At 43.3% G+C, this 576,716-nt stretch overlaps 3 protein-coding genes across 5 annotated transcripts; 1 reads left to right on the top strand and 2 right to left on the bottom strand.

Moving 5' to 3' along the window:
* Positions 1-119,410: 119,410 nt before the first annotated feature.
* LOC123991122 (cadherin-6-like) lies at positions 119,411-223,417 on the top strand. Of its 3 annotated transcripts, XM_046292347.1 has the most exons (12): positions 119,411-119,544; positions 164,817-165,255; positions 191,627-191,921; positions 204,287-204,406; positions 208,560-208,727; positions 210,267-210,454; positions 215,209-215,462; positions 217,015-217,151; positions 217,513-217,634; positions 217,905-218,022; positions 219,130-219,381; positions 220,094-223,417. In XM_046292347.1, the coding sequence occupies exons 2-12, from the start codon at positions 165,019-165,021 to the stop codon at positions 220,606-220,608; spliced, it is 2,406 nt and encodes an 801-aa protein (XP_046148303.1). In that variant the 5' UTR covers positions 119,411-119,544; positions 164,817-165,018; the 3' UTR covers positions 220,609-223,417. The 3 variants fall into 3 exon arrangements, with proteins under 3 accessions (XP_046148303.1, XP_046148305.1, XP_046148304.1); XM_046292349.1 differs by lacking the exons at positions 119,411-119,544; positions 164,817-165,255; positions 191,627-191,921 and adding an exon at positions 192,018-192,047; XM_046292348.1 differs by lacking the exons at positions 119,411-119,544; positions 164,817-165,255; positions 191,627-191,921 and adding an exon at positions 192,135-192,156.
* Positions 223,418-224,005: 588 nt separating this feature from the next.
* Positions 224,006-362,828, bottom strand: LOC123991123 (ribonuclease 3-like). The gene is given in 34 exon segments (XM_046292350.1): positions 224,006-224,726; positions 247,403-247,449; positions 248,749-248,841; positions 255,073-255,176; positions 257,283-257,365; positions 262,841-262,982; positions 264,270-264,375; positions 272,828-272,985; positions 278,189-278,233; positions 301,734-301,804; positions 319,126-319,228; positions 321,717-321,816; positions 324,279-324,338; positions 333,415-333,475; positions 333,586-333,724; positions 337,138-337,245; positions 338,762-338,869; positions 344,263-344,362; positions 346,567-346,691; positions 347,056-347,225; positions 347,592-347,666; positions 350,851-350,932; positions 353,576-353,647; positions 354,997-355,083; positions 357,212-357,298; positions 357,425-357,505; positions 358,256-358,428; positions 359,001-359,142; positions 359,516-359,624; positions 359,760-359,915; positions 360,399-360,467; positions 360,800-361,242; positions 361,244-361,759; positions 362,537-362,828. Coding segments are annotated over 34 exon segments (4,197 nt in total). The 5' UTR covers positions 362,588-362,828; the 3' UTR covers positions 224,006-224,595.
* A 112,224-nt stretch (positions 362,829-475,052) lies between these two features.
* LOC123990190 (melanocortin receptor 4-like) lies at positions 475,053-476,072 on the bottom strand. The gene has a single exon (XM_046290762.1). The coding sequence runs from the start codon at positions 476,070-476,072 to the stop codon at positions 475,053-475,055; it is 1,020 nt and encodes a 339-aa protein (XP_046146718.1).
* Positions 476,073-576,716: the final 100,644 nt, after the last annotated feature.

Below are 576,716 nucleotides of genomic sequence, written 5' to 3'. Positions count from 1 at the left end.
TGATGAAACAAAAATGTAACTATTTGGCCTGAATGCAAAGTGCCAAGTTTGGAGAACCAGGCACAACTCATCACTCATCTAGCACCATCCCTACTGTGAAGCATGGTGATGCTTTTTAGCAGCAGGGACCAGGAGACTTGCAAGGATAGAGGGAAAATGAATGGAGCCAAATACAGGCAAATCCTTGATAGGAATCTGCTTTGGAGTACAAAGTACCTTAAACTGGGGTGAAGATTTACGTTCCAACAGGACAATGACCCCAAGCCAACGTAAATCTGGAATGCTGTGTACTCATTACAATTTGTGAAGGGGGTGGGGCTATCTGTGTATTTCTACAGTACACAGAGAAATTAACACTGAGTGATACATCAAAACTAAAAGTGTTGTCTGTGGACCCATATAGACACCGGAATAGTGTTAAAATAACATAAAATAACATAATGCTTAGTTTAAAGCCTTATTTAAATACTTCCCAGAGTGCCTTGCCTTTTGAGTAAATTGTAGTTTCTACCCATGACTACCCATGACTATAGTGACAGAGACATGATTGTTGCATTCTACAATTGCCATTACACAATAGTAGAAGGCTGAGCACATGTAATGGTTGATGTTTAATCTGGTCTTTTGTTGTTGATAAGGTTGAGATTTTATTGAATATACAGTTAATTTGGAAAGTATTCAGATTCCTTGATTTTTCCACATTTTGTTAGGTTAAAGCCTTATTCTAAAATAGCTTGAAAAATTGTGTCCTGAATTAATCTACACACAATACCCCATACTGACAGAGCAAAAACACATTTGTAGAAATTTTTGATTAAAAAATATTTAAAAAACAGAAATATTACATTTATGTAAGTATTCAGACCCTTTACTTAGTACTTTGTTGAAGTACCTTTGGCTGCGATTACAAACCTCAATCCTTCTTGGGTATAATGCTAGAAGCTTGGCACACCTTTTCCCCCTCAGGAGACTGAAAAGATTTGGCATATGTCCCCAGATCCTCAAAAAGTTCTACAGCTCCTCCATCGAAAGCATCCTGGCCAGTTGCATCACTGCCTGGTATGGCAACTGCTCTGCATCTGACCATAAGGTGCTACAGAGGGTAGTGCATACGGCCCATAATATCACTGGGGCAAAGCTTCCTGCGAATCCAGGACCTATATAATAGGCGGTGTCAGAGGAAAGCCCACGGAGCTGTGAGGGGAACGGCACCTCAGTACCTCCAGGCTCTGATCAGGCCCTACACCCAAACAAGGGCACTGCGTTCATCCACCTCTGGCCTGCTCGCCTCCCTACCACTGAGGAAGTACAGCTCCCGCTCAGCCCAGTCAAAACTGTTTGCTGCTCTGGCCCCCCAATGGTGGAACAAACTCCCTCACGACGCCAGGACAGCGGAGTCAATCACCACCTTCCGGAGACACCTGAAACCCCACCTCTTTAAGGAATACCTAGGATAGGATAAGTATTCCCCCCCCCTTTAAGATTTAGATGCACTATTGTAAAGTGACTGTTCCACTGGATGTCATAAGGTGAATGCACCAATTTGTAAGTCGCTCTGGATAAGAGCGTCTGCTAAATGACTTAAATGTAAATGTAAAATGTAAAAATTGTCAGAGACTCCAGTCACCCGTCATAGACTGTTTTCTCTGCCACCGCACGGGAAGCGATACTGGAGCTCCGAGTCTAGGACCAAAAGGCTTTTTACCAGCTTCTTCCCCCAAGCCATACAGTGAGGTAAAAAATTATTTGATCCCCTGCTGATTTTGTCCGTTTGCCCACTGACAAAGAAATGATCTGTCTATAATTTTAATGGTAGGTTTATTTGAACAGTGAGAGACAGAATAACAACAAAAAAATCCAAAAACGGCACGTCAAAAATGTTATAAATTGATTTGTATTTTAATGTGGGAAATAAGTATTTGACTCCCTCTCAATCAGAAAGATTTCTGGCTCCCAGGTGTCTTTTATACAGATAACGAGCTGAGATTAGGAGCACTCCTAATCTCATTTTGTTACCTGTCCACAGAAGCAATCAATCAAACAGATTCCAAACTTTCCACCATGGCCAAAGAGCTCTCCAAGGATGTCAGGGACAAGATTGTAGACCTACACAAGGCTGGAATGGGCTACAAGACCATCGCCAAGCAGCTTGGTGAGAAGGTGACAACAGTTGGTACGATTATTCGCAAATGGAAGAAACACAAAATAACTGTCAATCTCCCTCAGCCTGGGGCTCCATGCAAGATCTCACCTTGTGGAGTTGCAATGATCATGAGAACGGTGAGGAATCAGCCCAGAACTACACGGGAGGATCTTGTCAATGATCTCAAGGCAGCTGGGACCATAGTCACCAAGAAAACAATTGGTAACGCACTACGCCGTGAAGGACTGAAATCCTGCAGTGCCCGCAAGATCCCCTTGCTCAAGAAAGCACATATACATGCCCTTCTGAAGTTTGCCAATGAATATCTGAATGATTCAGAGGACAACTGGGTGAAAGTGTTGTGGTCAGATGAGACCAAAATGGAGATTTTTGGCATCAACTCAACTCGCCAACTCAACTTGGAGGAGGAGGAATGCTGCCTATGACTCCAAGAACAACATCCCCACCGTCAAACATGGAGGTGGAAACATTATGCTTTGGGGGTGTTTGGGGGTGTTTTTCTGCTAAGGGGACAGGACAACTTCAACTTCAAAGGGACAATGGACGGGGCCATGTACCGTCAAATCTTGGGTGAGAACCTCCTTTCCTCAACCTCGAAACCTTAATGACTTGGAGAATATGTGCAAAGAGGAGTGGGACAAAATGATGTGTGCAAACCTGGTGGCCAACTACAAGAAACCGTCTGACCTCTGTGATTGCCAACAAGGGTTTTACCACCAAGTACTAAGTCATGTTTTGCAGAGGGGTCAAATACTTATTTCCCTCATTAAAATGCACATCAATTTATAACATATTTGACATGCGTTTTTCTGGATTTATTTGTTGTTATTCTTTCTCTCACTGTTCAAATAAACCTACCATTAAAATTATAGACTGATCATTTCTTTGTCAGTGGGCAAAAGTACAAAATCAGCAGGGGATCAATTACTCTTTTCCCTCACTGTATGGCTGCTGAACAATTAATCAAATTGCCACCAGACTACTACATTGACCCCCCTCCCTCCATTTGTTTTGAACACTGCTGGTACTAGCTGTTTATTATCACTTCACCCTTACAAACATGTACAAATGACCTCAACTAACCTGTACCACCGCAAACTGACTCGGTACCAGTACCCCCTGTATATAGCCTCATTATTGTTCTGTTATTGTGTTACTTTTTATTATATTTTACTTTAGTTTATTTGGTAAATATTTTCTTAACTCTTCTTGAACTGTACTATTGGTTAAGTGATTGTAAGTAATCATTTGACGGTAAGGTCTACACTTGTTGTAAATAAAGTGTGATCCTCTCAAGCTCTGTCAGGTTGGATGGGGAGTGTCACTGAACAGCTATTTTCAGGTTTTCCCAGAGATGATAGATGGGGTTCAAGTCTGGGTTCTGGCTGGGCTGCTCAAGGACATTCAGAGACTTGTCCCAAAGCCACTCCTGCGTTGTCTTGGCTGTGTGCTTAGGGTCATTGTCCTGTTGGAAGGTGAACCTTCCTCCCGTCCCAGTCTGAGTTCCTGAGCACTCTGGAGCAGGTTTTCATCAAAGATCTCATTGTACTTTGCTCCGTTCATCTTTCCCTCGATCCTGACTGGTCTGCCAGTCCCTGCCACTGAAAAACATCCCCACAACATGATGCTGCCACCATGTTTCACCGTAGGGATTGCATTGGCCAGGTGATGAACAGTGCCTGGATTCCTCCAGACGTGAACCTTGGCATTCAAGCCATAGAGGTCAATCTTGGTTTCATCAGACAAGAGAATCTTGTTTCTCACCATCTGAGAGTCCTTTAGGTCACTTTTAGCAAACTCCAAGCAGGCTGCATGTGCCTTTTACTAAGGAGTGGCTTCCGTCTGGCCACTCTACCATAAAGACCTGATTGGTGGAGTGCTGCAGAGATGTTTGTCCTTCTGGAAGGTTCTCCCTTCTCCACAGAAGAACTCTGGAGCTCTGTCAGAGTGACCTACAGGTTCTTGGTCACCTCAGTAACCAAGGCCCTTCTCCCCATATTGCTCAGTTTGGCTGGGCGGCCAGCTCTAGAAAGAGTCTTGTTGGTTCCAAACTTTTTCCATTTAAGAATGATGGAGCCCACTCTGTCTTGGGGACCTTCAATGCTGCAGACATTTTTAGGTCCCCTTCCCCAGATCTGTGCCTCGACGCTATCCTGTCTCTGAGCTCTACGGACCATTCCTTCGATCTAAAGGTTTGGTTTTTGCTCTGAAATGCACTGTCAACTCTGGGACCTTAGACAGGTTTATGTTTTTTCAAATCATGTCCAATCAATTGAATTTACCATAGGACTCCAATCAAGTTGGAGAAATATCTCAAGGATGATCAATGGAAACAGGATGCACCTGAGCTCAATTTCAAGTCTCAAAGCAGAGTCTGAATACTTATGTAAATTAGGTATTTGTGGGGGGTTTTATTTATAAATGAGCAAAATTGATAACCTGTTTTCACTTTGGCATTTTGGGTTATTGTGTGTAGATTGCTGACTTTAAAAAAATGTAATCCATTTTAAAATAATACTGTAATATACCAAAATGTGGAAAAGGGAATACTTTCCAAATGCTCTGTAAGAACTAGCGGACAATGTATGTTTGAGGCTTAACTGCACTGGACAAACATGTCCTCTCTTCAATGAGAGCCCAAGCACTTCACCAGTGTTTCCCTAGATCAAGTATAAAGACATTGCAAATCTCTAGTCAGAACAGGCTTTTCCCCCCAGCACATTTTATGGCTGGTGTCTGCATTTCATTGCTTTCATTGTTGTTTTCCTTACAAATTGGACATGTGTGCGTTCCTATCAATGTAAGCACTGTATTTTCTGTATATCATGTTGTCATTGTATCATAATGTATTTGCTGTTTTATTAACATGTTTTCAAGTACTGGTGACAAATCCTGCATTCCAAATCTTGCATAGATTGTAATGAACACCTATGATGCATGTACATTTTGATGAGCTAATGCTAAACTATTTGCCAGTTATGTGTGATTCCATGTTTGTTGACAGGTTTCTGAGTTGGATGACGGCTCAAACTATTTTTCCCAGTCGGAGCTCCTATTTTTTTCAGAATTCCCAGTCGGAGAGTTCCCAGTTGTTTTAAACGTGCCACCAGATTGTAACTGGTACCTCAGGGCTTACAGCTTAGCTATTGTGTTCGGCAAGAGGCTAGGCAAGAGGCTTGTATTTGGGGTGATAACATTGTATTTGCTTTGTGATTTGTCAAAAATGGTAAACGACCTGACTAGTCATGTGCTCTGTTTCTTGTGTACACTAACATCGAATAGTTGCAATATCCTGAAAAGTGGACAAAAGACGTGTTTCAGGCAATGGGTGCAGCCATCTTTGATTTTACTTTGTTTATTTACGTCTTAGTGAATGGTATTCTGGGATTTGGTAGATTTCGCTTGTGAAACATAAACAAACATGGCTGCCATCATTTCTCCCAGAGATGTGGTACATTGTAAACAAGTGGTACATTGTAACAACTTACTTTTTGTTTTTTTTGTCAGCGCAACCTGTTATTTATTGTTGGTTTATGGAATTAGATTGGCTCTGGATGTCTTCCGTTTTATCTTTTACAATAAAAGGTGAAAATAAAGAATACAGTTGTGAAGACCTTTATTTCCAAGAAGTACAAAACATTGTTTGGATGGTTAATGATAATGTATTTGGGGCCTCCTGAGTGGCGCAGTCGTCTAAGGCACTGCATTGCAGTGCTAGCTGTGCCAATTGAGATCCTGATTCAAGTTCAGGCTCTGTCATAGCCGGCCGTGACCGGGAGACCCATGGGGCAGTGTACAATTGGCCCAACTTTGTCCGGGTTAGGGGAGGGCTTGGCCAGCCATGATGTTCTTGTCCCATCGCACTCTAGTGACTCCTGTGGCAGGCTGGGCACAGTCACCAGGTGTACAGTGTGTTCTCCGACACATTGGTGTGGTTGGCTTCCGGTTTAAGCAGGCAGGGTGTCAAGAAGCAGTGCGGCTTGGCTGGGTCGTGTTTTGACGATGCATGACTCTCGACCTTTGCCTCTCCCGAGTCCGTACGGGAGTTGCAGCAGTGGGACAAGACTGTAGCTACCAATTGCATACCAAGAAATTGGAGAGAAAAAGGGGGTATAAAATAAAAAAGGATAAGAAAAAAAGTACAAATATATAATGATAAAAGAAACAGTTTATTAGGAGTTCACTTGGTGATGTCTGATAGACTGATAATGGATGAAAGCAACAACTATTCCTCTGTCACTAACACAGAGTCGTGGCCAAAAGTGTTGAGAATGACACAAATATGAATTTCCACAAAGTTTGCTGCTTCAGTGTATTTAGATATTTTTGTCAGATGTTACTATAGAATGTTACTACAGATGTTACTATACTTCCGTGACTAATCTACTTTGCTGCTAGCTGGTTGTAATGTTTTGTCTGCTGAGAGAGCTGTCCTAACATAAACGCTTGGTTTGCTTTTGCTTTAAAGCTTAATTGAAATCTGACACACCAGGTGGATTAACAAAAAGCTAAGATGTGTTTTAGTATATTGCACTTGTGATTTCATGAAAATTAAATATTTGTAGTAATTTAATTTGAATTTGGCGCTCTGCATTTCAGCGGATGTTGACGAAAATGATCCCACTAAAGGATTCGGTGCGCCAAGAAGTTCACTGACATGAGAATCACTGACATGATGTCAGCTGATCCTTTTGTGGCAGGGCTGAAATGGCTGAAATGCAGTGGAAATGTTTTTTGGGGATTCAGTTCATTTGCATGGCAAAGAGGGACTTTGAAGTTAATTGAAATTCATATGATCACTCTTCATAACATTCTGGAGTATATGCAAATTGCCATCATACAAACTGAGACAGCAGACTTTGTGAAAATTAATATTTGTGTCATTCTCAAAACTTTTGGCCACGACTGTACAGTCATGGGAGGTAACTCTACAATTTAGTCAAAATACATGGCACTCTGGGGAAGGTAGTCAGTATTAATATCTCATTTTTAACACTGGAGAATTTACTGTTTAAATCTAGACCTTTTCTTTTTTTGTGGTTATTCATTGATACATGAGTGTGTTTGTGGAGTGTGTGAGGTAGGTGAAATTAGAGAAGAGATCACCTCAACGCCCTCCAAAGCAGGGTTTCCCCCGAACTCGCAAGCTTTGATAATTTGAATCAGCTGTGTAGTGTGAGGGCTGAGTTTGGAAACCGCTGCTCTAAGACAGTGTTTCCCAACCCTGGTCCTCGAGTACATTTTTATTGTAACCCTGGACAGGGACACCTGATTCAACTTGTGAACTAATCATCAGGACCTTTTTGGGGTACTCGAGGAACAGGGTTGTATTTGTATTTTTTATGTATTATGGATCCCATAATAAATTCCTGCAGTCCAGCAAAATTAAGTCCGCTATTCAATTTAAAAACATTAGAATACATTCACAACAGATTTCACAACATATTAAGTGTGTGACCTCAGGCCTCTACTTTACTATTAGATATTTATAGTTGAACACAAAATCCATGTGTAAATGTGTGTATAGTATACATGTTATTGTGTGTTTGTATGCATTTGTCTGTGCCTATTTTGTGTTGCTTCACAGTCACCGCTGTTCCATAAGGGGTATTTTTGGGAAACAGTGCCCACAGACCGAGGCTGCTTCCCAAATGGCTCCATATTCCCTATATCAGGGCTCTCCAACCATGTTTTTAGAGAGCTACCCTGCTGAAGGTTTTTGCTCCAACCAAAGTTGAAACTAACCTGATTCTGCTACTTATTAGAAACGGGAGAGCTCGATTAGGGTTGGAGCAAAAACCTGTAGGACGGTAGCTCTCCAAGAACAGGGTTGAAGAACTCTGCCCTTTATAGTGCGCTACTTTTCGCCAGGGCCCGTGACACCCTATTCCCTATATAGTCCACAACTTCTAACCAGAGCCCCTTGGTCAAAACTAGTGCACTATAAAGGGAATAGGGTGCCATTTGGGATGCAAAAAGAGAGAAAGCAGCAACGACCCCAGCTAGCTTCACCAGACTCTATGGGTCTCGTCAGTGACCCGCCCCTGAAATCCACCTGAACTGACCCAGATATCCAAACGTCTAAAAAATGGCCCTGGAGGAGCTGGGAGCAGATGGCCGTCATATATCAAACGGAGTAGATAACGGCCATTTATCAAAGCATTAGAGGACTGCCACGAAATATGGCCACCGGACATGCATCACATACTCTCGCCAACATCCATCCACAAAATATTGTCCCTAAATAATTTAGTATCCTTTATATGGCTACAACCAGGCGCCTCAAGACATATGGGATCTTTCATGAAAAAAACTGTTTATTGCCAATGAAGTCACCCCTTTTTCTATCCCCCTCTCTTCCTATCTCTCTCTCTCATGTTTATTACCTGCACAATCAAGTAAATAGCCTAAACATACCATGCTGCTTCCTCATCATTGGGTTATAACCTCATGTCCCAGACATAATAGTTTGAATCTTAATAGGCCTATCTTAAACAGAACTGGTGTTACAGACAGTTTTAGGGGGACATGTATGGTTTTCCCCTGCTGCTCCCCTCCCACTGTAGGGCCTGTTCACTTCCTTCTCCCGACAGTTGAAGGTGCCCTGCCCAGTTGATAATTACTGTGATAATTGCCTCTAAACTAAACGTACACTGCAATTACTCAAGAAAACATCAAAATGATCTTTAATTAAAAATCCCTAAAGTCGATGTCTGTGCCCCCTCTGAAAACAAATTAGCATTACAAAAAAATCCCCATAACAATCTGTCAGTTTAAGATAGAGATATTCGCCGATGTTGCACTTTCGCATTTGCGGTGAAAGGTGAAAGAGCAAGAGAGGTGTTTGTAAGACCATGAGACATCCTGAAAATCGGTCTTCTCACAAAATCTTCTGTAGCGTCTCAACAGTTTGGGATACACACTAATAATTGTTTTGCTCACGGATGCCCATAGAACTCACAAGAATGACTGTTTCACGATCGTCGTCAAGGAAATGACCGGACCAAGGTGCAGCGTGGTGAGGATACATTTACTTTCAATTATGAACAAATGTCATGCAGGTAAAAGAGGACCAAGAAACAGAAACAAAATAATGTTCAAAACGAACGACATCCTCTAGATTTGTAGGGGAAAACAACTGGAGAAGCGGCCACAGACTGCAGGTCGCTTCGGGTAGGCGCAGGCCGTAGTCGACTGAGACACCTGCTCACACGCAGCGTCTGATGAAGGCACAAAACACGACAGGACAGGGTGATACACAATCACGGCAAAAAACACGACAGGACAGGGCGAAACGCAATCACAACATGGTGAATACAATATCAGGGGAAAGGATCGGGAACAGGTGTGGGAAGACTAAATGATGATTAGGGGAATAGGAACAGCTGGGAGCAGGAACGGAACGATAGAGAGAAGAGAGAGGGATAGGAGGGAAAGAACGACCAGAGAGTGAGAGCAGGGAGGGGACAAGACATGAGAGGGATAGGAGGGAGAACCAAATAAGACTAACAAGAGACAACTACCCAAAATAAACAAAGGGAAACACTGGCAGGTCATAGATCAAACGGTCCCAATCAGAGAAACCTCTAGACATAAAAAGGGAAACTGTACTACTCTAAAAAAAAAATGAGAACTAGGGACAGACTTGCGATGGCTATAACAGACTGAGACCCAGCAAGACCAGGAACTGTCAACCCGCGCCCATAAGGAAGAATCAGGCGAAGAACTAATAAGGCAATTGGCAACCCGGACGGTAAGCACAAACTCGTTTGGCGTTTGGCAGAGCGGATGTACTCAAGGTTCTTATGGTCTGTCCAAGCACGACAAAGGAACGGTTTTCGCCATTCGCCTAGGAGAAAAAAAATTACGGAGACTTCTTCTGCGCGCAGATTGAACACGCAGCCAAAACATAGAAACAAGAGTGCCTCGCTGTAGCAGCTAGAGAGTTTCCCAGAGAGTCAACACTACCTGACCAAACAAACAGATTAGATAAAAGGAAGAACTAAACAGACTAAGGCTCACAGTCAGGGCGTGACAGTTAAGTCGTTTGGCAGAACCTTGCCCTCAGAGACACCAAGGAACATGGTCTGTCCAAGCCCCAGAGTCAATCAAGGCACTGCATGTAGCACAAATAGGAAGGACGCCCTCCGCTTAGATGGGCTCTGGCCTCTTACTGGACATGAATCAGCAACCCGCCCTGGTGATCCTCCGTCCAACCACTGGGCTCAGTCTCAAAGCCAGAGGAGGGAGATGGATAGGAGCGGAGCCACCGTTGATGCGGCTCTCTTCCACGAAGGACGGAAGATCTCACACCACTGTGTGGAGTCCCTCCAGAGTGGCTCAGATGCGTGAGAAAAAGGAAGCCTGAACCTTGATCCCGAATCATCTCCTCTTTAAAGTTCTGAATCACCCTGACTCCACCTCCAAACCTGACAACAGATTATAAAGAGGACTCTCCGGGTGCATAAAGATCTCGGTGGTGGCTCCGTGAACAGAAACAGAGTTTAATAATGTTCAAAACGGAATAACTGAACCTCTAGATTTGTAGAGGGAAAACAACACCCCCGACCCTGCTCCACCTCTGGTTCCCCAAAAGGTTGCATTCCCAATCAGAGACAACACTAGACAGCTGTCCCTGATTGAGAACCCTACACGGCCAAAACATAGAAACAAAGAGCATAGAGTTTCCCACCCGAGTCACACCCTGACCAAACAAACAGATTATAAAAGGATCTCTACAGGTGACAGGAGATGCGGACTCCGCTCCGGACGCAAACCTGATACTATAGGGGAGGGTCCGGGTGGGCATACATCTCGGTGGTGGCTCCGGTACGTGACGCCGACCCTGCTCCACCTCTGGTTCCCCACACATTGGTGGTGCTGGGGACCCTCGCCGCAGGCCCCGGAGAGGGGACCCTCGCAGGAGGCCCCGGACCGGGGATCGTCGCTGGCGGCCCTGGACCGGGGACCCTCGCCGCAGGCCCCGGAATGGGGACCCTCGCCGCAGACCCCGGAATGGGGACCCTCGCCGCAGGCCCGGACTGGGGACCACCGTTGCAGGACCGTGCCATGGATCCTCACTGCAGGCTCCGGGCCATGGATCATCACTGGAGGCTCCGTGCCATGGATCATCACTGGAGGCTTCGTGCCATGGATCATCACTGGAGGCTTTGGGTCATGGATCATACCGGACTGAGGAAATGTACTGGAAGCCTGGTGCGTGGAGTTGCCCTGGGCTCACCAGGCTGGGGAGACATACTGCAGGCCTGGGATGTGGAACCGGAACAGGCCTCACCGGACTGGGGAGATGCACTGGAAGCCTGGTGCGTGGAGCCGGCACCAGATACACTGGGCCGTGGAGGCGCACTGGAGGTCTCAAGCGCAGTGCCGGCACAACCCGTCCTGGCAGGATGGTTACTTTCGCCCGGCAAATGCAGGGCGCTGGTACAGGACGCACTGGGCTGTGCAGACGCACCGGAGATACAGTGCGCAGAGCCGGCGCAGGATATCCTGGGCTGAAGAGACGCACTGGAGGCCAGGCGCGCTGAGCCGGCATCATCCGTCCTGGCTGGATGCCCACTCTAGCCCGTCCAATACGGGGAGCTGGAATGTAGCGCACTGGGCTGTGCACCCGCACTGGAGACACTGTGCGTTTTACCACATAACACGGTGCCTGACCAATACCACTCTCCTTGCCGTGAGCAAAAATTTTACGAAAAAAGCATACCATGCAATATTCTGAGACGGCGCTCAGACGTAAATATATTTCTCCACCATGTTGGAGTCAACAGAAATACAAAATATTCCCTTACCTTTGATGATCTTTCATCAGAATGCAGTGCAAGGAATCATAGTTTTGCAATAAATTGTTGCTTTGTACGATAATGTCCATTACTAGTGTCCAATTAGCTACTTTTGCTAGTATGTTTAGCTCACATATCCAAAAGCTGCCGCCGGTCCAGGCGAACTCGGACGAAAACTTGAAAAAGTTATATTCTAGGTCGAATAAACTAGACAAACTAATCAATCTTCAGGATGTTATTATCATATATATCCAATAACGTTCCAACCGGAGCATTAGTTTTTGTCTACAGAGTAATGGAAAGCATGACGATATAATGAGTACTGCGCGTAACCAGGAACTGGCATTCTGCCAGACCAGTGACTCATTCCCCTCCCATCCGGCCCCAAATCACACTAGTGGCTTCATTCCATGTTCTACTGACTGTTGACATCTAGGAGGTGCGAATAGATCCATATCTTATTGGGATGTGAATAGGCGATGAGTTTCCCCAGAATTTCCACTTCCTGTTTGGAGGTTTGCCTGCCCTATGAGTTCTGTTATACTCACAGACATAATTCAAACTGTTTTAGAAAGTTTAGAGTGTTTTCTATCCAATAGTAATAATAATATGCATATAATAGCATCTGGGACAGAGTAAGAGGCAGTTCACTAATGGGCACGCAATTCATCCAAAGTGAAAATGCTGCCCTCTATCCCTAAATGCATGTTAAAAATAAACGTTTCCTGATCTTTCTAATATCGCTCAGACTTCAGAACACACTTCCATTAGATTTGTTGGGGAGACTATCTGTTGTACCATGTAATGAGTCTGTTATTCAATGCGTTAATGCCCCCCCAAAAAAATTATCAAATATTTTTGTATACTTTAAGGGATCTTAAAATTCTAAATCAAATAGGGAAATGATCCTTGGTATGACCTTCTTAAAACAATTCCAAATAGATTAGTAGAACCCCCCGGCTGAGACAGGGCTTAGACTGTAATGGGATAAAAATACAAATTAAAAAAAATACTTAAAAAACATTTAATGGAACTGTGAGGGGACACACACAAATACATACACACACTCTTAGTTAGATTGTTTCTACCATGTTTTTGCTGTTGTTGTTCTGTTTGTAGTTCATTGTATTTTGAGACTGTCTTTCTCTATCAGTGTTTTGTTATTTGCCATGATTTGTGTTTTTTTGTTGACCCCAGGAAGAATAGCTGCTGCTTTGGTAAAAGCTAATAGGGATCTGAATAAACCAATAATACCAAATCAATGTTCATAAAATATGACAATACATTGAATAAATCATGTACTCTATGATGTGGGAGAAGGGGAGAATGGGTGAGTTGATGAGTGTGTGGAAGCGAACGATGCATAATTATGTTATCACAGATTTTGAATGAAGAAGAGGGCGGGCCATTCCATTGTATTTATCTAATTATAATCTTAACGTGTGTCTGAGAATGTGCCAATGAGGCTTGTGGACCCTTACGTGGACGAGGGGAGAAATGTCACCATGTATAATTTCTTCACTTCGCTGTTATTGGCAACATGTTGCTTGCAAAGAAAACTAGCCTGGTCGGTACCATGAACAAAGTTAGACAGAAGCTCCCTCAGTCTGTGCAAAATAAGACACCTGAACAGCAGCTGTTCTCCACAACGGTGCTGAAGAATGAGAATACAACACTCACACTATACCAATGTAAGCCAAGAAAGTATGAGTGTTTGTGTCATGAGCACCATGGCAGCAGCAAAGATTCAACATGAGCCAAATTGCACTCAGCTCCCAGTGAGGAGAAAATGCCAGGTGGGCAGATGAACTGAGAACAGATCACATGACACCTGTGCCACCAACCTGGTCTCAGAGCATTTCATATTATTCTGTACGTAAATCTCAGGCACACCATTTAGTATGATATGTTACGTTTCGTATAGTATGTATTAATTTGTGGATGTCCATCACCCAAATCACATGATATGTTATGATTTACAGGTAGTATTATATTTTACAATTTAACAAAAAGTACAATATGCTAAGAATTGGCAAAATATATGACATGTTACAAATTCTAGCTACGTGGCTAGGTGGCCAACGTTAGATAGCTGGCTAACATTAGGAAGGCTAGGTGTGTGGGTTAAAGTTAGGGTTAAGTTTAAGTTTAGGAGTTAGGTTAAAGGCTTAAGGTTAGGGTTAGGGGAAGGGTTAGTTAAATGGGTTATAGGAAGGGTTAGCTAAAAGGGTTAAGGTTAGGGTTAGGGGAAGGGATGGCTAACATGCTAAGCAGTCGCAAAGTAGAAAAAAAATATTAAAGTAGTTGAAAAGGTACTATTTAGCTCAAATGCTAAAGTTGTCCTTGATGAGATTTAACCGTTAGGTTATTAGACATCCACGTTATACTATCCAGCCATCCATCTATTTATGGATGGATGGATGGTATTCAGAAAGTATTCAAAACCTTGACTTTGTCCGCAATATGTTACATTACAGCCTTATTCTAAAATTGATTTAAAAAAAATCATTTTTCAACATCAATCTACACACCCCATAATGTTGAAGAGAAAACCTTTTTTGTTTTTTTTTGCAAATGTATTACTGATAAAAAAACAGAAATACCTTACGTAAGTATTCAGACCCTTTGCTATGAGACTCGAAAATTGAGCTCAGGTGGATCCTATTTCACTAGTTCCTCCTTGAGATGTTTCTAAAACTTAATTGGAATACACCTGTGGTAAACTCAATTGACTAGAAATGATTTGGAAAGGTCCAACTGTTGACAGTGCATGTCAGAGCGAAAACCAAGTCATGAGTTCAGATCTGGGGAAAAAAAGGTCTGCAGCATTAAAGGTCCCCAAAAACACAGTAGCCTCAATCATTCTTAAATGGGAGAAGTTTGGAACCACTGAGACTCTTCCTAGAGCTGGCTGCACAGCCAAACTGAGCAATCGGGGGAGAAGGGCCTTGGTCAGGGATGTGACCAAGAACCCGATGGTCACTCTGACAGAGCTGCAGAGTTCCTCTGTGACAGAGCTGCAGAGTTCCTCCCTTCCTTCCGAAGGACAACCATCTCTGCACCACTCCACCATTTAGGCCTTTATGGTAGAGTGGCCAGACGAAAGCCACTCCTCAGTAAAAGGAAAATGACAGACCGCTTGGAGTTTGCCAAATGGCACTTAATTGACTGTCCGACCATGACAAACAATAGTCTGCTCTGATGAAACCGAGATTGAACTCTTTGTCCTGAATGCCTACTGTCACTTCTGGAAGAAACCTGGCACCATGCCCATGGTGGTGGTAGCATCATGCTGTGAGGATGTTTTTCAGCGGCAGGGACTGGGATCGAGGGAAAAATGAACCTAAGCAAAGTACAGAGAGATTCTTGGTGAAAACCTGATCCAGAGCACTCTGGAACTCAGACTGGGAAGAAGGTTCACCGTCAAATAGGACAACAACCCTAAGCACACAGCCAAGACAACGCAGGAGTGGTTTCGAGACAAGTCTCTGAATGTCCTTGAGTGGCCCAGCCAGAGCCCAGACTTGAACCCAATTGAACAACTGAAAAGACCTGAAAATATCTGTGCATCCAACCTTGAGAGGATCTGCAGACAAGAATGGGTGAATCTCCCCAAATACAGTAGTGCCAAGTTTGTAGCGTCATACCCAAGCAGACTCAAGGCTGTAATCTCTGCCAAAGGTGCTTCAACAAAGTACTGAGTAAAGGGTCTGAGTACTTTTATAAATGTAATATTTCAGTTTTTGTTTTTAATACATTTGCAATTTGCAATACAATTTTTGCTTTGTCATTATGCGGTATTATGTGTAGATTCATGAGTGTTATTATTTTTTCATCCATATTAGAATAAGGTTGTAAAGAAACAAAATGTGGAAAAAGTCAAAGGTTCTGAATACTTTCCCGAAAGTACTATCTATCCCTCCATCCCTCCATCCACTGACCCAACTTTCTTTTTTGCATTAAGTACCCATCTTTTGCAAGTGTGCCAAACACAACATATCTTACTTACTTTAGTTAACTGTGTTACGTCTAGTCTATGAGACCAGGCTGGTGCCACCTGCAAGCGACTTGTTAGTGGGAAGTGTTGCAAGCAAGTGAAAGTGACAAAGATTTGTGTCGACTGTTAGGACAAGGATAAGAGCTAAATGAGATCCAAAAGATACCATTGCATGAATATGCATACCATACTGTTACCACGAGCGAGGCCACAAATACTGTGTTCAGTAACTGACAATAATGGTATAATTTTGACTGCCGTCATATCTACTCTTTTATTCACTATAACGACATTATTGCATTTGGGCTAATTTTCACTATTTAACAAGCACACTTGGTGCTAATACAGATATATTTAAGTGACCATCTGAGTGGCCATGCATCTTCGTGGTTTGGGTATTTGTATTTGTTTTGTTCCTATGAAAAGAAACTGTTACTGTCTTCCAATGCACATGCTTTTTGTTTCAAGAAAGGCACTCCACTAATCAAATGTATTACACATTTACAGTGCCTTGAAAAAGTATTATCCCCTTTGGCAATTTTCCTAGTTTGTTGCATTACAACCTGTAATTTAAATTGATTTTTATTTGGATTTCACACAAAATACACAAAATAGTCCAAATTTGTGAAGTGAAATTAAATAAATAACTTGTTTCAGAAAAATAAAAAAATTACAAAATGGAAAAGTGGTGTGTGCATATGTATTCATCCCCTTTGCTATTAAGCCCCTAATAAGATCTGGTGCAACCAATTACCTTCAGAAGTCACATAATTAGTTAAATAAAGTCCACCTATGAGAAATCTAAGTATCACATGATCTGTCGCATGATCTCAGTATATATACACCTGTTCTGAAAGGCCCCCGAGTCTGTAACACCACAAAGCAAGGGGCACCACCAAGCAAGTTGTCACGGTCATCATATGGAGGAGACCAAGGTGCAGCGTACATACTTATTTAATTAAAGAAAGAACATTACATTACATTTAAGTCATTTAGCAGACGCTCTTATCCAGAGCGACTTACAAATTGGTGCATTCCCCTAATGACATCCAGTAGAACAGTCACTTTACAATAGTGCATCTAAATCTTAAAGGGGGGGAGGGGTGAGAAGGATTACTTATCCTATCCTAGGTATTCCTTAAAGAGGTGGGGTTTCAGGTGTCTCCGGAAGGTGGTGATTGACTCCGCTGTCCTGGCGTCGTGAGGGGGTTTGTTCCACCATTGGGGGGCCAGAACACTGAACAAACTATACAAAACAGGAAAACGAACCGTGAAGCTAATGCGTAGGTGCAGACAGGCAACTAAACATAGACCAAGAACCCACAAACTACCCAAGGAATATGGCTACCTAAATATGATCCCCAATCAGAGACAACGATAAACAGCTGCCTCTGATTGAGAACCATTCTAAGCAACCACAGACATATAAACACCTAGACAATTTACAAACCACCCTCGTCACACCATGAGCTAATCAAAAACAATAAAGAAAACAAAGATACTAAGGTCTGTGCGTGACAGTCCCACCCCCCCCTTCACTCAAACCTTCGGCTGGTTCTGGACGCTATCCCCCTTCTTCACACTGAGCCCTCCCCCTTGTAGCACTGACCCGTGGATCATCGCCTTAGGCTTTGTACTGCGGATCCTCGCCATAGGCCACGGGCTGGGGACCCTCGCTGCGTGGATCATCGCCGGAGATCCCAGACTGGGGACTGTCACTGGAGACACTGAACTGGGAACCGTCGCTGGAGACCCCGGGCTGGGGACCGTCGCTGGAGGCCCCTGGCTGGGGACCGTCGCTGGAGGCCCCTGGCTGGGGACCGTCGCTGGAGGCCCTGGGCTGGGGACCGTCGCTGGAGGCCCCGGGCTGGGGACCGTCGCTGGAGGCCGCGGGCTGGGGATCGTCGCTGGGTATCATCGCTGGAAGCTACCTAAATGTGGTCTCCAATCAGAGACAACGATACACAGCTGCCTCTGATTGTGAACCAATCTAGGCAACCACAGACGTATAAAACACCTAGACTTACCAAAAATCCCTAGACATACAAAAATCCTGAGACAATAAAAAAACTAAACAAACCACCCTCATCACACCCTGACCTAACCAAAATAATAATTATAACTAAGGTCAGGGCGTGACACAAGTGGCACGATGAAAAGCAAGGAGCTTTCCAAACAGGTCAGGGACAAAGTTGTGGAAAAGTACAGATCAGGATTGGGTTAAAAAAAATATCAGAAACTTTGAACATCCAACAGAGCACCATTAAAGCACCATTAGAAAATTGAAAGAATATGGCACCACAACAAACCTTCCAAGAGAGGGCTGCCCACCAAACTCACGGAACAGGCAAGGAGGGCATTAATCAGAGAGGCAACAAAGAGACCAAAGATAACCCTGAAATAGCTGCAATGCTCCACAGCGGAGATTGGAGTGTCTGTCTATAGGACCAATTTAAGCCGTACACTCCACAGAGCTGGGCTTTACAGAAGAGTGGCCAGAAAATAATCCATTGCTTAAAACCTCTAATGACTCCCCATCCCGCATGAGGGAGCATAATCATCGACTGACACAAATTAGCATAACGCAACGGACATAATATTCCTAGAAAATATTCCTATTCATGAAAATCACAAGTGAAATATATTGAGACACAGCTTAGCCTTTTGTTAATCACCCTGTCATCTCAGATTTTCAAAATATGCTTTACAGCCAAAGCTAGACAAGCATTTGTGTAAGTTTATCGATAGCCTAGCATAGCATTTTGTCCACCTAGGAGCAGGCAAACTTGGTCACGGAAATCAGAAAAGCAAACAAATTAAATCATTTACCTTTGATGAGCTTCGGATGTTTTCACTCACGAGACTCCCAGTTAGATAGCCAATGTTCCTTCTTTCCAAAAATATTATTTTTTTAGGCGAAATAGCTCCATTTGTTCTTCACGTTTGGCTGGGAAATCACCCGGAAATTGCAGTCACGAAAACACCGGAAAATATTCCAAATTAGCTCCATAATATCGACAGAAAGATGGCAAACGTTGCTTACAATCAATCCTCAAGGTGTTTTTCAAATATCTATTCGATAATATATCCACCGGGACAATTGATTTTTCAGTAGGACCGATTGGAATAATGGCTACCTCTGTATTTTACGCGAGAATCACTCTGGGAGCCATCAGGTGACCAGTTGCGCAATGTAGCCGCTTACGGGTATTCTTCAACATAAATGCGTAAAACTACGTCACAATGCTGTAGACACCTTGGGGAATACGGAGAAAAAGTAATCTGGTTGATTGCCCATTCACTGCTCAATAGGGAAGCATTAGAACGCAGCCCTTTCAAACTTGAGGCACTTCCGGATTGGATTTTTCTCAGGCTTTCACCTGCAATATCAGTTCTGTTATACTCACAGACAATATTTTTACAGTTTTGGAAACTTTAGAGTGTTTTCTATCCTAAGCTGTCAATTATATGCATATTCAAGCATCTTGTCCTGACAAAATACCCCATTTACTAAGGGAACGTTATTTTTCCAAAAATGAAAATGCTGCCCCCTAGTCACAATTAAAGAAATAATCAAGCCAAAGGGCACGTGGGAGACTCCCCAAACATATGGAAGAAGGCAATCTGGTCTGATGAGACAAAAATGTAGATTTTTGGCCATCAAGGAAAACGCTATGTCTGGCGCAAACCCAACATCTTTCATCACCCCGAGTACATCGTCCCCACCGTGAAGCATGGTGGTGGCAGCATCATGCTGTGGGGATGTTTTTCATCGGCAGGGAATGGGAAACTGGTAAGAATTGAAGGAATAATGGATGGAGCTAAATACATTCTTGAGGGAAACCTGTTTCAGTCTTCCAGAGATTTGAGACTGGGACTGAGGTACACCTTCCAGCAGGACAATGACCCTAAGCATACTGCTAAAGCAACACACAAGGGTTTAAGGGGAAACATTTAAATGTCTTGGAATGGGCTAGTCAAAGCCCAGACCTCAATTAAATTGAGAATCTGTGGTATGACTTCAAGACTGCTGTACACCAGCAGAACCCATCCAATTTAAAGGAGCTGGAGCAGTTTTGCTTTGAAGAATGGGCAAAAATCCCAGTGGCTAGATGTGCCAAGCTTATAGAGACATACCCCAAGAGATGTGCAGCTGTAATTGCTACAAAAGGTGGCACTACAAAGTATTGATTTTGGGGGGGGGGTGAATCGTTATGCACGCTCAACTTTTGTTTGTTTGTTAAACAAGAACAAATATTTTGCATCTTCATAGTGGTAGGCATGTTGTGTAAATCCAATGATACAAACCCCCAAAAGATCAATGTTAATTCCAGGTTGTTAGGCAACAAAATAGGAAAAATGGCAAGGGGCAGAATACTTTCTCAAGCCACTGTAAAATTATGTATTTTTTGTTGTTTTTCCATTTTCTCATACAGTATACTGTAGCCTACAGGAACATAATAAGTGCTGTTATGTTTTTTGAAATTATTGTTTTTCCATATTCTGGTTTTAGCTAAGAACTTCAGAAACACAACCAAATCATTATTCTTCCAATAGCATTGGACTTTTAAAATGTTAAAATCAAAATGCTTGTGTTATACAGAAACAAAAATTAAGTTCAGCAGCCATTTGGACCGATTCTACTCAGATGGAATGATTTGTCACTTATCATGTCAGTACTGTGAGAGCCATGTATTTTGTTTGTTGCACTGGACTAAACAATGACACCTGGTTGATGATCATTCGAGCAAATTGTCTCCAATGACCTTTGCAGTGACACACCTGCATATCTGGGACTCCTACACAAACCTGACTTTTTTGATTAATTAATAAAACAACGCAGGATTTTATTACAACATATTGCCTCACTCATTACAAGTATATTACAGTCCTGTGAAGTTGGCAAAATTGACGTATGTCCTTACATAGCCATTTCTTACAACCATAACATAAACCTGCTTAAATTATTAACAGGTATGTGGATATTTTTTTTCTCATACAAATGTTTGTAATGAACGGGATTGATTGGTGTCTCTTTAAGTTCACATTGTTCATCAGTATCAAAAACATATATTTATTGACGCATACACCAGATAGGTGCAGTCAAATGTGTTGTTTTACAGGGTCAGCCACAGTAGTACAGTGCCCCTGGAGCAAATTAGCATTAAGTGCCTTGCTCAAGGGCATATCCACTGATTTTTCACCTTGTCAGCTCAGGTCTTTGAACCAGCAACCTGATGATTACTGGCCCATTGCTCTAACCGCTAGGTTACCTGCCACTATCACTGAGTAATGATGTCATTGTTCTCCAACCCTGCCATACAAGTGTTATGGTCATCCCTCAACTGAGTTATAATTAGTAGTTTGAGGCAATCAGTGACTTGATTTGCACTCCTTACTTTTTAGGGATTTTGTTTTCAGAGTTTTGATTGGATATTTGGCATTCTGTAATTCCTAAATATGAGACATAAGCTGAAATAGGTCAGTACCCAGTGATTACCACACTAAGACTCTGGCTGTCATTGACCATAGTTCAGATAGACATATTTCTTAATTAGCCGCACACTGTCTGCTCCTGTTCTCCTCAAAGTAATTAACTTGATCAGAAAGGACCTTGCCTTGAGTCACAGAATTAAAGAAAAGAAAAACTAGTATGCTAATAAATCAAACTGTATTGAATATTCTAAAATTATATGTTTATCCTAAACTAATTAGCATGTATAGAGAGTGGTTTAATTTAAATCCCTAAGAGATTAGACTGTGGAAGTGAGCTGGGGAACGTGGTGGAGGGATATACTCATGTATCTGGTTCAAGGTGTTTCAGCTTTACCCGCAACAGCACGGTGTGGAACAGGAATATTTGTGATCTACATTAATAATGGGTTTAAATCGAACATGCCATGACACATTGGATAATTACTGTTTTTGTTTGTGGGATTGTTGGATATTCCCTCAAACTCACAGAGAATCTGGGATTACGTGTGTGCGTGTGCGTGTGCGTGCGTATGCGTGTGTGTGTGTGTGTGTGTGAGAGAATGAGAGTAAGAGAGACGGAAGGAAAGAAAGAGACTGACAGACAGAGAGACAGAAAGACAGTGAGAAAGAAAGAGAGACAAAGAGAGCGAGCGAGAGACTGACAGAGAGAGGCCAGGGGATGATGGAGCATTTCATGATGGCCACTCTAATTTGTCCCAGAGAATGAAGTAGAGTAAAAAGCTTCCCCTCTCACAGGTGCTTTATAGGCTCACCCTATCCCCTTGATGGAATTACTATGCATTTTTTTCAGAGGAGAAGGATGCTGGGGGCTGCACCCTATTCTCGTATATACACACACACTCAAGTGTGCATGTTGAGTATAGAGTGTTAAAGCAGCTCTATTCAATCCCAGACAGAATAGCGAATTTGGTCCCATTTGGGACACATTCTCAGAGACAGCAGCAGATCACAGAATGTACGTGCATGTATGTTCCTCAGGTGTACAGATGTGTTGCTCTGACACATCCATAGTGATATTGGTTGTACTTTATTGTATATTACAACAAACTATTACAATGTAAAATTAGTATTACCTTATTATAACCTATCGTTTACTTACATCATAGTGATGTCAATAGTGAGAGTGGTTTAAATACATAAAACGTGTCTTTATTAGCTGTTTACCAAAAAGGTTGCCCACTTTGCTGTTGAAATTAATCCCAGACTTACCCTTCAAATGCAAAAAAAATATGATTTATTCATGAGCTATGAATCATGAATCTGTCAGTGGTCTGGCTGTGGCATTCTGAAGTCAAAAATATTATAATGTTACTGTATCTGCTGCATGTCCCCATTAAAACCGTTTAAAACTGTTGTCTCTGTCACACACTTCCATTCATGTGTTTTTGTGTCAGAGAAAAAAAAGAATAAATCCTGTTTATATTACACTCTGACTTATAAATTTGACCCTGAAGCTTTTATTTTCCCTTTTTGAATCAATATCAAATGGGCTATATTATATTATGCATATGTCTTTAGGCATACCGTCTGGCTGCTCTATTTTTAATATGATCTATTTAGGGAAATTGGAAAATCTGTCTCATTTAGTTGTGAAAAGTTTGAGAGACGACATTGAGGTACTCAAAGATCAATAATCTCATCAGAGAATGAAGACATGATGTATGCTGCTGGGTAGCCACTCCATTGGAAATAAATAAAAAACATGGTATTGCTTACATTGAATAAATGACTAAAAACAGCATACTTTTTGTATATCAAAACAAACTTTTGTAGCACTTTACACTTGACATTAAGTTGATATTATTTACATTTACATTACATTTAAGTCATTTAGCAGACGCTCTTATCCAGTCCAGTGGAACAGCCACTTTACAATAGTGCATCTAAATATTTTAAGGGGTGGTGAAGGATTACATTAAGTTGATATTATTGTACACCTGTATTTCTGAAAGTAACATTTGGTTACCTAGCAACTTTGTACAGGAGTTGTTAGACAAGCACAATTGTGTTGAACAAAACAAAGTAGACCTTCAACAACATAAAAAGTTTAACCAACTAGTTTTTAGATTTAATGCACTTAAATATAGACATTGTAATTTACAGTGCATTTAGAAAGTATTCAGACCCCTTGACATTTTCCACATTTTGTTACGTAACAGCATTATTCTAAAATGTATTATCTTTTAAATCCCTCATCAATCTATACACAATACCCATATTGACAAAGGTTTTCGGGGACATTCAGAGACTTGTCCGGAAGCCACTCCTGTGTTGTCTTGGCTTTTTGCTTAGGGTTGTTGTCCTGTTAGAAGGTGAATTTTCGCCACAGTCTGAGCTCCTGAGCGCTCTGAAGCAGTTTTTCATTAAGGAATTCTCTGTACTTTGCTCTGATAATTTTTCCTTCGATCCTGTAGTCTCCCAGTCCATGCCGCTGAAAAACATCCCCACAGCATGATGCTGCCACCACCTTGCTTCACAGTAGGCATGGTGCCTGGTTTCCTCCAGATGTGACACTTGGCATTCATGCCAAAGAGTTCAATCTTGGTTTCATCAGAACAGAGAATCTAGTTTCTCATGGTCTGAGAGTCCTTTAAGTGCCTTTTGGCAAACGCCAAGCAGGCTGTCATGTGCCTTTTTACTGAGGACTGGCTTCCATCTGGCCAATCTACCAAAATCTCCTGATTGGTGGAGTGCTGCAGAGATGACTGTCCTTCTGGAAGGTTCTCCCATCTCCACAGAGGAACTCTGCAGCTCTGTCAGAGTGACCATCGGGTTCTTGGTCACCGCACTTCTCCCCCAATTGCTCAGTTTGGCTGGGCAGCCAGCTCTAAGAAGAGTATTGGTGGTTCCAAACTTCTTCCATTTAAGAATGATGGAGGCCACTGTGTTCTTGGCGACATTCAATGATGCAAAAAAAATGTTGGTTCCATTCCCCAGATCTTTGCCACAACACAATCCTGTCTCCGAGCTCTACGGACAATTCCTTCGATCTCATGGCTTGGTATTTTCTCTGATATGCACTATATATAGATATATAGAAGCAGTGGGGCAAAAAAGTATTTAGTCAGCCACCAATTGTGCAAGTTCTCCCACTTAAAAAGATGAGAGAGGCCTGTAATTTTCATCATAGGTACACTTCAAATATGACAGAAAAATTGAGAAGAAAAATCCAGCAAATCACATTGTAGGATTTTTTATTAATATATTTGCCAATTATGGTGTGTGCCTTTCCAAATCATGTCCAATCAAATGAATTTACCACAGGTGGAATCCAATCAAGTTGTAGAAACATCTCAAGGATGTTCAATGGAAACATAATGCACATGAGCTCAATTTCGAGTCTCATAGCAAAGGGTCTCAATACTTATGTAAATAAGGCATTTCTGTTTTTTGCAAAAATTTAGGAAAACCTGTTTTTGCTTAATGAGGCATTCTGTGTAGATTGATGAAAAAATATATTCAATCAACATTAGGCTGTGACGTAACAAAATGTGGAAAAAGGGATAGAGTCTGGATGCACTTGTAACGTTCGACGTATAGAGGAGACCAAGACGCAGCGTGATTAGAATACATTCTTCTTTTATTAACGAAGAACATGAAGAACACTTAAACAAACTAGCCAAACACAACAAAATGAACGTGAAGCTAATAAACAATAAGTGCTGAAAACAGGCAACTACACATAGACAATAACCCGCAAACTATCCAAGGCATATGGCTACCTAAATATGGTCAACATTCAGAGACAACGATAAACTGCTGCCTCTGATTGAGAAACAATCTAGGCAACCATAGACATAAAACCCCATAAACAGTAAAAAAAAACATAGACAGGACAAAAACACACATCTCACCCTCGTAACACACTGACCTAACCAAAATAATAAAGAAAACAAAGATAACTAAGGTCAGGGTGTGACAGCACTGTAGACACAAAACTCCCCTTTGGCCCCTGTAAACTGGATCCCCAACTGCTTACCGATTTACATGATCTAATCCTTCTTCTACTGTATATAGACTTGTTATTAGTCAGTTGTTAGTCAGTTAAATGCACTAAGTACATTTTTTTAATTTGATGTAATTAAACCTAGACATTCTCATCTTTATACCAAGCTCCACCTCAGCCTCTTCAAGCTGAATCTGCTTACCAATTTCCACTCCCTAATCATTTATACTGAATATATTGTACTTGTTATTCGAACAATCGTCAAACAATCTGGGAACATATTTTTTTATTGAGTTTATAGAGCCATGGTGGCATTGTCTGAGCATGCATGGTTAAATGTAGGAATCAATTTTGTTAATGAAAAAATGCAACAGATGGTGGATTTAAATCCAGTCCCAGTCGACACCAACACATTTCCTGCCACAGAACGAAGGAGAGAGAGGATTAAGGTAATTTCTTTGTTGCTTTTTTTTCATTTATAAATTCATGACCGGTCAGAAAATGTTTTTAAAAAAATGTATAATTTAAATTCGAAAAAAAAGGTTGACTGGTTGGTAACTTGCCGACTTATCAACAGTCCCAGGAATGTTCAGATGTCAACAGGCACAACGATTAAAATGTACAAATATTAGAATGGAAAACAGAGTTTGAGACATTATACAATGCATAAAGGCCTCACATCATAGCAGTCATTCACTGGCCGGCACACAACACAAGCCATTGAAGGATGTCCAAAGAGCGAGCAGCCCAGAAGAAAAGAGAACACTGTTGTTTACTCACACAGTGGAGCAGCTGCTCAAAGATAATAAAATAACAAAGACATTAAGTCACCATTTGCGGCTTAATTCACCTCATACCAAACCCTTGGTTTAGGAAATCATGTTTTATTCCAGCTTTAAATTAATGAATTAAAAAAGACTTATAGACAAGAATGGTCAATTGTAAATCCATTAAATTGACAATTGACTTCGTGGGATTAGTTTAATTAACCCCAAACCTGAAAATTGTCTCTGGTAATACTCCTTGTCTCCTTCACTTTACTATAAAAAGCACAATGAGCCTTTGCTACTTGCACACGCACGCACACACACACAAACACACTCTTGTATACCTAACACACATTTCAGTCCCATTCAAAATCCTATTTTCCCTAACAACTAGCCTAGCCTTAGCCCTAACCTTAACCCATAAAACCTAACCTTAACCGTAATCCTAAACCTAACTCTAGCTCCTAACCCTAAAACTGACCCCAAAACTAATTCTAACCTTAATCGTAAACCCTCTAGAAATAGCATTTGACCTTGTGGGGACTAACAAAATGTCCCCAGTTGGTTAGTTTACTATTCTTGTGGGGACTTCTGGTCCCCACGAGTATAGTTAAACACGTCCACACACGTCATATGGCAAACGATCAAACTGCCAACACCCAGATATAGGAACAACAGCAGGTAACGATGAACATGTGTTACTACTCGATGCAGTAACATGAAGAAGGAGGAGCCAAGGCTGACAGGTTGTGTGTGTCTGTGTGTGTGCGTGTGTGTGTGGGGTTGACAGGGTATCATTAAATAGGATGAAAGTGGAAGGCCTGCCCGCCTGCCTGCACATCGGTTTGTTCCAGAAGTGGGGACCCACATGGCGACTCCCCAGCGAGTACACAAGCCAGTGGCCATGGCAGATGCCTAGGACGCAGAGCATTAAGTGTCACATATTTGCATATGTTGTTCGGCTGCGCTCATAGCTGCAAGCACACTGAGAGCATATGTCTGATGAAGGTCAGTGATTTGAAAACAAGGCACTGCGGTGCAAATGCTCTGCTACTTTCCTCATTCTCCTTCATCTGAGATCCCAAAAATATGCACGGAGAGAATGAAAGCTTTTTTTGTGGATATTTAACCTCTTCTTTTTGTTCGCTCAAAACGACCTCATTCATTTGTATGAGTTACCTTCAGACGAGACCTGTGACACTCGGGGTCGTCGTAGAGCCAAACGGAGAACACCATTGTGTTTGTGAGAGTCTCCCCTTTCCATAGAGTGAACATAACCATTGGACACGACAGACATTTTTTGTGAGAATACCAATTTTCGGGATGTCTCATGGTCTGACAGACACAGCTGTAGCTCGGCCGCCTTCCACCGCGGAAGGTCGAAATAGATGGATGTGGTGGATTGAGACTCAGCCCATATCTCTAGCTTAACCTTTTACTGCAGTGGGCTAAATCAGGGTCACACAGAGAGATTATTGGAAGATTTAAACAAATCTATTTTGAAACAAAGTATACACTTCACACACATGTTTGTGGACTTAAAAAAAGAAGACACCTGTACCATGTTAGAGTTGTACTGTAGAGTTGTATACTTTTTTAAATGTATACTTTTTTAAAGTTTGCATGCTAATATTATATTTTATATACATCCCAGAAGACTAAAATATGACAAAACTATTTGGCATAGAAACACCGGATTTTCGTTATCAAATTATGACAAATATTTATAACATTCCACCCATGAGGCCAAAGAGGGAACTTTTGGTCATTGGCTGCAGGAAACTATACTGACAGATTTTGATGTGAATTATTTTATTATGTTACTTAGATTGGCGCACGGGTGCATCAATAGACTCTCAAGGATTTTAAACACATAAACATACTGCCAGAGGAAAGTTATGTCTCAGGCAGCCGGGGATGTCGATTATAGGAAATATGAATTAGACAAGGGTTTGTGATTGTAATTATCTGGGGCAAAGGTCTGATGAAGTCCTTGTTTGTCTGTTGAGGAAGACAAAGAACAAGACATGGCAAAACTGGGGAGGAGGGGACGGCGGTTTGAACTTTGTGGAATTAACTGGGGTCTACAAGGACAGAGAGAGAAAAAGAAAGAGGGAAAGAAGAAGTGATACTAGAGAAGTGAGGTGAAGGAATAGAGAGATACAGAGAGACAGGGAGAGGGAAAAGGGAAGAGAGAACGAGGCAGCCCCATTGGGATTCAGGACATGCACATCAGTGCAAAAAAGTGGAACAATCAGTGCGGCATCCTTCTTTTATTAGAGCCAGCTATGTCTAGAAATTTAAGACAGCCATATTTTTAGAACCCCATCAACCCGGCCTTGGTATAGCTCGATAAAATAGGCCTTCTTGTTTTGTTGTAGATTGAGCTTGACGTAATCTCCTTCTGTCTCTGATAGAATAGAGATGCTTTTGTTGAATACCTTTTGCAGAGGAGGAGGAGGAAGACAGTGAGCTGAAAATATATGGAACACATAACAGAATAATGTTGCTGTAATGTGGCTGCTCCACCTCCCAGCATTTAACACCCTATACTCAACATGTGTACTTATGTGTGTACAAATAGGCATTGTTTTTAGAAATTGATACATACTAAAACAGGACCTCACAATCTTGACGAGAAACGGAGCAGCATAAAGAACTGTCATGAAATAGCTTAAGGGAGTTAGAGAGTGCGAGACAGAGAGAGGTGAAAAGGAGAGAGCATCCATCGCAGCGCAATGTGGTGGGAGGAGCTATAGGAGGATGGGCTCATTGTAATGTCTGGAATGGAATAAATAGAATAGTACCAAACACATCAAGCACATGGAAACAATGTGTTTGACTCCATTCCATTGATTATATTCCAGCCATTACAATGAGCCCATCCTCCTATAACTCCTCCCACCAGCCTCCTCTGTTGCAGAGAGCAAGGGAGAACGAGATCAAACAGAGAAAAAGAAATAGATCGCAAAAGGCAGAAGAAAGAGAGAAGGAGAATAGCCTAGCCAGAGATATCAGGGGTTCCCAGAGTCCCCATAACCTTTCTCCCTAGAGAGTTTATTAATCACCCTTTTAGACCTGTCAGCCAGTGGGTGGACCCATTACACTCAGAGGCGCCCACCCTTGTGCCTGAGACAGTGGCTCCATTTAGGGATCTACCAAGGATGCCTCACGTTTGAAGCGTCGCACACAAGCCCCACCTTATTAGAGGAACATAAAAGACTATGAATAAATAAACAAAGTGAAGTGGGGCAGGCGCCGTGACGAGCATACAGAAATGGATGCTGAGTGGAGGACTCATTAAGATAAGACACTGGTTGGGTTGCCTGGCTGGCTGTGTGGCTGGATGCTAGAGTACTGGACTGACTTCTTTATTTAGCCAAATACTGCTGTGCTGGAAAGTACAGCCTGTCTAACCGAAGCTGGTGATGAGCTTTACCAGCTCGAGGTATGTTTTAATACATAAATAGCTGATGTGCTGGTATTTGGACCCAGAATGCATTATGTATTGAAAAGTATTGAAGATAATCAACCCATCTTAGGATCATTCTGTTGACAGGATATTTAAGTTGGTGCGGGAAACACCCAGGGTGGCCGGTTTTCTCAGTGCTACATTACGCAGTGTGGTAGAGTGGGTTGATGCTCTGGCATGTAGACTACAGTAGAGGTGAGTCACCATTCCCTAAGTCTCAGTATGTGGTGGGTCCTCAGACGGCTGCAGGAGCCAGAAGTGCAGGCATATTGTCAAGGGGGGAGAGAGAGAAAGAAAGCCATGTGGATCTGGGGTTCAAAGAGACTACCCTTGAGCTGTCAAGCTTGCCAGAGCTCTTTCCATGAGGCTGGTTGGTTCAACCTTGATGATGATAATTTCAGACCAGGCACTCCTGTGCTGAAGCAATGTATGAATGTCGAACTTTGATGAGGGTGGGGGACACAAAAGCATGTGTACTCATTATGAGGGGCTGCAATGGTTTGTGGGTCTGCGTGCCCACATTCATACCCACACATACAGTCAGAGCCAACACTAGCCCTTTGGGGGTGATAAACTGCATCTGGGTTGCTCCGTGTGACACCCCCCAAAAATTGTCAGTCATATTTAACACAACTGACTGTATGCAATGTCCAATCAGTGAGCAGAAAAAAAATCATATTGTTCAATTCGGGACTCCGACCCAGTTATTATGTCAACACAGCTGTCAGTGCCGCTGCAAATTGCGACAAACGAGACATGCACAATGGAGAATGTATAAAGAATTCTAGACACCATCAATAGTCATGGTTTATGTACATGATCTGGCAGCTAGCTCAATTGTACAGCCAGCATTTTATCCCTATCGATGCTATTACAATTACCAAACGTTGGATAAACAAATCGTCTATGAAACCATGATATGATGTGCTGACAGGATTAGATGTTGCATGCAATTTGGATTGCATTTGAACTGTTTCGTGTATCAGCAAAGTTGCATCTGCATCTGCAACAGAAATTGTATCCAAATTGCTTCGTTGTAACCCAAGCTTTCGTGACTGACATAACGAGAAAAACTGCTGATGAAAAATGTTTTGTTTTTTACACGTTGTTTTGTGTTCCACTTAAAAATTCTGTAACTGACTGGGGAAGAAAAGGGTAACAATTTATTTCATTAGTACAGTGCTTCATATACATAATCTAACATGAAACAAATTCTGTACATGCTACATAATCTCTTCAAAAGCCTTCAGGTATGTTGGTGCTAATTAGTTGTACCTGTACTGTAGATCAGTACAAAACTTCCACTAATAGGTGGCAAAAGAAAATAATGAATTAAAAGCCATTAAGGCACGTCTTAGACCAGTTAAACTGATACAACACTTCCACTTACGGGTGGCCAAAAATAACTAAATGAAAATCACGCCCCCACTAAGCCATGCCTCCAATATAAATTCCTAGTGTTCGTTTTCGAGTGGATTATAGAGTTAGCACACATGACTGTACTTATCAGTGACAGAGACATGGTTTTTGAATTCAGGTCAGCAGCTAATGCCAAGTGAGATCCTGGGCAAATATGATTTTTTTTTAAATACTCTTTGTGACAACACAGGTCTTGTAAGGCCTTATTTTAAGACCTTGTACATTAGTGGACACTCGTGGTTTACAGGCCACAGCATGCCTGCAAGTAAAGTTGAAAAATTCTAGTGAATTGCCAAAAATTCCAAGATATCATGGTTGAAAGATTCCAGATTTCATTCTTCCAGGACATTTCCAACAGGGACTTCTGGAAGTTTGGGAAATTTACCAGAATTTTGCAACCCTCCCTGCAAGTCACATTATGTTGGCTTGCAAAGTGAAGTATAATTCTTATTGGAATCCAGCCAGTGGCAAGAGCTCCAACAGTCATAATTGTTGCATTCCAAATGACTACCAGGACTAAGAACATTATAAGAACACTACCTAAGCCATTATAACTGGAACAATCATTTTAGGACCGGGTGCAAATATTCTTACTAACTGATTGGATTTGTTTAGATAAATGTATGTTATTTATCTTTGTGTAATATTAGATTAATCAATCAATCAGTGTGCATGCAAAAACACAGACTGATACAGTTAAAAACAGTTAAAAACAATTCAAAAATTGTAGAGCGCGCTGGGAAATATGACAATGACAACGATTAGGGTAAAAATATGCTTAAAACTAGCCTAACCTTTTGTCTGAGACACATGTTTTTATGAATCAGAGCTAAAATGTTTTCGTGCCCGTTCTGCATTAGCCACAAATGGTCACCTCATTCAGATAAATAATACATTTACCTTGTTTCTTGTTTCATATTCCTCCTGCTGGCTCCTGCAGGTTGTCAGTCGTCACTTCACTTTTCGGAGCGTGAGGGCCAGGGTGTGGGGCGATGGCATAGAGCTGTGAAGACTTCAGATCCGCAAAGTGATTGGTCAATAATCAAACCACCCTCAGGTGTGTTTTATGTTTGGCAGTTTTTAACACATTAATTGCAGGAATTGACACTTTTTTTTTACATTTATACAAATCATGTTGTGACAACACAGTGATTGTGTTAAAAGTAACTGTAACGTCATTCGTCTGTTGTAAGAAGAGAGTCAGACCGAAATGCAGCGTGTAGGTTACTCATAACTTTAATGAATTAAATCGCGGTACATGAAATAACTGAATAAATACAAAAACAACAAATGGAACGTGAAACCTATTACAGCCTATCTGGTGAACACGACACAGGGACAGGAACAAACACCCACAAAATGCAACGCGAACTCAGGCTACCTAAATACGGTTCCCAATCCGAGACAACGAGAATCACCTGACTCCAATTGAGAATCGCCTCAGGCAGCCAAGCCTAACTAGACACACCCCTAATCATACACAATCCCAATTAATACAAACCCCAATACGAAACACAACATATAAACCCATGTCACACCCTGGCCTACCCAAACATATACCAAAAACACAAAATACAATGACCAAGGCGTGACAGAACCACCACCCCCCCCCCCCTAAGGTGCGGACTCCCGGACGCACGTCAAGAGCATAGGGAGGGTCCGGGTGGGCGTCTGTCCATGGTGGCGGTTCTGGCTCGGGACGTGGACCCCACTCCATAAATGTCCTAGTTCCTCCTCTTCGCGTCCTGGGATCTTCCACCTTCTCCGCCGACCATGGCCAAATAGTCCTCACCCAGATCCCCACATAACTGAAGAGCAGCTCGTGACAGAGGGGCAGCTCGGGACAGAGGGGCAGCTCAGGACAGAGGGGCAGCTCGGGACAGAGGGGCATCTCGGGACAGAGGGGCAGCCCGGGACTGAGGGGCAGCTCGAGACAGAAGCAGCCTGGTACTGAGGGGAAGCCCGGTACAGAGGGGAAGCCCGGTACTGAGGGGAAGCCCGGTACTGAGAGGCAGCCCAGTACTGAGAGGCAGCCCAGTACTGAGAGGAAGCTCAGGCAGGTAGTAGGCTCCGGTAAATCCTGGCTGGCTGGTGGAACTGGATGATTCAGGTTGTCTGGCCGATCTAGAAGATCTTGGCAGACTGGCACTTCTGGCGGATCTTGGCAGACTGGCGACGCTGGACCGACTGGCGGCGCTGGCAGAGCTGGGCAGACTGGGAGCACTGGGCAGACTGGGAGTACTGGGCAGACTGGGAGCACTGGCGGTGCTGGGCAGACTTGGAGCACTGGTGGAGCTGGGCAGACTGGGAGCACTGGCGGCGCTGGGCAGACTGGGAGCACTGGCCGCGCTGGGCAAACTGGGAGCAATGGCCGCGCTGGGCAGACTGGGAGCACTGGCCGCGCTGGGCAGACTGGGAGCACTGGCCGCGCTGGGCAGACTGGGAGCACTGGCCGCGCTGGGCAGACTGGGAGCACTGGCCGCGCTGGGCCGACTGGAGACTCCGGCAGGGCAGGAGAGGAGAAAGGCTCTGGCTGTGCTAAACAGGCGGGAGACTCCAACAGCGCAGGAGAGGAGAAAAGTGCTGGCTGCGCTGAACAGGCGAGGCGCACTGGAGGCCTGGTGCGTGGTGCTGGAACTGGTGGTACTGGATCTAGGACACACATAGGAAACCTGGTGCGGGGAGCTGCTACCGGAGGACTGGTGTGTAGAGGTGGCTCTGGATAGACCGGACCGTGCAGGCGCACTGGAGCTCTTGAGCACCGAGCCTGCCCAAGCTTACCTGGCTCGATGCCCACTCTAGCCCGGACAATAGGAAGAGCTGGTATGTGCCGCACCGGGCTATGCTCCCGCACTGAAAACACCGTGCACTCCATAGCATAACACAGTGCCTGCCCGGTCTCTCTAGCCCACCGGTGAGCACAGGGAATTTGCACAGGTCTCCTACCTGGCATAACTATTCTCCCTTCCAGCACCCCCCCAATAATTTTTTTTGGCTGCTTTTCCGGTTTCCTTGCCAACCTTGTTCCCTCATATCGTCGGCTCCTATCTCCGGCTGCCTCTGCTCTCCTTAGTGCCTCCACGTGTTCCCATGGGAGGCGATCTCTTCCGGCCAATATCTCCTCCCAAGTGTAACAACCTTTACCATCCAACACGTCTTCCCATGTCCATTCTCCGAATAATTCATCCTCCCTTTGCTGCTCCAGCTGTCGCTGCCTGTTTAAACCAGCGCCTCCCCGTTTAGCCGGCGTGTCTTTTTCTTTGACTCGATTCGCCTGTAGCCCTCTTCGTACTGCTGAAGCGAATCCCAGGCGGGCTCCTGCACTCTATCCGGGTCGGCCGCCCACCTGTCGATTTCTTCCCACGTCGTATAATCCATGCTTCTGCTGTCCATAACATCCTCCTTTAGCTCCTGCCAGCTTACACACTGCTCGGTCTGTGAGTGGTGGGTGTTTCTGTAACGTCATTTGTCTGTTGTAAGAAGAGAGTCAGACCGAAATGCAGCGTGTAGGTTACTCATGACTTTAATGAAGTAAATTGCGGTACATGAAATAACTGAATAAATACAAAAACAACAAACGGAACGTGAAACCTATTACAGCCTATCTGGTGAACACGACACAGAGACAGGAACAAACACCCACAAAATACAACTCGAACTCAGGCTACCTAAATACGGTTCCCAATCCGAGACAACGAGAATCACCTGACTCCAATTGAGAATCGCCTCAGGCAGCCAAGCCTAACTAGACACACCCCTAATCATACACAATCCCAATTAATACAAACCCCAATACGAAACACAACATATAAACCCATGTCACACCCTGGCCTACCCAAACATATACCAAAAACACAAAATACAATGACCAAGGCGTGACAGTAACATATTTTCTAATAGTGTATTTACTCTCCATGTTTACTCTCCATCATCGCAACCGTCCATATGATAGTTCGTTAAGATTAAGTCAGGCTCATTTAGCAGGGCTCCGTTCCACATCACACTATTGCACAGCTTTTGACCAGGGCCCATGGGACATTAGTAAAAAGTAGTTCACTAAATGGGGCACCATTTGGGACCAATGTCAGGTGTTGTTCAGCATGAGGTAGAATCATTGCATTTTACATTAGTCAACAGCTAAGTTACCACATAAACCTCCAGGGGTTTATAATTGACCAATTGTCTAAATTATCAATAAATAAGGCATTAAGGGACAATTAGGCTGGGTCATGTTGCTTTGTTACAACAGAAAACATCTGTTCTTCCTGCACTACACTATACCTTAAAATATGTGTGACTTAGAAGGAGCAGAAATGAGAGATAAATTACTATTTAACTTCTGTATTTAGCATATGCTGGGGTCTGAGTGCAGGAGACCAAAATATGTAGCTAATGAGAGATGTTAAGATTACCAACCCATCTCAGGATCATTCTTTTTACTGGATCTTCATGGCCTTTTCCCAGTTAAAGGTAGTGTGGAGAGGAGACACCAATTAGAAGATGTCTGCTCTTCTTCATACAATCCCTCCATCCTTCACGGTTCACAACAACCGCAAACACCATTTCGCATTTCATTTTCCATTCATGATTTTTCTGACAATTGAAATTACTTTCTGGAGAGCTTGAGCACACTTGATAAGTAAGTAATTGGCAAAAAAAGCAGCCCATCTTCATGGAAAGAGCATCGCCTCACTGCGTTCAGACTGAACCCTCCTGGCCTGTATACTCTAATAATGTGTAGTAGCTATTTACCAACTCCCAAAGACACTGCGGGAGAATGCAGAACAGGCTCCCACTGATATCTCAGCAGCATTAAATGTGTCTTAAGTCATTTCAATAAAGTTCAGGAAATTGGTGATGATGCATCAACAAACGAGATGGATGGTAGCAAGTGAACGAAATAGAGGGAAAAGAGGTCATATTCAGTGAAAAGATAATGAAAATAAAGTGGAATAAGTCACACACACACACAGTACTGTATACCAGAGGAGGCTGGTGGGAGGAGCTGTAGGAGGACAGGCTCATTGTAATGGCTGGAATTGAATAAATGGAATAGTACCAAACACATCAAGCACATGGAAGCAACATATTTGACCCCATTCCAAGGATTCTTTTCCAGCCATTACAATGAGCCAGTCCTCCCATAGCTCATCCCACCAGCCTCATCTGCTGTATATAATCTCTCTCTCGTGAATAGTAAGCAAACATTCCTCTGCCCTATTCCTTGTATTCCTTTACACTGCTTTTACATTAAAACATAAAAAAACACATGATTTAAAGAAAGTGAATTTTCCTATTCTCCGATACGGCTCTTTCCCTTAAAAGTATAACTTTAAAAGTATAACTCTATCCTACCATCATGTGCACTCTCTCCATAACTTCATCCATAGATCCATCCATACATTTGGCATCTTCAGAAGTACATTCTTAGAAGTCAAGGAGTCTGGAGCCTGCCACACAGGGGGAACCTTTCCAGTTCAAAAAGCTTACTCAATGATTAACTCTGAAAAGGGTCTTCAAGGAACCCCTGTGTAAAGGTTGGTAGGTGGTAATATATATATATTTTTTTTATAATATAGTGTAGCAGTGGAATTCTATCAAAAGATTGGAGATGTGGCTTATTGGAGGCGTGGCTTTCAAATAGTTACACTGCAAATGTTAAGTTCCCTGGAATGTTGATACATCCTTCATATTCTAATATAATATTAATAACATTACAATTGCCAATTACACATATCAATAAAGTGTTAATTATAGCAGTTGTGAGATTTGCATATGCTACACAACTGTCAGTATTTAACCACAAGGTCCTGAACAGTCATTCTTAATATCATGTAAAATAGTCTTTTGAGTGACTAAGATGTCACCCATATTATGTGTTTTGGATAGAAATGCTAAAAATATTTGAAGAAGTTATTTTTCTCTCATGGCTAACTACCAGAAACTTTGAAAAGACAGACTAAGTGGGCAGGGAGTTTATATTCAATGAGCTCGCCTTGACTGACAGCTCTTTGAAATGCCTATGTCAACCAACTCGAATGCAGTGAGCAGTGTTGCAGTAAAATCATCTCAAACTAATTTGGTGATTATACAAAGCAAATCAAACAACGTTTGAAATTGCATCTGTAACCAGGTTTCCATCCAACCTTTTCATGCAAGTAAAGTAAATGTTGGACGGGCCTGATGGAAACAGAACATTTGTCAAAATGTGCTTGACAAGGTGGGATCTTTTTGTGTCTATAAAATGAATATGTGAGAAATAGCTGTGGAAACTCTTTTAAGCTCAAATATTGATATAATAACCATCATATCGAAGTAAACTTGGAGTCACAAGATGACATATTGTGGGGTCCTCCCACTACAACTCAGGAAGGCATGCAGTTAGGCTACAGATGGAATACATTATGATGAACTTCACAGGGTGGTGGAAGTGCAATGTGACACATAAAAAGAATCACCCTCTTTTGTCCATAATAATTTCATAGAGTAGGTTATACCCACACTGTATATGTAAGCTGTTGGTACGAGCGTACGTGCCAGTACCGGAGTGGGGGAACATTCGCTATATAACAAAACCAAAATCAGTAGAGTTGAAAATGCGATGGAAACCCATTTAACTTGTATTTTGTATTCTGAACATAGGAATTTAAATGCAAAAGTAATTTTTATGTGCTCTTTGTCTTTCACAAACAGACTTTTATCCACAACGAGTCAATTTGATGATATCAAATCTTTGGTGGGGAAATGAGCATAGTGTTTTATTCAGATTTTAGAATAGTTTAATGAAAATCTGCCGCCAAATTGGATATAAACTAGCTCATGATGTCAAACATGTTTTATACGTCTCCCATTTGGCATTGTTATTGTGAACTTGTGGTTCAAAGCAGCACTAACGGATGTGATGACTTGACAACTGGAATTCTGTATGACCCTCCCCCCTTTTGACCAATGTTGGCTGAAAATCTCGCCAGTAACTAATACCAGACACAGATGAATGGTGAAACATATAAATATATTTGCCATAGATGAATAATGTAAACTTTTAATTATATTTGCTGAAGCCCTACAGTCAAATTTTGGCACCAGTAAAGTAGCTATCTCGTTAAATTATATAAACCACACCCTCTCTGCAAACACAACTTTTCTGGTGTTGGTTATAAGCTGGTACTTTATTATATCAGGTAAGAGACTATCATGTTATCACTGGTGTATTAAAATGAGAGTTAGGGTCACACTATCCCCTTAATAACCCCACCTTCCAATTGTTTGACAAAGAGGAGTGGACCAGTAACTTTATAATCAATCTTTATTAATGTAGAAGCATCACTGGTTTTTCATACTTTCATCTGGTTTCATCCAAATATCATTTAATTTAATTTAAAACATGATTTAAACTGTTTACAACCTGTAACATGTGAAGACAATAAAACCACGCATCTACGGAGTCATGTCTCCAGTCCAGGGTTCCTACATTGAAACATTTAGGGTTCTTGAAGAACCCCTCAACTAAACAAAAGGTGCAAATATGAACCATTGACTAGCAATGGTTTCTTAAGGAACACCAGGGTTTATCGTCACCACTAATTCAAAGAGTGTATAGCTATATTATCTATCAACTGTTGAAACATTTGAGAAATTTTATCAAAGTAAGGAGACTGCTTCTTATTCCTCTCCATCACATAGACCCGTAGCTTGACTACACAGACATAATCACACACACACCCACACGGCAATATACACAGCTAGTATGTGTACATTGCTGCTGATTTGTTGCCATGGTAATATGGGACAACAAAACTTTGCCAGGTAAAATCATCAGGGCCCCCAACAAAGACTTGCTCTGTGGTCACATGTTCGCTTCTTTGATGCAAACATTTGATGAAAACACTGCAGGACATTTCAACAGAAGAATCCCGGTAGATACAAAGGCAATGTTTGACTTAACTCGTACCGACAGTATATCATCATTATGTACTATATCAAATCAGCAGGAGCTACATGTATTTCTTTGAAGTACTTCGAGGTATATGCTTTTATTGAATGATAATAATGTTTTTATGAACTGGAGATGTACCTTGAAATAAAAAAGGATCGAACACATGTGGGAGTACAGGTCAATGGTGAGAATATGATATAAAAATAAATACCTATATGTTGATAAACCCCTTTTTGAACATATGAACTTTCATGTGCCTTAATAATAAACTTGGGTAACACTTTACCTTAAGTGTACATTACTTAATATGTAACTAAATAGTAATGCATGTATTTATAACATAGTAGTTACATGTAATTACTATGTAATTACTCAATACTATGCAATTACTCTGTAAAATGGGTTTAGCAATATGGGTTATTACACAAGTGGAGGTTATTCCAAATGTGTATTTACTCATGATTTGTGTACAGTACATGTAATTACAAGACGTCTTGGTGTGTAGCACCATACTAACAATGCATCCTATTATGTAGCTTTGTTGCATATAATTACATAAGTCACTACCAGCAAAATAACCTAGGCTAGGACTGTCAGCTGTCGTAACAATGCACACCCCTTCGTTAACTGCAGCTTCAGTTATCTTATTTCCATATAATTTGGCTTAAAGGATGTACTGAATTAAATGTCAGAGTAATATGTTTACAATGAATATGCATGCATCTATAATGTACCAACTCAAGAGCAAGCAGGTTAATGTAAAGCGAAACACATAATGGTATAACCTTTGTAAAAACTATGTACCTGCCTTTGAAATGTACCTGCCTTCTCTGGCTCTGTAAGTGACATGTTGTTCAAAATAATATAATGTATAATGTTAATGTAGGTACTTCAAGTAAAGTGATGAAGAGTAGGGTAAACATTTTTATTACAATCATTGGGAAAATACACTTCAACATAGAATAACTTGTTACAGCACCTATAAGTGAAATTACAATGTACGTTCGATGCAATTACATATTTCGCAGGATATATCAAAATGTTGTTGTTATAAAGAAAACAATGTTTCTACTTAGGAACAAGCAACTTAATGTAAAGTCAAACACATTGTGAATTACTCAAATAATTGCTATGTAGTTAATACAGTATGTTACAAAGATGGCAGACACGGACACCCAATGCAGTACTTGTAGTTGTGGTCTATGGGAATCCATCTCAATCTAGGAAAAATGTTGTTACAGCACCTTAAAGTGTAAATACTATTTACTTTCCATATTATTAAATATTTGTCAGGGTATATCACAATTTCAGTTATTACAATGTAGTTTTAAAGAAAAACATTGTTTTTAAAATATTTCTACACAGGAACAAGCAACTTAATGTAAATTCTGTGATTATCTTTCGTGGAACGTGTACAGACTGCTCTGTCCACTGCACATCTGTAGCAAGCGTCAACCTTCTACAATACTGTCACTTCTGCCGAAGTCGTTGCCTCTCCTTGTTCGGGCGGTGCTCGGCGTTCGACGTCACCGGTCTTCTAGCCATCATTGATCCTTTTTTCAGTTTTGTCTTGTCTTCCCACACACCTGTTTTCATCCCATTCATTACCTGTTGTGTATTTAACCCTCTGTTTCCCCTCATGTCTTTGTCAGAGATGGTTTTATTGTCAGTGTAGTGTGATTGTTCTATGGAGCGTCTGGGGATCTCAGTTAGTCTTACCTCAGTTATTCACCCCGAGAGTAATGGGCAGGTGGAGAGAGTTAACCAGGATGTGGGTAGGTTTCTGCGGTCTTATTGCCAGGATCGGCTGGGGAGTGGGCGAAGTTCGTGTGTAACGTTGTTCGTCTGTTGAATGAAGAGAGTCAGACCGAAATGCAGCGTGTAGGTTATTCATGACTTTAATGAAGATAATCGCGGTACATGAAATAACAGATATAAGAAAACAACAAACGGAACGTGAACTATATTACAGCCTATCTGGTGACTACAACACTAAGACAGGAACAAACACCCACAAAATACAACGCGCAAGTCAGGCTGTCTAAATACGGTTCTCAATCAGAGACAAAGACAAGCACCTGACTCTGATTGAGAATCGCCCCAGGCAGCCAAGCCTAACTAGACACACCCCTAATCAGCCGCAATCCCAAACAATACAAACCCCAATACGAATACAACATATAAACCCATGTCACACCCTGGCTTACCCAAACATATACCAAAAACACAAAATACAATGACCAAGGCGTGACATCGTGCCCTGGGCAGAGATGGCTCAGAACTCGCTACGTCACTCCTCCACTAGCCTTACTCCCTTTCAATGTGTATTAGGGTCTCAGCCGGTTCTGGCTCCTTGGCATCAGAGCCAGACCGAGGCCCCTGCGGTGGACAATTGGTTTCGGCACGCTGAGGAGACCTGGGAGGCAGCCCATGTCCACCTTCAGCGTGCCATAAGGCGCCAGAAAATTGGCGCAGACCGTCTCCGCAGTGAGGCCCCAGTGTTCGCACCAGAGGACAGGGTCTGGCTCTCGACCCGAAACCTGCCCCTTCGCCTGCTCTGCCGGGAAGCTGGGCCCGCGGCTTGTGGGGCCGTTTAAAGTCCTGAGGAGAGTGAACGAGGTATGTTATAGGTTACAACTACCCACTCATTACCGTATTAACCCCTCATTCCATGTGTCTCTCCTCAGGCCGATGGTGGCTGGCCTGCTCCAGGAGGCTGAAGTGCGTAATGTTCCTCCGCCTCCTCTAGACATCGAGGGGGTTCCGGCATCCTCTGTTCGATCCATTTTGGATTCGAGACGTCGGGCGAGGGGCCTTCAGTACCTCGTGGACTGGGAGGTGTACGGGCTGGAGGAGAGATGCTGGGTTCTGGTGGAGGACGTGTTAGATCCTTCCATGTTATCAGAATTCCACCGTCTCCATCCGGATCGCCCTGCACCTCGCCCTCCGGGTCGTCCCCGAGGCCGGTGTCGACGCGCAGCTGGAGCCGCGCGTCAGGGGGGGGGGTAATGTCACGACTTCTGCCGAAGTCGTTGCCTCTCCTTGTTCGGGCGGTGCTCGGCGTTCGACGTCACCGGTCTTCTAGCCATCATTGATCCTTTTTAAATTTTCCATTGGTTTTGTCTTGTCTTCCCACACACCTGTTTTCATCCCATTCATTACCAGTTGTGTATTTAACCCTCTGTTTCCCCTCATGTCTTTGTCAGAGATTGTTTTATTGTCAGTGTAGTGTGATTGTTGTATAGGTGCGCGTTGGGTCCTCGTACCCATTGTTTGTTTGTTTATGTTCATTTAAGTGTTATGGAGCATACTCCGTGGACTTTATTAAAAGGCTCCATTTTACACTCCATTTGACTTCCTGCACCAGACTTCCCTGCCACCTATTACACCTATGCATGACAAATACTTTGTTTATTTTTGTTTAGAATTTACAACCAGAACATGCTGTATCCTTAGCAGTTAAACATACAGTGCATTAGGAAAGTATTGAGACCCCTTGACGTTACAGCCTTATTTTAAAATTGATTAAATAAAAAAATCCTCATCAATCTACACACAATATCCCGTAAAGTCAAAGCAAAAACAGGTTTTTATAAATTTTTGGGAAATTATTTGCAATTCAAAAAGAAAAATACCTCATTTACATACGTATTCAGACCATTTGCTATGAGACTCGAAATTGAGCTCAAGTGCATCATGTTTCCATTGATCATCCTTGAGATGTTTCTACAATTTGATTGGAGTCCACCTGTGATAAATTAAATTGATTGGACATGACACCCGTCTAAAGTCCCAAAGTTGACAGTGAATTTCAGAGCAAAAACCAAGCCTTGAGATCGAAGGAATTGTCTGTAGAGCTCTGAGACAGGATTGTGTCGAGGTACATATCTGGGGAAGGGTACAAAAAATGTCTGCAGCATTGAAGGTCCCCAAGACAGAGTGGGCTCCATCATTCTTAAATGAAAGAAGTTTGGAACCACCAAGACTCTTCCTAGAGCTGGCCGCCCAGCCAAACTGAGCAATCGGGAGAGAAGAGCCTTGGTTACTGAGGTGACCAAGAACCCGATGGTTACTCTGACAGAGCTCCGGAGTTCTAATGTGGGGATGGGAGAGCCTTCCAGAAGGACAACCATCTCTGCAGCACTCCACCAATCAGGCCTTTGTGGTAGAGTGGCCAAATGGAAACCAATCCTCTTGAAAGGCACATGACAGCCGGCTTGGAGTTTACCAAAAGGCACATAAATGACTCAGACCATGAGAAACAAGATTTTCTTGTCTAATGAAACCAACATTGAACTATTTGGTCGACGTGCCAAGCGTCACGTCTGGAGGAAACCTGGCACCATCCCTGGGGTGAAGACTGGTGGTGGCAGCATCATGCTGTGGGATGTTTTTCAGCGGCAGGGACTGGAATACTAGTCAGGATTGAGGGAAAGCTGAACAGAGGAAAGTACAGAAGGATCCTTGATGAAAACCTGCCCCAGAGCGCTCAGGACCTCAGACCAGGGCGACGGTTCACCTCCCAACAGGACAATATACTGAAATGCACTGTAAATGTATGCAAAATCACATTTATAGGGTATATGGAGCACTTTCATGCGTCTCATTTCAGAAAATCCTCTTACTTTCTCTCACATTATCTCACATTATCTCTACCTAGTGTGTGTGTGTGTGTGTGTGTGTGTGTGTGTGTGTGTGTGTGTGTGTGTGTGTGTGTGTGTGTGTGTGTGTGTGTGTGTGTGTGTGTGTGTGTGTGTGTGTGTGTGTGTGTGTGTGTGTGTGTGTGTGTGTGTGTGTGTGTGTGTGTGTGTGTGTGTGTGTGTGTCTGCGTGTGAATGAGTGTGCATAATCAGTGTTTATTTGAACTTATAAGTGATAGGGAGCAGTTCATTAAGCCTCTTCTCTTTTATAGCATTGCTAACTTTTGCTATTGCATTTTTGGTGATCCTTCTAACCCATGGTTGAGCGTTACTTTAGAGCTGTCAAACACTGTCTGTGGATGAAGGAACTCTGGAGCCACTAGCACGATCTCTGACAGATGGGCACTCATCGCCAGTGTTGTAATTCACACCCACGCTGTGGAAAGCAGTGGATATGCGTCCCTTCTTTTTGTATGTTGCCAGGACCTTCTTGTACCTTTTTGCTATGTCGTCCGGGGTTTTGGATCATCCAGTTTATAACATAAAGCTATTTATTAATGTTCATGCTGAAATCTGAACACAACAGCATTTATTCTAAATAGACATAGTTATATCTTTCCTTCTGCATAACTCAAATAAAGCTTAAGCTAGAAAACCAAATAAACTTCAGCATCTTCAGAATGATTGAGGATGTTTAATTAGAAACCATGATAACACTCATACTGAAGATGTTATATAGTAACTACATAGTAATGCTATTAGTAACAACGATGTAGGTAAATAGTAATTGCAATGTAATTACAGTTTGGTTACACATGTTATTACAGCCTCCGTCTGAGTCCTCCCTCCCCCATACCTTGTTCACCTGTGTAATAACCTACGGCTCTAAACAATATTACCATGTAATTAGAGTTGCAATTCCAATAAAACTAAAATGTTGTTACTAACATAATAACTATCTAGTAACTAATATTAAGTATTTACTATTACTATTCAGGTCATTTGTTAATTTTATACTTTAATCTATGTAAAATATGCCATATGGCTTTGCCAAAATTATCAGATTGTAGAGTAATCTTAATTAAGGAGTTTGAAAACCGAGTGATAGTAGTAATGTAAATTGCTAGCTGGCTACACTTGTGCACAGGCGCAAAACAAGCTGTTCAAATGATATGATAACTCAACGTTGGGGCTGTGTGAACACCGTGTATATATAATGATTTTGTGGTTAACTCTGGTCTGCTCTATCCAATGCTGGGTGAGGAGCAGTCAGCCAACTGTCCGGTATATGCATTTTCGCCTTAGTGTCAACTGCCCATGTGCATTATGCCTAAAACTTTCCTTTAAAGACAAGGTTCCATGCTAAAATACCCACAAAGTAGCAGTGTAAGTCACTTACAGAACCCATAAGCAGTTGAGATTTCCCAAAAGTAAAAATGTATTTGAGTGTTTTGAAGGTAAAAATGTAGGATGTCAGTAATATTTTTCTAATGTTTCAGAACTCTACCCATAATGCACTATTTCATGACAGGAGGGTAAACCAGTCAACGAAAGAACAAGGCTAACTCATGCTAGCTCAAAGTTTACCATCTAACGCCCCTTTGCCGGCGAGCCTATGCAGGAGTGAGCTAGCTGCACTTCAACCTGATTTTAATAAATTAACAGGAATATGTATTAACCATAATATGCTTTTGTTGAAATAGCTGATAGCAATTCAAATACGTATGACCTTAGTTGAAAAATGTAGTAATTATGCTGGGAGAGACAGGGAGCTGATCGCTTGTGTTCCCCTTACAATCATCGGGCCTTTCCAACATGACCAAGGGATTTTCCATGGGTGTGGGCAAATATTGTTGCATGTCTACTTTATGGTAGTATTGAGAGGATTTTAATGTAACTTTTCTTCATTAGTGTTCCATGAATATCCATGCCAAATGACAGCTTGATTGTGCTAGCTTGCCTTTAAACACTTAAAAAGGATCTACTGTTCTTTGATTTCAATGAATTAATTTACCTTTATTTAACTAGGCAAGTCAGTTAAGAACAAATTCTTATTTTGAATGACAGCCTAGGAACAGTGGGTTAACTGCCTGTTCAGGGGCAGAACAACAGATTTGTACCTTGTCAGCTCAGGGGTTTGAACTTGCATCCTTCTGGTTACTAGTCCAACGCTCTAACCACTAGGCTACCCTGCCACAATCAGAAGACATTAATTTACTTAATAAATGTTGTTCGATGAAGTCTCTTTATATCCAAAAACCTCCGTTTTGTTAGCTCGTTTTCTTCCGTAATCCACAGGCTCAAACGCAGTCAAAACAATCTGACAAAAAATCCAAATTGTATCCGTAAAGTTCATAGAAACATGTGAATCGATGTTTATATTCAATCCTCAGATTGTTTTTTAGCCTAAATGATCTATAACATTTCAACCGGACAATAACATTGTCAATATAAAAGGTAAACAAGAAATGCACTTGCGCATGAAAAAGCTCTGTGACATGGTAGGGTCCACTCCTTCAGACTGGTCTTACTCCCTCATATATAAGACTACAAGCCTGGAACGATTTCTGTTGACATCTAGTGGAAGGCATAGGAACTGCAAATGGAGTCCTTAGTCAATGGATACTGTAATGGCATTGAATAGAAAACTACAAAACCAACAAAAAAAACTACTTCCTGAATGGATTTTTCTCAGGTTTTCTCCTGCTAAATCAGTTCTGTTATACTCACAGACACTATTTTAACAGTTTTGGAAACTTTAGAGTGTTTTTTATCCAAATCTACCAATTATATGCATATCATATCTTCAGGGACCGAGTAGCAGGCTGTTTAATTTGGGCATGCTTTTCATCCAAAATTCCGAATGCTGCCCCTTACCCTAGAGAAGTTAAACAATTTAAAAGTAATGCAATCAAATCCGACTTCAACTGTATATATAGGACAAAACACACATCACGACAAGAGAGACACCACAACACTACATGAAAACAACATGGTAGCAACACAGCATTACAGCAGCACAACGTGGTAGCAGCACAAACAATGGTACAAACATTTTTGTTGGTACAGACAAGAGTACAACGGGCAAGGAGGTAGAGACAACAATACATCTCATGAAGCAGCTTCAACTGTCAGTAAGAGTGTCAATGATTGAATCTTTGAATGAAGAGATGGAGATAAAACTGTCCATTTTGAGTGTTTTTGCAGCTCTTTCCAGTTGCTAGCTGCAGCGAACTGAAAAGAGGAGCAACCCAGGGATGTGTGTGCTTTGGGGACCTATAAAGGAATGTGACTGGCAGAACAGGTGTCATATGTGGAGGATGAGGTTTGCAGTAGGTATCTTAGATAGGGGGAGTGAGGCCTAAGAGGCTTTTATAAATAAGCATCAACCAGTGGGTCTTGCGATGGGTATACAGAGCTGACCAGCTTACAGAGGAGTGTAGAGTGAAGCAATATGTCCTATAAGGAGAATTGGTGGCAAATCGGATGGCTGAATGGTAAAGAAAATCTAGCAGCTCAAGAGCACCCTTACCTGCCGATTTATAAATTACGTATCGGTAATCTAGCATGGTTAGGCTGATCATTTAAATCAGGATTAGTTTGGCATATAAATGGATGTTGGAGCTTACTACCGCCTGAGCTATGTTGTTGACGTAAATTGAGAAGAGTGTGGGGCCTAGGAAGTCTAAGGGTAGGGGTACTCCCTTGGTGACAGGCAGTGGCTAAGACAGCAGATGTTCTGACTTTATACACTGCACTCAGAGAGGTAGTTAGCAAACCAGGCCAATGACCCCTCAGAGACACCAATACTCCTTAGCCGGCCTACCAGAATGGAATGGTCTACCATATCAAAAGATTTGGCCTAAGTAAAAAAAGAAATAGCAGCACAACATTGCTTAGAATCAAGGGCAATGGTGACATCATTTAGGGCCTTTAAGGTTGTAGGGACACATCCATAACCTGAGTGGAAACCCGATTGCATACCAGAGAGAATACTATAGACATCAAGAAAGCCAGTCAGTTGATTATCGACATGTTTTTCTAACACTTTTGAAAAACATTGAAAAATAGAAATTGGCCTAAAACAGTTAGGATCAGCTTGATCTCGCCCTTTAAATAAAGGACCTTTCTGTGGCTGCCTTCCAAGTAATGGGAACCTCCCCAGAGAGAAAAGACAGTGTAAAAAGGTCAGAGATAGGCTTGGCGATGATAGGGGATGCAACCTTAAAGAAGAAAGAGCCTAAACATCTGACCCAGATGTTTTGGGGGGGTTAAGTTTAGGAGCTCCTTTAGCACCTCCCCCTGCAGGGAGAAACATTTTAGTGGGGCAGGGGAAAAAGGGGGAGGGGCATCGGGGCTAGTCACATTAGAAGGAGTGGGAGATGAGCAAATGTTGGACGGGCAATGAGGCATGGTTGAGTCAAATATGAATCCTGACTTAAAGCAGTGGTTTTAGACCCACAGAGAAAGAACTGCTCCGTAAAGTAACTAACTTTGGTATTCCGGATAGCCTGAGTGCACTTATTTCTCATTTGCCTGAATGAGAGCCAGTAAGCCTGAGTAAACGTGTTCCGAGTCCTTCGCCAAATGGAATTCTTGAGGTGGAGTAACGTTGCCAGATCACGGTCGAACCAGCGGCTGAACCTGTTAATTCTAATTTTCTTTATGGGGCCGTGTTTGTTAAAACTTGTTAATCCTATGGGTTCCCCTACAGGAACTACACCCCCTCAATCAGCTGAAACGGTGGCGCAGGGAATGCAAAAATATTCTTCGAAATATTTAACCTCCACACATTATCAAGTCCAATACTTCAAATGAAAGATAAACACCTTGTTCATCTACCCAGTGTCAGATTTTTTTAAATGTTTTACGGCTATGTTTTACGGCGAAAACATAGCATATATTTATGTTAGACCACCACCAAAACAAAGAGAATATGTAGCCATTTTGTACCACAAAAGATAAAATGACAAAAGCACGATTAAAAAAGAAATCATTCACTAACCTCTTGAAAATCTTCATCAGATGACAGTCATATGACATGTTACACAGTACATTTATGTTTTGTTCGATAATATGCATTTTATATCCATAAATCTCGGTTTACATTGACACCATGTTCAGAAAATTCTCCAAAATGTCCGGAGGAATTATCGAAAGCCACGCCAGATAATGGAAATACTCGTCATAAACTTTGACTAAAGATAGATGTTCTACATATAATTAAAAATATACACTGGTTCTTAATGCAACCGCTGTGTCACATTTGTTTTTTACATTACGGAAAAAGCCTAACATTGCAATAATCTGAGACAACGCTCAGACGTAACAATATTTCTCCGTTATGTTGGAGTCAACAGAAATACAAAATTACAACATAAATATTCCCTTACCTTTGATGGTCTTCGATCAGAATGTAGTGCAAGGAGTCCTACTTCGACAATAAATTGTTTTGTTTCATAATTAAATTCTAGTGTCCATGTAGCAGCATCTACTACCACTTTTAGCTCAAATGCCCAAAAAATGACTTCTGGTCCAGGATAATTTTGCATCAAAACTTCCAAATTACATATTACAGGTCGACGAAACCGGTCAGACTAAGTGCCGAATCAATCTTCAGGATGTTATAAACATACAAAACGAATGGCATTCCAACCGGGCAATCCTAGTTCATCTCGGGCTGATTGGAACAGACAAAGCACTCCAAACACATACGCGCTTTCAAGCACATGGATCTTTTGCGACACTGTAGCAATTTACTTCCCATTAGGTCAAAGTTCACAGCAAATGCTCCATTACACTTTCTACTGAATGAGGACATCTAGTGGAAGACAGGGAGGGTGCGATGACGTCAAAGTTGCCCCAACTTTCAGGATTCCAAAACTAGTTTGGAAGATTGCCTGCCCTGTGAGTTCTGTTATACTATAGTTCTGTTATACTCAAGCTTCAGAGTGTTTTCTATCCAATAATAATAATAATATGCATATATTAGCAATTTAGGACAGATTGTGATGCAGTTCACTATGGGCACGCAATTCATCCAAAGGGGAAATATTGCTCCCTATCCTTAAACAAGTTTTAACAAAGCACTGAAAATATTTTTAAAAGTCCAATCGTCTTTGACAGAAGGGATCAAGCTGATTCTATACCAATTTACAGAGGCCAGGTCATGAAGGAAGGCTTGCTCATTAAAGTTTTTTAGCAAGTGTCAAATCAGGACAGCCATTATGATCACGGGCTATAAAACAGTGATCACTAAGGTTGTCACAGAAAACACCAGACTGATACCTATCAGAATTATTAGTGAGTATAACATCTGGGAGAGTAGCCTTTTCTGCTTATTTAGAGTCATACTTCGTGGGATTGGTAATAATCTGAGAAAGATTTAGGGAGTCCCATTGCTGAAGGACTTGGTCAGGTGGTTTAAGCATGTCCCAGTTTAGGTCACCTAGCAGGTCAAATTCAGACTTACTGTAAGGGGCCAGGAGAAAGCTTAGGGCATTTAGGGTACAGGCCGGTGCTGATGGTGGACGATAACACCCAGCAACATTCAACAAAGAGCTATTTGAAAGTTTGAATGCTTAAAACCAGAAAATTAATTTGTTTGGGGGTAGACTTTCCAGAAACAAGTCTCTCACTGTTGCCGCTTGCTATACACCACCCTCTGCCCCCAGCTGTGCCCTCGAAACCATATGTGAATTGATTGCCCCCCCATCTATCTTCTGAGCTCGTGCTACTAGGTGACCTAAACTGGGACATGCTTAACACACTAGCCATCCTTTAATCTAAGCTTGATGCCCTCAATCTCACCAATAAGTATCAATGAACCTACCAGGTACAACCCCAAATCTGTAAATACGGGCACCCTCATAGATAACATCCTAACTAACTCGCCCTCCAAATACACCTCTGATGTTTTCAATCAGGATCTCAGGGATCACTGCCTCATTGCCTGCATCCGTCATGGGTCTGCGATCAAACGACCACCCCTCATCACTGTCAAACGCTCCCTAAAACACTTCTGTGAGTAGGCCTTTCTAATCGACCTGGCCGGGTATCCTGGAATGACATTGACCTCATCCCGTCAGTAGAGGATGCCTGGTTATTCTTTAAAAGTGCCTTCCTCACCATCTTAAATAAGCATGCCCCATTCAAAAATGTAGAACTAGGAATAGATATAGTCCCTGGTTTGCTCCAGACCTGTCTGCCCTTGACCAGCACAAAAACATCCTGCGGCATTCTGCATTTCTTCACTTGACTTTCTCCGGACTGATTGACCTTCATGTCTTAAAGTCATGATGGACTGTTGTTTCTCTTTGCTTATTTGAGCTTTTCTTGCCATAATATGGACTTGGTCTTTGACCAAATAGGACTATTGTCATGTATTGTCATGTCTTGTCCCTGTGCTTTCTCTTCTCTTCGTTTCCCCCTGCTGGTCGTATTAGGTTACTTTCTCTCTCTCTATCTCTCTCTCTCTCTATCGTTCCGTTCCTGCTCCCAGCTGTTCCTCATTCTCCTAACGACCTCGTTTACTCTCTCACACCTGTCCCCTCTTTTGCCCTCTGATTAAGTCTCTATTTCTCTCTCTGTTTCTGCTTCTGTCCTTGTCGGATTCTTGTTTGCTTTGCCCTTGTTCCGTCCTGTCGTAATCTGCCTCTTCATCAGATGCTGCATGTGAGCAGGTGTCTCTGTCCTCTACGGCCTGCGCCTACCCGAAGGGACCTGCAGTCTTTTGCCGCTAGCCCTGCAATTCTCCTCTACTACTAGAAGGGGGACTCTCCTGTAAAGATAGAGGATTTATGTTTTCCCTGTTTGGACATCTACTGTAAAGATTGAGGATTTATGTTTTCCCTGTTTGGACATTAAAAGACTCTGTTTCTATTAAATCGCTTTTGGGTCCTCACTCACCTGCATAACAACTATATTCTGTACACCACCCCTACCTTGTCACAACACAACTGATTGGCTCAAACGCATTAAGAAGGAAAGAACTGCCACAAATTAACTTTTAACAAAGCACATCTGTTAATTTAATTGCATTCCAGGTAACTACCTCATGAAGCTGGTTGAGAGAAGCAAAGAGTGTGCAAAGCTGTCATCAAGGCAAAGGGTGGCTACTTTGAACAATCTCAAATATAAAATGTATTTTGTTTTGTTTAACACTTTTTTGGTTACTACATGATTCCATGTGTTATTTCATAGTTTTTATATCTTCACTATCATTCTACAATGTAGAAAACAGTAAAAATAAAGAAAAATCCTTGAATGAGTGGGCGTGTCTAAACTTTTGACTGGTAATGTATATTTTTGAGAAGGTCAAGACTTTAATAATGAAAAGGCCATGGACATTGCATGTCCTATTCCAAAGGGCAGGGCAGAAATATGCTCTCAGGCTAGATTCATTTATTCATATCATAACACGACCTGAATCAAAGTTACTCAAAGAATCTTATGATATACTGTAGACCTAGGTCTCGAATTCTTTAAGAGATGGGTTGGTCTAAGGCTTTAGAGGGTATGAATGATGCTAAATGGGCGTAAACAAAGAACATCACTGTAGCTGTTCAACGTGAAAGGTTTTCTTTGTTATACAACACTATGCAATGTAATACTGTAAATGGTTAGCCTAATGGGGTAACGTGGTGAGAAAATGTTCAGAGAATCCTTTTTGGCAATTTGGTGAAAGTATTCCATTTCTAATACATGTTTCCGTGGGATTAATGTAGAGCAAGTGTGAAAATCACAGCAAAATGTTTGAATGCTCTTTTCTCATAAACGGGATTCTAAGTTTATCAACATGTTTCCTCCAACTACAATGCATGATATGCAATTTTGTAGCCCCGAATCTGTACTTTTATCCAATGTAAAAGAACAAAATTCAAAATTTTGGAACATAAGGCTGAAAAGAGACAGTGGGTAAAAATGTTTTGTTTCATTCTTGTTGTACATTATAAATGATACATTATCACTAGAATGATCCTAGGGTGGGTTTTGCTAGAGAATGAACTGAGAACATGTCCTCCAACTGCTCTGAAGGTCAGAACTGGCTAAAGATAAGGTTTCATGAAGATGACGAGACACCGCTAACCATTAGTGTCATTCTGTACATACATAAAGAACATTGGCACACTGCATATGTAATGAAGTTAAGATTGTACCAGTAAGCTCTCTCCACCAGTTGAAATGTCTCCATTTGCATTGCCAAATTGCTTGCATTTCGGTTGCACAACTGGCTAGAACATTGTCAAGATGACGGTCACATGTGTTTGCAAAGCAGAAGGTCACTAGTTTGAGCCATGGTACAGGACAGGGACTGTGAAGGAAGCTAAAATGCTAAGCGAGCACAGTGAAGTCTGTCATATACAATATACAAATGAGTAGGCCCGGGCCTCCCAAGTGGTGCAGTGTTCTAAAGCACTGGTTCGAGTCCAGGCTCTGTCACGACCGGGAGACCCATGGGGCACAATTGCTCAGCGTCATCCAGGTTAGTGGAAGGTTTGGCCGACAGGGGTGTCCTTGTCCCATCGCGCTCTGGCGACTCCTGTAGGGGGTCAGGGGCATGCACTCTGACACGGTTGCCAGGTGTATGTACAGTGTTTCCTCTAACACATTGGTGTGGCTGGCTTCTGGGTTAAACGGGCATTGTGTCAAGAAGCAGGGTTGGGTTGTGTTTCACAGGACGACTCTCGACCTTCGCCTCTGTCTAGTCCGTACGGGTGTTGCAGCGATGAAACAAGACTGTAACTTCCAATTGAATACCACGAAATTGGGGAGAAAAATGAATGACTAGGCCTAAAAACAACTAGATCTGCATGTTTGTGCAGTATAACACATGTCAGAGACAATGCTCTTCAGTGTAATGAAACGATGCTAGGTGAAATTGTAAGAGTTAGTGGTTATATAGATAGAACTCAATTTGTTACCCTATAACCAGATAAGATCATTAGGCATCAAATTAAGACACATCATGACACTGTAAAATGGCCCAAGGGCGCTCAACGGTACCACGGTTTAATGGAGCATCACTAACTCATTCACTGTGTAATATTCACACAGTTACAGGGTGAACCAGCAACCTTCATACGGCAAACACAAGACAGCACTAATGGTAGTCACATGTGCTGTTAAACAATTATCTACTAATACAATAGAGCTGAAACTGTCACTCTCAAAAAAGGGATGACAAAATAATGTCTATAACACTAATAACAATTCAGTTCTAATTTGAAAAGCCTTGGTCGATAAATTATTTTCCCTCTGTTAATAACAATACCATGATCAACCATCTACCCAATGTACTGTACACAGTCCTCTCCTGACGATAACAATACCATTACTCTATGAGTCTACGATTCCTATTCTATTTCATTTACAGTACATAGTCCTCACTTTCTCTTTTCTGGTTGATCCCTTTCTCGTTGACATAATGAAACGTCTGAGGGGACTCCAGCTAGTGGCCTGTTTATTCCTTTGATTAGAGCAACCCGCTCATCTCCAAAACCTACACTTTATTTCATCCCTGACGCATATGGCACCCCAAATAAGATCAATTACTTTTCAAAACTCTCTGAAATTACCTTGTTTTTCCTCACATTTCACTTCTCAGGGGTGTAGGGCTAAATTGCTACTGAGATTTCCTTTACACTTGAAAAAGTTACTGTTAGACTCTCATCTTCTCTACTCAACTATATGCACATTGACTGAAAGACAAGACCAATTAAAACTCTTGCTGTTCTTTTTCCCCCTCTGCTCTGCTCGCCCGGCTGTCTCTTTATCTATCTGGAAGTGTCACTGATTCAAATCCGTTTTTAATTTGACTTAGGGAGAGGGTGGCTAATGACAATATGTTTGCAATAAGGACCATATGATTCTGTCACAAAACACAACTATTTGCATGTGTTTTACTAAGTTAAGTTGAGCCTGCTGTTGCGGTCCATATGTCTATCACCTGTTGCCAAAGTTTTTAAAATTGTGAAACTAAATCTGAACTTAGAAAGTTAGAATAGTCATCTGCTTTAGATAAAGTGTGTGTACTATAATTGTTTACTGTATATTCTGTGTGTCTATAAAGTCCTGAGGGGTATCCTATGAAGCAGGTTTAAGGAGTTAGCGAGGTAAATTTAGTCAACTCTGAGTTCAACTAGGGATAACCAATCATGTGAAAATTGCTCACCTTTTAGCCAGGTAAATTTCTATGCCAACGAATCCCTCAGAACTAACCTGTTCCGGGGAAGGCTAAATCACGGCTAACCACTTGCCCTGAATCAACTGACTGAGCAGGTTGAGGTCTGCGAGTTGAGGACCAATGAAATCAGATTCCCTCTCTCTTGGAAAGATTGTGTCATCATCCCCTTCATTTGAGGAAGATGACTGATTCAATATTTGCATAAAAGAAAGTGTGTTGAAAAAATAGTCATTTTAAAATACACTGCTCAAAAAAATAAAGGGAACACTTTAACAACACAATGTAACTCCAAGTCAATCACACTTCTGTGAAATCAAACTGTCCACTTAGGAAGCAACACTGATTGACAATACATTTCACATGCTGTTGTGCAAATGGATTTTTGCAGACCTTTTGACTTACCCAATGAGTATGTGGAGAGAAGAATGACGTGAGAGCAAAAGGGACATTGGGAATGTTCCAAACGTAGGGTAGAAAAAGCATTTTACAGCTGTAGCAGTCTATAAAACTGAATTATTAAAACAACATTTCATGTCGATGTCACGGTAAAACCTTCCTTATTCACCAAAAAAAGGAAGTAAATATTAAAAACTAGAGATCAACATTGAAAAATATGATCAGACAGTAATTTGACATCAGGCACAACAACAACAGCCATGCTCCCTCATTTATTTAGTTTTATCCACCAGCACAGTTAATCAAAAAGCAATTACATTAGCATGCATCAGGCGATGGATTAAACATTTAGAAAATACATTCTGTGGCTGAGATACAGAGCCTTTAGAAAGACTTCAAGCCCCTTGACTTTTTACACATGTTGCTGTGTTACAGGCTGAATTTAAAATGGATTAAATGTAGTTGTTGTGTCATTGGCCTACACAAAATACCCAATAACAAAATAGAATTATGTGTTTAGACAACAAAAAAATGTAAGTATTAAAAATGAAAATCTGAAAGGTCAGGAGTCAATAAGTATTCAACCCCTTTGTTATGGTAATCATAAATCATGTGCTTAACAAGTCACACAATAAGTTGCACGGACTCTGTGTGCGATAATAATGTTTAACATGATTTTGTTAATGACTACCTCGTCTCCTTACCCCACACATACAATTACCTGTAAGGTCCCTCAGTCTAGCAGTGAATTTCAAACACAGATTCAACCACAAAGATCAGGGAGATTTTCCAATGCCAAGCAAAGAAGGGCATCTATTGGTAGAGTGTTAAAAAACGAAATAAAAAGCAGACATTGAATATCATGGTGAAGTTAATAATTACACTTTGTGCCTTCCGAGTGGCGCAGTGATCTAAAGCACTGCATTGCTAGCTGTTCCACTAGAGATTCTGGGTACGAGTCCAGGATCTGTCGCAGCCAGCCGCGACCGGGAGACCCATAGGGTGGTGCACAATTGTCTGGGTTAGGAGAGGGTTTGGCTGGCAGGGATGTCCCATTGTGCACTAGTGACTCCTGTGGGGGGCCAGATGTAATGCATTCCTTCCACATATTAACATGTTACACCTGTTAATTGAAATGCATTCCAGGTGACTAGCTCTGGAAGCTGGTTGAGAGAATGACAAGAGCTGTCATCAAGGCAAAGGGTGGCTACTTTGAAGAATATAAAATATGCCCACTTAACCCGGAAGCCAGCCGCACCAGAGCTAGTCACCTGGAATGCATTTCAATTAACAGGTGTAACATGTTAATATGTGGAAGGAATTAAACTAGTGAAAGACCAAGTCCATGTTATGGTAAGAAGAGCTCAAATAAGAAAAGATAAATTACAGTCAAATAAAATAAAATCTCATTTGTCACATACACATGGTTAGCAGATGTTAATGTGAGTGTAGCGAAATGCTTGTGCTTCTAGTTCCGACCATGCAATAATATGTAACAAGTAATCCAACAATTTCACAACAACTACCTTATTCATTCCTTTACACTTGTGTGTATAAGAATATGTACATAAAAATATATGGATGAGCAATAGCCAAACGGTATAGACAAGATACAGTAGATGGTATAGAGTACAGTTTACACATATGAGATGAGTAATGTAGGGTATGTGAACATTATATAAAGTGGCATTGTTTAAAGTGGCTAGTGATACATTTATTACATCCACATATTTATTAATTAAAGTGGCTAGAGATTTGAGTCAGTATGTTGGCAGCACCCACTCAATGTTAGTGATGGCCAGTTTGATGGCCTTGAGATAGAAGCTGTTTTTCAGTCTCTCGGTCCCAGCTTTGATGCTCCTGTACTGTCCTCGCCTTCTGGATGATAGCGGAGTGAACAGGCAATGGCTTGAGTGGTTGTTGTCCTTGATGATCTTTTTGGTCTTCCTGTGACATCTGGTGTTGTAGGTGTCCTGGAGGGCAGGTAGTTTGCCCCCGGTGATGCGTTGTGCAGACCTCACTACCCTCTGGAGAGCCTTGCGGTTGTGGGCGGAGCAGATTCCGTACCAGGAGGTGATACAGCCCGACAGGATGCTCTCGATTGTGCATCTGTAAAAGATTGTGAGTGTTTTTGGTGACGAGACAAATTTCTTCAGCCTCCTGAGGTTGCGCCTTCTTCACCACGCTATCTGTGTTGGTGGACCATTTCAGTTTGTCCGTGATGTGTACGCCGAGGAACATAAACTTTCCACATTCTCCACTACTGTCCCGTCGATGTGGATACGGGTTTCCAGTCCATTTCCAGTCCAACATTCCATCATCATTACCAGCATCAGAGAATGCAGCCGAAATAAATGCTTCACAGAGTTCAAGTAACAGACACATCTCAACATCAGACTGTGTGAATCAGGCCTTCATGGTCGAATTGCTGCAAAGAAACCACTACTAAAGGACACCAATAAGAAGAAGAGACTTGATTGGGCCAAGAAACACAAGCAATGGATATTAGACCGGTGGAACTCTGTCCTTTGGTCTGATGAGTCCAACTTTGCAATTTTTTGTTTCCAACCGCTGTGTCTTTCTAAGACACAGAGTTGGTGAACGGATGATCAATGCAGGTGTGGTTGCCACCGTGAAGCATGGGGGAGGAGGTGTGATGGTGTGGGGGTGCTTTGTTGGTAACACTGTCAGTGATTTGTTTAGAATTCAAGGCACACTTAACCAGCATGGCTACCACAGCATTCTGCAGGAATACGCCGTCCCATCTGTTGTGTGCTTAGAGGGACTAGCATTTGTTTTTCAACAGGACAATGATCCAACACACCTCCAGGCTGAGTAAGGGTTATTTGACCAATAAAGAGAGAGATGGGGTGCTGCATCAGATGATCTGGCCTCCACAATCCCTCTACCTCAACCCAATTGAGATGGTTTGGGATGAGTTGGAAAAGCAGCCAAAAGCAGTTCCCTCAGCATATGTGGGAACTCCTTCAAGACTGTTGGAAAAGCATTCCAGAACTTGCTGGTTGCGAGAATGCCGTGAGTGTGCAAAGTTGTCATCAAGCCAAGGGGTGAATACTTTGAAGAATCTAAAATATAAAACATATTTTGATTTGTTGAATACTCTTTGGTTACTACATGTTTCCATATGTGTTATTTCATAGTTTTGATGTCTTCACTATAATTCTACAATGTAGAAAATAGTCAAACAAATAATAACAATAACTTAACGAGTAGGTGTGTCCAACGTTTTGACTGGTGCTGTATGCATATGAGATGAGTAATGCAAAATATGTAAACATTATTAAAGTGACTAGTGTTCCATTATTAATGTGGTCAGTGATTTCAAGTATATGGAAATAGGACAGCAGCATCTAACGTGCTATTTAACAGTCTGATGGCCTTGAGGTGGAAAAATAGATTATGTCTCTCGGTCCCAGCTTTGATGCACCTGTACTGACCTCTCACTCTGGATGATAGCGGGGTGAACAGGCAGTGGTTTGGGTGGTTGTTGTCCTTGATTATCTTTTTGGCCATCCTGTGACATTGGCGCTGTCGATGTCCTGGAGTGCAGTTAGTTTGCCCCCGGTGATGGGTTGGGCAGACAGCACCACCCTCTGGAGAGCCCTACGGTTGCGAAAGTTTTATGTTTGGGGCAAATCCAACACAAAACAACACTGAGTACCACTCTTCATATGTTCAAGCGTGGTGATGGCTGCATCATGTTATGGGTATATTTGGAATCAGCAAGAAGTACTGAGTTTTTTGGGGGGATAAAAACAGACGGAATAGAGCTAAACAAAGGCAAGATCCTACAAAACCTGGTTCAGCCTGCTTTCCAACAGACGCTGAGAGAGAAATTCACCTTTCAGCAGTACAATAACCTAAAACACAAGGCCAAGTGTACACTGGAGTTGCTTACCAAGACGACATTGAATGCTCCTGAGTGGCATAGTTTTCCTCAGTACTTTGTTGAAGCACCTTCGGCAGGAATAACAGCCTCGAGTCTTCTTGGGTATGACGCTACACGCTTGGCACACCTGTATTTGGGGAGTTTCTCCCATTATTCTCTGCATATCCGGTCAATCTCTGTCAGGTTGGATGGGGAGCGTTGCAGCAAAGCTATTTTCAGGTCTCTCCAGAGATGTTTGATCGGGTTCTAGTTCGGGCTCCGGCCGGTCCACTCAAATCTGAGGTCCTGAGTGCTCTGGTTTTCATCAAGAATCTCTCTGTACATTGCTTTGTTCATCTTTTCTTTGATCCTCTCTAGTCCCTGCCGCTGAAAAACATCCCCACAGCATGGTGCTGCCACAACCAGGCTTACTGTAGAGATGGTGCCAGGTTTTGTCCAGACGTGACACTTGGCATTCAGGCCAAAGAGTTCATTCTTGGTTTCATCAGACCAGAGAATTGCGTTTCTCATGGTCTGAGAGTCTTTTGGTGCCTTTTGGCAAACTCCAAGCGGGCTGTCATGTGTCAAGTGACTTCCTTCTGGCTACTCTACCATTACGGTCTGAAAGAGTGCTACAGAGATGGTTGTCCTTCAGAGATGGTTCTCCCATCCCCACAGAGGAACTCTAGATCTCTGTCAGAGTGGCCATCGGGTTCTTGGTCACATCAAATAAAATCCAAGTTTATTTGTCACGTGTGCTGAATACAACAGGCGTTGACCTTACAGTGAAATGCTTAATTACAAGCTCTAACCAATAGTGCAAAACAAGTATTAGTTGAACAATAGCTAGGTATTAGTCAGGCTGATTGGGTAGTATGTACATGTAGATATGTTTAAAGTGACTATGCATATATGATGAACAGAGAGTAGCAGTAGCGTAAAAGAGGGCTTGGCGGTTGGTGGGTGGGACACAATGCAGATAGCTCGGTTAGCCAATGTGCGGGAGCAGTGGTTGGTCGGCCCAATTGGGGTAGTATGTACTTGAATTTATAGTTAGTGACATTGTATATATGATAATCAGAGAGCAGCAGCAGCGTAAAAAGAGGGATTGGGGGCACACAATGCAAATAGTCCGGGTAGCGATTTGATTATCTGTTTAGGAGTCTTATGGCTTCGGGGTAAAAACTGTTGAGAAGCCTTTTTGTCCTAGACTTGGCACTGCGCTACCGCTTGCCATGTGGTAGTAGAGAGAACAGTCTATGACTGGGGTGGCTGGGGTCTTTGACAGTTCATAGGGCCTTCCTCTGACACCGCCTGGTGTAGAGGTCCTGGATGGCAGACAGCTTAGCCTCAGTGATGTACTGGGCAAAGAGGCCGAGCAGTTGCCGTACCAGCCAGTGATGCAACCAGTGCTCTCGATGTTGCAGCTGTAGAACCTTTTGAGCATCTCCGGACCCATGCCAAATCACTTTAGTTTCCTGAGGGGGAATAGGCTTTGTCGTGCCCGCCTAACGACTGTTTTGGTGTGTTTGGACCATTCTAGTTTGTTGTTGATGAAACCAAGGAACAGTCCCCTGCTGATGAGACTGGGGTGGGGGTTCATTGACACCGCCTGGTGTAGAGGTGTGTTTTTGCCGTACCAGCCAGTGATGCAACCAGTGGATGTTGCAGCTGTAGAACCATTCCGGACCCATGCCAAATTTTAGTTTCCTGAGGGGGAATAGGCTTTGTCGTGCCCGCCTAACGACTGTTTTGGTGTGTTTGGACCATTCTAGTTTGTTGTTGATGTCGAAACCAAGGAACCTGAAGCTCTCAACCTGCTCCACTGCAGCCACGTCGATGAGAATGGGGGTGTGCTCGGTCCTCCTTTTCCTGTAGTTCAAAATATTCTCCTTAGTCTTGGTTACGTTGAGGAATAAATTTTTATTCTGGCTAGGTCTCTGACCTCCTCCCTATAGGCTGTCTCATTGTTGTCGGTGATCAGGCCTACCACTGTTGTGTCGTCTCAAACTTAATGATGGTGTTGGAGTCGTGCCTGGCCATGCAGTCGTGGGTGAACAGGGAGTACAGGAGGGGACTGAGCACGCACCCCTGGGGAGCTCCAGTGTTGAGGGTCAGAGTGGCAGATGTGTTGCTACCTACGCTCACCACCTGGGGCGACCTGTCAGGAAGTCCAGAATCCAGTTGCAGAGGGAGATGTTTAGTCCCAGGATCCTTAGCTTAGTGATGAGCTTTGAGCGGCAGCTCTACCCTTTAGCTCAGTGCGAATGTTGCCTGTAATCCATGGCTTCTGGTTGGGGTATGTACGTACAGTCACTGTGGGGACGACTTCCTCGATGCACTTATTGATAAAGCCAGTGACTGATGTGGTGTACTCCTCAATGTCATCGGAAGAATCCCGGAACATGTTCCAGTCTGTGATAGAAAAACAGTCCTGTAGTTTTGCATCTTCTTCAACTGACCACTTTTTTATAGACCGAGTCACTGGTGCTTCCTGCTTTAATTTTTGCTTGTAAGCAGGAATCAGGACGATAGAGTTGTGGTCGGATTTACCAAATTTAGGGCGAGGGAGAGCTTTGTACTCATCTCTGTGTGTGGAGTACAGGTGATCTAGATTTTTTCCCTCTGGTTACACATTTAACATGTTGATGGAAATTTGGTAGAACTGATTTAAGTTTCCCTGCATTAAAGTCTGCGGCCACTAGGAGCACCGCCTCTGGGTGAGTGGTTTCCTGTTTGCTTATTGCCTTATACAGCTGACTGAGTGCGGTCTTAGTGCCAGCATCTGTCTGTGGTGGTAAATTAACATCCATGAAAAGTATAGCTGAAAACTCTCCAGGCAAGTAGTGTGCCCTGCAATTTATCACAATATACTCTACTTCAGGCGTGCAAAATCTAGAGACTTCCTTAGATTACGTGCACCAGCTGTTGTATACAAATATGCACAGACCGGTCCCCCTTGTCTGTTTTATCTTGCCGGTGCAGCGTGTATCGCTAGCTGAATATCCATGTCATCATTCAGCCACGATTCTGTGAAACATAGGATATTACAGTTTTTGATGTCCCGTTGGTAGGATATTCGTGATCGTACCTTGTCTAGGTTATTGTCCAATGATTGCACGTTTTGTGAGTAGTATTGACGGTAAACGGCAGCTTTCCCACTCGCCTTTTTCGAGTCCTGACCAGGCAACCGACTCTTTGTCTTTTGTAGCTGCGTCGCTTCCTCTTGCAAATAACGTGGATGTCGGCCCTACCAGGTGTTTGGAGAAACTAACAATGGCCATGTGGTTTGGTAAAAAGAATGCCCCTCTCCCCACAGGTGTGCTTACTACCTCTGAGGGTTTAGAGATTGAGGTTGTCACCTTATACAAGTACTTGGGAGTATAGCTAGACAGTACACTGTCCTTCTCTCAGCACATATCAATGCTGCAGGCTAAAGATTAATCTAGATTTGGTTTCCTCTATTGTAATCGCTCTTCTTTCACCCCAGCTGCAAAACTAACCGTGATTCAGATGACCATCCTATCCATGCTAGATTACGGAGACGTAATTTATAGATCGACAGGTAAGGGTGCTCTCGAGCGGCCATCAGATTTGCCACCAATGCTTCTTATAGGACACATCACTACACTCTATACTCCTCTATAAACTGGTCATCTCTGTAAACCCGTCGCAAGACCCACTGGTTGATGCTTATTTATAAAACCCTCTTCGGCTTCACTCTCTGCTATCTGAGATATCTACCGCAGCCCTCATCCTCCACATACAACACCCATTCTGCAAGTCACATTCTGTCAAATTTCCCCAAAGCTAGCAACTGGAACGAGCTTCAACAAACGTTTAAACTGGACAGTTTTATCTCAATCTCTTCATTCAAAGACTCAATCACACTCTTACTGACAGTTGTGGCTGCTTTGCGTGATGTATTGTTGCCTCTACCCTCTTGCCCTTTGTGCTGTTGTCTGTGCCTAATAATGTTTTTACCATGTTGTGTTGCTACCATGTTGTTGTCATGTTGTGTTGCTTCCATTCTGTGTTGTCATGTTGTGTTGCATCCATTCTGTGTTGTCATGTGTTGCTGCCTTGCTGTGTCGTTGTCTTATAGGTCTCTCTTTATGTAGTGTTGTGGTGTCTCTCTTGTTGTGATTTGTGTTTTGTCCTATATTTATATTTTATTAATTTTTTATTTTTAATCCCAGTCCCCGTTCCCGCAGGAGGTCTTTTGCCTTTTGGTAGGCTGTCATTGTAAATAAGAATTTGTTCTTAACTGACTTGCCTAGTTAAATAAAGGTTAAATAAAAACATAATAAACAATAGCCATTGCTAAGGGATAAGCTTCCACATCTATTTTTCAAAACCTATGAAGATGTCCAGTGAAAGCAGATATGCAATTTGTTTACACACCACAGTACCGACTTGGATACATTATGCCGAATACTAATCAATAAAAAAAAAAGTATGTTAAATTCGCTGCTCTGTTTTGCTTGTTTACAGTGGATCATTTCATAGCCTCTCTTGTATTGTTACATCTGCAATTTTTCTAGATTAAAGGCGCTAACATGGCGTCCGTTCTAAAAACCTGTCCGAACTCTCTTGATATATGGCTCTGCATGTATCCTTGTACCCCTGTATCTACATACATTTTATAGAATCAACCTCTCAAATCATCAGTCAACTAGCTCCGTCGCAGGGGGGTGGGGGTGGTCATGTGGTCATGTTGCAGCCGTTTCAGTTCAGCCATTTTGTCTCCCTTCTTTCTTTTTTTTCACCATGCCCCCGGCAGGTGGCCGGGGGCATGTGCCAGAGGCCTAGGGGAGTGGGGACACTGGGAAGTGGTCATGCAGATCAGAGACTTCAGCCACACCAGATGGAGCTGAGCTGTGTGGACAACAGAACAGAGTAGAGCAAGTAGCTACCCGATTACTGGATGACAACCAGAGAGCAGAGACACAGGGTGCATCGGAAATGGCACCCTATTCTCTACAAAGTGCACTGCTTTTGACCAGAGCACGTTGTATGGGTGGCTTCGGAAATGACGACACAGACACATACAGCCCTCCTTAGGAGTTACTAATGGGGCTGGAGGCTATAGCACACACCTGGGGCTGTGCGGCAAATGAGGGAGAGAGATCGCTTGGGCCGGAGGGATCAGATTAGCCATATCTCTCACGCACACACCAACACACACGCCAACACACACGCACACCAGAGAGTCACACAGATCCCTGTAGTGCGTTGGGGTAATGGTCCAGCCGTTGGACATAATACAGCTCCAACTTCCAGACCATCTGAGCTGTAGGCAGGCAGGGCCCCTCCGGTGGTATTAGCTAAAGGACAAGGATTGTGTGGTGGTGCTGGTCTGATGTGTGGGTGGGGGGGGACATTGCCTGGTCAACCGGCCAACCTTACCAGTCATTTATTTAAATATGTCTCCTGATTCATGGGAAAGGTTGGTAATTACCATTAGCAATTAACGCTGAGTGACTGCAGACACCTCCACAGGCCCAGCCGCCTAGCCCAGGGATGCCAGATGTGTTACTGAGGTGAGAATATAACTAACAGTGCCTCGGAGTCTGATTTTCTGGGGCACAGTTAAGTTCCAGAACAATCTAGAAAAATGTCTAAATCTTCCCTCCAGGTCTAGACTTCCTGAGCTGCACCAGTGTTCCAAATTCAGAACCACTCTATTTTTAACTGTCTGGTAAAAAAAAAATCTCAAATTGGTCTCATTATTATCAAGATAAGGCCTCCTTAACTGAGTAGAATAACTCAAGACACACACAGGCACAACGTCTTGGGAGAGTGGGAGATTCACATAATAAATGCTAAGAGAAGAAGCAAATAGATAAGGCACAGTGAATGTTTGCAGGCTTGCTGCTGAAACCACCAGTAACACAGATGGAAGGGGCTTATTTGCAGACAAGAGCTGCCCATTAGGGGCTTCATCTTCAGGTATTGGCATCAGCGCAACAGGGGGTAGCTGGGCAACTGCGTCTCAGAGCATGTTGTATTTTTCTGTACATAAATCTGAGATTTAGTATGATATGTTGCGTTTGGTATGGTTACATAAGACAGATGGTTACTTAAGGCAAAAATTAAAGGAGGGTGGTTGGTCAGGGTGGACGGGCTGGCATATAACGAGAAAGTCTAGCAACCCAAATGTTGCGAGTTCGAAACTGATCATGGACAACTTTAGCTAATTGGCAACTTTTCAACTACTTACTACTTTTTAGCTACCTGCTAACTACTTAGCATCTTAAATACTTAGCATGTTAGCTAACCCTTCCCCTAACCCTTTTAGCTAACCCTTTAGCTAACCCTTCATCGAACCCTAAACTTAACCCTTTTAGCGAACCCTTCCCCTAACTGTAACCTTTTAACCTAACTTCTAAACTTAACCTTAGCCATAACCACTAACCCTAACCTCTTACCTAGCTAACGTTAGCCCCTAGCTAGAATTTGCAACATATCATACATTTCGCAACTTTGTAACATATTGTACTCTTTGCAAATTAGTTTCATATTGTACGTTTTTGCAAATTCATAACATATAATACAAATTGTAATTCATAACATTTCATACAAAATGGGCCATGGACATCCACAAATGAATACATACCATATGAAACGTAACATATAATATTAAATGGAGTGTCTCAGATTTACTTACAGAATAATACAAAATGTTCTGAGACCAGGCTGAGCTGGGAGATAACTGGCTACCTCTGTGCCTGTCCCAAATAGCACTCTATTTTTGACCAGGGCCCAATGCAGCGCACTATAGGGTGCCTTTTGGGATGGTGCCTGTGTCCCAACATTGTAAACCCCAATGTGCTGTCATTACTCAAAACTTTTAAGGAAACCTGTTGCAATTAATAGTACAGTTAATAGTACAGTTACTTAAAGTGATTTTGTAGTCATTACTCAAACCAATAGTCACTGTCAGCCTAGGGGGTGCCGATTTGAGTTGTATCAGCTTGAACATTTTGAGTAGTGCCACCACTAAAACAGAACTCCAATATTATTTCCCCCGTCTGCCTTGCCTTTTGAAGTGAATTGTAAAGCCACCACCCATGAATGTATTTGTTAGCGACAGACAGATGGTTGTTGATATAGTTCAAACTGAATCATGTGGCCTTCGCCAAGTGAGTTCCTGGGCGACTGTGATCATTATAATTTAACTCTTAATGACCTTAAATTACAGATCTCGTAAGGCCTTACTCTGAGACCTAGCTTTACCCTAATACAGTGGCCTGAAACTCATGATTTACAGGACACATGAGGCTTGTAAAATTTCAGGAACTTTCCCAGATTTCCCCAAATACATTGTCAAAGGATTTCTATGAATCTTCCAACCGGGATTACTGGACAATTTACCAGCATTTTGCAACCCTACAAGCAAGTCACATAGTGCTGGCTTGGAAAGTGATGTGTAATTCTTATTGGACTCCAGCCAGAGTTAGGAGATCCAACAGCTGACATTGACCTGCAACTTGCATTCATAATAAGTACCATGGGTAAGAACAATGGCAGGAGACCACATAAGGCATTTAAACTGGAACAAGCATTTCAGTAACGGGTGCAAAGAAATAAGTATTTGTTGAAAAAACATATGTTATTTATCTTTGTGTAGTTGAAGATGAATCATTCACTCACACATGCAAAAAGATAGATATTAAAAACAATTCCAAAACATTAACCTGCAGCAAAGCATGCTGGGAAAAAAAGTTAATTTGTTATCATAACTTAGAAAATAGAGTTGTCTATCTATCATTTAGTTATGAGTCAGTACCGCATATACATTTTAAATGTCATGAACAGTCAGAAATAATGTTTTTTCTTTAAAATGTATAATATTGGGATGAAACCAGATCAAAGTATGAAAATTGACTGTTGGTTCTAGATTGATTATAAAAAAATGTTAAAGTTACTAACCCCCTTCGGATGTCTAACACTTTATTCAGGAGATGGGATTATCAACCTCTACAGAATCGGTGTCCCTCCCATGGGGTGGTTGACCGAATGTGCGCTAATGTGATTAGTATGAGGTTGTAAGTAACAAGAACATTTCCCTGGACATAGACATATCTGATATGGGCAGAAAGATTACAATTCTTGTTAATCTAATTGCACTGTCCAATTTAGAGTAGCTATTACAGTGAAATAATACCATGCTATTGTTTGAGGAGAGTGCACAGTTATGAACTTGAAAATGTACCAGTAAACCAATTAGAAACATTTGGGCAGACTTGATACCACATTTTGATCAGAAATACAATTGTTCATTGGATCAGTCTAAAACTTTGCACATACACTGCTAATCTAAATTGTGCCTAAAATGGAAATATACATTGTGTCCTTTCTCGTGCATATCAAATATGAAATGTATTATCTTTTACCAGATCTAATGTGTTATATTCTCCTACATTAATTTCACATTTCCACAAACTTCAAAGTGTTTCCTTTCAAATGATATCAAAAGTATGCATATCCTTGCTTCAGTTCCTAAGCTACAGGCAGTTCGATTTGGGTATGTCATTTTAGGCGATTTTTCTTAAAGGGTCAGATTCATCAACCTAGCTTAAATTAGTACACCAATGGTAACATACTTTTCTCTTAGCTAATTTAAATACTGCCTTGTAATGTTGTTGTGTTTGTAGATGGACATGGTTTATACTGTAGGGTGTCAGCAAATACAGTATTCATCTATGTCAAAGATACTTATATGTTTCCCCGTTTATCTGTGTCTGGTGTTAGCTAGTTACTGGCTAGCTCGGTCTTCAGCAAGCATGGACCAAAAGGGGGTGAAGGATTGTTCAAAACTCTGACATGGAACCCAAACCGGCTGCACGCGTGTGCCATCGTGCATCAATTTATTTTGTCCCACCACACCAAACGCGATCACGACACGCAGTTTTAAATATCAAAACAAACTCTGAACCAATTACATAAATTTTATGACAGGTCGAAAAGCATTAAACATTTATGGCAATTTAGCTAGCTAGCTTGCACTTGCCCACTCAGCCTGTCTTTTGAAACATTCTGGTAGTTACTTTGTTCTCAAATTTTTGAGAATTTCTATCCCCAGACAATATTATGGGTAACATTTTAGTCCCTGAAAATACTACTTTCTATGGGGATCAGAATGGCTGTTCGGGACCTTTCAGTAATAATTACTTTTCATTGACTTTCATTGAGTTCAACTTACAATAAGTATTTGAGTTAAAAATGTCATGGGGTTTACAGTGCAGCTCAGAGAGGGGCAAGGAGGATGGGGAGGGAAGCAGCAGAGACAGAGACACCAAGTTGCACCGCTGACACCCCAACAGGACGTTAATGACACAAGACCAATGTCGCTGAGACAGAGGACGTAATTACACACACACACACACACACACACACACACACACACACACACACACACACACACACACACACACACACACACACACACACACACACACACACACACACACACACACACACACACACACACACACACACTCGGCTAGCTCTCCGCCCACTCTCCTTCTCTACTGTCCTTCTCTCCTTCTACTTTCCTGCCTGCAGCACCTACAGCGATGTATGTTCGGATTTGCTGTGCTACTGTGTCATCATTGCAAGTTGTGCCGTGCTGTGTCTGTGAGGGGCTGTGTAGAGTACATGCTGTAGATGTATATGAGGGAGACATTGGTTGAATCTCAAAAGTCCTTTCGTTCCCCGTGTCCTCCTGTCCTGTCTTCTCCCCACCTCCTTCCATTGGGGGATCTTTCTCAGCCTCCAATGCTCTCCACGCTCTGTTGATTTTGAGTAGGAGGCGAGGAGCGAAGGCGTGAGGAATCAAGGAAAGACTTAAGATTCAACCAATATCTCAGCCCAATGAGGTTACCTCAGATGGATGGAAGCCACTGTAAACTATTGAGATTACAGTGGGTTGCAAAATGCCAGTAACTCTTGAAGCTTTCAATCTTCCAAACGGGATTTTTGGAAAACCTGGACATTTTGAGAAAGTTTCTGGAACTTTGCAACCCTACAAGGTTACCTAAGATGGGAGGAAGACACTGTAGACTACTGAGATGGAGCCCATTGAGGTTATACCTCCTCAGCTATCTCTCTTTCCTCTGCCTCATTAGTGTGACTGGTCTCAGCATGCCTGATGTTACTGCATGGCCTCTTCAATTATACATTCCCATCTAATTTACAGAGGATTTAATATTGGATCTGAATCTCTATCTCAAACTCCAGGCGGATCATCTTTTATTTGGTAGAACCCCTCTAGTTATACCTTCTCAGCTTTGGAAAGGGAACAGTCTTGTTCTCAAATTAGCCTGATTTGGGGAGGTTGAGTGTTAGGATCCACATGTATTGGAACATCTCGAGTTGTCTAGCTTATCAAGGGAGCTTTTAGAAAGTGGATTCACAGATGTGTGTACTGTAAAGATAGGATCTCCACAATCCAAAATAATTAAGAACATACAATTTTTTTGAAAAATGGAACCATTAAAATACATTCTAGTTCTGCGTAAACTCATATGTATGGAGGCATCACATCGTTTTCATGTTAGATGCAACTCTCTCTCTCTCTCTCTCTCTCTCTCTCTTTCTCTCAATATATCCATATTGTCCAAAATGAATAAATTTAATCAAGTAAATTATGTTTCACCTTTGATTTCACCTGATAAATAGAAAGAGCATTTATGAGACATTACATGGGCATGTTTTTAGTTGAGTTAACTGAAAATATGGATGGCTGAGACAGGAGCCATATGTGCAGACTGTTGCAGTGATAAAAAATAATGTCACTCATCCATCATTGGTTCAGCAGAGGACTCAACTGCTCTAGGGGCTCTGGGGGGCAGGGATATTAACTTTCTATTGGAGAGTCACTGAGTTACAGGGAAGTTTTTTCTATACCTTAGTCGCTGACCACACCGACCCGAGTTTAATCCGCAAGTGTCGCAAAATAAATATACGCATATGTTATTATACGCATATGTTATGTTATTCAGTCATTTAATCCAATCTGCTCGCACGCATCAACAAGTGTGTGTGTAGCCAGGCGCTAAAATAGAACTTGGTTCTATTTGTGAGGCTTAACGTGCTGCAAGTCCCGCCTCTCCCATCTCCTTGTTGCTTTTGAGGAGCATATACCCACGTGGGTGATTGAAGTCCACACTCCAGTCCAGTTGGTGGTGTTAATGCACCTTAAGGTTGGTTGCCAACCGCCATATAAAACTGTCAGAGTAGAGAACACACGATTTTGTGTGACTCAAAATGGGTCAAAATTCTACAAAGATCCAGAAAAAAAGGACCTTGTGCATTTCAGGTAAAATAACAACCCAATGTTTATATCCCAAGACAAATTAACTAGCAACAGCAAGCTAGCTAGCTAAATGTCCATATAACACATAAACCATTTTGACCTGTCCCCAAATTAATATAGTTGGTTCAGAGTTCGTTTTGATATTTCAACCTGCGTGTCCTGATCACGTCTGGTGTGGAAGGACAAAATCAACATGCATGCGATGGCGGATGCATGCACATGCCCAGTCTAGTCAGCATGTAACAGTGATCTCTGGCCTTGTCTGTGGTAACGTGATTTAAATCTTGTTGCAGTTGCCGATGGCAGACACTTAATTTTGTAAAACCGTGAATAAACTCAGTTGACATTTACTTTGAAATGGAGTCTGCCTCACGCTCGGTCCTGTTGCATTCATAATACCGTCAAAAGCAATGATCTTTTCATGGTACATAGGTAAATTATTTACATTATTATGATCGTCATCACACATTCTACATCTATGAATCAGTCTAAGAAATACTGTTATGCTGGGTTTTTGCAAGTTGTTCAGTAACTTCAGCAAATCACTAATGTAACAGTCAAAATGTAGTATTTATGTACAGTATAGTCATTCTGGGTGGGTAGTTAGTTAATGTGAGATCCATAACCCCAGACATTTCTAGGAATGAAAACACTGGCCTCCAGAGTCTGGTCTATTCACAGGCTGCTGCTATTTTCATTACCATTTCATGGTCCTCTGAGCAGGCCCAGGTAATCTCCATTCTCTTGCCACTGCAGCCCTTTTGTTTTATATTGAAAAACATGTCAATCAAAGATTGAAACCTTACAGAGAAAACACATGAATTTCACGTGATCACGTGATTGCATGCAATAGCTTGTGATAATTATGTGAAGTTAATTTGATAACATGCAAAAGCAACATGTGATAGCATGAAACTAAACATGTGAAAGGGGAAGAGGGATACCTATTCAGTTGTCCAACTGAATGTATTCAACTGAAATGGGTCTTCCGCAGTTAACCCAACCCCTCTGAATCAGAGAGGTACGGGGGGCTGCCTTAATCGACATCCACGTTTTTGGAGCCCGGGGAACAGTGGGTTAACTGCCTTGCTCAGGGGCAGAATGACAGATCTTTTCCTTGTCAGCTCAGGAATTCAACCCAGCAACTTTCCGGTTACTGGCCCAATGCTCTAAAACATAGTCTCATGTGAAATAAATGTGACAACATGGGAATGCAAAATGTCAGAGCCAGAGTCAGATTTTCACATATTGAACAGCGGAGTCAATCACCACCTTCCGGAGACACCTGAAACCCCAAATACCTCCTTCTCACCCCTCCCTCCCTTTAATATTTAGATGCACTATTGTGACTGTTCCACTGGATTTTGAATGCACAATTTGTAAGATAAGAGCGTCTGCTAAATGACTTAAATGTAAATGTAAATGTAATGAACTGCAAATTTCACATGTGAATCTGCACATCTCTTTTCATACAGGTGAAAACTTCAGCTCAACATGTGAAAACAGCTGATTTCACGTGTGAAACTGCAAATTTTACATGTTTTTTCAAATTAAATGATATAGGGGTTTTGAAGGAAGTGGTACACTGTTCAGCAATAATAATAATAATCAATTAATTAATTACAATATGATTACATGATCACTTAGTACTGACTTTCAATGTGACCTTACAACATTCTTCTTAGAATAGTAGAATACACCATTTGGAAATTTGGTTTTTCATTAGCAATTTTTCTCTTGTTATGTCAGTCACTGACAGTCACTCAATTAGCCCATGTCAGCTAACGTCTTTTAGATTGGTAAGTTAGCTGGCGGCTAGACTATCTACACTTGTAGTAATCAATGTTGAATTACCGACCTGGAGGCCCCTATGGATTTTGTACTTACTCTCACTCAGATATCACATTAAAAACTGCAACTAAATCTCTCCACCCTATGGCAAAACATGTAGAATTGCAGGAAATTAGCTGTAAAACTTTTTTTTTTCTTAGGCCCATGGCAAAATGGGGAGAATTGCATGAAATTACTTATAAAATTGCAAAATCTCTCCAACCCATGGCAAAGATGGTAGAATCGCAGCAAACTCACTTTAAAACAGTAACATTTTTTTCTCTCCGGTGTAAAGAGGGGGAGGGCTAAAATGTTTTGCTTGCAAAGTAAGGGGGGTAACTAAAATTAGTTTAGGGCCCCAAAACGCTAGGGTGGGCTTATGTGTGGGTATGGATGTGGGTAAGCAGACCCCCCATGATGAGTTCAGATTTTTTGTGGCTCCCACCCCCATCAACGTGTCCCATCCCTGCTCTACACATTCATCCCCTATAATAAATCTCTCCACTTAGCAAAAGAGTGCCATCTGCGTGCATCCTTATGACACGTTTTTGTTTGCAGGGCATCGCCTGTGAAATCAAATGTGAAAAATGTTATCCACATGTGAAAGGTGTAAGTCGCTCTGGATAAGAGCATCTGCTAAATGACTTAAATGTAAATGTAAATGTAAATTTGATCACATATGAAAATACACATGTGGAACTTCATGTGAACTATCATCTTGTTCCAAAAACACACGGTTTCGCATTGGAATTTCACACGTGATTTTCCACATGTGCAATCCTGTGGGGTCTTTGTAAGGGAATGCTTGGCACTATTGGCAGCCAAAGCATACACTCACCTACACTCTACTGTTTAATGAAAATCGAAGGCACTCAAGAGCTGGACTCTATTGTGGCATGACACGACCATGTAGTGTATACACAAACTATGCTCTCTCTTTCTCTTGGTCTCTTTCTCTCTGAATCACTGACTTGATGAATGACTGTGGCTCTTGATCAAATCATTGCAAATTAATAGGCCTGGATAACCTCTGTTTGCGAACGTTTTTGAATTCTAATTACTAAATTGCTTCAAAAATGTTCTTGTATTCTGTAGAATTAATTTCAGAAAATTAACCAAAGCTAACAAAAACTAAGTATTCCTCTCCATTAGTTCAAAGGTTCCTGCACCCTGCGCACACATAAATAAATGTCACACAGGGCATTACGAATGGCACCCTTTTCCCTATATTCGTAGTATATTATTGTTTACTATCGCCCGGGGCCGAAATTAGTGCACTAGTGCACTATATTGGGAATAGGGTGCCATTTGGGATGCAGATCACACAGGGCATTACAAATGGCACCCTTTTCCCTATATTCGTAGTATATTATTGTTTACTATCGCCCGGGGCCGAAATTAGTGCACTAGTGCACTATATTGGGAATAGGGTGCCATTTGGGATGCAGACTGGGATCAGCACAGGTAATCTCACATGGAATCACCCTGAGAATAGCAGTCCCCCTCCTCATCAGTTTAGAAATAAAAGGACAGGGGAGACACCTCAGGCAAAAAGGTTCTGTGTGTGCATGTGTGTGTGCGTATGTGTGGTGTGTGTGTGTATGTGTGTGTGTGTGAAGAGAAGACCCAGGGAAATGTATTGCATTAGATAACAGTGACCTGCTAGGGAGATTTAAGGGCATTTTCAAAACTGTTACTTTCTTGGGGAGCATTCGTCTCAGAGAAGTAAAAAATAATATTGTGATGCAACATTGTTTTCATGCTTTTACACAGTGTGAACTGCAAGTTGAAAGTGTCTCGGAAGGAGAGTGCAGGTGTTGTGGGTATGTACAATCAGTGTATAACTAACAGTATCATACAAAGCATTAAGCAAAGCCAAAAGTAGAAATATAGTGTGTTGTGATCCAGTATCCTTGCTTAACTGGGTTTTGTGCGCAAATAAGCAAATCACTGTTGAATACTAGAGAAAATGATTGATTTTATGTACTCCCTTCAGCAAAGCAGAGGGACTTGGAATGAGGAAGCATGTTTAGTCGAATCCGAATCAACATACTACAGGTTGGGAACTCTTTCAGCTAAAGAATTATAACTCAAGTCACCAGACAATATCCAAACACAAAGTGAGGTAAGTGTCATTAATGTCTTTCCCAGAATGCAACAAAGGTGGATATAGTTATTTGTTAGGGTTATCTCTCTCTCTCTCTCTCTCTCTCTCTCTCTCTCTCTCTCTCTCTCTCTCTCTCTCTCTCTCTCTCTCTCTCTCTCTCACTCTCTCACACACACAAATGGTAAAAGAAGTGGGTGTGAATTATTCCTGTTGACAGAGTCTGTGAGTGAATTATAGGTAGCTCTATGAAACGTCCCTTAGAGTAACTGAGGTCTATCAACCCTGAAAATGCTATTTGATTTGTGTTTAATTTTTCTATTTCTCTATTTTCTTTTAAACCTGACCTCTTGACAAAGGCGTAGGTCTGTGTGGTATGTCTGGAGAGAAAGTTGCCTTTCAGAGGGTTGCCTATAAAGAAATTGAAATAAAACGTATGGGTGCACTGCCCTATGACACTGTTATTTCCTACAGCTTTGTGGAGATCAGATGTGTGTGCATCTGTGCGTGACTGCTCATGCTTCCATATGTGTGTCCATGTTTCCAATAGTACTTTGTTTTTATTGAAGACATTCCTGAAGAAACTTCAATGCAGGCCCAAGACTATGACATCAACCACATGCATATGTCACCCATATGTTAGACTCTCTCTCCCCCACCATCTCTTTGTAGTTCCCCACCACTCATTAATGTCCCAAACCTGTCCCAAATAGCATCTTATTCCCTATGCAGTGCACTACTTTTTACATTTTTTTATTTCCCACAATTCTACACATTTTGCAATGGAGCAGAGAGAATATTTAGCAACTTTATAACACATTTAATGCAATTCTGCTCATTTCGCCATGGTTTGCAGTTTTACAGCTAATTTCCTGTAATTCTACACATGTTGCCAAAGGGTGGAGAGAAATGTTTGCAGTATTTAATATTGAGTGAGAGTGACTAACAAAATCAATGTGTCTGTAATTTGAATTTAACAATAAAAACAATTTTAGGTAATTGACTGAAAAACTGCTGATTCACAACTACATTTCGAAATTGCACCCTGTGTACTCTACTAGTCTAACTCTCAACAGTAAGTTGAGCCCCTGACTGAGCTCCCAATATATATATATATATATATATATATACATCTTTATATATATATATATATATATATCTTTATATATATATATATATATCTTTATATATATATATAAATGTAAACAATTATCAAGCGCTAATTTATCAAGGGCTATGAGGAAACTGGCTCTCAAGAGGACCGCCACAGGAAACGAAGACCCAGAGTTACCTCGGCTGCAGACGTTCATTAAAGTTACCAGCCTCAGAATTTGCAGCCTAAATAAATGCTTCACAGAGTTCAATGAACAGACACATCTCAACATCAACTGTTCAGAGGAGACTGCGTGAATCAGACCTTCATGGTTGAATTGCTGAAAAGAAACCACTACAAAAGGACACCATTAAGAAGAAGAGACTTCCTTGGGCCAAGAAACACAAGCAATGTACATCAGATTGGTGGAAGTCTGTCCGTTGGTCTGATGAGTCCAAATTTAAGATTTTTGTTTCCAACCACCGTATCTTTGTGAGAGTAGGTGGACGGAGGAAGTCCATATGTGTGGTTTCCACCGGGAAGCATGGAGGAGTAGGTGTGATGGTGTGGGGGTGTTTTCAAGGCACACGTAACAAGCATGGCTACCGCAGCATTTAGGAGCCATACGCCATCTCATCTGGTTTGTGCTTAGTCCCACTGTCATTTGTTTTTCAACAGGACAATGACCAAAAACACACCCCCATGAAGTGTAAGGACTATTTGACCAGGATGAAGAATATTGGAGCACTGCAACAGATGATCTGGCCTCCACAATCACCTGACTTCAACCCAATTTAGATGGTTTGGGATGAGTTGGACCTCAGAGTGAAGGAAAAGCAGCCAACGTGCTCGGCATACACTACCGTTCATAAGTTTCGGGTCACTTAGAAATGTCCTTGTTTTTAAAAGAAAAGCACATTTTTTAGTCCGTTACAATAACATCAAATTGATCAGAAATACAGTGTAGACATTGTTAATGTTGTAAATTACTATTGTAGCAGGAAACTGCAGAATTTTCATTATCAGCAACCAGGCCCATTATCAGCAACCCTCACTCCTGTGTTCCAATGGCATGTTGTGTTAGCTAATCCATGTTTATCATTTTAAATGGCTAATGTATCATTAGATAAACCTTTTGCAATTATGTTAGCACAGCTGAAAACAGTTGTTCTGATTAAATAAGCAATAAAACTGGCCTTCTTTAAGCTAGTTGAGTTTCTGGTTCATCAGGATTTGTGGGTTCGATTACAGGCTCAAAATGGCCAGAAACAAAGCACTTTCTTCTGAAACTCGTTAGTCTATTCATGTTCAGAGAAATTAAGGCTATTCTGTACGAGAAATTTCCAAGAAACTGAACATCCCGTACAACGCTGTGCACTACTCCCTTCACAGAACAGCGCAAACTGGCTCTAACCAAAATAGAAAGAGGAGTGGGAGGCCCCGGTGCACAGCTGAGCAAGAGGACAAGTACAATAGAGTGTCTAGTTTGAAACAGACGCCTCAGAAGTCCTCCTCTGGCAGCTTCATTAAATAGTACCCCCAAAACACTGGTGTCAACGTCAATAGTGAAGAGGCTACTCCGGGATATTGACAGATTTGCAAAGAAAAAGCAATATCTCAGACTTGTCAATAAAAAGAAAAGATTAAGATGGGCAAAATAACACAGACACTGGACAGAGGAACTCTGCCTAGAAGGCCAGCATCCCTGAGTCACCTCTTCACTGTTGACATTGAGACTGGTGTTTTGCGGGTACTATTTGATGAAGCTGCCAGTTGAGGACTTGTGAGGCATCTGTTTCTCAAACTAGACACTCTAATGTTCTCAACTTTCTAAGTGACCCCAAACTTTTGAATGGTAGTGTGTGTGGGAACTCCTAAGACTTTCGAAAAAGCATTCCTCATGAAGCTGGTGGGAGAATTCCAATAGTGTGCATTGGCAAAGGGTGGCTACTTTGAAGAATCTCAAATATAAAATATATTTTGATTTGTTTAACCCTTTTTAGCTTACTACATGATTCCATATGAATTATTCTTCATTATTATTCTACATTGTAAAGGGTTTAACCACTGTTTCCCATGCTTGTTCAATGAACCATAAACAACTAATGATTAACTACAAAATAAATCTGCGTGAATGTACCTTAGGCATGCTGCAAGGACGCATGAGGACTGCAGATGTGGCCCGGCAATAAATTGCAATGTCCATACTTTGAGACGCCTTAGAGAGCGCTACAGGGAGACAGGACGGACAGCTGATCGTCCCCGCAGTGACAGACCACGTGTAGCAAAACCTGCACAGGATCGGTACAGCTGAACATCACACCTGCAGGGCAGGTATAGGATGGCAACAACAACTGCCCGAGTTATACCAGGAATGCACAATCCCTCCATCAGTGCTCAAAATGTCTGCAATAGGCTGAGAGAGGCTGGACTGAGGGCTTTTAGGCATGTTGGAAGGCAGGTCCTCACCAGACATCACCGGCAACAACATCACCTATGGGCACAAACCCACCGTTGCTGGACCAGACAGGACTGGCAGAAAGTGCTCTTTAATGACGAGTCGCGGTTTTGTCTCACCAGGGGTGATGATTGGATTTGCGTTTATCGTCGAAGGAATGAGCGTTACATCGAGGCCTGTACTCTGGAGCGGGATCGATTTGAAGGTGGAGGGTCCGTCATGGTCTGTGGCGGTGTGTCACAGCATCATCGGACTGAGCTTGTTGTCATTGCAGGCAATCTCAATACTATGCATTACAGGGAAGACATCCTCCTCCCTCATGTGGTACTCTTCCTGCAGGCTCATCTTGACATGACCCTCCAGCATGAAAATGCAACCAGCCATACTGCTCGTTCTGTGCGTGTTTTCCTGCATTCCCCCCAGAAATGTCCGGGAACTTGCAGGTGCCTTGGTGGAAGAGCAAGTAACATCTCACAGCAAGAACTGGAAAATCTGGAGCAGTCCATTAGGAGAAGATGCACTGCAGTAACTGGTGGCCACACCAGATACTGACTGTTACTTTTGATTTCGACCCCCCCCCCTTTTTTACAGGGACACATTATTACATTTCTTTTAGTCACATGTCTGTGGAACTTGTTCGGTTTTTGTCTCGGTTGTTGAATCTTGTTATGTTCATACAAATATTCACACATGTTAAGTTTGCTGAAAATAAACACGGTTGACAGTGAGATGACGTTTATTTTTTTGCTGAGTTCATATACATATATATAGAATTTATCCACAAGCCTACAAAAGGGGGTCGGGCGGCCAATTTCCCACCGCTGATGTACAGTAAGTCCGTCCTTATGAAACAGCCTGTTTTTACCATGTCTACTTTCCAGGACAGGAATGCTATGTGCTAGGTGTAAAGCTGTAATGATGAAATGCATTACTATACAGATCAATTAATTTTCTGTTTTATTTCCCAATAAACCGCCAACATGTTTTGATAAGCAGGTAACTATAATACACTACAGACATACTGGCATTAACAGTAGAACCGCTGGTTGCGTGTGTGTTACTGCGACAGTGGACAGGGAGCTGATGGACCCTAATGGAAGCAGGGTGTGACTGCTGGTGGCAGGAGCACAAAGGGATGGAAGAGGAGCACCGAGACAGAGGCCAAAGTATCTGAGCTGGGCTGGGAAAAAGAGGGAGATGGGCAGAGGCTTTTTGAGCTGATGTGGAGCAGGGGGGAGAGAGAGGAGCTTATGTAGCTAAGAAGGGATACAGGGCAGGAGGAGAAGGAAAGTTTGGCTCAGCTTCTACAGTCTAGCAACTGGAGCATGTGTAATGAGATGGTAAGACACTGCCCATGTCACTCTCTATAATAATGACTGACTGCAATGCGCAGAGAGGGAAACTAAAGATCAGTGGATGAACAGGGGAGAAGGGATGAAGAGAGAGAGTCCACTACTGTATAGTCTACTACTTTTATGGGCTATACTGTACAGTGGTGGCCAAAAGTTTTGAGAATGACACAAATATTAATTTCCACAAACTTTGCTGCTTCAGTGTCTTTAGATTTTTTTGTCAGATGTTACTCTGGAATACTGAAGTATGATTACAAGCATTTCATAAGTGTCAAAGGCTTTGATTGACAATTACATGAAGTTGATGCAAAGAGGCAATATTTGCAGTCTTGACCTGGAATACCGGGGGCAGTGCTCCTGTTGTCTTTATGCAGACCTGCGGTAGCTCTGTTGTTCAGTAGTTGTTTAGTAAACTGTCCAAAAACTATTTACCGTGCTGCAGGTCAAACAATTGTTTATTACATGCACTTTTTGCTTCATGGACTTCGCCGAACAAATGTTTCTTTCCGGTTTTGTGATGAAACAAACGTATGTGCAGTTGAATTTATTCTGCCACTGTGTGACTGTTGTCTTTTTGTTGTCAAGGCCTTATTGTACATCATGGTGGTGTATGCATGAATGGGTTATAGAGCAAATGTAATTATCACAACCTAGGTTATAATATGTTTTGTTACTGGTTTGGCTTGGCTTCCTCAGTGATTTTACCCACGCACTGCTACTGTTATAAGTGTTGGGCCAGTAACTGAAAGGTCGCTGGTTCGAGTCCCCGAGCCAACTACGTGAAAAATCTGTCAACCCCACAGAATTACGGACCCAAACTATGGAGTCAGCAGGTGCAGGTACCCCGGGTATTGGGGTGGAGGAGCGCGTCCGGGAGCACGCAACAATGCTCCACCACCTTGGCACCGCCATGGACCGCGTTGTCCAGACAATGGACTGCTGGGAGAAAAAGGGAGTTCTTCCTGCACCTCCACCAGCACAACCGGGGTCTCCCCTGAGCGCCCCTCATCCTCCTAGTCCCAGTGGGATTTGTCTCTCCCTGCCCCAGGAATACAATGGGAAGGATGCGAACTGCCAGGGGTTTCTTTTACAACTGGACCAATACCTTGGCACCATCCACCCGGCTCCTTCGGGCCGTGAGAGAGTGTCCATCCCTCGTCTCGTATCTCACCGGGAAAGCCCTGGAGTGGGCCAACGCCGTGTGGAGAGAGGGAGATGCAGCGTTGGAACAGTTTGATGAGTTCACCCGCCGTTTCCGGGCAGCCTTCGACCACCCGCCCGAGGGTAGAGCGGCGGTGAACGCCTCTTCCATCTGAGGCAGGAGACGAGGAGTACCCAGGACTTCGCCCTGGAGTTTAGGACCCTGGCTGCTGGAGCGGGATGGAAAGACAGGGCCCTGATCGACCATTACCGCTGCAGTCTGCACGAGGACGTCCGTCGGGAGTTGGCTTGCAGAGACACCACCCTCACGTCGGACCAGCTGGTGAACCTGTCCATCCGGCTGGACAACCTGCTGGCTACTGGCGGAAGTTCAGAACGTGGGTCCCGGCGTACTCCGTTAGCTCCATACTGGATTCGAGACGTCGGCCGAGGGGCCTTCAGTATCTCGTGGAGTGGGAGGGGTACGGTCCGGAGGAGAGGTGCTGGGTTCCGGTCGAGGACGTGTTGGACCCTTCAATGCTGCAGGAGTTCTATCGTCTTCGTCCGGATCGCCCTGCGCCTCGGGGAGGGGGGGGGTACTGTCACGACTTCCCCCAAAGTTGGTCCCTCTCCTTGTTCGGGCAGCGATTGACGCCACCGACCTTCTAGCCATCTCCGATCCACTTTTCATGTATTGTTCTGTTGACGGAGGTTTATGTTTATTAAATGACACCATTGTAAATCAGTTTTCGCTCTCCTGCGTCTGACTTCTCTGCCGCCAGTAAGCACCTCATTACACTTAGGATCTCGTCACGGTATCTCTGTGCATTCAAATTGCCATTGATAAAATCTAATTGTGTTCATTGTTCGTAGCTTATGCCTGCCCATACTTTCAAATCAAGCTTTATTTATGTAGCACATTTCAGAAATTAATGCAACACAATGCGCTATAAATGTGTGTTTTGAGGTATGTTTTAAATACTGTATGTCCACAGTTTCGGCCCCACTTAGGTTATCTGGCAGGCTATTCCAGAGGCAGGGGGCATAGTGACTAAAAGTTGCCTCTCCATGCTTCTTGGTCCTAGGCTTTGGGATAGTTAAAAGGCCAGTGCCAGAGGATCTGAGGGACCTACAGTAATAGGTACATAACTTAAAAGCATGTCTGATATGTATTGGGGTGCACCATTGTGGATTGATTTTAAAACCAATAGAATAATCTTAGAATTAATTCTAAAACTCAGCCAGTGCAGAGACCTTAAAACCAGTGTAATGTGTGCTCTCCGTCTAGGTTTGGTCAGTACCTGTGATACAGCATTCTGTGTGTTTTGCAGTTGACCGATGGCTTTCTTGGGTAGACCAGACAGGAGAACATTACAGTAGTCAAGCCTGCTGGTAATAAAAGCTTGAATTAGTCTCTCAGTATCAAGCCTGAGATAGAAACAGCCACACCTTGGCAATGTTCCTAAGGTGGTAAAAAGCTATTATCCGCAAGTGGGATATCTTCCGGGGAAACTGGGGGGCACGCAATTCAAATAAATAATCATATAAATTATGAATATTAGACATTTAGGTACATATAAGTGTCTTATACTGGTTGAAAGCTTCAATTCTTGTTAATTTAACTGCACTGTTCGATTTACAGTAGCTATGCCATGCGATAGTTTGAGGATGGCGCCCCACTTCAAAATATTTTTACACCGGCACAGGTTTTATACATCAACAAATAACAATTACATATTCACTTACTTTTTGAAAATCTTCCTCTGATTTGTCATCCAAAGGATTACAGCTATAACATGTAGTGTCATTTTGTTAGATAAAATCCTTCTTTATATCCCAAAAAGTCTGTTTAGTTGGAGCCATCGATTTGAGTAATCCACTCATTCAACACGCAGAGAAAGGAATCTAAAAATCTAGCCCTAAACTTTGTTTCAACAAGTCAAAATACATTTCTATTTACTCCTCAGGAACCCTAAAATGTAATCAAACTATAATATTTCTTATTTCTTACGGAAAGTATGTTCAATAGGAAACCGATTTTAGCAGGTGCGTTCTGTCGTCATGGCGAGGGCAAACACAAATTTCCAAGACTGTGTCCCTGTACTAAAACTGATATTTCATCTTCGTTTTTGAAGTTACAAGCTTGAAGCCTTGAACATAGACTGCTGACACCATGTGGAAGCCATATGAATTGCATCCAGGGAGCTAATATTCAGTATGCCCTTATACTTTCCATTGTAAGAGCAGGGTCTCTCTCAAAAATAAAATGTTAAGTTGGTTTTTCTTTGGATTTTTCTCCTACCATATCTACTGTGTTACATTCTCCTACATTATTTAAAAATTTCTACAAATTGCAAAGTGTTTTCTTTCCAATGGTACCAATTATATGCATATCCTGGCTTCAGGGCCTGAGCAACAGGCAGTTTACTTTGGGCACGTCATTCAGGCGGAAATTGAGAAAAAGGGGGCCTAGCCCTAGGAAGTTGTTAACAAGAACGTAAGCTTTCTGCCAATATCAGATACGTATGTCTATGTCCTGGGAAATGTACTTGTTACTTCCAACCGAAAGCTAATCACATTCGGCGGGTCCCGCACCGATCCTGTGCTAATACAGTCTAATTATTTATTTGTCGAGCTAAAAATCTTCTGGTGACACAGAAGTGGTGTATCGTCTAGTGTTAGCTAGCTACATAGCTGTCTTTGCTGTCTTCGTAGCCAAGATAATTGTGTAGTTTAGAGTGTGTAGGCTTAGAGTGATTATCTTAATTTACCGAGGTTAGCTAGCCAGCTATTTGTCGTCCTTAACGTAGGAGACTCTGCTAGCTAGCCAACAGCTAGCCGACAGCTAGCCAACAGCTAGCCAACGTCTACCGAATAGACTCAACAACCCGGTCGCATTCACAGGTAGTATCACATTTTCATTTCATTTCATTACAGTACAACGGTTTGATTTGTTTGATCGTAGCTAGCTACATAGCTAGCTACATAGCCGTCTTTGTCAAAGATAATTGTGTAGTCTAGAGCGATTTTCTAGGTTAGATAGCCAGCTATTGTCGTTCTTTGAACGCAACGTAACGTAAACAACACTGCTAGCTAGCCAGCTAGCCCCCGAATAGCAGCACTGCAGAAATTATTACACTCAACGGAACGACTTGATTAGTGTAGTGTCAACAACGCAGCCACTGCCAGCTAGCCTACTTCAGCAGTACTGTATCATTTTAATAATTTTAGTCAATAAGATTCTTGCTACGTAAGCTTAACTTCCTGAACATTCGAGACGTGTAGTCCACTTGTCATTCCAATCTCCTTTGCATTAGCGTAGCCTCTTCTGTAGCCTGTCAACTATGTGTCTGTCTATCCCTGTTCTCTCCTCTCTGCACAGACCATACAAACGCTCCACACCGCGTGGCCGCGGCCACCTTAATCTGGTGGTCCCAGCGCGCACAACCCACGTGGAGTTCCAGGTCTCCGGTAGCCTCTGGAACTGCCGATCTGCAGCCAACAAGGCATAGTTCATCTCAGCCTATGCCTCCCTCCAGTCCCTCGACTTCTTGGCACTGACGGAAACATGGATCACCACAGACAACACTGCTACTCCTACTGCTCTCTCTTCGTCCGCCCACGTGTTCTCGCACACCTCGAGAGCTTCTGGTCATTCTCTCTTTCTCCCCTTACCCATCTGTCTATCGCCTCCTTTGAATTCCATGCTGTCACAGTTACCAGCCCTTTCAAGCTTAACATCCTTATCATTTATCGCCCTCCAGGTCCCCTCGGAGAGATCATCAATGAGCTTGATGCCTTGATAAGCTCCTTTCCTGAGGACGGCTCACCTCTCACAGTGCTGGGCGACTTTAACCTCCCCACGTCTACCTTTGACTCATTCCTCTCTGCCTCCTTCTTTCCACTCCTCTCCTCTTTTGACCTCACCCTCTCACCTTCCCCCCCTACTCACAAGGCAGGCAATACGCTCGACCTCATCTTTACTAGATGCTGTTCTTCCACAAACCTCATTGCAACTCCCCTCCAAGTCTCCGACCACTACCTTGTATCCTTTTCCCTCTCGCTCTCATCCAACACCTCCCACACTGCCCCTACTCGGATGGTATCGCGCCGTCCCAACCTTCGCTCTCTCTCCCCCGCTACTCTCTCCTCTTCCATCCTATCATCTCTTCCCTCTGCTCAAACCTTCTCCAACCTATCTCCTGATTCTGCCTCCTCAACCCTCCTCTCCTCCCTTTCTGCATCCTTTGACTCTCTATGTCCCCTATCCTCCAGGCCGGCTCGGTCCTCCCCTCCCGCCCCGTGGCTCGACGACTCATTGCGAGCTCACAGAACAGGGCTCCGGGCAGCCGAGCGGAAATGGAGGAAAACTCGCCTCCCTGCAGACCTGGCATCCTTTCACTCCCTCCTCTCTACATTTTCCTCCTCTGTCTCTGCTGCTAAAGCCACTTTCTACCACTCTAAATTCCAAGCATCTGCCTCTAACCCTAGGAAGCTCTTTGCCACCTTCTCCTCCCTCCTGAATCCTCCCCCCCCCCCTCCTCCCTCTCTGCAGATGACTTCATCAACCATTTTGAAAAGAAGGTCGACGACATCCGATCCTCGTTTGCTAAGTCAAACGACACCGCTGGGTCTGATCACACTGCCCTACCCTGCGCTCTGACCTCTTTCTCCCCTCTCTCTCCAGATGAAATCTCGCGTCTTGTGACGGCCGGCAGCCCAACAACCTGCCCGCTTGACCCTATCCCCTCCTCTCTTCTCCAGACCATTTCCGGAGACCTTCTCCCTTACCTCACCTCGCTCATCAACTCATCCCTGACCGCTGGCTACGTCCCTTCCGTCTTCAAGAGAGCGAGAGTTGCACCCCTTCTGAAAAAACCTACACTCGATCCCTCCGATGTCAACAAGTACAGACCAGTATCCCTTCTTTCTTTTCTCTCCAAAACTCTTGAACGTGCCGTCCTTGACCAGCTCTCCCGCTATCTCTCTCTGAATGACCTTCTTGATCCAAATCAGTCAGGTTTCAAGACTAGTCATTCAACTGAGACTGCTCTTCTCTGTATCACGGAGGCGCTCCGCACTGCTAAAGCTAACTCGATACTGCCTTCGATACTGTGAACCATCAGATCCTCCTCTCCACCCTCTCCGAGTTGGGCATCTCCAGGGCGGCCCACGCTTGGATTGCATCCTACCTGACAGGTCGCTCCTACCAGGTGGCGTGGCGAGAATCTGTCTCCTCACCACGCGCTCTCACCACTGGTGTCCCCCAGGGCTCTGTTCTAGGCACTCTCCTATTCTCGCTATACACCAAGTCACTTGGCTCTGTCATAACCTCACATGGTCTCTCCTATCATTGCTATGCAGACGACACACAATTAATCTTCTCCTTTCCCCCTTCTGATGACCAGGTGGCGAATCGCATCTCTGCATGTCTAGCAGACATATCAGTGTGGATGACGGATCACCACCTCAAGCTGAACCTCGGCAAGACGGAGTTGCTCTTCCTCCCGGGGAAGGACTGCCCGTTCCATGATCTCGCCATTACGGTTGACAACTCCATTGTGTCCTCCTCCCAGAGCGCTAAGAACCTTGGCGTGATGCTGGACAACACCCTGTCGTTCTCAACTAACATCAAGGCGGTGGCCCGTTCCTGTAGGTTCATGCTCTACAACATCCGCAGAGTACGACCCTGCCTCACACAGGAAGCGGCGCAGGTCCTAATCCAGGCACTTGTCATCTCCCGTCTGGATTACTGCAACTCGCTGTTGGCTGGGCTTCCTGCCTGTGCCATTAAACCCCTACAACTCATCCAGAACGCCGCAGCCCGTCTGGTGTTCAACCTTCCCAAGTTCTCTCACGTCACCCCGCTCCTCCGCTCTCTCCACTGGCTTCCAGTTGAAGCTCGCATCCGCTACAAGACCATGGTGCTTGCATACGGAGCTGTGAGGGGAACAGCACCTCAGTACCTCCAGGCTCTGATCAGGCCCTACACCCAAACAAGGGCACTGCATTCATCCACCTCTGGCCTGCTCGCCTCCCTACCACTGAGGAAGTACAGTTCCCGTTCAGCCCAGTCTAAACTGTTCGCTGCTCTGGCCCCCCCAATGGTGGAACAAACTCCCTCACGATGCCAGGACAGCGGAGTCAATCACCACCTTCCGGAGACACCTGAAACCCCACCTCTTTAAGGAATACCTAGGATAGGATAAGTAATCCTTCTCACCCCCCCCCCTTTAAGATTTAGATGCACTATTGTAAAGTGACTGTTCTACTGGATGTCATAAGGTGAATGCACCAATTTGTAAGTCGCTCTGGATAAGAGCGTCTGCTAAATGACTTAAATGTAATGTAATGTAATGTAACGTTGTCAAGGGGTAACATATATAAACTGAACAATACTGGACTCAAAACTAACCTTGTGGAACACCACTTGTAATATCTATTTTCTCTAAGTTATGTTCACCAAGGGTGACAAACTCGACCGGTTAAATAGGTACGAAACCAAGTTAGACATGGACCGGAGAGGCCAGAAGGACAACATGGTCAACAGTGTCGAACGCAGCACTTAAATCCAAGAGAACAAGGACAGAGAGCTTTTTGGCATCTGTGTTAGCTTTAAGATCATTTACCACTTTAACTAAGGCTGTCTCTGTGCTGTGGTGGGTACGAAAATCAGATTGGAAAGTTTAAATATATAGATGGTAATTTAGCTGTTTGAAAACCAATTCCTCCAGAATTTTGCTGAAGAATGAAAGGTTGGAGATTGTCCGAAAATTGCTAAGAGTTGAATAATTTAGATTACTTTTCTTCTGAAGGGGTTTCACCGTAGAAGTTTTTAATGTGGAGGGGAAAGTGCCTGTGGACAGAGAGTGATTAACAACAGCTTGCACTTCTTCAGATATGCAATGAAAATCTGTTTTGAAGAAGGTGGTGGGGATAGGATCAAGAAGGCAGGAAGGCTTAAGTTGTGATATCACTTTCTTGAGCATGTCTGTGTCAACCAGGGAAAATAACTCCATAGTGCCGTTATCTGGTAGGCTAGGGCACATATCAAATCAAATTTTATTTGTCACATTCGCTGAAATCAAAAGGTGTAGTAGACCTTACAGTGAAATGCTTACTCACAAGCCCTTAACCAACAATGCAGTTTTAAGAAAAATACCAACAACAAAAAAATTATAAAGAAACAAATAATTTAAAGAGCAGCAGTAAAAATAACAATAGCGAGGCTATATACAGGGGGTTCCCATATAGAGTCAATGTGCTAGGGCACCGGTTAGTCGAGATAATTGTGGGTAGAGTTATTAAAGTGACTTAAAGTGACTTATGCATAGATAGTAACAGAGAGTCACAGCAGTGTAAAAGAGGAGAGGGGGAGGAGAGGGGGCAATGCAAGTAGTCTGGGTAGTCAAGTAGTCTGGGTAGCCATTTACATGGTCAGTAGTCTTATGGCTTGGGGGTAGGGGGTAGAAGCTGTTTAGAATCCTCTTGGACCTAGACTTGGTGCTCCGGTACCGCTTGCTTTGCGGTAGCAGAGAGAACCGTCTATGACAAGGGTGGCTGGAGTCCTTGATCATTTTTTGGGCCTTCCTCTGACACCGCCTGGTATAGAGGTCCTGGATGGCAGGAAGCTTGGGGCCCAGTGATGTACTTGGCCATATGCACTACCCTCTGTAGTGCCTTGTGGTCAGAGGCCGAGCAGTTTCCATGCCAGGCAAGGATGCAACCAATCAGGATGCTTTGATTGTGCAGCTGTAGAAGCTTTTGAGGATCTGAGGACCCATGCCAAATCTTTTCAGACTCCTGAGGGGGAATAGGTTTTGTCGTATCCTCTTCACGGCTGTCTTGGTGTGCTTGGACCACGTTAGTTTGTTGGTGATGTGGACACCAAGGAACTTGAAGCTCTCAACCTGCTCCACTGCAGCCCCGTCGATGAGAATGGGGGCATGCTTGGTCCTCCTTTTCCTGTAGTCCACAATATTCTCCTTAGTCTTGATCACGTTAAAGGAGAGGTTGTGGTCCTGGCACCACACGGCCAGGTCTCTGACCTCCTCCCAAAATGCTGTCTCGTCGTTATTGGTGATCAGGCCTACCACTGTTGTGTCATCGGCAAACTTAATGATGGTTTTGGAGTCGTGACTGGCCGTGCAGTCATGAATGAACAGGGAGTACAGGAGGGGACAGAGCACGTACCCCCGAGGGACCCCCGTGTTAAGGATCGTGTCGGATGTGTTTTCACCTACCCTTATCACCTGGTAGGCGGCAGGTCAGGAAGTCCAGGATCCAGCTGCAGAGGGAGATGTTTAGTCCCAGGGTCCTTAGCTTAGTAATGAGCTTTGAGGGCACTGTGGTGTTGAATGCTGAGATGTAGTCAATAAATCGCATTCTCACATAAGTGTTCCTTATATCCAGGTGTGAAAGGGCAGTGTGGAGTGCAATATAGATTGCATCATCTGTGGATCTGTTGGGCCGGGATACAAATTGGATTGGGTCTAGGGTTCCTGGGATGATGGTATTGATGTGAGCCATGCCCAGCCTTTCAAAGCACTTCATTGTTACAGACATGGGTCGGTAGTCATTTAGGTAGGTTACCTTAGTGTTCTTGGGCTCAGGGGCTATGATGTTCTGCTTGAAACATGTTGGTATTACAGACTCAATTTTTTCTTGTAAGCAGGAATCATGAGGATAGAATTATGGTCAAATTGGAGGGCGCCAAATGGAGGGCGAGGGAGAGGTTTGTACGCGTCTCTTTGTGCGGAGTAAAGGTGGTGTAGTTTTTTTTTCTCCTTAAAGCTGAGCGCCATTAGTAAAAATCGAGGCTGTTCCCCCAACCTTTTCCCCTTCTCTGAAAGAGTTTGAAAAGTTGTAGTCCGGGTTGAAGGCTTTATAAGCCAGGAGCTGCGAACATATGCTATCCTGCTTCTCGTGGGACCGTGAAAGGTTCCACAAATTGTGTGAGGGTAAGAATGGGTGGATTTCTACATCCCCTTCTCTGGCCGTTGTATTTGGCAGTTCAATGAAACATCTTAGTCCCTGGAGCTAAAACTTTTTGCAATCCAGAAGCACAAGTACAGGACATCAATAAGCTGCTTGCAAACATTTTTTTGTTGTTGTACTTTTTACCCCTTTTTCTCCCCAATTTCGTGATATCAAATTGGTAGTTACAGTCTTGTCTCATCGCTGCAACTCCTGTACGGACTCAGGAGAGGTGAAGGTCGAGAGCCATGCGTACTCTGAAACTGCCAAGCCACACTGCTTCTTGACACACTGCTCGCTTAATCCCGGAAGCCAGCCCACACCAGGAGTCGCTAGAGCACTCTGTAGTGATGCCTCAAGCACTGCATCAGAAAATTAAGTCCATGAAAGTTTATGTACGATTAAATGACATTATGAAGGGCAGCTCACAACAGCTGAAGATGCATTTTAAAGAAGTGATAATATCTGGCCCTTTGTCCAGCCTAAATCGTGGCTTTGAACATTTCAGCAGACTTCTAGCCCTCCATAACTGGCTACATGACTATTGGAGCTCTGTGGCTGTAATATTTATTGACAATTTTGATACCTTCTGGGAACAAAGCTTGTTTATAAGGAGGATGGGATCCACCCAAATAATGTGGGTTCCTGGTTCCTTTCACAGCATTATAAGCCTATGTTGAGACAATGACTTATCAATGACTCAAACCCAGCTCAGTTAATCCTTACCATTGTGTCACTGAGCAAATTATCCCAGGGGCATTGGAAGACACAATGTAAGTAACCTAAGTTATGTTCTAACTTCCTGGGATGCCTTTGATGATCTTACAGCTCATTGCATGCAGTAATCATATGCCTATAAATCAGAGTTATACTGTTAGCACTGAGGTGGTGTGCCCTAGTAGGAAGTCCACTGTGTGCAACTCACCCTGAACTAACATAAATAATATGAGCCTGTCTACTTCCGATAAGCTTCCCAGTAAAGCAATGAGAACAATCTAGCATCCTAGAAAAATGCAAAAAAATTGCCCATATTAAGATATATATGAAACGAGGTTCATGAAATCAACAATTTGCTAATAAACCCTGAAACTCAATTAGATCATACATTTGATGATACAGTGGTAGCAATACATGGTTATAACATGTACAGAAAAGACAGAAATGCCAATGGTGGAGGTGTTGCTGTTTATATTCAGAGCCACATTGCTGTAAAGCTTAGAGACGATATCATGCTAAATACTGTTGAAGTAATATGGCAACAGGTTCAACTGCCTCACCCAAAGCCCATTCTTGTGGGAAGCTGCTATAGACCATCAAGTGCTAACAGTCAGTATCTTGATAACATGTGTGAAATGCTTGATAATGTATGTGATATCAACAGAGAGATATATTTTCTGGGTGATTTAAATATTGGCTGGGTTTCATCAAGCTGCCTACTCAAGAAAAAGCTTCAAACTGTAACTAGTGCCTGCATCCTGGTTCAGGTTATCAGTCAATCTACCAGGGTAGTTATAAACATAATAGGAATGAAATCATTAACATGTATTGATCACATCTTTCAAAATGCTGAAGGAATTTGCTATAATAAGGATCGGACCCTTTATTTTCCCATTTTCATCAAGAATTACATACCCAAATACCCAAATCTAGGACTTGAAGCGAGGAGATAATACAAAGAAAAAGCATGTGTTTATGTTATTATTTTTTGCATAATCTTTGAAATGCAAGAGAAAGGCAATAATGAGCATTATTATTCCAGGTTAGGTGCAATTTATACTTTGGCCACTAGATGGCAGCAGTGTGTGTGCAAAGTTTTAGACTGATTCAATTAACCAATGCATTTCTGTTCAAAATGTTGTATCAAGACTGCCCAGATGTGCCTAATTGGTTTATTAATACATTTTCATGTTCAGAATTATGCACTCTCCTCAAAAATAGCATAGTTTAATCACGTGGACTGGGATATGTTCCGCATAGCATCGGACAATAACATTGGTGAATATGCTGATTCGAGTTTATTAGCAAGTGCATCAGTGATGTTGTACCCACAGCGACTATTAAAACCTTCCCCAACCAGAAAACGTGGATTGATGGCAGCATTTGCGCAAAACTGAAATCGTGAACCACTGCTTTTACTCATGGCAAGGTGACCGGAAACATGCTCCCAGTCAAACGAAACAACTCATTTGCTCGCTTTGAGGACAATACAGTGCCACCGACACGGCCCACTACCAAAACCTGCGGGCTCTCCTTCACTGCAGCCAATGTGGGTAAAACCATGTTAACCATCACAGGCTGCTGACCCAGCTGGCATCCCTAGCCGCGTCCTCAGAGCATGGGCAGACCAGCTGGCTGGTGTGTTTACGGCAGTGGCGTGCCGTGGGCCTGGGGGCTGGGCCATCAGTGAGGTCCTACACAGTCCCACCCGAATCAATCCACCTCTTATTACCATCATTATGATGCCATGGCTCTCGACACTATACATTTAGACAGAAACGCAGTATAAAACCAGGCGTTGCGTCACCTTGAAATTGATAGATCATAGAATTGCAGGGGAAAGAGTACAATACCTTTTCATTGTGTAGCTCTCGTTGCCCTGCGTGCTTGTTCGTTGAGCTGTAGATCCACTCGGGTGTCCCCAAAAGTTTTCAAAAGCACCATTGCTTGTAAGTGCCCAGCCGTGTCTCATTGCTGCCTTGGTTAGACAACTCAAGTTTGCAAAGCCAGTGTGGCTCCAAACACCAAATCTATCACTTGCAAATAATAGGCATTCCCAGCAGTACAGTTTGCAGTGCTTCTCTGAGCCTGTGAGCCATTGATAGCGCTCGTAGTTGGAACTTTGAAAGTGGCGAATGAACCCCTTTTTCCGCCTGTGACAGGCTTTGTAGCGTCGGGCGACCTCTCCTGACAATGTCTAACTTTTCTTGAAAGGTTTGTCTTGAGAATGGCGTTATAATTATATCCTCGACCAAATCGATATCTTCTCCTCCTTCCGCCATTGTGGGTTAAAAAACAGCTTAGTAGTACGCAAATTAATTAGTTTATCAAATTCAGTTTCCTAGTTCTGAGGTTTGCATAGACCTGCCCATATAGGAACTACCTCTCAATATTGGTAATCCAATCAAAAGACGTGCACGCACTACGCCTGCTAGCTGGCTCCTGTGTAACACTGGAGCCAGCCAGCAGGCGTACAATAGTCAACTCTAAAGCTGATTGGTTGACACTAAATTTTCATTTCCATTCACTTTAAGCTATAAGCGCCCGCACTGTTGATTCTGAAGGCCTGGGGGCAGAGTTTAGACCCCTGGCAACACATGATGGCTGAATATGATTGGATAAAAGATCTAACATAAAGACCAGCCCTCCAAATCTCAACCTGGGGCTGGAAGCAGTGCAACCAAGAGGAAAGCTATGCAATGAATAGTATAACTCTTACTCTGGGGAATAATTTAATACATATTTGTGGGAAAATGTATTTAAAATAAATATATTCTGATGATGTTTAGGCCAGCAGAGAAGGCCTTGCTGGCCCTGAAGGTCCACCACTGGTTTACGGACATATTCAATAAATCCTTATCCCAGTCTACTGTTCCCACATGCTTCAAGAGGGACACCATTGTTCCTGTTAACAAGAAAGTTCAACTGGGTCCTGGACTTTCTGATGGGCGGCCCCCAGGTGTTGAGGGTAGGAAACAACATCTCCACCCAGCTGATCCTCAACACTGGGGCCCCACAAGGGTGTGTTCTCAGCCCTCTCCAGTACTCACTTCTCACCCATGACTGTGTGGCCATGCACACCTCCAACTCAATCATCAAGTTTGCAGACGACACTACAGTGGTAGGCTTCATTACCAACAATGACGAGACAGCCTACAGAAAACGAGGTGAGGGCCCTCGGAGTGTGGTGTCAGGAAAATAACCTCACACTCAATGCCAACAAAACAATGGAGATGACCGTGGACTTCAGGAAACAGCAGAGGGAGCAGCCCCCATCCACATAGACGGGACTGTAGTGCAAAAGGTGGGAAGTTTTAAGTTCCTTGGCGTACACATCACGAACAAACTGAAATGGTCCACCAACACACAGACAGCGTGTTGAAGAAGGTGCAACATCGCCTCTTCAACCTCAGGAGGCTGAAGAAATTTGGCTTGTCGTCAGAAACACACAAACCTTTACAGATGCACAAACAAGAGCATCCTGTCGGGCTGTATCACCACCTGGTATGACAACTGCTCCGTCCACAACTGTAAGGCTCTCCAGAGGGTAGTGAGAAAAAAATAAAAAAATTCCTGTGACACCTACAACACCCGGTGTCATAGGAAGGCCAAAAAGATCAAGGACAACAACCACCTGAGCCACTGCCCGTTCACCCCGCTATCATCCAGAAGTCGAGGTCAGTACAGGCGCATCAAAGCGGGGACTGAGAGACTGAAAAACAGCTTCTATCTCAAGTCCATCAGACTGTTAACCTCTCTGGGATATGTGGGACGCTAGCGTCCAAAAGCCAAGGAAAATGCAGAGCGCCATATTAAAATAAATTACTATAAAAATCTAACTTTCATTAAATCACACATGCAAGATAGCAAACTAAAGCTACACTTATTGTGAATCCAGCCAACATGTCAGATTTCAAAAAGGCTTTTCGGTGAAAGCAAACTCCGTAAACTAAGAGAAAAGCATATTTCAACCCGGGCGTGACACAAAACGTAGAAATTGAAATATAATTCATGCCTTGACGAGCTGCTTTTTTTGGCACTCCAATATGTCCCATAAACATCACAAATGGTCCTTTTGTTTGACTAACCTGTTGCGACGAGCAATCCCGTATCCGGGATCGTAATTATAGCCTCAAGCTCATTACCATAACGCAACGTTAACTATTCATGAAAATCGCAAATGAAATTAAATAAATATATTGGCTCTCAAGCTTAGCCTTTTGTTAACAACACTGTCATCTCATATTTTCAAAATATGCTTTTCAACCATAGCAAAACAAGCATTTGTGTAAGAGTATTGATAGCTAGCATAGCATTAAGCCTAGCATTCAGCAGGCAACATTTTCACAAAAACAAGAAAAGCATTCAAATAAAATAATTTACCTTTGAAGAACTTTGGATGTTTTCAATAAGGAGACTCTCAGTTAGATAGCAAATGTTCAGTTTTTCCTGAAAGATTATTTGTTTAGGACAAATCGCTCCGTTTTGTGCGTCACGTTTGGCTAAGAAAAAACCCGTATCTGGGAGTGTAATTATAGCCTCAAGCTCATTATCATAACGCAACGTTAACTATTCATGAAAATCGCAAATGAAATTAAATAAATATATTGGCTCTCAAGCTTAGCCTTTTGTTAACAACACTGTCATCTCAGATTTTCAAAATATGCTTTTCAACCATAGCAAAACAAGCATTTGTGTAAAAGTATTTATAGCTAGCATAGCATTAAGCCTAGCATTCAGCAGGCAACATTTTCACAAAAACAAGAAAAGCATTCAAATAAAATCATTTACCTTTGAAGAACTTCGGATGTTTTCAACGAGGAGACTCTCAGTTAGATAGCAAATGTTCAGTTTTTCCAAAAATATTATTTGTGTAGGAGAAATCGCTCCGTTTTGTTCATCACGTTTGGCTGAGAAAACCCCGAAAATTCAGTCATCAAAACGCCAAACTTTTTTCAAAATTAACTTCATAATATCGACAGAAACATGGCAAACGTTGTTTAGAATCAATCCTCAAATTGTTTTTCACATATCTATATCTATAGTCATTCCTGGCAGTTTGGTTTCTCCTCTGAATCACATGGGAGAATACATGCAGCTGGAGATTATGCACCATTTTCGACGGAGGACACCAGGCGGACACCTGGTAAATGTAGTCTCTTATGGTCAATCTTCCAATGATATGAATCTGGCTCACTTCCTGTTTGAAGTTTCATCTTGGTTTCACCTGTAGCATTAGTTCTGTGGCACTCACAGACAATATCTTTGCAGTTTTGGAAACGTCAGACTGTTTTCTTTCCAAAGCTGTCAATTATATGCATAGTCGAGCATCTTTTCATGACAAAATATCTTGTTTAAAATGGGAACATTTTTTATCCATAAATTAAAAGAGCGCCCCCTATATCCAAGAAGTTAATTCCGTCGATATATATCCAAAATGTCCATTTATTTGGCGCATTTGATCCAGAAAAAGGTTCCAACTTGCGCAATGTGACAACAAAATATCTCAAAAGTTACCTACACATTTTGCCAAAACATTTCAAACTACTTTTGTAATACAACTTTAGGTATTTTTTTACGTAAATAAAAAAGAAGACGGGATGATCTGTGTTCAATACAGGAGGAAAATTAACTGTAGCTAGCTTTCTGGTGATGCGCCTCTGTCTAGCAGTACACTACAAGTGACCCTTGATCTGAACAGGGCTACTTATTCATTACACAAAGGAAAACCCTCAACCAATTTCTAAAGACTGGTGACATCCAGTGGAAGCGGTAGGAACTGCAAGAAGGTCCCTTAGAAATGTGGATTACCAATGAAAACACATTGAAAAGAGAGTGACCTCAAAAAAATAACATTCTGAATGGTCTGACCCCGGGGTTTCGCCTGGTAAATAAGTTCTGTTATACTCACAGACATGATTCATGTCATAGGAACTGCAATCTGGGTCCTATTTTTATGTATTTCCCATAGGCTCACACTGAAATGGCCTGTGACCTAAAAAAACATAATGGATGGCTTTTCCTGTGGTTTTCTCCTGCCATATCAGTTCCGTTATACTCAGACATTATTTTAACAGTATTTGAAACTTCAGAGTGTTTTCTATCCAATTCTACCAAGTATATGCATATCCTAGCTTCTGGACCTGAGTAACAAGCAGTTTACTTTGGACATGTCAATCATCCGAAATTCCGAACAAAAACCAGTCTGCATAACAAGATAAAAGAAATCCCGCTATGCCCTCCAATGAACCATCAAACAGGCAAAGCGTCAACACAGGACTAAGATCAAATTGTATTACACCGGCTCTGACGCTCGTCGGATGTGGCAGGGCTTGCAAACCATTACAGACTACAAAGGGAAGCACAGCCGAGAGCTGCCCAGAGACACAAGCTTCCCAGACGAGCTAAACTACTTCTAAGCTTGCTTCAAGGCAAATAACACTGAAACATGCATGAGAGGACCAACTGTTCCGGAAGAGTGTGTGATCACGCTCTCCGCGGCCAAAGTGAGTAAGACCTTCAAACAGGTCAACATTCACTAGGCCGCAGGGCCAAACAGATTATCAGAACGTGTACTGCGAGCATGCGCTGACCAACTGGTAAGTGTCTTCACTGACATTGTCCCTGTCTGAGTCTGTAATACCAACATGTTTTAAGCAGACAACCATAGTGCCTGTGCCCAAGAACACTAAGGTAACCTGCCTAAATGACTACCGACCTGTAGCACTCATGTCTGTATCCATGATGTGCTTTGAAATGGCTCACATCAACCAGAAACCTTAGACCCACAGATGATGCAATCTCTCTTGCACTCCACACTGCCCTTTCCCACCTGGACAAAAGGAACACCTATTGTTGAAGTCGGAAATGTACATACACCAAATACATTTAAACTCAGTTTTTGACAATTCCTGACATTCAATCCCATTAAAAATTCCCTGTCTTAGGTCAGTTAGGATCACCACTTTATTTGAAGAATGTGAAATGTCAGAATAATAGTAGAGAGAATGATTTAGTTTAGCTTTTATTTCTTTCATCACATTCCCAGTGGGTCAGAAGTTTACATACACTCAATTAGTATTTGGTAGCATTGTCTTTAAATTGTTTAACATGGGTCAAATATTTTGGGTAGCCTTCCACAAGCTTCCCACAATAAGTTGGGTGAATTTTGGCCCGTTACTCCTGACAGAACTGGTGTACCTGAGTCGGGATTGTAGACCTCCTTGCTCGCACATGCTTTTTTCAGTTCTGTCCACATATTTTCTACAGGATTGAGGTCAGGGCTTAGTGATAGCCACTCCAATACCTTGACTTTGTTGTCCTTAAGTCATTTTGCCACAACTTGGAAGTATGCTATGCCTGTGGTCATTGTTCATTTGAAAGACCCATTTGTGACCAAGCTTTAACTTCCTGACTAATGTCTTAAGATGTTGCTTCAATAAATCCAGATAATTATCCATGCCTCATGATGCCATCTATTTTGTGAAGTGCACCGTCCCTCCTGCAGCAAAGCACCCCCAATACATTAAGCTTTTCCCTCCAAACATAACAATGGTCATTATGGCCAAACAGTTCTATTTTTTCAGACCAGAGGACATTTTTGAGTACGATCTTTGTCGCCATGTGCAGTTGCAAACCATAGTCTGGCATTTTTATGGCGATTTTGGAGCAGTGGCTTCTCCCTTGCTGAGCGGCCTTTCAGGTTATGTCGATATAGGACTCGTTTTACTGTGGATACAGATACTTTTGTCCATGTTTCTTCCAGCATCTTCACAAGGTCCTTCGCTGGTGTTCTGGGATTGATTTGCACTTTTCACACCAAAGTACATTCATCTCAAGGAGACAGAATGTGTCTCCTTCCTGAGCGGTATGACGGCTGCGTGGACTCATACTTGCGTACTATTGTTTATACAAATGAAAGCGGTACCTTCAGATGATTGGAAATTGCTCCCAGGGATGAACCAGACTTGTGGAAGTCTACAATTTATTTTCTGAGGGCTGATTTCTTTTGATTTTCCCATGATGTCAATCAAAGAGGCACTGAGTTTGAAGATAGGCCTTGAAATACATCCAGAGGTACACCTCCAATTGACTCAAATGATGTCAATTTGCCTATCAGAAGCTTCTAAAACCATGACATAATTTTCTGGAATTTTCCAAGCTGTTTAAAGGCACAGTCAACTTAGTGTACAGTATGTAAACTTCTGACCCACTGGAATTGTGATACATTGAATTATAAGTGAAACAATCTGTCTGTAAACAATTGTTGGAAAAATTACTTGTGTCATGCATGAAGTAGATGTCCTTACCAACTTCTTAAAACTGTAGCTTGTTAACAAGAAATTTGTGGAGTGGTTGATAAACGAGTTTAATGACTCCAACCTCAGTGTATGTAAACTTCCAAATACAACTGTGTGTGAGAATGCTATTCATTGATTACAGCTCAGCTTTCAAAACCATAGTATCCTCAAATCTCATCAATAAGCTAAGTTCCCTTGGACTAAACATCTCCCTCTGCAACTGGATCCTGCACTTCCTGACGGGTCGCCCCCAGTTGGTAAGGGTAGGTAACAACACATCTGCCACACTGATCCTCAACACAGGGGCACCTCAGCGGTGCGTGCTCAGTCCCCTCAAGTACTCCCTGCTCACTCATGACTGCACGGCCAGGCACGACTCCGACACCATCATTAAATATGCCGATGACAAAACAGTGGTAGGCCTGATCACCAACAACGAGGAGACAGACTATAGGGAGGAGGTCAGAGACCTGGTCGTGTGATGCCAGGACAACAATCTCTCCCTCAAAGTGATCAAGACAAAGCAGATGATTGTGGACTACAGGAAAAAGAGGACCAAACACACCCCCATTCTCATCGACGGGGCTTCATTGGAGCAGGTTGAGAGCTTCAAGTTCCTTGGTGTCCACAACACCAACAAACTAACATGGTCCAAGCACACCAAGACATTCATGAAGAGGGCACGACAAAACCTGTTCCCGAATCAGGAGCCTGAAAGATTTGGCATGGGTCCTCAGATCCTGAAAAGGTTCTACAGCTACACCATCAAGAGCATGGTATGGCAGAGGGTAATGTGAACAGCCCAGTACATCACTGGGGCCAAGCTTCCTGCCATCCAGGACCTCTATACCAGGCAGTGCCCTAAAAATTGTCAAAGACTCCAGCCACTCTAGTCATATACTGTTCTCCCTTCTACCGCAAGGCAAGCAGTACCGGAGCGCCAAGTCTAGGTCCAAGAGGCTTCAACCCCCAAGCCAAAGACTCTTGTCAAATGGCTACTCAGACTGGTTGCATTGCCCCCCCCCCTCTTTACACCACTGCTACTCTCTGTTGACATCTATGCATAGTCACTTTAATAACTCTACCTACATGTACATACTACCTCAACTAACCGCACACTGACTCACTGACTCTCTATATACTCTCACTATTGTTATTTTACTGTTGCTCTTTAATTAATTACTTCTCTTATTCTTATCTGTATTTTATCACTACATTGTTGGTTAGGGGCTCGTAAGTAAGCATTTCCCTGTAAGGTCTGTTGTATTCGTCGCATGTGACTAATAATTTATTTGATAAATGATATCATTATATTGGTATACATCTCTTGTTTCTCATGTCGCTGGTGATGCAGTTCAGAGCATGTGTTGACTTGACAACTGCGTCATGGTTTTGAACGACCCCTTTCACCCCTTTTGTTCCATGCTGGCTGAACACCAAGCTAGCCATAATAATGAAAAATGAAACACGAATACACTACATGACCAAAACTATGTGGACACCTGCTTGTCGAACATTTCATTCCAAAATCATGGGCATTAATACGGAGTTGTTCCCCCTTCGCTGCTGTAACATCCTCCACTCTTCTGGGAAAGCTTTCAAACTAGATGTTGGAACACTACTGCAGTGACTTGCTTTCATTCATCCACAAGAGCATTAGTGAGGTTGGGCACTGATTTCTGTATGGACCTCGCTTTGTGCACGGGGGCATTGTCATGCTGAAACAGGAATGGGCCGTCCAAACTGTTAACACAAAGTTGGAAGCACAGAATTGTCTAGAATGCCATTGTATGCTGTAGCATTAAGATTTCCAGTTGGCACTATGCATTGAGGCTCGTAGCGTTCTTCAGTAAAGCCATTCTACTTCCAATGTTTGTCTATGGAGATTGCATTGCGGTGTGTTCGGTTTTATACACCTGTTGGCAACCGGTGTGGCTGAAATAGACAAATCCACTAATTTCAAGGGGTGTGCACATACTTTTGTATATACAGTATAGTGTACAAAAGATGACCTTATAGGGTACCACACAAGCGGTTGTACACCTTTAAGAACAAATCTAAACCTTTATTTCTCAGTGTGGTGATGATGAAAGGAGAGATGTTGACGCTCCAGCCATGACCCTGCTCCAATTTCCCATCTTCACGTCTCACATCTATACAGCTGGAGAGAGAGAGGGTGCGAGAAAGATATGGAGGGAATGAGATAGAGAGGGAAACAGAGAGCAAGAGAGAGAGACAAAGAGACACAGGGGACAAAGTGAGGGGGTCATCCATTGCATAAAATAGGCACTTTGGCACAAGCCTTGAAAAATGGGCTGCCCCATACATCTCTCCGCACGATTTCACCAGAGACCTGGCATAAAAGCACTCAGCAGCAGCAGTAGCGTATGGACGGACACTAATGATCACATGACTGTGGTAGCGAGGTGTTGGAGCGTTAACCTTCCTCTTTGCCAGAGCTCCTATGTAGGTCAAAAGGAATATGTTCTGCTTCAATAGCCCTACCTGAAAATGACAGGCAGATTCTGTCCTCCTTTTCTCCTTTTCTCATGCCATGGTGACACACAAAGTACGACAGTTACAATATTGACAGGTTTTGTCACCGTTGCGTGATATGTGTTAATTCAACATACATTTTTTAAGGGTTGCATGCATGTCTTGCTGTTGTAATTATATGAATAACATCAGGAATTAAAATAGCCAAACGTGATGCAAATGCATTTTAACATGCCTGCTGAAGTAGCAGGACAGAAAAGAAGACATTGAATGCATCCCATTTTGCACCCTGTTCCCTAAACAGTGCACTACTTTAGACCATAGCCATATGGGTCTTGTCAAAAGTAGTGCACTATATAGGGAAAAGGGTGCCATTTGGGGCTTACCCATTGAATGAACTGAATGGATTGTAATACAGTGTAAGTACTGCTCTCCCAGTGCAAGTCTGAGGTTGTAATGATACAATTTATTCACATAGACATGTTGCCAGATTAATTCTGCACCAATTGTCAACAATTAACATTTATTAGGGGATTTTTGTTCAAGATAAATGAGGTGAAAGTTTCAGTTATTAAAGTACTTTGTAAGCAGCCTTTTTACTTAAGCCCCATCTATAATGTAAAGAAAAATGTCTCGTTCATCATTCATAAATGCTTTCACAACTTTGCTTATTTTGGCCTAAGGCTTGTTTTTATTTCACAGAAAACAAATATAGCATTTGAATAGTAAATAAAGTAGTTATCACCTCCCCTTGGACTCTTACGAGTATCACAGCGTTCATGGGGAAATGTGTTGGTGCTAATACCCACGGACACTCTAGCCACGATGAATCAGAGGACATATCTCAGTTGCTCATATTCCTCTACTCTACTGTCATGTCCCAAATTGCGCCCTATTCCCTATATAGTGCATTGCTTTTGAACAGTGCACTACTTTTGAACAGGGCCCATAGTGCTCTGGTCAAAAGTAGTGCACTATATATGAAATAGGGTGCAGTTTTGGACACAGCCTACCTTTCACTCACTTCAGTGTGAGAAGTGTTTTAGAATTAGGCAGTATGCCACACTAGGCAGACTCAACAGATGAGGTCTCCTTCCTTTTCAGTGGGATCCCCCCTGTCTTCTTTCTCCTGAGCCGTAAGACATTCCCTATCACTGCAGAATATTCCCAGAGAAGACTTTCATGTAGACGTCAGTGCCAAGACATGTCGCCGAGATAAAAGCCCAGATAGAGCTGCAGTGAGGTGAATTTCAACAATGCAGAGGAAGTGTTAGAGAGGAGAGGAGTGTGTATGTGTCAGTGCAGTGTATTGATGGATAGTACTGCAACTCCTGACGACAGAACTACAGTACACAGTCCCATCTCTGAGAGGGACTGCAATGTCTTTTATTTGTGTAAAAGTTTATCTATTTGGCTGGAAAACATCTGTATTCAAGCTATATTTAGTCTAAGTGGAGATAGAGTAGAGTGCATCCACTAACTAAAACAGATTTATTCACACTGTGTTTTGATATCAATTCAGGACTGAGTCATGAAGATAATTATGTTCGCTCAACTGTATTTTTTATAACTTAGAATATGTAGAATATGTCTATGGGGGAAAAGTTTAATTTCAAATGAGTTTCTTCCGCCTTGTGGCTTTCGGACACAGAGATAGAGATCCATTACTATGTGACAGAGCTTAAACACAGGCACAACACTCATAAATACACTATACTGTATGTACAAACGTATGTGGACACCCGTTCAAATTTGTGAATCCGGCAATTTCAGCCACACCCGTTGCTGACTGGTGTAAAAAATTGAGTACACAGCCATGCAATCTCCATAGACAAACATTGGCAGTAGAATGGCCTTACTGAAGAGCTCAGTGACTTTCAACATGGGATAGGATGTTACCTTTCCAACAAATTAGTTAATCAAATTACTGCCCTGCTAGAGCTTCCCCGGTCAACTGTAAGTGCCGTTATTGTGAAGTGTAAACGTCTAGGAGCAACAAAGGCTCAGCCGCGAAGTGGTAAGAAACACAAGCTCACAGAACGGGACCGCCGAGTGCTGAAGCAAGTAGCGCGTAAAAATCGTCTGTCTTCCATTACAACACTCGCTACCAAGTTCCAAACTGCATCTGGAAGCAACGTCAGCACAAGAACTGTTCTGTACAATAACTGTTCATCAGGAACTTCATGAAAGGGGTTTCCATGGAAGGCTTTTGTGCGGCTACTCTAAGATCACCATATGCAATGCCAAGCGTCGGCTTTAGTGATGTAAAGCTCGCTGCCATTGGACTCTTGAGCAGTGGAAACACGTTCTCTGGAGTGATGAAGCACGCTTCACCATCTGGCAGTCCGACGGATGAATCTGCCCCAATGCATAGTGCCAACTGTAAAGTTTGGTGGAGGAGGAGGAATAATGGTCTGGGGCTGTTTTTCATGGTTCGAGCTTGGCCCCTTTAGTTCCAATGAAGGGAAATCTTAACACTACACTATACAATGACATTCTCAAAGATTCTGTGCTTCCAACTTTGTGGCAACTGTTTGGGAAAGGCCCTTTCCTGTTTCATCATGACAACGTCCCCGTGCACAAAGCCAGGTCCATACAGAAATTGCTTGTTGAGATCAGTGTGGAATAACTTGACTGGCCTTCATAGAGCCCTGACCTCAACTCCATCGAACACCTTTGGGATGAATTGGAATGTTGACTGTGAGCAAGGCCTAATCGCCCAACATCAGTGCCGACCTTACTAATGCTCTTGTGGATGAATGGAAGTTCCCACAGCAATGTTCCAACATCTAGTGGAAACCTTCCCAGAAGAGAGGAGGCTGTTACAGCAGGAAAGAGGGACCAACTCCTTTTTAATGCCCATTATTTTGGAATGAGATGTTGGCCAAGCAGGTCGCCACATGTAGTGTATTTAGGCAATACACAACACCAACAAGCAAAATATAGTTGACTTCTGTCCTACCAACTCTCTCTCCCCTCTAATTTTCTTCCACTCTTCCATTTATCTAATTAAACCCATGTGACACTACTCTGCGCCTGTGTCTGTGTGGATGCGTATCACGGCTCAGAAGACCCAGATCCAGACAGTTCGAAGTAACAAACGTTTATTACAAAAACGGGGAAGGCAAACGTCAGGTACAGGGCTGGCAGAGGTCAGTAATCTAAGCAGAGTCCGAAGGTACAGAACAGCAGGCGGAATGGTCAAAACCGGGAAAACTAGAAAACAGGGACTAGAGGAAAAAATGGGAAAACCGCTGGTAGGCTTGACGAGACAAGATGAACTGGCAACAGACAAACGAAGAACACAGCTATAGATACACTGGAGATAATGGGGAATATGGGCAACACCTGGAGGGTGGTGGAGACCAGCACAAAGACAGGTGAAACAGATCAGGGTGTGACAGCTGAGTGCGCATGCATGTGTGCCACTGGCTTCGTGGGCCCTGTGGCAGACCTGGCATGGTTCCCCTGTTGAACCTCGGGAAGGGTCCATGACTGTATTCCCTGTATAGTGCACTACTTTTGACCAGAGCCCTATGGGCCCTGGTCAAAAGTAGTGTACTGCATAAGGAATTCAGTGCTATTTGGGACACTTGATTGGCATGACGTCCTTGCTGAACCTTGGGAATGGGCTATGACCATATATCCCCCCCCCTCTCCTCTCCTCTCCTCTCCTCGATCTCCATCTTCCCCCCTTCATCCCCCTCTCCTGCGGGGTTCCGATGATGTCATGGCCACAGATAGTGTCTCTCATTCTCCTGTCCATTTGAGCTGGCCAGACCTAAATAATCAACCCCCTTTAAAGTGGATTTGTGTTCATGTTAACTTAACATGATTGGCTTGACTGCAATGTCGAGCGCTAGGTGGATGGCCAAGTGATAATTCCAGAGAGTATACTTTTTTAATCGTAAATACTAAAGACAAATAGACTCCAATGAGTACTTCCTGGTAGAAACAGCAGTTGAATGCATCTGTGGGGTGGGTGGTGATTTAGGCCACGGCAGACACAGGGTGCATGTATTCATCATAATTCTCCTTAGATGTCATGAAATAAGATTTTTCAAAATAGTGCTTGATCACTCCAATATGAATCATTGTGGGGCGGTTTCCAAGACACAGAATCTCAGGTGATTTAGCATTTTAGTCCAGGACTAGACAAACTGTGTCAAAGAAACTAACCCTATGTGCTTTAGTTCTTAAGTATGTTTTCGCTAACATCAATTGCATGCATACAGACACAATTTAATGAGAAGGTATCAAATAAATAACTCATGCCATATTATCAATAATGCATTTGGACATTGTTGATCTCTAACTTTTCCCGCCTACTAATTAGTCTTCTAATGACCTTTGACAATTTGCCATTTCTATATAACTGACCTATCTGCAGGTGTTCTACTACCCTATGAGAAATGGAGATAGCATACCATCATAATAATTGACTTCTGTCCAGGTCTTGACAAAAGGTCACCCAGCAGTTAGACAGAAAGGAGGTGTAATTAAAAATGTCTGAATCTCAAATGGCATTGTATTCCCTATAAAGTGCACTACTTTTGACCAGAGTCCATAGGGCTCTGGTCAAAAGTAATGCATTATCTAGGGAATAGGGTGCTATTTGGGACACATTCAATCGTTGCCACTCCAAGACACCCATGGAAAGTGCACCGGTTAATTCCAGACATCATTAGTCATGGTACGACTGACTCGCAGCTCTTTGTCATCATTCCCTCTCACTTAGATTTGCATTTTCACACAATGTGTAATCATTAGTAATATCTAAAGTAATTGGAGGTGGCATTTGGGAAACGGTTAGCTGACAGGTGTAGAGGTGTGGAGAATGGAGGGAAGAGGAGGGGTAGGTACCTGTCTACCTGTCAGGGATGAAGAGAGGTGAGAAGTTTATTACCTTGGTCTCCTCATCATTCTTCATCTGTCCAAGTAGAATTATCAGAAGGTGAAACAGTTCACCTTTAACTTGTACTAAGGTGAACTCTGTTCATTCAACTTTTGGTTGTTAACTGCTTCTAAATGTAGTCCTGTTTATGTGGTTTCTACTGGCTCCTACTGTGGTTTCTAATTGTACTCTAGCAATGTACAGAAGAGTCTTATATTTCCTTGGACATTTTAGAACATGGTTTAGAGGAAGACTGTCAAATAAAATGAAACATCTTTAAGATTTGGCACGGATATTTACATGGCGGGCTCTTTAGGCCAAGCCTAAGGTATCGAATAGAGTTTGGCACTGTCAAATCATAAAGGTCTACCTCTACAGTGTACAGTATATGATCATTGCCATAGAATAACTGAAGTATAAATCCCTGTAAGGTATATACACACACACACACAAACACACACACACACACACACAAACCCCTCATGCCTAAGTATTCCACTGCTGTTCCAGGTGGCCGTATTAATAGTAAGTGAGGGTGGAGACAGTAAGAAAGCCTGTGGTTGTTCTGATAGAGCCTGGCCAATACACAGCCCTGCCTTCCTCTGCCAATCTGTCAGCCCAGACACAGTCTGTTGCTCTGCTCTAGCAAGAGAGAGGATACATATTTCACACACACACAGGATTCATCCACATAGCCCATGAATCAGTCATCTCCTGTTCTGTCCTGCCACACACACTCAATGCTACACCGCTAGGTCGCTGCCTGACTGACAAATGCTCAAGGCACACCCGACACTGCTCTCAGCCTCCCCTAGTTCTGCCACAGGAACCGGTTTGGAGTATCCACTTTGATGGTGATGGTTGGTGTGTGTGTGTGTGTGTGTGTGTGTGTGTGTGTGTGTGTGTGTGTGTGTGTGTGTGTGTGTGTGTGTGTGTGTGTGTGTGTGTGTGTGTGTGTGTGTGTGTGTGTGTGTGTGTGTGTGTGTGTGTGTGTGTGTGCGTGCGTGCGTGCGTGTGACGTTTTTGTAATTTCAAGAGTAAAAACACTGTAGAATGCACAGTAAGCTATAAATGTGTTTTACATAATCATTCTGGTGTATTGTGGGAAAATGTTGTGGGCGGGGAATGAGTGTCTGGCTCATTAACATATTTTAAGGCGTGCCTTGTGACATAGAGGGTAGCTGGTTTCTGTGTAACAGTTTTACCAAGTATTCATACCACTGACGGACTTCTATGAGTTGTTTTGACTGCAACTAAGAATTTATGCAAGGTCATTTTATTTTGTACACGATCATACCTACTTATAACCATCACTGATGCAGATCCCCCTCCACCCTCTGGTGGTATATATAGCTTAATATTATGTCTCTGGAGAAACCTGTATTCAAGTAAATACTTTTAGATTTGCTCTAGAATAACTACTTTTCGTAGAATACACACCAATACAGCTATCTATGTAGATTTGGAGTGTATCAGAGTTCTGTTTGCAGTTTTTATTTTATTTCACAGGTAGGTCAGTTGAGAACAAGTTCTCATTTACAACTGCAACCTGGCCTATGAAGTATTTATACCACTGGCAGATTTTTTTATATGCAGAACGATAATGTCATTTTGGATTTGTACACAGTAATACGATACTTGGTATAGAAAAGTACAATGAGAAGATATATCTCTCCAGATGATCCATCTATCTGGTCAAAATCACTGATACAGGTCCACCTCCACCCTCTGGTGGTATAGATAACTTTTAATTGTGTCTCCAGAGAAACATAGGACCTTTATTTTAATCTATCTATCAAATGACTATAGGGGGAACTAGGCATTTTTGGGTGGGGTCAAAATTACGCCAAAGGACTAGATGTGTTTTTATAAAATAAATAGTAAGCAGAAATACTAAACAATCATTTAGTTGTATTAAGAACAAGTTGATTGACAAAGTCCTGAAGAATGTGAAGAATTAACCCCCTTTGGGCTATGATACAAAATGACCCCAGTCAGTAATGAGGGTTATTGCATTAACACAACCAGTCATGATGTTTTCATCTGATTTTTAAACAAATCACATCAAGACGTAGGTTACCGTTTCACAGTATATTTAGATAAAAAAACGTGAATACCTGGTACAGTAGGTTTACATCCTGTGTTACTCAGTAAAACTAAGTGGGATTCTTAAACTTTTTTCTGACGTTCTTTAAGCAGAGAGAAAAAAAAGAGTCTCTACACACTTACACATACACTCAACAGATGTACGGGAATGTAAAGTGATGTGTCTTCAACTGGCTGCATATCCAGGTCGAGGCTGAAGAAAACAACATTCCCTTTTTTTCTCCTCTCCTCACACCCTTTTGTGTTTTTTTTATTATATCGAATGTCAGAATCAATCTACTTTGATAGTAACCTGGGTGCAACAAAACACTTGAGAGGGTATAAGGGAAGATGCTTCTTCTTCTCACTTCCTCCTTTTTAGAGGAGAGAGAGTGGATGCAATTGGGTAATTCTAAAATGATTCAATCATGAGGTGATGTACCACAAAGTATTCACAAACGTCTCGCTATGCTATGCAGAAACCAGCATCCTTGAAAGAATGTACAACTTACGATTTTGTTAAAAGCAAGGGATTAAAAACGCTATAAACACCTGAGATTATTTGAGCGTGTTTAAGGCAAGCAGAACCTCATTTAACTAACTCTGTTGGCTGGGAGTCTGTGCCGGGATAAAGCAGCATACCTTTGGCATTAAAAGTCTCCCCTCTCCATCCTACAGATGGCAGAGAGGTTGATGGGTTGGAGCTTCAAAGAAAACCATCAACCTCGTAAAAAAAATATTTAAAAAAAATGTAAAAAATGAAAAAATCCCTGTGAGCACTGGAGCGTTTATCTGTGTGGGTATATATCCACAACTAGTTGGCAATGAAGCCTGCTACGGTGTCACATCGTACTGTGGCTTTTAATAGGAACACGGCTTAAGAGGCCCTTACATCTTTCGTTTCACTTGAAGTTGTCACTCAGTAATCCCTCGGCAAAGTGTAATGCTCCTGGATTAGCAGCGCCAACCCCAGATTTCCAAATTATCATCAGAAAAATTGCTCTGAATGATGTTGCTAATAGGAACTAAAGTATGCAGCCGGGAAAAAGGGGAAGCCATGTTTTCTCCTCTTTCCCTTCAACCACTTTTCAATTCATCTTGTTGATTTTTTTTACTTTTGCAACAGGCAGATTAGTGTGTCATGCCAGTAGTTCATGTCCGTCCACTAGTGTTGAAGCCTTGAAAAAAGAACTTCCGGATGACTATGCAACAGCATCATTGGAGGATTTAGTAATATGGGCCACACTCAGTATATCTGTGGTGGAGCACATGACTAATCCCTTACACAGTGAATGAGACTGTACATTAAAAAAAACTCCCTCTGATGGCCCATGTCAACAGCAACAACAGTGGGATGAGAGGACAGAAGATGAGAGGGGACTGAGCCTAGCTTTGGATGCTCTCCATCTTCTCTTCCCCTCTCCCCCCCTCTCTTCTCCAGAGTGGAGAAAGGCCCAGGCCCACTCCCTCTCGTCTTATCCCCCGGAGGCATCTAAATCAAAGTAAGGCCCAACCCAGCCTGGCCCTGGCCTCATACTGTTGTTCATTCCGATCATCAGGCGACACTGAAAAAAATAAAAGGTTCTTAAATGGTTCTTCGTCAACTCTTAATGTTCCGTGGATAACTCTTGCCTGGTAAAGAACCATTGAGTTAAGTGTGGGCTTCTTGACGTGGCATCTACAGTTAATCAGAATTCTAAAAGGTTGAAATGTATGGAAGCCTGCAGATGTGTCCCTTTCATAGCACACAGCACATTCGCCAGTGATAACTAGTGTTTTTTTTTCAATATAACATTTCTAGTGTTGATTCAACACTCAGTGGGGTAAAATAACCCCAGTGTTGGTGTTAATAACCAGCGTTTAACCAAAACCATGCCCGTCATTATATTTTTCGAGATCTATATTTTTGCATGTACGTTGATTGATTAATTAATCTTATGCTGATGAAATATGAATAATATACATTTTTGTAAACTATTACAATCTGTTACTTGGATTTATTGCACAAGCTACTAAAGTGGTTGTTCCAGTTGAAGTGGTTGTTCCATGTTGAAAGTAGTCTCATATCTTAGTCTTCTCAAACCTAGAAGTCATGTTTGATGCAGGCTGCAAGTGAATAAAATTAAAAATCTTGGATATCTCTACTCTTTCTGGATTCCCAAAAAATTACACATCACTTTGCAAACCAGCATAATGTGACTTGCAGGCCTGATGTGCCCTGTAAAATATGCTTTTCAGGACACTTTATTAGTGTAAAACAAGGCCCTTAAAAGAAGGCCTTATGAAATACGTATTTAATTGTCTTAAATGATTTAAATTTAATGACACCATATTCACTTCTAATATCTCTTGGTGACAGCCACAGGAATACAAATCAATGAATGTAAGAGTCATGTCTTTGTCCCTAGCAAACATAGTCATGGATAGTACTGGTGACAAAATAATAACTCAAAAGGCACCTTGGGAAATATGCAAGTAAGGCTTAAAACCCTACAGCAGGGCTAATTCATTCTGGTCCTGGAGGGCCGAAACATTTCAGTTGGTTTATTTTTGTATGGTTCTTGAAAGAACCATCCCTTGTATGGTTCTTCAGAGACCATTCAATGGTTTGCCTATGGCATCGCTCTTAAGAACCTTATTTGGTTCCAACTTGCACCTTTATTTTTACAATTGTACACAGACTTTCATTTTAAAAATTACATTAATATGTCTCTCTTGGTTCTCTTCATTTTCTCAAGTAAACACACATACGCACGCAAGCATGCACACACGCGCACACACACTGAAACAAAAAAGAGAACCTCTAGTTTTTTTGTGTCATTGCGTCTCTTCACTACATCAATTAATTTCAGAAGTAACCTTAGAAACAACAATGCACTTGTTTTTTTTTGTTGTGCTTTTCTAGGACCCAAATATTATGATGATGATGGATGATAAGCTATTTGTGGATAGATTGTTTTTCTGTCACAATGGATGATGTGCCTGTTTGTACCGTGTGTTTTTTTGCTCGCTGAATGGCCACGTGCACACCAAAGAGGAGATCAGTGTTAAAAGAGAGAGACAACATGTTTTGTCCGACATGGCCGTTCCACTTTCTGTAGCCTAGCAGCAGTAGACATATGGGTCCTGGTCCAAAGTTGTGCACTAAGTAGGGAATAGGGTGCTATTTGGGAAGTAGACGTAGCCAGGGGACAGGGGAGAAGGGAGGATAGTAGACTCCATGTGCCCTCACAACACTATTGGGCCGCTGCCTGCCACTAGGACTATGATTTATGATGCTTTCAAAACTAAAACGTTTTTTTGTTGTTGTACTTTACCAAGGTTCACTGTGTTGTTGTAAAGTGTATACCTCTATCTCCCACTCTAATATGATGCTCTCACAGATCTAAAATAAACCCTCTACCTGTGACGTCCACCTTTGTCTCAATGTATACTGTCTGGGTTGTATTATTGATACAATGATTACATGATGCTGTAACAAACTTGCATAAACCACAAAGAGTGGGGAACTTGGGGAACTTGGTCAGTGCAAAAAAGTGTATTGAAAAGAAAAGCATAAAGCAAACAAGGCTATATGCAGGGGGTACCAGTACCAAGTCAATGTGCGGGGGTAGAGGTTAGTTGAGGTCATTTGTAAAGTGACTATGCATAGATAGAGAAACAGCGAGTAGCAGCAGTGTAAAAACAAAGGAGGGGCGGTCAATGTAATTAGTCGTGGTCATTTGATTAGTTGTTCAGCAGTCTTATGGCTTGGGTGTAGAAGCTGTTAAGGAGCATTTTATGTCCTAGACTTGGTGCTCCAGTACCGCTTGCCGTGTGGTAGCAGAGAAAACACTCTATAACTTGGGTGACTGGAGTCTTTGACAATTTTTTGGGCCTTCCTCTGACACCTCCTAGTATCCTGGATTTCAGGAGGCTTGGCCCCATGCCAAATATTTTCTCCTGAGGGGGATTAGGCTTGTTGTGCCCTCTTCACGACTGTCTTAGTGTGTTTGGACCATGATCGTTTGTTGGTGATGTGGACACCAAAGAACTTGAAGCTCTGAACCTGCAGCCCCATCGATGAGAATGGGGGCCTGTTCGGCCCTCCTCTTTCTATAAATCAAATCAAATCAAATGTATTTATATAGCCCTTCGTACATCAGCTGATATCTCAAAGTGCTGTACAGAAACCAAGCCTAAAACCCTAAACAGCAAGCAATGCAGGTGTAGAAGCACAGTGGCTAGGAAAAACTCCCTAGATAGGCCAAAACCTAGGAAGAAACCTAGAGAGGAACCAGGCTATGTGGGGTGGCCAGTCCTCTTCTGGCTGTGCCGGGTGGAGATTATAACAGAACATGGCCAAGATGTTCAAATGTTCATAAATGACCAGTATGGTCAAATAATAATAATCACAGGCAGAACAGTTGAAACTGGAGCAGCAGCACGGCCAGGTGGACTGGGGACAGCAAGGAGTCATCATGTCAAGTAGTCCTGAGGCATGGTCCTAGGACTCAGGTCCTCCGAGAGAGAGAAAGAAAGAGAGAAAGAGAGAATTAGAGAGAGCATACTTAAATTCACACAGGACACCGGATAGGACAGGAAAAGTACTCCAGATATAACAAACTGACCCTAGCCCCCCGACACAAACTACTGCAGCATAAATACTGGAGGCTAAGACAGGAGGGATCTACAATCTGCTCCTTGGTCTTACTCACATTGAGAGAGAGGTTGTTGTCCTGGCACCACACTGCCAGGTCACTGACCTCCTCTCCATAGGCTGTCTCATCGTTGTCGGTGATCAGGCCTACCACAGTTGTGTCGTCGGCAAGCTTAATGATGGTGTTGAAGTCATGTTTGGCCACACAGTCATGGGTGAACAGGGAGTACAGGAGGGGACTAAGCACTTCATGGCTACCGACATGAGTGCTATGGGGCGGTAATCATTTAGACAGATTACCTTCACTTTCTTGGGAACAGAGACTATGCTGGTCTGTTTGAAACATGTAGGTATTACAGACTCGGCCAGGGAGAGGTTGAAAATGTCAGTGAAGACACTTGCCAGTTGGTCCGCGCATACTTTTAGTACACTTCCTGGTAATCCGTCTGGCCCCACAGCTTTGTGAATGTTGACGCATACTTTTAGTACACTTCCTGGTAATCCGTCTGGCCCCACAGCTTTGTGAATGTTGACCTGTTTAAATGTCTTGCTCACATCGGCTATGGAGAGTTTGAGCACACAGTCGTCCGGAACAGCTGGTTCTCTCATGCATGCTTCAGTGTTCCTTGCCTCGAAGCGAGCATAAAAGGCATGTAGCTCGTCTGGTAAGCTCGCATCACTGGGCAGCTCACGGCTGGGTTTCCCTTGGTAGTCTATAATAGTTTTCAAGCCCTGCCACATCTGACGAGCATCAGATCCAGTGTAGTAGGATTCAATCTTAGTCACGCATTGACGCTTTGCCTGTTTGATGGTTCATCTGAGGGCATAGCGGGATTTCTTTCAAGCGTCCGGATTAGTGTCCTGCTCTTTTAAAGCGCCAGCTCTAGCCTTTAGCTCGGTGTGGATGATGCCTGTAATCCATAGCTTCTGATAAGAGCATCGATGTCGTTGATGCACTTATTGATGAAGCCAGTGACTGGGATGGTATATTCCTCAATGCCATTAGATGAATCCCGGAACATTTTCCAGCATGTGCTATAAAAACAGTCCTGTAGCGTAGCATCTGCGTCATCTGACCACTTCCGTATTGAGCAGGTTACTGGTACTTCCAGCTTTAGTTTTTGCTTGTCAGCAGGAATCCGGAGGATAGAATTATGGTCAGATTTGCCAAATGGAAGGTGGGGGGAGATCTTTGCATGCGTCTCTGTGTGTGGAGTAAAGGTGGTCTAAAGTTTTTTTTCCTCTTATAGCACGTGACTTGCTGGTAGAAATTAGGTAAAAATTATTTAAGTTTTCCTGCATTAAATTCCCCGGCCACTAGGTGCGCTATGTCTGGATAAGCTTTTTCTTGTTTACTTATGGCCCTATACAGCTCGTTGAGGGTGGTCTTAGTGCCAGCATCGGTTTGTCGGGTAAATAGAAGGCTACGAATAATATAGATGAGAACTACCTTGGTAGATAGTGTGGTCTACAGGTTATCATGAGGTATTCTACCTCAGGCGAGCAATACCGCGAGACTTCTTTAATATTAGACACCGCGCAGCAGCAGTTATTGACAAATAGACACTCACTTCGTCATACCAGACGTAGCTGTTCTGTCCTGCCGAAACACGGAGAAGCCAGCCAGCTCTATTTCATCTGTGTCGTCGTTCAGCCAAGTCTCGGTGAAACATAAGATATTACAGTTTAGGGATAGCCCCCTTCTTTTTTTTCGCCTGAATGACATACCCAAATCTAACTGCCTGTAGCTCAGGCCCTGAAGCAAGGATATGCATATTCTTGGAACCTTTCAAAAGGAAACAGTTTTAAGTTTGTGGAAATGTGAATTAAATGTAGGAGAATATAACACAATAGATCTGGTAGAAGAAAATACAAAGAAAAAATCAACCAGCCTTTTTCAACTACCATCTTTGAAATGTAAGAGAAAGGTCATAGTTCTAGCCATCCCTCTGGTTGTAATTCTGATAGTGTCCACAAGATGGCAGCAGTGTATGTACAAAGTTTCAGATGCATAACTTGAAGAATGATTGACCTACAAGACTTTTAGAGTGAAGTCCCCAGGTACATTTATGCAAATCATGAAGGAGACATTCACATTCAAATTCAATTTTTCTGCAAGAATATCATCACTTCTGTATACTTGGACTTTGATTTAGCTTTCCAAGTATTAGTAGCCATATTATAAATTCAACATTTGCAAAACAACCAGTTTTCATTACTTCATCTGAATATCCTTATAATTTTTGTCCAAAATGAAAACGCATGCTGTTGTACAAGGTTAGTAGCTACATTTTACGACATACATGGTTTCCGGATACTCCCGTAAAGCCCAGCTCATATGCTGTCTAGCTAGCTTTGTTTGACCCCGATTGGTGCTTATTTAACAAAGATACAGTCGTTCAAGTGATGGCTACCCGCGTCACCGGTGTGCCATGAAGACATCGCTATCTGACCAAATATGGTGTCCTATAGGATATACTACGCCTTGTTACCTTCTAGGATCTCTGAGGAATGGATACAAACGTGATTTGACTAGTTCAACATTTAGGCTGAGATTTTCACAGATTCCTTTCTTTGCTAATTGAACAAGTGGAAATACAAAATTGATTGTGCATGTTATATCAAGGATATGAAACAGGATTTTATATAACAAAATGACACTTCATGTTATCTCTGGGACCCTTTGGATGATAAATCAGAGCACAATTTCAGAATGTAAGTACACATTTCACCCTCATTTATTTATAAAATCTATCACGTTGAAAAAAAATATTTTGTTGTTATGAGCTCTCCTCAAACAATAGCATGACATTTTATCACCGTAATAGCTACTGTAAATTGGACAGTGCAGTTATATTAACAAGAATTTAAGCTTTCAGCCGATATAAGACACTTATATGTACCAACATTTGTTGTTTCTCTAAAATCTGCAATCTTAACGTGCTGCATGATTAAGAAAGTCCCGTTGATAGGATAGTCTTAATCGTAGAGTTTGTTTTCCAATGATTGCGCGTTGAGCAATAATACCGAGGGTAGTGGTGGTCTACCTACTCGTCTGCAAATTCTTACAAGGCACCCCGCCCACCTCCCCCTTTTTCTCCATCTTTTCTTCACGCTGATGACGGGGATTTGGGCCTTGTCTCGACAAAGCAGTATATCCTTTGCGTCAGACTCTTTATAGAAAAAAGAGCAAACCAACATGAGCAAATAACATGTTTTAATGAAAACGTTAGTACCACCAGAACCTCTGGTTGAGTCTTTGAATGGGAGTGTATCTCAAAGGAAATATATAATCCAAAGAAGAGAAAAAATACAAAAAGTTCATCCCAATGCAATCCCAAGTATGAAGGCAATAATCAGATATCCAATGGTCCAATGGAAATGAATAGAGCTGAACTATTCAATGTCAATCCAAATGGCTGGGTCAAAATAACTCAGCACTGGGTAGACAAATAAACCAGGCTTGTTTTTAACCCAGCATTTTTAGAATGTACAAAATGGTGGGTTATAAGAACAACCCAATTTGGGTTATTCGGTAACCCAGCGCTGTCTAAATATTAGACAAAACACATGCTGGGTTATTTGCACCCAGCCGATTGGGATGCATGAATAACCCAACATGTTGGGTTATTTTGGATTACCCAAACATGGGTTAATTTTACCATCAATTGGGTATTCCCAGCTGCAGTCTTTTTTAAGGTAATCCATATATTATGTTCAGGAGGCGTGGTTTATTAGGGGTGTTGTTTTCAGATAGTTGTTTTTGGCCATCTGTAAAGAGTAAATGTCCTTCATGTTCACCATGTTAAGTTTGTACACTGAAAATATAAATGTTCCTTGAATACAATGCATTCAGAAAGTATTCCGGCCCCTTCCCTTTTTCCACATTTTGTTAAATTACAGCCTTATTCTAAAATGGATTAATTAAATAAAAAATATTTTTCAATCTACACACAAAACCACATAATGACAAAGCAAAAATAGTTTTTTAGAAATGTTTGCAAATTTATAAAAAATAAAAAAACAGATACTTATTTACATAAATATTCAGACCCTTTGCTATGAGACTCGAACTTGAACTCAGGTGCATCCTGTTTCCATTGATCATCCTTGAGATGTTTCTACAACTTAACTGGTGTCCACCTGTGATAGATTCAATTGATTGGACATGATTTGGAAAGGCACACACCTGTCTATATAAGGTCCCACAGTTGACAGTGCATGTCAGAGCAAAAACAATGAGGTCGAAGGAATTGTCCATAGAACTCCGAGACAGGATTGTGTCGAGGCACAGATCTGGGGAAGGGTCCCAAAAAATGTCTGCAGCATTGAAGGTCCCCAAGAACACAATGGCCTCCATCATTCTTAAATGGAAGAAGTTTGGAACCACCAAGATAGTTTTTTTCCCTCATCAATCTACACACAATACATACTTTTTGGAGGTATGGTAACTAAGCTCACCTCCTCCTTTATCTCAACTACTTTGTGTCTTTTTTTCACTTGTTTTATCTCGAGCTCCATATCCACTGCCCGACCACCTTCTCACTCCTTTATTGTTCACCTCCTCAATCCATGCAGTATCGCCCTCCTCCGTCTCCACTGTGCAACCTTTTAGAATGCTATTTATCCATCGAAAATGTGCCGCAGCATGCTGGCTTTCACGACTTGTTTCATTTGAAACATTTGAAAGAAATAAGCTTTTTGTGCATATGGAACTTTTCTTGGATCTTTTATTTCAGCTCAGAAAACATGAGAGCAACACTTTATATGTTGTGTTAAGAGTTTTGTTCAGTATATTTCCATCTTTCTCTGAATATTCAGGTTTTCCACCTAGTCAGGAGGAATTGTGCTGGCCATGGTTATTATAACACTGGTGTCAGAGAGGGGTCCATCACCGTGGTCAGCATTCTAGTGAAATGTGAATCAAATGGCCAATTGGTTGCGTCTCAATGGCATCCCTATAGTACACTACTTTTGACCTGAACCGTAGGGAATAGGATTCCATTTGGTACGCTTCCCATTTGGGTCAAGGGTCATGATATAGGCTGAAATGTGAAAATACTTTGCATTAAATCTACTGAGGTCACAAGATTGATAATTTGATTAGCCTTATTACTGACCTTAGAATCCATAGATTGTTCAAGCACATTGCTTTAACCTTTTACTGCAGTGGGCTAAAACCAGGGTCACGCAGGGTGTTTCTTGGTAGTCTTAAACAAATCTACTTTGAAACAAAAGTATACACCTCACATGTTTATGGGCATAAAAAAAACGTACTATGTCAGATATAAAGTTCAAATGTATTAAATTGAGTTTGCATACCAATATTATATATATAATATTATATATATAAATACATAAATCACAGAACACTGAAATGTAACAAAACCACTTGACATAGAAACAAGAATGTTTTTATATATTTTTTAAATAATGTTTATTAATTATGAAATTATTAATAATATTATTAACATTCCACACATGAGGCTGCAAGGTCATTTGACTGCAGGAAAGGGCTCTCAAGTGTAACTCATTCTTAGCTCCAATAAATAACTACTTTTCGACATTCACTGAAACCAGATATAGGTATAATTCACAATTCCGTTGTGACAGAAAAAGCATAAACTTGGGCACAATTAATGCAGAAAATGCACCATTACGACAGCTAGAAGATTTATACCACAGAGTTTTCCCACCAGCCAGATGCAAAACATTTGCTGTTTTATTTCCCCAGAGATTTCACAGAGCAACAGTGTATCTGATATTCTCTAAAATGACTATGATATCCCAGATATGGCTCTTTTTTGGTGCCTGACTCCTTTGTGTTTTCCGACAATGTTGTGCCATTGATATTTGTGGTGTTATGATGTATTTCAGGTTAACTTATAGATTTTAGTTTTGTTTCTGGATCATGCCAGTGTGCGTGCGTGCGTGTGTGCATGTGTGTGTGTGTGTGTGTGTGTGCGTGCGTGCGTGCGTGCGTGTGTGTGTGTGTGCATGCGTGTGTGTGTGTGTGTGAGAGGGAAAATTAGTCAGAGTCCTGAACATTCACAAAATAAATACTGAGGCTATCCAAGCCCATGCAGTTGCAATGATTTGGTCAAGGGCCGCAGTCAGTCATTCAGTCATCACTGGCTGATCTTTTGATAGGACTTGATGTCAAATGTATAAATCCTTCTGGCTCAGTGAATGGGGAAGTGCTAGGCAAGGGGTCTGATGCTTGGTTGGGAGGATAGCTCTAAAGTGGATGCTTGGAGGAGTTCTAGAAATTGAACTCATGCAACTAACAGCAGCCATAACGACATTAACCCTTGGGATGGAACAACTCACATAGGCCTACAGTTTGTGATGTTGTATGTAGTACTCCCTATAGTTTAGTAATTAAACCACCAACTAAATGTTTTATTGTATTTTGCACACTGTAGAATTTTTACATTTAACATGTCAAGTGTTTTCATTTTTCTATATTATCCACACTTTAAGGTTTACATTTTGAATACTTACAAAAAGGCATACAAACAGTATCCTACCATATTCTTACAGGCTATTCATTGGCATATATGTCAATATATTTGGGCATTTCTTTAGGCTTATAGCCTATTATTTGCAACCACAAAGATGCTAGTCGTCTTCCATTCATCCTGCGGTTTTCAAATTGCGCTGGGAATAATATATCAATTTATCCATCACTCCGTTGAACTAGCCTACATCCCTAGTTCTTTCAAACCTGCTTCCTCAGCGCGACAATCTGTTCATTATATTCTGTCGGCCGATTTCTCCCCTGCCCTGCATCGGGGACTTGAGAATGGCAGCCAATCGGAGGCCCGGTCCCTTTTATTTCAGCTACGGACATCCACACAGAGAAGTGATGCTGCCTGCGCGAAACAGTGAAGCGCAGTTGAGGAACAGCCTTGAAGCGCTTTTGGAACTGCTGCAGTGAACGAACGGATACACTTCGCCCTCATCTCAACACTCGCCACTTCGCTATCGTAGGATTTCTCCAACAGAAAAAGAACTTCCGTGGAAGGTGAGTGAAGCGATCAAATCAACTTTTTTATATATATACAGTGCTATTTCGCTTTGTGTTTTCTGGCAGAATGAATGGTGTTCCCGATAAAGAAGGCGATGGTTTGAAAACTGCCGAGTCGAGTGTCCATTAAGACCTAGAGGTTATTGGTGTATTTATTGAACGTTGCGCATGAATTGATTTCCAGGTACGGTTGTATGTTCAATACTTCCGACTACAGACCTATGTACTGATCTAGGTGATTCATAAATGAGGGTCAGTATAGGCGACTTAACTTTAGCCTTCAATACATCACTGGAAGTTGCTTGAAATATCACTCGATGTGCAACGCATTAGACATTACTGACCACTATTGTCCTCTGCGTCAACTTTTGGGTTTCATTTATTTTTAGACCACAATGTTGGATAATATTCTGTCTCAGCTGCAACGTGGGACACATTTGTGTTCATTAATTTGACTGCTTCAGATCAGATGTACAGTAGAGTACGGTAGCACTGTGATGGCACCACATGTCAACACATCATGTGGAGTGATTAACGTATGACAATGTAACTGTTTACATGTTCTTTTGTATGTATTATTCGTTGTTTATTGGTGCTATATGAAATGCTCACCTTCCTCTTTATACTTTCCCACTGGTTAAGCTACGGGTATCGATGCAGGTAAAGGCTACTGTAGAATAGGTTTACATGCGCTGCTGAAAATAGGATTCTCTCTCTGTACAGTTGCACTTTGCGTGACGCGGTGTAGCATAGCGCACGTGCCAGATCACGATTATATGCTCCTGGAGTTGCCTGAAGTTTTCAAAGTAGCCTGTGTCTCCTCAATCGAGCCCTCATTCATAATATATTCATTATATGTGTGGCTTTTCGAGTATTAATTTTGAAAAGGTAAATCCAGGTACAGGCTATGCAATCGATTTCCTTAACATTTTCGCATTCACACTTTAATTGCTTGCATGGTTTTGATTGAGCAGCTTTCGTTAGGTTAGTTACCTGTTGCGGTTTCATTGGATAGTATGGTTGCTTTCCCCTGGGTTTGTTTTGGTGCCCAGTTGGCCTATATCACAAACGTTGCTCCATAGCCTATGCCTTTTCCTTCGCTAATGCAGCATATACATATCTTCCATTTTAGAAAATAGAAAATAGATTCTCAGGTCTAAGAAGCGTCAGGTGAGCGCTGCTGGTCGCGTGCACTGCATTCTGGGAATCTGTCTATTCCTCCAAAAAAAAACGTATTATAAAAATACATCTTGGCTACTGTACCTTCCTCTAGCCTCCAGATTGCTTCATGTTGGTTATATTGCTCTAGCTCCCTAAGGCCTGCAGCGATATGCCTGGAGGAGGCCAAGAAGTTCTTAGGGGGAGTTGACTAACTACCAGGGGAATATGCTGCAAGAGTATCACTCCACAAATTACCAACAGGGACATGTGCAATAAGCAGATCATGCACTACGTTATAATGGAGGCTTTGGAAATAAACAACATTTTACATTGACACATGCAAGGAGTTGGGTAATAGGCCTAATGCTGATGTGTTTTTCATAATTCACCCATCTGCATTTTTAAATTACTTATCACCATTTTGTTTGCTTAAGGCAGATGACAGCAATTTTCTAGTGTAAAATAACTTACTAGTGTGGCGAGACTGAGGCTTTTGCAACAGAACAGGTTGTATAGCTGAGTTTTTACATACGTATTCTGGTTTGAAGTTGTAAGATGAGAGAGTAGCATAGTATCTGATCAAAGACATATGGAGAACACGGCAGGTACTGAATATTTAACGCTTCTACAAATAGGTTTTGTGTGTGTGTGTGTGTGTGTGTGTGTGTGTGTGTGTGTGTGTGTGTGTGTGTGTGTGTGTGTGTGTGTGTGTGTGTGTGTGTGTGTGTGTGTGTGTGTGTGTGTGTGTGTGTGTGTGTGTGTGTGTGTGTGTGTGTGTGTGTGTGTGTGTGGCTTATAAAGATGTACAGGTAATGGAACAGACAAATTAAAACCATTAACCTCAAGGGTTTTAAATGAATACATTGGATCACAGAGACAGACAGACATTCAATATTTCATCAATGAATCGCCCCCCCCCCCAAAAAAAACAAATCTATATTCCACAGGTTATTTGCATAATCAGGGCGATTTTAAAGGCTCAATATTGTTATGAGGTGAAGCTGATTGTCTGTCTTATCAATCGGCTCGTCTTTTCTCTCTCTGGTCTCTTGAGTGTTAGTGTGATGATGATGACATCACAGGATGTTGGTAAACCCGATGGCTGGGCTGTCTGATGACCAATGACCCATTGCTGATTACATTATCTCCGCTCCAGATGGACAGCGTCATTTTGATGTGTCCTGCTCCAGAATAATATTGAACCTTTCAAGTGCTCAGTCCTTCAAGCAGCAGCATCTGGACCTAATGAAATCACATCCCCATGCCCACTGACTGTCTCTACCACCGCACTATCCCTATGGGAATCTCCTCACAGCACAGAGACACACAAAACTAATCTCATATTCTTCCTCTCTGTGTGTGTGTGTGTGTGTGTGTGTGTGTGTGTGTGTGTGTGTGTGTGTGTGTGTGTGTGTGTGTGTGTGTGTGTGTGTGTGTGTGTGTGTGTGTGTGTGTGTGTGTGTGTGTGTGTGTGTGTGTGTGTGTGTGTGTGTGTGTGTCACCTTGATTGTTTCCCTGCATTAGTCAAGGTCCATATATGTTGTGATTATCTCTGGTTGTATTGAAAGCAAAGGTATAGAGATTGAAAATTGTTAGTTAGAACATTCCTGGGATTATTAACTAAAATGGAGTATGGTCTCGCTAGAGAGTGTTAAAAGAATGGCCTTTAGTCTTTTGCCCACATGGAAAACATGCCCCCTGGTGGACAGAAGAGACATGGAAACTAGGTGGTTATGACTGCTGTCGTCACCAAAACAAAGTATTTTGAAGTCTATGTGAGAACAATGACAACCTGGTAACTCTGTGCTAATGGTGTATCTTCATTCAGGAAGCTATGGTCAGAATGTTATTCTGCTTGTGTTCAGCTACAAAACAATCAAGACGGAGTGCTGACGTCCCATACATTTGAGAAGTCTATTTTTGGTTATTCCCAAAAATATGTTTTTAAAAAATGCGGCGTTTTATGTGTGAGATTAAGTACACTGTGAGAGTAGATCAACGACACCAGCCCTCTCAGTTGTTAATTGGTAATTGTCTGTATTGCGTGTACAAAAGAAAAGCAACCAGGCAGAAATAGACTGTACATGTCTATTGTACTATTCTTGAAATATGCAATAAATGTACAGTAGTTTCATAGCTGTCGTGTATGGTGGCCATGAACATGTACAGTCGTGGCCAAAAGTTTTGAGAATGACACAAATATTAATTTTCACAAAGTCTGCTGCCTCAGTGTCATGCAGGTGATAGAGGACCCAAAAGCGACTTAACAGAAACAGAGTTTATTTAAGTCCAAACAGGGAATAACAGAAATCCTCTAGTCTGTAGAGGGGAATAACTGGAGAAGCGGCCACAGACTGCAGGTCGCCTCGGGTAGGCGCAGGCCGTAGTCGACAGAGACACCTGCTCACACGCAGCATCTGACGAAGGCAAAAAACACGACAGGACAGGGCGATACACAATCACAGCAAAAACACGACAGGACAGGGCGAAACGCAATCACAGCATGGTGAATACTAAACAAGGAACCGACGGGACAGGAACGGAACACAAAGGAATAAATAGGGACTCTAATCAGGGGAAAGGATCGGGAACAGGTGTGGGAAGACTAAATGATGATTAGGGGAATAGGAACAGCTGGGAGCAGGAACGGAACGATAGAGAGAAGAGAGAGCGAGAGAGTGAGAGAGGGAGGGGAGAGAGAGGGATAGAAGGAGGGAAAGAACCAAATAAGACCAGCAGAGGGAAACGAATAGAATGGGGAGCACAGGGACGAGACATGATAATAAATGACAAACATGACAGTACCCCCCACTCACCGAGCGCCTCCTGGCGCACTCGAGGAGGAATCCTGGCGGCAACGGAGGAAATCATCGATGAGTGAACGGTCCAGCACGTCCCGAGACGGAACCCAACTCCTCTCCTCAGGACCGTAACCCTCCCAATCCACTAAGTATTGGTGACCCCGTCCCCGAGAACGCATGTCCATGATCTTATGTACCTTGTAAATAGGTGCGCTCTCGACAAGGACGGGAGGGGGGAGGGAAGACGAACGGGGGTGCGAAGAAAGGGCTTAACACAGGAGACATGGAAGACAGGATGGACGCGACGAAGATGTCGCGGAAGAAGCAGTCGCACAGCGACAGGATTGACGACCTGGGAGACACGGAACGGACCAATGAACCGCGGAGTCAACTTACGAGAAGCTGTCGTAAGAGGAAGGTTGCGAGTGGAAAGCCACACTCTCTGGCCGCAACAATACCTTGGACTCTTAATCCTGCGTTTATTGGCGGCTCTCACCGTCTGTGCCCTGTAACGGCAAAGTGCAGACCTCACCCTCCTCCAGGTGCGCTCACAACGTTGGACAAACGCTTGAGCGGAGGGAACGCTGGACTCGGCAAGCTGGGATGAGAACAGAGGAGGCTGGTAACCCAGACTACTCTGAAACGGAGATAACCCGGTAGCAGACGAAGGAAGCGAATTGTGAGCGTATTCTGCCCAGGGGAGCTGTTCTGCCCAAGACGCAGGGTTTCTGAAAGAAAGGCTGCGTAGTATGCGACCAATCGTCTGATTGGCCCTCTCTGCTTGACCGTTAGACTGGGGATGAAACCCGGAAGAGAGACTGACGGACGCACCAATCAAACGACAGAACTCCCTCCAAAACTGTGACGTGAATTGCGGGCCTCTGTCTGAAACGGCGTCTAACGGAAGGCCATGAATTCTGAATACATTCTCAATAATGATTTGTGCCGTCTCCTTAGCGGAAGGAAGTTTAGCGAGGGGAATGAAATGTGCCGCCTTAGAGAACCTATCGACAACCGTAAGAATCACAGTCTTCCCCGCAGACAAAGGCAGACCGGTAATGAAGTCTAAGGCGATGTGAGACCATGGTCGAGAAGGAATGGGGAGCGGTCTGAGACGACCGGCAGGAGGAGAGTTACCCGACTTAGTCTGCGCGCAGTCCGAACAAGCAGCCACGAAACGGCGCGTGTCACGCTCCTGAGTCGGCCACCAAAAATAGCGCTGGCGAATAGACGCAAGAGTGCCTCGAACACCGGGATGACCAGCTAACTTGGCAGAGTGAGCCCACTGAAGAACAGCCAGACCCCTCGAGTGGAAACAGGGACTAAACAGACGAAAAGGAGGTTACTAGGACAAAATCACAAACGCGCGGCGACGCAGTGTGCGTGAGTGCTTGCTTAACCTGTCTTTCAATTCCCCAGACTGTTAACCCGACAACACGCCCATAAGGAAGAATCCCCTCGGGATCAGTAGAAGCCACAGAAGAACTAAACAGACGGGATAAGGCATCAGGCTTGGTGTTCTTGCTACCCGGACGGTAAGAAATCACAAACTCGAAACGAGCCCAACGAGCTTGGGGGCATTAAGTCGTTTGGCAGAACGGATGTACTCAAGGTTCTTATGGTCTGTCCAAACGACAAAAGACGGCTCCAACCACTGTCGCCATTCGCCTAGGGCTAAGCGGATGGCGAGCAGTTCAAACCCACATCATAGTTGCGCTCAGATGGCGACAGGCGATGAGAAAAATAAGCGCAAGGATGAACCTTATCGTCAGACTGGAAGCGCTGGGATAGAATGGCTCCCACGCCTACCTCTGAAGCGTCAACCTCGACAATGAATTGTCTAGTGACGTCAGGAGTAACGAGGATAGGAGCGGACGTAAAACGTTCTTTAAGAAGATCAAAAGCTCCCTGGGCGGAACCGGACCACTTAAAACACGTCTTGACAGAAGTAAGAGCTGTGAGAGGGGCAGCAACTTGACCGAAATTACGAATGAAACGCCGATAGAAATTAGCGAAACCTAAAAAGCGCTGCAACTCGACACGTGACCTTGGAACGGGCCAATCACTGACAGCTTGGACCTTAGCGGAATCCATCTGAATGCCTTCAGCGGAAATAACGGAACCGAGAAAAGTAACGGAGGAGACATGAAAAGAGCACTTCTCAGCCTTTACGTAGAGACAATTCTCTAAAGGCGCTGTAGAACACGTCGAACGTGCTGAACATGAATCTCGAGTGACGGAGAAAAAATCAGGATATCGTCAAGATAGACAAAAACAAAGATGTTCAGCATGTCTCTCAGAACATCATTAACTAATGCCTGAAAAACAGCTGGCGCATTGGCGAGACCGAACGGCAGAACCCGGTACTCAAAATGCCCTAACGGAGTGTTAAACGCCGTTTTCCACTCGTCCCCCTCTCTGATGCGCACGAGATGGTAAGCGTTACGAAGGTCCAACTTAGTAAAGCACCTGGCTCCCTGCAGAATCTCGAAGGCTGATGACATAAGGGAAGCGGATAACGATTCTTAACCGTTATGTCATTCAGCCCTCGATAATCCACGCAGGGGCGCAGAGTACCGTCCTTCTTCTTAACAAAAAGAACCCCGCCCCGGCCGGAGAAGAAGAAGGCACTATGGTACCGGCGTCAAGAGACACAGACAAATAATCCTCGAGAGCCTTACGTTCGGGAGCCGACAGAGAGTATAGTCTACCTCGAGGAGGAGTGGTCCCCGGAAGGAGATCAATACTACAATCATACGACCGGTGAGGAGGAAGGGAGTTGGCTCGGGACCGACTGAAGACCGTGCGCAGATCATGATATTCCTCCGGCACTCCTGTCAAATCGCCAGGTTCCTCCTGAGAAGTAGGGACAGAAGAAACGGGAGGGATGGCAGACATTAAACACTTCACATGACAAGAAACGTTCCAGGATAGGATAGAATTACTAGACCAATTAATAGAAGGATTATGACATACTAGCCAGGGATGACCCAAAACAACAGGTGTAAACGGTGAACGGAAAATCAAAAAAGAAATAGTCTCACTGTGGTTACCAGATACTGTGAGAGTTAAAGGTAGTGTCTCAAATTTGATACTGGGAAGATGACTACCATCTAAGGCAAACATGGGCGTAGGCCTGTCTAACGGTCTGAAAGGAATGTTATGTTTCCGAACCCATGCTTCGTCCATGAAACAACCCAGCAGGCAAATCTGAATGCCTTCAGCGGAAATAACGGAACCGAGAAAAGTGGAGGAGACATAAAAGAGCACTTCTCAGCCTTTACGTAGAGCAAACAAAAGGCGCTGTAGAACACGTAGGCCCATGCCCTAACGGAGTGTTAAACGTCCAGTCAGCCCCAGAGTCAATCAAGGCACTGCATGTCCTTCTTCTTAGAGCGTAGATGGACCGGAAGGAGATCATACTAATCACAAGATCTAGATGAAGGGACCTGAGTAGTAGCGCTCACCAGTAGCCCTCCATGACAAGAAACGTTACTGATGGGCTCTGGCCTCTTACTGGACATGAAAGATTAACAAAAACATGTCCAGGTCAACTCCGTCCATGAAACAACCCTCAGCCCCAGGCAATCAGGCACTGCATGTTGGTGATCCTCAAGATCTAGATTCCCTCTCCGCTTACTGATGGGCGACTGGACATGAATTAACAAAATGTCCAGCAACTCCGCAATCCAGGCGGTCCTCAGCTGCATCCCTCCCAGGGCTCAGTCTCAAAGCCAGAGGAGGGAGATGGTTGCGATGCGGAGCAGGGAAACACCGTTGATGCGAGCTCTCTTCCACGAGCCCGGTGACGAAGATCTACCCGTCGTTCTATGCGGATGGCGAGAGCAATCAAAGAGTCCACATCTGATGGAACCTCCCGGGAGAGAATCTCATCCTTAACCACTGCGTGGAGTCCCTCCAGAAAACGAGCGAGCAGCGCCGGCTCGTTCCACTCACTAGAGGCAGCAAGAGTGCGAAACTCAATAGAATAATCCGTTATGGACCGTTCACCTTGGCATAAGGAAGCCAGGGCCCTAGAAGCCTCCCTACCAAAAACTGAACGGTCAAAAACCCGAATCATCTCCTCTTTAAAGTTCTGGAACTTGTTAGAGCAATCAGCCCTTGCCTCCCAGATAGCTGTGCCCCATTCTCGAGCCCGGCCAGTAAGGAGTGAAATGACGTAAGCAACCCGAGCTCTCTCTCTAGAGTATGTGTTGGGTTGGAGAGAGAACACAATCTCACACTGCGTGAGAAAGGAGCGGCACTCAGTGGGCTGCCCGGAGTAGCAAGGTGGGTTATTAACCCTAGGTTCTGGAGGCTCGGCAGGCCAGGAAGTAACAGGTGGCACGAGACGTAGACTCTGGAACTGTCCAGAGAGGTCGGAAACCTGAGCGGCCAGGCTCTCCACGGCATGGCGAGCAGCAGACAATTCCTGCTCGTGTCTGCCGAGCATGGCTCCTTGGATCTCGACGGCAGTGTAACGAGCGTCTGAAGTCGCTGGGTCCATTCCTTGGTCGGTTCCTTCTGTCATGCAGGTGATAGAGGACCCAAAAGCGACTTAACAGAAACAGAGTTTATTTAAGTCCAAACAGGGAATAACAGAAATCCTCTAGTCTGTAGAGGGGAATAACTGGAGAAGCGGCCACAGACTGCAGGTCGCCTCGGGTAGGCGCAGGCCGTAGTCGACAGAGACACCTGCTCACACGCAGCATCTGACGAAGGCAAAAAACACGACAGGACAGGGCGATACACAATCACAGCAAAAACACGACAGGACAGGGCGAAACGCAATCACAGCATGGTGAATACTAAACAAGGAACCGACGGGACAGGAACGGAACACAAAGGAATAAATAGGGACTCTAATCAGGGGAAAGGATCGGGAACAGGTGTGGGAAGACTAAATGATGATTAGGGGAATAGGAACAGCTGGGAGCAGGAACGGAACGATAGAGAGAAGAGAGAGCGAGAGAGTGAGAGAGGGAGGGGGAGAGAGAGGGATAGAAGGAGGGAAAGAACCAAATAAGACCAGCAGAGGGAAACGAATAGAATGGGGAGCACAGGGACGAGACATGATAATAAATGACAAACATGACACTCAGTGTCTTTAGATATCTTTGTCAGATGTTACTATGGAATACTGAAGTATAATTATAAGCATTTCTTACGTGTCAATGGCTTTTATTTACAATTACATGAAGTTGATGCAAAGAGTCAATATTTGCAGTGTTGACCCTTCTTTTTCAAGACCTCTGCAATCCGCCCTGGCATGCTGTCAATTAACTTCTGGGCCACATCCTGACTGATGGCAGCCCATTCTTACATTTACATTTACATTTAAGTCATTTAGCAGACGCTCTTATCCAGAGCGACTTACAAATTGGTGCAATCACCTTATGACATCCAGTGGGACAGTCACTTAACAATAGTGCATCTAAAACTTAGGGGGGGTGGGGTGAGAGGGATTACTTAACCTAATGCTTGGAGTTTGTCAGAATTTGTGGGGTTTTGTTTGGCCACCCGCCTCTTGAGGATTGACCACAAGTTCTCAATGGGGTTAAGGTCTGGGGAGTTTCCTGTTCATGGACCCAAAATATCGATGTTTTGTTCCCCGAGCCACTTAGTTATCACTTTTGCCTTATGGCAAGGTGCTCCAAACTGTTCCTGGATAGTTGGGAGAAGTTGCTCTCGGAGGAAGTGTTGGTACCATTCTTTATTCAAGGCTGTGTTCTTAGGGAAAATTGTGAGTGAGCTCACTCCCTTGGCTGAGAAGCTACCCCACACATGAATGGTCTCAGGATGCTTTACTGTTGGCATGACACAGGACTGATGGTAGCGCTCACCTTCTCTTCTCCGAACAAGCTTTTTTCCGGATGCCCCAAACAAGTGGAAAGCGGATTCATCAGAGAAAATGACTTTACCCCAGTCCTCAGCAGTTGAATCCCTGTACCTTTTGCAAAATATCAGTCTCTCCCTCATGTTTTTCCTGGAGAGAAGTGGCTTTTTTGCTGCCCTTTTTGACACCAGACCATCCTCCAAAAGTCTTCACCTCACTGTGCGTGCAGATGCACTCACACCTGCCTGCTGCCATTCCTGTAATAATCAAATCAAATTTTATTTGTCACATACACATGGTTAGCAGATGTTAATGCAAGTGTAGCGAAATGCTTGTGCTTCTAGTTCCGACAATGCACTGATAAACAACGAGTAACCTAACAATTTCAGTACAACTACATTATACACACAAGTGTAAAGGGATGAAAAGGGATGTAAAAGGGATGAAGAATATGTACATAAAAATACACTGCTCAAAAAAATAAAGGGAACACTTAAACAACACAATGTAACTCCAAGTCAATCACACTTCTGTTAAATCAAACTGTTTACTTAGGAAGCAACACTGATTGACAATACATTTCACATGCTGTTGTGCAAATGGAATAGACAACAGGTGGAAATTATAGGCATTTAGTAAGACACCCCCAATAAAGGAGTGGTTCTGCAGGTGGGGACCACAGACCACTTCTCAGTTCCTATGCTTCCTGGCTGATGTTTTGGTCACTTTTGAATGCTGGCGGTGCTTTCACTCTAGTGGTAGCATGAGACAGAGTCTACAACTGACACAAGTGGCTCAGGTAGTGCAGCTCATCCAGGATGGCACATCAATGAGGGCTGTGGCAAGAAGGTTTGCTGTGTCTGTCAGTGTAGTGTCCAGAGCATGGAGGCGCTACCAGGAGAAAGGCCAGTACATCAGGAGACATGGAGGAGGCCATAAGAGGGCAACAACCCAGCAGCAGGACCTCTACCTCTGCCTTTGTGCAAGGAGGAGCACAGCCAGAGCCCTGCAAAATGACCTCCAGCAGGCCACAAATGTGCATGTGTCTGCTCAAACGGTCAGAAACAGACTCCATGAGGGTGGTATGAGGGTCCGACGTCCACAGGTGGGGGTTGTGCTTGCAGCCCAACACTGTGCAGGACGTTTGGCATTTGCCAGAGAACACCAAGATTGGCAAACTCGCCACCCTGTGCTCTTCACAGATGAAAGCAGGTTCACATTGAGCACATGTGACAGACGTGACAGTCTGGAGACGCCGTGGAGAACGTTCTGCTGCCTGCAACATCCTCCAGCAGGACCGGTTTGGCGGTGGGTCAGTCATAGTGTGGGGTGTCATTTCTTTGGAGGGCCGCACAGCCCTCCATGTGCTCGCCAGAGGTAGCCTGCCATTAGGTACCGAGATGAGATCCTCAGACCCCTTGTGAGACCATATGCTGGTGTGGTTGGCCCTGGGTTCCTCCTACTGCAAAACAATGCTAGACCTCATGTTGACTTGTTTTAAGGACATTACATCAAAGTTGGATCAGCCTGTAGTGTGGTTTTCCACTTTGATTTTGAGTGTGACTCCAAATCCAGACCTCCATGGGTTGATAAATTTGATTTCCATTGATAATTTTTGTGTGATTTTGTTGTCATCACATTCAACTATGTTTAGAAAAAAGCATTTAATAAGAATATTTCATTCATTCAGATCTAGAATGTGTTATTTTAGTGTTCCCTTTTTTTGAGCAGTGTATATGAATGAGTGATGGTACAGAACGGCGTAGGCAAGATGCAGTAGATGGTACCGAGTACAGTATATACATTTGAGATGTGTAATGTAGGGTATGTAAACATTATATTAAGTGGCATTGTTTAAAGTGGCTAGTGATATTTTTTTAACATACATTTTCCATTATTAAAGTGGCTGGAGTTGAGTCAGTATGTTGGCAGCAGCCACTCAATGTTAGTGGTGGCTGTTTAACAGTCTGATGGCCTTGAGATAGAAGCTGTTTTTCAGTCTCTCGGTCCCTGCTTTGATGCACCTATACTGACCTCGGGTGGTTGTTGTCCTTGATGATCTTTATGACCTTCCTGTGACATCGGGTGGTGTAGGTGTCCTGGAGGGCAGGTAGTTTGTCCCCGGTGATGCGTTGTGCAGGCCCTACTAAATCAAATCAAATCAAATGTATTTACATAGCCCTTCGTACATCAGCTGATATCTCAAAGTGCTGTACAGAAACCCAGCCTAAAACCCCAAACAGCAAGCAATGCAGGGGTAGAAGCACGGTACTACCCTCTGGAGAGCCTTACGGTTGTGGGCGGAGCAGTTGCCATATCAGGTGGTGATACAGTCCGACAGGATGCTCTCGATTGTGCGTTCCTGGCGCTTGCTGGACTTTCTTAGGTGACCTGAAGCCTTAATTTGCTCCTAATGAAAGGGAGGATATTTTGTCGAAAGGGTAAATTTTATACTACAGTGTGTAAAAGGTATCTATCGTGGTTCCTGGAAGTGCTGAAGTGTTGAGCTAAGGATGAGGAGATAAAAAAAATAAAAAACATTAAATACATTTTTTACCCAATTTCATGGTATCTAATTGTTTTTTAGTAGCTACTATCTTGTCTCATCGCTACAACTCCCGTACAGGCTCGGGAGAGATGAAGGTTGAAAGTCATGCGCCCTCTGATACACAACCCGACCAAGCCGCACTGCTTCTTAACACAGCGCCCATCCAAAGCCAGCCGCACCAATGTGTCGGAGGAAACACTGTGCACCTTCAACCTCGGTTAGCTTGCACTGCGCCCGGCCCACCACAGGAGTCACTGGTGCGCGATGAGACAAGGATATCCCTACCAGCTAAGCCCTCCCTAACTCGGACGATGCTAGGGCAATTGTGCGTCACCCCACGGACCTCCCGGTCGCGGCCGGTTACGACAGAGCCTGGGCGCGAACCCAGGGTCTCTGGTGGCACACCTTTGAGACACTGTAACTCTAATGTTGTACAGTAGCCGTCTGATGTGGGTATGGTGACAGCTAGGTAGTAAAGAAGAAACAGTACAGGTTCAGCCATTAGACAGACATGGCGTACAAAGGCAGTCGATATTAAATCAGTAGGCTCATGTCTCTGGGTTGGGAGATTCTGTAATTGCTGTCAATGCAATCTGCCAACACGTTTCCCCCTTCCTCTCCATGTGAATACACTGCCTGGCTTCACCAATTACCGAGAAGCTGAAGGACAGCTAGCTTCAGAGCTTTAGGACTGACTCAGTAACAGCGGGGATCCTATGTGTCCCAATGTCACCCACTCTATTTAGTGCACTACTTTTGACCATGGTACATAGGGCTCTGTTCAAAAGAGTGCACTATTTAAGGAATGGGGTGACATTTGGGATGGGGCCTCTCTCTCATCCTCTGTCTGAGGAAGTAAGGGCTAATGGCAATTTAAGGGAACTGCCTTACCATCAGCTCCTGCAAGAGTTGGAGAGTTTAGCGGACATATTTGCATAACTGACATCACCACCCACTCCCTCGCAGTGAATGCATAGGCTCACTGAAATGCACACATGCGTCACGGATACGGACACACAGGCAGGTACACACTAGGGTAGGGCAATATTACGATGGAATTATCTATCGACAATGATTGACAGCCTATTTGAACTTGACTGGCTCTGCGCAGAAAATATAATCTCTCTCTCTCTCTCTCTCTCTCTCTCTCTCTCTCTCTCTCTCTCTCTCTCTCTCTCTCTCTCTCTCTCTCTCTCTCTCTCTCTCTCAGGCTTCTATGAAAATGACTATATTAAGAGAGGACAATATTAAGAGAGGACAATGAGGCAAATAAAGCAATCATTATCCAGTTCTGAAGATGCTTTGCTTCTATCCAGCCAATGATTTATAACTCACTATGGCAAGACAGGCCGTTCCTCATCAGTTGACTGTCACTTTGCTCCATCATCTGGGCACCAAACAGACATAGACAGACACACAAAAACCTGCTGAAACTCCACCAGAAAAGTATATTATAAAATATTTGCCTGCACTTAGCCTCTGTCCAAGGTTTCAACAACATTATCTTTCATAATGATTCATCCAGTTGTAGCATGCGATTTTGCGCTATTTTGAACCAAACAATTTGGTCAGTCAATAGACGGCGATACTATCATATATCACAATGTTTTGTGAGCATATAATCACGATAGGACAAAGGTTGACACCGCCCTAGTACACACACACACCGTACCCCTCTGAAACACAGACACACCAGAGATTGCACGAAGCAAAAAGGTATAAGGTTCTCAACACGCTTCTCAGCACAATTTAACAAGATATATTAGTCACACAGGAGGCAGCAGAGAGCCAGCCGGCCATTGTGCTCAGCAGACTGGGCACTGACTAGGGGAGAGAGATAGTGATTTACCACAAAGCCCTGTATACCATGGCACCATTTCAGAGTCTGGGAAGTCATATGATTGAGGCATGGCCATGAAAGCCCACAAACACAGTAGCTAGCTATTGCTTTCTCTTTTTACTTGAGGAAAAAGGCTTGGAAAGAGTAGGAATTGGGGTAAGAGGGATTTACGATGGCTACAGTTACTATACAGCTTACAATGCAGGTTTTTGCTAAAGGAGTGTTTTTGAACTTTTGTATATGATATGTGTGTATTCTCTCAGTAGTATGATCTGTGTGTCTTAGCTGCGATGTGAGCTATAAGGTGTGGAGTGATAGATGAAGAGTCTAAGTGAACAGCAGGACACACACACACCACAGTTTCCTATAGGAAAATGTGGAGCCGGACATTGGACCGGCAGGATTTTCATTGATCAGACATTAGAGTATTGTCCTGGACCCATATGCATTGGGTGTGTAACCTGATTACGGTGTCCACCCAAGGTGCTCAGAATGACAGATGTCACATTTAGATTATGGTTATTCATCTTAACAGAACATGCAACTCGAGGATGCAACGTGTCCTCCTTACCGAATCCCGATTTGCACTGAAGATGTTAGAATAACTGTCACATTTACGTTTCCTCAGCTAGCAAGATGAGTAATATACAGCAAAATCACTAGTCTTTGTCAATCTAATGTCCCCCATAGTAGAAAAGTTTGTCTATTCTATTGGTCAGTTTGTCGTCCTGTGCGAGAAAGAAATAGCCTATGCCAAACTGTCTGGAACAGTTCTGGGACGATATGTCCCAAATTCATACAACCAGTAGTCCTAGGCTACATTTAAAAAATCTACTTTAAAAAGCAATGAGGATGATACAACAGATCAGTACATTTAGATTAAAATGTTGATAAACTATTATTTCTTCACATTATAAGCGCAGCAATGTGCACAAGGCAATAGGCTACGCGCAAATGTTAATTCCATAATGGAATTAGCGGGAACACACAGTTGTCAAAAGAAATTTCGAAAGAGGGGAGATATAAAGATGCAAAAATTAGCATGGTGTCAGGATTTTCCTGTGGTGAAGTAGAGGAGGACCAAAACGCAGCATGGTTATATTGACGCATGTTTAATAAAAACAGATAAACATGAACACTACAAAACAATAAACGTGGAAAACCAAAAACAGCCCTATCTGGTGCAAAACACAGAGACAGGAACAATCACCCACAAACCCCAACACAAAACAGGCTACCTAAATATGGTTCCCAATCAGAGACAATGACTAACACCTGCCTCTGATTGAGAACCATATCAGGCCAAACATAGAAATAAAACATAGAAATAGACAAACCAGACACACAACCAGCTCACGTCCTGACCAACACTAAACCAAGGAAAACACATACGAACGATGGACAGAACGTGACAGAACCCCCCCCCCCAAGGTGCGGACTCCGAACGCACAACCTAAACCTATAGGGGAGGGTCTGAGTGGGCATCTCTCCGCAGTGGCGGCTCTGGCGCTGGACGTGGACCCCACTCCATAATTGTCTTAGTCCACCTCCTTAGTGTCCCTTGAGTGGCGACCCTCGCCGCTAACCTTGGCCTAGGAAACCTAACAATGGGCCCCACTGGACTGAGGTAGCTCAGGACTGAAGGGAAGCTCGGGACCGAGGGGAAGCTCAGAAGTGAGAGGAAGCTCAGAAGTGAGAGGAAGCTCAGGAGTGAGAGGAAGCTCAGGCAGGTTGATGGATCTACCAGATCCTGGCTGGCTGGTGGTTCTGGCAGATCCTGGCTGACAGGCAGATCCTGGCTGACTGGCGGATCCTGGCTGACTAGCGGATCTGGCAGATCCTGGCTGACTGGTGGATCCTGGCAGACTGGCGGATCCTGGCTGAATGGCGGATCCTGGCCGACTGGCGGATCCTGGCCGACTGGCGGATCCTGGCTGACTAGCGGATCTGGCAGATCCTGGCTGACTGGCACATCTAACTGATCCTGGCTGACTGGCGGATCCTGGCCGACTGGCGGACCCTGGCCGACTGGCAGTTCTGGCAGATCCTGGCTGACTGGCAGTTCTGGCGGATCCTGGCTGACTGGCAGTTCTGGCTGATCCTGGCTGACTGGTGGATCCTGGCAGACTGGCGGATCCTGGCAGACTGGCGGATCCTGGCTGAATGGCGGATCTAACTGATCCTGGCAGACTGGCGGATCCTGGCTGACTGGCAGATCCTGGTTGACTGGCAGATCCTGGCTGACTGGCAGATCTGGCGGATCCTGGCAGATCTGGCGGATCCTGGCAGACTGGCGGATCCTGGCAGACTGGCGGATCCTGGCAGACTGGCGGATCTAACTGATCCTGGCCTACTGGCGGATCCTGGCCGATTGGCAGTTCTGGCGGATCCTGGCTGACTGGCAGATCCTGGCTGACTGGCAGTTCTGGCGGATCCTGGCTGACTGGCAGTTCTGGCGGATCCTGGCTGACTGGCGGATCCTGGCAGACTGGCGGATCCTGGCAGACTGGCGGATCCTGGCAGACTGGCGGATCCTGGCAGACTGGCGGATCCTGGCTGAATGGCGGATCTAACTGATCCTGGCAGACTGGTGGATCCTGGCTGACTGGCAGATCCTGGTCGACTGGCAGATCCTGGCTGACTGGCAGATCTGGCAGATCCTGGCAGACTGGCAGACTGGCGGATCCTGGCAGACTGGCAAACTGGCGGATCCTGGCTGATTGGAAGATCCTGGCCGACTGGCAGTTCTGGCAGATCCTGGCTGACTGGCACTTCTGGCGGATCCTGGCTGAATGGCGAATCTAACTGATCCTGGCTGACTGGCAGATCCTGGCCGACTCACGGATCCTGGCTGACTGGCGGATCCTGGCTGCCTGGCGGATCCTGGCCGACTGGCAGTTCTGGCGGATCCTGGCTGACTGGCGGATCCTGGCAGACTGGCGGATCCTGGCTGACTAGCAGATCTGGCAGATCCTGGCTGACTGGCACTTCTGGCGGATCCTGGCAGACTGGCAGATCCTGGCAGACTGGCGGATCCTGGCTGATTGGCAGATCCTGGCCGACTGGCAGTTCTGGCAGATCCTGGCTGACTGGCACTTCTGGCGGATCCTGGCTGAATGGCGAATCTAACTGATCCTGGCTGACTGGCAGATCCTGGCCGACTGGCGGATCCTGGCTGACTGGCAGATCCTGGCTGACTGGCAGATCCTGGCCGACTGGCAGTTCTGGCGGATCCTGGCTGACTGGCGGATCCTGGCAGACTGGCGGATCCTGGCTGACTAGCGGATCTGGCAGATCCTGGCTGACTGGCACTTCTGGCAGATCCTGGCTGACTGGTGGATCCTGGCAGACTGGCGGATCCTGGCTGAATGGCGGATCTAACTGATCCTGGCTGACTGGCAGATCCTGGCACACTGGCGGATCCTGGCACACTGGCGGATCCTGGCTGAATGGCGGATCTAACTGATCCTGGCAGACTGGCGGATCCTGGCCGACTGGCGGATCCTGGCCGACTGGCGGATCCTGGCCGACTGGCGGATCCTGGCCGACTGGCGGATCCTGGCCGACTGGCGGATCCTGGCCGACTGGCAGTTCTGGCAGTTCTGGCGGATCCTGGCCGACTGGCAGTTCTGGCAGTTCTGGCGGATCCTGGCCGACTGGCAGTTCTGGCAGTTCTGGCGGATCCTGGCAGACTGGCGGATCCTGGCAGACTGGCGGATCCTGGCAGACTGGCGGCACTGGCAGACTGGCGGCACTGGCGGCGCTGGGCAGACTGGCGGCGCTGGGCAGACTGGTAGCTCAGACGGCGCTGGGCAGACGGGTAGCTCAGACGGCGCTGGGCAGACGGGTAGCTCAGACGGCGCTGGGCAGACGGGTAGCTCAGACGGCGCTGGGCAGACTGGCGGCACTGGTGGCGCTGGGCAGATTGGCGGCACTGGCGGCGCTGGGCAGACTGGTAGCTCAGACGACGCAGGGCAGACGGGTAGCTCAGACGGCGCTGGGCAGAGTGGCGGCACTGGCGGCGCTGGGCAGACTGGCGGCACTGGCGGCGCTGGGCAGACTGGCGGCACTGGCGGCGCTGGGCAGACTGGCGGCACTGGCGGCGCTGGGCAGACTGGCGGCACTGGCGGCGCTGGGCAGACTGACGGCACTGGCGGCGCTGGGCAGACTGGTAGCTCAGACGGCGCTGGGCAGACTGGTAGCTCAGACGGCGCTGGGCAGACTGGAGAAAAAGGCTCTGGTAGCGCTGGACTGAGGAGCACTGGTGCCTCTGGAATGAGGGGCGGTAGCTCTGACAGCGCCGGACAGGCGGGAGACTCTGGCTGCGCTGGAGGGGAGGAAGGCTCCGGCAGCGCTGGACAGGCGGGACGCACTGTAGGCCTGATGCGTGGTGCTGGCACTGGTATGCCGTGCATACTATGCCAAACCAACAGCTTTCTTTCTACTCTGTCCAATACATCCTCCACACTCTCAGACTCAGCACTCTGCTTTGCCGACAGCTCCAATTCCATCCATGGCTCTGCCCAGGGTCCTTTTCCGTCAAGGATCTCCTCCCAAGTCCATTTATCCAAATAGTGCAGCATCTCCCACTGCTGCTGCTGCTGCTTCTACTGCTGCTCCTGTTGCTGCTGCCCTTGTTCCTTCTCCTGCTGCTGCTTTTGCCGTTGCCCGTTACCACGCCGCTTGGTCCTTGGTTGGTGGGTGATTCTGTCAGGGTTTTCCTGTGGTGAAGTAGAGGAGGACCAAAACGCAGCGTGGTTATATTGACTCATGTTTAATAAAAACAGATAAACATGAACACTACAAAACAATAAACGTGGAAAACCAAAAACAGCCCTATCTGGTGCAAAACACAGAGACAGGAACAATCACCCACAAAACCCAACACAAAACAGGCTACCTAAATATGGTTCCCAATCAGAGACAATGACTAACACCTGCCTCTGATTGAGAACCATATCAGGCCAAACAGACACACAACATAGAATGCCCACCCAGCTCACGTCCTGACCAACACTAAAACAAGGAAAACACATACGAACTATGGACAGAACGTGACACATGGGTTGCTAATATGACTATGGTTGTGCCTTTCGTTAATGGAAAACCAATAGAACACGAAAGAAAAGCTAGCTTTTTCAAGCGGAAATCTGCTTCCTGCAACACAAACTCAAAAAAAGTTCTGGGACACTGTAAAGTCCATGGAGAATAAGAACACCTCCTCACAGCTGCCCACTGCACTGAGGATAGGAAACTCTATTACCACTGATAAATCCACTATAATTGAGAATCTCAATAAGCATTTTTCTACGGCTGGCCATGCTTTCCACCTGGCTACCCCTACCCTGGTCAACTGCACTGTACCCCCCACAGCAACTTGCCCAAGCCTTCCCAATTTCTCCTTCTCCCAAATCCAGTCAGCTGATGTTCTGTAAGAGCTGCAAAATCTGGACCCCTACAAATCAACCGGGCTAGACAATCTGGACCCTTTCTTTCTAAAACTATCTGCCGAAATTGTTGCAACCCCTATTACTAGCCTGTTCAACCTCTCTTTCATGTCGTCTGAGATTCCCAAAGATTGGAAAGCAGCTGCGGTCATCCCCCTCTTCAAAGGTGGAGACACTCTTGACCTAAACTGCTACAGACCTATATCCGTCCTACCCTGCCTTTCTAAGGTCTTCGAAAGCCAAGTCAACAAACAGATTACCACCGACCATTTCGAATCCCCCCGCACCTTCTTCGCTATGCAATCTGGTTTCAGATCTGGTCATGGGTGCACCTCAGCCACACTCAAGGTCCTGAACGATATCTTAACCGCCATCGATATGTAACAATACTGTGCAGCCGTATGTCATTTACAAAATAGCCTCCAATACCCTAATCAATAAATTAGATGCAGTCTATCACAGTGCCATCTGATTTGTCACCAAAGCCCCATGTTCTACCCACCACTGCGACCTGTATGATCTCGTTGGCTGGCCCTCGTTTCATACTCGTTGCCAAACCCACCATAGCAGCACCCACCTGTAGCACACACTCCAGCAGGTATATCTCTCTGGTCACCCCTAAAACCAAATCTTCCTTTGGTCGCCTCTCCTTCCAGTTCTCTGCTGCCAATGACTGGAACGAACTACAAACATCTCTGAAACTGGAAACCTTTATCTTGCTCACTAGCTTTAAGCACCAGCTGTCAGAGCAGCTCACAGATTACTGCACCTGTACATAGCCCATCTATAAATAGCCCAAACAACTACCCCTTCCCCTACTGTATTTCCTTATTTATTTTTGCTCCTTTGCACCCCATTATTTTTTATTTAATTCCAGTGTTTTACTTGCTATATTATATTTACTTCGCCACCATGGCCTTTTTCTGCCTTTACCTCCATTATCTCACCTCATTTGCTCACATCGTATGTAGACTTATTTTTCTACTGTATGATTGTTTTACTCCATGTATAACTCTGTGTTGTTGTATGTGTCGAACTGCTTTGCTTTATCTTGGCCAGGTCGCAATTGTAAATGAGAACTTGTTCTCAACTTGCCTACCTGGTTAAATAAAGGTTAATTTTGTATTTATTTTTTAAATAGGCTACTGGTTTCATTGGCATATGGAAGTCTATAAAATAATGGCCTCAATGTTTCTATGGTCGGATTTTACTTTGAAGCAAGGTTAGACATATCTCATAATATGAAGTAAAACATTCAGGCTTCAAACAATTAAGTATATATTTTCAAAATGCATACTGCCTCCAGCTCATTGCAAAGTGATGTGTGACTCGCTGAAGCCTGTCTACCATTGCCTATCTGCACTTGAATGGCGTATGGGAGCGCTCTTAAATTACAGTACTAGCTGAGAAATAAAAATAGTAGTCATTTTTAATTATGGCCATCAAAACTGTTTTTAACAAGCAATTGCATTTATTAATGTTATGCAATGATTGGGCTTATAAAAACATGTTTCACTCCAGCAGCAACTGACGAGCGGTTTGAGAAGCAGTAGCAGCAGCTTTAATGCTGTCTGACAGATTTTCCACTCATAGGCTCTGTATCGGTATGCTGTGTGTGTGTAACAAACATAACTACTAACGAAAATACACACGCGGCAATTGAATTAGCTAAATTATGCAAATTAACCTATAGACCAATAAGCATGGCAAATATATTTCCGTCAACGAATAGACTAAAAGGCATTATTTTGCAATGGGATTTTTTGTCAATTGGCCGGTACCAGTTTTATTTATTGGCTTTTCATTTTTTTATCGGCCAAAAGCCATCTATTACCAGCCAATGGAAACCCTGACACACACACATAATAACACAGGTTCAGCAGCAGCTTCACTCTGTCTGGATTCCTGACAGTGAACAGCCCCGGCGCATAATTCCACTGCTATGTACAGCCTGCATCCCAAATGGAACCCTATTCCAAATATAGTTCACTTCTTTTGACCAGACCAGAGCCCATAGGAATAGGGTGCCATATGGGACAAAGCCACAGACTGCAGTAAGTGGACTGAGGACGTAAAAGAGTGTCTTGAGGGAAGAACAGAACAGAACATGACAGTCAGTTAATAAGTGTTGAGAAGAAGACCAAGTGGAGGCCAGACCACAGACAACAATGTCTGTCTGACTCAACATACTGTACTGTACAGGAGGATCTGACTGGTGTTAGAGAAAAGGAAGGGATCCTATTGAATATTGGATAAGAAGGGGGCAAAACGAAGAGATCACAGTTCCAAGCAGAAGATGAGGAGTATTAGTGGTTATTTGTGATACATAGAAGAGGAATGGGTGACGGGGGCGGGGGGGGGGGGGGTGACTGGCTAGAGCAGGTACTGTGGGAAAGGAGAGGCGGATCTAGCTGAATGGGGTGATAATGACGCATGCTTACTCCTGCAAGGCCTGCCATGGTTCTGTCAGCACAACAGATAACTGTCAACTCCAGGGAACACTACTGTGATTCTCTAACACCAAGGAAGGTGTGTGTGTGTGATAGATTGTTGATTGTCTGACAGTGTGTGTGTGCCTACAAATGTGATGTGTGTACGTAGCAACACCCGAGGATCTGTCTTTTTCAGCCATCTATGTCTTGTGTTTGAGGGGGTGCAAAATCCACATCTTGCTGAATTGTTTGCTTTCATTTTCCTCCTGCGACTCTTTCATCCAATTGCTTGTGCCTGTCATTTTTTCCCGTTAATGTAATGACCGCGGAAATGTTTGTAATGACCTGTCAAATATAGCCCGGTAATGGCTGAAATGGGCTCATTGCTTCTATAAGAAAGCTAAAGCTTCGTCGGGGATTTAACACATTATCTCGACACTTACATCATACGAAAGAGAAGAAAAATAACTTGATTTTGATAGGTGTATATTTTTTTGTGGAATTGAAAGAATTGAAAGAATTAATACTTTAATACAGTTGAAATATTTACAAATTAGATGCACTGAAATGAAATCAACTCCCGAAAATGAACCCTCAGATTTAGTGACATTACAGTACATCTGATCTCGCGAACAATGTAAAGTATGTATAGATAGGTGTAATCTCGAGCCGACAATGTACATTTTTAAGCCGAAGGTATCCTGTTGTTGTCACACTTGTTGAATTATGCAACAGAACGTGACAACAACAGCAATTAATGAGGCAGTCTAGACAGTGCAGGTGAGTGCAGCTAGATTAAGACCGAGCACGTTTTTGGTGGTCGCAGTCCTGAATTAATCCCTGAATTCCCACCAAAATCCCTGAACACTGGTCATTATTTGTCAGTGCCAGTAAAATGTTTATGTGCAATAATGCAGTCAATATCTGATGGGTCAATGGAGTATCTTCATCCATTGTTCAACTGTTGCATTTATTAGAATTGTTTTAAAGTGTACGTGTATCTGTCTTTATGTGTATATACTGTGTGTTGGCAGCAGAGGGGGAGGGATGTTATTTCCACACCCTAACAGTCTTCAGAAGTAATGATGCAGGTTATTGCATATGACTTGTAACACCTCGGCCCAGTGGGCGTTCACAGTGGGACAGGCTGTCCTTGTACATTCGCCTTTAGGGGATGTGCTTCTGTCCTGCTGCCTGCCATAACCCAGAGCAAAGCGGTGTGTGTGTGCGTGTGTGTGTGTGATAAAGTGAGCTAATTCAGACAGACCTAGCCCTCTCGAACTGCAGTTGATAGCTTCCCTGCCTGTTGTGACACTGATATCTGGATGCCATATCACATTTTGCATGGTATTTTTCTTTCCCCATTGTCCTCTCATGCTATACATTAGACTGGGGAAGAAGCACGTTAACTTGTTCACAAGAGGCTTTCATAGGCTTCAGCACAGTAGGTCTTCAGAGTGTCCCTTAATCTCACTTGTTCTTATTATTCTCCCATGTCTGAACGCATTCATGATCTCAATTTACAGTTAGTACAAATACTATGAATTATCTGAACATCCACAAACCAGGTGGACCTTGGTCTCTTTTTCATTTCAGAACAGCTTGGTGTTTCATCAATTTCAAGTGTTTCTACAACTGTTAGATCATGAATGAACGTCATAATGTGGACACTAATCAAAGGGTTTGTGAAAAAGAGAGTCTATTTAAACTCTAGGTCTATATCTAATCCCAGATGTGGCATACTGGAACCATACAAGCTTGTTGGAACGGTACAATACAAGCTGTCTAGAGAGTGACAGTCACAAAATGACCATGGACTAATAACTATTCAACAATACCACAGTGTATAGGCCTATCGGGGGGCCAGGGGCTGGAGTCCCTTCAGTACATTAGGTGGAACATGTCTTCAGTCCCTTTGTGAAAAGGTCACCCTTTGAGACCCAAAACAGCTGAACATGGCACCGTGACACACTTAACTGACAGGCGGATTTGTATGGGCTGCAAAGGCCTCCAATTACTTTCTGACACCACTGTCCATCAAAGAGGAAGAGACCTAGGACCTGACAGGGAGGGAGGGAGGTGTGTGAGTGTGTGTGTCATATTGCCGAAGACGCACACACCACAGCCTAAAAGTCCACCAAGCCCGATCATGGTGGAGGAGCTGCAGGGTACTCCTCGTTAATTGAGTTTGATCTAATGAAGGCAATGCGAAATGAGGGTTATTGTTAGCCCTGAGGACAATACCAAAGTTGAATTTGATGTAAGATGCTTGGGGAATTTCTTTGAAATGGAAAAATTGCATTAAACATTCCATTTATATTAATTATATTGTGCTTGTTATTATTAGCTGTGGTGTGCTACTCTTAGTAGCAGTAGAAAGAGCAGCAGTATAAGATCCAAAATTCCCTATCCGGTCATAGGTTCAGTACACATTACTGCATTCTGTATCAGAAAGTTCAAAGGATGCCATGTCCAAGCTCTACGAACGCGACCTCTGACCCTCCCTCTGCTACACTGCCCTGCTGAGAATCACACACAACAAAGATGTGGTGAGGCTGCACTCTGCCCGTATGTAAATAAGGTGTCTGTTTTTATTTGTAATACATTTGCAAATGTAAAAAAATAAAAAACTGTTTTCACTTTGTCATTTATGGGGTATTTAATCCATTTTAGAATAAGGCTGTAACGTAGCAAAATGTGGAAAAAGTCAAGGGGTCTGACTTCCTTCTGAATGCACTTTGCAAGTAGCCATTGCAAACTAGCTATTTAATAGTGGCTATCAGTTTTTTTTTCTAATTGTGCTTTGTGACAATGTCAAGCAATGAGTCGAAATCATTCCCATATTAATTACCTTCTATTTTGGATAATCCACATCAAGGATCAAGTTTGTTTGTTCTTGTTTTCCCTATGTATTGGCCTGACAGACGATGTGCTTGCAGCCTATTTTTACGTCCAATCACTGTACCCATATGGCTAATAAAACTCGTTCTTTTTGCATTGTGATAATGCCATTTAGACTTCAGAAAATAGCGGGTCATATTCAACAAAACTACCATTTATTTTGGATAGTCAACATTTAGGGGAAATAGTTTTCATCCTGCATATGTTCTTGACTGAGTTTGCTAAATCTACAACTAATGTCACATTAGGGTGGTACATGCTATCTTGTTTAGTAACCCGAACCAAATTAAGGCTGTTGGCAATGTAGCTATGTCTTTCGTACAGTAGCGATCCGGTGTTGATTTTCCTCTGTAACGTTAGTAACTTCAAATGTTTTACTTTGTGAGAAATGTTGTTTGGTTATATGCTGTAAGACCCCCTAATGTATATGGTATATGGCATTTAATTTCTGATGAAAGGTAGCTCTCCCTGTCTCTGTTATTCATTTTTATGATATATTTATGGTATATTGGGCATTTACTATCATGCAGGCGTGGTGGTGAACCAGAATCTGGCCTGACAAGAGACGTTAATATGGCAAATCTCCTTTAAGCCCAGGAAGCAGCTATTCAACGTGCCATCATGCTTTATAATGTCAAAATAATGTTCTTTACTCACCAAATATGCCTTTTTGATTAGCAACTATTGTCACTTACTGTAGTCCTGGTCAATATGGACTTCCAAAAAATATCTAAATAAAAAGTTATATGCAACCAAAATAAATGCCTCATCAACACCTGGCAGTCAGCTGATACTGTCACTCTGACCATACACTTTCCCTTTTTTAGTTTTCCCCCTTTTTCTTTTCTTACTCATGCTAAAACCCCAAAGGCTTCCCATGGGCTAATTAAATGACATTACATTCTATCTCACCTCATGTTAATGATATAATGGCAACCCAACTAAATAAAGAATAGTCTCTACCGTATTAGCTGGAACTGCGAATGGCTGAACCATCCTGTCAAGAGAATAACATGTATTTGCTCACCTCAAGCAATAGAAGGCTGGGTTGGTCTATTTACAGTGCCTTCAGGTCTTGACTTTTTCCACATTTTGCTACTTTACAGCCTTAATCTAAAATGTATGAAATATTTTTTTCCCTCATCCGTCTATACACCATACCCAATAATGACAAAGCAAAAACATTATTATTATTTTTTTTGCAAATGTATTCAAAATAAAAAAAACTGTTCAAACCAAGATTGAACTCTTTGGCCTGAATGCCAAGTGTCACGTCTGGAGGAAACCTGGCACCATCCCTATGGTGACTTATGGTGGTGGCAGCATCATGCTGTGGGTATGATTTTCCAGCAGCAGAAATTGGGAGACTAGTCCGGATCGAGGCAAAGATGAACGGAGCAAAGCACAGAGAGATCCTTGATGAAACCCGGACTTTAACCCGATAGAACATCTCTGGAGATACCAGAAAATAGCTTCCGATGCCCTCTGTGCATAGACATTTTTTTGCCCGTGCTACAGATGCGTATATCAGCCCACTACTACAGGACTAGTAAAGGCCCAGTGCACTACTTTTGGGAAAAAAATATATTTAAAAAAAAAAGTATACACTACATGACCAAAAGTATGTGGACACCTGCTCGTCAAACATCTCATTCCAAAATCATGGGCATTAATATGGAGTTGGTTCCCCTTTTGCTGCTATACCAGCCTCCACTCTTCTGGGAAGGCTTTCCACTAGATGTTGGAACTAGAGGTCGACTAATTATGATTTTTCAACGGCGATACCGATTCCGATTATTGGAGGACCAAAATAAGCCGATTAATAGGCTGATTTGTATATATATATTTTTTTATAATGACAATTACAACAATACTGAATGAACAATGAACACTTTTATTTTAACTTAATTTAATACATCAATAAAATCTATTTAGTCTCAAATAAATAATGAAACATGTTCAATTTAATTTTTCAATCCAGAACATTTAAAGAACTTTAAAGGTTTCCTAAAGTGCAGTTGCAAAAACCATCAAGTGCTATGATGAAACTGGCTGAGGACCACCATAGGAAAATAAGACCCAGAGTTACCTCTGCTGCAGAGGATAAGTTCAATAGAGTTACCAGCACCTACGATTGCAGCCCAGAGTTCAAGTAACAGACACATCTCAACAACAACTGTTCAGAGGAGACTGCGTGAATTTTATTTTACCTTTATTTAACTAGCCAAGTCAGTTAAGAACTAATTCTTATTTTCAATGACGGCCTAGGAACAGTGGGTTAAGTTCCTTGGTCAGGGGCAGAAAGACAGATTTATCCCTTGTCAGCAAGGGGATTTGAACTCGCAATGTATGTATGTATGTATGTACAGTTGCAGTCGGAAGTTTACAATCACTTCCAACTTCATCTGTACATACATACACACTTACACACATACACTCCGGACGCCGCCATTGCTCAAATTAATCCTTAATTCCATTCTTTTACTTTTAGATTTGTTTGTATTGTTAGATATTACTACAGTGTTGGAGCTAGGAACAAGAGATTTTCACCACACCCACAATCTGCTAAATATGTGTATGCAACCAATAAAATTGGATTTGATCTGTTTATTGTATTTTGATGTTTATTGTTATGCTATACAGGGCTCATTTGGAAAAGAGACCTTGGTTTCAGCATTGACTCCCTGTCAAAATAAAGGTTACATTGAGAAATACTGTATATAGTGTACTATTATGTACTATATAGGGAATAGGGTGCCATTTGGGACACATAGGCAGTGGTAATTGACAACTGCAGATGCATCAGAATAACCATAGGCTCATTGTAAGTAGCCAATGGTGTCATAGAATTAAGACTGTGTCCCAAATGACACCCTCATCCCTACATAATACAAATCCAAAATGAAATCTAGAATCGGCTTCCTATTTCCCACAAAGCATCCTTCACTCATGATGCCAAACATACCCTCGTAAAACTGACCATCCTACCGATCCTCGACTTTGGCGATGTCATCTATATAAATAGCCTCCAACACTCTACTCAACATAATGGATGCCGTTTATCACAGTGCCATCGGTTTTGTCACCAAAGCCCCATATATTACCCACCTCTGCGACCTGTATGCTCTCGTTGGTTGGCCATCACTTCATACTCGTCGCCAAACCCACTTGCTCCAGGTCATCTACAAGTCTCTGCTAGGTAAAGCCCTGTCTTATCTCAGCTCACTGGTCACCATAGCAGCATCCACCCGTAGCACGCATTCCAGCAGGTATATCTCAGTGGTCACCCCCAAAGCCAATTCCTCCCTGGCCGCCTTTCCTTCCAGTTCTCTGCTGCCAATGACTAGAACGAACTGCAAAAATGAAAGAAACTGGAGTCTTATATCTCCCTCACTAGCTTTAAGCACCAGTTGTCAGAGCAGCTCACAGATCACTGCACCTGTACATAGCCCATCTGTAAACAGCCCATCCAACTACCTAATCCCCATACTGTATTTATTTATTTATCTTGCTTCTTTGCACCCCAGTATCTCTACTTGCACATTAATCTTCTGCACATCTACCATTCCATTGTCTAATTGCTGTACTGTAATTACTTCGCCACCATGGCCTATTTATTGCCTTTACCTTATCTTAATTCATTTGCACTGTATATAGATTTGTATTTTTTTCTACTGTATTATTGACTGTATGTTTGTTTATTCAATGTGTAACTCTGTGTTGTTGTATGTGTCGAACTGCTGTGCTTTATCTTGGCCAGGTTGCAGTTGTAAATGAGAACTTGTTCTCAACTTGCCTACCTGGTTAAATAAAACATAAAAAATAATGCACTACATTTGACCAGAGCCCTATGGAGGCCCTAATCACTTTATGAATAGGGTGCCATTTGGGACTCAGCCTAAGTGAATCCAGCAGTCAGTATATTGTGAATTATTATGTCTAGACCTCTGTTCTCGTGGGATGTCCTCGCTGGACGATTTTTATCAGTCATTCAAGCTGTTCACCAGCAGATTCTATTAATCATCCTCTTAATTCAATCAAATGGCCCATGTTCCCAGCTCAGCCTCTCTAAGTGGCTTTAAGAGAGCTGGAGACTGAGGATACGTCCCAAATAGCACTATTTTCCCTTTGTAGTGCACTACTTTCCATGGGCTCTGGTCAGAAATAGTTCACTAAATGGGGTACCATTTGGGATGCAGCCAGAGACTGTGTGTGCTGGTGTGTGGGTATGGCCCTTCACACTGGAGCTAGAGAACTAGGCCTCTCTCTGACTGCAAAGAACAAGGTTTAAGGGTTAGGGGTTTAAGGGTTAGACTCAAAAAGTCAGGTGGAGTGATTATTCATGACTCTCGTAGCCTACACTACAAACTCACAACTTCAGGCCTGGCTTAACAGTAGCCAACCGTTATTCACAGGCTTGCTAAGACTACACTACTCAAAGCCGAGCTAAGTTAACAGATACAGGCAACTTGCAGTCAGACCACATGTGAAAATGCAATGCAGTCCATCTGTACCCTGTATACCCCCTCTTCAACCTCATAAATAATGGACGCAGGCGAAGCATCTGTCAACGTATTCTGTCAACCTGTTCCAGATGAGAGTCAGGCAGAGCAGGGCAGGACGGAGCGACGTGGTGTTACACACACAGGCTGCATCCTAAATGGCACCCTATTCCCTGCATAGTGCACTACCTTATTCGCGATGATCAAATGTAGCACACTACCTTATTGGCGATGATCAAATGTAGCGCACTATGTAAGGAATAGGGTGCCATTTGGGAAGCATCCTACATACATAGCAAACCCCTCGTCCGTTCCCACTGTGTGTCTCTCTCTTGCACCCCTGGTCTGTTTACATCAATACGCTGACAGCCACGCTTACCTACACGCTTGATTCTATCTGCTGAATTCATGAGCGCCTAGGTCTCTACATCTACACTCCCCTCCCCCACCACCAACTCCACCTGGTAACCACCAAAATAGGGGGAAAGAACTGTCAAGAGTGTATGACTGGAGAATAAACACGCTTCCGATGCACTCTGTGCATAGACATTTTTGTGCCCGTGCTACAGATGCGTATATCAGCCCACTATTACAGGACTAGTAAAGGCCGAGTGCACTACTTTTGGGGGAAAAAAAATATTTTTTTAAGTATACACTACATGACCAAAAGTATGTGGACACATGTGGACACATGGGCATTAATATGGAGTTGGTTCCCTTTTTGCTGCTACACCAGCCTCCACTCTTCTGGGAAGGCTTTCCACTAGATGTTGGAACTAGAGGTCGGCTAATTAGGATATTTCAACGGCGATACCGATTCCGATTATTGGAGGACCAAATAAAGCTGATTTAATAGGCTGATTTGTATATATTTTTTTTAAATAATGACAATTACAACAATACTGAATGAACAATGAACACTTTTATTTTAACTTAATTTAATACATCAATAAAATCAATTTAGTCTCAAATAAATAATAAAACATGTTCAATTTAGTTTAAATAATCCAAAAACAAACTGTTGGAGAAGAAAGTAAAAGTGCAATATGTGCCATGTAACGTTTAAAGTCCTTGCTCAGAACATGAGAACATATGAAAGCTGGTGGTTCCTTTTAACATGATTATTAGGTTGTTGTTATTATAGGACTATTTCTCTCTATACCATTTGTATTTCATATACCTTTGACTATTGGATGTTTTAGTATGTACTTTAGTATTGCCAGCCTAATCTCGGGAGTTGATAGGCTTGAAGTCATTAACAGCTGCTGGCAAACGCAGGAAAGTGCTGTTTGAATGAATCCTTACAAGCCTGCTGCTGCCTACCACCGCTCAGTCAGGCTGCTCTATCAAATCAGACTTAATTATAACATAACACACAGAAACACGAGCCTTAGGTCATTAATATGGTCAAATCCGGAAACTATAATTTTGAAAACAAAACGTTTATTCTTTCAGTGAAATACGGAACCATTCCGTATTTTATCTAACGAGTGGAATCCATAAGTCTAAATATTGCTGTTACATTGCACAACCTTCAATTTTATGTCATAATTATGTACAATTCTGGCAAATTAGTTCGCAACATGCCAGGCTGCCCAAACTGTTGCATATACCCCGACTCATATACTCTGTGTGAAATGAACGCAAGAGAAGTGACACAATTTCCCTAGTTAATAGTGCCTGCTAACATGAATTTCTTTTAACTAAATATGCAGGTTTAAAAAAATATACTTCTGTGTATTGATTTTGAGAAAGGCATTGATGTTTATGGTTAGGTCCATTCGTGCAACGATAGTGATTTTTTTCTCGCAAATGCGCTTTTGTTAAATCATCCCCAGTTTGGCGAAGTTGGCTGTCTTTGTTAAGTAGAAATGGTCTTCACACAGTTCGCAACAAACTGCTGCATATAACGTTACCCTGAACAGAACGCAAGAGAAGTGACACAACTTCCCGAGTTAAAATAAATTAATGTTAGCAGGCAATATTAACTAAATAAGCAGGTTTAAAAATATATACTTGTGTATTGATTTTAAGAAAGGCGTTGATGTTTATGGTTAGGTATACACTGGTGCAACCACAGTGCTTTTTTCATGAATGCGCTTGTTAAATCACCCGAACAGTTCTTGTCCTGACGTTGCTTCTCGAGGCAGTTTGGGACTCGGTAGTGAGTGTTGCAACCGAGGACAGACAGTTTTTACACGTTACGCGCTTCAGCATTTGGTGGACCCGTTCTGTGAGATTGTGTGGCCTACCACTTTGTGGCTGAGGCATTGTTGCTCCTATACGTTTCCACTTCACAATAACAGCACTTACAGTTGCGGCTCTAGCAGGGCTGAAATTTGACGAACTGACTTGTTGGAAAGGTGGTATGTTATTGTTATAACATTGAAAGTCACTGAGCTGATCAGTAAGGCCCTTCTACTGTCAATATTCGTCTATGGAGATTGCATGGCTGTGTGCTCAATTTTATACACCTGTCAGCAACGGGTGTGGCTGAAATAGCCAAATCCACTAATTTGAAGGGGTGTCCACATACTTTTGTATAGTGTATATATATATATATATATATATAAAATTTATTATGATTTTTCAGGGGGTGTTGCAGCACCCTCAGCACCCCTACTTCCCGTGGCTATGCCTCTGTATCTGTAAACTTATGGAGGGCACTCTTACTTTTCATAAAGAATGAAATGGACAGAACTCCCAAAGACCATTTTCAACAGTTATTTTATTTCCCCACACACTTTTAAAGAACAATCTGTGAGTGATCTCACATTCTCTCTCTGCAGGCATACAGTACTGTACCTGTGAGTTACTTCTGAATCTATTGATAGATCCCAGAACTGACTTAACTAGGCAGCTCAGGTCGATGGAACCAACGTGCCTCTAAGCTCACTGACATGACTCTAAAAGAGGCAGTTAAAGATGTATCTCAACATTTTGAATCTCTCCCTTCTCACCCTGGTCGAGGTGCTGAGTAGAAAGAGTGGTGGCAGGGTCTGTGGCCGAAATGGCACCCTATTCCTTATATACAGTAGTCCACTACTTTTGACCAGGGCCTATTGGCTCTGGTAAAAAATAGTGCAGTATGTAGGGAATAGGGTGCCAATTGGGAGGCAGGTAGGGTGTACTGTACTGTACAGTTGTACTGCACTGTACGGTTGTACTGCTATAGCAGGTTTATGGACTAAAGCACTGTCTCCTCAGCCTTGTCCTAATGGAGGATTCAGCTCATAAAGCAGCATCATGATTTGCAATAAGCAGAGTTAGGGAGAGTAATGAAGGTGTAAATCAACTGAGCTGTTTTTTTTTAATCTGGCGTTCACGGCCCTCCCAGCCTGCCTCCCCCACTCCACTCCTTCCCCCTCCCGAACGGCTAACCCTCCTCCCTCTGTAATGGAAAGCCTGGTGCGCCCTAATAATGCTGAGAGTGAGCTGCAGTATTAGTAAACAGAACCTGTATTGACTCAGCCAGGTCCAAGCTCTGCCTCACTCAGCGTTTGTTTGTGTGTGTTAATGCGTGCGTGACTTCAAGGTGACATATCCAAGAAAACTAGAGCTAAACAGTAGTGGGCAATTGGGTGTTTACATGCAGATAACATACTGTCACGGGCGTCCTCCTCTTCATTTGAAGAGGAGAGGCGAGAAGGATCGGAGGACCAAAATGCGGTATGGTTTGTGTTCATGATGAAATTTAATAAAGAAAACACTGAATACTGAAACACACTATACAAAACAATGAACAAATAACGACCGTGAAGCTAAATGAGAACTGTGATGACACAAGCAATCAACATAGACAATCACCCACAAACAAACAGTGAAACCCAGGCTACCTAAGTATGATTCTCAATCAGAGACAACTAATGACACCTGCCTCTGATTGAGAACCATACTAGGCCGAAACATACAAATCCCAAAATCATAGAAAAACAAACAGACTGCCCACCCCAACTCACGCCCTGACCATACTAAATAAATACAAAACAAAGGAAATAAAGGTCAGGACGTGACACATAACATATGAACATATTTCAGTCCCAGTTTAGAGGAGGGGTTATTGGGTGGGAATCTTGATAACTTCAGCTTTGTTGTCAGCTATTCACAGAAGTTCCAAAAAATGGCTTATTTCGATGCCTGCGCATGGACTTTATCAGAGAATGTATTGATTACACAAAGGCATTGTAAAGGGCAACACGGGGCCTTAGCGCTAACAGCAGCATGACCCGCCCCGCTCTGCCCTTTTCTGGATATAGTCATCGTCGTCACAATGTGGAAATGGAGAGGTCAGATATGTGTATTAGAAGCAATCACCCAAAAAGAAAAGGGTCAGATACTTTGGAGAAGAAATGCTTGGCCTGGGAGTTGTGTTCATTTCCATTCCTCGCTCTGCACCATCGATCGCGAAGAAAGAAGGCCTGCCTCTCCAATATCCATGGTCACCTTTTTTTAAAACAGGGTATTACTTTTTTAATGCAGTGGGGGCTTTCATTCAGGGACTCTAGGCAGGAAAAAAGATAAAGAAATGTTTTTGTGCGTGCGTGCGTGCGTGCGTGCGTGCGTGCGTGCGTGTGTGTGTGTGTTGACCTCAAACACAAAGAAATGATGGCGGGGGATAATGAAAGAAAGTGGCCTACATTTTCGATATTCATGAGGGAGATTGGTTGCCTGTAGTCCACCCATGACATTAGGCTGAATGATTTTCTTCATCTTGCTGTTTAAGACCAGGTAGCCTCCTCTGCCTCTTTAATGCGGTATTGATTGTTTATCTGAAATACCACCGTGCTGGAGCCGTGTTGGTGGCAATGGGGGTTGGGTAGAGGGTGGAGAGGGGTGGTGAGGGAACAAGGCTGGGTGGTAAGGTTGTGATGGATATACAGACACGCTTAACAGACTGTCTCCTTTGACTAGGGCTCCCGAGTAGTGCAGCGGTCCAAGGCACAGCATCTCAGGGCTAGAGGCGTCACTATAGACCCTGGTTTGATTCCAGGATGTATCACAACCGGCCATGATTGGGAGTCCCATAGGGCGGAGTACAATTGGCTCAGCGTCATCCGGGTTAGGGTTTGGCCAGGGTATGCCATCATTGTAAATATCAATTTGTTCTTAGCTGACTTGCTTAGTTAAATAAAGGTTAAATGAAATAAAACTAGGCTGGTTGTGATCCTGTATCTTAGGATGAAACCTCATTGTCCTGTACCTGCCAGTGAAGTAACGGCCCCAGTGTTAAATGGAATAGAAACTGAGGTTGAAATGTTAGTGATGTGGCTCGTGTACGATAAGGCATCCTCAAATTCATATTCAGTCTTATGCCCTTGTCTAGTGAGCCGGCCGTGGCTGCCTGGTGCCAAGGGCTTGTGTCCACCCCTCTCTGCCCCCTCTCCTCTCCGCCCATGGGCCCATATGGTCAGATACACTGTATCACAGTGACCTGTGGCTGGGGTTGTTGTTCAGCCAGACCCCTGAGGTGCCTGATAATTAAACATGCACTGGAAGTCACCATGGTCACTAGGAAAGGTGAGCATGATTAAATCTGTGTGGCGGTCGAGGGTCCTGTACAGTGTGTGTGTGTGTGTGTGTGTGTGTGTGTGTGTGTGTGTGTGTGTGTGTGTGTGTGTGTGTGTGTGTGTGTGTGTGTGTGTGTGTGTGTGTGTGTGTGTGTGTGTGTGTGTGTGTGTGTGTGTGTGTGTGTGTGTGTGTGTGTGTGTGTGTGTGTGCGCAAGGGGCGAGCGGTCACTGCTCTGGTCAACAGAGGATGAAATAAGATAATTCCACCAACCCATTCATAGGATAACAATGAAACACGGAGAAATTGAGTGCTGTTGGATTAACCAATATTTCGGAATGGAAAAGCATGGCAAACACACCTTTCATTAGGACAAGGACATCTATCCATACCTTACAATAATATAGTCGTACATCGTATGGAGGCACGATATAGATACATTTTCCAAGGCTGTATCCCAATTACAAATGTATTACAAAGTTGCACACGCAATACATGCACAGTATGTGCTCACCACGATTCAATGGGAAGCGAGGCTATTCCACTGTATGAGGAAGTTTCTTTTTCTTATATCATGAGGCTTTAAGTGGTGCTTTAAGCCAGATACATTATGAGAGAACTATATGTCCAATTGAAAAAGAGGTCCAAAGCCTAGGCGTATATAGGAAACACCGTGCAAGTATCACTCTCCCCTCTGCATGTACCCTACATGTGTGACTGAACCATTCATAGTGTAAAATGTGCTGGTTTTACTGGAGCTTACAGGAAAATGCATTCTTCTCCGCCAAGGAAGACGAAAGAAACACATGTTTCCTCCTCCCTACAGATTATTTTGTTAGAGTCATACTACTTTAGATTTGTAATGTGTTTTCTGTTTACGCTCCGTGAATGATGTATTGCTATCTGACAATTGGGTCTGTGGCTTTATCTATTTTATGTAGCTGACCTGCTGTTTGAATAGCAATGTGTTTTTAGAAAGGTCCCCCTGTTTGTAATTGTCACAAGCAGGCTAGAAAGGGGGAGAGAGGGAAACGAAACAAACTGAACGTGGGATTGCAACAGCTGCTCTGATTTTCAATTCACAGTGCGCAGCTTGACCTTTGTGTTGCTGAATCAATGCTTCCGCCTCAGAATTGCACCATTCATTTGAAAAAGTAACGATTTGGTAGGAGTCGATCTAATCTCCAGGTACGTTATTTAATCAGAACAACCCAAACAATGAATAATGGAAAATAAAAACACATTTTTAATTACATTTGTTTTGATGTGTGTTTATTTCTGTGTTGATTTTTTGGGGGTATTTTATTTTTCCTGTGGACAGTGTATTGGGTTAACTGTTGAGAGAATAGGCTTTCAACACTTGGAACACACAGACACACACTGACACACAAGCACACACACCTGTCCCATTTGCATAGGAATAGAGGCTTCCATTGGGCGAAACAGGAAATTAGTAAGGCCAGGGGAACCCACGCTGAGAACTCTCCTCCTCTATTGTAAACAACTGAAAGGATAATTCCTAAATGGCACCCTATTCCCTATAGTGCACTACTTTTGACTGGAGTCATATGGGCCCTGGTAAAAAAAGTAGTGCACTATATAGGGAATACCGTGTCATTTGGGACAAACATAAACACTGGCCGTCAGGAGACAGACAGCCCAGACCACACTGACACCAGACAGGTTCAAATTGTATTTGTTCTCATTCAAAAACTTCAGCTGGGTTTGATTTGAAAGAAAACAAATAATATCTGAACGCAGGTCTGGTCCGTATTGACACAGCCCATAGAGCTCTGATCTAACGCTGCAAAGAGAAATCACAAAACCACCAGTGTGTCACATAGGTGTCACAGACCGACAGACTGCGCGGAATACTAATCTTTTTAGCCTACCCCCTTCTTTTAACTATTATTTGTAAGCTTCTGTCGCAGATTAGACCTGTCCTATTATGCAACAAAGCATTCCCATCTGTCTGCAACCAGGGTCCTAGATGTCATTCATCTAGGAGGAGCTCCATGACTGGTGGTGCCTCATTGGGGGGAATCAAACCACCAGCTATCTATTAGCCCTTAGCCACTGTGAGGACTCCAGCTGAGAGCGAGAGAGAGAGGGAGACTTTTCCTTAACTACTATGTCACTCCAGGGCAGTAAAAATCACAGGGCCATCCACTAGACTAGAGAGAGTGATAAAAAGTAAGAGATACAGGACTTGGGATTAAAGAACAGAATGTTGAGAGAGCTGGTATAGCAGTAACCCCAATTTAACACACACGACCTAGCTGAAGAGGTTAAGACAACAAATGGACTGGCAAGAAAGGGTTACTCCAGTATACTTTCTGCAGTATCGAAACTGGGCTATACATGCAGTAAAGACAAGTGTTCTTTCTGAGTGTGAGTGGTGGCGGCAGTGTGCTTGTTTGAGTGATGGGGTCGTCTCTGAATGGAAGCAGGGCTGGATATAATGAGATATCTGCTCCAAAATGGCACCCTAAATCCTATATAGGCCCATAGGGCTCTGGTCAAAAGCAGTGCACTATATAGGGAATTTGGGACGCACGCTGAGAAACGAACCCGTCTCATTGACTTGGCCCAGATCTGATGATTTATTTGGTTATTTGGGAAGCATTTGGGCAGCCAGGCAAGGTAATGTGTTTGCAATGAGCTCTGGAGCACTACATGTGGATGTATTGCTGAGGGAACACCCCCGAAACATTGACAGAGATGGTTTGAGCTAATACATCCCCACCCTCTGACAGATATGCGACAGACTAACACAGCTCCTCCCCCTGACAAGGATGGTACAGGCTAATTTGTTGGTCTTGTGTATGAGAATATACATCAGTGTTATTATGCACACTGACATGCCCTTGTTCAGGGCATAATCGAAGTATGCATCCTCCTTATTGGTTTGAACCTTCTTAATTGATAGGCACTCATTGGTTGATGGCCTGGCTACTCTGAGAGCGGGCGCAGATGGAGAGATGTAAGCAAGCCATTATGATAAACCATCATATTCCAGATGCACTTCTACATACTTTCAGATCAAATCAAATGTTATTTGTCACATGCGCCGACTACAACCTTACTGTCACGCCCTGACCTTAGATATCTTTGTTTTCTTTATTATTTTGGTTAGGTCAGGAGGTGACAAGGGTGGTTGGTTTAGTTTTTGTATGGTCTAAGTGTTTTTGTCCTGTCTAGGGTTTTGTATATCCATGGGGTTTTAGTATGTCTAGGTATATGTAGGTCTATGGTGGCCTGAATTGGTTCCCAAATAGAGACAGCTGTTTATTGTTGTCTCTGATTGGGGATCCTATTTAGGTTGCCATTTTCAGTTTGGTTTTGTGGGTTATTGTCTATGTGTAGTTGCCTGTCAGCACTTGTGTCTTATAGCGTCACATTTGTTTTGTATACTTTGTTCAGTGGTTCTCTTTCATTATAGAAGAACGTATTCTTATCACGCTGTGCCTTGGTCTCCTTGTTATGACGAACGTGACACTTACAGTGAAATTCTTACTTACAAGCCCTTAACTGACAATGCCTTTAAGAAGTTTTAAGAAGAAAATAAAAGTTACAAATAATGAATTTAAAATAACAATAGCGATGCTAAATACAGGGGGTTCCGGTACAGAGTCAATGTGCGGAGGCACCGGTTAGTCGAGATAATTGAGGTAATATGTACATGTAGGTAGAGTTAAAGTGACTATATATAGATAATAAACAGAGAGTAGCAGCAGAGTAAAAGAGAGCTGGGTAGCCCTTTGATTAGCTGTGCAGGAGTCTTATGGCTTTGGGGGTAGAAGCTGTTAAGAAGCCTTCCAGTACCGCTTGCCATGCGGTAGCAGAGAGAACCGTCTATGACTAGGGTGGCTGGAGTCTTTGACAATTTGTAAGGCCTTCCACTGACACCGCCTGGTATAGAGGTCCTGGATGGCAGGAAGCTTGGCCCCAGTGATGTGCTGGGCCGTACGCACTACCCTCTATAGGGCCTTGCGGTCGGAGGCTGAGCAGTTGCCATACCAGGCAGTGATGCAACCAGTCAGGATGCTCTCGATGGTGCAGCTGTAGAATCTATTGAGGATCTGAGGACCCAGGCCAAATCTTTTCAGTCTCCTGAGGAGGAATAGGCTTTATATTGCCCTCTTCATGACTGCCTTAGTGTGTTTGAACCATGATAGTTTGTTGGTGATGTGGACACCAAGGAACTTGAGGCTCTCAACCTGCTCGACTGCAGCCCCATCGATGAGAACGGGGGCGTGCTCGGTCCTCCTTTTCCTGTAGTCCACAATCATCTCCTTCGTCTTGATCACGTTGAGGGAGAGAGGTTGTTGTCCTGGCACCACGCGGCCAGATCTCTGACCTCCTCCCTATCGGCTCTCATCTTGTTGATGATCAGGCCTACCACTGTTGTGTCATCGGCAAACTTGATGATGGAGTCATGTTCCTTTCAAGAGCTTGAACACACTCCCTTTAAATGGGAATATGACAGCCTGTATTAACCTGGTTCAGATAGAGCTGAGGGTTGTTTCTCTTCCCCTGAGTACAGTTAGGAGATGTGACTAAGGTGTGATTTAGGGTCCCCTTAAGGCTGAACCGTAATCACACCTTAGTCACATCTCCTAAGAGAATAAACAGGTCCTACTAATTACCCCCAAAACAGCCTGAGCAAAGCCAACAATGAGTACAAACAAGAGGAGGAACCTTGAATGTCTCAAACGTTCCTTGGAGAGAAAGGGTGAACATACGCCTCTCGCACACTACTTCTCAGTAAAGGTGAATTACTCAGTTTGCTACATACTTCTCAACATCTTCCAGTTTCTCGGGCTGAATCCTCAGTCATTATTGAAGTAAGGCGACATGGAAATACTTTTAAGACACAGCTGCGTCTAGACATTCACCCCCAGCGAAACCAAAGATCAATATATATTGACAGGTTTCAGAATGAGAATCTAGAAAGTCCTATGGCTATTCCGCTGAGAGGAGACGAGGAGATTGGCAAAACAAGGACAGCCAGCCAGCCAAACACTAGCTACCCTATGGTTTGGCTCATTACTAAAAACATTGTGATAGACTAGCATCCTGTCCGAAGGGTGTACTTTTCCATCAAGCTGCCTCACGCTACAGAAACAAGAGATTGGCTCTTACCCTATGGGCTGTTCTGACTTGGACTAGGTTACATACTTTAAAAGGTTGTCTCCTCGTCTCCTCTCAGCGGAATAGCCATATCCCCATTTAAAGGGAGTGTGATTAGACGCATCCTTGTGATGCGAGGACAAGGCAACCTAACCCTCCCCCAGTATCACATCTGTTTGCTTCGCATCCTCTCTCCGACAGCCAACTGATTAGTAAACTCTCAACCCACATATGAACAATAACTGAAGGAAAGACACAAAAAAAGCAAAGCGTTGTATTTGGGTCAGATGCACTATTCCCAATGTACCAAGTGGGATTTAGTGATAAATTTAGCCAAGAAGAAGAGGGATACTATAGGAGTACCTCTGTCTGTGTCCGTGAATGCATCCCAAATGACACCCTATTCCCTATGTTGTGCACTACTTTAACCAGGGACCTGCTGAAAATTAGTGCACTACATTGGGAATAGTGTGCCATTTAGGACATAAAGCATGAAGCTCTTAATAAAGTCAGAGGGAGGCAACCATGAGTCAAGGCAAAAGGAACGGAAACTGTGAAACAACCTGTCGCTGACAGTGTCACACATTAGCAGCCTATAAGGACCTCCTCTGTGGTTTGTAACAGGGCTGTGTACCTGCCAACCCCTTCTACCCCCCAACTACCCCCCCACCCCCACCCCACCCACCCTTGCTCACCCCTGGCTGACATTCTCCTCCCTCACTTTTAATTGCCCCCCTGGGGGCTCTTTCTGGGTTGCCGTGGAAGTCTGGGTTGCCGTGGCTCAACGGGCGCGATAGGGTGCTGCCTCGCAGTGTCGCTCATCCTCTCTCATTAGGAGAAAAAAGACAAAGGGAGAGAGTGAGATAGGAAGGAAGGAAGGAAGGAAGGAAGGAAGGAAGGAAGGAAGGAAGGAAGGAAGGAAGGAAGGAAGGAAGGAAGGAAGGAAGGAAGGAAGGAAGGAAGGAAGGAAGGAAGGAAGGAAGGAAGGAAGGAAGGAAGGAAGGAGAGAGAGAAAATGAAGGAGAGAGAGAGAAGACCGAGAGAGAGAAGACCGAGAGAGAGAAGACCTAGAGCGAGAGGGAGAGAGAAGACCTAGAGCGAGAGGGAGAGAGTAAGATAGAGAAAGATAGAGGAAGGAAGAAAGGAGAGAACACGAGGAGGATGGGTAGGACTGCTCCTAGGTCAGCTCTGTTCTGCCTGCTTCCAGACAGTATGCACAAAATGCCGCCAATGGTATTTGGTGTAGTTACACATCCACACTGGAAAAGCCATCCATGGATATATTTGTGTGACTCACTGTGTCTCCATCTCTATCTCTGTGTCCCTGTGTTTGATAAGAGCGATAGATACTTAATAGCTAATTGTTATGAGTTGAAATGTTATTTCATGTAATTGTATGAGTGTAGAATCATTGGGCTCCAAATTGCCAGCAGACACATTCATTTTGCTCACCCTGCATGGAACACAATGCTGTATTATTGCCGTATGTAGTGACTCCAGACAATCTGTGACAGGCAATTTCAAGCAATCTTTTTTTTTTCAAACAGTTGCAATTAAATGGTGCAGAACTGGATGCAAGGAGAGAGAGGGAGTAAAAGGTGGAGGGAGAAAATCAAGCAGTGTTGGGGTTGTTGTAAACACATTCTCTTAACTGGGAGGATATAATTGTGGTGTCATGTTCCATTACACAGGTTCATTATGATGCTGACACTCACTGGGGCTGGGAACCAAGAAAAGAGAGGAGAAATACTCATCACGCACAGGCACACAGATGTAGAGAAATCTAAGCTATGAATGTAACTGACCTACTGGTCCACTGTCTGGAGAACTATGGGGTCAGAGAGCTGGGGCGGTGTCCCAAAATGGCACCCTATGTCCTACAGCGTACTACTTTTGTATCCTCACAGTTAAAAGTAGTGAACTACATAGGGAATATGATGCCATTTGGGACAGCATGCAGAGCCTTTCTATACAGTTAGTCAGGCATTAGCTTCCAGCTTTCCATGGTGACATTATGAAGAAATCTATTGAAAGGACAGACTGCCTGCCTCCCACCAGAGCAGAACGTTGTGTGTGTGTGAGAGAGAGAGAGAGAGAGAGAGAGAGAGAGAGAGAGAGAGAGAGAGAGAGAGAGAGAGAGAGAGAGAGAGAGAGAGAGAGAGAGAGAGAGAGAGAGAGAGAGAGAGAGAGAGAGAGAGAGAGAGAGAGAGAGAGAGAGAGAGAGAGAGAGAGAGAGAGAGAGAGAGAGAGAGAGAGAGAGAGAGAGAGAGAGAGAGAGAGAGAGAGAGATGGGTGCAGGCTGCCCACTTTGGGCTCTTTAGAGTAGACACCCCAAACTGTAAGACATTTCTGTAATTTCAACAGTAACAACACTATAGAATGTACAGTAAAATATAAATGTGTTTTACAGAATTCATTATGGTATTGTGGGGAAATGTTGGCGGGGAAAGTGTGTGTGTGTGTTGAGGAGCTGAAGACTGGAGGTATTAGAAGGCTCTGAGAAGTGACCGCGGAGACCACATTGTATTTCCAACTACACTGCTGAGTCCTACAGCAAATCAATAGCTCCCAGTCCCCCTCGCTCCCTCACCATTGTCAATTAAGGAAATTCATCAAGTCAAGTGCATGGGGACTTGGGAAAGAGGAGGGTAAGAGGAGGGAAAGAGGAGGGAAATAGAAGAGAGGAAATAGAAGAGAGGAAATAGAAGAGCGGAAAGAGAAGGATGGAAAGAGAAGGATGGAAGAGCGGAAAGAGAAGGATGGAAAGAGAAGGATGGAAGAGCGGAAAGAGAAGGATGGAAAGAGAAGGATGGAAAGAGATGGAGGGAAATAGAAGAGAGGGAAATGAACACGCTCATAGGAACATTTAGATTTGAACCAGAGCTTTCCACGTGAGAGTTACTTAGAGAGAGATTGTGAGTGGGCTATGGGTTCGGGTACTCTAGTGCATCATAGGAAATAGGATTCCATTTGGGATGTGACCTATATTCCCGCCCTGGACATTATTAAAAGGATGACAGGCCGTCACTCTCACCTGCTGTCTGTTGTGACCAATGGTTCTTATTCCCCTGCTGAGACAGGCAAAGGACACATGCAAAGTGACTCCCGCATCGCAAGCGTCCGAAAATCCCTATGATAATGAATATCAGCTGAAGCGCATACAGCAGGCAAATTAGAGAAGAGGAGCTTTGACATAGGCTATAATAAACTGCAAGGCATGAGGAAAAAGAGAAAGGGGGACCTAACCCATCAACTTTTACCATTTAAGTTTTGCCTCATAAGGGGAAAGGAGGGTTGAAAGCAGGGAGGTGGGGCAGGAAGAGAATCCTTGGCTTGGATGGCTACAAGGAGAGAGAGAAGACAGGTAGGGTAATGGATGGGCTAGACACACACACACACACACACACACACACACACACACACACACACACACACACACACACACACACACACACACACACACACACACACACACACACACACACACACACACACACACACACACACACACACACAGCTCCTCTCCTGACTGTCCTGCTGACTCTGCTCTGACAGGACATTTCTACCTCTCCTTCACTCCCTCCATCTCTCCCTTTCTCTCTCCATCCTCTTTCTCCATCTCTCCCTTTCTCTCTCTATCCTCTCTCTCTGCCTAGTCTGACCCTCCCTCTCGCTCTCCATCTCTCCCTCCATCTCTGTCTCTGCCCACCCTACCCTGACCCTCCCTTCATCTCAATTTCAGCTTCTCTCTCCCTCTCAATGTGTCTTGACCATTCTGTCTTTCCCTCTCTCTTTCTAGCTCAATCTCCCTCCACTTTCTGCATGCAGGTCCAGATACTTTTTCCTTTTCGTCCTGTGAAAAGCAGAGCTGCTGTATAGCGGTCTGCATCTCTCTATCTGAGCCGAGCATGTATGTGTGTATCCCAAATGACAACCTATTCCCTGTATAGTGGACTACTTTGACCAGTAATAGTATTGGCCCTGGTCAAAAGTAGTGCATTATAGAGTGAATAAGGTTTGGGACACAATCTGTATGTGATAATGGTGCTGCTGGTTCCCAGTGTGCCCACTGATAACCCAGTGCCACACCCAGACAGGATTAATGAGCACCCAGACAGGAATAATGAGCACCCAGACAGGAATAATGAGCATAGGAGCATGTCCTTCCTCATGGACTGTTTTTTGAGTGAGTGAGTGAGTGAGTGAGTGAGTGAGTGAGTGAGTGAGTGAGTGAGTGAGTGAGTGAGTGAGTGAGTGAGTGAGTGAGTGAGTGAGTGAGTGAGTGAGTGAGTGAGTGAGAATGTGTGTGGCAGTGTGTGATCTTTGCTTTCAAGACAGGGCCCGATTGTGTGGTTTGCAAACAGCCATTTCGGGCACTGCATCACAGTGCCAGAGGCATCACTACAGACCCTGGTTCGATCCCGGGCTGTATCACAACTGGCTGTGATTGGGAGATCCATAGGGTGGCGCACAATTGGCCCAGCGTCATTCTGTTTAGGGGAGGGTTTGGCCGGGGTAGGCCGTCATTGTAAATAAGATTTTTTCTTAACTGACTTGCCTAGTTAAATCAAATATAATATTAAAACACAGTATCTTTATATTGATCTCAAAGTAATAAATTCAGGTTGACATTGCTCAGGGTCTCCATTGACAGCCTGCTGGCTCTGATAACGTGTTCCCACACAGATTGTTTAAAAAGATACATCAAGCTAAACATGCAGACCTGGCAGTCTATTAAATATGAATTCAGTTTAGTTTCTTAATTGAGATATGAGATATGATGTGTGGCAGTATACCCAGTATACCCTGTTCAAAGGAACTTACATTTTTTGTTTTACCCAATCACCCTCTGAATACCACACATACACAATCCATGTCTCAATTGTCTCAAGGCTTAAACATCCTTATTTAACCTGTCTCCTCCCCTTCAACTACACTTATTGAAGTGGATTTAACAAGTGACATCAATAAGGGATCATAGCTTTCACCTGGTCACTCTATATCATGGAAAGAGCAGGTGTCCTTAGTGTTTTATATATAATAGATGTGTAGAGGCAATTGGAAGTGTCATTTCTGAGAGAGATGCTACAGATTCCTACATTATCATAGCGGCAAACTGTTCTAACAGCACTAAGTTCCTGACTGTGTGTTCTATGTTCCAGATACTGGCTGGACCTGGGCCCTAACGGCAGACTGATGGCCCATGCTGCTGCTGCAGACCTACACCCAGACCAGGAGGAGTGACCCAATGACTAAATGTCTGACTAAAGACCACTGATCATTTCACACTAACACCCAGAGGGAAGAGACCATAAACTACAATCAAGCTGTGGTTGAAGCTTTGTAACTATTGACCTGGCAGTCATGTTGAGAGGCAGAACTGTCCTTCTCCTGCTGGTCCTCTGGGCGTACCTGTGTTCCCATGGGGACGGGCTGCGTGCCCTGAAGAGGACTATAGGGGGTCGGCGGGGGGTGGCGTTGACGCTGACGGGGCAGGATGCCAACGGAGTGCCTCTGAGACGCTCCAAACGAGGATGGATGTGGAATCAGTTCTTCCTGCTGGAGGAGTACACAGGGTTGGATAACCAGTATGTTGGAAAGGTACAGCATGATGTTAACTCTCTCTTTCACTCTTTTCTGTTTTCTTTTCATTATAATGAAAAATGTGATGTTGGTTGGTTGAATAAGACATGAATTTGTCAGTAATACACTCTTTCTGCAATATAATCCATACACCTCACGTGATTATTTCCCAGAGTGAATTCTGTTCGGGATACTATAACACCTAAACAATGATTTAGGTCAATTTAGCATTTTCCCCACTAATGGCCTACTAAAGGATTGGGAGAGGGGAAGCTGATCCTGAAGCTGTACCTAGGGGAAAGCTGTACCCGTAGTACTGCCTCCTAGGCTGAGTCAAATGTAGAGTTGTCTGATGTGTTTAGTGCTGACTGTCAGCAACTATATGTGGTAGCTCGGCCAATGTCCACTCCAGTTATAGTATCAAAGCATCCTACGGAGGTAGCGGACTAGCGGAGCCCTACAGCCAAACACACAGGCTTCTTACAGCCATTATTTGTTCAACAAAAAAACACAACTTTGACCTAGATAGCATTGCAGAGAGTATGCCTACAAGGAACAATATCAAAAAAGCCCATGCATTACATGCTAGACAAGAGAGTCAAGGAAGTCAAGATATCACTCTGTCGTACTGTGTGCTGTAATTGAGAAGACTATTAAAGTGAAGCATCCCAGCCATTTTAAGACGAGTGAGTGAGGAGGAAGAAAGTGAGGATGTTTTGTGAGGATTGGTATTTGTCACAATTGGCACCCTATTCCTTATATAGTGCATTAAAAGTAGTGCACTATATAGAAAATAGGGTGCCATTTGGGACGCAGACATGAATGAGTAGGGTATGTTTGCTTTGCATTCGTGACCGTGACGTCAGTCCCTCCCTCCGTCCGTCCAGAGGATAGAGTCACCCAACCCAAATGAGATTCCACAACACAACGACGTCCCCAAGTGAGACTTTCAGCCTGGCTTCTAAAAGGATTACACAGCTCGTGAACGAACGAAGCAGAGGAGGGATAGAACAAAAACGAGAAAATAGAAGAAAAGACGGTTAGACAGGAGAATAAATGAATAAATAAAGACAAGACAAATAATAAAAGAACGTATAAGACGTCCGACATCAAAAGTCAACCACGGGAGCATAATCAAAACACTTTATCTCCTTTGAGCACTGATTGATGTGGAGGCTCATCCTTTACTGTGTGAAGGACTAATAGACAGCACTCACACTCACAGCAACAAACCTTTGAGCTGCGGTGTGGCTGTGGGGATGGAACAAAAACATTTTCTCCAGTCGTTTCATCCTGAGCAGAAACACTTTGTTTCATTCCATTCCACTGCTCCGACCAGCAAAACAATGTTCCGAACCGGTTCGAACCCCAAAGAAATGAACGGTTTATATCGTTTCCTTTCTCTTCCTTATGAAATGTATGTTTTTCATATTTAGCGCCTTCAATTACTTCACCAATCAGTACTGGCAAGGTAGCTGTTTACATGCGTGATGGACAGACAAGTGTAGCTTATGGCGCAAGATGCCACCTTCATTTTATGGGTTATGGAGAGAGCGATAAAGGGTTATTAAGGAGGAGGGTTGAAGCGCTGGGCATCGTGTTATGACATGCATTATCCGAATTAGGTCCACAGAGCTATACCTAGGAGGAGCTTTTTTTATATATGCGTGGCCACGCTACTTCAAATCACACTGCGTATACCGCTTGCTCAGCCACACCAGTGTGTCGGAAGAAACACTGTTTGACTGATGACCGAAGTCAACTTGCAGGTGCACAAGCGTGCCACAAGGTGTTGCTAGAGCGCAATTAGTTAAGGAAAGCCCCCCTACTCCTACCTAGGATGACGCTGGGCCAATTGTGTGCCATCCTATGGGGCTCCCGATCAAACCCAGGCTGTAATGGCTCCTGAGCCCTGTGATGCAGTGCTTTTGACCGCTGCGTCACTCAGGGACTGAGGAGCGGCTTCTATGGAGGTCCTTTGAATGCCTTTTGAGCTTGAACTAGCCAGCTAACAAGCTTGCGTGTGCGGAGCGGCACCAGAATTTAAAAAAGTCTTACCTTTTTGTGGTTAATAAATTCAACGTTAAACGTGATAACTAGGCCTAAAGTATCATTAACTAGCATTGAAAAAGTTGATCAATTCTTCTCTAGCTAATTAATATATATCTTCCTATCTTCTGAATCACACTTGTACAGTAGCCTATGGTTTGAAGGGAGAAGGGGCAGGTTGCCTAGACACGCACACACACACTGGCAAAGATTTTCAGCTTGCAGGCAGACACTGGAATATGTTTCTGAGTGACAAAGTGGGAGCTTTGCATAGGTGCTTTTTTGCCCGTTTTTTTTGTGGGACGAGAGAAACATTTCTGGAACGTAAATTATTGTTATTAACCGGTTCCTGTGCTTTTCAAATAACGGTTCTGTTCCGGAACAGTATGGATCACTTTCATTCCAGGTTCTGTTCTGTTCCTTGAAAATGTTTGTTATTTTCCGGTTTTCGGTTCTGTTCCCTGAACCAGATCCAACCCCTGGTACAGATACACTGAGAAATCTGGTTGCCACAGTTGGAGGTTGTTCGTAGATTCTAATGCTCGTTAGTGGCCGGGAACTTGACTTTGAGCGAATCAGAGAGCACGATTCTCCATGTGGGGGAGCTGACAGAAGTGACAAGAAAAAGGTCAAATGAGGGAACTTTTCCCAGTGTAATCCACCCCCTTTTCATCAAAATTGTTCTAACTAAAACTATAAAGCTGTGAAATACATATTTTAAGTCTAGATATAAAAGGATTGGCGTGGTAAGTGCAGCACAATGCACACAACACTGCATGCTTTACCATGCTAGCTATCTAGAAAGAAAATGAAGAAATATTTTAATTCACTCTCCATTATCCCATACGGCAAGCGCCAGTTTGCTTGCTAGCTGATGTTAGCTAAATAGTTAGCATCTCAACAGCTAAACGGGCAGCTGCTTCATTAAAAAACAAATCCATTGAGAATGAATTATAATGTTGCTAACTACGCTAGTTATCTAGTTGTGGCCAACTGGTTAGTATCAACAAGAGTTTTCTACAAATTCTAGCTAGCTAGCAACAACATTAGCACAGCTTGCCAGTTAGCTTACATTAGCTACAGCAGGCCCAAGACTAGCATACAAGACTACCACCTTGTGGTCTGCAGTATTGAAGATTAAACGGTTCTATGTGAACAACAAAAAATTAACTGCCGACACTCTGGGCAGAGGTACTAAGTAGTCTACCTATCAGCAGTCAGATTTCTTTGTGTGTCTTACCCTTAAATTAAGAGGCTTTCTACTGAAGGTAGACACCAACAAGGCATCAAGCCATGGAGGAGTGTTTCACTTAATGAAGCCTCTCTGAGCGATGTGTGTTATCACACAAATACACACAGATTCCGGGACCTTTGCACACACACATGCACACAGTCTTGTACAGCTAACTTTATGGGGACACCAATCCAGTCCCATTCAAAACCATATTTCCCCTAAACCTAACCCGTACTCTTAACCCTAACCCAAACCCTGAAACTAACCCTAACACTAAACCTAGCTCCTAACCCTAAACCTAGTTCTAACCCTGACACTAATTCTAACCGTATCTCTACACACATTAGAAATAGCATTTGACATGTCCCCAGTTGGTCAAATTTTTGTTTGTTTACTATTCTTGTGGGGACTTCTGTTCCCCACAAGAATAGTTCCCCGCACGCACGCACACACGCACGCACGCACACACACACACACACACAAAGTCACATCACAGGCGCCAGAACAGAGCATCACAAAAGGGAAACCTTTTGTCATTGAGGTTGACTCTATCTGAGTGAGGGAACACAGCACAGAACAATAACATTGTTTTTTACAGAAGGAGACAATGAATTGGAAATAACACAATGGCAGGTTATAAACAAGGACTGAATCCCAAATGGCACCCTAAGGGCCCTCGTCAAAAGTATTGCACTATATAGGGACTAGGGTGCAATTGGGGATGCAACCAAGGAGTTGCTTCTCTTGCTTTAGACACACAGATAAAATTATGAAACTACTGCAGTTGAATTAGGTCCTCCTCTTCCCCCAGATTCCCCCTTATCCCTCATTTAAAACAGTTATTCTATAAACTCCATCTCCGGAGTTACTTTTATGATTTCTTTATTGGGTTCTGAAATGCTAACAAATGAAATCAGATGAAATCTCTCCCGAACAAAGGGGGGAATAAAACAAAGGCAGATGAATGAAGGGGAGGCATGAAAGGATGGAAAAGGAGAAAAATAAACGACTGGAGAAGTAGACCATAGCCCAGTCAGTGTTACTGGTTTAGTGCGTCCCTAATGGCACCCTATTCCCTACATAGTGCACTACATTTGACCAGAGCCCTATGGACACTTCTCAAAAGTAGTGCAGTAAATAGGAAATAGGGTTCCATTTGGGACGCATAAAATTGGTTGTTGTCTTGGTGTGTATGGGCCGGGTGGTTGGTTTTCCTGGAGGAAGAAAAGAGAATCATCGTACAGTGAGTCTCATTAGCAGTCGAGCCGCATATCGTACCTCAGAGAGCCTGGGCTGTCACTGGGGGAGAGTTTGTTTGCTTATTTCATTATTTTCCTGCTTTACCAAAGGGCACATTCCTAGTGAAAATGGTTAATGGCCTGTGGTTGAGGAGTATTTGTGCTGTACGATCATATCTCATAAAGTATTTACAGACCCTGATAGGCCCCAGTGGTTCGCTAGGCCTGGTGGGTATGGTCTCTTCCCGCATCCCGAGCAAGCAGTTATATTCTATCTATATTCTCCCCCGAGCTCCCCTCTGCTCCTCTCCCTTCACCACCCGGCCCTGCTTACCCCCACAGTAATGGGCCCGGAAATGAATGGGAAAAAAGCAAATTAGAGAAATAATAATGCACAGGGTTAGGCTGGCTCCCCACCCCTAGTTAGTCTAGCTGTGTTTGAGTCAGTGTCTGCCTGAAACATACATAGCTTGCATCCCAAATGGCACCCTATTCCTTACATAGTGCAATATGTTTGACCAGAGCCCTATGGGTGCTGGTCAAAAGTAGTGCACTTCATAGGGACTAGGGTGCCATTTGGGACAAACCTGTAGGCTATGTGGGAAGCAGTCCAGCCTCAGAGTCCCCAAGGGGGGGTGGCTCTTCTCTGTTCTCCGCTTCTTTTCATGCTCCCCCATCCCCAGCTGCTCACCTTGGCATAGAGAGGGGTATGAGTTTGTAATATGGCACACACAGAAGCTCTTTCTGTATCTGTGCCATGGAAACGCCTCGGTCTCCGGCAGCGACCTGGAGCACACATTTGCTGTGTTTGTTGATTAAGGCGATAACCCCCTGTCTGCCTAGTGTATGTGAGTGTGTGAGAGAGAGTGACAGAGAGACTCACATATGCCCTGGCCGTGAACAGAGTAACAGGCCCAAGCTCCACTAATGCAACCCCCCAAAGCCCCATCCTGTAACCTGAGAGGTAATTTATCAGATGCTCAACATGCTCTGCTCACACCTACTGTAAATGTCTGGGCCGAAATCAAATGAAAACAACACTATGGAACACAAATATTTTACTATCTCATCCTGGAATATACAAGGTCTGAGGTCATCTGCCTTTGGCCTAAAGAGCAGGAACCCAGACTTCATCAAATAAATTGGAAATACATTGCATCCTACAAGAAACATGGTATAGAGGAGACGGACCCACTGGTTGAAACGGGTGAAACAGGGAAGAAACTCAGGAGGTATGCTAATTATGTATAGAGCAGACCTATCCCACTCTGTACTATCTATATCCCCCAATAGAATCCCTATACTTTAACGATGACAGCTTCTCCATCCTAGAGAGGGAGATCTAACCATTTCTAGGCCCAGGGACATATAATGTACTAGTCTGTGGCAACCTAAATGCCAGAACTGGACAAGAACCTGACACCCTCAGCACACAGGGGGACAAACACCTACTTGGAGGTGACAGTATTCCCTCCCAAATATGCCCCCGACAAAACTATGACAAAATTGGCTTTTTACCAAATTACTTTATGACAGACAACATATTCACCCTGCACATCCTAATTGACAGACAAACAAACCCAAAACAAAGGCAAAGTTTGCTCATGCTTTGTTGACTTCAAGAAAGCGTTTCACTCTATGTGACATTAGGGTCTGCTATACAAATTGATGGAAAGTGGTGTTGGGGACAACATTATGAAATCCATGTGCACAAAAGTGTGCGGTTAAATTTGGCAGAAAATACACTTTTCTTTCCACGGGGCAATGGGGTGAGACAGGGATGCAACTTAAGCCCGACATCCTTCAATATATATATAAAAGAATTGTCAAGGGCACTAGAACAGTCTGCATCATCCAGACTAACCCTGCTAGAATATGAAGTCAAATGTCTACTGTTTGCACATTACCTAGTGCTTCTGTCCCCAACCAAGGAGGTTCTACAGCAGCACCTAGATCTTCTGCACAGATTCATTCAGGCTTGGGCCCTGACAGTACATCTCAGTAAAACAAAAATAATGGTGTTCCAAAAAAGGACCAGTTTCCTGGACCACAAATATAAATTCCATCTAGACGCCGTTGCCCTAGAGCACACAAAAACTGATATACCTCTGCCTAAACATCAGCGCCATAGATAACTTTCACAAAGCTGTGAACGATCTGAGAGACAAGGCAAGAAGGGCCTTCTATGACAACAAAAGGAACATAAAAATACTTGAATCAGTTATAAAAACCCATTGCCCTTTATGGTTGTGAATTCACTAAATGGGACAAACCACATTGAGACTCTGCATGCAGAATTCTGCAAAAATATCCTTTGGGTACAACGTAAAACACCAAATAATGCATGCAGAACAGAATTAAGCCGATACCTGCTAATTATCAAAATCCAGAAAAGATGCGCTCAATTCTAAAACGACCTAAAAGGAAGGGATTCCCAAACCTTCCATAACAAAGCCATCACCTACAGAGAGATGAACCTGGAGAAGAGTCCCCTAAGGAAGCTGGTCCTGGGGCTCTGTTCACAAACACAAACAGACCCCACAGAGCCACAGGACAGCAACACAATTAGACTCAATCAAATCATGTGAAAACAAAAAGATAATTACTTGACACATTGGAAAGAATGAACAAAAAAACTAGAATGCTATTTGGCCCTAAACAGAGAGTACACAATGGCAGAATACCTGACCGCTGTGACTGACCCAAAATTAAGGAAAGCTTTGACTATGTACAGACTCAGTGGGCCTTGCTATTGGGAAAGTTCGCCATAGGCAGACCTGGCTCTCAAGAGAAGACAAGCTATGTGCATACTGCCCACAACATGAGGCGGAAACTGAGCTAAACTGAGCTAACCTCCTGACACATATTTCCCTCAGATTACACAGACCCACAAAGAATTTGAAAAAAATCCAATTTTGATTAAACTCCTATATCTATTGGTTGAAATACCACAGTGTGCAATCATAGCAGAAAGATTTGTGACCTTTTGCCACAAGAAAAGGGCAACCAGTGAAGAACAAACACCATTGTAAATACAACCCATATGTATGTTTATTTATTTTCCCTTTTGTACTTTATATAGATGCACGTCGTTACAACAGTGTATATAGACATAATATGACATTTGAAATGTCTCTATTATTTTGGAACTTGTGTGAGTGTAATATTTAATGTTCACTTTGTTTATTTCACTTTTGTTTATCCATTTCACTTGCTTTGGCAATTTAAACATACGTTTCCCATGCCAATAAAGCCCCTTGAATTAAATTGAGAGAGACAGAGAGACAGAAAGATTATGGAACTTTATCAATGTGTCTCTCCTGTGTTTTGCATGCATGTGTGTGGTGTGTGTCTCCTGTGCGTCCCTCTGCGTTATGGGGTGTGATGAGGTCGGGCAGTGACGAGGCTGTTGAACATCTGTCTGACAGTGTTACAGGGAGTAGGACGAGATGTCTGAATAAGATACTAGGGGCCCGTCCCAAATGGCATCCTATTCCCTATATGATGGAATAATATAGTGCTCTGGTCAAAGTAGTGCAGTGTATAGGGCCTAGGGTGCTATTTGGGACACAGGTTAGGCCAATACTCCTACACTCCTCTCTCTCTCCTCTTTCCTCTCCCCTAACTGCTGTCAGTCAGAATCGTTTAAGACTTCTCTGTCCCGCTGAGTCAGCTGTGGAATCATATTATTTATCATTTCTCGTTGCTGTAGTTACTTTCTTTGTTCTGAATTCTGTCAGCAAGGTAATATTCAAATTAGAGGAGAAAATAAATTCAGCTGCAACATGAGTCCAAACTTTGAAAAAGTTTATTTGAATTATATGAAAGAAAAAATACACGCTTACTTGATTAATTCCCAACATGTTATTCTGAAATATATGTTTAACATTCAAGTGTTTATTTATTCAAATCTATTACAGTTTATTTTGAATTTACAATTGTTGCCAGGAAGGCTAGTTGTGTTGATATGAGCCAACTAAGTCCCTATGGACCCTAGTCAAAATTAGTGCACTACATAGGTGATAGATTGCCATTTGGGACATACTCAGACTATTGGCGGACACCACAGGGCTAAAAGGGTAACTAGCTTGTTGGACTACGGGTCTTGTCTAAAACCATAAGCATGCCCAATAATGCTGTGATACTCAAATGGCAGCCAAATGTGTCTACCATGACATGTGCTGTGCTAATAACATACATTAAACTGACAGAAAAAATAATACAACATTCCATCTCCTAATTTGCAGAATTAGTGTTAAAAATGTAAAAATAAATGTTTAATGTATTAATGAATATATTATTACAATTCATAAATGTCATGATTAATGCATCTTCCAAAGTTGATTTATTGATATACAGTATATCTTTATTTTATGGGGTGGGGTGGGGGAGGGGTAAATCAGATTTAATATTTTGCTGATTGATTGTGGCTTCTATCAGTGTAATTGGCTGCATCATTTCGAATCCACAAAGTTTGGACACACCTATTTTTTTATTCCTATTTTCTACATTGTAGAATCATAGTGAAGACATTCAACATATGAAATAACAGATATGGAATAATGTAGTAACCAAAAAATAAAAATGTGATAAACAAATCAAAATATATTTTACATTTGAGATTCCTCAAAGTTGCCACCCATTGCCTTGATGACAGCTTTGCACTCTCTTGGCATTCTCTCAACCAAATTCACGTGGAATGCTTTTCCAACAGTCTTGAAGGAGTTCCCAGATATGCTGAGCACTTGATGGCTGCTTTTCCTACACTCTGAGGTCCAACTCATCCCTTTCACGTTTGTTATATGGAGGAGACCAAGGCGTGATGTGAATACATACTTATTTAATGAAGAAAACACTAAACAAACTTACAAAAACAACCAAATGAATGTGATGCTATAATATAATCGTGCAGACACAGGCAACTAGACATAGACAATAACCCACAGAGAACCTAAGGAATATGGCTGCCTAAATATGGTTCCCAATCAGAGACAACGATAAACAGCTGCCTCTAATTAAGAACCAATCTAGGCAACCATAGACATACATAACACATAGACTAGTAAACACCCCCATAAACATACAAAAACCCTAGACAAGACAAAAACACATAAATCACCCTTGTCACATCCTGACCTAACCAAAATAATAAAGAAAACAAAGAATACTAAGGTCAGGGCTTGACAATCCCAAACCATCTCAATTGGGTTGACATCGGGTGATTGTGGAGGCCAGGTCATCTGATGCAGCACTCCATCACTCTCCTTCTTGGTCAAATAGCCCTTACACAGCCTGGAGGTGTGTTGGGTCATTGTCCAGTTGAAAAACAAATGATTGTCCCACTAAGCGCAAACCAGATGGGATGGCGGATCACCGCAGAATGCTGTGGTAGCTATGCTGGTTAAGTGTGCTTGAACTGTAAATAAATTACAGACAGTGTCACCAGGAAAGCACCCTCACACCTCCTCCATGCTTCACGTTGTGAACCACACATGCAGAGATCATCCATTCACAGACTCTGTGTCTCACTAAGATACGACGGTTGGAACCAAAATCTCAAATTTGGACTCAAGACCAAGGGACAGATTTCCGCCGGTCTAATGTCCATTGCTTGTGTTTCTTGGCCCAAGCAAGTCTCTTATTATTATTGGTGTCCTTTAGTAGTGGTTTCTTTGGAGCAATTCGACCATGAAGGCCTGATTCATACGGTCTCCTCTGAACAGTTGATGTTGAGATGTGTCTGTCACTTGAACTCTGTGAAGCATTTATTTGGGCTGCAATTTCTGAGGCTGGTAACTCTAATGAACTTATCCTCTGCAGCAGAGGTAACTCTGGATATTCCTTTCTTGTGGCGGTCCTCATGAGAGCTAGTTTCATCATAGCGCTTGATGGTTTTTGCGACTGCACTTTAAACTTTAAAAAGTTCTTGAGATTTTCTTAATAGACTGACCATCATGTCTTAAAGTAATTATGGACTGTTGTTTCTCTTTGGTTATTTGAGCTGTTCTTGCCATAATATGGACTTGGTATTTTACCAAATAGGGCTATCTTCTGTATACCACCCTACCTTGTCATAACACAACTTATTGTCTCAAACACATAAAAACTCTGCAAATTATGTCACGATCGTCATAATGAGTGGACCAAGATGCAGCGTGGTATGGTTCCATCCCCTTTATTATGAAGTGAAACTCAAAGAAATCAATAAATGCACAAAAAACTAAACGTGAAGCTGCTATAATGCTCCCAGGCAACTATACATAGTCAAGATCCCACAAAACACAAAGGGGAAATGGCCGCCTAAATATGATCCCTGATCAGAGACCACGATAAACAGCTGCCTCTGATTGGGAACCATGCTAGGCCAACATAGAAATATAATTACCTAGATGACACACCCCAACCTAACCAACATAGAAAATAGCTCTCTATTGTTAGGGCGTGACAAATGAACTTTTACCAAGGCATACCTGTTAATCGAAATCCATTCCAGGTGACTCCCTCATTTAGCTGGTTGAAAGAATGCCACGGGTGTGATGTCTTCACTATTATTCCACAATGTAGAAAATTGTAGAAATAAAGAAAAACCATTGAATGCATAGGTGTGTGCAAACCTTTGACTGGTACTGTATATCTTTAAATATATTTTCCTTCTTTATTATTTTTTCACAAACACTGACACCCTCCCCTAATTGGAGTATGCTAATGGTCAACAATAATTAGGCTTCCACTTCCAGCTTATACATTAATTTCATGGGCAGTATATTTTACGTTAGTTATTTTTGTTTGTTTTTAGTCCCAGCCTTCAGCTAACCTCAACTACTCCCATATGTATCTCTGAAGACCATCCAGTTTTATTTTCTAACTACCATATATTTTTCTACTGTGCTGGTATTTTTTACAAATGTTCTAAACCTTTCTATTCTCATAGTTTCATAGTTTGTGTAACGGTTTTCTTGAGTCGAAGGAGAGGCGGACCAAAAAGCAGCGTGGTGATTATTCATGTTTGTTTTTAACAAGAAAAACTATACATGAACCAACTACAAAACAATGAAATGTGAAAAAACCAGCCCTGTCTGGTGCAAACACAGAGACAGGAACAATCACCCACAAAACCCAACACCAAACAGGCTACCTAAATATGGTTCCCAATCAGAGACAATGACTAACACCTGCCTCTGATTGAGAACCATATCAGGCCAAACACAGAAACAGACAAACTAGACACACAACATAGAATGCCCACTCAGATCACACCCTGACCAAACAAAACATAGAAACATACAAAGCAAACTATGGTCATGGTGTGACAGTAACCCCCCCAAGGTGCGGACTCCGGCTGCAAAGCCTGAACCTATTGGTGAGGGTCTGGGTGGGCAGCTGTCCGCAGTGGCGGCTCTGGTGCTGGACGTGGCCCCCACTTCACCATAGTCTTAGTCCGCCCCATTGTCCGCTTCCGAGGCCTACTAATCAAGGCGACCCTTCTAAATGACCCCACTGGACTGAGGGGCAGCTCGGGACAGAGGGGCAGCTCGGGATAGAGGGGAAGCTCGCGACAGGAAGCTGTGGACAGAGGGGCGGAAGCTGTGGAAGGAGGGGCGGAAGCTCTGGACGGAGGGGCGGAAGCTCTGGACGGAGGGGCGGAAGCTCTGGACGGAGGGGCGGAAGCTCTGGACGGAGGGGCGGAAGCTCTGGACGGAGGGGCGGAAGCTCTGGACAGAGGGGCTCTGGCGCCTCTGGGCTGAGGCGCTCTGGCGCCTCTGGGCTGAGGGTCTCTGGCGCCTCTGGGCTGAGGGGCACTGGCGCCTCCTGGCTGACTGGCGCCTCCTGGCTGACTGGCGGCTCCTGGCTGACTGGCGGCACTGGCAGCTCCTTGCAGAATGGCGGCACCGGCGGCTCCTTGCAAACTGGCGGCACCGGCGGCTCCTTGCAGACTGGCGGCGCTGGGCAGACTGGCGGCACTGGCAGCGCCGGGCAGACGGGTAGCTCAGATGTCGCTGGGCAGACGGGAAGCTCCGGCAACGCTGGAGAGGAAGGCTCTGGCAGCGCTGGACTGAGGAGCTCTGGCGCCTCTGGAATGAGGGGCTCTGGCGTCTCTGGACTGAGGGGCGGGAGCTCTGGCAGCGCCGAACAGGCGGGAGACTCCGGCTGTGCTGCAGAGGAGGAAGGCTCTAGCAGCGCCGGAGAGGCAGGAGACTCCGGCAGCGCTGGAGAGGAGGGGATGAGATGGAGAGAAAGCCTGGTGCGGGGGCTGCCACCGGATGGCTGGTGCGTGAAGATGGTACCGGATAGACCGGACCGTGCAGGCACACTGGAGCTCTTGAGCACAGAGCCTGCCCGACCTTACCCGGGTTTAATGGTCCTGGTCGCCCTGCCAGTGCGGCGAGGTGGAATAGCCCGCACTGGGCTATGCAGGCGAAGCGGGGACACTGTGCGCAAGGCTGGTGCCATGTAAGCCGGCCCAAGGAGACGCACTGGAGACCAGATGCGTAGAGCCGGCTTCATGGCACTTGGCTTGATGCCCACTTTAGCCCGGCCGATACGCGGAGCTGGAATGTACCGCACCGGGCTATGCACCCGCACTGGGGACATTGTGCACTCCAAAGCATAACACGGTGCCTGTCCGGTCTCTCTAGCCCTCCGGTAAGCACAGGAAGTTGGCTCAGGTCTACTACCTGGCTTTGCCATACTTCCTGTGTGCCCCCCTCCAATACATTTTTGGGGCTGCCTCTCGGGCTTCCTTGCCAGCCTTGTTCCCTCATATCGCCGGCTCCTCTCCTCTCCTAGCTGCCTCCACCTGTTCCCATGGAAGGCGATCCTTTCCCGCCAGGATCTCCTCCCATGTGTAGCAACCCTTGCCATCCAATACATCGTCCCATGTCCATTCCTCTTTGCGCCGCTGTTGCCCGTTACCACGCCACTTGGTCCTGTTGTGGTGGGTGATTCTGTAACTGATTTCTTGTGTCGAAGGAGAGGCGGACCAAAATGCAGCGTGGTGATTATTCATGTTTGTTTTTAATAAGAAAAACTATACATGAACCAACTACAAAACAATGAAATGTGAAAAAAACAGCCCTATCTGGTGCAAACACAGAGACAGGAACAATCACCCACAAAACCCAACACCAAACAGGCTACCTGCCTCTGATTGAGAACCATATCAGGCCAAACACAGAAACAGACAAACTAGACACACAACATAGAATGCCCACTCAGCTCACACCCTGACCAAACAAAACATAGAAACAAACATACAAAGCAAACTATGGTCAGGGTGTGACAGTTTGTAAATTAAATATAAGAGTATTATAAGAGTATTATTATATTATTGATTGATTGACTAAGTGCTATTTGCAGAGTTAGCTCCAAGTATATGTTGCAATATTTCAGCTGTTATTGAGCATGTGTCCAAAAACAAGCAGTAACAAAACAAATTAACTACTGATTCTGTCTCTTTGCAACAAAATCAACAGAGCTGGGATGGTTAGTATTATATTTTAAATTGTAAAACTCAAAGTTTTGAATCTGGCATCGTTTTGTATAAATGTTTCATAAACCATGTGCCATGGAATCGGTACGTCGAAAAACTCCTCCCAACTATTTTGCAACCTGTACGGCACAGTTGTCCATTTTTTGGTCCTTACATGAAACTGGTATGATAAATAAAAAAGTATAATTTTCTTTAGCCAATTTTGGTCTTTAATGCAGGTCCGACAGACAAGTTCTTTACCTTCTCCCCTTTCCACTTGCCTCCTCCATTTTTACTGTAACGTTGCAATAAATTGGTTGTAATTTTGGATAGAGGAGACATTTCCAGATGTTATTCTTAACCTCATGTGTGACAACTCCACCAGTCCTATTTATGATATAATTTACAAAAATTGTCGTTTTAGATTATATTTCTCCCCCAAAAAAGTATTTTGATCAATTAGTATATTCAAGTTTAACCATAATATTTGTTATGGTATTTGTTCTGTCTTTTCCAGGAGATTAAACAAAAATGTCAACCAGTTTTTCTATTGCTTGTTTTAGCCAGTTCGTCAAATTTCTGCACTGCTAGAGCAGTCCGGTGAACTGTAAGTGCTGTTATTATGAAGTGGAAACGTCTAGGAGCAACAACGGCTCAGCCACAAAATGGTAGGCCACCCAAGCTCACAGAACGGGACCGCCAAATGCTGAAGAGTGTAGCACGGAAAAATCATCTGTCCTCAGTTGAAACATTCATGTCTGAGTTCCAAACTGCCTCTGGAAGCAATGTCAGCACAAGAACTGTCCGTCGGGAGCTTCATGAAATGGGTTTCCATGGCTGAGCAGCGGCACACAAAGCTAAGATCACTAAGCGCAATGCCAAGAGTTGGCTGGAGGGGTGTAAAGCTTTCCACCGTTGGACTCTGGGGGTATGTGCAATACCATCGGGGGTACGCCAAATAAACATGTGATTCACATTTTTTAATCACATTTTCAAACAGTCGATTTATATTTTCCAACGGGGCTATGCATTTGTGTGAGGTTTTTTTCTCGCCTGAGTAGCCTCGTTTCACTGCCAAAAATGTAATTAAATCATTTAGTGTTCAGCGAAATAATAACACAATGAAAAATACAGGTAGCCTAGTCGAATAATTAACATCCAATCACATTAAACGTTACTCTTTTGCAGGAATTCCACTAACTGTCGTATGTAGCCAAATGTAGCTGCTGCTCATTCCGTTTGCTCAAAAGGGCATAAATGGTTAAAAGAAGTAAGGCCTGCGTCCATAGAGACACATACCAGCTCTACCGGTAGTGCTGCTACTACCAACAGTACTACAGCTGCACCTGTCGACGACACAAGTTGTTCTGCTTCCACGAGCACATCCAATGCTAGCATCAGTAATTCTACATTTGTTGTTCGCCCATCAAGCATGGACATTGACAGTTGTGAATCTGATGCAGCCGAAGAGCTACTGCCCCCTTACTGCTGCACTGGAGAAACTATTACACTCAACTGAACGACTTGATTAGTGTAGTGTTAGCTAGCTACATAGCTGTCTTTGCTGTCTTCGTATCATCGTATCCAAGATAATTGTGTTGTTTAGGTTTAGAGTGTGTAGTCTTAGAGTGATTATCTTAATTTACCGAGGTTAGCTAGCCAGCTATTTGTCGTCCTTAACGTAGGAGACTCTGCTAGCTAGCCAACAGCTAGCCAACGTCTTCTGAATAGACTCAACAACCCGGTCGCATTCACAGGTAGTATCACATTTTCACTTCATTTCATTACAGTACAACGGTTTGATTTGTTTGATCGTAGCTAGCTACATAGCTAGCTACATAGCCGTCTTTGTATCAAAGATAATTGTGTAGTCTAGAGCGATTTTCTAGGTTCACTAGCCAGCTATTGTCGTTCTTTTAACGCAACGTAACGTAAACAACACTGCTAGCTAGTCAGCTAGCCCCCGAATAGCAACACTGCAGAAACTATTACACTCAACGGAACGACTTGATTAGTGTAGTGTCAACAACGCACCCACTGCCAGCTGGCCTACTTCAGCAGTTCTGTATCATTTTAATCATTTTAGTCAATAAGATTCTTGCTACGTAGCTTAACTTTCTGAACATTCGAGACGTGTAGTCCACTTGTCATTCCAAACTCCTTTGCATTAGCGTAGCCTCTTCTGTAGCCTGTCAACTATGTGTCTGTTTATCCCTGTTCTCTCCTCTCTGCACAGACCATACAAACGCTCTACACCGCGTGGCCGCGGCCACCCTACTCTGGTGGTCCCAGCACGCACGACCCACGTGGAGTTCCAGGTCTCCGGTAGCCTCTGGAACTGCCAATCTGCGGTCAACAAGGCAGAGTTCATCTCAGCCTATGCCTCCCTCCAGTCCCTCGACTTCTTGGCACTGACGGAAACATGGATCACCACAGACAACACTGCTACTCCTACTGCTCTCTCTTCGTCCGCCCACGTGTTCTCACACACCCCGAGAGCGTCTGGTCAGCGGGGTGGTGGCACCGGGATCCTCATCTCTCCCAAGTGGTCATTCTCTCTTTCTCCCCTTACCCATCTGTCTATCGCCTCCTTTGAATTCCATGCTGTCACAGTTACTAGCCCTTTCAAGCTTAACATCCTTATCATTTATCGCCCTCCAGGTTCCCTCGGAGAGTTCATCAATGAGCTTGATGCCTTGATAAGCTCCTTTCCCGAGGACGGCTCACCTCTCACAGTTCTGGGCGACTTTAACCTCCCCACGTCTACCTTTGACTCTTTCCTCTCTGCCTCCTTCTTTCCACTCCTCTCCTCTTTTGACCTCACCCTCTCACCTTCCCCCCCTACTCACAAGGCAGGCAATACGCTCGACCTCATCTTTACTAGATGCTGTTCTTCCACTAACCTCATTGCAACTCCCCTCCAAGTCTCCGACCACTACCTTGTATCCTTTTCCCTCTCGCTCTCATCCAACACCTCCCACACTGCCCCTACTCGGATGGTATCGCGCCGTCCCAACCTTCGCTCTCTCTCCCCCGCTACTCTCTCCTCTTCCATCCTATCATCTCTTCCCTCCGCTCAAACCTTCTCCCACCTATCTCCTGATTCTGCCTCCTCAACCCTCCTCTCCTCCCTCTCTGCATCCCTTGACTCTCTATGTCCCCTATCCTCCAGGCCGGCTCGGTCCTCCCCTCCCGCTCCGTGGCTCGATGACTCATTGCGAGTTCACAGAACAGGGCTCCGGGCAGCCGAGCGGAAATGGAGGAAAACTCGCCTCCCTGCGGACCTGGCATCCTTTCACTCCCTCCTCTCTACATTTTCCTCCTCTGTCTCTGCTGCTAAAGCCACTTTCTACCACGCTAAATTCCAAGCATCTGCCTCTAACCCTAGGAAGCTCTTTGCCACCTTCTCCTCCCTCCTGAATCCTCCCCCCCCTCCCCCTCCTCCCTCTCTGCAGATGACTTCGTCAACCATTTTGAAAAGAAGGTCGACGACATCCGATCCTCGTTTGCTAAGTCAAACGACACCGCTGGTTCTGCTCACACTGCCCTACCCTGTGCTCTGACCTCTTTCTCCCTCTCTCTCCAGATGAAATCTCGCGTCTTGTGACGGCCGGCCGCCCAACAACCTGCCCGCTTGACCCTATCCCCTCCTCTCTTCTCCAGACCATTTCCGGAGACCTTCTCCCTTACCTCACCTCGCTCATCAACTCATCCCTGACCGCTGGCTACGTCCCTTCCGTCTTCAAGAGAGCGAGAGTTGCACCCCTTCTGAAAAAACCTACACTCGATCCCTCCGATGTCAACAATTACAGACCAGTATCCCTTCTTTCTTTTCTCTCCAAAACTCTTGAACGTGCCGTCCTTGGCCAGCTCTCCCGCTATCTCTCTCTGAATGACCTTCTTGATCCAAATCAGTCAGGTTTCAAGACTAGTCATTCAACTGAGACTGCTCTCCTCTGTATCACGGAGGCGCTCCGCACTGCTAAAGCTAACTCTCTCTCCTCTGCTCTCATCCTTCTAGATCTATCGGCTGCCTTCGATACTGTGAACCATCAGATCCTCCTCTCCACCCTCTCCGAGTTGGGCATCTCCGGCGCGGCCCACGCTTGGATTGCGTCCTACCTGACAGGTCGCTCCTACCAGGTGGCGTGGCGAGAATCTGTCTCCTCACCACGCGCTCTCACCACTGGTGTCCCCCAGGGCTCTGTTCTTGGCCCTCTCCTTTTCTCGCTATACACCAAGTCACTTGGCTCTGTCATAACCTCACATGGTCTCTCTTATCATTGCTATGCAGACGACACACAATTAATCTTCTCCTTTCCCCCTTCTGATGACCAGGTGGCGAATCGCATCTCTGCATGTCTGGCAGACATATCAGTGTGGATGACTGATCACCACCTCAAGCTGAACCTCGGCAAGACGGAGCTGCTCTTCCTCCCGGGGAAGGACTGCCCGTTCCATGATCTCGCCATCACGGTTGACAACTCCATTGTGTCCTCCTCCCAGAGCGCCAAGAACCTTGGTGTGATCCTGGACAACACCCTGTCGTTCTCAACCAACATCAAGGCGGTGGCCCGTTCCTGTAGGTTCATGCTCTACAACATCCGCAAAGTAGGACCCTGCCTCACACAGGAAGCGGCGCAGGTCCTAATCCAGGCACTTGTCATCTCCCGTCTGGATTACTGCAACTCGCTGTTGGCTGGGCTCCCTGCCTGTGCCATTAAACCCCTTCAACTCATCCAGAACGCCGCAGCCTGTCTGGTGTTCAACCTTCCCAAGTTCTCTCACGTCACCCCGCTCCTCCGTTCTCTCCACTGGCTTCCAGTTGAAGCTCGCATCCGCTACAAGACCATGGTGCTTGCCTACGGAGCTGTGAGGGGAACGGCACCTCAGTACCTCCAGGCTCTGATCAGGCCCTACACCCAAACAAGGGCACTGCGTTCATCCACCTCTGGCCTGCTCGCCTCCCTACCACTGAGGAAGTACAGCTCCCGCTCAGCCCAGTCAAAACTGTTCGCTGCCCTGGCCCCCCAATGGTGGAACAAACTCCCTCACGACGCCAGGACAGCGGAGTCAATCACCACCTTCCAGAGACACCTGAAACCCCACCTCTTTAAGGAATACCTAGGATAATAAGTAATCCCTCTCACCCCACCCCACCCCCCCTTAAGTTTTAGATGCACTATTGTAAAGTGACTGTTCCACTGGATGTCATAAGGTGAATGCCCCAATTTGTAAGTCGCTCTGGATAAGAGCGTCTGCTAAATGACTTAAATGTAATGTAAATGTACCCAGGAAAGCACCGAACAACAGACAGGGATGTTGGACCATTGAAGAGGCGCAAATATGATGAGAACTACATTGATTTGGGGTTCACTTATATTGGGAGTAGTGCCTTTCCTCAGCAGCAGTGTGTTATATGTGCAAAAGTACTATCTCACAACTCGATGAAACCTTCACTTTTGTAACAGACATTTAGAAACAAAATATGCCAATTTGAAAAATAAGTCACAGGACTTTTTTGAGCCAGAATTAAGATGACATTTGAGTAGTAAGACATGTATAAAAGCAACAGATACCATTAATAAGAAAGGTCTAGATGCATCTTATGGTGAGCTACCGAGTGGCGAGGACAGGCAAGCCCCATACTGTTGTGGGGGTGCAAGCAGTTGGTCCCGACGCCACTTGGGTAAACTGCAGCATCCACCGAGAAACTCTTGCTGCTAAGGGAATACCTGACAGCTTGAAATATGTTTTGGACACTACAGTGAAAATGGTTAACTTCGTTAAAGCAAGGCCCCTGAACTCTCAAGTATTTTCTGCACTATGCAATGTAATGGACAGCGACCATGTAATGCTTTTACAACACAGAAGTGCTCTGATTATCAAGCAAAGTAAAGTTGACACATTTTTTTTAAATTGAGAGACGAGCTTAAAGTTTTATTTACTGACCATAATTTTCACTTGTCTGACTGCTTGCATGATGACGAGTTTCTCACACGACTGGCCTATCTAGGTGATGTTTTTTTCTCGCCTGAATGATCTGAATCTAGAATAACAAGGACTCTCCGCAACTATATTTAATGTGCGGAACATAATTGAGGCTATTATTAAGAAGTTGGAGCTCTTCTCTGTCTGCATTAAAAAGGGCAACACACAGGTCTTTCCATCATTTTATGATTTGTTGTGTGGAAATAAACTCAAGCTTATGGACAAATGTCAAATGTGATATAGCGAAGCACCTGAGTGAGTTGGGTGTGCAATTACACAGGTACCTTCCGAAACGGATGACACAAACAACTGGATTCGTTATCCTTTTCATGCCCTGCCTCCAGTCAACTTACCGATATCTGAACAAGAGAGCCTCCTCGAAATTGCAGAAAGTGGTTTTGTGAAAATGTAATTTAATCAGAAGCCAATGACAGATTTCTGGATTGGGTTGCGCTCAGAGTATCCTGCCTTGGCAAATAGTGCTGTTAAGATGCCCTTTGCAACCACATACCTATGTGAGAGTGGATTCTCGGCCCTCACTAGCATGAAAACTAAATACAGTCACAGACTGTGTGGAAAATTATTCAAGACTGAGACTCTTTGCAATACAATCCAACATGCAGAGTTATATGCATCCTTTCAAGCACACCCTTCTCATTAACCTGTGGTGAGTTATTCACAATTTTCAATGAACACATAAGGTTTTATATGTAAGACTGTTAAATATAGAGCAAAATTATTGATTATTATTACATTATTATTTGTGCCGTCATCCTATAAGAGCTCTTTGTCACTTCCCACAAGCCGGGTTGTGACGAAAACTCACACTCATTCTTATGTTTAATAAATTTATGGTATAGTGTGTGTGTGGGAGGGTTACAATGATTGCAAAAATACAACATTTGAGAGTGCGCTGACCCTGGTGCAAGAGGGGACACAGCTGGAGGTTGAATGTTTGAACCGGTAGGGGACAATAACATGTTTGGGAACCACTGCTATGGAGTGATTACTCATGCTTCACCATCTGGCAGTACGGCAGACAGATCTGTGTTTGGCAGATGGCAGGAGAACGCTACCTGCCCCAATGCATAGTGCCAACTGTAAAGTTTGGCGGAGGAGGAATAATGGTTTGGGTCTGTTTTTCATAGTTCGGGCTAAGTCCCTTAGTTCCAGTGAAGGGAAATCTTAACGCTACAGCATACAATTACATTCTAGACGATTCTGTGCTTCCTACATTGTGGCAACAGCTTGGGGAAGGCCCTTTTTTGTTTCAGCATTACAATGCCCCCGTGCACAAAGTGAGGTCCATACAGAAATGGTTTGTTTAGGTCGGTGTGGAAGAAATTGACTGGCCTGCACAGAGACCTGACCTCAACCCCATCAAACTCCTTTAGGATGAATTGGAATGCCAATTGCCAGCCAGGGCTAGCCGCCAAACATCAGTGCCCGACCTCACTAATGCTCTTGTGGCTGAATGGAAATTTCCAATATCTAGTAGAAAGCCGTCCCAGAAGAGTGGAAATTGTTATAGCAGCAATTGGGGGACCAACTCCATACTAATGCCCACGATTTTGGAATGAGATCTTTGATGAGCAGTGTCCATATACTTTTGCTCATGTAGTCTATGTTTGTAAACTTGCCAGTAAGAAGTACCATGATAATTTAGTGTCCATATAGCTGTACCGTGATATTTGTACTGTTAAGGATTCTGTAGCTGTGACTAAGTGTCCTCCAATATTCCACCTGCTAAAATTCCCCTCATTCAAGTTGGGTTGTCGTCCCAGTGACTGGTTGACCATCCCTGTACACATGGATCCTATGACCTTTAAGAGATGTATTTAAAAATGTTTATTTAACCTTTATTTAACTAGGCAAGTCAGTTAAGAACAATTTCTTATTTAAAATTATGGCCTAACCGGGACGACGCTGTGCCAAATGTGCGCCACCCTATCGGACTCCCAATCACGGCTGGATGTGATACAGCTTGGATTGGGACTGCAGTGACGCCAATTGCACTGAGATGCAGTGCCTTAGACTGCCATGCCACTCGAGATAGTGGCCCATCCTTGAAAAAGAGCACGATGCCACCTACAGTACAGAACCAGATCCGCAGGCAGCATCATTTCGAATGCCTTCGCCTCGGTTTTACTGCTTTTAGTTATACAAAATATATACACTGCCCCAAAAAATAAAGGGAATACTAAAATAACACATCCTAGATCTGAATGAATGAAATATTCTTATTAAATACTTTTTTCTTTACATAGTTGAGTGTGCTGACAACAAAATCACACAAAAGTGATCAATGGAAATCAAATTTATCAACCCATGGAGGTCTGGATTTGGAGTCGCACTCAAAATTAAAGTGGAAAACCACACTACAGGTTGATCCAAATCCAACTTTGATGTAATGTCCTTAAAACAAGTCAAAATGAGGCTCAGTAGTGTGTGTGGCCTCCACGTGCCTGTATGACCTCCCTACAATGCCTGGGCATGCTCCTGATGAGGTGGCGGATGGTCTCCTGAGGGATCTCCTCCCAGACCTGGACTAAAGCATCCTCCAACTCCTGGACAGTCTGTGGTGCAACGTGGCGTTGGTGGATGGAGCGAGACATGATGTCCCAGATGTGCTCAATTGGATTCAGGTCTGAGGAACGGGCGGGCCAGTCCATAGCATCAATGCCTTCCTCTTGCAGGAACTGCTGACACACTCCAGCCACATGAGGTCTAGCATTGTCTTGCATTAGGAGGAACCCAGGGCCATCCGCACAAGCATATGGTCTCACAAGGGGTCTGAGGATCTCATCTCGGTACCTTATGGCAGTCAGGCTACCTCTGTGCGGCCCCCCAAAGAAAAGCCACCCCACACCATGACTGACCCACCGCCAAACCGGTCATGCTGGAGGATGTTGCAGGCAGCCGAACGTTCTCCACGGCGTCTCCAGACTCTGTCATGTCTGTCACATGTGCTCAGTGTGAACCTGCCTTCATCTGTGAAGAGCACAGTGCGCCAGTGGCGAATTTGCGAATCTTGGTGCTCTCTGGCAAATGCCAAACGTCCTGCACGGTGTTGGACTGTAAGCACAACCCCCACCTGTGGACGTCGGGCCCTCATACCACCCTCATGAAGTCTGTTTCTGACCATTTGAGCAGACACATGCACATTTGTGGCCTGCTGGAGGTCATTTTGCAAGGCTCTGGCCATGCTCCTCCTGCTCCTCCTTGCAAAAAGGCGGAGGTAGCGGTCCTGCTGCTGGGTTGTTGCCCTCCTACGGCCTCCTCCACATCTCCTGATGTACTGGCCTGTCTCCTGGTAGCGCCTCCATGCTCTGGGCACTATGCTGACAGACACAGCAAACCTTCTTGCCACAGCTCGCATTGATGTGCCATCCTGGATGAGCTGCACCACCTGAGCCACTTGTGTGGGTTGTAGACTCCGTCTCATGCTACCACTAGAATGCCACAGCATTCAAAAGTGACCAAAACATCAGCCAGGAAGCATAGGAACTGAGAAGTGGTCTGTGGTCACCACCTGCAGAACCACTCCTTTATTGGGGGTGTCTTGCTAATTGCCTATAATTTCCACCTGTTGTCTATTCCATTTGCACAACAGCATGTGACATTTATGGTCAATCAATGTTGCTTCCTAAGTGGACAGTTTGACTTCACAGAAGTGTGATTGACTTGGAGTTACATTGTGTTGTTTAAGTGTCCCCTTTATTTTTTTGAGCAGTGTATATATACAGTGCCTTGCGAAAGTATTCGGCCCCCTTGAACTTTGCGACCTTTTGCCACATTTCAGGCTTCAAACAAAGATATAAAACTGTATTTTTTTTGTGAAGAATCAACAACAAGTGGGACACAATCATGAAGTGGAACGACATTTATTGAATATTTCAAACTTTTTTAACAAATCAAAAGCTGAACAATTGGGCGTGCAAAATCATAGAAAAACAAACATAGACTGCCCACCCCAACTCACGCCCTGACCATACTAAATAATGACAAAACAACGGAAATAAAGGTCAGAACGTGACACAACCCCTCCCAAACACACCTCTGCCCCTCTCTCACCTAGACCCCCCCCCACACACACACACACACACACACACACACACACACACACACACACACACACACACACACACACACACACACACACACACACACACACACACACACACACACACACACACACACACACACACACACACACAAATGTTCAACAGTTTATCTTGCAAATTTGGTTGATGTTGCCTTTCCAACCTATTGTCTCGTAACCTATTTTTTATTTTTTAGACTATGGGATGCCCTACAGAACAGAAATGCGCTCCACACAATACCAAATGTCTCCTATGGAGCTAGTGGCCGTAACACTGAAGCATTGTCTTCGTGTGCATCCCAAATGGCACCCTATTCTCTAGTGCACTACTTTTGAACATAGTGCCCCTCCTTTGCTCTATTTCATTATGAAGTGATATCACGGAGGAGAAAGGGCCCTGCATCTACTTCTGGAGGGCGCCTGGTGGCCATGCTCATTGCACATGTGGCTTTGCTCTTCCCCCAGTGATGCTTTAATTACATTTTCAATAGAAATTGATCAGGGGCCATTGTGAATGCACGTCTGGCTACTGGATTGATTTCTGGGAGAGGTTTTTCTCCTAATTTGAGTAGGAGGCACCCAGATTGGGACGTAAATTAACTTCCATCATAGCGAGGGGTGGTGGAGTGGGTGACTGAAAGAGGAGGGAGACGGGAGGGGTCACAAACAGTGGCAGACAGAGAAAGACGCACGCAGGGCTGTAATGAGGCATTGCGCACTAAAGCAGTTTGGAAGATAATGACGTTGAATAACTTTATTTTCACTCAACTGACTCTCTGACTTTGCAGATGGTTCGGCACAACAGAACCACACACATAAACAGTCAGTAGCTAGCTTCTCCCAGCTCGGTTATCATAGCTTTCACTTAGTGTATCTTTCAGTGTTTACAACAAGCAAATGCAACAATCTTAAATATACTCATCTTAAAAGGCAGCCATTTTGCTTCCCCAGCTTTGTTTTCACACAGAACACAATGAATTAGTAATATTAAGCCTTCCAGCACCTGGAATAAAAACCCATTCATATGTCATAACGGGAGAGAGGTTGCATACTGTCTTTATCCCAAATGGCTCCATTTTTCCTACTGTACTGTTTTTAGGGAATAGGGTGCCATTCTGTTGCAGTGCTCCACTGACTCCACAATCTAATATACTCCTTCTGTCCAGAACCAGAATCTAGCAAGTCACACACCACATATGGTCACACACACTCAGAGGTCACACCCACCACTTTGATAGCTGACGCACATACTGTACGCATCACACACACAGACAGATACCGTAATGCCTGTATAGGTGGAAAGATGTATTTGGTCATGTGTATGTTTATTTGCATATACTGTATGTGCACTGTGTTCTTGTGTGCATGCAAACGTGTCTGCCTCTGCCCTTTACTTTCATCTGCAATTATCACCATGTCCTTGGTGGTTAAAATAAATAAAAAAGGAGGGAAGACAGCATGAGGAAAAATAGGAAAGACAAGGGTTGTGGCCCAAATGGCACCCTATTCCCTATATATTGCATTACCTAAGTAATGCACTATATAGGGAATAGGGTGCCATTCAGGACGCAGACAGGCTTTTGATGAGTTCCCGGAGATAAATATGTTGAGGGGATTTGGTGGCTGAATTAAAATGTCAGCGGAAGCTAAGCTGTTGTTCATGCAGAAAGAAACAGGCCGCATCAGGAGATACAGCAAATAGTAGAGAGGAGACGGTGTGGAGAGGAAACGGTGTGGAGAGGAGAAGGTGAGGAGATGATTGAAGAGGAGAGGAGTGTAGAGAAGAGGAGAAGGCGAGGAGAGAATGGAAGAGGAGAGGAGTGTAGAGGAAAGGAGGGGAGAGGAGAAGGTGAGGATAGGAGAGGTTTGAAGAGGAGAGGAGTGGAGAAGAGAAGAGAGGATTTAAGAGGAGAGGGGGAGGAGAGGAGGGATGAAGAGGAGAGGAGGAGAGAAGACCCAGTCAGAAGTGGAACGGTCATGTCATGTTTCTACAACATGTTAATAAAGACATCTGATCTTCTCTGAGTTAGTAAATGGCGGGTTGTATGAACACACATCACTTTTGCTTCTTTGTCCTTTCGGTTTTGTACACCAGCTTCAAACAGCTGAACATACGATATTTGGGGTTATTAAAAATATATTTCACAGAGGTTTAGATTGTACAATGTTTCTTTACAGTAATTGCTTGTTTTGTCACATAAACTGACATTTGGCGAGGTGATAGAATTTTAGCAACCATTTAATTACAAAAATACATTTTATTGTGATCTAGTGCTACTGAGAACTGACTCCTCATCACTCCACAGCTCCACTCAGACGGGGACCGGGGTGACGGTAGCATACGGTACGTCCTGACTGGCGACGGAGCCGGTACTCTGTTCATCATTGATGAGAACTCAGGAGATATCCACGCCACTAAGAGGCTAGACCGGGAGGAGAAGGCCTACTACACACTCCGGGCCAAAGCCGTCAACAGAATCACTAACACCTCTCTAGAGGGAGAGTCAGAGTTTATTATCAAGATCCATGACATCAACGACAATGAACCCAAGTTTACCAAGGATCCCTACTTCACACACGTACCTGAGATGTCCCCATTGGGTATGTATGAACACCTACACCCTAACCCCTACTTCACACACGTACCTGAGATGTCCCCATTGGGTATGTATGAACACCTACACCCTAACCCCTACTTCACACACGTACCTGAGATGTCCCCATTGGGTATGTATGAACACCTACACCCTAACCCCTACTTCACACGTTTAAAGATCTCCCCACTGGGTACATATGAGCTTCTACATCACACACGTACCTGAGATGTCCCCATTGGGTATGTATGAACACCTACACCCTAACCCCTACTTCACACGTTTAAAGATCTCCCCACTGGGTACGTATGAGCTTCTACATCACAAATGTACCTGAGATGTTCCCATTGGGTATGTATGAACACCTACACCCTAACCCCTACTTCACACGTTTAAAGATCTCCCCACTGGGTACATATGAGCTTCTACATCACAAATGTACCTGAAATGTCCCCGATTGGGTATGTATGAACACCTACACCCTAACCCCTACTTCACACATGTAAAGATCTCCCCACTGGGTACGTATGAGCTTCTACATCACAAATGTACCTGAGATGTCCTCACTTGGTACAGATGTAGGATTTAAATATGTGTCCGTTTGCTATAGCAGGAAAATAATCTTGTGGCAACAGGAAATGTGAATTACTATACGGATTATAATTAATGAACATTTTTGTACGGGTTGATGCACTTTTCTTTCGAGAAAATATGTCTGAAATTCCAAATGGGAAATAACTAACTTGAAAAGCCTTTTTAAGCTGAAATACACCACAAGTTTGCATTTCTTGCTTTGCAGGAAACTTCTAAGCTATAAAAGAGTGATCAAATTAAGATCCTACATCTGTATTATCCCCTACTTCACACATGTACCAGAGATGTCACCACTGGATACATAGGCTACAGAGTGCATCCCTAAATCCAAATCAACCACTTGTGCCTTGGGTGTAACTGTAACTCACAGCTTGACCGAACTTTTTTAAACAGCGCAGTTAAACTGATAGCCTGGAAATCGTTATGAAAGAGGGGGATTCCATGCAGTCAGTGGTAATAATACATTCCAGTCTTGTATCTGCAATGAATAGCAGCATTAGAAGGCTTACGATGTGTGAGACACGATAGAGTTGTTACAAGCACATTCCTATCTCATTGGATCAATGAGGGCTTTATCAATCATAATAATGAGAGGAGAGATTGAATGCATCCCAAATGGCATTTTATTCCCTACGTACATACTGCACCCCTTTAACCAGGTCCCATATGGCTCTGGGCCTCGGTCAAAAGTAGTGCACCACATAGGGAATATGGTGCCATTTGAGACGTAGATATTGAGTCATTAAATGAGAATGATTACAGGCCATGCACTGGTTCATTACAGCGAAACAAACAAGGTAAAGCGGTCCAACAATGCTGATTATATCAGATACTTAAGCTAATCTTTTGAATACACTGTTCAGTGTTCAATTACAACACATTAAACACAGGATGAAACGGTCTATATTTCGCTCATGTGTATGCCAATAGTTGGAATCTGCATAATCTATCCAGTTCAGTGGGTAGATGGCTGAAGATATATGACGTATACTCTGAACACGAACACACTCTCTAACACCTGCGTAAAGCCACACTCTCATCAGTGCATTAGCTTTCATTGTCGCTCACGTCAACAACAAAAAAACGCAACTGACGGAAATGAGGACTTAGAACTTTTAACTTTACAGAGTTAAAGAACTTTGTTCTCTCCTGGTGCTGTATGAGTGTGAGTGACAGTGGTGACACAACACAGGCAGGTGACAAACCCCGTCACTCCGTTCACCACATCCAAGTAGGAAAAGCGGGTTGCCTGTTGTAACGAGTGAGGTGTGATGCCACAGCCTGAAAGTGGACCTGTTGTGAACCTGCCTTTCATAGTGCAATCCACTGTACATTATTTGTCTTGTGAAATCCTGACAATTCCCTCTTCAGAGAGGAGATATCATCATATAACTAAGCTTGAACATGAGTTTATTTATAAAGTAAGAGGTTAAAGAGAAAAGAAACGTCAGATGTTTGGCAGTTTGGCAGTAATGTAATGTGCCCACTATATTCATCCGTGCAGATCTCACGTTGCCACTGAATTAGAACAAGTTTCAGTTGGTTACAATTCCCAATTCCAATCTGTAGCACAATTCTATATTTATGTTCATTTCCATTAACTAAATTCATTCTTCTTATGCATTTAATGAGGCAACACTGGGCCCCACTAGGCATCGTTGGAACGTACCATTTGACTAAAACGTCTCTCCTTTGTTCCCTTGGAATATCATTCTCTGCCTCTTTGATAAGGAAAATGGATCATAGCCGTTGCCTAAGTGATCATGCCAAATGTAATCATATTGTCAATGATTAAAGATTTTTACACTATTTTAGCTGAACAGCATACCAGTTACCTTAAAATCCCGATTCCATTTCATGACTTCCCTTACAAAAACAAAAACAAGACATTTGCAGTTTCACATGTGAAAATCAGATATTAATATTTGAAAATCGCATTTTCACATGTGAAATACACATGTGAAATAACTGTTTTCACATGTTGAGATGAAATATTCACGTGAAAACAGTTGTGTGTGGTCAGTTGTGTATAGTTCACGTGCATTCAATATAGAGTTAACATGTTAACACCACCTTTTCACATGTGAGGAGAATAACATATTTTCACCTCACATCTGGAATTATCACGTGTGCTCCCTCTCCGGCCTCTAGGTCACCAGGCTGCTCGTTATGAAGCGCACACCTGTCACCAGCGTTACGCGCATTTGCCCAATTTGACACTCACCTGGACTGCATCACCTCCTTGATTACCTGCCCTATTTATGTCACTCCCTTTGGTTCCTTCCCCAGGCGCTATTGTTTCCGTTTCTGTTTCCTGTCTGAATGTTGTTTGTGTTTTGTATTATGTTACATTTATTTCTTAAAACACTCCCAAAATAAAAAAGTGGAGCTCTAAAAACAACAAAGAAAGACCTAGAGGAGCACCTGAGAACAACAAACGTTGACACAAAGCGACATGAACATCTGCCCATCCCATCAGATATCCCACCCATTGAACCCCTGGAACATCATATTGAGACCAGCCCTCCGACATGGAAAGAGGTGGAAAAGACAGTTCGACGGGCAAGAACAGCATCAGGCCCGGGGCCAAATGGAGTCCCGTACAAAGTGTATAAGAACACACCAGACGTCCTGAGGTTCCTCTGGAGGCTTATGAGAACAGCTTGGCAGAAGAAGATAATACCCCAAGTGTGGCGTAGGGCAGGCGGGGTCCTGATCCCTAAGGAGAAGGATGCAGTGAACATCAGCCAATTCCGCCCTATCTCCTTACTGAATGTCGAGGGAAAAATCTTCTTTAGGGTTATTGCCCAGAGGATGGCCGAGTACCTACAAAGGAATGCGTACGTCGATACATCTGTACAGAAGGCAGGAATATCAGGGTTCTCTGGCTGCTTGGAACATTCCAGCATGATATGGCATCAGATCCAAATGGCCAAGGTGGAGAAAAGGGACCTCCATGTAGTCTTCCTCGACCTCGCCAATGCATTTGGCTCTGTGCCCCATGAACTCCTGTGGTCTGCCTTCAGATTTTTCCACATACCGGACACCATCACAAACCTGGTGAAGTCGTACTTCCAGGATCTGCAGTTCTGCTTCACCACCTCAGAGTTCACCACCTCATGGCAGTGCCTGAATGTAGGTATAATGGCGGGATGTACCATTTCTCCGTTGGCATTCACAATGGCAATGGAGGTTATCATCAGATCCTCAAAATGGGTTGCTGGTGGACAGCGAGTCGACTCTGATTTCCGCCTCCCTCCACTCAGAGCCTACATGGACGACATTACAACATTGACCACCACCTTCCTATGCACCAGGAGACTGCTCAGAAAACTTGAGGAGAACATCAGCTGGGCCCGTATGAAGATTAAACCATCCAAGTCACGCAGCATCTCGATTGTGAAGGGAGTACTCTCTGACCTGAAATTCTTCATCGGAGATGACCAAATCCCAACAGTGTCTGAGCAGCCGGTAAAAAGCCTTGGAAGGTGGTATGATGCAAGCCTGAAGGACAAAGACCAGGTGCAACAGCTGCGCAAAGACATCAGTAGTAGCCTACAGTCCATCGACAACACCCAGCTACCTGGAAAGTTAAAGGCCTGGTGTCTGCAGTTTGGTCTCCTACCCCGGGTGTTGTGGCCCTTAGCACTGTATGAGGTTCCAATCTCAACAGTGGAGAAGATGGAAAGAGGAGTCACAGGCTACTTAAAGAAGTGGCTTGGAGTTCCACGATGCCTTACCACCATAGGCCTCTATGGAGATGGTGTCCTCAAGCTGCCCCTCACCAGTCTAACAGAGGAATTCAAGTGTGCAAAAACCAGGCTCCAAATGACACTGAATGAATCTCGAGACCCAGTGGTGAGCAACAACGCGCCGACCTTGGCAACTGGGCGCAAATGGAGGCCAGGAAAAGCAGTCCAGGAGGCAACAGCAGCCCTCAGACATGCTGACATTGTGGGTCATGTTCAGCAAGGGAGAGGAGGCCTTGGGCTAACTAGCCGTGCTGCTTGGAGTAAGGCCACTGCACCAGAGCGGCGGAAGATGGTAGTGCAGGAAGTACGCCATCAGGAGGAGGCTGCAAGGTGGGCCAAGGCAGTCTCTCTTGCCAAACAAGGACAGTGGACTCGATGGGACAGTGTGGAGAAGAGGAAGATCAGCTGGAAGGATCTGTGGGCCATGGAAGCGAGGCGGTTGAGCTTTTCCATCAGAGCAACATATGACGTCCTTCCAACACCAGTTAATCTTCACCAATGGTAAGGTGAAGATCCGGACTGTGCCCTCTGTTCCATGCCAGCCAACCTCAGGCACATTCTCACAGGCTGTAAAACAAGCCTCGCCCAAGGACGCTACACTTGGCGTCACAACCAAGTCCTTAAAAACCTTGCGTCCGCCCTGGAGGACAAGCGAGCTGCCACCAACTCCCTACCACCCACAGCAGCATCACACTCCTTACGGACAAGCTTTGTCCGCGAAGGGGCTAAACCACCGAAGAGCGGCTCTACACCATTAGAGCGAGACCAGCTGCGCTTGGCCTGCGACTGGAAAATGCTAGCTGACATTGGCCGGCAACTTGTGTTTCCTCCGGAGATCGCAACCACCACCCTAAGACCTGACATGGTGCTCTGGTCCCGTTCACTCAATAAGGTCTTCATCATTGAGCTCACAGTACCCTGGGAAAACTCAGTAGATGAGGCTTATGAGCGAAAACATCTGCGCTATGCTGATCTAGCTGCCGAAGCACGGCATCATGACTGGAACACAGAAGTCCGACCAGTGGAGGTGGGCTGCAGAGGTTTTGTGGCAACATCTACAACCAGACTGCTTAGAGACCTGGGAATTAAGGGCCAGAGCCAGCGTTCGGCAATCAAAGCTGTATCAGAGGCGGCAGAAGGCAGCAGTCAGTGGCTCTGGATGAAGAGGAAAGACCCCAGCTGGGCCCCGAAGTGAGAGGGCCAGGAGGTATGCGGTCCCTGCCATGCATAGTCCCATGGGATGTTGGCTATCAACAACAAGGCAACTCCTATGACTAATTGGGAATGGGACGCAAGCGTAGGATTGATCACCCTGTCGCTGGCCGCCTTTGAGGACTGTGTATAGTGTGAAAGGCCAAAACACCCTAGGAACCAAGGGTACACTACTGACGCTCACTGTTCATTAACTCTTGGAAGTGCTTGCACAAAGGATAGTAACATCTCATCCTGTGTTCTTGGAATCTTTATGTTACATTTATTTCTTAAAACACTCCCAGAACTTGCTTCCCGACTCTCAGCGCACTCATTACAGGAATGAGCATTTCCACGTGAAAAAGCGTCTTGTAAGAAAACCTTAACTCACATGTGGAATAGGGTTGAATATTTTCACCGTATTTGACATATGTTCAATCCCGAGAATAAATCACTTTTCTCCTGCTATAACCGGAAGTGTCATTCAAAAGCATCATAAAGCATATAAATAAACCTATGTATGGATTTAAAAAAAAATTGTTTTTATTCAAACCTGATGCTACCTGAGTCTGTTGAGCCATACATTACATACATTTTATGAGCCCCACATTAAAGTCATTTTATGAGCCCAACCCCCCCCCCCCCCCCCAAAAAACGAATGATTGTGGCGTTATCCAATACATAGGCTATATGATATAGGCTACTGCACATTGCGCACAACTTAAAAACATAAAAGTCCATAGATGTAATATATATAATAATATATGCCATTTAGCAGACGCTTTTATCCAAAGCAACTTACAGTCATGTGTGCATACATTCTACGTATGGGTGGTCCCGGGGGATCGAACCCACTACCCTGGCGTTACAAGTGCCATGCTCTACCAACTGAGCTACAGAAGGACCACTAGTAGCTAGCTAATGTATATACTTTCTTGGGTAAATAAATGAAACTAGCTCCAGTTAGCAAATACTTTTGAGTGTGAACTGTATCACTGTATTATACTGTATTATATGGACTGGAATTACACACATCGTTCAAACCATGATAAAGCAGGGAGAGAACATGTGATTCTGATGCAGCACATGCGGCCTACAAAGTAACAAGTATAGGCTAATTAATTTGATTTCTATAAATATAATAGAGCTTATTTGCATAACTAGTAGCCTGACGCATATATACATTTAATAATATTTCCCCTAATGTTATTAGCTTACCTCCTCTTTCTCTCCATTGTTGCTTCATTCCTTCCATCGCTTTCAACAGTTAAATTAAATACGTTTTGTTGTCCTAATCCTCATCATTGTAACGACAGCATTGAATAATAAAAAAACTAGAATTAGAAGCAGAAGGCTTTCACTTCTCCTGACAAAGATTGAACGGTTATGGGTCTGAATAAACTACTGCTATAACATCGCGCATTCACCCTTTCTTTCAAACTACCCGTGAGTTCTACTGGCGGCTGTATTTTACAATCAGTAAACAATAGCTTGCGTCCCTCTTCGAATAATCTATTGGTATAAGAAATGTAAAAACAAATGTTCTGCAAGCTATTCTAGTCTAGCTACATGAGACTCCAAGAGCTGAGGAGCATTTTTTAAGGAGAGAGGCCAGCGGAGCACACTGTCATGTTTTGTCATTTATTATCTTGTCTTGTCCCTGTGCTTCCCATTCTATTCGTTTCCCTCTGCTGGTCTTATTAGGTTCTTTCCCTCTTTCTATCCCTCTCTCTCCCTCCCTCTCTCACTCTCTCGCTCTCTCTTCTCTCTATCGTTCAGCTCCCTAATCAATCATTTAGTCTTCCCACACCTGTTCCCGATCCTTTCCCCTGATTAGAGTCCCTATTTCTTCCTTTGTGTTCCGTTCCTGTCCTGTCGGTTCCTTGTCTAGAATTCACCGTGCTGTGTTTGTGTATCGCCCTGTCGTGTCGTGTTTTCCTCAGATGCTGCGTGGTGAGCAGGTGTCTGAGTCTGTCTGGTTCAAGTGCCTTCCCGAGGCAACCTGCTGTTCACCTGCTGTTCAAGATCGAGTCTCCAGTTTGTCCTCGTCATTTCAGAAAGTTGTGTTTTTTGTTTGTATTTACTTTACTGGATTAAAGACTCTGTTTTCGCCAAGTCGCTTTTGGGTCCTCTTTCACCTGCATGACAGAAGGAACCGACCGAAGGAACCGACCAAGGAATGGACCCAGCGACTTCAGACGCTCGTTACACTGCCGTCGAGATCCAAGGAGCCATGCTCGGCAGACACGAGCAGGAATTGTCTGCTGCTCGCCATGCCGTGGAGAACCTGGCCGCTCAGGTTTCCGACCTCTCTGGACAGTTCCAGAGTCTACGTCTCGTGCCACCTGTTACTTCCTGGCCTGCCGAGCCTCCAGAACCTAGGGTTAATAACCCACCTTGCTACTCCGGGCAGCCCACTGAGTGCCGCTCCTTTCTCACGCAGTGTGAGATTGTGTTCTCTCTCCAACCCAACACATACTCTAGAGAGAGAGCTCGGGTTGCTTACGTCATTTCACTCCTTACTGGCCGGGCTCGAGAATGGGGCACAGCTATCTGGGAGGCAAGGGCTGATTGCTCTAACAGGTTCCAGAACTTTAAAGAGGAGATGATTCGGGTTTTTGACCGTTCAGTTTTTGGTAGGGAGGCTTCTAGGGCCCTGGCTTCCTTATGCCAAGGTGAACGGTCCATAACGGATTATTCTATTGAGTTTCGCACTCTTGCTGCCTCTAGTGAGTGGAAAACGGCGTTTAACACTCCGTTAGGGCATTTTGAGTACCGGGTTCTGCCGTTTGGTCTCGCCAATGCGCCAGCTGTTTTTCAGGCATTAGTTAATGATGTTCTGAGAGACATGCTGAACATCTTTGTTTTTGTCTATCTTGACGATATCCTGATTTTTTCTCCGTCACTCGAGATTCATGTTCAGCACGTTCGACGTGTTCTACAGCGCCTTTTAGAGAATTGTCTCTACGTTAAGTCTGAGAAGTGCTCTTTTCATGTCTCCTCCGTTAATTTCCGCTGAAGGCATTCAGATGGATTCCGCTAAGGTCCAAGCTGTCAGTGATTGGCCCGTTCCAAGGTCACGTGTCGAGTTGCAGCGCTTTTTAGGTTTCGCTAATTTCTATCGGCGTTTCATTCGTAAGGTCAAGTTGCTGCCCCTCTCACAGCTCTTACTTCTGTCAAGACGTGTTTTAAGTGGTCCGGTTCCGCCCAGGAGCTTTTGATCTTCTAAAAGAACGTTTTACGTCCGCTCCTATCCTCGTTACTCCTGACGTCACTAGACAATTCATTGTCGAGGTTGACGCTTCAGAGGTAGGCGTGGGAGCCATTCTATCCCAGCGCTTCCAGTCTGACGATAAGGTTCATCCTTGCGCTTATTTTTCTCATCGCCTGTCGCCATCTGAGCGCAACTACGATGTGGGTAACCGTGAACTGCTCGCCATCCGCTTAGCCCTAGGCGAATGGCGACAGTGGTTGGAGGGGGCGACCGTTCCTTTTGTCGTTTGGACAGACCATAAGAACCTTGAGTACATCCGTTCTGCCAAACGACTTAATGCCCGTCAAGCTCGTTGGGCGTTGTTTTTCGCTCGTTTCGAGTTTGTGATTTCTTACCGTCCGGGTAGCAAGAACACCAAGCCTGATGCCTTATCCCGTCTGTTTAGTTCTTCTGTGGCTTCTACTGATCCCGAGGGGATTCTTCCTTATGGGCGTGTTGTCGGGTTAACAGTCTGGGGAATTGAAAGACAGGTTAAGCAAGCACTCACGCACACTCTCGCCGCGCGCTTGTCCTAGTAACCTCCTTTTCGCACTCGTCTGGCTGTTCTTCAGTGGGCTCACTCTGCCAAGTTAGCTGGTCATCCCGGTGTTCGAGGCACTCTTGCGTCTATTCGCCAGCGCTTTTGGTGGCCGACTCAGGAGCGTGACACGCGCCGTTTCGTGGCTGCTTGTTCGGAGCGCGCAGACAAGTCGGGTAACTCTCCTCCTGCCGGTCGTCTCAGACCGCTCCCCATTCCTTCTCGACCATGGTCTCACATCGCCCTAGACTTCATTACCGGTCTGCCTTTGTCTGCGGGGAAGACTGTGATTCTTACGGTTGTCGATAGGTTCTCTAAGGCGGCACATTTCATTCCCCTCGCTAAACTTCCTTCCGCTAAGGAGACGGCACAAATCATTATCGAGAATGGAATTCATGGCCTCCCGTTAGACGCCGCTTTCAGACAGAGGCCCGCAATTCACGTCACAGTTTTGGAGGGAGTTCTGTCGGATTGGTGGTCCGTCAGTCTCTCTTCCGGGTTTCATCCCCAGTCTAACGGTCAAGCAGAGGGCCAATCAGACGATTGGTCGCATACTACGCAGCCTTTCTTTCAGAAACCCTGAGAACAGCTCCCTGGGCAGAATACGCTCACAATGCTTTCGTCTGCTACCGGGTTATCTCCGTTTCAGAGTAGTCTGGGTTACCAGCCTCCTCTGTTCTCATCCCAGCTTGCCGAGTCCAGCGTCCTCCGCTCAAGCGTTTGTCCAACGTTGTGAGCGCACCTGGAGGAGGGTGAGGTCTGCACTTTGCCGTTACAGGGCACAGACTGTGAGAGCCGCCAATAAACGCAGGATTAAGAGTCCAAGGTATTGTTGCGGCCAGAGAGTGTGGCTTTCCACTGCAACCTTCCTCTTACGACAGCTTCTCGTAAGTTGACTCCGCGGTTCATTGGTCCGTTCCGTGTCTCCCAGGTCGTCAATCCTGTTGTTCAAATTCTTCCGCGACATCTTCGTCGCGTCCATCCTGTCTTCCATGTCTCCTGTGTTAAGCCCTTTCTTCGCACCCCCGTTCGTCCCCTCCCCCTCCCGTCCTTGTCGAGAGCGCACCTATTTACAAGGTACATAAGATCATGGACATGCGTTCTCGGGGACGGGGTCACCAATACTTAGTGGATTGGGAGGGTTACGGTCCTGAGGAGAGGAGTTGGGTTCCGTCTCGGGACGTGCTGGACCGTTCACTCATTGATGATTTCCTCCGTTGCCGCCAGGATTCCTCCTCGAGTGCGCCAGGAGGCGCTCGGTGAGTGGGGGGTACTGTCATGTTTTGTCATTTATTATCTTGTCTTGTCCCTGTGCTTCCCATTCTATTCGTTTCCCTCTGCTGGTCTTATTAGGTTCTTTCCCTCTTTCTATCCCTCTCTCTCCCCCTCCCTCTCTCACTCTCTCGCTCTCTCTTCTCTCTATCGTTCCGTTCCTGCTCCCAGCTGTTCCTATTCCCCTAATCAATCATTTAGTCTTCCCACACCTGTTCCCGATCCTTTCCCCTGATTAGAGTCCCTATTTCTTCCTTTGTGTTCCGTTCAAAGAATTCACCGTGCTGTGTTTGTGTATCGCCCTGTCATTTTCCTCAGATGCTGCGTGGTGAGCAGGTGTCTGAGTCTGTCTGGTTCAAGTGCCTTCCCGAGGCAACCTGCTGTTCACCTGCTGTTCAAGATCGAGTCTCCAGTTTGTCCTCGTCATTTCGAGTGAAAGTTGTGTTTTTTGTTTGTATTTACTTTACTGGATTAAAGACTCTGTTTTCGCCAAGTCGCTTTTGGGTCCTCTTTCACCTGCATGACACACACGGTGCGTTCCTATTGCGCAAGAAACAGAATCTATAAATTAGAAGCTTATTATACATAACCCCTCATTCATTAGCTAAATATAAGGCTAATACTGCATTGAATTTGTTACATGAAAGAGGCGGGCCAGGACATCTACTTATAGGGCTATATAGCAATCTAGAGAAGGATGATCTATTTTGGATGCAATTTGAAAGGAGTTGATGGAGAGAGAGAAAGACTGCGAGAGAGTGCTCGCGCGTGCACTGATTTAAAGCAACGATATCCGAGTGACAGGCTGATTTTAAATAGTCTGCAGCTGCAATAAAACATCTTTACAATTAAAAAATAAGGTGACCCCCCCAGAAAGCCAGATGGAGATGGGTGAATGAGACGCACATTCAGTCTTTATTACTGTAGCATAGACTATGCTGCAGCAAATGTAGGCTTACCTGTCACAAGACAAAAAGTTACCATGATGAGATGATACTGTAGTTCTACATGCATTGTGAACTGTGCTCCGTCCCGAGATGGGCTGTCTGTCCCCACCCTGAGTGCTGATGATTCATCACGCAGAGGCCATAGAGAAGCCATATTTAGATATGTTATATCATTTAACAGTTCCATTTCACACCATGCTGTTCATATAAATGATTTATCATAATTTACCAATCTCGCAGTTATTTATCTCTGCAAAAGGGAGTGGTTTTGGGCGGATAAATCCCAGTTAATCTCGGTAACCGGGTTCCTGCCATTCAACCCTAATGTGGAATTGCACTTTCACATGTGAAAAACGTTCAAAATGTTTTCACTTGTAGATTCATGGTATCACGTTGAAAATCACGTTGAAAAATCGCATCCCCATGTTGTCACATTTATTACACATGAGATCATTGATTTCATATGTAGTTTCATATTATCACATGTTGATTTTACACATTGTCACATGTTATCACATTAAAGTCACATAAGACCACATTAAATTCATTAGGTTTTCCCATAAGGGCATATTCCTTATATAGTGCACTTGATTTGACCAGAGCCATATGGTCAAAAGTAATGTACTATAAAGGGAATATGGTGAAATTTGTGACACAGACATCAATATACTTCAGTTCAGTCCAGTTCACTTTATTGGCCTTATTCAGGAAGTTGTCTTGTGCTATTGAGAGCGTTCCCCAACACCCCTTGACTCCATTTCATGTGTATAACTTTGCTCACCAAGTCACTCTCTTTCTTCTTCTCCTCCCTCCATCCTTCCCCAGGCACAGTGGTGATGCAGGTGACCGCTACAGACGCTGACGACGCCACGTATGGTAACAGTGCCAGGGTGGTCTACAGCATCCTACAGGGACAGCCATACTTCTCTGTAGATCCCAACACAGGTCAGTGTAAGCAGGCACCCTATCTTTCTTCTTCTTCTGTAGACAGAAAGGAGAGGTAGGGTCAATTACAATGCAAAAACACAGAGTTCTATAATAATGACCTTCTATAGTCTAATCGGTGGCTGGAGGGGGCAAATGTTCCCAGAGAGTCAACAGGGAACAGCACACACAAGGTGCCACTTCCCTGTCTTACTGATGTTTCATCTTGCACCCGAATGCAACCTAAAGTCCTACTGAGAGTGAACCAGGTTGCAAAGAGTGCACTACCCATCATTACTACGCAGACTGTGTGTGTGTGTGTGTTTGTGTGTGAGTGTGCGTGCAACATGACCATTAACTCCCATGTCAGACTGAAGCGACATGACAGAAAAGAAGGGCAGAACCTCTGCCAACCACCGCCTTTCAATCCCATGGCTCAGCCATCACTGCTAGATTTAATAATGTGTCATGTGTGCTTTGGAATGGACCCTGGTGTTCTGTTTGCTTAAACAAAAGGGAAATAGCAACAAAAAAGTCTATTTGCAGATTAGTGCAGGGCTTCACATTAATATGGTTTATCCCAGATGTGCCATGTAAGCTGACATCTCCCCTACACAAAAGCAGACAACAGCATGATTCTCTCTCTCTCTCTCTCTCTCTCTCTCTCTCTCTCTCTCTCTCTCTCTCTCTCTCTCTCTCTCTCTCTCTCTCTCTCTCTCTCTCTCTCTCTCTCTCTCTCTCTCTCTCTCTCTCTCTCTCTCTCTCTCTCTCTCTCTCTCTCTCTCTCTCTCTCTCTCTCTCTCTCTCTCTCTCTCTCTCTCTCTCTCTCTCTCTTCTTCCCCTGTTTGTTTGCGTGGAGTGAGAGAAAGAGAGAGAATAGACAGAGAGTGAGAGAAATAACAAGTAGAGCGAGGGAGAATGAGAGAGAGAAAGATAAAGCTAGATAGGGAAGAGAGATGCATTCAGAGACTGTGTATTGGTGTACACATGCACACAATATATTGTAACTCTATATGGAATACACGTGTGTATTTTCCCCCTCAGCACTACTTGAACGGACTAGCTTGTTTTTCAAGAGCGAGTCGGCTGGCTGTCCTTCCGCGAGTAAGATTGTGCTTTGTTAGGAAAAACTAACGCTGCTGCGTCATCTCTCAGCGCTTCACACACACACACACACACGCACCTCTGTGCCTTACTCCTCTCCTGCTGCCACATCCTATGTGATAAAAGAGCAGGATGAGAGTTGTAGAGCCCTGCATTCACTGTGCATTTCACCGATGCTGCTTAGATCTCGGTTTGAGTGATGTGCTGCATCAGCCCTTACATCGCCTATTGTTTGATATTCAACACATTTCCTCTTTGGAAAAAAAAAGAGATTGGATCCCGTGAACTCTGTCGATGCAATTGATTTAGTGTTTTTTACTTCTATTTCTGTATTTTACTGTAACAGTCTCTGTAGTTTTGATGCTTCAAATGGATGACAAAAGCCACGGCAGCTCAATATCTGACAGACAGGAGGAGAAGAAGGCAGAGCGCTGCTTTTAATATGTACAGTTGAAGTTGGAAGTTTACATACACTTAGGTTGGAGTCATTAAAACTCATTTTTCAACCACTCCACAAATTTCTTGTTAACAAAATGTAGTTTTGGCAAGTCGGTTATGAGATCTACTTTGTGCATGACACAATTAATTTTTCCAACAATTGTTTACAGACAATTCCAGTGGGTCAGAAGTTTACATAAACTAAGTTTGCTGTGCTTTTAAACAGCTTGGAAAATTCCAGAAAATGATGTCATGGCGTTAGAAGCTTCTGATAGGCTAATTGACATACTTTGAGTAAATTGGAGGTGTACCTGTGGATGTATTTCAAAGCCTACCTTCAAACTCAGTGCATGTTTGCTTGACATCATGGGAAAATCAAAAGAAATCAGCCAAGACCTCAGAAAGAAATGGTAGAAGTCTGGTTCATCCATCGGAGCAATTTCCAAATGCCCGATGGTACCACGTTCATCTGTGCAAACAATAGTACGCAAGTATAAACACCATGGGACCACGCAGACGTCATACTGCTCAAGAAGGAGACGCGTTCTGTCTCCTATATATAAACGTATTCCGGTGTGAAAAGTGCAATCGATCCAATAACAACAGCAAAGGACCTTGTGAAAATGCTGGATGAAACAGGTACAAAAGTATCTACATCCACAGTAAAAACGAGTCCTATATAGACATAACCTCAGCAAGGAAGAAGTCACTGCTCCAAAACCGCCATTAAAGAAAGCCAGACTACGGTTTGCAACTGCACATGGGGACAAAGATCGTACGTTTTGGAGAAATGTCTTCTGGTCTGATGAAACAAAATATAACTGTTTGGCCATAATGACCATCTTTACGTTTGTAGGAAAAAGGGGGACGCTTGTAAGCCAAAGAACACCATCTCAACCGTGAAGCACGGGAGTGTCAGGACAATTATGTAGATATATTGAAGCAACTCAAGTCATCAGTTAGGAAGTTGAAGTTTGGTCGCAAATGGACAATGACCCCAAGCATACTTCCAAAGTTGTGTCAAGATGGCTTAAGGACAACAAAGTTAAGGTATTGGAGTGCTCATCACAAAGCCCTGACCTCAATCCTATAGAAAATGTGTGGGCAGAACTGAAAAAGCGTGTGTGAGCAAAGAGGCCTACAAACCTGACTCAGTTACACCAGCTCTGTCAGGAGGAATGGGCCAAAATTCACCCAACTTAATATGGGAAGCTTGTGGAAGGCTACTTGAAACGATTGACCCAAGTTAAACAATTTAAAGGCAATGTTACCAAATACTAATTGAGTGTATGTGACCCACTTCTGACCCACTGGGAATGTGATGAAAGAAATAAAAGCTGAAATAAATAATTATCTTTACTATTATTCTGACATTTCACATCCCCTCCAACATCCCCCCAAAACGGATTAAATGTCAGGAATTGTGAAACTAAGTTTAAATGTATTTGGCTAAGGTATATGTAAACTTCCGACTTCAACTGTAGTCAATTAGAGCTTCACTGAACCTCTGTCCTGACTGATAATGTAACGGTTTTCTAGGTGTGGTGAAGGAGAGTCGGACCAAAACGCAGCGTGTAGATTACGATTCATGTTTAATGAAAAAAAAAACACACTAAACACAAACACTACAAAACAATAAACGTAACGAAAACCGAAACAGCCTAAACTGGTGCAAACTAACACGAGACAGTTACAAGGACACTAAGGACAATCACCCACGACAAACTCAAAGAATATGTCTGCCTAAATATGGTTCCCAATCAGAGACAACGATAAACACCTGCCTCTGATTGAGAACCACTCCAGACAGCCATAGACTTTGCTAGATCACCCCACTAGCTACAATCCCAATATATAAACACCAAAACCCCAAGACAAAACACACCACAATACAAAAACCCCATGCCACACCCTGGCCTAACCCAATACATAAAGATAAACACAAAATACTTTGACCAGGGCGTGACAGATAAACCAGAGATATATATTCTTTATATGTATATGGAACACAACTGTACCAGAGAGAGACAGAGCATCTATATTCACCTCAATGTCTTTGTGTCTGAGCTCTAAAGAAATGTGCAAAAAATTATATTTTGTGCATCATACACTGTGATATTACTTTGCATGCATACATACATAACAGTGATGCAGTGATAAAAAAAAAAAACAGTGTGAGGGCTGACCGCCGTTCAAGGTGAGTAAATGCTCCCTACACTTTCAGTGCATTTTCTCGCAAAAGGTGGGTAAAACGCTTGCACAAAATAACAAAGGTGTTAAACTGCATATACGTGTGTTCACCCTACACTACACGACTGATGCATACATTCTATGTAGTCATTTAGCAGACACATTTATCCAGAGCCACTTACAGTTAGTTATTAATCTTAAGATAGCTAGGTAAAGGCAATCATATATCACAGTCATAGTAAGGAAAAATGTTCCTCAATAAAACAGCTATCAGCAAAGTCAGTGCTATAAAGAAAAGACAAGTGTACTGTAAGTGTTAGTGCAAGACATGGCATGAGTGCTATTTGGTTATTATTATTTAAAATATATTCTTACGGAACACTGATATATGAAGAAATGTATGTATCAAAAGTATCTAAATCGCTCTGTCTTTTTCTTACAGGTGTGATCAAGACAGCCCTGCCAAACATGGACAGGGAGACGAAGGAGAACTATATCGTTGTGATCCACGCTAAAGACATGGCTGGCCAGATGGGTGGACTATCAGGGACCACCACGGTCAGCATCACCCTGTCTGATGTCAATGACAACCCACCACGCTTCCCCAAGAGTGAGTATAGTGCACACATATACAGACAGATGTGTGCACACACACACAAACACACACAAACCTAGTTCACCATACAGAAGGCTCGTGCCAAACAGGCAGCCTCCATCTGGTGTCAATTTCAAAATTAATGTGGATTGGTACTGCGATGCTGCAGCTGCGGTGTGTGTGTGTGCATGTATGACTGCAGCGCTCTCTGGAAGGCTGGGTATAATTAAATGTAAAGCCATATGACAGAGGGAAGGGTCCTGCACAGTGCATCAGATCAGCCTGGTAATCCCTATTAAATGAAAAGAGTACTCTGTGGGTTTTTATCTCTTTCTCGCCCTCTTTTTTATCTCCTAACTATCACTTTTTTTATACTCCCTTGCTGTTATTCCAAATCCTCTCGCTCAGTCTTTCTTACCAATGCGCTCAATGTCACTGTGTGTGGCTCCGCTAATGTCCTTTGTTTCTATTTTTCTTTTCAGTGTTTCTTTTGCCAAACATCTTTCTCTCCTTCACCCCCTCTGTCCTCTTACACGCTGTGTCTTGTCCCCCTCTCCCCTCTCTCTCTCCCTTGCTCTTTCCGTCTCTGGTGCATCTGGCGAATTGCAAATATATCAGATTGACAGATTACTGGTGTCATTCTGTTTCCCCTCAATAACAGCACTGTGTCTGTGTGTGTGTTACCCACACAAGCCAAACAGCTCTTCACATGACAAAATGCACACAACCGTAGAAACCCTACCTCCATTTATCACCCTCCCCAACAGGGAGACAAACACTGTCACTGCACCTCACCTCAATGGACAGGACAGGGAGGGATGGATGGAGGAGGGGAAGGAGGGAGAGAGAGAGAGGTAGGGGGTAGAGATGGATAGAAAGGAAATGAAGGTGAGACGGGAGGAATAAATAGAGGGATGGAAGGAGGGATGAAGGGAGGGGCCAGGGAGAAAGCGAGAGTGAGAGCAAGTGGATATTGTAATGGGACACCCGGAGGAGGCAGAGTGTCAGGCAGCGATACCATTGTTGTCTGCAAGACTGATGCTTCCTCCTCTCGACCCAATGCTAAATACCTGTTAGCCCGGGAAACCTCTCTATAGTGGTGTGTGTGTGTTTCCATGCCTGTGTTTGTGTGCGTATGCTCGTGTACACGCCTGCCTGCATATGTGTGTGCGTGAGACAGAGACCTGCCGACTCAGGCGTTGCCAGAATGCTGTCAGGGTGTTTTATGAGGGTGTCAGTAGTGTTTGTCTCTGCAGCCTGTGTGTATATCACTTCCATCCCTTTGCAGACCAAGCCAGCTATTTATTTAAGCATATGAGATACAGTGAGGTGCTTTAGCTAGCAGACAGGGAAGCATTCATTTATCTGGCACAAACCAGGAAATCACCCGTTAAAAATAACAGTGTATGTGCCAATATATTCACGTTGAACAAATTATACATGTTTGATTAATGTAGGCTTTTAAGATGAATTCAAATGTTTGAATTAATGGGTTGATCCAGGTGTTAAAGAATAACAACAACTAATGTGTGTGTGTCCTTGTCTTTCCTCCAGGTCTGTATGAGTTCAAAGCTCCAGAGTCGTCAGAGCCCGGCTCGACGGTGGCCGTGCTCCGAGCTACAGACGCTGACATTGGCAGGAACGCTGAGATGAACTACCGAATCACCAGCAGTGACGGCCCAGCCATGTTCGACATTTCAACCAATAGGAGCACACAGGAGGGTGTCATCACCCTCAGGAAGGTCAGTGATTGGCTGCATTCCTAATCTACCACTAGCCCATATCCCTAGTCCTTATTCCCCTAATTCCTAGGACACTCCTTCAGTATGGCTGGATTCCCAATCACTCCTAGCGCTCTCTTTCAATAAACCTAACGCAATGGTAAATCTAAGGGCTGGTGGTAGCGCTTTAGGTTCCGAGGTGTGTCAGAAATATTGTTTCTATTTTCACAACCAATTATGGGCGCAGTTCTTGGAGGTGGCAAGAAAGTGCTGGGTTTTGATGATTAAACTATTTGTAATGTGGTCGCTTCAAATTGTTTATTTATAGTTTTTCATGTGTTGTATTGTCATCAAATCCAATTTGAATGTTGTCCACTATAGTCTAGTTCATTAAATAGCCTGCCCCATATTTGCAAAATATGTTGAACATGTTTGCGGTTTACATTATTCTAATTGCATTGCTTCAAAAAGAAAATACACTACATGACCTGCTCATCGGACATCTCATTTCAAAATCATGGGCATTAATATGGAGTTGGTCCCCACTTTGCTACTAGAACAGCCTCCACTCTTCTGGGAAGGCTTTCCACTAGATGTTGGAACATTGCTGCGAGGACTTGCTTCCATTCAGACACAAGAGCATTTATTTTATTTTTATTTTTATTTCACCTTTATTTAACCAGGTAGGCAAGTTGAGAACAAGTTCTCATTTACCATTAGTGAGGTCGGGCACTGATGTTGGGTGATGTCAACGATTGGGTGAAGAGATGTAGCAGAGTCAGGCGCAGGACACAGGTTATGAGCAACACAACTGAGTTTACTCAAAAAGTCAAGCAAAATTCCAAATAGGAACATACATACACACTAGCACAATCAACAACCACTAAAGATACCAACAATCACAGACAGAACAGAAATGTATGCCAGACGGTTACATAAGGAACATGATATGGGAATTGAAACGCTCCATCAGTCTTCCAATCCTTTGAAGTCGTGACAGGTGATTAGTTCTGGCTCGCAGTCAGTCTTCCAATTCATCCCAAAGGTGTTCGATGATGTTGAGGTCAGGCCTCTGTACAGACCAGTCAAGTTCTTCCACACCAATCTCAACAAATCCTTTCTGTATGAACATCGCTTTGTGCAAGGGGGCATTGTCATGCTGAAACAGGAAAGGTTTTCTTTCACTGGAACTAAGGGGCCTAGCCAGAACCATGAAAAACAGCCCCAGACAATTATTCCTACTAGGTAGCATTCTCCTGGGTTCCGCCAAACCCAGATTCGTCTGTAGGACTGCCAGATTGTGAAGTGCAATTCATCACTCCAGAGAACAAGTTTCTATTAGTCCAGATTCCAAACGCGGCGAGATTTACACCACTCCAGCCAAGGTTTGACATTACACATTGTGATCTTAGGCTTGTGTGTGGCTGCTTGGCCATGGAAACCCATTTCATGAAGCTCCTGACGAACAGTTATTGTGCTGAAATTGCTTCCAGAGGCAGTTTAGGACTCTGTAGTGAGTGTTGCAACCGAGGACAGGCGATTTTTATGCGCTTCAGCACTTGGCGGTCCCGTTCCATGAGCTTGTGTGGCCTATCACTTCGCGGCTGAGCCGTTGTTGATCCTAGACGTTTCCACTTCATAATAACAGCACTTACAGTTGACCGGCGTAGCTCTAGCAGTGCAGACATTTGACGAGCGGACTTGTTGGTGTTATCCTATGGCATTGCCACTTTAAAAGTCACTGAGCTCTTCAACCATTCTACTGTCGATGTTTGTCTATGGAGATTGCATGGCTGTGTGCTCTATTTTTTTTCTTCCCCCACCTGTCATCAACAGGTGTGGCTGAAATAACCGAATCCACTCATTTGAAGGGGTTTCCACATACGTTTGTATATATAGTGTACATTAAACATAGGCTATAGCATTCACACTGACATAGGGGCTGGGCCTACTGTAAATTGCAGTCTGTGGACATGCCAAACGTCGTCAATAAGCAAGATTAAATTCACTAGGCTGTTGATAAGGTCTAAAATACAGTTTATAATTCAAATCAAATTCTAATAAAAATAATTGCTGTTGAACCAGCCTTCGTTATAGCAGGCCTAGGGTAAGGGTAGTCTACGGAGGGCTTGGGTTTTGAACATATGACATGGAAAACAAGCAATTGTTACATGAAAATAACTTAACTAAATATGAGGTTCACCGCTATTCACCAAGGTACTCATCTCTCGTTTCATGATGGGCTTGGACAGATGTAGCCTAACTTTGTTGCTAATGTAAAAAAAGAATGAGCTTGGATAGGCTGGATAGGCTGAATAGGCTGTGTTTCCCCTGTCAAAATGGATGCCATAACAAACGCGTTACTGCTTAAACCAACTTTCGGTTTTGTCTTAAATATCCCTACCAATTTACATCGCAGGTTAGGTGAATTGGGTTAAGTTTAGAATAAGGGTTAGAGGAATGAGAGGCTAAAATGCTACAGTTGTTCCAGATGTAACACGGACACGCACCCTTTGGATTGCTCGACGATCGTGAATTACATACAACCACCCGTCCTCCCCGACCAACGTCCTTACTTTAGTTCCTGTCTAAAGTAACTAGACCTTTATGTGTGCATAATACTTCTTGTAGGTGCTCAGAAATACTTCAAGTATGTTTTTTGTTTGGCTCTGAGGCTGTCTCCCTAGAACCTAGTTAGTAATTGCACAAGTGCTAGTTAACAACCCCATTCAAACCGCACGTAGATACAACAATTGTATCCTCAAGTTCATCTGACTTGGGGAAGTAGATAAAATGCCAAAATCCAGAGGTATCCCTTTAACTGCTTTACCTTGCCTTTTGGATGGTTGGATTATTTTTCCATGTTGCTTACATTTATCCAGTCATGTCAGATTGTACATACCGTACACATGTTCAGATAGGATCAAATGATACTAGGTATGGATTGGTACTGAGTTGTAGTATGTTTTGATGTATTAAAAATAATCGGATCGTTGCTTTTTCAAGAACCCCCTCCTCCAATGTGGCTTCAAATCGATCACTTAACTTCCATCAGGTCATCATTGAGTGGAGGAAGATGTAATTGCCTTCTGCTGATGTTACTGTTGTAATGATATTGGAAGGGATCTAAGCTCTGTCTCTCTCTGTTGTGTGTGTGTGTGTGTGTGTGTGTGTGTGTGTGTGTGTGTGTGTGTGTGTGTGTGTGTGTGTGTGTGTGTGTGTGTGTGTGTGTGTGTGTGTGTAGGGTCTGGTCTACATCTGAACCTACTCTAATTAAATGGCTTGTCTAGTTAAAGGGCATTTCCTGCACCACTGTCCCCAAACAACACATGTTCATGTTGACATCATCAAACCCCTGTCTAGAGAACAGGAGAAAATAAATCAACGACTTATGAATATGAAGGGTCATATCAAATTACTGTATTTGATTGATATCAAGCGCTGTACAGACGGTGCTCAGTTGAAAGCTCAATGAAAAACCTGCACGGCTGCAACACACACACACACACACACACACACACACACACACACACACACACACACACACACACACACACACACACACACACACACACACACACACACACACACATTTTACATTTAGCAGACACCCCTCTCTTGTTAAATGACAGGAGGCCTGGATTTTGTTAGTAGCTACCTCACAACCAAAAACACACATCAGACATGTTCTCTCCAGACAGCATTAGTGTTGCCTTAAAGGTCACCAACTCTTTTAAACTTGTAGAGAGTAGTTTACGAGTGCACACTTCAGGAGGAAGGAGTGTGCACTCGTAAACTACTCCCTACAAGTTTAAAATAGTTGAATTGGTGTATGCATTAGCGAGATGGGTGTTTCCATATACCAGTCATTTCTTTTGAAGAAAGAAGAGATTATTGGGATGCACACAGAGAGAGGAGAGAATAGATGTTTAAAGGGGGTCTGAACTCACCTGTTTTTTTCACCTCATTAAGAAACACAATTTCTGAAACTAGAATTGCATCTTAGGGGTGTGGTTTGATATGGGTGTGTTCTGCTCGCTCTATTGTATTCTTTGTTTGTTCCTCTTCACGCACTGTAGCTGAGATATCCCCAAACTGCGACCGTACCAGGACTTTGGCCAAAGGAATAAATTGTGTTTGTGATGCTAATGTTAGCTCACAAATGTTGTAAGAAACTCAAAACCATTTCTTGTTCTTTCAAAATAGCATTGGCGACGATGTCTTGTGCCTTTTGTTGTCTCGTGTAAACAAGGCACTGCGTGCTAATGGATAGTTCTGCTGTCTGTAAAGAAATGGGCAGGCTTTATTTAGGTTGATTCCCCTGCTATGATTGTTTAGCGCACAGCTGTTTTCCCATTCACCCTTATTGCATGCTCCGATCATTTAGATGGGTGCTGCCAGATGTTCCATGTTACTGGGCATAATTGTGGACATGACTGAAATCCAAACACTCAATATACAAGGACACTGGATTTCTTAAATCCCACGAGTCTCTGTTTTGGAAAATACTGAAAATACTCACACTGAATTCATTCAATTGTTGATGATGTGTGTGTTGTTTGACGTATGTGTGTCTGTGTGTGTCTTGCTGTGTGTGTGTGTCTGTGTGTATCTTGCTGTGTGTGTATTGCTTCGACGAGAAAAGTGTTGCATGTCACAGGATGTGTGTGAGTGAGAGGGAAGGAAAGTTAAACAAAAACGTGCTAACTGGTGTGTGAGTGAGTGTGTGTGTGTGTGTGAGAGAGTTGTTAACCCTCTTCTCTCGCTCTCCTCAGCCTCTGGACTTTGAGAGGAAGCGGTCGTACACTCTAAGGATCCAGGTGGAGAACTCCAACCCTGACCCACGGTTCCTGCGCTACGCGGCGACCACGGACGAGGCGACGGTCAAGTTGATCGTGGAGGATGTGGACGAGCCGCCGGTGTTCGACCGGGTCAGCTACGTCATGGAGGTCAAAGAGGACTCAGCCGTAGGCACCATCGTCGGATCGGTCAGTGCCACAGACCCAGACAGCAGCCGCAGCCCTGTCAGGTACTACACACGTGCACAGTGCCTGAGACACCTACAAGTGGTCAGCAGATCTGGGTCAACATATTATTTATTTTCTTTCAAATATTTTACTGTGTTTCAGCTAAAATTACACTTTGAACAACTCCTGCCAGTATCAGCGCTTTCCTCAATCACAGTGCAGTGATCACAGAGAAGTGTTATCCTGGAGTGCCTGCTGAAGCTAGAAGTTAGAGCTCTTTATTACTGGTGTCAAATATGGCATCATTCGTTTTTATCAGCGCTCATCAGGAAGGCTGTGCTATGTAGCATTTAGAGAGTAGGGTGACGAGACGAGGGTAGGTGAGGAGATGAGAAGTTAGGAAATGGAGAAGGGATAAGAAGCAAGGAGAGGGAATGAGAAGAGGAGAGAGGAGAGGAGGGGACGAGAGTAGCACACACACACGCACACACTTTTATCTGGTGTAATTAATCAGGGGAGGGGCCAGGCCCAGCCAACTGAATTATTGAGAATATTAGAAAGGCAGTTGGCACCCCAACAGGACAGATTTAACAAGTTTAGACTTGCTGTCAGAAGCAAGAGGGGCAAAGAGAGAGAGTGAGTGTGTGGTGCGGTGTATGTGTGTTGAGGTAAAAAGTCTAAAACTGTTTGTGCTGGTAAACAAACAAAAAAAATACTGTCTGAGGAAGGGTAGAGGATTAGAGAGTAGACGGAGAGGGGAGATAGGGAGAAAGGAGATGGGGGTAGGGGTGCGGTGGTGCATGGTACCTGAGAGATCTGGTTCACGCCCCCCCCCCCCCCCCCTCCCCCGGGGGTCTGCCTCCCCCCCTCCACTTCCCTGCTCTCTTCCATGTCTACGTTTGTGTCCCAAATGGCACCCTAACCCCTATATGGCACTATGAGCCCTGGACAAAAGTGGTGCACTATATAGCGAATAGGGTGCATTTGGGACGCAGCACTACACCCACTACTCTATTAATCAAACTGATGTATCACACTAGTCCTCAGGAAGTGAAGAAAAACAACACTACTAGATAACCTGTGTGTGTTTATTCATTTGTGTGTGTGCGTGTTTGTGTGTGCATGCATTCGCGTGTGTGTGTTTTTTGCAAGTGTATCTCCAAACAGCCATTAGGTCCACTACACCATGATAGCACAGAAACATTTTGGAGTCACTTTTTTTTTTTTTTTTTGCGGAACGACCAGACCACAACTGTCAGTCATCCAAATTGCTTTCAAATTGGATGATACTGTATGCAGCATTATGATGTATTGTTGTGATACTCCTCCACTGGGTTTCAGTGAAATATAGCAAGCACATTTATACTTGTTTGTTTTGTGCAGATACAGGTACCTGATAGAACAGGGTGCAGACAAAGACAGGGGGCATAATATTCCCGTGAATATTTGCTGTGAGGAAGCGTATATTTGTTGTTTGTGTTGTGCAGGTAGACTTAATAAACTGCCTCACAGCCAAGGACACGGTGCATTGGGTTTATGTGAAAGGACGTGAGGATGCTTATGCTTGTTTGTGTTGTGAAGAGGATGCTTATAGTTGTTGTTTGCTATGTGCAGGTACTCTATTGACCGGCGTACAGACATGGACAGGGTGTTCAACGTGCACCCGGGTAACGGCTCAGTTTTCATGCTAAGGACTCTGGACAGAGAGGAGAACCCTTGGCACAACATCTCTGTCATCGCCACGGAGTTCAGTAAGTAGCATGTTGATCATTGACGCACGCACACACACACACACACACACACACACACACACACACACACACACACACACACACACACACACACACACACACACACACACACACACACACACACACACACACACACACACACACACACACACACACACACACACACACACACACACACACACACACAAACGCTCCACTCCTTCGGAACAAGAGGAAATAGAGTGCGTGTACATGTGTCAGTGAACTACCACAATTACTTCTCGTAATTACATGTACAGTAGTTTGAGCAGTATTCGTATCAAAGGCAGGTATTGTGTTTCCTTGGTGTGGTTATTATACGTCATGATTCTGTGTTTTAAAGACAACCCACGACTGATTAACCGCATACCAGTGGACATCAGAGTACTGGACGTTAATGACAACGCTCCTACATTCGCCGCCTACTACGAAACCTTCGTCTGTGAAAACGCCAAGGCTAACCAGGTAATGGAAAACAATGTACTATTATTTGAATTTAAACCACTACAGAATGTCTTCTTTCCCACCTAAGATCCCCCAACCGATCGTATCTTCATCAGTTAACCCTTGCCTCGATCACAGAAATTGGCCTTATGCCGGAAGGCTTTCAGGTTTAACCTCAGAGCTCCCCACTCTCCTGAACCCTTTTTGTCTTTTTCCTCAGGATAAAGACATGTCAAAAGAAGATGAAGTATGTCATCTGTGTTAGATCATATTTTTCTTACCTTTTCTCAGAGGATTCAGACAGTGAGCGCTAAAGATGCTGACGAGCCTATCGGTGGACACAGATTCTTCTTCAGTCTAGCACACGAGGTCTCAGGGAAAGCCAACTTCACCGTCCGAGACAACAAAGGTAAACTTCTTCTTGGAGGACAACAGTTGACACACAAGTTAATTCATTTCCGGTTTCGTCAATTTTTTGATCACAATGTATCAGTGTTGCGGAGTAGTGAAGTACAACTAGATCAACTAGTAACTACATTTTGCAGTAGTTTGGTGGTAGTTGAACTACATTCAAATCTAGGTAGTGTTTGCCATGTAGCGGTGTAGCTAACTACTTGAACTACACATTACTTTTTTTGGCAAAAATGGTATTAAATATGAAGGAGGCAAGCATTTCCTTACATTTTCAGCATCAGACCTGCCAAATTCTCATATTGAAACATATTTTTTTTGTTTTAATTGGCTAAATTTGTTCTTGCAATTTGTAGTCTATGACATTTCAGATTTAGTTATGATAATTTACCAAGAAGTAGTGAACTATTTTTTAAAAGTAACTGTCCAATGAAAATCAAATTTGTATAAGTTCATATTCTCTTAACTCATAACCAAATAATGTTGTTGATACGTCTTACACTCATATTTGTGGCCAAAGCATAAATTGGAGAAAAACCCCCACCTCAAACAGAAGAAAATGCGGGCCATTTCCTCATTGAACACGATGTCATTCATATTGGCTGAGCTGACCAATCAGCGATCTACTCGTTTTTAATGACCGCTATACGTCCACACCATTCCAACACAGAAAAGCTGCTTTTTAGCATACATCATTATTTTTGGGGGAAAGTATATTTCACTCATATTGTAAGTAATTATAGGTAATATTTAATTTAAATCTGGAAACATTGGAATTACTTTAAGTGAACGCTTTAGTGTAGCTTAATTGGTAGTTTAATAATCTATATTTTCAGAGTAGCTTCCCCAACACTGCAATTTGTCAATCTTACCCATTAAAATATATTTAAGCACACCCTAATATAATATAACATTTACGGCTGTTAATTGGAGACAAGATAAACTTTAGAAACTGGGGGACATTCCTACATCTAACTTTTATAGTAGCTACCTCTAAAGTGTCTAACAGATAACAGCCCATAAATGCTTACTCCTCAGTGCCTCTCCAACAGACAACACTGCTTACTTGTATAGTATCCAACTCTAAGACGTCTATCTCCAACAGACAACACGGCTGGGATCCTGACCAGAAGGAACAGCTACAGCCGGCTACAGAGGAGCACCTACCTGGTTCCCGTGGTGATATCGGACGGGGACTTTCCCATGCAGAGCAGCACCAACACCCTGACTGTGCGTGTTTGTACCTGCGACCGCGAGGGGAACATGCAGCTGTGTAACCAGGAGGCTCTGGTCCTCACCGCAGGGCTCAGCACTGGAGCCCTCATGGCCATCATCATCTGTGTCCTCATTCTTCTCCGTGAGTACTGTACAATTCAGTTAAATTCAAAACGCTTTCCATTTAAAAAAAAGTTTTAAACACAAGACAGAACATTTTCTTTTTTTGCATGTGGCTCACATACAAGCACGTTAAAACATAAATCACATCAACACACACAAATGATCAGCAACACATTCAGAAGACGTTGGTTTACGCCATGTCATATTCTGAACTCTGTTAGCCAAACCTTTCGTTGCTGTTTACCCATCTTCACTGCAACTGCACAGAGTGAGATAGGTGATACAAATCCATACGGCAAGCCTTTTGTGGCAGCTCAAGCCTGTCTCAGCCCACCAAAGCCCTGTATATCAGTGAGTGTATCAGCATACTGTATGCACACCACCAGTGGTTCCCCAACAGACAAACTATCCTTCAGAAAATAGAAGGAACACAGGTGGGAAATAAAACAAAAGTTCAAAAGCCTTTGTCTTGTTTCTGAAATAATCGTGATCGATGCATTGGCCCAGCGTCGTCTGAGTTTGGCCGGTGTAGGCTGTCGTTGTATATAAGAATTTGTTCTTAACTGACTTGCCTAGTTAAATACATGTTAAAAAAAATTAATTAAAAAAAGATACTTTAAAAAGAATCCTGAGTATCGAGGCACATTCCTCAACTCATTTCTTTTTTAAATGTAAAAAACTCATTTCCTCTCCTATCCATCTCATGCTCTTCTCTCTCTCTGTGTCTGTAGTAATCGTTGTGCTGTTCGCTGTCCTGAGGAGGCAGCAGAGGAAGAAGGAGCCTCTGATCATCTCCAAAGAGGATGTGAGAGACAATGTCGTCAGCTACAATGATGAGGGGGGCGGAGAGGAGGACACCCAGGCCTTTGATATCGGCACGCTGCGCAACCCGGAGGCTATCGAGGAGACCAAACAGCGCAGGGACATCAAGCCCGAGACCCTGAACCCTCCCGTCCGTCGGACCGTTGTCCTCCCTCCTACATACAGGGACAACTCGGACGTCAGGGAATTCATAAACCAAAGGCTCCAGGACAACGACCAGGACCCCACAGCGCCGCCCTATGACTCCCTGGCCACCTACGCCTACGAGGGAAGCGGCTCGGTGGCTGAGTCCCTGAGCTCCCTGGGTTCCGTGACCACGGAGGGAGACCAGGACTATAACTACCTGAGCGAGTGGGGACCCAGGTTTAGAAAACTAGCTGACATGTACGGGGGAGAGGACAGTGACGGCTACAGGGATTCCTAACCAGAGAGAAGGGAGCTCGTAAAAGGAAAATGTACAACAAACACTCACGCACTAGCTAAAGTGAACTTAACTCCTGGTACTTTGTGAAAGTGGCAAACAATAGAACAAAACATGAAGGACACAAAAAGACAAGGCAGTATTTTTCAAAGTGCTCTTTTACCGTTGTCGATCACCGTTGACCTCACTGGAGGACCTGGACGACGACGCTTAGTGGTCTCTCTCTCTGCAAGGCAGCCGGGGACTCACGAGGAAAAGACTTGTCAAGAAGACACTTCGCTGAATATGGGGGTACTGTACTCTGTGCATCAGGCCCCACATATATCTCTATGTACAAACATACTTCTTCTCTTTTGTTTTTCAAAAGCTGCCTGCAACAGAGGGTCGAAAAGCAAGCGGTTTTCCGGTGAACTTGAGAGACAACATCTATGAATTGTTCAGAGTTTCTGGAATGAAAAGCTGCATATTGTGAGATATATCTTATATTGTGTGTATCTGTGTATTGATACAATATGCTGTACAGTTCTGTTTTGTTATCAGGTTTCTAGCGTCCCATTCCCTTATAGCATTGGCTATGTATGTCACAATCTTCTTTTGAAGTCACACAAAGCCATGCTAAGAGACTGAGGGGTTCAACCATAGAAATAGAATGCTCTAATTCTATGGGTACAGTCAAAATGGCCACTAGTCCACCGACTGTGGCATCCTTGACTTGAATGGGGACACCCACTCTACTCATTCAATTTCTATGGGTTGTACGTCACCTTTCTGACCGTCAATAACACCTGATCCACATAGCTTTACATATTCCGCATCCCAAATGACACCCATTCCCTATATAGTGCACTACATTTGTACCAGGCTACAATAGTGTGCCATTTAGGAGATCATTCCCTGTAGGGGGGAGCTGAAACACCCGGACCAAAAAGCTCCTCAGGGTGCTGACTATCTGAAAAAAAAACTCATGTCAATAACACTTTGCAATAAGGTACTCTTTATAAAGGGTTAATGGAAAGTGTTACCCTAATGAACTGAACATGTTCAAATTAAACCTGATTCTTTACTCAGTGTTTTACTTGATGCTTTTCTTGGTTAATTAAAACAGAGTAATTGATTGACGGTTGAACATCCATTTGTGATGTGCACACGGACAAGGTTTCCAAGCCTGACATATTGGGACGACAGTATGTGGGGGAGAAAGGCTCGATATTAAGGGTAATATGCCATTTTCAGTTGTAAGAGAGAATGTTTGACATTCTGTTGGGATTGTCATTGACATAAGAGGTACAGGTCAACACAATATTGGGATCATAAAATGTTTGGACATATATATACACATATGAAAATGGTCATTAGATTGGTTTGTCATCATGAAATGGTTTGACATATACATAGTAAGAAAATTGAGCAATTCAAATGAAGCAACTTGCCCAAGGCCAAAACATACAAATTGAACAATAGTATCATTGCAGAAGGATGACATTTAATCAGACATTTCAAACTAATAACACAACTGACATAATTGCCACAACGACGGTAATATTATTCCCGTCTCTGTCCGCAGCATTCACAATTCACACAAACTGTACATATATTATTTTCCCCCAAAAAACATCTATGGATGTAAACAATGAAAATGGTGAGGTAGCTTAGACAATCCTCTGAGTCAAGAACACACTTGTTAATAATGTATACTATATTATATGTTAAATAATTGTAATAAGCAAGTTATTTTCTCGTTCTATTTCTTTGACCATTGAGCGCCCACTGTGTAAGTGACTGTTTGAGATTGTGGCAAACATTGCTTTGATAAGCATTCATTTTTGGGTTCCGAAACCCTCCGAACTGAAAATCAACCGTTTGTCTTCTGCCCTTGAACGGTAGACATAAGAGTTTAAATTAGAAGAGAAAATGACAACAGAAGAGTGCTTTATTTTCCCCTCATTATTTTAATTTGAAAAAGGGGCAATCTGGGATTGGTACATCCATTTTCTCACTTTAATTCAGGGTGTCAGCAGAATCTCACTATAAATACATATTTGTGCTTCTTTATTGGGACTGTTCTTGCCTTTCAGCATTAACACCATGCTCAGCTATGGACATGCATTAAACAAACATCAAGTCCATCAAGCGTCCAATGCTATTGGGGGATTGTAGAGTAATGTTCGCTGCCAGATATGGTTAGCCTATAGAAAGCTCTGGTCCAGGGGCGTTAGTGTGGCTTTCTTATGCTGAGGCTTCCTGCTCACACTTTGGACCAGAGATAGTTCTGATGTCCTCTTTCTAAAGAACACTGTTGGGTGTTCGTGTTGCCTCTATATTATGTTGTTGACTATGTGATTGAGCAGTCTATGGCTGCATCCCGATTCTCCACCCATCCTTAAAGCGTGCACATTTACACTTACAGTCATGGATTTAAAAGCATAGGAATTGTGTCAGCATTGGTAAGGGGGGAGTTTCCACCATTGTTAAATCCATCCAAGTAGCGTCATGTCCAGGGGTTGTACATCAAGTTGCCTCATGCTACAGAAACAGGAGATGGGCTCCTGCCCATATGGGCCGTTCTGGCTTGTCCATGGCTTACTTACTAACTATGCGATGACGTGCACACTCCAGGAGAAGAGTGGAGAATCGGGATGCAGCCTAAGTTTTGTCTATGTGGATTAATACTATGATAGGTTACAGTATGTGCAGTAGTTTAAAGGGGCCCTGTCATGATCCAATGCCCATTCATTCATCTGCTTTGTACAATGTGATTTTTGTACTGGATATTTATATGACTCAACACGATTAAAGATCTTTAAAATCCTTATTCTGTTTCTACGTGTCATCATCAGTGTTTCGAATTCAGAAAAGCTTTGTCCGAACATTGAGCAATTTGACAGACATAACAGTAGGAAGAAAGTAGCGAAACGGACAGACTATTTCCTTAACCCTAATGACATTTGAACTAATTTGGAAATGGAAAAATGTCTGCACATTAGCCATGTTCCCTTAGTTTTTGCCTAGGATGACATCAGCCTGGCTTGAGCTTAAGTTCTTATGGTGAATGTTGAAATTCAAGACAGTAAAGTGGTTAATAGCATGGAACCTGTGGCTACTGAACTGAAGAAATCATTAATTACACACAATCTATAATTAAGATCTTTAAAAACTGGCAATCGGATTTGGAGAGGGGGGGGCACAAATTTGAAATTGTTAGAGAAAGAGGTAGCAGATGCGAGACAGATGGTGGCATTTTACATCATATTTAATGTCATTGAATCATATTAACGCTCTCCTCTTCATAAACGTGCACGTGATATGCCACTAGTAGTTTCCCCATTGAGTGATTTGGTGTCAGACACTGATTATGATGAGTATGGCTATCAAGAGGACATATTCCATGATGACAAATCAATTAACATGTGAAATACCTTTATTAATAGCAATTACTATCAATGTCACTAGCGGTACAAAAAAAACAAAAAAACAAACATTTAAAACAAAGCATTTCCGTTGCCATCCATTATAACCATGATCGACGACCAACCATGTCCTAGATTTAGTTTAAAACGTGACTGTACATAATCAACATGCGATTGATTAAGACCTACACATAAAAGCAGCTCAAAACAACAAACACTAAAATATGCAAGGCAAACCTCAAGCCAATTTGACGAGACAGTAGAGGGTGTGTACTGTATAGACTAGTGCTCTTTCTGAATTGTCCCAAAAATATGTCCTCTCCTCGCAATCTTCTGCTTCCTTGCAATTGTTATGAATGAACTGACCAGGTGAAAGTTAGCCTTATGATAAGCTTCCATTGTTTTCACCTGTCAAATTGAAGAGAGTAGTCGAGGAGAGGACATATTTCTTTTAGCAATTCAGAGTATTTGGAAGTAGTTTATCCCTCCACTTCTTGCACCTTCCCTACACTCTCCAATATCGTCCATCTTGACTGGTCGAAAAAATTCTCTGTCCATATCGATTGGTCGGAGAGGGGCTCTGTTACTTCCTGCTGTCCTCTGGCTCGTCTCCCTCCTTCTCCTGGCGATCCCTCTCTCGTCTCATCTCTTTCAGCTCCTGTCGGTATTTCCGCTCGATGAAGCGCTTCTGATGAGCCATCTGAGGGAAGTTATCTGCAGCATGGAGCGGTAGAGTGAGACAGAGGAGGAGAAAAGAGAAAGGTGGACCAAAGAAAGGAGATAAAGAGCGGGGGAAAAGGGAAGTAACATGGTCAGCTGTACGACAGATCTAGGACAGTGATTAGTAGTGTTTAGAATGGCAAGATCAAAATAAAGGTAAAATAGGGTCTGCCTATATCTGTCCTGTTTCACACATATACAAGTGTGTAACCTGTACAAGTGTGTGGTGTGAAGTGGAAATGTATTTTGTATATATCCCACTCCCCTGAGACAACTTTGGAGAATGGAGTCACAGCAGGGACCAGCCATTATTGACAGTGGCCCTGGAGAAAAAGGGTTAAGGTGCCTTGGTCAAGTTCAGATCGACATATTTTTCCCCTAGTTGGCTCGGGATTCAAACTAGCAACCTTTCGGTTACTGACTCAATGCTCTAACCATTATGCTACCATGTTAAAATGGCAATGTATACATACTCCTTTTTGATTCTAGTGACACACTTCAACAGTTATTAGCACTGAATGGCTCTAGTACCTCATTATTGTCCTGAACTAAGGAAAATAACGGACTTAGACAGGGCTCATTTGATGTCATTGTGATGAAAATGAGATCAGATAAGTTAATTAGCACAGAACATCTCTAAATGAGATCTGTAATAAGAACAACAGAAAATGAATGTTTAAAAGCTGATAAGGCGTATCACTGCTTAGCACCGCATACATCTCAATTTAAAATTGCACGCATGAAGTGACGCCCAGTCTTCTGTATCAAACCATTTACGTCACAAATTTAGGTGTGTAGATTAGGACATCATAAAATAACAACAGACCGCGTTTGTTCCATACGGTATGTTATCCTGTCAAAGATCTCACACTGACTCGAAGACTTAGCCTTTTGACAAACTATCTATGGGTCAAGCTCAATCAAGAAAAACCCAGACGAAGGCCAAGGGTGGAAAGGCGTTAGTTTTAACAATATCAATGGCATTTTGATCAACTTCCACTGTCCTCCAGGAGATTCTGGATTTTCACTTCACTTCACTTCAAGCTCAATAAAGTGCAGCTAGAGCAATTTGAAAGAAAACAAACATTATTTGAATCCAGGTCTAATCTTTGGTCACTCCACCATATGTCGACTACAGAGAGTAAGTCAAGCTGGATAAATCTGCTAAATGACAACTGTGAATGCAAAACGTACAGCAAAAGACCCCAATGTCTCCAACAGAGATGAGGCCAAAATCTAGTTGGCAAACATATTCACTCAAAAGAAACAGTGAGGAATACAATGTAGTGCGATTGGCCTTAGATGACTAAGCAACACATGATGAGCCTCAGAGAGAAACTAAAACTACATGCAGTTAAAATATGGAAATCACTGGCGGCATTTCAGTCTGGAGAGGACTTATAAGAGATGAGAATTACACCACTTGAGAGAGAGGAAAATGCTTCTTTGGTCATTTGCATTGTTTAACATGCAGTAGCATAAAGTGTGTGGAGGCAACCGAAATTGAGGTTCCTAAAGAATATTACAATGTTTTTCATTTATTTCAAAGCTCCCGTCTGGTAGCTGAAGAGACAGAAAAGACAACAGGGTACCTATGTTGGAAGGGGGATATCTAGTCAGTTGCACAACTGAATGCATTCAACCGAAATAGGTCTTCCATTTAACATTTGAGGATTTGCATTGAGTGAAAACACATTGAGAATTCTCCGCAGTCCAGCGTTGTGTAGAGAAAATCACCTTTGAGGCGGCGTGCTCATGCATACTGATCACCTAGGCGTTAGCACACTTAGCTTGACTCAAGTCTTTTGTTTATCGACAATGCAGTAATTCCTTTCAAGGACAGGGTTGGGCTTGCGGTTTGGAGAGCGAGAGGGGACTGGGTTGGAGTTTGGGACCCTGTCAACATCCAGGCTTGTTGTGCCACATAATGACTGCCACGCTGGAATGTAGCAAGCAACACTTGTCTCATTTACAGGGTGCCACAGAATACACAAGCACAAACAGACATGAGCGCGCGCACACACACTGATTACAGAACCGCATGCTTATTGGTTTTATGGGCATCCTACACATTTAAAGAACAATTCACTAACAAAGTAACATATTTAAACCCCCATTCACTAACAAATGAACACATTTAGAGTAGCCTATATCAAATCGAATAGAAGTCGATTGTTATGGCAGCAACACAACAACAACATAGCAGCAGCACAACATGGTAGCAGCACAAAACATGGTAAAAACATTATTGGGCACAGACAACAGCCACAACTGTCAGTAAGAGTGTCCATGATTGAGTCTTTGAATGAAGAGAATGAGATAAAACTGTCCAGTTTGAGTGTTTGTTGCAGCTCGTTCCAGTCGCTAGCTGCAGCGAACTGAAAAGATGAGCGACCAAGGGATGTGTGCGCTTTGGGGACCTTTAACAGAATGTGTGTTGTATGTGGAGGATGAGGGGTGAAGTAGATATCTCAGAGGGGGGGGGGGGGGGGGGTGAGGCCTAAGAGAGTTTTATAAATAAGCATCAACCAATGCATCTTGCGACAGGTATACAGAGATGACCAGTTCAGTTCCAGAGTATAGAGTGCAGTGATGTGTCCTATAAGGAGCATTGGTGGCAAATCTGATGGCTGAATGGTAAAGAACATCGAGCAGCTCGGGCGCACCCTTACCTGCCGATCTATACATTACGTCTCCGTAATCTAGCATGGGTAGTACGGTCATCTGAATAAGGGTTAGTTTGGCAGCTGGGGTGAAAGAGGAGCGATTACAATAGAAGAAACCAAATCTAGATTTAACTTTAGCCTGCAGCTTTGATGTGTGCAGAGAGAAGGACAGTGTACCTTCTATAGCCATACTCCGAGAAGTACTTGTTTGAGGTGACTACCTCAAGCTCTAAACCCCCAGAGGGAGTAATCATGCCAGTGGGGAGAAGAGCATTCTTACCAAACCACATGACCTTTGTTTTGGAGGTGTTCAGAACAAGGTTAAGGGCAGAGAAAGCTTGTTGGACACTAAGAAAGCTTAGTTGTAGAGCGTTTAATACAAAATCCGGGGAGGGGCCAGCTGAGTTTAAGACTATATTATCTGTATATAAATGGATGAGGGAGATTCCTACTGCTTGAGCTATGTTGTTGATGTAAATTGAGAAGAGCATGCGGCCTAGGATCGAGCCATGGGGTACTCCCTTGGTGACAGGCAGTGGCTGAGACGGCAGATGTTCTAACTTTATACCCTGCACTCAGAGAGGTAGTTCGCAAACCAGGCCAAAGACCCCTAGGAGACACCAATACTCATTTTAAATGTTTTATTTATCCAGGTAGGCAAGTTGAGAACAAGCTCTCATTTACAACCTGCAACCTGGCCAAGATAAAGCAAAGCAGTTCGACACATATAACACAGAGTTACACATGAAGTAAAACAAACATACAGTCAATAATACAGTAGAAAATAAGTCTATATACAATGTGAGCAAATGAGGTGAGATAAGGGAGGTAAAGGCAATAAATAGTCTATAGTGGCGAAGTAAATACAATATAGCAATTAAAACACCGGAATGGTAGATTTGACAGTAGATGAGTATGCAAAGTAGAAATACTGGGATGCAAAGGAGCAAAATAAATAACAGTAGGGGAAGAGGTAGTTGTTTGGGCTATTTATAGATGGGCTATGTACAGGTGCAGTGATCTGTGAGCTGCTTTGACAGCTGGTGCTTAAAGCTAGTGAGGGAGATAAGTGTTTCCAGTTTCAGAGATTTTTGTAGTTTGTTCCAGTCTTTGGCAGCAGAGAACTGGGAGGAGAGGCAGCCAAAGGAGGAATTGGCTTTGGGGGTGACAAGTGAGATATACCTGCTGGAACACGTGCTAAAGATGGGTGCAGCTATGGTGAACAGCGAGCGGAGATAAGGTGAGACTTTACCAAGCAGGGTCTTGTAGATGACCTGGAGCCAGCCAACGAGAGCATACAGGTCACAGTGGTGGGTAGTATATGGGGCTTTGGTGACAAAACGGATGGCACTGTGATAGACTTTTGAGTCTGCCGATGAGGATGTGGTGATTGACAGAGTCGAAAGCCTTGGCCAGGTCAATGAATATGGCTGCACAGTATTGTTTCTTATCGATGGCGGTTAAGATATCGTTTAGAACCTTGAGCGTGGCTGAGGTGCACCCATGACCAGCTCTGAAACCAGATTGCATAGCAGAGAAGGTACGGTCGGATTTGAAATGGTCGGTGATCTGTTTGATAACTTGGCTTTCGAAGACCTTAGAAAGGCAGGGTAGGATATATATAGGTCTGTAGCAGTTTGGGTCAAGAGTGTCCCCCCCTTTGAAGAGGGGGATGACCGCAGCTGCTTTCCAATCTTTGGGAATCTCAGACGACATGAAAGAGAGGTTGAACAGGCTAGTAATAGGGGTTGCAACAATTTCGGCAGATCATTTTAGAAATAAAGGGTCCAAATTGTCGAGCCCGGCTGATTTGTGGGGGTCCAGATTTTGCAGCTCTTTCAGAACATCAGCTGACTGGATTTGGGAGAAGGAGAAATGGTGAATGCTGGGGTCGAGTTGCTATGGGGGGTGCAGTGCTGTTGACTGGGGTAGGGGTGGCCAGGTGTAAAGCCCCTCTCATCTAGCCCCCTTCACAGTAGAAGCCTGAAACAACGTTCTAAAGATGGTTGAAGCCTTAGCAAGTGCAAAATTACCCATATCCCACTGTGTATTCGATAGGGACTGAGTTCAAAAACTACAAACCTCAGATTTCCCACTTCCTGTTTGGATTTTGTCTCTGGTTTTTGCCTGCCATATGAGTTCTGTTATACTCACAGTTCTGTTATACTCATTCAAACAGTTCTAGAAACTTCAGAGTGGTTTCTATCCAATACTTCTAATAATATGCATATATTAGCATCTGGGACTGAGTAGGAGGCAGTTTACTCTGGGTACGCTATTCATCCAAAAGTGAAAATGCTGCCCCCTATCCCAAAGAAGTTAAGGGCAGTCAGGTCTGGAGAGAACCAAGGGCTATATCTGTTCCTGGTCCTACATTTCTTGAATGGGGCATGCTTATTTAAGATGGTGAGGAAGGATTTTTTTTTTTTTTTTACCAGGATACCTGGGCCAGGTCGATTAGAAAGGCCTGCTCGCTGAAGTCTTTCAGGGAGTGCTTGATAGTGATGAGTGGAGGTCGTTTGACCACTGACCCATTACGGATGCAGGAAATGAGGCAGTGATCGCTGAGATCTTGGTTGAAAACAGCAGATGTGTATTTAGAGGGCAAGTTGGTTAGGAGGATATCTATGAGGGTGCCCGTGTTTACGGCATTGGGGTTGTACCTGGTAGGTTCATTGGTAATTTGTGTGAGATTGAAGGCATCAAGCTTAGATTGTGGGATGGCTGGGGTGTTAAGCATGTCACAGTTTAGGTCACCTAGCAGCACGAGCTCTGAAGATAGATGGGGGGCAATCAGTTCACATATGGGGGGCAATCAGTTCACATATGGGGGGCAATCAGCTGGGGGAAGAGGGTGGTCTATAGCAGGCAGAAATGGTGAGAGACTTGTTTTTAGAGAGGTGGACTTTTAAAAGTAGAAGTTCAAATTGTTTGGATAGTAAAACAGAACTCTGCAGGCTCTCTCTGCAGTAGATTGCAACACCGCACAGCACCACCGTTCTATCTTGTCTGAAAATGTTGTAGTTAGGGATAGGGATGGAGATTTCAGAGTTATTGTTGGTCTTCCTAAGCCAGGATTCAGACATGGCTAAGGCATTCGGGTTGGCAGAGTGTGCTAAAGCAGTGAATACAACAAACTTAGGAAGGAGGCTTCTAATGTTAACATGCATGAAACCAAGGCTTTTACGGTTACAGAAGTCATCAAAAGAGAGCGCCTGGGGAATAGGAGTGGAGCTAGGCACTGCAGGGCTTGGATTCGCCTCTACATCACCAGAGGAACAGAGGAGAAGTAGGATAAGGGTAAGGCTAAAAGCCATGAGAATTGGATGTCCGGAACAGAGAGTAAAAGGAGCAGGTTCCTGGGGGCGATAAAATAGATTCAAGGTATAGTGTACAGACAACGGTATGGTAGGATGTGAATAGAGTGGAGGTAAACCTAGGCATTGAGTGATGATGAAAGAGATATTGTCTCTAGAAACATCATTGAAACCAGGTGATGTCATCGCATGTGTGGGTGGTAGAACTGAAGGGTTGGATAAGGTATAATGAGCAGGGCTAGAGGCTCTACAGTGGAATAAGCCAATAAACACTAACCAGAACAGCAATGGGCAAGGCATATTGACATTAAGGAGAGGCATGCTTAGCCGAGTGATCATAAGGGTCCAGTGAGTAGTGAGGTTAGTTGGGGTCACGGCGATTCAGACAGCAAGTCGAGCCATGGGTAGCAAGCTAGCAGAAGATGGAGGTCTGTTTTTAGCCACCTCGTGCGGTTCCGTCGGTAGATTAGTGGGTTCCGTGTGGTAGAGGGGACTAATCCAATTGTCAAAATAGTTACAGTTATAGTGGCCCAAGAAGATTGTTCGATAGACCTGTTCAGATAGCAGCTGATATGCTCAAGACAGCTAACGTTTAGCGGGCCGCAGTTTGCAGATGGGCGTTCAGGTTACTTCGCGAAGGAGGGGCCAGTTGAATAACTCCCTCGGGTAGATAACATCGGAATTCCAGTCGTGAAGGCCCGTTGGGGCTCCGCATCGGCAGTAAAACGGGTCCGGATAGGTGATTGTAGCCCAGGAGTGGCTGATGGAACTCTTCAGCTGGCTAGCTCCAGGATAATTGGGGTTTGCTCCGGAATCGACATTAGCCAATAATCACTCGGATAGCAGCTAGTTCGCTGCAAGATCCAGGTGTAAATGTCCAGAGCTTGTGGTAGAAATCAAGGGATATGGAGAGAAAATAGGCCCGGTATGCTCTGGCCTGAGTCGCGTTGTACAAAACTGGCGATAGCTGATGACCGCTAGTCGTGGTTAGCTGAATACTAACATTAGCTAGTGAGCTGGCTAGCTTCTGTTGTGGATTTCGGATACGAGGTGAATAATACTTTTGAAAAAGAAAAAACGAACAAAAAAACAGATCCGCACCACATTTGAGTGTTTCGAAGTTGAGTTTCTAGAAAAAATATACAAAAATATATGCAATGGTGAGGAACTGTAAGGTTGCAGTGACACACCCATAACCTGAGTGGAAACCAGACTGCATACCAGAGAGAATAGTATAGACATCAAGAAAGCCAGTCAATTGATTATTGACAAGTTTTTCCAACACTTTTGATAAACAGGACAAAATAGAAATTGGCCCATAACAGTTAGGGCTTGATCTCCCCTTTATTTAAAGGGCACACCGTGGCTGCCTTCCAAGCAATGGGAACCGCCCCAGAGAGGAGAGACAGGTTAAAATGGTCAGAGACAGGCTTGGCGATGATAGGGGCAGCATCCTTAAAGAAGAAAGGGTCTATACCATCTGACCCAGATGTTTTTTGGGGGTCAAGTTTAAGGAGCTCCTTTAACCCCTCGGACTCAGTGACTGCCTGCAGGGAGAAACTTTGTAGCAGGACAGGGGAAAAAGAGGGAGGAGCATCGGGGCTGGTTGCATTAGAAGGGTTGGGAGATGAGGAAATGTTGGACGGGCAAGGGGGCAGGGCTGAGTCAAATAGGGATCCTGACTTAATGAAGTGGTGATAAAGAGCTCAGCCATGTTCTTCTTGTCAGTAACAATCACATCATCAACATTAAGGAATATGGGCAGCTGTGAGGAGGAGGGTTTATTCTCTAGGTCTTTAACCGTTTTCCAGAACTTCTTGGGGTTAGACCCATAGATCTCTTTAAACTGGCTCTTTAAAGTAACTAACTTTTGCCTTCCGGAGAGTCTGAGTGCACTTATTTGTCATTTGCCTGAACGAGAGCCTGTCAGCGTGAGTATGAGCGTGCCGAGGTCTTTCGTCAAATGCAATTCTTGAGGTGGAGTAACTCTGCAAGATCACGGTCGAACCAGTGGCTGAACCTGTTTTTAATTCTAATTTTCTTTATGGGGCGTGTTCGTTAACAATACCACTGAAAATAAAAAAAAGAAGGTCCAAGTGTCTTCAACAGAGGGGATGAAGCTGATTCTATACCAAATTACAGAGGCAAAGTCATGAAGGAAGGCTTGCTCATTTAAGTTTTTTTTTTAGGAAGTGTCTATGATAAATCAGGACAGGTCGTTTCACTGGGCAGCCATTACGAACACAGGTTGTAAAACAGTGATCACCAAAGTCATTACAGAAAACACCAGACTGATCCCAATCAGGATTATTTGTGAGGATAACATCGAGGAGAGTAGCCTTTTCTGGGTGTTTGGAGTCATACCTTGGGGATTGATAATAATCTGAGAAAGATTTTGTAAGTCCCATTGCTTTAGGACTTGGTCAGGTGGTTTAAGCTTGTCCCTGTTTAGGTCACCTCACAGCACAAATACAGAGTTAGTGTAAGGGGCCAGGAGAGAGCTTATGGCAGGGGGGGACAGGCCGGTGCTGATGGAGGACGATAACACCCAGCAACAGTCAACAAAGAGCCATTAGAAATGTTAATGCTTAAAACCAGCAAATCAAATTGTTTGGGGACAGACTTGGTGAAAACAACAGAGTTCTGAAGGTGATCCTTGGTAAAGATTGTCACTCCCCCACCTTTGGAAGATCTGTCTTGTCGAAAAAGGTTATAACCAGAAAGGTTAACATTAGTATTCAAAACACACTTCCTTAACCACGTCTCAGTAATGACTAACACATCTGGATTGGAGCTGTGAACCCACTTTCAACTGACCCATTTTAGGTAATAAGCTTCTTGTGTTAACGTGCAGAAAACCCAGGCTTTTATGAGAGCAGAAATCAGTGAAGCAGATATCAGAGCACAAGTCAGAATTGGGGTGCATATGCACAATTACATATATCATCAACAGTGATATAATCAAGACACGGCATAGGACAGGGAGAGCTCTGCAGTGCTGATTTACGACATTTGAATGTGCATTAGATGGCAACAAGATCATATTGTACAGCAATTTCACCAGGTAACATGAATACAAAGCCGGTGAGAGGTGGTGGAGAGTGGGAGGCCAAAATGGGAGGATGGGAGGCCAAAAGTCTGAGTAACCAAAAGAGAGTCCCAAGTGTGGGAACAAACATTGTGTGTGTACCCACCCGTGGGACACACACACACACACACACACACACACACACACACACACACACACACACACACACACACACACACACACACACACACACACACACACACACACACACACACACACACACACACACACACACACACACACACACACACACACACACACACACACACACTTGAAGTCAGACATTTACATACACTTAGGTTGGAGTCATTAAAACTACACACACACACACACACACACACTTGAAGTCAGACATTTACATACACTTAGGTTGGAGTCATTAAAACTTGTTTTTCAACCACTCCACAAATTTCTTAACAAATTATAGTTTTGGCAAGTCAGTTAGGACATCTACTTTGTGCATGACACAAGTACTTCTTCCAACAATTGTTTACAGACAGATTATTTAACTTAAAATTCACCATATCACAATTCCAGTGGGTCAGAAGTTTACATACACTAAGTTGACTGTGCCTATAAACAAATTGGAAAATTATGTCATGGCTTTAGTAGCTTCTGATGGGCTAATTGACATAATTTTAGTCAATTGGAGGTGTACCAGTGGATGCATTTCCAGGCCTAACTTCAAACTCAGTGCCTCTTTGCTTGACATCAATCATCCTTGGGAGCAATTTCTAAAACAACTGAAGGTACCACATTCATTGGTATAGTATGCAAGTATAAACACCATGGGACCACGCAGCCGTCATACCGCTCAGGACGGAGACGCGTTCTGTCTCCTAGAGATGAACGTACTTTGGTGTGAAAATTGCAAATCAATCCCAGAACAACAGCAAAGGACCTTGTGTAAATGCTGGAGGAAACAGGTAAAGAATTAACTATATCCATAGTAAAACGAGTCCTATATCGACACAACCTGAAAAGCTGCTCAGCAAGGAAGAAGCCACTGTTTCAAAAACCACCATTAAAAAGCCAGACTACAGTTTGCAACTGCACATGGGGGAAAAAAAACAAAGTAATTTTTGGAGAAATGTCCTCTGGTCTGATGAAACAAAAACAGAACTGTTTGGCCATGATGACCATCGTTATGTTTGGAAATAAAAGGGGGGCGCTTACAAGATGAAGAACACCATCCCAAACGTGAAGCACGAGGGTGGCAGCATTATGTTTTGGGGGTGCTTTGTTGCAGGAGGGACTGGTGCTATTCACAAAATAGATGGAGTCATGAGGCAGGAAAATTATGTGGATATATTGAAGCAACATCTCAAGACATCAGTCAGGAAGTTAAAGTTTGGAAGACCCGGTCTTCCAAATGGACAATGACCCCAAGCATACTTCCAAAGTTGTGTCAAAATGACTTAAGGACAACAAAGTCAAGGAATTGAAGTGGCCATCACAATGCCCTTGTGGGCAGACCTGAAAAAGCGCTTGCGAGCAAGGAGGCCTACGAACCTGACTCTTTAGTTACACATGCTCTGTCTGGAGGAATGGGCCAAAATTCACCCAACTTATTGTGGGACGCTTGTGGAAGGCTACCCAAAACGTTTAACCCAAGTTAAACAATTTAAAGGAAATGCTACCAAATACTAATTGAGTGTATGTAAACTTCTGACCCACTGGGAATGTGATGAAAGAAATAAAAGATGAAATATATTACTCTCTACTATTATTCTGACATTTCACATTCCTAAAATGAAGTGGTGATCCTAATTGACCTAAGACAGGGTATTTGTACTAGGATTACATATCTGGACTGAGTTTAAATGTATTTGGCTAAGGTGTATGTAAACTTCCGACTTCAACTGTACATACGGCAACAGTCTCTAAGGTGCAGGGTAGAGTACCGGGTGGTAGCCAGCTAGAACAGTGACCAAGGCAGGGGTTCCCAAACTTTTTTGGCCCATTACCCTATTCTGTTAACTGAAAATTCTCACAACCCCACCCATGTGAAAACACTGTTAATTACAGAATTGGACATTTTTTTTTGTTGGCTATGGCAGTCAATAAAAAATAAATTAAATAAATATTATTTCTGATTTGTCTTAACTCACCATCAAATGTGGGGCAGTCAATTGCAAATGAGTCTGACATGTCTCTTATCTCACCACCACTAATGAGATGGGTGTGCTTGATGCATGTCGCGTCCGAGCTTCTCAAAGTCAGGGGGGCGTGGTCGACAGCGCGCACCTCATATCTGCCGTCACATCCAACCTGGATCGATATCTGGTTTTAATGCAGACCAGAGCACTGAATCCATCTTCACACATATCAGCTGGCCAAGGGTAGCCTACCATGAATGGTGCTTTTAAGACAACTGGGAACTTGGAAAAATATGAGGTAAAATCATGACGTTGGTGATCTTTAGGTTGGAAAGTCAGAGGCAGAGCACTAGAAAGGCAGGGTATTATTCCCTTCGAGTCCTTTTGGCCTGTCCGCCATCCCGTGATAGATGGCGCCCCATCTGAGCAAAAGCCCACCATTTGATCCCATATGGAATCTGTTTTTCGTCAATATAGCCAGGCAGCACACTGAACATCCCATATGCCGTTTCATGCTCAGAAATCGTGAGACAGAACAATGTCTTTGTGAATAGCATCCCTCGACATGTATAGCGAACAAAAGTCAATGAATGGGCATCTTGGCCCTCACAGTTCACGTCCATTTGGAGGGCATAAGCTAGGGAGTTTGAGTCGTTCAGTCAGTTTCCTCTTGACTGCTGGCAATAGCATCAATTATGTGTTTAACATTGTTAACTGATGTGAGTTTCTGTGCCTCCCCACAAATTGTTCTCACAATATCAATTGCGTTCGGTAAAATCAAAGTCTCTGCAGTAGTGTGGTTTCATAGCGTAGCAGGCCTAGCCATTCACTGTGGGAATGATTCAAGTGCAACGGTCAAGTACAGCCTTTTCCCATAATCTAAGGGCCCTCCATGGTTTAATTTGATCTTTTAGATTTGAATAATTTTCATTTAGATGTTTAAGGTTAAACACATTAATGATTTTGAGATAAAGAAAATATTATAGTACATCTTTTGTTGTATATATGTATAATAGATTTATGTTATACGGGAAATTCTTCCATGACCCCATTATCATATCACCCATAGTTTGGGAACTACTGAACTAAGGTTAGTGGTGACTGTTTAACAGTCTGATGGCCTGGAGATAGAAGCTGTATCTCAGTCTCTCGGTCCCAGCCTTGATGTGCCTGTACTGTCTACGTCTTCTAGATGGTAGAGGGGTGAACAGGCCGTGGCTCGGGTTGCTGAGGTCCTTAATGATCTTCTTGGTTCTTCCTGTGACACCGGGTGTTGTAGATGTCCTGGAGGGCAGGCAGTGTGCCGAGAGTAATGCGTTGGGCTGACCACACCACCCTTGAGAGCACTGCGGTGATACAGCCAGATAGAATGCTCTCAATGGTGTATCTGTAGAGGTTTGTGAGGGTCTTAGAGGCCATGTCAAATTTCTTTAGCCTCCCGAGGTTGAAAAGGCGCAGTTGCACCTTCACCACGCTGTCGGTGTGGATGAACCATTTCAGGTTATCAGTGATGTGCACACCGAGGAACTTAAAGCTTTTGACCCTCTCTACCTCGGCCCCATCAACGTGGATGGGGGAATGCTCTCTCCAGCACTAAGCTTTGGCTTTATTGCGAGCAGACTGAATACATATCACCTATAGGCCAACCACAACACTAACACTGCATCTATCTTTGTCTAGACCCTACCTCCCTGTCTTGCCAAGGGGAGCAAATAAATAAACACACACAGAAGCAGTACATTCAGATCCTCCATCCACCCTTCATACTGTATTGTACTTGTTGTGCATTCACAGAAGCCTTTACCAAGAGATTAAGGGTTTAGTGACAGCTGAGGAGAGAGAATCTAGTCCCCTCCCTGCTCGCTACCATTCAAAGCCTACTTAGTAATGCACTATATATGGAATAGGAAGCCATCTGGGACACATCCAGAGACTATTTCCTGTAGTATTCAGGAGAAGAAACAGCATTGTTTAGGAAACATGCAGCTGCAGGGGGGACAGCGTATGAAGTGAAGTGGTGGTGATAAAGAAAAGAGATTGAAAGACCACGAGAGAGAGAAAAAGAGCAAGAGTAAGAGCATAAAGGAGAGAGGAATAGATTGAGAGCATGAGAGAGAGAGAACGAACGAGAGAGAGACGGAGATGGAGACAGAGAAAGCGTGTGATATCAGATGAGCGAAAGAGATGAACAAAACTATCTCCGGCTGCTCCAAAAAAAGGATGAGCGATGTGTTGACGAATGGTTAACTCGTCTCCCCATGTATATTTCATGTTCTCCGACCTTTCAGGGCTGGGCTGCCTCTCACTCTCTACTCTCCTTCCCCCTCTTCCTCCTACCTAGCAGTCTCAGCCTTAGCTCTGTTTGCACCCCCTCCTTTAGTTCAGGCCTTGGTTAACATTTAATTCTGCCTCGACAGATACAGGCAGGAGATTGTCAAAATGAGAGGCCATCAATTAATAAAATGAGAATCCCTGGAGCCACCAGCGGATCTCTACAGCGTAACGAACACCAAATATTGGGCCCATTTCTCTTTAATGAGCTGTCTGAGCGAGGGCTGAGCACAACTCTGTCTCTCTTACCTCTTTACTTCTCTTCTGCTGCAGTTAAGCTGCCTGTCAGGGAGGGTATCGGCGGGGGGGTCGTACGGTTTGAACAAAAACTTAAATTTCACTCTAAAGCGGCCCGATACCAAAGAAGGCCTTAAATAAAACATGGAAATGAATCCTGACAGGCAGAATCATACAGCAACGTAGGAAGCCATTGGACAGTCAGACATACTGTAGGTAGTTACTGTAAGATATTGTTAGTTTAAGGGGAGAAAATGTGTGCATGCACTGAGATTGGTCGAGCAGTTGCTGCGTCACATTATGCGATCCCGTGACTGCGTGGGTTTGAATCCTGGCCCCACTGGTTAACACTACATTCTCTTTTAATTATCTGTCTCCTAGCTCATTCCTGTCCATCCCTTTCAATAAAAATGTTAAACTACAAAAAGCTGCGTTTTTTTATTCAATAAAGAAATAATTTTGGGGTAACAACTAAGCACCTTACTGTAATAGTTTTCAATTCAAAAGGTCAAAAATAAACAAATATGTAAAAGTATTTACACTCTGGCCTCTTCCAAATTTTGTTGTGTTACAGTCTGAATTTAAAATTGATTAAATGTTTTGTCATTGGCCTGCACATAATGTCAAAGTGGAATTATTATTTTTTACAAATGAATTAAAAACGAAAAGTTGAAATGTCTTGGGTCAATAAGTATTCAACCCCTTTGTTATGGCAAGCCTAAATAAGTACATTTTCTTAAATCACATAATATGATACGCTTTGTGTGCAATAATAGTGTTTAACAATATTTTTATGACTATGTACCCCACAAATACAATTAACTGTACAGTCCTAGTTTCAAACACAGATTCAACCACAAAGACCGGGGAGGTTTTCCAATGCCTCGCAAAGAAGGGCACCTGAGTATCCCTTTGAGCGTGGTGAAGTTATTAATTACACTTCGAATGGTGTATCAATACACCTGGTCACTACAAAGATACAGGAGTCCTTTTTAACTCAGTTGCCATAGAGCTGCTTAGGCATTTCACCATGAGGCCAAAGTTGACTTTAAAACATTTAAGAGTTGGATGGAACAACAACATTGTAGTTACTCCACAATACAAATATTCAAAAACATGCATTCTGACCAAAATAATACTGGGAAAAAATGTGACAAAGCAATACAAAGTGTTATATTTGGGGAAAATACAATACAACACAGTACTGAGTACCACTCGCCATATTTTATATTTCATACATCATGTTATGGGTATGCTTGTAATTATTGAGGACTGGGGAGTTTGTCTAGGATAATGAATGGAGCTTAGCACAGGCAAAATCCTAGAGGAAAACCTGGTTCAGTCTGCTTTCCACCAGACACTGGGTGATGAATTCCTGTTTCAGCAGGACAATAACCTAAAACACAAGGCCAAATCTACACTGGAGTTACTTACCAAGAAGACAGTGAATGTTCCTGGAGTGGCAGAGCTACAGTTTTGATTCAAATCTACCTAAACATTTATGGTAACCCCTGAAAAAGGATGGCTAACAATGGTTAACAAAACATTTGACAGAGCTTGAAGAATTTTGAAAAAAAAAAAAAAAAATGATTGGTAAATATTGCACAATCCTGGTGTGGAATGCTCTTAGAGACTTACCCAGAAAGACTCACATCTACAATCGCTGCTATAAGGTGCTTCTACTAAGTATTGACTCAGGGGTATGCATTCTTATGTAAATGAGATATTTCTCCATATCATTTTCAATACATTTGCACACATTTCTAATAACATGTTTTCACTTCGTCATTATGGAGTACCCTGTGTAGATGGGTGAGAAAATACATTTAATCCATTATGAATTCAGGCTATAACAATGTGGAATAAATCAAGGGGTATGAACACTTTGAAGGCACTGTAGATTTGTACAATATCGTTTATAACAATATTTTGATAAATAGCTAAATAAATGGAAAAATTGTACAAATTGGACTACTTTATCTGTTTTGTCGAGCATTAAACCAACAGAACAAAGAATGCCAATTTAAAATCACATAGAATTCATTTGTTGCACTTCTATTGTCATGCACTTATTTAAAAAACATACTTAAAACTTTTGTTATTCAGAAACATACCGTCACAAATAAGAATATTATGATGTTGATATTATTGATATTGTGATGTGACAGCCCTCCTGGCCACTATCAGGAAATAACACAGATCCAACGTCTTCGCACCTTTCCAATTTTACAGTTTTATCAGCTGCTGTACAATATGATACAATCATATCAGGAAAAACTGGATTTTGACTGCACTGGGCCATTAAACACATTCCATGTCTCAGTCATACTGTAGTGAGAGCCTCGCTCGCTCTCTCAGCAAGTAGCTAGCTTTATTGGGAAAGGGGGGGAAAAAACAGTCCAACGCAGCCCCAGGTTACAACCGAAATGGCACCCTACTATTCCCTAGTGTCTTCAGAAAGTATGTTAACTTTCCCCCCCATTTTGTTGTTACAAAAAGTGGGATTCAAATGGATTTAATTGTAATTTGTTAAGAATCTACACAAAATACTTTAAAAGTCAAAGTGGAAGAAAAAATATTTTGATTAGATAAGTATTCAACCCCGTGAGTTCACCTTTGGCAGCAATTACAGTTGTCTCTATGAGAGTCTCTATGAGCTTTGCACACCTGGATTGTACAGCACTGGCATATTATTCTTTCAAACATTCTTTAAGCTCGATCAAGTTATTGATCATTGCTAGACAGCCATTTTCAAGTCTTGCCATAGATTATCAAGCCAATTTAAGTCAAAACTGTAACTAGGCCACTCAGGAACATTCAATATCCTCTTGGTAAGTAACTCCAGTGTATATTTGGCAATGTGTTTTAGGATATTGTCCTGCTGAAACGTGATTGTGTCTCCCAGTGTCTGATGGAAAGCAGACCAGGTTTTGCTCTAGGATTTTGCCTGTGCTTAGCTCTATTCAGTTACTTTTTAAATAAAATAACTCCCTAGTAATTGCAGATGACAAGCATACCTATAACATGATGTAGCCACCACGCTTGAAAATATGATGAGTGGTACTCAGTGATGTGTTGGATTTTCCCCAAACATAACGTTTTGCAATCAAAACATAACGTTATTTATTTTCCACATTTTTGCAGTTTTACTTTAGAGCCTTATTGCATACAGGTGCATGTTTTGGAATATTTTTCATTCAGTACATGCTTCCTTTTCACTCTGTCAATTAGGTTAGTATTGTGGAGTAAGTAAACATTGTTGATCCATCCCCAGTCTCCTATCACAGCCATTCAATTCTGAAACTGTTTTATAGTCACCACTGGCCTCATGGTGAAATCCTTGAGTGGTTTCCTTCCTTATCTTTGCAGTGACTGGGTTTATTGATACATCATCGAAAGTGTAATTAATAACATCACCAGGCTCAAAGGGATATTTAATGTCTGCTTTTTAATTTCACCCATCCACCAATACGTGCCCTTCTTTGCAAGGCATAGGAAAACCTCCCTGGTCTTAGTGGTTGAATCTGTGTTTGAAATTCACTGCTCGACTGAGGGACCTTACAGACAATCGTGTGAGGTACTGAGACGAGGTAGTCATTAAAAAATCATTTAAAACCCTATTATTGCACACAGAGTGAGTCCATGCAACTTTATGGGCTCCCGAGTGGCACAGCAGTCTAAGGCACCACATCTCAGTGCTAGAGGCGTCACTAGAGACACACTGGTACGAATCCAGGCTGTATCATGTATTTTGGGCGGCAGGTAGCCTAGTGGTTAGAGGGTTGGACTAGTAAACGTAAGGTTGCTAGATCGAATCCCTAACTTGACATGGTAAAACTATGTATTTTTTCCCCTGAACAAGGCAGTTAAACCCAATGTTCCTAGGCAGTCATTGTAAATTAGAATTTGTTCTTAACTGACTTGCCTAGTTAAATAAAGGTTAAATAAAAAAATCACAACCGGCCATGATTGGGAGTCCCATTGGGCAGCACACAATTGGCCCAGCGTCGTCTGGGTCTGGCCGGTGTAGGCGTTCATTGTAAATAAGAATAAGTTAACTGACTTGCCTAGTTAAATAAAGGTTAAATGTAAAAAACAAAATGTGACTTGTTAAACACATTTTCACTCCTGAACTTATTTAGGCTTGCCTTAACAAAGGGGTTGAATAGTTATTGACTCAAGACATTTTACACATTTTAATTAACATGTAAAAAAAAATACAAACCATAATTCCATTTTGACATTACGGGATATTGTGTGTAGGCTAGCATCAAAACATTTACATTTAATCCATTTTAAATTAAGGCTGTGACAACAAAATGCAGGAAAAGTCAAAGGGAGTGAATACTTTCTGAAGGCACTGAACGGCATAGGGTGCCATTTGGGATGCAGACCTGGACAGTTTGTAATGTCTGATGGAGAGAGAGGAAGAGGCTTTGCAGGGAGAGATGATTTTAAATGAACTGACCTTTTCAGGAGGTATCGCTAAACTAGTCACATGAAACGGCAATTTATGAGGAGGGAAATGTTCATTTACTAGTAATGAGCATCTATCAATCACTATGACAGGGGCATTACACAGGGGAGAGAGAATGGAGGGAATTAAGAATTGGAGGAGAGGGGGGATTGAGAGAGGGAGAGAGAGCATGTCTTCTCTACGCCTCCAGATAAGGAGGGAAGGTGGGGCTGTTAAAAAAACAAACACCCTAAGACACTAATGTTTCGTAAAAGCGAGGGTTTGAATGCCCAAACAGTATCAATCACAGGACGCTAGGGGACTCATTTGCAGGCCGAAACCAAATAAAATCTTTGACCTTAGTGACCTTCGCAACTTCGCCTGCTTCCTCCGTACTCCAGCAAGGCTGGCTTCACCCAGCTACACGCTAATTAGGTCAGGTGAAGAGGAACAAATTATACTGTTGATTAATGTGTTACTGGTCCGCACACACCTAACTCTCAATGTATTCAAACTAATGCATTACACATGCACATAGATGTGCAGAGTTTCGGAGGAGGTGATTGGTGTATGGGGATGATGATGATGGGGATTTCTTTCATATCAGGTTCTGAGAGCCTATAATTGTGTTCTACCTGGCAGTGAATGAGGCAACGCAAATGAGCACCACACCTCACTTTTGATCTGAAATCACCATCACCCACTAACTAATGTATCATTTTTGCAGATTGAAAGTGTTAGAGCTAGAATTGTATCAATATTTATCTTTAAAAATTGCTATGACATAGCCAAAGAATATAAAATACAACTTTGGATTTCACCCCCGCATCATAATCGAATGGTTTAGACCAGTGGTCAAAAAGATCATATCCTTAGTCAAGATCTACAGCTCAGATTATTTTTAAACATATACATATATATTTCTTACATTAACCTAATCAAAACAGTTCTGTAGGAATGAGGTTTGTGCAGAAGGCCTAATTCATTATCACAGCATGTTGGCTATATTCCTGGCCTGCCAATATTGCTCCTCAGACAATATTATATTTCAAAACTCGAGCTTTGATAACAAAATAGCTCAGTTTGTGTAGCACTTGCGAGGCATAGCTGAGCATAAATAATTTGCAAGTAATTATCTGTATTATTTTACTGGACTGATGGTACCTGCATCTGGTGGTCATGACGCATTCAAGACAACCGTTTACTCAAAAATGGAAAAAAAGAAAAGAGGTCAAATCATGACGTCAGTGATCTTCAAGTCGGAAAGTCGGAGCTCTATCTAGAAAGATGCCTGAACTTCTGACTTGGAGTTCCGATTTGGATGACCATTGAAAAAAAATGTCCCAATTTTATCGAAGTTGTCTTGAACGCACTGAAGTCGGAAGTCAGAGATTTCCGAGTTCCGAAAAAAACGTCTCAGAGGAGGGAGGGAGAAAGCGGCAGAGGGTCCGCCTCTCACGGTCCCTGCTCTCTCCTTCCTTTCCTCCGGTGAGACTGACCACCGGACACAGTCTTCCCCCTGATGGCGAAACTTAAGACGCACCGCATCTGCTTCATGCACAAATTCATGTTGTTCCTATGACCAGAGAAAGTTAAATATTCTTCGATATTAAAATAGACAACGCTTATCTTGCGTTGACCATGAAGTGCGGGTAGCAAAAGTAATTGAAGTGCTATTTTCCTGTATTTCTAAAAATGACCACATACAGTGGCGTCGGAAATTATTCAGACCCCTTGCCTTTTTCCACATTTTGATAGGTTACAGCTTTATTCTAAAATTGATTAAATGCTTTTTTTTCTTTCACAATCTACACACAATATCCCATAATGACAAAGCAAAAACTAGTTTAGAAATGTTATCTAATTAATAAAAAAATAAAAATTACATTTACATAAGTATTCAGACCTGTTAATCAGTACTTTGTTTAAGCACCTTTGGCAGCGATTACAGCCTCAGGGTTCAATTCTCGGGCCGACTCTTTTCTCTGTATATATCAATGATGTTACTCTTGCTGCGGGCGATTCCATGATCCACCTCTATGCAAACGACACCATTCTGTATACTTTCGGCCCGTCCTTGGACACTAAAATCAAATCTAGAGTCAGCTTTCTATTCCGCAACAAAGCCTCCTTCACTCACTCCGCCAAACTTACCCTAGTAAAACTGACTATCCTACCGATCCTCGACTTCAGTGATGTCATCTACAAAATGGCTTCCAATACTCTACTCAGCAAACTGGATGCAGTTTATCACAGTGCCATCCGTTTTGTTACTAAAGCACCTTATACCACCCATCACTGCGACCTGTATGCTCTAGTCGGCTGGCCCTCGCTACATATTCGTCGCCAGACCCACTGGCTCCAGGTCATCTACAAGTCCATGCTAGGTAAAGCTCCGCCTTATCTCAGTTCACTGGTCACGATGGCAACACCCACCCGTAGCATGCGCTCCAGCAGGTGTATCTCACTGATCATCCTAAAGCCAACACCTCATTTGGCTGCCTTTCGTTCCAGTTCTCTCCTGCCTGTGACTGGAACGAATTGCAAAAATCGCTGAAGTTGGAGACTTTTATCTCCCTCACCAACTTCAAACATCTGCTATCTGAGCAGCTAAATGATCACTGCAGCTGTACATAGTCTATCGGTAAATAGTCTATCGGTAAATAGCCCACCCAATTTTACCTACCTACCAGCTCTAGGAAGAGTCTTGGTGGTTCCAATTTCTTGGTGGTTCCATTCTTCCATTTAAGAATGATGGAGGCCACCATGTTCTTGGGGACCTTTAATACTGCAGAAATGTTTCCAGATCTGTCCCTCGACATAATCCTCTCGCGGAGCTCTACGGACAATTCCTTCGACCTCATGGCTTCGTTTTTGCTAGGACATGCACATGCACTGTCAACCGTGGGACCTTACATAGACAGGTGTGTGCCTTTCCAAATCATGTCCAATCAATTGAATTTACCACAGGTGGACTCCAATCTAGTTTTAGAAACATCTCAAGGATGATCAATGGACACAGGTGCAGCTGTGCTCAATTTCGTCTCATAGGAAAGGGACTGAATACTTACGTAAATAAGGTATGCGGAAGACATTTCAGTTGAACAACTTTCCCTATTTGGTTTTTATATTTTTAATACATTTGCAAACATTTTTATCAACCCGTTTTCACTTTGTCAATGTGGGGTATTGTGTAGATTGATGTTTTTTTTTATTTAATCCATTTCAGAATAAGTCAAGAGGTCTGAAACTGATTGTTTCAAGGAAAACTACCAAAACTATTTGTGATGGTGAACCTGAACAATCTAATTCAAATATACTGTAAGCCCTGATCCAGTAAAACACAATTGTAAACGGCACATTTGATTAAAAAAATTAACTCGGAAATTACATTGGTTATCACTCAAGTAATAAAGTCAAATATTGCGCAAGTCATTTTACAATCTTTTGAAAGCTGAAAATCACACGCAGACATGCCAGATCAGGAATAGGCTTACCTCTCGTTTGTCAGTGAGCGAAGAAACGCGTAGTGCGCAATTTGTCTAGGCTACTGATATTGCATGGGGTTGAATGGCATGCAAAAAAACAAGTAGATCAATGACTGTCAACATAATTACATGCTTAGTCCGACACTAAAGGAGAGTTGTCAGACTGCATAGTTGTCACAAAAGATGAGGTATTTTCAGAAGATAGAAAGAAAGCAATTTGAGTAAAACATTTTAGTGAACCAGCGATTCGTAACATTTGAATGGATTTTCTGACCGAATCATGCTACATTTGGAACAGTTTGGGGTCCCGCAGACCGATGCACTCATATCTTAAACATTTAAACCAGCAACCGATGCATATTGGCGAATTGTTACATAGGGATCTAAATAGTCTGCTTACCAAATGGAACCCTATGCCCTAAGATGCAAGTCACAGCACTACACAGCTCAAGAACCGGGATCATATTAGACACAAGTCTCACACATAGACCAAGGCCTATTCTCATTTTGTCCCTTTTGTTTTAAATACACCAAACAGAGACTTCAACAAGGTCCTCCAAGGCTATTAGCATTGCAGAGGGCCCTTAGCTGGTGTTAGCTTAGCATCCTTGGCCCATAATGCAGGCTGGGCCACATGCTAGCTGTGTTCTGGACTTTCTCTTCAAACAGGCTAATGCTCCGTATCCAGCAGCCAACCGACTGGACAGGGCAGTGACCACCGCTCTCCAAAGCTCTTTGGCAGCCATTTCGTAATTTAAAAGACACCAAAGCAGGGTATGTGTTATTTGTGAAAGGCTTAAACACATCGAGGTGGTTCGAACCTCTTCAAATGACTGGACAGGCCACTACACTTTGGCAGTCATTTTGAAAAATATTTGAAAAGACAAAGCAAATATTGAACAAAAGAACCAAAGCAGGGTCCTACAGTATGTGAAGGGCTTAAACATATTACACTTAGTGGTGGTTACAACTTCTTCAAACTACTCACATTTCTCGAGTGCGTCCATAGCAGCTCCCATCTCCGCCTGTTGGATACTGGATTGAAAAGGAGAAGGGAAAAAAAAAGGAGAAAAAAAAGAGAGAAAGACGGACAAGAAAGAAAAGGTATTTAGCATATTCAAAACATCCCTTTCAAATGCTGTAGTCTGAGAGCATGCCAATGACAGAGGATTATATAAAAATGTTTTTTCCCAAAGCCTCCCAGGTAGCTAGCACCATGCATACATCTCACAGAGGTAGCTAAGCCTTTGGGCCAGGCGCTCTCTCAGCATGTACACTGTTTACTGTATTGCTCTCTGTAAATATTATATTATGTGATCATAGGCAAGTGGCAGGGGGGGTAACGGGGCTTACGTTTAGTAAATATAAAACAGTAAGCTGGGTAGAGATACTATGGAGGGGACAAAGTTATCGCCAGCTTAGAGGCAGAGAGCGCTCTTTCAAGAGGGCCATGAGAGGGATTTTCAATGCAGAGGGGTGAGAGATGTTTGATGGATTTTGTATTATTCTTAAGCTGAGTAGAATAGTTTTATCTCCTCTCTGAAAGGGTCTTCCTTCACGCAGCGATTCACATTTTCTTTACCCTACGGTTCTTTATAAAAGCCTCCCCATCCTTTCCCCCCGTCTCTCTGAAGAAAAACATCACAGGTAGAACCAAACAAAACCCTAGCTAGCCCTGGAGAAAATCTGTCTCAAATGGCACCCTATTCCCTTCATAGTGCATTAGTTTTGAACAAAAGGGAACAGGGTGCACTATGAAGGGAACAGGTTGCCTATTGTGCCGCAGCCTAAGGCACACTGTGTGCGGACTCTTCTTTTGTCACAGAGCTTTTCTCCAGCCATCCCAGCTAGCCCTAGCTCTAGTCCAGGGCGTTAGTGAAGGCATGCTCAGCGTTAGCAAACCGCATTAATGTCCTGGACCAGAGCTAAGCTAGCTCTGGAGAGAGAGACACTGTGTGCGGTCTCTCGCTCTCACGGGGCATTTCCCCTCCTCAAAATGATGTTTCTATAATACCATTTATGTCAATTCAATAATGAATCGATTCATTTTCATTCCGCATAAAGTCCCTCCCAATAGAACAGCCACAGAGCTTAATTGCTATAATAAACACCATCAATAAAACATGGCCATTATTTCTCGAGCCCATTAGCCGTGCATTGAGCAGAGCGGTGCACACTGTAGACTGTATCCTGGATGTCACTCTATTCCCTGTGTAGTGCACTACTTTTGACCAAGAACCAATGGGCCTCTGGTCAAAAATCAGTGCACTATATAGGGACTAAGGTGCCATTTGGGACACATGCTAACTCGGTCTAATGGGTGGGTCTACGTACCTTGGGCCCTTGCCACAGCCTATCCTCTCTCCTTTGAAGTACACAGCCACAGTGTAGGTTCGCGCGTGAGACGGCCCCACTGTCTGCAGGGTCCTGCAGCAAACGGATGAAAAGGAGAGTGGGGATGAGCGACGGAGGAGAGGGAAAAAAGGAGCAAGAGAGAAATAAGGACAGACATGAGAAAGCTCAAGGACACTCAATGTTGGTATCGTCCTTCTGGAAAAGAACAAGAAAACAAACATTTTCATTTGGAGCTAATATAATTCATCTCCAGAGAGAGAGGAAAAAGGGAGAGAGGAAAATACAGGAGAATACTTTGATTCGCCTGGGCGTGGTTTGACAGTGTACAGAAGCCATCTGAGGGACAGTTAAACAATAAAAAGGCCCCCGCATCATCTCTGGACGGTTACAATATGTGTGTTCTTCTGCTACAAAGAAAAGAAAATAGAATAAAGTAGTAAAAGAATGATAATGCTCTCTGACAGTCCCCACCAGGCTTTGGTGTTATGTGGAAATACATGAGCCACCAGCAAACTCCGGGAGAAAGTCCTGGAAAACGATATCACATTCAAATCATATGAAACATTTAAAAATATATTAGACATCACCATTTTTAGTTAGATATCAGCAGGGAGAAGGGAGTACAAGTAAACAACACTTGTAGATGTCTAAAATGTTAACATTAGCATAAACCACACACCGACACCCTAAATTATTAACAAACAATTTACTTATTTCAGGGGTGCTATTAATTTTTAATGCAATGTGGTCACTTACGGCATTTCATCAATAATTCAATCATATTTCTCACTTACAAATGAAGAAGCCTGTGGCATGTTCCGAAACAAATACTAACGGTTCTTCAGCCCTGCTGAATTCTGAAACAAACCTCGACAGGGAAAACTGTCACTTGGAATTAGAATCTCTCTGAAAGCGGCAGAAACCAGAGAAATGGGGATATGAGGAAGCATTAGTCAGCTGTCACATCCAAGCAGGTCACACATTCAGTACAGTACAGACAGGCATAATATGTATGTTTGTATTGATTTTATGGTCCTTTAATAGTGGTTTATTTGCAGCAAATCGACCATGAAGGCCTGACTCACGCAGTCTCTTCTGAACAGTTGAGATGTGTCTGTTACTTGAACTCTGTGAAGCATTTATTTGGCTTCAATCTGTGGTGCAGGTAACTCTAATGAATTTATCCTCTGCAGCTGAGGTAATGCTGGGTCTTCCTTTCTTCTGGCGGTCCTCATGAGAGCCAGTTTCATCATAGCTCTTGGTTTTTGCAACTGCAATTGAAGAAACTTTCAAAGTTCTTGACATTTTCCGGATTCACTGACCTTCACATCTTAAAGTAATGATGGACTGCTGTTTTTCTTTGCTTATTTGACCTCTTCCTGCCATAATATGGACTTGGTCTTTTACCAAATAGAGGTATCTTCTGTATACCAGCCTTAACTTGTCACAACACAACTTATTAGCTCAAACGCATTCAGGAAAACAAATTCCACAAATGAACTTTTAACAAGGCACACCTGTTCATTGAAATGCATTCCAGTGCATTCCACCTCATGAAGCTGGTTGAGAGAATGCTAATATTGAGCAAAGCTGTCATCACGGCAAAAGGTGGCTACTTTGAAGAATCTCAATATATGTTCATTTGTTTAACACTTTCTTGGTTACTACATGATTCCATATGTGTTATTTCATAGTTTTGATGTCTTCACTATTATTCTACAATGTAGAAATTTGTAAAAATTAAGAAAAACTCTGGAATGAGTAGGTATTCCCAGACTTTTGACTGGTACTGGAAATATATATAAACTCCTTTTTCAGGACCCTGTCTTTAGAAGATGATTTGTAAAAATCCAAATAACTTCACAGATCTTCATTGTAAAGGGGTTAAACACTGTTTCCCATGCTTGTTCAGTGAACCATAAACAATTAATGAACATGCACCAGTGGAACAGTTGTTAAGACACTAACAGCTTACAGACGGTAGGCAATTAAGGTCAGTTATGAAAACTTGGGACACTAGAGGCCTTTCTACTGACTAGGAACAAAAAAAAAAGAAGAAAGATGCCCAGGGTTCCTGCTCATCTGCGTGAATGTGCCTTAGGTATGCTGCAAGGAGGCATGATGACTGCAGATGTGGCAGGGCAATAAATTGCAATGTCCGTACTGTGAGACGCCTAAGACAGCGATACAGGGAGACAGGACGGACAGCCGATCGTCCTCGCAGTGGCAGACTACTTGTAGCAACACCTGCACAGGATCGATATATCCAAACATCACACCTGCGGGACAGGTACAGGATGGCAACAACAGCTGCCCGAGTTAAGAACGCACAATCCCTCCATCAGTGCTCAGACTGTCCGCAATAGGCTGAGAGAGGCTGGACTAAGGTCTTGTAGGCCTGTTGTAAGGCGGGTCCTCACCAGACGAGTTGCCATTTTGTCTCACCAGGGGAGATGGTCGGATTCGCGTTTATCGTTGAAGGAATAAGCGTTACACCGAGGCCTGTACTCTGGAGCGGGATCGATTTGGAGGTGGAGGGTCCGTGGTCTGGGGCGGTGTGCACAGCACACAGCATCATCGGACTGAGCTTGTTGTCATTGCAGGCAATCTCAACACTGTGCTTTACAGGGAAGACATCCTCCTCCCTCCTGTGGTACCCTTTCTGCAGGCTCATCCTGACATGACAATGCCACCAGCCATACTGCTCGTTCTGTGCATGATTTCCTGCAAGACAGGTATGTCAGTGTCCTGCCATGGCCAGTGAAGAGCCCGGATCTCAATACCATTGAGCACAACTGGGACCTGTTGGATCAGAGGGTGAGGACTAGGGCCATTCCCCCGAGAAATGTCCAGGAACTTGCAGGTGCCGTGGTGGAAGAGTGGGGTAACATCTCACAGCAAGAACTGGCAAATCTGGTGCAGTCCATGAGGAGGAGATGCACTGCAGTACTTAATGCAGCTGGTGGCCACACCAGATACTGACTGTTACTTTGATTTTGACCCCCCCTTTGTTTAGGGACACATTATTCCATTTCTGTTAGTCGCATGTATGTGGAACTTTTATGTTTGTCTCAGTTGTTGAATCTTGTCATGTTCATACAAGTATTTACACATGTTAAGTTTGCTGAAAATAAACACAGTTGACAGTGAGAGTTTATATCCACACTATGAGGTTGGAATAATACTGTGAAAATCTGAAAATTATGATAATACCCTATTATAGTAAGCGCTGGTTGAAAAGAGCACCTGGAATTTGTCTGTTTGGTGGGGGTGGAGTTTTGGCATGTCTGGGTCTGGGGCATGCCACCATGCGAGCACATTTTTTGAGAGGCCCCCTCACGCCTCCAGATAGCATCATGAACACGTCATGAGGCATGGCAAAATGTATAGAATTACAGTAAATTAGCTTTAAAAAATAAACATTTTCTCACATCCTCATGGCAAAATGTGTGGAATTGATGGCAGCATTCGCGTGAAACTGAAAGCGCGAACCACTGCTTTTAATCAGGGCAAGGTGACCGGAAACATAACCAAATACAAACAGTGTAGCTATTCCCTCTGCAAGGCAATCAAACAAGCTAAGCGTCAGTATAGAGACAAAGTAGAATCTCAATTCAACGGCTCAGACACAAGAGGTATGTGGCAGGGTCTACAGTCAATCACGGATTACAAAAAGAAAACCAGCCCCGTCACGGACCAGGATGTCTTGCTCCCAGGCAGACTAAATAACTATTTTGCCCGCTTTGAGGACAATACAGTGCCACTGACACGGCCTGCAACCAAAACATGCAGCCTCTCCTTCACTGCAGCCGAGGTGAGTAAAACATTTAAACGTGTTAACCCTCGCAAGGCTGCAGGCCCAGACGGCATCCCCAGCCGCGCCCTCAGAGCATGCGCAGACCAGCTGGCTGGTGTGTTTACGGACATATTCAATCAATCCCTATCCCAGTCTGCTGTTCCCACGTGCTTCAAGAGGGCCACCATTGTTCCTGTTCCCAAGAAAGCTAAGGTAACTGAGCTAAACGACTACCGCCCCGTAGTACTCACTTCCGTCATCATGAAGTGCTTTGAGAGACTAGTCAAGGACCATATCACCTCCACCCTACCTGACACCCTAGACCCACTTCAATTTGCTTACTGCCCAAATAGGTCCACAGACGATGCAATCTCAACCACACTGCACACTGCCCTAACCCACCTGGACAAGAGGAATACCTACCTCATCATTAAGACCCTGGGTCTCGACCCCGCCCTGTGCAACTGGGTACTGGACTTCCTGACGGGCCGCCCCCAGGTGGTGAGTGTAGGCAACAACATCTCCACCCCGCTGATCCTCAACACTGGGGCCCCACAAGGGTGCGTTCTGAGCCCGCTCCTGTACTCCCTGTTCACCCACGACTGCGTGGCCACGCACGCCTCCAACTCAATCATCAAGTTTGCGGACGACACAACAGAGGTAGGCTTGATTACCAACAACGACGAGACGGCCTACAGGGAGGAGGTGAGGGTCCTCGGAGTGTGGTGTCAGGAAAATAACCTCACACTCAACGTCAACAAATCTAAGGAGATGATTGTGGACTTCAGGAAACAGCAGAGGGAACACCCCCCTATCCACATCGATGGAACAGTAGTGGAGAGGATAGCAAGTTTTAAGTTCCTCTGCATACACATCACAGACAAACTGAATTGGTCCACCCACACAGACAGCATCGTGAAGAAGGCGCCACAGCGCCTCTTCAACCTCAGGGGGCTGAAGAAATTTGGCTTGCCACCAAAAGCACTCACAAACTTCTACAGATGCACTATCGAGAGCATCCTGGCGGGCTGTATCACCGCCTGGTACGGCAACTGCTCCACCCACAACCGTAAGGCTCTCCAGAGGGTAGTGAGGTCTGCACAACGCATCACCGGGGGCAAACTACATGCCCTCCAGGACACCTACACCACCCGATGTCACAGGAAGACCATAAAGATCATCAAGGACAGCAACCACCCGAGCCACTGCCTGTTCACCCCGCTATCATCCAGAAGGCGAGGTCAGTACAGGTGCATCAAAGCTGGGACCGAGAGACTGAAAAACAGCTTCTATCTCAAGGCCATCAGACTGTTAAACAGCCACCACTAACATTGAGTGGCTGCTGCCAACACACTGACTCAACTCCAGCCACTTTAATAATGGGAATTGATGGGAAATGATGTAAAATATATCACTAGCCACTTTAAACAATGCTACCTAATATAATGTTTACATACCCTACATTATTAATCTCATATGTATAGGTATATACTGTATTCTATATCATCTTATGCATCTTTATGTAATACATGTATCACTAGCCACTTTAACTATGCCACTTTGTTTACATACTCATCTCATATGTATATACTGTACTCGATACCATCTACTGTATCTTGCCTATGCCGCTCTGTACCATCACTCATTCATATATCTTTATGTACATATTCTTTATCCCCTTACACTTGTTTGTATAAGACAGTAGTTTTGGAATTGTTAGATTACTTGTTGGTTATTACTGCATTGTCGGAACTAGAAGCACAAGCATTTCGCTACACTCGCATTAACATCTGCTAACCATGTGTATGTGACAAATAAAATTTGATTTGATTTGAATAATACTCATCACTGTAACCCTTCATTCAGTCTTAGAATGGGACTGTCCCTTGTTGCGTATATGTCTCTCTCAATGTAGCATGACATTTGCCATAAAACTGCACGTCTCTCTCTGCCCCATGGCAAAATGTGTAGAATTGCAATAAGTTTACCACCAATCTGCGTCCCAAATGGCACCCTATTCCCTATATAATGCTCTACCTTTGACCAGGGAACATACAGGCCCTGGTCAAAAGTAGTGCATTATATAGGGAATAGGGTGCCATTTCAGACACATCCCAAAGCCTGCTATCAGTTGCTTCCCATGAAATATTCAGACCTTTATTCAAATCAAATCTCTCAAGTTATCTTAACAAGAAAGTGAAGTATACACTGTGGTGAATTCCAAACAGTCTGGTCCTGTAACCCACACACACACGCAGTTGTCAGTTATCAGAGAGACATTTAGCCTAGTTCATTTCGCCTTGGAACTTGGGAAGCTGTCCGTCAAATGACACTCTTGTCCCTTGACCTTATGTCAAATAAGAGGTTTCTTTGGAAGTGGTGCTTTTTATCCCAACAACAAAGACCTTTACACAACACAGCACATTCACTATGCCTGTGTGTGGTTAATGTGTGTGTGGGGGGGGGGGGGCAGGAGAACAAGTTGTATGGAGGGAGCAATAGCTTACTTGTAGAGGGGTATGTCGGGCTCCTTGCCCTCCGTGCGCAGGGTCAGGCAGCACTGTTGGAGCTGGGATTTAGGATCGTTCCAATCCTGGTTTAGGATAAACTCCTGCAACACACACATCACAAATACTGTAGAGTAACAATTACAAACTCTACCTATATTCATCTCTCTTTCCCCTGCTTTCATTGCTTCCCTGACTCTTTCCTGCTTTCCACCTCTTATCCTACTCTCACTTTTTGTTCTTCTCTGGCGCTCTCTGCCTCTCCATCTCTGACTTTTCTCCCTCTGCAGTGGGCACAAATCACAGGCTACTTAAGACAAAAGCGTCTCCAGCCTGCTCCTAGCAGAGACAGAAATACAGAGCTCTCTCTCAGGGTCTGTCTGGGAGTCTCCCAGGTGTGCAGGCCTGATACATTCTCCAATCCAAAGGGACTTCTAAAAGCACTTCCATTAACTGGAAAGCAGCCCTGTTATAAAAAAGGGACACTTTGAATCTATAACTGTCTGTTCCTATTAATTTTCTACAAAGATGGGTTCGGCATGCCTTGTAGCCAATGCTCTCGCCTGCTCCCTCTTTGGTGTTACCTCTCCCTCTCTGGGGGGCATCCCTACCCCTCCTTCCTGCCTTCAGCAATAAGAGATTTGTACTGGCTGTTTTGATACCAAAACACATGCACATAAATTGCACAAATACATACACACAGGTGTACACACACGTACATCCTACAAGGACATAATGGTTCCATATAAGTCCTTTGACTTTCTTCCAGAAGATTCTATAAAGCAATAATAGCCTCTTAGAAACCAGAGCCCTATGTTCCAAATTGCTCTCTATTCCCTACATAGTGCATTACTTTAGGGAATAGTGGCCCCTATGGGGCCGGGAAAAATATAAGCACCCACCCACATTATCATATAGGGAATAGGGTGCCCTTTGGGACGAAGTCTGGAAGGCTATGTTAAGAGATGTGTTGGGCTTTTTCACAACTTTTTGGTGGAAGTGGAAATGAGGTGCTCTCTCTCTGTAGTCGCACACACACACACGGTTCAGATCCTCCATGGCCACCCACACTCCCAGGAGACCCACACAGACAGCAATTAGTACACCATTGTAGGCTGAGCCATCACCTTCACACAGTGTGCAGGATGTGTGTGAGTGTGTGAAGGAGGTAGCCATAGTGTGTGTGTGTGTGTGTGTGTGTGTGTGTGTGTGTGTGTGTGTGTGTGTGTGTGTGTGTGTGTGTGTGTGTGTGTGTGTGTGTGTGTGTGTGTGAAGCAGTAGTCTCTCTTGACCATTCTAACAGGAAGAAGCAGGTCCACCAAGCTATTCATCCTACAGACAGAATGTCTTCTCTAAAGGGAGGGAGGGAGGGAGAGGAGGGAGGAGGAGGGTGGCAGGTCCACCAACCTATTCATCTTACAGAGACTCACTTCTCTAAATCTCACCAATTTACTGATACGTCACACCCCCTGCCATCTAATACGAGAGGAGGCTTAACTGAGGTCTTTCTGAATGAACACCACACCCACCACCTGAAACACTTGAGAAACAACAGCTGTCTACACCAGTGGTGGTAGGGGATCAATATCTAAACAGTCAGTAACAACCCAATAAAGTAGCTAGCAAAGACCCAACCGGAACCGGCGCCCATTAAAGATGACTACAATAGGACTGTACAGCCATGCTAAGACCGCTGAGGAGTCGAGCACCACTTGAGTGCCGCTCGTCAATGCTCGTGCTATTAGTTTAGCCATTAGCTTCCGTCGCCTCCCCTCTCTACCGGTGGTACATAGAGAAGAGAAGAGTGGTCATTGATTGGCGAGTAAGTGGCCTCTCTCGCGGTCGTGGGGATGCTGGCTGTCGATGGGATCAGAGGAGAGTGAGTGCGACCTCACCTTCAAACATGCACGCCCTCAGACGCAGCAGGGGAGATTGCACACACACACACACACACACACACACACACACACACACACACACACTCACTCACTCACTCACTCACTCACTCACTCACTCACTCACTCACTCACTCACTCACTCACTCACTCACTCACTCACTCACTCACTCACTCACTCACTCACTCACTCACTCACTCACTCACTCACTCACTCACTCACTCACTCACTCACTCACTCACTCACTCACTCACTCACTCACTCACTCACTCACTCACTCACTCACTCACTCACTCACTCACTCACTCACTCACCTTCAGTCGAGGGAAGAAGCAGACGTTCATGAAGGTGTGAACGTACTCCAGATCCTTATCGATGTAGAGCGCCGCGATGAAAGCTGCCCGTGACAGAAGAGAAGAGGAAAGAACAATGAACGAGGGATGAAAGAGACATAACGGAAGGGATGAAAGGGAGAGTCGATGTTTAAGAAGTAACGTCGTACAAATATAAAAAATGCTTTGTGGTTAAGAACAACATTAACACGAGAGGAGAGGGGGGAGGTTATGGAATGGGTATACTAGAAGGGGGTTTATATATCGACTGAACGGAACCGGATGGACCATGATGGCTGGCTGCTGCCTATCTGGGCCCAAATATACATTTCAGGGTAGCAGTGCTGATCTAGGATCCGTTAAAAATATATATATTTTAGATCATAATGAATAAGGTTATATGGACAGATCCTAGATTGGCACTCCTACTCCGAGATGCTTTGTTGATGTTGGCCCTGGACTCAATAATAAAGGCTCCATACAAGTTGCACAGACATCAAAAGGAAATAGAACATAATAAATAACACACTAAATATAAAAATATGATCTTCCACCATAGTTAATGGAACCGTGCTGGAAAGGACCATTTAAAAAGATAATATTTCAGCCTGAGCAGTAAAGTTAGCAGTACCATAGTATAAAAAAGGGTAATATAACCTAGTCTGTCTACTGTCAGACTGTACAATAACAGCCTCTAGCTCTTAAACGATTTCAAAGTAATCTTTTTTAACAATTCAGTTTTCCCATCAAGAAAATAAGTGACCTGTAATTATGAATATAAGTGATACATTTTTATGCTGTTTTCGATGCAAATTTTAGTGATGTAAATTCTGCATTTCTTCAGTTTTTCTGTAAAGTGAGCAAGAATGAAAAAAGTATTGTGCAGAAGGCCCTTGTTCATTTTTGTGTCTCCTCCCAGTCCCTTCAGACTACACACCAGTCACCCCCCTTGTTCAGGTTGTCTAAACCATTTTTGGGTCTCCTCCCAGTCCCTTTAGACTATATCACCGCATTCTACTACACAGTGTTTTATTCTCACCTTACACACAAGAGAAGGCAGGCTGGAGTCAAAGTGAAGAGAGGAGGTAATAAGTAATATTTCAGATGCCGTGTAGAGAGAGGCTGTGTCCCAAATTGCACATTATTCCTTATATAGTGCACTACTTTTGACCAGGGCCCCCATGGGAATCGAACCCACAACCCTGGTGTTGCAAGTGCCATAATCTACCAACATAGCTAAACTGCAGTGTTTTCATTACTCAAGTGCACCTTGTGCTGGGGACCAAAAAAAGGCCACTCAAATGTGCAGCGGTCACACAACAATGCCACAGACGTCTCACGTTTTGAGGGAGCATGCAAATGGCATGCTGACTGCAGGAATATCCACCAAAGCTTTTGCTAGAGAATTAAGCCACCTTCAACATCGTTTTAGAGAATTTGGCAGTACATCCAAATGGCCTCACAACCACAGACCAGGTGTGATCAAGCTCGACCAATACCTCCACATCCGGCTTCTTCAGCTGCGGGATCGTCTGAGACCAGCCAACTGGACAGCTGATGAAACTGTGGGTTAGAACAACCTAAGCATTTCTGCACAAACGGACAGAAACGGTCTCAGGGAAGCTCATCGGTGTGCTCGTCTTCATCACAAGGGTCTTGACCGGACTGCAGTTCGGCGTCATGACTGACTTCAGTGGGCAAATGCTCACCTTCGATGGCTACTGGCATGGTGGAGAAGTGTGCTATTCACGGATGGTTTCAACTGTACCGGGCAGATGGCAGACGCAGATGTGTATGGCGCTGTGGGAGAGCGGATTGCTGATGTCAACCTCGTGAACAGAGTGCCCCAATGGTGGCTGTCGGGTTATGGTATGGCCAAGCATAAGCAATGGACAACAAACACATTTGCATTTTGAAAGCAGAGATACCGTGATGAGATCCTGAGGCCCATTGTCGTGCCATTCATCAGCTGCCATCACCTCATGTTTCAGCATGATAATGCACGGCCGCCATGAATTTCCTTCAATTGACTGATTGCCTTAAATGAACTGTAACTCAGTAAAACCTTTTAAATGGTTGCATGTTGCGTTTATATTTTTGTTCAGTCTAGCTAAATAGCATGACTGTTCATATGCTCAAGAGCAGCACTCAATTCAGCCCAAACCCCTCAAGCCAGCTGTCATCATCTCTGCTCTAGCATTTGAATAATATTTGAGGATGCAAATAATCTAGTGTGTGTGTGTGAGTTCTCCCTATATAATGTTGCCTTTGATGGATTTAAGACGCTCTCTCTGAGTGTTTCATGTTCACATCGTGTGTGTGTGTGTGTGTGTGTGTGTGTGTGTGTGTGTGTGTGTGTGTGTGTGTGTGTGTGTGTGTGTGTGTGTGTGTGTGTGTGTGTGTACAGTGCATGTCATCCTCTTGTGTCTTGGCCTTTGAAGAGCATCCAGTATGGTACACCTAGTCATGCTGCTGCCACTTGAGCCCACCCAATACCGCCCAACCCCTTAATGCTTAGGGCTGGTCTTAGGATTCGTCCCAAATTGTGACCTGCTAGCTACATAGTGCACTACTTTTGATCAGACACATATGAGCCCTGGTCAAAAGTAGTGCACTATGTAGGGAATATGGTGCCTTTTGGGACACAGTCTCAGCCTTGATGTCTGAAGACTGGAAGGACAAGTGAGTGGAGGGAGGGCTGTAGTAACATGTCTTTTCACTAGCCATGACACAGAGCCCTCACTCATTCATCAACCCTCCGGTCACCAAGCAAGCAGCAAAGGACTCAGAAGCCAAAGGACAAGGCCAGGTCCATGTACTCCCACAGGACAATTAAACATCTCTCACTGGCCTTTGGAAAGAGAAGATTCAAAACGCCAATAGTTCAGGGTTTAAAGACGTCAAGGAGAGATGAGAGGTCATGTAGCCTACGTACAAAAACATGCAAACGACAACTTTTAAAACCTCAAGGAGAGCATTGTAAACAAAGGGATACAACAGAATTACATATACAGAGCATTCGGAAAGTATTCAGGCCTCTTTTCCACATTTTGCTAAGATATAGCCTAATTCTAAAATGGATTAAATGCAAATCTACACACAATACCACATAATGACAAAGCAAAAAAAAGAAAAGAAAATAAATATATATTTTTAAAAAGTATTAAGAAGCTTTGCTATGAAACTCGAAATTGAGCTCAGGTGCATGGTGTCTCCATTGATCATCCTTGAAATGTTTCTAAAACTAGATTGGAGTCCACCTGTGGTAAATTAAATTGATTGAACATTATTTGGAAAGGCACACACCTGTCAATATAAGGTCCCAGAATGAACAGTGCATGTCAGCGCAAAAACCAAGCCATGATGTCAAAATAATTATCCGTAGAGCTCCGAGACAGGATTGTGTCGAGGGACAGATCTGGGGAAGGGTACCAAAACATGATTGCAGCATTGAAGATCCCCAAGAACACAGTGGCCGCCATCATTCTTAAATGGAAGACGTTTGGAACCACCAAGACACTTCCTAGAGCTGGCTGCCCGATCAAACTGAGCAATCGGGGGAGAAGGGCCTTGGTCAAAGAAGCAACAATAGATCTGACGGTAACTCTGACAGAACTCCAGAGTTCCTCTGTAGAGATGGGAGAAATATCCAGAAGGACAACAATCTCTGCAGCACTCCACCAATCAGGTCTTTATGGTACAGTGGCCAGACGGAAGTCACTCCTCAGTAAAAGGCACATGACAGCCGCTTGGAGTTTGCCAAAAGGCACCTAAACAAGATTCTCTGGTCTGATGAAACCAAGACAACTCTTTGGCCTGTATGCCAAGCATCACGTCTGGTGGAAGTCTGCCATCATCCTTACAGTGAAGCGTGTTGGGAGCATCATGCTGTGGGGAAGTTTTTCTGCAGCAGGGACTGGGAGACTAGTCAGGATCAAGGTAAAAATGAACGAAAGTAGTGAGAGATCCTTGATGAAAACCTAATCCAGAGCGCTCAGGACCTCAGACTGGGGCAAAGGTTCACCATCCAACAGGACAACGACCCAAAGCACACAGCCAAGACACTGCAGGAGTGGCTTTGGGACAAGTCTCTGAATGTCCTTGAGTGGCCCAGCCTGAGCCCAGACTTGAACCCAATCGAACATCTCTGGAGAGAGCTGAAAATATCTGTGCAGCAACACTCTCCATTCAACCTGACAGAGCTTGAGAGGATCTGCAGAGAAGAATGGGAGAAACCTCCCAAATACAGGTGGGCCAAGCTTGTAGCATCATTCCCAAGAAGACTCGAGGCTTTAATCACAGCCAAAGGTGCTTCAACAAAGTACTGAGTAAAGGGTTTGAATAATTATGTAAATGTAACACTTGATATAATTTCTAAAAACCTTTATTTGCTTTGTCATTATGGGGTATTGTGTGTAGATTTGTTGTTTTAAAAAAAAAAACATTTTAGAATAAGGCTGTAATGTAACAAAATGTGGAAAAAGTGAAGGATGCACTGTATAATCCATTAATTAAAGGATATCTATGCCTTGTTCATACAATAAATGCAAAATGACAATGGTTTGTGTTTAAAAATCTCGGACAGAAAGAAAGGAGAGAAGGAGAGTCCTCGGACATACATGCAGTACACACAAAATGGCAATTGATCCGTTTTTAACAGAGAAGTCAGAAGAGAGACCTTGTAAATACAGTACACATGAAATGACAATGATTGTGGTCCTCTGTAGCTCAGTAGGCAGAGCATGGCACTTACAATGGATAGTGGGTTCGATCCCTGGGACCACCCATACGTAAAATGTATGCATAAGTCGCTTTTGTTAAAGTGTCTGCTAAATGGCATATATTATATACAGTTGCGGTCAAATATATTGTCACCTGTGCACTTTTCTTAAATACTTCCCAATTTTTTTTCTAAAACAAGTTACAATTGAAACAAACTTTGGGTCTCCACACCACATTACGGGATTGCAGCACACCTTTAATTTTTTGCAAACTTCAGTTTACAATTTTCATTTAGAAAATAAAGGTTATGGGTCTTCCAGCAGGACAATGACCCTGAACACACATCAATAAGCACCAAGGAATGGTTCAAGAAGTCACGCTGGACTATTCTCAATTATCGATCAAATAGTCCAGATCTGAACCACATCCAAAACCTATGCCGAGATCTGAAAACAGTTTGCTGCTGAAGAGTGGGCCAATCGCCCAGTAGAAAGGTGCAGCAAGCTCATTAAAACTACAAGAAGCATTTGTCCGCAGTTATCTTGGCCAGAGGCTGTTCAACCAAGTACTAGCTCCGGGGCGCCAATAATTTTGTCCCTGTCATTTGTCTTTATTAAAACACACAAAAAAATTGTTAGCCTGAGTTTATAGAAAATTGTTCTGCAATGTTGAAAATCAAATAAAGTGTGGAGATCAAACGTTTTTTTCCTTCTACTTATTTTTAGAAGAAAAAAGGGAATTATTTAAGAAAAATACAAGGGTGCCAATATATTTGGTGACAAATGTATATTCAAAAGGGCTGTGAACTCTATACGTACATTCCAGCAGGTCAGCAAGGGTCTTGGTCCGGAGGGCCACTGGCCGTTTAGTTTTGTCGTTAGTGATAGCAAACTCCTGCATGCCCAGCTCCTCTGCAACTTTGGCCTGGGTACGGTTGTTGACCAAGGAGCTACGCAACAGCTGTGGAACACACACACATGCAGAAATCAAATGTAGCTCAAACACAGACATATCCATGTCCCAGATGCACTTTTGCACATACACCCCCCCCAAAAAAAAAAACATATGGACTAACACATCACAGATGCTTTACAGTGCAGGATATTCAATGTTTCACTCACATTAATATTACATTGTGACTCAAAGCTCTCTAGATGAAGATATGTCAGAACAAGACAAGTGCATTTCCTGCTCTAAAAGAGACAGCTGAAAACATGATAAATATAATTATAGCAGTGGGGAAAAGAAAGTACAGAAGTAGAGATGAGTTCAGAAAAAGGCTGTGGGACGTCTTTGCTTACTCCGTCTCAACGACACACAGTCACATATAAAAAGCTACACATGTTGAATGAGCACTAATCTACTTGTAATCCATTTGAGTCGGAGTCTGTTTCTACTCTTGGTCAGGCCGGGACCATCACATCCTCAGTAGAGCTTGCAGTCACTTAGCTATGCTTCACTGCAGACCTTTTATCCCATTGATGTCACATCTACTCTCTTCCACTAACAAATATCTAACTGGAGATCTGATTTTACTTAGCAGCTTTTAGTTAAGACTTCTCTATGACAAATTGGTTCCAGAACTAACACTGTATGTTCTTTCTTTCTGACTGCAGAGAACGGAAGAAAAAGGAACCAAAAAATGAAGAGTGGCTTTTTCTTCCGGGGGGGGAGGGGGGGCATTCAATATAGATTGAAAATATGGAAAATTCATGAATGGAATGTTCCGGAGGTTACCTATATATAAGAGGCACGCAGAAACACCCCTAACACCACACACACACACTGTTACAGCACCATCAATATGGAGAAAGTCCATCTCTCTCCATCTGTACTCTACTGCCATCACAGGGGAGAGAGAGCCTCCTATCAACAAAGGGCCTGCTATTAAAGACAAAGCCACTTTCCCATACAACAAATGGCTACCCAACTCTCTTGTGCTCTCTCTTTCTCTCCCCCTGACACACTTTTTTCAGCACACAAAGACATGGGAAGAAAGAGGGAGGGACACAAAGAGGAGGGCGAGTTCAAGAGAGGTGCACTAGTAAGTGCAGTGGGAGAGTAAAGGATGCAGTGAATAACAGAGAAAACAAAGATGCGTACACACTGCTGCTTATAGATGTTCATAGTAAAGGGACGAACCGACGGGGAGACAAAGATGGAGGGAGAGCACAGAGAGAGAAAGAGGAGTGCAAGATGAGGAAGAAGAGATGGAGAGACATTAGGGGTTTGCTTGGAAGTCCTTACTGTTAAGTGTCCTTCGTGGTGGTCGGGGAAATGGATGAAGAGGTACTCTGTAGCCACCAGCTGCATGATGGAGTCTCCAAGGAACTCCATCCTCTGGTTGTGGCCCCTGGAAGACAGGGGGAGAAGGGGTAGGGGTGAGGGAGGAGAGAGAGGTAGAGAGAAGCGGAGGCCGGGAGAGATGGGTAAAGAGGGGTGAGGGAGAGGAAGGACGGGTTTATTTCAGGTCCACAGCATTTTGGCTTCAACGTTCAGTCAAATCCATGGGGGCTTTACATCTGTATGTTAAAGCTGCAATATGTAACTTTTTGGGTGACCTGACAAAATGCACATAGAAATGTGAGTTACAGATCTGTCAATCTCATTGAAAGCAAGTCTAAGAAGTGATAGATCTGTTCTATGTGCACTATTTCTATGCTTCCTGTTTTTAAGTTCGTTTTTTGCATCTTTTAATTTCGGTTTTGTACACCAGCGTCAAACAACAGAAAATACAACATGTTGGGCTATGGAATATATATTTCACAGTGGTTTAGATGGTACAATGATTCTCGAAACTTGTTTTCTCACATCCACTGAAATTAGGTGAACTATTAGAATTTTAGCAACTAGGAAATGGCAGAGGGATTCTGCTTAGCGCATCTTTAAGAGTTGCGTGCTGAATGAGATGTCCTAAACCACTCATGTGCGCGCACGCACAAAGTCTATACGGTTACTGTTAAATAGAATTGCAAGCTTGGATTGGATAAATGATACCGCTGCACGTAGGCGAGTTTCAATTGATTGTGTTGCATTAACTAGGACAAGCAGACACGCACAGCACGTGTGCAAACACAGGCGTGCACAAAAAAAACCTTTCCTACATTAAACCCCCACCCCTACTGATATCTATGGATGTGTTTGATCATCTTCAGTGAGTGACCGAGCGTCATACTTTCTATGCAGTAGTACCATGCTGGACAGGGGGGTGCACTTTACTGTAACTGCAGTGTGGTAGGAGATGGAGGAGAGGCGCTGCGCAGCAATGCTCTTTAATTAAACAGAATTATAGATCAGTGTTGCAGATGTAGGTTGATGTTGTGCCAAGGAGCCAGGGCGGGTAGCACAGACCACAGTGAGAAGAGTGGATCCAAGGGGGAGATTTACATAGACATGGTTGCATCCCAAATGGTGCCTTATTCCCTATTTAGTGCACTACTTTTGACCAGGGCCCATATGGCACTAGTTAAAAATAGTGCACTGAATAGGGCATTATTTGGGAAGCAGCCAGAGATGTGAGGATCAGCAGGTGAGAGCAGGAGAGTACAGTTAGAGATGAGGGGAGAGGAGAGAGAAGTGAAGGAAGGGGGGAGAGAGGGGAGAGCATCACATCAAAGGTCAGAGATTATTGTCCCCTTTCTGTGGCGTAGGCTGGCGCGTTTTATGTTATGCGGCATATCTGAACTGGGAAATTCTTCTGGAATGTGCTTCATTAGGATGGTGAGAGCAAGAGCGCGAGAGAGAGAGCGAGCGAGAAAGCGCAAAACGAGTGCTGCAGCATACTGTACCTCAAGATTTGTGTGTTAGATGTGAGTGCGCATGTGTTTGTGTGAGAGAAAGAAAAAGAGAGAGAGAAAACGAGAGAGAGAAAAAAGTGAGAAGGCGTGTGAGAGAGGGTCGGGGAAGAAGAAAGCATTTCAGTGTGAAAGGCACAAAGAGCCGTCCCTTATTCCCACCAACAGGAGGCACAATGCAGCGGTAGTAGTGGGTAGGTTAAGGGAGGGGAAAGCAAGGGGGAAATTAAAGTAAAGTGTGAATCCCAGGTCTTTATTCCGCCCTGACTTTCAACTAAAACACCTTTAACAGCTTCAGGAGCACCACGTTTCAGGGACGACTGTTCCATTTTGTAGCGCCTGTGGGAGTGTATGACTGTGTGCAAGTGGCTTTTCAGCGACTTGGGAGTTCTATCTTTTAGGGGAATAGTGTTCCCCACAGCAGGGGTCCTGATCCGACCGGGGAGGCTGCACAGTACATTCGGGAAAATATTAAAAAATACAACCCTTCCCTTTTTCCACATTTTGTTACGTTACAGCCTTATTCTAAAATAGATTAAATAAATGTTTTTCTTCATCAATCTACACACAATACCCCCCTAATGACAAAGCGTAAACAGACAGACATTTTTGAAATGTTTTAAAATAAATTCCTTATTTAATTATGTATTCAGACCCTTTGCTATTAGACTGGAAATTGAGCTCAGGTGCATCCTGCTCCCATTGATCATCCTTGAGATGTTTATACAACTTGATTGGAGTCCACCTGTGGTAAATTAAATTGATTGGACAAGATTTGGAAATGCACACACTTGTCTATGTAAGGTCCCACAGTGGACAATCCATGTCAGAGCAAAATTGTCCGTAGAGGTCCGAGACAGGATTGTGTTGAGGCACAGATCTGGGGAAGGGTACCAAAGAATGTCTGCAACATTGACGGTCCCCAAGAACACAGTGGCCTCCATCATCCTTAAATGGAATAAGTTTGGAACCACCAAGACTCTTCCTCGAGCTGGCTGCCCAGCCAAACTGAGCAATCGGGGGAGAAGGATCCTTGTCAGGGAGGTGACCGAGAACCCAATGATCACTCTGACAGAGCTACAGAGTTCCTCTGTGGAGATGGGAGAACCCTTCCAGAAGCACAACAATCTCTGGACCAATGCACCAATAGAGTGGCCAGACAGAAGCCACTCCTCAGTAAAAAAGGCACATGGCAGCCCGCTTGGCCCCTAAAGACTCTCAGACCATGAGAAACAAGATTTTCTGGTCTGATGAAACCAAGATTAAACACTTTGGCCTGAATGCAAAGCGTCACGTCTGGAGGAAACCTGGCACCATCCCTAAGGTGAAGCATGGTGGTGGCAGCATCAGGCTGTGGGGATAATTTTCCAGCAGCAGAAACGGGGAGACAAGTCAGGATTGAGAGAAAGATGAATGGAGCAAAGTAGAGAGAGATCCTTGATGAAAACCTGCTCCAGAGCGCTCAGGACCTCAGACTGGGGCGAAGGTTCACCTTCCAACAGGACAACAACCCAAAGCACACAGCCAAGACAACGCAGGAGTGGTTTTGGGACAAGTCTCCGAATGTCCTTGAGTGGCCCAGCCAGAGCCCGGACGTGAACCCAATCGGACGTGAACCAATCGGACATCTCTGGAGATACCTGAAAAAAAGCTGTGCAGCAACGATCCCTATCCAACCTGACAGAGCTTGAGAGGATCTGGAGAGAAGAATGGGAGAAACTCCCCAAATACAGGTGTGCCAAGCTTGTAGCGTCATACCCAAGAGGACTCGAGGCTGCAATAGCTGCCCAAGGTGCTTCAACAAAGTACTGAGTAAAGGGTCTGAATACTTATGTAAATGTGTTTTTTCTGTTTTTTTATTTATTATATATTTGCCCCAAAAATTCTAAATCCGTATTTGCTTTGACATTATGGGGTATTGTGTGTATATTGACGGGGAAAAAAATGTTCCATCAATTTTAGAATAAGGCTGTAATGTAACAACATGTGGAAAAATTCAAGGGGTGTGAATTTCTTTCCAAATGCACTGTATATAACCTGAGCAGAGCGAAGCGGGAGGAGAGTAGTGGTGCGGCCTCTCGTGGTTTGGGATCATTGATCCTGGCAGCCATTGAGTGACCTAATCATTAGGGGCCTATGAGAAAAAGGGTTGCTTCCCAAATGGCACCCTAATCCCCTTTATATTGCACTACTTTCAGGTAAAAGGTATGACACTACATATGGAATAGTGTTCCATTTGGGAGGCAGCCGAGGGGATTTAGTGGGTAGAGACTGAGCTTGTCTCTGGTCTCTGGGATCTCTAAAAGGGGTGAACTCACAGCTCCACGTCCTCCAAGAGGTCAGCCTCTATCCATCTATTTCCACCACCATGACGTTACTCTGTCGGTGTGTGTGTGCGCGTGCCCGTCTCCTCTAACTGTACTTTCCTATTGTACAACCTTCATTCCAGTTTCCAGTGTAATGAGATCAGTCTTAAGGTTGCCCTACATCAGAGGTGTCAGACTCGCATTGCTACCGACCTCTTGTTCTGAATGAACACAATTCACACTATCTGAAGCTAGATTTGATTAAATTTCAAACTCAGTTCTATCAGCATCACATTTTAATCAATGATGAAGAATTGTGGGCGGTCTAATTATTTTATCATGAAAGGCTGGAAATGTTATATTATCTCCCCTCAGAGAGTCAAATCAGACGCACTGACAGCATTACAACGCTGCAGAATTTAGATGAGCTGGAGTCGGATGTTGGATCGGATATTGAGCTCGAAATCGACGTTGCTGATGAAGAGTCATCTGTTTCTGATGTTCACTGAGCCTCCGCCTCCGATGCCTGAGCCTCACCGCAGAAAAACCAGAACTGAGCCAACATACGTTGATCCCAACTGCCACGGTGAGACAGAATTCTGGAATGAATGGCACGATTTGGGTAGAAAAGACTGACGAGAGCGCAACAAGGGGGACTTCACAAAGAGAGCAGGCCTTACACCTCAAGTAAAGAGACATTTCCAGAGCACTGGACATATCGCTTTGTTTATGTGCTCCTGGGGGTGGGTCAAAGGCCTCAAATGAGCTTGGTATATAGCTTACAACCGGTTGGTCCGGTTTGGACACGTTAACACTCAGTTGTAAATTAGGCAGGAGGGGAATCTCTCCCTTTTCTATTTTTGTGATGATAGGATTGTGATTTTAGTTCTCTAACGAGATCATAGCAGCCACTATGAACAAGGCAGTTAACCCAATGTTCCTAGGCCATCATCGTAACTAAGAATTTGTTCTTATTTGTTCACGCCGGAGGGAGCTCAAACACCTCTTTTTACTCGAGGGTATAAAAGATTGAGTTAAAAATTAACATACCGCAAGAGTAAAACCACCAGCTGCGGCTAGGTCTTCAAGGGGTTGGAAACTTTCCAGAATCTTTCCTGGAATTTTACATGGGAAGTTAATCCCGGTAATTTGGGGAATTATGGTTAAATTCATCAAAACAGTTAGTTTATAACAGTGAACCTTTTTTTGTGGGATTATAGAAATTTGTGGGATTATAGGCAATTCTAGGTTTTGTGGCATATTTTGGTTAAACTATCTCCAATTCAATGGAATTGCAAACCTCTGCATGAACAGTGCATTCGTCCATCACATGTGCAATGCACTCTTCCATCACATGTGCAGTGCATTCTTCCATCAAATGTACAGTGCATTCTTCAATCACATGTACAGCTGATTCTCAAGATCTTGATAATTTGCAAATAAATTCATTAAAGATCCTACAATGTGATTTTCAGGATTTTTTCCCCTCATTTTGTCTGTCATAGTTGAAGTGTACCTGTGATGAAAATTACAGGCCTCTCTCATCTTTTTAAGTGGGAGAACTTGCACAATTGATGGCTGACTAAATACTTTTTTGCCCCACTGATATAGTTGAGTTTACTTCGGGAGATGGTAACTCGTTAACCTCTCTGGGATATGTGGGACGCCATCCCACCTGTCCAAAATCCAGTGAAAATGCAGAGCCCCAAATTCAAATAAAGTACTATAAAAATGTGACTTTGACTCATGAAATCACACATACAACACACCAAACTAAAGCTACACTTGTTGTGAATCCAGCCAACGTGTCAGATTTCAAAAAGGCTTTACGGCGAAAGCAAACGATGCTATTATCTGTGGACAGCACCCCAGCAAACATTCACAGACAATCATATTTCAACACTCCAGGCGCGACACAAAACGCAGAAATAAAGATATAATTCATGCCTTACCTTAGACAAACTTTTCTGTTGGCACAATATGTCCCATAAACATCACAAATGGTCCTCCTGTTCGATTAATTCCATTGATATATATATCCAAAATGTCCATTTATTTGGAGTGTTTGATCCAGAAAAACACCGGTTCCAACTCGCGCAACATGACTACAAAATGTCTAAGTTACCTGTAAGCTTTGTCCAAACATTTCAAACTACTGTCCTAATACAACTTTAGGTATTTTTTAAACGTAAATAATCAATCAAATTTAAGACGGCATTAACTGTGTTCAATACCAGAGGAAAATAAAGTGGAGCGTGCTTTTCAGGTCACGCGCCTCTAACAAAGAGTACACTTCTCTCTAGCCTCGTTCTGAACAGTGATACTTCTTAATTTCTCAAATGAAAAACCTCAACCAATTTCTAAAAACTGTTGACATCCAGTTGAAGCGATAGGAACTGCAAGAAAGTCCCTTAGAAATCTGGATTCCCAAATAAGTTCTGTTATACTCACAGACATGTTTCAAACGGTTTAGAAGCGTCAGAGTGTTTTCTATCAAAATCTACTAATAATATGCATATCTTAGCTTCTGGGCCTGAGTAGCATGCAGTTTAGTTTGGACACGCTTTTCATCCGGACGTGAAAATACTGCCACCTATCCCAGAGAAGTTAAACAACTTTGCCCGTGGTGCCCCAAATTCCTAATGAGTTAATTGTTACATGATTACTTTCATCTAGTAACAAGTAAACATAGTAGGTAAATAGACGTCATCACATTAATGAGTCACGTCACGACAGTGTCATGCAGATGTTGCAGAACATGAGATTGTACTGTCGCTCATACGCACAGAAAGGTTAACAGTACGTGGGATACAGTATCTTGTCATGGCTATATTTCCACAAATATTTCTTAATGCAATTCATCATTTACAATTATTTATGCACTATTTATCAAGCGTTGGTGTTTATGTTTGCACACCTTGTGGGTTGACATGCATCTGACGCGTTTGCAAAAGGAGACTTCCAGCAACGGTCTCAACATTCTCTAGCGGGTACTTTTAGGCTGAAAGGCCCAGAGGTTCTAGTGTTAAGGCACAAGGGGGTGTGGTATATGGCCAATATACCATGGCTAAGGGCTGTTCTTACGCAAAATGCAACATGGCGTGCCTGGATAGAGCCCTAAGCTGCGGTTTATTAGCCATATACCACAAACCCCCGAGGTGCCTTATTGCTATTATAAACTGGTTACCAACGTAATTAGAGCAATACAAATAAATGTTTCGTCATGCATGCTGTCAGCGAATCAGCATTCAGGGCTTGAACCACCCAGTTTATAATAATACATTGAGAATTGGGGCGGCAGGGTAGCCTAGTGGTTAGAGCGTTGGATTCGTCACCGGAAGGTTGCAAGTTCAAACCCCCGAGCTGACAAGGTACAAATCTGTCGTTCTGCCCCTGAACAGGCAGATAACCCACTGTTCCTAGGCCGTCAATGAAAATAAGAATTTGATCGTAACTGACTTGCCTAGTTAAATAAAGGTCAAATAAAAAAGTAATAATAGGTTAGCATTGCAGGCATCTTTCTCTACCTTGAGGAGGACAACATTCAAAGGTAACCTTGACAGCTCAACTTCCAGCCCTCTAATCGACTTCACTGACCGTGAAGTTGGTAATTTGGTTTAGCTGTCCAGCTCACTATTGTGTTGCTAACATTTCACTATTGTAAATGTATCAAACGCCTACACAGTGAAGCACATCTCCTAAAAGCCTACATGACTCGTGCAATTACGTTCCATTACATGTCATTTTTAACAGCATTTTTAACACAATGAATGAACAATGCTACAGTACAGTTGGTGAAAATCGAATAAAGACAGCTTGCTGTTGATGAATAAAGTATTGAATCAGAGTGTGCAGCTTTTATTTTGCTTTTAAAATAATGCTACAGTGTAACACCAAAGGTAACAATGTTAATCTCGAGACAAGTATGATTCATACAGACTTACTCAATAACACATTGTTTACACTCGAGCAAAAAACACCCATTCTTCACACTATTTTTCTACAGTAAGTTGCAAGCAATGAAAGCCTTCTATAAAAGGTGAGAAGCAGGCAGAGAAACACAGTGGTTCTTCACTCAATTGAAATCCTTAATGTCAGAAACTTTAGAAAATCAATGATTTCCCCATTATTTTAGACACGAAGTTTGATTTGATATATAAGCCTTTTGAGACAATTATATTGATGTTGGAATCTGAAATGAACTCTCGGGTCAAATCAAGTCAAAGAACATCTCAAACATTTGTTTAAAAAATATGTGTATCCATAACACATGAAGTGTCAATTAAAGTAAATAAAACCTGTAGCAATACACTAAGAAAGAGAGAGAACGAGGGAAAGAATGAGAGAGGGAACAAAAGAGAGAAACAAAGAGAGAACTTAACAGAGGGAGAGAGGGAAAGACCATTCGCATGAGAGAGAATGAATAAGAACCAAAGCCTCGGGCCAGCTAGTAAATATAATCAACATTTAAAAACTACATTTCCCATGGGGGAGCGGGGCTGTGACCTCACTAGAGGAGTCAGGCAATGGCTGGAGAGGGATTTTAGTGTCCCGTGGGAGGACTACACAGGCTGCAAAAGACCCAGGATTAGGCAGTGGGACAACTACGAGTTGCACAGTCCATCAATCACTACGGTACTGGGACGGAGGATAGACCGGGGAGCCACGCACGCACGCAAGCACACACACACCCTCCCATACTCACAGTGTGAGGTGGTTGAAGCCCACAGTCCTCAGTGTGAAAGCTCTGGCCAGCAGGCGACAGTGTGTGAACATAACACCGATGGTGTCCTCAAAGTCTGTCAGCTTCTGAAGCACCGGAGACGTCTCGATCAGCTGCCTGTCCGTCTGCGGCTCCTGCACCTGGTAAAACACAACACAGCATTTACAGCTAAACACCGCATGAAAAGAGCGGCACCTCCGTGGAATTCAGCTGTGGTTTAGATTAGAGCAGGGATAGGCAAGTCTGGATCTGAAGGGCAGGTAGAAGACTAGAGGTGAGCAAACTTTCTGGCTTTAGGGCCACGTCGGGATTTCAGAATTCAACGGAGGGCCGCTCAGATTTGATTTTAATGATTCCTTTGTGGGCCAGGAATGGGGCAGTTATTTGAAAATATAAGTCCATTATATTTTCTATACTCTTTCTATCTAGTCAGATGTTTTCCTAACACCCCCCGTCCCCCCATGGTTGCTAGTTCAGGGCAATAGGGTTTTAACAGAGACAGAACACTGCATAATAATGATGACCTCCCTTATTAGGGGAAGGGATATGCTAGAACGCATGTGTGAAATCAGGAGAGGGCTGTGTGTGTGTGTTAAATCAGGAGATGCACTAGGTCTAATAGATGCATTCATCAGCCTCTAGCAGAGAGCAGTATCTGCAGTTGAAGTCAGAAGTTTACATACACCTTAGCCAAATACATTTAAACTCAGTTTTTCACAATTCCTGAAATTTAATCCTAGTAAAAATTCCCAGTCTTAGGTCAGTTACGATCAACACAGAATAGAGAGAATGATTTATTTCAGCTTTTATTTCTTTCATTACATTCCCAGTGGATCAGACGTTTACATACACTCAATTAGTATTTGGTAGCTTTGCCTTTAAATTGTTTAAATTGGGTCAAACGTTTTGGGTAGCCGTCTACAAGCTTCCCACAATAAGTGGGGTGAATTTTGGCCCATTCCTCCTGACAGAGCTGGTGTAACTGAGTCAGGTTTGTAGGCCTCCTTTCTCGCACACGCTTTTTCCGTTCCTCCCACACATTTTTTATAGGATTGAGGTCAGGGCTTTGTGATGGTCACTCCAATACATTGACTTTGTTGTCCTTAAGCCATTTTGCCACAACTTTGGAAGTATGCTTGGAGTCATTGTCCATTTGTGGCCAAGCTTTAACTTCTGACTAATGTCTTGAGATGTTGTTTCAATGTATCCACATAATTTTCTTCCCTCATGATGTCATCTATTTTGTGAAGTGCACCAGTCCCTCCTGCAGCAAAGCACCACCACAACATGATGCTGCTCCCGGGCTTCACGGTTGGAATGGTGTTCTTCGGCTTGCAAGCCTCCCCCTTTTTCCTCCAAGCATAACTATGGTCATTCTGGCCAAAAAGTTATATTTTATGGTGGTTTTAGCACAGTGGCTTCTTCTGTCGGAGCGGCCTTTCAGGTTATGTCGATATAGGACTCGTTTTGCTGTGGATATAGATACTTCTGTACCTGTTTCCTCCAGCATCTTCACAAGTTCCTTTGCTGTTGTTCTTATTTACAATGAAGGTCTACCCCGGCCAAACTTCGATGATGCTGGGCCAATTGTGTGCCGCCCTATGCGATTCCTAATCACGTCCGTTTGTGATAGAGCCTGGAATCAAACCAGAGTGTCTGTAGTGATGCCTCTAGCACTGAGCTGCAGTGCCTTAGACCGCTGCGCCACTGGGAGTCCCATAGGGCGGCGCACAATTGGCCAAGTGTCGCCGCCATTGCAAATAAGATTTTGTTCTTAACTGACTTGCCTAGTTAAATATATATATTTTTAATTTTTAAAGTTGGATGGATGTCCTTTGGATGGTGGACATTCTCGATACACAAGGGAAACTGTTTTGCGTGAAAAACCCAGCAGCATTGCAGTTCCTGACACACTCAAACTGGTGCGCTGGCACCTACTACCATACCACTTTCAAAGGCACTTAAATATTTTGCATTGCCCATTCACCCTCTGAATGCCACACATACACAATCCATGTTTCAATTGTCTCAAAGCTTAAAAATCCTTATTTAACAGGTCTCATCCCCTTAATATACACTGATTGGAGTGGATTTCAGAGGTGACATCAATAAGGGATCATAGACTTCACCTGGATAGTCTCCGTCATGGAAAGAGCAGGTGTTCCTAATGTTTTGTACACACAGTATATATTCCATTGAGCACTGGAGAGCAGTAAATATTGCACATTGTCCCTCTGAGTTTACCTGCTTTCATTGAAGCAATATAGACTAAGCAGTGGTGGAATAGCTAGACGCCAAGTGTCAAACAGACAGAGTGGTTGGTTGCCAACTCTACATTTTAATTGGACGGCTGCTGGAAATGTCATGGTTCCGTCTTCCCACTTTAGCCCCAAAGAAGACTTTCACATCTGCCTTCCTCTTAATTAACGACAATTGTTTAAATGCCATGCGTCACCACTAACGGCATTTGACGAGTCCAGCATTCATAACACTGTATCACACAAACACATACTTTTAGTCTGGCATTTAGTTTGACACATTTTTTATGTGGAGTTTTTCTAAGGGGATGATGGCTGGCCTGCTAGCAACAGTTCAAAAGGAAAAATCAATCATGAAAAATAAAAACAATGTGGAAAAATTACCAGGTTCAATGCGGAAGACACATTTTGGTTGAATGCATTCAGTTGTGCAACTGACTAGGTATCCCCTAAAGTGTAAATCGGAGCACACTCCGGCCCAGGTGGCTCTCTGATAGGGCTGGAATTTTTGTATATTTTTTATTATTTTACCTTTATTTAACCAGGCAAGTCAGTTAAGAACACATTCTTATTTTCAATGACTGCCTGGGAACAGTGGGTTAACTGCCTGTTCAGGGGCAGAACGACAGATTTTTACCTTGTCAGCTCGGGGGTTTGAACTCGCAACCTTCCGGTTACTAGTCCAACGCTCTAACCACTAGGCTACGCTGCCGCCCCCAATTGCTAGGGACCTCACAATACGATATCATCCCAATACTTAGGTGGCGATACGATAAGTATTGCCATTCTCGTGATTTAATATGTATTGCGATTTGATACTGTGATTTTATTGTGATATGTTCCAAACACACTGCTCACTATATGGCTGCTGCAGAGAGACAAGAGCATGAGAAAACGAGTTTTGACCAATCAAGGAAATAAAAGTGCTGAAAACATGTTGGCCCAATATTTAAAAAGTTGGGAGAACAAGCTATAGGATGAAAAATACTGGAGTTTTGGCGCAGGTACAGCCGAATAGCGCCAGCTAACGAAGTCAAATATCAATATAATATAGTCCAAAAACAACATTGCGATAAGTAACTATCCCCCCCCCATCACAACTCTGAGCACTCACAGTTCTGGCCTAAAGCATGGAAAGTAGTTTCAGTCTCCGTATTCATACTCATTCACACTGAACCAAAAGGGGATGTGAAGCTTGCGTTGCGTGTTGACGTGAATGACACAGTGGTAAATGATTTCGGAGAGCCGAGGGTGGTGATGAGGCAGGTGCTGGTGCAGAGAGAGAGAGCAGAGGGGAACAGGGAGGACATGAAGATGTGCATGTTGTCAACCAGGAATCGTTCTGCTCTGTTTCACTTTCTCCACAGACTGACTGAGTCAGGAGCGCTGCGCAGGCAGGCAGCACTTAGCCATGGTGTTCATGCTAATGTAGCACATGGGCCAACAGACACAGAGGTGCACGCACACACCATTACTACAGAACAGTATCCTGGAGATGGCTTGGCATCACCATAAGCCTGGGCCTCTTTACTGGTGAATCTCTTTCAGCAAACTAACTCCTGATGATCATCAGCCTTCATGTCCTGCCTGGAGTCATAGAGGCACCTGGTAACCCTGTGGGCTGAGAGAGAAAGATACACCTGGTAGCCCTTTAGGCTGAAAGACACCTGGTAACCCTTTAAGGTCAGAGAGAGAGTCTTTGTGCCAGATGTGGATTCTCTCTGCTAACCAACTTCACCAACATTACCAAAAAACAGATGTCTTCACTTAAATAATAATCTTATTGTAAATTGATTAACTCATGTTAAAGGTCATTCAAATCAAGCGTACATAAACTAAGACAGCCACACAAGGTACGTAGGAGAGGGAGACCAGACCACCCTGACTAACCCACAGCAGACTGAATCAGGGTGGAAATATGGAGAGATGGAAGGCTGGCCTTTTGCTCCAAACCTCGTAATTACCCAGGAGTGGTCCCTCCCTGACCGCTGAGGATTGTGGGATTGACCTCAAGGCTCCACCCTGACCTCAAAGGCTGCTGGTGGGAAGGCATGGCTGAAATTACCATCAGCTGCCATCGTTAGAAGCTAGTAACAAGTCAAGAATGAGTGGCTGGAGCATTTTGGTAAAACAAAGACAATAAGTGGAACTGACACACAAAAACACAAGCACGCGTGCACGCACACACACACACACACACACACACACACACACACACACACACACACACACACACACACACACACACACACACACACACACACACACACACACACACACACACACACACACACACACACACACAAGCAGTGTTTGGGTCCCTGGAGGCCCCATGTGATTTGGGACTGGAGAATAATCCTGTTACACCATCTTTGATCTCTTCTTCCAAATCCTGATTTCAAACAAACATGCTCTTCACTCCACAACCCAATGTTTCTAGGCAGATCATGCAAAGCAAGGGGGGGAGAGAGAGGCAGAAAGAAAGAATTAAGACAGTATGAGGAGAGAAAGAAAGAGAATCAAATATATCGAAAGAGAATAAAAGTTACAGAGCGACAGAGACGGAGCATGAAAGAGCGAGAGGGTGTCTGGGTAACAGTAAGAAAGAGAAAGAGGATTATGGAGAGCAGAAACAGCAGCTAGACAACAGAGCGAACTCGCTAGAAATGGAGTGTGTTCACACAACACACCGCCCCTGCTGCACCGGCACATACGAGCCGTTTCTGCTTTAGGCACACGCCAGACACACAGACGTGTGCTACTGTCTTCTGCTGTTTTAGCAGCATTTACATTGATCATATCCCACAGCAGACAGCAAAACTCATGTGGAGAGGATAACTGGAACAGTGTGTGTGTGTATGTGTGTGTGTGTGTGTGTGAGAGAAAGCTGTGCTCTATGGGGAGGGGGGCCTTACATACACTATATATGCAAAAGTATGTGGACGTTTGGCAAGGTAAAAATCTGTCGTTCTACCCCTGAACAAGTCAGTTATCCCACTGTTCCCCGGTAGGCCGTCATTGTATATACAATATCCATTCTGAGCATTGCAGGGATAAACAGACAAATAGATTATTTCCAACCAACCTGCAGAGGATGGGGCGGGTAGTTGAGCCACACTTCTCGGAGGTCCTGTAAAAGGGGAGATGAGGAGAGATGGAAAGAGAGAAAGAGGGGGGGAAGAGGTTACCGAGTGATTTTTTTTGGGAGAAGCCTTTATAACTCCATGGAGGGAGATACAATAACAGAAAGTGTACCAAATGGCACCATACTGAAGTAGTGCACTAGTGCCTTTGGAAAGTAATCAGATCCTTTGACTTTTCCCACATTTTGTTACGTTGTAGCTTTATTCTAAAATTGATGAAAAAAAACAACATCTGCAGCAATCTATACCCAATACCCCATAATGACAAAACAAAAACAGGTCAAGAAATTTTTCCAAAGTATTAATGTCATGCAGGTGAAAGAGGACCCAAAAGCGACTTGGCGAAAACAGAGTCTTTAATCCAGTAAAGTAAATACAAACAAAAAACACAACTTTCACTCGAAATGACGAGGACAAACTGGAGACTCGATCTTGAACAGCAGGTGAACAGCAGGTTGCCTCGGGAAGGCACTTGAACCAGACAGACTCAGACACCTGCTCACCACGCAGCATCTGAGGAAAACACGACACGACAGGGCGATACACAAACACAGCACGGTGAATTCTAGACAAGGAACCGACAGGACAGGAACGGAACACAAAGGAAGAAATAGGGACTCTAATCAGGGGAAAGGATCGGGAACAGGTGTGGGAAGACTAAATGATTGATTAGGGGAATAGGAACAGCTGGGAGCAGGAACGGAACGATAGAGAGAAGAGAGAGCGAGAGAGTGAGAGAGGGAGGGGGAGAGAGAGGGATAGAAAGAGGGAAAGAACCTAATAAGACCAGCAGAGGGAAACGAATAGAATGGGAAGCACAGGGACAAGACAAGATAATAAATGACAAAACATGACAATTAAACAAACAAAACAGAAATACTTAATTTACATAAGTATTCAGACCCTTTGCTTTGAGACTTGAAATTGAGCTCAGGTGCATCCTGTTTCAATTGATCATCCTTGAGATGTTTCTACAACTTGAATAGAGTCCACCTCTAGTAAATGACCATGAGGTCGAAGGAATTTAGAGCGCCGAGACAGGATTGTGTCGAGGCACAGACTGGGGAAGATTACCAAAACATTTCTACAGCATTGAAGTTCCCCAAGAACACAGTGGCCTCGATCACACTTAAATGGAAGAAGTTTGGAACCACAAAGACTCTTCCTAGAGCTGGCTGCCTGAACAAACTGAGAAATCGGGGGAGAAGGGCCTTGGTCAGGGAGGTAACCAAGAACCCAATGGTCACTCTGACAGTGCTCACCTGTGGAGATTTGGAGAACCTTGCAGAAGGACAACCATCTCTGCAGTACTCCACAAATTAGGCCTTTATGGTAGAGTGGCCAGACGGAAGCCACTCCTCAGTAAAAGGCACATGACAGCCCGCTTGGAGTTTGCTAAAAGCCACCTAAAGACTCTCAGACCATGAGAAACAAGATTTTCTGGTCTGATGAAACCAAGATTGAACTCTTTGGCCTGGATGCCAGTGTCACGTCAGGACGAAACCTTGCACCATCCCTACAATGAAGCATGGTGGTAGCAGCATCAGGCTATGGGCATGTTTTCAGTGGCAGAGACTGGGAGACTAGTCAGGATCGAGGGAATGATAAACGGCGCAAAGCACAGAGAGATCCATGATGAAAACCTGCTCCAGAGCGCTCTGGACCTCAGACTGGGGCGAAGGTTCACCTTCCAACAGGACAACGACCCTAAGCACACAGCCAGGACAAAGCAGGAGAGGTTCGGGACAAGTCTCTGAATGTCCTTCAAATCAAATCAAATGTTATTTGTTGCATGTGCCGAATACAACAGGTGAAATGCTTACTTTACAAGCCCTTAACCAACAATGCAGTTTTTTAATAAAATAAAATAACAAATAATTAAGGAGCAACAATCAAATAACAGTAGTGAGGCTATTTACAGGTGGTTCCAGTACAGAGTCAATGTGTTATATACAGGGGGCAACGGTTAGTTGAGGTAATTGAGGTAATATATACATGTAGGTAGAGGATAATAAACAGAGTAGCAGCTGCATAACAATAGGGGGTGGGGACAATGCAAATAGTCCAGGTAGCCATTTGATTAACTGTTCAAGAGTCTTATGGCTTAGGGGTAGAAGCTGTTAAGAAGCCTTGTAGACCTAGACTTGGCGCCCCGGTAACGTTTGGTGGCTGGGGAACGTGCCAAATTTTTGGGCCTTCCTCTGACACCGCCTGGTATAGAGGTCATGGATGGCAGGAAGCTTGGCCCCAGTGATAAACTGGGCCGTACGCACTACCCTCTATAGTGCCTTGTAGTCAGAGGCCGTGCAGTTGCCATACCAGGAGGTGATGCAACCAGAGGGGGAATACGCATTGTCCTGCCCTCTTCACGACTGTCTTGGTGTTTGGACCATGATAGTTTTTTGGTGATGTGGACACCAAGGAACTTGAAGCTCTCAACCTGCTCCACTATAGCCCTATCGATGAGAATGGGGGCTTGCTCGGTCCTCCTATTTCTGTAGTCCACAATCATATCCTTTGTCTTGATCAGGGGAGATGATTTTGGACTACAGGAAAAGGAGGACCGAGTACAACCCCATTCTCATCGATAGGGCTGTAGTGGCACAGCCAGAGAACTGACTTGAACTCAATCGAACTTGTCTGGAGAGATCTGAAAACAGCTGTGCAGGAATGCTCCCCATCCAACCTTACAGAGCTCGCAGAAGATCTGCAGAGAATAGGGGAAACTCCCCAAATACAGGTGTGCCAAGCTTGTAGCGTCAAACCCAAGAAGACCTGCGGCTGTAATCACTGCCAAAGGTGCTTTAACAAAGTACTCAGTAAAGCATCTGAATACTTAGGTAAATTTCATTTTTTAAATTTTATTTTACCTGTTTTTGCTTTGTCATTATGGCATATTGTGTGTTGATTGATGATGGGTGAAAAAAACACAATTTAATCAATTTAGAATAAGGCTGTAACCTAACAACATTTTGAAAAAGGGGTCTGAGTATGTTCAGAAAGCACTAGTGCCTTTTAAAATAGTGGACTATATAGGGAATATGGTGCCATTTCAGACACAGCCTGAAGCATCTGCTGCCTGGTGTCTGACTGACTGTGTGCCTGCATCCCAAATGGCACCCTATTCCCTACATAGTGTTTTGGTCAAAAGTAGTGCACTATGTAGTTACTAGGGTGCCATTTGAGATGCATCCTGAATGAGTCAGCAGCTTGTCATTCTGAGCACAGAGGTCTCCTCAATGACCATTAGAACACCAGGGGAAGGCACGCACACACTAAAAACACACATTTGAAAGCTCCCATCGCCCCACACTGACAGACAGTGCCCTCCTTTTCCTCGGCCTGTGGAGAGAGATATGCATTTGTGCTGTGTGTTCCTCCCGTTCGGTCACTTAGTCTCGCTGTGTGCCACGCTGCATTAACGGCGGTGAGATGGGGTGGTTGCTAGGGAGACAGGTCGTCAGGACCCAATTTGGTGTTGGTGTCATATTGGGTGAGTCATTCCAGAGAGAGACAGGGGGAGAGACACAGAGGGACAGAGACAGAGAAATGACAGCCGGTGACGTTGTCTGTCATAAGGGATTTCCCAAGTGGAAAAAAGATCAACCATTAAAGATAAGAACCATTCCAAGTGAGTTTGGCCAGACTGAGCATAGGGCTGGACGATATGGCTTAAAAATTGTCCCGATATTATTATTATCATTTTTTTTAACTTATGGGCAATTCATATTTTCTCTCTAAATAAGCTTTTCAGGTCAGTTAAAATGTCAAATGCTGCAAAGTTGTGTATTTATTTTCTTAGTCAACCTTGTGTTCTGTTTCGTTGGGTTCTAGAACGTAGCCCTGTTTCTTTGTGTTCTTGAACGTAGCCCTGTCTTTCCTTTTCGTTCATTGATTTTACCTGTGTTAGTTACCTGGTCTCATCAGCACCTTATTTAGTTCAGTTCATACATCCTTCCGAGAGCAACTTCTCCCAACCATCCAGGAACAGTTTGGTGATGAACAATGCCTTTTCCAGCATGATGGAGCACCTTGCCATTAGGCAAAAGTGATAACTAAGTGGCTCGGGAACAAAACATCTATATTTTGAGTCCATGGCCAGGAAACTCCCCAGACCTTAATCCCATTGAGAACTTGTGGTCAATCCTCAAGAGACGGGTGGACAAACAAAAACCCACAAATTCGGACAAACTCCAAGCATTGATTATGCAAGACTGGGCAGCCCTCAGTCATAATGTGACCGAGAACTTAATTGACAGCATGCCAGGGCGGATAGCAGAGGTCTTGAAAAAGAAAGGTCAACACTGAAAATATTCACACTTTGCATCAACTTCATGTAATTGTCAATAACAGCCTTTGACACTTATGAAATGCTTGTAATTTTACTTCAGTATTCCATAGCAACATCTGACAAAAATATCTAAAGACACTGAAGCAGCAAACTTTGTGGAAATCAATATTTGTGTCATTCTCAAAATTGTGGGCCACGACTGTACTAAGCCTTTTCCTAGCTCGCTTGTGAGAACCAGTTAGAGCCTTCAGTCGTAGTTGTTTCACCTGCCTGTTTGCCTACCTGTGTATGACCATGATTCCTGCCAGCTGCGAAGGCGAAATACATTTCTCCCTGAGTATTCATTACAGATACACTGCATTTAAAACAGTCAGCAATAATCTAATGAATCCAGGGTTGTGAAATGACCCCCATGCTAAATACAAGCCTCCCACAACCATTAAAAAAGATTAACTAAGAAATTGTATTATTTTAATCAAAATAGTTTAACCTGCTTTTATTATTATTATTATTTTTTACAATAATCACTGATCTGACTTTCAAGTCAGTCTTTGAAAGTGGCCTTTTTGTAAAAAAATTATAAAATCAGTACCACGCATAATGCACATTAACTAATAATGACTAACTTATTGTCACGGGCATTATAGAAAATTAACACAGTTCTCAAACAATCTCTCAAGAACAAGCCCACGTGCTCGTGAGTAGCCAGCTAATCTTGATACTTCCAGTTTAGCAAACGTGGATCTACTTGCGAACCCACCCCTGTGTCTTGTCTCCAACTGCAGCTTTTCCACTTTGTTCAGATATTGTAATCAAGTGGCCTGACTTATTTCTCACATGTATAAAACACAGACTAGACAGCTAGTATAACAGTCTTTGGGTAAAATGCTGCTAGCGGTACGGCAAAATGAGCATTCATTTGCCCGAATCAATGTTGATACTCCCGTATTAGTAGTGATGATACATAGAAGGGTATTGTCAGAGAGGTTAACTTCTCAATGTGTATCGGTGTCTATTTGACCGATTCCGTTGGGCCAAACCTCAAATGCAATTTGTGAGTTGAAACAGCTTGCCAGAGGTAGAAGTGATCTTTCATCTTTGTTTTTGTGAGTGGCAGGGGGAGGGACTTGCTGTGTATGTAAACAGAGAGGAAGAGGTGAAGTGAGGGGTTTCACTCTTGACAAAATCTGTCCAAAAATAAGCCACATGTATTTCTACGGGGTTACTTTGGACGTAAACTTGTCGCCTGCCAACCCGACTTTGGGGCAACGACTACAATTGTTACGGCGGAGACATGAGCATCTCATCATTCCATTACAGATCTCTGGTGTAAAAGGGAAGGCGCACACAGCACAGAGGGAGTGAAGGAGATGAGACCAAAAAGACAGCATGAGAACAGGAAGACACAAACACACATGAAAACAAAAAATAAAAAAATAAAACAAAAACCTTGATTCTTGCAAATACAGGCATTTGGAATATCGTGCAAAAACACGTGGGTTGCACACACACCTCAGCAACCCACCAATCATAACGTCTTCATGGCATGTGAACGTGCTCAATATGTTTGAGCAAATGCTTCCATTCGTTTTCACATCTGTTCACGGGTAATAAGGCTGTAAGTACATATCACGTATTGAGTCAACTTCGTATTGAGTAAGAAACCATGCATGGGTTCTTCAGCCCTGGCATCACTCAGGAGGCAAGTCAATAACACTAGAGATTCTTTCAGGTGAACACTGGACTCAACACAAGACACACACACACACACACACACACACACACACACACACACACACACACACACACACACACACACACACACACACACACACACACACACACACACACACACACACACACACACACACACACACACACACACACACACACACACACTCTTTCACTTACTCATACGCACACAAACTCCTGAGTGTGTAGTGTGTAGTCTCTGATCAAGGATGTGATTAAAATGGGAACGTGGGGCGCACGCAGACCCACCAGCCACATATAGACCAGAAGCACTAATGTTTCAATTACAGGCGGCGTCCCTAAGACAAGCCAGACAACAGGTTTAAATGATTACGCCCGCATCGAGTGGGGATTTAAGAATAACGTTTTCCTGACCAAGCTTGCGAGGTATAATTACAGGGGACAAATCATCAGTGGGTAGCTACGGATGAGTGAATCACGGCAGTTGGAAGGAAGATGGAGATTTCTCTCTCTCTTTCTCCCACTCCATCTCTGTCCTCCTCAAGCGCCCATCCTCTCTAGCCGTCTCCTTCCAACCATCTCTGCCCGGTCTGCCTCCCTCGCTCTGCCCGGTCTCTCTCCCTCGCTCTGCCCGGTCTCTCTCCCTCGCTCTGCCCGGTCTCTCTCCCTCGCTCTGCACGGTCTCTCTCTCTCTCCCTGCCCGGTCTCTCTTTCTCTCTCCCTCGCTCTGCCCGGTCTCTCTTTCTCTCTCCCTCGCTCTGCCCGGTCTCTCTCCCTCGCTCTGCCCGGTCTCTCTCCCTCGCTCTGCCCGGTCTCTCTCTCTCTCCCTCGCTCTGCCCGGTCTATCTCTCTCTCTCATTCTGCCCGGTGTCTCTCTCTCTCTCGCTCTGCCTCTCTCTCTCTTTCTCGCTCTGCCCGGTCTATCTCTCTCTCTCGTTCTGCCCGGTCTCTCTCTCCCTCTCTCTCGCTCTGCCCGGTCTCTCTCTCTCGCTCTGCCTAGTCTCTCTCTCTCTCTCTCTCTGCCCAGTCTCTCTCTCTCAGCTCTGCCCAGTCTCTCTCTCTCGCTCTGCCCAGTCTCTCTCTCTCTCTCTCTCTCGCTCTGCCCAGTCTCTCTCACTCTGCCCAGTCTCTCTCGCTCTGCCCAGTCTCTCTCGCTCTGCCCAGTCTCTCTCGCTCTGCCCAGTCTCTCTCTCTCTCGCTCTGCCCAGTCTCTCTCTCTCTCGCTCTGCCCAGTCTCTCTCTCTCTCGCTCTGCCCAGTCTCTCTCTCTCTCGCTCTGCCCACTCTCTCTCTCTCTCGCTCTGCCCACTCTCTCTCTCTCTCTCTCTCTCTCTCTCTCTCTCTCTCTCTCTGCCCAGTCTCTCGCTCTCTCTCTCTCTCTGCCCAGTCTCTCTCTCTCTCTGCCCAGTCTCTCTCTCTCTCTCTGCCCAGTCTCTCTCTCTCTCTCTGCCCAGTCTCTCTCTCTCTCTCTGCCCAGTCTCTCTCTCTCTCTCTCTGCCCAGTCTCTCTCTCTCTCTCTGCCCAGTCTCTCTCTCTCTCTCTCTGCCCAGTCTCTCTCTCTCTCTCTCTGCCCAGTCTCTCTCTCTCTCTCTCTGCCCAGTCTCTCTCTCTCTCTCTGCCCAGACTCTCTCTCTCTCTGCCCAGACTCTCTCTCTCTCTGCCCAGACTCTCTCTCTCTCTGCCCAGACTCTCTCTCTCTCTGCCCAGACTCTCTCTCTCTCTGCCCAGACTCTCTCTCTCTCTGCCCAGACTCTCTCTCTCTCTGCCCAGACTCTCTCTCTCTCTGCCCAGACTCTCTCTCTCTCTGCCCAGACTCTCTCTCTCTCTGCCCAGACTCTCTCTCTCTCTGCCCAGACTCTCTCTCTCTCTGCCCAGACTCTCTCTCTCTCTGCCCAGACTCTCTCTCGCTCTGCCCAATCTCTCTCTCGCTCTCTTTCTGCCCAGTCTCTCTCTCGCTCTCTTTCTGCCCAGTCTCTCTCTCGCTCTCTTTCTGCCCAGTCTCTCACTCGCTCTCTCCCTCTCCCTCTGCCCAGTCTTTCTCTCGCTCTGCCCAGTCTCGCTCTGCCCAGTCGCTCTCTCGCTCTGCCAAGTCTCTCTCTCTCTCTCGCTCTGCCCAGTCTCTCTCTCTCTCTCGCTCTGCCCAGTCTCTCTCGCTCTGCCCAGTCTCTCTCGCTCTGCCCAGTCTCGCTCTGCCCAGTCTCGCTCTGCCCAGTCGCTCTCTCGCTCTGCCCAGTCGCTCTCTCGCTCTGCCCAGTCTCGCTCTGCCCAGTCGCTCTCTCGCTCTGCCAAGTCTCTCTCTCTCTCTCTCTCTCTCTCTCTCTGCCCAGTCTCTCTCACTCTCTGCCCAGTCTCTCTCTCTCTCTGCCCAGTCTCTCTCTCTCTCTGCCCAGTCTCTCTCTCTCTCTGCCCAGTCTCTCTCTCTCTCTGCCCAGTCTCTCTCTCTCTCTCTCTCGCTCTGCCCAGTCTCTCTCTCGCTCTCTCTCCCTCTCCCTCTGCCCAGTCTCTCTCTGGCTCTCTCTCTCTCTCTCTCGCCATGCCCAGTCTCACTCTGCCCGGTCTCTCGCTCTCACTCTGCCCAGTCTCTCTCAATTCAATTCAATTGACTTTATTGACATGGCAAGTTCATTATTACTTACATTGTAATAATAAAATCAAAATATATATTTATATATCAAATATATATATATTTATATATAAATAAATGGTGGGACCAACAGCAATAATAATAGTAGTAGTGGTCATGGGATTACCATTAACAACAACTACAACAACAATATGAATGAGAACAACAATACATTAAATCAATGGTAGTGGACCAGAGTCAACATGACTGAGAAGACACATGACATGGTATGTAAGACAAAACAAAACAAGATGGGAAATATTATCGACATTACTTTGCACTTTTCACTGGTTGTCCCTCAGGTTGTGGCAGGAGGACACATATTCGGCAGCCAAAACTGCAGATTTTGGCTTTTCACTCAATAAATATTTGATTTTTTCTTCATCTTTTATAGTTTCAAATTCTTTGTATTGAATTATAATTTTGGGAAATAAATATTCTGTTTGGTCTGAGTATTTGTCACAGTGTAATAGGAAATGCAGCTCTGTCTCTACCTCTCCCCTGGAGCAGAGTGAGCACAGCCTGTCCTCTCTGGGCAGCCAGGTTTGTCCGTGACGACCGGTCTCTATAGCCAGAATGTGCTCACTGAGTATGTACCTAGTCAATGTTTTCCTCAGTTTTCTATCAGTCACAGTGGTCAGATAGTACATGGTGGCAGACTGTCTGTTTAGAGCAAAATAGCATTGAAGTTTACTTTGATTTTTTTGTGGTCTTTCCAATAGGTGATATATTTTTCTTTTTGTTTTGTGATGATTTGGTTGGGCCAAATTTTCTGAGTGCTGTCCTGAGGCTCTATGGGGTTGGTTTGGTTTGGTGAACTGAGCCTCAGAACCAGCTGGCTGAGGGGACTCTTGACATTGTAGAGTTGTGTGATGGAATGTTTTGGGGTCACTTGTTTTTAGGTGGTTGTAAAAAATTGATGGCTCTTTTTTTCTATTCGAATGAGGAGGGGATATTGACCCAATTCTGCTCAACAATTCTGCTCTCTCTCTCACTCTGCCCGGTCTCTCTCTCTCCCTTTCTCACTCTGCCCGGTCTCTCCCGGTGTCTCACCCTGCCCGGTCTCTCCCGGTGTCTCACCCTGCCCGGTCTCTCCCGGTGTCTCACCCTGCCCGGTCTCTCCCGGTGTCTCACTCTGCCCGGTCTCTCCCGGTGTCTCACTCTGCCCGGTCTCTCTCTCTCTCCCTTTCTCACTCTGCCCGGTCTCTCCCGGTGTCTCACTCTGTCCGGTCTCTCCCGGTGTCTCACCCTGCCCGGTCTCTCCCGGTGTCTCACCCTGCCCGGTCTCTCCCGGTGTCTCACCCTGCCCGGTCTCTCCCGGTGTCTCACCCTGCCCGGTCTCTCCCGGTGTCTCACTCTGCCCGGTCTCTCCCGGTGTCTCACTCTGCCCGGTGTCTCACCCTGCCCGGTCTCTCCCGGTGTCTCACTCTGCCCGGTCTCTCACTCTGCCCGGTGTCTCACCCTGCCCGGTCTCTCCCGGTGTCTCACCCTGCCCGGTCTCTCCCGGTGTCTCACCCTGCCCGGTCTCTCCCGGTGTCTCACCCTGCCCGGTCTCTCCCGGTGTCTCACCCTGCCCGGTCTCTCCCGGTGTCTCACCCTGCCCGGTCTCTCCCGGTGTCTCACCCTGCCCGGTCTCTCCCGGTGTCTCACCCTGCCCGGTCTCTCCCGGTGTCTCACTCTTGCCCGGTGCCTCACTCTGCCCGGTCTCTCCCGGTGCCTCACTCTGCCCGGTGCCTCACTCTTTCCCCGGTCTCTCCCGGTGCCTCACTCTGCCCGGTCTCTCCCGGTGCCTCACACTGCCCAGTGCCTCACTCTGCCCGGTCTCTCCCGGTGCCTCACTCTGCCCGGTCTCTCCCGGTGCCTCACTCTGCCCGGTCTCTCCCGGTGCCTCACCCTGCCCGGTCTCTCCCGGTGTCTCACTCTGCCCGGTCTCTCCCGGTGTCTCACTCTGCCCGGTCTCTCTCTCTCTCCCTTTCTCACTCTGCCCGGTCTCTCCCGGTGTCTCACTCTGTCCGGTCTCTCCCGGTGTCTCACCCTGCCCGGTCTCTCCCGGTGTCTCACCCTGCCCGGTCTCTCCCGGTGTCTCACCCTGCCCGGTCTCTCCCGGTGTCTCACTCTGCCCGGTCTCTCCCGGTGTCTCACTCTGCCCGGTGTCTCACCCTGCCCAGTCTCTCCCGGTGTCTCACTCTGCCCGGTCTCTCACTCTGCCCGGTGTCTCACCCTGCCCGGTCTCTCCCGGTGTCTCACCCTGCCCGGTCTCTCCCGGTGTCTCACCCTGCCCGGTCTCTCCCGGTGTCTCACCCTGCCCGGTCTCTCCCGGTGTCTCACACTGCCCGGTCTCTCCCGGTGTCTCACCCTGCCCGGTCTCTCCCGGTGTCTCACTCTTGCCCGGTGCCTCACTCTGCCCGGTCTCTCCCGGTGCCTCACTCTGCCCGGTGCCTCACTCTGCCCGGTCTCTCCCGGTGCCTCACTCTGCCCGGTCTCTCCCGGTGCCTCACTCTGCCCAGTGCCTCACTCTGCCCGGTCTCTCCCGGTGCCTCACTCTGCCCGGTCTCTCCCGGTGCCTCACTCTGCCCGGTCTCTCCCGGTGCCTCACTCTGCCCGGTCTCTCCCGGTGCCTCACTCTGCCCGGTCTCTCCCGGTGCCTCACTCTGCCCGGTCTCTCCCGGTGCCTCACTCTGCCCGGTCTCTCCCGGTGCCTCACTCTGCCCGGTCTCTCCCGGTGCCTCACTCTGCCCGGTCTCTCCCGGTGCCTCACTCTGCCCGGTGCCTCACTCTGCCCGTCTCCCGGTGCCTCACTCTGCCCGTCTCCCGGTGCCTCACTCTGCCCGTCTCCCGGTGCCTCACTCTGCCCGTCTCCCGGTGCCTCACTCTGCCCGTCTCCCGGTGCCTCACTCTGCCCGTCTCCCGGTGCCTCACTCTGCCCGTCTCCCGGTGCCTCACTCTGCCCGTCTCCCGGTGCCTCACTCTGCCCGTCTCCCGGTGCCTCACTCTGCCCGTCTCCCGGTGCCTCACTCTGCATGGTCTCCCGGTGCCTCACTCTGCCCGTCTCCCGGTGTCTCACTCTGCCCGTCTCCCGGTGTCTCACTCTGCCCGTCTCACTGACCATCTCAGTCTCGCTCTCCAAATTAAGCTGACGCAAACGCACAACTATTTGAATCACAATGACTTCATTTTTTTTTAAGTAAAAGAAAACAGGCTGAGTGAACAAGTAAAACCTGTTGAAGATGTCATAGGACTCAATAAATGTTGCCCTCTCTAACCCACAGAGAATCAATCTCCCATGATGACCCATTCATTCATTTCACTAAGACCAAGGCTCAGCACATTGTGCGAGCAAACACACACAAATGCACACTCCAACACGGCTCCTATCAATCACGCTGGCTGGGACCTCCTGGGATTACTGGACATCCATGATTGGGATGCCTTGTCTCTCTGCTACTCTCGCTCAGCCCCCCCTCTCTCCCCATATCAATCTCTATCTTTATATACTTCTCGCTCTCTCTCCCTCCCTCCTCTCACGCTCTACCACTCTTTCTAGCGGTCCCACTCTTTCCCTCTCCCTCTCTCTGGGGGATAGAGGACCATGACAAATTAGTCTCCTGCGACTGGCTGTCAATCAATACATCAAACTACAGTTTAGAGCCTGTTCAAACCACAAATGTAGATCAATAACAAGTAATGGGAGAACATACATGGTCAGTATAGGGTTTCAGATGTAACCAGAATGGTGAGAAACAACCCTCAAACGTAAGTTTTTTAAAAATTGAATTTAGATATGAATTGTGATGAAGTGGAAGTCAAATGTCCATCAGACCCCATGTACAAAGTTTTTCATTGGTTAAATCGTTCATACAACTTATGGTTGTGAACAGGACCCATTTGTGAGTCTTCTTGTATCTGTACAGTGTGGCGTACTAAAGCCAATGAAAAAGCAAACCTACACACAACTTCCTCAAATAGAAAATAAGAATATAGCACCAACCCCGGAGAGAGATGTTGATTGTGTATGAAGAAACATACAAACCCAAACCATTTTCAACAAACACAAATTCAGAATAAGGAACATTCTGAAAAGTACTGCAGGCACATTTTTTTTTTCTCAACCTGAGGTGAAAAGGAAAAAGAGAGGAAGCGAGAAAAAAAAACTGCGACATGGATGGAGGGAGGGATGGAGAGAGTGCACTCCAGTACAGTTGGACGTGGGTAGATATTAGTCATTTCCTGAGTCCCAAATAGCACCCTATCCCCTATATAATGCACTCGTTTGTGATCAAAAGTAGTACACTATATAGGGAATAGGGTGCCATTTGAGACTTAACCATTGGGTATTCTAAAGGAAAAAAGCTCACTTATGTAGCACGGGGCTAAATCAATTGCAATAGATGCAGGCTGTGGTGACGGTGAGTGTTAGGAAGCCATTCATTTTCTCCCCCTAGCTCGGCTTGGCGCTTTTAGCTGGCTGAGGTAGTGGAGTGGAACTGCCAGAGTGCCAGCCCGCTTCTACCTGTGTGTGTGTGTGTGTGTGTGTGTGTGTGTGTGTGTGTGTGTGTGTGTGTGTGTGTGTGTGTGTGTGTGTGTGTGTGTGTGTGTGTGTGTGTGTGTGTGTGTGTGTGTGTGTGTGTGTGTGTGTGTGTGTGTGTGTGTGTGTGTGTGTGTGTGTGTGTGTGTGTGTGTGTGTGTGTGTGTGTGTGTGTGTGTGTGTGTTCAGCCCTGTCTTCAGCGTGCAAGCCTAGCACACTCTACTGGTAGCCTATGCCCAGTAACCAAGTAGCACAGGTTAAAAGTGGTGGATAAACAATCTAAACACAATGTGTGACATTGTATACATTGATTAGACAGGGATGTTTTAATGTGCTCAACTCTCATGCCCTATGAATTATTAGAAGGGAATCAATTTGATCATTGCCCATAGGGTTTTCAGGCCTTTCCCCAAAGTGGACATTAAATCAGCAGACGTGACAACTCAAAAGCTTAAAATCGAGAGAAAATAATTGACCGGCAGGTTAGATTCTGATGTTTTTTTAAAAGATACCACTCCATTCCAAACCGCTCAAAACATAGCATCTTTCCAATCAGTGTGGCCGTGGAGAGGTGAAGGCTGCCTGTTGCTGCTCTCAAAACCAAACAAAAGCTCTAGCAGATCGCTGTGGCAACCACTGTTGTCACGGCAACCCCTGGCACGTTTTCCTAGGACGGCGGTGACAATAGGCAACAGTGGATTAGCCTATGGGCAGTGAGTGTGATCATCATGATGGTGATGGCCACTTCTACAAGAACGGAGCAGAACGGCATGCATCTCAACAGTATCCAACACAGTAACCTGTGTGTGTGTGTGTGTGTGTGTGTGTGTGTGTGTGTGTGTGTGTGTGTGTGTGTGTGTGTGTGTGTGTGTGTGTGTGTGGGCTGAGAACACCGCAGGTATGTCTGTCTAGAGAGGCCCTTCCTTCCTAAAACTGTAAGATGGCATAATAACCTCAAACTATTCCTCTCTCTTAGTTCATTACGAAATTCACATCTAGATATTTCACAGGCTCCCTATTGGGAGTTTGATTTTCCTGTATTGCAACATAGTGCTGTTATTAAGAAACTAGTGGAAGGCCAGGTGTTGTGTAAAAAAACAGTTGTGTAACTCTCTGTGTGAACCGGGCATGGATGTCAAACGAATTAGGGATTCTTATTAAACCCACTTGGGATGTTATCCGAGTCCCAAATGGTATCATAATCCCTAAGTAGTGGACTACTTTTGGGCACAATCAGGGCCCATTGGGATGGCCTGTATAGGGAGCCATTTGGGAAGCAAATATTTTGTTGTTTAGGTCTGTAAAACAACTGGTGTGGGCCTGAAGTTCTCTGGCCATAATAGCACATTGTGGAATTGACAGCAGAGAAACAGAGAGAGGAAGATAGCTTGAGAATTAGAGTGGGATAAACCTGGATTTTTTTCCCCACAAGGTCTTACTCAGAAAAGTATTCTCTACAGCAGAACCATCAATCCAAATAAAAACATCAAGCGTACATAACATTTTGACAGAATTACCTGGAAAAGATTATGCCAAGGACCACTTAGCAGAAAAAGCCACCCCAACCTGCAATGGAGTCTGTAGCTACTTCCAAGGATAATAAAGATATGACAATAATCTCGAAATATCTTATTATAAGATATCTTACTATATGAAGACCCGAATGCTTAGTTAGGACTGGACAGACGCACTGGCACCAACTACAGTTTTCACTGAGATGTGAAGTGTGAATGCCCTTGAATATAACAATGGCAGCAGCAGAGCACTGCAATCTCCCCCCACCCAAATGAAGATGCTTGACATGCCTATGCAGAGGCTATCAAAATACGTTAACCCCAGATTTTTTTGCTGCATGTAAAAAGTACAAAGACATGCTCCTCAAGGAAAATCCAGAGAGAGACACTATTTGCTGACTGTTACGGCAATGGAAACGTAAGAAACCTCATCTTCCACACAGACAAGCCCCTGGCATGTCAAGAGAGAGGGTATTAACCCAGGGTGGAAACTCAGAATACTGGACATTGAGGACACCGAGACAGCCGGTATCAACCTGTACACGCCTGGAAGAGTAATGGTGCAGGGCAACCGCAAACCGTTTCAACACGACTTTTACAAGATCAAAGAGGGAGCACAGCAGGAGAAGCTCACCCCTGGTGACGACCCCTCCATCCTGAGCAGGTCAGGTCACACCCCCCCAAAAGCCCAACAGATGAGCAGCCCCAAGAAGAGAATCACCCCTTCAGAACTGAGCAGATCCAAAAACAGCACTGCTCCTGCATTGATGAGGGAGATGGAGCTGGTAGAGCTCAAACAGCAATTCAACACATTTCAGACAGACCACCACAACATCCACTCAACCAGACCCAGAAAGCTGAAGAGGGAGAGAGACGTGTCTTCAGTCTGGGCTGTGGTGATAAAACTCCCACAGTATGGAGAGGAAAATGAACAACTCATGAGAGAGCAGTCCATCCCCCAAAAGAAGCCAACAGAACAGCCCACTTCAGACACCAACCACAGGCAGGGCAGACATGATCCACCAACCCACCGACCCCCCCCCCCCCCCTTTAGCATTCCCTGTCAGCCATCCTAGCAACCCCCCACACCCAATTTTCAAACGGGAAATTTGTGCAGGAAAACTTATTCCTAAACACTAAACTGTGCTGTCCAAACACCCGGTGTGCCCTGGAGCTGCACATGATTCACACAGGCACAAACGACCTGAGGGCCCAGCAGTAAAGGGTTGCCACAAAACTATACTGCCACCATACAGTGGGTCAATGTAAGAATTTCCCGTGGCTGTGCCTCGAAACTAGGTATGCATGATCTATCGGTAAACATATCGGAATCGGCTAAAACTTCACTGCTTGACATGTATGATGAAATCCCCGTTGAGACCGAACAACGAAATGTTTTACTGGTAATGGGGACATGTGTAAATGGTCAGTGTGTGTGTGTGTTTCAACTATTTAACTATACTAGAATGCTTAAAAGGCCGCTAAAAATGTTAAATAACGGTATCATTTTTTTGGGCAAGGAAAATATCAGATATCGATATCAGACAAAATTGCCCGACTCGAAACCCAATGTTTACCTAGCCCATTACCGCTCCCTGAATTTGGACAGCCTCTATAACCAGGTACACCTCTACAAGGCCACGGTCACCACCTTTGCCAGGACACTGAAAGACATTGTTGGGGTTTTATGGCAGTGTGCATACCAGAGTTATGTGCATTATCACCACCTACTAGGCTGGAGTGTGATGATACCATGGCGGTATTCTAGACTCTGCACTCTAGTCTACATGACTGGAGGAAGGAAATTATTATAGTGGATTACATGCTGACTAGATCGGGCGCTCGTGTGAGTCTGCCTACGACATAGCGCGTTAATGTTGATTTTATTCATCCACACCAGGCGCGATCAGGACACGCAGGTTGAAATATCAAAACGAACTATATTAATTTGGGGACAGGTCGAAAAGCATTAAACATTCATGGCAATTTAGCAGCGCGGACATCAACATGACAGACACACTTATGCCCAGGCTGTGAACGGGCAAACATGCCCAACCCGACTCCTACACCCAACCAATCCCCAACCTGCAACCTTAAGAGACATTCACTAGATGCTCAGCTCAAACCTAATGTTTTGAAAGTAAACAACACGAATAACAACACTGGACACTATGGAACACAAAGCTTTTACTGTCTCATGCTATATACAAGGTCTGAGGTCAGCTGCCTTTGGCCAAAAGAGCAGGAACTCAGAAATCAGAAATACAGACATTGTTATCCTACAAGAAACATGGTATAGAGGTGATGGACCACCTGGTTGCCCTCTAGGTTACAGAGAGCTGGTAGTCCCATCCACCAAACTACCAGGAGTGAAACAGGGACGGGACTCACGGGGTATGCTAATTTGGTATACATCAGACATAACCCACTATTACATTAATTAAAACAGGAGCATTTCACATCTGGTTAGAAATAAATAAGGAACTTATCTCAAAAGAAAAATGTCCCCGTGTGCTACCTAGTGGGGGAGATGAACAATTGCCAGACCCAGGGACATGTACTAATCTGTGGCGACAGAAATTCCAGAAATGACACTCTCAGCACACAGAGAGACAAACACCTACCTGTACGTGACAGCATTCCCTCCCCAATATGCCCCCCTGGATATAACCATGACAAAATAACCAACAAATACAGGTCTGTCGCACGCTGGGTCAGTACATAGTCAATGGTAGGCTTCGAGGGGACACCTACGGTGGGTACACCTATAGCTCACCTCTTGGCAGTAGTACTGTAAACTACTTTATCACCGACCTCAACCCAGTCTCTCAGAGCATTTACAGTCAGCCCACTGACACTCCTATCAGATCACAGAAAAATCACAATCTACTTGAAAAGAGCAATTCTCAACCATGAGGCATCGAAGCAGAACAAACGGCATGCTATTATGAAATGCCACAGATGGAAGTAGGGTAGTGTCGAGACCTACCAAAAAACAATTGCCCCCGACCCAAAAAATATCCAACTCCTCTTAGACAACTTCCTGGACAAAATGCTTCACTGCAATAGTGAAGTTGTAAACTTAGCAGAAGGAAGCCTGAACAATATATGTGACCATTCAGATAACAAAATTAAAATGTATTTCAGGCGGAAAACTAACAACGATAAATGTCGAATGCAAAATTCTAAAAAATAAATTAAGAAACCTATCCAACCAAAAATACAGTGACGCAGAAAACCAAGCTTACAGCTTCACTATGGTGAAACACTAAAACCATTATTTAAAAAAAAAAATAGGTACAGCATGTCAGAAAACAGCTCAATGTGATTGAAGAATAGAATCAAATCACTTCTAGGAAAATTGGAACACAAACAAACACAAAGAGCCTATCTATCCAAAATAGAGATCTATGGATAAACCACTTCTCCAACCTTTTCAGACATATAACAAAGACCCAAAAGCAAAAACATATACGGTACATGATCATTTACAAAAAAGGACTGTGGTGTTGATGGTACGCTAAACTATAAAATATACCTATCACAAAATATATTCTTAAACTCTTTTCCTCAGTTTTGGCATCTACCCCAATATTTGGAATCAAAGTCTGATCACCCCAATCCACAAAAGTGGAGACAAATTTGACCCCAATAAATTCTGTGGAATCTGTGTCAACAGCAATCTCTGAAAAATCCTCTGCAGTACTGTCAATAGCAAACCCCAACATCTCCTCAGTGAAAACAATGTCCTGAGCAAATATAAAATTGGCTTCTAACCAAAATACCATACGGCAGACCACGTATACATTGCACACACCCTTATTGACAAACAAAACAAAAGCAACATCTTCTCATGGTTTGTTGATTTCTAAAAAGCTTGAGACACAATTTGGCATGACAGTCTGCTATATAAATTGATGGAAAGTGTTGGGTGCAGCCTTGGGCGGAAAACATATGACATTCATTTTATAATGTACACAAATAATACAATTGTGCATTCAGAAAGTATTTGGACCCCTTCCCTTCTTCAGACCCCCTCTCCCTTCTTTAACATGTTATGGTACAGCCTTATTCTAAAATTGATTTATATAAATACATTTTAAAAAACTCAATCTACACACGCAATACCCCATAATGAATAAGCGCACCAGATTGTTATACATTTAAAAACAAAAACGGAAATAACTTATTTACATAAACTACCGTTCAAAAGTTTGGGGTCACTTAGATGTGTCCTTGTTTTTTTTAAAGAAACTCTCATTTTTCGTCCATTACAATAACATCAATGATCAGAAATACAGTGTAGACATTGTTAATGTTGTAAATGTCTATTGTAGCTGGAAATGGAAGATTTTTTAAAATGGAATATCTACATAGGCGTACAAAAGCCCATTATCAGTAACCATCACTCCTGTGTTCCAATGGCATGTTGTGTTAGCTAATCCAAGTTAAAAGGCGAATTGATCATTAGAAAACCATTTTGCAATTATGTTAGCACAGCTGAAAACTGTTGTTCTGATTAAAGAAGCAATAAAACTGGCCTTCTTTAGACTAGCTGAGTATTTGTAGTATCAGCATTTGTGAGTTCGATTACAGGCTCAAAAAGGCCAGAAACAAAGACCTTTCTTCTGAAAGTCTATTATTGTTCTGATAAATTAAGGCTATTCCATGCGAGAAGTTGCCAAAAAACTGGAGATCTCATACAATGCTGTGTACTACTCCCTTCACAGAACAGAGCAAACTGACCCTAACCAGAACAGAAAGAGTGGGAGACCCCGATGCACAACATAGCAAGAGGACAAGTACATTAGGGTGTCGAGTTTAAGAAATAGCCTCACAAGTCCTCAACTGGCAGCTTCATTAAATAGTACCCGCTAAAACACCAGTCTCAATGTCAACACTTAAGAGGCGACTCCGGGATGCTGGCCTTTTTTTGTTCATTGTTTTATTTGGCATACCTCCGACGGCATTGCACGTACCCCAGTTCGGGAATACCTGCCCTAGAGCACACAAAGAATCATACCTACCTCGGCCTAAACATCAACACCACAGGTAGGGCCTTCTATGCCATCAAAAGGATCTGGCAAAAAAAGTGCTCTGGCTAAAAATACTTGTATCACATATAGAACCCATTGCCGTCTGTGGTTGGAAGGTCTGGGGTCCACTCACCAACCAATAATTCACAAAATGGGACAAATGCCCAATTGAGGCTGCATGCAGAATTCGGCAAAAACCTACTTTGGGTACAATGCAAAACCCCAAACAATACATTTAGGACAATAACCACTAGTTATCAAAATCCAGAAAAGAGCTGTTCAATTCTCAAACCACCTAAAAGCAAGTGATGCCAACACATTCCACAACAAAGCCCTCACTACAGAGATATGAACCTAAAGAGTCTCCTCAGCCAGCTGGTTCTGGGGCTCTGTTCACAAACACACCCGACAGAGCTCATGGACAGCAACACAATTAGACCCAACCAAATTATGAGAAAGCAAAAAGACAACTATTTGACACACTGGAAAAATCTATCAAAAAAACTGAGCAAATTGGAATGCTACCTGGCCCTAAAAGAGTACACAGTGGCAGAATACCTAACCAGTAACTGACCCCAAATTACGAAAATCCTTAACTTCGTTTCAATAGCATAGCCTTGCTATTGAAATAGGCAGATTTGGCTCTTGAGAGAAGACAGGCCATGTACACACTGCCCACATAATGAGTTGGAAACTGAGCTGCACTTGCTAAACTCCTGCCAAATGTATGACCACCTTAGAGATACCTATTTCCCACAGATCCCACAGACCCACAAATAATTTGAAAACAAATTAAACATTGATAAACTTCCATATCTGTTAGGCAAAGTACCGCTGTGTGCAATCACAGCAGTGCGTTGCCATGACAAAACGGCAAACTGTGGAGCACAACAATTTACATTGCTGATAATACTGTATAACACTTGAAATCTATATACTTTTAAAACCTTCGTGAGCACAATGTTTACTGTTTTTTGTTGCTGTTGTGTTGCATCTTCGCACTTTGGTTTATTTCACTTCTTTAGGAAATGTAATCACATTTCCCATGCCAATAACAGCCCATTGAATTGAATTGAGAGAGAGAGCGAGAGAGAGTGTGGTGAGTGAATTGACAGAGTATAAGCCCTGAGCATCCATGTGTGAATTTAACACCACTCTGAACAGACACAACCCTCAGAGGGCAGAGAACACCACATGCAGAGAAATGGAGAGGCCTTCAGCTTGACACCTCACACTCGTCTTAAACAGCACCCTATTCCCTACCTAGTGCACTACTTTAGACCAGAGCCCTATGGGTTTCTCTATGGGACCTGGTCAGAACTAGTGCACTAAATAAGCAATTGGGGGCCATTTGGGACGCAATCCTCTTCTCATAACTTTGGTAATGTGGTGTGTACAGATAATTTGGGAATGTTAAGTTTGACAGAGTTTTCTGTAACGGTTATGGCAGACAAAGTGGAAATCTTCATCTTATTGTTCCGCCCTGTGGAATACTCAGCTCCTGGTGGGGATGACAATGCTATTTTAAACTACTGCACATTTAAATGATCCTTCACTCTATCCCTCCCCCACTCCCATTTCTCATACTCCCTCAATTATTTCTATACCCCCTTCCTCCCTCACTCCTTCCAGAAATATCTCCCTCTCCTCTCACATCCCATCTCCCCTGACAGAAGTGAAACCAACACCTGTGTTATCAGTCCAATCATAATTTAGACTGACTATTTAAGAGAGAGAAAGTGTGTGTGTGTGTACTATTTAGACTATTGCTATAAGAGAGAAACAGAACACAGTAGGCAGTGTCCTGCTGCTTATAGCCAAGGGTTGTTTATACGCTCTGCTCTTCTCTGATCTGCTTTGTTTCTATTTTCTACGCATCTGGGAGCATGTGTGTGTGTGTGTGTGTGTGTGTGTGTGTGTGTGTGTGTGTGTGTGTGTGTGTGTGTGTGTGTGTGTGTGTGTGTGTGTGTGTGTGTGTGTGTGTGTGTGTGTGTGTGTGTGTGTGTGTGTGTGTGTGTGTGTGTGTGTGTGTTCATGTGTGGGTTTCTGCTTTCTGTGCATTTCTGACTCAGAATGCCATTCTGTGGATTTAGCAGGTGAGCAGTTCTCCATTCAATCGCCAGGAGGAAGTTGTTTGCTCATTGTTCTGTAAGATTTGTTGTTTTAAGTGGAAACGTTTGATAATTCACCAACGATTCTTTCTTTTTTTATAGCCCCGAGGTACTGCTTTAATACACAACCGTTCAGCAAATCCGGGTGCAGCTAATGTATCTATTTACTGTAGCTGAAACCCATACAATAGGCTGTGTACAGAGACAGCCCATAGTCCCTGATCCCACTCACTGATTCCGTCCCAAATGGTAGAGTGTGTACTACTTTTCACCAGGGCCCATAGGCCCATATAGGGAATAGGGTGCCATTTGGGATACATCCTTGATCCTGTATGTACGCCTCCCTAGTCTGAGTAAGAGGACTAGCGTCGGCAGCATGTACAGTGCATTCGGAAAGTATTCAGACCCTTTCCATTTTCCCACATTTTGTTACGTTACAGACTTATTCAAAAAAACGTTTTTATTTTCTCATCAATCTACACACAATACCCCATAATGACAAATTGAAAACAGGTATTTCAAAATGAATTGGAGTGGCCATCACAAAGCCCTGACCTCAATCCTATAGAAAATGTGTGGGCAGAACTGAAAAAGCATGTGCGAGCAAGGCCTACAAACCTGACAGTTACACCAGCTCTGTCAGGAGGAATGGACCAAAATTCACCCAACTTATTGTAGGAAGCATGTGGAAGGCTACCTGAAACGTTTGACCCAAGTTAAACAATTTAAAGGCAATGCTACCAAATACTAAATGAGTGTATTTAAGCTTCTGACCCACTGGGAATGTGATGAAAGAAATAAAAGCTGAAATAAATCACTCTCTACTATTATTCTGACATTGCACATTCTTAAAATAAAGTGGTGATCCTAATTGACCTAAAACAGGGGATTTTTACTCGGATTAAATGTCATGAATTGCAAAAAACTGAGTTTAAATGTACTTGGCAAATTTGTATGTAAACTTCTGACTTCAACTGTACATAAATATGATATTTTTTAAATATTTTTTAAAATAACAAAATGTCTACAAACCTGCATTTGCTTTGTAAGTATTGTGTGGAGATGAGGGGATTTTTTTTTTCTTCTAGAAATAGTCTGTAACGTGATAAAATGTGGGAAAAGTCAAGGGGTCTGAATACAATCCGAAGGCCCTGTTTCTCTCTCGGTGTAGAAACACAGATCCAGGCATCACACACACAGAACCCTGCATCACACACACAGAACCCTGCATCACAGCATCAGGCGAACACACACACTCTCCCCGCATCACACACACACTAACTCAATAGACTGTGGTTGAGCGCCATGGCCAGAGGGCAGCAATTAGAAAGAACCAAGGACGTTTAATCTGTCCACACAACAAAAGAAGCACGAGTGCGCACACCCACACGCGTATACACACACAATCAACTCTAATCTAAATCTAATCACAGGCGCACACACAGACGTGTGCACGCGCACACACACACACACACACACACACACACACACACACACACACACACACACACACACACACACACACACACACACACACACACACACACACACACACACACACACACACACACACACACACACACACACACACACACACACACACGGAGGGAGATGGGAACACAGCATTCCAGACAGTATAAGTGAATTAGTAATTTAGTGATGTAGTGATTGTACCTCTCCGTTGAAAAGCAGCCTCCCAAACAGCTGCTTAGACTCCTCCAGACCGCCCTCCAAATATACCGCTCCTAAAAAAAGGGACAGAATGAAAGGAAGAGAAAAAGAGGGAGGAAGGTGGGATGAGATTTAACGATAAAGAAAATCATAGATAAAGAAGACAAAGATACCAGTCCGATGGGTAATGATCATTCAAACCACCATTTGTTTTATAAAGCCCTTTTTTACATCAGGAGTTGTCATAGAGTGCGTCTACAGATACCCAGCCTAAAACCCCAAAGGGCAAGCAATGAATAAGCTAGATATGTTGTGTGTAGGAATACTGCTGGCTAGGCTACATTCAACATAGACCAATACTTCACAGCCACCCACCACCCACACAAACATCTTGGGCTTTTTACCACGGCATTTCCTTCTAAGCTCCAACTTGAGCAATCACTGTCTGTCTGACAACCACTTTCCTGAAAAAAACTTGAAAGGAATGGAAATGAGGTGAATGAGTTACAATTGCTTCATTAAAAGAGTGTGTTTTATAGCTTTTTTTTATGTTAAAATGACCCCAGGGTTCCTGCTCTGTGTGTGTTCCACCTCCCACTGTCTGCGTGTCTGTCACCCCCCTCTTTTACGGAGCGCGGTAGGTGGCAGGGAGAGATGGGATAGCTTCATCACCATGGTGACAAGCGATTAAACTAACCAAGGTCACATACAAAAAAAAAAAAACAGGCCCTGTGTTTTGTGTGACAGGATGTACTGCGCAAACACACACAAGTCTCAAACGTACGCCAAACACACACACGAATGTCCACATCTACATACAACTCTCATAGGAGCAGCGCGCACACAAACACGAATGAGGGGACAAATTGTACAAAATGTTCAAAAGATAAACGTGAGACAAAAACCACCATGGCAAACAAAAAGAAAACCCGACTTGAGAAAGATCGCTCCACACGGTTGCAGTCACAGCACGGAGAGAGCATCCGCAGTATCTTTCTCTGTTGTAATGATAACAACAATACACCGCTCTCTCACTCTTTCCCCGTCTCTCTCACTTCATCGCTCTCCCCCTTGCTGTACATCTCTCCCTTGCTGTATTTCTCTCTCTCTGAGTCTCTTCTCTCTTTCCCGCTCTGGTGTACAGAGGGAGCCACTTCGGCAGACCAACCCGTATCTGAGAACACCAATAACTTAATCTTGACCAAAGTCATTCTTGTTCATTTGGGCTTTAATAACATTGATGTAGTGCAGTCTTCCTCTGTTAAGTTGCCTTCAACTTCATCTCACGTCACACTTAGAAAGGTTCATTCAATTTCCAAAAGCAATAAACACCTGGCAAATGATTCTTTACTGTACATAAATAAGCCCATTTGAGATGGTTGTGATGTGCGTTTGAGTGTCTAAATGCTCAAAGTGCTTTTGTAGAGGACATAAAACAGGGATATGGAAGATTCCTCATCTGACGAGGAAACGGCTTTCAGATGGCCAACAGGCCCATTGCCTCACAAACCACCAAAACACACACACGTGCCCGGACGCACACACAGGCGCACGTAAACACGTGGCACACACACACAAATGTTTACTATCAGGCTCTCACACACACACACACACACACACACACACACACACACACACACACACACACACACACACACACACACACACACACACACACACACACACACACACACACACACACACACACACACACACACACACACACACACACACACACACACGCTCTCAGACATACTAACACACAGACACACTCAAAATTCCAAGAACGCACACACAAACACACAAAATGCAACACATCTTATCTGTGATGAAACCTCTTCCAGCTGCCTCTGAGGTCGAGACCTCTAATCTTGGCATCACAGTGTGAGCATTCTTGTGTTTGTGTGTAAGCGTCCGCTTGATCTTCACCGCAGGGGGACCAAAGAGGGGGGAGTGGTTTGTCTAAAGGACATCTTCCCACTCCTAGATTTATGGTTTGCCTGTGAGTCGACCACGGCTCAACATGCACCTACAGAGCAGATGGTTTTCAAACGTCTCCACGGGGACTAACGGCAATTCCATGTCTTTGATCTACTTGACCTAGGCCTACTTCAGAGATAGCACACGGGATTCAACTAACCACTATGCCTGTGATTATTTGAGTCAGGTGTGGTAGTTCAAGGCTACAACAAAATTGTGAAAATGTCTGGAGGTCATCATCCCTCTCTGCTGCGATGTGTGGTTTGACCGTGAATTGACCACAGCTCTGGAGATGCTCCTACACAGCACATATTGCTTCTGAAGATCCTACGGCAGCTAAAAGGAGAAAACCCACCCCTGGCTGCTTTCTTTCATATTGATATTGACTGTACAATAAGGGCTATATTTCAACAGCTATGGACTTTTGATGAGCCATCACTGATACGGACTCACTGGAAGCAAGAGGTTACAGGAAGCAGGAGCTACGGACGGAAAGTTTGCGTTTCAGAGAGGTTTACCTCTTATTACATTTCTCAAACTTTCCCAATAATAGGGGAGTGGAGGGGTGGGAACCTCAAGGGAAGGAGAAAGGTATTAAAAAAAAGTCTACATAACACATTTGGTGTCAATCAAAGAGCGTGTACATGACAAAGGAAGATCATTTGAGTGAGGGATGGAGAGAGTTAAAAGAGAGAAATGGAAAGAGAGAGCAAGAGCGAAAGAGAGATAAGGGAGAGCATTTTGACAAGAATCCTGTGTGTGGATAGAATGCCCTGCAGCGGTACGATCAATCGCACAACATGCAGCGATCATTAGATGGAGTCAGTCAACTCTTCTCCATCTATCGTCAGCCTAACCAGGCTGGCTGCTTCCTTCTGCAACTTAAAGAGCATGTGTCCCAAACAGCACCCTATTCTCTACATATAGTGTACTACTTTTGACCAGAGAGCGAGAGAGGACTGAGAAGAGAGGAGATAGAGAGCACTACTTTTGACCATGGCCTTATGTAGGGAATAGGGTGCCATTTTGGATACAGCCAGTCAATCAGAGAGCCAGGCAGCAGATGCAGTTCAACAACCCACACACCCAGCCAAAGCATACTACCTGCCTGGCTCTCTAGCAAGCCAACCCAGTCAGTAATTACATGTTACTAAAACATCTTGCACTTGGCTTACACCATGACCTGGCCAAAGCAGGCAAGCTTCAGCCCTGGCCAGAACAACCCACGGAGTCGCTGTTCAGCTTCCTACACAGACAGTTACTGAAGCCAGAGCACATACAATGCCTTCAGAAGGTATTCACTCCCCTTTATTTTTGTTCCACATTGTTGTTAATTGTACAACAGATTCAATTGATATTCTGTCACTGATCTACACACAATACCCGATAATGTCAAAGTCAAATTTTGTTTTTTAGAAATTGTAACAAATGAATAAAAAAAAGAAACCTGAAAAGTCTTGTGTCAACAAGTATTCAATCCCTTTGTTATGGCATGCCAATATGAGATCAGGGGTAAAAATGTGCTTAACAAATCACATAATAAGTTGCATGGACTCGTTCTAAGTTAAATAATTGTGATTAACATGATTTCTTTAGATGACTTCCCCACCTCTGTACCCCACACATACAATTATCTGTAAATTCCCTCAATTGAGTAGTGCATTTCAAGCACAGATTCAACCAAAGACGAGGGAGGTTGTCTTTCAATTATTTGTTGCAATTGTTAGTTTCGATACACTCAGGGGTTCCGTGCTTAGTCCCCTCCTGTTGTCCCTTTTTCACCCACAACTGCAAGGCCGCACACGTCTCCAACACCATCATTAACACGACAGTGATAGGCCTGATCACAGACCGATGAGACAGCCTATAGGGGGGAGCGCAGACAACCGACTGTGTGGTGCCAGCACAATCTCTACTTCAACGTCAGCAAGACGAATGAGCTGATCCTGGACTACAGGAACGGAGGGCTGAGCATGGCCCCCATTCACATCGACAGGGCTGAAGTGGAGCGGGTCGAGAGCTTGAAGTTCCTCTGTGTCCACGTCACTAAGGATCTATCGTGGTACAAACACAACAAAACAGTTGTGAAAAGGGAACGACAACACCTCTTCCCCCTCAGGAGGCTGAAAAGACTTGGCATGGGCCCTTATGTCCTCAAAAGGTTACGCAGCTGCGTCTTGGCATAGGACCGCAAGGTGCTACAGAGGGTAGTATGGCTCAGTACATCACGGTGTGAGAGGAAGGCCCTAAAAATTGGCAAAGACTCCATCCACCCAAGTCAAAGACAGTTCTCTCTGCTACCACACGGCAAGCAGTGCACCAAGTCTGGAACCAACAGGACCCTGAACTCAACTTCTACCCCCAAGCCATAAGACCGCTAAATAGTTAAGCCCCTAAGGTCGATGACCCTATAAAAATATGTCAGTTTATTCTAGGAGACATGTTTTTTGCATTGAAGCGTCTCAATTCCCCGCACCCGGCTATGTTGCACTTACGCATCTGCGGTGAAAGTTGACAGAGCTAGAGCGGTGTTTGTCAGACCATGAGACATCCCAAAAATCGGTCTGCTCACAAAATCGCCTGTAGTCGTCAAAACAGTTTGGTCTACAAACTCTCACGAACACGATGGTGTTCTCCGTTTTGTTCTACGACCTCCAAGTATCAGGAGACACGTCTGAAGTTTCTGAAGTTGGTACAGCCGATCTGCCAACGTATGTAGCGTCCCCTCTGTGCAAAGGTGAGACTCTCACAAACATGTACATGTCGGTTGCTCTAGGTCACCCACAGGCCTCACAAGAGTCATCTGAAGGTCCTCCAGTACAAGTTTGAAAAAAATGAATGGAAGTATATATGGAGACTGTTTAATGCCAAAAATATGGGGTTAAACACAAATATATATATATATAAATGTAAAATATTATGTTTCCTGATATTTCTTATATCTCTCGGATATAGGAGAAACACTTCAGAACAAACTTCCTTTTAATATTTTTGGGGAACTACTAGAACCCTATAACTACTTTTATTATTACGCGTTTTACTTTTCTATTATTTCTCTGTTGTTCAAAAGCATTTCACTGTTAGTTCAAAATCTGTTGTTTGCCAAAGCATGTGGCAAATAAAATGTGACTTGATTTCTCTCAAAATCTCTCAGAAGTACCAATTAAAAGTGTCTGTTGGAGACAGACGGGCAGAGTTGTCATTCTTGCTCTCTTCCTCACCAAAAGTGTCACTACTCTAGCTCTCCTTATATAAACTGGATACCTGTTGCCTGCTCACAAACAAACCGTGAAGGATATCGCTGCCGAGCATAGGTCTTCAGACACTCTTGAGAGGTTGACTAAGCGGAAGGTTTTTGTTTTCGAGTAGAAATTACTTATTTCTACTTTGGTAGCTAGTGTCACTGCAAGCTATTGAGTTAGCCCACACTTCAAGGATTCTGCTTACTGAAAGGTAAGCTAACCACACATGCATACCCACAGCTATAGCGTTATACAGTGCTCTATATTGCTAGCTATTAGCCGCAAGGCTCCTTACTGGCCAGATCCACAAGCCTCGCAGCTTTAGCGTTATACCGTGCTCAATAATGCTTGCTGTTAGCCGCAAGGCTCCTAACTTGGTGGGCTGTTTAGACAGGCTACTCTTTTGCTAGTACACAGCCGGAAGGTTTCTAACTTGCTAGCCTACGCCATCTGCATGTTGTTCATACAACAAACATTTTCTCTGGGTTCCCATATCATGCCTTGTACCTCACAATGGCCACTGCTATGCCGTCACAAGACGAGCCAAGCACTCAAACCCCCACGTTCTTGTGGCTCCATGATAGCGGGGAAAGATTCCCACCCTTAATGCATTAATTGCTTGAAGAGGGAACATGCCTAGGAGGCGCTCGAGGACCCCAACTACTTACAGAGCAGGTTTAAAGAGGACATGCTTCTTTCTCCTTAGCCACTCTTGCCGCCGAGCCAAAGGCGACAGCTGAGGCACAGCTGCCAGCAACCAAGTCCAGCTGGGGCAAGGTCCTGGATAGACTCGACTCCCTCCCAACACTATCTGACGACGTAGTGTCAGGGGATGGCGAGTTGGGGAATGACAAGGATGACGATGAGACCAATCTCACAGAAGTCTTTGAGATAGCACAGGAGTTGGGCGACTGATGACCCCGTTTTCCCGCCCTCTCAGGCCCACAGACCTGACGGCACCAAGAGCCGTGGAGCTGCCACTCCTCCAGTGGAATCCTGTGCTCCATGTCTGCAAGCGGGCCATGGCCTGACTCAACATCAAGTGGCCCGTCAAGAGACCTGTCTCCAGTCCCACACAGCCACACTAAGGGAAGCCAAGAGCTTATGGGATAAACCACTTAATAGCAGGATTCTTGCTAAGGGTACCTCAAGCCTGGCAATTAACAACATTTCGAAATCCGGGTTTGTAACCCTCCCCATGGTGGAGTCGTCACGAGCTCACCACCTCAGTCCCTTGTGCCATGTCACTAACGACACCAGTACTTCACTCCCTAGATAGGCGGAATGCTTTACTGCTACTGTTTTTCACATAAAAAGCCTCAGCTAAAGCGATTAGAGCCCTGAACGTGACCTCTTTATTGTGATCAGGCTGAGTTACTGGAGGAGGTGGGGAAGCAACTGGACTCAGAGACCTAAGACCCAGATGCTTGGGAGATGTGTATGATTACAGACTTGAGACTCAGTTCCTCTCATAGTGCCACCCAAAGCTGGGGTCGAACCATGAGCGTATTGGTGGTGGGAGAAAGGACACTTTGGCTGAGCTTATCTAGCTTAACAGAAAGTGGACCTCATGGATGCCCGTGACACCCAAGGAGATGTTTACCGCCATGCGGCAGAAGCGTGATATGTGCAAAAAGGAAGGCGAAGCCTTTAACTTCTGCCTGCCCTGCAGACCTAGGCTCCGTGGCAGCCCGTCGGTTCCTGTATCTTGTCCCAGCCTCACAGCTGGGAGGGGGCAACAAGCTGGCTTTCGGGGACTGAGGTACCCAGCTACACAGCAGTCTGCTAAGACACAGGCTAGGACCAAACCTGTAGCAAAGCAGTCTTACGCTGCAGCAAGGACACACCTTTGCATCCCTCCTACGGCTCTCTGCCCTACCCACTCTCTCTTTGGGTTTAATGATTTTTTACGTAACCGTAATCACTTGTTTTGTTTTATCTGTGCAGCAGCTGCGTGACCAGGACAACAACCTCAACAACATCTTGGACTACAGGAAACAGAGGGGCGAGCACGCCACCATTCACATCGATGGGGCTCTAGTGGAGCGCGTCGAGAGCTTCAAGTTCCTCGAGTCTACATCACTAAGGAATTAACATGGTCCACACGCACCCACTCATGTTGTTAAGAGGGCACGACAGCACCTCCTTCCACTCAGGAGGCTGAAAAGATTTGGCTTGGGCACTCAAATCCTCAAAAGGTTCTACAGCTGTTCCATTGAGAGCATCTTGACTAGTTGCATCAGCGCTTGGTATGGTAACTGCAAGACACCCAGCCACAAGACACTACAGAGGGTGGAAAGAACGGCCCAGTACATCACTGGCGCCGAGCTTCCTGCCATCCAAGACCTCTATACCAAGAAGGCCTGGAAAATCGTCAAAGCCTCCAGCCACCCAAGCCAAACACTGTTGTCTCTGCTGCGGCATGGCAAGCAGTACCAGTGCACCAAGTCTGAAACCAACAGGACCCTGAACAGCTTCTACCCCCAAGCTATAAGACTGCTAAACAAGAATGCTAAATAGCTAATTAAATAGCTACCCGGACTACCTGCATTGACCCTTTTTTTAACTAACTCTCTTGCACTGACTCTACCCACACATACTTACACCCCAACACACAATACATATGCCCACACATAACATGCTCACACACGCATACTGACGACACACGCACACTCCTGCTACAGTTCCACATATGCTGCTGATACAGCTCAGTATATCCTGTAGTCTAGTCACTTTACGCCTTCCTATATGTACATAGATACCTCAATTACTTCACACCCCTGAACATTGACTCAGTACTTCCTGTATAGAGCCATTTTATTTCTACTCATTATTGTTATTAGTTAGTCCTCGTATCACAATATATATTTATAAACCTTTATCTTTAACTTTGCATTGTTGGAAAAGGAGCTGTAAATAAGCATTTCTCTGTTAGTCTACACCAGGGGTCTCCAACCCTGTTCCTCGAGAGCTACTGTCCTGTAGGTTTTCACTCCAACCCTAATCCATCATACCTGATTGTAATAATTAGCTGGTTGATAAGTTGAAATCAGGTTAGTTACAACTGGGGTTGGAGAGAAAACCTTACAGGAGGGTAGCTCTCCAGGAACAGGGTTGGAGAGCCCTGGTCTACACCTGTTGTTTACGATGCATGTTGCAAATAACATTTTATTTTATAGAATGTGGTGCTCCGGTTTCCTGCCAGAGGGGCACTGCTACTCTGTACAAGTCAGGGGAGCCCTAACCACCCGCTCCCCTGTTCTACAGGAGGACAGGTTTCCAGGGTTCACTCCAAGATGACTTATGGAGAACATTCTCCATTGAGATCAGTTAGTATAGTTCTCAGGAACAGAGATCTGTTTTTCTTGTGTTATTACTTTTCTGCATTGTTGAGAAAGGTCGTAAGTACGCATTTCACTGTTAGTTTACACCGGTTGTTGACAAAGCATGTGACAAATAAAATGTCATTTCAGGCCCAGACAGCTATCTGGTACTCCAGAGTCCACAAAGCCTCAGCTTTTCCTCATCTAGTTTGTTACTGCGATTGGTTCATGCAACCGGGCCTGCGAGCAGCTGAGGAACCATCTTCACTCATGACAACACTCCTCCATGGTGCAGGTCCAAGACAAACCAGTGACGTAGCCATCCTACTGCCCCCCCCCCCCAATAAAAGGAAAGACAGGCCTGCAACTCTAGGAAAATAGTGCCAAGCCTCTTCTGCACGATCTCGGTCTTCACAGTTTAGGTGTTTTTTGTTGTTGTGGAGAAGTAGTATGACTATAGAGATTGTTTCTCCCTACACTCTGTTTTTCCATGGTCCTGTGCCATTGCAGTAATTTTGCACGGAGAGAAGGTTAATCTTGTCGAGGTCCATTTGCCATTTTCTCAGCATGCCAAGCTCCGAAGTATACAGTTTATCCAGAATTGTGGTGCAGTCTCTTAGGGAGGCACGTCGCTTATGCACAGCCTCTAAGCTTTTAGCTCATCCTGGGACATGACTATTGTGCTTACAATCCATTCACAGCAGCTCATAGTCTCTGAAAAGCGTGGAGAGGTCATATTGCTTCTTTCACTTTACTACTGCCCTTCCCCTTCGTGTCTAACGTATTGTTGGACTGTAGCCTACCAGCACCTGTTCGTGGCAAAAGTCAGCCCAGAGGTTTTTCCGGTTAATATACCTAACCCCCATTTTTTGGCCGAGGTCGCTTTTTCCCCATTATTGCAAATTAGAGCATACGGCTTTTCGCCAGTCGCCTTCCCCACCATTGTCCAATGTGTGCGTCTCGCACCCACTTGGATTGTAGGAGAGCTCGGGAGAGTGTCAAGCTCTTCGCTCATTGTGCTATGACTTTCGGGAAGAGTGTGGGCCTTCTCTTTTTGACTGTATCCTTCCGAATCATGGAGACCATTATAATGATTTACAGTGCCATCGGAAAGTATTCAGACCCCTTGGCTTTTTCCACATTTTGTTACGTTACAGCCTTATTAAATTACATTTAAAAAATCCCCCATCTACACACAACACCCCATATTGAAAACCAGAAAACAGTTTAGAAATTTCTGAAAATCTAGTCAAAATAAAATACAAAATAAACACTTAACATAAGTATTCAGACCCTTTGCTATGACTCCAAATTGAGCTCAGGTGCATCCTGTTTCCATTGATCATCCTTGAGATGTTTCTACAACTTGATTGGAATCCACCGGTGGTAAATTCAGTTGATTGGACATGATTTGAAAAATCACACACCTGTCTATATCAGGTCCCACAGTTGACAGTGCATGTCAGAGCAAAAACCAAGCCATGAGGTCAAAGGAATTGACTGTTGAGCTCCGAGACAGGATTTTATTTATTTTGTATTTATTTCACCTTTATTTAACCAGGTTGGCAAGTTGAGAACAAGTTCTCATTTACAATTGTGACCTGGCCAAGATAAAGCAAAGCAGTTCGACACATACAACAACACATACACAGAGTAAAAACAAACATACAGTCAATAATACAACAGAAAAATAAGTTTATATACAATGTGAGCAAGTGAGGTGAGATAAGGGAGGTAAAGGCAAAAAAGGCCATGGTGGCAAAGTAAATACAATATAGCAAGTAAAACACTGGAATGGTTGATTTGCAGTGGAAGAATGTGCAAAGTAGAGATAGAAATAATGGGGTGCAAAGGAGCAAAATAAATAAATAAATAAATACAGTAGGGAAAGCGGTAGTTGTTTGGGCTAAATTATAGATGGGCTATGTACAGGTGCAGTAATCTGTGAGCTGCTCTGACAGCTGGTTCTTAACGCTAGTAGTGAGGGAGATAAGTGTTTCCAGTTTCAGATAATTTTGTAGTTCGTTCCAGTCATTGAGAGGCGGCCAAAGGAAGAATAGGTTTTGGGGGTAGTTGTCCACATATTCTAAGTCAGAGCCGTCCAGAGTAGTTGGACAGGCGGGCAGGTGCAGGCAGCGATTGGTTGAAGAGCATGCATTTAGTTTTACTTGCATTTAAGAGCAGTTGGAGGCCACAGAAGGAAAGTTGTATGGCATTGAATCTCGCCTGGAGGGTTGTTAACACAGTGTCCAAAGAAGAGCCAGAAGTATACAGAATGGTGTCATCTGCGTAGAGGTGGATCATAGACTCACCAGCAGCAAGAGTGACATCATTGATATATACAGAGAAGAGAGTCGGACCAAGAATTGAACCCTGTGGCACCCCCATAGAGACTGCCAGAGGCCCGGACAACAGACCCTCCGATTTGACACACTGAACTCTATCAGAGAAGTAGTTGGTGAACCCCAGGCGAGGCAATCATTTGAGAAACCAAGGCTGTCGAGTCTGCCGATGAGGATGTGGTGATTGACAGAGTCAAAGGCCTTGTTTCTTATCGATGGCGGTTAAGATATTGTTTAGGACCTTGAGTGTGGCTGAGGTGCAGCTCTGAAACCAGATTGCATAGCAGAGAAGGTTTGTTGAGATTCGAAATGGTCGGTAATCTGTTTGTTGACTTGGCTTTCGAAGACCTTAGAAAGGCAGGGTAGGATAGATATAGGTCTGTAGCAGTTTGGGTCAAGAGTGTCCCCGCCTTTGAAGAGGGGGGATGACCGCAGCTGCTTTCCAATCTTTGGGAATTTCAGACGACACGAAAGAGAGGTTGAACAGGATAGTAATAGGGGTGGCAACTATTTCGGCAGATCATTTTAGAAAGGGTCCAGATTGTCTAGCCCGGCTGATTTGTAGGGGTCCAGATTTTGCAGCTCTTTCAGAACATCAGCTGACTGGATTTGGGAGGAGAAATGGGAAGGCTTGGGCAAGTTGCTGTGGGGGGGTGCAGTGCTGTTGACCGGGGTAGGGGTAGCCAGGTGGAAAGCATGGCCAGCCGTAGAAAAATGCTTATTGAAATTCTCAATTATAGTGGATTTATCGGTGGTGACAGTGTTTCCTATCTTCAGTGCAGTGGGCAGCTGGGAGGAGGTGTTCTTATTCTCCATGGACTTTACAGCGTCCCAGAACGTTTCTGAGTTTGTGTTGCAGGATTGTGTCGAGGCACAGCACTTGGGAAGGGAAACAAAAAATGTCTGCAACACAGTGGCCTCCATCATTCTAAAATGAAAGAAGTTTGGAACCACCAACCACTTCCTTGAGCTGGCCGCCCGGCCAAACTGAGCAATAGGGGGAGAAGGGCCTTGATCAGGGAGGTGACCAAGAAGCCGATGGTCAATTTGACAGAGCTCTAAAGTTCCTCTGTGGAGATGGGAGAACCTTTGAGAAGGACAACAATCTCTGCAGCACTCCACCAGTTAGGCCTTTATGGTTGAGTGGCCAGATGGAAGCCACTCCTCAGTAAAAGGCACGACAGCCCACTTGGGGTTTTCCAGAAAGCACCTAAAGACTCTCAGAACATGAGAAACAAGATTCTCTGGTCTGATGAAACCAAGGTTGAACTCTTCGGCCTGAATGACAAGCGTCACGTCGGGAGGAAACCTGGCACCATCCTTACGGTGAAGCATGGTGGCAGCATCATGTTGTGGGGATGTTTTTCAGCAGCATGGACTGGGAAACTAGTCAGGATCGAGGCAAAGATGAAAGGCGCAAAGTACAGAGAGAGATCCTTGATGAAAACCTGCTCCAAAGCACTCAGGACCTCAGGACTCTAAGCATACAGTCAAGACAACGCAGGAGTGGCTTCAGGACAAGTCTCTGAATGTCCTTGAGAGGCCCAGTCAGAGCCCGTTGAACCCTGATTATGGCTGTGCAGTGACGCTCCCCATCCAACCTGAAAGAGCTTGAGAGGATCTGCAGAGAAAAATAGGTGTGCCAAGCTTGTAGCGTCATACCCAAGAAGACTTGAGGCTGTAATCGCTGCCAAAGGTGCTTCAACAAAGTATGAGGAAAGGGTCTGAATACTTACGTAAATTAAAAATTTCCATTTTTATTTGTAATAAATTGGCACAAATTTCTACAAACCTATTTTTGCTTGTCATTATGGGGTATTGTGTGTAAATTGATGAGGAAAAAAATGAACTGGAAAAATTCAAGGTGTCTGACTACTTTACGAAGGCAAGAAATTACATATAAAGGCAATGGTGATTTCACAGGGCGGCAGGTAGCCTAGTGGTTAGAGTGTTGCGCCAATAACCGAAAGGTTGCTGAATCCCAGAGCTGACAAGGCAAAAATCAGTTAATCCACTGTTCCCCGGTAGACCGTCACTGTTATTAAGAATTTGTTCTTAACTGACTTGCCTAGTTAAATAAAATAAATAAAAATCCTATAGAGGACTTCACCTCCTGGGCACTGTTTTTGGGACAGGTCTCATTATACTGAGATTTTAGCCATGTATTGGTCTGTCACTCACTTCATGAGGTTTTCCCAATGGGTTGTTTTCTGCACATCCTTGGCACACACTCCCTTAGTTAGGGGACCTCTGAGGGTCGCTATATTGGGACTCCCCTGGCGTGTTTAGCGATACGGGAGTTGGCCATATCCCCACATATGAGATATCAAAACTAATAAACTTAAGTTTACTTGCATTACCCCAGTTGTCTGATATTATGAGTGAGATATCTCACCACATTTCCCTGTTGGCAAGAGCGTGAGGACGAGAAGCAAGCATGAGGATGACCAGAGAGCGGGAGATTGGCTCCTTTTATGGAAATGTGGGTCGCACCTCATTCACCACTCTGCCCGTCTCCAACAGACGTTTTCCATTGGTGCTTCCAAGAGAAGAGGCGGTACGAGAACCCCACAGGTGAGATCACACTCATAATATTGGAGAACCGGAGTTACGGAAGTAACCTTAAGTTTTCAGATTGCCTCAAAGGGCACCGATTGGTAGATGTGTAAAACAAAACAAAAACAAGTACAATCCAGGTGGGAAAAGCTCTGAGACTTACTCAAAAAGACACCGCTGTAATCACTGCCAAAGGTGTTTCCAGCAGTAATAACACAAAATTTAGAAAAAAAGTCAAGGGGCGTAAATACTTTCTGAAGGCACTGTAGACCTAGGATGCTTCCCAAATGACCCCCTATATCTCTTATAGTGCTCATAGGGCTCTGTTCAAAAGTCGTTCACTATAAAGGGAATAGGGTGCCATTTGGTAGGCAAACCAGGGCCATACATGTTATTAACAACTGTAATATGAATGTTCTTGTGCGCCAGGTTTAAGGCTGCTGCTACATTTACATTAGTAATTGAGCAGTGGCTCTTATCCTATATAAAATACATAATATATGCCATTTATTACACAAAGTGACTTAGAGAGTGTGCATACATTTTTATGTAAGGTGGCCCCAGTGGGAATCAAACCCACAAACATTGGTGTTGCAAGCACTATGCTCTACCGATTGAGCCACACAGGACCACATTCTTTACTGATGTATGCTACAGTTATCTTTAGGGGAAAAAATGTAATACCCAGAGGCCCTTTCAATGACCAATAAACAGGGTCTAGGGCTCCAAATACCAGTGTCTGACAGTCACATTAATAACTTAAAATGAATTATTCAAATAAGCATTGGCTCAAATCCATCAAATATAAATAAGGCAGTTTTTCTCCCTCTCCGTTCCATTTTGCTCCAGCCTGGCCACCCAACGGGCACAAAAAGCAGAGGCACATTAACGACAAAATAAACCAAACTAAAATATAAATGAAACTCTGCCACCGCCGTCGCCGCACAGAGCCTGCTGATTACATTTTGACATCAAACATCTTAACTATTCCAAACTAAAAGTGTTGTGGGGGAGAGAGGGTGAGAGAAAGATTGAGAAAGAAGAGCAGCACAGAGAACTATCCCTCCACTGCCACCATCCGCAGCAATTAACAATGGAGCTGTTCTCACTCAGTGAATACACAGTCTCTACATTGTGTAAATCTGATATTCAGACCACTGAAAGATAATCCTTTTCCCTCCTCTCTTTTAATAGGAAGAGCTTAGAGATGAGAGAGAAGAGAGGGCCTCACAATGATCCATCATCTGCACCGCAGCGTTTCCTGGCAGATGCTGACACACTATAATCCACAGATCAACTGTACAAGGAAATTAGGGCCATAAAACAGAACGGAGCTCCTTTCTTCTTTTCAATTCTTTCCTCTTTGGAACCGTTTCTACAGGACGGAAGGGGGTGGGGGAAAGGGAGGAGGGAAGATGTGCTGCAGCTCCACCGACTAGGCTGAGGGAGAAAGTATTTTGTTTCCATGACAAGAGGTAAAGTGAGAACGAGAATGTAAAGGCGAACAGGGCCACAAGAGCTCAAATGAGAACGGAAGTTAAGGATGAGAGATTTAAAAAAAAAAAAAGCTATATTATCCATTTAACATTTTGAATAATTCAGGGTATCGGGCGTCTATTTGCATTGCAGATTCCACTTTTCCACCCCTCACCCTCTCCTTCCCTCCCGCCATTCTTTCATTCCTCTCCCTCTCTCACTCCCTGGCACAGAGTGGCCCTGCCTCAAGGTTAGCAGAAATAGACACTGTGTCTGTGTGTGCCACAGCGAGACAGGAGAGTCAGTCTGTCCATGCAAAGTAGGAGGTTATCTGCTGCTTCCGACTACTTGCTGCATAGCCAGGGTTCAAGGGTCACGGCGGCGCATAAACAAATGAAACAAGGGTCACTAAACACATCCAACAACCCCTTAAAGCCATCCGCTCCTCGCTACGCTCTTCAAAGTTAGACGTAGATGCATGTCAGATTACATATTTCTTCTTATAAAAGGACAAATTAAAGATTTGCAAAAAAAATATCTGAATTTCTCTGTGAACAATACTAAAGGGCACGGGAAAGGATCAGTGATGTCTAAAAATGATAGGTTCCAAAATGAAGCATCTAAAGAAGAAAAGAAACTCGTTCTCTGGGATGTTTGCTTGTGCGTGTGTGTGCGTGCGTGCGTGCGTGTGTGTGTGTGTGTGCTTGAGTGAAAAAGTGTGAGAGTATGTTACAGTGGGAGCTGCTGTGTGTTATATACATGTTTCCCGTGAAACAGATAACAGGATGAAATGACATCTACTCCACTCTGGGTTTGTCTCAGAGAAAGAAAAAAGAGAGAGAGAGAGAGCGTTAGACAGACAAGACAGGGGGGGTAAAAGGGGTATTCAGGAACCCTTGGAGCCAAAAACAGAAGTTGAGATGACAGAAGTGCCACAAAAGAATAGGCACATCAAGACAAGCAATTTCAACGCAAGTGCTTGTGTGCGCTTGCTCACTCGCAAGCGTACGTCTCGACATGAGGGGCCTATTTTGAGTTAGTGATCCAAAACCATCACTGGAGGCTCCTCAGCCTCTCTGACAGCCAGGCCCTCTCTCACTGGGTCCCCTGTCTGTCTGTGGCATCACACATGTTTATTCACTACTTATTACAGTGAGATTGCAGACAGTAAAAGAGAGACACGAAAAGAGTAAGAAAGAGGAAGGCGCCAGGCCCAGCCAATCGGAATTAGTTTTCCTCATAAAAGGGTTTTATTACAGAGAAATATTCCTCAGCATGCCCCCCTCCTATCTCCTCAGATGATCCCATAGGTGAAGAAGCTGGATGTGGAGGTTCTGGTCTGCAGTTGTGAGGCCGGTTGGGTGTACTTCCAGATTCTCTAAAATGACGTTGGAGGTGGCATATGGTAGAGAAATGAGGATTCAGTTCTCTGGCAACAGCGCTGTTGCACATTCCTGCAGTAGGCATGCCAATTGAACGCTCCCACAAAACTTGAAACATCTGTGTTGTGTGACAAAACTGCACAAACTGTAAGAAATTGTCTCAGGGAAGCTCATCTGTGTGCTCATAGTCCTCACTAGGGTCTTGACCTGACTGCAGTTTGGCATTGTGACACGCTTCAGTGGGAAAATGTTCACCTTCGATGGCCACTGGCACGCTGGAGAAGTTCGCTCTTCACAGATGAATCCCGGTTTCAACTGTACCAGGCAGATGGCGTGTATGATGTCGTTTGGACGAGCGGTTTGCTGATGTCAATGTTGTGAACAGAGTCCCCATGGTGGCGGTGGGGTTGTGGTATGGGGCAGGCATAAGCTACGGACAATGAACAGAATTGCATTTTATCAATGGCAATTTGAAACGCGCAGAAATACTGTGACGAGATCCTGAGGCTCATTGTCGTGACATTCATCCTCTGCCATAACCTCATGTTTCAGCATGATAACGCACGGCCCCATGTCGCAAGAATATATAGATAATTCCTGGAAGCTGAAAATGTCACAGTTCTTCCATGGCCTGCATACTCACCAGACATGTCACCCATTGAGCATGTTCGGGATGCTCTTGATCGACGTCTACGACAGCGTGTTCTAGTTCCAACCAATATCCAGCAACTTCACACAGCCATTGAAGAGGAGTGGGGCAACATTCCACAATCAACAGCCTGATCAACTCTATGCGAAGGAGGTGAGTCAAATAGTGGTCATACCAGATACTGACTGGTTTTCTGATCCACGCCTCTACCTTTTTCTAAAGATATATGTGACCAACAGTGGCATATCTGTATTCCCAGTCATGTGAAGTCCATAGATTAGGCCCTAATGAAAATATTTCAAATGACTGATTTCCTTATATAAATACTCAGCAAAAATCTTTGAAATTGTTGCAAGTTTAGTTAATATTTTTGTTCAGTGTAGCTACGGTACATAGCTAACAAAGACATACAGAGAGAGACAGTCACACACATCGGTACACTCACCTATGAGTGCTTCAAAGCAGTTGGCCATGGCATGTCTCAGGTCTGACTCCCTACAGAGGTCTGGGCCGTGGGCATACAGCATGAAGCGATCCAACTCCAGTTTCTGGCAAAGCATGAAACATACCAACACATACAGTCACCAACTGTGCCATGCAATACTAGGAAAAGCAACCGTTCACTGGCCTATTGGTCCAGCTTGGCACATTTTCTACTAGCGTGGTCTGAAAGCCCGCTAGCCTAGTCGCTGTTTACCTGATACAGCGACCAGGCAGGTGGTGATTTTTTTGGGTTGAAAAGGTTCAGATTTCGCCAGTCCGAGTGACTCTATACTGTTCTGTTCTGCATGACACTCAACTACAGTAAAAGGTCTGTTGTCTGTAGGAGAGAGAGAGAGACAGCTGTGCCCTGATCTGTAAGCTCTCACTGTGTGGGCCCTGGCCAAATGTAGGGCACTATATAGGGAATAGGGTGCCACTTGGGATGCAGAACAGACAGGACACTTGGGATGCAGCAACAGACAGGAGCATTTGGAAGAGGGGACAGTCACAGGACAGATAATCATGACATAAAACTGATAAATCATAGGGCTGACCTTCATTCTACTGGAGGGACAGGGATGGCGTAGGGAGGGCCATGGTAGAGACCAGCCTGTCACTGGCTGGCAGCCTGTCACATCTCAAACGCAATGTGCAGGTCCCAAATGGCACCCTATTCCCTATACGCTGCACTACTTTTAAACCAGAGCTTAAGGGCTCTGATCAAAATGAGTGCACTAAATAAGGAATAGGGTGCCATTTGCGAGTCATATTTGTTTGTTTTCATCACAAATATTATCAATCTTCTCAAATAAGTGACCTGTGCATTTGTTTCTATATTAACAATTTGTGCAGTCTTATTTTCCAGTTGATATCATGTATTGTTTGCAGTAATAGCAATGTAGCTACTTTACCAAATTAAAATTAAAATACATGACTATGCATCAACAACTTCAGATGATTCATTCATTAGAAAGATAAACGTGATAATTACATTTGGAAGTGAAAAAATGTTATATAAATACTAGGCCTCACTAACTTACAGGGAACTTGCTGTTCGACTTTCAAGTTTTACAAGTGAAGTGTCGGCTTACGCCTGTTGCTTTCTGAAAACATTTTTCAAGAGATAATTACAAGTGTTCTTGTGCAGAGAAGGAGTAGATGTTTCGCTGGCTTAAGAAGAACTGGGAAACTACTTGGCAACCGTTGCATATTGTATCACACTCACTTTCCCGTAAATGGCAAATTGAAACGAGCCAAAGTGCCCCTGCGTCCCAAACAGCACCCTATTGCCCTAAGTAGTGCACTACTTTTTTACCAGGACCCATAAGGCTCTGGTCAAAAGTAGTGCACTATATAGGGGTATTGGGTGCCACTTGGGATTCATGCACCCAGCGATAGCGTTAACATGAATGCAGGCAGCTGCATCTTGGTATTCAAGGGGGAGCAACATGAAAGATTAAAGATTTAATTGCTTTTCTCCACATCATGGGATGATTAGTGTTCTTTCTCCAACAACAGTGCCAGTAGTATGGTAGGCAGGGGTGTTTGCCGTGTTTTTGGCAATACGCTGTTGCCACAGGAGGGGCCGAGAGGTGTGTGTGTTTTGTGTGTGTGTGAGCTTGGTAATATGCTGCTGCTTCAGGAGAGTGGCATCTCGGAATGGGGGAAGTTAGGAATGGTCCCTAGGGAACCTGCAACACTAATACTAGACCTGAAGAACAACAACCTTTTAACTCTAATTACAGACAGAAGAGAGAAGTGAGAGAGAAAGAGAGAGACAGAGATGGAGAGGGGGGGTGGTGCAGGGGGGGCAGAATTACTTCTCTCCCCTGTGTACTCTTACAAGAAAGTTATAAAGGAGAGGCACAAACAATAAAAACAGGTTTCTATCCATCGTTGTGGTGAACACTCTCATATTGCTGCTCATATCCACACCCTGTGACCTTTAGAGTAGAACCGTCTTAGGCTGTGTTTGAAATGGCACCCTATCCTCTACAAATATTTTATTTTTAAGATGATCATAAATAACTACTCAATATTATTCGTAGATCAGTCAGTCGGTCACAATTTACCCATGACACATCACGGTTTTGATGCACTCAAACATGGCCAATTAACATAAGTTGTAGCAAGAAAAATGTGCAGTAACAAGCTCCAACAGAAATGTATAAAGCAATCATTTCAAACCTTGCTGATATTTGTAGACGAACACGTATCTCTCTATTATGCGTGGGAATACTTTGGGACAAATGTCCTAATTTAAAATCAATTGGAGCTGATTTTCAAATGTGTTTTTATAGTCTTGTGTCCAAAAAAAAAAAAAACTTAAGAGAAATAAAATTAACAGTGGGCTGCCAGTTGGGGAATTTTGCCCTACATGGTGAACTACTTGACCAGATCCCCATTGGCCCTGTTCAAAAGTATTGCACTATGTTCCGGTTTCCCAGACACAGACTAAGCCTAGTCCAGGATTTAAACATACGTTCAATGGAGAATCTAGTCCAGGACTAGTGTTAAATAATTTTCCTGGAAACTGTCCCTAAAAAGTCTCACCTTTGCTAGCATGGCCAGGTGCTGGTTCTGTACAATGGCTGTTCTGTAGGTGGCGAGCCCTCCTTCCTCCAGACTGGGGAACAGGTAGTACAGATGAACACTGTGGAGACAGGAAACATAAACAGAGTCGTTAGATCCAAGATGGCTGACGATGTGTCACAATCTCACTGATCCCCAGCTGTGTGCAGGCAACCAACCAGAGACCCATTAGATCCGACATGGCCAACGACAGGACACAGATCCCCAGCTGTGTGCAGGCAACCAAAGACTTGTTATTATCACAGGTGGGACCAAGGGTCACAGTTAGGGCTGGGCGATATATCGAATTAACGACATGTTAATGCCTGTATCACAGAACCTGTATTGCAGAATTTCATTTTTAGGAACGTTTTGTCTTTTTGGTCTCGTCTCCTCTCCACTGTGTACATTCCCACTTGCAGACACCAAGCCCCTCCATCTGCCACTAATAAAGACGAAAGATAACTTCTTCCTCTCGGACAAGCAGTTTAAAGACGCTATTTGCATTTTAGGTTTGGTTCAACAGAATCGGTCATCGGTCATATGGACAGCGAAACGCTTAGACACTATTTTACTGTAATAGGTGAGAACATAAAAATGATATAATCAGAAAGGTTGTCTCATGAGAGTACCAATAAACATAATTGTGGAAAATTCATGCTCAGTTTGTCGCGCGCAGTGACACACATTTTGGTCACAGACTTATTTATGTGCTAGCTGTCTAGTGTGTGTTTCATAAATGTACAATGAGCAAAAAAATACATTTATATAAGGAATTAGCAACCTGTTCTCATTCTGAGAAATAACTGTTTTCTTATAAGGTAGGCCAATTGATTTCAATATCTGAACAGGCTGTTAAAAATAGTTGGGAGATGGAAAGGAGTGTATTCGTAACAGTTCAACTGTTCTACATTGTTAGCAAGCAAATATATCCAAATTGGCTAGACTTGAAATAGAATGTTTAGCTGGCTACTCACTAGCACTTGGGCTTGTGCTCGAGATATTGTTTGAGACCAGAGTTCATTTTCTACAAAGTCTGCTATAAGAACTTGGTCATTATTAGTGGATGTGCATTGTGAATGGTTCTTGTTACATTTGCAACAAAAAGGCCATTTTCATAGACAGACTATTGATTATTGCAACAACACAAAAGGCTGTTTAAACAATTTACATAAAATAATACAATTATTAGTGGGCCTTATGGTTGTAGAAGGCTAATATTTAGCTTAGCTATAATTCCACAGGCCCTGAATTCATTAGATTATTGCTGACTGTTTGAAATGCAGCATATTGACCTTTAATTGTACAACAAAGCTTATTTAGAGAAAACAGAGCATTGTTGGAAAAGGACCCGTAAGTAAGCATGTCACTGTTAGTCTAAACCTGTAGTTTACGACGCATGTGACAAATAAAATATTATACTTTCAATATTTTGTTTTCTAGCTGTGATAAAAATAAATAAATAAAAATCAGCATCTAGGTTAACAATGAAAGTCGATCAGTGCTCCAGTGTATTTAAATGCAACAGTTTTTCTAGAATGCATTGTCCACTGGGCAGCACAGGTGTGAGAGCTTACAGTATGTGGTTGTTTGTGATACATCCCGACAATAAGAAGAGGACAAGGACGGAGAGAGGTGAAGGAGAAGAGAGGAGGGATCGAACTTAAAAAAGACCTTGTTAAGAAGTGTTAAGCCTTGACATTTTTAAAGGGACCGTAGGCAGGTACGCCTGTGGTGAATAGATGAAGCATTAAATGGCCATGAAAGATCTCAAGATCTCTCATCTCAAATCAGCCAGCATACTCTGTAACACTTCAATATTCTATATATACCCGGATCCTGATAGTCGAGTTCTAAAAATGTTCAATCCAGCAGACAGCAGTAGTATTGCTATAAAGTAGCAATATAAACATACGGTATATATTCACAGTAGCAGTCAAAAGTTTGGACACACCTACTCATTCAAGGGTTTTTCTTTATCTTTACTATTTTCTACATTGTAAAACAATAGTGAAGACATCAAAACTATGAAATAACACATATGGAATCATGTAGTAACCAAAAAAGTGTTAAACAAATCTAAATATATTTGATATTTGAGATTCTTCAAAGTAGTCACCCTTTGCCTTGATGACAGCTTTGGGTTTATGGTTCCAGTTGGGACACAGCAGAGGTATCTAGGTAGAGTTGCAGCGACAATGTCAATGTAGTAATAATAGCACCATGTCATTAGTGGTGTGGCAGTGCAAGCTGAGTGGTGCCTGGACCACAGCGTTCTCCTCTCACCTGGGAGTGACTCAGTCAATAACACACACGCAACATTCTCATAGCTAACTGCTAGTTGTCATGGAGAATTTCAGCAGGCCCTATGAAAAGAGCTACGGTGAAATTACAACCGAATACCCAATTAGGGGGAAATCACAGACTAGAATAAAGAGGAGGAGAGGGGGGAGAAGAGGGGGAGTTGTCGCCATGTTCGACTAGCGGAGGCGTCCGTCAAAGAAAGAGAAAAAGAGCGAGGGAGCTGACTGACGTAAATCTCACCTGGTGAGAAACTCCACGACGGCGTCGCCGAGAAACTCTAGCCGCTCGTTGTGATTGATCCTGAAAAGAGAGAGAAAGAAATGAAATAAGAGAAATGAAGGCATAGAGGAGAGAGAGAGAGGTGTTTATTAAGTCTCAGTCTATCGTATATGAGACATTTACACGGGAACCACAGGTCTCAGACAGACCAAATCAACACAATCTGACAAATATCAGGGGTGAAAATCCAATAGCGACCTGAAATATGGCCTGTACATGTTTCAATCAAGTTTACTCATTCTTCTCAAGTGTATTCATTCAGCCTCAAACTTTCACAAATCTATAGCACACAATGCAAAGGTGTTATAGAATAAAAATGGCCCCTGGCGTCAGAGATTGGTGATGATACTTAAGCTCACTCATGGAGCTAAGTGCAGGGCCAAACCGTACTAGGTCATAGCAAAACAGCAACCGCTTGGCATAGGGACATTGCATTCGCTAGGTATACACTACCGGTCAAAAGTATTAGAACACCTATTTATTCAAGGGTTTTTCATTATTTTTACTATTTTCTACATTGTAGAATAATAGTAAAACTGTTGTTACACTAAGGTTTTAATTATTTTATTTTGAATGGATTATTTTGCTCTTACTGTAGTACTCTCCCGACCAGTCATGTTGTACAGCGTCTGAGTGGAGCAACGGTCTAAGATACTGCATAGCAGTGCAAGCTGTGTTGTTACAGATGCTGGTTCAATACCCATGCGGTCCTTGACTGGGAGACCCATGAGATGACTCTAGGTTTTTGGTTTCTCTCCCTCTAAAAACAGAAATAAATAATTTTAAATAACAAATTGGCTTTATTTACAAATTAGTAACAATGTCTCACCCCATGTTCAATAATGGCCTTTTTCTTGCTCATGTACATTATTTGAAAACGAAATCTTTACATAAGTTATATAAAAAAAAGCCCCTTGGATATTCTCACAGATATATATTAACCCTGTTATTAGCACGACAATATATATTGTTCATGGCTCCCGAGTGGTGCACATTGGGATTGCCTTGCAGTTCTCCAGCTGTTTCCACCGAAACACTGGTGGGCGTTCAAGGCACGAGGGTAGGGGGCACGGGATGGGCCGCAGAGCCGTGCACAGAAGACGGACCGAGCCCATGGGGAAGGGAGGAAGGGGGGTTGGACCCCACTGGGTGGCAGGGAGCAACTCTAACTTCTTATGGCTGCAGTGGCAGTATTGAGTAGCTTGGATGAAAGGTGCCCAGAGTAAACAGCCTGCTCCTCAGTCATAGTTGCTAATATATTCATAATATTATTAGTATTGGATAGAAAACACTGAAGTTTCTAAAACTGTTTGAATTATGTCTGTGAGTATAACAGAACTCATATGGCAGGCAAAAACCTGAGAGGAAATCCAACCAGGAAGTGAGAAATCTGAGGTTGGTCGATTTTCAACTCATCGCCTATTGAAAACAGAGTAGGATATGGATCTGCTTGCACTTCCTACGGCTTCCACTAGATGTCAACAGACTGTAGAACCTTGAATGAAGCTTCTACTGTGATGTGGAGCCGGATGGGAGCTGTTTGAGTCAGTGGTCTGGCAGAGTGCCAGGTCCTGGTCACGCGCATACTACGTGATATCTTCCTGCGTTCCGTTCCTCCTCAAGACACAAAGGAATTCTCCAGTTGGAACTTTATTGAAGATTTATGATAAAAACATCCTAATGATTGATTCTGTACTTAGTTTGAAATGTTTCTTCGACCTGTAATATAACTTTTAAGTTTTTGTCCGAATAAATGGTCGACCAGCACCAGCGTTTGGATAGGTGTACCAAACGCGCTAACAAAAGTAGCTAATTGGACATAAATAATGGATATTATCAAACAAATCAAGCATTTATTGTGGACCTGGGGTTCCTGGGAGTGCATTCTGATGAAGATCATCCAAGAGAATATTTATCATGTAATTTCTGGTTTATGTTGACTCGTTTTATTACATTTCTGAGCGCTGTCTCAGACTATTGCATGGTTAGCTTTTTCCGCAAAGTTTTTTAAAAATCTGACACAGCGGTTGCATTAAGGAGAGGTATATCTATAATTCCATGTGTATAACTTGTATTATCATCTACATTTATGATGAGTATTTCTGTTGAATCGATGTGGCTATGAGAAATCACTGAATGTTTTTGGAACTAGTGAACGTAACTCGCCAATGTAAACTCCGATTTTTTTATATAAATATTAACTTTATCAAACAAAACACACATGTATTGTGTCACATGAAGTCCTATGAGTGTCATCTGATGAAGATCATCAACGGTTAGTCATTAATTATATCTCTATTAGTGCTTTTTGTGACTGCTCTCTTTGGCTCAAAAAAATGGCCTGTGTTTCTCTGTGGCTTGGTGTTGACCTAACATAATCGTTTGTGGCGCTTTCAATGAAAAGCATATTTGAAATCGGACACTGTGGTGGTAACAAGATTACCTTTAAAACAGTATAAGATACATATATGTTTGAGGAATTTTAATTATGAGATGTCTGTTGTTTTGAATTTGGCGCCCTGCACTTTCACTGGCTGTTGTCATCTCATCCTTTTAACGGGATTGCAGCCCAAAGAGGTTTTAAGGGGCATTGCACTAATAATGGCGCTGACTAGGGAAACAGTCCCGCTGTTCTTAGTGCAGTCTGCACGTTCAAACAAAAAATAATGTATCTAAAAATGCCGTGAAAAATGCCCCTTAGATATGAATTCGGAGGGAAGATATGGTTAAATATTCAAGCATTAGACATCTCACTAAAGGCGTCAGTCAAAAGTCATACTTAAACCGAAATGGATTTAACGAAAAATGACATGAAAAGCACACATTTGTCAATCCCAAACTCTAAAAGGAATTGGAAAGGTAGATAGAAATTATTTGTGACATTGTGGATACAATAAAGAATGTAAACAAGATCTAAACAAGATGCTGTATTTTTAATTACAGTAGTGATGGCCAGCTGGTGACATTTTGAAAACAAGATTTCAAACACTTGTAGCCCGATTAGCAGGACAATAGACCCTTTATAGCCCGACTACTGTAGGTGGGAACATCCCCCTACCTGCAAAAAAATGACATTGCGACCAAAGAGAAGAGACTAAATGGACATTGTTTTCATTAATCCAGCTTCATTCTATGGTGTTACCTGTTCCAAAGTTAGGACAGTAACCACAAGAAGACTTGAAAATGAGCCTGAGAGGATCACCAAAACTAAAGGTATTTTGGTTTCAGTGCATTTTCTTTCAAAACCTCTTTATATAGCCTATCAATGTGTAGGCACACTCTGTAATAAAATAGATAATTAAATAAAGGTTTAAAAAAAATAGATCATACAAACATGCCGATAACCACCCTTGGAGATCAGTGGACAAAATGCTGGACAACGGGCCGTACAGAAAAAAGCGCATGGTTGCCAAGAAAGCGGTTAGTTTTGCTAGATTCTTAAAATGTGTACGCAGCATGTGTGTTGGAGTCCATTTTAATTCAGATTAGTTCCTATCATAGGCCACTGTAATCGATGGGGGCTCAGGACAGTACCATTCTGATCATCTGATGAAGGTGCACATGGATCAGATTCAAACTTTGAACACAGAGATTGAGACATTGAGGTCAGACCAGCAGAAAGAGAAACATTATAGGAGGGCAGAGAAAGGGTGACAGCTAATGCATTGGCCCAGAGCCAGGCGGCATTGGCGGAGAGACAGGCTGAGAATGGTGCATTGAAGAGGGCGAGGAACGAGATGGGAGTCACAATCCATGCCAGGCACACCTGTGAGCTCTGGAACTCCACCTCTGACAGGCAGAATCAACATACAGTACAGGTTCATCAGGTTGTTGGTTCACCGTGACATTTCCATTCCTCTTCTGACAACAGAACTTGACCAACTGCTCACCAGGTAAAGCAAGGGCCGTCCGGACTGTTATGTTGTTCTGCTATAGCCTAATAAACAAATGCAGGTGGCTTGTATCTTCAAAATGCTTTACATGCTTTATTATCCACATATAAAAGCATCCAAACAAAAGCATTGTTGCTTACTGGAAAATACTCTTTCAAACACACACGGTCACATTGTACAGTGCCATTATGGCTATTAGCAGGGATATACACTGCTCAAAAAAATAAAGGGAACACTTAAACAACACAATGTAACTCCAATTCAATCACACTTCTGTGAAATCAAACTGTCCACTTAGGAAGCAACACTGATTGACAATAAATTTCACATGCTGTTGTGCAAATGGAATAGACAACAGGTGGAAATTATAGGCAATTAGCAAGACACCTCCAATAAAGGAGTGGTTCTGCAGGTGATAACCACAGACCACTTCTCATTTCCTATGCTTCCTGGTTGATGTCACTTTTGAATGCTGGCGGTGCTTTCACTCTAGTGGTAGCATGAGACGGAGTCTACAACCCACACAAGTGGCTCAGGTAGTGCAGCTCATCCAGGATGGCACATCAATGCGAGCTGTGGCAAGAAGGTTTGCTGTGTCTGTCAGCGTAGTGTCCAGAGCATGGAGGCGCTACCAGGAGACAGGCCAGTACATCAGGAGACGTGGAGGAGGCCGTAGGAGGTCAACAACCCAGCAGCAGGACCGCTACCTCCGCCTTTGTGCAAGGCGGAGTAGGAGGAGCACTGCCAGAGCCCTGCAAAATGACCTCCAGCAGGCCGTGCATGCGTCTGCTCAAACGGTCAGAAGCAGACCCCATGAGGGTGGGGGCCTGACGTCCATAGGTTGGGGTTGTGGGGGCCCGACGTCCATAGGTTGGGGTTGTGCTTACAGCCCAACACAATGCAGGACGTTTGGCATTTGCCAGAGAACAACAAGATTGGCAAATTCGCCACTGGCGCCCTGGGCTCTTCATAGATGAAAGCAGGTTCACACTGAGCACGTGACAGATGTGACAGTCTGGAGACGCCGTGGAGAACGTTCTGCTGCCTGCAACATCCTCCAGCATGACCGGTTTGTTGGTGGGTCAGTCATGGTGTGGGGTGGCATTTCTTTGGGGGGCCGCACAGCCCTCAATGTGCTCGCCAGAGGTAGCCTGACTGCCATTAAGTACCGAGATGAGGTCCTCAGACCCCTTGTGAGACCATATGCTGGTGCGGTTGGCCCTGGGTTCCTCCTAATGCAAGACAATGCTAGACCTCATGTGGCTGGAATGTGTCAGCGGTTCCTGCAAGAGGAAGGCATTGATGCTATGGACTGGCCCGCCCTTTCCCCAGACCTGAATCCAATTGAGCATATCTGGGACATCATGTCTCGCTCCATCCACCAACGCCACGTTGCACCACAGACTGTCCAGGAGTTGGCGGATGCTTTAGTCCAGGTCTGGGAAGAGATCCCTCAGGAGACCATCCGCCACCTCATCAGGAGCATGCCCAGGCGTTGTAGGGAGGTCATACAGGCACGTGGAGGCCACACACACACTACTGAGCCTCATTTTGACTTGTTTTAAGGACATTACATCAAAGTTGGATCAGCCTGTAGCGTGGTTTTCCACTTTAATTTTGAGTGTGACTCCAAATCCAAACCTCCATGGGTTGATAAATTTGATTTCCATTGATAATGTGTGTGTGAATTTGTTGTCAGCACATTCAACTATGTAAAGAAAAAAGTAGTTCATAAGAATATTTCATTAATTCAGATCTAGGATGTGTTATTTTAGTGTTCCCTTTATTTTTTTGAGCAGTGTATTTTGGCCTTTATCGGCGGCACACAATTGGCCCAGTGTTTCTCCCCCTCTAAAAACAGAAATACATGTTTTGGCCTTCACAAATATTACTTTGGCCTTCATTCAGATCACAATCGTTCACTTTCATTTTTTGAAAACGAAATAACCTCCAAAATATCGTTATATATTATCAAGTTGATGGCACAGTCATATAGCCCGGCACCAACATAAAGCTGAGTGACTCACTCATTCATGGCTTTGGATCAAAATAAATAAGTACCAACATTCTTTCTGATAGTCTTTAATAAAAATAAAAAAAGGTTTTGGATGGGGGCTCCCGCAGTGCAAAACGCGTTGCTACAGATGCAGGTTCGATACCCGTGCCAGCTGCCATCAAGAGACCCATGAGGCAGCTTTTGGTTTTAACTTAGAATCCTCCAATGCTCTATATGTAATTATCGGCGGAGAGTCACGTAATATTTTACGATATACTGTAGGCCTACTGTAGGCGACATGAGTCTCACTAGCGTTGATTAATGTCCTGTTAAAAGTGGTGTAGGTTTTATTTAAAGATAGCATAATGAAGTAAGAAGCAATAGGATTTGCAGCAAAGGCCTACAACTATTTTAGCACTGTTTTGCTCTGCTCTTAGACAAGCATGAGGACTTGACTTGATAAATCAATGAGATGTTTATTTTCACTTAATCTCTGTTTGGGTATTGGTTAGACTACAGTTATACAATTAGGGTGTAGAAATGTTATGCTCTTAGTGTAACCTTTATTTAACTTGGTAAGTCAGATAACCTCTTGAAGCTAGGGGGCACTATTTTTATGTTTGGAAAAATAACATTCCCAAAGTAAACGGCCTATTTCTCAGGACCAGATGCTAGAATATGCATATAATTGACAGATTAGGATAGAAAACACTCTAAAGTTTCCAAAACTGTCCAAATATTGTCTGTGAGTATAACAGAACTGATATTGCCAGGAAGAGGCTTCTATTTTGAAAACGTCATGTTCCATAGCCTCCCATTGCTCCATTTAAAGGGATATCAACCAGATTGCTTTTCCTATCGCTTCCTCAAGGTGTCAACTGTCTTCAGACATTGTTTCAGAACGATAACATCGCGTCAAGTGGTCACATGAGTTCTGCTCGCGCAACAGAATTTGGACAGCTATTGTTTTTCCCTCTCCTACTGTGAAAGACATTTGCGGTTGATTTATTATCATTTATATACAGTATTTTAAAAACAATCTGAGGCTGGATTCTAAAAAAAATTGACATGTTTCTGTGGACATTATGGATGTTATTTGGAATTTTATTCTGCGTTGTCATGACCACTCTTTCCTGTGGATTTCTGAACATAACGCAACAAACAAACTGAGGTATTTGGATATAAAAATAATCTTTATGGAACAAAAGGAACATTTGTTGTGTAACTGGGAGTCTCGTGAGTGAAAACATCTGAAGATCAAAGGTAAACGATTAATTTGATTGCTTTTCTGATTTTCATGACCTAGCTACTTAATGCTTAGTGTACATAATGTTATGCTATCGATAAACCTACACAAACGCTTGGATTGCTTTCGCTGTAAAGCATCATTTCTAAATCTGAGATGACAGGTGGATTAACAAAAGGCTAAACTGTGTTTTGCAATATTGCACTTGTGATTTCATGAATATGAGTATTATTTAGTAATATTATTTGACTGTTGCGCTATGCTATTCAGCGGTTGCTGATGACAATTATCCCTCTTAACTTCTTGATGCTACCCATCCCTTAAGAACAAATTCTTATTTACTCGTTCCTCCCTGTCGGGGAATTGAACCCCGGTCTCCAGCACGACACAGGGATTCTTTAGCTAAATAGCCCAGTACTGTAGCCTACTCCCGACTGTCACTTTGTACAGCGCCATATTTTCCATTCCATCCCAACGGAAACGAAGAGGGTTTTTCATTTTTTCTTGGAATAAAAAAAACAATATTATTCAAATTAATTAAGCTAAATTTCTTAAAATGTACAATTGTGTCCAATTTACTATGTTCTTACAAAAAAAGGTTTTAAATTCTCTAGTACAGCCACTATTGAAGGATATCAAATGCTTCTCAAAGATGCCATCTGGTGGTAAAACTAGCATTAATGGTACCAGTTGTTGACATCTAAATAATGTGTCAGAATTCTGTGGCACCATGCAAACTGTGCCGCAGAACGTTGCAACTTTCAAAAGGACGAACCCCTGTAGTAATCAAAAAAGTGTTAAACAAATCAAAATGTATTTCATAGTTGAGACTCTTCAAATAGAAACCCTTTGCCTTGATGACAGCTTTGCACACTCTTGGCATTCGCTCAACCAGCTCCATGAGGTAGTCACCTGGAATGCATTTCAATTAACAGGTCTGCCTTGTTAAAAAGGTTATTTGTGGAATTTCCTTCCTTCTTAATGCGTTTGAGCCAATCAGTTGTGTTGTGACAAGGAAGGGGGGTAGACAGAAGATAGAATTTGGTAAAAGACCAAGTCCATATTACGGCAAGAACAGCTCAAATAAGCAAAGAGAAATGACAGTACATCATTACTTTAAGACATGAAGGTCAGTCAATACGGAAAATGTCAAGTACTTTGAAAGAAACCAAGCGCTCTGATGAAACTGGCTCTCATGAGGACCGCCAAAGGAATGGAGTTACCTCTGCTGCAGAGGATAAGTTCATTAGAGTTACCAGCCTCAAATTGTTGCCCAAATAAATGCTTCACAGAGTTCAAGTAACAGACATCTCAACATCAACTGTTCAGAGGACACTGCGTGAATCAGGCCTTCATGGTCGAATTGTTGCAAAGAAACCACTACTAAAGGACACCAAAGAACATTAGATGTCCAAATTTGAGATTTTTGTTTCCAACCGCCATAAGCAGCCAACAAGTACTCAGCATATGTGGGAACTCCTTCAAGACTGTTGGAAAAGCATTCCAGGTGAAGCTGGTTGAGAATGCCAAGAGTGTGCAAAGCGGTCTATTTGTGGCTATTTGAAGAATCTCCAATATAAAATACATTTTGATTAGTTTAACACTTTTTTGGTCACGACATAATTCCATGTGTGTTATTTCATAAGTGTTGATGTCTTCACTATTAAATCTACAATGTAGAAAATAGTCATAAAAAAAATAATAATTAGGTGTTCTAAAACTTTTGACCGGTAGTGTTCATTACATATATATGCCATTTAGCAGACGCTTTTATCCAAAGCGACTTACAGTCATGTGTGCATACATTCTACGTATGGGTGGTCCCGGGGATCGAACCCACTACCCTGGCGTTACAAGCGCCATGCTCTACCAACTGAGCTACATAATGGATTGGAATAAGAATAACCCCTGCATCAGAAGTTGGGGACATTGCTTAGACCTCCTTATGGAAGTAGGGCCTACCTGGAGGGGGAGGGATCATCTTGTCCAAGACGAGACATGATGTTGATCAAGGTGTTGATTCCTGACCAATCAGACAGAGGTTGGTTAGTCAGCATAGACAACAGAAACATCCATCAATCAATATTGATGATGTGTGCGTGTGCACGTTTGTATTCTACCGTAGGTACCCACCCTTCTTCCTCATGTACATGTGGTGGACCTTTCTGTCCCCATACTTGGGCTGGCGGATGCCGCAGTTGGACAGGGAGTTACGGGCGTGGTCCGGGTTCATGCCAAAGTTCAGGTGGTGGCTGGGGTGAGTCATGGCCAACTGTAGAGAGAGGGAGAAGAAGTCAGAATCTGCTGATGGTGACTCTTCTAGGACCGTATGTGTCACCATCTGAATGGATAAATTGAGCTACAGTATGTACTAATCGGAATAAGCATCCCAAAAATATGAATCAAATGGAAAGAAGTATAAATGAAACAAATATTTTGGAACAAATAAAGCCAGTTAGCACACTGGAAGATCTACACATTCCCCACCACTGTGCTTTGTTTGGAAAGCAGGGCGTCTGTCTAATCCGAACATCGTCAACCAAGGAGAAACAGGGAAAAGGGAATATATAATACTCTCAGTAAGACGTGCCGAGCATTTATCAATCTAACATTATCAGAATGTAGCTTCTATCAGCAAAAACACTAACTCATCTCTCCTCTCAACGGACTGCTCGGGTTTCCAACTTAAAATCAATTTCAAGCTCCAATGAGATACATGTAAAAAGTTAACAGAGGGGGTTTCAATATCATCAGTCCAGACGCCACCAGGGTTGTATCCTTGAACAGAAACAAATCAATTTTTGTTGTAACTAAAAGAAACAGAACTGCGTTCAACAGTTCAGAACTATTTGACCTTGCACTAGTAGATGTCTAGCACAACTCTGTCCTCTTGTCTGAAAGGTTAACACAAAAATACTTGGAATTCTAAATGATCCCTGTTGGTCAAACTGAGAAATGTCAGACACATCGGCTGTGTCCCGAATGGCACTCTATGAGCCCTGGTCAAAAGAAGTGCACTGTACAGAGAAAATGGTGCCTTCTGGGATGCAACCGTCAAGTGGCAAAGACAGTACACTTAATCGTCCTTCTCAAAGTTAACGTTACACTTGAAAACACTCGGAATCTAACGGCTGCCTCAGACCACTTGTTAAACAGCTAAATGCGTCGTTAGATGCTTTTTTTGCCCTCCCACGTCACTTTATACACAGAAGATCTCCGCTATAAACTTTGTGGGTTATCCGTCTCTATGTGACCATGACAACTTCAGAACAGAGTTGCCTACAAATACAAAGTTGCACTGTCTTTGCCATTGACACAAACAAGCACTGTATAAAAAAAAACGCTTCAAATGAAAACCGAGATGATTGCATTAAAATGAACCGTAAGCTTTCAATCATATTGAAATAAATGTCATGGTCAATCATTTGAGTTCTATTTTGCTATTGGTATCTTGCCATCTGTAATGGTATCAGTATAATTCCTGATGTGTAGCCTAACATGTGCGCAATGATGTGCCAAATCTGTGATTTAGTGCATTTTTATTGGGTAGGCATTAGAATAGGCACGCCTTAATATTTGCAGCCGTAGGTGGTAATATCTCCCTAGGAGCTGATCCATCGTCAGTATTGTGAAATAATTAAAATATGTTAAGGAAAGACTTGAATAGAGAAAGCCTATCAGAGAGCAGCGCTCCCTTTCATTTGATCCTATCAGTATAGACTCATGATCCAACAACGCACTTTGCGACCGTTCCTTCTGAGTGGTATTTTGGGAAACGCATGTTACATCTTCGGCCGTTGTAGGAATGATGCATCGTTAAAAATATATATTTTAAAACACACTCATAATCCTACATTCCATCGCTATCGCGAAACCGGTTCCTGGAGAGGATGATTGTCTGTCAAAATTATGACTGCATGAAGTTATATAATAATAATAGTTATGGGGCTTTGGATGTACTGACCATTGCATTGTCTGCTGACTGCTCAACAGCCTTTGGCTAAACTTGAGTAATCGTGATAGATGAACCTGCTAGTCATCTATGAACCTTTGAACATCTTGAAGAACGATCTAGCCTTAATGGCTCTTATAATCTCCAACCGGCAGAAGAGGACTGACCACCCCTCAGAGCCTGGATCCTCTCTAGGTTTCTTCCTAGGTTCCTGCCTTTCTGGAGAGTTTTTCCTAGCCCCCGTGCTTCTACATCTGCATTGCTTGCTGTTTGAGGTTTAAGGATGTTTTTTTTATATAAGCACTCTGACATGTGCTGATGGAAAAAGGGCTTTATAAATACATTTGATAACTCAGGCGGAAAGTCTATCCCCTTCCTATCCCCTTATATGGTGCACTACTTTTGACCAGGGCCTAAGGGGAATAAGGTCCCATTTGGGATGCAGTTTGAAACTTGACAGACACATTTTGCTGTATGAATACATAAAAAATGTATAAGCAGCAACATGTTGTCTTGATCAATGCAAAGATACCCTTTCTGCAAGATCAATCATTGTTTCAGAGACAAAATACATTTAAAAATGAAAGGAATTGGAGCATAAATTAGACTACATTAATTATTTTGGAAATTAGACATACGAAAACATGATCCACTTTGGTGCCTCTTGCACGTGTCACCAGCATGTATGCACGCACACACACACACACACACACACACACACACACACACACACACACACACACACACACACACACACACACACACACACACACACACACACACACACACACACACACACACACACACACACACACACACACACACACACGACATCTGAGATGGGGCTGTGGTAGAGTTTTACAGTTTAATTATTGAGGCCCTTCGGGCCTACTCTGTTCCTGGGGAGAAGGGGGGGGTGGGTGAGGGAAGAGAGGAGCGGTGGGGGTGGTAGAAGAGAAGAGAATGTAGAGCAGGGGTGACAAAACAGCGGTGGAGATGGTTGTTTAAAGAACAGAAGACGAGGGGGCAGGCAGGAGATCCTCGACGATGCTTGCATGTCTCCAACCGTCACTACATCTTTAACCGAAAACGATCTTGTAATCTAGAGCTCCCCTGCAGGACAATAGAGGGAAATACAGGAAATGGACTGGTGGTGTTACTAGTGTGTAAGGCCTCTGCCATCAGCCAGGGCTTTCTATTTAAGAATAATGATGACAGGCCATCATTACTACCATACAAAGATAAGGCCACTTCCTATCACACACACACATAATCAGACAGACAGACACACAATACCGCAAGTTAACACATACATGCAAGTGCGCACAATAACACACATCTAAATTAGGGAGGTGTTACAGGGTCCGTGCAGAAATCAAAATGCAGAAATCATGACTAGGTCTTTAGGTGTCTTTTAATTTGCCATGTTTGTTACCCCCTACCCCTTTCAGACATACCAAAAAGCAGGTCAAAAGAAGCAGGCATGGTAAATTAGTGGGATCTTTGTCTTTGAACGAAAGGGTAAGAGGCCTTTGAGTGTATGATCGTGAGGCAACAAGTCAGCCATCCCCCTTTCTTTAAGCACGAATACAACACATTACTTTCTAATGTATCAGTCTCTGTATGACAGCTCTCCAATAGTGCTGGAGGAAGCACTGAGGCTAATGCTGAGAGCTCTGGAAGGCTCCAGCCCTGATGGGACTACACTGGCTGTGTGCGTGTGTTTCTCTCACCTGTAACAGACAGCGCTCCTTGAAGACGTAGCCAATGAGGTCGTCCAGGTGCTTCAGACACTGGTGGTAGCGGATGTGGTGGGTCAACACTGGCAACATCATAGCATGCTGCGGAGGGATGAGAAAGAGAGAGAGGAGAGAGAGAGATAAGTGGACGAAGTGAGAAAGAGGTGGAGAGAGACGGTAAGAGGGAAGGGAGAGAGAACATGGCATAATCAAATCAGCCAGTCATTATTAAGTGGCGCTTCGACAGAGAGGGAGATGAAATAATCACGAGTCCAATCAGTGTGCATGTGTTCTTCGCCGTGAGGAGAAATTAAGAGTTGTGGGGGAAATTCAAATGTTGACACGGACGAATCAGGACCTGGTGACACAAACCTGCCTGTGCAGAAACATAGCCAGTGTCAAAGAAAACAAATAAAAGACAGAGAGGAGTGAGCGAGCGAGAAAGAGAGAGGCGAGGGAGAGACTGTGCGAGTAAATGAGAGGAAAAGAGTAACCAATATGAGCTATCATTAGCGGGAGTCTCATCAGTCCGTACTAGGAGAACAGTGGGGGAGCGTTGTGTAGCGGTGGAACACCCATTAAACCCGGCACCACCGCGTAAGAGCAGGCTGCGCTGCATGTTTTAATTAGTGTTACCAGGGGAGCCCGGGGCTCCTACAGGTCAGTCAAATGAGCTGCGTCGCTCTCTCTCTCTCTTTCCCTCTGCTCCATCTTTCTCTCTCTCTCCATCCTCTCCCTCTGTTCCTTTCTCTCTCTCTCCCTGTGTGTCTTTATCTCTCTCTCTCTCTCTCTGTGCTAACCACTAACCCACACAGCCCCAGAGCTGATCAGTCAGCCCACCCCTGGCCCTCGACTGCCTACCCACCGCCCACATCTACACCACTCTAAGGCCTTGTTAACCACCCAATTAACAAAGCAAGACCGTGTCTCCGTGTCTCAACCCATCAGACTCGCTCAAATTAGGCTACTGCTCGAGTGGCTGAGATAACATTAGCATGGGTCCACTCCCAGACCAATTTACTCACTGGGTACTCAGTAGGAGACGATGGGGAGGGGTGTAGGAGTGTGTGTGTGTGTAGGGGTAGGAGTGATAGTGTCTGTGTGGAGGCAGGAGTGTGTGTGTGTGTAGGAGTGATTGTGTGTGTGTGGGGGCAGGTGTGTGTGTGTGTGTGTGAGTGTAGGAGTGATTGTGTGTGTGGGGGCAGGTGTGTGTGTGTTTAGGGGTAGGAGTGATTGTGTCTGTGTAGGGGTAGGAGTGATTGTGTCTGTGTGGGGGCAGGTGTGTGTAGGGGTAGGAGTGATTGTGTGGGGGCGTGTGTATGTGTGTAGGGGTAGGAGGGATTGTGTCTGTGTGGGGGCAGGTGTGTGTGAGAATGAGAGGGCTGATGTGCCGTCAGTGTTCACCTCTAGCTACCGGCCAAGAAACTGCTCGCCATGTGCCTTTGTTTGCTATGCGTGGCTGACGTGATGGTATGATGCTAGAATAACCAAACAGGTGGTCAGGTGTGTGTGTGAGTGTGCATCCATGTTTGTGCATCTGTGCATAGGTTTGCTGTGTCTCTGAGAGTACAGTGTACACTGTGTGCGTGTGGGGCAGCAAAGCATCTCGCCTGCCTACCTGACAGAGGTCAGAGCGGATGCCAGTCTTCCAGAAGCCCTGGCTGCTGAGCTCCACGGTCACCTCTCGGCGCATGGTGTTCTTCTGGCGGATCTTCTGAAGGGCTTCCTGATAAAACAACACCCGTACATTATTAAGCCTAGTGTGTGTGTCAGATCGGAGCTTCCTGACAAACACACATACATTATTGATCCACTGGGTCAGTGCTGCTGCTACAGAGGACAGCCAAACATCTTTACAACACACAATGTCTGTTAACCCAGAAGTAAAATATTGCGTAATTTGGTCAGCTGCGTGATTAACTTGAGTTCATACTTGTTAGAAATTGAGAGTTGAGAGCAAAAAAAAGTCTCCACCCACACAAAAGGAAACTCTCAGCTAAAGCCCCCCCCCCCCCCACCCCCTACCAGGGTGTGCACATGAGCAAAACACTCAAGACAAAGTAGTTTAAGCACCGCCTTCACTCAATCCTGATACGTCCAAATAACCAGTGATGAAAACCCCATAACCAGAACTAATGCTGTTCGTTATCTCATGCATCCCGCTCAGACACTGCAGATTTTTCGGTCGACTCGCAGAATCTGCCCACGGGAGATTACACCACACACAGTTAAACATTCAGGAACACACACACACAGAGAGACAGAGAGAGAGAGAGCGAGAGAGAGAGAGAGCAAATCTACCAGAGACACACACAAACAGGTATAAAGAATACACATGCAGCAATCTTTCCTTCCTCCCCTCTCTCCAGGTAGTGCTCCAACGTGTGTGGGCATGTGTGCGAGAGAGCTGGAAACTGGACCTGCAGCTAGCACTGGCTCCAACACACACACAGTGCATTCAAAGACACACACTTGGTTGTCTAGAAACCCCAAAATCCCTGGTTCTAGGGCTAAAGTGTACACAGTGGCAGCGCCTGCAGAAGAGCAGACAACACAGAGAGGCGAGGTCTGCACCAGAGACATTCAAGTACCAAAATGTTACTACTTTTCACCACTACTTTTTTCTTACATAGCGCATGACTTTAACCAGTACAATAGGGAATAGGGTGCCATTTAGGACACAACATTGGGCCAGTATCCACAAAGTGTCTCAGAGTAGAAAATTGGTCGTAAGTGCTAATAAAAAAAGAGACATTTTACTCTTTGGTCACACACCCAGTCGACAGGTATTTAGGACACAAAAATGCAGTGAGTCAGTGGTAGCTGTACACACATACAATTGCTTTGGAGTTGTTAAAAGAATGTTTTGATATTTCTATATGAGCGATCCAGAAATAATCTAGACCGACATGTATCTCTCGCGCTTTACACAATGATTTCACGAGTCCAATTTCACGATATGCCTAAATACTTAACATGATGTAGGTAAATAAATAATACAAAACAATGTGTTTATTTATTTGTCTATTGGTTTCATTTAAACTTATCCCTTTGGAGCGCCACATTATTTATAAAAATAAAATAAAAAATAAAAAATAAAGTTGGGCAATTAAAGGAATCTTGGGCTTATGCCAACTTTGATTGTGTTCGACGAAAATGACATACCTTTAAAACCAATAATGTATATAAACTCTGTAATGCTGATGCTATGTACTGACCATTGAGAGGCTTTATTGGCACTCCCCAGTAGGAGCAGCCCGCCATAGGAATGAATGGAATTCTACAGTATTTCAATAAAAAATGTTTCAAGGACAAAATGACATGTATTAAAGTATTATTTATTTTTTAATCAAACATTTTAAACAGTTTCTTAATGTGTATGTTTAGTTCACATAATATAGAGCTCACATCTGGTGACTGGTGATGCCTCATTGCGATTAGTTATTCCCCATCACTTGCAACAATGCCAATGAGTGTCATCACTATCTTTCCTTTGCGGTACCTCAAACTTTCGTGATAACCAGCCGAGAAACATTTATGAGTTAATTTGACTCCTGGCACAGAGCTTGGACAGTGTCTTATCATTCTAAAACCTACACTGGGAGTTTTTTTTGTGTCTTAATACAGATTTTAACAGGATTCCTAGGACCTTTCCTGAGATTCTTTGTGGATACGGGCCATGGTCTGGGCTGACAGAGTATGTCTACGAATCAGAAATAGGACTGGGAACATGTGTATCAGCACATCGGTCTTCTCTGGTGGTACCATTGGGCTAGTAACCGGAAGGTTGTTGGATTGAATACCCGAGCTGACAAGGTAAAAATATGTCATTCTGCCCCTGAGGAAGGCAGTTAACCGACTGTTCACCTGGCGCCGAAGACGTGGATGTCGATTAAGACAGCCCCCCGCACCTCTCTGATTCAGAGGGGTTGGGTTAAATGCGGAAAACACATTTCTGGCCCAACGCTCTAACCACTAGGCTACCTGCCGTCCCATAGCTGCCTGTCATTTTAAATTAGAATTTGAAAACACTTTCAAATACTAGGCTAGTTATAGGAAACGATTTGAAAATACTTTCAAATTCCAATAGAAGTTGTTGATTTGGGCCACATTACTTACAAATAGACAGAAAATAGGAATTAAAATAACAATAATAGTGTGTGTGTGTGTGTGTGACAGGCAGCTACGTTTAAAGCATATCAAAGCGGCCGGCCAGGGGCCCTGGATCCTCCAACTGGGGTGCAACACGTCTGTCTCTAGGGGCAGAAAGAGGCACCCTCAGGGATTCTCTCTGGAGCAAGAGGCCCCAACACTGCAGAACTGACCCTGCAGTGCATCCCAAAGTCACCTATTTCTTATATAGTGCACTACTTTTGAACAGGGCTCCTAGGGCACCCTATTCCCTGTGTAGTGCAATGCATATGGCTATGGTCAAAAGTAGTGCACCATGTAGGAAATAGGGCGCCCTTTGGGATGCATACATTACAGTGAGAATCAACCATCTAGAGCACCAACCAACTTCTCTTCTCTGTTGAGATGAAAAGCTTCTTTCCCCAATTTAAGGGCTCTGGTTTGGTCGCAGTGTTAATTTTACACTATTTAGCACAAAAAAAACAGATGAATGTGTACCAGAACTGTGGATGAACAAGTGATACACAAACACTCACAGACACTCACACCCCTAATGAAGTTCCCAGGGGGTTGGGGATAATAGAAGTGTTGCTGTATTGTCATGGGTGGGTGAAGACTCGCTGAAATAGCGGACCCTTGGAGATGGGATGGCCTGGTGTGTGTGTGTGATGAAATAATTGCTCTATAGGTTGACAGTGGGAATATCAGTAACTGTAAGCGACGCTGCCGGAGCCCCTAGCCAGTGCTACCTTGAAAATAGGATTATTGACTGTGCGCTTAAGACACAGACACACACACAGACACACAGTCTGAGCTGGAGCTTCACCAGCCTCGACAGCTACTACTTTAGAAAATAACACATAGCTCAACAAAGGCAATAGGAGCAAGCGGAGACAAAATACATATACAGTAGATGAAATGAAGCTATAGACAGTGGTTACAGCCTTAATGGCAATCTATTCCCTCCACAGAGCACTAGATTAGAGGTCGACTGATTATGATTTTTCAACGCCGATACAGATTATTGGAGGACCCAAAAAAGCCGATACCGATTAAAAAACTGTTTTATTTGTAATAATGACAATTACAACAATACTGAATGAACACTTATTTTAACTTAATATAATGCATCAAATAAATAATGAAACATGTTCAATTTGTTTTAAATAATGCAAAAACAAAGTGTTGGAGAAGAAAGTAAAAGTGCAATATGTGGCATGTAAAAAAAAAAAGCCAACGTTTATGTTCCTTGCTCAGAACATATGAAAGCTGGTGGTTCCTTTTAACATGAGTCTTCAATATTCCCAGGTAAGAAGTTTTAGGTTGTAGTTATTATAGGAATTATAGGACTATTTCTCTCTCTACCATTTGTATTTCATATACCTTTGACTATTGGATGTTCTTATAGGCACTTTAGTATTGCCAGTGTAACAGTATAGCTTCCGTCCCTCTCCTCGCCTCTTCCTGGCTCAAACCAGGAACACATCGACAACAGCCACCCTTGAAGCAGCGTTACCCATTGCTCCACAAAATCCGGGGCCCTTGCAGAGCAAGGGGAACAACCACTCCAAGTCTCAGAGCGAGTGACGTTTGAAACGCTATTAGAGCGCACCCCGCTAACTAGCTAGCCGTTTCACATCGGTTACACCAGCCTAGTCTCGGGAGTTGATAGGCTTGAAGTCATAAACAGTGCAATGCTTGGAGCTGCTGGCAAACGCACGAAAGTACTGTTTGAATGAATGCTTATGAGCCTGCTTGCTGCCTACTCCTGCTCAGTCAGACTCCTCTATCAAATATCAAATCATAGACTTAATTATAACATAATAACACAGAGAAATATGAGGCATTGGGTCATTAATATGTTCACATCCGGACACCATCATATAGAAAATAAAATGTTTATCATTTCAGTGAAATACGGAACCGTTCCGTATTTTATCTAATGGGTTGCATCCATAACTCTAAATATTCCTGTTACATTGCACAACCTTCAATGTTGTGTCATAATTTCGTAAAATTCTGGCAAATTAGTTCGCAACAAGCAATGCAGCCCAAACTGTTGCATATACCCTGACTCTGCGTGAAATGAACGCAAGAGAAGTGACACAATTCTCCTAGTTTAATATTGCCTTTTAACATGAATTTCTTTTAACTAAATATGCAGGGTTAAAAACATATACTACTGTGTATTGATTTTAAGAAAGGCATTGATGTTTATGGTTGGGTACATTCGTGCAACGATTATGCTTTTTTCGCAAATGCGCTTTTGTTAAATCATCCCCCCGTTTGGCAAAGTTGGCTGTCTTTGTTAGGAAGAAATGGTCTTCACACAGTTCGCAATGAGCCAGGCGGCCCAAACTGCTGATAATCAGCAGTTTGTGCCGCCTGGCTCAAATTATGATTATGATAGGCACCGCATCGATTATATTCAACACAGGACAAGCTAGATAAACTAGTAATATCATCAATGTGTAATTAACTAGTGATTATGTTAATATATTTTTTTTTTATAAGATATGTTTAATGCTAGCTAGCACCTTACCTTGGCTCCTTGCTGCACTCACATAACAGCCTGCCATGCAGTCTCTTCGTGGAGTGCAATGTAATCGGCCACGATCGGTGTCCAAAAATGCCGATTACCGATTGTTATGAAAACTTGAAATCGGCCCGAATTAATCAGACATTCCGATTAATCGGTCGACCTCTACACTAGATATCACCCGGGGCCATATGGTTCTGGTCAAAAGTCATGCACTATTTAGGGAATAGGTTTGCCATTTGGGACCCATGCAGTGAATGGGGCATCAAGAGATCAGGATCTCAGCACTGCAGCACACGGCTACAATCTGGTGTTAGATGGTTCTAGTAATTACACTAGCACACGTTTCAGCCTCACGCTCCTGTGAAATTACAATTGCATGAAGCTGGCATGAGTCATACTTAATTATAATGAGGCCAGGGAGATGTACTGTAGTGTGTGGTACCCACCTCCCTCTGTGTTAGCTTCTGCTTGTCTATCTGCTTGACCTTGGGGCTGTTAGCCAGCAGGTGGCGTAGTTTCACATAGCTCTTCCACAGCTTCTGGTACCTAGGTGGGCAGAAGTCAAGCTGAGGCTCAGAACAACACATCAATATTTCAACAGCACCGACCATTATTAAACATAATTTAACAGTAGCCTCCAGACATTACTCCATTAGCCTGCTCTGTGTGTGTGTGTTGTGGACTGGGATGGCTCTTCTGTAAGTCTCCTGTTTCAGACCAGAGAGGCCGGTGAGGCCACTTTCACCCACCCAGGCATTACAGATAAAACAGTTTATAAGCGCTGGTTGGTTGTTGTAAGACTAGTTGTAAGACGCTCACTGTTCACTCTTCTGTAAAGTGCTGCAGTTACATGTGTGTGTGGCAAGAGAAGGGAAGTCTCTCCACATGCCACAACAACAATCTATTATATTAGTTTTTGGTCTTAGTTTGCTTTTGAAAAGGACACCGTTGTGGGATAGGTGATAATGATGGACCATTGAAAAACCTCCTCAGATGGACTGACTCTAGTAACGAGACTGAGGGAGACGAACTGTGACTCTGCCCATCTCTGACCGCTTCTCTCCATTAAGGCTCTTTCCTCATTTATAGCCAAAATTATCCAATTATATGAGTAGCGTCCGGCTGGACAGGGAGAGAGAGAGAGAGAAACATGCAGTAGAGAGGACTGGAGATGAGGGGAATTATAATTAGGGAGTTTTAATACGGCGACTTCATTAGTGAACGGTGTAGAGGGAGACTGAGGCAGAGTGGGCTTTACCGCCGTGATTACCGGCTCACCACCGGCCTAACGGCGTGTGTTTGTACGGCCGGCAGCCGGGGGCCGCGGCAGAGAAGAGGAGGGCAGGGTGAAGCTGCAGCCTGGGAGGCCTCCCTCCCCAACCCGCTCACATGACCTTTCAGAAGATCCACTCTGTGCTCTCAGGGTGCCTCAGGCTGGTGTGTGTGTCTGCCACAAACTCTTTCATTAACATATGCTGCATGCCTGCCGTCACTCTCTCGTTTACACTCGTTCCCCACCTTCTGCTTCTAACTCCTCTTTCGCTCTCTTTTTCTTTCACTCCCTCTATCAGTCCCTCCATAGAGATACTGTGGTTAGAACAACCCGCACTAAGGCAAGGAAACAGGAAGGGACAGCTTAAGATATGCAGCCGTGTCCTCTCTTTTCCTCTCTCCCCCACTCACTCTCCTCTCTGTGGCATTGCCATCAATGCAATTAAAGCCAACTGTCGTTAATGATGTCCCCATCCGCCCATAAATTTGTCGTCTGCGGCTTCGAGGTTTGAGGGGAGTGTGCGCGCGTGTGTGACCACAGCAAAAGAGCACAGAGACAGACTGAAGGTCGGACATCCCTAACATTATGAAAAGGTGACTAACATCACTCAAATGACACAGACCTGAGCAGATACACAATACTGGCAGGGATTCATAATGAGAAGATCTCTCCTGTTTACCTATAAAGCCTTCTATCCCTCATCATCGACATCTATTCCCTTCATAGTGCACTACTTTTGACCAGGGCTCAAGTCAAAAGTAGTGCACTATAAAGTGAATAGGGTGCCATTCGGGATGGGCCCCTAATCTTCTTAAAGTATCTGACAGGAACCCTGTCACAGGACGCAGATAAGAGACACAGACAAAAAAGAGAAACTAGTCGAAGAGTTTCACTTGTTATTGGCGCTTGGTTTTGGTTGTTATTGTTGCTTTCTCTACACTTCGGAGACGATAGCAGAGGATAATTTAATATACAGTAAGCTTTTGGTAATTATGCACAGGCACAGTACAGTATTCCCTCTACTCCTCTCTGTGTGTGTGTGTGTATGTGTGTCATTACTATTCACGAGACAAACCGTGCCGTTCTCACGGCGACAGCGCCCGGTGGAACCTTAGGACCCCGTGACAACGCATTTGAAAATGTCACGCCAATCTTTCTCTCCCACTCGCTCTCCGACATTCCCCCTCTCAACACAGAAGAGTGCCACCATCAACCGTCCTGTGAGAGATGCTTTGAATAAGCAGTGTGGGGAACGGGGGAGAAGGGAGGGAAAGGAGTGCGTCTTGAGGGAGGGGGGAGTATACAGTAGTGTTTGTGGGCGGGGAGGATCAGAGGCAGGGGGAGTGTAGTATAGGTCCTGGGTGGTTGGCGAGTTACGGGGGGGGGCTCTGGCATAGCGGAGCAATAAGTGGTGGGAAGAGATCCTGGATGGTGAGGGGGTGGGGTTGGGGTTTGCGGGTTACAGGGAGGATCTTACTGGGGGTCTCCAGCGTAGCTGAGCTGGGCGGGCCGGATCCCGAAGTGGACGATGATGGGGAAGGTGATGACCTCTGGATTGAACTGCTCTCTGTCCAGCTGGTCAATACGTACAGAGCTAGGCTTCTGAAACAACAACACAAAGACTATGAGACCAGGGAACATATGGATAAAGTGTATCAGAGTAAAGATCTAGGATCTGTCCATACAAATCGTATTTATTACGGTCTAAAAAGCTAAACTGATCCTACACTGATTGAAACTGATTGACACACAGACTCAGATCCTATCAGACTTTGGTAAGTACATTGTTGTGTTATGTTACAAAAAGGAGCATGTGAATTCATGGAAATGTGCACTCGAAAGTGCAAACCCTGCCAATATAGCACTCTATCAATCACAGGCACACACCCTATGGATCTTGTTGCACTTTATGGAATAGGGTGCCATTTTGAATACAGTCCATGAAAGTGCTCTTATCCTCTCTCACCATGCCAGGGTTGGTGACGATCATGCCCTTGCACTCCTCTGCGTACTTCTGCCACTTCAGTTCCTCCCACTGCAGCATGTCAGCTATCTCCTCCTCAGGGACCAGAGGCTTGGAGCTCCGCAGGAGGTAGAGGAGAACCTGGTGCATGGAGAGCACCTCCTTACCACCGTCTGACAGGGAGGGACAAACACCGAGATCATGAGATACACAGACAAACACACATTCAGAAACACATACACACAGAGAAACAAGACCGACAGACAGAAACACAGAGAACATACAAGACACACACACACACATACGGTCAAATACGCAATCAGGTCTAGACACTTATGCAAAACTGATTGATCTCCATTTACAAAATGTTTGCATGGACAAATACACGGAAAATCCATAGATCTGAATCTCAACGCATTAAGAGGACAACTCATGTGTACACACACACACTCATGCACACAAAGTACAAACAACAGCATGCAGTACCAACATTCTCCAGCAGAGAGAGAGAGAGTTTTCTGAAGAAGGGACAGTCTCACCAGGTAAGAAGCGGACAAAGCGAGGCATGAAATGGAATTTCTGACATCCAGGAGATTGGTTGTCCCACTCTGGACCTGCGTGGGGAAACAACAAAGATACTGAAAATAAGATGAACCGTTTACACCTTTAGTCTAGAAATATGATTTTATTTGGTCGTATACACATGTTGCAGAGGTTATCGCAGGTGCATCGAAATTATTATGTTTCAAGCTCCAACAGTAAAGTACACCCAACAATACACACAAATCCCCAAAATTGAAATAAAGAAATATATACAAAACAAGCAGTGTCCGAGTGCGGGATATACACTACCGGTCAAAAGTTTTAGAACAAGGTTTTTTCTTTATTTTTTACTATTTTCAACATTGTAGAATTATAGTAGAGACATTAAAACTATGAAAGAACACATATGGAATCATGTAGTAACCAACAAAGTGTTAAACAACTCAAAATATATTTTAGATTCTTCAAAGTAGCCACCCTTTGCCTCGATGACAGCTTTGCACACTCCTGACATTCTCTCAACCAGCTTCACCTGGAATGCATTTCCAACAGTCTTAAAGGAGTTCCCACATATGCTGAGCACTTGTTGGCTGCTTTTCCTCCACTCTGCGGTCTGACTTATCACAAACCATCTCAATTGGGTTGAGGTCGGGGGATTGTGGAGGCCAGGTCATCTTATGCAGCACTCCATCACTCTCCTTCTTGGTCAAATAGCCCTCACACAGCCTGGAGGTGTGTTGGGTCATTGCCGGGGCTGGTAACTCTAATAAACTTATCCTCTGCAGCAGAGGTAACTCTGGGTCTTCCTTTCCAGTGGCGGTTCTCATAGGAGCCAGTTTCATCATATCGCTTGATGGTTTTTGCGACTGAAATGTTCCTTATTGACTGACCTTCATATCTTAAAGTAATGATGCACTGTAGATTCTCTTTCCTTATTTGAGCTGTCCTTGCCATAATATGAACTTGGTCTTTTAACAAATAGTGCTACCTTCTGTTTAACCCCCCTACCTTGTCAAAACACAACTGATTGGCTCAAATGCATTGAGGAAATTAATTTCACAAAATAACTTTTAACAAGGCACACCTGTTAATTGAAATGCAATCCAGTAGACTACACCATGAAGCTGGTTTATTTATCCATTATTTTACCAGGTAAGTTGACTGAGAACACGTTCTCATTTGCAGCAACGACCCGGGGAATAGTTACAGGGGAGAGGAAGGGGATGAATGAGCCAATTGTAAACTAGGTGACCGTGATGGTTTGAGGGGCAGATTGTGCATTTTGCCAGGACACAGGGGTTAACACCCCTACTCTTACGATAAGTGCCATGGGATCTTTAATGACCTCAGAGAGTAAGGACATCCGAAAGACAGCACCCTACACAGGGCAGTGTCCTGGGGTAGTAGGATATCTTTTTTAGACCAGAGGAAAGAGTGCCTCCTACTGGCCCTCCAACACCACTTCCATCAGCATCTGGTCTCCCATCCAAGAACTGACCTGGACCAACCCTGCTTAGCTTCAGAAACAAGCCAGCAGTGGTATACAGGGTGGTATGCTGCTGGTTGAGAAAATGCCAAGAGTCATCAAGGCAAAGGGTGGCTTTTCAAAGAAACTCAAATATTTGTTTAACACATTTTTGGTTACTACATGATTCCATGTGCTATTTCATAGTTTTGATGTCTTCAATATTATTCTACAATGTAGAAAATAGTAAAAATAAAGAAAAACTCTTCAATGAGTAGGTGTTCTAAAACTTTTGACGAGTAGTGTGTATATATACACACAAAAGTACATGGACACCACCCTTTGACTATTTCAGCCACACCCATTGCTGACAGGTGTATACAATCGAGCACACAGCCATGCAATCTCCATAGGGCAAACGATGGCAGTAGAATGGCCATACTGGAGAGCTCAGTGACTTAACGTGGCACCAACATAGGATTGCCTCCTTTCCAAAAAGTCTGTTTGTCAAATTTCTGCCCTGCTAGATATGCTCCGGTCAATTGTAAGTGCTGTATTTGTAAAGTGGAAATGTCTAGGAGCAACCATGGCTGAGCCGCAAAGTGGTAGGCCACACAAGCTCACAGGACGGGATCGCCGAGTGCTGAAATGCATAAAAATCACCTGTCCTCGGTTGCAAAACACACTACCAAGTTCCAAACTGCCTTTGGAAATAATATATACACACTACCGTTCAAAGGTTTGGGGTCACTTAGAAATGTCCTTGTCTTTGAAAGAAAAGCACATTTTCTGTGCATTAAAATAGCATTAATTTGATCAGAAATACAGTGTAGACATTTTTTATGTTGTAAATTACTATTGTAGCTGGAAACGGATGATTTTCAGCAACCATCACTCCTGTGTTCCAATGGCACATTGTGTTAGCTAATCTAAGTTAATCATTTTAAAAATGCTAACTGATCATTAGAAAACCATTTTGCAATTATGTTAGCAAAGCTGAACAAGAGTCTTTAGACTAGTCTTTAGACTTTAGACTAGTTGAGTATCTGGAGCAATCAGCATTTGTGGGTTCGATTACAGGCTCAAAATGGCCAGAAACAAAGAACTTTCTTCTGAAACTCGTCAGTCTATTCTTGTTCTGAGAAACGAAGGCTATTCCTTGTGAGAAAATGTCAAGAAACTAAAGATCTGGTACAACGCTGTGTACTACTCCCTTCACAGAACAATACTAACTGGCTCTAACCAGAATAGAAAGAGTGGAAGGCCCCGGTGCACAACTGAGCAAGGGGACAAGTACATTAGAGTGTCTAGTTTGAGAAACAGATGCCTCACAAATCCTCAACTGGCAGCTTCATTAAATAGTACCCGCAAAACACCAGTCTCAACGTCAACAGTCAAGAGGAGACTCTGGGTACTATTTAATGAAGCTGCCAGTTGAGGACTGCAGGATCATCGTATATATATATATATATATATATATATATATATATATATATATATATATATATATATATATATATATACACACACACACACACACACACACACACACACACACACACACACACACACACACACACACACACACACACACACACACACTATTTAACAGTCTGTAGCGGGTAAACAATGAGGCCGTGGCAAACAATGATTGAGTAGGAGAAGTGCGTGGCCAAGCGGTCATGGGTGAACAGGGAGTACAGGTGCCTTTCCCCTGGTGCCTAGGTATAGGGGCTGGGGGATAGGAGGTAATGGGTAGGAGCTAGTGGGTAGTATGGTGTGTTGTTCACCTGTGAGGTTCCAGTCATAGAGCTCCAGTATATCCTGGAATAGGTAGGAAGAGAACAGCTCCAGTCCTTTCACACAGTAGTTCTGAACATGGAAATAGGGAAACAAAGGGTTATTTATCTCTCTCTCTCATATATATATATATATATATATATATAGAGTGCCTTGCGAAAGTATTTGCCCCCTTGAACTTTGCGACCTTTTGCCACATTTCAGGCTTCATACATAAAGACATAAAAATGTATTTTTTTTTGTGAAGAATCAACAACAAGTGGGACACAATCATGAAGTGGAACGACATTTATTGGATATTTCAAACTTTTTTAACAAATCAAAAACTGAAAGATTGGGCGTGCAAAATTATTCAGCCCCTTTACTTTCAGTGCAGCAAACTCTCTCCAGAAGTTCAGTGAGGATCTCTGAATGATCCAATGTTGACCTAAATGACTAATGATGATAAATACAATCCACCTGTGTGTAATCAAGTCCCCGTATAAATGCACCTGCACTGTGATAGTCTCAGAGGTCCGTTAAAAGCGCAGAGAGCATCATGAAGAACAAGGAACACACCAGGCAGGTCCGAGATACTGTTGTGAAGAAGTTTAAAGCCGGATTTGGATACAAAAAGATTTCCCAAGCTTTAAACATCCCAAGGAGCACTGTGCAAGCGATAATATTGAAATGGAAAGAGTATCAGACCACTGCAAATCTACCAAGACCTGGCCGTCCCTCTAAACTTTCAGCTCATACAAGGAGAAGACTGATCAGAGATGCAGCCAAGAGGACCATGATCACTCTGGATGAACTGCAGAGATCTACAGCTGAGGTGGGAGACTCTGTCCATAGGACAACAATCAGTCGTATATTGCGCAAATCTGGCCTTTATGGAAGAGTGGCAAGAAGAAAGCCATTTCTTAAAGACATGCATAAAAAGTGTCGTTTAAAGTTTGCCACAAGCCACCTGGGAGACACACCAAACATGTGGAAGAAGGTGCTCTGGTCAGATGAAACCAAAATGGAACTTTTTGGCAACAATGCAAAACGTAATGTTTGGCGTAAAAGCAACACAGATAATCACCCTGAACACACCATCCCCACTGTCAAACATGGTGGTGGCAGCATCATGGTTTGGGCCTGCTTTTCTTCAGCAGGGACAGGGAAGATGGTTACAATTGATGGGAAAATGGATGGAGCCAAATACAGGACCATTGTGGAAGAATGGATGGAGTCTGCAAAAGACCTGAGACTGGGACAGAGATTTGTCTTCCAACAAGACAATGATCCGAAACATAAAGCAAAATCTACAATGGAATGGTTCAAAAATAAACATATCCAGGTGTTAGAATGGCCAAGTCAAAGTCCAGACCTGAATCCAATCGAGAATCTGTGGAAAGAACTGAAAACTGCTGTTCACAAATGCTCTCCATCCAACCTCACTGAGCTCGAGCTGTTTTGCAAGGAGGAATGGGAAAAAATTTCAGTCTCTCGATGTGCAAAACTGATAGAGACATACCCCAAGCGACTTACAGCTGTAATCGCAGCAAAAGGGGGCGCTACAAAGTATTAACTTAAGGGGGCTGAATAATTTTGCACGCCCAATTTTCAGTTTTTGATTTGTTAAAAAAGTTTGAAATATCCAATAAATGTCGTTCCACTTCATGATTGTGTCCCACTTGTTGTTGATTCTTCACAAAAAAATACAGTTTTATATCTTTATGTTTGAAGCCTGAAATGTGGCAAAAGGTCGCAAAGTTCAAGGGGGCCGAATACTTTCGCAAGGCACTGTATATATCATATATATAACAAATCTAGTTCTCCTTATCAGGCCATTCAGATGGTGTAGGTTAAAAACAACCTCTACTTCTTTACGGCCTTGGGTGAGAAGACTGCGGGGAGGGGGGCTAACCAGAAGAACAACAGCCTTTTAACTCCAATTACAGAGGAGAAAGCAATAGCGAGAGACCCCAAAGAATTTGAAAACAAATCAAATGTTGATACTATTTTGTGATCTGTTGCCACAAGAAAACGGCAGACAGTGAAAAATTGTTGTTGTACTTTAAACCAGTGGTGTAAGGTACCTAAGTAAAAATACAATAGAAGTACTACTTAAATTTTTTGGGGGGGGAATCTGTACTTTACTATTTATATTTTTGACAACTTTTAATGTTTGAGAGAACATCCCTGGTCATCCCTACTGCCTCTGATCTGGCAGACTCACTAAACACAAATGCTTTGTTTGTAAATTATGTCTGAGTGTTGGAGTGTGCCCCTGGCTGTCAAAAATAAATAAAAAATAACAATAATAATGAAATCGTGCCATCATGTTTGCTTAATATAAGGATTTTCAGCATTTAATTTTACTCAAGTATGAGAGCTGATTACTTTTTCCCACCACTGTACTTAAGTACATTAAAACCAGATACTTTTACTTTAGTTATTTTCTATTAAGGTATCTTTACTTTTACTCAAGTAGGACAATGGAGTCCTTTTTCCACCTCTGACTAACTATTTGCACATCGTTACAATACTGTACATAGCCATATGACATTTGAAATGTCTCTATTCCTTTGGAACTTTTGTGAGTGTAATGTTTAATGTGAATTTATTTATTGTTTTGTTCACTTTTGCTTATTGTCTATTTCACTTGCTTTGGCAAACATATTTGTTTCCCATACCAATAAAGCCCTTTGAACTGAGAGGGGAGAGAGAAAGAGGGGCTTTACTGACCTCTGGTGTCATCTCTTCAATAAAGTGAATGGTGTAATCTATGTTGAAACGAATCACTCTGCACAATGGAATCTGGGATGATGAAAGAGAATAGGGGGGGGAAGAGAGTAGAGGAACACTCATTACCATGATGTTAGACAGAGGTTACAGCTTTTCAAGAAAACTAATTAAAACCTCATCTCCATAAGCAGCGGCTGCAGCCCAAAATCACACTCACACACAGGACACCATATATACACAGAACACACACATACGGAACACAAACAACCCACACGTGGTATCTCTTTACCCACGGCTTTTGAACATTAAGTGACTCCAATCTCTTTAAGGAGATAAGCCTGCTCTTCCGTTTTTAATCTCCCAGTTACATGCTCTTTGTTGTCTGAACGGGAGTCCATTTTGGAGGATTAACCTGGCCCACCGTATATCATGCAGTGGTGCCCACCCCTCTAGCTAACTAGCAGGGGCTAATATCGCTGCGTTCTGGAGTCTGTAATCCCCAGACCCTCTGTAATGAAAGGTTTTTCAAGGGGTTGTTTAAATTATCCCGTGGTAATCTGGGTTTAATTCTCGCCAAATTATTTTCAAATTGGAATTATTGACCGAATATGCGCATTTCGCGTCATTATTCAAACACACAACTCTCTCAATCACTGCCTTATTCAGCTAGGCCTTGCCTGCCATCGATTTGCCATCCTTTTGGGACAAAAATATATATGAAAGAACCTAATACAGTTCAACTTGGCTTGCCTTTCAAGCCTCCCCTGAAACTCTCTGAAGCCCCCCTGGGGTGGCGCGCCTCAATTTTGAAAACCTCTGCTGAAGAGGGATCCTCTGTCGATACGTATGAGGCCTTTAAAGTCCCAACCGCTGTTATATTTGACAGTTACTGATGGGCCTTTAAAAGTAGAGAGGGAGGTAGTGGACTTAAAACCCAAGGTCGCCATCAGCAGTGTGGCCGAAAAGGAACGTAGAGTGCTTCCCAAATGGTACCCTGACCAGGGTCCATAGGGTGCCATTTGGGAAACAGGCTAATTTTGTCTGAGGCTGACTCTGGAACAAAGGAGAGGACCGACGCGAAATGCAGATTTTAAATTGCTGGGTTTTTTTAAAGCTGGCCGCTGGCTCTGAATTATTAATGGATGCTTTGCTTTATAAACCTGCCTGTAGGGACGGACAGAATATTCATATTACGCAGGACACACAGGCAGCTGACGCGGCACAGGTTGTCCCATCGGAGGACACGAGGGAGAAAGGAAAGGCAACAGAAGAGCTGTGTGTTGAGCTATGCATATACTTTAAAACAACAGTCCTTGTAACATAAAGGTTCAATAAAAACACATTTAAAATAGTAATCAAGAGAGAAAGATCGAAGAGAGCGGAGGGTATGATGGCAGGATGGATCATTGCATGGTGCTTACGTTAGTGAGAGGCATGTGGGAGAAGAGGGAGAAGCCTTCGAACAGGTACTCATGGTCATCGTACTCGATAACCGTAGGCCTGTCTGTCTGGGAACAACACACACCAAAAATGTCAGAATGAAGTCTGATGTAAGAGAAATCTATGGTCATGGTTTTTGGGTCCAGCTACAGTGGTTCCTCCTTTAAAAGTTTTGTCATACACCAGCACACCTTGCGGGCTGCTGCAGCATTCTGTGGCACTTTATTTATTTGTCAGATATTTTTTACATTAATGCCAGTTAGCGCTAGTTTGACCACCAGAGGGCAACTTGGAGAAGCATTTGATATTCTCCCATATTGGCATTACTAGAGAATAGAAAATTAAAAAATTGTAGTAACATAGTATATGGGATTGATCTTAAGAAATGTAGCTTAATTTGATTAATATTATGGTGTTTCGATGCCGAGAAATTTGAAAAACAAAACCCTCTAGGATGGAATGGAAAATATTCCGCTGAACAACGCGACGGTTGGGAGTAGGCTACAGTATAAGAGGATTGGAGGATTCTAAATTAATATCTGAGGGAGATAACATTTCCAAACCCTAATTGTAGTGTAACCAATACTCATTTCACCTATGGTAGGCCTACAGTGTCCCTACATATATTTTTTTCAATGACGTGGCTCTCTGCCAAGAATTACATTTAGAGGATTGAAGGATTCTAAATTAATATCTAAGGGGCATTTTGTGAGAAGGGGCATTTATAACATAAATTAATTAATAATATATATTTTTAAAGTAATGGTATTTTGGAGATATAACCTAGTGAGCGAGAAAATGGCATTTCTTGAACATGGGGTGAGACATTCTCACTAATTTGCAAATAAAGCCAGTTATTTTAAATGGTTTATTTCTGGAGAAGCCTAACTTGATTATTTAGCAGACATCACCTGCTTATACTCAGTCAACACATATATCTTAAGAATATACATGAACATTTTAGTTTCTCCATGTCTCAGAGCAGAGCGAAACGGTGCGGAAATAGACGTCCACAGCGGGATGGCATATATATATATAAAGAAATTATATTTTAAAGATTATTTCCTTTAAAAAGAAAATGACAGTGAGCGATTGTAATCTGAAAAAAGGCCAAAACAATTTTTATAAAGGACAAAACATAGCCCTGCTAATAGCCATAATGATGCTGTACAACATAATCATGTGTGTTGAAAGAGTATTTTCCAGTAAGAAACCATTTGTTTACCTTCCATTAGACAACTTTGTACCAATATTTCTGTAATTCACTGATATTTATTCCCATAGAAATTCGTTATGGATCCATAACAAAAAAACAATGGCATTTTGAAGGAGTATTTTTATCATTATTTTATTAATTAAAGCATAAAGATGCCATTATTAGTTACATCGTTTTAGTTTGAATGTGCAAACTGGCACTAAGAGCAGAACAGCGGGAACATTTCCCGCCATTATTAGTGCAATGCCCCTTAAAATTTTTGGAGATGATTTTGTTTTCAAATAAGGTAAAATAAGCAATAAAAAGGCCATTCTTGAACATGGGGTGAGAAATTGTTACTAATTTATAAATAAAGCCAGTTTGTTATTTAAAATGATTTAGCGGGAGAGAAACCAAAAACCTACAATCATCTCATGGGTCTCCCAGTCAAGGACCGCACATGTATTGAACCAGCATCTGTAGCAACACAGCTTGCATTGCTATGCAGTGTCTTAGACCATTGCACCACTCAGGCGCTGTACAACATGCCTGGTCGGGAGTGGCCTACAGTACTACAGTAAGAGGATACATTTTTGCTAACAAAATAAAATAATAAAAACCATAGTGTAACAATTTTTAGTAAGTAATACTGAAGTTGTGCACAATTATCAGTTTCTATTTAGGTTTATGTCACCCATTCATTGTCAGAGACATAGTAGAACCCAAAAGCATAATCAGTGCTCTAACTCCCCCTTGTGCTGGTCTGGAGCAATGAAGTGGTGACGCAGGGTACCGTACTAAACCACAAATTACCTCTAAGTACCGCGGCGTAAGCTTGCAACTTTTAAAGGAGGAACCACTGTAGGGCATAATGTTTTTTCCCCGACTATGTCACCTTACCAGGACAAACTACAAACTCAAGGTAAGGTCATGTGTTCAGGGCAAAAAACTCAGAACTGTGAGAGGGATCAAGATGGAGTGCGAGACAGATGTATTCATACCAGGAAGTTAGTAGGTGGAGACACAGTGATTCTGTAGTGGTAGAGCTTCCCAGAGTTGTTGTTCATCGGACGACATTCCTTCACCGACTGGAGAGCGAGAGAGAGAGTCTTTGTACTAATGTTTAATAGTAGAATATCTATCCTTTAGTATTTTAGTGTGAATCAATGCAAAGTATTTTAGAAGAGAGTAGAGTAGGTTGTGTGTGTGTTTACCTCCTCTCCAGGGTAGATGCTGTGGCGTATCCCTGTGCGTCTGGACTTGGCACTGCACTTACACAACGGCCCATCGTTCATCTGTACACACACACACACAGGACAGCCATAACCACTATGAACACTCTTCCAAACCGTAACAGGTGCTGAAGGGAGTTGTGGAATGTGTGTAGTACACAAACACAAGAGGTGATATTTTGACAGCAGGCAAAAGATGTCACCAAAAAATAATGAATCACTTAAAATACACTTATTATAAAACACGTTTGCAATAAACATATACAGGATTAAATGATGTGCATTCGTACATCTGCAATGTTTGTTTCCAACACCACATAATTTAAAACCATAGTTACCCCGTCATGGGCATTGTTTAAAAAGGTTTCAAATAAAATGCCATTACAAGTATTTTGGAGGAATATGGTCTCTTCCAACACTAACATTTGTTTTAGACTAAGATTCTTCAACTGGGTGTACAGGCTTTCATTCCAGCCTTGTATTTAAATCAGGTGTGGTACTGCAGGGTTTGAATGAAACGCTGCACAACCCAAGCTCTTCAGGACCAGAGTTGGAGAAGCAGGCTGTGATAGACCATGTTAGAGTAAAACCTGTACTCATAATGCTCAGAGTAGGAGTGGTGATCTACGATCTGGTCCCTCTATGTACCCCTATTCCTTATGATCTGAAAGGCATCCTGCACTATGAAACTCGATTTTTTGAATGAACATTTTCTGATTAGTTTCTTAATTATTACTACAAGGGTCAATCTACCACATCTCCTCGATTAATCAAAGACATTAAATAAATTAATCAAGTGCAGGAGGTTCTGACCTGTCCTGGGTCGTTGTACCACAGCTCGTCATGCAGACGGTCTGGATGGGCTTTCTTCCTCTTGATCTCAGCGATCACGTCAAACACGTCAGAGTCAGAGCTGCTGGAGCAGGTACTGCCTCCCCCGTCAGACTCGCAGTCTGACTCACTGCTGCTGTGACTGTGGCACTCCTCTGGAACAGACACACAACAACCAGGACACGGTCAGTGGCTAGTGCACAGAGAGAGGTCTCAACACAACCACCACAACACTGACTTGTGGTCACCTGTCTACTCTGGTGTATGGTTTTTACACTTGTTTTTTAATACTAGTTGTTCCTGCAAAAACCAACACCTGGACATATGTAGACACTGCTGTGCACAGGGTTTCACTTCCTTTTTTGCACTGTCATTGGCTAGTCCATACACGAGAGGTCTGAACTCACAGCAAAGACAGTAATTGCTACTGAAAACAGGTTGACAAGCCTGAACACTGTGTCAATCTTAGTGCACTAAATGTTGTAGCTAATCACGCTCTCTTTTTAACTCTCCTAGTTGTCGGACAGGGCTGAAGTCATTCCTAATCACATTAAATCAATCTCGGACATGGCAAGGCAAGTTACACACAGTTTATAAAGCAGGTTGGACAGTATTTTTTTACTTCATTCAACACAAGACACAACTGTCATTTTCACATTCCACCGTTACATAACCAGTGTTAGAGGTTAAATACCTTTGGGGATACTATCTGATATCAATACAGTACCGGGCTCCTCATCTAGCTTGGTCTTGGGGGGGTCCCATTTGGGCCGGGCCGACTGAGCACGCTCCTGTCTCTTGACCAGCTCTTCCTCAAAGCGTTCGTACAGGTCCCTCAGCTTACTGGTCCCCACCACCGTAGAATCACCCTACAGCAACAAAACAGGGTCACACAGAGTTTCAAAAGGCAGTATGAGAAATTTGAGCAATTGGTTGAAAGACAGTAGAAAGCTGTGGTGGTTCAAATCACTGACAGAGAATCACTGACAGATCAGAGCATTTGTAAATGCCTCAATGATTATCAGAGATATAAGTGTTCATATGGTGTTGTATCCTCAGACATTTTCCAAATACATTTCTGGTGCATACTGTAACAGGAATTTCTGGTGCATACTGTAACAGGAAAATCTGGTGCATACTGTAACAGGAAAATCTGAAATTTGGTTACATTTTCATACAGAATTAACCTGTTTGTGTCAAACTAACAAAGTCAGCAAAGAAAAGCCAGCATAAGCCTCCTACCACTTGATCCATGGGATCGCTGGAGTAGTAGTTCTCAGCATGGGTACAGCGGATCCACGCAGGCTTCAGCAACTCATCCTCCTCTCTCTCATCTCCCTCCCCTTTCTCCCTCTCGCCCCTCTCCCTCTCCCTCTCGCCCCTCTCCCTCTCGCCCCTCTCCCTCTCGCCCCTCTCCCTCTCGCCCCTCTCCCTCTCGCCCCTCTCCCTCTCGCCCCTCTCGCCTCTCTCCATCTCTCTCTCCCGCTCTCTGTCTCTATCTATGGAGACTTCAGGCTCTGTGTCTCGGCTCCTGGCGGAGGTATAGCTGCGCTCTCTGTCTCTGGTCATCCCCGGTCCGTCGGACCTCCGGTCCCTCTCCTCCTCCCAGCGACCACGCTTCCTCTCTCTGCTGCCTGACCGACTGCAGGGAAAGACACACATAAATGGAGTGGGTAATGGTCACATTGGGAAACAAAGCAAAGTAGAGAGAGAGAGAGACAGCCATCTCTGCTCCTACTGCTCCTACTGTGTAAATAGTTACATTGTGTGCACATAATTGAAATCAAAGACGTGGGTAACAAGCTAAGTACTTTCCGGGTTCAGTATTATAACTAGGGGATCTATTCAACCCGTATCATGAAAGTAAAGTATGATTGAAATTTAAAGGCAATGTTGCCACGTTTGTGGAGACTGCATTCAATCTTTAAAGTTGTATTTGTTGATGCATATGTATACTCAATCCAGAATTATCATAAAATGTATATTGTGCAATCTGTAACGCTTCAGCAATACATATTGAATATAGCCCTAGGTGTATATACATGCAAGCAGACACAGATTAAAAGGTCAAATTAAAGAATTATTAATATATTTTTTAAATTAAGTCAACGTGAGCATCCATTACCTTCTAGGTCGCTTCCTGTGTCGGTCAGGTGACTGAGACCTCCGACTGTCTCTGTGGCGATGCCTCTCCCTGAGAATACACATACCCGCACACACAGACAGACACACACTTCCCTTAAAATGTACAACATACAGATACATATCTGGTATTGAAAGCATTGCATTAAAGCAAACACGGTAACACATAACATGAGTCCACTGAACACGAGTGTCTGCTAAATCAGGGTTTCCCCAACCAGCCACCCATGCACATTTTGGTTTTTGTCCTAGAACTACACAGCTGAAATCAAAAACCAAAACGTGCACCCAGGGGGGCCCCAGGACCGTGTTTGAGAAACCCTGTGCTAAATGACCAAAATGTAAATGAGGACATTATACGTTGGGCATGGGACCAACACATACCTGCTGCGTTCTCGACTCCGGTGACGGGTAGGAGGAGTCCTCCCACGCTGTTCGTACTCTGACCGATGTCTCCCTCCCTCCGGCCTGCGTCTGTCCGGACTCCTGCCTCGGTCCTTCCCTCTCTGGTTCATGGGGAAGTCCATCTTGTGTCTGTCGCCACCACCACCACCACGACTGCCGTAAGCATAGACACCCTTCTGCTGCCTGTGGTCGTCATGGCGACCCCCTCTGCCTCTCTCCGGCGACCTCTGACTCCTGTCGTCCATTTGCTGTTGCTTCTCAGCCTTATACTGCTGCCCTCCTCCTCCATGAGGACTGTGCCTGAAGCCCCCATGGTCTGGCTTGAAGGAGCTGGGACCCTGGTGGGAGCCGTAGTTCCCTGGGCTAAAGTTGGGCAGAGGAGGGAATGGAGGATGGGAGTAGTTCATGGAGTAGGGGGGGTTGATGGTAGCTCATGGACTGTGGAGGCATGGTAGGAGGCATGCCGGGGGGGTGAGGGAAGGGTGGAGGGGGTACGGAGGGCATCATGTAGTGGTAAGCACTCTGAGCTGACGCTGGAGACCCAGATATGGAGCTTCCAGAGGTGTTGCCGGCAAGAGGAGGAGGGGGGAAGTTGGGGTGGCTCTGGGTGTTGGGGTTGGGGAAGGGGGTGCACTGGCTGAGGGGACTGGCCGTCATACCCCCCTGAGTGGGCACTGGAGGGGGGTATGACATGTAGTCTGAGTGTGCAGTGATGTAACCACCCCCACCACTGTTTCCTTGGCCACCATAGCTGTGAGAGGAGCTGTGCTGGGCCTGGGGGTCGTAGTGGTAGGGGGGCATTGGCGTCTGGGGGGGTGGGGGTCCTAGGTTGGTGGGCCGGTAGTTTTGGTGGGAGCCTGGTTGACCCCCATGTTGACCTGGGGGGGGCTCTTCCTCTGGGGCAGCCTCCACCTCCTCGACCCTGATGGAAGGACATACCTACAGGACAACAGGAACAACATGTTTAAATAATCACCAATGTGCACAGTGTCACCAGCTATGGTCCAGGGTGTTAGTGTGCTTCAGCAAGCCACACTAACACCTTGGACCAAAGTTAAGTGTCACCATGCACAGCACAGACCATCTGAATCAACACTCGATTATCTGTGGACATAAACCACCAAGTCTGTAATGAATTAGCAATCAAGTCAGCCTGTACTGACACCATTGTACTGTGGCGAACGTTAGCTAAAAAGTAGCTAGCTTGCTACAGTAAACGGTGAGTAACGTAGCTTGTTTAAGAAGTTAGCTAGCATGTCCTTTCGGCTACAGTTGAACGACAAACGATGGCAAGCTAACAGCTAACCAGTTATACAACTAAGCAAAGAGGATGGATAGCTAGTTAGCTAGCTAAGTTTACAGCGCACACAAATTAGCCAGTCATACTGACAATAGCTAAATGGGAGGCTAGCTAGCTAGCAAGCTAGCTGTATGTATTAAACATAAACAAACACACTAGCTAACGTTTGCTAATTAACTAGCTGAATCCAATGAAAGCCTTCAAGAGAAGCTAGCTACATTATCTAACATTACCTTCAGATTTGATAGCTTTCTAGCTACACGGAGCCTGATATCAAACTGAAGCGCATCAATAACTGAATGGCATGGAGTGCTCTTGAAACATATCACCTTTAGCAAGTCAAGGGAGATAAATAGAGATTTTTTTTATAAATTACACATAAACTTGACTTCTATTCATGCACTTGTTGCAAATACCTTGTTGGTTGAATGGGTTTTGCTGAAAGGTTTTACTGTGCGTGCAAGCATCTGTGTTTCCAGTCGGAATGCTAAAGAAGATGGACACGCATGAACCAAGGCACACGGGTCATTGCTAGACGGGATCCAGCTTTTGTCAAATAAACGTCAAAATTGAAATATTTGGGATTTTACCTAACCCTTTCCATAATCTTAACCTAATTATCCTAACCTTCTACGTTAATTATCCCAACTGGCTGCGTTAATTGTCTTATTATGCTACGAAAAGACTAATCTGACTTTTATTTTACAAACGCTGCACCCCTTCTAGCCATGAGCAAGGACACCCCTGGTGCCCAAGTTGAAGACAAATGTCGCGGAGCTGAGACTCGAGTGACAGTCGTCCTGACGAGCCCTTAGTTCCCAGATAGCTAGATTATGCTGGCTAACTGTCAACAGTCAACAGCAGCATGGACAGAAATTATGTTCTTATATTTAACAAAAAGTTACAATGATTGAGTGACTGGTTGACGCGAAATCTGTATCTAGGTGATTCTGCAAATTCAAGCACTTTGGCCCTGCAAGCTTTCAGAAATTAACACGTATTGAAACACAATTTTAGCAGTGTTATAATTGTCTTTGATTTGTCTAGAAACAGTATCTGATAATGGCTATGATCGTACTAATCAGGAATTTAAATATTTTTCTCAGACAGCAATAGACAAATGTAATTTCCATCACGTCATTAAACATACATTTTAGTTGTAAATGAAATATACAAATTATTTATAACACATTTCTTATACATTTGTACATCAACTTGTATTGAATATTATTTTAAGTGATTTTGAATATTTTCCTAATATTAATATTAATAATTCAAAATGACGCCTGAATGTATAAACTTGACTTTGGGACAGCTGAAAACATTTATTTAACCTTTTTGTGAGATTAAGATAACAACCATATGATTTCCCTATCTAAAGAAAATCAATCAATGTAAATTATACATAATATATTAATTTAACTCAAAAATATGGTTGTGGTGGAAATGACAGGGTGTGGTGGAAATGACATCTATGTAAAAAAATAACTTATGAAAACAATACTTTATTGCAAACATTTTGAACAGCAACAATTGCAAAACATTTAATTAATATAAGACAAAGTAATATTCCAAAAGTAGCCGATGGGCAGAGCTCAAGGAAGTAGACCAGTGTTTTTGAGAGATGGGCCCAGATTGCAGAGGGATCATCCGCATAGAAGAGCTCAGTGAGCAAAATGAAACTGTATCATTTGTGGTATATCCAACACAGGTGTGGAGGGTCACCTGCTTGTGAGAATCACCAAAGTGAACTGCCTGGATTTCACTGGTGTATTTACACAGGTAGTTCTCTGAAAAGTCAATATGCACGAGGAACTCCTCTTTCTGCAGATTCTCTTTTAATTCTCTCAGTTTTGAGTATTGGTGTCGAATGTTGTACACGTGTATCCCCAACTTTTCTTTCAATCCTTTGGAAAAGTTCTCCAGTAGAATCTGCAGTGTGCCCACAATTTTTGTTTTACTGTCAAAAGTAGTGAACTTCTGTCACGAATCCCGCCGAAGATGGTGTCTCTTCCTGTTCGGGCGGCCTCATCGTCGCTGGCCTACTAGCTGCCATCGATTCCCTTTCCTTTTGTTTCTGTTAGTTTGGTCTAATTGGTTACACCTGTTTTGAGTTTAGTTTATAGGCTATTTAAGGGCACTAGGCCTGCAAGCTTGTTCTCTGTTTGATGATGTTGGTTGATTTTGTGATCTCTATTTTTCCGGACAGTTTTAGTCCTGTTTGTTTGGACGGGTTGTTTCATGCGCCCTTGTGGTTTGCATGTCCGTTTTTCGCTCTCATTGGAATAAAGATCCACGTAAGGAACTAACATGCTCTCTGCGCTTGACTCCTCCACCCACCATTCATAGAAGCCGTAACAACTTCTCCATGTTTCCCTCTTTGTTTTTGTTCTCTCTCTTCAGCTTTGTTTTTCCACTCAAACCACCAGCATCAAAGACCGGTGTTTAAGCTCTTTGCCTTGGCAAAGGGAGCACTCTCTATACATGCACTCTTTCTTCAGGTTCTCACAGCACAAAGACTCAATAAGTTTGTCAAAGTGTTTGCAGCTGATCACTTTGTGATACTGTAGTTTGTCTGCCATGAACTGGAGGTTGGCGTGGGTTTTGCAGAGGTATGTCTCCCTATCCTGGACTGTTTGCTTGACAACGCAAAAAGGAAGGCCGCCCCCAGGTGGTGAGGGTAGGCAACAACATCTCCTCCCCGCTGATCCTCAACACTGGGGCCCCACAAGGGTGCGTTCTGAGCCCTCTCCTGTACTCCCTGTTCACCCACGACTGCGTGGCCACGCACGCCTCCAACTCAATCATCAAGTTTGCGGACGACACAACAGTGGTAGGCTTGATTACCAACAACGACGAGACGGCCTACAGGGAGGAGGTGAGGGCCCTCGGAGTGTGGTGTCAGGAAAATAACCTCACACTCAACGTCAACAAAACTAAGGAGATGATTGTGGACTTCAGGAAACAGCAGAGGGAACACCCCCCTATCCACATCGATGGAACAGTAGTGGAGAGGGTAGCTAGTTTTAAGTTCCTCGGCATACACATCACAGACAAACTGAATTGGTCCACTCACACTGACAGCGTCGTGAAGAAGGCGCAGCAGCGCCTATTCAACCTCAGGAGGCTGAAGAAATTTGGCTTGTCACCAAAAGCACTCACAAACTTCTACAGATGCACAATCGAGAGCATCCTGGCGGGCTGTATCACCGCCTGGTACGGCAACTGCTCCGCCCTCAACCGTAAGGCTCTCCAGAGGGTAGTGAGGACTGCACAACGCATCACCGGGGGCAAACTACCTGCCCTCCAGGACACCTACACCACCCGTTGTTACAGGAAGGCCATAAAGATCATCAAGGACATCAACCACCCGAACCACTGCCTGTTCACCCCGCTATCATCCAGAAGGCGAGGTCAGTACAGGTGCATCAAAGCTGGGACCGAGAGACTGAAAAACAGCTTCTATCTCAAGGCCATCAGACTGTTAAACAGCCACCACTAACACTGAGTGGCTGCTGCCAACACACTGTCATTGACACTGACCCAACTCCAGCCATTTTAATAATGGGAATTGATGGGAAATGATGTAAATATATCACTAGCCACTTTAAACAATGCTACCTTATATAATGTTACTTACCCTACATTATTCATCTCATATGCATATGTATATACTGTACTCTACATCATCGACTGCATCCTTATGTAACACATGTATCACTAGCCACTTTAACTATGCCACTTTGTTTACTTTGTCTACACACTCATCTCATATGTATATACTGTACTCGATACCATCTACTGTATGCTGCTCTGTACCATCACTCATTCATATATCCTTATGTACATGTTCCTTATCCCCTTACACTGTGTATAAGACAGTAGTTTTGGAATTGTTAGTTAGATTACTTGTTGGTTATCACTGCATTGTCGGAACTAGAAGCACAAGCATTTCGCTACACTCGCATTAACATCTGCTAACCATGTGTATGTGACAAATAAAATTTGATTTGATTTGAGGAAGTATTTTGCAGAATTCATAGTATAACATTTTAATCTCTGAATATTCCCTCTTAAACCTCTGATAAAAGGTTCTGAATTGTGCCATTCAAGAAGCACTTCTGTTTTTTTTCTTGTTCCTCGTATTGAAGAATTGTTGCCTTGTTCTCATTTGCCCTCATTTCCTTTTGTTGAAAATCTAAATTCTCTGTTTGCGGCTTTGAACAGGCCATACTTTCTCAGCCTCTGAGCATTTTGAAGCCACTTGTTTGTCCATGCCACTGCACATTTTTGTAAATAGTTTTGCTTTAGTTCTACAATGATGGCATTTTAAAATAATAAAATCCTTCTCAAGTTCTTCGGAGTTCCTTTCACTTGCTGTTTTGTCTTTGTCTTTGGGGAATATTGTCTCTCTTTCTGTAAAGCTTTATCAAGTTTGACATTTGTCATGCAAAGATCTCTGTTTTTGAGCGAACATCTTCCAAACTTTTTTCTTCCAGCAAGTATTTGACTTCTCATTCTTTTTGTAAATGATGAGAAAATGGTTCAGGGCATGCATTAGAGGCAGGTAAGTTAGGGGCAGGTATGTGGGCCTCATGTTCTGGCTGGAAGTCATCTGGTGACTTAGGTGGTGTGTTGCCTGATAGGTAGGTCTGCATTGCAACTGTTCTCTTTAAAGTCTGTCTTGGTTGCATTTCCATTGCCTTCTCTTGCTTTTTTTGTTCTAGCTTTGTAAGCTCTGAGATAGATTTCCCTACGATACTGTGCTGTTTTATATGGCATCTTCTAAAAACAAAAAACTACACAAGTTTTAAACTTGTGCTTATCTTGGAGCATTTTCTAGATTCAATTAATTTAAAACAAAATTAAGTAAGCCTAATGTAAAAACTAATAACATAATGGGTTTTTGTCATTTTCAACATGTTCTGTCATGTCCACCACAGTTAAGTTTTTGATAAACATGACTTTGATGGAAATGACACTTCTACAGTTTTTGGAGAAAAATTACAGGCTGTTTAGCATGCTTTGGCTAGTATAACAGCTAGCATATAGTTAACACTAAATGCATAATATACACATTTCTTCAAAATTCTACCACAAATTAAAGACATACCTTGTTTGGAATTGACTGACAATAAAAATATCATCTACACAAGCAATATTTACCTACATTCTCAACTTCTGGACATCACATCTGGAACAACAGTCCGCTGCAGCCATTTCCGTCAGTGTCACACCAATATGTTTCCATGGTAACAGTGAACATTCTCTTGAAAAAAAACTTTATTAATGAGGAATTTGCCCTCACTGGTGGAAATGACACCACCAAAAGGAAAGGTATATTTTGTGTAAAAACAATATAAAGGTCATACTCACAATGAATATTGATATAGATTTTATTTAATTGACTTTCTCTAGTAGATAACTAATGTGTAATTATTCATCTTTTCTCATTGAAAAACATAGAAGCTCAAAAATCCCGGTCAGGGACAAGGGAAAAACAATGAAATTGAGGTATAAAATGCATCTGAAAATGTGCTAAAATACTTGATAGAGGGGTGTAAAAAAGAAATGATGATTGCAGTGTGAACTTAACATTTAAAGAATAAATACATTTTTTTAATAAAATCCCCAAAATTGACCCCAAGGTCATAGAAGTGCCCATAGTTGCAGAATCTCCCAACTCCACTGTGCTGTATCAGCACCATGGACAGAGCATGCGGCGGAGTGTGTTTGTGTGTAGGGGGTTTATGGAAAGCAACTAGGCAGTTAGGTATGACTCCTTTAAGTTTCCATAAAAAGCGAGGGAAAACGCTGCACATCTATGGTAGGCTACGTGAATAACTAGTTATGCCGCCGCCTGTTTTTTTTAATTTTGATTGATAAGGACAGAGTCAAGTTTACAGTTGAAGATGCTTTACTAAACTCTGCTTCATGCCCCACCACTACATTGTTTAGTGAGCTTCTTTGCTAGCTGTAAAAGGCGTTATTATTATTATTAGCCTATTTAGAACTAACTAGCTAATCTGCCATATGAGAAATTAACCTCTGAGGCCACTGCCAAGCTCGTCTGCGATGATGCTGCTAAGCTCCACCTATGTCTGCATGAAAAGCCTACCCACCGTTCCACAAGTGCTACCAAGATAATGGCATCACAGCCACTTCCCCTCCATCCCGACTGTCCCTGACGATCTTGGAACAGAGAGCCAGTCCAGGTTAGCCTAGAATCCTATTTTATATGCAGGTTTACGCTACAGGACTGTTTAGCAATTACTGATTGGAATATGTTCCGGGATTCATCCGATGGCATTGAGGAGTTTACCACATCACTTCATTAATAAGTGCATCGATGATGTTGTCCAGCACAGTGACCGTACCTACTTATCTCAACCAGAAGCCATAGATTACAGGCAATATCCACATTTTTTGGGTTAGGTCAGGGTGTGATGTGGGGTGGGCATTCTATGTTTTGTTTTTCTATGATTTGTATTTCTATGTTTTGGCCGGGTAGGGTTCTCAATCAGGGACAGCTGTCTATCGTTGTCTCTGATTGGGAACCATACTTAGGTTGCCCTTTTCCCTCCTTTCTTTGTGGGAAGTTAACTTTCTTTGTGGCGCATAGCCCTTAAGCTTCACGGGTTGTTTTTTTATTGTTTTTGTCGGCGTCATTTCAAATAAAGGGAATATGTACGCTCACAACGCTGTGCTCTGGTCCTCTTCATTCGACGGCCGTGACAACTTCCCACCACCAAAGGACCAAGCAGCGTGGTAAAGAGGACTCCTGGACATGGGAGGAGATCATGGATTGCAAGGGACCCTGGAGGTAGGTTGGGGAGTATCGCAGTCCAAAGGAGGAGATACCGGCAGTGAAGGAGGAGCGGCGGTGATATGAGAAGGCACGTCAGCGAAGCAGGCACGAGAGGCAGCCCACCCCCAAAAATTGGGGGGAGCACACGGGGAGTTTGGCTGAGTCAGGTTGGATACCTGAGCCAAGTCCCTATGCTTACCGTGGCGAGCGCCGTACTGGTCAGGCACCGTGTTATGTGGTGGAGCGCACAGTATCTCCAGTGCGCTTTCACAGCCCAGTGCACTACATCCCAGCTCCCCGCATCTGCCGGGCTAGGTTGAGCATCCAGCCAGGACGGATGGTGCCGGCTCAGCGCGCCTGGTCTCCAGTGCGACTCTTCGGCCCAGGATATCCTGCGCCGGCTCTGCACACGGTGTCTCCGGTACGTTTGCACAGCCCAGTGCGTCCTGTGCCAGTGCCCCACATTTGCAGGGTGAAGATAACTACCCAGCCAGGACGGGTTGTGCAGGCTCTAAGTTCGAGACCTCCAGTGCGCCTCCACGGCCCAGTGTATCCGGTGCCTCTGCCAAGGACAAAGCCTCCTGTATGTCTACCCAGCCTGGTGGGTCCTGTGCCTGCTCCCAGAGCCAGGCCTCCTGTGTGTCTATCCACTCCAATGATGATCCATGGCAAGAAGCCTCCAGCGATGATCCATGGCACGAAGCCTCCAGTGATGATCCACGGCAAGAAGCCTCCAGTGATGATCCATGGCAAGAAGCCTCCAGTGGTGATCCATGGCACGAAGCCTCCAGTGAGGAGTCATGGCACGAAGCCTCCAGCGACGGCCTTCAGTCCGGGGCCCACAACGAGGGTGCCCAGTCCGAGGCCCGCAGCGAGGGCGCCCAGTCCGGGGACAGCAGTGAGGGTCCCCAGTCTGGGGTCGGTGGCGAGGGTGCCCACAACAGAGGCGCCACCAAAGCAGGGTGAGCCGGAGGTGGAGCGGGGTCTAATTCCCGCACCAGAGCCGCCACCGTGGATAGATGCCCACCCGGACCCTCCCCTATAGATTCAGGTCTTGCGGCCAGAGTTCGGGGGGGGGTACTACTGTCACGCCCTGACCTTAGAGAGCAATTTATTTCTCTATTTGTTTAGGTCAGGATGTGGAGTGGCCATTCTGTTTTATTTTCTATGATTTTGTACTTCTATGTTTTGGCTGGGTATGGTTCTCAATCAGGGAGAGCTGTCTATCGTTGTCTCTGATTGGGAACCATACTTAGGTAGCCATTTTCCCTCCTTTCTTTGTGGGAAGTTAAGGGCTATGTGCCACAAACAAAGTTAAGTGTTACGATCGTCATATGGAGTAGAAGGTGAGGACCAAAACGCAGAGTGGTTAGTATACATTCCTCTTTATTGAAGAAAGAACAAGAAGTAAACTGAACCAAAACAATAAACTAATAATGACCGTGAAGCTATAATAAGAAAACTGTGCTGACACAAGCAACTAACATAGACATAGATAATCACCCACAAAGTACCCACAGAATATGGCTGCCTAAATATGGTTCCCAATCAGAGACAACGATAGACAGCTGGTTCTCAATTAGAGGCAATCTAGGCAACCATAGACATACAATTTACCTAGAAAGGAAACAGCCCCATAAGCATACAAAACCCCCACAATACAAAAAACACATACATCACCCATGTCACACCCTGACCTAACCAAAATAAAAAAGGAAAACAAAGATTACTAAGGTCAGGGTGTGACATTAAGCTTCACGGTTGTTTTGTATTGTTTATTGTTTTTGTCGGCGTCATTTCTAATAAAGGCAAAATGTACGCTTTCTCATTCTTCATTTGACACCCGTAACAACAGGACCAAGATCGAATCCTACTATACCAGCTCTGATGCTCATCGGACTGTGTGATCACGCTCTCCGTAGCCGATGTGAGCAAGACCTTTAAACAGGTTAACATTCACAAGGCTGGGGGGCTAGATTGATTACCAGGACACGTTCTCAGAGTGTGCGCTGACCAGCTGACAAGTGTCTTCACTGACATTTTCAACCTCTCCCTGACCAGTCTGTAATAACTACATGTTTCAAGCAGACCATCATAGTCCCTGTGCCCAGGAACGCCAAGGTAACCAGTCTAAATTATGAAAGACCCATAGCATTCACATCTGTAGCCATGAAATTCTTTGAAAGGCTGCTCATGGCTCACAACACCATCATCCCAGACACCCTGCAACCACTCCAATTCGCATACCGCCCCAACAGATCCACATATGACCCAATCTCTACTGCAGTCCACACTGCCCTTTCCCACCTGGACAAAAGGAACACCTACATGATACTTTTGTGACTACAGCTCAATGTTCAATACCATTGTGCCCTCCAAGCTCATCACTACACTAAGGACCCTGGGATTAAACACCTTCCTCTGCAACTGGATCCTGGACTTCCTGACGGGCCACCCCCAGGTGGTGATGGTAGGCAACGACACATCCGCCATGCTGACCCTCAACACGGCGGCCCCTCGGGGGTACGTGCTTAGTCCCCTCTACTACCAGTTCACCCACGACTGTGTGGCCGCGCACGACTCCAACATTATCATTAAGTTTGCTGACAACACGACGGTGGTAGGCCTGATCACCGACAATGATGAGACAGCCTACAGGGGGAAGGTCAGAGACCTGGCAGTGTGGTGCCAGGTGCCAGGACAACAACCTCTCCCTCAATGTCAGAAAGACAAAAGAGCTGATCGTGGACTAAATGGAAGCCGAGCACGCCCCGTCCACATCGATGGGGCTTTTGTGGAGCAGGTCTTGAGCTTCTAGTTCCTCGGTGTCCACACCACTAAGGAACTAATGCATCATGTTTGTCAGACAACAACACAGTCATGAAGAGAGCAAGCCTCTTCCCCCTCAAGAGGCTGAAAAGATTTGGGATGGGCCCTCAGATCCTCAAAAAGTTTGACAGCTGCACTATTGAGAGCATCTTGCCTGGCTGCATCACCACTTGGTATGGCAATTGCTTGCCTTCCGACGGCAAGGCACTACAGAGGTTGGTGTGTACAGACCATTACGTCACTGGGGCTGAGATTCCTGCCATCCAGGACCTCTATATCAGGATGTGTCAGAGGAAGGCCCAAAAAATAGTCAGTCTCCACACACCCAAATCAAAGACTGTTCTCTCAGCTGCCGCACGGCAAGCGGACCCGATGCACCAAGTCTGGAAACAACAGGACCCTGAACAGCTTCTACCCCCAAGTTATAACACTGCTAAATAGCTAGTTAAATAGTTAACCAATAGCTACCTGTAATATCTGCATCGACCCTCTTTTCACTCAACCCCATACGCTGCTGTTACTTTTATTATCTATCCTGTTATCCCTACCTATATGTACATATCTACCTCGGCAGATAGGCAGGGTAGCCTAGTGGTTAGAGCATTGGACTAGTAACCGGAAGGTTGCAAGTTCAAATCCCAGAGCTGACAAGGTATAAATCTGTCATTCTGCCCCTGAACAGGCAGTTAACCCACTGTTCCTAGGCTGTCATTGAAAATAGGAATTTGTTCTTAACTGACTTCCCTAGTTAAATAAAGGTTAAACATTTTTTTTTACCTCGTACCCCTGCACATCAATTCGGTACTGGTGCCCCATATACAGTACCAGTCAAAAGTTTGTACACACAAACTCATTCAAAGGTGTTTCTTTATTTTGATATGTTCTACATTGTATAATAATAGTGAAGATATCAAACTATGAAATAACACACATGGAATCATGCAGTCTTGAAGGAGTTCCCACATATGCTGAGCACTTGTTGGCTGCTCTTCCTTCACTCTGTGATCCAACTCATCCTAAACCATCTCAATTGGGTTGAGGTTGGGTGATTATGGGGACCAGGTCATCTGATGCAGCACTCCATCAGTTGCCTTGGTCAAATTATTCTTTCACAGCCTGGAGGTGTGTTGGGTCATTGTCCTGTTGAAAAACAAATGATAGTCCCACGAAGCACAAACCAGATGGGATGGCGTATCGCTGCAGAAAGCTGTGGTAGCCATGCTGGTTAAGTGTGCCTTGAATTCTAAATAAATCACTGACAGTGTCACCAGCAAAGCAACACCACACCAACACACCTCCTCCTCCATGCTTCACGGTGTTAACCACATATGCAGAGACCATCTGTTCACCTACTCTGCGTCTCACAAAGCCACGGCAGTTGGAACCAAAAATCTCAAATTTGGACTCATCAGACCAAAGGACAGACTTGTATTTTTGGTAGGATAGCAGCAGACAAGAGAAATAACTTGTTACAACACAGGGCACAGTGTGCTTCGCAACCCGCTTGCCACATTAAGGAGAGGGAAGTAGCAAGATAGTGTAGCCGATATCAGGCCAGACTGACAGCTAAAGCACATTTATTGTAGTGATTTCCAAAGCAAATGTACAAGTACGGCATTAACGTCTAGCTACATATATTTTTAAATAATTTACTCCAATAAAAAGTGAATGACTCTGAACACTCTCAAAAGTCTCACGTCTGGTGTGTCCATATAGCCTGTCTAGAAAGAATCCAGCTCAAATTAACACCAAAGTATATATTTAGTTAACCATAACCCTTTTTCTAACCTTAACCCAATTCTCCTAACCTGCTACGTTAATTCTCCCAATCTGCTACGAAAAGTCAAAAACTGGATCCCTTTCAGCCATGGCGTAAGCGAGAGGGATAACTGTGTCCAAAAGCTGGATTCTCCAGCAGGTGACATTTTTTCGCAAACCAAGTGAGGAGTTTTTGTATGGAGGTCAATGAGAGAGTGTCGAATTTGGCCAGCAAAACATTTTTATTCTATTTTATATATTTCACCTTTATTTAACCAGGTAGGCAAGTTGAGAACAAGTTCTCATTTACAATTGCGACCTGGCCAAGATAAAGCAAAGCAGTTTGACACATACAACGACACAGACTTACACATGGAGTAAAACAAACATATAGTCAATAATACAGTATAAACAAGTCTATATACGATGTGAGCAAATGAGGTGAGATAAGGGAGGTAAAGGCAAAAAAGGCCATGGTGGCAAAGTAAATACAATATAGCAAGTAAAACACTGGAATGGTAGATTTGCAATGGAAGAATGTGCAAAGTAGAAATAAAAATAATGGGGTGCAAAGGAGCAAAATGTCACGCCTTGGTCATTGTATCTTGTGTTTTTGTTATATGTTTGGGTAGGCCAGGGTGTGACATGGGTTTATATGTTGTATTTCGTATTAGGGTTTGTATTAATTGGGAGTGTGTATTATTAGGGGTGTGTCTAGTTAGGCTTGGCTGCCTGAGGCGATTCCTAATTGGAGTCAGCTGATTCTAGTTGTCTCGGATTGATTAGGAACCGTATTTAGGTAGCCTGAGTGCGCGTTGTATTTTGTGGGTGATTGTACCTGTCTTTGTGTTAGTCACCAGATAGGCTGTATTAGTTTCACTCGTTTGTTGTTTTGTATTCTCAGTTATTTCATGTACAGCATTTTCTTCATTAAATGTCATGAGTAACCTACACGCTGCATTTCGGTCTGACTCTCTTCAAACAACAGACAAACGACATTACAGAATCACCCACCACGATTCACAGACCGAGCAGCGTATGAACTGGCAGGATCTGAAGGAGGACGATATGGATTATACTACGTGGGAAGAAATCGACAGGTGGGCGGCCGACCCAGTGCGAGTGCAGGAGCCCACCTGGGATTCCCTACAGCAATGCTAGGAGGGCTATACCGTAGGTAACGGGGGAAAGCGCAGAGAGAGAGTGGCAGAGTCAGGAGTCAGACCTGAGCCTACTCTCCCTGTTAATTGTGAGGAGCAGCAATATGAGGACTTCTGGTCTTAGGAGATGATATTAGACGGAAAAGGACCCTGGGCGCAGCCGGGAGAATATCGCCGTCCCAAGGAGGAAATAGAAGTAGCTAAAGCTGAGAGGCGTGAGTATGAGGAGGCAGCACTGCGACGCGGTTGGAAACCGGAAAGTCACCCCAAAAAATGTATTGGGGGGGGCTAAAAGGGATAATAGTTATGCCAGGTAGGAAACCTGTGCATACTCCCTGTGCTCACCGTTGGGCTAGAGAGACCGGGCAGGCACCGTGTTATGCTATGGAGCGCACTGTGTTTCCAGTGAGGGTGCAGAGCCAGCTGCGACTTATACCAGCCCTTCCTATTGGCCGGGCTAGAGTGGGCATCGAGCCAAGTAAGCTTGGGCAGGCTCGGTGCTCAAGAGCTCAAGTGCGCCTGCACGGTCCGGTCTATCCAGAGCCACCTATACACACCAGTCCTCCGGTAGCAGCTCCCCGCACCAGGCTTCCTGTGCGTGTCCTCGCGCCAGTACCACCAGTTCCAGCACCACGCACCAGGCCTCCAGTGCGCCTCGCCTGTTCAGCGCAGCCAGTGCTTTTCTCCCCTCCTGCGCTGCCGGAGTCTCCCGCTTGTTTAGCGCAACCAGAACTGTTCTCTTCTCCTGCGCTATTGGAGTCTCCCGCTTATTTAGCGCAACCAGAGCTGTTCTCTTCTCCTGCGCTATCGGAGTCTCCCGCCTGTTTAGCGCAGCCAGAGCCTTTCTCCTCTCCTGCGCTGCCGGAGTCTCCTGTCTGTCCAGCGCCACCAGTGCTCCCAGTCGGCCCAGCGTGTCCAGTGCGCCTCGCCTGTTCAGCGCAGCCAGAGCCTTTCTCCTCTCCTGCGCTGCCGGAGTCTCCTGTCTGCCCAGCGCCGCCAGTCGGCCCAGCGTCACCAGTCTGCCAGGATCCGCCAGAAGTGCCAGTCTACCAAGATCTTCTAGATCGGCCAGACAACCTTAATCATCCAGGTCCACCAGCCAGCCAGGATTTACCGGAGCCTACTACCTGCCTGAGCTTCCTCTCAGTACTGAGCTTCCTCTCAGTACTGGGCTCCCTCTCTGTACTGGGCTCCCTCTCAGTACCGAGCTCCCTCTCAGTACCGAGCTCCCTCTCAGTACCGAGCTTCCTCTCAGTACCGGGCTTCCCCTCAGTACCGGGCTTCCCCTCAGTACCGGGCTTCCCCTCAGTACCGGGCTGCTTCGGTCCCGGGCTGCCCCTCTGTCCCGGGCTGCCCCTCTGTCCCGGGCTGCCCCGCTGTCCCGAGTTGCCCCTCTATCCCGAGTTGCCCCTCTGTCCCGAGTTGCCCCTCTGTCCCGAGCTGCCCCTCTGTCCCGAGCTGCCCCTCTGTCCCGAGCTGCCCCTCGGTCCCGAGCTGCCCCTCGGTCCCGAGCTGCCCCTCGGTCCCGAGCTGCCCCTCAGTTATGTGGGGATCAGGGTGAGGACTATTAGGCCATGGTCGGCGGAGAAGGTGGATTATCCTAGGACGCGTAGGGGAGGAACTAGGACATTTATGGAGTGGGGTCCACGTCCCGAGTAAGAACCGCCACCATGGACAGACGCCCACCCGGACCCTCCCTATGCTCTTGAGGTGCGTCCCGGAGTCCGCACCTTAGGGGGGGGTTCTGTCACGCCTTGGTCATTGTATCTTGTGTTTTTGTTATATGTTTGGGTAGGCCAGGGTGTGACATGGGTTTATATGATGTATTTCGTATTAGGGTTTGTATTAATTGGGAGTGTGTATTATTAGGGGTGTGTCTAGTTAGGCTTGGCTGCCTGAGGCGATTCCTAATTGGAGTTAGCTGATTCTAGTTGTCTCGGATTGGGAACCGTATTTAGGTAGCCTGAGTGCGCGTTGTATTTCGTGGGTGATTGTACCTGTCTTTGTGTTAGTCACCAGATAGGCTGTATTAGTTTCACTCGTTTGTTGTTTTGTATTCTCAGTTATTTCATGTACAGCATTTTCTTCATTAAATGTCATGAGTAACCTACACGCTGCATTTCGGTCTGACTCTCTTCAAACAACAGACGAATGACATTACACAAAATAAATAAATAAATTAAATACAGTAGGGAAAGAGGTAGTTGTTTGGGCTAAATTATAGGTGGGCTATGTACAGGTGCAGTAATCTGTGAGCTGCTCTGACAGTTGGTGCTTACAGCTAGTGAGGGAGATAAGTGTTTCCAGTTTCAGAGATTTTTGTAGTTCGTTCCAGTCAATGGCAGCAGAGAACTGGAAGGAGAGGTGGCCAAAGAAAGAATTGGTTTTGGGGGTGACTAGAGAGATATACCTGCTGGAGCGTGTGCTACATGTGGGAGATGCTATGGTGACCAGCGAACTGTGATAAGGGGGGACTTTACCTAGCAGGGTCTTGTAGATGACATGGAGCCAGTGGGTTTGGTGACGAGTATGAAGCGAGGGCCAGCTAACGAGAGCGTACAGGTCACAATGGTGGGTAGGATATGGGGCTTTGGTGACAAAAGGGATTGCACTGTGATAGACTGCATCCAATTTGTTGAGTAGGGTATTGGAGGCTATTTTGTAAATTACATCGCCAAAGTCGAGGATTGGTAGGATGGTCAGTTTTACGGTATGTTTGGCAGCATGAGTGAAGGATGCTTTGTTGCGAAATAGGAAGCCAATTCTAGATTTAACTTTGGATTGGAGATGTTTGATATGGGTCTGGAAGGAGAGTTTACAGTCTAACTAGGTACCTAAGCATTTGTAGTTGTCCACGTATTCTAAGTAGGAGCCGTCCAGAGTAGTGATGTTGTAGTGATGTTGGACAGGCGGGCAGGTGTATGTAGCGATCGGTTGAAGAGCAATCATTTAGTTTTACTTGTATTTAAGAGCAATTGGAGGCCACGGAAGGGGAGTTGTATGGCATTGAAGCTTGCCTGGAGGGTTGTTAACACAGTGTCCAAAGAAGGGCCAGAAGTATACAGAATGGTGTCGTCTGCGTAGAGGTGGATCAGAGACTCACCAGCAGCAAGAGCGACCTCATTGATGTATACAGAGAAGAGAGTCAGTCCAATAATTGAACCCTGTGGCACCCTCATAGAGACTGCCAGAGGTCCGGACAGTAGACCCTCCAATTTGACACACTGAACTCTATCAGAGAAGTAGTTGGTGAACCAGGTGAGGCAATCATTTGAGAAACCAAAGCTGTCGAGTCTGCCGATGAGGATGTGGTGATTGACAGAGTCGAAAGCCTTGGCCAGATCAATGAATACACTTGCACAGTAATGTTTCTTATCGATGGCGGTTAAGATATTGTTTAGGACCTTGAGCGTGGCTGAGGTGCACCCATGACCAGCTCTGAAACCAGATGGTGTATAATACTTGTATAATACTTACATTGAATGGCTTATTTGCTACGAGTGTCTTATTTGATCAAATATAAGTTTTGTAATGCTTAGGTTGTACTGATATAAGTAGGATATGGCAACTTTGAGAAAAAACACTAATCTGAGTTTTGCCTGTTGTTCACACGCATATCTGCCCTTTTATTGGATATAATGGTACACTTGAGTATCTGGTCAATATAAAGGATCCTCTGTGACCAATCTTCTCTTCTTAAAATGTGTATTGGCAGATCGCAACTAACTGAAAGGTGCATACACCTCCATCTACTGTACTGGAGTGTGAGACCAGTCTCCCTAGTCATATATTTCTCTTATCTAGCTCTGTGTTTATGTCTACTATTCTTGAGTGTGCAGTGAATTCATTACACTTTGTCACACAAATAGGGAAGGGGAAAACAGACAGGGAAAATGTGCCATACCAACTAACCCTACACCCATTAAACCTAACCACTATTCCACTACTTGACCCTATCTGATCCTACACCCTGCCGGCATCCTGGGAGGACGGGTCACAATCGTTCAACACACCTTGTAACTCATTTGCAGAATAATCAAGTACTTCTCTGCAGCTGCCACCACAACGTCTATTTTCTGTGATTTATGTTCCATTTCTGCGGTACAGCTATGAACGCTAAGCCAACCTTACTGATTACCTGTTCAGATTCCTGAAACTATTTGCATTGTGTGCCCCCCAACCCCTTTTTTTATGATGCTGCTACTCTCTGCTTATCATATATGTATAGTCACTTTAAAACTTCTTACGGCTGAAATCCCGTTAATGGTATCGATTTGACAACAGCCAGTGAAAGTGCAGGGCGCCAAATACAAACAACAGAAATCTCATTGTTAACATTCCTCAAACATACAAGTATTATACACCATTTTAAAGATGAACTTGTCGTTAATCACACCACAGTGTCTGATTTCAAAAAGGCTTTATGACGAAAGCATACCATGCGATTTTGTTAGGTCAGTGCCTAGTCACAAAAAACACAGCCATTTTTCCAGCCAAAGAGAGGAGTCACAAAAAGCAGAAATAGAGATAAAATGAATCACTAACTTTTGATGATCTTAATTAGATGGAACTCATAGGACTCCATGTTACACAATACATGTATGTTTTGTTCGATAAAGTTCATATTTATATCCAAGACTCTCAGTTTACATTGGCGCATTATGTTCAGTAATGTTTTGTTTCTAAAACATCCGGTGATTTTGTAAAGAGCCACGTCAATTGACAGAAATACTCATCATAAATGTTGATGAAAATACAAGAGTTATGCATGGCATTAAAGATATACTTCTTCTTAATGCAACTGCTGTGTCAGATTTCAAAAAAGCTTTACAGAGAAAGCACACCATGGAATAATCTGAGTACAGCGCTAAGCCACCAAAACAAGCCATACAGATACCCGCCATGTTGTGGAGTCAACAGAAGTCAGAAATAGCATTATAAATATTCACTTACCTTTGATGATCTTCGGGGGAATGCATTCCCAGGAATCCCGGTTCAACAATAAATGTTTGTTTTGTTCGATAAAGTCCATAATTTATGTCCAAAATACCTCCTTTTTGTTCTCACGTTTAGTTCACAAATCCAAATTCACAAGGTGCAGTCACTTAGTCCAGACGAAAAGTCAAAACAGTTCCATTACAGTTCGTAGATACATGTCAAACGATGTATAGAATCAATCTTTAGGATGTTTTTTATCATAAATCTTCAATAATATTCCAACCGGACAATTCCTATTTCTTTAGAAATGAAAGGGAACGCAGCTCACTCTCACGGCCGCGCACATGACTTAGCTCATGGCATTCTGCCAGACCCCTTAGTCAAACAGCTCTTATTCGCTCCCCCTTCACAGTAGATGCCTGAAACAAGGTTCTAAAGACTGTTGACATCTAGTGGAAGCATTAGGAAGTGCAATCGGACCAAATTTACACTGTATCTTGGATAGGCAATTACTTGAAAATCTACAAAAATTTTTCTCGGGTTCTTGCCTGCCATATGAGTTATATTGTACTCACAGACATCATTCAAATTCAGTTTTAGAAACTTCAGAGTGTTTTCTATCCAAATGGGGGTTTGTGCTGCAGGAGGCAAATTTCAGTTTGAAAAAGCTAGCCTTTGCTTTCCTAAGTGCCTGTGTATATTGGTTCCGAACTTCCCTGAAAAGTTGCATATCGCGGGGGCTGTTCGATGATAATGCAGTAAGCCACAGGATGTTTTTGTGCTGGTCAAGAGCGGTCAGGTCTGGAGTGAACCACGGGCTATATCTGTTCTTAGTTCTACATTTTTTGAATGGGGCATGCTTATTTAAGATGGTGAGCAAAGCACTTTTAAAGAATAACCAGGCATCCTCTACTGACGGAATGAAGTCAATATCCTTCCAGGATACCCAGGCCCGGTCGATTAGAAAGGCCTGCTTGCTGAATTGTTTTAGGGAGTGTTTGACAGTGATGATGGTGGTCATTTGACTGATCCATTACCGATGCAGGCAATGAGGCAGTGATCGCTGAGATCCTGATTGAACACAGCAGAGGTGTATTTAGAGGGCAGGTTGGTCGGGATAATATCTATGAGGGTGCCCATGTTTACGGATTTAGGGTTGTACCTGGTAGGTTCCATGATAATTTGTGTGAGATTGAGGGCATCTAGCTAAGATTGTAGGACAGCCGGGGTGTTAAGCATATCCCAGTTTAGGTCACAGTACAGTACAATCTCTGAAGATAAATGGGGGGGAAATTATGGTGTCCAGGGCACAGCTGGGGGCAGAGGGGGGTCTACAACAAGCGGCAACAGTGAGAGACTTAATTTATGGAAAGGTGGATTTTCAAAAGTAGAAGCTCAAACTCTTTGGGCAGACTTGGATAGCATGACAGAACTCTGCAGTCTGTCTCTGCAGTAGATTGCAACTCCACCCCCTTTGGCAGTTCTATCTTGGTGGAAAACATTGTAGTTGGGGATGGGAATTTCAGAATTTGTGGTGGCCTTCGTAAACCGGGATTCAGACACGGCTAGGACATCAGGGTTGCAAAATTGTCCAATTCACACACTTCTCAAGAGAAATCCCTGGTCATCCTTAATGCATTTGATTTAGTAGACTCACTAAACACAAATGCTTTGTTTGAAAATTATGTCTGAGTGTTGGAATGTGCCCCTGGCTATCTGTCAATAAAAACATTTTTACAAATTGGGCTGTTTGGTATTTAAGAACATTTTAGCAATTCCATTTACTTTTGATACTTAAGTATTTTTAAATCAAATACTTTTAAACTTTTACTCAAGTAGTATTTTACTGGGTGACTTTTACTTTTCTATTAAGGTATCTCACATGACAATATAGTATTTATTTTTCTTGGTAAGCGTCATCTAATATTTATAAAATATTTTTAACTGGACACTCTGTTTACCTGGAATTCTTCCTTATTGTAGGCTACTACAACTTTTAGTCTTAATCTTTACTACACTACTCACTGTTTAGCACATGACCTCACGTGAATCCTTAAAGAAATGGGTGTGAACAATGCTGAATGGGTGTAGACAAAGGAGAGCTCTCCAGTAGGTACCAAAACGTTCAAAGGCCTTTTTCTCAAAAGTTTGTTTACAAGTGTATCAACTTTCAAAGCAGAATTACTTTCCTCAAAAATGCAGTGTATGACATTCCATTGTGTAGCTCTGAGTAATGTGTCTTCTGCATTTAACCCAACCACTCTGAATCAGAAATGTGCGGGAGGCTGTTTTAATCGACATCCTCGTCAGATTTTTACCTTGTCATGGGGGGTAGCCTCCTGGGGTGTTTCTAAACAAAAAAGGATAAACATTTCTGTAAACATTAAGAACACCTGCTCTTTCCATGACATAGACTGACCAGGTGAATCCAGGTGAAAGTTGTGATCCCTTATTGATGTCAATTGTTAAATCCACTTTAATCCATGTGGATGACGTGGAGAAGACAGGTTAAAGAAAGGACAACTTAATATTTTTTGGAAAGTGTTCTTAAAGTTGTATACACCCAGTGTATATATATATATATGGGAGGAGCTGGTGTCTCGTGTTGAGAAGATGCATCAGGCCATCCTGGAAGGCATCAACCTCTCTCCCTCCTCCCCCTCCTGCCTTCCTCCATCACTATCATCACCGTTCTCATCCTCACTACCATCCACACCCAGCAGCATACCCCCCGACATCTCACTGCTGCCTTGCCTCTGAGGCAAATAAAGGTTGGTCCTTGATGGGAGAACAGATGCTGCTGGAAATGGTGTTGGAGGGCCAGTAGGAGGCACTGGTCTAAAAAAATATCTCTGGTCTCTGGTCTAAAAAATATCTTGGGTCAGTGATTGGGGACATTGCCCTGTGTAAGGTGCCGGTTTCCGGATGGGACATTAAAATGGGTGTCCTGACTCTTTGTTATCACTAAAGATCACATGGCAATTATCGTAAGAGTAGGGGTGTTAGCCCCGGTGTCCTGCCTAAATTCCAAATCTGGCCCTCATACCACCATGGCCACATAATCATCTCAATCTTCCAATTGGATCTTTCATCCCTATTCCTCTCCCTGTAACTATTCGCCAGGGTGTTGCTGCAAATGAGAATGTGTTCTTAACTGGTAAAATACAGGTAAAATAAAATATTTAAAAAAGAAAAAATACAGACCCAGAGCCTTCCCAGGTGGTGAGCAAATAATGCACACATGTACACATTTATTTATGTGAAATTTGTCACAGATATATAACCAGATATAGATATATATGACAAAAAAAATATTAAAATTATATAAAGTAATGTTTTCCTAACTACAATGTTCTTGCTGAGTCTTACTATGTGATATGAAGTCCTGTGGCATATTGTGTTTTTGTCAACATAAATCCATTACCAGCCAGCATCCCCCTTCAACTTTCATATGAAGTACAGGCTTGAGTAATTGCAAGGAACTAGGATTGGAAGAGAGAGGGTGATCATTCATGTCATGATTCACAAATATTCATTATTCCATGATTTAGTATCCTCAGTTATTCCAGGCACTGAAAATAGCAAGCAGCTGGGTGTTAGTGGATAAAGCATTCATCTAAAGTCAGAATATGGAACATTTTGGCTGAGCTCTACACATGAGAAAAATACAATGATGCTTAATGGGGCAAACGCACCCAGCTAGCACATTTAGTTTCTTGGAAGTTATGGGAACGTACGTTTTTGGTTTCCCATTGGCTCTGGGAATGAAGCCTTAAGTTTCCTGACCAGTAAAACATTTTTTAAACGTTCCGAGAAGGTACATTTTTAGGTTGCAGGGAGGTTCTGAGAATGTTTTACTGTGGTTCCTTGAATGTTTTCCTGGGAGGTTTTATTTATGCTCTGATAACTTTCAAGGAACCAGAGTGAAATTGCGTACAGTGATCAGGCCAAGGGTGAACAACAGACTGCTGCAAACTGATTGGCTGGGACTAGCATTTAGCTACTCTAGCATGATAGTGGAAAATGGTGTTTCATAAAGAAAGTAAACATATTTTCCCTGTTTTTTCTGCCTTCTCACCATTCAATCAAATTAAGGAGGGGTATGACGCTACTGCATTTGAGGAGTTTCTCCCATTCTTCTCTGCAGATACTCAGGTTGGATGGGGTGTGTCGCTGTACAGATATTTTCAGGTCTCTCCAGAGATGTTTGATCAGATTCAAGTCCGGGCTCTGGTTGGGCCACTCAAGGACATTCATTGTTTGGCTGTGTGCTTAGGGTCGTTATCCTATTGGAAGGTGAACCGTCGCCCCAGTCTGAGGTCCTGAGCTCTCTGGAACAGGTTTTCATCATGGATCTCTTTGTACTTTGCTCTGTTCATCTTTCCCTTGATCCTGACTAGTCTCCCAGTCCCTGCCGCTGAAAAACGTTCCCACAGCATGATGCTGCCACCACCATGCTTCACCGTAGGAATGGTGCCAGGTTTCGTCCAGACATGACATTCAGGACAAAGTGTTCAATCTTGGATTCATCAGACCAGAGAAATTTGTTTCTCATGGTCTGAGAGTCCTTTAGGTTTCTTTTGGCAAACTCCAAGCGGACTGTTATGTGCCTTTTACTGAGGAGTGGCTTCCGGCTGACCACTCTACCATAAAGGCCTGATTGGTGGAGTGATTCAGAGATGGTTGGGCTTCTGGAAGGTTCTCCCATCTTCACAGAGGAACTCTGGAGCTCTGTCAAATTGACCATTGGGTTCTTGGTCACTTCCCTGACCAAGGCCAGATCGAGGAAGAGTCTTGGTGGTTCCAATCTTCTTCCATTTAAGAATGATGGAGGCCACTGTGTTCTTGGAAAGGGGACCTTCAATGCTGTGGAAATGTGTTGGTCCCCTTCTCCAGTACTGTGCCTCCACACAATCCTGTCTCTGAGCTCTTTGGAGAATTCCTTCGGCCTCATGACTTGTTTTTTGCTCTGACATGCACTGTCAACTGTGGGACCTTACATTTTTAATTAAACCTTTATTGAACTAGGAAAGTCAGTAAGAACTCTTATGGACAATGACGGCCTACCCCAGCCAAACCTGGACAACACTGGGCCAATTGTGCACCGCCCTATGGGACTCCCAATCACGGCTGGATGTGATACAGCCTGGATTTTAACCAGGGACTCTCATGCACTGAGATGCAGTGCCTTAGACTGCTGCGCCACTAGGGAGACCCATTTACCATAGGGGGACTCCAATCAAGTTGTAGAGTCTCATAGCAGAGTGTTTGAATACTTATGTAAATACTATATTTCTGTTATTTTGTTTTAATACATTTGCAAAAATGTAAAACAAAAACTGTATTCGCTTTGACATTATGGGGTATTGTGTGTAGAGTGCTAAAAAAAACATGTGTTTATCAATTTTAGTATATGGCTGTAACATAACAAAATGTGGAAAGAGGAAGGTGTCTGAATTCTTTCCAAATGCTCTGTATTTCCTTTGGACGGTAAGATAAAATGACACAATATCGCCATCTGGCGGCCTGTAGGTCACCACTGCATTTAAAATGTATTTAATACTCTCTGGCATGTATTTATAAAGTTCCACCACTAGAGTGCAGCAGAGTACTACTGGTACAGCACAGGCGAGTTTTGCAAAAGGTTCCAGAGAAAAAAGGGAGGCTACTGACAAGTTGTGTTCAACTATTAACTCATTATTTACTATTACATTCTAATCTACAGAGACATACTGCATGTGTTATCGCAGTAGACACAGGCCTATCAGAGGTGTGTGTGTGTGTGTGTGTGTGTGTGTGTGTGTGTGTGTGTGTGTGTGTGTGTGTGTGTGTGTGTGTGTGTGTGTGTGTGTGTGTGTGTGTGTGTGTGTGTGTGTGTGTGTGTGTGTGTGTGTGTGTGTGTGTGTGTGTGTGAGTGAGTGAATCAACTTCAAAATCCTGAATGTTTCTGGTCCCCAATACCTCAGTGAACTCCTCAGCCCCAAACGGTCTTCACGTTCACTCCGGTCAAACAATCAAAGACTCCTTGCAGTCCCAAAGACAGCCTTAAAACAAATGAGCATTCTGCCGTCTCGGCGCCTGGCTCTGAATCGAGCTCCCCCTACCTCTGCACGCACCAGACCACCACTGCTTTTAAGTTTCAGCTCAAGAAACACTTCTTCATACGGGCTTTTTCTTAATGTGATCTATTTTGTGGTGTCTGTTGTTGGTCTTATACCTTCGTTTCAAGTTTTATTGTTTTGTCCTTGTCCCCTTTATTATTTTGTGTATGTTGCCGGTACTTTGAAAAACAATAATAAAGAAATGTGGGATTTACCTAACGGTAATACCTTTCCGTACACAATAAGATTACCTACTGTACCTGTAACCCTTAATCCATCACAGTTGGTCAGCTGGGTGAGGGCAAAACATCATCATAATTGATTTGATTGAAATTAGAAAATATTAGCAACTCATTCACATTTCCTCCTGTACAGTAACCTGTATTGCATTCCTGATGATTGCTACTGCACGGCACACATGCCTCAAAGACAACGTATGAAGAATGAAGTGAAATAAAAACAAACCCACCTTCCCCTAACAGACTCAAGTTGAATCAGACAGATGATGTTCCCTGAAGACAGCTCAGGGAACATGACTCAGCTCCATTGTGATTCAGCCTCACCTCATACCTGACAAGAAAAAGTGTGCAAGTTTGTGTGGTTTTGACTGGCCTGTTTTTTGGGAACCGAATTTGATTCACTTTGACTGTGTTAGGCAAAGGTGACTTGTGTTAGTGTGCTTGTTGAAAGTATTGTTACTGTAGGGATTATTATGATTTTCAAAGTTTTGGAGCGCTGTAGCTCTTAAATGGTAAGACCAACAGAGACCAAACTTGGTGGAATGGTTGGCATTGGTGGCTAAATACATTGGGTACAACAAGGTACCACTCTGCCAAATGGTGGTGCTATTGCTAAGCGCTGCCTCTTCGTTTGAGTCTCGGAATTTGGTACGGAGGTTTGTCACTAACAAAGGAACACATTTGCCTCCAGAACCGATGATGCCACGATGATGGATCATCCACCATTTTGAAAATGGTGTACGTTTAAAAAAACATCTCCTCAGAGACTGCTCAACTGATTTCTCAGAACATTGGTGTACAGCATGTATAGACCAATATATTTTTATGTTACATAAATTAAGTTGATATCTTGAACGCCATGGCTGCTGTGAGCCAATGAAGTTGAGTGAGGTTGTGCCTGACATTTCTAGTATTTCAAATACTCTTGGAGGGTTGGAGCCCACTGCCACCTATGCAACTCAATACTCTATTTTTTCTTGAAGTGTGCACTTGTCCACTACCCACATGGATTTGAAAGTATGAGATTGGTGTGATAGCCAGAGATGCATTCAAGACAGGAACCCTTGCGATCCAGCCTCAGACCAAGACTAGACCTCTTTAGACCCAGACCATGACTAGACCAAGACCAGTTTAAATAGGGAAAAACAACATCCATACCTAGATCTAGACGAAATAAAGACCAAAGACTAAGGTCATGTCCAAGATCAAGACTAACATTTAAACCAGGGCATTAGTCCCAAGATCCAGACCCAGTAAGGTGAGACCAAGTGAATTGCTATTCCCCTAGTCCACTGACCATGATGACACCGGAAGGACTGGGGAAGAAGGAAAGGTAACAGTGGCTTGACCTGGGCCCGCCAATCACCGGGGATCAGCAAAAACAATTGCCAGACCAGAAACCATGACCCACCTTGAACTCAGCAGGGCAGTTCTTCAGAGAGGAATGGTCTTTGTGCCATTTGACCGGAACTGCCTGGGGAAACCTCCAGGACCACAGCAATCATTTGAAGCCAGTTTCAAGACCCCCCAGTTTTGGTCAAAATTCAGAAAGGGCAAAGATTCAGCCCTGTTAAACTCAGAGCATACGCCCTTTCCGACACAGAATCCAAGTTAGTTACAGTACAGCATCCAGGACTACGACATACAAGTTTGGTTAAGCAGGTTCGCCACACTCAAGTCAGCGGCTAGGAGGGTCCTGGACGAAGACAACATCTGGACTGGTGCACAAAAATGGCTAGTCCTGTTAATACCAGACCCAACTGGAGTGGGCAGAGTCCAACACCTTCCCAGCACCATCATGCTGGGATACAACAGAGGCTCTGTCCACTACTACGGCATGCCAAAACTGTGCAGGCACTGTGGCCAACTGGGCCATCCGGCTGCAGCCTGCACAGCCATCATCTGCAAGATCTGTCAAGACAACCATCTCACCTCCAACTGTACCTCCACACGCCCCTGTAACTTTTGAGGGAAAGGGGGCCACTTCTTCAGAAATTGCTCCAGTTCTTACACCAGCAAGGCAAGGCCCAAAGCCCCAAACCTCACAAAACCAAATCCCAAACTCATTAATCCCTCCACCAGAAAACACCAATGAAGACCCAGACCTCAACCACTCCACAGGCACCGCCCAACCCACCACCCAAGATGTCCCAGAAATGGACCCCACCAGGTCACCACCGTAGACGTCCCAGAAATAGCCCCCACCTCTGCCCTCTGCCTGACCCTCCAACAAATATTTTCCTTGTCATCTCCACCCCCTCATCAAAGGGGAGCCAGTTTTGAGTGAGGCCATACAACCAGAAGAACCCCTCATCTCACAACTTCAGTTCTTAGACAATAAACCAAACTGGACAAAAAATACCAAATGGAAAAGACCAGACAAACATGACCAACCCAAAACACAATGAACACAACCCCCAAACCCTATATTCCCTTCTTGAGGTGGTTGCAAGTCTCATTAAAATTACAAAAGAGTCAGAGCTCAACCTTAACATGTGATGACAATACAGCAGAACAGATTCACCTGAATGACATTTACTCTCACGGGTAGCCAAAAAGAACTACCTGAAAGCCACACCCCAACTAAGGCATGCCTCTAGTCTTTAAAGAATACCACCCAGCCAAAAAGCACATGGAATCAGACATTTAAAGCCAACTTCAGATGGTTTGAAATCAGATACAAATCTGATTCCTTGCCATGCGACTTGTGTATGAATAGTCAAATCTGAATTATTTGCCCTCAAGTGGTTTTTAGACTGTTATTTGGCATATCTTATTGCTTGCTAGCTACTCTGTTGACAGTTTTGACAAGAAGATGTGGTAACTAACTAGCTTGTTAATGGTTTACAAATTAGTCAATGTGGTAGGAAGCTAAACGGCTAAATTGACTGCTGAGGCTAGTCAAAAGGACTCATTTTGAAAGTTGGATAATTTTATCCTTTGAGGCTTTAAATCTATTCTTACACTATGATTTTTACATTCAAAGTAACTATCACCTTAACACCACCACCATCAGCCTAAACCACTGTCCACACTCCAGTCTTTAGTTACTATGACAACTAGTGTAGTCATGTCAGCATAAGACTGCTGTCTGAACACAGACAAATCCAATTTGGTCGCTTGGAACTTGCTCTTTGTACAGTCAGTATTCCAAAACTGATATGAATAACAAAGTGATTTGAGCATTAAGGCCGGCAGTGTGAACAAGGTACATTAAGGTCGGCAGCGTGAACAAGGCTTGAGTTACCCAACTGGCTGGGTCAAAATAACCCAAAGTGTATTCTGTCAACTATTTACCCAGCGCTGGATTGCTTTCAATCCAGCCTTTTTTGGAGTGTAGGGACAGATTACAGATTCCTGTACCCCCAGAGGGTTCGTCATGAGAGGGTTCTACTTAGAACCCAATTGGGTTCCCTAGAGGGACAAAACAAAGAAAACAGGGTTCCTGGTGAGTGGGTTTAAAAAATTCAAAGGGTTCTATGTGGCACACGAAAGGGTTACCTAATACACTCAGAAATGCTGTGTTTAAAAAAAACATTTTGGAAAATATTTAACAGAACAAACATTGGGTTGTTTTGACAAAGTCAGTTGAGTCACACAGTTAGGTGGTTGATGCTGGGTTAGTGAGCTATGACCCACTGCAATCCAAAAAATTATCAGTTTGTCAATTAGTCAATCAGACAGCAATTTGATTGTTTAAATTTAAAAGTTTCTTTGAGGAGATAGTCTAGATTGTTCTGGTTTGGAGTCTTCTTTACTTGATTGTTCTGGTGGAGTGGTTGACGGTGAGTTTGTGTCGTTGTATTGGGGGAGAGAAAGGTGTCATGTTTTGTCATTTATTATCTTGTCTTGTCCCTGTGCTTCCCATTCTATTCGTTTCCCTCTGCTGGTCTTATTAGGTTCTTTCCCTCTTTCTATCCCTCTCTCTCCCCCTCCCTCTCTCACTCTCTCGCTCTCTCTTCTCTCTATCGTTCCGTTCCTGCTCCCAGCTGTTCCTATTCCCCTAATCATCATTTAGTCTTCCCACACCTGTTCCCGATCCTTTTCCCTGATTAGAGTCCCTATTTCTCTCCTTGTTATTCGTTTCTGCCCTGTCGGTTCCTTGTCTAGAATTCACCGTGCTGTGTTTGTGTATCGCCCTGTCGTGTCGTGTTTTCCTCAGATGCTGCGTGGTGAGCAGGTGTCTGAGTCTGTCTGGTTCTAGTGCCTTCCCGAGGCAACCTGCTGTTCACCTGCTGTTCAAGATCGAGTCTCCAGTTTGTCCTCGTCGTTTCGAGTGAAAGTTGTGTTTTTTTGATTGTATTTACTTTACTGGATTAAAGACTCTGTTTTCGCCAAGTCGCTTTTGGGTCCTCTTTCACCTGCATGACAAAAGGGGTGGGGTCTGGGGTGGCAGTTGCCGGTAGTGATGGAAAACAGAGACTTTCTGAAGGCTTTGGCCTTTTCACCAAATTGTGCCGAAAAGCAGTTCATGAGTCAAAGCTTCGTTATCTGTTCACAATGCACATTAGTGATATCTGCTGGTCAACTACAAATAGCAGGTTATGATTATCAAATGATTTTCTTTCCTCACTGTTTTAATCAAAACGTTGATGGCTTTAGTAACGTAAGATCAGCTGGAATACCAGGATTTCCTCATGCTTCTTTTTTTTGCATTCAGGTTAGCTTTTTTTCAAAAACTGACTTAATTACATTATTTAAGATGCTTAAGACAGAAGCTTATACTGTACTAAATAAAATACAAATATTTGAACAATGCAGAAAATGTGGTTTCACATAAAACAATTTTCAAGATAGTCTACCTGCAACAGGATTCGACCTCACATCCCTGAATATCCATAGTTTCCCACTCTACTCGCTAAGTTATCAGTCAGGTGAAACTGCACTGAACAAGAATATAAACACAACATGTAAAGTGTTGGGCACATGTTTCATGAGCTGAAATAAAAGATCCCAGAAATGTTCCATATGTACAAAAAGCTTATTTATCTGAAATTGCATGAACAAATTTGTTTACATCCCTGTTAGTGAGCATTTCTCCTTTGCCAAGATTATCCATCCATCTGACAGGTGTGGCAATCAAGAACCTTGGTAAACAGCATGGTCATTACACAGGTGCACCTTGTGTTGAAGACAATAAAAGCATACTCTAAAATGTGCAATTTTGTCACGAAACACAATGCCACAGATGTCTCAGGTTTTGAGGGAGTGTGTAATTGGCATGCTGACTGCAGGAATGTCCACCAGGGCTGTTGCCAAATAATATGGACAATGAACACAACAGCATTTTATCAATGGCAATCTGACTGCACAGATACCGTGACGAGGCCCATTGTTGTGCAATTCATCTGCTGCCATCACCTCGTGTTTAAGCATGATAATGCATGGCCCCATGTTTGGAATGCTCTACAGTGGCAAGAAAAAGTATGTGAACCCTTTGGAATTACCTGCATTTCTGCATAAATTGGTCATACAATTCACAACAATAGACAAACCCAGTGTGCTTAAACTAATACCACACAAATTATTATATTGTTATTGTCTAAATTGAATGCATCATTTAAACATTCAAAGTGTATGTTGGAAAAAGTATGTGAACCCCTAGGCTAATAACTTCTCAAAAAGCTAATTAGAGTCAGGAGTCAGCTAACCATGAGTCCAATCAATGAGACGAGATTGGAGATGTTGGTTGGAGCTGCCTAGCCCTATAAAAAACACTCGCAAAATTTGAGTTGGCTATTCACAAGAAGCATTGCCTGATGTGAACCATTCCTTGAACAAAATAGATTGCAGAAGACCTAAGATTAGAATTGTTGACTTGCATAAAGCTGGAAAGGGTTATAAAAGTATCTCTAAAAGCCTTGATGTTCATCAGTCCAACCACGGTAAGAAAAAGTGTCTATAAATGGAGAAAGTTCAGCATTGTTGCTCTCCCTAGGAGTGGCCGTAAAGGAAAGATGAAAAAATGTGTCATAATAACCCTTGTTTTGTCACTGTAAAGTGTGCCGGTATAGTCAGTCTTCTAATTCAGAGGTAAACAAAACACAGACCCTGCTCAACTCCCACCTCAAAAAACAAGGACATTAAAGGAATAAAAACAGAACAAGTGTGGGTGTGCAAGAGCACAGCGCAGAATGCTCAATTATTAAGAAGAATCCTAAAGTGTCAGCTAAAGAATTACAGAAATCTCTGGAACATGTTAACATCTCTGTTGACGAGTCTACGATACGTAAAAAACACTAAAAACGAAACAAGAAGGGTGTTCATGGGAGGACACCATGGAAGAAGCCAATGCCGTCCAAAAATAAAACATTGCTGCACGTCTGAAGTTTGCAAAAGCGCACCTAGATTTTTCCACAGCACTACTGGCAAAATATTCTGCGGACAGATGAAACTACAGTTGAGGTGTTTGCAAGGAACACACACAACACTATGTGTGGAGAAAAAAAGGCACAGCACACCAACATCAAAAACGTATCGAAACGGTAAAGTATGGTTTGGGGCTGCTTTGCTGGCTCAGGACCTGGACAGCGTGCTATCATCGACGGAAAAATGTATTCCCAAGTTTATCAAGACATTTTGCAGGAGAATGTTAGGTTATCTGTCTGCCAATTGAAGCTCAACAGAAGTTGGGTGATGCAACAGGACAACAACCCAAACCACAGAAGTAAATTAACAACAGAATGGCTTCAACAGAAGAAAATACACCTTCTGGAGTGGCCCAGTCAGAGTCCTGACCTCAACCCGAATCAGATCCTGTGGCATGACCTCAAGAGAGTGGTTCACACCAGACATCCCAATGATATTGCTGAACTGAAACAGTTTTGTAAAGAGGAATGGTCCAAAATTCTTCCTGACCGTTGTGCATGTCTGATCCGCAACTACAGAAAACGTTTGGTTGAGGTTATTGCTGCCATATTCTTTTCCCACCCTGCACTGGGAATGTTTACACAGTGTGTTCAATAAAGACATGAAAACGTATAATTATTGTGTGTTATTAGTTTAAACAGACTGTGTTTGTCTATTGTTGTGACTTAGATGAAGTTCAGATCACATTTTATGACCAATTTATGCAGAAATCCAGGTAATTCCAAAGGGTTCACACACTGTTTCTTTCCGCTGTAGATCGACATGTACAACAGTGTGTTCCAGTTCACGCCAATATCCAGTAACTTTCCACAGCCATAGAAGAGGAGTGGGACAACATTCCACAAGGCAGAATCAACAGCCTGAACAACTATATGCGAAGCAGATATGTTGCGCTGTATGAAGCAAATGGTGGTCACACCAGTTACTGACTGGTCTTCTGAACCACACCCTACTTATTTTTTTAAGCACTCTGTGCTCAACAGATGTCTGTATTCTCAGTCATGTGAGATCCATAGATTAGGTCCTAATTCATTTATTTCAATTGACTAATTACTTATCTGAACTGTAACTCAGTAAAACCTTTGAAATTGTTGGTTGTTACAAATATAGACTGAACAAAAATGTAAATGCAAGTACGGTGTCTGTAGATGTCAGTGTATGACAGCAGCTTGAAATCGAAGAAAGCACCGGAACCACAATGAAATCAGTGGGACCTCTTATTTTGCAACACACGGTACTTCTGATAAAGTGATGCCCGCATAGTCACACTGCGTTGAAGTTAGCTGCTTAGCAATTTTTGAAGCAACCGGTATCAAATGTCACATCCCTATTTGATAGATGGATGTGGCTGTTGTGGATGGTTGGTGCTGTGTCCAGGGTTGCTGCTGGTGTTGAGGCTGGAGCCCAGCATTTTTTGTTGTTGTGTGTGGACAAAATACAGAAAGTCTATTGGTTCTAATCTTTTCACACTCTCCATCATACTCACAGACCTGGTGGCATTGCAGGTCGCTGGCACCTGAAAGGTTGTGAGTTTATATCCCAAGTGGTTGACTCCCAAGTAATCAGAATACAGCAGCATTCTGTGCTTTACAGCAATAATGTCACCAGCATTGGGTGAAAATTGTTAATATCAGGGGTTATCTTTGTCTATACATTTCTGAATATCTGACATTTTATTAGATATAAGGAGTAGACATGCTCCAAATACGCACATCCTTAATTTCATATACATAGCTAGGTAAATTCACGCAATAGGTACATTTCAACATGCATTCAATCAAGACCGCAGAAATATCCCTGCTACCGTATGAGTCCAGGGAGATATTTGGGGTGAGATACAGTATGCTCAAGACACAAACATGATGCACGTACACCCGTACAGCCGCTTACCCTTTCCAGGATTTCAGAATATTCTACAAATATGTATGTGTCAACATGTTGACATACCCCAAGACTTTATACGTAGGCATGAATGAATCCACATATTTTCAGAAATGTATCATATATGTAGTCATTACCTGATCATTTATGTATCCATATTTCCCCCCAAATCCTATTTTCAATAATATGTAACATTCATCCTTGTCTGTATGTCTGATCGAAAATGGGCTAAATCCGCCTCAAGATCAATGTCCAGCGGCCAAATTATTTGACCTGTAAAGGCGCCGAAAATCAATATGCTTCTTCACATGAAGGTGAAACATCTGAACATACATTTGCACCATATTCAGTAGTTGGCTACAAGGCACAGAAAGGCAAACTGCCATTTTTAATCTAAATAGTTATTTCCAAAGCACATCTGTGCTATTTCTGTTAATAAATATGCAGCATAGCAAATCAAAAGCTCCAATCAAAACACGTTTTCTGTAAAGATGCAAACGTATGCCAATCTTTGCTAAAAAGGTATTTTATTTATTTAACAAAAAATAAAAGTTGCACACTATCAAGACCCCTGTCTGCCCTGTTTGTTAGGGAGGATGGATGCAGATTGGGCCATCAGCAGAGGTCCCTAGCACCAAACCCAACTTGGTGGTAATGTTGTTCTGTGATGCACTCCTAACTGTCAATGTATAAATCAAAATTGGTTTGATATTGCAACAAATATTGTCATTTCACATAACCAAACCACAAGGTAGTTACAGTACCTGACTCATTCATGATGAGAAAATGAACTGGAACAAGCTAGCTAGCGAAGATGTCACCTTGAGGCTTGATAAGGGGTAAAAGAAAAAAGGCAATTACCATTATTTTTTAGCTAGCTAGGCTACGAGTTAGCTTTCACCCCCCTTATCAAGAATATAGTAGCAAGCCCTACTGGCTGCTGGCCAAATTAGCTAACGTTCATGATTCTAGTTACTATGATGAAAACTCAGAAATGCATCAGTAATTCTCCTTATTTTCAGCATATCAAAAAAGCATATGAAGATCCAGATATGGACCTCAGCCAAAAGAAAGACATCTGGAATCAATATAGCTTAATATCTTTTTTTAAAATCCAAGATGGCGTAGCAGTCATGCGTCTTTTGTCTTCGTCTTGTCATGTCCCTTGTATTTATCTTCAAAAAAGTATTTTTATATAGTTTTTTCTTTGCATATATTTTTTAAATATTTTTCTTAACCCCAATATCAACATACTCTCCTGCAACCTGCCTCATCCAATGTGGTATGGATCTGCTATTTTCTTTACTTTAGAACTGGAACCCCCAACAGAAACTAGCCAGCTAACTAGCTACTAGCTAGTAGTCAGCTAGCCACTGCTAGCGGTCATCAGCTAACCTTTAGCCCGGACAACTCCTGCCAGTCTGCACAGCGTGTTTCAACCCAGAACTTATCGGACTCCTTTTTCTCCATATCTCCGGAATCCTACCGCAAGCTCTGAACCTCTTCACCTGGATCATCGAAGCTAGCTTGCTGCTACCCGATTGGCTTCTCCTGGCTAATGTCCCTGTCCAGAAGCAAGCACCAATTAGCCTGGAGCTAGCCTATGCTAGGCCCATCTCATAGTTAGCTGAAGAGGTCCATCAGCCACTCCTTAGGCTACAATAGCTATTTTTCCAATTGGCCTGGACCCCTTTTATTGCTGATACGGAGCCCCGCCGATCCATTACGACTGGACTACCAATGTAATCCACACAAGGGAGTTTTTCAACAGGCTCCTCTGTCACGATGTCCCCTGAATGCCAATCTGCATTGGATATACTGCTTTCCCGGGAACAGGCCATAATCCCCATAATTTGCGTGAAGAAAAGATGGAGGAAAGAGGGGCACAGGTCTGGCTGCCTTCTAAGAATCTGTGGGCGAGCGAGTAACATCCCACTGCCATCCGTTCTACTGGCTAATGTGCAATCATTGGAAAATAAAATTTATGACCTACGAATGAGATGATCCTACCAATTGGACATTAAAAACTGTAATATCTTATGTTTCACTGAGTCGTGGCTGAATTGTATTTTTTCACCTTTATTTAACCAGGTAGGCTAGTTGAGAACAAGTTCTCATTTGCAACTTCGACCTGGCCAAGATAAAGCATAGCAGTGTGAACAGACAACACAGAGTTACACATGGCGTAAACAATTAACAAGTGAATAACACAGTAGAAAAAAAGAGAGTCGATATACATTGTGTGCAAAAGGAATGAGGAGGTAGGCGAATAATTACAATTTTGCAGATTAACATGGAATGATAAATGATCAGATGGTCATGTACAGGTAGAGATATTGGTGTGCAAAAGAGCAGAAAAGTAAATAAATAAAAACAGTATGGGGATGAGGTAGGTAAAAATGGGTGGGCCATTTACCGATAGACTATGTACAGCTGCAGCGATCGGCTAGCTGCTCAGATAGCAGATGTCTGAAGTTGGTGAGGGAGATAAAAGTCTCCAACTTCAGCGATTTCTGCAATTCGTTCCAGTCACAGGCAGCAGAGAACTGGAATGAAAGGCGGCCAAATGAGGTGTTGGCTTTAGGGATGATCAGTGAGATACACCTGCTGGAGCGTGTGCTACAGGTGGGTGTTGCCATCGTGACCAGTGAACTGAGATAAGGCGGAGCTTTACCTAGCATGGACTTGTAGATGACCTGGAGCCAGTGGGTCTGGCGACGAATATGTAGCGAGGGCCAGCCGACTAGAGCATACAGGTCGCAGTGGTGGGTGGTATAAGGTGCTTTAGTGACAAACCGGATGGCACTGTGATAAACTGCATCCAGTTTGCTGAGTAGAGTGTTGGAAGCTATTTTGTAGATGACGTCGCCAAAGTCAAGGATCGGTAGGATAGTCAGTTTTACTAGGGTAAGTTTGGCGGCGTGAGTGAAGGAGGCTTTGTTGCGGAATAGAAAGCCGACCGAATGACAACACGTATACTATAGAGCTGGCGTGATTTGCCATGCAACGTAGGACAGAGAAGCGACATCTGGTAAGAGGAGGGCTGGGGGTGTGTGTCTACTTGTCTAATGCGCAATGTCGAATATTAAAGAAGTCTCAAAGTATTGCTTGCCTGAGGTAGAGTATCTTATGATAAGCTGTAGACCACACTATCTACCAAGAGAGTTCTCATCTATATTATTCGTAGCCATCTATTTACCACCACAGATGTATGCTGGCACTAAGACTGGACTCAACCAACTTTATAAGGCTGTAAGCAAACAAGAAAATGCTCATCCTGAAGCGGCGCACCTAGTGGCCGGGGACTTTAATGCAGGCAAACTTAAATCCGTTTTACCAAATGTTGTGCAATCAGAGGAAAAAAACTCTAGACCATCTTTACTCCACAGACAGAGATGCTCTCCACCGCCCTCCATTTGGCAAATCGGACCATCATTCTATCCTGATTCCTGCTTACAATCAAAAACTAAAGCAGGAACTCACTCAATACGGAAGCAGTCAGATGATGTGGATGCTATGCTACATTGTTTAGCTAGCACCAACTGGAATATGTTCCAGGATTCATCCAATGGCATTGAGGAGTATACCACGTCAGTCATCGGCTTCATCAATAAGTGCATCTACGACGTCGTCCCCACAGCGATCGTACGTACTGTACATATCCCAACCAGAAGACATGGATCACAGGCAACATTTGCATCATCGAGCTAAAGGATAGAGTTTCCGCTTTCATGGAGCGGTACATGAATCTGGACGCTACACAAAATCCATCTTTGCCTTCAGATGAACCATCAAACAAGCAAAGCGTCAACACAGGATTAAGATTGAACTACTACCCTGGCTCTGATGCTCGTCGGATGTGGCAGGGCTTGAAAACTTTTACGGACTACAAAGGGAAACTCAGATGTGAGCTGCCCAGTGATGCAAGCCTACCAGACGAGCTAAATGCCTCACTTCGAGGCAAGCAACACTGAAGCATGCACGAGAGCACCAGCTGTTCTGGATGACTGTGTGATTAATACCCTTGGAAACTGATGTGAGCATTACCTTAAAACAGGTCAACATTCACATAGCCAAGGGGCCAGACGGATTACCAGGATGTGTACTTAAAGCATGCACGAACCAACTGGCAAGTGTCTTCACTGACATTTTCAACCTCTCCCTGACTGAGTCTGTAATAAATGCATGTTTCAAGCAGACCACCATAGTCCCTGTGCACAAGGAAGTGAAGGTAACCCGCCCCGTAGCATTCACGTCAGTAACCATGAAGTGTTTTAAAAGGCTAGTCATGGCTCACATCAACAGCATCCTCCCGGATACCCTAGACCCACTCCAATTCGCATATCGCCCAAACAGATCCACAGATGACTCAATCTCAATCACGCTCCATACTGCCCTTCCCCTCCTGGACTAAAGGAACATCTTTGTGAGAATGCGGCTCAGCGTTCAACACCATAGTGCCCGTGAAGCTCATCACTAAGCTAAGGACCCTGGGACTAAACACCTCCATCTGAAACTGGATCCTGGACTTCCTGACGGGTCACCCCCAGGTGGTAAGGGTAGGCAACAACAAGTCTGCCGCGCTGATCCTCAATACTGGGGCCTCTCAGGGGTGTGTACTTAGTCCCCTCCTGTAATCCCTGTTCACCCACGACTGCGTGGCCAAACACAACTCCAAACCATCATTAAGTTTACTGACAACACCACAGTGGTAGGCCTGATCACCGACAATGATGAGACAGCCTATAGGGAGGAGGTCAGAGAATTGGCAGTGTGGTGCCAGGACAACAACCTCTCCCTCAATGTGAGCAAGACAAAGGAGCTGATCGTGGACTACAGGCAATGGCAGGTCAAACAGGCCCCCATTAACATTGAGGGAGCTGTAATGGAGTGAGTTGAGAGTTTCAAGTTCCTTGGTGAACTATCATGGTCCAAACACACCAAGACAGTCGTGAAGAGGGCATTACAAATCCTTTTCCCCCTCAAGAGACTGAAAAGATTTGGCATGGGTCCCCAGATCATCAAAAAGTTCTACAGCTGCACCATCGAGAGCATCCTGACCGGTTGCATCACTCACCTGGTTTGGCAACTGCGCGGCATCTGACCATATGACGCTACAGAGGGTAGTGCGTATGGCCCAGTACATCACCGGGGCCAAGCTTCCTGCCATCCAGGACCTATATAATAGGCAGTGTCAGAGGAAAGCCTATAAAATTGTCAGAGACTCCAGTCACCCAAGTAATAGACTGTTTTCTATCACACAGCGTTTCGTAGCCGAAAATTGAAAAAGAAAAGGGGCGGATCTACCACCAAGCCATAAGCCAGCTAAACAATTAATCAAATGGCCACCAGACTATTTTCATTGTCATCCCCCCCCCTCCATTTGTCTTGTACACTGCTGTTACTCGCTGTTTATTATCTATGCATAGTCACTTCACCCCTACCTATATGTACAAATTACCTCAACTGACCTGTACCCCCGCACACTGACTTGGTACCCCATGTATATAGCCTTTTTATTGTTATTTTATTGTGTTACTTTTTTATTATTATTTTTTACTTTCGTTTATTTGGTAAATATTTTCTTAACTCTTCTTGAACTGCACTGTTGATTAAGGGCTTGTAAGGAAGCATTTCATGGTAAGATCTACACTTGTATTCGGCGCATGTGACAAATAAAGTTTGATTTATATATATAAACATTTCTTTTTGAAAGTTATTTGAATTTTTTTGTAATGATTTTTCAGGGGGTGCTGCAGCACCCTCAGCACCCCTACTTTCCACCGCAAGGCTTATCATTAAAACAATTATTATCTGGGATAATTTTTTCCTAGTCGCACAGTGCTCCCAAAATAAAATGCATGGTTGCACAGGAAAATATTTACTTGCACATGCGACCAATTGGTCACACTTTAGAGCCCTGAGTGTAATGAAGAACCATTCAAATGTATATACAAAGGGTTATTCAAATTACAGATACAAAAAGGCCCCAGAAAAGGTTCCCCCACAGGGCCAAAAGGCCCAAAAAAGGGTTTCCCGGCCTAAAAAAATGTTGGTACTAACTAGCACCTTTTTTGGGGGGCGTATGTAATTCCATATGGGGACATATAGTCCTAGACTAATTTGCTACTGTGAGGTCCACACTTTAATCTATACTGTCTTTCTTTGATCTGTGCTATAATAGTCTTTGCAAGAACACAACTGATTCATCTGATATCTTTTCATTTCAACTATAGGCCTAGACAAGAAACCTATTGGGATACATACACAAGCACTTCATCCTCAACCTATCTTTTTTTCCAACATAAATTAAACATTTTAAAGACAGTGGACCTGTAGAATAGACTAATTTGCACACTTAATGGAATTGCAATTACTGGTTAATGTAACATCTTCATTCACACAGGAGAACATAGACATAGTGGGATGCACGTACATGCACCTCATAGTCAACATACATTTTTCCTACATAAGAACAGTGGACCCATAGATATCCTATTATTACAATTTCCTATGATTCTATATTTAATTCTATGAGTGGACCTGTAAACTATAGTCTTTGAATTAGTTGTGACTCAAGGATTCCCTGAACTTCCTCAAGGAAACATTGCTAGTCAATGGTTAATATTTGTTCCTTTGGTTAGTTGATGGATTCTTGAAGGAATCTTTCATGTTTCAATGTAGCAAAGGGTTCCTGGAGAAACCCTAGACTGGAGGCGTGGCTTTGTAGGGTCATGGCTTTTTTGTTTTTTCTATTGTCTTTGCATATGAATGTCGTACACTAATAGTTTTTCAATTCCAAGCTACTTTCAAACAACGACCTCTACTGGACGCCCTATTCACAAATATTGCTATGATTTTGGACTAAACGTTTCTGTCATGTTTTGTCTTATATTGTCTTGTCATTTTGCTTTCCCTTCTGTTCGTTTTCCCCCTGCTGGTCTTTTTAGGTTCGTTCCCTTTTTTCTCTCTCCCTCCCTCTCTCTCTTCTCTCTATCGTTCCGTTCCTGCTCCCAGCTGTTCCTATTCCCCTAATCAATCATCTAATCTTTCCACACCTGTTCCCTATCTTGTCCTCTGATTAGAGTCCCTATTTCTTCCCTTGTTTTCCGTTTCTGTCCTGTCGGATCCTTGTATATTGTTCACCGTGCTGTGTCTTTGTCTCGCCCTGTCGTGTCGTGTTTCCCTCAGATGCTGCGTGGTGAGCAGGTGTCTGAGTCTGCTACGGTCAGTGCCTTCCCGAGGCAACCTACAGTTTATGGTCGAGTCTCCAGTCTGTCCTCGTCATTACGAGTGGAATTGTTTTTTATGCTTTGTTTACCGCTCCGATTTGTCTAGGAGTATTGCATATTTCCTTTACTGGAATAAAGACTCTGTTTTCGCCAAGTCGCTTTTGGGTCCTCATTCACCTGCATAACAGAAGGATCCGACCAAAGAATGGACCCAGCGACTACAGACGCTCGTAACACTGCCGTCGAGATCCAAGGAGCCATGCTCGGCAGACACGAGCAGGAATTGTCTGCTGCTCGTCATGCCGTGGAGAACCTGGCCGCTCAGGTTTCCGACCTCTCTGGACAGTTCCAGAGTCTTCGTCTCGTGCCACCTGTTACTTCCTGGCCTGCCGAGCCTCCGGAACCTAGGGTTAATAACCCACCTTGTTACTCCGGGCAGCCCACGGAGTGCCGCTCCTTTCTCACCCAGTGTGATATTGTGTTCTCTCTCCAACCCAACACATACTCTAGAGAGAGAGCTCGGGTTGCTTACGTCATATCACTCCTTACTGGCCGGGCTCGAGAGTGGGGCACAGCTATCTGGGAGGCAAGGGCTGATTGTTCTAACAATTACCAGAACTTTAAAGAGGAGATGATTCGGGTTTTTGACCGTTCAGTTTTTGGTAGGGAGGCTTCTAGGGCCCTGGCTTCCCTATGCCAAGTTGATCGATCCATAACGGATTACTCTATAGAGTTTCGCACTCTTGCTGCCTCTAGTGACTGGAACGAGCCGGCGCTGCTCGCTCGTTTTCTGGAGGGACTCCACGCAGTGGTTAAAGATGAGATTCTCTCCCGGGAGGTTCCTACCAGTGTGGACTCTTTGATTGCTCTCGCCATCCGCATAGAACGACGGGTAGACCTTCGTCACCAAGCTCGTGGAAGAGAGCTCGCGTTAACGGTGTTTCCCTGCTCCGCATCGCAACCATCTCCCTCCTCTGGCTCAGAGACTGAGCCCATGCAGCTGGGAGGTATTCGCATCTCGACTAAGGAGAGGGAACGGAGGATCACCAACTGCCTGTGCCTCTATTGCGGACTTGCTGGACATTTTGTCAATTCATGTCCAGTAAATGCCAGAGCTCATCAGTAAGCGGAGGGCTACTGGTGAGCGCTACTACTCAGGTCTCTCCATCTAGATCCTGTACTACTATGTCGGTCCATCTACGCTGGACCGGTTCGGGTGCTACATGCAGTGCCTTGATAGACTCTGGGGCTGAGGGTTGTTTTATGGACGAAGCATGGGCTCGGAAACATGACATTCCTTTCAGACAGTTAGACAAGCCTACGCCCATGTTCGCCTTAGATGGTAGTCATCTTCCCAGTATCAGATATGAGACACTACCTTTAACCCTCACAGTATCTGGTAACCACAGTGAAACTATTTCTTTTTTGATTTTTCGTTCACCTTTTACACCTGTTGTTTTGGGTCATCCCTGGCTAGTATGTCATAATCCTTCTATTAATTGGTCTAGTAATTCTATCCTATCCTGGAACGTTTCTTGTCATGTGAAGTGTTTAATGTCTGCTATCCCTCCCGTTTCTTCTGTCCCCACTTCTCAGGAGGAACCTGGCGATTTGACAGGAGTGCCGGAGGAATATCATGATCTGCGCACGGTCTTCAGTCGGTCCCGAGCCAACTCACCGGTCGTATGATTGTAGTATTGATCTCCTTCCGGGGACCACTCCTCCTCGGGGTAGACTATACTCTCTGTCGGCTCCCGAACGTAAGGCTCTCGAGGATTATTTGTCTGTGTCTCTTGACGCCGGTACCGTAGTGCCTTCTTCCTCTCCGGCCGGGGCGGGGTTTTTTTTTGTTAAGAAGAAGGACGGTACTCTGCGCCCCTGCGTGGATTATCGAGGGCTGAATGACATAACGGTTAAGAATCGTTATCCGCTTCCCCTTATGTCATCAGCCTTCGAGATTCTGCAGGGAGCCAGGTGCTTTACTAAGTTGGACCTTCGTAACGCTTACCATCTCGTGCGCATCAGAGAGGGGGACGAGTGGAAAACGGCGTTTAACACTCCGTTAGGGCATTTTGAGTACCGGGTTGTGCCGTTTGGTCTCGCCAATGCGCCAGCTGTTTTTCAGGCATTAGTTAATGATGTTCTGAGAGACATGCTGAACATCTTTGTTTTTGTCTACCTTGACGATATCCTGATTTTTTTCACCGTCACTCGAGATTCATGTTCAGCACGTTCGACGTGTACTCCAGCGCCTTTTAGAGAATTGTCTCTACGTGAAGGCTGAGAAGTGCTCTTTTCATGTCTCCTCCGTTACTTTTCTCGGTTCTGTTATTTCCGCTGAAGGTATTCAGATGGATTCCGCTAAGGTCCAAGCTGTCAGTGAGTGGCCCGTTCCAAGGTCACGTGTCGAGTTGCAGCGCTTTCTAGGTTTCGCTAATTTCTATCGGCGTTTCATTTGTAATTTCGGTCAAGTTGCTGCCCCTCTCACAGCTCTTACTTCTGTCAAGACGTGTTTTTAGTGGTCCGGTTCCGCCCAGGGAGCTTTTGATCTTCTAAAAGAATGTTTTACGTCCGCTCCTATCCTCGTTACTCCTGACGTCACTAGACAATTCATTGTCGAGGTTGACGCTTCAGAGGTAGGCGTGGGAGCCATTCTATCCCAGCGCTTCCAGTCTGACGATAAGGTTCATCCTTGCGCTTATTTTTCTCATCGCCTGTCGCCATCTGAACGCAACTATGATGTGGGTAACCGCGAACTGCTCGCCATCCGCTTAGCCCTAGGCGAATGGCGACAGTGGTTGGAGGGGGCGACCGTTCCTTTTGTCGTTTGGACAGACCATAAGAACCTTGAGTACATCCGTTCTGCCAAACGACTTAATGCTCGTCAAGCTCGTTGGGCGTTGTTTTTCGCTCGTTTCGAGTTTGTGATTTCTTACCGTCCGGGTAGTAAGAACACCAAGCCTGATGCCTTATCCCGTCTTTTTAGTTCTTCTGTGGCTTCTACTGATCCCGAGGGGATTCTTCCTTATGGGCGTGTTGTCGGGTTGACAGTCTGGGGAATTGAAAGACAGGTTAAGCAAGCACTCACGCACACTGCGTCGCCGCGCGCTTGTCCTAGTAACCTTCTTTTCGTTCCTGTTTCTACTCGTCTGGCTGTTCTTCAGTGGGCTCACTCTGCCAAGTTAGCTGGTCATCCCGGCGTTCGAGGTACTCTTGCTTCTATTCGCCAGCGCTTTTGGTGGCCTACTCAGGAGCGTGACACGCACCGTTTCGTGGCTGCTTGTTCGGACTGCGCGCAGACTAAGTCAGGTAACTCTCCTCCTGCCGGTCGTCTCAGACCGCTTCCCATTCCTTCTCGACCATGGTCTCACATCGCCCTAGACCTCATTACCGGTCTGCCTTTGTCTGCGGGGAAGACTGTGATTCTTACGGTTGTCGATAGGTTCTCTAAGGCGGCACATTTCATTCCCCTCGCTAAACTTCCTTCCGCTAAGGAGACGGCACAAATCATCATCGAGAATGTGTTCAGAATTCATGGCCTCCCGTTAGACGCCGTTTCAGACAGAGGCCCGCAATTCACGTCACAGTTTTGGAGGGAGTTCTGTCGTTTGATTGGTGCGTCCGTCAGTCTCTCTTCCGGGTTTCATCCCCAGTCTAACGGTCAAGCAGAGAGGGCCAATCAGACGATTGGTCGCATACTACGCAGCCTTTCTTTCAGAAACCCTGCGTCTTGGGCAGAACAGCTCCCCTGGGCAGAATACGCTCACAACTCGCTTCCTTCGTCTGCAACCGGGTTATCTCCGTTTCAGAGTAGTCTGGGTTACCAGCCTCCTCTGTTCTCATCCCAGCTTGCCGAGTCCAGCGTTCCTGTCATGCAGGTGAAAGAGGACCCAAAAGCGACTTAACAGAAACAGAGTTTATTTAAGTCCAAACAGGGAATAACAGAAATCCTCTAGTCTGTAGAGGGGAATAACTGGAGAAGCGGCCACAGACTGCAGGTCGCTTCGGGTAGGCGCAGGCCGTAGTAGACAGAGACACCTGCTCACACGCAGCATCTGATGAAGGCAAAAAACACGACAGGACAGGGCGATACACAATCACAGCAAAAACACGACAGGACAGGGCGAAACGCAATCACAGCATGGTGAATACTAAACAAGGAACCGACGGGACAGGAACGGAACACAAAGGAATAAATAGGGACTCTAATCAGGGGAAAGGATCGGGAACAGGTGTGGGAAGACTAAATGATGATTAGGGGAATAGGAACAGCTGGGAGCAGGAACGGAACGATAGAGAGAAGAGAGAGCGAGAGAGTGAGAGGGGGAGGGGGAAAGAGAGGGATAGAAAGAGGGAAAGAACCCAATAAGACCAGCAGAGGGAAACGAACAGAATGGGGAGCACAGGGACAAGACATGATAATAAATGACAAACATGACAGTACCCCCCCACTCACCGAGCGCCTCCTGGCGCACTCGAGGAGGAATCCTGGCGGCAACGGAGGAAATCATCGATGAGTGAACGGTCCAGCACGTCCCGAGACGGAACCCAACTCCTCTCCTCAGGACCGTAACCCTCCCAATCCACTAAGTATTGGTGACCCCGTCCCCGAGAACGCATGTCCATGATCCCATGCACCCTGCAAATAGGTGCGCTCTCGACAAGGACGGGAGGGGGGGAGGGAAGACGAACGGGGGTGCGAAGAAAGGGCCTAACACAGGAGACATGGAAGACAGGATGGACGCGACGAAGATGTCGCGGAAGAAGCAGTCGCACAGCGACAGGACCGACGACCTGGGAGACACGGAACGGACCAACGAACCGCGGAGTCAACCCACGAGAAGCTGTCGCAAGAGGAAGGCTGCGAGTGGAAAGCCACACTCTCTGGCCGCAACAACACCCCGGACTCTCAATCCTGCGCTCATCGGCGGCTCCCACCGTCTGCGCCCTGCAACGGCAAAGCGCAGACCCCACCCTCCTCCAGGTGCGCCCACAACGCCGGACAAACGCCCGAGCGGAGGGAACGCTGGACTCGGCAAGCTGGGATGAGAACAGAGGAGGCTGGTAACCCAGACTACTCTGAAACGGAGATAACCCGGTAGCAGACGAAGGAAGCGAATTGTGAGCGTATTCTGCCCAGGGGAGCTGTTCTGCCCAAGACGCAGGGTTTCTGAAAGAAAGGCTGCGTAGTATGCGACCAATCGTCTGATTGGCCCTCTCTGCTTGACCGTTAGACTGGGGATGAAACCCGGAAGAGAGACTGACGGACGCACCAATCAAACGACAGAACTCCCTCCAAAACTGTGACGTGAATTGCGGGCCTCTGTCTGAAACGGCGTCTAACGGGAGGCCATGAATTCTGAATACATTCTCAATAATGATTTGTGCCGTCTCCTTAGCGGAAGGAAGTTTAGCGAGGGGAATGAAATGTGCCGCCTTAGAGAACCTATCGACAACCGTCAGAATCACAGTCTTCCCCGCAGACAAAGGCAGACCGGTAATGAAGTCTAAGGCAATGTGAGACCATGGTCGAGAAGGAATGGGGAGCGGTCTGAGACGACCGGCAGGAGGAGAGTTACCCGACTTAGTCTGCGCGCAGTCCGAACAAGCAGCCACGAAACGGCGCGTGTCACGCTCCTGAGTCGGCCACCAAAAGCGCTGGCGAATAGACGCAAGAGTGCCTCGAACACCGGGATGACCAGCTAACTTGGCAGAGTGAGCCCACTGAAGAACAGCCAGACGAGTGGAAACAGGAACGAAAAGGAGGTTACTAGGACAAGCGCGCGGCGACGCAGTGTGCGTGAGTGCTTGCTTAACCTGTCTTTCAATTCCCCAGACTGTTAACCCGACAACACGCCCATAAGGAAGAATCCCCTCGGGATCAGTAGAAGCCACAGAAGAACTAAACAGACGGGATAAGGCATCAGGCTTGGTGTTCTTGCTACCCGGACGGTAAGAAATCACAAACTCGAAACGAGCGAAAAACAACGCCCAACGAGCTTGACGGGCATTAAGTCGTTTGGCAGAACGGATGTACTCAAGGTTCTTATGGTCTGTCCAAACGACAAAAGGAACGGTCGCCCCCTCCAACCACTGTCGCCATTCGCCTAGGGCTAAGCGGATGGCGAGCAGTTCACGGTTACCCACATCCTAGTTGCGCTCAGATGGCGACAGGCGATGAGAAAAATAAGCGCAAGGATGAACCTTATCGTCAGACTGGAAGCGCTGGGATAGAATGGCTCCCACGCCTACCTCTGAAGCGTCAACCTCGACAATGAATTGTCTAGTGACGTCAGGAGTAACGAGGATAGGAGCGGACGTAAAACGTTCTTTTAGAAGATCAAAAGCTCCCTGGGCGGAACCGGACCACTTAAAACACGTCTTGACAGAAGTAAGAGCTGTGAGAGGGGCAGCAACTTGACCGAAATTACGAATGAAACGCCGATAGAAATTAGCGAAACCTAAAAAGCGCTGCAACTCGACACGTGACCTTGGAACGGGCCAATCACTGACAGCTTGGACCTTAGCGGAATCCATCTGAATGCCTTCAGCGGAAATAACGGAACCGAGAAAAGTAACGGAGGAGACATGAAAAGAGCACTTCTCAGCCTTTACGTAGAGACAATTCTCTAAAAGGCGCTGTAGAACACGTCGAACGTGCTGAACATGAATCTCGAGTGACGGAGAAAAAATCAGGATATCGTCAAGATAGACAAAAACAAAAATGTTCAGCATGTCTCTCAGAACATCATTAACTAATGCCTGAAAAACAGCTGGCGCATTGGCGAGACCGAACGGCAGAACCCGGTACTCAAAATGCCCTAACGGAGTGTTAAACGCCGTTTTCCACTCGTCCCCCTCTCTGATGCGCACGAGATGGTAAGCGTTACGAAGGTCCAACTTAGTAAAGCACCTGGCTCCCTGCAGAATCTCGAAGGCTGATGACATAAGGGAAGCGGATAACGATTCTTAACCGTTATGTCATTCAGCCCTCGATAATCCACGCAGGGGCGCAGAGTACCGTCCTTCTTCTTAACAAAAAGAACCCCGCCCCGGCCGGAGAAGAAGAAGGCACTATGGTACCGGCGTCAAGAGACACAGACAAATAATCCTCGAGAGCCTTACGTTCGGGAGCCGACAGAGAGTATAGTCTACCTCGAGGAGGAGTGGTCCCCGGAAGGAGATCAATACTACAATCATACGACCGGTGAGGAGGAAGGGAGTTGGCTCGGGACCGACTGAAGACCGTGCGCAGATCATGATATTCCTCCGGCACTCCTGTCAAATCGCCAGGTTCCTCCTGAGAAGTAGGGACAGAAGAAACGGGAGGGATGGCAGACATTAAACACTTCACATGACAAGAAACGTTCCAGGATAGGATAGAATTACTAGACCAATTAATAGAAGGATTATGACATACTAGCCAGGGATGACCCAAAACAACAGGTGTAAACGGTGAACGGAAAATCAAAAAAGAAATAGTCTCACTGTGGTTACCAGATACTGTGAGGGTTAAAGGTAGTGTCTCAAATCTGATACTGGGAAGATGACTACCATCTAAGGCGAACATGGGCGTAGGCTTCTCTAACTCTCTGAAAGGAATGTCATGTTTCCGAACCCATGCTTCGTCCATGAAACAACCCTCAGCCCCAGAGTCTATCAAGGCACTACATGTAGCACCCGAACCGGTCCAGCGTAGGTGGACCGACAAAGTAGTACAGGACTTTGATGGAGAGACTTGAGTAGTTGCGCTCACCTGTAGCCCTCCGCTTACAGATGAGCTCTGGCTTTTACTGGACATGAATTAACAAAATGTCCAGCAACTCCGCAATAGAGGCACAGGCGGTTGGTGATCCTCCGTTCCCTCTCCTTATTCGAGATGCGAATCCCTCCCAGCTGCATGGGCTCAGTCTCAAAGCCAGAGGAGGGAGATGGTTGCGATGCGGAGCAGGGAAACACCGTTGATGCGAGCTCTCTTCCACGAGCCCGGTGACGAAGATCTACCCGTCGTTCTATGCGGATGGCGAGAGCAATCAAAGAGTCCACATCTGAAGGAACCTCCCGGGAGAGAATCTCATCCTTAACCACTGCGTGGAGTCCCTCCAGAAAACGAGCGAGCAGCGCCGGCTCGTTCCACTCACTAGAGGCAGCAAGAGTGCGAAACTCAATAGAATAATCCGTTATGGACCGTTCACCTTGGCATAAGGAAGCCAGGGCCCTAGAAGCCTCCCCACCAAAAACTGAACGGTCAAAAACCCGAATCATCTCCTCTTTAAAGTTCTGGAATTTGTTAGAGCAATCAGCCCTTGCCTCCCAGATAGCTGTGCCCCATTCTCGAGCCCGGCCAGTAAGGAGTGAAATGACGTAAGCAACCCGAGCTCTCTCTCTAGAGTATGTGTTGGGTTGGAGAGAGAACACAATCTCACACTGCGTGAGAAAGGAGCGGCACTCAGTGGGCTGCCCGGAGTAGCAAGGTGGGTTATTAACCCTAGGTTCTGGAGGCTCGGCAGGCCAGGAAGTAACAGGTGGCACGAGACGTAGACTCTGGAACTGTCCAGAGAGGTCGGAAACCTGAGCGGCCAGGTTCTCCACGGCATGGCGAGCAGCAGACAATTCCTGCTCGTGTCTGCCGAGCATGGCTCCTTGGATCTCGACGGCAGTGTAACGAGCGTCTGAAGTCGCTGGGTCCATTCCTTGGTCGGTTCCTTCTGTCATGCAGGTGAAAGAGGACCCAAAAGCGACTTAACAGAAACAGAGTTTATTTAAGTCCAAACAGGGAATAACAGAAATCCTCTAGTCTGTAGAGGGAATAACTGGAGAAGCGGCCACAGACTGCAGGTCGCTTCGGGTAGGCGCAGGCCGTAGTAGACAGAGACACCTGCTCACACGCAGCATCTGATGAAGGCAAAAAACACGACAGGACAGGGCGATACACAATCACAGCAAAAACACGACAGGACAGGGCGAAACGCAATCACAGCATGGTGAATACTAAACAAGGAACCGACGGGACAGGAACGGAACACAAAGGAATAAATAGGGACTCTAATCAGGGGAAAGGATCGGGAACAGGTGTGGGAAGACTAAATGATGATTAGGGGAATAGGAACAGCTGGGAGCAGGAACGGAACGATAGAGAGAAGAGAGAGCGAGAGAGTGAGAGGGGGAGGGGGAAAGAGAGGGATAGAAAGAGGGAAAGAACCCAATAAGACCAGCAGAGGGAAACGAACAGAATGGGGAGCACAGGGACAAGACATGATAATAAATGACAAACATGACAGTTCCCTCCGCTCAAGCGTTTGTCCAACGTTGTGAGCGCACCTGGAGGAGGGTGAGGTCTGCACTTTGCCGTTACAGGGCACAGACTGTGAGAGCCGCCAATAAACGTAGGATTAAGAGTCCTAGGTATTGTTGCGGCCAGAGAGTGTGGCTTTCCACTCGCAACCTTCCTCTTACGACAGCTTCTCGTAAGTTGACTCCGCGGTTCATTGGTCCGTTCCGTGTCTCCCAGGTCGTCAATCCTGTCGCTGTGCGACTGCTTCTTCCGCGACATCTTTGTCGCGTCCATCCTGTCTTCCATGTCTCCTGTGTCAAGCCCTTTCTTCGCACCCCCGTTCGTCTTCCCTCCCCCCCTCCCGTCCTTGTCGAGAGCGCACCTATTTACAAGGTACGTAGGATCATGGACATGCGTTCTCGGGGACGGGGTCACCAATACTTAGTGGATTGGGAGGGTTACGGTCCTGAGGAGAGGAGTTGGGTCCCGTCTCGGGACGTGCTGGACCATTCGCTGATTGATGATTTCCTCCGTTGCCGCCAGGATTCCTCCTCGAGTGCGCCAGGAGGCGCTCGGTGAGTGGGGGGGTACTGTCATGTTTTGTCTTATATTGTCTTGTCATTTTGCTTTCCCTTCTGTTCGTTTTCCCCCTGCTGGTCTTTTTAGGTTCGTTCCCTTTTTTCTCTCTCCCTCCCTCTCTCTCTTCTCTCTATCGTTCCGTTCCTGCTCCCAGCTGTTCCTATTCCCCTAATCAATCATCTAATCTTTCCACACCTGTTCCCTATCTTGTCCTCTGATTAGAGTCCCTATTTCTTCCCTTGTTTTCTGTTTCTGTCCTGTCGGATCCTTGTATATTGTTCACCGTGCTGTGTCTTTGTCTCGCCCTGTCGTGTCGTGTTTCCCTCAGATGCTGCGTGGTGAGCAGGTGTCTGAGTCTGCTACGGTCAGTGCCTTCCCGAGGCAACCTACAGTTTATGGTCGAGTCTCCAGTCTGTCCTCGTCATTACGAGCGGAATTGTTTTTTATGCTTTGTTTACCGCTCCGATTTGTCTAGGAGTATTGCATATTTCCTTTACTGGAATAAAGACTCTGTTTTCGCCAAGTCGCTTTTGGGTCCTCATTCACCTGCATAACAGTTTCAGTCCTGTTAAAGGCCCACTGTTTAGAGAATTGTTTTAAGTGAAACCACACTTTCTGCACTATTGTTCAAATAATGTTTGTATTTAGTACAGGACAAGCTAATGCCATAGATTAGGTTTTTGAAAAATAGTCAACTTGAAGGCACAAAAAAAGGAAGCATGACCTGGTATTCCTACTAATTATAGGCTACCAAAGAAAAGGACTTACTGCTGAAGGTTTTGATGAAAACAGAAAAATTCACTTCTCTGATAATCACACACTGCTATTTATTGCCTACCAGCAGATGCCACTAATGTGCATTGTGAACAGATAATGAAGTGCTGAGTAATGAGCCGTTTTTCAGCACAATTTGGTGAAAGTGCCGAAGCCTTCAGATAGCCTCGGTTTCCCATCACTAGTAATTACACACAGATTCAGTAATGGGTGGCAACGTCAGACTTTTTTATGCTTTTCCTCTTCTTCTTTATTTATTTATCCCCGATGAACTGTGAGGCGTGTTTATGAAAATTCTAGAGTAGAACCGACGGACTTGAACACCAAGGCAATAACAATATAGATGTCTGTTTGATCTCGTAATGAAATCCTCCACAGCAGTTATTGTTGTATCCTTAATGTTCGCCATTAGCGGGTTTTCACAATTTGAGAATAACCTTGTTTGAAGTGCATGATGAGGATGTTATGGAAAGAGCTGTTGAGGTATTTATTCGTTTTGATTTACTGTAAATTACATATGAAGTGTAAAGGAAATGTATTAACCCTAACTTAAATGAAAAAAAGAAGCTTACAATTTGTTCTTAAAGATTAAACAGTTAGTGTGTTTATGAACTCCTTTAACTTCTTTATCCCTTGTGGCCAAAGTACAAAACAAATGATCCATCTCTCTCTCTCTCTCTCTCTCTCTCTCTCTCTCTCTCTCTCTCTCTCTCTCTCTCTCTCTCTCTCTCTCTCTCTCTCTCTCTCTCTCTCTCTCTCTCTCTCGCTGTGGGTGTGTGTGTGTGTGTGTGTGAGAGAGAGAGAGAGACACACACACACAGAGAGAGAGAGAGAGAGAGCCTGTTGCAGCTTTTTGGCTCATGTTTAAAATGGTGTGAATCACATGAACAAGAGCATATTCTATTCCTACCTCTGGGCTACACTCAGTTTCTGTTCTATTGAGTTCTGTTTATTCCGGCTCACATGTATTTATCTGCATGTAAACAAACTATTTCTTCTGGTTATATTTTAAATGTGAATGTGTTCATTATTTTTTTGGGGGGGGGGATATCATTATGGAAACAAGTTTGTGAAAGCAATTCAAGTAATCACCATTAACTTTTCCAGATACTCTTTGCCAAGTTTCTCTTATGACCTGTTGCGTAGCAACAACAGGAGATGTTAGTATAACCCCTTAAGAGGTAAAATTCACCATCTTCTCTGCTGATATAAATACCGGTAAATGAGGAGAGTGAATATCCTTTTTTTTTTACTAGAATGCTGTTATTTGACTCTTTTCCCTTTCCACCATGTTTCTGTCAATGTCTATAAAAGAGTTGTAAGGAAAATGTCCACTCTATAATAATTCATGCGTAATGCAGGGACTAATCTAACCCTGTGGCCATGTATCTTTCCTAATTTATTATGAAGTGGGAGCACTGGCTGGATGGTACAAGGTTTGTTCCCCTCAAGGCATGATGTCCACCAAGGACTGACTCACTCCAGAAACTGCATGGCTAACCAGTTATTCTCAGAGCGTGTGCCCTCTCTCTCTCTCTCTCTCTCTCTCTCTCTCTCTCTCTCTCTCTCTCTCTCTCTAATACAACCTACACTTGCTTTCCTTTATCACTCCCTCTACTCCTCTCACTCCTTGCCTACAGCCCGAGGCCGTCTATTTAGCGACTTATACTTTGGGAATGTCATAGTAGGCGTCAAAACATTTATTCTTTTCTTTCTTTCTTTCTGTCTTTATTTTTGTGAAAAAGAATACCGAAGAAACAATTATTTCACTCCTCCAATCTGCACAATGATAATCTATGTTTCTCTTCAGTTTTCTTTTGTTGTACTATTTAGCTGGTTGTTCAAGGTATTCTAGAAGGTACTCAGGAACTATAGGTATGAAATGTTGACTCATTAATAAAGTAATTAGATGCAAATCCCTTTTCTTGAGTCTGATATCCTGTAAAGACAAGCACAAAGCGGTCTTATTAGTTATACACTTTGAAACACCCAAACAGCTGTGATATGTATGTGCACAGATGTGGCGAAGTTAATCTCAACTTTGATCTCGCAGTTGAGCAGCATCATTGAGATAAACCAGTAGTACTGTATATCCATGTCTACGGCTGTAACGATGTGCGCTGAGAGTTGGGAAGCAAGTTCAGGGAGTGAGTGTTTTAATAAATAAATGCAACATAAAACAAGAGACATCAACAATGCACAGAATTAACACTGGAACAGAAACAATAACGCCTGGTGAAGGAACCAAAGGGAGTGACATATAGAGGGAAGGAAATCAGGGAAGTTATGGAGTCCAGGTGAGTCTGATGAGTAACGACGGTGACAGGTGTGCGCCATAACAGGCAGCCTGGTGACCTAGAGGCCGGAGAGGGAACACACGTGACAACAGCAGGATCATTATATTCCACTTTGGAACTCAACTGACAGCCTGCACCTGTCACGGAGATGTGGGAGACAGTCCTAGACTCCTCTCTCTCCCTCTCCTCTGGACGCCTCAGCGAGAAGAGTGGACACTCCCGATGGGGTAACCCTTATGGAAACAAAAACTTCCCTGATTTCCTTCCCTCTATATGTCACTCCCTTTGGTTCCTTCACACTTGTGATCTCGTTTGACAACATTAAATAAATGTCTCATGTGAAATAAATGTGACAACATGGGAAAAATGTCAACGTGATGAAACTTGAGGGACGGCAACTGATTTCAGTAAGTCAATTTAAATGAATCTGTAAAAAAATGAAATATATGATGATAAAAAATGTAATCAAGGCGAGTAATAGGTCAAAAGGGACCCATATTCACTAGTTTTATAAGAAAACTAGAGCGAGGTCATAACAGTACCATGGAAAGCCCAGTTGACAGCTGTTTGTAGGCATTTAGAAGAAATGTCTATGTGGTCTGCCACTACAAAATAGCACAAGGTATTTTTGTATACATGGTGTTATTGATATGTACAGTACTAGTCAAAAGTTTGGACACACCTACTCATTCCAGAGTTTTTCTTTATTTTTTAAAACTATTTTCCTCATTGTAGAATAATAGTGAAGACATCAAAGCTATGAAATAACACATATGGAATCATGTAGTAACCAAAGAAGTGTTAACCTTTTCACGCGTAACATTGACGCAACAATAAGCATTTGAGCTGGCCACACTGTTTTTTCACAGAAACATTTTGCACAAACACAGTCCTTACAAAGTTATGTCCTGAATGTGACCAGCTTATTTTTGGATGCAATGTTCAGACATTCACAGAAGTAGCTACAGTATAACACAATCATCCAAACTGGAAAATGTAGGCTACATTTGTCCTAGCGCTAACTGAGGAAAGATTATCGTAACACAAGCAGTCATATTTTTTTAACTCTCAGCTGACAGAAACTACAATATGAATAAGCTAATAGGAATTACTATTTATAATTAATCACATCACGGGTGAGCTCAAAATTGATCAAAATAATTGAGTAAAACACTTTCTAGAAATCGAAAGTAATCCAATGATGGGTAGTTAGTGCATGCCACCATGTTGGTTTTTTCGCATCAACCAAAGATAATAAGATGAGACAAGATTAGTTTTGTCTGTTTATAGCAGTGGTTCTCAACTGTCCTGGGGACCCAAAGGGGTGCACATTTTTGTTTCTGTCCTAGCACTACACACCTGATTCAAATTTCCAAAGCCTTTTGATGAGTTAATCATTTGAATCAGCTGTGTCATGCAAGAGCAAAAACAAAAATGTGTACCCCTTTGGGTCCCCAGAACCAGGATTGAGAACCAGTGGTTTATAGTATGCACATTGAAGGGGGTGTGTCATCTACAATCATTCACTTCTGGAAGTTTATCCAAAAGATGAGTCAACCATTCCTTCACTTCATTATAACATCTTTGGTCTGACAGATGTTTACGTGACACCCAGAATGCATTGTATAATGTCAACATGACACGACACATACACAAAGTTGGCAAATAGCTTAATATTATCTCATTATAATCTATGCAATAATCAAAATGCATTATTTGTCACCAGTACTTGAAAACATGTGAATAAAACTGTAAATGAATTATGCTCCATACATACATAAATGTTTCTGCCCCTACAGTAGAAACGACAACTAAATATACAGAAAATAAGAAACTTACTTCAATAGGAATGCACACATCTCCAAAGTTATTATTTGTAAGGAAAACAACCAGGCAATGCGAGCACCAGCCAGAAAATGTTCCAATTCGTGGAAGACTGCGCAAATATCTGCATAATTGATCTGAGCAAACATTGGTAAAGTGTGTGGGCTCTTTCCAAGAGAGAAGTTTTTTTGACTCAGTGAAACCTCAATCTGGAAAATTTCAAGAACTTTGAAAGCTTCTTCAAGTGCAGTCGCAAAAACCATAAAGCGCTATGATGAAACTGGCTCTCAGGAGGACTGCTACAGGAAAGGAAGACCCAGAGTTAGCTCTGCTGCATCATATTGCAGCCTAAATAAACGCTAGTAACAGACACATCTCAACATCAACTGTTCAGAGGAGATTGCGTGAATCAGGCCTTCATGGTTGAATTGCTGCGAAGAAACCATTACTAAAGAACACCAATAAGAAGAACAGACTTGCTTGGGCCAAGAAACACGAGCAAAGGACATTAGACCAGTGGAAATCTGTCCTTTGGTCTGATGAGTTCAAACGTGAGATTTTTGGTTACAACCACCATGTCTTTGTGAGACGCAGAGTATGTGAACAGATGATCTCCTCATGTGTGGTTCTCACTGTGAAGCATATAGGAGGAGGTGTGATGGTGTGGGGGTGCTTTGCTGGTGACTCTGTCAGTGATTTATTTAGAATTCAAGGCGCACTTAACCAGCATGGCTACCACAGCATTCTGCAGCGATACGCCATCTCATCTGGTTTGCAATTAGTGGGACTATCATTTGTTTTTCAACAGGACAATGACCCAAAGCAAACCTTCAAGCTATGTAAAGGCTATTTGACCAAGGAGAGTGATGCATCTTGGCCTCATCAAATGACCTGGCCTCCAAAATCACTTTATCTCAACCCAATTGAGATAGTTTGGGATGAGTTGGACCGTAGAGTGACAGAAATGCAGCCAACAAGTACTCAGCATATGTGGGAACTCCTTCAAGATTGTTGGAAAAGCATTCCTAATGAAGCTGGCTGAGAGAATGCCAAGAGTGTGCAAAGCTGTCATCAAAGCAAAGGGCTGCTACTTTGAAGAATATAAAGTAAAATATATGGCTGAGGTTAGAAACTTCCTGGAAACAGGTGGAAATAAGTGTATGATTTCTGGGAATTTAGGTAAAGTTACTGGAATTTTGCAATACTACTTGTTGGCCAGATGTGGCCTGTAAAACCATGACTTTCAGGCAACTGTATAAGGTAAAAACTATGGCTCAAAATAATGCCTTAAAAGTCATGTAATGTATTGTAAATGTATTTGATTTTTTTTACAAAATTCATTACAATTTAAAATGTTCAACAAGTTGAAATGTAATACATAATTAATTTAAAATGTCAAATAATAAACAATAAGTAATCAATAAAAAATGAGGCAAAACAAATGGGCATCCAATAAAACAAAAGCAAAAAACAAAAGCTGTCGATCAATCAACCAAAAACTAATCAGAAAACTCTGTCAGTCAATTCAGTCCATCAGTGAATCAGTCCATCAGGCAGTCAGTCAGTCAGTTAGACATCAATTTGTCTGTGTCTTTGTGTTTCAGTTGCTGAAAGGAGGTGGAAGTTGTGGTTGGTTGATGCAGTGTCCAGGGTTGTCGCTGGTGTTGTGGCTGGGACCGGAAAAACCTGGGTTGGTACTGGTGTTGGGTCTGGGACTGGAAGTCGTACTGGGACCGGGACTGGAGGCCAGGTGTTTGTTTTGGGTCTGGTGCTGGGGACCGGGAAAACAGGAACCGGGAACTGGGGCTGTTGTAAGTGCTGGGTCTGTAGAGGGGAGTAAGGACAACCTGAGGAGCAAGCCGACACAGAAGCGAGCCCCAGACCCAGAGGTAAGTGGTAGTACTCCCTTGTGGCCTTCTTGCTCTGGGTGAAGAGCTGCTCAGGGTCCTCCTCTGCACCTCGTCTGATGGAAACGGGATCTCGATTGGTGCTGGGATTTGTGCTGGACCTGCAGAGGGGAGAAAGGACAACCTGATGAGCAAGCAGACGCACCTGGAAGCCCAAGACCCGGAGGTCAGTTATGGTACTCTCCTGTTGCTTACTTATGCAGTAGTTCTAGATCTTTGGTCCTCCCTGCACCTCTCTTCCGGTGTGGTGATGAACGGTTCCTGGTTCTGGTCTGGTTCTGTGAATGGGATAAGTGGAAAGGGAGGAAGGAGGAAAGGGATGGGGAGGGAGCAGGGGGGTGGTGGAAGATATGTCCATCAGTCCCGGGCTGGTGATAGAGGAGGAGCGATGTGCCGGCAAGCCTGGAGGCTGGAGGTTGGAGGGAACAAACAGAGCCCCGTTTTTTCCCCTCATCAATCTACACACAATACCACATGATAAAAAAAACAATACGTTTTTGGGGGATTTTTTGGCAAATTTAGGGTCTTTGTCCTGTTGGAAGTTCAACCTTCGCCTCAGTTTGAGGTCCTGAGCAGGTTTTCATCAAGGATCTCTCTCTACTTTGCTCCTTTTATCTTTCCCTCAAGCCTGACTAGCCTCCCAGTCCCTGCTGCTGAAAAACATCCCCACAGCATGATGCTGCCACCACCAGGCTTCACCGTAGGGTTGGTGCCAGGTTTGCTCCAGACGTGACGCTTGACATTCAGGCCAAGGAGTTCCATCTTGGTTTCATCAGACCAGAAAATCTTGAAAGTGTTTGTTTCTCATGGTCTGACAGTTCTTTAGGTGCCTTTTGGCAAACTCCAAGCGGGCTGTCATGAGCCTTTTACTGAGGAGTGACTTCGGTCTGGCCACGCTACCATAAAGGCCTGATTGGTGGAGTGCTGCAGAGATGGTTGTACTTCTGGAAGGTTCTCAGACAGTCACACATTTAATAGGACTATGCACAATTCACCACATAGGCACCTCTGTGAAGTCTGCTACGAATTCAGAGAGGCACGAGGGGAAATTATGTTCTCCTGTTCAAGAGCCTAGGCGATTTTCATATACAGTCCCAATCATAGCAAAACCCAAAATCGTATGAAAATTCCTGACTTTATTCTGTAAATCAAAGGTTGCATTATCAAAGCATGTATCTTGCCTACAGCATGTCAAAATAGCGCTATAAGATGTACTCCTATCTCCGCTTTCTCGTACTTGCTGCCGATATGAGAGTTTTGGTAGAACATGTGTGATCCTGCAACACTAACTCAAAAAAGTTCTGGGACACTGTAAAGTCCATGGAGAATAAGAACACCTCCTCCCAGCTGCCCACTGCACTGAAGATAGGAAAACTGTCACCACTGATAAATCCACTATAATTGAGAATTTCAATAAGCGTTTTTCTACGGCTGGCCATGCTTTCCACCTGGCTACTCCTACCCCGGTCAACAGCACTGCACCCCCCACAGCAACTCGCCCAAGCCTTCCCCATTTCTCCTTCTCCCAAATCCAGTCAGCTGATGTTCTGAAAGAGCTGCAAAATCTGGACCCCTACAAATCAGCCGGGCTAGACAATCTGGACCCTTTCTTTCTAAAATGATCTGCCCGAAATTGTTGCCACCCCTATTACTAGCCTGTTCAACCTCTCTTTCGTGTCGTCTGAAATTCCCAAAGATTGGAAAGCAGCTGCGGTCATCCCCCTCTTCAAAGGCGGGGACACTCTTGACCCAAACTGCTACAAACCTATATCTATCCTACCCTGTCTTTCTAAGGTCTTCGAAAGCCAAGTCAACAAACAGATTACCGACCATTTTGAATCTCAACATACCTTCTCTGCTATGCAATCTGGTTTCAGAGCTGGTCATGGGTGCACCTCAGCCACGCTCAAGGTCCTAAACGATATCTTAACCGTCATCGATAAGAAACATTACTGTGCAGCCGTATTCATTGATCTGGCCAAGGCTTTCGACTCTGTCAATCACCACATCCTCATCGGCAGACTCGACAGCCTTGGTTTCTCAAATTATTGCCTTGCCTGGTTCACCAACTACTTCTCTGATAGAGTTCAGTGTGTCAAATCGGAGGGTCTGCTGTCTGGACCTCTGGCAGTCTCTATGGGGGTGCCACAGGGTTCAATTCTTGGACCGACTCTCTTCTCTGTATACATCAATGATGTCGCTCTTGCTGCTGGTGAGTCTCTGATCCACCTCTACGCAGACGACACCATTCTGTATACTTCTGGCCCTTCTTTGGACACTGTTAACAACCCTCCAGGCAAGCTTCAATGCCATACAATTCTCCTTCCGTGGCCTCCAATTGCTCTTAAATACAAGTAAAACTAAATGATTGCTCTTCAACCGATCGCCACCTGCACCTGCCCGCCTGTCCAACATCACTACTCTGGACGGCTCTGACTTAGAATACGTGGACAACTACAAATACCTAGGTGTCTGGTTAGACTGTAAAGTCTCCTTCCAGAACCACATCAAACATCTCCAATCCAAAGTTAAATCTAGAATTGGCTTCCTATTTCGCAACAAAGCATCCTTCACTCATGCTGCCAAACATACCCTTGTAAAACTGACCATCCTACCAATCCTCGACTTCGGCGATGTCATTTACAAAATAGCCTCCAATACCCTACTCAACAAATTGGATGCAGTCTATCACAGTGCAATCCGTTTTGTCACCAAAGCCCCATATACTACCCACCATTGTGACCTGTACACTCTCGTTGGCTGGCCCTCGCTTCATACTCGTCGCCAAACCCACTGGCTCCATGTCATCTACAAGACCCTGCTAGGCAAAGTCCCCCCTTATCTAAGCTCGCTGTTTACCATAGCATCTCCCACCTGTAGCACACGCTCCAGCAGGTATATCTCTCTAGTCACCCCCAAAACCAATTCTTTCTTTGGCCGCCTCTCCTTCCAGTTCTCTGCCGCCAATGACTGGAATGAACTACAAAAATCTCTGAAACTGGAAACACTTATCTCCCTCACTAGCTGTAAGCACCAACTGTCAGAGCAGCTCACAGATTACTGCACCTGTACATAGCCCACCTATACTTTAGCCCAAACAACTACCTCTTTCCCTACTGTATTTATTTATTTTGCTCCTTTGCACCCCATTATTTTTATTTCTACTTTTCACAATCTTCCACTGCAAATTTACCATTCCAGTGTTTTACTTGCTATTGTCACGGTTTTCATGTGGTGAAGGAGAGTCGGACCAAACTGCAGCGTGTATATTGCGATCCATGTTTAATCACACAACGTAACACAAATCCAAAACACAAACTCTACAAACCAATAAACGTAGTGAAAACCGAAACAGCCTTAACTGGTGCAAATTAACACAGACTAAGGACATCAAGACACTCAGGACAATCACCCACAATCCAACCAAAGAATATGGCTGCCTAAATATGGTTCCCAATCAGAGACAACGATAAACACCTGCCTCTGATTGAGAACCACTTCAGACAGCCATAGACTAACCTAGAACACCCCACTAAGCTACAATCCCACTATCTACACACCACATACAAAAACCCATGTCACACCCTGGCCTGACCAAATACATGAAGAAAAACACAAAATACTACGACCAGGGCATGACAGCTATATTGTACTTACTTTGCCACCATGGCCTTTTTTTGCCTTTACCTCCCTTATCTCACCTCATTTGCTCACATCGTATATAGACTTGTTTATACTGTATTATTGAATGTATGTTTGTTTTACTCCATGTGTAAGTCTGTGTCGTTGTATGTGTCGAACTGCTTTGCTTTATCTTGGCCAGGTCACAATTGTAAATGAGAACTTGTTCTCAACTTGCCTACCTGGTTAAATAAAGGTGAAATAAAAATAAATAAATAAATAAACAAATGAAAAGGAGAGTAGATATGGGATATTTTTAACAGAGTTGGTTCATGTGAAGATACCATTATGTTTAAACTATTTCCACTCTTCATCTCTTGCTATTCATGAGCTGAAAATCTGTATAATCAATCACTAAATGTTTTCAAATACAGGAGATATTCTGTCATTCGTTGAAGAAGGTCATCTAACAAGCTTAGCAGCGTTGGTCTTTTGTTTGACTGCCATTACAAAATTTGAATTATTCGACAACGCTATACTCAGGGTGCGCTATGCGTGTCCCAACGCCAGGCCCAGCTCCAGGATAATATGACCGAGGGGGCATTTTAAATCCATGGGGTGGAAATGTAGCAATACACATTAACAACTGTCACTTTATATAATAACACAAGAAAGATTTGTACCTGAAATGCTGCTGTTGCTGCAGTAGGCCTACACATTGTTTTGTATGGCGTTTCTTCTATACAAAGAGCAAGGTAATGTTGATTACCTAATCACTGATCATAATCTTGATGTGATTGAACTGACTGAAACATGGCTTAAGCCTGATGAATTTACTGTGTTAAATGAGGCCTCTCCTCCTGTCTACACTAGTGACCATATCCACCGTGCATCCCGCAAAGGCGGAGTTGTTGCTAACATTTACGATAGCAAATTTCAATTTACAAAAAAAAAAGACGTTTTCGTCTTTTGAGCTTCTAGTCATGAAATCTATGCAGCCTACTCAATCACTTTTTATAGCTACTGTTTACAGGCCTCCTGGGCCATATACAGCGTTCCTCACTGAGTTCGCTGAATTCCTATCGGACCTTGTAGTCATAGCAGATAATATTCTAATCTTTGGTGATTTTAATATTCACATGGAAAAGTCCACAGACCCACTCCAAAAGGCTTTCGGAGCCATCATCGACACAGTGGCTTTTGTCCAACATGTCTCTGGACCCACTCACTGTCACAGTCATACGCTGGACCTAGTTTTGTCCCATGGAATAAATGTTGTGGATCTTAATGTTTTTCCTCATAATCCTGGACTATCGGACCACCATTTTATTACGTTTGCAATTGCAACAAGTAATCTGCTCAGACCCCAACCAAGGAACATCAAAAGTCGTGTTATAAATTCACAGACAACACAAAGATTCCTTGATGTTCTTCCAGATTCCCTCTGTCTACCCAAGGATGCCAGAGGACAAAAATCAGTTAACCACCGAACTGAGGAACTCAATTTAACCTTGCGCAATACCCTAGATGCAGTTGCACCCCTAAAAACTAAAAACATTTCTCATAAGAAACTAGCTCCCTGGTACACAGAAAATACCCAAGCTCTGAAGCAAGCTTCCGGAAAATTGGAACGGAAATGGTACCACACCACACCAAACTGGAAGTCTTCAGACTACCGTGCAGTACCGAAGAGCCCTTACTGCTGCTTGATCATCCTATTTTTCTAACTTAATTGAGGAAAATAAGAACAATCTGAAATTCCTTTTTGATACTGTCGCAAAGCTAACTAAAAAGCAGCATTCCCCGAGAGAGGATGACTTTCACTTTAGCAGTGATAAATTCATGAACTTCTTTGAGGAAAAGATTATTATTATTAGAAAGCAAATTACGGACTCCTCTTTAAATCTGCGTATTCCTTCAAAGCTCAGTTGTGCTGAGTCTGCACAACTCTGCCAGGACCTAGGATCAAGAGAGACGCTCAAGTGTTTTAGTATTATATCTCTTGACACAATGATGAAAATAATCATGGCCTCTAAACCTTCAAGCTGCATACCTGACCCTATTCCAACTAAACTACTGAAAGAGCTGCTTCCTGTGCTTGGCCCTCCTATGTTGAACATAATAAACGGCTCTCTATCCACCGGATGTGTACCAAACTCACTAAAAGTGGCAGTAATAAAGCCTCTCTTGAAAAAGCCAAACCTTGACCCAGAAAATATAAAAAACTATAGGCTTATATCGAATCTTCCATTCCTCTCAAAATTTTTAGAAAAGGCTGTTGCGCAGCAACTCACTGCCTTCCTGAAGACAAACAATGTATACGAAATGCTTCAGTCTGGTTTTAGACCCCATCATAGCACTGAGACGGCACTTGTGAAGGTGGTAAATGACATCTTAATGGCATCGGACCGAGGCTCTGCATCTGTCCTCGTGCTCCTAGACCTTAGTGCTGCTTTTGATACCATCGATCACCACATTCTTTTGGAGAGATTGGAAACCCAAATTGGTCTATACGGACAAGTTCTGGCCTGGTTTAGATCTTATCTGTCGGAAAGATATCAGTTTGTCTCTGTGAATGGTTTGTCCTCTGACAAATCAACTGTAAATTTCGGTGTTCCTCAAGGTTCCGTTTTAGGACCACTATTGTTTTCACTATATATTTTACCTCTTGGGGATGTTATTCGAAAACACAATGTTAACTTTCACTGCTATGTGGATGACACACAGCTGTACATTTCAATGAAACATGGTGAAGCCCCAAAATTGCCCTTGCTAGAAGCATGTGTTTCAGACATAAGGAAGTGGATGTTTGCAAACTTTCTACTTTTAAACTCGGACAAAACAGAGATGCTTGTTCTAGGTCCCAAGAAACAAAGATATCTTCTGTTGAATCTGACAATTCATCTTTATGGTTGTACAGTCGTCTCAAATAAAACTGTGTTACTCTCGGTGTTACTCTGGACCCTGATCTCTATTTTGAAGAACATATCAAGACCATTTCAAGGACAGCTTTTTTCCAACTACGTAACATTGCAAAAATCAGAAACTTTCTGTCCAAAAATTATGCAGAAAAATTAATCCATGCTTTTGTCACTTCTAGGTTAGACTACTGCAATGCTCTACTTTCCGGCTACTTGGATAAAGCACTAAATACACTTCAGTTAGTGCTAAATACGGCTGCTAGAATCCTGACTAGAACCAAAAAATTTGATCATATTACTCCAGTGCTAGCCTCTCTACACTGGCTTCCTGTCAAAGCGAGGGCTGATTTCAAGGTTTTACTGCTAACCTACAAAGCATTACATGGGCTTGCTCCTACCTATCTCTCTGATTTGGTCCTGCCGTACATACCTACACGTACGCTACGGTCACAAGACGCAGGCCTCCTAATTGTCCCTAGAATTTCTAAGCAAACAGCTGGAGGCAGGACTTTCTCCTATAGAGCTCCATTTTTATGGAATGGTCTGCCTTCCCATGTCAGAGACACAAACTCGGTATCAACCTTTAAGTCTTTACTGAAGACTCATCTCTTCAGTGGGTCATATGATTGAGTGTAGTCTGGCCCAGGAGTGGGAAGGTGAACGGAAAGGCTCTGGAGCAACGAGCCGCCCTTGCTGTCTCTGCCTGGCCGGTTCCCCTCTTTCCACTGTGATTCTCTGCCTCTAACCCTATTACAGGGGCTGAGTCACTGGCTTACTGGGGCTCTCTCATGCCATCCCTGGAAGGGGTGCGTCACCTGAGTGGGTTGATTCACTGATGTGGTCATCCTGTCTGGGTTGGCGCCCCCCCTTGGGTTGTGCCGTGGCGGAGATCTTTGTGGGCTATACTCAGCCTTGTCTCAGGATGGTAAGTTGGTGGTTGAAGATATCCCTCTAGTGGTGTGCTTTGGCAAAGTGGGTGGGGTTATATCCTTCCTGTTTGGCCCTGTCCGGGGGTGTCCTCGGATGGGGCCACAGTGTCTCCTGACCCCTCCTGTCTCAGCCTCCAGTATTTATGCTGCAGTAGTTTATGTGTCGTGGGGCGAGGGTCAGTTTGTTATATCTGGAGTACTTCTCCTGTCATATTCGGGTTCCTGTGTGAATCTAAGTGTGCGTTCTCTAATTCTCTCCTTCTCTTTCTTTCTCTCTTTCGGAGGACCTGAGGCCTAGGACCATGCCCCAGGACTACCTGACATGATGACTCCTCCCCAGTCCACCTGGCCGTGCTGCTGCTCCAGTTTCAACTGTTCTGCCTTATTATTATTCGACCATGCTGGCCATTTATGAACATTTTAACATCTTGGCCATGTTCTGTTATAATCTCCACCCGGCACAGCCAGAAGAGGACTGGCCACCCCACATATGCTCTCTCTAATTCTCTCTTTCTTTCTTTCTCTCTCTCGGAGGACCTGAGCCCTAGGACCATGCCCCAGGACTACCTGACATGATGACTCCTTGCTGTCCCCGGTCCACCTGACCGTGCTGCTGCTCCAGTTTCAACTGTTCTGCCTCCACCCGGCACAGCCAGAAGAGGACTGGCCACCCCACATAGCCTGGTTCCTCTTTAGGTTTCTTCCTAGGTTTTGGCCTTTCTAGGGAGTTTTTCCTAGCCACCGTGCTTCTACACCTGCATTGCTTGCTGTTTGAGGTTTTTGGCTGGGTTTCTGAACAGCACTTTGAGATATCAGCTGATGTACGAAGGGCTATATAAATACATTTGATTTGATTTGATCAGAAAGTATTTACTTCAGCTTCACTCTGTTGCATGCATACAGCTCCATTCCGTGCATAGTCAGTAATGCCTAACTTGGCTCACATCTTCCTTTACCTAACAGATGAATATAACTCCTCCTCGACTCATAAACCGGAGAACTGGGGTTAGGCCCTTGCCAGTGAAAACATTACACTGGTAACAAAAACATAACTCTGTTCTTCTTCAAGTTCCTTCAATAAGCATCAACTTTAAAGTCAAAATAAAAATAATATATAACCTTTTAGATTAAACAACCTAGTCTCTGGAATATTTCACAGGCGGCCTGATATTTGCCATTGTTCTGGGGTGTCTCAGAGTTATTAGAGGGATGAAGACCCTGTTTCCTTTAAATATCACTTCATTTTCTGTGGTGAGCTCCTCTTTGTACGTCTATAAATCTTTCAGTCTGTGACTCATAGCTTGTTTGGTTCCAGGCCAGTCATTATTGATTTATGCGTACAGAGCCTGAAACAGTGGGTCCAGTGGGTCCATTGTCTTAGTTGAGATGTTGACATCACTGGTGTGATCCACCTGCTCCAGGTCAGTTGTGGCTAGACCCATGGCGTAGACTGGTGTTTGCATTTGTCTGTGCTCTGTGGTTGATTGAGCTGTTCTGAACGGGAAGTCAGCTACATGTAGTTCTTTGCCTTGTTTGCATTGCACGTGGAGTTTGTATCTTTGTAGCTTTAGCAACATTCTCTTCAGTCACTTGGGTGCTGTGAGTAGGGATTTCTTGAAGATCGTCTCAAGTGGTTTGTGGTGAACTCTCTGACAAAGATACTGGTCGAACTTGTCACATGCAGAAAATGGAGAGACATTCTTTCTCAATCTGTGCATATCTGTTTTCTGTCTGTGTCAATGTTCTGGAGAAAAATGCAACAGGTTGTCCTTTTTGTAGAAGGTCTGCACCCAAACCTGTCTCACTGGCATCACACTGCAGTGTGACTTCATCATTCAGGTTGTTGTATTTGAGCAATGAATGTTGTGTGACTAACTGTTAAAGAGTCTCAACTGCCCACTATGCTGTGGTAGCCATGTCCATTCAATGTCCTTGTCAGTCAGTCTTCTGAGCGGCTCACACTCATCAGATAGGAGGGGCATGCATTTTGCAAGATAGTTCACAAACCCCAAAAGCCTCTGTAGTGACTTGATGTCGGTTGGTGTATCCATGTTCAGAATGGCTGTTATTTTCTCTGGGTCAGGGCGAATGCCCTCTATGGTGTGAAGATGACCCATGTATTTCACAGCAGGTAGCTTTCACCAGAGTTTATTTTTTCAGGTTGACATCTCTTGCTCTCTGCAGGAAACCTGTAAGGTCTCTGTCATGATCCGCCGTCGCCTCTTCGTGTGTGTCACCACATCCATAGAGTAGAATGTTATCTGCGATCACACTCACTCCATTTAGTCCCTGTAGTGCTTCACACTGTCTGTGCTGTTATTCTTCAGCTGCTGACTTGATTCCAAATGGCATTCTCAGCCATCTATACCTGGTTATGGGTGTCCAGAAAGTGGTTTGATAGCTGCTCACTTCATCAAGTTTGACTTGCAATATTCATATTTGGCATAGAGTACTGAGAATACCTTTGCGTTGGATATCTCTGGTAGAATCTCTTCTATTATGGCCATCTGGAAGTGCAATCTCAGTAAGGCTTTGTTAAGTGCACTGGGGTCCATGCATATTCGTAGTTTATCAGGTTTTTCAATGACAGCCATTTTGCTGATCCACAGTGTTGGCTCTGTGACTTTTGTGATGATGTCTGCATTGTCCATTTTCTTCAGTGGAATAGGTATCTGTCTTGGTAGTTGCTGAACAGGCCGGGCTGCGTTGCCTACTTCTAGGTGTAGTTCTCCAGGAAGGCAACCAAGCCCATCAAACACGTTCTTGTTCAAACCTTGTTCTTGGCAATGATCACCTCAGTTGTCATGATGACCTCTGTGGATGTGGTGCTTGGGGTGTCGACGTGATGTAACACATGGCTGTGGTTCACATGTAGTAGGCTTAGTCATTCACATGTGTCAGCTGACAGCAGAGACAGCTGGGATGTCTCCCTGACCTGAAATTTGATATGAAACATTTTTCCATCATGATCTGCTTTGAGGTTGCATTCTCCTGTTGGCTTTATCAGTGTGCTGTCATATAGCTTGAGTGTAGCTTTGCTGGGTAGGAGAACTAGTTTGCCATCTTGCGTGACTCGCTGTTGGGCCCCATAGTTTTTGACATTCAATGCTGATCCTGTGTCTAGTTGACATTTAATTGTATGGCTGGGGTCATATGTCAATGTCTCATCACTGAGTGGAGCTAGCTTAAGGTTAATGAACCATTTTTTTCGTCTTGTCTTACACAGAATTAATCTGTGAGATGTACCACATTGCATCTGTTGTTTGGTCATCTGACTCATTACCTTCCTCTAATAAATTGAGTTGAGGTTTGTCTTGTGCTTGTTGACAAATCTGGCAAAGTGGTTTCGTTTGCCAGATGCTTTACAGGTGACATCATGTGCTGGGCATTTAGATTTGGCATGTACTGAACCACAGTAATGACAGGTGAAGCCGTTTGGCATTTTATGTTTGTTATTATCCCCTGTAAACTCTGTCTGTTTACGGCCATATGCTTGGCGTTTTGATTCTGAACGCCGCTTACGGGAGGTATAATGTAGTCTCTGGTTCATATCCACTCATTTTCCTGATTTGCATTTGTGGTTGTTCATTTGAACGACACGTGTCATTGGCTTTGTCACATGATAGCTTCTTCAGATTTGTAATGTATTGCTATGATGTTTCACATTGACTTTGTTGACAAGCATTAAAGCATTAAACATATACCTCTCGTAGATCACGTTTCTGGACGGCTCAAAGTGTTTCTGTTGCGCCTCTATAATTTTTTACCGGGTCAGTTCTCTCTGTTTCAGGCATATGAAGATGATGCTGTAAGAGATGACATTCTTTTCCTATCACGGTTAGCAGAGTTTCTATGCAGACGTTTGCATCCTTTTTGTCCAGACCGCAAGCTATCCCATCGTTTTTACATTGTGCTCAAAAACAATGTCCTGTTGTATGTGTCGCCCTTCATGTCCATAGCCTCTGGTACTGAAATTACCGGGTAAGCCATTGTTGTCCTTATTATTATTTTTTTGTAGCTGGTTAGCTAGTTGACACGTCCCTTACTACTGTGCATTTATCCATGTGTCATTTTGATGTTTTGATTTGACAAGGATATACCTATTTGGTTCTGAATTCTGACACCATGTTTTGTATGGTGTTTATTCTATACAAGAGCAAGGTAATGTTGATTAGAGTCTACTTCAGCATCAATCTGAAGCATGCATACAGCTCCATTCAGTGCATAGTAAGTAATACGTAACTTTGCTCACACACGCTATAGCAAGAGAACAGGGAGGGGGCAAAAAAGTAGGCGGTGTTATTTACGTAACTTTTACAGTAGCCAATCACACAATGACTGTGTAGTGCAAATGAATGATAACAGAGTGAAAGTGTACCTACTTGTTTTAGTAGGTTGCACACAGTATTGGACCTACATACTACATTTAGAAAAATGTAGGCCTATCTGAAATGCAGCCACATACACAACAAATTTCATTTTTCACACAAGAAAGCATGCGATGTTTAAGAGAAGCCCCACGAAGACTGGTAGCCCAAGATGTGCTCATTACAACAGCACACACTGTAACCATTGATTCAGGACCATGGACAGAAGGCTACCTACCGCCAGTCAGTGCTATGAAAAGATAACGTTAGATGCACTGCCAATTTCAGTGTCACCTCAGAGCACAACCAATAGGCTACATTGATCATTGTCCCTATACCCGTCAAATAACACAAAGCTATATATCTATAAATAGCAATTAGGTCCGCAAAAGCAAGGAATGACATTTAGAATCACAGATAAATCTAAAAGATGCATTTTAGTAAAAAGCAATGGCATAAATACATACATTACATTGTTTTTCTTTTTTTCTATCGGCCAAACAACAAGCTTACTTGAGGGAAAACCAATTAATGAATCATTCTGGCAAGGCGGCCAGGGCCATAAAGGTTGTAGCATACCATTTAGAGGAGTTGTAGCCTCTTACATGCTGTGCTGAACCTCATGAGAAGTTTCTGATTCCATTCTCCTTCCTGGCAAAATGTACTTGTCAGGTCCCTCTCAAATGCCAGCTAGACAAACTGAATACGTTCTTTAGAGTAGAGAAGGAATTTTTGTAGATGCCCAAAATGTTCATCCGAATCCATGTTTCAGTGCGAAGAGTACAGTTGCTGAGAAAGGCCCGCCATATCTTTGAAGAACACTGAAGTGGCTCCATTTGTTATCGCTTGCTGTGGTTTTGTGATTTCACTTTTTACGAATCAACTCTGCTTGTAGTGGTTCAGATTTGGTTAGATCCAACAGGTCATCAGGTGCTAGTGGCTGGGATAATGGAGGTGCAAGTGCTTGTTGTGATGTTACCCTCGTGCCGTTCCTACTAGGCCCTGGCTCTTCTCGATCTTGTCGGTCTGCAGGCAGTGCGAGAGATGGGCGGGTAATTACATTTGCTGCTAGGCTCCTCAACCTCAGTGGTCGGGCCATCAGCAGGCTGCTCGGGGAGCTCTGCATCGCACTCGACATGGCGGTCCTCGGTTTTCTTGCACTTGGCAGTTCCCAGACATTTTCGGATATCCATGTTTATTGGCCAGCTATAATTTCTCAGCCACTGCCAACACTTAACAAAGCTAGTAGATAGTAGCGAGCCTATTATTAGCTGTAGTTGTCTGGAAAAGTGAACAACTCTTATCCCTCTCTGATAAAATAAACTGTAAATTTGACCCGCCCTTGGTGGGATCCAATGAGCCTCCGAAACAAGGTAATGAAGGCGGTACCTTATTACATTGCATGGCTAGGTGCCCAATCAGAATGAATTTGGGGATTTTAACTACTAAATATTACATTAGTTCAGCCCCCCTCCCTCCTCAGATCATAAGAACACACCCGGCATAGCCTCTGTCCCAGTCTGACCTACTCGCAGGCCCGACAATGCTACATCGGCAAAACTGGCCATTGTAATTCAAATACCATTTGTTATGTTTATGGGGAAACAAAACTGGGGGGGGGGGATAACAGATTTTGCCACCCCGTAGAGCCGGCTCTGCTGAGCGTGCTCTGTGTTGAGATGTGCTGAATTAATTGAGGAACATGATAATACTCTGAATGTATGAACGGCTTGTTTTGTGATTCTCAACATCTTTCACAATCAAAGATAGAGTAACTACAGTATCATTACGAAATATCAGTTGAATTTGCTCTGAAATCTTTACATAGTGGAGCAGCGCCCCTCTTATTTTGGGGAGAACATTGGCAAAGTGACCATATCTCTGTTTTAAATGCGCACTTCTGGGCCTTGCAGGATAAATATGAATTATTCCCGGTAATGAAACATAGATTTCTGGGAAAATATTAATCCCTAGTCAACATCATCATAATCATAAAAATCAACATCATCACCATCATCAGCCTTATCATCACCATCCTTCTAACAGTCTCTGTGAAATCGTAAGAATTCCATTTCATATTATCACTATAGCATATATAAATGTGACATTTAGAGCTAGATATAGACCCCAGGTTAAATCCATTTGTTTAAACCATTAGCACCAGTTTCATGATTCATGGGCTAGAACAAACATGGAAATAGTGTGCTCTGTGGTGCTCTGTGGACTCTCCATCCTCTAACTAATCTTCTCCATTTATGCCATCAGAAGTACAGACACGGTTTGATCATCACCACCAAAGCCTGTTTCCTCATTGCGCCGGGCTGTGTCCCAAATGGCACCCTATTCCCATACGGGCCTTGGTCAAAAGTAGTGCCCTATAGAGGGGAAAGGGTGCCATTTGGGACAGGCCCCCAGTGTGTCTTACGTAGGAGAGATGAGGGAGATGGAGCATGGAGGTTAGGCTATAATGGAACCTCCGTGCTCCAGACCTCCATGAGTGGATTTATCCCAACGTGAGTGTCCACTCCCCCATCAATACATACTCTTTGAACCTATGTACATCCCAAATGACGCCCTATTCCATATGTAGGGTCCTGGTCTAAAGTAGCACACTACATAGGAAATAGGGTGTCATTTGGGACGTGACCCTAATCCCATCAAAGTGTGTTAAAAAGTGTGCCCAGTGGATCTACTATCAGCAGCTGGAACTGATGATGGGGGAAATATACATTCAGGGAAGGTTAGAGAGGAATAGAGTCAGCTAGCTAGCTACACAGTGGAATAGAGATGGAGAGAAACAGAGGCAGTCAAACATTGAGATGGACTGTTGGACGGTTGGAGCTAGGAACACAAGCATTTCACTACACCTGCAATAACATCTGCTAAATATGTGTATGCGACCAATAAAATGTATTTGATTTGAGTTGGAGATTGGCAAAATGGGTTAGAGCGGGTGATTTGAAAAGTAATAACCAATCAATTAATAATATAACAATAATACTCTTTGCAAAAATGTGTATCAGTGAATTTACAATCTGTAGAAACTATGAGAATAGAAAAGGACATGACCTGTCTATATAAAGTCCCACAGTTGACAGTGCATGTAAGAGCAAAAACCAAGCCATGAGGTCAAAGGACTTGTCCGTAGAGCGCAGAGACAGGATTGTGTCGAGGCACAGCTCTGGGGAAGGGTACCAAAACATTTCTGCAGCATTGAAGGTCCCCAAGAACACAGAGGCCTCCATCACTCTTAAATGGAAGAAGTTTGGAATCACCAAGACACTTCCTAGAGCCAGTGGTGTAAAGTACTTAAGTAAAAATACTTGAAAGTACTACTTAAGGAGTTTTTTGGAGTATCTGTACTTTTTCTATTTTTCACAACTTTTAATTTTACTTCACTACATTCCTAAAGAAAATATTGTACTGTTTGCTCCATACAATGTCCCTGACAGCCCAAAGTACTCGTTACATTTTAAATGCTTAGCAGAACTACAAAAATGGTATCAATCCCTACTGCTGTTTTGGTGGACACATGCATCTTTAGTAAATGTTGTCTGAGTGTTGGTGTGTGCCCCTGGCTAACCCAACATTTTAAAAACAATAAAATGGTGCCATCTGCTTTGCTTAATAAAAGGAATTTGAAATGATTTATACTACTTTTGATAATTAAGTATATTTTAGCAATTAAATGTACTTTTGATGCATAAGTATATTCAAAACCAAATACTTTTTGACTTTTACTCAAGTAGTATTTTACTACGTGACTTTCACTTGAGTCATTTTCTATTACGGTATCTATATACTTTTACTCAAGTATGACAATTGTGTACTTTTCCCACCACTGACTAGAGCTGGCCGCCTGGCCAAACTTAGCAATCAGGGGAGAAGGCCCTTGGTCAGGGAGGTGACCAAGAACGCGATGGTCACTGACAGAGCTCTAGAGTTCCTCTGTGGAGATGGGAGAACCTTCCACAAGGACAACCAACTCTGCAGCACTCCACCAATCAGGCCTTTATGGTAGAGTGACCAAACGGAAGTCACTCCTCAGTAAAAGGCATATGACAGCCCACTTAAAGACCTTTATGTTAGAATGGCCAGACGGAAGAAGCTCCTCAATAAAAGGCACATGACAGCCCGCTTGCAGTTTGCCAAAAGGCACCTAAAGACTCTCAGATCATGAGAAACAAGATTCTCTGGTCTGATGAAACCAAAATTGAACTCTTTGGCCTGAATGCCAAGCGTCACGTCCGGAAGAAACCTGGCACCATCCCTACGGTGAAGCATGGTGGTGGCAGCATCATGCTGCGGGGATGTTTTTTAGGGACTGGAAGTCAAGTCAAGATTGAGACAAAGAGGAACAGAGCAAATTACGGAGAGATCCTTGATGAAAATCTGCTCCAGAGTGCTCAGGGCCTCAGACTTTGGTGAAGGTTCACATTCCAACAGGACAACGACCTTAAGCACACAGCCAAGACAACGCAGGAGTGGATTCTGAACAGGTCTCTGAATGTCCTTGAGTGGCCCAAATAGCTGTGCACAAACGCTCCACATCCAACCTGACAGAGCTTGAGATGATCTGCAGAGAAGAATGGGGAAAAACTCCCCATATACATGTGAGCCAAGCTTGTAGCATCATACCCAAGAAGTCTTGATGCTGTAATCTCTGCCAAAGGTGCTTCAACAAAGTACTGAGTAAAGGGTATTTTTAAAAATAAATTAGCACATTTTTCTAAAAACCTGTTTTTGCTTTGTCATTATGGGGTAGTATGTGTAGATTGATGGGGTGGGGGGATTAATTTAATCAATTTCAGAGTAAGATTGTAATGTAACTAAATGTGGAAAAATTAATGGCGTCTGGATACTTTCCGAAGGCCCTGTATATGGCAAATAGAAATCAAAACTGGATGGTGGGACTAAAAATAACAAACCAAACAAGATAACTAATGTAAAATATACTGTGTCCGTAAACTGTATATTCTGGCCCTTTGGAAACTGACAAAGCTCTCTTTAATTTGTATAAATTTGACAACATTTTCAAAAACCTGTTTTCAGTTTGTCATATTGGGGTTATTGGGGGTGTGTTACGGTTTTCTTGCGGTGAAGGAGAGTCGGATTAAAATGCAGCGTGGTATTCTTGATACATGTTTAATGACGATGAAAAAAAAAACAATACAAAAACAACAAACGTAACGTGAAAACCTATACAGCCTATTTTTTATAAAAAAAAAAATATTATCTTCAATACCATTCATTCTTTACAACTCATAATTTTCATACATACTCAAATAATGGTATTTTAATTAAACTAATTTAACTAAACATAAACCCCAAACAAAACCTCAGGGGAGCATCTTCCCTCCCCGTCACCCTACAAAATACCTTTCCCTATCTCCCCGTCCCTAATCTATGCCCTTACAAATCTAAATGACACCCAGCTCTAAACCCCCTTCCACCTCTCCCGAGCAGCGTGCTGCCCCTACTTCCTCTCCTCCCTCTTCATCCTCCCCCCTCAAATCTCCTTCCACCCTCCTCACTATCCCTTCCACTCCCCAATCTCTCCCTGTCTTCACCATGTTCTGCCTTGCTTCCCACAGCCCCCGTTTAAAGAGACTCATGAGAAGCCAGAGCAGAAACCTGTCCCTATCCGTCCCTCTCGCTCTCCCTACACCTCTCTCTAACCTGGCCCACGTCAATACAAAATCCCCCCTTACCAAACCTAACAACATCTGTGCCCTAGCCCATACTACTCCGGCAAAGGCACAGTCCCAAAAGACATGGCGCACAGTCTCTTCCCTGCCACAAGAGGATCTTGGACAGGTGGGGGATTGCACCAAACTATACCGGTACATGATGGAACGTACCGGCAAGCACTTATGGAGGCTCAAACAATTCAGGTCCTTGAGCCTGTTGTCCAGACCCCACGCCTGCACTCCCTCCCAGAACACTTCCGAGATGCCCACTACAGGCGCTGGACTCCCTGCCTTTCTGACCTGCTCGTACAGGTGCCTGTGATCTAAACCTACTTGGACAACTTCAACCTCAGCAGCCACTTGGCCGCATGACCAAAGTGTCACGGCAGCTGTTCCGCCCGAGGACCCGTGTTAGACCACACCATTACGCTTCTCGCCTGATACGAGAAGAACACCCGCAGGAGGTAACCGGACGGGTGTATCACTGGCTGAGCAAGCTCCGTTAACAAGAAAGAAACAAAAATTGTGTCCAGCTTGAGGGGGAAATGTGGTACCCCCCTACCTCCCTCCCCGATGGGACAGATCATGCGTGCCTTGGCGACCCACTCGCACCTGCCACTCCACATAAACTGAAACACAAACCTCACTAGAGGCCTCCTCAGACAAGCCGGCAATGGGTAGATGTATGCCAAATACAAAAGAGACGGCAACACATCCACCTTTAGGACCAGGACTTTGCCCATAAAAGACAAATACCTAGCCTTCCACATTGCTAGCTTCCTCTGTACCACTGCGATACACATGTTCCAGTTTAGCATCGCTGAGCCGGAGGTCTCAAAATGGACCCCGAGAATCCTCAGGGCCCCCTCACAGAGAGATAACCCCCCAGGCACATCCGTTCTACCGCGCCATCTTCCGAAAAACTTGACGGAAGACTTTGCATCGTTCAGAACTGACGCTCGGGTGAAATCCCCAAAGATGGCAAGGGACCTTGTCAGGCACGAGTCCTTGCACAGCAGCAAGGAAGTGTCGTCGGCGTACTGCGTCATCTTAACATGCAGCCCACCACTTCCAGGGATCAGCAAGCCTTCCACCCTTGTGTCTGCCCTAATGGCAGCCCTCAGAGGCTCCATGTACAGAACGAAGAGGAGAGCCGAGAGTGGGCACCCCTGCCTGACCCCAGACGAGAGGTCAAAAACGTCACCCAAGTGACTATTTACACTAACTCGGCACCCCGCTCCGACATATAATGTACGAATCCATCCTAGGAACTTCTCCCCAAATCCTAATCGACCTAACACTCTGAATAAAAAGGACCTATTCACGCGATCAAAGGCTTTCGCCGGATCTAGCACTGCTACCATTAAAGGCAGTCCTCTATCTTCAACCCTGATTAACTGGAGTCCCTGATTAACTGTAGGTTCCATCTGATAGAGCGGCCCTCTACCCCGCACGTCTGATCCTCATGGACGACGTAGGGAAGGGCTGTGCACAACCGGTCTGCTAAAACCTTTGCAAGTAGCTTGTAATCTACACACAGCATGGTAAACGGCCACCAGTTGCCAAGGTCTGTTACTTCCCCCTTCTTATATAAAAGTGACAGCACACCAACAGCCATTGATCCCCCTCGGGACCCCCGTCTCAAGGATGGCCTTCAAGACTTCGAGGACCACAGGTCCAAGTATACCCCAAAACTTGAGATAAAACTCAGCCGGCAGCCCATCCATCCCAGGCACCTTCCCTTTTCCCATCCTCCTAAGAGCGCTCTCAACCTCTTCTAGTGAGATCTGGGCCTCCATCACTTCTCTAATGTCCTCCGGCAACCGCCTGGACAAGTGTTCTAAAAACACATTTCCCTGCTCTACATCTATTTCCCTTTCCTTAAATAAACCTTGGAAAGGATCAGTTGTCACCCTGACCATATCCTCTGGTCCTCTAACTATACTACCATTTTCTTCCCTAATGCCATGCATTACCTTCCTACTCTGTCTGGCCCTAACTGACTTAAAGAACATAGCAGAACAAGTCTCATTATGTTCTTGAAAGCCACTATGCGCATGCTCCAGGAAAGCTCGAGCCTTCCGCTCCTGCAACTCCCTGAGCTGCACCTTTAGGGTTGCGGATCTCTCCCAGTCAAACGACCCGCCGAGGTTGCCTGCCTCGGTTTCGAGTTCAATTAACCTTTGGATACGATCCACCTCCCTCCTCTCCTCCCTTTTTCTCCTCTTGCAATACTCTATTATAAAAGCCCTAATCCTCACCTTAACTAATTCCCACCACTCTAACACCCCCTCGCACATGGACCGGAGGCCTTCAAGCATCCAAAAGAAACCATAAAACCCGTCAACAAAAGGGTACAAAAATATAGTCGAGCCTCCGCTCAACCCCCCTGGAGTTGCGCCATGTAGGACCGGCCATTTTCGGAGTAGTGTGCAGACCACCATCTACCAGACCATGGCAAGCCATTAGCCCGGCAATGGCACCTGCACTGCTATCCCCCCTATTCCTAAATCTGTATTAAAACCCCCCCCTATCACTAATTTCCTATTTGTGACACACAGGGGCGTCAGACAGTCCACCATCTCCCTCCTGTCTGCCACCACCTGTGGCCCATACACCACCACTAATCTAAATTTACAATCCCTTATCGTGACATCCACCCCTATAACCCTCCCCTGCATTACCACAAAAGAATCCTCCACTTTTACCTCCCTGTGCCCACACAAAATCCCTACCCCCGATGAGTGCATCCCCCCCAATACCCCAAACCGACTCCCCCTTGTCCCACTCCCTCTTAAACTTACTAACATCCCCTCCATCCCTCAGGTTAACCTCCTGTAAAAAACAAAAATCAAACCCCACACCCTCCAAATAACTAAAAACCACCCTCCTCTTAATTAACCCCTTACATTTAAACTAACAAAAGTAAAATTAGACCCCATGAAAAAATAAAAACATGTAATACACTCAAATTCTAAACCCAGACAGAAAAAAAAACAGGAGACTCACCCGATGCTCCCCTGCTCCATATCTACCGGTGAGAACACCATCCGTACTCCCGACATCCCCCCCTCTTCCCCCATCTCACCAACCCAGGATGCAGGAATAGTGTTTGGCTCCGGGGTGCCCTGCACCCTGGGTCTACCCCCACATTCCTCCCCCTCCCCAGTGCTGCAGCTGGTTTGGAAAAAAAATCGGGGAGGCTGAGTCCCCAAACAAAAAACTCCCCACCTCCTCCTTGTCTTGTTAGGTGTGTCCCCACCCAACAGAAGTTGAGGGCCTGGGGAAACCAGCAGCAACCCAGAGGTTTCTCCCACCCCCATCACTCTCTTGGCCATCCCCTCCCTCTCACTGTCGGCCAATCGCACCCTCCTCTTCATTCTCTTCTTTGGTGATGGCGGCAGTGGAGAGATACCACCCCCCCCCCCAGCTCCTCCACCATACCCCTCATCTCTTCCACCAGGGCACTTTCCCCCCAGTCCACTTGCTCTTCCACCGTCTCCTTCTCCACCACTCCTCCCTCGCTTTCTTCTCTCTCATGCTCCTCCACTCGGTTGCCTTCTTCCGCCGCTTTTCCTGGTTCTCCTACTCCTGTGCCGTCTGTTTCATTCTCTCTTCCAGCAGCCGCTTCCTGCTCCTCCTCCTTCCTTGCGGCCTTTCCCTCTGGACTTGTACTCTGGTCATGATTTGTGCTTCCTTCCCCTCCTCTTCTTCCCCCATCCCCCGCTCCTGCTCCCCCCCAGCCGCATATGACCTCAGATGGGCCGGGCACCCCCGCCACAGGTGTGCTGACGAGCCACACCCATGGCACGTCTTAGGCTTGTCACAATCCCACGCCTCGTGTTCCTCAGATCCACAAAATCTGCATTTTCTTGTGCTGCACGAGGCGAACATGTGTCCGTAGGCCATACAGCCAAGGAGACGTTATCCATGTATCTCCCCAGAAAAGCCCTCACCTCTTCGTCATTAACGTAAGGGTTGTAAATGTTGACAGTTACAACCCTAAAGTTATTCTTCGCCAGGCTTGTTATTTCATAGTGGCACATCGGCCTCTCACCTCCCACTGCTCTTGCCCTTTTCAGGATATCATCGTGTTTTTCCTCTGTATATAGTGCCACGTCGTATGCTCCCTCCAACGAGTTGCCTTGGAAACAAAACACGTCCTTCACCATCAGCTTTAGAATCCCCATCAATATTATCCTTCCAAAAGTTTCACGTCCTAAAGGCTCCAACTCCTTTTCCTTCCAAGCAAACCGAATCATGTTGGCCAGCCCAATCCCAGGGACCAACCGTGTTGATGTATTTAGCACCATCTCCGCAAGGAGAATGGCGCTCGTTCTCTTCTCTTCTCTTCTCTTCTCTTCTCTTCTCTTCTCTTCTCTTCTCTTCTCTTCTCTTCTCTTCTCTTCTCTTCCAAAACAAGGAAAAAAGAAAAACCAAAGTGACTGAGCCTATTCTGGTGCAAACTAACACAGAGACAGGAACAATCACCCACAAAACACTCAAAGAATATGGCTGCCTAAATATGGTTCCAAATCAGAGACAACTATAATCACCTGCCTCTGATTGAGAACCACTTCAGGCAACCATAGACTTTTCTAGATAACTCTCCTAAGCCACAATCCCAATACCTACTAAAACCCCAAGACAAAACACACCACATAATAAACCCATGTCACACCCTGGCCTGACAAAAATAATAAAGAAAACACAAAATACTAAGACCAGGGCGTGACAGGGTGCGTAGATTGCTGAAGAATTTGTTTTATTTAATCAATTTTAGAATATATATATACAATATAATATATACTGTATATATATACATACAGTACCAGTCAAAAGTTTAGACACACCTACGCATAAGTGGTTTTTCTTTATTTTTACTATTTTCTATGATAAGCCAGCCAGCCAGCCAGCCAGTCAGCTACACAATGGAATAGAGAAACAGAGCCTGAAAACCAGCCAGCCACACAATGGAATCAAGTTAGAGAGAAATGGAATCTAACAATCAATTTGTCAGCCAGCCAGCCAGCTGAAATAGAGATGTTGTTTAGTACGTGGATATTTTTACAGTGGAATTAAAGCAAGTGGGGTTGTCATAGAGATTGTCGATCTGAGTCACTTGAAACAAGGTTATATCAGAACTCACAAAAAAAGAATGTAGATTATTTTGAGCTCTATACGTATTTTTATTTGCTCTCTCTCTCTCTCTCTCTCTCTCTCTCTCTCTCTCTCTCTCTCTCTCTCTCTCTCTCTCTCTCTCTCTCTCTCTCTCTCTCTCTCTCTCTCTCTACACGACTGGAAGGAACAACCCTGTGCAGGTCATGCATGAATTTTTGCTTGGTTGAGTCACCAGGTTAGGTTGAGGAGCTTTCAGGTTGGTGGTGAAATTTGATGAGACATTATAAACAATACATGTGGTTTTGGAGGCATGTCACACCTCAACATGGTCATCTAATGATCTCATAAAAACAAACCCGGGGTTGAGGTGGGAGCTGTCTCTCATTCTGAAAATAGGAACATGTTTATGATTTCAGATGCCAAATACTGATATCCACTGTAAAACATTTACTATAACATTTCATGAGACATAACATGTATTTTAGGGTACAGTTACTATAATCTATTTTATTGTACTAACAATTTTACTCTAATGTAATTTCCAGTTCCAAGTCAGTTACTGTACTCTAATTTTCAGTACCTATTACAATTAAAGCATATTACTGTAATTACCCAGTGACATATTACCCAGTGTTATTTGCTACACTGTAAAACATTTCCTGTAAAATGTAGAGTAACTTAATGGCATAAATTGGCCATTAAATTACTGTAATCCATTATACAGTAATCCATTTTTATTGAATTCTAATGTATGGCATATTACTGGAATTACCCATGCAGCGACATTACCCAGTGTTCCTTGAACGTTTGAAATATAAATTTACATTATGGTCATTTAGCAGGCGCTCTTGTCCTTAGCAATTTACAATCAGTGCCTTTAAAAAAATGATTAAAAAAAACGCATATCACAGTCATAGCAAGTAAAATGTTTCTTCAACCGTTACTGAAAATGTTGAAGTTAAGGAAAAGGAAGAGAAAGGGAAATGGGGTTATCTAGTCAATTGTACAACTGAATGCCGTACACTGAATTGTGTCTTCTGTTTTTAATCCACATCATCGGCATCCGGATACATTGGTCTTTAAAATAACTGTAATTACAGCAAGATATCTTATTTTTGACTATCTCTGGATAGTGCCAATACAATACTAATATATCCATGGTAACTTGATGCAAGAGCAATGAACCACAGCACAATACATTAAAAGTGACCATTAATTAAACTGTACTATTTTTAAAGAATAGTATTTCACTGTAATTACAAGAGAATAGAGGAAGCAGGTTGGCTGTAGCGTTCGCAAATTGCAGCATATTAATGAATACTAGATGTTTTACATCACTTTCACTTCAAGAGGCCTAAACAAAATCTTTAAAATTGGCCGTGATTACAGGGAAACATTTATCGGTACAGGACTCTCACTAATGGTTGCAACCTGTAGCCACTTACAAGTCATGTTAATGAACAAGCGATTCTTTCTCCTCCCACAATATTTCTCTGCAATGCACCATAATTTACAGTATGCTGCAGTAAATATATAGCAAAACACCAATAGAGTACTTTATTGTTGAATTGTATTGAAAATAAAATCAACAATTACTAATAGTGCATATTTAATGATTTATTATAGCATACCAGCTGATGTTTGATGTTCTATATTACTTTGGGCCTTAACAAATGCTTCTAAACTGACAATGACTACAGGGCAAAACCGATCACTCAACCATTCAACCATTAAAGGTTTCAGACTTGCTGCCACTGATCTGTCATCTCTATATATTTAATTGTTAGCGAACCACTACCACATATCACTGAAATTGGTACAACACTCTCACTAACAGCTGCAACAAATATAGGTCTCTTAAAATAAATATTTAAAAATATCTTAATTGAGTGAGAAACAAGAACACCATGAAACTATTTTTGCTCAAAAGGATTTTGACACTGCAAATTGCAGTATAGTCCCATATTCTGAATTACAGTAACTTACTGTGGAGTTTAAGGAAAAAAAGTTATAGATTTTCTAAATCACAGTATATTACCATATTCTGTGGGGGTACAGCATTCTCACTCACAGGGGCAACAAATATAGCCTCTTACAAGGCACACCTTAAAATATGTTAATGAGTAAGAGAGACAATTGGAGCCACGCCTTCAGATTTCTGATCTGACCCAGTGGGTCATAGCTCAATAACCCATCATCAATATCCAAACGACCCGACTGGCTGGGTCAAAATAAGTTTAGGGAAGATAAGAGGATATTAGAGGAGATCCCGGATGCATTTTAAAAAATATACACACATTTGGTCTTTGACACAATTGGAGCATTATCTTTGTGCCTTTCTACTTTCTGCCCCCATTATCCTCTCACATTGCACCTGTTGATGCTGTCGAGCCCCTCTAACAACTCAGGGTAAGTAGCTCAACTAGCTACCCATCCCCCTCGTGTTTTTTGCTGCCTGCCTGAAATGAGCTAATGGTATAATGGGGATGAGGATTAGCTTCCCACCGATTTAAAGGTAATAGGCACATTGAGGATTTTTTTGTTGTTGTCATTTTTAAAGTTTAAAGATTTATTAGTCACGTGTACAGGATACACATGGTGTACACCGTCCAATGAATGCTTACCTGCAGGGTTCCTTCTCCACAATGCAACAACAATAACAAAGAATGAAAGATAAAAATGTAAACATAAAGTAAATGGCTCAGTAGAATAGGATATACATTTTAGCACAAGTATAATACAGGAAGGCACAATTATGCCTGCTGATGGATGAGATTATGTTTGAGAGAATGTGAAGTCAGAAAGAGGATGATGGATCACTTCATTTTTTAGAGAGGAGTGGTTGAAAACTTCTCCAAACATTCCCCTAATAGAAAAGTTTCAGACAAAAAGCAGTTGCATTAGCAGATACCAACTGCTAGGTGAAAGGGAATGTAGGGCTTTTAACACATGAATCCCAAATGGCACTCTATTCCCCACATAGTGCACTACTTTTGACCAGAGCCCTATGAAACCTGGTTAAAAAGTAGAACACTATATAGGGAACAGGGTGTAATTCGGCAGGGATCCATTAACATTACACAAAAATGAAGTGATCATGAATCATGATGGGCTGCAATGCGATTTAAAGACGGATCCCTTTCATTACATCTTGGTGTTTTATGCAAGATAGGTAATTCATTGTCAAACATAATGAATGATATCAAATCAAAATCAAATCAAATCAAATTTTATTTGTCACATACACATGGTTAGCAGATGTTAATGCGAGTGTAGCGAAATGCTTGTGCTTCTAGTTCCGACAATGCAGTGATAACCAACAAGTAATCTAACTAACAATTCCAAAACTACTGTCTTATACACAGTGTAAGGGGATAAGGAACATGTACATAAGGATATATGAATGAGTGATGGTACAGAGCAGCATACAGTAGATGGTATCGAGTACAGTATATACATATGAGATGAGTGTGTAGACAAAGTAAACAAAGTGGCATAGTTAAAGTGGCTAGTGATACATGTGTTACATAAGGATGCAGTCGATGATGTAGAGTACAGTATATACATATGCATATGAGATGAATAATGTAGGGTAAGTAACATTATATAAGGTAGCATTGTTTAAAGTGGCTAGTGATATATTTACATCATTTCCCATCAATTCCCATTATTAAAATGGCTGGAGTTGGGTCAGTGTCAATGACAGTGTGTTGGCAGCAGCCACTCAATGTTAGTGGTGGCTGTTTAACAGTCTGATGGCCTTGAGATAGAAGCTGTTTTTCAGTCTCTCGGTCCCAGCTTTGATGCACCTGTACTGACCTCGCCTTCTGGATGATAGCGGGGTGAACAGGCAGTGGTTCGGGTGGTTGATGTCCTTGATGATCTTTATGGCCTTCCTGTAACAACGGGTGGTGTAGGTGTCCTGGAGGGCAGGTAGTTTGCCCCCGGTGATGCGTTGTGCAGTCCTCACTACCCTCTGGAGAGCCTTACGGTTGAGGGCGGAGCAGTTGCCGTACCAGGCGGTGATACAGCCCGCCAGGATGCTCTCGATTGTGCATCTGTAGAAGTTTGTGAGTGCTTTTGGTGACAAGCCGAATTTCTTCAGCCTCCTGAGGTTGAATAGACGCTGCTGCGCCTTCTTCACGACGCTGTCAGTGTGAGTGGACCAATTCAGTTTGTCTGTGATGTGTATGCCGAGGAACTTAAAACTAGCTACCCTCTCCACTACTGTTCCATCGATGTGGATAGGGGGGTGTTCCCTCTGCTGTTTCCTGAAGTCCACAATCATCTCCTTAGTTTTGTTGACGTTGAGTGTGAGGTTATTTTCCTGACACCACACTCCGAGGGCCCTCACCTCCTCCCTGTAGGCCGTCTCGTCGTTGTTGGTAATCAAGCCTACCACTGTTGTGTCGTCCGCAAACTTGATGATTGAGTTGGAGGCGTGCGTGGCCACGCAGTCGTGGGTGAACAGGGAGTACAGGAGAGGGCTCAGAACGCACCCTTGTGGGGCCCCCATGTTGAGGATCAGCGGGGAGGAGATGTTGTTGCCTACCCTCACCACCTGGGGGCGGCCCGTCAGGAAGTCCAGTACCCAGTTGCACAGGGCGGGGTCGAGACCCAGGGTCTCGAGCTTGATGACGAGCTTGGAGGGTACTATGGTGTTGAATGCCGAGCTGTAGTCGATGAACAGCATTCTCACATAGGTATTCCTCTTGTCCAGGTGGGTTAGGGCAGTGTGCAGTGTGGTTGAGATTGCATCGTCTGTGGACCTATTTGGGCGGTAAGCAAATTGGAGTGGGTCTAGGGTGTCAGGTAGGGTGGAGGTGATATGGTCCTTGACTAGTCTCTCAAAGCACTTCATGATGACGGAAGTGAGTGCTACGGGGCGGTAGTCGTTTAGCTCAGTTACCTTAGCTTTCTTGGGAACAGGAACAATGGTGGCCCTCTTGATGTCGTGTTTTGTCTTATATTGTCTTGTCATTTTGCTTTTCATTTTGTTCGTTTTCCTCCTGCTGGTCTTTTTAGGTTCGTTCCCTTTTTTCTCTCTCCCTCCCTCTCTCTCTTCTCTCTATCGTTCCGTTCCTGCTCCCAGCTGTTCCTATTCCCCTAATCAATCATTTAGTCTTTCCACTCCTGTTCCCTATCTTTTCCCCTGATTAGAGTCCCTATTTCTCCCCTTGTTTTCCGTTTCTGTCCTGTCGGATCCTTGTATATTGTTCACCGTGCTGTGTCTTTGTATCGCCCTGTCGTGTCGTGTTTCCCTCAGATGCTGCGTGGTGAGCAGGTGTCTGAGTCTGCTACGGTCAAGTGCCTTCCCGAGGCAACCTACAGTTTATGATCGAGTCTCCAGTCGGTTCTCGTCATTACGAGTGGAATTGTTTTTTTATGCTTTATTTACCGCTCCGATTTGTCTAGGAGTATTGCATATTTCCTTTACTGGATTAAAGACTCTGTTTTCGCCAAGTCGCTTTTGGGTCCTCATTCACCTGCATAACACTTGAAGCATGTGGGAACATGCTTTCAGTTTCACGCGAATGCTGCCATCAATCCACGGTTTCTGGTTAGGGAATGTTTTTATCGTTGCTATGGGAACGACATCTTCGACGCACGTTCTAATGAACTCGCACACCGAATCAGTGTATTCGTCAATATTCCCATCTGACGCAATACGAAACATGTCCCAGTCCACGTGATGGAAGCAGTCTTGGAGTGTAGAGTCAGCTTGGTCTGACCAGCGTTGGACAGACCTCAGCGTGGGAGCCTCTTGTTTTAATTTCTGTCTGTAGGCAGGGATCAGCAAAATGGAGTCGTGGTCAGCTTTTCCAAAAGGGGGGCGGGGCAGGGCCTTATATGCGTCGCGGAAGTTAGAGTAACAATGATCCAAGGTTTTACCACCCCTGGTTGCGCAATCGATATGCTGATAAAATTTAGGGAGTCTTGTTTTCAGATTGGCTTTGTTAAAATCCCCAGCTACAATGAATGCAGCCTCCGGATAAATGTTTTCCAGTTTGCAAAGAGTTAAATAAAGTTCGTTCAGAGCCATCGATGTGTCTGCTTGGGGGGGATATATACGGCTGTGATTATAATCGAAGAGAATTCTCTTGGAAGATAATGCGGTCTACATTTGATTGTGAGGAATTCTAAATCAGGTGAACAGAAGGATTTGAGTTCCTGTATGTTTCCTTCATCACACCATGTCCCGTTAGTCATGAGGCATACGCCCCGCCACTCTTCTTACCAGATAGATGTTTGTTTCTGTCGGCGCGATGCGTGGAGAAACCCGTTGGCTGCACCGCCCTGGATAGCGTTTTCCCAGTAAGCCATGTTTCCGTAAAGCAGAGAACGTTGCAGTCTCTGATGTCCCTCTGGAATGCCACCCTTGCTCGGATTTCATCAACCTTGTTGTCGAGAGACTGGACATTGGCAAGAAGAATACTGGGAAGTGGTGCGCGATGTGCCCTTTTTCGGAGTCTGACTAGAACACCGCCGCGTTTCCCTCTTTTTCGGAGTCGTTTCCTTGGGTCGCTGCATGCGATCCATTCCGTTGTCCTGTTTGTAAGGCAGAACACAGGATCCGCGTCGCGGAAAACATATTCTTGGTCGTACTGATGGTGAGTTGACGCTGATCTTATATTCAGTAGTTCTTCTCGACTGTATGTAATGAAACCTAAGATGACCTGGGGTACTAATGTAAGAAATAACACGTAAAAAAACAAAAAACTGCATAGTTTCCTAGGAACGCGAAGCGAGGCGGCCATCTCAGTCGGCGCCGGATACCACAGTGATGTATGTGTTTGCCTGTTCGTTTACACAACACTGATACCACACTCGATCATTAAACTTTGATGGGGCCTAGAAAACATGGGGCATTGAAAACATATATAGCATTTAAAGCTTATATGAATATAAATTCATCCCACTAGAACATGGGATCACGGATATGGAGTCATGGTTATGCGTATTTATGTAGCTCTCATGTGAATCTAAAATGGGTTACTGCAATGATGTTGCAAATGGCAAGAAAAAATATGTGAACCCTTTGGAATTACCTGGGTTTCTGCATAAATTGGTCATAAAATGTGATCTGATCTTCATCTAAGTCACAACAATAGACAAACACAGTCTGTTTAAACTAATAACACACAAACAATTATAGGTTTTCATGTCTTTATTGAACACACTGTGTAAACATTCCCAGTGCAGGATGGGAAAAGAATATGAACCCTTGGATTTAATAACTTGTTGACCCTCCTTTGGCAGCAATAACCTCAACCAAACGTTTTCTGTAGTTGTGGATCAGACATGCACGAAGGTCAGAAGGGATTTTGGACCATTCCTCTTTACAAAACTGTTTCAGTTCAGCAATATTATTGGGATGTCTGGTGTGAACTACTCTGTTGAGGTCATGCCACAGCATCTCAATTGGGTTGAGGTCAGGACTCTGACTGGGCCACTCCAGAAGGCGTGTTTTCTTCTGTTGAAGCCATTCTGTTGTTAATTTACTTTTGTGTTTTGGGTCGTCCTGTTGCATCACCCAACTTCTATTGAGCTTCATTTGGTGGACAGGTAGCCTAACAATCTCCAGCAAAATGTCTTGATAAACTTGGGAATTCATTATTCCGTCTATGATAGCAAGCTGTCCAGGTCCTGAGGCAGCAAAGCAGCCCCAAACCATGATGCTCCCTCCCTTCACCATACTTTACAGTTTGGATAAGTTTTTGATGTTTTTTGGTGAGCTGTGCCTTTTTTCTCTCCACACATAGTGTTGTGTGTGTTCCTTGCAAACAACTCAACTGTCGTTTCATCTGTCCACAGAATATTTTGCCAGTTGTGCTGTGCAAAAATCCAGGTGCGCTTTTGCAAACTTTAGATGTGCAGCAATGTTTTTCTTGGACAGCAGTGGCTTCTTCCGTGGTGTCCTCCCATGAACACCCTTCTTGTTTAGTTTTGTGTTTTTTTACATATCGTAGACTCGTCAACAGAGATGTTAACATGTTCCAGAGATTTCTGTAATTCTTTAGCTGACACTCTAGGATTCTTCTTAAACTCATTGAGCATTCTACCCTGTGCTCTTGCAGTCATCTTTCCTTTACGGCCACTCCTAGGGAGAGCAACAATGCTGAACTTTCTCCATTTATAGACAATTCGTCTTACCGTTGACTGATGAACATCAATTCCTTTAGTGATACTTTTGTAACCCTTTCCAGCTTTATGCAGGTCAACAATTCTTAATCATAGGTCTTCTGAGATCTCTTTTGTTCAAGGAATGGTTCACATCAGTCAATGCTTCTTGTGAATAGCAAACTCACATTTTGCGAGTGTTTTTTATAGGGCGAGGCAGCTCCAACCAACATCTCCAATCTCGTCTCATTGTTTGGACTCGAGGTTAGCTGACTCCTGACTCCAATTAGCTTTAGGAGAAGTCATTAGCCTAGGGATTCACATACTTTTTCCAACCTACACTGTGAATGTTTAAATTATGTTTTCAATATAGACAAGAAAAAATATATAATTTGTGTGTTATTAGTTTAAGCAGACTGGGTTGATCTATTGTCCTGATTTAGATGAAGATCAGATGTATGACCAGTTTATGCAGAAATCCAAGTAATTCCAAAGGGTTCACATATTTTTTCTTGCCACTGTATATCCCACTCTCTCGAATAGGGCATGAACAGTATATGGGGCATAGAAAATGTATGCTAAAATGTATAAAACTAGAGCATGGGTTATGTAGCTAGTCTCATGTGAATCCAAAACAGGTCACTGTAATGATGTTACTGCAGTCCATCTCCCAAGCTCCTCCAAACCTTCTCCCTCTCCAAACATGTTCCCTCTCAAACATCTCTCTCCAAACCCCCTCCCTCTTCAAACCGCCTCCCTCTCTCTCATAATAACCATAAATATTGCAGTCAAACAAGGAAACGGTTCCAATTGTTTTTCCACCATTCATTTTTTTCCCATAGGTGATTTTAGAAACACTTAAAATAAGGGCTGTGTTTTGTGTAGGTTTACCTTGATGTGATGTGTCCTAAATCTCTCTCCGACAAAGTAACTTTTATCAAAATATTCGCCTGTACTTACCCCCTAAAATTATATGCTAACTAGCTGCTTATGTGGCTATCATAAAGAACTACAAATGCCATGAAAATATGGACGAGACTGCCGAATTGAGGCAAAGGTAAGAATCTGTGGATTAACTATCTGTTAGCTAAATTTAATAATGAATAAACTGGCAACATTTCTTTAAATTGACAATTGTATCAGCTAGAAATGACATGCAGGAGCTTGCATGGATTTGTAGTCTTGCATTTTTATTGAACCTTTTTTTAAGAGTTTCTAAAATTCCCTATGGAAAAAAATGTATGGTGGAAAAATGATTGGAACCATTTCCCTGTTTGACCGCTAGGTTTTATGGGTATTATGACACCACCACTGTGGGGGCACTACTGGGTTATTGCACTGATTTTGTTACTGTAGCTGTTTATCTTTCTTCAAAACATCTCAATAAAAGTTATTGAGATTATTCAGATCTGGCAAAATAGTTCAGATCTGGCAACACTTATAATAACTATCCTCAGTGTTAGCACATCAGGAGAGCCATCTGCACAAATGAATTACTCTCACTTAGTGCATCTCAATTAGCTAAGCCATGGAAGAAGGGGTTGTGACTATTAAAATTCCAAATTGGCAATCTGCTCACAGAGGGTTGCAGCAGTCTACTCCAAGAGCTGTGAGGTGATTATTCAGTGGAGACCTGGACTCAAATACATTTTGAAATAATTTCAAATACTTTAACTGTGCTTCATTGAGCTTTACTAGCTTAATGGACCAATAAGGTAGTCCTAAAACTATAAACCCCACTCACCTGGCACTCAAGGCAGGCTAGATCAAAGTATTTAAAATATTTCAAATATTATTTGCATCCAGATATGATTGTGTAGCCTAGATCACATCACAGCAAGGTATTGGTTCACGCATAGATGGACAGACACAAGTCATAGGCGATTACCACACACGCTGGTGCTAGTGGGAAGTCAGTGTTTGAGAAATGATAGCCTGAATGTTGCAACAAGTACAACGTCCAAAAGTACACTGTTAGTCGTTTTACATTTTTATCAGTAACCTTCTGTATTTATCAACAGTATAATAGTGTATAAACTATTACACAGTAAAATACTTTACATTTGTTTTAAAGCACACTGTAAAATCTTTCTGTAATTTAACAGTAAAACACTTTATAATGTACAGTAAAATACTGTAATTTTTTTACAGTATTAATAATGGTGCATTGTGGGAAAATGTTGGGTATGGGGATAGTCTCTGGCTCAAAAACACATTTTAAGGCGTGCCTTGTAAGATACTATATTTGTTGCACCAGTGAGTGAGAATGCTGTACCCGCACAGAATATGGTAATATGCTGTATTTTAGGAATTTTACAAACCTTGTCCTGAAACTCTACAGTAATTTTCTGGCCAATTGCTGCCCCTAATAGGCCACGCCACCTGAAAATAACCAGCTTACCCAAACATGGGTTCATTCAGCCATCAGTTGGGTTGTTATTCACTTTCATGCTTGGTTTGTCCCCGCAACTGTAATGTAATCCATAGGTTATTTTCAGGAGGTGCGGCCTGTTTAGGCGAGTGGCTTTCACATAGTTATTTTTGGCAACCAGTGAGAGTAAATGTAATTCTGGTTAATCTGTGCTGTAGTATTGTCCACACATTTTAAGGTTGAGCACTGCCACTTTTATTGCCTACAGCGCTTTACACAAGTTGAGTTCCTCAACTGCCTATGACGAACCCAATTTTGGGAAATGTACCACTTTTTTATGACATTTTAAATAATGTTATAACATTTATATAACAAATATGTGCAAAAATATTGACATGAAATATAAATGTGCAGTGTGCAAACATAACATGAACAGTAATGACATTTACTCTCACAGGTGCCCAAAAATATCTAATTGAAAGCCACGTCCCCGCATTCTGAAAATAGCCTATGGATTACATGAAAAAATACTAATCTGCTGGATCAACCCAGCGTGAAAGTGAATAAAAAACCAACTAATGGTTAAATTAACCCATGCTTGTGTAATCCAAAAATAGATAGTTAATTTCGGCCAGCCGTGAGAGTAAATGTAATTCATGTTCATGTTAAGTTTGTGACAAAATCGGATTTTGTGTGTTCAGACAGCAGTCATTTGCAGACTTTGCTACTACTTTAGTTGTCATAGTAACATCAGGTGCAGTGTAGCCTGATTAGTAAGCACCACTACCATCGCTCAGAAATGATTGAGCAGGCTAAGGTGAAAAAGCCTGCCATGTATGTTTCCCAGTTGCTTTAAATGTTCAAAATCACAGTGTTCAAAATATAAGATGATCCAACTTTCAAAACAAGTACTTTTTGTGTGCATGTTTTAGCTAACACTTAGACTGGAATTCAATCAATTTCCATTAGCAATGTTCATGTATTATTTTGTGTCTCCATAACAGGGTGATGGTGGTGGTTTCTGCTCTATAATGTCTGAAAATATGGCACGTAAAAACATGTTTAGACCCAGTGCGAGGGCTGTTATAGGTATTCAAGACCAATATCTCACACTGTGTCCCTAATTCATTCATATTTAGTTTCGACACTCGATCTGACATACAATCAATTCTAAGGACCTTGTGTTTACTTTTAAGCTGTTGTTGGTTTCACTTAGATTGTTTATACCAAGAGTGTAATACCAAGAGTTAATAGCAAGCATTCAATAAAGCCATCAAGGACACGATTCAGGCTTGCTTTGTGGTCCTCTTTAACACTACCTGATGCTTTATAAAGTATTTATAAAGGCTTTATGAAGCATACGTTAGCATGACATAGTTGGAACTGGTGCCATAGCAATATACAGTATGTAAGAATATATTTCAGTATGTAAAAGTGAATGAGTAAGTAAAATCATGTCATACATTGTGGCTCTTTCAGTTATGCTTATAAAGACTTCATGGATGCTACATCCATATCACAACCCTAAGTAGCTAAAACGTGACAAACCATATTTTCTTTCAAGAGTTTCGCCAAAACCCCAGTATGCAAACAACACGTACAATCTGTTCAAATCCATTCAGGATTTATGAATACAAACACATTTTACCATCTAATCTGTGGTCTGCCATCTACAACATTAAAGGGTATTGCTTTAAAGATGGCTTTAAAGTTTCATTAGAGAACAGGGACTATTTGCATTTACTTGATTTGGCCCCTGTAGCTCCTACTCATAAAAAATGTATTTTGCCAATTAATTTAGCTTTCATTCTTCCATTTTCTGCAGTTACCGGTATGTACATTTCCCTTCCCAATAAATCACCCATTTGACATTGTTGCCTCTGGATAGATAATATGGATAATTCTGAGTAATCTAACGCACAATGACAGACGAAGGACGACACATAATGTACAATCCAAATCACCAATCGCACTTAATATTTTTGTGATTTCAGTGCAATGGTGAATTAGAGTGTATATTACAGTACAGTATGTGTGATCTAGGGCCTGACCTTGCATTGTCATTGTGCAATAGAACAGGGGTTTTCAAACGTGGGTCCACAGAGGTTCTTGCAGGGAGTCCACATATGTATATATTTGGGGGAAAAACATATTTTGATGTGAAAAAAATATAATTTTATGAATATACAGTAGCTAACTTTAAAGCGACACTACACAGCTATTTTCAGGTCTCTCCAGAGATGTTTGATCGGCTTCAAGTCTGGGCTCTGGCTGGGCCACTCAAGGACATTCAGAGACTTGTCCCGAAGGCAATCTTAAACTGTCTTGGCTGTGTGCTTAGGGTCATTGTCCTGTTGGAAGGTGAACCTTCGCTCCCAGTCTGAGGTCCTGCGTGTTCTGTATCAGTTTTCATCACGGATCTCTCTATACTTTGCTCCGTTCATTTTTCCCTCAATCCTGACTAGTCCCCCAGTCCATGCCACTGTAAAACATTCCCACAGCATGATGCTGCCACCACCATGCTCCACCGTAGGGATGGTGACAGATTTCCACCAGACGTGACGCTTAGCATTTAGGCCAAAGAATTCAATCTTGGTTTCATCAGACCAGAGAATCTTGTTTCTCATGGTCTGAGAGTCTTTAGGTACCTTTTGGCAAACTGCAAGCGTGCTGTCATGTGCCTTTTATTGAGGAGCTGCTTCTGTCTGGCCATTCTACCATAAAGGCCTGATTGGTGGAGTGCTGCAGAGATGGTTGACCTTCTGGAAGGTTCTCTCATCTCCACAGAGGAACTCTGGAGCTCTGTAAGTGTGACCACCCTCAGCAAGACCCTTCTACCCTGATTGCTCAGTTTGGCCAAGTGGCCAACTCTAAGAAGAGTCTTGGTGGTTCCAAACTTCTTCCATTTAAGAATGATGGTGGCCACTGTGTTCTTGGGGACCTTCAGTGCTGCAGATTTCTTTTGGTTCCCTTCTGAAGATCATCGCAACTACACAATCATATCTCAGAGCTCTACGGGCAACTCCTTTTACCTCATGGCTTGGTTTTTTCTCTGAAACGCACGGTCAACTGTGGGACCTTAAAATAGACAGGTGTGTGTCTTTCCAAATCAGTATTTACCACAGGTGCACTGGTGATTTTAGCATGTAGCTATTGGTAGTGCAACAAAAAAATTATTGGGGGGATGCATGCCAGCAAAGCCACTACACAACACAACACAAAACTATACAATACATTCTTCAAATCAAATCAAAGTTTACTTGTTACGTGCACCAAATAGAACAGTGAAGTGCGTACTAACCAATAGTGCAAAAAAGGTATTAAGTGAACAATAGGTAAGTAAAGAAATAAAAACAACGGTAAAAAAGACAGTGAAAAATAACAGTAGCGAGGCTACATACATTTGCGAGGCTGTAAAAGTAGGGAGGCTACATACAGACACCGGTCGGTCAGGCTGATTGAGGTAGTATTTACAGTCGTGGCCAAGTTTTGAGAATGACACAAATATTAATTTCCACAAAGTCTGCTGCCTCAGTGTCTTTAGATATTTTTGTTAGATGTTACTATGGAATACTGAAGTATAATTACAAGCATTTAATAAGTTTCAAAGGCTTTTATTGACAATTACATGAAGTTGATGCAAAGTGTCAATATTTTCAGTTGACCCTTCTTTTTCAAGACCTCTGCAATCCGCCCTGGCATGCTGTCAGTTAACTTCTGGGCCACATCCTGACGGATGGCAGCCCATTCTTGCATAATCAATGCTTGGAGTTTGTCAGGATTTGTGGGGTTTTGTTTGTCCACCCGCCTCTTGAGGTTTGACCACAAGTTCTCAATGGGATTAAGGTCTGGGGAGTTTCCTGGCCATGAACCCAAAATATTTAAGTTTTGTTCCCCGAGCCAATTAGTTATCACTTTTGCCTTATGGCAAGGTGCTCCATCATGCTGGAAAAGGCATTGTTCGTCACCAAACTGTTCCAGGATGGTTGGGAGAAGTTGCTCTCGGAGGACGTGTTGGTACCATTCTTTATTCATGGCTGTATTCTTAGGCAAAATTGTGAGTGAGCCCAGTTCCTTGGCTAAGAAGCAACCCCACACATGTGTTATGCAGGTGAGTGAGGACCCAAAAGCGACTTAACAGAAACTGAGTTTATTAAAGTCCAAACAGAGATAACATAATCCTCAATCCTTTACAGGAAATGTCCAAACGGGGAAAACATAAATCCTCTAGTTGTTGAGGGGAATTGCAGGATAAGCGGCAACAGACTGCAGGTCCCTTCGGGTAGGCGCGGGCCGTAGCGGACAGAGACACCTGCTCACACGCAGCATCTGATGATAAGGCAAAACACGACAGGACGGAACAAGGACACAGCAAACAGCAAACAAGAATCCGACAAGGACAGAGGCAGAAACCGAGAGAGAAATAGAGACCTAATCAGAGGGCAAAATAGGGGACAGGTGTGAGAGAGTAAACGAGGTCGTTAGGAGAATGAGGAACAGCTGGGAGCAGGAACGGAACGATAGAGAGAGAGAGGGATAGAGAGAGGGAAAGAAACCTAATAAGACCAGCAGGGGGAAACGAATAGAAGAGAAAGCACAGGGACAAGACATGACAATATATGACAATACATGACAACATGAATGGCCTCAGGATGCCCTACTGTTGGCATGACACAGGACTGATGGTAGCTCTCACCTTGTCTTCTCCGACAAGCTTTGTCCGGATGCCCCAAACAATTGGAAATTCATGAGAGAAAATTACATAACACCAGTCCTCAGCAGTACAATACCTGTACCTTTTGCAGAATATCAGTCTGTCCCTGATGCTTTTCCTGGAGAGAAGTGGCTTCTTTGCTGCGCTTCTTGACACCAGGCCATCCTCCAAAAGTCTTCGCCTCACTGTGCGTGCAGATGCACTCACACCTGCCTGCTACCATTCCTGAGCAAGCTCTGTACTGATGGTGCCCCGATCCCGCAGCTGAATCAACTTTAGAAGACAGTCCTGGCGCTTGCTGGACCTTCTAGGGCGCCCTGAAGCCTTCTTCACACTAATTGAACCGCTCTCCTTGAAGTTCTTGATGATCCAATAAAAGGTTGATTTAGGTGCATTCTTACTGGCAGCAATATCCTTGCCTGTGAAGCCCTTTTTGTGCAAAGCAATGATGATGGCACGTGTTTCCTTGCAGCCATGGTTGACAGAGGAAGAACAATGATTCCAAACACCACCCTGCTTTTGAAGCTTTCAGTCTGTTATTCGAACTCAATCATCAGGACTGAGTTATCTCAAGCCATGTCCTCGTCAATACTCACACCTGTGTTAACGAGAGAATCACTGACATGATGTCAGCTGGTCCTTTTGTGGCAGGGCTGAAATGCAGTGGATTTTTTTGGGGGGGGGGATTCAGTAAATTTGCATGGCAAAGAGGGACTTTGCAATTAATTGCAGTTCATCTGATCACTCTTCATACCATTCTGGAGTATATGTAAATTGCCATAATACAAACCGAGGCAGCAGACTTTGTTAAAATTAATATTTGTGTCATTTTCCAAACTTTGGGCCAAGACTGTACATGTAGATATGGTTAAGTGACTATGCATACAGTGGGGCAAAAAAGTATTTAGTCAGACACCAATTGTGCAAGTTCTCCCACTAAAAAATATGAGAGAGGCCTGTAATTTTCTTCATAGGTACACTTCAACTATGACAGACAAAATGAGAAAAAAAATCCAGAAAATCACATTGTAGGATTTTTAATGAATTTATTTGCACATTATGGTGGAAAATAAGTATTTGGTCAATAACAAAAGTTCAAATCAAATCAAATCAAATATTTATATAGCCCTTCGTACATCAGCTGATATCTCAAAGTGCTGTACAGAAACCCAGCCTAAAACCCCAAACAGCAAGCAATGCAGGTGTAGAAGCACGGTGGCTAGGAAAAACTCCCTAGAAAGGCCAAAACCTAGGAAGAAACCTAGAGAGGAACCAGGCTATGTGGGGTGGCCAGTCCTCTTCTGGCTGTGCCGGGTGGAGATTATAACAGAACATGGCCAAGATGTTCAAATGTTCATAAATGACCAGCATGGTCGAATAATAACAAGGCAGAACAGTTGAAACTGGAGCAGCAGCACAGTCAGGTGGACCGGGGACAGCAAGGAGTCATCATGTCAGGTAGTCCTGGGGCACGGTCCTAGGGCTCAGGTCCTCCGAAAGAGAGAAAGAAAGAGAGAATTAGAGAGAGCATATGTAGGGTGGCCCGTCCTCTTCTGGCTGTGCCGGGTGGAGATTATAACAGTACATGGCCAAGATGTTCAAATGTTCATAAATGACCAGCATGGTCGAATAGTAAGGCAGAACAGTTGAAACTGGAGCAGCAGTACCCTTTGTTGGCAATTACAGAGGTCAAACGTTTTCTGTAAGTCTTCACAAGGTTTTCACACACTGTTGCTGGTATTTTGGCCCATTCCTCCATGCAGATCTCCTCTAGAGCAGTGATGTTTTGGGGCTGTTGCTGGGCATCACGGACTTTCAACTCCCTCCAAAGATTTTCTATGGGGTTGAGATCTGGTGACTGGCTAGGCCACTCCATGACCATAAAATGCTTCTTCCGAAGCCACTCCTTTGTTGCCCGGGTGGTGTGTTTGGGGTCATTGTCATGCTGAAAGACCCAGCCATGTTTCATCTTCAATTCCCTTGCTGACGGAAGGAGGTTTTCACTCAAAATCTCACGATACTTGGCCCCATTCATTCTTTCCTTTACACGGATCAGTCATCCTGGTCCCGATGCAGAAAAACAGCCCCAAAGCATGATGTTTCCACCCCATGCTGCACAGTAGGTATGGTGTTCTTTGGATGCAACTCAGCTTTCTTTGTCCTCCAAACACAACGAGTTTAGTTTTTACCAAAATTATCTATTTTGGTTTCATCTGACCATATGACATTCTCCTAATCTTCTTCTGGATCATCCAAATGCTCTCTAGCAATCTTCAGGCGGGCCTGCACATGTACTGGCTTAAGCAGGGGGACACGTCTGGCACTGCAGGATTTGAGTCCCTGGCGGCATAGTGTGTGACTGATGGTAGGCTTTGTTACTTTGGTCCCAGCTCTCTGCAGGTCATTCACTAGGTCCCCCCGTGTGGTTCTGGGATTTTTGCTCACCGTTTTTGTGATCATTTTGACCCCACGGGGTGAGATCTTACGTGGAGCCCCAGATCGAGGGAGATTATCAGTGGTCCTGTATGTCTTCCATTTCCAAATAATTGCTCCCACAGTTGATTTCTTCAAACCAAGCTGCTTACCTATTACAGATTCAGTCTTCCCAGCCTGGTCCAGCTCTACAATTTTGTTTTGTGTGTCCTTTGACAGCTCTTTGGTCTTGGCCATAGTGGAGTTTGGAGTGTGACTGTTTGAAGTTGTGGACAGGTGTCTTTTATACTGATAACAAGTTCAAACAGCTGCCATTAATACAGTGGAGGACAGAGGAGCCTCTTAAAGAAGAAGTTACAGGTCTGTGAGAGACAGAAATCTTGCTTGTTTGTAGGTGACCAAATACTTATTTTCCACCATAATTTGCAAACAAATTAATTTAAAAAATCCTACAATGTGATTTTCTGGATTTCTTTTCTCATTTTGTCTGTCATAGTTGAAGTGTACCTATGATGAAAATTACAGGCCTCTCTCATCTTTTTAAGTGGGAGAACTTGCACAATTGGTGGCTGACTAAATACTGTTTTGCCCCACTGTACCAAAATATTAGGGTGAGGCACATGGGCTACTAACAGCTTACTACACAACATACAATATTACTTTCTTAGGTACAGTATACATTTCTTCCTGGCATATTACATAATTTATGCAACAGGATACAATACATTTTTGGACTCACCTTGTTGTGCTGTGACAACTTCAACAGGAAGGTGGCATGACGGTCCTTTTGTCATGGCACTCTCTGGATTTATAGTGCTTTCAAGACAACTGGGAACTCAAGGTTAAATGATAATGACATATTTTCTGTATTGACAACATGGCCAATGTTGATTGTTTATCATTTTAACCTTGGAAAAGAGACCCTTAAACCAATAATTGGGACCACACACCCACTCCACTGAATAGCAGGCTATGGATTGCTTGCAGATAGACACTGATTCATTCCAAACCACTCATTATTGAATTTGCGATTTCCAACTTGAGCACCAATACATTTTATCTATAATTTCTCTGCATTACTTCTCTTCATATGACACAAATTAAAAAGGATTTGCCAGTAGATTGTCGACTTGATTCATGATGATGACTGCTAGATACAATTTTGAAAGTATGATGTTGACATGATCAGTCCAATCAAAGCTACTGTAGATCTAACGTGATTTCACATCATTTTATCTGTGGCCAATGACCTTGAGCCTTCCTGGATAGGCACTTCTAATGTAAGGCTTTGACAGCACCCAAGGAGCTTGAATTTTCGAGCTCGACCCTTAGATTTGGCAGTGGTGGAGTGTCCCCATAAGTGACAGAACACTGAGCCAATCATGGCGCAACTAGAGAACATTACCAACATCTACGCTCCGTATTTTCCGCTGGTTGACCCACCCCCACAGAAGGCACAGAGCTAGGCCGAAACGACTGCATTTAAGAGCGCCTTACTCAAGAAAGCAAAAAAGAGACCATGTTTTTATGCAGGCTTTATTAACTCAATGATTCTTTTTTATTACATTGTTTGCAAACTGATATGTGACACATTACAGTTTTTGTTCTGCTTAGACACTATCTAAGAAACTATGGGCTATTTTTGCAAAACTCTACACACTAGCCACAAAACCTTACACCAAACTAACAAAACATCATAAATATTTTGCAAAAGCAAACAATTATTGCAAAACCCTTCAAAATGTGTTTTTCCGTAAATACAGTACACACAAAACATAATTTGAATAAGCACACACAGCACCAACTACGCACTGACAGTTTAAATGAAAAACACTTGTGGATTTTGCTTTTTCTGTGTGCAGGAAATAGGAGTTAGCAATAAAGTTTTGTCATACATGTAGTAAACACACATACACACAGGTATCCAAATGGGTAAAGTATGGATGTGTATTCCAGAACTAACACGCTCTCAATGTTCTAGCACTCCTCAAACAACAAAAGGCGAAATAGTGCAGCAATGCAGAGACTAATGTTTACAGTTTTGCTAGAAGTGTGTTATTAAATGGCAAACTGAGTGTAAAGCAGTGAGTTGTGTTTACAGTTTTTCAAAAAGTGTGCTGTAAAATTACAAACTGAGTATGTGTAGTTTGGCACAAACTGAGTACGTTCAGTTTGGCACACGTGGTAAATGCATTGGCTACAAGTCTTAATTGTTTCAGAGATAATGCTTCAAGAATCACTGTTAGTGTTTAAGCATTCAGAGAAAACTGTAATGCCAAAATAACATGCAAAACAGGCAACCCCCCCCCCAAAAAAAATATGTGGGGCTCCAATCAAGTTGTAGAAACATCTCAAGGATGATCAATGAAAATAGGATACATCTGAGCTCAATTTTGAGGCTCATTGTAAAGGGTCCGAATACTTATGTAAATACGGTATTTCTGTTTTTGCAAAATAAAAAGTTTTCAATTTATTTTGTGTATTTTGTGTAGATTGATGACAGAAACATTTATTTGATCAATTTCAGAATATGGCTGTAACGTAACAAATTGTGGAAAAAGTCTAGGTGTCTGAATGTTTTCCATATGCACTGTAGTTTCATTAGCCAATGTTAACTAACTAACACAATGACTGGAAACGTACAGTTCATCCACTCTGGGGAAGTAGATAAATGGTTTCATTGTCAGAATCTTGAACTATCCCTTTATTACGAAGGAAATTACATTCATTGAAGCTAATTACAGTATTTTTTCTGTATAGAAAATTCTTAGGCGGCCATCTAAGTGGTAATTTAACCAACCAAAACCAGATAGCATGCAGTGATTTCCCTATGTTTTATACACTACATGACCAGAAGTATGTGGACACATAGTTGTTGGAACATTGCTGCGGGGACTTGCCTCCATTCAGCCAAAAGAGCATTAGTGATGTTGGGCGATTAAGACTGGCTCACAGTCAGCATTCCATTTCATCCCAAAGGTGTTCAATAGGGTTGAGGTCAGGGCTCTGTGCAGGCCAGTCAAGTTCTTCCACACCGATCTCTACAAACCATTTCACAGGAAAGGGCCTTCCCAAACTGATTCCACAAAGTTGGAAGCACTGAATCATCTTGCATGTCATTGTATGCTGGAGCATTAATATTTACCATCACTGGAACTACGGAGCCAAGCCCGAACCATGAAAAACCCCAGACCATTATTCCTCCTCCACCAAACTTTACAATTGGCACTAAGCATTGGGGCAGGTAGCGTTCTCCAGGCATCCGCTAAAACCAGATTAGTCTGTCGGACTGCCAGATGGTGAAGTGTAAGTCATCACTCCAGAGAACGAACACGTTCCACTTCGAGCTTAACACCACTCCAGCCGACGCTTGGCATTGTGCATGGTGATCATAGGCTTGTGTGCGGCTGCTCCTCATGGAAACCCATTTCATGAAGCTCCTGACGAACAGTTATTTTGCTGATGTTGCTTCCAGAGACAGTTTGGATTTTGCTAGAGCCTGTTGCAACCGAGGACAGACTATTTTTACCCACTACATGCTTCAGAACTCAGCAGTCCCGTCCTGTGAGCTTGTGTGGTTAACCACGTCGCAGCTGAGCCCCTGTTGCCACTAGATACTTCCACTTCACAATAACAGTACTTACAGTTGACCGGGGGAGCTCTAGCAGGGCAGACATGTAACGAATTGACTTGTTGGAAAGTTGACATTTTATGACGGTGCCAAGTTGAAAGTCACTGAAGCTCTTCGGTAAGGCCATTAAAGCCAAGTTGTACCAAAACCACACCAATCTTTATCATAGTTCCCAGCGTGCTCGATTGCAGGTTGACTTTTGGAATTGTTTGTTTCAATATCTATGTTTTTGCATTGATTGATTCAATAATCTTATAGTATACTGCTCAAATATAAATAATAAAGATTATTCAAAAATATTCCAAGCTGTTACTTTAACAACCATTACTGGAATGGTGGGTCTATTTTAAATCTTAAATGTAGTTTCACATGATATTTTTCCCATCTCTGGCAGTCTGTCTGAATGTAGGGTCTGGGTGAAAAAATGGATGTAATATTTATACCCTTACTCTGGCTGGATTTCAATAGCCTAGCTATACATTTTCACTCTTGCATAACGTGACCTGTAATGCGTTAGGGTGAGACTCCTCCTCCAAAACAGGCCTTATGAAGTACATAATATTATTCATCACTAACATGTAACATGGTAAAGTCAACAGAGCTACAATTAACTGAAGGTATGCCACAATCACCAGCAAACACACTCATGGATGGTACTGGTAACGCTAAAATTCACTCAGAAGGCACCCTGGGCTATTCAATTCCTGGATGGCCGCAACATTCCGGGTATTGAATTTATGGTTCTTTAGAGACCCTAAAATTGTCCCACTATTGCTATGGGATTGCTCTCAAGGACCTTATTTGGTTCCAACTTGCACCTTTTATTTTTAATAGTGTAGGGTAACATTTGAATACCCCTGCCCTAGTGCACAACGTTTGACCAGAACCGTATGGATTAGGGAGCTATTTGGGACACAGATTGCCCTCTGGCGTCACCTTAACTGTGACCATATTGAGAATACAGTAGCTGTGTTGTTGACATTCTTTTTGTTTAATTGCCTTGATTATTGGGTTGCATTCAAGGCGCTCATCCTTAAGCCACCACATCCAGCTAACATGTAGATAAAAAGTAGCAATGCAGCCAGCCTTGCCATGTAAATCTCATGGCTTTACTGTCGTCCGCAGATATCCATGACTCCACTGGTCGTTGAAAACCAACACATTCTTAATTAAAAAAGGGCCTCAAGCAGTTTGAGATTATTAAGGTACAAAAAAAGTAAACCTCATTTACCTAACTCTGTAGAGACAGAAGTAATTTCCAGAGTTAGCCATCCCTGACTCCAGGTAGGGTAAATCGTACATCGAAAGGTTATTAATGATGTTCGGTACAGCGGGAGTTATTGTAAAAGTGCTTTATAAACAAAAAGAGAGCAATGCATTGATCTACAAGACTTCAAAGAGTGCCATCTAATTTCTGACACCGAATGTAGTGATGTGTACTGAACCTGTTGCCCGTAATAAAGCATAGTGCACTTGGATAAACTGCATCCAATGGTTTTAATGTATTGGCAGCAGCATATAATAATAACAATAATACTTTTCAAAATCATATTTCCTTTCAAATCTTCAAGTACATTTTTTTTTATATCACACTCTCTCATATCTCAAGTCCAGTAAACATAATCGCTTGTGGAATAGAAGATTCTGTGTTAGAGTGTGAAGATCATACACGCCTGTGTTCTTTTGTGCAGGCACACAACCGCATATTCGTTACATATCTAATACTAGACTGTGATCTTATTAACAGTCCTTACATTGTTACCCTGCACCGGTCCATTTTCTCTTAGTTATTCTAATAGGACGTGTTGTTCACTTGTGGAATGGCCAAGGGCTGGTTTCTGGTCAAAAGTAGTACACTACAGGGAGTAGGGTGCCATTTGGGACACATCCCCTAGATATTCCTTCTCACTGAATGGCTGAAGCAATCTTATTTTGTAGCCAATACCATTTATTTCCAATACAAGGTTACTATAGCAAAATGTCACAGCGTCGTTTCAAATGTCACTTTTGAAATTGCTTACGTTCCCATCTACATCAACAATGAAAATAAATGCATTCAGATCAGTTCTTTCTCCATGTTCTTTCTCCATGCATTACTTCAATACAAGTTTTTCTTTGCATTTCCTCTTCATTAAACCGGCAGCCTGTCTTGCACACCCTCAGTGTGCTATGAACGGTATATCTTCCTCCACTGTCCCTGTCCCCATACCGGGTTTGAACCAGTGATCCTCTGCTCGGAGACCTTTTGAGCTGTTGGCAACCTTTCAAGCTAACTGTGGAGTGAGCTTAGGGTATGTTCTTAACACTGTTACACAGCCTCATCATTATGGCAGGCTTTCCTTTCACTCTTTTGCCGAGTGTGTAGTGTGTAGAAAGACCTGTCCATTCAACACTGCACATCTCCTATGAAACAAAAGCTGTCATTATTGACATAGGAACAGTCTCAAAAACTCTCCAATTTGAGGATTTTGTGCCTATAGGGCATTTCAGATGGCCACTTTACCCCTGATTGTATGCATATACTGTAACTACCTCATCTATCGCTGTTATCATTATTTATATTGTTTTTGTATATACTGTATATTAATTTATTTATACTGACACTATCTATTTCTGATATTGCTATGATGCAAGTAACCATTTCGCTGTATCGTTTACACCTTCTGTAGAGACCCATCCACTTGGCAATATGTGGCTGGGGGTCATAGCATTTCTTTCACATGACCCATAAATCTGTACAAGTGTGTCTGGGTAAGCGTCATCTAATATTTATAAAATACTTCAATCTGGACACTTTCTGTTTACCTGGAATTTTTCCTTCTTGTAGGCTACTACTTTTACCACTTTTAGTCTTAATCTTGACTACACTACTCACTGTTTAGCACATGACCTCACATGTGAATCGTTAAAGAAATGGGTGGGGCCGGCTTAAGAGGGTGTGAACAACACTGAATGGTTGTAGACAAAGCAAAGCTCTCTAGTAGTAGTAGTACCAAAACATTCAAAAGCCATTTTCTCAAAAATGAGGTTACTTTCCCATTGTTCCTCAAATTCAGTGTATGATATACCATTTTGTAGCTCGGTGTCTCTGCTTTTATCGAATGTAAAAAAGAAAATCTCAGATTTTGCTACATAAGACCGAATCAAAGCAGTTGGTCACATATGGGGAATAGGGGACGCACACAGTCTTCAGTTGGATTGGCTAAAAACTAACTTTCATCCTCTAATGTTGATAAACGCAGATGAGTCATGCCAATCAAAGCATATTTATATATCCTTCAAAGTCCAACTCAGTTTATCCTTCTTTATGGTGAGTTTTCCCATTTTTTTCTGAAGACCAAATTCCCAACTTTTATTTTCCTTACATTCAGATGGAAAGGTTTTCATTCTTCCTGTTTTAAAAAGCTTAATTACCAGGGGTCATTGAGAGAGCACTTTTTTGTTAACAGCACTTATTGCACTTTGCACTTGCACTTTTGTCTTATTTCCAGCATGATATTAAAATAAGTATTATCTGTTTTCATCTCAGCCTGCTTGGTTTTCCTTTTTATGGATTGAGTGCAAGGAGATACCTGCTAAATTCTATTCTTATTTGTTCTCCATTTTATATCCTACAAAGTCACACTCAATTGCTGAACTTTGGTTTATAGACAAAATTACAATCCGTTAGGGTCCGATGGAAAGGTTAAATGAACTGCAGTGGGCGAATGGCAGTCCACAGCTGGGGAAGTTTTCTAAAGAATACTAAAGTAGATATTTTATGATTTAGAGGCACAGTACCATTCAAATGGGAGTACATTTGAGATTAGATTAGATTGCCGTTTATTGTCATACAAGAGGAGATTCTTACCACAGCTCTCACATTACATACAGCATGACTGTGTTTGCTAGTGACAAAGACATGGTTTTGGTAATTATTAAAGTACAGTCATGTATTTAACCACGTTTATTCCTAAATGAAAATGTGACTTGTTTCAGGAAGCTAGGTATATGTACCACTTAGCTATTTCACAGAACGGCATTTTATTGCAATTAAAAAAAAAAAATGTGGGAATAAATGCGCTCTGGAACGTGTGAACTTTTATGTGCCTTAATAACACACCTGTATTCCATCTGTAAATGCAAATACAATTGTTATATTACGAGCCTAGTTGGTTTAGCCACACAAAAAGACATGAATCTTCTCACTAGCCGTGATTGGCGGACATAATGGATAGGCTGGACATGCCGAGAGATGAGTTTGGATTGGTCTGCATTGTAGCACGCTTCTGTCTATATATTTTATTTCACCTTTATTTAACCAGGTAGGCTAGTTGAGAACAAGTTCTCATTTGCAACTGCGACCTGGCCAAGATAAAGCATAGCAGTGTGAGCAGACAACACAGAGTTACACATGGAGTAAACAATTAACAAGTCAATAACACAGTAGAAAAAAAGGGGAGTCTATATACAATGTTTGCAAAAGGCATGAGGAGGTAGGCAAATAATTACAATATTGCAGATTAACACTGGAGTGATAAATGATCAGATGATCATGTACAGGTAGAGATATTGGTGTGCAAAAGAGCAGAAAAGTAAATAAATAAAAACTGTGGGGATGAGGTAGGTGAACATGGGTGGGCTATTTACCAATAGATTATGTACAGCTGCAGCGATCGGTTAGCTGCTCAGATAGCTGATGTTTGAAGTTGGTGAGGGAGATAAAAGTCTCCAACTTCAGCGATTCATTGATAATCATTGCTACCACAGCTTTTTTGAAAGATATAATGTTAGCCATGGAGAAGGGCAAAAGTGTTGCTACTGCTCTCAACAACATTGCTGTCCTGAATTTAGCAGGCGTTATCAACAAAGATCAGTGGGGAAATTTCTGCAAACGGCCAGTGTGAACCGGAGTTACCTGACACGAGCCAAACAAGCTAAAATGGTTCCAGTGTGCCGTGAAGCATTTATCCATGTAAGAGTCTAACTCCATTTTCAGATATTATACATTTCTAATTTAGCAGAAATAAACTTGATTTTTGATTCTTTGATATATATTTTTTTATATTTGATATAGCGTGTATATACCAGAGATGATAATGTGAATAACAACATGACCTGCACCAAAGTCAGATTAGGACATAGGCCAAGGACTAGATGGGGTATTTTTACCGGGAGTTTTCCTTATTGTAGGCTACTACTTTTACCTTATTCACTCTGTTTAGCACATGGCCTCACATGTGAATCCTTAAAGAGATGGGTGGGGCTAAGACTTAAGAGGGTGTGAACGATGCTGAATAGGTGTAGACAAAGAACAGCGCTCCAGTAGGTGAACCAAAAATTCAAGTGCCGTTTTCTCAAAAGTTTGGTTACAAGTTTATCAACTTTCAAAACATAATTACTTTCCCATTGTTCCTCACCTGCAGTGTATGATATACAATCATGTAGTCCTGAGTCTCTACTTTTATCCAATGTAAAAAGCACAATTTAAAATTTGGCGAGCATCCTACAGTCGCCTCTTCACTGTTGACGTTGAGACTGGTGTTTTGCCGGTACTATTTCATTTAATCTTCAACCATTCCTGGACCTGCGAGCTAAAACAACCTATATATGGACACTACCAAAACAAATGATGTAATGATTCTGTCCCTTGGCAGAAAAATCTGCATAGCTTGGGTGGTTGTATCTGGCACACCCTGACCTCAGAGAGCCTTTTTACTTCTCTATTTGGTTAGGTCGGGGTGTGCATTGGGTGGGCATTCTAGTTTTTCTATTTCTTTGTTGGCCGGGTATGGCAGGTGTTTATCGTTGTCTCTGATTGGGAACCATATTTAGGCAGCCATATTCTTTGAGTTTGTCATGGGTGATTGTCCTTAGTGTATTTGTTCCTGTCGCTGTGTTAGTTGACAAGTATAGACTGTTTCGGTTTTCGTTACGTTTTGTAGTGTTTGTGTTATTTCGTGTTTACGTTTGTTTGATTAAACATGGATCGCAATCTACACACTGCGGTTTGGTCCGACTCTCCTTCACACCTAGAAAACCGTTACACCAACAGACAAGTTCCTTACTTTTTCCCTCTTCCAATTCCATTTTTGCAGTAATGCTGCAATTAGTGAAACACAATTTGTGATGGTGTTCTTGGTCGTATGTACTGTACATACATGAAATGTTCATTATGGAAAACGTATATCACACTCAGTCATAGTTAATAGAATATTGGCAAGATTTTGGCACTCTTGACTTTTAGAAGGTTAATAGGAAAGCTACAAATTTAAACCACCTAAATATACTCACATTCTTCACTGAACATTTAGTAATTGAAACTCAAACAATAATTCCCAACTGTGTTTTCTATAGTGCTACAAGCTTTCTATCATTCTCCATACCTTATACTCCAATGCATCCAACATTATACATTCCTACCATGGTATCTGGCAGCTGCTATTTGAACACTGGTTTAGAACTCAAACTCTGGTTATCTTATTGCAGAGCACGTTGTACACTTGTTTTTAGAGAAGAATGTATTGCAAGGTATGCTATATGTGTAGGCTATGCCGTATGTATTGGCTAATATGCAGCTGTCACTTTAAACCTCGATTCTAGGATACATGACACACACACAATTCTATTTGCATGCTTTTATTTGGGTTTCTATACAACATATTTTATTGAATGTTTCTTAAATAGGCCTGCTGCAAGTTAAAATGAGACATATAATCATGCCAGAACTTGATCCAACAATTGAATTCACTGACAAAGATAGCTAAAAAAACACTCATTGTTATTTACAGTAGCTGGTTAGGCTAGTAACATAATCTGCTAGCTTTTAAAACATTTGCTAAATGGTCAACGGTGTTATCATAAGATGATGATGCTCCATATTTCAAGTGCATTCAAACAGATATCTTATTTCAGTCTGGGAGCCAGCTAGCTAAACTCAGCAAAAAAAGAAACATCCCTTTTTCAGGACCCTGTCTTTCAAAGATAATTCATTAAAATCCAAATAACTTCACAAATCTTCATTGTAAAGGGTTTAAACACTGTTTCCCATGCTTGTTCAATGAACCATAAATAACTAATGGACTTGCACCTGTGGAACTGTTGTTAAGAGCAGCAGCATACCACCCTGCATACCACTGCTAGCTTGCTTCTGAAGCTAAGCAGGGTTGGTCCTGGTCATTTCCTGAATGGGAGACCAGATGCTGCTGGAAGTGGTTTTGGAGGGCCAGTAGGGGGCAATTTTTCCTCTGGTCTAAAAAAATATCCCAATGCCCCAATGACACTGCCCTGTGTAGGGTGCCGTCTTTCGGGTGGGACATAAAACAGGTGTCCTTACTCTCTGAGGTCATTAAAGATCCCATGGCACTTATCGTAAGAGTTGGGGTGTTTTCCCCGGTGTCCTGGCTACATTCCCAATCTGGCCCTCATACCATCACAGTCACCTAATAATCCCCAGTTTACAATTGGCTCATTAATCCCCTGTAACTATTCCCCAGGTTGTTGCTGCAAATGGGAACATGTTCTCAGTCAACTTACCTGGTAAAATAACAGATAAATCAAATAATAAGACACTAACAGTTTACAGACAGTGGCCAATTAAAGTCACAGTTATGAAAACTTAGGACACTAAAGAGGCCTTTCTACTGACCCTGAAAACCACAAAAAAGAACGGTACCCAGGGTCCCTGCTTATCTGCGGGAACATGCCTTAGGCATGCTGCAAGGAGGCATGAGGACTGCAGATGTGGCCAGGGTAATCAATTGCAATGTCTATACTGTGAGACGCCTAAGACAGCACTACAGGGAGACAAGACAGACAGCAGATTGTCCTCGCAGTGGCAGACCACGTGTAACAACAACTGCACAGGATTGGTACAGCCGAACATCACACCTGTGGGACAGGTACAAGATGGCAACAACAACTGCCTGAGGTACACCAGGAACGCACAATCCCTCCATCAGCGCTCAGACTGTCCGCAAAAGGCGGAGAGAGGCTGAAATGAGGGCTTGTAAGGGAATTCCTCACCAGAAATCACTGACAACAACGTTGCCTATGGGCATAAACCCACTGTCGATGGACCAGACAGGACTGGCAAAAAGTGCTCTTCACTGACGAGTTGCGGTTTTGTCTCACCAGGGGTGATGGTTGGATTTGCATTTATCGTTGAAGGAATGAACGTTACACTGAGACCTGTACTCTGGAGCGGGATCAATTTGGAGGTGGAGGGTCCGTCATGGTCGGGGGTGGTGTGTCACAGCATCGTCGGACTGAGCTTGTTGACATTGCAGGCAATCTCAATGCTGTGCGTTACAGGGAAGACATCCTCCTCCCTCATGTGGTACCCTTCCTGTAGACTCATCCTGACATGACCCTCCAGCATGACAATGCCACCTGCCTTACTGCTCATTCTGTGGGTGAGTTCCTGCAAGACAGAAATGTCAGTGTTCTGCCATTGCCAGCGAAGAGCCCGGATCTCAATCCCATTGAGCACGCCTGGGACCTGTTGGATCGGAGGGTGAGGGCTAGGGCCATTCCCCCAGAGATGTCCGGGAACTTGCAGGTGCCTTGGTGGAAGAGTGGGGTAATGTCTCACAGCAAGAATGGGCAAATCTGGTGCAGTCCATGAGGATGAGATGTACTGCAGTACTTACTGCAGCTGGTGGCTACACCAGATACTGACTGTTACTTTTGATTTTGACCCCCCTTTGTTTTGGGCCACATTATTCCATTTCTGTTAGTCCCATGTCTGTGGAACTTGCTCAGTTTTATGTCTCAGTTGTTGAATCTTATGTTCATAGAAATATTTACACATCTTTTGTTTGCTGAAAATAAACGCAGTTGAAAGTGAGAGGACGTTTATTTTTTTTGCTGAGTTTGTATTTTTTATATATTTATATTTCACCTTTATTTAACCAGGTAGGCCAGTTGTGAATAAGTTCTCATACGTTCTCACAACTGCGACCTGGCCAAGATAAAGCATAGCAGTGCGACAAAAACAACACAGAGTTACACATAAACAGACAGTCAATAACACAAAATAAAATAAAAATAGAAAGATCTATGTACAGTGTGTGAAAATGTAGATGAGTAGGGAGGTAGGAAATAAATAGGCCATAAGAGGCAAAAATAATGACAATTTAGAATTAATACTGGAGTGATATATATGCAGATGGTGAAAGGAAAGGCGGCCATAGGAAGTGTTGGCTTTGGGGATGACCAGTTCAATATACCTGCTGGAGCGCGTGCTATAGGTGGGTGTTGCTATGGTGACCAGTGAGCTGAGATAAGGCTGACCTGGAGCCAGTGGGATTGGCGACGGATATGTAGTGAGGGCCAGCCAACGAGAGCATAGAGGCCGCGGTGGTGGGTAGTATATGGGGCTTTGGTGACAAAATGCATGGCACTGTGATGGGCTACATTCAGTTTGCTAAGTAGAGTGTCGGGGGCTATTTTGTAAATGAAATCGTCAAAGTCAAGGATTGGTAACAGTCAATTTTTTTAAAATTTATTTTATTTTACTAGGCAAGTCAGTTAAGAACAAATTCTTATTTTCAATGACAGCCTAGGAACAGTGGGTTAACTGCTTGTTCAGGGGCAGAAGGACAGATTTGTACTTTGTCAGCTCGGGGATTCAAACTTGCAACCTTTCGGTTACTAGTCCAACGCTCTAACCACTAGGCTACCCTGCCGCCCCAGTTTTACGAGGGTATGTTTGGCGGCATGAGTGAAGGAGGCTTTGTTGCAAAATAGGAAACCGATTCTAGGTGTAATTTTGGATTGGATATGCTTAATGGGAGTCAGGAGAGTTTACAGTCTAACCAGACACCTAGGTATTTGTAGCTGAGTTTTATTTGTTCCTCTTCATTGGATAGCAGGCTGTGTTTACATTGTTGATAGAATCAGGCCATTGGCTGCCTTTATCATGAGGGGTATGTACGTGTGTTCTGATTAGTTCCAACTTTAGTCCTTCGGCAAATTTGCCTGAGTATTGAAATGTAGTTTTTATGAAAACATTTGCAAGAATGGAATGTAATAGTCATCATAAGAATATTTTCCTGTCTGGGATACACTGGGATCGATCAACTTAACGTTTTAAGGCTTTGGCCCACCACCAATAGGTGAATAGTGTAAACTTTTTAATATATTTGCTGACACCCTAGAATGGAGTAGTCTATCTAGCTACATAAACCACACCCCTCTGCAAAAATGCCTTTTCCGATGTTGGTAACAAGGCGGAACTTATTTAAATTAGGTAAGAGAATATCATGATAACAGTTTAAAAATTAGAGTTAGGCTGATGTCACCCTATTCCCTTGATATTTTTATCAATGTGTCATTTGTCAGACTCCGACCTGGTTTCATCCAAATATCAACTTTAATGAAGAACATGATTTTGAAAGTTCATGACCTTCAAATAATATATGATTTGACTGACAGCATATTCACTTAGTAGATAATTTAGGGAGGTTCATTACTCATAACTGCAACAAACATGTCTCTGGCACTAACACGTACAGTCATGGGTGGTAATTTAACAAGTCACTTGAAATCAAAGGTACTCTGGGAAATATTTGAATAAAGTTTTACACTAAGCAGTATGTTAATTTAACACTTGTTCCAGTGTATATAATGGTCCCACTCTTTCAGTGTTGATTTAACACTCCCAGTGTTGATTTAACACTCTCAGTGTTGACTTAACGCTGGAGAATTTGCTGTGTATGCTGTCAAATCCTCACACATGTTTGTAGTTTGACCAGCTGTTTTCAGCAACTGATATTGTTGAATTCAGTTGTCGTATTGGCAGGTTTGCTAACAACAAACTATTTAGCTAGCTTCTATCCTAGTGTTTGATGTGTAGTTCAATTTCTTCATAATGAACAGTGTCCTTAAAAGAAAGCGAACTTTTCTATGCCAGGAAAAATCACGCATCATATCAGCTCATTGTTATGACAATATCCAAATTAATGTCACTGGAAAACCACTTAACACAAATGCAGCTATGCGTTTCTATGGGCTATAGGAGTAAAGGTCAAATTCAATATTTTATCAAGTCACTTTTTTCATATATTTTTTGATGCCTAAAGGGTTTCTAAAATTCAAAATCAAATATCGAAATGATCCATGGTATGACGATCTTAAAATAATTATATATGTTAGCATAGTACCCAAATATAATTGAAAAAGTTATTTACCAGTAAATATGTGCTTTAGTATTGTTTGTTGGCACATGTGCTATAAATAAGTAGGATACAAGTCTCAGTTCTGTAAATTACCTTGGAAAAATTTACTTTGCGAAGGGAGGAAGCAGTCGTCCATTATTTCCAAGGTAAAGTGCAGTACAGAACGACGGTGTTTTCCCTTCCCTAAATAACACAGTTGCTAAAAAAACAAGTTGCTTTTCTATCACAGTGCAAAATATTTAAGGCCACAACAACAAACAACATCATGTTAACATAAAAACACATACTCACATGGTTTCAACTTTAGAAAAAAGAGCAAAGTAGACCTTCATAGATAAGAAGTTATATGTACACTTTACACGGCAAATGATTATCCAAGCACTTGATAAATGCATATTGAATATGAATTCAAAATATAGATGAGAGTATGTCTTTGTCATGTAAGTGTGCCTGTTTAAAAGCACATGTCCACACAAACATTTTTGTATTTAAATAAGCAGCATACGTATATTTTAAGCAAATTACATTCCACTCCCCTGACAGGCTTCATCAACACAAGTAATTTCAATAAGTGCTTGTTTTAGAGACAGAACGTAGAAAACAGTTTTACATAACTCTCCCCTTGTACTGGAAAAAAAATGCATACCCTCCCCCTCATTGAGTTAACGCAAAAATAATGGTTACGACCACAATTAACTGTAGAGACCCTGTGTTTATTAACGGGGATATCGACTTTTCAGGCTTTTTGTGGCACTCTGTTGCCTATCAGTGATTCCTCTTTGTTCTTGTGGGTTTGTATGGAAAAATGGTGCAGCTTTGAATGCTTTTTTGGGTCAGAGGAGACTTTAAAAGGGTTCAGCTATGCTGCTGTGAATTTATTCTACAAAGCACAGCGTTTGGATGTTTATGTACAATAGAAGCCTATACAGTTTTCTCAAAATGTCCAATTGCAACAGTTTGTTTTGAAATGGGAGGTGAATGATCTGTTTGACGCTTTCCATCTTTCAAACTCTCAGAGTATGATAGTCTGCAATTTAAGTTTCTTATGTTATCCTTCGAAAATACTAATAAAGTGCATATGCATCTGCCACTCAGTTCTTCAAATATCTTTAACATTTTTAAATATTCTAATACAAGTATTCAATATCTATCTTCTTTTCTCATATCATCATCATACTGTATCTTCTCACATTATGGTTCAGCTACTTTAAAAGCTGCATTTTTCAGGACAAACAAAAATATGCCTGATTGTGCTGAAAAGAAACAATGTTATTTCTGTTGTGTTTTTGTACAGAGTGTATGTAAACCAACCCGGGCCATCGTAACCAGAACCAATTTAGAGGGACTACATTTGAATAATTTACAGCCGTGTTCTGGAGCACGGGCAGGACGAGGATAAATCAGTTCTCACCAATCACAATTAGGTGGTTTCTTTCATGTGAAGAGAGGCAGATGCCACCTTAGCAGTTGTCACCCTCAACTTCCAACATATTGTAATCGTTACACCATACTGTACATGGGCGGTGGGTAGCCTAACCGTTGTTAGGCTACCTACCCACGAGTGTTGGGCCAGTAACCGAAGGATCAAATACCTGAGCCGACAAGGTGAAACATCTGTTAATGTGCACTTGAGCAAGGCACTAAATAAACCAAATTCTCTCCAAGGGCTCTGTACTACTATGGCTGAGCCTGTAAAGCAACACATTTAAACTGCACCTATCTGGTGGCAATAAAAAAATAATCTTATCTTATTTACACCGTTACACCATAATGTAGCCTATACAACCATTCAGCTCTTTCATGTGACGAGACACAGACGCAGTTGCTACCTCAGCAGTTGTCACACTTACTGGGTCTCTGACAGATGCCCAGTTGTTCGGTAGTTCAATATTTCCCTGGCAGCTCGCACACACACAGGTTTGGCAGACTGTACCAGCAGAAGATTTCCTTAAAGGTCTTCCTCATCTCTTGGCTCCTGAAGGCGTAGATCAGTGGGTCGATGACAGAGTTACACATGATGAGGATGAGGTACATGTTGAAGTGCGACATGAAGCAGGCGCAGTAGGGGTTCCTGGGGCATGATATCATGAGGATGAGGTGGAGGAAAAAGGGAGCCCAGCACACTACGAACACACCCAGGAGGATGGTGAGGGTGATGGCGCCCTTCATGTTGGCACGCTGGTGGATGGGAACGTTCCCGGGCAGCACGGCAATCCTCTTTATGTGCAGGCGGGCCAGCATGAACATGTGGACGTAGAGAGAGGCCATGAGCGCCAGCATGGTGAAGAACATGGTGATGAGGCAGATGAGGACCGTGGTGCTCTCAGAGTAGATAATGAAGAGCACGCCCGATGCCACACAACACGACCAGATGCACACGATTACCGCCATCGCTCGCTTTACTGTCACAATGTTATGGTAGCGCAGCGCGTAGAATATGGTGATGTAGCGGTCTATGGCGATGGCCAATAGACTACAGATTGACGCCAGCAGTGAGCTACAGATCATGGAGTCGAACACGTTGTCCATGCTCTTTATGAGCGACCCGGAGATGGTCAAGTTGCCGCCGTTGATCAGGGCGATGACGATGGTCTCGGAGGCGTTGGAGACGCTGACCAGCATGTCTGCCACAGCCAAAGAACAGATGAATAAGTACATGGGAGAGTGGAGATTCTTATTCTTGATGATGGCAGCAATCACCAGGATGTTCTCTAATAAACTGACTATCCCCAGTGTGAGAAAGACCTCGGTAGAGATGAGGAGCTGCTCGTAACATCCTGTTGAGGAGTCCTTGATACCAACGCCCTCTGAGTCTTTGTTGAGGGTTCCCAGAGTCCCAGCAGTGCTGAGGTTCCTGGTATAGCCCACAGATATCAACCCTTGGTGGTCTGTGGAATTCATCATGTAGTTGTTAGTTATCTTAGTTGGTTCTTGTAGTGTTTAAGTGAAACTTTACTGTCTCCATTCTGCTGTTTTGTTGTCTTTCTTTGCTGTCAAAGAACAGGTCTGTGGATGTAGTCAGAGTCTAGCGTCGGGCAGGTGGTGGAAAACAGAATAAATCCCAGATCCTCGATTTTGCCTCAGCCAGTCCCCAAACGGATCAAGCAGTCATTTTCTCCGGACATCTGCTGATGTTAGCCTTCCTTAGCCCCTGGCACTCTGCACTGCTATCAACTGACAGCCTCCAAAAAAAAAGTGGAAGAAAGGAAAAGATAGATAGACAGACAGACAGACAGACAGACAGACAGACAGACAGACAGACAGACAGACAGACAGACAGACAGACAGACAGACAGACAGACAGACAGACAGACAGACAGACAGACAGACAGACAGACAGACAGACAGACAGACAGACAGACAGATAGATAGATAGATAGATAGATAGATAGATAGATAGATAGATAGATAGATAGATAGATAGATAGATAGATAGATAGATAGATAGATAGGATGAAAATAGAGAGATGAAAGAATGAGACAGGTAGGGAATGGAGAATGCCAAATTCAGAGATCATAAAAAGAGAGATTAATTAAAAAGTGTGTAAAACAGAAAGGTGAAATGGAGATAAGAATAGAGAGAAGGAGTGACTATAAAGAAAGCAGCAGATTGAGAGAGCATGGCAAAGAACGAAAGAACAGGAGCTGAGTTGATCAGTGACAGGAGTCTGAACCTCAGCGATGGAGAGAGCAGAGTGGAGCAGAACACATGCAGGCAGATTACTTTGCAGGCTACAGAGTCTCCTCCCTCTCCTTCCAGTGTTATACAGTCAAACACGGACCTCCTCGCAGCCTCGCCCACCCAGCCCTGTCAGCCAATCAGCTCACATAAGGAGGGTGGGGCAAGCAGTCATGCTGGTGTTGACAGAAACACATGGCACAGCAGATTTAAATGTCATGTTTTTCATTAAATTGGATGATATTTGGATGAAACCAGATGAAAGTATGATGACCAAAGCATGAAAAATGACTGTTGCTTCTACATTTATCAAGTTTGATCATAAAGTTACTGGGCTCCTCCCCCATGTCAAACACGGATTCATTATTAACGGCACAAGGTGACGTTGCCTACACTGTAAATTTAACCAATGGTAACATGATATTCTATTACCCTTTTAAAATAAGTACTGGGAGTGGTTTATATAGCTAGAAGCTACTCTGCTGGGGCCAACATTTGACTGTAGTGTGTCAGCAAATATAATGAAAAGTTTACCCTATTCATCTACATTAAAGACACTTAAATGTTTCTGCTTTCATCTGTGTCTGGTGTTATCTAGTTACTGGCTAGCTTGGTCTTCAGCCTGCATGGAATGGAAGGGGGGGGAAGGGTCGTTCTAAACTCTGAGACAGTTGTCAAGACAACACATCAGTCAGTGCTGCTGTGAACGACATAAAATACACCCACAAAAATATGTTATTGTTGTTGATGCAGTTTCAATGTTCTTTGAGTTGCTTCATGGATCACCAAATTTGGTTGAGATGATTTTACTGCAACACTGCTCACTGTATCCAAGTTGCTTGACATGGGTGTTTCAAAGAGCTGTCAGTCAAGGCGAGCTCAATAATATAAGCTCACCGCCCACTCTGTCTTTTCTAACTTCTTGGTTAGTCATAAAAGATAAAAGTACATTTCATATTGACTGTTCAGGACCTTTAAGAATGAAGGAGTTGTGGATTTTAACAGTGCAGTTGCCTAGTTTGTTTTAGAAAACGACCATATGCATTCTTTGATTATTTTCTTAATAATTTATCTTTCTTCTCATTTAACAGAGACAGAACACTTTGAACCGGAAAAATTTTAAAAACAAACTTTGTGATGTTATTGCCTCAGTTATTTGAATAGATACATTTTTTGTAAACCAGTGAGTCGCACAATTGCCTCACAAAGAGAATAGTATGTATACTTTTGACCAAAAGCTATGGGCCCTCATCAAAAGTAATGGATTAAATAGGGAATAGGATGGCATTTTAGACACAGAATGAACCAAGTGAAGTGCACAATAATTATAATTAAGTACCAAGTTCAATAATGTAAGCCTTGTTTATCTGACCTAAATCCTCTAATATGGCACATATCATGTGTAAGTCCTAAATTACACCCTATTCCATTTACAGTGGGCCCTGGTCAAAAGTAGTGCACTATAAAGTGAATAGAATGCCATTTGGAAGGTACAGATGTTCATGGAGATCGGCGAGGACAGTGATCTGAATCCAAAACTTGTCACTATAGCTGCCAACGTTAAGGTTATCTGTCCCCACCTGACGTGTGTATGTGTGTGCGTGTGTGTGTATTTGTGTGCATGCGTGCATGCGTGCATGCATGTGTGCATATGTATGAGGGCAGAGATAGACACACTGAGGGGCTGAGAATGTGTGTGAATAGCACCAACGTACATCAGTGCTAAATCTGCATAAAATTCCATCTCATAAATAGAAATTACAGTTCATTACAGATCTCTGCCATTAAACGTGGTTATGGGAAAGTGCTGAAAGTGCTAATTGATATTTCACATAACCTTATGGATTCACATATGGATTCAAATGTTGACGTGAATATTTTTCATAATGAGGCGGCAGGGTAGCCTAGTGGTTAGAGCATTGGACTTGTAACCGGAAGGTTGCAAGTTCAAACCTCTGAGCTGACAAGGTACAAATCTGTTGTTCTACCCCTGAAAAGGCAGTTAACCCACTTTTCCTATTGAAAATAAGAATTTGTTGTTAACTGACTTGCCTAGTTAAATAAAAATAAAATAGGTGATGCACTACAAACAAAAATGATTAGTTAGGATACATACAAACAGTGTTTTTTTTTACACAAACAGTGACTTCAACTGACACAGTTGATTACATTGTGTATGTTTATTTATAAAGTAATCATTATTCAACAAATCCACACCTGGGATTTAAACTCAAAACGTATTGGTTGACAGCATATAGTTTTTCTTGACATGCCATCATGTCTGTGTCATTGACTGATTTCACCTATACAGTCGTGGCCAAAATTTGAGAATGACACCAATATACATTTTCACAAGTCTGCTGCTCCAGTATGATGGCAATTTGCATATACTCCAGAATGTTATGAAGAGTGATCATATGAATTGCAATTAATTGCAAAGTCCCTCTTTGCCATGCAAATGAACTGAATCCCCCCCAAAATATTTCCACTACATTTCAGCCCTGCCACAAAAGGAACAGCTGAAATGTCAGTGATGTGATTCTCTCGTTAACACAGGTATGAGTGTTGACAAGGACAAGGCTGGAGATCACTCTGTCATGCTGAATGAGTTCGAACAGACTGGAAGCTTCAAAAGGAGGGTGCTGCTTGGAATAATTGTTCTTCCTCTGTCAAATATGATTAGCTGCAAGGAAACACATGCCATCATCATTGCTTTGCACAAAAATGGCTCCACTGGAAGGATATTGCGGCCAGTAAGATTGCACCTAAATCAACCATTTATAGGATCATCAAGAACTTCAAGGAGGCTTCAGGGCGCCCAAGAAAGTCCAGCAAGCAACAGGACCGTCTCCTAAAGTTGATTCAGCAGTGGGAAAGGGGCACCACCAGTACAGAGCTTGCTCAGGAATGGCATCAGGCAGGTGTGAGTGCATCTGCATGCACAGTGAGGTGAAGAGTTTTGGAGGATGGCCTGGTGTCAAGAAAGGCAGCAAAGAAGCCACTTCTCTTCAGGAAAAACATCAGGGACAGACTGATATTCTGCAAAAGGTACAGGGATTGGACTGCTGAGGACTGGGGTAAAGTCATTTTCTCTGATGAATCCCCTGTCCGATTGTTTGGGGCTTCTGGAAAAAAGCTTGTCAGGAGAAGAAAATGTTTTTGGGATGAGTTGGACGGCAGAGTGAAGGAAAAGCAGGCAACAAGTGCTCAGTATATGTGGGAACTCCTTCAAGACTGTTGGAAAAGCATTCCTCATGAAGATGATTGAGAGAATGCCAAGAGTGTGCAAAGCTGTCAACAAGGCAAAGGGTGGAAACTTTGAAGAATCTCAAATACAAAATATATTGTAATTTGTTCAACACTTTTTTGTTTACTACATGAGTCCATATGTGTTATTTCATAGTTTTGTTAACTTCACTATTATTCTACAATGTAGAACATTGTAAAAATAAATAAACTCTGCAATGAGTAGGTTTCTCCAAACATTTGACGTGTACTGTAAAACATTAAATATTCATTGGTATGCTGTAATATGTTACATACTCACTTTTAGCAATTTGCTGTAATTTTATTACAATTTAACAATAAAATACTGCATTTCTGTTTTGATTTATATTTACTGCGGCATTGTGTTTCATGTTATCATGTTGCTTTAACATGTTGTCACACATTATCACATTTACTTGACACGAGAAACACATGAAATGCATAAATGTTTCTGTTAGGGGACACTGCTAAATTGATGGTATGCAATGACTTGCCGGGTGATAGATTGAAATCAGCTAATTGGAAAGTATCTACTGTACATCTTTTCATTTATAATTAAATCACACAGTACAATTTCAAGTGTTGGATTTAGTCCAGATTTTAAACCAAAACTAGCTTCTGTACCTTAAGCATTAAACTTTTACATTGAATCATTTATTTGGAAATATTTTGATGCTTTCTGTAGCAAAGATAGTAACACAAATATAAACTCATGAAATGAAGGCTGTAATACCAAATAATTTATAGGTGACATGTTTTGAATGTTTTTCATTCCATAGCTAAAAATAACAGAACTATAAGCTCATTAGCCTAGTCCCAGATTTGTCTGTGCTATAATTGTTCTCCTCGTCATGCCAAACAAAGGAGTGGCATGATGCCACAAACAGACTGGTACCCAGGCTATACTGTAAACTCATGATAGAAACACAACTGTCCAGTGAGGTATAGTGTTTATCGACAAACAACCAAATTCGAATAATAATAATACAAGTATGCCCATGTAACGACATATGCTGAGAGTCGGGAAGCAAATTCAGTGAGTGAATACATTTAATTAATTCATAAATAAATAAACAAAAAACACAAACAGCGCATCAACATCAAACAAATACAGAAACAATAACATGTGGGGATGGAACCAAAGGGAGTGACATAAATAGGGCAGGTAATCAAGGAGGTGATGGAGTCCAGGTGAGTGTCAATAAGCGTGTGATGATGGTGACAGGTGTGCATAATAATCTGTTTCTGGTGACCTAATTAAAAGATGACTTGTTTCGGATGTGAATGATGTAACAAGGCACCCAAGGCTATAGGACAAAGACTGATTTTTGACTAGATGTGTTTATTTGCATGTAGACATGCAGCTATTTAATTAAAGCAAAGGCCAGCTATTCAAAGAAATAGTCAAAACAGTACTTTTTTACGTAACCATCTAGCTTACTGCTAAATGTCATGGCTGCTATCTCACACACATCCAAATATATCCGATGGTATATAATATGGTCCCGTGTGGCTCAGTTGGTAGAGCATGGTATTTGCAAGGACAGGGTAGTGGGTATGAAAATGTATGCTGTTGCTCTGGATAAGAGCTTCTGCTAAATGACTGAAATGTAATAAGTAATCCCTCTCCCCCCACCCCCCCTAAGTTTTAGATCCACTATTGTTAAGTGACTGTCCCACTGGATGTCATAAGGTGAATGCACCAATTTGTAAGTCGCTCTGGATAAGAGCGTCTGCTAAATGACTTAAATGTAAATGTAAATGTTAAATGTAATGGAATTCGCTCGCCTGCAGCAAATCTATTCGTTTGTGGAAGGTCATGACTGCTATAAAACTAAGCAAGGAAAGTGATTGCTACTATAAGAGTAATTTATAACAAATACTGTAAAATACTGTAAAAAAATGAATCTGTGTACATGCGATGCTGCCTGACTTTTACATGTAGATGATTTAGCGGTATACAGAGCGACACAAGGAACAAGTAAAGTGATTCCTCAATTACCTTTGTGAAACGCTGGTTCCAGGTCTGTGCCTTCAAACCCACACTCAGGGCATAACCGAGAGATTTGGGTCATTCCACCAGTTACGGTGCCTTTTGAAATGTGTAAATTGGTGAAAACAAATGTTTGATTTCACCTCATTTTAACATTCTGTCATAAAAAGCACATGTTCAACTTAATAAAAACTAAATGTGTTTTCCCATCTCAAGAGGTAAAATAAAAAAACAACTCTAGTTAGTGCCTATTAAGTGCCAAATAATGTAGCTTGGTAGACCGTAACAGGTTGGACTATTTCATCTTAAATCAGCCATAAATTCCTTTGTGACAGGGGAAAGGGTAGCTTGGTGTGTGCAACAGGGAAGGGCAATTCAATGCAAGCTTCACACAAAATAATTTAATCATTAAAACATTTCTATCATGTCTATCTATGGGTAACAGGTTGACATGTTATGATCGACCCACTCAGTTTTCCACCAGAAAATGGTCAAAAGGAGTAGAACCAGCTCACCTGCTTTTACACTCTGTTTTGACTATTAGATTATTTAAAAAGGAACAGCTTCACCATATTAAAGCGAGAGTTCAGTTCACGCAACAGGGTTGACCTTAAAATGAATCACTAATCACAATAAATAAATACTACTTTTCAGAAATGACTTTGTCAAAGCAACATTATAACTAGAGCTTTACAATGATGGCAAAAACTTGGGGTGAATGTTGCGGTGAAGTGGTTTTTTGAAATTTTAATTTTAATTAATTTTTTCTCTAGGGGGTGGATCAGCTTAATATTGCGGAAAGAATGTTGTTTCCAATGTAATTGTCTGCATCATTTCCAATACCCCATATTTTTGGGGGTAAATATATATATATCCATACATGCATGCATGCATGCATACATATACACATACCTAATGTATATAGACAAACTTTAAAAAAAGATGATACCTTTATTATTATTCCCCGCAAACCCTACCCCCGATCCCCCAATAAACTAATAAACACTTCTGCTTTTACCTTCAATTTATACATCTTATCTCTCTTGTTTGTTCTTAGTCCTTCCTGTATTTCTGATGTCCATCCAGTTTGATTTCTATTTGTAACTATGCTATTTCACAAAAGTTCCGAACCTATATACATTTTACAGATCCCGTATGCTTTACATTGTTTATCTTGTTATGAGTCCCACCCTTCAGCTCCATTCAACACCTCCCATCTTTCTCTCAACATCACCCATTTCGGATTTCTAATTGCCATGTATTTTTCAACTGTGCTGTGATGCTTCACAGAAGAACTGAACGTTCCTATTCTCATAGCTTCCACAGATTGTAAATTAAAAATAAACATTTTCGCTAAAATAATTATTATATTATTGATTGATTGACTATGGCTTTTCAAATCACCCAGTATTGCTATCTGTAGCGTTAGTTCTAGGCAATTGTTGCAATTCTTCAGCCATCCCTGGACCTGTGACCAAAAACGAGCTACATATGGACAATACCAAAATAAATGATCTAATGACTCTGCCTCATCACAGCAGAATCTGCAGAGTTGGGAAGATTGTATCCCCCATATACACTGCTCAAAAAAATTAAGGGAACACTAAAATAACACACCCTAGATCTGAATGAATGAAATATTCTTATTAAATACTTTTTTCTTTACATAGTTGAATGTGCTGACAACAAAATCACACAAAAATGATCAATGGAAATCAAATTTTTCAACCCATGGAGGTCTGGATTTGGAGTCACTCAAAATTAAAGTGGAAAACCACACTACAGGCTGATCCAACTTTGATGTAATGTCCTTAAAACAAGTCTAAATGAGGCTCAGTAGTGTGTGTGGCCTCCACGTGCCTGTATGACCTCCCTACAACGCCTGGGCATGCTCCTGATGAGGTGGCGGATGGTCTCTTGAGGGATCTCCTCCCAGACCTGGACTAAAGCATCTGCCAACTCCTGGACAGTCTGTGGTGCCCAGTGGTGTTGGTGGATGGAGCGAGACATGATGTCATAATAAAACTGTGAAGGACCTCGGCGTTACTCTGGACCCTGATCTCTCTTTTGAAGAACATATCAAGACCATTTCAAGGACAGCTTTTTTCCATCTACGTAACAAATCAGAAATGTTCTGTCCAAAAATGATGCAGAAAAATTAATCCATGGTTTTGACACTTCTAGGTTAGACTACTGCAATGCTCTACTTTCCGGCTACCCGGATAAAGCACTAAATAAACTTCAGTTAGTGCTAAATACGGCTGCTAGAATCCTGACTAGAACCCCAAAATATTTGATCATATTACTCCAGTGCTGACGGGTCATTTCTCAATAACCCAGCACAAATAAACAACCAAACTCAGCAGTTGGGTCAACCATACAATCCAGAGTGTACTTGGACAGTGAAGGTGAAAGCGAACCTCTGCGTAATGTAAACTTTCAAATGAGAATGAATCCTGTCGCGCACAGCTCTTGCATAATAGTCGTTTGAATGCAAGTACAATATTTACAGTCAGAGGTGAATGTGTCAAACCAGTTGCTTTGATGAAAGTGTTTTGTTGTTGTGCACTCTCCTCGAATAATAGCATGGCATTTTTCCGATGTAATAGCTATTGGAAATTGGACAACGCAGTTAGATGAACAATCATTTAAGCTTTCTGATTATATAAAACATGTCCATATCCCGGAATGTTGGAACTCAGCAGTTGGGTCAACCAAACTGCTCGTTTATTTGTGCTGGGTTATTGAGAAATGACCCGTGGGTCAGTTCAGAAGACTGGAGTCAAAGTTTAGTAGGGGCGTGGCATTCAGCTAGTTCTTTTAAACCACCCACGAGAGTTAATCTGTTGTGTGTTGAGGTTGAAAATTCAACCGTTTTGAAGTTTAATAACACCTTTAGAAGTCTATGAGCGCCGTAGAAGTCAACGGAAATACCATTGTGGGGATGCAAATCAACAGTATAATTTATTGGGTGTTGAACTGGGGTAAATTATTGTGTGTAATAAATAACATGCAACTATAAAAGAATACATGAAATGAGTAAAGTCTTCCTGCTATCTGAAAATGTAAAATGATGAACAGGAATGACATTTACTGTAATGGGTGGTCATTAAGCGAACGATCGCCCCAGCGCAAGTTTTTATGTATGTTATGTTAGAACATTCTCTCCATTCCAGAATGTGATTGTTCCTCAACAGTACTGTACATTTAATCTGCGCTGCCCTCCAACCAAGGCACCAAGGCTGTTTTAATATATAGGCTGTTTTCAATTTGTCAATTTGTCAATTTCAAAGTATTTTTCTAACAAGTTTTTATTTTCTAAGAACAGTTTGAATCAATCATTCACATAAAAGTAGTCATGATTACTTTTGTGGATTTTTTTTTTTTACATTTCTGACCCGGACAAAATTCCCCAAACACTTTGCAATTGTTTGTGCAGTTGAAGTCTTCAGACATTTGCGCATGTCCCGTCAGAATAGAATCTGCACACACGTGTTCACATTTTCTGTCTGTTGCCCACATTGCAGTCATTGTTGTTTTCATTACCAATAATAACTTTGAAAATGTGTTTGTTTCTATCAAAGTGCCTTATTACGTTATAATAGTTACTGTATGTCATGTTATGCCGTTTCTAATGTAGCTCACTGTATCTATGGAGCAGAATATATTTGTGTGTATTCCTTATAACCGCGGACACGCGAGGTAACGTTATTCATTTCATAACCTTTATGGTGTTATATTCAATCGTGATTATGTAGCTAGCTACATTCTTCTACTTGCTCTGTAAAACAATGCTTATTGCATCAGAGAAGTATTAGGTTGTGTTGTATTTTGAAGCCACCCTAGCCGTATGACTCCCAAGTGGCACAGTGGTCTAAGGCACAACATGTCAGTGCTAGAGGTGTCACTACAGACACACTGGTTCAAATCCAGGCTGCATTTCTATCAAAGTAGGTGCCTTATTATGTTAATAACGTTCATTAATAGTTTCTCTATGTGAACTGTATGTCCAATTTCAAAAAATACCTTGTTCAGTAATCATCTCACTTGTTAGTTGACGGTGAACTATGTAGCTATTAAGGGCAGTGTCGATCAGATGGAAAAATATCTTCTTATATCACTTGGTCGTATTCTGAGTCGCTTCCACAAAGCTGTTTATCATGTCCGCCTTATCCACTGCCCCCATTTTGAGGTTAAAGTCAAGTACACAGCCTGGTTTGATTTCTCTCTCTCCTGTCAGGTTGTCCACCTTCCCTGTGGCCAACATGGTTGCTGTATGGACAGTGGAGTGGACATGGATGTCTCGTTTTTGTCATGCCTCTTTACTGCCAGCTGTTGACCGTTCTCCTTGAACGCCACCTCCCCTCTCTGTATCTTCCTGCATCCAAATGCTGGCATCCCCTTCCTGTTCGACCTGACTGTGCCACAGAACCCTGTGCTGTTGGAGAGCAGATGCTGGAAGAGTGTGGGACTGCTGTAACAATTGTGTACATACAAAGTGTGTCTCTTGCTGAGATGAGGAGCCAGCATGGTCATCACCACAGACCCAGACACCCCAAGCCCCTCATAATTTTGATTGTCAGTGGTGGACCCTGTGTAAACTATAATGTCCTGGACAAATCCTGTCTTCACGTCGCACAAGACAAAGACCTTGACCCCAAACCTGTGCCTTTTGGAGGGAATATATTGACGGAACGCCAGCCTGCCTTTCCATAACATCAGGTACTCATCAATGCATAGGTCCTTGTATGGCACAAAGACCCGACCAACTGCTGACGTCAAGCTGGTAAGAACATTTCTTATTTTGTTTAACTGGTCATTTAGGATGGCCGTAGCATTGTTAACGAAATGCAGGCAACGCAGCAAAACTAGGAAGCGTCCTGGAAAAAGAGGGTGGCAAAGAAAGGAGTTGCAAACATAGGATTTGTGCTCCAGTATTCTCTGAGGGAGCTATTATTTACTATCCCTATGAGAAGGTCTGTCACCAGGAAGGTAATAATTTCACTAATTGTGGTTGTCACCCATTCAGCGAGTTTCCCCCTCACTCCTGGCTCTCTTCTCTTGTAGCTCCAAGGCATAGCGATTGGTGTCCTCTACTATGTCTCCCACCAGCTCCTCAGTCAGAAACAACTTGAAGCACTCTGCCTGCTTTCAACTGTTCTGCCTTGTTATTATTCGACCATGCTGGTCATTTATGAACATTTGAACATCTTGGCCATGTTCTGTTATAATCTCCACCTGGCACAGCCAGAAGAGGACTGGCCACCCCACATAGTCTGGTTCCTCTCTAGGTTTCTTCCTAGGTTTTGGCCTTTCTAGGGAGTTTTTCCTAGCCACCGTGCTTCTACACCTGCATTGCTTGCTGTTTGGGGTTTTAGGCTGGGTTTCTGTACAGCACTTTGAGATATCAGCTGATGTACGAAGGGCTATATAAATACATTTGATTTGATTTGATTTGAATTGCAAGGGGCGTTGCACTTGTTAGAGGAATTCTAAATTCCTATATGTTTTGTAGCCAAAACCAAATTCACACTATCTATTTCATAATAAGTTGTAAATGTATCATTTGCATGAAATAGCAAGAGACCAGTCTTAAAAACAAGTTCAGCATTTATTCTTGATGAGTACTGACCCAAAATACAAAGAACATTACATTTTAAAGAGAAGATCAAAATGACGTCATCAGTTCTCACACTTTCTCCGATCCACACAATAGCGCAGTGTCTTCAGGTCTGGAGATTGTCTTCTACTCCCCTCATAAAACAAACATTCCAATCTGTCTAAAATAAAAATACTCTTCTCCACTAATGGAACATCAAAGAACATTCTTATCTGTCTGAAGAGATATACCCTCCCTCTCCCTTAAACCTGCAAGGTACAGACAATTCATTTGTTTTAACTACATTTTCAGTCCTAGTTTAACTGAAAACCCATACATTTCATACCACAACATAATAGTATTAAAATAAATGGTTCTAATTTAAATGTATACATAATTAATCATTTCAACTATAATTTCCTCCAACACACTCCAGACCGGGACTCATCAAAGCAAACAGCAGGGTTAGGAGGGGTGAAATGGCGGGCGGCCTTCCAGCTACCACTGTACTTAACTTATTTGGGACTGGGGGGCAGTATTGAGTAGCTTGGATGCATAAGGTGCCCAGAGTAAACTGCCTGCTACTCAGGCCCAAAACCTAGAATATGCATATTATTAGTAGATCTGGATAGAAAACGCTCAGAAGTTTCTAAAACTGTTTGAATGATGTATGTGAGTATAACAGAACTCATATGGCAGGCAAAAACATGAGGAAAAATCCTACCAGGAAGTGGGAAATCTGAGGTTTGTAGTTTTTCAAGTGATATTCTATCCTATATCCAGTGTCTATGGGGTCATTTTGCACTTCCTAACGGCTTCCACTAGATGTCAAAAGTCTTTAGAACTTTGTTTCAGGCTTCTACTATGAAGGGGGTGTGAATAAGGTCTGTTTGAATCAGGGGTCTGGCAGAATGCCATGAGCTAAGTTACGCATGCAGCCGTGAGAGTGAGATCCAGAGCTCCATTCCTTTTCATTTCGAAAGACAAAGGAATTGTGTGGTTGGAATATTATTAAAGATTTATGATAAAAACATCCTAAAGATTGATTATATACGTCATTTGATATGTTTCTACGAAGTGTAAAGGAACTGTTTTGACGTTGTCTGAACTAAGTGCATACACCTTGTGAATTCGAATTTGAGAACTAAACGCGCAAAAACAAAAAGGAACTGGGATTCCTTTGAGTGCATTCTGATGAAGATCATCAAAGGTCAAGTGAATATTTATAACGCTATTTCTGAGTTTTGGGACACCTCTCTTCAGTTGGAAAATGGCTGTATGTTTTTCTGTAGCTAGGCGCTGACCTAACATAATTGCATGGTGTATATTTACCGTAAAACTTTTTTGAAATCTGACACAGTGGTTGCATTAAGGAGAAGTTTATCTTTAATTGTGTGTTTAACACTTGTATCTTTCATCAATGTTTATGATGAGTATTTCTGTAATTTGATGTGGCTCTCTGCACGTTCACCGGATGTTTGTTTTAGACAATGCATTTCTGAACATAATGCACCAATTTCAAATTAGGTTTTTGGTCATAAAGATTAACTTTATCGAACAAAACAAATGTGTCTAACATGGAGTCCTGGGAGTGCCATCCGGTGAAGATCATCAAAGGTTAATGATTCATTTTAATGCTATTTCTGTCTTTCCTCTCCTTCTTTTTAAAATGTCGTCCTTCTGTAGCTCAGTTGGTAGAGCATGGCGCTTGTAATGCCAGGGTAGTGGGTTCGATCCCCGGGACCACCCATACGTAGAATGTATGCACACATGACTGTAAGTCGCTTTGGATAAAAGCGTCTGCTAAATGGCATATATTATTATATTATTATTATAAAATGGCTGTATGTTTTTCTGTGGCTAGGCACTGACCTAACATAATTGAAAGGTGTGCTTTCGCCGTAAAGCCTTTTTGACATCAGACACTGTGGCTGGATTAACAAGAAAATTATCTTTAAAATGTGTATAATACATATATGTTTGAGGAATTTTAATTATGAGAATTATGTTGTTTTGAATTTGTCGCCCTGCAATTTCACTGGCTATCCAAATCTACAAATCATATGTATATTCTATCTTCTGGGCCTGAGTAGCAGGCAGTTTAATTTGGGCACGCTTAACCTCTTGAAGCAATGGGGGAGCTATTTCATTATTGGATAAAAAAATGTGCCCGTTTTAAGCGCAATATTTCGTCATGACAAGATGCTCGACTACGCATATAATTGCCAGCGTTGGAAAGAAAACACTCTGACGTTTTCAAAACTACAAAGATATTATCTGTGAGTGCCCCAGAAATGATCTTACAGGTGAAACCAAGATGAACCTTCAAACAGGAAATGATCAGGATTTTTGACGCTCTGTTCTATTAACGTCTCCTTATATGGCTGTGAATATGCTGTGAACGAGTTTATGCACTCTGCCGTTCGTCCAAGATGTCTGCAGCATTGTGACGTATTTGTAGGCATATCATTGGAAGATTGACCATAAGAGACTACATTTGCCAGGGGGCCGTCCGGTGTCCTTTGTCTAAGTCGGTGCGTAATTCCCAGTGGCAATCCTTGTACCATGCGATACAGAAGGAGACTCATACTTCCAGGAACGATACATCATTGAAGTGATATGTGAAAAACACCTTGAGGATTGGTTCTAAACAACGTTTGCCATGTTTCAGTCGATATTATAGAGTTAATTTGGAAAAAAGTTTGGCATTTGGATAACTGAATTTTCTTTTTTTTTTGGTAGCCAAACGTGACGCACCAAACGGACCAATTTCTCCCGCACAAAAAATATTTCAGGAAAAACGGAACATTTTCTATCTAACTGAGAGTCTCCTCATTGAAAACATCCGAAGTTCTTCAAAGGTAAATGATTTATTGAATGTTTTTGCTGGATTTTGTGAAAATGTTGCCTGCTAAAGCTAACGTTAAATGCTAATGCTAGATGCTAACGCTAAATGCTAAATGCTAGTTTGCTATGGTAGAGAAGCATATTTTTGAAAATCTGAGAGGACAGTGTTGTTAACAAAAGACTAAGCTTGAGAGCTAGCATATTCATTTCATTTCATTTGCGATTTTCATGAATAGTTAACGTTGCGTTATGGTATTGAACTTGAGGCTATGATTACGCTACCGGATCCGGCATGGCTCGACGCAAGAAGTTAACATCCAAAATTCCAAATGCTGCCCCCTACCCCAGTGAAGTTAAAAAGACCAAACTGCTAGGTCAACCCAGCATGAAGATAAAAATACACAATTGATAATTAAATTAACCCATGTTTGGGTAATCCAAACAAACCAACCTGTTGGGTCATTCACACAACCCAACTGGCTGGGTCAAAATAACCCAAAATGTTGTGTTCACTGGATCATCAAATAACTCAAATTGGGTTGTTTTTAGCCAATATCTTTTTCTTTTTTATTTGTGTAAATATGTACACTGTAAAATAAATACTAAATTGTTGATTCAACATACAATTTTAAGGCAACCAGCTGCAATAAGATTGTGCTTTTGCTCATTTTTGCACATTTTGGCATATAGCTGAACCAATCAAATCAAATCAAATCAAATTTATTTATATAGCCCTTCGTACATCAGCTGATATCTCAAAGTGCTGTACAGAAACCCAGCCTAAAACCCCAAACAGCAAACAATGCAGGTGTAAAAGCACGGTGGCTAGGAAAAACTCCCTAGAAAGGCCAAAACCTAGGAAGAAACCTAGAGAGGAACCGGGCTATGTGGGGTGGCCAGTCCTCTTCTGGCTGTGCCGGGTAGAGATTATAACAGAACATGACCAAGATGTTCAAATGTTCATAAATGACCAGCATGGTCAAATAATAATAAGGCAGAACAGTTGAAACTGGAGCAGCAGCACAGTCAGATGGACTGGGGACAGCAAGGAGCCATCATGTCAGGTAGTCCTGGGGCACGGTCCTAGGGCTCAGGTCCTCCGAGAGAGAGAAAGAAAGAGAGAATTAGAGAGAGCATATGTGGGGTGGCCAGTCCTCTTCTGGCTGTGCCAGGTGGAGATTATAACAGAACGTGGCCAAGATGTTCAAATGTTCATAAATGACCAGCATGGTTGAATAATAGTAAGGCAGAACAGTTGAAACTGGAGCAGGAGCATGGCCAGGTGGACAATCTCAAATTGAATTGTATGTTCACTCAACTTTCAATTGTATGTTCAATTCAATTTGAGAATTTATTTTACTTATTTGCATATTTCCAATATTGCCTTTCAAGTGAATTATGGTAACCACCCATGACTATATTGGTTAATTAGCAACAGAGAGATGATTTCTGTACGCATTGTTTTTCAGAGCTTCAGCATCCACTAAGTGAGTATCTTAATTCATATTTTAAATTTAACATTTCATGTCACTTCATTAAAATAATTATTTTCTTTGAGGGTTTAGTTACACCCCAAACACAGTAGTCTGTAACGTCTGGAGTACAAACCAAATAAAGCTGACAAATTACCTTATGCTGGTTTGCATAGTGATTTCTAACGGCTCTTGGAATGAATCCAACCATTGGACCTGTTAATCACCTGCATTCCAAAACTAAATTATTCAAACTACCTAAATCATATATTTGCAATAGCCATCCCAGTGACAGGTGCAATAAATCCCCAACTACTAACATATTGGATTCGTTTTTATCAAAATGTATGTTATTTTTGTTTGTGTAGCATAAAATTGATCAACCAATCAAAATACATGCAAAAAACCTAACATTTAAACTAATAATTCTTAAAATCAACCTGCAAGAGAGCATGCTGGGAAATATGAAAACGATGGACGTGGTTTTGAGTTGTTTTAAACAAACATAATTAAGTACATTTTTTAAACAAGCTTGTTAAAATTCAGCTGACCTCGATCAGAGTTTGTTGAGTGTGAGTTCATTCAACTCTCATAATGACGCTGATTAAGCAATTGGTTACTTTTGATTTTTTTTTCCTTTTTTTCTGCAGTGTAGGGAATTGTATGTTTCAATGTGTTTGTGTTTGCACATGCATGCATGTGTGTTTGAGTAAATGACTCAACTCATTGCCCACTGTTCGGGGTAATCGAGGACCAAAGTTGGGAAACATTAAGTTAGTTGGTGTGTAGCTTAGCAATTACCATAGCAACAGGCTCAGCCACCCGTTTTCCATGGATCAGAGCATGTTCGTTAACAGAACATTATTATTCCCCATAAAAGTTATTACATCACCCTCCATTTGAGTTAAGACGTTATCAATTAGCCTGGTAAATGATGGGCATGGGGATAGGACAGATGAGTCATTGACTGCATACTATTTGAGATGCAGACATTGGTAACTAAGGTTATGGAAGTGTATTAGGTCCTAGTAACGAGAAAAAATAAATAATAAAAACGGTGATGGGTGGTGGTACTTAACAAAAGCACGGATAGTACTTAAAAAAATGAAATACATTTACAAGAATAAAGTTGAAATATTTTGAGAATAAAGTAAGGGATTTTGTTATTAATTGCCTGCCTCCCTGGCGCCCTGTTGATCTGCACACCACTGTTGAAATGGCTGATTTAAATGACTGGTGAAACTATACTTTAGAATTGGCTTGATGTGCTAAAAGAGAAAGGATATTATTTTTTACTAAAGCCAATTCTAAAGCATAGTTTTACCAGTCATCTATAAATCATATTATTGTAAATATTAGGACCTGGAACAGGTTGGGTCTTGCCAAAGATTGCGTCTCTACAGAAGGAGGAGCCATACGGACTTGGATGAGTGGGTTGTGTGTGTAAGAAGGTGTGTGTGGGCGGTAAAAAGTACAGGCAAAACAAATAAATGGCCATCTAATGAGCTAATATACTCATTCAAACAGGCGTCACTGCTGACTGGCTGATGCACACACACACCAGGTTTCCCCCTGGCAACTTCAGACTACAGGCATACACTCTTCTAACATCTACAGTGCACTCATGTTGGTGTTAATAACCAGAGTTGAACGAAAAGCACGGCCATCATTATCATATTTCCCAGCATGCACTAATGCAGGTTGATTTTTAGAGTTCTTTGCTTCAATATTTATGTTTTTGCGTGTACATTAAATTATTAATTAATCATATGCTACTCTAATATAAATAACATAGATTTTTCTAAACTATGTCAATCTTTACATTGATTTATTGGACCTGTTACAGAAATGGTTGTTCCATTTTCTATATTTAAGGTTGTCTCATACCTTAATCTTCCCAACACTGGCAGTTATTCTGAATGCAGGTTGCAGGTGTATATTAATAACAAATATTGGCTATCCCTGTTTTGGCTGGGTTCTGCTAGGAATTACCCACCAGTATAAAAAAAAAATGTGTAGGTCACCACACTAGGGTGAAACTAGGCCGTAAAAAATGACTCAAATAATTTGACTCAAATAATTTCATATTTATAACAGCATAGCGACTTACAATTCTCATAGATGAAGGCCTAAAGATAGAAAAGTAATAAGTGCAGCAACCATATCTTTGTCATTGGGATTCCGGTAGCCTAGTGGTTAGAGCATTGGACGACTAACCAAAATACCCGAGCTGACAAGGTAAAAACCTATCATTCTGCCCCTGAGCAAGGAAGTTAACCCACTGTTCCTATGCCATCATTGAAAATAAGAATTTGTCCTTAAAACCTGTCTGGGAACGGGGTTCAGCTAGCGGAACATACAAGTATTAGGCACCATTTTAAAGATACAATTCTCGTTAATCCAGCCACAGTATCTGATTTCAAAAAGGCTTTACAGCGAAAGCTCCACACACGATTATGTTAGGTCGCCACCAAGTCACAGAAAAACACAGCAATTTTTCTAGTCAAGGAGACTTGTCACAATAAGCTGAAATATAGATAAAATTAATCACTAACCTTTGATGATCTTCATCAGATGACACTCATAGGACTTCATGGTACACAATACACGTACATTTTGTTAGATAAATTTCATATTTATATCCAAAAATCTCATTTTACATTGGCATGTTATTTCATTAGTTCCAAAACATGCGGTGATTTTGCAGAGAGCCACATCAATTCACAAAAATACCCAAAATAAAAATTTATAATAGATACAACTATTACACATGGAACTTAAGATAAACTTCTTCTTAATGCAACCGCTGTGTCAGATTTAAAAATAACTTTACGGAAAAAGTAGTAAAAACATTTCTCTATGTATAGAGTCAATCTTTAGGACGTTTTTATCACAAATGTTCAATAATGTCCCAACTGGAGAATTCCATTGTCTGTAGAAAATTAATGGAACGAGAGGTAACTTCGTCATGACCGCGCGTCACGAGTCCGTGGCTCTCTGCCAGACCTCTGACTCATTCCCCTCTCCTTCAGCCCCCCTTCATAGTAGAAGCATCAAACTACATTCTAAAGAATGTTGACATCTATTGGAAGCTTTAGGAAGTGCAAGATGACCAATGTCCCACTGTATCTTCAATAGGGGAGAGTTGAAAAACTACAAGCCTCAGATTTCCCACTTCCTGTTTGGATTTTTTTCTCAGGTTTTTGCCTGCCATATGAGTTCTGTTATGCTCACAGACATCATTCAAACAGTTTTGAAACTTCAGAGTGTTTTATATCCAATACTACTAATACGTATATATTAGCATCTGGGACTGAGTAGGAGGCAGTTACTCTGGGCACGCTTTTCATCCAAAAGTAGAAATGCTGCCCCCTAGCCTAAACAGGATTATTAACTGACTTTCCCAATGAAATAAAGGTAAGATTAAAAAAGAAAATTAGCAAACAATCATGGGTGGTGCTGGTAGCTCAAAAATTCTCTTGAAAGGCACCCTGGGAAATATGCAAATAAGGCTAAAACCCTACAGCCGAGCTATTCAATTCTGGTCCTGGAGAGCTGAAACATTTGTTTTTCAATTTGTGTATGGTTCTTCAAAGAACCATCCCATTCATGGTTCTTCAAATGGCATCGCTGTCAAGGACCTTTTTTGTGTCCAACTTGAACCTTTATTTAAACTTTTTTTTGTGCTTTTACCGATTTTTCTCCCCAATTTTGTGGTATGCAATTGGCAGTTACAGTCTTGTCTCATCGCTGCAACTCCCGTATGGACTCGGGAGAGGCAAAGGTCAAGAGCCATGCATCCTTTGAAACATGACCCAAACAAGCCGCACGTCGTCTTAAGACAATGCCCGCTTAACCCGGAAGCGATCCACACCAATATGTTGGATACACCTGGCGACTGCGCCAGCATGCATGTGCCCAGCCCACCACAGGAGTTGCGATGGGACAAGGACATCCCTACCGGCCAAACCCTCCCCTAACCCGGACGACCCAGGGCCTATTGTGCATCGCACCATGGGTCTCCTGGGCGCGGCCGGCTGCGACAGAGCCTGGACTGAAACCAGGATCTCTGGTGGCACAGTTAGCAACTATGATGGATGCCCTCACAGCCTTATTTTTAAGTGTGTAGAAACTCCCTCCCCCCAATGCTTACGTCAAACATTTGCTTTTCAATCCCCGAGTATGTGATTGCACACTTCGGGACAAGGGTGAAGAATTGGGACTCAGGCTTGGATCATTGATTGCGTTAGCTGCTGCCTGTGTCCTTAAGTCTGTGCGGCAGTGTCACCTGGGCATGTGGTGGCTTGGCCACTATGTGTCCCACCAAAGACTCCGCACAGAGAGACTCATTAAAGCCATGGTGGTGACAGATCAATACATTGTTTCCACACAGTTAAAGGTCAGCTAACAAGAGGGAGAATTGGAGGATGGAGGTGTGAGGATGAACATGGCTGCAGCAGGGAAGCTTCGTTTGCATCCAAAATGGCACCATATTCCCTTATAGTGCAGTACTTTTGACCACAAAAATGCACTACATAGGGAATAGGGTACCAATAGGGACGTAGTCCTCTGTGCTCACACATATGAATGGTAGATTATTTTGTAACCTAAGTTCTGAGTGGCCACATGATACAATCCACCGTCCATGCTACATCAATGACTAACATTCTTCAATCATAATCGCAGCTTTAACTTTGATTATGTAAAAGCTGATATAACTGACATACGTTCATACATATTCACGTTTCTTCCATCGCTGTAGATTGCGAATGTGAATTCTATTGAGCTCCTCAACGGAGTGCACTCTCAGGCCTGCTATTAGATTGAGTGTTTTCTGGCTCCATTCCTTTGAAGTAGAGAGTCTTACCTGACATTACTCCTGGAATAGGATCCAGACAGTGAGTAAAATATGTTATGGGGATCCGTCTTCATTTGTCTGCTTTTCAAAAAGCTTTTGGGACAGAAACCCAGAGGCTTGCTGGCAACACTAACTGCTGCTCACAATCATTGTTTAATAGGCCCTGTATCCAACTCAGTATTTAGAATGAGCATAAAATCTGCTGAAGTGGGCCCAGAGCTTTTTTTAATCAGCATAGATTTCAGATTGTCATTTCGGATGTAGACAGTGTTTGTTGGTGTTTTTTTCAGCTAGTGTCCCTATTCTATTTCTCATGCACTCTGCCTCAATCCGATCCATTTGAATGGCTTATTTTGAGTGTGTGTGCATCTAAAATGGCATCCTATGCCCCATATACCCTATGGGCCTTTGCCAAAGTAGTGCACTATGGGGAATAGGGTTCCATTTCAGATGCAGCATTGTCGCTGGGTTGGTTTGGATTAAAGGTCAACTGCCCCTTAGAAGCAACTTCTCTGATTTTAAATGGCAAATGTCACATCGATATGAGTCAGAAACATTGATTATAATGTCAAAATTGACAACAAAGTGTAAATAGGATAATTTTGCTATGAAGTCGGTCTCGTCCAAAACAGAGTTTTGAAAGTGAGTTCGTCATGACTGGAAGGTTAGGTATGGATTACAGCATATGGGTGCAACACACATTTGGCAAATAGGAGTGAAAATGGCCATCCATAAAGTTATTCAACAATCTTGGGCAGATGGCCAGGATATGGATTTACATCTGACTAGCTTCTACTTGGGCTGTCAACTTTCAAACCTGAGACTTATGTGTTGTTGTCATGTACCTAAGTTCTACCTAGTTTATAACTAGTTAGCTACATGTAATTATTTGACAGGCAATGCCGCTTTGATACTAGGCTGTAATACTGTGATGTAACTAGCTAAATACATAGCCTCTCCCTAACATGTAATGTTACATGTAACATAGCTAACTTTGCACCTGAAGACAGGTAACATTAGAGGTGAAGTGAGAGGTATTACTCCACCCAAGATCTGTCCACAAAAATGAGCCCACGAAGTGAGGAATTTTTGTATGGAGGTCAATGAGGGTGTCGAATTTGGTCAACAAAAAATGTAATTGCTAATTTGTTACGTGAGGTTTATCTGATCAAATAGATGTTTCGTAATGGATAGGTTGTCACGAATGCACTGATGTAAGTGGACGAAGGGGCATTTCTAGAACTTAAAAAATATATATACTGTATATATTTTAGAGCAGAGTTGTGCCTGTTGTCATAGAAATAGATAGTGGACTCATCATAACTATAACTTATATTAGCATGGATGTTGCCATTGTGTGCTTCCACCATTTTAATGAAGTCAACTGGGTGGGGGATTTCTATGAGTTGGGAGCAATCAGCCAATGAAGAAAATTGACTATTTTATTAAAATAGAGCTAGCCTCTATGGCACTGCCCATGCTGTCACAGACTCTATAATGGCACACATACAAAGATGCACATCTAACCTCTCATTGGCTAGAATGGTCCCCCCTGATCTCACCTCCTCCCGCCTGCCTTCCATCTTTGATGACATGTATTTCTATTGTTAAAGCGTGGGTTCTACTAAGCAATATGTAATTGTTTTAAGAAGGCCATAGCGATGATCATTTAGAGTTGATTTAGAATTTTATGATCCCTTGAAGTATAATTTTAATTTTTCAACAATTATTTGCAGAACAATTATTTTAGGACTTACTGCTGTTAGCCCATCCAAACGCATTGCATAACAGATTCACTACGTGGCCCAACAGATAGTCCCCCAACAATCGAAAGGATGTTTGTTCTGAAGTGTCTGTCCTATATCTGAGAGATTTGTTGTTGGCACTAAACAGTCTAAATCCTGTCTAATCTGGGGGGGGGGGTGGTTCTGGTAAACTTTATGGAATTGTTTTAAGAAGCAAGGATATTTTCAGCTATTTAATTTAGAATTTTAAGACCCCTTGAAGTATATATATATTTTTAAAATACAGTACCAGTCAAAAGTTTGGACACACATACTCATTCCAGGGTTTTTCTTTATTTTTTATATTTTCTACATTGTAGAATAACAGTGAAAACATCAAAACTATAAAATAACACATAGGGAATCATGTAGTGTTAAACAGACAGTCGTGAAGAGGGCATGACAAAACCTATTCCCCTTCCTCTGACACCACCTGGTTGTCACGCCTTGGTCATTGTATCTTGTGTTTTTGTTATATGTTTGGGTAGGCCAGGGTGTGACATGGGTTTATATGTTGTATTTCATATTAGGGTTTGTATTAATTGGGAGTGTGTATTATTAGGGGTGTGTCTAGGTAGGCTTGGCTGCCTGAGGCGATTCCTAATTGGAGTCAGCTGATTCTAGTTGTCTCGGATTGGGAACCGTATTTAGGTATATATAGGTAGCTTGAGTGCGCGTTGTATTTCGTGGGTGATTTTACCTGTCTCTGTGTTAGTCACCAGATAGGCTGTTATTAGTTTCACTCGTTTGTTGTTTTCGTATTTTCAGTTATTTCATGTACCGTATTTTCTTCATTAAAAGTCATGAGTAACCTACACGCTGCATTTCGGTCTGACTCTCTCCAAACAACAGACGAACTACATTACAGAATCACCCACCATTCACAGACCGAGCAGCGTGTGAACTGGCAGGAGCTAAAGGAGGACGCTATGGACTGCAGAAGCAGGGATTATACGACGTGGGAAGAAATCGACAGGTGGGCGGCTGACCCAGAGCGAGTGCAGGAGCCCGCCTGGCATTCCCTACAGCAATGCGAAGAGGGCTATACACGTATGGAATCGAGAAGGAAAGCATTGCTATACAGAGCAAAACCGAAGGTAAAGGGGGAAAGCGCAGAGAGAGAGTGGCTGAGTCAGAGAATAGACCTGAGCCTACTCTCCCTGTTAATCGTGAAGAGCAGTTGCAATGGGAGAGACTGCATCATTTGGAGATTTGGACATGGGAGGAGGAATTAGACGGTCAAGGACCCTGGGAGCAGCCGGGAGAATATCGCCGTCCCAAGGAGGAAATAGAGGCAGCTAAAGCGGAGAGGCGCATGTATGAGGAGGCAGCACGGCGACGCGGTTGGAAACCGGAAAGTCACCCCCAAAAATATTGGGGGGGGCTAAAAGGAGAATAGTTATGCCAGGTAGGAAACCTGCGCATACTCCCTGTGCTCACCGTTGGGCTAGAGAGACTGGGCAGGCACCGTGTTATGCTATGGAGCGCACGGTGTTTCCAGTGCGGGTGCAGAGCCAGCTGCGACACATACCAGCCCTTCCTATTTGCCGGGCTAGAGTGGGCATCGAGCCAGGTAAGCTTGGGCAGGCTAGGTGCTCAAGAGCTCCAGTGCGCCTGCACGGTCCGGTCTATCCAGAGCCACCTCTACACACCAGTCCTCCGGTAGCAGCTCCCCGCACCAGGCTTCCTGTGCGTTTCCTCGCGCCAGTACCACCAGTTCCAGCACCACGCACCAGGCCTCCAGTGCGCCTCGCCTGTTCAGCACAGCCAGTGCTTTTCTCCCCTCCTGTGCTATCGGAGTCTCCAGCCTGTTCAGCGCAGCCAGAGCCTTTCTCCTCTCCTGCGCTGCCGGAGTCTCCTGTCTGTCCAGCGCCACCAGTGCTACCAGTCGGCCCAGCGCGTCCAGTGTGCCTCGCCTGTTCAGCACAGCCAGTGCTTTTCTCCTCTCCTGCACTGTTGGAGTCTCCCGCCTGTTCAGCTCAGCCAGAGCCTTTCTCCTCTCCTGCGCTGCCGGAGTCTCCTGTCTGCCCAGCGCCGCCAGTCGGCCCAGCGTCACCAGTCTGCCAGGATCCGCCAGAAGTGCCAGTCTGCCAGGATCCGCCAGAAGTGCCAGTCTGCCAAGATCTTCTAGATCGGCCAGACAACCTGAATCATCCAGGTCCACCAGCCAGCCAGGATTTACCGGAGCCTACTACCTGCCTGAGCTTCCTCTCAGTACTGAGCTTCCTTTCAGTACTAGGCTTCCTCTCAGTACTGGGCTGCTTCGGTCCCGGGCTGCCCCTCTGTCCCAGGCTGCCCCTCTGTCCCGAGCTGCCCCTCTGTCCCGAGTTGCCCCTCTGTCCCGAGCTGCCCCTCGGTCCCGAGCTGCCCCTCAGTTATGTGGGGATCAGGGTGAGGACTATTAGGCCATGGTCGGCGGAGAAGGTGGATTATCCTAGGACGCGAAGGGGAGGAACTAGGACATTTATGGAGTGGGGTCCACGTCCCGAGCCAGAACCGCCACCATGGACAGACGCCCACCCGGACCCTCCCTATGCTCTTGAGGTGCGTCCCGGAGTCCGCACCTTAGGGGGGGGGATTCTGTCACGCCTTGGTCATTGTATCTTGTGTTTTTGTTATATGTTTGGGTAGGCCAGGGTGTGACATGGGTTTATATGTTGTATTTCGTATTAGGGTTTGTATTAATTGGGAGTGTGTATTATTAGGGGTGTGTCTAGTTAGGCTTGCCTGAGGCGATTCCTAATTGGAGTCAGCTGATTCTAGTTGTCTCGGATTGGGAACCGTATTTAGGTAGCTTGAGTGCGCGTTGTATTTCGTGGGTGATTGTACCTGTCTCTGTGTTAGTCACCAGATATGCTGTTATTAGTTTCACTCGTTTGTTGTTTTCGTATTTTCAGTTATTTCATGTACCGTATTTTCTTCATTAAAAGTCATGAGTAACCTACACGCTGCATTTTGGTCTGACTCTCTCCAAACAACAGACGAACTACATTACACTGGTATAGAGGTCCTGGATGGCAGGAAGCTTGGCCCCGTTGATGTATTGGGCCGTTCACATTACCATCTGTAGTGCCTTTCGGTCAGAGGCCGAGAAGTTGCCATACCAGGCAGTGCTGCAACCAGCTGCTCTTGATGGTGCAGCTATAGGACCTTTTGAGAATCTGTGGACCCATGCCAAATGTTTTCAGTCTCCTTGTATTCAATAGAGCAATGTCGACATCCTCCAAGATTCCAAAAATGATTCCCTTAATAACAGGTGCCCTGCTCTGTAGCTCAAAACATGAAACATTACATCCATCAACTCGATTGATATCCATAAAAAAAATGGAATCCACAGAAACTCAAGAAATCTGAACCTATTCCTGATCGTCCAGGTTGGTAGATCTTGGCAGTAACTTAAGGTCGATGTTAAAAATGCACAATACAATGTCATATCGAGGGTGTTCCTATTTAGGATAGTGCCCTAAGCAACACACCGCTAAGTTGATAACTACAATATAAGTCTACAACTTTAAGGCAGTAGCTTTGGACAGTCTACAGGGATGACCTATGGACCTTTGGGGAGAAACTTGTGATTCATGTAGCTGTAGACTCAAAGGCCTCAGGGTAAAATTTCGACTTTACCAAGGCTGGTATTTTGCTTGGACCCTTAAGTGATCCCAGAATAAATCTTCATTAAATATTCCATTTTACATGTGTGTTTATGCTTAGACAAGCGCACATGCCAAAGGAAAGAAAACCAAGTATCCTGGTAGGCTGCAACCTGTTCAGGATGAGTCTGACTTAATCAGATAATTTCAGTGTCAAATACCATGTGTTCTAATAACTTTCCTCCTGAATGGAAGGTTCTATTTATTAGTGGAATGTGTGTTAACCATCAGAATAGTGTTTTGGAGACTCCCTTCCAATCAATAAATCAATCAATCAATCAGTCAATCAAATGTATTTATAAAGCCATTCTGACATCAGCCGATGCCACAAAGTGCTATACAGTAACCCAGCCTAAAACCCCAAACAGCAAGCAGTAGAAGCACAATGGCTTGGAAAAACTCCCTAGAAAGGCGGAAACCTAAAGAGAATCCAGGCTATGAGGGGTGGCCAGTCCTCTTCTGGCTGTGCTGTGTGGAGATTATAACAGGACATGGCCAAGATGTTCATAAATAATAAAAATCACAGTGGTTGTGGGGGTGCAACAGGTCAGCACCTCAGTAGTAAATGTCAGTTGGCTTTTCATAGCCGATCATTCAGAGTATCTCTACCGCTCTTGCTGTCTCTAGAGAGTTGAAAACAGCAGGTCTGGGACACGGTAGTATATCAGGCCAGGTCCTAGGGCTCAGGTCCACACACACACACAGAGAGAGAGACAGAGAGAGAGACAGAGAGAGAGACAGAGAGATAGACAGAGAGAGAGAGACACAGAGAGAGACAGAGAGAGACAGAGAGAGACAGAGAGAGAGAGAGAGAGAGAGAGAGAGAGAGAGAGAGAGAGAATACTTAAGTCCACACAGGACACCGGATAAGACAAAATAAATACTCCAAATAACAGACTGACCCTAGCCCCACGACACAAACTATTGCAGCATAAATACTGGAGGCTGAGACAGGAGGGGTCAAGAGATATTGTGGCCCCGTCCGACGATACCCCCAGACAGGGCCAAATAGGCATGATATGTAAATGTAAATGTAAATGATATAACCCCACCCACTTCGCCAAAGCATAGCCCCCACACAACTAGAGGGATAACCAACTTACTATCCTGAGACAATGCCGAGTATAGCCCACAAAGATCTCCCCCACGGCACGAACCCAATGGGGGGGCGCCATCCCGGACAGGAAGATCACTTCAGTGACTCAACCCACTCAAGTGACGCACTCCTCCTAGTGATGGCATGGAAGAGCACAAGTAAGCCAGTAACTCAGCCCCTGTAATAGGGTGAGGCAGAGAATCCAAGCGGAGAGAGGGGAACCGGTCAGGCAGAGACCCCAAGGGTGGTCCGTTGCTCCATTGCCTTTCCGTTCACCTTCACACTCCTGGGCCAGACTACACTCAATCATAGGACTTACTGAAGAGATGAATCTTCAATATAGACTTAAAGGTCGAGACTGAGTCTGCCTCTCTCACATGGATAGGCAGACCATTCCATAAAAATGGAGCTCTGTAGGAGAAAGCCCTGCCTCCAGCTGTTTGTTTATAAATTCTAGGGAGAGTAAGGAGACCTGCATCTTGTGATCGTAGCGTACGTGTAGGTATGTACAGCAGGACCAAAATGGAAAGATAGGTAGGAGCAAGCCCATGTAATGCTTTGTAGGTTAGCAGTAAAACCTTGAAATCAGCCCTTGCCTTAACAGGAAGCCAGTGTAGAGAGGCTACCACTGAGGTAATATGATCACATTTTTTGGTTCTAGTCAAGATTCTAGCAGCCGTGTTTAGCACTAACTGAAGTTAATTTAGTGCTTTATCCAGGTATCCGGAAAGTAGAGCATTACAGTAGTCTAACCTAGAAGTAAGAAAAGCAGGGATTAATTTTTCTGCATAACTTTTGGACAGAAAGTTTTTGATTTTTGCAATCAAAAAAGCTGTCCTGGAACAGTCTTGATATGTTCGTCAAAAGAGAGATCAGGGTCCAGAGTAACGCAGAGGTCCTTCAAAGTTTTATTTGTGACGACTGTACAACCATCAAGATTAATTGTCAGATTCAACAGAATATCTCTTTGTTTCTTTGGACCTAAAACTAGCATCTCTGTTTTGTCCGAGTTAAAAAGAATAACATTTGCCGCCATCCACTTCCTTATGTCTGAAACACAGGCATATAGGGAGGGCAATTTTGGGGCTTCACCATGTTTCATCGAAATGTACAGGTGTGTCGTTCGCATAGAAGTCAAAGTTAACATTATGTTTCCGAATGACATCACCAAGAGGTAAAATATATTGTGAAAAGTGGACGGCTTTCCACCGCTGGCCAGAGATGGCCCAAAACTCCCCACGCCACTCTTCCAATAACCTACCTCCTTTTCAATGTGTACTAGGTTATTAGCTGGTCCTGGCACCATTCCATCAAATCCAGATTGAAGCACCTGCGGTGGAGGAATGGTTTCGGCGCTCAGAAGAAATAGAAATATGGGGCCATCAGTCTGGCTCCCAACCCGAAACCTACCCCTTTGCCTGCCCTGCCGGAAGCTGGGTCTGTGGTTTGTGGGGCCATTTAAAGTCCTGAGGAGACTGAACAAGGTTTGTTATAGGTTACAGCTCCCTCCTGACTACCGTATTAACCTCTCGTTCCATGTGTCTCTCCTCAGGCCGGTGGTGGCTGGTCCGCTCCAGCAGTCTGAGGTGCGGGAGGTTCCTCAACCCCCTCTGGACATCGAGGGGGCCCCGGTGTGTACTGTGTGATCCATTATGGACTCAAGGCGTCGGGCGAGGGGCCTTCAGTACCTCGTGGAGTGGGAGGGGTCCGGAGGAGAGATGCTGGGTGCCGGTGGAGGACATCCTGGACCCTTCCTTACTGCATGAGTTAACCAAACAGGTTCAATGTTAGCTAGTTAGTTAGCTAACATTAGGCTGTAACTAGCAATGCAAAATGGCATTCTGAGATATCACCACACACAGATCATATATAATGTTAGCTAGCAAGTCAGCCATCTAAGGTCAGCTAGCTAGTAAGCTTTAACTTGGGGTCTTTGTTTAGACATGTAGCTAGCTAAACAGTGAACCACAATCCCAATCCATAGAGTAGTAGCAATACAAACCAATTGTCATAGCTAGCTAAAATGAACCAAATAGTTTCAATGTTAGCTAATTAGCTAGCTAACATTAGGCTATAACTAGCAATGCGAAATGACATTCTTAGATAACATTGCTACACACAGATCATAAATGTAATGTTAGATAGTGTGGAGTCCATCTAACGTCGGCTAGCTAGCTTGTTTGTACAGCTTGCTTGGCCCGGCGTTGTGTCAAGTGGGTCACTCTGGTTCACACTGACCATGTGCAATGCCAGAAGAATCATCTGAAGCTTTAGTCCCCAGCTAAACTCTGACCATTTTACTCCTCCTAGCAGATCTGGTTGGCCTTTTTTCATGTTATCCAGAGCATTGGTTACTGTAACTGTGCTACTGGCAACAATTTAATTTAACTTTTTTGCAGATGTGAACTGACACCGGACATATTCAACGGGTGTTGAGCGTTTGTAAATTCATCAGTTATTCTGCGCACTGGTACACTTAGACAAGAGTGCTCTGAAACAGTTGTTGCAGTGACATTCTATTGAAATAGATACTTGCATAGTGGAGCCTTCTGTTAAGTTTTACTACGCAATACATGAATAAAAAAAGCTGTGTTAGACAGGATTACTTACACATATTGACCATCTGAAATAGACAGAAGCGTGCTATATGGCAAACCAATCCAAACTCTCGGCATGTCCAGCCCACTCATTATTTCAAGGTTGCTGACTTTTTTGTGGCTTAACCAACTAGGTTCATAATTTAACCATTTTCTTAGTATTTAAAGAGAGCATACAAGTTTGTTGTTAAGGCACATGAAGGTTCACAGGTTGGAGAAGGCATTTCTGTCAAAAAAACAAACATTTTTGATCGAAAAAGTTTGTTCTAACGGCTCTCCTGTGAACGACATACGCCTAGTTTCCTGAAACGGGTCACAAATGTGGTGAGTAGTTGACTCAAAGAGAGAGAGAGTAGTTGAACAGTTTCTAAAAAAATAATTTCAACAAGAATTAAGGAGAACGAGAGGTAGAGAGAAAGAGAAAAGAAGCTATATTTAGTATTTTTTTCACCTTCACTTAACTAGTAAATGCAGCTGGCTATGGCTATCCAACACAGAACCTCTTCCAAGTCAAGGTATGCTCTCGGTTTTAATAATTTATTTCCACCGTTGCTGGCCAGATTAACTGTTATACTGCTTACTGACTGTATACTGTACAGCATGATTGTAGCGGGTTTACTAACTCGTTAGTTCTAGTAGCTATGTTGACTTGGAGTAAGCTAATACGGTGAAAACAATGTAGGCTGTGTGTAGCGGTCAGTGGTGATGATATTTGTTTTTGCATGGTCTCAGACAACTGATGGGTTGTCCACTGAAGCCCACAAGCAAAGGGAAAAGGTGAGAAGAGGAGAGCACATAGATGCGAGAAGGAAGTATCCAACATGAACTATGAAAGTGAACTGTGCTTGTGTGTGATCAGGACTGCATTCATTCTGCCGATTCTGTTGAAAAAGTTTCTTAAACAGAAGCAAACAGAACAAAAAGGGGATGAACATTGCCCAATAGAAACTCTTGTTTGCAACTGTTGGACTAATGATTACACCCTAGATCAGCTAGATGCAGGCAAGATTCTGCAAGGCGGTATTGAATGTGTCAATGTTTGTCACCTTGATTACTCAAACTTCTCTTGACCTGTGCACCTACATTGCAAACTTTCATTCAATCCCCTTTTAGCAAGTAAACTATCAAATCAATCGCGGCGCAATTTGGTGACCATTTAAAGAATGGAGTTCTCAGCTGAGGTTGCTAATTTCGTACAGGAATATGGAATATTGACAGAGAAAAGAGGAGGGAAAAAACTCACCTTAACATGCATTGGCCAATCAAAATCTAATATACACTTGTCTCCTATTCGGCACCAATTGGTAGATTTAAAAAATACTCTGATCTTGAAGATTATTTAGGGTTGGGAATGTATTAATGAATCATACATATACACAGGGTTGGAAAGCCTTTCTCGCTACTGTCAGTACACACAGGTTTCCATAGACTACAGCCTCGGCTTGGGTCTCCAAATTTCACCACCGCAAATTATGAAGCCATATACTTAAAAAGAACATTCTGAATAAGAACACAGCTATTTATCCTTCACTGTGAAATAAGGCTGAAATACCTGTCATGTTGGCATGCTTTTCAGTTTGCTGAAATATGACTGGTTTCACATTTGTCTCCACCGATAATGAGGTAAATAGATCTAAAACTATTTTTATTTATATTTTACAATCGCCTTATCCAAATGGATTACTCATTTACCGAGTGCTTTTCAATAGCTCTTATCAATTTATAAATGACAGTGTATGGAGAATGCTGTTATTTCTATTGGAAAAAAGAATGTAGATGTTGTTCCACTTGGAACCGGCAGGTTGCTCAACCTTATTCATAATTTCCTCGCGCGTAACATGCTTACCAGAAGCATGTCCACCCACACCAGACGCGATCAGAACACGCAGATTGAAATATCAAAACGAACTCTGAACCAAATATACTAGTTTGGGGTCAGGTCAAATAGCATTAAACATTTATGGCAACTTAGAGAGCTAGGTTGCTTTGCTAGCTAATTTGTTCAGGGATATCAACATTGAGTTGTTATTTTACCTGAAATTCAAAGATTGCATGGGGGTATATGCTCCTAAAAACCAATGAGGAGAGGCGGGACTTGCAACGTGTCAATCATCACAAGATCTATTTTAGCGCCTGGCTATGCATATGCTTGATGACCTGGGTGAGCAGTGTGGGTGCAATGATTGAAATTTTGTATTTTATTTATTTTATTTCACATTTATTTAACCAGGTAGGCTAGTTAAGAACAAGTTCTCATTTGCAACTGCGACCTGGCCAAGATAAAGCGTAGCAATTCGACACATACAACAACAAATCAAATCAAATTGTATTTGTCACATACACATGGTTAGCAGATGTTAATGCGAGTGTAGCGAAATGCTTGTGCTTCTAGTTCCGACAATGCAGTAATAACCAACAAGTAATCTAACTAACAATTCCAAAACTACTGTCTTATACACAGTGTACGGGGATAAAGAATATGTACATAAAGATATATGAATGAGTGATGGTACAGAGCAGCATAGGCAAGATACAGTAGATGGTATCGAGTACAGTATATACATATGAGATGAGTATGTAAAAAAGGGGCAAAGTTAAAGTGGCTAGTGATACATGTATTACATAAAGATGCAGTAGATGATATAGAGTATAGTATATACGTATGCATATGAGATGAATAATGTAGGGTATGTAACATTATATTAGGTAGCATTGTTTAAAGTGGCTAGTGATATATTTTACATCATTTCCCATCAATTCCCATTATTAAAGTGGCTGGAGTTGAGTCAGTGTGTTGGCAGCAGCCACTCAATGTTAGTGGTGGCTGTTTAACAGTCTGATGGCCTTGAGATAGAAGCTGTTTTTCAGTCTCTCGGTCCCAGCTTTGATGCACCTGTACTGACCTCATCTTCTGGATGATAGTGGGGTGAACAGGCAGTGGCTCGGGTGGTTGTTGTCCTTGATGATTTTTATGGCCTTCCTGTAACATCGGATGGTGTAGGTGTCCTGGAGGGCAGGTAGTTTGCCCCCGGTGATGCATTGTGCAGACCTCACTATCCTCTGGAGAGCCTTACAGTTGTGGGCGGAGCAGTTGCCGTACCAGGCGGTGATACAGCCCGCCAGGATGCTCTCGATTGTGCATCTGTAGAAGTTTGTGAGTTCTTTTGGTGACAAGCCGAATTTCTTCAGCCTCCTGAGGTTGAAGAGGCGCTGCTGCGCCTTCTTCACAATGCTGTCTGTTTGAGTGGACCAATTCAGTTTGTCTGTGATGTGTATGCCGAGGAACTTAAAACTTACTACCCTCTCCACTACTGTTCCATCGATGTGGATAGGGGGGTGTTCCCTCTGCTGTTTCCTGAAGTCCACAATCATCTCCTTAGTTTTGTTGACGTTGAGTGTGAGGTTATTTTCCTGACACCACACTCCGAGGGCCCTCTTCTCCTCCCTGTAGGCCATCTCGTCGTTGTTGGTAATCAAGCCTACCACTGTTGTGTCGTCCGCAAACTTGATGATTGAGTTGGAGGCGTGTGTGGCCACGCAGTCGTGGGTGAACAGGGAGTACAGGAGAGGGCTCAGAACGCACCCTTGTGGGGCCCCAGTGTTGAGGATCAGCGGGGTGGAGATGTTGTTGCCTACCCTCACCACCTGGGGGCGGCCCATCAGGAAGTCCAGTACCCAGTTGCACAGGGCGGGGTCGAGACCCAGAGTTACACATGGCATAAACAAAACATATAGTCAATAATACACTAAAACAAAAGAAAACAAAAAGTCTATATACAGTGAGTGCAAATGAGGTAAGTTAAGGAAATAAATAGGCCATGGTGGCAAAGTAATTACAATATAGCAATTAAACGCTGGAATGGTAGATCGGAAGAAGATGAATGTGCAGGTAGAGATACTGGGGTGCAAAAGAGCAAAATAAATAAATACCAGTATGGGGATGAGGTAGGTAGATAGATGGGCTGTTTACAGATAGGCTATGTACAGGTGCAGTGATCTGTAAACTGCTCTGACAGCTGGTGCTTAAAGCTAGTGAGAGAGATGTGTCTCCAGTTTCCAATATTTTTTCAATTCGTTCCAGTTATGGGCAGCAGAGAACTGGAAGGAAAGACGACCGAAGGAGGAATTTGCTTTGGGGGTGACCAGTGAGATATACCTGCTGGAGCGCGGGCTACGAGTGGGTGCTGCTATGGGGACCAGTGAGCTGAGATAAGGCGGGGCTTTACCTAGCAGAGACTTGTAGATAACCTGTAGCCAGTGGGTTTGGCGACGAGTATGAAGCGAGGGCCAACCAACAAGAGCGTACAGGTTGCAATGGTGGGTAGTGTATGGGGCTTTGGTGACAAAACGGATGGCACTGTGATACACTGCAACCTGTCTAATGAGTAGAGTGTTGGAGGCTATTTTATAGATGACATCACCGAAGTCGAGGATCGGTAGGATGTTCAGTTTTACGAGGGTATGTTTGGCAGCATGAGTGAAGGATGCTTTGTTGCGATATAGGAAGTCGATTCTATATTTAATTTTGGATTGGAGATGCTTAATGTGAGTCTGAAAGGAGAGTTTACAGACTAACCAGACACCCAGGTATTTGTAGTTGTCCATGTATTCTAAGTCAGAGCCGTACAGAGTAGTGATGCTGGACGGGCGAGCAGGTGCGGGCAGTGATAGATTGAAAAGCATGCATTTAGTTTTACAGAATGGTGTCGTCTGCGTAGAGTTGGATCAGAGAATCACCAGCATCAAGAGCAACATCATTGATGTATACAAAAAAGAGAGTCGCCCCGAGAATTGAACCCTGTGGCACACGCATAGAGACTGTCAGAGGTCCGGACAACAGGCCCAGCGATTTGACACACTGAACTCTTGAGAAGTAGTTGGTAAACCAGGCGAGGCAATCATTTGAGAAACCAAGGCTGTCGAGTCTGCCAATACGAATGTTGTGATTGACAGAGTCGAAAGGCTTGGCCAGGTCAATGAATACGGCTGCACAGTAATGTCTCTTATCGATGGCGGTTATGATGTTGTTTAGAACCTTGAGCGTGGAAGAGGTGCACCCATGACCAGCTCTGAAACCAGATTGCATAGTGGAGAAGGTATGGTGGGATTCGAAAGGATCAGTAATCTGTTTGTTAACTTGGCTTTCGAAGACCTTAGAAAGACAGGGTAGGATAGAAATAGGTCTGTAGCAGTTTGGGTCTAAAGTGTCACCCCCTTTGAAGAAGTGGATGACCGTGGCAGCTTTCCAATCTTTGGGAATCTCAGACGACATGAAAGAGAGGATGAACAGTCTGTGGTCCTTCTGTAGCTCAGTTGGTAGAGCATGGTGCTTGTAACGCCAGGGTAGTGGGTTCGATCCCCGGGACCACCCATACGTAGAATGTATGCACACATGACTGTAAGTCGCTTTGGATAAAAGCGTCTGCTAAATGGCATATATAGTAATAATTTTATAATAAGATAATTTAATTATCTTAAGATAATTTTAGAAATAGAGGGTCCAGATTGTCTAGCCCGGCTGATTTGTAGGGGTCCAGATTTTGCAGCTCTTTCAGAACATCAGCTATCTGGATTTGGGTAAAGGAGAAATGGTGGGGGCTTTGGCAGGTTGCTGTGGAGGGTGCCGGGCAGTTGACCGGGGTAGGGGTAGCCATGTGGAAAGCATGGCCAGCCGTAGAGAAATGCTTAAATTCTCAATTATAGTGGATTTATCGGTGGTGACAGTGTTTCCTAGCCTCAGAGCAGTGGACAGCTGGGAAGAGGTGCTCTTATTCTCCATAGACTTTACACTGTCCCAGAACTTTTTTGAGTTAGTACTACAGGATGCAAATTTCTGTTTGAAAAAGCTTGCCTTATCTTTTGTAACTGACTGTGTATATCTGTTCCTAACTTCCCTGAAAAGTTGCACATCACGGGGGCTATTCGATGCTAATGTTTTTGTGCTGGTCAAGGACAGACAGGTCTGGCGTGAACCAAGGACTGTATCTATTCCTAGTTCTAAAATTTTGAGAGGGGCATGCTTATTTAAGATAGTGAGGAAGGCACTTAAGAATAGCCAGGCATCATCTACTGACGGGATGAGGTCAATGTCATTCCAGGATACCCCGGCGCAGGTTGATTAGAAAGGTCTGCTCGCAGAAGTGTTTCAGGGAGCGTTTGACGGTGATCGTTTGGTCGCAGACCCATTACGGATGCAGGCAATGAGGCAGTGATCACTGAAATTGTGATTGAAAACAGCAGAGGTGTATTTGGAGGGCAAATTAGTTAGGATGACATCTATGAGGGTGCCCGTGTTTACTGATTTGCGGTTGTACCTGGTAGGTTCATTGATAATTTGTGTGAGATTGAGGGCATCAAGCTTAGTTTGTAGGATGGCCGGGGTGTTAAGCATGTCCCAATTTAGGTCACCTAGTAGCATGAGCTCAAATTGTTTGGGTACAGACTTAGATAGTAATACAGAACTCTGCAGGCTACCTCCCCCTTTGGCAGTTCTATCTTGACGGAAAACGTTATTGTTAGCAATGGAGATTTCAGGGTGTTGTGGTTTTCCTAAACCAGGATTCAGACATGGCCAAGACATCTGGGTTGGCAGAGTGTGCTAAAGCAGTGAGTAAAACAAACTTAGGGAGTAGGCTTCTAATGTTAACATGCATGAAACCAAGGCTTTTACGGTTACAGAAGTCAACAAATGAGAGCACCTGGGGGGTGGGAGTGGAGCTAGGCACTGCAGTACCTGGATTAACCTCCACATCACCAGAGGAACAGAGGAGAAGTAGGATAAGGGTACGGCTAAAGACTATACGAACTGGCCTTCTAGCACGTTCAGAACAGAGAGTAAAAGGAGCAGGTTTCTGGGCACGAATGCATAGATTCAAGGCATATTGTACAGACAAGGGTAAGGCAAGATGTGAGTACATTGGAGGTAAACCTAGGCATTGAGTAATGAAGAGAGAGATATAGTCTCTAGAGATGTTTAAACCAGGTGATATCATCGCATGTAGGAGGTGGAACAACATGGTTGGTTAAGGCATATTTAGCAGGGCTAGAGGCTCTACAGTGAAATAAGAGAGTAATCACTAACCAGGACAGTAATGGAGAAGGCATATTGATATTAGAGAGAGACATGCGTAGCCAAGTGAACATATGGGTCCAGTGAGTGGTTGGGCTGGCTGGGGACATGGCGATTCAGACAGTTAGCAGGCTAACAAGCTAACAGTTAGTCGGTCGGAGCTAAACAAACTAGCAGCTAGTAGACCAGGGCAAGCTAGCAGTTAGCAGGCCGGGTTAGCAAGCAAGCAGTTAGCATGGGCTAGCAGTTAGTAGACCAGGGCAAGCTAGCAGACCGGGTTAGCAAGCAAGCAGTTAGCAAGGGCTAGCAGTTAGCAGACCGGGCAGGCAAGCTAGCAGTTAGCAGACCAGGGCCCGGCAGTTTAGCAGTTAGCAGACCGGGTTAGCAAGCAAGCAGATAGCAGGGGCTAGAAAGTTAGCCTTTGGGGGGGGGACGTCGCGATGGGGGTAAGTCTGTTTTTTCCTCTTTGTGCGGTGACGTCGATAGACCAGTTGTGGAATTAGTAGGGTTCCAAGTAGCTAATAAAAATAACAGGTCCGTTATGCTCTGGTTAGAGTCACGTTGTTCGAACTGGCGAGAGCTTTCCAAGCTGAAGGTTAGCTGATGACCGCTGGCAATGGTTTGCTGACTGATAGCTGGTAGTTAGCTGGCTAGCTTCAGTTGAGGGATTCCAGATCCGAAGTAAATATAAATACTTTAGAAAAAAAAGCAGATCCACGCCACATTGGGTGAGGCGGGTTGCAGGAGAGTATTTAGATGATGAGGTTTAGCTAAATATTTTAAAGGTTATGCGTCGAAAAAAGATGTAAAACGATATATACAAGGGACACGACAGGACAAAGACGTCTGACTGCGACGCCACCTTGAATGACATGTATGAGTACATTTATTTTGCAACGCTTGCGCATGCGACGTGGCGGTGTGGTCAGCATGTAAAGGTGGCGGAATTATGAGGGAATTAAGTCAAGGTCAGAAGACGACGTATCTGTAGACACACCTCTGCCACACCTCCATTTCTGTGATCTCCACCCCAAAGGAGTAGCTGGTGAAAAGCATGCTATTCTCATGCTTAAGTTCATTGTCAGAATATACATAGAGGGAAAAGCGCATAAAAAGGTAATTATGATGCATTTACTCACACTTACCTCAGGTCAGAATTCCCCCCATAGTGAATATGAAATGTCACTTTACAGCATGCCAACTGATATTTATTTTTTTATAACACCTGCACTTTATGCCTTATCAAAGACTTCTATCTAAACTAACAGTGACTACAGTGCAAAACAGATCAACACGACATGGCGAGACACTCAACCATAAAGGTTTTGAGACTTCCTGGCTCTCTGATTTGTCCCCTACATTAATTAAGTTGTTAGGAAACCATTTCCACTTATCAGTTGAATTCATACAGCATTCTCACTTAAGTGCAACAAATATAGCCTCTTTCCACAAAATAAGTTAATGAATCATAAACAACAATTCCAAGCACCCACTAGTATTCAAAAGGTTTTTGGCATGCCAAAAATGCAGTGTGATACTGTATTATGAATGACAATAAATTACTTGCAGCAATTGGCCAGTGAGTTAATATGGATTTTCTGAACAAGATTTGTAGAAATACTTGCACATTACGATATTATGTGCATGTACAGCATTCTCATTCGTGGTTAGCTGCATTTAACATGTTCCATAATCTAAGTTATAAGGTCTCTATTACATCACTAATTGTCTTGAGTACAGTACATTTTACCATGTACCATGCCAAGGAAAGAAAAAGAGATCCTTGAAAACGTAATCATCTGGAATAATTGTAGATAATCATGTTCTACATTTTCCCTAACAAAAGTAAATTATTTTTTTCAGACGGGAGTGTGTTAATTCTGAACCCAACAGGATTATGGGTAGACAAGGGTCATCCGAAAGGGAAAGGAAACAGGGATATCTAGTCAGTTGTACAACTGAATGCTTTGAACTGAAATGTGTCTTCCGCATTTAACCCAACCCCTCTAAATCAGAGACCCTTCAGGAGGTTGGTAGTTCCCATAGCGACGGATTAAGGAAATACTGATTTCTAAGACAGTGGGAGGTTCCCTAGGGAGTTCTATGTTTGCTTCCCAAATGGCATCACATTCCTTACATATCACACTACTTTTAACCAGAACCCTAACCTCCATGGTCAAAAGTAGTGCATGCACTAAATAGGGTGCGATTTGGTACGCTACCCTGTTTTTTTCACTGACTACACAAGCCATGTGACATTCCCAAAGATCGTTTCAAGGGGTGACAAAGTCCATTTTTGAGGCAAGCAGTTTGAAAATATTATGGGCATGTGTCAGCAATATGCAGAGAGATGTACAGTATACTGGATCACACAATAGAATGCTGTGATTTAACTCCATCTTTACTTCCACAAGATGGTGCTCATACACTTTGAATTTGCTTCCTCACTCTACCCATTATTTTTCTCTTTTGCTCCGCAAGAACTATACCTTCAAAAACACATTACAAAAAAAGGTACACTCAATGGCCTTGTATATTATCTTCAGTCCTACATTCACTCTACCCCCAACCACCCCAATCAAACAACTTATTTCACAATTATATTCAACAGGTGCCAAGCTCTAGTGATACATTTTTCCCAGAACAGGAAGCTATATCAGAAGTGTAACTGTTGATTCAATTAGTTGTTGCTACCACTAGTCTAGTGTTATTGGTTTTTAGAGATACAGCTTTATGTAGGATTTATGTTCATTCTAGACATGGAAAATGAATCACTCAAATTTTGTTTCTTCTTCGTCAACTCTGGGTGGGGCATAAATGCTTAATGTGACAATCGCAGATTACCCCGTTAATGTTTACGCTTCGACAGTCCCGAAGTACAGGAATCACAAGGCATGTTCAAAAAACAATCAGGCAGATGACAGGTCAGTGAACTTTACATTTTAATCCAATTTTCTATTGGATAAAAGACGAACAGGGAGGGAAACAGAGTGATATATCAAAGATACAACAGTAGATGGCAATAGTAACTTTAGAGCAGCAATGAACAGTTCCATTCAATTTAAATAACTTTCTTTGAAGTGTAATGATAAACAGAGTTATCTTTCTCTGATATTATTCAGCCTCTTACTGAATAGTCAACTCCACTGGGCAAGAAGGAAGGAAGGGCATGTCTTGCTTTCTAAACAGAGCTGTGGGTTTCATATTTGTCTGTTGGCGTTGACCCAGTCTCCTGATGACCCTTTCTCCTTCCTGCCCGCATGCGTGGGTATCTATTTTAGGGTGCCATTTTGGATTCGCCCACTGAAATACAGTATGACCTAAGTACCTAACCACTCTTCCATGTCTCAGCCTCACAGAGCTGCCTGACTGCACACCCCGGAGCTTTACTCATCATACATTGAAGCCACTGCTTGAGAAGAGACAAGTCACACAAAAAAGACATACTGTATCTTAATTTGAAATTGTAAAGACAGAAACAAGTCCTCTCGCTTAAAAAAACGCTTTTGCCAACTTTTGCAAATACTTTCACTCCCCAACTCATTCGAGGAATCTTTCATCACACAAATGAAATTGACAAGATGTATATTCAATGTTGTTTCAGGAGTTAAATTAACTCTCGAAAAGTGGAATTAACACTCCGTGGTGTAAAATAACCCCAGTGTTGGTATTACATTTTTTTCTGAATGCTTAAACACTAACAGTGATTCTTGAAGCACTATCTCTGAAACCATTAACACTTGTAGCCAATGCATTTACCAAGTGTGCCAAACTGAATACATGTTCTCTGCTTTACACTCAGTTTGTAATTTTATATCACACTTTTTGCAAAACTGTAAACCCAACTCATTGCTTTACACTCAGTTTGCAATATAATAATAGACTTCAAGCAAAACTCTAAACATTGGTCTCTACATTGCTACACTATTTCGCCAATTCACTTTCCACATTGACACATGTGAAAACACCTTTAGATAATGAGTTCACTTACAAATCAGAGCTTGAGCACTATAAATAGGCCATAGGTAAATATTTAGGTTTGGACAACAATGGAGGGGTGAAACTCGAGGAGGACAAGGAGAAGGAAGAGGAGGACGAGGAGGTGAAGAAGTAAGAGGAAGAGGAGGAAGAGGAGGACGAGGTGAAAAAGTAAGATGAGAAGGAAGAGGAAGTAGGACGGGGAGAAGGAGAGGATGGGGAAGAGGAAGGGGAGTCGAACACAATAACTGATGAAATCAGAGAGACTGTGGTTGACCATGTTATCAACCCTGGGATGAGCATGAGGGAGACTGGGCAACGAGTTCAACCAAATCTGAGCCGCTATACTGTTGCAGGTATCATCTGGATATTTCGAAATGAGAACCGGTAAGTAACTGTAAGTGCTGTAATCTTACTGGTACAGTAATATGCACTGTACTTTCATAATGAGAAGGATCTATCACTAAAACCATTCAAATGGTTTTACAGAACTGCAAGAAAACTAGTATCTAGTGGTTGACTGTTCACCCCAGAGCAGGAGGCCCACATTGTAAATATGGTCATTGCAAATAACTGCATCGGACTCAGAGAACTGCAGGACCACATATTGGCAGATAACACTATATTCCAAAATGTCAACAGAGTGAGTCACTCTGCACTGTGTCGTCTACTGAAACGCAATAGAATTAGGATGAAGCAGCTGTACAGTCCCTTTCAAAAGAAACTCAGACCGTGTAAAAGAACTGAGATATAAATATGTGCATGCAAGCTATACTATCCTATCATTGGTTCTGGAAGTGTATGGTGCTACATCATATTGACTGATCCCTGTCTTTTCGTACTGTTCTCCATTGTTTTGTCTTGTCTCTTTCAGAGAGTCATGGAGCTAGAAGCAGATGCAGTGCATCATGCACTAATATATGTGGGCAAGGCATGTTTCAACCTTGCAAAAACATCGGACACCGTGCCATCATTAACGTTCCGGGACAACGTGGTGGCAACATAATGTGTACAGCTATTAGTCAAAACGTCATCCTTCACCAGCATGCAATCTTAGGCCCATAAAACACTGCACACATTATCACATTTCTGGACAACCTCAACAACGGACTAATCCCTAATGACCAGGGGCCAGAGCACCCCAGGTTTGTTATCATTTGGGACAATATCAGTTTCCACTGGGTTGCTGTGGTCCACAACTGGTTCACAGGTCACCCACTTTTCATCGCACTCAATCTCCCCCATACTCTCCATTCTTGAATCGTATTGAAGAATTCTTCTCTGCATGGCTTTGGAAGGTGTATGATCGCCATCCCCACCAATGCATACCCGTTCTACAGGCTTGTGGAGACATCGATCAGGGTCATGCCAGGCCTGGATACGGCACTACAGGCAATATTTCCACACTGCCTAGATCAAGACAACATCACATGTGATGTTGATGAAGTCTTATGGCCAGACCCACAAAGAAGGTGAGATGTAGCACAAATGTTTTTATTTTCTTCTATTGCTCTTTTGTTGTTTGAGGAGTATTAGAACATTTTGAAAAAAAAACTAAAACTTTTTCCTTTATTTGTATTGATAGTGTGTTAGATTCAGAATACACATCCATACTTTACACATTTGGATACCTGTGTGTATGTGTGTTTACTACATGTATGATAAAACTTTGCTAACTGCTATGCCCTGCTCACAGACAAAGCAAAAGCCACAAGTGTTTTTCATTTGTACTATCAGTGCGTAGTTGGTGCTTCATGTGATTATTCAAATGATGGTTTGTGTGTACAGTATTGACACAAAAACACAAATTTTTTTGAAGTGTTTTGCAAGAGATGTATAATGTTTTGCTGGTTTGGTATAAGGTTTTTTGGTTAGTGTGTAGCAAAAATAGCCTATAGTTTCAAAGATAGTGCCTAAGCAATCAGAAAAAACTGTAATAACCAGTGTTGAGTGGGAGAGTGTGATTGTGTCAGTTTTACTCTGGAGAGTAAAACATTCCCATCAAAACCACACCCGTCATTATCATATTTAGATTCTTCATTCATTAATCTTATGGATACAATCAATTAGTTCGATTTATTGTTTTCTGAAATGGTTGTTCCACTTCTTGACATGCTCTACCGCAGCCAGATTGTTTGGAGGGGATTGTTTTGAATATCTGTGTTTTGCATGTACATTGATTGATTGATTGATTCATTCATTCATTAATCTTATGCTACAGAAGGAAGAATAACATCATACAATCAATTAGTTCGATTTATTGTACCCATTTCTGAAATGGTTGTTCCACTTTAAATTTTTTAGGTCAGGGGAGGTTGAACTCATACCCTATGAGGTCTGGAGCCTGCTTGTTTTTTCTTCTACCTGATAATGAATTATATATCCACCTGGTGTCCCATGTTTAAATCAGTGCCCGATTAGAGGGAAATAATGAATAGAATGCAGCGGAACTGTCGTTGAGGTCCAGAGTTGAGCTTGATGGTTTTTAGGTAGTGTCCTTTATCAGTGCTCCTAACCCTGACAGTCACTCTGACTGTGACTCTCAAACTACATTTTTGGTTCGCCCGTGAGAATCAAAAAAACACTTGTTCTCAGTTGAAGTTGACATTTAACTTAACGAGAATCATCTAAAAAATACAAAGGAAATAGAACCACCAAACCACCTAGTCATTTCCAATGAAAAAAAAATATACCAACAAAATAGACTGTACAATCAATGATACAAAATATTAATGCTATACTACACAATCAGTGATGACCACAACACAATAGATGTCTCAACAAAATAGACTGTACAATCAATGATACAAAATATTAATGCTATACTACACAATCAGTGATGACCACAACACAATAGATGTCTCAACAAAATAGACTGTACAATCAATGATACAAAATATTAATGCTATACTACACAATCAGTGATGACCACAACACAATAGATGTCTCTGTCACTAGCAAATACAGTGCCATGCAAAAGTATTCAACCATTGGCATTTTTCCTAATTTCTTACATTACAACCTGTAATTTAAATTGATTTTTATTTGGATTTCATGTAATGGACATAGTCCAAATTGGTGAAGTGAAATTTAAAGAATTCTGAAAAATTAAATAACGGGAATATATGTATTCACCACCTTTGCTATGAAGCCCCTAAATAAGATCTGTTGCAACCAATTATCTTCAGAAGTCACATAATTAGTTAAATAAAGTCCACCTGTGTGTAATCTGTGTCATGTGATCTGTCACATGATCTCAGTACATATACACCTTTTCTGAAAGGCCCCAGAGTCTGCAACACCACTAAGCAAGTGGCATCATTAAGCAAGTGGCACAATGGAGACCAAGGAGCTCTCCAAACAGGTCAAGGAACAAAGTTGTGGAGAAGTACAGATCACAGTTGGGTTATAAAAAAATATCAGAAACTTTGAACATCCCACAGAGCACCATTAAATCCATTATTAAGAATTTGAAAGAATATGGCACCACAACAAACCTGCCAAGCCCACCAAAAGAAGCAACAAAGAGACCTAAGCAACCCTGAAGGAGCTGCAAAGCTCCACAGCGGAGATGAGAGTATCTGTCCATATGACCAGTTTAAGCCGTACACTCCACAGAGTTGGGCTTTATGGAAGAGTGGCCAGACAAAAAGCCATTGCTTCAAGAAAAACACGGGAGACTCCCCAAACAAATGGAAGAAGGTACTCTGGTTAGAGCTACAATTTAGCTTTTTGGCCATCTAGGAAAACGCTATGGCTGGTGCAAACCCAACTCCTTTCATCACTCTGAGAACACAATCCACACAGTGAAGAATGGTGTTGTGGGTATGTTTTTCATCAGTAGGGACTGGGAAACAGGTCAGAATTGAAGGAATGATGGATGGAGCTAAATACAGGGACATTCTTGAGGGTAACCTGTTTCAGTCTTCAAGAGATTTGAGACTGGGACGGAGGTTCACCTTCCAGCAGGACAATGACTCTAGGCATACTGATGAATCAACACTCGGGTGGTTTAAGGGGAACATTTAAATGTCTTGGAATGTCCTAGTCAAAGCCCAATTGAGAATATGTGGAATGACTTAAAGATTGCTGTACACCAGCAGAAACCATCAAACTGGAAGGAGCTGGAGCAGTTTTGCCTTGAAGAATGGGCAAAAATCCCAGTGGATAGATGTGCCAATCATTTAGAGACATATCGCAAAAGACTTGGAACTATAATTGCTGCAAAAGGTGGCTCTACGAAGTGTTGACTTTGGGTAGGTGAATGGTTATTCACACTCAAGTAATTTTTTCTCATCTTATTTCTTGTTTGTTTGACAATTAAAACATATTTTGCATCTTCAAAGTGGAAGGCATGTTGCGTAAATCAAATGATTTTTGGCAACAAAGTAGGAAAAATGCCAAGGTGGGTGAATACTTTCGCAAGCCACTGCACAGTCATGAGTAGCAACAAAGATTTATTGTGTTGACAAGATAGTCAAGTGACCACTCTAACAATGGAAATACATGTCCTCAAAGATAAAAGGTAGGTAGGCTGGAGGAGGCAAGATCAGGTGGGACCATTCTAGCCAATGAGAGGGCAGATATAATATAATAATAATATATGGCATTTAGCAGACGCTTTTATCCAAAGCAACTTACAGTCATGTGTGCATACATTCTACGTATGGGTGGTCCCGGGAATCGAACCCACTACCCTGGCATTACAAGCACCATGCTCTACCAACTGAGCTACAGAAGATATGTGTGTAAATAGTAGGCCTTGGAGCTAGATCGAGGACTTATCTTTGTATCTGTAACATTATAGCATCTGTGACAGCATGCTCACTGCATCCAGGTTTCAAAATAAAATTTTGAAACATTTTGAGCATTTATATCCCCCCCCAATAACATTATGGGTGATATTTTAGTCACTCAAAAGGCTATTTTACATGGGAATCAGAATGACTGTTACGGAACTTTAAGTATTCATAACTTGCAAAAAAGGTAAAGATCCTGAACAGTCATTCAGACAAATACTTTTTCTCTCACAGTTAACTACCAGGAAGTTTGATAAGACAGGCTGAGTGGGCAGGGTGCTTATATTCACGAGCTCGTCTTGACAGACAACTCATTGAAATGCCTATGTCAAACAACTTGAATGCAGTCTTGTAGTATAATCATCTCAAGCTAATTTGGTGATACACAAACAAAATTGAAATTGCATCATTGATATCAATTTTTCATACATCTCCCAATTAGCATATCTCCTGTGATGTGGTACAAAGCTGCACTGATGCACTTAACAACTGCGTCAGTTGTGAATCACCCTTCCCCCCCTTTTGTTCCATGCTGGCTGAAGACCAAGCTAGCCAGTAACTAGCTAACACCAGACACAGATGAATAGGGTAAACTTTGCTGACACCCTATAGTCACATGTTTTGTACCAGTAGAGTGGCTATCTACATACAAACCATGTCCCTCTGCAAACACAACTTCTACCAAGTTGGTACTTATTTAAATTAGGTAAGAAAATATCACATTGGATTTGTCTATTTCTTCTCCATCCGCTGATACCAACCATTAGTCTGTGTGGTTAACAGGTGCTGATGCTAGAGCGGTGTTTGTGAGACAAGGGTGGATCCCCCAAAAAGTATTTTCACAAAAGCATGCGTAAAGTCTGAACGGTTTGAGCTACAAACGTGTCAATATGACCCATCTATGAAAAGCTTAGACTCCCACGAACACGCAATTGTTTTGCTCTATGAAGCTCAGAAGCCACACAAGAGTCATTAGAAGATAAGAGTTTCTTCTTCATAGAAGATCATATTAAATCCCTGAACAGTGTTTATAATACTGTAATAAGCTCACAGTTGTCACAAACTCCACACTGTTGTCACTTAATAGCTGGATATTAACTTCCCACTGAGCAAACCATTTCTGTACTCATTCTTATAAATGCAATTTTTATCAGGTTTTTGCTTGACGTACATGAATGGAACTGTTTATGACAATTTGTGTTGTTCTACTCATAGCCCAGGTTGTTCTGAAAAGAACATTGTAAAACACTTACATGTGAGGCTAAATATGAGGGCAGAGTAATCAGATGAATTAAAGTCATGAATTTCAGCTTTTATAGTGGGGGATTTCCTGGTTTCAAAGTTAGTATCGAGCAATGATGAAGGAAATTGTATTGCTATGAATTGGATAGGTTGCAACGAGGTGTAGGTTTAAATAAGATTAATTATCTTTCGGCCAGAGCTCTGTTAGGGCCCGATTGAGACTTGAGATAAGTAGACTTAAGTCAACAAATTTGACTTCAGCTTGTGTTAAGTCAATTTATGTCAAGTCTGAATAGGGCCCTTAGTGCGGTGAAGTTGCCACTAAAGAGAATATATCAGGGCGGCATAGTGGTTTTCAATGTGGTAAAAAAAAATGCTTATTCTCTGTGATCAGTGTGTCAGTCCCGTGAGTTGCAATCACTGGCTAAGTAAGTGGAGGGAGAAGGACAGGGGGAGAGCTGGAGAGCTCAACAGAAAGAGAAGGATTGAGTCAGAGAGAGAAGGGGGAGAGAAAGTAAGTAAAAGAGGAGATAAAGAGGCAGAGAGGTTGAGTGGAAGACAGAGAGAGAAACTGAGAGAGGGACAGAAAGAAAGGGAGAGCATGGGATTTACATTTTATTTGTATGGGATGATGAGTGACGCGTGGAGGGAGTGATAGAGGGAAGGTGGTGGCAGGGCTCCTGGGGCGCTCGTGGAGCTGTGCACAACACCACACACATATAAACACATCAATATTTCTGCCTCAATGCTATAATTGCTTTGCTTATGTACAGGCACACTGGTGATATATAGAGCATGCTTGTGGGCCAAACAGACGCTCGCACACAACACACCTCCAGGGGAAAGAGGGAAAGAAGAAGTGTGTGTGTGTGTGTGTTGACGAGGCTATGAGCTTAAGGAAAACTTTAATTATAAACAAGTCCTTATTGTGAACACTTTGTTGTTGTGAACCTCCGCCTCTTCTTGGTTCAGTCTTGATTAATGTGATTACCTTGTGGTCAACTCCCTATTGTTTCCCATTCATGCACGCACGCACGCACACACGCATGCACGCACACACACACACACACACACACACACACACACACACACACACACACACACACACACACACACACACACACACACACACACACACACACACACACACACACACACACACACACACACACACACACACACACACACACACACACACACACACACACACACAAAATAACTTTGTTCAGCCCTCTCAATCAACTCTACATTGATTTGAAGAGGGAATAGATTGCATGGGATGTGGTTTAATCTGGTGAAGTGAGACTAGTACTGTAATAATAGGCTGATGTTGACATCCCTAAGAAACAGTGGAATGAAACGATGAACATAGCTGTGTTCTTCTTAAGAGGGGATAATTGAAGCAAGGAAAACAAGAGTTAGGGTTAACATATTAACAGCGAAAGACCATGACTGAACAACAAATCAAGTTGTTGATGTGTTTTAGGTGTGTAGCCCCACATTCTTATAAATTGTATTTAGGTTAAAGCTCAACATAGTCCCAAATGGCACCCCATTTACCATATAGTGCACTACTTTTAACCAGGGACCAATCAAAAGTAATGCACTTAGCAAACCATAGCTACTATAGTAAAGACAAGATCCCATTAAGATGATACAGTGTCTTAATAAACGTCCAAAGTTATGACCTCTGTTTGATACAGTAACAAGGGTTGGCAAAGCGTCCAACACTTTACAGATTACATCAGACCAAGCATGCATCCCAAATGGCACCAATTCCCTATATACTGCACTACCTTTGACCAGAGACCTAATTTAAATAAGTACTGACTTGTAACCTAAATCAGAGAAAGCGTATTTGAAGAGGTGGATGGTTTATGTAGCTAGATAGCTACTATACTTGTGCCAAAATTTGACCGTAGAGTGTCAACAAATATAATGAAATGTTTACACTATTTGTCTACAGCAAATATATTTACAGTATATGTTTCCCCTTTCATCAGTGTCTGGTGTTTGCTACAGTGGTTCCTCCTTTAAAAGTTGCGTCATACTGCGACACACCCTGCGTGCTGCTGCAGCATTCTGTGGCTCATCATTTAATTCTTAGCCATTTCTTCTGTTCGTGGAAGTTTTTGCTAGTTTGACGACCAGAGGTCATCTTTGAGAAGCATTTGATAGTATTCCATATTGGTATCACCGAAGAATTTACAACCTTTTTTGTAATAACATAGTATATGGGATTGATTTTAGGATATTTGGCTTAATTAATTTGATTAATATTATGGTTTTTCCATTCAGAGAAAATTGTCAGTTTGTAAATTCAGACCGTTTCGCTCTCGGAGCGCACACTGGACGTTCGGGCAGAGGAGCAGGGTTGATTTGAACGTCAGTCAAGCACCCAAACTAACGATGGCTAGCTGCTTCCAGACACAAATGACACTGACAATTTCACTTGCCCTTGCAGAGCTGGTAAGGCAGTTTTAGTGATAACCAGTGTGTTGGTGACTGTAAATGTGCTGTTGGAAACATTTTAATTACGTTTTTCCCCAAAGTTTACTGACACCGGCCATATTCAATGGGTGTTGGGCGCTTTTAAAGGACTTTTTCATTATGCAGAAATAAGCACAGTTGACTCAATTGATGTGCGGATGTTAGCTTTCTACACAAGGTGTTTTTTCCAGTTTGTCTGACAAACAAATTGTAGTGGTAAAATAAAAAGTGATGCATTTTTAATGGAATTCTAAGCATCACTCCAGTCAAAACAGGCTCTGCGAACGTTCAATTCCATTAACTTGCTCTGGGCCCTCACTAGTGTTCCAGATTAGCCAACGTTCTTAACTTCTTGCGGCGAGCCATCCCGGATCCGGGATCGTGAATACAGCCTCAAGCTCATTACCATAACGCAACGTTAACTATTCATGAAAATCGCAAATGAAATTAAATCAATATGCTAGCTCTCAAGCTTAGCCTTTTGTTAACACCACTGCCATCTCAGATTTTCAAAACTATGCTTCTCAACCATAGCAAAACTAGCATTTGTGTAACAGTATTGATACCTATTGACAGCTAGTATTAGCATTTAGTATTCAGCTGGCAACATTTTCACAAAAACCAGAAAACCATTCAAATAAAATCATTTATCTTCGAATGTTTTCAATGAGGAGACTCTCAGTTAGATAGCAAATGTTCCGTTTTTCTTGAAAGATTATTTGTTTAGGAGAAATCGCTCCATTTTGTGCGTCACGTTTAGCTACTAAAAAAATCTGTATCCAGGATTATGTAAATCTATGCGCAAGCTCATTAGCATAACACAACGTTAACTATTCATGAAAATCGCAAATGAAATTAAATCAATATGCTAGCTCTCAAGCTTAGACTTTTGTTAACAACACTGTCATCTCAGATTTTCAAAAATATGCTTCTCAACCATAGCAAAACTAGCATATCTCTTCGATGATATATGGTTCGTGGAAGTGTCCTTTCCCCTCTGAATCGCATGGCAAAATGCATGCAGCTGAAGATTACGCAACAATTTAGACAAAGGACACCGGGCGGACCCCTGGCAAATGTATTCTCTAATGGCCAATCTTCCAATGATATGCCTACAAATACGTCACAATGCTGCAGACATCTTGGACGAACGGCAGAGAGCTTAGGTTCATTCATCACACATTCACAGCCATATAAGGAGACAATGGGAAACAGATCCTCAAAAATTCTGCTCATTTCATGTTTGAGGTTTCATCTTGGTTTCGCCTGTAGCATGAGTTCTGTGGCACAAATTGATAATATCTTTGCAGTTTTGAAAACGTCAGAGTGTTGTCTTTCCAAAGCTGCCGATTATATGCATAGCCGAGCATCTTTTCGTGACAAAATATTGAGCTTAAAACGGGCACGTTTTTCATCCAATAATGACATTGCGCCCCCATATGTTCAAAGAGGTTAACTTATTAAGGTATAGGGGGCAGCATTTTCACTTTTGGATAAAAGTGTGCCCAATTTCAACTTCCTGCTACTCATGCCAAGAATATAAGATATGCATATTATTAGTAGATTTGGATAGAAAACAGTCTGAAGTTTCTAAAACTGTTTGAATCGTGTCTGTGAGTATAACAGAACCTATGTAGCAGGCAAAACCCCGAGGACTAACCATTCAGATTTTTTTTTTAGGTCTCTGTCTGTTCAGTAGGTTCTCATTGGGACACTATATTTCTTAGGAACTTGTTTTCAGTTCCTACCGCTTCCACTGAATGTCACCAGTCTTTGGAATTTGGTTGAGGTTATTCCTTTGTGCAATAAAGTATGGCCATCTAGGAACTGCATAACACTGTTGAGAGTTGCGCAAGACTTGAAAAGTAGCTTGGTTTGTTGTCTTCCTGTATTGAACACAGATAGACCGGTCTTCAATTTGATCGATTATTAATGTAAAAAAATACTTAAAGTTGCATTACAAAAGTAGTTTGAAATTTTTTGGCAAAGTTTACAGGCAACTTTTGAAATATTTTGTAGTGACGTTGCGCAATTTGGAAGCTGTTTTTTTTCTGGATCAAATGCCCCAAATAAATGGACATTTTGGATATATATGGACGGAATGAATCGAACAAAAGGACCAATTGTGATGTTTATGGGATATATTGGAATGCCAACAAAAGAAGCTCGTCAAAGGTAAAGGCATGTTTTATATTTTATTTCTGAGTTTTGTGTAGTGACTGCAGGGTTGAAATATGCTACCCTATTTGTTTGTTTTGTTGTGCTATCATCAGATAATAGCTTCTTATGCTTTCGCCGAAAAGCCTTTTAAAAATCTGACATGTTGGCTGGACTCACAACGAGTGTAGCTTTAATTTAGTATCTTACATGTGTGATTTAATGAAAGTTTGATTTTTATATAATTTTATTTGAATTTGCCGCGCTGCATTTTCCCTGGCTTTTGGCCAAGTGGGACGCAAGCATCCCCTATACCATAAGAAGTTAAGCCGTTTTTCAGCCTTGGATGAATTTTGACTCGTTCTATTGTCTAGCCTATAGATAGCCAGAGCGAATTTACAAAAGCATCCAAATGTCATTTGAGAAAGCACAACGACTATACCATTTAGCTAAGCTAAGAATGACGAGAATAATCAAGTCAACAAACGTTGGTTAGTTAGATAGCCTATAGTTAATATACTGGCAAGTTTGATGTATATTTACAAATTGTCAGCCAACATAACGTGTTAAGTAACTTATTTGAAAAGTCATTACTTTATTACATTGAGTAGCAAGCTACCTCTTGGTCGTTGGCGCAAATCTGGTCTGTGATAGGATTTTTTTTCACGCCTAGCTCGGCTATTAGACTATTCTTTAGTAAAGCTTGAATTGTCTATTGTTCAGCCATTAGCCCTGATCCCCAACTTGTAACAAATTGCTGTTCGCATCACATTCCTTTCCCTCTTCCATGCGTCATTATTCTGCTCCTGAGTGGCTCGCTTGTGGGAGTGCTGGCAGGATATGGCAGCATTTTTGGTTGTGCATCAATAATTCTGCATACAGTAGCACATTTGTATAAAGGTGTGGTTATTTACAGGTAAATTGTTATGCTATGGAGGTACGTTTGTGTCTTTTTTGTTGAGAGCAAAACCTTTCTTATTTTCAATCAAAAAGAATTGTTCTGAAAGCAACTTTTTTCCGACACAAAGGAAGTCAGAGGTCACCTACGAAGATGGCATCTCAGGTAAGCAGCACTAGGCTATATTGTCATATCCTAAAAATTAACATCTGCTGCTTTAGATTGAACGATCATATCTCAGGTATTGTTTTCCTATCTATAAAAAATAAGCTGTTTTCTTTACTTTCAGAGAGCAAGCTGACCAAGAGGTCGAAAATGAAGATATTGCCAGATGTTCACTGCTCGAGGAACAGGTCGTGGAATTAAATCAAAGTTTTTTTGTCACGTGCACCGAATACAACAGGTGTAGACCTTACAGTGAAATGCTTACTTACAGGCTCTAACCAATAGTGCAAAAAAGTATTAGGTGAACAATAGGTGAGTAAAGAAATAAAACAGTTTTGTTGCTGGCAAAAGTGTCCATAACCAGAGATAACTAAACTGTTCTGTGTTCTGCCTGTCTTCTTGTACATGAAACCTGTCTCACATGCATTAATTTAAAAACCCTTATTGATGTCTGCTGATTTACACAACATAAACACAGCCATTTTCACTGGACGATCTGTTGCTGCCAAGTCATTATTTCCCTGGGGGTTAGCCTTGCAATAACCAAGTGGTGAGACACATAGCCCTCCATATTTAAATGTTTCAGGTACACTCTGATAGGTGTCTGCGTCACATACAGTATCTTCTATTGACGTTATCTTCTATTGTTTGTCCTCATGTCTGTTGTTCAGCATAAAAGTACTCTGTAGCCACTTAGTGTGGACACCAGGTGAGACCACACACAAAAACAATAACAGTCTCTCAGCCTCACTTCATCCCTCTTCTCTCAAAATCCTTTTGTGAACCCCTCCCCCATCTGAACTGGCTGACATGGAAGGCACAGCACACTCCTCAACAGGGAGTATTATTAAAGAGATGCTATACATTGAAATACAGACAGAGATGTAGTAGTCCCAGAGTTAAGGATCCCTCCTAATTTAAGTTGACTTACCGTGTTATAATAAAAAAAACAAAGCTTAATCATACTCTCTCTCTATCCATTTGTCACTTCGTCTACAGGTATGTTTTTTTGTATTAATTTTTTTATTTATTTCACCTTATTTAATCAGGTAGACTAGTTGAGAACAAGTTCTCATTTACAACTTTGACCTGGCCAAGATAAAGCAAAGCAGCGCAACACAAACAACACAGAGTTACACATGGATTAAACAAACATACAGTCAATAATACAATAGAAAAAGTCTATATACAGTGTATACAAATGAGGTAGGATAACGGAGGTATGGCAATAAACAGGCCATAGTGGCGAAATAATTACAATATTGTCACGAATATTACCGAAGGTGACTCCCCTTCTTGTTCGGGTGGCGCTCGGCGGTCGTCGTCGCCGGTCTACTAGCTATCGCCGATCCGTTGTTCTGTGTTCGTTTAGTTTTGTCTAATTGGTAGCACCTGTTTCTAGTTTGGTTGTTAGGATAGGGTATATATAGTCTGTTTAGCCCGCTTCTGTTTCGTGCGGGCTTGTTCGTCTGTTTTGTTGGTTGAGTGTATTTTGTTGCATTTTGGGTTACATGCTGTCCGGTTATATTTCTGTTCATTTGTGTTTTCACTTTGTACATGTTGTGTTTCGGGACATTAAAGCGTGTTGTTTTTCCCACATCTTTGCTCTCTGCGCCTGACTCCACACCTCTTCACTCATAATTGTGACAAATATAGAAATTAAACACTGGAGTGATAGCTGTGCAGAAGATGAGTGTACAAGTAGAGATACTGGGGTGCAAAGGAACAAAATAAATAAAATAGATAACAGTATGGGGATGAGGTAGTTGGATGTGCTAATTGCAGGTGGGCTATGTACAGATGCAGTGACCTATGAGCTGCTCTAACAGCTGGTGCTTAAATGATTTGATGTGAGAGAGGAAGCCAGACCTCATCGCAACCTCACCCCCTCTTAAGATAACCTTCGGGCCAAATGGGGGCCCAAGGCTGGTTAGGAGACACCGCAATTGTGATGAACTGAGAGAATATTAGGGTAGCACTGTAATTCAGGAATCATATGCTGTCTGCCACTGTTCTTAGCTCTTTCCCTTTCTGTCTTCTACACCTCTCTCCCCACTTCGTCTTTCTTCCTAGTTTTATAATGCACACCATATGTGCATTGAAGTACAGACTGAACTTGTATTTATAATATTATACTTATCATAATTATAATGCATTTATGTATTTATAACGCCTGGATAATGAACTTTTTTCAATACAGTGTTTCACATTCTCCACCCATTGAAATTAAGTATCTCATTGAAATACTATCCTGTGTCCTCAGATTAATGCAGATGAAGGGAGTTAGATATGCATAGTTTCTTTCTGTATATATGAATTACAAATCAATCATTTTTCTAGTCTATTGCATAGTTACAATGTGTAATCATTGATGTCCCAGGAGCACGAGAGGTAAACACTTTTGAAGTGAATAATTGTAAACCATTCTACATGCAGACCCAGCATCTATCAAATAATGGAGTTTGATATCACTGAAAAAGATTGTCTCAGAGATTCAAATCTGAACCATACCTTTATTTGCCAAGGAAGTGTACACGATCAGTGGATATATTCAATGTACAGGCCACAATGTGGGAATCTCATGCGTGGTATAGTACATGTGAATATAGGACTTGCATCCTTGGCACAATAAAGTTACTATATTCTACTCTATCCATAGGCTTCATTAATGTCATTCAGACTTGAAGTTTATACAACAACTATGATAGCTGAGGTTCATAGATTGGTATGAATATAAGTTCAAAACCTAAAGTTTTAGGGTCCATACACAGATCGGCTACATACTGTAGCAAGCTACACATTCATAGGCATACAGTTATTTTTTTATTCCCCACTACACAATGAGCAAGTAAATAGTTAGCTAGCTATGTTACTTCAGCTGTATTGCAAGGCAAGATTAGACAATTGTACATTCAATTTGCAGTAAATGCTTTAGCTAGCTAGATTCTTTACATCCACTGTTTCACAAGACGACAGCCTGGATTGCTGGATTTCTCAGGAGTCCCTAAATCATTAAACAACACAAATTACAAATGCATTATCCTAACACTTGCTAGCTGGCTAATGTTAGCTAGTCAGATAACTTACTAAATAGCGATTTCCGTAAATGTACTTTCTGACGAAAAAATATGCACAAACGTTATTGAGTAAGTTATTCCACACAAAAGGGTTTTACAGACAGAAATACCCTTCAGCTTCATCAGCTGTCCGAGTGGCTGATCTCAGACGATCCCGTGTGTGAAAAAGCCGGATGTGGAGGTCCTGTGCTGGGGTGATGAGAATGGTCCGTGGTTGTGAGAATTGTTGGATGGCAATTCAAATCAAATCAAATCTAACTGTATTTGTCACATACACATGGTTAGCAGATGTTAGTGCGAGTGTAGCGAAATGCTTGTGCTTCAAGTTCCGACAATGCAGTAATAACCAACAAGTAATCTAGCTAACAATTCCAAAACTACTACCTTATAGACACAAGTGTGAGGGGATAAAGAATATGTACATAAGATATATGAATGAGTGATGGTACAGAGGGGCATAGGAAAGATACAGTAGATGGTATTGAGTGCAGTATATACAGTGCCTTGCGAAAGTATTTGGCCCCCTTGAACTTTGCAACCTTTTGCCACATTTCAGGCTTCAAACATTTTGTGAAGAATCAACAACAAGTGGGACACAATCATGAAGTGGAACGACATTTATTGGATATTTCAAACTTTTTTAACAAATCAAAAACTGAAAAATTGGGCGTGCAAAAAAGTTATTTAATCTGACTGGGAGCAAGACATCCTGGTCCGTGACGGTGCTGGTTTTTTGTTTGTAATCCCTGATTGACTGTAGACCCTGCCACATACATCTTGTGTCTGAGCCGTTGAATTGAGATTCTACTTTGTCTCTATACTGACGCTTAGCTTGTTTGATTGCCTTGCGGAGGGAATAGTTACACTGTTTGTATTTGGTCATGTTTCCAGTCACCTTGCCCTGATTAAAAGCAGTGGTTCGCACTTTCAGTTTCACGCGAATGCTGCCATCAATCCACGGTTTCTGGTTTGGGAATGTTTTAATCGTTGCTATGGGAACGACATCTTCAACGCACGTTCTAATGAACTCGCACACCAAATCAGCGTATTCGTCAATGTTGTCGTCTGATGCAATACGGAACATATCCCAGTCCACGTGATGGAAGCAAATGGCATATATTTATGGAAGCAGTCTTGGAGTGAGGAATCAGATTGGTCGGACCAGCGTTGAACAGACCTCAGCGAAAGGCAGAACACAGGATCCGCTTCGCAAAAGTCATATTCTTGGTCGTACTGATGGGGAGTTGACGCTGCTCTTATGTTCAGTAGTTCTTCTCGACTGTATATAATGAAACCTAAGATGATCTGGGGTACCAATGTAAGAAATAACACGTAAAAAAAACTAAAAACTGCATAGTTTCCTAGGAACGCGAAGCGAGGCGGCCATCTCTGTCGGCGCCGGAAGTTAAACTTCGATACATTGAAGTATAGGAAAGGATGAAACCGTGTCTGTGCCACCAATAAATACAGGTAGTAGCGTTCATGCTCAACCAGTGTCGCTCACTCAGCCGATAGAAATGTTCAACCGGTTTTCCCCGCTAAACAAGGAGTCGGAGTCAGAGCCCGAGCCTTCCCAGGTCTCTCATCCACCCGCTACGGGGTCTGAGTCACCAAAGCCTTCCACCATTAGGTCTGACAAATTTAAAACCGAAATCAGTGGCAACTCCATTTCACGCAATATTAGACTTTAACAACAATCATCCAGCGATCATACATTGTTTATCAGGGGGCGGGGCTACAAACGTAATGTCTAATTAGAAGAGGGTGCTGGCTGATATTAAAATTTAGTATAGTTGGTATAGGGATCTTTTTATCCACGTCGGCACCAACGATTTTAGGATTAAACAGTCAGAGGTCACCATGCACAACATGGATACAGCGTGTAATTTAGTTCGGAAGATGTGTGGTCATCAAGTAATTGTCTCTGGCCTGCTCCCAGTTAGTGGGAGTGATGAGCTCTACAGAAGACTTGCACAACTCAATCGCTGTTTGACAGAAGTTTTCTGCCCCACCCAAAACATGGAATTTGTAGACAACTGGCACTATTTCTGGGACTCACCCACAAACAGGACCAAGCCTGGCCTGCTGAGGAGTGATGGACTCCATCCTAGCTGGAGGGGAGCTCTACTTATCTGTCAACATAGACAGGGCTCTAACTCCTCAATGAGATAGGGTGCAGACCAGGCAGCAGGCCATTAGCCAGACTGTCAGCTGAATGGAGTCTGCCCCTAACACAGTGTAGTCAGCTCAGTTTTTCGCATTGAGACAGTGCCTGTGCATCGATATAGGTCTGGCAAATCCGAACTTGGAGGTGTTCGCCTTAGCAATCTCATTGAAATTAAGACTTCCTCCATTCCTGTCATTATTGAAGGAGATAATACCTCATCTCAAAATAGGACGACTTAATGTTAGATCCCTCACTTCCAAGGCAGTCATAGTCAATGAACTAATCACTGATCATGAACTTGATGTGATTGGCCTGACTGAAACAGCGCCCAAGCCTGAGTAATTTACTGTGTTAAATAAGACCTCTACTCCTGGTCAAACTAGTGACTAGTGTTGCTAACATTCATGACATGAAATTTCTATTTACAAAACAAGGTTCTAGTTATGAAATCTATGCAGCCTCCACAACCACAGTTTATAGCTACTGTTTACAGGCCTCCTGGGCCATATACAGTGTCCCTCACTACATATACAGGCCGCCTGGTTCCTATCGGACCTTGTGTTCATGGCAGATAATATTCATGTTTTTGGTGACTTCAATATTCACATGGAGAAGTCCACATACCCACTCCAAAAGGCTTTCTGAGCCATCATCGACACAGTGGGTTTTGTCCAACAAGTCTCGCGAGCTACGCATTGCCACAATCAAATCAAAATGTATTTGTTACATGCGCCAAATACAACAGGTGTAGATCTTACTGTGTAATGCTTATTTACAAGCCCTTAACCACCAATGCAGTTTTAAGAAAAATAAGAGTTAAGAAATATTTTACAAAGTAAAGTAAAAATACATAATAAAATAACAATAACGAGGGGGTACTGGTACAAATCAATGTACAGGGGTACAGGATAGTCAAAGTAATTGAGGTTATATGTACATGTAGGTAGGTGTAAAGTGACTTTGCATAGATGATATGCAGCAAGTAGCAGCAGCTTGAAAAAAGGCGGGGGAGAAGCAAATAGTCCGGGTAGCCATTTGATTAGCTGTTCAGAAGTCTTGTGGCTTGTGGGTAGAAGCTGTTATAGATACTTTTGGACCTAGATTTGGCGCTCCGGTACCGCTTGCCATGCGACAGTAGAAAGGACAGACTATGACTAGGGTGACTGTCTTTGGCAATTTTTAGGTCCTTCCTCTGACACCAACTGGTATAGAGGTCGTGGATGGCAAGAAGCTTGGCCCAGTGATAAACTACCCTCTGTAGTGCCTTGCGGTCAGCTGCTGAGCAGTTGGCATACCAGGCGGTGATGCAACCAGTCATGATGCTCTCAATGGTGCAGCTGTATAACTTTTTGTGGATCTGAGGACACATGCCAAATGTTTTCAGTCTCCTGAGGGGGAATAGGCTTTGTCGTGCACTCTTCATGACGGTCTTGGTGTTTTTGGACCATGATAACTTGTTGATGATGTGGGCATTAAGGAACTTGAAGCTCTCGACCTGCTCCACTACAACCCCGTCGATGAAAATGGGGACGTGCTCGGCCCTCTTTTTCCTGTAGTCTACAATCATATCCTTTGTCTTGATCACGTTGAGGGAGAGGTTGTTGTCCTGGCACCACCCTGGCAGATCTCTGACCTCCTCCCTAAAGGCTGTCTCATTGTTCTTGGTGATCAGACCTACTACCAATGTGTTGTTGGCCAACTTAATGATGGTGTTGGAATTGTGCTTGGCCACGCAGTTGTGGGTTAACAAGGAGTACGGCGGGGACTAAGCAAGCACCCCTGATGGGCCCCCAGCTTGAGGATCAGTGTGGCAGATGTATTGTTGGTTTGGCTACACTTACCACCTGAGGGTGGCCTGACATGATGTTCAGGATCCAGTTGCAGAAGGAGATGTTTAGTCCCAGCATTCTCACATAGTTTTTCCTTTTGTCCAGCTGGGTTAGGGCAGTAAGGAGTGCAATAGAGATTGTGTCATTTGTGGATCTGTTGGGGCGGTATGCAGATTGGAGTGGGTCTAGGGTTTCTGCGATGATGGTGTTGATGTGAGCCATGACCAGCCTTTCAATGCACTTCATGGCTACAGACGTGAGTGCTATGGTTCAGTACTCATTTAGGCATGTTACCTTGGTGTTCTTGGGTAAAGGGACTATGGCCGTCTGCGTGAAACATGTAGGTTTTACAGACTCGGTCAGGGGCATGGTGAAAATGTCAGTGAAGAGACCTGCCAGTTGGTCAACGCATGCTCAGAGTACATGTCCTGGTAATCTGTATGGCCCTGTGGCCTTCTGAATGTTGACCTGTTTAAAGGTTTCACTCACATTGGCAATGGAGAGCATGATTATACAGTTGTCTGGAACAGCTGGTGCTCTCATGCATGCTCCGGTGTTGCTTCCCTCTAAGCGTGCATAGAAGTCCTTTAGATCATCTTGTGTCACTGGGCAGCTCATGGCTGGGCTTCCCTTTGTAGTCTGTAATAGTTTACAAGCCATGCCACATTCAACGAGCATCAGAGCCAGTGTGGTAGGGTTCAATCTGAGTCCTGTATTGACACTTTACCTGGTTGTTGGTTCATTGGCGGGCTTAGCGTGATTTTTATAAGAGTAAGGGTTAGAGTCCCTAGAGTTGACGAATAGTGGCTGTTCACAGCACAACTGTGTACTTTGGTTCAACCATGTATCTGAAAAAACATGCATTTTACTTTTGTAGCCTTTGATATATTAACCCTCCTCTAAACCTGTTCAACTGTAAGTGATGCAGCAAACTCCTGACTGATGTTTTGCATAGAATAATGACAAGGATGTGTTCTAAGCCTGTTTTATACTTTTGATTCATTGAACATTTAATATATTATATGCTGCGTCTCCCCAATCTCCAGGGATCCAACGTAGTTAAAAAAATGTATTGCCACCTTTATTTAACCAGGTAGGCAAGTTGAGAACAAGTTCAATTGCGACCTGGCCAAGATAAAGCAAAGCAGTTCGACAGAGTTAGACATGGAGTAAAACAAACATACAGTCAATAATACAGTAAAAAAAATAAGTCTGTATACAATGTGAGCAAGTGAGGTGAGATAGGGGAGGTAAAGGCAAAAAAAGGCCATGGTTGTTATGCAGGTGAATGAGGACCCAAAAGCGACTTGGCGAAAACAGAGTCTTTAATCCAGTAAAGTAAATATTCAATACTCCTAGACAAATCGGAGCGGTAAATAAAGCATAAAGAACAATTCCACTCGTAATGACGAGAACAGACTGGAGACTCGATCATAAACTGCAGGTTGCCTCGGGAAGGCACTTGACCGTAGCAGACTCAGACACCTGCTCACCACGCAGCATCTGAGGGAAACACGACACGACAGGGCGATACAAAGACACAGCACGGTGAACAATATACAAGGATCCGACAGGACAGAAACGGAAAACAAGGGGAGAAATAGGGACTCTAATCAGGGGAAAAGATAGGGAACAGGTGTGGGAAGACTAAATGATTGATTAGGGGAATAGGAACAGCTGGGAGCAGGAACGGAACGATAGAGAGAAGAGAGAGAGGGAGAGAGAAAAAGGGGAACGAACCTAAAAAGACCAGCAGGGGGAAAACGAACAGAAGGAAAAGCAAAATGACAAGACAATATAAGACAAAACATGACAGTACCCCCCCCACTCACCGAGCGCCTCCTGGCGCACTCGAGGAGCAATCCTGGCGGCAACGGAGGAAATCATCAATCAGTGAACGGTCCAGCACGTCCCGAGACGGAACCCAACTCCTTTCCTCAGGACCGTAACCCTCCCAATCCACTAAGTATTGGTGACCCCGTCCCCGAGAACGCATGTCCATGATCCTACGTACCTTGTAAATAGGTGCGCTCTCGACAAGGACGGGAGGGGGGGAGGGAAGACGAACGGGGGTGCGAAGAAAGGGCTTGACACAGGAGACATGGAAGACAGGATGGACGCGACGAAGATGTCGTGGAAGAAGCAGTCGCACAGCGACAGGATTGATGACCTGGGAGACACGGAACGGACCAATGAACCGCGGAGTCAACTTACGAGAAGCTGTCGTAAGAGGAAGGTTGCGAGTGGAAAGCCACACTCTCTGGCCGCAACAATACCTTGGACTCGTAATCCTACGTTTATTGGCGGCTCTCACAGTCTGTGCCCTGTAACGGCAAAGTGCAGACCTCACCCTCCTCCAGGTGCGCTCACAACGTTGGACAAACGCTTGAGCGGAGGGAACGCTGGACTCGGCAAGCTGGGATGAGAACAGAGGAGGCTGGTAACCCAGAATACTCTGAAACGGAGATAACCCGGTAGCAGACGAAGGAAGCGAGTTGTGAGCGTATTCTGCCCAGGGGAGCTGTTCTGCCCAAGACGCAGGGTTTCTGAAAGAAAGGCTGCGTAGTATGCGACCAATCGTCTGATTGGCCCTCTCTGCTTGACCGTTAGACTGGGGATGAAACCCGGAAGAGAGACTGACGGACGCACCAATCAAACGACAGAACTCCCTCCAAAACTGTGACGTGAATTGCGGGCCTCTGACTGAAACGGCGTCTAACGGGAGGCCATGAATTCTGAACACATTCTCGATGATGATTTGTGCCGTCTCCTTAGCGGAAGGAAGTTTAGCGAGGGGAATGAAATGTGCCGCCTTAGAGAACCTATCGACAACCGGAAGAATCACAGTCTTCCCCGCAGACAAAGGCAGACCGGTAATGAAGTCTAGGGCGATGTGAGACCATGGTCGAGAAGGAATGGGGAGCGGTCTGAGACGACCGGCAGGAGGAGAGTTACCTGACTTAGTCTGCGCGCAGTCCGAACAAGCAGCCACGAAACGGCGCGTGTCACGCTCCTGAGTCGGCCACCAAAAGCGCTGGCGAATAGAAGCAAGAGTGCCTCGAACACCGGGATGACCAGCTAACTTGGCAGAGTGAGCCCACTGAAGAACAGCCAGGCGAGAGTTTCCGGTTCCGGTTGGAGCGAGTGGTCGCATCTGCACGTCGCTCCAACGGGTAGTATAACTTTTTCATTATATTTCATTATATCACAACGGTTTGATTTGTCTTATCCTAGCAATTTCTTCTCAGCTAGCTACATAGCCGTCTTTGTATCAAAGATAATTGCGTAATTATCGTATTTCGCCGTCCTAACGTAGTCTTCACTAGCCAGCTAGCTAACGTCCACTGATTAGCTGCACTGGGAAAACTATTACACTCAACTGAACGACTTGATTAGTTTAGTGTTAGCTAGCTACATAGCTGTCTTTGCTGTCTTCCATCGTATCCAAGATAATTGTGTTGTTTCGGTTTAGAGTGTGTAGTCTTAGAGTGATTATCTTAATTTACCGAGGTTAGCTAGCCAGCTATTTGTCGTCCTTAACGTAGGTGACTCTGCTAGCTAGCCAACAGCTAGCCAACGCTAGCCAACGTCTTCTGTATAGAACTCAACTACCCGGTCGCATTCACAGGTTGTATCACATTTTCACTTCATTTCATTACAGTACAACGGTTTGATTTGTTTGATCGTAGCTAGCTACTTAGCTAGCTACATAGCCGTCTTTGTATCAAAGATAATTGTGTAGTCTAGAGCGATTTTCTAGGTTCGCTAGCCATCTATTGTCGTTCTTTTAACGCAACGTAACGTAAACAACACTGCTAGCTAGCCTGCTAGCCCGAATAGCAACACTGCAGAAACTATTACACTCAACGGAACGACTTGATTAGTGTAGTGTCAACAACGCACCCACTGCCAGCTGGCCTACTTCAGCAGTACTGTATCATTTTAATCATTTTAGTCAATAAGATTCTTGCTACGTAGCTTAACTTTCTGAACATTCGAGACGTGAGTCCACTTGTCATTCCAATCACCTTTGCATTAGCGTAGCCTCTTCTGTAGCCTGTCAACTATGTGTCTGTTTATCCCTGTTCTCTCCTCTCTGCACAGACCATACAAACGCTCCTCACCGCGTGGCCGCGGCCAACTCTGAGCGCGCAACCCACGTGGAGTTCCAGGTCTCCGGTAGCCTCTGGAACTGCCAATCTGAACAAGGCAGAGTTCATCTCAGCCTATGCCTCCCTCCAGTCCCTCGACTTCTTGGCACTGACGGAAACATGGATCACCACAGACAACACTGCTACTCCTACTGCTTCGTCCGCCCACGTGTTCTCGCACACCCCGAGAGCGTCTGGTCAGCAGGGTGGTGGCAAGTCTAGTCTATCGCGAAGAACCATGCCCTCCAGGTTCGAAGCTTGATGGATAAGCTCAGGCTCAGTTCTGGTCTTTAGACGACCGGCAGGAGGGAAGAGTTACCCTGACTTCCAAGTCTCCGACGCCTTGTATCCTTTTCCCAGGAAACCTCCACAGCGACAATCGCGCCGTCCCAACCTTCGCTCTCTCTCCCCCCCCGCTAATCCTATCATCTCTTCCCTCCGCTCAAACCTTCTCCCAGCCTGATTCTGCCTCCTCAACCCTCCTCTCCTCCCTCTCTGCATCCCTTGACTCGAAACTCGCTGCGAATGCTCACAGAAAGGGCGGGATAGAACGCTCCTGCGTGGCGGCCACCACGCCTAAATCGGCGAATCAGAAGCCGCCCCCTCCCCCCTCCTCCCCTCTCTGCAGATGAGTCAACCATTTTGAAAAGAGGCGATGACCAGCTAACTTGGCAGAGTGAGCCCACTGAAGAAACACAACTGCTCTCCTCTGTTCAGAAAAATAGCCAGGCGAGTGATGAAACCCGACAAAGATCAGGAAGAATCCCCTAGGATCAGTAGAAGCCACAGAAGAACTAAAAAGACGGCAGTGTGCGTGAGTGCTTGCTTAACCTGTCTTTCAATTCCCAGACTGTCAACCCGACAACACGCCCATAAGGAAGAATCCCTCGGGATCAGAGAAGCCACAGAAGAACTAAAAAGATTGTCATCTCCCGTCTGGATCCCAATCCAGGCACTGTCAAGGCATCAGGCTTGGTGTTCTTGCTACCCGGACGGTAAGAAATCACAAACTCGAAACGAGCGAAAAACAACGCCCAACGAGCTTGACGAGCATTAAGTAGTTTGGCAGAACGGATGTACTCAAGGTTCTTATGGTCTGTCCAAACGACAAAGGAACGGTCGCCCCTCCAACCACTGTCGCCATTCGCCTAGGGCTAAGCGGATGGCGAGCAGTTCGCGGTTACCCACATCATAGTTGCGTTCAGATGGCGACAGGCGATGAGAAAAATAAGCGCAAGGATGAACCTTATCGTCAGACTGGAAGCGCTGGGATAGAATGGCTCCCACGCCTACCTCTGAAGCATCAACCTCGACAATGAATTGTCTAGTGACGTCAGGAGTAACGAGGATAGGAGCGGACGTAAAACGTTCTTTTAGAAGATCAAAAGCTGCCTGGGCGGAACCGGACCACTTAAAACACGTCTTGACAGAAGTAAGAGCTGTGAGAGGGGCAGCAACTTGACCGAAATTACGAATGAAACGCCGATAGAAATTAGCGAAACCTAGAAAGCGCTGCAACTCGACACGTGACCTTGGAACGGGCCAATCACTGACAGCTTGGACCTTAGCGGAATCCATCTGAATGCCTTCAGCGGAAATAACGGAACCGAGAAAAGTAACGGAGGAGACATGAAAAGAGCACTTCTCAGCCTTCACGTAGAGACAATTCTCTAAAAGGCGCTGGAGAACACGTCGAACGTGCTGAACATGAATCTCGAGTGACGGTGAAAAAATCAGGATATCGTCAAGGTAGACAAAAACAAAGATGTTCAGCATGTCTCTCAGAACATCATTAACTAATGCCTGAAAAACAGCTGGCGCATTGGCGAGACCAAACGGCAGAACCCGGTACTCAAAATGCCCTAACGGAGTGTTAAACGCCGTTTTCCACTCGTCCCCCTCTCTGATGCGCACGAGATGGTAAGCGTTACGAAGGTCCAACTTAGTAAAGCACCTGGCTCCCTGCAGAATCTCGAAGGCTGATGACATAAGGGGAAGCGGATAACGATTCTTAACCGTTATGTCATTCAGCCCTCGATAATCCACGCAGGGGCGCAGAGTACCGTCCTTTTTCTTAACAAAAAAAAACCCCGCCCCGGCCGGAGAGGAAGAAGGCACTATGGTACCGGCGTCAAGAGACACAGACAAATAATCCTCGAGAGCCTTACGTTCGGGAGCCGACAGAGAGTATAGTCTACCCGGAGGAGGAGTGGTCCCTGGAAGGAGATCAATACTACAATCATACGACCGGTGAGGAGGAAGGGAGTTGGCTCGGGACCGACTGAAGACCGTGCGCAGATCATGATATTCCTCCGGCACTCCTGTCAAATCGCCAGGTTCCTCCTGAGAAGTGGGGACAGAAGAAATGGGAGGGATGGCAGACATTAAACACTTCACATGACAAGAAACGTTCCAGGATAGGATAGAATTACTAGACCAATTAATAGAAGGATTATGACATACTAGCCAGGGATGACCCAAAACAACAGGTGTAAAAGGTGAACGAAAAATCAAAAAAGAAATAGTCTCACTGTGGTTACCAGATACTGTGAGGGTTAAAGGTAGTGTCTCAAATCTGATACTGGGAAGATGACTACCATCTAAGGCGAACATGGGCGTAGGCTTGTCTAACTGTCTGAAAGGAATGTCATGTTTCCGAGCCCATGCTTCGTCCATGAAACAACCCTCAGCCCCAGAGTCTATCAAGGCACTGCATGTAGCACCCGAACCGGTCCAGCGTAGATGGACCGACATAGTAGTACAGGATCTAGATGGAGAGACCTGAGTAGTAGCGCTCACCAGTAGCCCTCCGCTTACTGATGAGCTCTGGCCTTTTACTGGACATGAATTGACAAAATGTCCATCAAATCCGCAATAGAGGCACAGGCGGTTGGTGATCCTCCGTTCCCTCTCCTTAGTTGAGATGCGAATACCTCCCAGCTGCATGGGCTCAGTCTCTGAGCCAGAGGAGGGAGATGGTTGCGATGCGGAGCAGGGAAACACCGTTGACGCGAGCTCTCTACCACGAGCCTGGTGACGAAGATCTACCCGTCGTTCTATGCGGATGGCGAGAGCAATCAAAGAGTCCACACTTGAAGGAACCTCCCGGGAGAGAATCTCATCTTTAACCACTGCGTGGAGTCCCTCCAGAAAACGAGCGAGCAGCGCCGGCTCGTTCCACTCACTAGAGGCAGCAAGAGTGCGAAACTCAATAGAGTAATCCGTTATGGATCGATCACCTTGGCATAGGGAAGCCAGGGCCCTAGAAGCCTCCCTACCAAAAACTGAACGGTCAAAAACCCGAATCATCTCCTCTTTAAAGTTCTGGTAATTGTTAGAGCAATCAGCCCTTGCCTCCCAGATAGCTGTGCCCCACTCTCGAGCCCGGCCAGTAAGGAGTGAAATGACGTAAGCAACCCGAGCTCTCTCTCTAGAGTATGTGTTGGGTTGGAGAGAGAACACAATATCACACTGGGTGAGAAAGGAGCGGCACTCCATGGGCTGCCCGGAGTAGCAAGGTGGGTTATTAACCCTAGGTTCCGGAGGCTCGGCAGGCCAGGAAGTAACAGGTGGCACGAGACGAAGACTCTGGAACTGTCCAGAGAGGTCGGAAACCTGAGCGGCCAGGTTCTCCACGGCATGACGAGCAGCAGACAATTCCTGCTCGTGTCTGCCGAGCATGGCTCCTTGGATCTCGACGGCAGTGTTACGAGCGTCTGTAGTCGCTGGGTCCATTCTTTGGTCGGATCCTTCTGTTATGCAGGTGAATGAGGACCCAAAAGCGACTTGGCGAAAACAGAGTCTTTAATCCAGTAAAGTAAATATACAATCATAAAGCACAATTCCACTCGTAATGACGAGAACAGACTGGAGACTCGATCATGAACTGCAGGTTGCCTCGGGAAGGCACTTGAACGTAGCAGACTCAGACACCTGCTCACCACGCAGCATCTGAGGGAAAACGACACGACAGGGCGATACACAGATACAGCACGGTGAACAATAGACAAGGATCCGACAGGGCAGAAACGGAAAACAAGGGGAGAAATAGGGACTCTAATCAGGGAAAAAGATAGGGAACAGGTGTGGGAAGACTAAATGATTGATTAGGGGAATAGGAACAGCTGGGAGCAGGAACGGAACGATAGAGAGAAGAGAGAGAGGAAGGGAGAGAGAAAAAGGGGAACGAACCTAAAAAGACCAGCAGGGGGAAAACGAACAGAGGGAAAAGCAAAATGACAAGACAATATAAGACAAAACATGACAAGTTTACAGTCTAACCAAACACCTAGGTATTTGTAGTTGTCCACATAACCTAAGTCAGAACAGTCCAGAGTAGTGATGCTGGACGGGCGGGCAGGTGTAGGCAGCGATCGGTTGAAAAGCATGTATTTAGTTTTACTTGTATTTAAGAGCAGTTGGAGGCCACAAAAGGAGAGTTGTATGGCATTGAAGCTCGTCTGGAAGGTTGTTAATTAACACAGTATCCAAAGAAGGGCCAGAAGTATACAGAATGGTGTCGTCTGCATAGAGGTGGATCAGAGACTCACCAGCAGCAAGAGCGACATCATTGATGTATACAGAGAAGTTAGTCGGCCCAAGAATTGAACCGTGTGGCACCTCCATAGAGACTGCCAGAGACCCGGACAGCAGGCCCTCCAATTTGACACACTCAAATCTGTCAGAGAAGTAGTCGGTGAAACAGGCGAAGCAATCATTTGAGAAACCAAGGCCATCGAGTCTGCCGATGAGGATGTGGTGATTGACAGAGTCAAAAGCCTTGGCCAGGTGAATGAATACAGCTGCACAGTATTGTTTCTTATCAATGGTGGTTAAGATATCGTTTAGGACCTTGAGCGTGGCTGAGGTGCAACCATGACCAGCTCTGGAACCAGATTGCATAGCGGAGAAGGTGCGGTGGGATTCGAAATGGTCGGTAATCTGTTTGTTGACTTGGCTTTCTAAGAACGTAGAAGGGCAGGGTAGGATAGAAATAGGTCCTTAGCCGTTTTGGTCTAGATTGTCCCCCCCCCCTTTGAAGAGGGGGATGACCGCAGCTGCTTTCCAATCTTTGGGAATCTCAGACGACACAAAAGAGAGGTCGAACAGGCTTGTAATAGGGGTTGCAACAATTTCAGCAGATAGTTTTAGAAAGAAAGGGTCCAGATTGTCTAGCCAAACTGATCTGTAGTGGTCCAGATCTTGCAGCTCTTTCAGAACATCAGCTGACTGGATATGGGAGAAGGAGAAATGGGGAAGGCTTGGGCGAGTTGCTGTGGGGGTGTACAGTGCTGTTGACCGGCGTAGGGATAGCCAGGTGGAAAGGATGGCCAGCTGTAGAAAAATGCTTTTTGAAATTCTCAATTATAGTGGATCTATTGTTGGTGACAGAGTTTCCTATCCTCAGTGCAGTGGGCAGTTGGGAGGAGGTGTTCTTATTATCCATGGACTTTACAGTGTCCCAGAATTTTTTTGAGTTTGTGTTGCAGGAAGCAAATTTCTGCTTGAAAAAGCTCGCCTTGGTTTTTCTAACTGCCTGTGTATATTGGTTTCTAACTTCCCTGAAAAGTTGCATATCACGGGGGCTGTTTGATGCTAATGCAGAACGCCATAGGATGTTTTTGTGTTAAGGGCAGTCAGGTCTGGAGAGAACCAACGGCTATATCTGTTCCTGATTCAACATTTCTTGAATGGGGCATGCTTATTTAAGATAGTGAGGAAACAGGCATCCTCTATTGATGGGATGAGGTCAATATCCTTCCAGGATACCCGGGCCAGGTTGATTAGAAAGGCCTGCTCGCTGAAGTGTTTCAGGGAGCTTTTGACAGTGATGAGTGGAGGTCATTTGACCGCTGATCCATTACGGATGCAGGAAATGAGCCAGTGAACTCAGATCTTGGTTGAAAACAGCAGAGGTGTATTTAGAGGCCAAGTTGGTTTGGATGATATATATGACGGTGCCTGTGTTTACAGCTTTGGGGTGGTACCTGGTAGGTTAACTGATAATTTGTGTGAGATCGAGGGCATCAAGAAAGTCCCTGTTTAGGTCACCTAGCAGCACGAGCTCTGAAGATAGATGTGGGGCAATCAGTTCACATATGGTGTCCAGAGCACAGCTGGGGGCAGAGGGTGGTCTATGGCAGGCGGCAACGGTGAAAGACTTGTTTTTAGAGAGGTGGATTTTTAAAGTAGAAGTCCAAATTGTTTGGGTAACGACCTGGATAGTAGGACAGAACTATGCAGGCTATCTGTGCAGTAGATTGCAACACCGCCCCCTTTGGTCGTTCTATCTTGTCTGTAAATGTTGAAGTTAGGGATGGAGATTTCAGAGTTTTTGGTGGTCTTCTTAAGCCAGGATTCAGACACGGCAAGGACATCCGGGTTGGTAGAGTGTGCTAAAGCAGTGAATTAAACAAATTTAGGGAGGAGGCTTCTAATGTTAAAACCTCTTAGGCCGACCCATCCCGGATCCGGGATCGTGACTACAGCCAAATTAGCGATTTCTGAAAATTGCAAATGAAATGAAATAAATATGCCTGTCCTCAAGCTTATCCTTTTCTTAACAATCCTGTCGTCTCAGATTTTCAAAATATGCTTTAGAACCAGAGAAAATCAATAATTTGTGTAAGAGTGGTGATAGCTAGCTTAGCATTTAGCGTTAGCATTTAGCACGCAACATTCACAAAAACCAGCAAAGGGATCAAATAAAATAATTTACCTTTGAAGAACTTCAGATGTTTCAATGAGGAGACTCTCAGTTACATAGCAGATGTCCAGTTTTTCCTGAAAGATGCTTGTGTAGGACACAACGTTCCGTTTTGTTACTATGCATTTGGCTACAGAAACTAACCGAAAATTCAGTCACCTAAACGTCAAACTTTTTTCCGAATTAACTCCATAATATCGACTGAAACATGGAAAACGTTGTTTGAATCAATCCTCAAGGTGTTTCGTCATATATCTCTTCATTGAAATGCCTTCCCTGGAAGCGTGCATTCTTCTCTGATTCGGATGGAAAAATACTGGTACCTGACTTTTGCGCACCAATTTCCACGCAGACACCGTGCGGGACACTTGGTAATTGTAGGCTCTTATGGTCAATCTTCCCAATGATATGCCTACAAATACGTCACAATGCTGCAGACACCTGGGGGAAACGATAGGAATTGTCCGTTCATTCCTGTTGCATTCACAGCCATATAAGGAGATCATGGAAAACGTGCCTCCAGAAATCCTGTTGATTTCCTGGTCACTCAAACATCTTGGTTTTGCCTGTAGATTTTGTTCTATGGCACTCACAGTGAAAATCTTTGCAGTTCTGGAAACGTCAGAGTGTCTTCTTTCCAAAACTATCAATTCCAAGCATAGTCGAGCATCTTTTCGTGACAAAATATTGCGCTTAAAACGGGCACGTCTTTTTATCCAAAAATGAAATACTGCCCCTAGAGTCTTAACAGGCATGAAACCAAGGCTATTACGGTTACAGAAGTCATCAAACGAGAACGCCTGGGGAATAGGAGTGGAGCTAGGCACTGCAGGGCTTGGATTCGCCTCTACATCACCAGAGGAACAGAGGAGAAGGAGGAGAAGGGTACGGCTAAAAGCTATGAGAGTTGGTCGTAAAATAGCTTCAAGGTATAATGTACAGACAAAGGTATGGTAGGATGCTAATACAGTGGAGGTAAACCTAGGCATTGAGTGATGATGAGAGAGATATTGTCTCTAGAAACAGAATTGAAACCAGGTGATGTCATTGCATGTGTGGGTGGTGGAACTGAAAGGTTGGATAAGGTATAATGAGCAGGGCTAGAGGCTCTACAGTGAAATAAGCCAATAAACACTAACCAGAACAGCAATGTACAAGGCATATTGACATTAAGGACAGGCATGCTTAGCCGAGTGATCATAAGGGTCCAGTGAGTAGTGAGGTTGGTTGGGGTCACAGCAATTCAGACAGCTAGCCGGGCCATGGTTCGCAAGCTGGCAAAGGATGGAGGTCTTTTTTAACCATCTTGTGAGTTTCCGTCGGTAGATTAGTGGGGTTCCGTGTGGTAGAGGGAACCAATCCAATTGGCAATATAGATATAGTTATAGAGACCCAAGAAAAATGTTCGATGGACCTATTCAGATAGCAGCCGATAAGACAGCTAACGATTAGCGGGCCGCAGATGGGCGCTCAGGTAACGTTGTGACAGGGGCCAGTTGGATAACTCCCTCGGGCAGATATGTCGGTATTCCAGTGTTGAAGGCCGCACCGGCAGTAAAACGGGTCCGGATAGGTGATTGTAGCTCAGGAGTGGCTGATGGAACTCTTCAGCTGGCTAGTTCCGGATAGATGTTTGCTCCGGGACCGACGTAAGCCAATAGTCACTCAGATAGCAGCTAGCTAGATGCAAGATCCAGGTGTAAATGTCCAGAGCTTGGTGATATGGAGAGAAAATAGGTCCGGTATCCTCTGGTCGCGTTGTACAAAACTGGCGATAGCTTTTCGAGCTAAAGGATAGCTGATGACCGCCAACCGTGGTTAGTTGAATACTAACATTAGCCAGTGAACTGGCTAGCTTCTGTTGTCGATTTCAGATTTGAGGTGAATACTACTTTTTTTATAAATTGGTGAGGCGGGTTGCAGGAGAATATTTTGAAGTTTCGTTTTTTTTAGAAGAAAAATATATATATAAAAAGATATGCGAAGAAAATATGTAAATATATATACACACGGGACACGACAAGACGAGGAGAAGGATGTCTGACTGCCATGCCATCTTAGTGCCCATCAGGAGAGGGGGAATTTGCTCCTGGTGGAGCTGACAACATAGGCCAGCAGCTCCCAGCCGCTCTCCTCACAAGTTAAGTTTCAAAGTGTATTTGCTATGGGGACAACAGGTGTAAAGCTGTACAGTGAAATTCTTTCTCACCAACCTACACTCAATAAACCATAATACAAAGTCAAAACATGTTTTAAGGAATTTGTGAAAATTGTTTGAAAAGGAAATAAAGAAATATCTAATTTATGCAAATATTCACACCCCTGAGCCAATACATGTTAGCATCACCTTTGGCACCGATTACAGCTGTGAATCTTTCTGGGTAAATCTAAGCTTTGCACACCTAGATTGAATATTTGCACATTATTATTTTAAAAAATTCTTAAAGCCATGTCAAGTTGGTTGTTGATCATTGCTAGACAGTCATTTTCAGGTCTTGCCATAGATATTCAAGCCAATTTAAGTCAAACCTGTAACTAGGCTAGAACTGCGATGCAGTGCCTTAGATCACTGTGCTACTCAGGAGACTTCTTAGTCCTTGCTGATGACAGGCATACCCATAAGATAATGCAGCCACCCCCATGCTTGAAAATGTGAAGAGTGGTACTCAGGGATGTGTTGTGTTGGAGATGTCCTAAACATAATTATTGATTATGTTATTATTATCTGATCCTGCATGTCATCTATGAACCTTTGAACATCTTGGCCATGTTCTGTTATAATCTCTACCCGGCACATCTAGAAGAGGACTGGCCACCCCTTAGTGCCTGGTTCTTCTCTAGCTTTCTTCCTAAGTTCTGGCCTTTCTAGGGAGTTTTTCCTAGCAACCGTGCTTCTACATCTGCATTGCTTGCTGTTTGGGTGTTTAGGCTGGGTTTCTGTACAGCACTTTGTGAAATAGGCTGATGTAAACAGGGCTTTATAAATACATTTTATTGAAACATAACACTTTGTATTCAGGACATTAAGTTCATTTCCTTGATTATTTTTGTTGATTTTTACATTAGTGCGTTATTACAAACGAAATCAAATCAAATATATTTCTCACATACACATGGTTAGCAGATGTTAATGCGAGTGTAGCGAAATGCTTGTGCTTCTAGTTCTGACAATGCAGTAATAACCAACGAGTAATCTAACCTAACAATTCCAAAACTGCTACCTTATACACACAAGTGTAAAGGGATAAAGAATATGTACATAAAGATTTATGAATGAGTGATGGTACAGAACGGCATAGGCAAGATGCAGTAGATGGTATCGAGTACAGTATATACATATGAGATGAGTAATGTAGGGTATGTAAACAAAGTGGCATAGTTTAAAGTGGCTAGCGATACATGTATTACATAAAGATGCAGTAGATGATATAGAGTACAGTATATACATATACATATGAGATGAGTAAAGTAGGGTATGTATACATTATATTAAGTAGCATTGTTTAAAGTGGCTAGTGATATATTTTACGTCAATTTCCATCAATTCCCATTATTAAAGTGGCTGGAGTTGAGTCATTGTGTTGGCAGCAGCCACTCAATGTTAGTGGTGTGATGGCCTTGAGATAAACAGCTTCTTTCAGTCTCCGTCCCTGCTTTGATGCACCTGTACTGACTTCGTTTTCTGGATGATAGCGGGGTGAGCAGGCAGTGGCTCGGTTGGTTATTGTCCTTGATGATCTATGGCCTTCCTATGACATCGGTGGTGTAAGTGTTCTGGAGGCCAGGTAGTTTGCCCCCGGTGATGCGTTGTGCAGTCCTCACTACCCTCTGGAGAGCCTTATAGCGGAGCAGTTGCCGTACCAGGCGATGATACAGCCCGACAGGATGCTCTATTTGTGCATCTATAGAAGTTTGTGAGTGCTTTTGCTGACAAGCTGAATTTCTTCAGCCTCCTGAGGTTGAAGAGGCGCTGCTGCACCTTCTTCACGACGATGTCTGTGTCGGTGGACCATTTCAGTTTGTCCTTGATGTGTACGCCGAGGAACTTACTACCCTCTCCACTACTGTCCCATCGATGTGGATAGGGGGGTGCTCCCTCTGCTGTTTCCTGAAGTCCACAATCATCTCGTTTGTTTTGTTGATGTTGAGTGTGAGGTTATTTTCCTGACACCACACTCCTAGGGCCCTCACCTCCTCATCGTTGTTGGTAATCAAGCCTACCACTGTAGTGTCGTCCACAAACTTGATGATTGAGTTGGAGGCGTGCATGGCCACGCAGTCGTGGGTGAACAGGGTGTACAGGAGAGGGCTCAGAACGCACCCTTGTGGGGCCCCAGTGTTGAGGATCAGCGGGGTGGAGATGTTGTTACCTACCCTCACCACCTGGGGGCAGCCCGTCAGGAAGTTCAGTACCCAGTTACACAGGGCGGGGTCGAGACCCAGGGACTCGAGCTTGATGACGAGTTTGGAGGGTACTATGGTGTTAAATGCTGAGCTGTAGTCGATGAACAGCATTCTCACATAGTTATTCCTCTTGTCCAGATGGGTTAGGGCAGTGTGCAGTGTGGTTGAGATTGCATTGTCTGTGGACCTATTTGGGCGGTAAGCAAATTGGAGTGGGTCTAGGGTGTCAGGTGGGGTGGAGGTGATATGGTCCTTGACTAGTCTCTCAAAACACTTCATGATGAAGGAAGTGAGTGCTACGGGGGCGGTAGTTGTTTAGCTCAGTTACCTTAGCTTTCTTGGGAACAGGGACAATGGTGACCCTCTTGAAGCATGTGGGAACAGCAGGATGGGATAAGGATTGATTGAATATGTCCGTAAACACACCAGCCAGCTGGTCTGCGCATGCTCTGAGGACGCGGCTGGGGATGCCGTCTGGGCCTGCAGCCTTGCGAGAGTTAACACGTTTAAATGTTTTACTCACGTCAGGTGCAGTGAAGGAGAGTCCACAGGTTTTGGTTGCAGGCCATGTCAGTGGCACTGTATTGTTCTCAAAGCAGGCAAAAAATTTAGTCTGCCTGGGAGCAAGTAATCCTGGTCCGAAACGGGGCTGGTTTTCTTTTTGTAATCCATGATTGACTGTAAGACCCTGCCACATACCTCGTGTCTGAGCCATTGAATTGCGACTCTACTTTGTCTCTATACTGATGCTTAGCTTGCTTGATTGCCTTGGAGGAAATTTCACGCGAATGCTGCCATCAATCCACAGTTTCTGGTTTGGGAATGTTTTAATCGTTGCTATGGGAACGACATCGTCAATGCACTTTCTAATGAACTCGCTCACCGAATCAGCGTATTCGTCAATGTTGTTGTTGGAAGCAATGCGGAACATATCCCAGTCCACGTGACCGAAGCAGTCTTGAAGTGTGGAATCAGATTGGTCGGACCAGCGTTGAACAGACCTGAGCGCGGGAGCTTCTTGTTTTAGTTTATGTCTGTAGGCAGGGAACAACAAAATGGAGTCGTGGTCAGCTTTTCCAAAAGGAGGGCGGGGGAGTGCCTTATATGCATCGCAGAAGTTAGAATAGCAATGATCCAAGGTTTTACCAGCCCTGGTTGTGCAATCTATATGCTGATACAATTTAGGGAATCTTGTTTTCAGATTAGCATTGTTAAAATCCCCAGCTACAATGAATGCAGCCTCAGGGTGTGGTTTCCAGTTTACAAAGAGTCAAATAAAGTTTGTTCAGGCCGTCGATTTGTCTGCTTGGGGGGGAATATTGTGATTAGAATCTAAGAGAATTCCCTTAGTAGATAATGCGGTCAACATTTGATTTTGAGGAATTCTAAATCAGGTGAACAGAAGGACTTGAGTTCCTGTATGTTGATGTGATCACACCACGTCTCGTTAATCAAAAGGCATACGCCACCGCCCTTCTTCTTGCGAAAAATATGTTTGTTTCTGTTGGTGCGATATGTGAAGAAACCAGCTGGCTGCACCGATTCCATTAGCGTCTCTCGAGTGAGCCATGTTTCCGTGAAGCAAAGAACGTTACAGTCTCTGATGTCCCTCTGGAATGCCACCCTTCATCAACCTTGTTGTCAAGAGACTGGACATTGGCGAGTAGTATGCTAGGGAGTGGTGTGCGATGTGCCCGTCTCCGGAGTCTGACCAGAAGACCGCTTCGTTTCCCTCTTTTACAACGTCATTGTTTTGGGTCGCAGGCTGGGATCCATTCCGTTGTCCTGGGTGGAAGGCAGAACACAGGATCCGCTTTGGGAAAGTCATATTCCTGGTCGTACTGATGGTGAGTTGACGTTGCTCTTATATTCAGTAGTTCTTCCCGTCTATGTAATGAAACCTAAGATTACCTGGGGTACCAATGTAAGAAATAACACATAAAAAAACAAAAAAATACTGCATAGTTTCCTAGGAACACGAAGCGAGGTGGCCATCTCTGTGGGCGCCGGAAGTTGGGATGCATGTTTTTGAATAGTTTCATTCTGCACAGGATTCCCTTTTTCACTCTGTCATTTAGGTTAGTATTGGGAGGCAACTGCAATGTTCTTGGCCCATTCTCAGTTCTTCTATTACAGCCATTAAACTCTGCAACTGTTTTAATGTCACCATTGGCCTCATGGTGAAATCCCTGAGCGGTTTCCTTAGGAAGGATGCCTGTATCTTTGAATTTACTGGTTGTATATATACCACCCAAAGTGTAATTAATAACTTCACCATGCTCAAAGGGATATTCAATTCATTTACCCATCTACCAATAGGTGTCCTTTGCGAGGCTTTGGAAAATCTCCCTGGTCTTTGTGATTAAATCAAAATTCAATGCTCAATTGAGGGACCGCACAGATAATTGTGTGTGTGGGCTAAAGAGATAAAGTAGTCATTCAAAAATCATGTAAACACTATTATTGCACACAGAGTTAGTCCATGCAATTTATTATTTGACTTGTTAAGCACATTGACTCCTGAACTTATTTAGGCTTGCCATATCAAGGCTTGACATTTCAGCTTTCCATTTTTTATTAATTCGTACAAATCTCAAAAAAGATTATTCCACTTTGACATTATAGAGTATTGTGTGTAGGCCAGTGACACACAATCCCAATGTAATACAAGGGTTGTGAATACTTTCTGAAGGCACTGTAGGCAATGTGCAATGGGGAGGGATTACATTATCAGCACCAACAACATTGCGTCTGAGACACAAAGCAAATGATTATCCTGTAATTTTATCACAGATTACAGCCCTCTGGTCTGATCCAGTGGGGGATTAATATGTTTATGTACCGGAAACACTGCTCTCTCTCTTGCTTCTCTCATTAAAAACCTAATTTAGCAGGCGTCAGCCAGGTTAGTTCACACTGAAAAACATTTCCTTTTAAATGTACAGTAACTTACTGACAGAAATTGGTCAGTAAATGACTGTAATGTAATGTACAATACAGAGGATGTAATCAATGTTATTCTAATCCATTTTACAGTACCAACACTTACTGTAGCCTAATATACTGTATACTACTAGAATTATCCATGCAGCGAAATATTACCCAGTGTTCTTTGCAAGTTCTCATTTACACTTGTCACTTTGGTCATTCAACCAAGGTTGATAAAAACAATACATACTGTAATAGCAAGTAAAATGTTTATCTAACCACTACTGTAAATGTTGTAGTTAAATCATAAAAAAGATAAGAACCACTAACACGCTTATTTGTTCCCTATATGTGACAGCATGCCTTAAAATATGTTCATGTGCCAGTGATTTTTTCTTCTCCCACAATATTTCTCGACAATGCATCATCATTTACAGTATGCTGCAGAAAATATATAGCAAAACACAAATACAGTTGAACCTTATTGTAAAATGTTACCCACTTGCCTCATCTTCAGGTATTTCATGGTTTGAAATATTTTATATGGCAACTTTCAGGATTAATCAAACCACTGTATTTTGTATCCACCAATATATACAGTTGAAGTCAGAAGTTTACATACACCTTAGCCAAATACATTTAAACTTAGTTTTTCACAATTCCTGACAGTTAATCGTAGTAAAAAGTCCTTATTTTAGGTCAGATAGGATCACCACTTTATTTTAAGAATGTGAAATGTCAGAATAATACTAGAGAGAATTATTTATTTCAGTTTACATACACTCAATTAGTATTTGGTAGCATTGCCTTCAAATTGTTTAACTTGGTTGTGTCACGTTCTGACCTTTATTTCCTGTGTTTTGTATTTAGTTAGTATGTTCTGGGTGTGAGTTGGGTGGGCAGTCTATGTTTGTTTTTCTATGATTTGGGTATTTCTATGTTTCGGCCTAGTATGGTTCTCAATCAGAGGCAGGTGTCATTAGTTGTCTCTGATTGAGAATCATACTTAGGTAGCCTGGGGTTCACTGTGTGTTTGTGGGTGATTGTTCCTGTCTCTGTACCAGATAGGACTGTTTTGAGTTTTCACATTTCTTGTTTTTTTTGTAGTCAGTTGTTCATGTGTACCTTAACGTATTAAAAAGAACCATGGACACTTACCACGCCGCGTATTGGTCCTTTGATCCGTTTCGCCTCTCCTCTTCGAAATTCATTACAGGTTGAAACTTTTCGGGTAGCCTTCCACAAGCTTCCCACAATAAGTTGGGTGAATTTTGGCCCATTCCTCTTGACAGAGCTGGTGTAACTGAATCAGGTCTTTAGGCCTCCTTGCTCGCACACGCTTTTTCAGTTCTGCCCACAAATATTCTATAGGATTGAGGTCAGGGCATTGTGAAGGCCACTCCAAAACCTTGACTTTGTTGTCCTTAAGACGGCTACGGGTTCCTCTAGCGGCAGCCCTCGACAACATTCCACTGAAAAGGCAGCGCACAAAATTAAAAAATATTTTTGGGAAATATGTACAGTGAGGGAAAACAATAATTTGATCCCCTACTGATGTTATATGTTTGCCCACTGATAAAGAAATGATCCGTCTATAATTTTAATGGTAGGTTTATTTGAACAGTGAGAGGCAGAAGAACAACAAAGAAAATCCAGAAAAACACATGTCAAAAATGTTATAAATTGATTTGCATTTCAATGAGGGAAATAAATATTTGACCCCTCTGGAAAACATGACTGAGTACTTGGTGGCAAAACCCTTATTGCCAATCTCAGAGGTCAGATGTTTCTCGTAGTTGGCCACCAGGTTTGCACGCATCTCAAGAGGGATTTTGTCCCACTCCTCTTTGCAGATCTTCTCCAAGTCCTTAATGAACGTTTGAGTTTTAACTAGTACTATTAGCATTTAGCGTAGCGCATTTGCATTTCCAGATGTCTAGATGGGACGCCTGCGTGTCAGGTAGGAGAAAGAGGTTAAGGTTTCGAAGCTGACGTTTGGCAACTCAAACCTTCAGCTCCCTCCACAGATTTGCAATGGGATTAAGGTCTCGAGACTGGTTAGGCCACTCCAGGACCTTAATGTGCTTCTTCTTGAGCCACTCCTTTGTTAAGGCCATGTGTTTTGGGTCATTGTCATGCTGGAATACCCATCTATGACCCATTTTCAATGCCCTGGCTGAGGGAGGGAGGTTCTTACCCATGATTTGACAGTACATGGCCCCGTCCATCATCCCTTTGATGCGGTGAAGTTGTCCTGTCCCCTTAGCAGAAAAACACCCCCAAAGCATAATGTTTCCACTTCCATGTTTGACGGTGGGGATGTTGTTCTTGGGGTCATAGGCAGCATTCCTCCTCCTCTAAACACAGCGAGTTGAGTTGAGGCCAAAGAGCTCCATTTTGGTCTCATCTGACCACAATACTTTCACCCAGTTGTCCTCTGAATCATTGAGATGTTCATTGGCAAACTTCAGATGGGCATGCACATGTGCTTTCTTGAGCAGGGGGACCTTGCGGGTGCTGCAGGATTTCAGTCCTTCACGGCACAGTGTGTTACCAATTGTTTTCTTGGTGACTATGGACCCAGCTGCCTTGAGATCATTGACAAGATCATCTCGTGTTGTTCTGGGCTGATTCCTCATCGTTCCCATGATCATTGCAACTCCACGAGGTGAGATCTTGCATGGAGCCCCAGGCCAAGGGAGATGGACAGTTTCTTCCATTTGCGAGTAATTGCACCAACTGTTGTCACCTTCTCACCAAGTTGCTTGGCGATGGTCTTGTAGCCCATTCCAGCCTTGTGTAGGTCTACAATCTTGTCCCTGACATCCTTGGAGAGCTCTTTGGTCTTGGCCATGGTGGAGAGTTTGGAATCTGATTGATTGATTGCTTCTGTGGACAGGTGTCTTTTATAGAGGTAACAAACTGAGATTAGGAGCACTCCCTTTAAGAGTGTGCTGCTAATCTCAGCACGTTACATGTATAAAAGACACCTGGGGGCCAGAAATCTTTCTATTTGAGAGGGGGTCAAATACTTATTTCCACCATTAAAATGCAAATCAATTTATAACATTTGACATGCTTTCTCTGATTTTTTGTTGTTATTATTCTGTCTCTCACTGTTCAAATAAACATACCATTAAATTTATAGACCATATTGATAATTTTTATGTCAGTGGGCAAATGTACAAAATCAGCAGGGGATCAAATACTTTTTTTCCCTGACTAACTTTCATACATTATCAAGTGCAATACACCACATGAAAGACTTCTTGTTAATCTACCTATCATGTCCGATTTCAAAAAGGCTTTACAACGAAAGCACAGCATAGGATCATGTTAGGTCTGAGCCAAGTCACAAAAACACACACAGCCATTTTTCCAGTGAAAGAGAGAAGTCACAAAAATCAGATAGAGATAAAATTAATCACTAACCTTTGATGATCCTCATCAGATGACACTCATAGGACATCATGTTACACAATACATGTAGGTTTTGTTCGATAAAGTGCATATTTATATCCAAAAATATCAGTTTACATTGGCGCGTCACGTTCAGTAATGTTTTGCTTCCAAAACATCCACACTGCTAGCTAAAACTGCAAGATTTTAAAAAACAAATGTATTTCCACATGAGCCATGTCAGCTAAAGTTGGCCAGTTAGCTGGCAGCCTTTTCTATTTTACCGGCATGGATGGTTAGCTAACATTAAGTTAACGTTACCCATATACAGGCCATTTCCAATTTCAATAAAATAGAAATGTTTGAAATACCATGTCTGTTTGACGCAATTCGACTTTACTAACAAGAGGGCTTTGTGTTTGAGCCTATTTAAGAAATAAGAGGTTGACCTACCTGTTTGACAGACGAAATTAGGCTATCGCCCGCTATTCATAAATGTGTTGGCCATTTCCTCCACCCACCATGCACTCTTTAAATACACACAAAAAATGCCGGTTCCTCAAGGGCTCTTTGGAAAGGGTGATGGTTCTTCGTGGAACCATACTGACCCAAAGAACCCTTCAATAGTAATTTGCAGTTCAATAAAAGGGTTCTTTATTACCCCATAAAGAGTTTTAACCATAGCAGAAACCCTTCTTTGGTGCTATATAAAACCTTACGAAAGCGTTATTTATAGCAACATACAGGTTCCATTTAGAACCTTATGAGCATGGTTCTTCATAGAACTTTCAAAATAAGTTTCCTTACAGCACCAAAAAGTGTTACACTATGGTTACAAGCCAAATAACCCTTATTTGGCACTATATAGAACCATTTGTTTTACATGTGTAGCTTATCGTGTCAATGAAGGGCTGTGTTGAGTTAAAACCAGGACTTAAATTGAGGAGGTATGAGAGGGAATTCCATAAACACAAATAGCCCACCCATTTTTACCTACCTCATCCCCATACTGTTTTTATTTATTTACTTTTCTGCTCTTTTGCACACCAATATCTCTACCTGTACATTACCATCTGATCATTTATCACTACAGTGTTAATCTGCAAAATTGTAATTATTCGCCTACCTCCTCATGCCTTTTGCACACATTGTATATAGACCCCCCCCCCTTTTTTTTTTCTACTGTGCTATTGACTTGTTAATTGTTTACTCCATGTGTAACTCTGTGTTGTCTGTTCACACTGCTATGCTTTATCTTGGCCAGGTCGCAGTTGCAAATGAGAACTTGTTCTCAACTAGCCTACCTGGTTAAATAAAGGTGAAATAAAATAAATAAACCTAACTTTTGAAGAATATGGCAAAAAGCATAGACCTACCCCTTGTTAACTTTAGATTTTCATGAAAATAAAAAGGATTTGATTATATAAAGTGATTTATAACACAGCTTTGACCAGCCATGCATTATGCTAGAAACAAGCTGTAAATGATCCTTTCTATACTAGAAAGAGTAGGCCTACCGATGCAGAAACGTTTCAGCTTTAACTGCTGGCTACGCTTAGCCCGACGAGAGAAGTTTACAAGTGTTTCCCTAAGAGCTATCTGGGTTTAAACATGTTCTATTGTAGTGAATAGCTTAATCAGTTGATAATGACATAGTTAGATGACTTTGCTTGGGAAGTAAAGTATTTAAGTCATGTAAAATGATGTAGCATTTAAGGCAATTTTTTTCTTGGACCCGCACATACAATGATAGATTTATGCAATGATTTTACTATAAAGGAGACCTTTCACCCCTATTCTTGTCCATCCTTCTGGCCAACAGCCCTGTGCGCTACAAGATATTCTGCGTTGCCATGTAACGCTTACAGGACGAAGAACACTTTTGAAATCTGAACATCAAAGTCTCTGGTTTGTCCTAGAAGTGAGGGTAAACGGTAAGCATGTTTTTATGCTATCCACTTTATGTTTTTATTGTTATTATAGTGGGGGGTCAACTTGTTTTTATCAAGCATTCAGAGAGTAAAGTAAAAAAATAATTTGGGAGGGCCATCTTTTTTTGTTTCAGAGGTCCAATTTTCTCCAGGTAACCCTTATTCTAAATAATCTACCGAGCAACTACCCCCACCTCCACTCTCATCACCAAGACAATACATTCAGCAGCTTACAATATGTCATATGTTAATTCTTATACCAATTGAATATGATTGGTGAAAACGTATTTTGTAATATTGGTTGCTATAGCAAAGCCACTTTTCTCTTCCTCTGTGAAAGACATTTAATTTTCAATAAAGGATGATAATGGCATGAACCATGTTTCGACTGTCTCATGAAATAAGTATTGTGTTTTGAATGGATTACTTAAAGACGGTTAATTTCTTATGACATGCAATTAATTTGTTCCTTCAAAACATGTCCACGTTAATTGAGAAAAAGAAAAATGTGTGTGTGTTCTTTTTTTCTGTGTGCATTTGAAAAAGAACAATAGAGACAGTAAGAGAGAAAGGGAGGGAATAAAAGATATGAGAGAAAAATAAAAAGAATACGAGTAAGAGAACAATACAAAGCAGGGAAGTGGGCAGAAGGGTGTGTGTGTGTGTGTGTGTGTGTGTGTGTGTGTGTGTGTGTGTGTGTGTGTGTGTGTGTGTGTGTGTGTGTGTGTGTGTGTGTGTGTGTGTGTGTGTGTGTGTGGCTGGCAGACTGTCTGTAGTGCGGGGAATGGCTCGAGCCTCACCCTCTGATCCAACAGTTCCCAGAAGTGCTCATTGGGATTGAGATCCGGGCTCTTCGCTGGCCATGGCAGAACACTGACATTCCTGTCTTGCAGGAACTCACACACAGAACGAGCAGTATGGCTGGAGGGTCATGTCACGCTGGAGGGTCATGTCACGATGAGCCTGCAGGAAGGGTACAACATGAAGGAGGAGGATATCTTTCCTGTAACGCACAGCTTAGAAATTGCCTGCAATGACAACAAGCTCAGTCCAATGATGCTGGGACACACTGCCCTAGACCATGCCGGACCCTCCACCCCCAAATTGATCCCACTCCAGAGTACAGGCCTCGGTGTAATGCTCATTCCTTCGACGATAAGCGCGATCCGACCATCACCCCTGGTGAGACAAAACCATGACTTGTCAGTGGAGCACTTTTTGCCAGTCCTGTCTGGTCCAGCAACGGTGGGTTTGTGCCCATAGACAACGCTGTTGCCGGTGATGTGTGGTGAGGACCTGCCTTACAACAGGCCTACAAGCCCTCAGTCCTGCCTCTCTCAGTCTATTTCGGACAGTCTGAGCACTGATGGAGTGATTGTGCGTTCCTGGTGTAACTCGGGCAGTTGTTTTTGCCATTCTGTGCCTGTCCCGCAGGTGTGGTGTTCAGATGTACCGATCCTGCGCATGTGTTGTTACACATGGTCTGCCACTGCGAGGACTATCAGCTGTCCGTCCTGTCTCCCTGTAGCGCTGTCTTAGGCGTCTCACAGTACGGACATTGCAATTTATTGCCCTGGCCACATCTGCAGTCCTCATGCCTCCTTGCAGCATGCCTAAGGCACGTTCACGCAGATGAGCAGGGACCCTGTCAGCTTTCTTTTGGTGTTTTTCAGAGTCAGTAGAAAGGCCTCTTTGGTGTCCTAAGTTTTCATAACTGTGACCTTAATTGCCTACCGTCTGTAAGCTGTTAGTGTCTTAATGACCGTTCCACAGGTGCATGTTCATTAACCTGTTAGTCCTACCCACACCGTATTCGGTAACGTAATCATAGCCTCAAGCTCATTACCATAACGCAACGTTAGCGATTTCTAAAAATCGCAAATGAAATGAAATAAATATGCCTATCCTCAAGCTTATCCTTTTCTTAACAATCCTGTCGTCTCAGATTTTCAAAATATGCTTTAGAACCAGAGAAAATCAATAATTTGTGTAAGAGTGGTGATAGCTAGCTTAGCATTTAGCGTTAGCATTTAGCACGCAACATATTCACAAAAACCAGCAAAGGGATCAAATAAAATAATTTACCTTTGAAGAACTTCAGATGTTTCAATGAGGAGACTCTCAGTTACATAGCAGATGTCCAGTTTTTCCTGAAAGATGCTTGTGTAGGACACAACGTTCCGTTTTGTTACTATGCATTTGGCTACCGAAACTAACCGAAAATTCAGTCACCTACACGTCAAACTTTTTTCCGAATTAACTCCATAATATCGACTGAAACATGGAAAACGTTGTTTGAATCCATCCTCAAGGTGTTTTGTCATATATCTCTTCATTGAAATGCCATTCCTGGAAGCCTGCATTGTTCTCAGATTCGGATGGAAAAATACTGGTACCTGACTTTGCGCACCAATTTCCACGCAGACACCGTGCGGAACCCCTGGTAAATGTAGTCTCTTATGGTCAATCTTCCAATGATATGCCTACAAATACGTCACAATGCTGCAGACACCTTGGGGAAACGATAGGAAGTGTCCGTTCATTCCTGTCGCATTCACAGCCATATAAGGCGATCATGGAAAACGTGCCATCAGAAATCCTGTTGATTTCCTGGTCGCTCAAACATCTTGGTTTTGCCTGTAGGTTTTGTTCTAAGGCACTCACAGTAAAAATCTTTGCAGTTCTGGAAACGTCAGAGTGTCTTCTTTCCAAAACTATCAATTCCAAGCATAGTCGAGCATCTTTTCGTGACAAAATATTGCGCTAAAAACGGGCACGTCTTTTTATCCAAAAATGAAATACTGCCCCTAGAGTCTTAACCGATTAATTGTTTATGGTTCATTGAACAAGCAGCATGGAAAACAGTGTTTAAACCTTTTACAATGAAGATCTGAGGTTATTTGGATTTTTACGAATTATCTTTGAAAGACAGGGTCCTGAAACAGGACATTTCTGTTTTTGCTGAGTTTTAATACTGCAATACTTTTGACCAGCACCATTTGAGACTGAACCTATGTGACCCTTAATGTAACAGTAGGATATGTCTTAGAAATGCCAAATCCTACATAATGTTCCTGTATGTAGCCTCAGCAAGGCATTTCTGCAGTCCCCACAAAAATCCCCTGAGAGCAATGGGTGAAACACTGACAGAGATTGTATGACCACATTGTCAGGAACAAATGTTTTGACACTGAGAAGCAAACTCATTATAGACGACTTGACGTAAGTGCTGCCTCGACTGTTCAGGAGTGGGCAGGGTGGTCAAAACATACGATCTGAAAGTGTTCCTTTGTAATGGATGCTATTAATAGGTGTTGTTTCATGTTTACCCCACTGATCAGTCATATTGAGAGTTGAGGCCAAACTCATTGATCATGGATTTGACCGCTGGTTTAGATGTGGGTGTGGGATTGTTCCCCTAGATCACCTACGCATCTCACAATCAACCTCCTGATTCACTGACTAAAATAGAAAACAATTTGATTGTGTGTATGTGTGTGTGACCTGATTGTGTGTCTCTGTGTCTGCTAAAGTAGCCTGAAGGTCACTCACACATTTCCCTTGCCCCTATATACCACTCTCATTCTCAGTCCAGGAATGCATCCCAAATGGCACCCTGTTCTGTATATAGATTGCTCTGGGCCTGGTAAAAAGAAATACACCATGTAGAGAACAGGGTGCCATTTGGGACGCAGGCAAAGGATTTCAGGTGACATTGAAAAACCTTGAGATAGATGAGGAAACCATCAGCTTTACAGAACAATCGGGCTCGGAATGCAATAAATCTGTAAATATCATTGCGAATGGCAGAGCTCTCTGCAAGGCAGAGCCCATAAGCCGTGATGCAGTGATGTTGTTGAGGGGCGAACTGTAAAGTTGTCATAAAAGCCAACATATGCTCCGTGAGACGGCACATATGTGCAAAACGGAATAACCTGCCGCTTCCATGTGACTATGAACGCTTAAAAATAAATGTAAATCTTCACTCGCCTCACCAGTTCTATTTAAATGCAATCAATGGACAGTAAAATAAGACATTTGTGCGCCGTTGAAATATGTTTCTCATTATGGATGTCGGTAGAAGGGCTGTTGCACACACTCATACGGCTCTTGTCGCTTTAATCGTCTGCTTTCATATCTGTAGTAATAGGACCACAACAGCTGCTGTTACTCTAAGGTAAAGCCATTTGTGTGTAACGTGGTTGAGCACAGTTAATTGGATGGATAGAGAGAGAGAGAGAGAGACACACACACACACACATATTCAAGAAGCTCATGTATGTCATGGTAGAAGAAAAAGTGGGTGCAGTCCAAGCGGGCCAGGGAAGGGAAATCTTTCCTCTCTGAAGATTTGAAAATAAACTCTAACCCCCTATTTTTTTACCCCTTCTTCTTTTGTCTTCCTAAACCGCATACAAGCCCTGAGCCCCTCCAGCATTTTCCGAAGCAGGTCACAAAAGAGCAGTAGCAGCACGGAGGGAATGCACACCAAAGAAATAGGGCTCCTCAAGGGATGTATGGGAAGGGTGATGGTTCTATGTGGAACCATACTGACCCATTTAACCCTTTGAGTCCTTCAATGGTTCTTTGAGGGACAGTCAAGTTCTTCCACATCGAACTCAACAAATTATCTCTGTATGGACCTCACTTTGTGCATTGTCATGCTGAAACAGAAAAAGGCCTTCCCCAAACTGTTGCCACAAAGTTGGAAGCACAGAATCGTCTAGAATGTCATTATATGCTGTAGATTTAAGAAGTCCCTTCTCGTCCAAACCATGATAAAAAACAGACCATTATCCCTCCTCCACCAAATTGTACACAGTGGGGCAGGTATAATTATCCTGGCATCCACAAAACACAGATTGGTGAAGCGTGATTCATCACTGCAGAGAACGTGTTTTACAAATTTTACACCACTCCAGCCAACGCTTGGCATTGCACATGGTGATTTTAGGCTTGTGTGTGGCAGCTTGGCCATGGAAACCCATTTAATGAAGCTCCCGACTAACAGTTCTTGTGCTGACGTTGCTTCCAGAGGCAGTTTGGAACTCGGTAGTGAGTGTTACAACCGAGGGGAGACAGTTTTTACACATCCTATCACGTTGAAAATTACTGAGCTCTTCAGTAAGTGCATTCTACTCCCAATGTTTGTCTATGGAGATTGCATGGGCGTGTGCTTGATTTTTGACACCTTTCAGCAACGGGTGTGGCTGAAATAGCCGAATCCACTAATTTGGAGGAGTGTCCACATACTTTTGTATGTATAGTGTAGCTACTCTACTGATGCCAACATGTGACTGTAGTGTCAGCAAATATAATTACAAGTTTACATTATTCAACTATGGCAAAAATACTTACATTTCAACAGATGCTTTTATCCAGAGTGACTTACAGGAGGAGCAATTAGGGTTAGGTGCTTTGCTCGATGGCACATTGACAGATTTTTCACATAGTCAACTCAGGGATTCAAACCAGAAACATTTTTGATAAAGGTTAAGGCTACCTGCCACCCGTATCCTCTTCCATCTTTGTCTGGTGTTAGTTATCTAGGTCTTCAGCCAGCATGGAACAAAAAGGGGGGAAAGGTTGTTCAAAACTTTGATGCAGTTGTCATGTCAACATGTCCATCAGTGCTGCTGTGATCTGCATCACAAAATATATGCCAAACAGTAGATGTTTTATAGAAATTGACAACAGTAACCACGTTTCTTTCCATAGTTTTTATGTGGGTAAAGTCATATTGTATAAATAAAAAATCACGACAGCTGTGATGGAAAAGCCGGCAGGTCATTTGTTTGATCAACGTTGTGGGATCTTGTTCTATCTGTAAAATGTATTATCTGGGAATTGGAAGTGGAAATGCCATTATGCACAATTATTGATATAATAACCTTCATATCCAAGTCATTTTGGAGTCACATGATGTGGTGTGTGGTCCCACTACGACTCTGGGAAACCAGGCAGTTTATTAGGCTACAGATGAAATGAGTTCTGATGAACGGTGATGAGCTTGAAGCTGGTTTAAATAAATATAAATAGTTTTTTTCTGGTGACATGATGATTGATGCTTGACTGCCGTTTGACAAATACACATTTTCTCGTTCTTATCCATAATAACCTCATCATGTAGACTAGGCAAGACCTAGCTACTGGTGCATTTTCAATGTTGTTTAACTTGCTGTGTATCACCAAATTAGTTTGAGATGATTTTACTGCAGCACTGCTCAATGCATCCAAGTTTCATGACATAGGTCTTTCAAAGAGCTCTCAGGCAAAGTCGAGCTTATGAATATGCCTTATTTTCAAACTTCCTGGTAGTTAGCCATGAGAGAAAAGTTATTTTTTCAACAACAAATAATAGCCTTTCTAACCCCGAAACATATTATGGGTGATATTGTAGTCGCTCAAAATGCTAGTTACGTAGTAATCAGAATTACTGTTTGGGTCCTTTACATTCACATTGTACAAACTTAACATGTTGAACAGGAATGATATTTACGCTGGGAAAGTGGGCACTGCATGGGCAGATATGGAGGGAGGACCGATGTAAATGTTAAATAATACTGTTTCTACTAATTCTCTAACCAACCAAGGTGCATGAACAATGGAGCAAGCAAAGAGAAAAGAAGGTGTGCAGATCGGTACTGGGGATGATGACACAGGTATTGTATTCAAAAAGCCGTACATGCTCCCTCCCAAACAATGGCCATGTATGCTCCGTTTGTGTTTATTTTCAGCATCTCTGCAAGGAACCGATGCAGATTGTAATAATGATGTGAGTAGGCTAGAATGTAAATTAGGCACTTTTCACAGTGTGTTGAACAAAAAATATACCTTTGCTTCCCAAATGGCAACCCGGCACCCTATTCCCTTTATAGTGCACTACTTTTGACCAAAGACCATTCTGGTCAAAAGTAGTGCAATATATATGGAATATTGTGCCTTTTGGAATGCCGCCACTGTAACAAAGGAGACCTTCATGAATAAAGCCTTGGTTCGTAATCTATAATTCAAGTTGATGGCTGAGCTATGCGTGTGATAGACACACATTAGACCTGGACCATATTACTGTACAGTGCAAGCCAGAATAACAAATGTGGATTTCAGGTTCTATTTTCAGGAGGCCGGGCTTATTAGGTGCCTAGCTTTCAGAAAGTTATGTTTGGCCACCTGTGAGAGTAAACATACATTTTTTACATTAAATAATTTTGCATATTACTTATTGTAACAAAGTGGTATCTATCCTAGCAATGGGATTTGCATAGGCACCTGTTCAATGTCATGTCAAAATGTAGATTTCCATCTAAACAGACATTGCCAAAAGTAATGATTTATCATGAGAGGGCCATAAAGAATACCTAGTAATTAGTGATGGGCATTTCAAGCGTTTTTGATGAGTTGCATCATTTGGCTCTGTTCACATAAGGAGCCTGATATTTTGACTCCCAAATGGCTCTTCATTCAAATGGTTTGAAAATCGACCTAGAACCATGAAGAAATTGCAAATCCCTAATGTAAAACCCAAAAGTAGGTTAACATTATGTCAGATTGTGATATGCATGTTCAAATGCATTTTTACCTGTCCAAGTTATTAGATTGCCTGTAAAAATGGCATTTATTTTCAGAATATCGTTTGAAGATAAAACAAAACAAAAGAAATGTAGTAACCGCATGCAAATCAGGGAGTCAAATGAAAGTATCTTTCACTAACGCACTTTGGTTCCCAACGTTCACCAAAAAGAGCCATTCAAAAAAAGCAGTTAGTTTGCGTATGACCCATCACTACTAGTTATGCTTATACTGCCAGAAAGATTTAAATCTCACCTTTCTGGTAACAATACAAACTAAAGTAGGCCTACACAGTAAAAATAGGATACAAATATGAAGAATCATATATTTTTTTCTCCCTATTTAACAAAAGTGCGGGAATAGGGCATGTAATTATTGAAACACTTTCTGAATTACTTACTATAATAGTTCAGAGAGCCCTTCTTTGTCTACACCTATTCAGCATTGTTCACACCCTCTTAAACCTTAGCCACACCCATCTCTTTAGTGGTTGATTCGTGCATTCTGTACTGACTTGCAAGCTACTTCCAGACATCTAAGAGAGAGAGAACAGCTCACTGAACATTACTCACCCTATCACTCTAGCTGTGGTTTCGAGTTCAGAGCACACACTGGATACACACTGGATACCAATAAGCAGGGTTGTTCCCGAAAGCTCTGACCTCACAATTACAGTCAAGCACCCAAGCTAACTAGCAAACATTGGCTAGCTACTTCCAGAAACATAATGAGAGAACACCCCACTCTAACCATTTTACTCGCCCTAACAGAGCTGGTTAGGCTTTTCTCACATTATCCAGGGTGTTGGTGACTGTGCCTGTGTTGCTGGCAACAATTACAGACGTTTACTGACACCGAACATATTCATTCAACGTGTTCAAAAATGCATCAGTTATTCTGCTCTGGCACACTAAGACGAGAGTCTTTTGTTAAGGAATGTAGCTAGATAGCTAGCTAGGTAAACAATGAATCCCAACACCTGACGTAATGTTAGTTAGTGAGCCAGCCAGCTAACGTTATAAAATGAAAAAAACTGTCAAAATTAGAGTGGAGTCTTTTGTTAAAACCTATATAGGATCCACCCTTTTTTCCCCAATTATTGCCTAAAAATAACTGCCTGTAGCTCAGGACCTGAAGCAAGGATTTGCATATTCTTGGTACCATTTGAAAGGAAACACTTAGAAGTTTGTGGAAATGTGAAAGGAATGTAGACGAATATAACACAATAGATCTGGTAAAAGATCATTGTCATTTTTTTATTTTTTTGTACAATCATCTTTGAAATGCAAGCCTAGGTGCTGAACTTCTTGATGGCAGCAGTGTATGTGCAAAGTTTTAGACTGATCCAATGCACCATTGCATTTCTGTTCAACATGTTGTATGATGATTGTGCACTCTTCTCAAACAAAATCATGGTATTATTTCAGCTACTGTAAATTGGATAGTACAGTTAGATTAACAATAATTTAAGCTTTCTGCCAAAATCAGATATGTCTATGTCCTGGGAGATGTTCTTGTAACCTATAACCTCATGTTAATCGCATTAGCCTACGTTAGCTTAACCGTCCCGTGGATACGACACCGATCCCTAAAAAATTTAAGACATGTAGCTAGTTAATCAAAACAATGGACCATCATCACAACTCATGATGTTACTGGCCTGCAGGAATATGCAGGTAGCTAACCACTAGGTTCTATGGCTAGAACTAGTCAAGCAAATGTGTCTGATATATGAAGAATAAGATCATACACATAACGTTAGCTAGCAACCCAGCAAGCTAATGTTAGCTAGCTAGTAGTACACTTGAAATGAAACCAATTTCTGTCAAAATTTGAAATCGTATCAATATACATCATGGTTGGATGCATCTCATGTCTAATGCCATGCATGGTTGCCTTAGTTCCTTAGCTATCATAATCAATTCCACTGATTTTCAAAACGGGGTCTTCCAGAAAGTGGAGAGCATACACATAACGTTAGCTCGTGAGCGAGCCAGCCAGCTAATGTTAGCTAGCTAACAGTACACTTTAACTTGACATTAGGTTTATGCAGTTTTACTATGCTCGACATTTACATTTTTAAAGACGCGTTTGACACGATTACCGAAACATACTGACCAGCTCCAATAGACAGACCCGTGCTATATGGTAAACCAATCCAAACTCATCTCTCGGCATGTCCAGCCCGCTCATTATCTCAGCCATGGCTAGCGGGAAGGTTGCTCACCTTTTCTGTGGCTAAACCAACTAGGATCGCGATTTTACAAATTTATTCGTATTTACAGATGGCATACAAGTTTGATATTGAGGCACATGAAAGTTCACATGTTCGAGAAGGCATTTCTGCCAAATAACGCATTTTGAAAAAAAGAAAATGTTTACGTTCAAACAGCTCTCCTGTGAAGTTTTGACTTGCAAAACATAGTTTTCCTGAATTGGGTCACATATCTGAATGTTGGTGATGTTTACCATCTTTTCACCAGCATATTTTAGAAGTAAACCTGGCATAAATTAGCTATTAAAGTTATTGGTGACTTGAGGAATCCTGGAGTTCCTCAAGGAACCTCAAGGAACTCCAGGGGCCAGTTGCACCAGTTAGCCCATAGATAAGTGGGTCGTAACTTTATGTCCATTATAAAATGTGCTCTACACTGGACCTAACAATTATACCTGTTGCACCATCTGGGCATAATCCCTTCTATGAGCTACGCCTGGGCGTAGCTAACATTTCCCAGCCTAACCAAATATCCAAATGGCGATTCAGTGTAAAAACAAATCTGACAAAAATCTGACATTGATTAATTTATCAATCTTGCTTGTCTCAAAGCACTGTGATGGCCCTGTCCCATTCAAAACGGAGCTGAAATTATATTTGACCACATGCGGCTATGGCTTTAAATGATTTAAATTGGTTGGTTGACTTTGGGAGTTTCAGTAAGCAACCATTTGATACATGCCTTCAATGGTATTAGCCTACTTTATTCCAGTATTTTTGAGTGATATTCATTCACACGGTAATTTTATTTATGGATCCATTCAGTTGTGGCAAAGAAAACGTGCATGCATAGTACTGAGCTTTGCGAAGTGATGGCAAAGTGACATGCCTCGCAAAGTGTAGAACTGCCACAAGAATGGAAACAGCCCAGTAACGGGAGTTGTCAAACAACCATCAGTATGAAGCATCGAATCTCATGGATGACCATTATGCCGGTTTTAGCTGCGACCAGTCTCATTTTTGGTTCGTGAAACAGGTGTAAATTCTGATCCCAAAGTCGGACGTAGCTACGCCAAACCTAGCATTTAAGAGCAACTTGTGCAATCAGCCCCTGTAGTCCACACTAAAAAATGTGGGTTCCTAAAGGGTTCTTAGGAAGGGTGATGGTATGTGGATCCATACGGACCCAAATAACCTTTTGAGCACTTGTTTCTTTGCAGTTCAAAAAAGGGTTCCCTCTTTTTTCAGTTATAATTATAATATAGGTGCAGCAGCTCATTCAAATATTTTAGGGTGTCGTTTGTGCACAGTTCTTTTTGTATAAACGTGAGTGAGAGTGCCATTCAAGTTTATTTAATGCGTGGTGTTTTATACTGTTACTTATATGTCTTTTTAACAAGGAAAATTATGTTTGAATGGTACTATGCAGTGCACAAAGCCCCTTGTGGAATTGTTTTGTCAAGTTTCCTTGTATGCTTTTTTGATGAGGAAAATGGGAAGTCAGCCGTATTGCCACTTTCTTCTTGGGCAACAGGACCAAATTCACATAGTAATGTAAGTTGTAGATCTGTCACTCATTGAAAGCAAGTCTAAAACATGCTATATGTGTTCTATTTGTGCTATTTCTATGCTTATCGTTCAATTTAGTTTTTGCGTCTTTTACTTTTTTTCTTTTTTTTTACACCAGCTTCACACAGCAAAAAATACAATATTTGTGGATATGGAAAATATATTTCACAGTATTTTGGATAGTACAATGATTATCTACACCATACTTGCTTATTTTGTCACATAAACAGAAATTAGGAAAACTATTAGAATTTTGGCAATTAGAAAATGGAGGAGCAATATCTGCGTAATGCAAAGTGCATATTTAAAGAATGTACTTTTCGTTAAATCATGCATAGCTGTTCTTTATATAGCCTAAAGTAAATGTGTTCATATGGGCAGACTATTATCTATAGGCTATAGCATACTGAATTCTGATGAGATATGAAAATAAAACATTTTAATGTGAAAATAATATATATCAGCTAAAAGGAAGACATTTGGATGTTTCAGTTAATAGTTGAGCTTGATAGGTATTTTGCACTGTTTCACTATGGATTTATTCATCAATCTAGCAAGAGGTTAATATTTAATAATGTAGTAGTGTTTCCCCCTCCTAGAAAGTGTAATGGGATTCCTCCTGGGAAGGAGAGGCGGACCAAAATGCAGCATGGTTATAATTCATGATTCTTTAATAATGAAACTATACATGAATAAACTACAAAACAAGAAACCTGAAAACCCAAAACAGTCCCGTGTGGTACAAACACTGACACAGAAGATAACCACCCACAAAACCCAACACAAAACAGGCTACCTAAATATGGCTCCCAATCAGAGACTATGACTAACACCTGCCTCTGATATCAGGCCCAAACACAGAAACAGACAAACAAGACATCCAACATAGAATGTACACTCAGATAACACCCTGACCAAGAAAAACATAGAAACATACAAAGCAAACTATGATCAGGGTGTGATAGAAAGCTATGACCTTTGGCTTTCACCTGGAATTGTTTATTTATGTCTGAGAAAAAAACACTTTTCAACCCATATAATTCTAGTATACAATAAAACTTTTATAAAACATATACAAATATGATGATATGATTAAAAAAAAACATTGTGGATGAATAATCCTTTTCATACTTTATAATATGTTCATATATCATTAGAATGTATTTTAGTAACATCTACCCAAAATATTTCACCTTCTTTATTACTTTACCAAACATATCATGACATTAGTGTTAGTCAAAATCTGTTAAATTTGTGAACGTCTAAATAAACATTTGGGCCATTTAAACAGTATGCATCCCTCCTATAGATAAGGGGAGAAGGGCTTTGCAAAGGGCTCAAACTCTGTTAATCTGAGCAAATGCAATGTTTCTGCCTCCTACGTAAAACAAATGTTTGACTTCCACACAAAATTACTTCTTTACTGATTTTAGGTTTAAGAAAGTGTGTAGGTCACATTCTTTATTGTAGAGCTATGAAAGTTATGTATTTAGATCTGCCTACTTGAGAGACAAATTCAGCGAGGGAGGGAGGAAATACACGTTTATTCAACAGAGGACATTTGTATGGTCCTAAAAGCTCTGGATGGCTGTCTTCTGACTTACAGTACATTCGGAAAGTATTCATACTTTTTCCATATTTTGTTACGTTACAGTCCTATTCTAACATGTATTAAATAAATAAGAAAGCAGGTGCATCAATCTACACACAATACCCCATAATGACAAAGCAAAATCAGGTTATTCAAAAAAAGAAAAAAAAAATTAAATACCTTATTTACATAAGTATTCAGGACCTTTGCTATGAGAGTCTAAATTTATCTCAGGTGCATCCTGTTTCTATTCATCATCCTTGAGCTGTTTCTACAACTTGATTGGAGCCCACCTGTTGTAAATTCAATTGATTGGACATGATTTGGAAAGGCACACACCTGTCTATATAAGGTCCCACAGTTGACAGTGCGTGTCAGAGTAAAACCCAAGCCACGAGGTTGACGGAATTGTCCATAGAGCGCTGAGAGAGGATTGTGTCAAGGTACAGATCTGTGGAAGGCTACTAAAAAAATATCTGCAGCATTGAAGGTCCCCAAGAACAGTGGCCTCCATTATTCTTAAATGGAAGAAGTTTAAGAATGATGGAGGCCACTGTGTTCTTGGGGACCTTCAATGCTGTATACATTTTTTGGTACTCTTCCCTAGATCTGTGCCTTAACACAATTTGCAAAAATGTCTAAAAACCTGTTTTCCCTTTGTCATTATGGGATATTTTGTGTAGATTGATGAGGGATTAAAAAAATCAATTTCAGACTAAGGTTGTAACATAACAAAATGTGGAAAAAGTAAAGGGGTCTGAATACTTTCCAAATGTACTGTATAACAATTTGTTTTTGGTGTGTTCCTCAAGAAACCATTGCTAGACAGTGGTTCATATTTGTTCCTTTAGTTATTTGAGTTTTTTTTGGAGGAACCTTTAACTTTTCAATGTGGCAAAGAGTTCCTGGAGAAACTCTGGACTTGAGGTCTGGCTGAGTAGTGGTGTGGCTTTTTGTTAGAGCTGTTTTATACCACCTGTTAAAGTAAATGTAATTCCTGTATATCTGTTCTGTTGTATTGTCATCATTGTAAGGTTGAACACTGACAGTTTAACATTTTTAATTAGGCTTATAGTGTTGAATGAGTTCCTCAAGAACCTATGAAATGTATTAGTATATGTAAATAGCAATGCTAATATTAATATTATAATGGAATGTGTAAAATACATAAATATTCAAGGTGAATTCAAGTTTTCAGTGTACAAACTTAATCAAATAAGTTGTGTATATTACTTTTGTTCAATTTGATGGATCTTCTCTGTGGAGCTGCTGCCTATGTTGTCTGACAAATCGGAATTTTTGAAGTATATAAACTGAATACCAACAATCCATTAGTTAATGTATTTTCAGTTTCAGATAACTTGCGAGTCAAGTGCTCTCTATCCATCTCGATTGCTCATTATTCTCTCCATCTCCATGCCACACAGACCGGACAAGTAGGTGTGCAATGGATTATGGTCATTGAAGTTCTTTGCCATGTTTTAATTTATATACGCAGGGAGTCAGAAAGCAAGTGCAGAAGATGAGTTTAGTTGATGAGTTTCTGCACTAATCTAACGTATACGCAATGATGGTTGCCAGGTGTGCGCAATGTGGGTTGCAATGTGGGTTGCCAGGACCGGTGGTTAGAAGACTGGCAAGGTCGAGTGCCAGAGGGATGGAGCAAGGGTAGGCTTGACAACTAAACTATGTAGACTATTGACCTGTTGGAAATTACACATTTTGCAAAAGAACCAAACAATCAATTAGCTGCTAAAAAGGTAAAACTACAATTTTGTGTTACTCACTCAGTCATACCAAATACTCAAAGGATCTACTGACTGAGTTGTAGTTTACTTCACGCCAACAAAGAGCTTGTCTCTGTCACTAACAAATATAGTCATGGGTAGTAACTCTGCAAATTCACTTGAACGGCAAGGCACTCTGGGAAATATGCAAATATGGCTTTAAACTAGGCAGTGCATTAATTTATCACTGAAAAGTGTGGACCTGTATAGACACTGGACCTGTGTCAAATTTAACAGTCAGCGTTTAACACTGGATAATTTTCTGTATGTGTGTGTGTGTGTGTGTGTGTGTCTATTTTGTATTTATTATGGATCCTCATTAGCTGATGTCAAGGCAGCAGCTACTCTTCCTGGGGTCCAGCAAAATTAAGGCAGTTTACACAATTTTAAAAACATTACAATACATTCTAAGATTTCACAACACACATTGTGCCCTCAGGCCCCTACTCCACCACTACCACATATCGACCGTGCAAAATCCATGTGTACGTGTGTGTATAGTGCGTATGTTATCGTGTGTGTGTGTACGCATGTGTCTGTACCTACCTATGTGTTGCTTCACAGTCCCCGCTGTATTTTTATCTGTTTTTTTTTAATCAAATTTGACTACCTGCATCAGTTACTTCAAATCAAATGTTATTGGTCACATACACATGGTTAGCAGATGTTAATGCGAGCGTAGCGAAATACTTGTGCTTCTAGTTCCGACAGTGCAGTAATATCTAACAAGTAATCTATCAAATTCACAATGACTACTTTATACACACAAATGTAAAGGATGAATAAGAATATGTATATATAAATATATGGATGAGCGATGACCGTGCGGCATAGGCAAGATGCAGTAGATGGTATAGAATACAGTATATACATATAAGATGCGTAATGTAGGATATGTAGAAATTATTAAAGTGGCGTTATTTAAAGTGACTAGTGATTCTTTTATTAAATCCATTTATTAAATGTATTAAAGTGGCAAGATATTTGAGTCTGTATGTTGGCAGCAGCCACTGTCAGTGATGGATGTTTAACAGTCTGATGGCCTTGAGCTTTGATGCACCTGTACTGACCTCACCTTCTGGATGATATCAGGGTGAACAGGCAGTGGCTCAGGTGGTTGTTGTTCTTAATGATCTTTTTGGCCTTCCTGTGACATCGGGTGCTGTAGGTGTCCTGGAGGGCAGGTAGTTTGCTCCCGGTGATGCTTTGTGCAAAGCGCACTACCCTCTGGAGAGCCTTGTGTTTGTGGGCGGAGTAGTTGCCGTACCAGGCAGTGATACAGCCCAAACGGATGCTCTCGATTGTACATCTGTAAATGTTTTGTGAGTGTTTTAGGTGATAAGTCAAATTTCTTCAGCCTCCTGAGGTTGAAGAGGCGGTGTTGTGCCTTCTTCACCAAACTGTCTGTGTGGGTGAACCATTTCAGTTTGTACATGATGTGTACGCCGAGGAACTTAACCTCTTGATCCTACCTGGCACGCAGGCGTCCCATCTAGACATCTGGAAATGCAAATGCACTACGCTAAATGCTAATAGTACTAGTTAAAACTCAAATGTTCATTAAAATACACATGCAGGGTATTGAATTAAAGCTACACTCGTTGTGAATCCAGGCAAGAAGTCAGATTTTTAAAATGCTTTTCGGCGAAAGCATGAGAAGCTATTATCTGATAGCATGTAACACCCCAAAAGACCTGCAGGGGACGTAAACAAAATAATTAGCATAGTCGTCGCTACACAAACCGCACAAATAAAATATTAAACATTCATTACCTTTGACCATCTTCTTTGTTGCCACTCCTAGATGTCCCATAATCACTATTGGGTCTTTTTTTCGATTAAATCGGTCCATATATAGCCTAGATATCGATCTATGAAGACTGTGTGATAAACGAAAAAAATAGCGTCTTATAACGTAACATCATTTTTTTAAATTAAAAAAGTCGACGATAAACTTTCACAAAACACTTCAAAATACTTTTGTAATGCAACTTTAGGTATTATTAAACGTTAATAAGCGATCAAATTGATCACGAGGCGAAGTATATTCTTTAGCTGTCCGTCTGGAAAAAATGTCCGGGTAATTCTCAACCAAAATATCCGGTCGGAGACCGGAGGAAATGCGTTGCCTTGCGTCTGTTTGACCAAGAAACAAAGCCTAGGCAAATGACAAGACTCTAGATAACGTGTGGAAGCTGTAGGTATTGCAACCACTGCCCCATTAAATGTGGTTCACCTTTATCAATGGGTTCAAGTCGCGCATGGATATATATTTCCATTTTCAGTGATCAGATTTTCCTGCGCTCTGTTCTGTTATAGTCACAGCCGTGATTTAACCAGTTTTATAAACGTCTGAGTGTTTTCTATCCACACATACTAATCATATGCATATACTATATTCCTGGCATGAGTAGCAGGGCGCTGAAATGTTGCACGATTTTTAACAGAATGTTCGAAAAAGTAGGGGGTATGATTAACAGGTTAAAACTTTCCAACTCCACTACTGTCCCGTCGGTGTGGATGGGGTGATGCTCCCTCTGATGTTTCCTGAAGTCCATGATCATTTCCTTTGTTTTTTTTATGTT

Source organism: Oncorhynchus gorbuscha, linkage group LG12, assembly GCF_021184085.1.
Source record: "Oncorhynchus gorbuscha isolate QuinsamMale2020 ecotype Even-year linkage group LG12, OgorEven_v1.0, whole genome shotgun sequence".
Classification (NCBI taxonomy): domain Eukaryota; kingdom Metazoa; phylum Chordata; class Actinopteri; order Salmoniformes; family Salmonidae; genus Oncorhynchus; species Oncorhynchus gorbuscha.
Note: the sequence above shows the minus strand (reverse complement) of the source record. Positions and strands in the feature narration are given on the sequence as shown.

Coding starts and splice junctions, on each gene's coding strand:
- LOC123991122 (XM_046292347.1), top strand. CDS start 165,019: ATGTTGAGAGGCAGAACTGTCCTTCTCCTGCTGGTCCTCTGGGCGTAC. Junction 217,635..217,904: donor AAAACGCCAAGGCTAACCAG/GTAATGGAAAAC, acceptor ACCTTTTCTCAG/AGGATTCAGACAGTGAGCGC. Junction 218,023..219,129: donor CACCGTCCGAGACAACAAAG/GTAAACTTCTTC, acceptor TATCTCCAACAG/ACAACACGGCTGGGATCCTG.
- LOC123990190 (XM_046290762.1), bottom strand. CDS start 476,072: ATGATGAATTCCACAGACCACCAAGGGTTGATATCTGTGGGCTATACC.